Source organism: Diadema antillarum, unplaced genomic scaffold, assembly GCF_040938485.1.
Source record: "Diadema antillarum isolate AM-2024a unplaced genomic scaffold, OU_Dant_1.0 seq00000966_RagTag, whole genome shotgun sequence".
Taxonomy (NCBI): Eukaryota; Metazoa; Echinodermata; class Echinoidea; order Diadematoida; family Diadematidae; genus Diadema; species Diadema antillarum.
This window is the reverse complement of record NW_027271812.1, coordinates 245,001-731,503: the sequence shown is the minus strand read 5'-3', so window position 1 is coordinate 731,503 and position 486,503 is coordinate 245,001. Positions and strand designations below refer to the sequence as shown.

The window sequence follows — 486,503 nt, the reverse complement described above, 5'->3', positions numbered from 1 at the left end:
TCAAGTTCATCCAACTTCAACTAATTCACAATTGGTCCTGATATGCTGGACAACAGAAAATTGTGATCTAAACATGATACATAAACAATGAATAAATATGAAAGTCAATTCCACAACATATGGCTGATTATCAAAACCAATGACTCTAAAGGTTCCAAAGGCTTAACAGGCTTTTCAGCCCCATTTTCTTCACTTTTGAAGCATTATGGCATCTGTCATATCGTAATTATTTGAATATAAAAAGTGTAAGTCAGAGTCTATCATTTGTTGAGATTTGGCCTTGGGTTTTGTGGCAAGATGACCTTGAGAGATGGAGTCCTTTACCTGAAAATATCCAAATCAAAGCTGCAATGATAATATAATTACACAGTATGCTCATTTGATAAATCCCAGTAATGAACCATGTTAATTGTGATTTTAAACTAGATCTTTGATTTTCTTGCATATATCCATAAATGTTCATAGCAAAACAATGCTTTTCTATGGGGGGCCACAATTACCCCGAAGGGCATGTCTGAAACAATGGCCCTTTGTTCCAAGAATAGATAAAAGATTTTATGATTTGCTTCATAATCACTTTGGACAAGGTTCGTCACTATGAAATAACATTATGAAAAAGAATTTGGAAACGAATAGAAGATGTGACACTTAATTTAATAAAGTGAAGAGTTCACTTTTTACTTAGTGATTTTGACATGCACTGACAAAACAGGTCATCCTATCAAGATGCTAATTGTTAAATGAATGGATGTTGGAGCATAATAGTGGTAAGAAGTGACCTTCCACATACCACAGCTATAAGCTATTTCAACAGATAGAAGATGGTTTAATTATACATTTTAATATGTTGAGGGGCCATAATTACCCCGGGGCCACAATTACCCCAGTCTCCCCTATATGAGTCTTTACATAAATCTCAGAATTGATATCCAGAGTCACTCATAATCTATGTACTTCGGGATTTCATCGACATACTTTCAAATCCATTTCTTGAAGTCTCTAGCTCGTACGGACGAAAAGTCTTTCAAAGACTTCCATGACTCAGCGAGAACCCTGGTCTACATAGAACACTCAAAAGGCCAGTTTGCATTGTGCACAGTAATTAGCTGAATGAGCTAAATTAGAAATAGTTCCCGTACGATGATGCAAGGATTATTGCCAAGTAACCAGCGTACAATTTACTTGAGTACCCGTATTTAACACACACTCACACACATTTTTTTTTTCAGGTCATTATGCAAAATGAGAATCTGAATATAAGAACGACCCAAGTCCATTGAAGACCATTTCGAGTAAACTTCAAAAAAAAAAAAATTCATATCGTTTTCATTTGCCCAATAATATTCTGTTTAACAAGGCAACATTGTATATATGTACAAATTAGAACATATAACATTATGACAATTAACATTTACTTTAATTGTGGAGAGGCCATTTTGTGTGAAGGACTTGGGTCGTTCTTTGAATCATATATATGGACTTAGGTCGTTCTTTGAATCATGGATTTGGGTCGTTCTTACATGATATTCTGCTATAGAGATAAGAGAAGGATGAGAGAGGGCGCTATAATATGTATGAAAAATGACCCAAGTCCTTCATTCTTACATATAATTATTCATATAAGATTTAACTCATTCATTTCAGGCATTTCCGGGGGTAATTAGTATTTATCATTTAAAGATGAGTCCATGCATGCATAAGCTACAAAATCCCGTTAACATTGGCCAAAAATTGGACCTGGGTCGTTCTTATATTCAGGTCTTCATGGTGCGCTGTACCATCTATGGACTATTTTTACATCATATTCAAATGATACTTTTTAGACATTTTTTTTTTTTTTTTTTTGCATATTATAAAAATCGAAAACTCTTAACAACTAAAGAGTTCATAGTCCTGCTCAGAGTTCGTTGGTCCTGGCATACTGCCTTCGGCAAAGGTTTCAACTTCGTCGTCGCGGATAGGAGCGGCGGAAAGGAGTACAACTGGCTACTGTATTTAGGTAATGGTCTGCTTATTTGCCCCAACCGTAACAGCAGACACATAGGCCTAGCGCGCATAGAAATCATTGCAAAAAAGTAATTTTTTATCAATTATATGTAGAATAATCATATTATAAAGATAAAGGCGTAAATATTCATATTTGAATGACGCGCCTCAAATACAAGAACAACAACAACAAATCAGACTAAGCACATGGTCTGGAAATCAGACTATGCACGCACATGCACTTGTGCAGCCGCAGTACAATGGGTCAGGTGCTTTTGTTATGTTTTGTAAACTAACTTTGACCCAACCGACCCGTGTAAAATCTCTGCTGTGTGTGTGTACCAATGGGTTTTCGTGTGTACATCAACCACCAGCTGTGGCGTGCAGTCACGTGTACGGCCGGATTTAGGGACCGCGCATCATTTGAATCACCGATAATACGTAATCTACTGTACGTTGCATGCAATTTTACGATTCGAACCACAGGTAGTAGGTACAGGTTCAAAAGCCTAGTGGCGTGAGGATCGACGTGTGTCGGCCGTCCGCTCTCCGCTCAGCGTTCGGGTTAGCAGCCAGCTGTTTGCATGGAGACATTTGTCTTTTGTTTTTTCACTATTTCTTTCTCGTCGTTATCATTGATTCACTCAAGGACACTGACTGTTCTCCTTTTAAAGACACTTTGAAGCCAGGTAATGCATAGTGAAAGGTGGAAGGATGGCGCAAGAAGGTAAAAGCGGAGATATGAACAGCACATCTAGATCGGAAGTTGAGGTAAGTGTGGTAATGGTGGAGGGTGTGATTTCGAGTGTGACGGTGAAAGAGCCATCTAAGGCTTTGCCTGCGCCTGTGGCCGCGGCGCAAACTGAGCCTGTGGTCCGTACAGAGCAAGGTCCTATGACGAGGTACTACCACATGTACAAAACGTGGGCGGGGTGTTCTATGGCTACGTGTGATAAGCTGGAATACGAATGGATGTTCTGCAGCGTGCAGTGACGGCAATCCTAGACAAGACACCGATCGTATGGACCAAGTTGAGTGATGTATATCTTACAAATGGTGTTGTTTTGGAGTTGCGCACGTGGGTGAAACGGTGGTATTATTATCATGCGACCATGACGTCTGATCTCATTCTAGCACTGTTTGATGTGGGGATTGATGAGACAGATATGCCAGGGCTTCGGAGGAAGGTTGAGAGACTGGTTGAAGAGGATCGACGGTTGAAAAAAAATAAGAGAGCAAGTGGTGTGGAGATGTTGAGGGTGTTCTTGGAAACCCCTTTTCAGTGGAAAGGTAGAAGAAGTGAAAGGGAAGTGAGAGGTGAAGAAAGAGAAGAGGGAGAGGGGGAGCAGGAAGGAAGGGAAACTGAAGAGTTGGAAGGGATGGAAATAGAAGAGGAAGAAGGAGAGAATGAAGGACAGGAGGAGGAGAGAAGGGACACCAGAGATGAAGGAAGAACAGAAATGAGAGGAAAGAGAAAAGGGGGACAAGAGAGGGGCAATCACAAGATGGGAGAAGAGAGGAAGATAGAAAAAGAAGAACTAGAAGGGAGGGAGGAGGAGGAGGGGCAAGCATATCGGAGCCAGAGGGTGTGCGGTTTGAAAATCAGTTGCCAGACGACTTAGAGGGCGCTCTTCTGGCAATTCAAAGGTTGAGACGGGAACTTGATGATGTTAGATCAAAGTATAAGTCAGAAGTTGGCAGGTGCCAAAATTTGCAAACACAGCAAGAGAGTGTCGAGAGGAAGTTGCAGTTCCAAATGAATTTATCTGCCAAATTGATCGCTGATTGTAAGAAATCTGACAGGGACGTGCGTAAATATCGTCAGAGGAGCACGATAAGACAAAAGGAAGTCGATGTACTCAAGCAAAACCTTAAGGAACTTAAGAAAAAACTAAGAAAATGTGAGCAAACATTGCTGGCAAGTACCACCACGAGAAAAACATCGGACGATACCAGTGACAGTGATGCCGAGAGTGTGTGCGAGTACAAGGAGGCATTAGAAAAGTGTAAAGGGGATTTGCAAGATGCTAGGATGACATTAGATAGTACGAAGAAAAAGCTAGAGGATGAAATCAAAACAAAGTTAGTGGAAGCAAAGAAATGTGAGCAAAAGTTAGAGGAGGCAAAGAAATTTGAGCAAGCAAGAGCAAAGCTTGAGTCGAAGATCAGTACACTGCGGAAAAAAATAAAAAATTATCAAAGGCGTGAGAGATACACGATACAAAACAAGGACAAATGAAAGAAAAGATGGCTCAAGAGAGTAAGAAACATTCTGCAAAAGTTGTCTCTTTGCGGACAGAAGTCAAGAATTGAGAGAGGAATTAAAAGAGGCACAAAGTCTCATTGAACCTGATCCTGAAAAGGTAGATGTTTCATTCAAACAGCAGAGTATATATAACAGTAATGTGAGGGGTGTCTACCAAGATTTGTTGACTAATCATGGAGTGAGTTCGAGAAACTGCGAGGGAGTCGTTAGGACTGTGTTAGGGGGTCTGACAGACATAAACATGAAGAAAGTTCAACTCCCAAAGAAGACTACTGCAGCCAGCATGTTCTATGAAGGACGAAAAATGACCCAAATACAAGTAGCAAGGGCTTTACAAGAGGAAGGCAATACAACACTATCAAGCGATGGCACAACTAAATTTGGGCACCATTATGCAGCATTTGATATTTACAAGGAGTCAGATGGGGGCAGCTCAAGTATGATGATTGGGATGAGAGAGAGTGTAAGTGGGACTGCCCAAACAACGCTGGACACACTCCTCGGACTCTTGCATGAAATAACTGACATGCCAGGATCAACTCAAACCGTAAACAAGATAATTGCAATATCAAGAACACAATGAGTGATCGTCATGTGGCAGAAAAAAAGTTCAACAACTCCTCAAAGACTACAGACAAGACCTTCTACCTGAAATAGTAGATGGATGGGGGGAAATGAACGATGCTGAAAAGGAACAGTTCACGTCTATGAACAATTTCTTCTGTGGGTTGCATTATTTAGTTGGATTGGCAGATTATGCAAGCAAGACCATTAAGGCGTGGGAGGAAATGATCTTTGGTAATGACAGAGTTGGAGCCGAGTCACTGGGTGGGATGCATGTTGAGAGAGGTGAGTGTGGGACTGTTCGGTTGGTGCGGACGTTTGCAAGTCAGTGCAGGATCGAGGATGTGCGAGGTCCGGAAAGCCTGTGGAATTCAGGACTTTCCTGAAGTCAAAGGTATCGAACATGTTCCTCTTGCACCATTCAAGGGGAACAGGTTTAATATCCTGTTCCTCAATGGTGGTGGCGTCTTCTTCCTTCGATCGGAATTGAAGGAGTTCTGTGAAGAGCAGGTGGAAGATCATCTCAAAGCTGTCGGTGCTGACCTGCGCGTGAGCCAATACCTGGCGGCTGCGCGAGCGCTTGGTCTCATTGACAAGCTTGTGACAGCTCCTCTTTGGCGTGTCATCAACGAGTCGAGCCACATTGCCGAAATGAATCAACAATATGCCAACCTGCACACATGCTTCGTTAGGTGGGCTGATGATGCCAGTCAGTTTATGCGCGGTGATGATGTGCTCTTCGAAGGGAAACACAACCCAGATGATCCAGTCTTTAAGTCTTTGGTGACCCCAAATGCAGAACTCGATCAAATGACGAAGCAGGTCCTTGAACTTGTCTTCCTTACTTTCTGCCAGGTCACCGAAAACATGTTGCAAGATCATCTGGGTTCTGGTGAGCACGCCAAGATGGGAGAAGAGCAAGTAAGGGCGACTCAGAGTGTGCCGAGAACAAATGTTGGTGTCGAGCGCGATTTCAGCATGTTGGACAGGTTGATTCATTTGAAGCCTTCTGCAAGTATGTGGTGTACGAGAGCATCATTATGGGTGTGAAAAATAAGACAAGCGAGTGGAGGAAAGGGCTCTCTGTGACTGACAGGGAAGAGTTGATGGAGTATGCACGAAGAAGTGTGACGGCGCAGAAAGAGGAGTACGCGAAGCGAGCGAAGCATCTATGGAAAGAAAGAATCGAGAAGCGAAGAAGTATGCAGAAGGCCAAAGAACATGTGGTGACAAAATGCGTGAAAAGTGAGAAGGTGTACGCTGATGCCATGGCGAAGTGTGGAGGGATCTGGTTGTCGGAGCACGAGGTACATGAGAAGATGCGTGGAGCGTGTGAGGAGGAGTGTGTGGAAATGCTTCAAGCTCAACTGGAAGCTAGGAGACATTTGTTCCAAGAGAAGAATGTGAATGGCAGGTTAAACTTGAGTGAAAAAGGCCGAAAGAAGGGTGTGAAAGAACTGAAAGAGAGTGTACTTCAGATCATACAGGAGGCTAACAAGAGGGGGAAGAGAGTTGAGGATGAACAGGAGGATGACTATGCGTATGCTTGTGCCTCGGATGATAAGATTGGAGAGTACAAGAGTATGGTGGAGGAGAAGAGAAAAAAGACGCCTCAGAAGACAACTCAGAGTCGAAGGAAGAAGACAACTCAGAGTCCAGGAAAGAAGAAGCAACCGAAGGGTAATGTCACAAACGAGATCAAGTATGAGAACTTGGTTGGGAAAATTGTTGACCATTTAACTACTTTAGATAATGGAGATGAGGGATTGTACAGAGCAACAGTAATCAGCAGGTGTACACAAATCAGTTTAATATACCAGATTTGTTGTGTGTTCCTAAGAGGCATATCAAGGGTGCTTCCACAGGTAAAGTTTGAATAACATATGATTAATGGTTTCTTAAATACAAAGTGTCATAAAATCATTCGGAGAGGATATTCCTTTTTCGGAGCCGACATTTTCTTTACATAGCTATTCTAACATACATATTGCAATTTCCAATTCCGCTAAACACAGATATTCTAAATATGCTAAACTTTAGAAGAAATAAGCTACTCTAAATTTTAGACGAAGAGGTTATTAAACAATGTGGTATATTACAAACCAAATGGCAATATACCAAATGGAAATTAGACGAAAAGGGCATAGCACATCTGGTAAGTAGACGGACTGGTAATGAGGTTAAGTGGCAAGTGGATGTTAATGGTTATCTATTAAAATAGTTATTGATCGTGAGCTTCACAAATCAGTTATACCACATTTGTTGTGCCTCGCTAATAGGTACATCAAGGGTGCTTCCATAGGGAAAGTTTGAATATAATGCAATAAATGGTTAGTGAAATCTATGAAGTGTCAAAAAAAAATCATTTTGAGGGTATCTTTCTTTTTCGGAGAGGACATTTTCTTGACGTAGCTATTCTAACAACAATTTTATACAACTCCCCATTCCGCTAAATATATATTTTGTAGGTAGGTTTCCTGGGTTGCCACGTGTTCAAGCATTTGCATTATAGTGGCAGTCCTCCTTCCGCATAATTTCTCAGGTAATTATTTGAAAATTTGGTATATATATATATATATATATATATATATATATATATATATATGTATATATTGTTAATGAAATTAATGTACACATTTATAATCCTGCTTTGAATCGTGTACAGTGTAATCTGTATACTGATATTTTATGTGATATTATACTTCATTAAATTAAGAATCTTAATCTATGTATGAAATTGTGTTGGAAGAAAAATAAATCAAACAAGCAAACAAACAAGCAAAGAATGTTTTCCCTAAAAAAAAAATTATGAAGATTAAGATTATTGTGTTACAAAGAAACACTCTCTTTAGTATGTTTCATCCACACTCAGAGCATGTTAATGAAATTCATGCAAGAAACTCAATCAGCTCCCCTAAAAAGGCAAAGTGACAGCAAAGAATTAGCAACCGGTAGCAATCCTCAGGGTGCATGAATCAGTTTTTATTGTACTTTACAAATGCACATGGTGAAGGTGGTTTTACATGTAAAGTTTTAATTCCATATGATAAAAGGTGAACAAGATAATAAGTGTAAAAATATCATTCGGAGAGGACATTTTGACACAGGGAAAAGAAATCCAAATTTGTCAAATATGTTCCTTCTTTTGATCTATGAGAAGAGGGATTGTTGATTTAACGACAAGAATATGTTTAAAACACCTTTTTTTGTCAGAATATTGCAATAAATAAATGAATTGCATGCAGGAAACCACACAGATCACCCCACGAATGGGTTAGGAAGGACAGTCAGTCCTCAAAATTTTAACAAGTTTATTATGTTGAACATTTCAAACAGATATTTTCAAAGGGATACATGTTTAACATGTACATGTATGTAGTTTAGCATGTATTGAATGTGCCAGTGGTAAGTGCTTATAAGAAAACTCAATGTTGCACTCTCACATAATAATTATTATTTTGGAGCATACAGACTGAATGTAAAGACACATCGTTACCTGGAAGCATACACATTGAATGTTAACAAACGTCATTGCTTGGGTACAACTATGTTGTAGAAAAAAAAACTAAACTTCTGCAGACATTATCAGTTCTTTATCAGTTCATTATCAGTGTCACATAAGAAGAAAACTGAGTCTTGAACTCTTATTATTTTGGAGCATACAGCGTGCATTGTATATTGTATGTGTACCAAGTATATCTTGCGATTTTCAGTGTATATACTCAAAATATCTTAAGTGCATATAGATATTTGCTGTGTATAATTCTTTTGTAATACATTACCATAGGTTTTGGTTTTGCTTCCTTAATGTGCCTGCACTCTAAAAAACTCCGGGTCAGAACTGACCCGGAAGTGGGTCCGTTGGGGTCACACACCGTTCCGGGTCAAAAATGACTTGGAATTTGGTCATGAATACCAGGAATGGGGTTACCCTGACCCAATTCATGACTCTGGATGGGGTCATATCTGACCCCATTCCTTGTCATTTCTGACCCGGAACGGTGTGTGACCCCAACGGACCCAGTTCCGGGTCAGTTCTGACCCGGATGTTTTTAGAGTGTGTGCATTGATTTCAGATACCGTGTTTCTCTATTTTTTTCATATTCCTTTCACAATGATAGGGTAATGTGTCAAAAAATAGTCCTAATTATTATTAAAATCACTGAAATGTACTATCATTATGGCTGTCAATGAAGGACCGTGAGTATTCAGTATGTGACAAACATGAAGAAAGAATGTGAACATATCAAAAGGAAACAAAGAGTAACAAGTGTTCTTAGTTATCTTAATATTTGGAGGAATCAAAACAAAGATTAAGCATCTTCCTACAGAACCATTTGTATCATAAAAACTGAGTAAGTATGGTTGTAGAGTGTGTTTGTTTGTACAAAAGACATAATTTGGTAAGAAAATTTATTAATTAAAATTCAAATTCATGTGTTTATCAAAATACAAACTGTCATTCGGAGAGGACATATTTTCTGAATGTATTATGGAAATTAAATGTAGGCAAGCAAATGAATGAGTCTTGACATAACGTAAATGATTGACAACTACTAACGCTGCTAATAACATATCCAGGATTTAAAATATGCGCATTTCTTTGAAGGACTCAATAGATATGTCGTGTGTTTTTCGTTTGTTTTGTTTTGTTTTGTTTTGTTTTGTTTTTGAAAGGACGCTTTTTAACGGAATTGCAACCATCAAAATTAAAATGTGCACTATACCTGAAAATTAAGCAAATGTGGGTTACACAAATACTTTGTATGTATAGGGTATGAGTGAGGCTTCGCAGAGGGTAAAATTATCATTGTTCATGTTCTAAGGTCTTTGAAAAAATCATTTGTCTGTTTTCGGAGAGGACTTTTTTGACGGAAAATGCATATTACTTATGTGTCAGAACTAAATCCTAAATATCACGAGCCACACAGTTTTCAAATGTCCACATTTCATGCGCTCATCCTGGTATCATAATTATTGTGTTGTTGCCATCGGTTTCATAGATGTATGTACTCAAAATTTGAAAAAAAAAAACCAAAAAACAAAACAAAACAAATGAGACTGAAAATTTGCCCCAAATGGCTCATTTTCACATGTTTGACATATTTTGAAAGTTCAGTAAACTTTGCCATTTTTTTTTCTCGCTGTTTAAGGTTGAGGTAAATAGGCCTGAAATCTGAAGTTCGTGCCCGGATTGTAAGACAACCCATTTTGTATGATTAAAGAACATGCACAAATAAGTTAAACACGTGTGAGAGATGAGTTGTTGGGTATGTTTCTGAGTTTCTTTCAGCATATGAATGTCATTTTCTGACATCCCTGGGGCAACTGCCGTGTTCATTCTCCTTTGAAAACAAGGTGGCGACCTAGTGGTTGCTCGAGTCTCCACTGGTTGCAGAGACGTCTCCGCGACATCTCCTGGAGACTAGTTTTATCTCCGAATCCAGGAATTCCGTGAAGGGGGGGGGGGGGAGAAAAGCAAGGGAGCGTATGGATCGAGCCCGAGCCTAGTTGGGGGGGGGGAGGGCACTTTATATTATTTAGTTTCTGGTGCCACTCCCAGGTATCGTCAGCTGACAAGCAAAAAAAAAAAAAAAAGACAAACAACCAAACAAAAATAAAGGCCATTTTCTGGCGCCTATTCAATTGGCTGACAAAGGGGTGGTCCCCCGGGTGCAAGGCACGAGACCGACACCCACGAGTCATACAGCCCACGAGTCATTCAGCTCACAAGTCATACAGCCCACTAGTTTTACAGCCTATGAGTTCGACACTGAGTAAATATGAGCCCACGAGTTCGACATCAAGTAAAATAAGCCCACGAGTTACACAGCCCATGAGTTCGACACTACACAAACAAGGCTCACTAGACCGACACTAAGCAAACAAAGCCCACGAGACCGACACTACGCTTAAAAGGCTCACGAGACCGACACTAGGCAAAAGAGTCTCACGAGACCGACACTAGGCAAAGAAGGCCCACGAGACCGACAGGATGAACAGCGCCACCTATAGACCAAGTAATTGTATAGGGTGTCCAGATAATGGCATTTATAAGGAAGATATGAGAGATGGAAAAGGAGAGTTGCTAGGGGATTACCAAGTCAATTGCCCTCCCTCGCCCCCTGAACTCTTCAAGATTTTTAATTGTGCTTGCGCTTTTGAGTGTTTGTGAAAAAATAAAAAAATTAAAGAAAAAGTGCATGAGATGTTTCAACATTAATTTCGAAAATGCCCAAACACCCTGGTTTCTCTTTCCACAAAACATATACCGGTATACATCTGCGTAGAAAAAAAATGGTAGACATTCAGAGCAACCAACTAGATTAATACCCAGGTGTGAAATTAAGTTTACAAGAAGATATTTCACAAAATGATCAATGTTGCAGGGCACACTTGCTTTACATGATATGGAAGGGGGGCAATCATCTGCAAAGGTGCTGATTTAGTGCAAATTTACAGAAAATGAAATAATCGTCTTAAGGTAGCTTTAAGGATTTGGAGAAAAGAAGATGCATCCATGAAAACAGCTATTCTATTTCATGAAAAATGCACCGTTTTGAGGAGAATAATTGTACAAATACAAGCCACGAATCGAGGTGAATCGTTGCAATATGAAACGTTTTCATCCTTTCAAATGTCATGAATCATAAAAGTACAAATTGAACTTTAAGCAGGCGGGTATAAGCAGGAGGATATGTATCATCCGATATCTAATAAGGAATACTTTACTAGTGAAGTGAGGAGGAAAAAAAGGGGGGAAACTTACATCCTGTCCACCGTCTATCTAGAAATTGGGAAAGCCTATTAAAAATAGTACGATGACATCTAAAATCAAACCATACATCGTTCTTGTTCTCTATTATTTTTTCTTATTTTTTTGGGGGGGGTGTTCCCATGAAAAGGACAATTTGATTTAAAAGAGAGATAAATTGGTAACAATGTAGCTGACAGAACTGTCCTCCAAAAGCCACACGTATAGAAATACATAGTTACTTGATGTCGTTGATATGTATAGATGGTGCTGTTCACTAAGTTACTATCTCTCGCTCGATAGCGTGACGAAATTGCACCCTTCAGTATATAATTTTCTCCTTTATGGAACACCCTGTAAAGGTATTTGACTTGTAGATGGCGCTGTTCATTCTGTCGGTCTCTTTCTTTGCCTAATGTCGGTCTCGTGTGCCTCTTTTGCGTACTGTCGGTCTCGTGAGCCTTTATTGTGTAGTGTCGGTCTCGTGGGCTTTCTTTGCTTAGTGTCGGTCTCGTGAGCCTTTTGTGCGTAGTGTCGAACTCATGGGCTGTATGACTCGTGAGCCGTATAACTCATGGGCTGTGTGACTCATGGACCTATTTTTTATGTCGGTCTCGTGGACCGTATGACTCGTGTTTGTCGGTCTCGTGGGATGACCCCGGTCCCTCTCCCACGGTAGGGAAATTTATATAAATATATATTCATGTTGGTCACTGTGCTATTTCATGCATACTTTTATTTAAGGAAAAAAAAGAATAAGTGGCGCGACCCCCCCCCCCCCTTATTTTTTCTTTTATCAAAATAGAAAATAACTAGAATCGGAATTTGTCAACACTGACAAATGAGGTGATCCGATATATTCGGAAATAAATGTTTTGAGTCCTGATATCAATACAGAAGACCCGATCTGTTTAATCTGTTATTAGGGGCGATTAGTCATGTGATGCTGAGATTCTCATCCAGAAAAGGAACCTGTCAAACCTGTCATACCTACAGATTTAAAATGGAAAGGGCATATTACGCTAACAAAGAGACAAAATGAAAATTTGGTATCTTTGAACCTCATTTTTACATACAAGATGGCGTCTGAGGAAAAAGCCGTTATCTTATGAAATGATCCTCTTGACAAGGTATATTTCTGTGCAAAATATGGGGGCAATATACCATGTATTTACCAAGATACAGGACGAAATTGGTTTGATCCTTGACCCTACTTTAGAAAGCCAAGATGGCGTCTGATTAGAAACTTGTTATTTCACGAAACGATCTATATGCCACGGGCTAAATGATTGCAAAATATGAGAGTGATAGGGCATGTGATTACCAAGATACAGGACAAAGTGGTTTTGACCCTTAACCCTATGTACTTCGCACAGCCTAGATGGCATCAGAGTCAAAAGTCGTCGTTTTATGAAATGACCCAGGCAACATGGTCCATGTATTATAAACAAAATCTGGCCCCGATTGAGCATTTAGTAAGCAAGTTACAAAATAAAGAATATTTTACCTTTGAACCTCATTTGCACGGTCAAAATTGCGATGACCAAAGCGTCGTTATTTTACAAAATGATCCATCTGTCAAGGCCCATGTGTGTGCAAAATATGGCGGTGATACCATAAACACTCATGGGGATACAGAATGAAGAATGTTTGGCCTTTGACCCCACTTTACACAGTCAAAAGTTGTTATTTTGTGAAATGATTCTTTCAACATGGTCCTTACGTGTGCAAAAGGACGTGTATTCATCAAGATACAGGATTAAACACTCTTTGACCTTTGACCCTACTTAACCTACCCAAGATGGTGTCGGAGGACGTGTAGTTGCTATTTTATGAAATGATAGTCGTGACATGAACTAAACATGTGCAAAATATGGGGTTGGTAAGACTTGTTGTTCTTGATCTATTGCACAGAAAGTGGAAAAAGAGAGAAAAATTAAGAAAAAGTTAAGGTATTGTATGGAAACCTGAAGAAGAAGAATACAAGAATCAGAAAAAGATAAGGTTAGAAGGGAATATAAGACTTACTAAAGAAATAGAAAAAATATGAGGGTTTTAAAAAAGCAAAAGTGAGTGAGGAGTGAGGAGTGAGGAGTGAGCCTCGAACACAGGACCTTTAGGTTAAAAGTCCGATGCGCTATCCACTGAGCTATTTCACTCCCATAGGTTCTGTGTATTAAGCAAAATGACGCTACATCGAAGCCAAGTGGCAATTTCAACCAAGTTTTTTGACGTGATCCCGATATCCAATGAAAAAACGAAGGGCACACTCACGATTGCCCAAAGTCTCAGCTACAACAAGTTAAAATCTGGGAGAAATTCATTGAAGGGTAAGTGAGCTCGCGCTCGAAAAAGACAGTCACGTCATCCAGTTAAAGTTTTGAGCTCTACTTAGCTGAAAGAGCATTCAACAAGCTAGATCATACTGAAATCTGGGTGAAAATCGGCCAAGGATAAGTGAGATACGCTCGAGTGAACTTGACATTTGATGACGTCATTTTGAAAATTTACTTTTTTATTTCATTGAGGAATTTCATACTTTTTAATCATTTTGCCAGCATCGGCCGCCCATGAAATGTTATGTACAACTCATCAGCTTTCAAAATATGTAAAGAAAATGGGGGTTCACCGTCCATCCTGACGAGTTAAATCGTATTCAAAATTAGCGGTTTTGGGGTATTTTATGGACTGTATATCACCATTGACGCACGCGCGAAAATTCAACTTTGATGGGCCCGTATGACGTCAGGTTGAGTTTGATTGACTTGAAACTTGGTAGAATAATTCATTGACATTTTAGACACCCGAGCCATGTGAAAAAACGTAGAATGTCTATTGCATACTAGCAGCGCGTGCGTATATGCGCGCGCGCGTACGCCTCCGTCGATTCTTTATCAAATGCTCTAAATGACCTGAAACGTGTGCAAAACAATTTTGAGATCAATTGGAGCATGTTAAAATTTCAACGCGCGCGTACGCGTACCTTTAAGCGTAGAGATGAATTTTTGAGAACATGACTAGAAAGATCTTGACCTGAAATATATGTGATGTAAATTAGATTGAAAAAAAAATCATTCCATCAATGAGATATGAATGAGGAGATTTCAGATAATGACGTCATAGTGACGTCATGATTTACTAATCACAATGCTACATTAGATATGTCGTCCTTATGGCATGATTATATATGGTGTAAGTTTGAAATTGATATTCGGAGTTTTTTAGTTAACCTCTGCAAAACATTTGGTGAGAGAGAAATGCAGAATCAGTACAGATACAGAAGGGCTTTTTACACTTGCAAATTTTTGCTTTAGTCCCGTACCAACAGTGGGGCTAAGGGGGGTGGCCTTGGCCCCACCGTTGGTACCGGACTTTCCTTAGCCCACTTTCTGTTTACAATCGTTTTTGCGAAAGTGGGCTAGCCCCACCGATAATCCCGTACTGTCTGGCCCTGCAAAAAATCAGGGTTAGCACCGCAATTGCGGTGCTAACCCCGCAATTGCTCTGCCAAGCAAGCGAGTGTAAACAGAACGAAAAAATAATCCGGGGATAAGCGACGGAGACGACGTCCGACCCCCACTGACCAATCAGAAACGAGGTAACCAAGTGCTACCGGTGCGTGCGTGTAATTGTACAGTGCACAGCGTAATCATGAATATTCATGTGGTTTGGAAAGTACGGGACTAAGAAATACGAGTGTAAAAAGGTCACTTTTCTCTTTAGCCCAGGACAAGAGCTTAGTACGGATTTATTGGTAAGTGTAAAAGCTGAAAAAAAAAATTGGTACGGGATTAACGATAGTCCTAGGTCAGAGAAAGTACGGTTGTTTGTTGGTTGGTTGGTTTTTGGAGACTTTTTCCCAGTCTTTAGCTGGTCTCACCGACGGGGTCATCCCACGAGATCGACACCCACGAGTCATACGGCCCATGAGTTTGACATTGAAATAGAGGTTTATGAGACAGCCCATGAGCCCGACACTATGATAAGTCAAGTAAGGTTCATGAGTTCGGCAGCAGACGAATAAGGCCCACGAGTTCGACACTAAGCTAAACGCCCGAGGAGTCCGACAGTATATAGGCAACAAGGCCCACGAGTTCGACGCTAGGCAGTAAATCCCCCCGTTTTGGTCTCGTGGGCATTTTTTGTTTTTATTTATTTATGTATGTATTTATTCATTTATTCATTTTTTATCATCTATTTGTTTATCTATTATTTATTATTTATTTGTTATTTATTTATTTATACATTTATGTATTTATTTATTTATTTATTACTGAGAATCGAAATCTTTGGCCTTTTTTGCCTAATGTCGGACTCATAGCTCCTACTTGCCTGTTTGCCGAGCTCATGGGCTGTATGACTGGATCGTTGGCGTTATGAATCGTGGGTGTCGAACTCGTGAGGTGCATCCTCGCCTGCTAGCAAGGCTACTGGTATTGGTGCTTTCCCTGTCGAGCTTTGAAAGTCATTATTGCACACCATATAGATCCTTTGACCCATATTATAAACTCTTGGCTAACAGAGGGACATGTCCCTTATGTGTGGGGAGAAAAAGCTTAAATTACCCCAATACATTGATACCAGGTCAGTCTTGATCAAGGGCAAGCCACTCTACTGTGATTGTCCTTGGTCAAATGGATTACTGCTAGCCATGGATGACGGCAAATACACCAGCGTAATTTTCGTTGACCTAGAAAAGTGTCCGACAAAGTCGATCATAAACGTCAATCATATTAACATTCTACCTATGAAGTGTTTTTTGTATAAAGACAGTGAATGGCTTACCTTGAAGAAAATGATATCTTATTAAATATTTTACTGAAAGTAATATTGATAGCGCGCATACAAATCCCAATAATGATCTGGATTGTATTTATAAATTGATGTGTGCGAATAAACTAACTACCAATTGTGAAATTATATTATCTTCACTCTTTGGATCAAGGCATATTTTGAATAGATGTAAGCGATTAGATTTTCTTATGAACGGTATACCAATACAACAAGTGGATTATGTTAAATACCTTGTGTTATTGTTGATAACAAAATGGAATGGGATGCTCATTTATGGAGAATTTATGTAAAAAAGCATGGAAATTAGTGAAGTATCTGGAGGCAGACTCCAACATATCATCAATAAATCTAATTTGGAGATGATGGTTTATTAGTTCATTATCTGGCCACTTTTTGATTATGGCGATAACAGATTTTATTCAAGTCATAAAAGATATATCCAATAATTGCAAATTCTTCAAAATCGCGCTCTGCGGATTATCATGAAAACAAATCCTTACGAGCATGTGTCTAACTTACAAATTCATTCTGTTTTATTGGCCTTTTCTTGAGCATTTGAGCATTTTTGCATTCAAATCACCTCGTAATATGTTGTCTTCGTCCATAAATGATATATTCCAGCCTTGGCGTTACTCACATTCTCTTCGTAACGCAGATAACATTGTTCTTCCGAAGCCTCGCACTGATTATTGTGAAAGAAAAACACATTATAGGGAATCGATGCATACAATGCCTTATAAACTGAAATTGATCTCAAATCCAAATATTGTATATCTTTAACATAAAGGGATTAGAAAATTGTAAATCTGATTTTATGTGATTTTTGTATATGTAACATGTAGATGTATATCCCATTCAGTTTCGTAAGGAATATCCCTTACGTTATTTCTATGTGTTGTGTGTGTGTATTTCTATCATCGAAGCTTATTGTATATAATTCTCATCTGAAATATTTCTCTGAATTTTTGTCTTTTCTTATGTAACTGTGTATTAAGTCTATTGGTTTTTAAGAATTCAGTGTGGAATTGGTTAAGTTACTGTAGTTTTTGTTTATATTTCTTATGTAAGGGAACCCTCTGTAAAATAGCGGTGTTACAATAATAGCGCTGAGTAGGGACATCCTGCCGTTGAAGGTCTATTTTATGTAATATATCTTTGTTTTCATCTTTTTGATGACGGAAATTAAAAACAATGCAATACAATACATTTTTTTTTAATATCATAATAATATTTAAATTCTTAATGCTACGTTTGGGCCGACATGCTTCCAGTCCATTTTTTTTTTCAGCCCAGATCACCATGCAGTATTTCCTTTTCTTATTTCATTTCCCGTGCCATTCTTGTGTGTAACATGGGCCGCGGAACCAAGGAGGTTCGAGAGATGGAGTTACAACTGACTATAATTGTTCAATCAGCTGTCAGTTTTCTATGGATGGACAAAAGAATTCTACAGGTGCATTTGTGCCTTTGATGTTCGATGCTTGAAGCCGCCATCTTTCTGATCAATCTGAAGATTCATTTTTAACGCTAACATGAGATCGGGTATATGCTGCTCGTTTTTTATCAAATGCAATGAAATTTCACGAAATGATAAAGCATATAAAACAAAAGTCAATTCCGTTCGAAAATATGTGCAAAAGTGTAAATCTGAGCTGTATTTTGTGAAAGTGTTTGAAATTTTACCCTCATGGAAAGCCGGTTTTATCACTTTTCTCCTTATTTCCGCAAAATGAAACTGATATGGTATCATCTTCAAGTATAGTTCTTTATAAATTAATATGTCAGATTAGCGTACAGACACGTACAGTCGAGTAATTTTGATATCTCTTTCAGCAATATTTGAGCAATTTCTATTCGCGCACCCCCGTGCCTTCTACCATTGTCTACCGCCCATCGTTTGTAAGTAGGGATAGCGAAAAGTAATTACCATCACAAAGACATCTTCCTTGGAAAGTGGCTGGTGATTATGCAATGAGACACGATGCAATTGTCTTCGCATCTGAGCGGCAGATCCAGTTTGACACATACTTCAAATATTTTTGAGTGGCGGCTTCGAGCATGGGATCAAAGCGAATATGACTGTTGTGACTTCATTTCTCAAACCTCCTTGGCGGAACCGTCCCCTCCCCTCCCTGGGCTGAAAAAAAGGGGGAAAGGGAATCGGGAAAGAAATCTTGCAAGACCCATGAATCTAAAGATACTGAAGATTCCGCCCTTAGATTCTTCCCGTTCAAGGGGGTTCAGGGGTTGACCTTGAAAGGAACCCCTCGCAGACCCCCCCCCCCCCCCCACACACACACACACACCGAAAATAGAAAACGTTCCGCGGCCGCTCTGTATAAACGTATTTTATTTTGCTTTGTATTGCTATACTTGTATTGTCTGGTTGTTGTTGTTTTTTTGTCAAATATATAAATAGGGATACAATAAACTGATAAAGTTTAAAAATTTGACAAAGTTGATTATCTTGTATAGGAATAAAAAGTGTAGCACTGTCACTTCAGTGGTTCAGAGGAACAGTGTTTAACCCACTGAGTGGCCTAATCCTCTCTATTACGCCATTTACTAATCATTCATTCATCCTATTCCTATATGCAGATCAATTGATGGTCTAACTCACATTTTCCAATCATGTCGTAATGATTTCTTTAGGAGATACATTCTGACTACTTGTAAATAAATACGCAATGATGTGTCTAATGCAGTATTCATGCATTTATAATATTCCATTTGATTACACTCCTATATTGTGTAAATTTCTAATATTGTTTCTTTCTAGGCTCATGAAGGACCCCAAGAAAGAAAAGTGGTATTTTAACAGAGCAGTTGAATGGAAGACTCTCTGTTTCTTTCATTCTGATACATTTAACTTGTAAAGTTTATTGTCTTTTTATTCTTATCTCATTCGGAAATACAAGTTACCAACAAAAGTGGATGTAAGTGAAGAGTTGTATTTTTTTTTTAATCTTTTCGATTATGTAAATCAATGAATACAGGCCTGAAGACCGGTAACATAATTTAAAGAGATATCTAGATGTTTACATAGATTGATTAGCATAATCATTAAATGAAATATAAATAAGTAAGCAAAATCATGAATAAAGGAGTATAAAGCTAAATGGTAAATGCGCATATTATTGGAAAACACCCCCTCACAAAAAATGAAAATAAAGGAATTAAAAGGTGTAACCGTGCAGCCACACTCATTAATGATTAAATTAAAGAGTGTGGCCACATATCTCATGGAGATTCTCTACACGAAGTAACAATGAAATGCAAAAGTGTAGAGGTCGAACAAAGGGTTGGAAAACAGTAGTTTGACTAGTAGCTACAGAATATAGTAGACAAAATTTGCTGCATGGTACGGAGAGTTTGAAAAAATATTTAGCAAATCTGGATTTAAAACCTGAAAGAAGCGCGCAGTACAATTCAACCGAAAAATAAAAATAAAAATGTCTGCACAGCAAAATGGCTTCAAAATATCAATATTGACTGCAGTAATCAAAGACCGAGAGGCAAGTGCAATTTAACCGGCCATGGGGCGATACGGTAATACTATTGCTAGTATTTCACCGTATGTAAAATATACATGTATGTCGATATTTGTATGATAAGAGACAACAAAAAGATATTTAAAGCTTTAAAAACCCTATACAGCACAGTGATATAATAGAGTAGAAACCTATACAACACTGATCCTACTGGTATCAAATTTACTTACAGATTGAGGAGAAATCGTCGTCACGGATGCTCCAAGTATACCACGGGCTAACGAATCCTTTCCCTGGTAAGAATGAGGAAATTTAGCCTCTCCTCCATCGACGTATTTTTAATCATGATAAAAATTGCACTTGCGTAATCCTGAACGCTTAGCATTGAGCGCATTATTAGTGATGCATATTATCCTTTTGTTTTTGATCTTACCTGACAATACTGCATTAATTCTATTAAGATGACCACGGCAAGCGCGAGCTGTGTCTTTAATAGCTTTGTACTCTCCGTCGATTTTCGGGAAAGCCGACCCTCGTAGGTCATTAGCCTTCATCTCATCTGACCACTGCTGGAAGTTTGAGATGATTTCCACCTCATTACCACGGGCCAGCATATCCCTTCCTCGCTTGTAAGATTTAGAAAATTTAGCCAGTTCCTTCTGCAGTTTACCGGTAAATTCGCGCTGTAGGATCGCAAGTGATCTGAACGACTCGTCGAATCTGCTCTTGCTGTCTGTAATAAATGGTTCCAGGAGAGAGCGTCCTGTAGGGTATTTCCGTTGCAGATCATGGATGAACTGCCGCTTAGTTTTATCACTGTCGTCGAGAATCTGCTGCATTGCCCTGGACAAGACAACTGTCTCCGCAGGCATAACTTCAGTCACGTGCTCTTTGTGATTCTCCATCGAGCACTCACTGCAGATGAGTTCCTGGCATTTTTCGCAAAAATACTTCATACGGTTGGGTCGATGCTTCTGGCAAACTGGTCCTGTCTCCTTTGTATCTCTGTGATCAGTTGAGACATCTTTACTTTTCAATGTTTCAACCATCCTATTAACCAAGATATTCGGCTTGAGCATACCTATCCTTTCGATATGCGTGTCTTGGCGACATTCTGGGCAAATGATCTGGCACTTACCATCAGCAAACTTTTCTATGCACTCTTTACAAAATGTGTGTCCACATGCCAGATCCTTGGCTTCTGTAAAAGTTTCCATGCACACGGGACATTCAAGTTGCTGAGCTATCGCTTCCTGGTAAGCCGCCATATTGTAAATGAGATTTTTCCGATACGATGACACACCTGGCTTCAGACCGATAGATCGTTACAACAAGAATTTGTGGAGATTGCTGCCAAGACGTCTTTCATTAACTCAAGAAATCGTTGAATCAAACGCTTTCTCGGCTACCACCGAATAGCTCTAGTAATTTCGTAGTTATGCTCTCTCCCCTACTCAAAGAACATACAAAATGGTTGGTGCTTTATTGCATGCACACAAACAAGAATGTAGACCACATTTGCTAAAAGGGTGGAATGTGTCGTCAATGATGTTGGGAATCCCCGTCGATTCAATCCTGTAAGGAATTGTCTATAGCGCCGAGATATGGGAAAGGTCAAAGTCCATTGCAGAAGGGTATACACATTGACTCCGTGCCATGGGGGGGGGGGGTATGAACGCCCCCCCCCCCCCCCTGAAATGGAGGAGGGGGGATGGCCTGTACAATGTCCCCCCCCCAAAAAAAAAAATTGAAAAAAAAACAATGTAGGAAGCAGAAATGTGATTTTATCAATTTTGACATATTGCACGACGTTCGTACGCACACCTTCAGAGAGGTAAAAGAGCTGAACAGTATTCTATCTTGCAGGGTAATGTATACATAATTCTTTCAAGCGCTCGCTCACTTTGCTCGCTCGCGCAGAAAGTATAGGTTTTCCCGCCCAATTTCATCAGATTTGCATTCGAATTAATAACAAGGCGTTCAAATTCAAGGAACTTTTGTCATTGCTCTACTCTCACGGTTCATTTTAATTCTTTGAGTATTCAATTTCGTTTCATGTCATTCCTTTTAGATTTTATTTCGTTCAATTTAGAGAGATATTCTTTCAATTTAACGGCACAAAGTTGGCATTCAATTTCGCGCCATCTGGATAGACGTTCAAATTCGCACCAAATACCAGTTTCAATTTCATTTATGGGCACCCAACTTCGACCTTTGAACTTTCAAGTTCATTTATCATAACCAAGTCCTGTCATTCTATGCAATTCTTACGGATTATACGTTGATGAATGGCAAATTCATCAACGTTCAGTGTTATCATTTCAATTTCGACATCTCCTTTTTATATTTTTTTTTATTCGGCTATTTTCACTTTATATCCCCATCAAAATGGATATCACTTATTTTGCAGAACGGTTAAACTCCGACTTTGCTTACATAATGAGAGATCACATGAAATAATCCATATGAGATTGTCAAGCGTGATTACAGTCGCATTACAGATTTTGTTTTCAGTCACGTTTGAGGTTTGAAATGTGTGAGAGATACACTGCATTGGGATATTTTTTTTCATTTCACATAATTATTCATAATTTCGATGTTCAGTCTCTCAGTCTCTTCAGTCGTCGATCTGTTAACGTGCCAGGTACCTTGGCATGTACGTCTGAGAGTGGTTGTACTTGTGTTATTGAAACAGATGGAGAATTTACAAAGAACATGAGCAGCAACGAAAAACACTGGCCAGATGCTGAAAATGTTTGCCTATTCGTTAATTTGAATTCCTTAATGTTCATCGCAGCTGTGCTGAGGCGAATTTGAATGCGCTTCACGTGCATTTTTAATTTGAACGCGCTGTTTACATGTTTACGTGACAAAATCAGGAATTCGAATGCTGATGAAATTAAACTGAATAAACTACTTAGCTTTTTTGAATGTTGATCTCGGTGATCATTCAAATTCGCTCGAAAAGGAATGCTCGCATCATTAAATCGAATGCAAATCTGATGAAATTAGGCGGGAAAACGTATAATATCGACATAAGGTATGGTCCAGACGTTCACAACGTCAATAGTATAGGCCTACATGTAAACATGCTGTGACGCGAGCAAGTCGGGACCATCTGCAAATTATGTACGAATACAAACAAACAAACAATTAAAAAAAATTATACCGTAATAATTGAGCCCCCCCCCCCTCCCCATTTCCCTGTTTCCTGAATCATTCCTGAAACGATGATGACTGATGACTCAGTCAGGATACATCTATGGGCATACACAGGGATGATCAGGGGCGTCTATTCTATCTCGCGGGGGGGGGGGGGGGGGCAAATTCCCGTGATGGACAAATCTCGAACTTTCTTTATGGAAAATTGTCGTTGAATTGCAGTCATAAACATGCAAAAGCTCCACTACTGGGTCCCTTTGTCACTTTGTACAATTTTGAGATTGACGTACATGTAGACCAGGAGCTGGCTGCTGGTCAATTTACCCCACCAAGCCCAAAAGGTTTGACCCCTCAGAGTTGCTGGGGCCACCCTCCTCATTAAAAAAATGCGCGTCAGCCTGATCCCTGAGGGCGGGTTCGGCCCCCAGGGACCCCCGAAAAGGCCCTCCGGCGAGTGTAATTTACCCCATGGAGCCCATGGACCAAACTTGGCCTAAATGAATGTCCTATGGGTGTACATAATAAAAATATAAAAACTGACAATATATCTGGTCGGGAAAGAAGGGGTTGCCAGACCGCTTGTTTGCAGGTACAAAACCTCGTTTTTGGTCAAGGAGTCTGCGCCAAGACTACACTGTCCCGTAGGCCCTGTACTGTAGCGTCTACCAACAGTCTGAGGGACTGTGCCAGTTAGTGCATGTAGTAGTCTTGGCGCAGACTCCTTAATGCTCAACAAAGATGTGTGCCTGCAAAGTACTAGTTGAACCCTGGGACCCAGGGTAGTTTGCTTCCAGAAATTCACCACACACACGCACACACACTCACAAACGCACACACCCATTCGTTCACACATCGTTTCTCCATACAGCCATGATACCTTGCACATATCAAATGTCGGACCTATAAAAATGGTTTTTTATGAATACTATCAGTGAACCTTCAAGCTGGAGCAGTGAAGAGATTTTGAAATTTGAGTTCAATTGTATTGTTTTACTGGCCACACAACCTGCTTACCCTTTATCAAGTATCCACCCTATATGACAAAAAATATACATATGACAATACATATATATTTCGGAAAATGCTGAAATAGACCCTTTTTTGTAAGTAGACGTCAGTCATGAATACCTCAAATCATGCATCATACTGGCTGATAGACTAAAATATAATTATGTTTGGTGTTTGTATGAAACAAATTCATTCCAAATACTGGTCAGTTCAGGAATCATAGATTGTGACTGAAACATGTGCAATGCTTATTAGGCCTACGTCCATTATACTTAATTTATCTAAGTTTTAGTCTACCATAGAGTATGATGCATGACTTGATGTGCAATTGCCACGGTTTTGAATGGCAACTAAATCATAAACCTTAACTACATTGTTCTGTATATGGAATGTGATATCTTTTTTTGGGGGGTGGGAGGGGGAGGTAGACAAAGTATCTCATAAATGAGAAGTTGACAAAAATTCGGATATAAAAGAGAACACAAGAACACAACATGTAAATGCTCTCAACGTGCATGCTATTGTTCGCAAAGAAAAAGAAATTAAGCTAGCATAACATTCAGCTGCTAATTTCATGTGTCAGTGTTGTGTGTATATGTCCAGGGTTAATGGCAATCATACTATGATGTGTTGTTTGCAGTATATGTGACACCATAGGTTGAGTTTTGTTTGTGTGGGGCTGGGGAACTGAAGATGAGGTATCTCCAGAAATAAGGAGTTGACAAAAGTGCTGAAGGAATAAAGGGACCACAAGACCAAGTTAATGCTCTCAGCCTATATGCTATATAAAAAGAGAGCTATTTCAGTATTAAAGCTGATGTTTTCATGTCTTAACTTGGTGTGTAGGCCTACTGGTCACAGTAAATGGCAGTGTTTGCAGTATATATATGTGCACCATTTGTGTGGGTATGGGAACTATCACAAATAAAAAAATATCTCCAGAAATAAGAAGTTGACCCAAAGAAAAAAAAAAGTGCTGAAGAAATAGGGAGAACACAATATCAAAGTAAATGCTTTTAGCCTGTTTATTTTCATTACAGAAAGCTAGCATTCTATATTGTGAAGCTTGTTATTTGATGTTTCAAGGAAGTTCAGCAATATACATGTATATAATTTATATGGAACACATGTATGTTCATTACTCTTATTAATATGCAGATATTTGTCCAAAACTATGAGGTCACATGCACTACTGAGTATGAAATTGGATCGATATCATTTCCAAAACCATTAAGCTCCATTTCTTACTGTAATGTTGCAGTTTATTCTGTTTTGGAATTTATTAGAGTCAAATAAAGGAAATGTTGCCATGGATGCTGTAATCCTTGCCTATTTCATGCATCGTAGGGGGGTTTATATCAGCCAAAAACACAAGTTTTTAGTTTGAGGTTTTCAAAAGAATCTTATATTATATGAGGATTGAGACTTGTTATTTGTATTTAAAAGAGGATAATCAAGCAGGAGAAAAGAAAGTAATCCAAGCTAAGTCCGACTTCCTGTTGTTGACATAAACTTTATCAAAGGAATGTTTAATGCACTGTTGATGAAAAATTAATGTTTACTTAAATCTGTTAACTGGCCTTTAGTGCTGTTGTGGTTAGTCTGAAACTGAAGTCTACTCACAACAAAGGTTTTATTTCAGCATTTCCTGAAAGCTCTATTTGTGTCTCATAAGATGAATACATCATACAGAATAAGTAGGCTGTGTGGCCAGTAAAACATAATACAACTTCACACTAATTTCAAATTTCTTCAGTGTTCCTTAAAGGTGTATTTATAGTATCCATGTAAAACATTCAAAAGGTATGAACATCTAATAGGCCTGACATTTATTATGTGCAAGGTATAATGTCCGTATCAATAGTATTGAGAAAGCTAAGAAACATGTTTAGTGTTATAGTATATACATAAAGTCATGTGTGAACATATGTGTGTGTGTGTGTGTGTGTGTGTGGGTGTGTGTGGTGAATTTCTGGATGCAAACTACCCTGGGTCCCAGGGTTCAACTAGTAGTTTGCAGGCACAAACCCTTATTGAGCGTTAAGGAGTCTGCACCAAGACTACTACATGCGCTAACTGGCACTGTCCCTCAGATTATTGGGAGACGCTACAGTACAGGGCCTATGGGACAGTGTAGTCTTGGCGCAGACTCCTTGACCAAAAACGAGGTTTTGTACCTGCAAACAAGCGGTCTGACAACCCCTTTCCCGACCAGATATTTTGTCAGTTTTTATATTTTGATTATGTACACCCATAGGACATTTATTTAGGCCAAGTTTGGTCCATGGGCTCCATGGGGTAAATTACACCCGCCGGAGGGCCTTTTCGGGGGGGGGGGGGGGTCCCTGGGGGCCGAACCCGCCCTCAGGGACCAGGCTGACGTGCATTTTTTTAATGAGGAGGGTGGCCCCATTAAAACTCTGAGGGGTCAAACCTTCTGGGCTTGGTGGGGTACATTGACCAGCAGCCAGCTCCTGGTCTAATGTATTTCCTAATATTTTATCAAAGAGCGTGCAGCAGAATTTTCACTTACAAAGTTCCCTCATATGCAGAGGCGTCGAAGGGGGGGGGGGAGGGAGGTTCCCCATATAAGTATTGGGGACTAACATATCATTTTGCTCGTCCTCGTAACTCTCGAGGTGTGGAAATTTCTTACTTTTTTGACTGAAAACTGTCTAAATATTTCACCAAAAGATGGCTAAATTTCAATTCTGAAAATACAAAAACTCCCTCGCGTGAGAGGGTGATAGGCCTATACACCCTTCCATACCCCTCCCCGTTCAGTCCTTTCTACTTCATACACTTTTAGACAGATTTCCAAATGTTTCATCTAAAGTGTACACCAGGCCTGTTACTTCAAAAAAAAAATGCAAAAGTTCCGTGGGTGGGAGGAGATATCTAGCTACCTTCAATTAACGGAGGGTTCCCCCCCCCCCAAAAAAAAAAAAAAAAAAAATAGTACACTTCTGGGATTGAAATTTTCCCAGATTACATTATAAATGTGTTTGGAGACATTTTCATCTGAAATCTAAAAATCCAAAAGCATCCTTGTATGCAGGGGCGCTGATCCTTGAGGACGGGGCGCGGAAGGGGGGGGGGGGATATATGATTCCCGAAAATGAGGACAATTTTTTGCGGTTTTTTTTTTTAATAGAAAACTGTTCAAATATCTTATCCAAATTATGCATCAGATTGAAAATGAAATTCTAAAAATGTAAAAAAAAAAAAAATCTCGCGTGGGAGGTGGATACCTCCTCCCCCTTCGTTCCTTTTCCTTTTTTTTTTAGATTGACAGATTTCCAAATGTTTCATCTTAAGTGTGCACCAGGTCTGTCACTTCAGTTACACAAAAAAAAAGAACACAAAAGATCCACCGCGGGTGGGAGGGGCAAGATCATAAGTTTTTCAATATTTCACTTAAAGTGTGCACCAGATAGTTGAATTTCAATTAAAAGATGCAAAATCTCTCGTGCTTAGGAGGGGGATACCCCCTCCCAAACCCTCCCCCTCTTTGCTCCTTTCCCTAGCCTTCGTACACTTTTCAGATTTACGAATAATTCTATTTTTTAAATGCACAAGACTTATCACTTAACTCAAATGTTCCCTCATGTACAAGGGGAATATCCCCTTTTAATTAACACTTTCCTCGCTCACTGAGTTTCCCCCAGATCAGTTGGTTTTTTTTAATAATTTCCCAAATATTCCATCAAATATGCGTATACGGGATATCTAAATTTCAACTTTAAAGAGTCAAAAGCTCCCTCGTACAGGAAGGGTGGTGATAGCCTTCTCCCTGCTCCCCACCCCCCCCCCCCTTACGCATACAAGTAGACTGTGGCTACACTTAGAACATAGACGGTTTTCCAAATATGCCACAAAATGTGTGTACCAAAACGTTTAAATGCAATAATAAAATACATAATCTCCCTCGTGTAGGAGGGGGAATAAGGCTTATCCCCTTCAACCTTCTCTGATTGACAAATTTCCAGGTATCCCAACAAAAGTGTGCAACAGACTCTTGAGTTTCAGTTCTAAAAGCTGAAAAAAAGCTCCATCGAATATGGGAGAGGTATTTTGCCACCCTCCTATTGCTTGGTCCCCTCTATAGACTTAGTACACTTTCGGGAATGACAATTCCCGAATTTTCCACAAAAAGTGTGCTTCAGACCGCTTTATTTCAATTCTAATAACGCAAAAGCTCCGTCGAGCGGGAGGGGAATCACCCTCCCCCCAAGCTCTACCTCACTAGACTTTGTACATACACAGAGATGATGCACATTCGGAATAAGAGCTAATTTTCGGTGATTTTAGCACTTTCCTGAAAAAAAAAAGCCATATTTATTCCATTATTACTTTTTTGGCACCAAAAGTTTGCAACAGATCCCTGAATTTCAGGTCTGAAAATGCAAAATCACCTTCGTGTGGGAAGACAAATGCCCCTTATCTACACCCTCATGTGCCTGTTTTTTTTTTCTGATTTGGTTGCTTAACAGACAGCGTTCATGGTATTCATTGTAAGAATATTAATACAATATGTTTATTAAAATGGTACAATTTTTTAATGATTTATACAAGAAGTTGATTTCAATCATTAAATTTTATAGGCAAATCGTTTAATAATCTCAATCAAAATATACTGCTACCTTTAACAAGTATGACTCTGTCAGGTAGAAAAAAAAACACGCTAAAATATGCATCAAATTGCACCATTTACGACATCAAAATGCAAAAAGGTTTCACTGAGGTAGGGGGACACCCCCCTCCCACACCCTCCCCTCCCCCTCGCTCGCTCCGCTCGCCCGGGTTCGGTCGCGTTCATGATATTCAGTGTAAGAATTAATACAAGAAGTTTATTCAAATGATACCATTTAACGGCGAAATTATAATCGACATAAAATATATTGCTACCTTAAACAAGTGGGACTGTTTCAAGTCGACAAAACAAAAACGTGCATCAAATTGCACCATGGACAACATTAAAATCCAAAAAGTTCTCACCGTGGGAGGGGAACAAAACAAAAACGTGCATCAAATTGCACCATGGACAACGTTAAAATCCAAACAGTTCTCACCGTGGGAGGGAAACACCACCCCACCCCACAAAAAGCATCAAATTGCGTAATTTACAACATCAAAATGCAAAGAATTTCTCACCGTTGGAGGGGACACCCCCCCCCCACACCCTCCCCCATTCAGGGCGATGCTACGTTTCTGAAAGAGTGGGGGGGGGTCAAAATTGCCTGTCAGTCAAGAAGAAAGAAAATCGAAAGACAAGAGAAACAACAACAAAAGAGTCTTAATACTTTTAAGGTCTGATTTTCGTCGGCTGACAAGCAAAAAAACCAAAACAAAACCAAAAATTCTTCACATTTTTGCTGCACTTCCCTCCCACTTTTACTTTTTTTTAAGGGGGTTTGAGGAGAGGTGGCAGTATCAAATTTGATTTGCCATATTCTAAGTTAGTGATTTCTTCCACATCTTTTGTGTGAGTAGAACACTGCAATTGTCATAATCCCCCCCCCCCCCTCCCCTCCCAAGGCTGCGCCGGTCCAGTTATGAGCTTATAATCGTGGTGATGGTGACTATCGCCGTCATCCCCTCACTCCTCGGTACGGATTTACGCCGTTGCTCCGTGCAGAATGATTATTGAAATGACGGATTGCAGAGAGGAAGATCCACACTCGTCTGTTCCGTATCATTTCCTGGCAGTTATGTGAGTGGGTGTGAGTGTGGGAGTGGGTCATGGTATGTGGACAATGACAATGACAATGTTCTACTCAAACAAAAGATGTGGAAGAAATCAACAACTTAGAATATGGCAAATCAAATTTGATACTGCCACCTCTCCTCAAACCCCCTTAAAAAAAGTAAAATTGGAATAAACATACAAGAATACAAAAATATTTGAACATTTACGTTCTATCTAACATGTTTGTTTAATAGGCAAGTTATTTCTAAATTCTGCTGGTAATTTGTAGTTCACAGTCTATTTAACCCAAAAAAAGTTTTCCGACTATATATGAATCCATAACAGCAACGATTTCCAACAATACCGAGACACATATGAAGTGTCTTCAGATCAAGCATATGTAAATACTAGATGTTACAAAAAATCCCACATTTGATCCTTGATATATCTAGTTCAAAATTATATATCAGATAACACTGTCATTGATGTGAGCGATAGCTGAATAGTGTACCGTTATAGTTGGAGGTGATTTGAATGTGAAAACCTGAATCACTTACATTAAATCCATGAATAAGTTAATGTTAAGTTCCTGATTTTGGTCAAATTTGAATCCTCTGTATATGATTGACGAAAACCAAAACCCAGAGATAAATGTGGATTGAGTGAAAGCAGCAACACTAGTAAAGCACATCAGTGAAAGTTTTAGAAAAATCGGACAATATATGCAAGAGTTATGAATTTTAAAAATTGTGGTGCTGGAACCACTGGATAAGGAGACTACTGAGCTTATGCCATCTTTGTGGACAACGATTTTAAGAAAATATGAGGAAATTTAAGATGTTTCCACTTTACTAGCGTAATGAAAGAGTACTTCACTAACCGCTTTCTGAAAGCAGGGGGAATAGTTACTATCCTCAACATAGTTATGTCAGTATCAAGTTGGTGAAATTTGTCATTTCATGAAAAATGGATTTTTGAAGAATTCTCTTTAAATTTTCTTTATATTGTTGTGCACACATGTCGTCATGAACTCTAGTAGTCTTCGTATCTAGTCATTGAAACACCAAAACTTTAAGAATTTAAAGACTTTTGCATCGATTGTCCGATTTTCCTCAACTTTCACTGATGTGTAATGTTGCTGCTTTCACTCAATTCACATTGCTCTTTGGGTTTAAAGATAATGTAAAGTTTTGGTACCTCAAAAGTTGCCCTGAATTTCCTTGTCTTAGTTTGTGTTTCAGGTTAAAGTACCTTTCATATAACTAACACTGTGAGACTTACTCGCCCCAAAGTGCTCTCATGTCTTAGTAATCGTGCAATTAACTGCGACCAGCAGCCCCATACGAATAGCGTAATGGGGCTTCGCATTGTAGCATTCAGGATCATGACAGATTTAGTATCGCGGGTAAATATCAACTTAAAATCCAAAAATTTCTTCAATTTGAAGACTTATCAATTAAGTTGAAGTATTGAAAACAGGCTTCGGGCAACGTTTGGTTCTGCCAATAGTCCCTTTCTGTTCGAATTGATGACTGAATGTGACTCGGTCGAGAGGACCATGGGAGAGCTGCACTGAATACTACGGCCAGCGCATGCCCACACATCACATTCGCACAAATTTCAAATCCATGAACGGATAAGATGTTTGTGTGTGCATGCGCTGGCCGTAGTATTCAGTGTATGTAGCTCTCCCAAGGTCCTCTCGACCGAGTCACATTCAGTCATCAATTCGAACAGAAAGGGACTATTGGCAGAACCAAACGTTGCCCGAAGCCTGTTTTCAATACTTCAACTTAATTGATAAGTCTTCAAATTGAAGAAATTTTTGGATTTTAAGTTGATATTTACCCGCGATACTAAATCTGTCATGATCCTGAATGTTACAATGCGAAGCCCCATTACGCTATGCGTATGGGGCTGCTGGTCGCAGTTAGCTACTTTATGCGTATGGGGCTGCACGCTGCTGGTCGCAGTTATCATGCAATAATGGTTTCGTACAATACATGTACAACCTCGCCGCCGTACGGCGGCGGCTGTGGTACGAAACCATTATCGCACGATTACTAAGACATGAGAGCACTTTGAGGCGAGTTAAGTCTCACAGTGTTAGTTATATGAAAGGTACTTTAACCTGAAACACAAACTAAGACAAGGAAATTCAGGGAAACTTTTGAGGTACCAAAACTTTATATTATCTTTAAGAACCACTGATGTGTATGAGAGTGTGTGCTTACAATGACCCTGTACATGAGACATGAATTCCATGAATACCAATTTTTCATGTTGACTAGGCTTCTGATGCTTTCTTACTCCAAGGAACATGAATGCTTTATTAATAATTCATGATGGATTACTCTTGGCACTGACAGTCGGAATTCATGGTAAAGGGTAAAATGCATGCACATAAAAAAAGTGGGCATATATTATGATGTGCTTGCATACACAACATTAAAGAATGAATAAAGACTAGCTGTATAATGGAATTTCCCATGAATATGTTATAGAGAATTCAAACCCTGACCATTGTTCAGAACCTCGACTCGGCATAACTTGCATGTTTCTGTAATATTAGCTGTGTTCAGACGAGGGCAGTTTTGGTCGGAGTAACTGCGGAGGAAGAGTCGGAGGAAGGGTCGGAGGAAGCTTGGTTGGAGTAATTTCGGAGGAAAGGTCGGAGAAGTCCCGCCTGAATAAGGTCGTGGTAACTTCCTCCGGTCGGAGGAACTTACCACGACCTCTTCCTCCGACCAAGATACTCCTGAGTTTTCTCAGGAGTATCTCGCTACCACAACGAGCCGGTCGGAGTAAATTGTCCGTGCGGACAAGCCATCGGAGATCTATGAACTTGCATACATTATGGCCTAGGTAAAACTTCCGGAGTCAAATCGCAATGTTGACATTTTACTAGTACACGCGCGCGTGTAGGGCAATTCTAACCTAATCGATCGAGACGAAGAAGCTAGCACTCAGATATTTCCATAAACAATAATGGAGAAGACAAATGACGCTGGTAAAAAAAAAAATAATAAATGAATAAAAAATTGTATGATCCACGTGCGTTTCACTACCACTTCCGGAAGTTACACCGACCCTCCACGGCGATCCCCGCGAAGGCCGTGGCAAATTCGTCGGAGTTCCTTTCCAAGTATTTTACTTGTTTGACTTTTAGTTTGACTCACATACAAACAACGCACACACATACACATGCACGCCCCTCCCACACACACACACACACACACACACTTCTTTCTGAATTTTTGAATTTGAATTTCATTCGATGTCAGCATCATATTCACAATGAAACGAATATAAACAAAGCTAAACAGCTACATTCCAACTTGTGCTGGTATTTTTGCTGTCTTTGTTTCAAACATAGAAGTTTGACAAATTCTTGATCAACACGTTGGAATAAGTTACCATTTGGACTGAAACCAAAAAAAAAACCAACGTTACAAAGCTTTAAAAATGCACTCGACCGAAACTGTTAAGAAATGCCAATGGCGGTCGCTACAGAGCAGCGCCCTCAATAGTTGTATAGCTGCTGCTCATATTTTGTATATTTGGCAGTGTCTGACAATATTGCTTTGATTAAAATGTTTACCGGTATGATGTTGGTAGTTTTTGTTTGTAGCTCATAGATTCTATTTTTTTTTTTATTCCTTGTTTCATCTGCATATACGTGCTCCAGGGAACAGGATTACGGGCCAGGGACAAATTTCACATTCCTCTCTCCTCCTCCTCTCTCTCTGTCTGTCTGTATGTCTCTCTCTCTCTCTCTCTCTCTCTCTCTCTCTCTTTCTCTATCTCCTTCCTTGCTGTGGGTTATGGAGCAAAGGGTTTTGGGTATATATTGTAAGTATAAATGTTGAAATAGTATTATATATATGTTTGAAGGGATTTGATGTATTTATTTAACCTTATAATAGGGAATATTAGAGGGTTTATTTAGTTATGTTATGTTTGATATTACTGGTTGTTATGCTAACTGAGACTTATGTTAGTTATTTGGGTGTGTGTGTGTGAGTGTGTGTGTGTTATTTTGAATTTTCTGATATAAGTTTTGTTTGTAGTATTATGTTATTAGTATGATTTTTGTAAATTTAAAATTGGGGGCTGAGAAGGGTTGAAGTACAGTTAAACTCGCCTAAGTCGACGTCGCATATGTCGAATAATCGCGCAAGTCGATGATTTTAAAAAGTCCCGATTTTTCCCCATTGACTTACGTGTATTAATTAACTCACAAGTCGAATTTTTTAAGTCGAATACTCGCCTAAGTCGATGAAATTCCAAGAACACTTTCACGGAAAAACCATTGAATTCACTGTGCCTAAGTCGAATGAAATTTTATTGTGTAATAAATCACTGTCAAAATCACGAGACGCCACTTTTTGTTTACATACAGTATATACCAAAAGAAACTTTGCGTTAATAAATATTAACGTTTCATTAACGCAAGCGGTTTTACCTGAATCGTTAGTAACGCAAACTATTCACGATCGGGAAAATTAACGTTAGTAGTAACGATGAGTAACGATCCCTAGCGCAAATTAACGATGTTTCGTTAACATTAACGATAGGTAAAGCAAGAACTCAGGCGAAATTTTGGTTTAAACGAGACCTGGTGAAAGGACGACGTAGCCCTGCCGAGTGTAGCGATCTATGCCTTATATTTAGCGGAGTCTTTTCGCGAATCGAATCACGATTTCGCGAATGGTTAATTTGCGATCGGGGTCACCAAAAACGCACGCCGGGCCACCAAAAAAGCGGGATGTTTGCCTTCAGTTTTGGAAATGAACAGCGGTAACAATCGGCTCCATAAGATGCTAGAATAAATGTCAGATGTTTGCTCTTAATTTTGGAAATGAATAACGGTAATATTCGACTCCACATTATACTAAAATAAATGTCAGATATTTGATTTTGCGTTCGGAAATGAATAAGGATAAAATACGGCTCCGGAAGATGCTGAATTAAATGTCGAATGTTTGCTTTGACGTTCGGATATGAATAATAACGATATTCAACTCCATACGATGATAAAATAAATGCCGAATGTTTACTTTTACGTTCGAAAGTAAATAACAATAACATTCATCTCCGGAAGATGCTATAGTAAATGTCGAATTATCCCTTTGACGTTCGGAAATGAATAACAATAATAATCAACTTCGTACGATGATAAAATAAATGCCGGATGTTACTTTTACGTTCGAAAGTAAATAGCAATGACATTCGGCTCCAGAAGATGCTAAAATAAATGTCAGATGATTGTTTTTACGTTCGGAAGTGAATACATGTAGCAGTAATATTCTTCTCCATACGATGCGAAATAACTGTCTGATGTTTGCTTTTAAATTTCGAAATGAATAACAGTAACATTTAGCTGCGTTTGATGGTAAAGTTAATGTTTGATATTTGCTTTGACGTTCGGAAAGGAATAACAATAGTATTCAATTCCGTCCGATGCTGAAACAAATGTCGGATGTTTACAAAATGTCTGCAAATGCTCCCACTTTCTCATTTCAAATGTAAATTTTGACCACCTAAACAGGCATCATATTTTATAATAATCTCTAAACCTATTTGCTAAATCTTAGAACTCAGTATAAAGGTATAAGATGATTAAATTTTCTATTTATTTATTTTAGACGTGGGTACCGTCCTGTATCACTTCAGTAATACTTAATATTTATTTTTCTATGTTCAGTAGGACCGATTTAATTTTGCTTGTTTTTTTTTTTCGGGCCACAAAAAATAAAAATCAATCATTTTGGTTAGTGTGGAGCCCTGGCCTGCATCAGTGTGGATAAAGTGTCTTGCTGAAGGGCAAATATCGGGCACACCGCTCCAGCTCTCGGCTCCAGAGTAGACAACATACATACATGGACATTATACATGCACGCGTGGTGTAACTGTAAGTCGATTTTTTTTTCGACTTACGCACAAGTCGAAAATCGCCTAAGTCGATGTGTTTTGCTCAGTCCGGAGAAGATCGACTTATGCGAGTTTAACTGTAGTTTGATTTATATAGGGTTATAAAGAATTGATATATTGTATATGTATTGTGTAATAGATTTGTAGGGTGTTGTTTGTTTTCATTGTGCTTATCATAGACGTAATTATGTAATTGTGATGTAAACTATGTGAACTGTTACGATCATTTTGTTGCAATGTAATGCCAGTGGAAGCCAAATTTCTATGTCTGACATAGACCAATAAAGAATGAATGAATGAACTGTTAATTAATAGAACTTTCCTCGTTTGTTTGCTTTTTTCATGTACTTATCTCTCCCTATCACCTCTCTCTTTTCTCTTTCGGTCCCTGTCTGTCTGTCTCTCTCTCTCTCTCTCTCTCTCCCTCTCTCTCTCTCTCTCTCTCTCTCTCCTGAACTCCCCTTAGTTTTCGTCTCTTTCATTTTAAACTATGGCGATGTACTTGCATATAGTAATCATATATGACTATCTTTGATTGACCATGTTTGCTTCGGTCTAGACGTGTGCCGCAGTTCCATCAATATGTTCGTCTGTTTTTTTTCTTTTGTTTGTTTTTTTCTTTATGTATGAGTTTTGTTTCTCATTTCTAATATAGTTTTGTTGTATTTCATCCTCACGGACCTTCGAAAGAGCAGTCTCCAGACTGAAGTACGTTCCGTGCGTTAATAAATGAATGAAATGAAATTCAAAATCACCTTTCTTTTTTGAGAGAAGTATTTTATGAAAACGTGATATGAGATTCTACATCAATGTCATAGTACAGAAACCCACCTTGATCAACTTGACCAAAATCACCGATATCTAATTATTTGCACAAAATACACACATAAATAGACAGTAATTCAACACACAAACACGCACACACACACACGTACGCCTGACACATATTGATGTTGTATACGTACAATCAGAGCCCCAACCTGTCGTAACTGTCAGTGTGGACCGCCAATAAATGTCATTCTGTGACGTGTGGTATCACAACACTGCTTCCTCTAAAGATTGATATATCATTGGTGCCATGTCAATGAGGATCACTGACGAGCAGTTTCACTTTGAACAATGCCAATAGCATACACTTCGTACTATTTCGCTTTTATAGAAGCGTTCTTTGAAGTGTAAGGTATGATACTCTACAAATTTCACAATCCATATCGGAAACCATAGTTACATTAAGACGGTGATCCTTAATTTCAGAGTTAGCTAACTGTGTCGAGCATAGCTTATCCTTGAAGTTAGCTAACCCTGAAAAGACAGATCACTGTCTGGTCACCTGACTTATACGGCTTATGATGGTATGAAAAGATATAATATGAATTGATAAGTGGATTTTTGTATTATCCATTATCTTACATTAAGGGTTAAAAATTAAACATTATTGAATTAAACTGGATTGAAAATAGACCCATCTAATGGCCTCCAACCATCAGGAATAAAAACGAAAGAGGACAGGGCTCAGTTCAGCATAAATTACAATCTCAGCATTATATTGCCCCCAGGGCATTCACTATACAGACATATTTTGGCTTCGTAGAAAGAAAGCCCAAACAAACCATTTCTTCAGTATTTTCATTTAAACACAAAGATCAAATTAATTTCGCAGTAATAGTACATTTCCTATATTTAAAGCCTTTTCAAGGCCAATTAATGTTTTCTCGTGCAATCTGCGTAAACCACAATATGTCCATAAGCTACATCATATCGTTCTCCAGTTGCAGTAACACATCATTACATTAAATCAATACCAACACTGAAATGAAGGAAATGATGTGAATTGGAGTGCATCATGTGACTTTCATCAGTTCTGATAGAAATTATTGGAATTTGAAGAGACAAGTGGACAGGAGAAAAGCAGGATTTGTAGTTTACAGCCTCGTCGTAAGCATTCACTATTTACTGAACTATCAAATTAGGCAAAAATTACCTTAAAACAAAGGAAAGGCCATAAGAAACACATACACCAGCCACACATATCCACACACACACACATACACACACACACACACACACACACACACACACACACACGCACACACAAACGAACAAATGTTGATAATAATGTCATTATGATTGCCTCCGAAATCACAAAGCAATGCTCATTTTTCATGTCCAGCTATCTTGGTTTGTTAGGTAGAAAAACTATTCATAAAAAGAAATACATTTGTAATAACCATTTCATCATTTTTTTTGTATGTGTGTGCGTGTGTGTGTGCGTGTGTGTGTGTGCAAAACAATGGTACGCCTAATTTACACCCATCTCATTTGGCTAAGTATTGAAAATGTTCAACAATGATGTTCAAAGAAAAGTATATATCTCGTTACCTTGTTTTCCTCACTTTGCATTTCTACTTGATATTCTCCAAAGAACATTAGTAAAAGCACTGTGTTGTATTCCCCAAAAATTGTACAATTTTTTTTTCTAAAAACCAACACTTCCTTTCTTAATGAGAAACATTACACTTTATTTAAAAGAGCTGATTTGAACGCTAAACAAATACTTTTCCCGCATTCAGACGCTTGTAAATCCACATTTATGAATACTTGCCCAAATACATGTTTCGCGGTTGTTGTATGAGGAGGAAATTATGATCACGTAATTGGCACAATCGGAAATTCACACGAAAAACAAATCGTATACAATTCATCATTTTTTTTCTGCTCGAAACAAAAATATACGCAGCAGAACGGCAAGATTCGCTTTCGCTGTAACAGGGAATGACGCGATAGACGATACTCTTATAAGAGTATAAGGTTTTCAATCGCGCAAGTGCAGCATGACCCATGTTTCCTTTGACATTCAGCTTTGAATAAAGTTTCATTCATGTCATCTTCATCGTCATGTACATTTACTTTCAAACATCTATTTGTATTTACATTATTATAACAATACAGATTGCTATTTTCATAACAGGTTTTATGTTGGAAATCATTGCTGGCACTGCTCCTATTTGCAATATCACTACCCTTGATGCTGCTACTTGCAAATCCTATATAGCCCTCACCTCATTCACAAACTAATTCATTGTAATATAAATATCTCGCATAACTGAAGGAGAATGTCCATATTATCCGAAACGGACATGATTGGTATAGTATTAAGTGATGTTCATATTATTATGGTGGCTTAAGTTACATATATCGATTAGGATGACAGTTGGCAATGATATGTTTACATACCACGTTCCCGGCGGCCACGACAGCCAATACCTTTCCCCCAGGACAAGGCTCTTGGTCCTTGGCGGATACCGTCACAGACCTTGAGAAATCTTAGCAATACCTAACGTAACTTGAATGCGAAGAAAAATAATTGAGAAAACCGCACGGCCCACTCCTAACCCATTCTGGGAAGATGAGTCAAATTTGCAGAAAATTTAATATACAAACCTATAGGCAGGTAATGAATATGACAAGGTTAAACTGTACAGGGCAAATGGGTGTTTCGTCAGCAGTGGCCGCTGGGATTACCGTGTAAACGCAGCTTTACATGAGAAGCGATTGTTCACTGATCGCTACCTGAAAGGATTCTGTTATAGGGCCTAAGAACTAAAAATATGTGCAATTTCGTAAACACCACACTTTAATCTTTAATTTTGTCCTAGGCATAATAAGGATGACAACACTGATTTGAACTACAAAGATAAAGAATAAAAGCTCTTTCTCGGAATTTTGATCGACAGCTTCCATTGTTCCGACAGCACAAATGTTCAAGGCAATCGTCGCATGATTAATGACAACATTGCAGTTTCATACGTATTGCATATTCCACAAAATAAATTGGAACTGACACTTGCGACAAGTTGTTGTAGGAGAGATCAACTTGTTTGAGATGCGAGATGTTTCCTCTCCAGCCGTCTTTTATGTAGCGAATGCTGTTGGACTGCAGGAAAAGATGTTTCACCGAACCGAAAGCTGTCGACTTATTCAGTGACGAAATATCATTGTATGACAGGTCGGGAGGTTGTAGACTATGCAGGTCCGCAGCCCAGTCGTTCTCAAGATATTTCAATTCATTTTCCCACAGGTACAAACTAGAGAGAGAAGTAAGCCCCTCGAACATCGCTTTCGTCAGGCAAATGATGTTATTCTCACTGATCGCTACCTGAATGGATTCTGTCATAGGGCCTAAGAACTAAAAATTTGTGCAATTTCGTAAACACCACAATTTAATCTTTAATTTAGTCCTAGGCATAATAAGGATGATAAAACTGATTTGAATGAGAAAAAAAAAAAGAATGAAAACTCATTGTCGGAATTTCGATCGACAGCTTCCACCGTTCCGACAGCACATGTTCAAGGAAATCGTCGCATGATTAATGGCAAAATTGCAGTTTCATACGTATTCCATATTCCACAAAATAAATTGGAACTCGGATGGCTTCTGAATGTATGCATCAAATACATTCTACACAAAACTCTTGATGTTTATTTCTTCTGAATCCACGAAAGCATTGGCACATGAGTCTAGGCTGGCGTTTGACAAACGAAAGGAGAGGGATGCCGTCTCTTCGCTTTGCCCAGAGATGAGGGATAGCGCGTCCATGTCTTCAGCCTGGTTTGTAGAGTCAGAGAGACCAGGACTCATCGCACTCCCTGAAGGAAACTCGGGCATAGGTTGAATACAAATTTTATCCCTCCTACTGAAGTAAACACTCTGCATGTTTTGCGTATGAGGGTAGTACCCGGATGTGTTTCCACTTCTGGTACGCTTGAGATTTACATAATGCGACTTTGCAGTCGTCACACTTGGAGGGTACCTATTGTAGTTCACCGATGCTTTGGGGTTTAATACTGAGCGGTTGTTCAAGAAATCTATGGGAGAGGGTTTCTGCTGCAGAGGGGCGTCCAGACACGATGGATTGCTTGCCCAACGGACAAGGTTTGTGTATCTGACAGATTCTCCTGTCATCATAGGTCTAAACAATTTTCTTTCTCCACGGAGACGACCCGCTTTGGCTTTGCTCATCCAATGTCTTCCAGTGATATTTACGTAGTCTGCGTTGTCTATCATCGCGTGATGGCTTGCGTTCACAGTCTCCATGGATGACGTCATTTTGACGTTATCGAAGTCGGGAATAACTTCGTAAATCCCATCTTTCTCGTCGCCTTGTGAGAGACTTCTTGTCACATGAGAGTGCATCAGCTCGAGGTGTGGTTTGAAGGAGCCGAACCTTGACAGGGGTCGTCTCTCCTGCACGCTCACAAGGGACTCATCAACAAGCAAGCCAGACAAGTCCTCTACTGCTTCATGGCATGGGGATCGTCGTGTAACGATGCATGGAACACGCTGCTGGATTTGCACTGAGTCCTATGTGGGAGGAGTTGGACGCCTTCCACTGCAGTCCATTTGTGCTGACTGGGAAATACAAGGGTTGCTCTCGGAGGCACTTTGGTCAGTGGGGTTGGCTTTGGTGTGGAGGGAAATGGGCGTCAAGGTCATCGACAGCACATCGTTTGTTTGTCGCTTCTTTTCTCGAGCGTTGATTTCAGTGATCAATCTACGAAGGGATCTTCCGCAGTGAAAGATGAAAGCAAGAAGTATAATCACGCAAGTTAAAAGGAGGGCCAAGAGTATCCACTGAGTCAAATCACTTTCCTGAATTTTGCGGACTTCTGCTTCCTCCCTGTCATTTCCGCGCAAGATCACAAAGTGGTCCATACTCAAGAGACTCTGTCGTGAGAGATTTCCCATGGCGTCAAATTGTAGTTCGTCAACCCAGATGCGAACTGATCGATTGGATGCGATTGGCAAAACAAATGACATGTCTTCAATTCCGTTGAACGCCACTTTCAGATCTTCAAGAGAATTCAAACCAGTAAAAGCACCAACCGCCATCTTTGTAATAGCATTCCACTGCAGATCAAGTTCCTTCAGTGCTTTCAGACTACTGAAAATATTTGCTGACACTCGCGATAAGTTGTTGTAGGAGAGATCGACTCGTTCGAGATGCGAGATGTTTCCTCCCCAACCGTCTTCTATGTAGCGAATGCTGTTGGACTGCAGGAAAAGATGTTTCACCGAACCGAAAGCTGTCGACTTATTCAGTGACGAAATATCATTGTATGACAGGTCAAGATGCTGTAGACTATGCAGGTCCGCAGCCCAGTCGTACTCAAGATATTTCAATTCATTTTCCCACAGGTACAAACTAGAGAGAGAAGTAAGATCCTCGAACATCGCTTTCGTCAGGAAAATAATGTTATTGGAAGATAGGTCGATTGTCTGGATGAGGGAGTTGTTCCCCGCCCAGTGCCTGGCGAAGCTGTTGGAACCTATCTTATTGTTGTTAAGAAAGACTCTCCTCAAACTTGCCATGCCACGGAGAGCGTCTTGCTGGATGTACCTGATCATATTGTGGTCGAGGAACAAGTTGTTCAGAGCAGGGAGACCGAGCAAAAAGCCAGTTTCCATTACTTCTATCCCATTGCTTGAAAGCATCAAATTTTTCAAATTGGTGTACGACGTCTCCTCGACTTGACTACAGTGCTTGAGATGGGCGGTCAGAGGCACTGGGTTAAGCCTGATGGAGAAGCCGCGCAGATCGCTGGTCCTGAGTTGCAGCTTGGAACAGTCAAAGCTGAGGCCAGAGTTCCAAGAGCGCTTGTTGCCGTCTTGAAGGCAACACTCTGTCAAACCTTCTCCCGCAGTTAAGCTCGCAGTCATTATGGAGAAGAGGAGAGTAATTGCTACGAAGATCATATCGTTGTTAACACAGCTGACAGCTACCGCTAGAATTTTCAGAATTTTTGCGCTCGCTATACCCAAGAGAGGGCATCAATGTTTCATGGAAGACAACTGCTGTAATGATGTTGACTCGCAATGGTAGTCCGGTTTAAAGAGTCGGGGGAAGGCAAGACGTAATCAGTGTGTATATTACATCATCAAAATGCTTAGATACGTCTACGTGCATTTTCTTCTTTCACACGAGCTGAGTGGATCGGAAGCAGAGATTTGGTATTGTCTCCACGAGTCTCTGTACTGTCTTTGTAAAAAGCAAAAAAAAAAAACAGCTCCTTTTCATTTGAGCAATGAAAACACAACTACAGGTCATCGTCAAGCTGAAGTGGAGTGGTGAATGTAAAAGGCTTTTTTTTCCCTCTCTCTCTCCCTCTCTCTCTCTCTCTCTCACGCTTTTGCTTGTCGCGTAAGGCCTACTCTTTAACAATCAAACTGAAAGCGAATGTAAGTAGTATACAACGAATGAACCCTTGTCGTATTGTCTACATCAAAGCCATATGTTTTTGCCTTGTTTGAGTGTATCGAGACTTCCTTGTTTCGAAGGATGCTCGAGTGAGAGCAAAACGACACGCTTTCCAGGTCTTTGAAAATGAGATGACAACTCTCATATAAATATGAAAGAGATGCCTATACATGGCACAGTGATGTCTCTCGTTTTATTTTGTTTATTATTCTATTAAGTATTGACATCATTTTGATCAAAGGTTAAGTGTCTGGACCTCTATCTGATAAGGTTATTATTAGATGGTTACTTAGATTATTTGTAGATGATCCTACCAAAAACAAAACAAAATGTTGTGATGCATTTTTTTTCAAATTTATTTAAGAGATATTCGTTTAATTCATGCATGAACCAAATGGCATCACCACCTCATATAATTTGCACGATGATTTGACTACTACCACTGTTTCATGAAAAACGATTAGGCTTTAAATCTCCGTTACCTCCGTATGTGTTTTTTTTTTCTACTCTATTCATTAAATGCCATAGTGAAGACAGAATAACGTTCTTTCAAACGAAATGGCAGCTCCACAAGAACTGGACAGGCGCTCATTTAATTCATCAAACTCTACGCGAGATATAAAGCTAATGTACCTCTTCGGAGAGCACGGGTCAGAGTGATTGATAACTTTTGACAGTGATCAAATCAAAGCATCGCATATCAATTTGTTATGTAGATCATAATAATGGAGCAGTAGGATGAAATAAATTACTTTGTGAGAGTCCGACAGACCGGTTGTTACTGTTTGATTGTTTCATGTTCTGTCTGAGAATATGGAGTATATATTGCAAGCCATGGATGTGTTTTATCCTTTAGACGAGTAACGAAACATTCCTTTCACCTGTTATCTTAGAAAGGAATTCGTCTAGTTGTTGCCAGGTATGGCAAGCTTTGTAGGTGCCCAGGGCAACTTTCGTCAGCGAAACAGTATGTAGGATTTGAATACATCACGGAAACGGTCTAATGCAAATTCGTTCATTTGCTTCCAAAAGGCAAAGTGTTATTCATATTTGGGAAAATTATTTTCCAATCCATCTTTCTTGTTCTGAAAGACAGATTCGCAGACGTTCTTTTATCAATATTTTCGTGGATTAAAAGCAATGATTCATGAGCAGTTTTCGTTGTGGGTTATTTCGACATTTAATTCTATACCGGGGAGGTACACTTCTTTGAGTCGTAATGAATGCTACAGCGGCTACATTATATGACTAGAGTTCACACATAGCGCTCACACAGAAATCAAAACAGTTACACGCTAAAGCACCACTATTTCATACTCGTCTCTCTATCACAGACGTCCTTCGTTCAAGGTTTATTACGTCTAATCAAGAATTTGCGTCGTGATAGAAACAGAGTCATATCTCTTCCGAAACCATTTGAAGGTTTCGTAAAGAATAAATCACTTAACAGCTGCTTAAAGAATAAATTTATTTTAGAGCCCGATCGCGTGACAATCCAAGAAGCGAAAGTTTAGCACAAAAGGGGGAGCAGGGGAGAAAAAAAGAACAGTAGGAAAGAAACATGCAGGGACACACAGGAGGAGCAGTGAATTAAACGAGATTAAAACGTGAAAAATTGGATGAATATTGACCCAAAAAAATGCTACTTGCTTCTTAGAAAATCGAGGGTAGATAGTTAATTCTTTGTGAGTCATGATATAAATCCTCTGTGTGCCACACATTATTCTGACACAGCAATGTAGTCATGCTTTGGAAAACATTGTTTGTTTGTTTTTTCAAATCAATGTAACTTCTATACATACAGATTGTTGTTATCCTGGGCATATAACAAGCAAGGTTGTAGTGAAAATGCCAAAGCCATACCAACTGTATGACGAATGAAATAATATTTCTGTTTTTTCCATTTTGCGTGTACAAATAGTGAAGGAAGATCCAAACGTATCGGTGGTTTGAGCAGAAGTGTGGAGAGTGACATAGCTGGGAAATTTCCCTTTCCAGACAAAACGTGGTATAACAACAAAATTGCAGAGACATACATAGTTTACTCAAACCGCTTGTGTAATGCTGTGTGTATAGAAGGAATCTGATTGTAACGACTTCCATCCACAGTTTCAGGCTAATAATGCAACCAATCGATTAGAATCAAAATTAGCAAAGCACTGACAGTTTAATTGAAGTCGAACCAAAAACGAGAGATTGTAAAATATCGGTTCCATGACATTTGCTCCTGCGAGAAATTGCTCCAATGAAATGTCTGCACGCTAAGCCACACGCAAATTCTACCCACAAACATAACCCTAACCCTAGTCCTCGCATCAAACTGAACCTAAAACCATATCACAACTGTAACCCTAACTCTACATGTCGCAGGAGCAAATATCGTGTCAACAAAATATCAAATTTACGAGACATTGATGTCGGTAATAAAACGTACTTGAATCTTACAAGGTGATGGTGTGGTGGTATCACGATTCACCAATTACTTACACACAAATCTTTGCTTACACATTTTTGATAGGTGAATTTAAACAGGAAAATTAATTCTCTCTTCTAAATCAAATAATTACAGCTTGGCATTGATTTAGCAATAATAATTTTTCTTAGACTTCAGAGACTGTGTTTGCTATTAAATGATTCAATCTTTCACTCTGTATGTGAGAACCTGTGAAAGAATTTTGAGGCAATAACCTGTGCTTATTTGATTTGGGGGGGGGGGGTGTTTGTGACTGATATTGGTTACTTGTTAGAACATTAGAAATTTGAAGGGGGATCAAACCCCAAAATACATGTTGATTGAGTGAATGCAACAATGCTAATAGAATACATCAGTGAAAGTTTGATGAAAATCTGTTGAAAAGTTATGAATGTAGTGTACTTGAGATTGCTTTCAATTGATTGTGTGTCATGTAAATGTAATTATAGTCTTTATATGCTGAACTTTTTAATTCATGTGTTACTAAGAACATTGCCATGGATGGATATTGCAAATACAACACTGTACAATTTGCGTCGAAACTTAATAAATAATTTTCTTTATATTTTCTTCATATCGTAGTACATCATGTGATGTCATAATCGGTAGTCTAGTCTTTTGATCCAGTGGTCTCGTCACCAAATTTCACAAAATTCATATCTTTTAAACTTGTCAGATTTTCCTCAAACTGTCACTGATGTGCGCTACTAATAAAGCTGCATTCACTCAATCTACATACAGATGGATATAACAAATCTTTTCTTTCTTTCTCTCCCTCATGCGCTTGACTTTATTCTCTCTATAAGTCAACCTGAAGAGAAAAATAACTTTCCCCATATTAGAGCAACACCTCCTTTATCGTTGGATGTATCACATTGATATCTTTAATGACTACCACTGTATGTCCACTCCTACTGTCTTGAGAGATGCCACATTATTCAAATACGACGAAGGTCAGCTCAATTAACTCTTTCGTAACTCTCAGGAAGTCATTTGTATGCAACGGCGACGACAATCTTGATGCAATGGTCCCGAATGGGTTAATCAGTCTCAACTCCGAGAAGCGTAACTATACACACTGATTGTTCGCGTGCTAGAGTTCCCAATGCTGTCGTGAGTCTGCAGCATTGCATGTACGGAGCTCGACCGCAGCTCCGGCCCGCGAGCCCGCCACGTGCATGCACACCTTCCGACGGGCATTCACCACCTGTCCGTTCGGCTGCAAGAGAATGAATCGATATCATCGTGTAATCGATATCTACAATCTTTTACATCGCTGAACGTCACTACAAAAGGTGTACACACACACACTAGCACAATATATTACAGGCACGCACTTTGAACTACTGATTTTTTTTTTTTAATGAATGGATCCACATAGAGCTTGGTGATACTGTCACACATACGCAAATACTGCAGCAGCATAACTTTATCATGTGCATTCACCCCTGATGGCAAAAGACTGTCAGATGTATGCTCATTAATCATTTTCGTAATACCTCAGAAACCTACTGTTTAATCACTCCTAAATTAATAACTTCAATACATACAAGAGATCTTCTGATTGAGAAATGTTCTAGTTTTGATAGCCCGATAATGATCATTAACTACCAATGTACTGTGGCAGTAGCTATTACTGGCCCTGTGATCCTTACAAAAGGATCACTTATAAAATTATTGTCAACTCAGTCGTAAATCTTGCATAAAAGACTGAATATCACTTCAGCTTCAAGAACGCAATTTGTAAAGTCAAAAGTTATCAGGCGGTGCTTCCATTTATGAAAAAAAAAACATACAACATAATTTCATCAGCTGACTCTATTGAGAATAATACTTGATCTTTGATGAGGCGTATTCCCTCTTGCAGCCCCTTGAATGTATACTAGGTTGAACTGTTTTATAATAATACAATACAATCATGATAACCGCCGCCGCATATAAGCTGCAGCAAAATTTGTGCATGAGAATTCCTTGGGCAGTGTACTTGAATATTTTCTGCACTTTAATGCAATGTCACTACGAGTTTAATATAGAAAGGATTGAAGTTTCTTCTTCCTTGCCTGCCCTCCCCTGTAAATCGCTCTTCAATGTCAGATTCTCAAGATGAAACCAACCTACAACGAGTGTCATATCCTTATATAATATGACATTGCATTTACACATATCTATTCATATAAATGTGTCAATTTCCTACTCTCCTCAGAGTAGCTGTGTTGTCATTGTCCTTGTTCTTTATACCCTACGATATTCATCTCTCAGAAAAGGCAGTTGGAAATATTTCATATTTTTCACTGTGTTCATAAGACTGCATAAAGGACAAGTCCACCTTCATAGACATGTGGATTGAGTGAATGCAACAATATTGGTAGAACACATTAGTGAGCGTTTAATAAACTCAGACAATCCCTTCAAAAGTTATGAATTTTTAAGTTTCTGATCAGTCACTGCTGGAGGAGAAGACTACTACAGCTGGTGATGTCACATGTGTACAACGATATAAAGAAAATACAAAGAAAATCAACATAGTTTCACTTTTCTTTCATGATAAAGGTACACTTGACCTGCCTCTTTTCGAAGGCATAAAAAATGGGGAATATATTATTAGCCTTAACATACGTCAGTGACAAGTCGAGGAAGTGTGCATTGTGAAATTCTCTTTATGTTTTCCTTATATCGTTCTACGCATGTGACATTACATACTGTAGTAGTCTTCTCATCCAGCATTGATTACACAGATGCTTTACAAACTTTTGAACGGATTGTCAGATTTTTCTCAAACTTTCACTGATGTGCTCTACTAATATTGCTGCATTCACTCAAGCCACGTATATATGAATGTGGACTTGTCCTTTAACTTACAGTAATTTCCCATTTTTGGGAGGAAGGCGGATTTCCAGCAGCACTGCAGTCATTTAGTAGAACCTGGAGTCCGGTCTTATCGGTGTCTAAACACAGCTCATCATTTCGAATTTCGCCAAGGTCTGTGTACTCAAAGAACTGAAAAAAAAAATAGAGTGCACATACAGTCAAACCTGTCTATAGCGCCCACACAAGGGAGACAAAAAGAGGCTATTAACCACAGATGGCCGCTATAGACAAAATCGTTAACATGGCTTTTCTGGGGGGGGGGGGGGGTTAGTGGCAGTATATGGCAGGTGATCGCTAAGGCAGATTTGACTGCATGTTTATAATCATGTAACACGAAATATTAGAGGTAGGATCAAGCAAATTCAGTACTTGTTTGAGTGATTTAGCGTTTGTAAGCTGGTAGAAAGGGAACAAAAGAAAGAGAAACGAGGGATAACTGAGCCTCGCAGTTAGATACGTGTACGCAGGAAGCTAAGAGAGAGAAAGGTAAAAAAACCGAAAAGCAACAGAGGGCACTATTCAACGGAAGTAATATTTTACAAACTCTTATACGGTAGGTTATGAATCTTAATAAAATTGCTACAAGGAAGTAAATATGTAAACGCTAAAAAGAACTGCACAGACTATATATTGAGTGAATTCTTGATGAATTAGGATAGAGGTCCAATCAATGAAACTTTCCATTTAACAAGCTTTAACTTTGCAACTGATTGTTAAATTGCCCTACATCGACGTAAATAAGCACTGAATTGATCAGTGCTTTAGTGGTAGCCATGATAAAAATCATGGGCGTACGTATTCATTGCAACTGACCGACAAATTGCCCTAAATCGACGTAAATAAAAATAAAAACATCTCGACGGAAGAATTTCATGAATTAGAATAATTACGCAGTACCCGCTGCATACTGTAAGGATTAGAACCAACACTTGCTGTCGGGCGGAAGTTCGGTGGTGTAGTGGAGATTACGCCTGTCCGGAGATCACGAGGTCGTAGGTAGGTTCGAATCCTGCTCGAGTAAATGTACGCCCATTATTTTTTATCATGGCTACTACTAAAACACTGATCAATTCAGTGCTTATTTACGTCGATTTAGGGCAATTTGTCAATCAGTTGCAATGAAAACATCTCGGCTGAAGAATTTCATGAAGTTTTAACTTGTTTCGACTAGATAGTAAGCAGTTCTCCACTTGTGTCGGGAAGTATCAGTGTAGCAGGAGCGATGAAAAACTAAATTCGCTTCGGATGCCTCTCTTGCTTGTTTTCTGTTCGATGATATGACTCGCTATACTGTACAACATTCGCCATGTCCAGGTATTAAAATTGTCATATTCACTTGCCATTGAAGTAAAACTGGAGAGAAGTAATGCAGAATTAACAAGCTTTCTACAGATTTTATGCGCAGAACGATGTGTCAAAAAACAGGTATTTAAATCAGGTACAGTTTTGCTTTTGTTTTTTTCTTACTAGCTGTATCATCATTTGTATTCAGTCATACATTTTCTACCATCCTTTCCACTTGTAAGAGTCTCCAGACCATAAATAAAAACTAAAAAAGGAGGGAAAAGACACGTCGGGAGTATAACGATACTCATGTTTTTTGACAGGCTGACTTTGGTTTACCGTTTCGCACAGCCTCATCCAGCTTAAACTAGTCTACCATGGTCTATAAGCCATCGATGTGTACAGTGCACTCCCGTTATAACGAACTCGCTTATAACGAAGTTCCGGTCACAACGAAGTAAAAATTCAGGCTGCGACATTATCCACTCTGTGTATTGTTATTGTTTATTTGCTCGGTTCTAACGAAATTTCGATATAACGAAAGAAAGCTGCCGGTATCGAGGACTTCATTATAACGGGAGTCAACTGTATTTATGATTTCGACTACCTCTTCGTCTCCCTTGGTCTTCTTATCATATTCCCTAATGAGGACAGCGCTAAATTGTAATGATCTTGGCAGAAATACCAACCTGGTTACCCCCAAGTCCATGGCAGCCCCATACAATCAATTGTTTTCCAGCCTGTCCGTTCTGGTCATTAGAGTCCAGGCACAACTTCGCCCCGATATTGCGGAACTGCAAAAAGCGAAGGATAATAATTATAAAACACTCATGTATGAATTACAACTCAACAAAATCATCTGTCATTCAAACATTTTTTTTCGAGTTATCTGTAAATAATGCAGGCAATCATTAATGTGGATATACTCTTAACTTGTAGAAAGGAATCTTTGTTAATTGAAAAATTAAAATGGCGGCTAATGGGGTATGTATCCTAATAAAATTTTAAAGAAATATATATGTATATGTATATACATATATATATATATATATATATATATATATGCTCTTTGTGAAGAGCCACAAACAAGAAATAGCAGTGTGGACATTTAAAAGGGTGGTATAGTTTTGGGTTGGGATGCGGGAATCAAATTTTTGCGAGATAAATAGAAACTACTTGGGACATATTGACACGCATACAATTCTAAGAGGAATTCAAAGTTTATTTGATGAAAATCAGTTTTGCAATGGCTGAGATCTCCAAACACAAAGTAAAACAAAGTTGCCCTAATAAAAGGTCGGTCCCGCCTGTTATCTCAGCCATGTCAAAACCAATTTTCATCAAATAAACTTTTGATTCTTCTTAGAATTGTACACTGCAAAAAGTCCGGTGTTTAATAGTGAACACCGAGCTGGTGTTGATTTTTCGGTGCTCATTTATGGTGTTAAATTAACACCTCCGGGTGTCATTTCCAAATTTTAAACTGTTTTTGAAGAGTTTCTTAGTAACTGCACTTCTTGTTGATTTTTAATTTAAACAAGACGATCAAGAATTTTACATTAAAATACTAGATTTTTGAAAAAATGTGAAAATAAATTTACACCAAAGTAACACCAGCTGGTGTGGTCTCTTATTGAAGCTGGACGGGTGTTAAACCATTGATATTTACACCAACAAATATGAAATCAACACCATGTGGTGTCATTTTTGAACTAACACCAGTACAATGTCTAAATAACACCAGATACAGTGTCAAATTAACACCACGAAGTGTCAGGTGAACACTTTTCAACACCATGGCAGTGCATTTTTAACACCTGCAGGTGTGGTCCTCTATTGAAGTGCTAGATTTAACACCCGTGGTGTTAAATCTAACATCGATGTTTTTACAGTGTATGTTCTTCCATTTTTATTGAGAGGTTTCTCATTATCTCACAAAAAAAGATAGACATTGAAAGCCCCATCTCCCACAAAACTATACCATCCCTTTAGTTATGGGTTTCTCCCCCTTGGTTTCCTTGTCCCATGATGACTGAAACGTAGGTCTCACCTGTACCGTCTGCCGAACTACAGCCTCTTTATCTGGAATGTACAACTCTGGGTATACGTTATCCAGGTACCAGCTGAAATTCTTGCAACCTAGCGACTCCCTGAGCTTTCTCCTCCCGGACACGTCCCCGTAGTTTGCCCTCCGCAGGTGCGGCAGACGATTGTAAAAATTTTCTTTGTATTCGTCGGTCCATACCTATAGCAGTGAACAGAACAATGGGAGTTGGAGGATTTCGTTACAACTGAATCTGTTTGTTTTTTGTTTTTTATTTTTTAGAATGACATGTTTAAGGGACATGTGATCTGTGCATACGATGTCCTATACATCTTCCGTTAGCCTCTTGTGAAAACTGACAGGACCACAGATGGAGACCTATTTGAAGATGTTGTGTCTACTTTGAACCTCATTCTCAATGGGGCATTCAATAACGTCCGATAAGCAATATAATAGAGGGCTTTGCGTTAAGCTGCTCTATCTCTGATGGGAATACGTCATACAGTGCGCTCCTGTTATAACGAACACAGTTATAACGAAATTCTGGTTACAACGAAGTAAAAATTAGGGCCGCAACATTATCTGTACTATGTTTTTTTTTTTCTTTCTTTTTTTTTATTGTGTATTTGTTCGGTTATAACGAAACTTCGATATAACGAAAGAAAACTGCCGGCCCCGAGAACATCGTTATATCGTTACATCGTTACATCGTTGTTGTTGTCGTCGTCATCATCGTTGTTGTTGTCGTTGTTGTTGTTGTTGTTGTTGTTGTTGTTGTTGTTGTTGCTGTTGTGCAGGAAGAGAGTCAGAAAGAAACCGTCTTTGCATATCCTAATCATGATTCACAACTTTTGCAGCAAGGTGTCAGAAGTTGTTCGAGCTTGGCATCTAAAAGTGACTGCATGTTGAGTAGCAGGAAGTAGAAAATAATAATCATCATATCACAATAAGCTCAAATGACTTTTTCCGTTAAAGGGTATTTTCATTTCAGGAAAAAAAAACCAAGGTATACTACATTCGTCGACATACATAAAGAGACAATGATGTTACAAATTGTCAGGCCATCGGAAGCAGTGCAAATGTTTGCACCACAGCGGTGACCTTTTCTAAGAGTTGTTCACATGGGGGCGCCCTTTACCTCCACGACACGCATCGCATTGTGTTCGGCCACCTCGATCGGATGCTTGCCGAGAAAATTGTAGGGAGATGTCTGGCGATACACGTGGCCCACACGAGAACACGGGATGATCTCGATTGATCCGCCGCACATCCAGACCTGAAATGAGAATTGCAACGTCCTTCGAAAAAAGTAAGTCAAGTTTGCCCTATGAGACTAGGAACATAAACTTTCTCTTGCTCAATCAAAACGAAGAAATTCGTACCATTTTATCAGACATGACGATTGCAGATGTGATAACAATATTCATGATTCTAAATTGATGAAATGCCAATCAGTTGCAAAAAATTTCATCTTCTCATTCGTTCTTAAAATGAAGATAGTGACAACAAAAACAATGATAATGACGCTAATTTATAATGATAATGACAGCAGTATGCCGATAAAGAAGATGAAAAATAAAGATAATGATACAATAAGGTGAATTATTATGATCATTGATATTGCTTCTATCAGTATATGCACATCAAACAGACATACAATATCCCTTACATCCCTTATATCCCCTTATTTGACCCAAGTGTATAGTCCATAATGAGTACAAAATGAAACACGTGATGAGTATGAACTTATATCTCCTTCGAGAATATGTACGCTGGGTGTAAGGTTCCGAATCCGAGATTTCCCTTTTTACAAATATAGAGCCTCACCCCGATACACCACAGGGCTCACAAGTTGCCCTCACCTTCACAGATTCTTCTAGGTTTTCGCCACCCCACACTTCCATACCCTGGTCGTAGCCGCCAAGCTTAAAGAAGAAGTCCCGGTACATGGACAGTAGCCCGCCCGGCATAGCAGGAGTCCTATAATGGTCGAGACGGTCGCACAAGAGGGAGAGAGGCCTGTTATATGTATGCTGGAAAGTCATGCATAACATCTGACTCCTTTAAACCTTGTTAATAACGAGCTATCAGGATTCACCTGTTGCTAGCATACAAATGCCACACCTAAAATCCCCCAGTTTGCGAGTATTACTAGCTGTTAAATTGCATTATCGGGCAAGCCTCATGCAAGCTTCCTAGGTGCCAGGATGTGCACAAAATGGCGTCAGAATTTTTGACTTAGTCTCTTTGGAAGATTCGGGACTCAAAAAGTTTCCATGCAATCGTCAGTACTCAACTACCTTACCACATGCTTACAGGAAAAGAACAGAACGCCATTGCTCAATACCAGCTACATCGTTCACCCAAAGCATTGACACCACGTTGTTGCTACTTATGCTACGCGAGATGTGGGCGATAATATTAAGCACAATAATTATGTCATGCATGGGAAACAATGACATTTGCCTTCGTTCTAGAGTTTTTGTCTCATAATAAAAGACAAATTGATGATGTGGAATTTTTATTTCATTCTTTAATTTTTTTTTTAGTCCTATTCTATCACGTCAAACGGATCTACATAATCATTAGTTCTATTCATTTGAGGAATTCACACTCGAATTGAGAAGGCCTAGACAGTGTTCCACGATATTTTCTGATCTATCTGCTGTCTTCGCAGTGCATTTCATTGTATTTTGTTAAAAAAACACAAAAACTCATATGAATAATCATACAAGTTGTTCTTTTCATCTCTCTCTGTCTGTCTCTCTCAATATAATTATGTCCTTCTCTGCTCTATCCATGTCTCTGATTTCCATAAAGAGAATGGAAATAAAATCCTTACTTGATTGGTTCAACTCTTGATCTCCTGTTCCTGTAATCAGGCACGGGCTTCCAGCGGTATTCGAATCTCCAGTTGAAACCACCCCGCTGAAGCGGTTCGGCGACCACACGGTAGTTGAAGGTGTCCTTGTCGATCTCATCAACGACGGGCATGACCACGGCTGTCTTTTCCTCTGAGAGACGTGCCAGCAGCGGCTCAAGCCAACCCATCATAACCTACAAGTCACAGAAAAGTTAGTTTTATTTAACTTTCTTTTCTCATGTGTCCATTAAGTAACACTTAAGTCCTTTGGTATTCGTAGGACTAAGCAATAACTTGTACGTAGGCCTACTGGACTCTTACGGGCACAGACTTTAGAGTGCTCGAACATGCGCACAATATTATGTAGGCTCTACAGAGAGCACACTCGATGCTCAAAGCGGGACGTCCCTTGCGGGCAGGATCCAGGACCCTCTTCAGTGCCCTTCGGGATTAAATATGCTCTTTAAGATGCTATTTTAGAATTTTAACCTACAAAAAAAAAGGTATTACAAAACTTAAAGTTGGGCCTAGGAAAGCTTAATTTTAATCTGGAAAAAGTCATCTTATGCGGGAACACCAAGCTATATAAGGCGGGAGATTGTAAGCAAGTAATGATCTCAAAGCAAGAGATCTCCCGCCAAAAGTGAGAGAGCTGGCGTCTTTGTGTTCGTTGCTTTGTTTAGTTCTTTGACCATGTGGTCATAGCAAAACGAGTCTCACCTCACCTCTACGTGGGAGTCGAGGAACGTGAACGTCGGTGCGCTGGCTTCTTCGACGCCCAACATCCGGGCCTTGATGAGACCGTACCTCTGCCGGGACCGTATTATTCTGATTCTCGCAGTATGGATGTTGGCAATATAATCTTCGAGCGGTTCTAGGAGATGCTCTAAGTTGATATGATATAAAAGAAGCGAAATAAGATCCACTGCTGTCTGAAATCAAAAACATTCAGTGCACTCCCGTTTTAGCGAACACAGTTATAACGAAATTCCAGTAATACACCGAAATAAAAATCCAGGCCGCAACATTATCTGCTCTATATTCTTATTGTTTATTTCTTCAGTTATAACGAATTCGATACAGTGCACTCCCATTATAACAAACACGGTTGTAACGAAATGCCGGTTACACCGAAATAAAAATCAGGTCGCAACCTTATTCGCTCTATAATTTTTGTTGTTTATTTGTTCGGTTATAACGAAATTTCGATATAACGAAAGAAAACTGCCAGTCCCGAGGACTTCGTTATAACGAGAGTCCACTGTATTTTAAAGAGAGTGTATGGACAAAGTGGACGACGGACTGGTAAATACAATTCTAAACGATTTACTCAGTCGATTTTATCTTCTTTTTCCGAAACTCGGAATTGTCAGTCTAAACATGCGAAATCACTTGTTTGATGCATCATCATCATCATTATCATCTTCATCATCATCATCATAATGGTAATGATAGTAATAATGATGATTATGATTAATATTTCCAATGCCCACTTTTTGACAATATGTCACTCAAGGCGCTAAATGATTGATGCATTATAATTACTCCACAGCATAAGTCAAATAAATAAATTAAATTAATTGAGAAATCTAACAAAAACACAATGCGAATGATAACTATAAGATTTTCCATACTCCTTAATAAGCAGATGATACTTATGGCTTAAAAGGAAAGTTTTGATATTATTAATGTTCCTAATGCTACCAGGCAGCCTGTTCCACATGGTTGGTGCTACATAGTAGCATAATATAAGCAAAAAGGAAGGAAAATGTTGATAGCAAACCAAAATTTTAAGTGAAAGAACCTCTTGGTTATCAAAAAGAAAAAAAAAATCACAGCAATATACGCATACTGTGTTCATTTGCTATTAGTTTATACCTGCTGTATTCACAAGTTTGTACTGGGTGGACGCCTGTGGCGTAACCAGGTAGAAAACACACTGAAATGTAATTGTTGTGTTCCTCTACTAAGTTGAGAGAGACAGCAATGGGGGAACCCAAAATGGTTATACGAATAATGTCAAATGGATGTATGAGAACTGGAATCCTCGGGATGTTGACGTTCGTCCCAGTTCAACACATGTTTTTGACGGAGAAACCGTGGCAGGAATGTCCGCTAATCATAACCCATTGTACTCCAATAAGACAGTTGAGGGCGTATTACTATTCAACACCACAGTGGGACAAACAGTTTCTGATTCGTATTCCAGACGGGTAAAATATGAGTTTTCCATACATACGCTGCAGCAGTAGCCACGCATACTCTCTTAAAGCAGGAAGAGTGACTCGTAGAATAGAAGGCGTATTTACGAACTGGAAATGACGTTGTAAGTCCATCGTGAAAAGTCATTGCCCGTGTGTCAAGATGTTTTCTTCCGAAGATTGTTTTGCTAACATTGTCTCGTTATTGGCCATGTGGCTGCTTATCAACACTTTAATCCAATAGTCGACTCAGATTACAGAACTGCACTGCAGCAAATAAGCACACTATAAATGAAAATGAGGAGTACTGTAGAAAATGTTTAGATAAAACGTGCACTAATAACAATAAGGAAAAATACTTGTGTCTCGAAATGATTGACACGTTACAAGTGTAGAGGACCCTCTCGTACAAATCCAGCAACTGACCCGTATATAACGAAGTTGAAAACGAAAATTTACAGTGAGTCAAACCAGAGGTATCAAGATGGTCAGACATGGTATTAAGTGCCGTTTGCTGAGTGTAAGTCTAGGATAATTATATACAGAGAATATGAAGGCAGCTTTTATAATGATAAACTATTGATTTACCCATCGTGCTGGCGTCGTCAACGAGAATAATTTCCTTGATCAGACGTAGAGGGCTCCTGTCTAGGATGCTATTTAGTGTTCGAAGGAGCGTCGACCACGCCTCGTTGTGAAAACAAATGATTATGCTAGTCGTTGGCAAGTCAAAAGGATACGTCAGATTTTTGCAACTGGAAATAAATAAATCAGTGAGGAACATGTCAAGTTTGTCTATTATGCATATATTTTGTTCTTGTATATATTCAAACGAGATATGGTCAAAACTTGAGCTTTGGTTGTCCCGTAATGCTATTCATATTAAGCTTACAAATCAAAATAAATTATTTGGTTTTTATGGACGTAATAACAGTGCCCTCAATTGCATTATGATTATAGTAAGGAAAGAATTTTTTACAGCCAAATGCAAAAATTGTTTGCCAGTTTTTGAACAAATCATGTCAGCGATAAAAAGTTATTATGATATGGAAAAGTATATATGTAAAACAAATCTGAAAGAAAAGAAATTTATGAAAAAGTGGTTACATTTTACTAAATGTTTCTGATTGTGTTTTCTTATGAAATGATTTTGCAATTTATAATTGATTTTTGTAACTGTTTGTTGTTCTTATTGTATTTAGAATGGCCAAGAATATCATGTGTTAAATCTGCATGTACATACATATCTCTTTTTGTATATATTTGTGTGTATGATATTATTCAATAAAGGAACCCTGTGGAAGGGGAAAAAATGAAAAAAAAAGTTTGTCTAACCGTCGAAGGGCATATTCTCAACATCGACTTGTAAACGTAGCAAACTTTGTGCGTTCTATTTTTACTGTTTTTTAATTGTGCTCTTTTTACTGTTTTTTAAGTGTGCTCTTGAAAAAGACAGATCTTATTTGCTATTGTGTCTCGCAAAGGCAAAACTAGGTCTATTAATCATACAGTGTTGTCAAAGAGATCTGTATCCCATTATGAGACAAACGTTATCACTTAGTGGAAATTTTGTAGATTGTGTAATCATGAAAATCAACAAAGTTGGCGCCTTTTGAAACTCATATTTTCGTAAATGGCATATTGTAACGTAGCTATCAAAGCATGATTTCAGAAATCCACTGTTCTCCTTTATCACATTCCACAGCGATGACGAACTATCAAAAGAATACGAAAGAGCAAGAGATATTCCATTGATTTTGCATTTGTTTAGTGCCAGTTGATTTTATCCCATCAGCTTCTGCGCGGTTAAGAAAACAGAGAGAAACTTCCAGATTATGAGTAAATCACTACTGGCTGTATGTAGGGAGGAAAAAGTCGGACAAATAGAATGGGAAAATTTAAAATATGATTTATAATTACTCATCGTATCTGCCATCCTTTAGTGTTCTGTGAAGAGAGATTTTACTGCTGACCAGTTCGTTGAATGAGTGTTTCTTGAATCGCGCTTCTTCCATGCTTTTTTCCGCAGCCGTCAGTCGCAGTTTGATGCCGCGCCCGAGGTCACCGAGTTTCCTCACATCCGCTTCCGGTAGGTTATCGTAGACTGGGATCCGAGTGCTGTTAGCCCGGAGATGCAGCCTCGTTCCTTTGTTTCGTTCTGTTCTCTCGCCCCTCTTATTGGCGGCTGTACTAGATGAAGTAACAGTGAAGGTCGTCTTGTCATCGATGTGATCCAAAAACACCGATAAGACATGTTCATTAATTCTAATAAAGATCTTTCTTCACTTCAGTTCAATTCAGTTCAAATCAAATGATTTTATTTCCATATAAAGTAATACAACGCAATATACATAAGGCTTACATGGGTACATAATATTGTAAGGAAATTTGAATCACATAAGCTTCAACAATACATAAATACAATTTTATAATAATTATTATTATTCTTCTGGAGACTACTTCTTTAAAGGGACCATGCAATAGAAATTAATGCATGTTGACTTGTTTTGAATCATAAAACCCTGATCATCACTTATGTGGCCAAAATAATATCTGAATATGTGCCATATATCTAAAGGACAAGTTCACCTTCATAGACATGTGGGTTGAGCGAATGCAGCAATATTAGTAGAACACATCAGTGAGAGTTTGAGCAAAATCGGACAATCCGTTAAAAAGTTATGAATTTTTGAAGTTTCTGCTCAGTCACGGCTGGATGAAAAGACTACTATAGCTTGTGACGTCACATGAGTACAACGATATAAAGAAAGAATAAAGAATATTCAACATATTTCAATTTTTCTCGCATAACAAAAGAACACTCGACTTCTCTCTTTCAGAAGGCGGGGGGGGGGAATAATATTACCCTTAACATACGTCAGTAGCAAGTCGAAGAAATGTACACTTTATTCAAAAAGTAAAGTTTTGTGAAATTCTTTTTTTTTCCTTATATAGTTGTACGCATGTGACATCATACACTGTAGTAATCTTCTCTTCCAGCAGTGACTGCGCAGATACTTCAAAAATATTCGTAACTTTTGAACGGATTGTCCAATTTTCCTCAAACTTTCACTGATGTGTTCTTCTAATATTGCTGCATTCTCTCAATCCTTATGTATATGAAGGTGGACTTGTCCTTTAACAATGATATTACAAATTATTTTTCTTCAGATATACTTGGAAATGCCCACAAAATCCTTCCAAACTGAAATTCTCCTGGTGACAACATCTGTCAATCATTGTTAAAATACTAATATGATAAACAAAAGACATTGGAATACACCTTTGCCTTTAACGAAACACATCGCAGGGAAACATGGAAGTTATGCTACGTCTAGGGAAGGTGTATTCCAACCTCTTTTGTTTGAGATATTATCAAAATTTTAGTTATGAAGGGCAGATGGTGTCATTGGCAGATATCTTAGTCCGGAAAGCTTTCGTGGGTGTATCGAAGTAATGTGAAGAAGAGTAAAAGAAAGAATTTTCATAAATAGGTAGATGCTCATTTTGGCTCATAAGACTTAGTGATGATGAAAGCATCATGAATCAACACTAGTCAGCATGCGCATGATTATAGTTGTTCCTCTCAGTAGTTACTCTACGATTCTTCCTTTGCCAGACTGTTTGCTTTTTCCCAGCCTAAAACGAACTCAAGACATTCAACAGATTTGTTGTCATGACAGTGTAGGCAGTCAGGTCATAGATGTAAACATCCGGGTTACATGGAGCCTACTTTGACGTTAGATTCGTTAGAGAGTATGAAGAATGCGTATGATAGGGAGCAAAATTGCCTTATCTCTCGGGGAAAATATCTGACGTACCTGCCATCTGGTTCTCAATACTCTTTTGCATGACCTCTGCAACGCCTTCAGCCGGCGGTCGCGTCACGCGACGAACAGCTTCAGCCCCGGCGTCTCGGGAGTTCGACCCTCCATCATCATGTGGGATTCGGAGTCTTGGATTATCACGTGTTGAATATCCATTCCTCGCATCATTTCTGCGTAATGGGGGATGGGACGTTTAAATTATGAAGTAAGCTAATTCTGATTATGAAAACGGGTGCTCACAGTGGTAAATACAACGTTTCAAAGCTAGTTGTATACTTGTGAAATTATATGGTTACTGGGATGGAACTTTCTTTGTAGTAACAGAACGACCTATAGTTATGACGTCACAGAATCATCGCATGATTCAAGAAGTAAGTAATTTCTCCGATACGCGGAGTCCGAGAAGGAAAAGAACGTTTGTTCACGTGACTGATGTAAGTTTGTTTTTTTTTTTTCTGTTCAATGCCAGTATACAAACTACGTATTTGGAATTCTTTTTCATTATGCTGTCTAAAGAAGTCAGTGCTCTCAATAAAGCGATGAGATTATGCTCTTCCTCCCTGACACACACGCGCACACACACACGAACGTACATTATGTACACAGCTTGGAGAAGCTGTTTATCGACAATAAATGTTAACCGTCATCGTCATCAGCTATAGTTGCCTCGCCCACGTATATTAGCGATCTTTACGCGAACGCTAAGACGACATAGTCTACAGGGTTGGACAATGGAAAAGCTGTTTCGGGCATGAGCAGAACACTTTTTTGTCGAATTAGAGTCGTCGTAGCGTTCGCGTCGCAGATCTAAAGCTCGCAATAACTATAGTATCACGAATGGGAGCGGTCAGCAGATCTCTACTGATGATTTAAGATAAACAGGAAGGTCCTGAGATAAATAAGCACACAACACTGAAAAAGAGCGTATCTCACTTGTGCGGTGCTCTGTTCTCCGAAGCTGTGCTGTCAATGTTACGAATGCCGGAAGTGATGACATCATGACGCAGATGAACGACAATGAATAAGATATTTGTTACCAAGCAAGTGGTTGCCACGCACACCAAAAACGGCACCCCATGGAAACGTCTGCACATCATGTTCATCTTCTGACTGAATCGACAGAAGCGCTCTCTGAAACAGGAAAAGAAAAGAAAAAACTTAAACTATTCAGAAGATCACCATAGATTAAAGGACATGTTCACCTTAATATGCATGTGGACTGAGTGGATGCAGCATGTTAGTACAATGTAGTACATATCACTAAAAAAAAATGAGAAATACCAGACAGTCCATTCAAAAGCTATGAATTTTTAAAGTTTCTACGCAGTCACTGCTGGATGAGAAGACTACAGTTTGTGATATCGCATGTGTAAAGAGAATTCCACAAAATTTCCATTTTCTGAAAAAAGTAAACATTCCCTCAACTTGCTATACTTATGAATGTTAGGGTAATTATCATCCATCTGCCTTGTCAGAGAGGCAAGTAAAGTGCTTTTTTGATATGCATTAAAAGTGAAAATCTGTTGAATTTTTTTCTTGTTCTACGCATGTGACATCCCAAGCTGTATAGTATTCTTTTCATCCAGCGATGGCAGTAATGAAACTAAAAAAAAAAAGAAGAAAAATCAATATTTATATCAGGGAACTTGTCCTTTAATGACTCGCTCCCATCGTTAAAGGAACAGAGTAAATTCTGAGCACGTATTATGCTGTTCGCCGTGCAATACCCTGTACACTACCAATGCATCATGACATCCTGTGGGTGTAATGCTCTTACAATGCACACGAGGATTATCACTGTAATTGAAAATATTCCAATTTGAGGATTTTTCGGAAGAATCATCTGTTTTGAATGTATTCCTTTTTCACTTTACGGGATGGGTGTCCCTGGTGAGGTGAAGGACGTTTTACGGTTGTATACAATCATTGCAAATCAAAAGAAAGAGGTGTTTTTAGGATATGATGTTTTAGGTTTAATCATTAAGGTATAGAGATTTCTCTGAGGCAGGCCAAAGAATTTTCCTCTTATTCGTGATGCAAAGGAGCATAAATATCACACAAGATTCTTATGACAAATGACATTTCATCAAATTACATCAATAAATGAGTACTGACCATACATACAAAAACGACTACTCTGACACAGAGAATATTGTAAAAAAAGAATAAGAGAGAATTACAACATACCATATCTTGTAATCAGTACCCAAGGCCAAATTCATTTGTCAACTTAGCGAATGCATCAATACTAGTAGAGATAGGATACATCAGTGCAATTTGAGGAAAACCTGACAATTTGTTCAAAAATTATATGAATATTTGAATTCTCGCTGGAAGAGAAGTCCACATCAGTTCGTGAAGCCACTTCACGACAATGACTTAAAAAAATCCTCAATTTGACATGTTTTCCTTCAAATATATATATATCAGGTATATATATATATATATATATATATATATATATATGAGCATATCTACATGTATTTGAGTATAATTTTTCTTTTAAGGCCCGAATTTGATGATTTTCCACTATTATAGGGTGTGTACCTGTACGAAAGAAATAATAATGCACGTGGGTAAAAGAAAATATGGTGGGTTGATGATGCTATCGTTGACTAAGGTGACGAATATGAATATGAATATAAATATCAATATGAATAAACCTTTTTTTATATATTCATATTCACCACTATCACCTTCCTTGCCGATAGCATCTTCATCAATCCACCATTTTTTTCTTCTACCATCATATATTATTCATTCCGAAAGGATAGGTGTACATGATGATATGATAATGGTGACGACGATGATGGTGATGATAATGATGAAGATGACGATAATGATGATGATGATGATGATGATGATGATGATGACGAAAATGATGATGATGGTGATGCTGACGACGATGATGATGATGATAACGTTGGTGGTGATGATGATGACGATAATGATGACGATAATGATAGCAATGTTCGTGATTGTGATTTTAATGCAGAGTAAAGAAATGATTTTGTCGAATGCTATAGAGCGCAGATGATCATGACATCTGCACTTCACTTCAAAAATCTATCACAGTCGTGTAATTAATTGCCAGCAAACAGATCATTATACAGTATGTGCCAAAAAAAAATACAATCGGATTTTCGCATCAATAGCTTCCAATATGATTAAACTGTGTAAATGCTATTTCAGGGTCTAAAATATAACATCTTGCCTACATTTTACAGAAAACCCCGTTCAATTTGGTTAAGTGGTCACAGAGAAATGTGGATTGTTGTAAAACATGTCATGGGTCTGATTCTTCCACGTTTAGCACCAGGATGCTCTTGGAACTGCAAATATCAATTTGTGAACACAATGAACAGAACCTGGCGGGGAGGGATTCCTTACTTGCTCTACAAAATCCTCATTTCTCTTTGACCACTGAAGCAAATCGGATGGGGTTTCCTGTAAGATGTGGGTAATAAGTTATAGTTTCATATCCTGAAATTATGTTTGGATTGACTCACAATTTTTAAAGTTATCGTTGCGGAGGGTCCCGTTGTATTTTTTTTTTTTTTGGGTGGGGGGGGGGGGGACATACGGTAGTCTTACCGAAAATTAACTTTTAGGTTTAAATGGAGTCAAGTTTACAGACGATTAGACATGAAAATAAAGATGGTCGCTTTCAAAATTATTCTTCACAAACATCTACGGATTTCAAATTCCAAAACGTTTATGGACTTAAAAATTCGAAGGGAGGCTGTTGATATGAAACCTTCTATTTCCGAACAAATATCATATTTGTTATAAACTAGTCCATTCACGTACTTCGAAGTTTTTATGATAACAGCCGTTTGAGGGTAACTTGCACTGAGATAAATTTTAATATAGAAAAGCGGCTGAAAAAGTGGCTATAGCAAAACAACCTGTAGCATATGCTTACTTTTTCTTCAGCTCTATACTAACGATACAGAAGGGCTCTGAGGAAATGATTAATAAAAATGCGTTATCATGATCCTATCCCTCTTCAAAATGGGGTGTGTGAGTGTGTGTGTGTGCGTATGTGTGTGTTGTGTGTGTGTGTGTGCGTGTATGCATGTGTTCATTGGGAGAGAGAGAAAGGGGGAGAGAGGAAAGAGAGAGAGGGAGAGAGAGGAATTAGAGATGTAGAATAGAAAAATGATGGGAGAAAAAAAAAAGAGCCAGTGTAACTTCGCTGTTGCCGCGACAGGCCTATGCAGGCACACAGGTGAGCTGTGAAACAATGGCGTGAAGATTGTGTGAACTTTGTACGCCAGCACAGGCTTAGTACACACAAACTTTGAGTGTGTATGCGTGCTTGCGTAAATGTGGTGTGTGTCCCAGCGAATCAAATCAAGCCCTTGAGGTACAGTAAGAAAACGAAGGGTGAAAAAAAGCACAGCAAAGGCTGAATAATGTGTCAATTACAACTTCTTATGTCTCGAACTGGTGTTCATAATTCTACAGTCTGGGAGGATTGTTTGCTAATTTATTTGTTTGTTTGTATGCATTTATTCTGCTTCTCAAATCAAATTGAAATAGAATTACATTATTGTAAATAATCAAACAAAGCAAAACTAAATGACAAAAGAACAAAACAATCTCACACTACAGCGTTACCATTATGGTATATTTATGTTTCCATAAATCATGAAAGGCAGAATAGGCCTACATCTGATTCAACAAGGAAGCAGGGTGTAAGCATGTCTTGACTGGGCTAACGGCCTGACTGATTGTATACGATTATGTACGGCCCGAGCTCGAGCATGAGAGCAAATAGATTAAGAAACAAATATATGAATATATCAACAGTGGATTGGGAAGTACAGGTGGTTTGTAAATAGATATTAATTTATGCGTTGGTGGAAGGCAGGAAGAAAATGTAATAAAGGTTCCGAAAAATGAAGGATTACATCCATTGATCTGCATTGTAATTTTACGAAAAGTTTGAAAAGTTCGGTTGGGTTATGAAACTATGCTCTATTTCGATACTGCAGCAGTTTTGTTTATACTGACCTACACTTATTTTGCTGTAAATGACTGCTTTTATACCAGAAAGGAGATACATGTGCTATCGTTTAAAAAACCACAAAGGGCGACAATATGTCGTTTAGATGAAACTTCTATGGTACAGACAAATGTTACCAATGCGAACGTTGTAAAAGAGATACTGGTAATAATTATGCCTAATCATGATTAGTGTGTAATTCATAAATTTCCCCAAAACTATCGTGGCTTTAAAGCGGAACAGAGACGGATGTGGGCAAAACTTACGCACTTACGCACTTACGCTCCTTTCTGTTTACATCTATCTTATCTAGCGTAGACCGCTTCCGAATTTGCCACTCTGTCTGAACTCCGTTTCCATGACAACTCGTGCAGACAGACATTAACTGTTGGCAGCGCTATCGCGGGTCACTGTACTTTTCTTTCCGCGGTGATCGTACGATCCCAACAACCTCATGCGATTAACAAAAATAAAAAAAAACAATAGTTTGTCGAAAAGTTCACACTTTAAAAAGGCCGTAGCATCATCAAGCGCAGACTCCCACAGTTCGGAATACCGTCAAGGAAATGGATTTTCCGATTGGGATATTGTTCGGGTGTGTTTTTCCTTTCATTTCTGTAATTTACCACTATTATGTTTACTTAACATGGAACCTTTTATCAACGAAGCAAATTCGAGGAGGTTCACAGTGTTTGCTTATTTGGAAAAAGTGTCCCCGTTACAGGAACGTATGCTTCGTAATATTTTTCCCACAAAACAACACAAATGACTGTAGAAGGTGTAGTCATTTCCATCAGTAATGAATATGCGATATTGAAGACATATGAAAAAACAATGATGTTAATGATAATAGAAATGACACAACTAGTTGAAGTGGTAGTAGTATCAATAGTGAAAGTAGTAGTAGTAGCAGGAGTAGTAGTAGTAGTAGTAGTAGTAGTAGTAGTAGTAGTAGTAGCACTAGTAGCAGTAGTAGTGTTGGTAGTATTACTACTACTAGTATTTTCACTGGTAATTTCTCTCTGCCTCTCTTTCTTGCGCCATGAGCATCTATTCATGATGGATACCGGCACATTACAAGTGTTCATATTATTATTGTTATCATTACTAATGAAATAATAATAATAATAATAATAATAATAATAATAATAATAATAATAATAATAATAATATTAATATTAATAATAATAATAATAATAATATTAAGAAGAAGACGAAAGAATTGATAATCATTTTGATTGTATATGAATAAGCAGAAGCAGCCGAAAAAGGTGCCAAAACCGACTCAACAGAAAGAGACAGCAATGAGCAGTGTGTAGAATTAACGACGAAAATATAGCACACACCAAACGTGGTTAAACACCGTATTCAATCTATTCTCTCTCTTTTTTTCTGACGAACAGATTCTCAACGATGCACGGGTTTCCTAATGTCTATGCACCATGCGTAGTTCTTAAAAGCCAGTGATGGATATCCCAACTGTTCGGAGTAATCAAATTATCAGATTAAACGAGACAATGTTGGCATATAATGCGGGACGCGGGGAAAGACGAATAATGACTTTTGGGATGCAGTAGGGGATTTACAATTCACTCACTTGCAGCCTATTCATTATTCACCTAATGCCTGCATTAAGACAACATTATGCATGCATTGCGTCTCCTCACCCCCCCCCCCTCAATTTCCATCGCTCGCGAAACAGGACCAGTGGAGATTCAATTTGATTAAACCGGGAGGATTTAACTGCAGAAAAGTATCATCTTATCCTCATCATCAAGTTGGCACCTCTCAATTGCACTGAATAATTCTACAGAATTAACAAAAAGTTATCGAAATAATAAAAGCTGCACAAAAGCTGACAGAATTGTATTTTTCTGAAATGTGTTGCCAATTTGAGAATCAGACATAAATCAAGCAACTATTTTATGTGGCTCTTGAACAGGGGGGCTCAAATGGAGGAATCTTTTTACTCTACCATTTGAAACACTAGTGGTGCGTGACAACTAAAAACCAGACGATATCAAAATGTAAAATCATGAAGTACATAAATTGAACCAACAACAGACAGGTAAAATGCGCATTGAAAATCAAGAGTTTAGAATCCAATGACACGTAGTAAAAATCAAAAGATTCTTTTCAAATATATGTTGTAAGCCTTTAATAATAGTTAATTTTCTGTCATAATGATACCTCGACAGAAGACATGATGGAGTGGAGGTGCACATCTTCTATTATACAGATAAGCAAAAGGAGGCAACGTTCAAGCAATTGCATTTCTTCATGACCGTAGAACGCTTACAAGGCAAACAACATCCAAAAGCAAACAAAAACCCTCTGATTTTGTCCCGTATCTATACATTTTAAGACAGTTTCTAGCAAAACGTCCAATCCTTCCTCCTATCTTTTTCTTTCTCCTCGTCTTCGAACTCTTCTTCTTCCTTTTATTCTACGTCATCGTCTTCACTTCGTCATCTCCTTACTCTTTCTCTACTTATTCCTGCTCCACCTGCTTTTGCTCTTCTTATTCTTTTCCTCCTCCTCCTCCTCCTGATCCCCTCCCCCTCCTCCCCCTCCTCCCCTCCTCCTACTCCTCCTCCTCTTCCCCTCCCCCTCCCCCACCTCCTCCTCCTCATCCTCCCCTTCCCCTTCCTCCTCCCCCTTCTCCTCATCCTCATCCTCCTCCTCTCCCAGAAATTGCGACATTTGCAATTCTCCTTCAAATTTTCTGTCAGGACAAATTAGTTGTATGGCACAAAGGTGTGGTTTAGAATAATGATATATATAATGACTTGGTGCGTTTAACCCTTAAGATCCGAGATACTGTAATTTCCAATAGGGGTTGCATAGGGGTGGCTTATCCGGTTCACGTAAGCGATTATGGGTCAACAGAATACCGCAGTAATGCGGTTATGTATCTGTCTTTCTGCGAGGCAAAAAATGATATTTTTAGACGTATGAAAGAGGCGGGGATGGGCGCCAATTAGTTGCGGTTAAACAGTGCGTCCCGAGGTGATGGCAATTTCCCATCATTCCCTGCTGAGTGTAAACATTGTGGACTTCCTGCTTACATGGTTGGCCTTTGACCTTACTAAAAATACTATAGATGTCTGGATGCACAACATGAACTTTTTACAGTACGAATGTACGATAAAAAATGACAGGTATATGGTGAAATGATAGGGTGTAGATGATGGCCAGAAGAAATTGCCATCATCGAAATCCTACGTTTTCCTTGTCTAGATGGAAATATATTGAGCATTCACATCCTAAGTGGAACAGATGGAGATATATTTTTACCGATTCCCAACAACCCACCCCCCATCCCACACGTCACAGAGCTACCTTCTAACAGAGTGCAGTATTACATAAACTGTAGTCTGCCTTTAACAGTATCCTTCAAATCCGTAGTGTGTACCACACTATATTGTGGGTTTTTTTCACTCTCAACAAACCTTCCTTTTTAGGGAGAAGGATGCGTTTTCGGGAAAAGTGACGCCGCCCATTTCCAAATTACCGGAATATGTACAGTGAAAACATAATTCGAGATTCTGTGCGTTCTTTCAGATAACGCTCCAACAACCTTGACTAACCAATTTGCACTGTGCAGTAAAACTTCCTAAAGAATATAAAGCGGAATTATAGTTCAATTACAGGGTGACATCGAAAGTAGGTGACTCAAGGAGAATGCTGATGCTCATTTTTTTTTTCAGCTTTCAGTCGCATTTCGCCGGTCTCTTTCTTTCTGGTATTAATGGTTATATCTGCATCCAGATAGATACGTTTATTCTGTGCTCTCTACACATTGTCTCTGCTCGCAAGGACAATCATCAATTGGAATAAATACGATTGTGCTCTTTTGGACCACTTTATATAAAATTATACTGAAACACTGAGTTAGCACGTGACAAACCATGTACCAAGTACTGGGTTAAGACATAATTATGATGCAATATCCCTTGTGAAAAGATAATTACTGCATCCGTTTCATTTTTAATAGGTATAGTTCTTACGGTCACAATATATATTACTGTACAAATATTTGTAGGTAGCATGACTAATCATGTTATGCTTTCGTGGTATTCCTCAATTCATACAGGAGAACCCCAAAATCGACATGCTAGTGTTCATCTGATATTATAATTGTTCTTAATAACAAAAGAATAAGCATAAAATTATCATATTTTCAACGTGGTCTTGGAAGCAAAACCATAGGTTTATTACAAGAAAGAAATAATGTAAGTGGAGGAATACCACGGTATGTCTATAGAATGATAGCGCATAGCATGATATCGTGATAGGAGGTGTTACGCACTATACTTGCATAACTACATACATGAATGAAAGTATATACATGAGTGAAAAAACAAGGAGAGACATGTCGCAACAGTAATAGGGGAAGAAATAAGTCGAAATTGGTTTCACAAATTTACTATTTCTAATAATCACAGCATTCAAAGAATCCGTATTCAAAAAGACAGAGGCAAAGTAAATGCAAGGTCCTCTTCAATTTTAACGTATTATGATGAAGAAAAGTGCACTCTTGTACTTACAGAAAATGGAGATATCACGCAACAGTGGCAGAAGAGCTGAGACCACAAAGGGAAACTACCGCCTGGTTAAACACGCGCGGAGTGTGCGGAGTATGTAGCTGATCGAATCTACGGTGGATGTACAAATTACACTTTTTTTTTCCTTTTTAAATTTCGTCCGTTGTGCAGACGATCAACGCTCATGACGCTTCGATTTGTCTCCCTCTCTCTCTCTCCCTCTCTTTCTTTCCCTCTCTTTCTCCTTTCCCACCCTTTCTCTCCCCTCCTCCCCCTCCCTCTCTCTCTCTCTCTCTCTTTCTGTTTATGTCACGCACTTTCTCTGCTCACAAAATCATTGATTATCTGCTTCGGGATGTGAGATCATCATCCAAATGCAACGCCAAAGTTTTTGTTTTTATTCATTCAAATCATACAGACAAGCAGCTGACGCACTCCTTCTGAATCTTGCCCCACCCCACCTCCCTTTTCCCATTTTTTCCAGTGGCTATATAAATTGACAATGCCGTACTTTAACACAGCTGGTACCATTTTAAGTACCAGATGTTGTCTGTGAGTTCCACACAGTGAATTATAAGAGCCATGATAATACAATAAGCATGTACATGTATATCATGCGCTGGCAAAATGAAACTGATATTGTAACTTTGCACACGAAAATCTTTGCCTTCATACCCGCTTTTCTTTCATCTAGGCCATTGAGATGCAGTGTCACAAAATGACTACTTTCACATAGTGAGCCTGTTCTTTTCGTCGTCTTTATAGCCAGCATCGATAAGATCCTTGCACACGGCTATCGGGCTTGTCGTGTACTATCCCTTTGAGGAACTACAATATCTGGGAGGGGAAGGGGTACGCTATCAAAGTAGTGCTATTCTATATCCTGGCTTACCAGACAGTCAATAGGCTTAGTTATGTGAGGCATCTGAAGGGAAGCTTGTAGAAATGTCCTCAAGAAGATACATTTTGCTTTAATGAGTACAGTGAGGTAAAGATTTATAGTGATAATTTAAACCACCCTTGTGGTGTATTCGTACCATTGTATTCACATTACGCTTCCAAGTTGTTCATCACAGACGATAGATGTTAAAGGGATGGCATAGTATCGGTTGAGGTGAGGACTAAGCTTTTAACTTTTTGAAAGATCCTTAGAAACCACTTTATAAAATGTTAAAAAGCATACAATTCTAGAGGAATTCAAAGTTTATTTGATAAAAATCCGTTTTGAAATGGCTAGGGTTAGAGTTAGGGTTAGTAAAACAAGTTAGCTAAACAAAGTAAAACATTGAAATCAAAGCGATCCTGATAAAAGGTGGGACTCACCTTTTATAATGGGATTGCATCGTTTTCGATATCTCAGCTACTTTAAAACCAATTTTCATCAAAATAATCTCTGAATTCCTCTTAGAATTATACGCTCTTTCATATTTCATATCAGGTTTCTAATCATTTCTAAAAATAAAAGCATCATCAAAAAAGCGTTGGAAACCTTTATCCCCGTTTCAACCGAAATTGTATCATCCCATTAAAACGGACATCTGTGAGTTGCGCCGGGAACAATGTTGGCAGTAACGATTTGCAACACTAAAGCAAACCAGAACAGTGCAACAAAGAGAAAAAAACTTACATCCACGGCAGTCCCTGTGGTTGCAGAAATGGCAAAATTAAAATGAGGAAACGAAAGGGAGCACGTGACATCGACAGGTAGTATCACCTCTATGCTTGGGCAAACATTAGGATAAGAGGATGGGTATGAAATTAGAAGAATCATCCCCTCCACCCTTTAAAAAAAAATGATAAGATGCTAGATGCTTTTGAATTTCTAGCAACATCGTTCTAAAAATTCATGTCGCAGTCCATAATTCAATATCCATTTTATATCCCTAGCTGCTGAGCTCAGCTCGCATCAAAAGAGAGGGAGAGAGAGACTCGTTTACTATCAATCAATTCGTATTTACCTTTTCCCGTGTGGGTCTAATGCGTCTATTTGCATGTAACGCATAACACACCTGTTACCAGCACACGGTGTCGGAATAACGTGCTCTCGTAATTACATTCGCGAGAGCAGCTTTGTGTGCAATGAGTTGGGTAATTGCAAGGTGAAGCTACCAGAGATGATAGTTATAATTGCACTGCACACTGAGTAAGGTGTGAAAGTGTGGTGAATAGGTTAAAGGGTTATTAAAGGTCTAGAGTACCTTTGGGATGTCCAAGATATCACATTTGACGCATATGAGCAGGTCTGTTGTACCACAAAACATCCTACCATATAAAATTTTCTTTCGCTATAAAGATTAAATACAAGGAGATGTAAGTGTTTTTTTCTGAATAAACCTTAAGTAGACGGCTTAGTGTGGAAGCATTTTTATTATAACATTTGTTCACATCTTGTATACTCAACAATACTTACCATCGATTTTATTGATTCAAATTTTTACAGTGGTTGTTTTTATACCTAACTCACATTTGAGAGCTATTTCAAAGCACTAATGCGGGGTTTTTGTTTCATCTGAAAAGGTAAATTATCCCTAAATGTATGTATGTATATGTATGTATGTATGGATAGAGAGATAAATAGTAGATTTATGGTAAAAAATGTTATATAATGTAATATTAATGGGTTAGTCATATACCGTTTAGTGATTGGCTAGACACAGTCACGTGATGGAGGTACATTCGTTATGTTCGCCCATGGGCGACCATTCTTGTAATGTTCATCCATGGGAAAACATTTTCACGTAACAAATGACCGAAGGCCTAGGACCACGCGCGCACAGTGAATTTGGTTCTGCAATACGCGAACGAGCGCTCGAGTGTGTTGTGCTGGTGGTTGACGTTGACGTATTTGACGTATTTGACTAACCCATATAATATAACAGATGATGACTTTTGTTGTCGGGAACATACCGAATGTTCCACCCGAAGGGTTTGAAATGCTATTGAGGGAGGTTAGTATAAGTCCCGAGACGAAGTCGAGGGTCTTATAGCCTCCCGAAATAGCATTTCAAACCCTGAGGGTGGAACGTTTGGTACATGTCAGTCATCATCTATATAATGATGTATATGTGTATATATATATATGTAAATATATATATATGTATGTATATATATATATACATACATATATATATATATATATATATATATATATATATATACATACATATGTATATATATAGTGAAGTTGGTTTGGCCACATACATGTTAGGTGCTGCATTGTATACAAGTACTAGTAGTCGTGACGAAGGAAGAGATAGCGGACGTTGCTCTATTTAACTTATTGCCTTTATATTATATATGTATATATTGATAAGAATTCAATGAATGCGGATCAGCGAAGTCAGAGTAAAATCAGACTATCGTTCGAAAGTAATATGTTTAATACTTGGTTAATCTATGTGCCGTTATTGTTGGATAAAAGACAATTCGTGATGTCACAGGTTGATTGAGTGATAACACTAGATCTTTAGGAAAAAAAGATTTTGTTAAATTCTCTGTTTATCTTATTTGTTACAAAATGATAAGTTTACAAATTTACAAATTTTGCATAGATTGTCCGATTTTTCTTATAACTTTGTGACAGATGTTTTCCTAATATTGCTGCACTTCACTGAATCCACATGCATTTGGGCTAAATTCTCCTTTAAATGAACTCGTCTTGCCGTAAACACACACACACGCACACACACACTACACACACACACACTACACACACACACACACACACACGCACACACACACTACACACACACACACTACACACACACACACACACACACACACACACATACACAAACGCACACTCAAATGCGTCTTGCTACGAGATATTTAAGAATACCAGAACTTTCAGTTTAGAAAATCTGCATTCAAGTTTTTCAATATTTTCCTCATATGTTAAAGTACATCTACATCAAAAAGTCATGCAGTGAAATGGAAGGAAATACACAGGAGCCGAATGTACACTGCACATTACTCTTTATCTGATTATCTATACGAATAACGAAAAGGAATGTGAAATGGAAGCAAATATGTATGAGGTTAGTACGACGTGGATAGTTGCTTCTCTGGGTTTAACATTTTTTGTACCAGGGACTTTAGACAGCGTGTCCACATGGCTATGGGCATGGATAGGGTTTTCTGTGCCAATCAACACTCACAGCACGCAAGGGTTAACATGCAAGAAAAAATAAAGACAAAGACAATGGATGAGGCAGGCAACATGAAAAGGGATTTCCTTTTTGGTCCAATTATTAACTTTCTTTTATTGTGAGGTGTGCTTTTCAGTAATGTGCCAATACTTGGGTATTTGGTACTATGCATGTAAAACATGGATACAGGCACGTTCACTCGCACAAACAAAAATGTGAGCAGATTCCTTTATTTCAAATTGTTTTACATGTTCCGGTACGCTTTGTGTTTCTTAATGGAGTCGGTGTACATAGCAGCCGCTTTAGCAGTAAGAGAGACCATATTGTATATCCTTCCCTTTACACAGACAGAGACACATACAATCAAATTAACCCGCTTAGAAGAGATCCGGATATCCCCATAGACGCCGTACATGAACCTCCAGGCTCCCGTAGGAGTGTTGGTGGCAATGAATCGCTTTGCTCTTTGCAATACGCCCTCACACATTGACCAAAGGAGCATGCACGCACTACAGGGGCATTCAAGACGATTTTCAGAATTTCACATCATGTAGTATATAAAAAGACAGCCCATGGATAGATTTGTGGATTTTTTTGTGGTCCTTGAGCAGAAAAACAAATACAAACCGCTGAAAAATCTTAAACGAATTACGTTCTTTTGTTCTGCTTCCCTGAGCCCCCACTCATGCATTATTTTGGTGAGGGTGCCATGTCATCATCCTTGTTCATTGCAATTTGTTATAAATTTTGAAAACACTCTTATTCCTCGTCCCAATCGCTAAAAGTTCTGAAACTCTGTACTCAGTATAACTAATTTATAGTTCTTCAAATGTAAAAGTCTGAAAATCATCCAGAGGTCTTCTTTAAGTGATTAGGCCCTATGCAGTTTTGTCTTCCTTCACACGCAGACACACTCCCAAACACGGCAACTACGAGCATTGGACAGACACAAGAAACATCCCTGTTTGTCAGATGCTTGAGAAAAACTAGGACACTTTCTTTCGAATAACACAAAGATCATGTGTGGGTAATCACATGATCGTAACTTTATTCTGTTGATATATTTGATTTTATGATAAATTCATAACAGGAAAACAGAATTGGACTCAAAACATCTCATCTACACTGCCACAGAAATGTTCGTCATCACAAGGATATCAAATTCTGAAACTGCCACAGAAATAACAGGTAATGAAAGAAAGTGTTCATTCCGGCAATGAGTTTGTTGTTCTTTATACATAAAATACGACATTATACACAACACGACGAATATTGACACAAATATTTAAAGACTGTTCCCCTACTCGGAGGCTTCATTTCAAAATTGTTGAAAGTATACTACCGCTATCTTGCACTTTGTTAATGAAACTGCACAAAGTTGATGTATTTGAAAAAAAATGGCATACAGAGAATAAATCAAATCAAATCAAATCAAATCAAAATCTAACAAATTCTACACTCCAGAAATAGCCACTGTTGTAACCCTACATCGACAATCGTCATGTAAAAAGGTTTTATAATCGGAATGGAATTCACTCACTCTTTAGAAGGAAAGGCTATTGATTTGTTTTGAGAAAGTCAAGTAAAGTAACTTCCTTTTTAAGTTCCTTTATCATGATCAAGTCATGAGAGCGCAGAGGCGAAATTCAAATGTTTTAAATGCAAACATTGTTTCTAGATAGATAATAAATAATTGACGCGCATGATCTAACATGATCTTATCAAATTTCCCTGTAACTCAGCGTCCATCGTCTCACTGAGACGGTGAATGAAAGTGAAATAGAATATAGCAAATAAAGCAAGTGTTAAAACTGCGTCAGAAATTGACATGTTAGTAAGAATAACACGTTAACATTTGGTTTTTGGTTTTTTTTTTTTGGTTTTTTTTTTGGTTTTTTTTTTGGGGGGGGGAGGGTCATAACTGAGCACTCTCATGATTTACCCTCTGTCGTGTAAGTTTCTAGCTGCATTAAAACGGTCCTTGTTTCGCAGTATTCTCAAATGGCTTTAACTCTGTGAAATCTTCTGCGTGCCCCCCCCCCCCCCTCCCCACTCTGGAGTACACGCTGTTACTGATGTGGTCATCCATTCATGATCACCATTTGGTCGATGTACGGTTCGTTTTTCATTATACCCTTTATACTGCTTGGTAATTATTCACATCTACGTAGATCTCCGTAGATCTTTTCGCATGTTGGGCACATACCACTTTGAATGATTTCCAAGATCATTTCCCTTTTCTGGCCTCTATCGAATGGTGTTAGATTTTCGAGATCAAAGATAATGAGGTTTCAGAAAAGCAGACTTAAAATTATGTAAGGTGGATACAGAAACGTGATTTTTCCCCCTTTTTAAATTGTTGTCTCTTTGACAGACACGGAATTAAGCAAATTGAGCAAATTAAGTTAGGGTCTTGTGCCGTAAGGATCATGTATTGGTACAACATTTTGAGGCTCGTAATTTGGTCTATTATCTTGAGGCAAATACTGTCCTGATCTTGCAGGTTCATATGGCCTTGGTCTAACTTCTGAAGGCTCGTATGGTTGTGGCCGTACTTGTTGTTCGTACAGCTGTGGCCTTGTTTCTTCAGGTATGTATGGTTGCGGCCTCGTCTGTTCGGGTTCATATGGTCTGGGTCTCTCGTATTCCGGATTATATGGTATTGGTCTATTTTCAACAGACCCATATGGCTGCGGTCTAGCCTCTTCAGGCTCATACGGTCTTGGTTTAACATGTGTAGGCTCGTATGGCGGTGGTCGTACCTGTTCGGGTTCGTATGGCTGTGGCCTGGTCTCTTCAGGCTCATAGGGTCGAGGTCTTGTCTCTCCAGGTTCATATGGTCGAGGTCTTGTCTCTTCGGGTTCATATGGCTGCGGCCTTGTCTCGTCAGGCCTGTAAGCTTGAGGCCTTATCTCTTCAGGTTCGTATGGATTTGGTCTTGTTTCTTCAGGACTGTATGGCTGTGGCCTTGTTTCTTCAGGCTCGTACGGTTGAGGTCTTGTTTCTTCGGGTTCGTATGGTCGAGGTCTTGTCTCTTCGGGTTCATATGGCTGTGGCCTGGTATCTTCAGGTCGGTATGGCTGCGGTCTTGTCTCTTCAGGAGAGTATGGTTGAGGCCTTGTCTCCTCAGTTTCGTATGGACGAGGTCTTGTTTCTTCAGGGCGGTATGGCTCTGGTCTTGTCTCTTCAGGCTCGTATTGCTGTGGTCTTGTTTCTTCAGGTCGGTATGGCTGCGGTCTTGTCTCCTCAGGCCGGTACGGCTGAGGCCTCGTCTCTTCAGGTTCATATGGACGAGGTCGTGTTTCTTCAGGGCGGTATGGCTCTGGCCTTGTCTCTTCAGGTTCGTACGGCTGCGGTTTTGTCTCTTCGGGTTTATATGGCTGTGGTCGTGTTTCTTCAGGTCGGTATGGCTGCGGTCTTGTTTCCTCAGGCCTATACGGTTGAGGCCTCGTCTCTTCAGGTTCATATGGAAGAGGTCGTGTTTCTTCAGGGTGGTATGGCTCTGGCCTTGTCTCTTCAGGCTCGTACGTTTGAGGTCTTGTCTCTTCAGGCTCGTATGGTTGTGGTCTTGTTTGTTCGGGCTCGTACGGTCGAGGTCTTGTCTCTGCGGGTTCATATGGCTGTGGCCTTGTTTCTTCAGGTCGGTACGGCTGCGGTCTCGTTCCATCAGGCCTGTACGGCTGAGGCCTTGTCTCTTCAGGGCGGTATGGCTCTGGAATTGTCTCTTCAGGTTCGTATGGTGATGGTCTTGTCTCCTCTGGTTCGTATGGCTGTGGTCTTGTCTCTTCAGGCTCGTATGGTTGCGGCCTTGTCTCTTCGGGTTCGTATGGTTGTGGTCTTGTCTCTTCGGGTTCGTATGGCTCTGGTCTTATCTCCTCTGATTCATATGATTGCGGCCTTGTCTCCTCTGGTTCATATGGCTGTGGTCTCGTCTCTTCGGGTTCGTATGGCTGTGGTCTTGTCTCTTCGGGTTCGTATGGCTCTGGTCTTATCTCCTCTGGTTCATATGGCTGTGGTCTTGTCTCTTCGGGTTCGTATGGTTGTGGCCTTGTCTCCTCTGGTTCATATGGCTGTGGTCTTGTTTCTTCGGGTTCGTATGGTTGTGGTCTTGTCTCTTCGGTTTCGTATGGCTCTGGTCTTATCTCCTCTGGTTCATATGGCTGTGGTCTTGTCTCTTCGGGTTCGTATGGCTGTGGTCTTGTTTTTTCGGGTTCGTATGGTTGTGGTCTTGTCTCTTCTGATTCGTATGGCTGTGGTTTTGTCCTCTCGGGTTCATATGGACGAGTTGTTGTCTCTGCCTGTTCGTATGGTTGTGGTCTTGTCTCCTCTGGTCCATATGGCTGCTGTGCAGTCTCTTCGCCCTCGTAGGGATACGCTCCAGTCTCTTCGGGTTTGTATGGTTGTGGTCTTGCCTCCTCGGATTCGTATGGTTGTGGTCTTGTCTCTTCGGGTTCGTAAGGTTGTGGTACTGTCTCTTCAGGTATGTAAGTTTCAGGTTTCGTTTCTTCTGGTTCGTATGGCTGCGGTCTTGACTCTTCGGGTTCATACAGTGGAGGTTCTGTTTTTTCAGGTTCGTATGGATTAGATGGTGATACATAAGGTCTATTCTCCTCGGGGATTTGAGGTCGGTAAGGGGTGGTTTCTTGAGGCCTGTACGACTCTGCTAGGTCTTGTTTGACATCCATTAGATCCTCTTTTAGGTCCTCAACGTCAGTTTCTAGATTGGTTGCTCTTCCTTCTAAGCTGACGATGTTTCCCACCAAAAGAGCAACTAAAACCAAATAATACAATCATGTAACAATGGGTTACTGTCAAGAAATGAAATGTCGTATTTTGTTTCAAAGTCCACCAAATGCAAATGCTGGGTGTTTCTTATCGTGTCTCTGCTATGTAGTTCTTTCTTCTTCATACAAATTACGTCTATAATATGATTGATAGAAGACATTGTATGGGAAAACGCTGAAGTTCTGCTCAGTTTACATGGAAATGTGCATCCCAGTGGCTTTTGTTCGTCATATAAGTTATTTAGCAGTAACTGGCAGATGAGACGATGTCATTGACAGAATCTTAGGTGGCTAGCTTTTTCTTTGTGAGCCTGTCGAAATGATTTGAAGAAAGATGAAAAAAACTCTTAATATAAGATATATGACACGTATACAGATATATTCTTTAGGCCACATACGTGATGATCAGGGTATCATAAATCAACACAAGCAAACATGCATTTACTTTGCACAGGACACAGGTCCTTTAAGCGCCTTTTCTGCAGTCATGGACAGACAGCGAATGCCACCGTCATGTTGTCGGCTATAAATAGGCAATGAGTTCAGCAAAAGAGAAACGGCTTCATGTCACCGAGTGTATCACAAGTAAATCACTATTGGAAACCATTCATTCAACCCTATAATGTTGCATGATTGGGGTGCTACATGAGTGAATGATATTGTACAGTCCGACCTCTCCTATCCGGACATGTTGGGACCGGCGCTCACTCGGATAAGGGATTTGGCCTCACATTGATGTGAGATCAATGTTAAATACACGCAGCTGCCAAAGAACGATCGCCTGTATCGTGCCCTGGCGTAATGAAAAGTTTTCTGTTCATATTGTGGCGGTGATTTGGGAGTAGTGAATGTCTGACTGCATGTTATTTACATGAAAATTTTGATGTGAATGTATGTTAATTATGTTGGGAATAATACGTAATTCAAGTGAGTTTGTGTAGGAATTTTGTTTTAGTTTGACATCCCCCTTTTCCGCGTAATTATTAGCTGAAAAAAAAAAACACACAACAAGACCCAAACACGCAGAGATGGCATACGGATGATAGAGAGATCCGGATAGGGGAGGCCAGATAGGAGCGGTCAGACTGTATTTATGAATTTGGAAATGGATTGACCGGTTTACCTTTTGCTTGGATCGCATTAAAAGTCTCAGGGAACTTCACAAAGACAAAGACTAACCTTCATCGGCAATGATGTCCACTTCTGTCCTGAGATTCGCCAAGTTCTTTTCGACGTCCTCGAGGCCTGATACAAGGAAATTTGCGCGTTTTGATAAACAGTGAATTAACTTTCATAATGCACCACTTTGCAAATAAAAGGGCCCTGTTGCATAAAGAGACGCAATCAAGCATAAATCATAAAATCAAACATATGTCAGGTATCAGCCAATCAGAATTGAGTATTCAGACACTTATTTATGATTTTCTAACTTATATGTCATCTCAACGTTAATTCAACAGGGCGCTGGTATAAAATCTACGCATTCCTCAATTACAAATATTGTTCTTGACAACCTCACGATTGCGTCCAATTCATTTGTATTGATGTTTGAAAAGTAGGATAATGTGTTTAAAATGACTAACAATATACGCCCTTAGGGAAAATAACGTACGTACATTTCAATACCATGGCAATACAGACCACTTTACAGATTTTGTGCAACAACCTTTATGTTTCTTGTCTTCTAAAGATGTTGTACGTGATTACGTTTATCACAATTTGCGAAGGCTAGTCTCATGTCTATTAAGCCAGCTCCTCCGCCCCCTCAAAAAGGCAGAGAGATTTATGTTTTAAAATGTATTTGATGTATGATACAATTCATTAACTGTGCACATTATCTCAGTCATATTTAACGGACACCCTTTCTTCCCTAGCTGGAAAACAGCGAAGGTAGAAGACTTTTACCGAGTCTAATGGAACAAGATGTTTTCGACAGTATGATGGATAACCCTCGTACTACTACTTCTCATGTTCTTCTTGTATCACATGAAGTTGATTTTCACTAGTCTGGTGTTGAGGAGGTCAACTAGCGGCTGAGAAGAAAAGACAAACTAACCTGTAAATGGGAGCTGGACGAACCCTAGCGGCAGCCTGCAGTCAAGGCCACACCCCCGAGGAAGTGGACAACATTTCATTTCACCTGGACAGTCGCCATCGTGGAAACAGGCATCGATGCAGAGATCGATGTCGTTGTCGTTGCGCTCATAAGTACCCGGATGCGAAGGACAGATCCCGGGCTTTACTTGACCTGTTTTCCACGACAAAAACGGAAAGAGAATGGCCATGCTATTTCTTCTCACATGCTATTTCTACCTAGATAGAATGCTACAAGCCGTATTCTACTTATCTTCGAACTAATGTTTATCCTTATACGCCATAGATGGAGAGTCACTAAAGAAGACCTCCAGATTGTCTTTTTTTTTTTGTCCTTTGTATTTAAACATCTCTAAATTGGTTATGCTTGGTAAAGAATTTCAGAATCTATTGGGAATTTTGAAATCATTATTCTTTATCATCCCAATTAGAAAGAAGAATGTTTCAAAAATTCACAGTAAAGGGGGATGATAACATAGCAGCTTCACGTATAAGAATTCATGATTTGGTGTTCAATAAAGCAGCACGGAAGAAGAAAGGTATGCTTAAATTTCATCCGAGTTGATTCGGTAGGCAAGTGGTATTGTGAGGAATCATACTGCTTATTATAATATCAAATTGGCATGCGTAAGCATCTCAGTGTCACCATTATTGTTCAGTATATTATGTTTTGTGTTTTCCAGAGTATCACTTTATCTGCTCAAGTCCCATAATAAATTCCACAAGTATATACATGACACTATCGATTTATGTACTACCTGACGTGAACTGTCTGGACAACCCCTTTCAGGGAGGGTATGCATATTTTTTCAGGTACATTCGGGAATTCTTAGAAGTTCTGCTTATCTTATTTGATATGGCGCACGAAAAGTTTTGTTTTGTTTTGTTTTGTTTTGTTTTGTTTTTTGGAGCGTGACATTCTCTGTGTTCTGGTATAAATCTTCTATATTCATCGTTGAGCCATTACAAGACGGTGATTGGAATCGATTTCAGTGGTGATGGCAGGAGTCCTTTCCGACTCACTTTCGACAGGCGACACGCAGTCGTCTTCGTCCTCCCCGCTGCCGCAGTCGATAACGTCGTTGCATCGATGGTAGACGGACAGGCATTCTCCACTCAGGCAGGCAAAGCCATCTTCAGAGTTGCATAGATCTGAGTGTACAAACAGAACAGAGTTATTAGCAGGTCAATCGAGAGCAATAACCTGCCATTCTGTGGACCCTTTATAACTAGCCACGGATCGCCGTTGATGGGGTACGACTTTCCCAACAAACTGGCGGTATCGCATCTTCTTGGAATATCAATCATCTGTTTTAATACTCATTGCACCACATTTATTTCCTGTCTACAGGTTTATGTGTGAGATCCGTGCATATTTGAATCATTTCTACAGAAAGTTTTAAACGATTCATTCTGTGGGACTAAAAGTACTTGTTCTCTAGCATACGTCGTGACGTCAGCATTAGCATTGCTTTGATAACTAACGCTGGAATAAGGAAAAGCTGAAGATCAAACATGTCTTCTTGATTGTTTTAACCGCCTAAGTTTTGATTTAAAAACACCTACTTTTATCTTTCCACAACATGCACCTACATTGAAGTAACACATAATTCAAGACTTTATTAATTGCCCCACAGATACCTTTCCACAAACTATGTCAGCCGTGAAGTAACACAAAATCGAACTAAAAGTCAATTTCCGCAATATGTAGCCCCAGTGTAAATCTTTTTTGCTCTCAAATCTACAGCGTTCAAAACTTTTCGGAAAGAATGCGCGTTACAAATTGAAGACAAGCTTATCATTGGATCGTAATTTTAATTTGCCTGCATAATTATCAAATGAAATGTTCAAGAAACAATTTCGCAAATTTGCAAAGCCAACGCCTAGCCTTGCTTTGGGGAAAATTCGGTAATCGCATGCAGGCAATATAGGAATAATAGGAAATGTGCTGTGTGTCGTTTAATATCAAAATAAAATTCAAGGTCTACGACTAGAATATTGTCACAACGGCAGAATCTCAATAACTTACTGAATCCGCACTGGTCAACCGACTCATCTGACCCGTCAGGACAGTCCAGATATCGGTTACACACAAGACTGGTACTGAGGCAGCCTCCGTCGTCACACTGGCAACACAAGTATGATAAATCCCAAAATACGTATCAATATAATTCCCGTGACAACTTAAACGGCGGTTACCAGGTGGTGGGATAGAGACCTCAAAGAATGAATTCGGCGTAAAAGTTTAATTTGCCCACACGGTGCGCAAGAGCTCATTTTTACTATAATAATGGAAGGTTAAAAAAATAGAAGTCAAAACATATTCCTATGTACCCAATATATCCTCTTCAGCATTAACACTGTTTCCTCTGAGGACTATCAACCCTAGATTTCTATGGACCAATTTACGTGTGTGGGTCAAGAGGGACAAAGCAGATAAAATTAGTGCAAAATGAATACGCGCTGGACAGAATTCAGACCTACAATTTCCTCTTTGCCAAGCATGTTTACGTTTAAGGTCCGAGTTCCCGTTGTAGTAGAGCAGATAAGCCCTCAAAATCACGTGAATTGTGCAAAATTTGACTAAAGCATGAAACTTTCACCAGTGTTAGTACATACCATAAGATTTATTTTAAGATCGGGAGGTAAGTCTGATTTGACCTCTGATGACCTCCAGAGGTCATTATACTTTAGATATCAGAAAATCGATGTTTTTAGACATTTGCGAATGATATATGTGGTTATGTTGCACTAAACATGCATTTATACCACAGAGAAATCATTTCCAGATTCAACAGAGCACTGACAGGTTTTTACCTTTGACCTCTGATGACCTCCAGAGGTCAATGAACTTTAAATATCAAAATATCGATGTTTTTAGACATTTGTGAATGATATATGTGGTTATGATTTACTAAACATGCATCTATACTTCAGGGAAACCATTTTCTGATTCCACAGAGCATTGACAGGTTTAACCTTTGACCTCTGATGACCTTTGGAGGTCAATGACCTCAAAATATTATATTGATCTGTGATGTCATTGGTTAATGGTAACCATTGTTAAGATGTACAAAACAAGCATATCTGTCTTACAATGAAATTGTCTTCATATTCTAAAGAGCAGACAGGTTTCTACCTTTGACCTCTGATGACCTTGAGAGGTCAATGACCTCAGAATATCAGAATATTGAAGTATGACATCATTGGTGAAAGGTCAAACATGGTAAAGATGTACAAAACAAGCATATCTGTGTACAATGACATCGTCTTCATATTCCAAGGCACACAGACGAGTTTCTGCCTTTGACCTCTGATGATCTCGAGAGGTCAATGACCCCAAAGTATCAGAATAGTTTGGCATCATCAATGGTAAACATGATGATGTTCTAGAGAGCACTCGCAGGCCCTGTTTATTAACGAGCCATTACCGTTCACCTATGAAAATCACACAAGGTCAAATACCTCGAATGAAATGTGAGGATGTTAATATTGATATTGCGATAGTTAATAGTTAATAATTGTTTATGATGTAGGGCTTACAAACCATGCATTTCTGTTACCAAAAAAGTGGCTACTCATTCCCAGAACTTTTCAGGTAATTATCTAAGTTGGGTATGTGCACAGAGCAAGGGGTGTCGATCTGTTTTCACGTGGGGGGGGGAACTTGGAAAATATGTAAAAGCATAAGTTCATGGTGCAAAGGAATGAAGCGGAGGGGAGGGGGAGGATGTGGATTTTTGCAGGTTTAGACCTGAAATCAGTGATTCAGTGTAGCTCTTGTTTAATGTGTGCGTCATCACTTATACGGAAGTTGAATGGGTGTGGGCGCATCTCACCTACCCTCCTCCCAAAGACAAAGTTTTTTTTTTTTTTAAGAATCTGATGCATACGTTTTGGGGAATATTTGGAAAATTATGGATCACCAAGGTGTACCAAGGTGTACCAAGGTGTACCAAGCGCAGCGTTGGCGAGGGTAGGGTATTCCACTCCCATTCGAGAGAGCTCTTGTATTTTGAGAAATGAGATTCAACGACCTGGCACACAGGCACTTTTGAAGGAATACCTCGAAATTTGTATCAAAAAGGTGTAGTAAGTCAGCCATCTATGGAGGGAGACCAATCGACAGAAGGATGTGGGTGGAGGTATCCCCCTCCCACATTATGGAGCTTTTGCATTCTTTTGTTTGCAATTCAATGATCTCGTGCCACTCTTGGTTAACTACCATTTTGAAAAAAAAAAAGTCCATACCCAAATGTGTAGCCATAATCAATGCATGGAGGAGAGGTTGATACAGCGAGAGGAGGGTATGAAAGGGGCTGTCCCCCAATCCTTCCCACGCGAGGGAGCCTTTGCAGTAAGAATAGAAATGTAAAAAAAAAAATCTAGTATACACATTTATGATGGAATATTTGGGAAATTATCAGTAAAAGGAGTGTACCAAATCTAAGGGTAGAAACCGAGGAGGGATTGTTAATTGAAAGATACACTACCCCCTCCAACAAGAGGGATTTTCTTAAATATGTCGGAACTGAAATTAAAGATCTAGTACATACTTTGTGATGATATAGAACAAAAATGGGACAAAAGCACTGAGCGTATATGGAAGGGGACATAACGAAAGATAGTGTGGGGGAGGGGGTATGCAAAGGAGATTCTGCCTTTTAATCTGGTGCATACTATAGCTGAAATGTTCAGTGACAATTCATTTTCTGTCAAAAAAGTGAATAAAAACAATCTCCATCTCAGGAAATACTTGGAGGCAAAGTTTTATGTCCCCACCATTCCCCCTCCCATATTTTCTCGGGAGGCGGGGCAAATGCCTCTTGCCCTCCAAAATGAACAATCGTGCATATAAAGGAAAGCCTTTTCATCTTTGGAATTCAAATAAAAATATCTCTTAAAAACATTTTTCATAGAATAAGGGAAATTATCATTCCCCAAAGTATGTTATATCTGTGGAAGGAACCAAGCAGGGGGAAGGAGTCTATCGAAAGGAGATATCCCCTCTCACAGAAGGGAGATTTTGCATTTCAGAATTAAATTTTAACAATCCGATGCACACTTAAAGTGAAAAACTTGGGCAGTTTTCTGTCTAAAAAGCAACAAACAAAAAACAACAACAAAACATAGTCCACATCTCAGAATTTAATGGGGTGGGGGTCAACTATCTCTGCCACCACCCCACCCCTCCTCCAAACTGATGCCCCGGCATGTGCATGTGTTTTAATCCACTTGTTGAAAAGAAGAGAGAGTTTTAAGAAACAATATTGTTCAGTGGTCGCTATCCAAGTCAAGTAAATTGTTTATCAATAAGGTGATTTCCTTCACCTGTATACCTTAAGATGATGTAGGCCTGGTATTTGCCTTGCACGTTTATCTATTTCTTTTTTAGTATTCTCGTTTATATTTTGATTTGAAAGTTGTTTACTTTGCCACGATTTTATTTGTACATAGAAAAAATAATCCAAGACTGATACAATATTTAATGATTGACATGATGCACATATTGTGTATTTCCATAGCAATAAAAGTGAGCAATTCAAAAGGCGTGTACTCATTTCACATGAACATTAGCGATGATCCTCTGACCTCTGGAGGATATTGAAAGATATGCATCAAAATGTAAGAATATTGATGTCTGGTCTCATTGGTTTGTAATGGCCAGCTGCTTATGAAATAATGATTATATTAAAAAAATGCATTTTGTGTGTGTGTGTGTGTGTGTGTGTCCAAAGTTGTATGCAGAGTATTCCACACACAGTTCAATTTTGACTTCCATCTAGGACAATGAGCAGTTACTTTTTTCTCAACTACACTGTAATATCAAAATCTATTGAAAAAACACGGTGGCGGCTGGGTCTAACACATTATCATTCCTTTTCGTTGGAGATCCATGCGGGATGGTCAAAACAAACATAAAAAACAGATATCTCAGACCTAATTGTTATAACAAAGCATCATATCCTCATATACCCAACCCAACCCTCTATGCCAAGACAATGTAAACCACCCCATGGACTTACTTGGAGCTTTAGAATATCCTTTGTCAACAGAGAGAGACATCCAAACCTTTGCAGTGCCGACTAAGATCTGCCATGGAACTGATTGGTATTGGCTCTGCATCATTGACAGCAGATCTCGTTTCCTATTCTCCTTCTTCTTCTTCTTCTTCTTCATCTTCATTATACTGTGTAATCTTGTAATATTCTGCCATGGAGCCTTTTCTTAATTGGTTAAAGAAGGTATCCAAAGAGCTATATGAAGCAAAAAACAACAAACAAATGCAAAAACAAAAAGAGAGACATATGTATCTTTAATAACAGAGCTGAATATTGAGTATCTCTCTCCTGAAGTGTTTCAAAGAGATACAAGAGACAGTGGCCGAGAGTAGCCGTCACCTTTTTTGGGAGTAGGCCTACTTTGTGTTCTTGCAAATGATGCCTGACATTTTTGGTCATTTGCCCTTTTTGAAGAATGCAGCAATAGAGCCACAACTTCCTGCGGAGTGGATATTGTGGGGTTCTTGATGCAGAACATCATCGCTGAATTTGCCTGTGCTGTACTTTCTTACAGGGATTGCCATTGTAGTTTCGTTTTGTTTTGTTTTGCTTTGTTTTGTTTTTCAAGTGTGGCTGTAACACTGCTTGTTTTGCATATGATGGTCATTGCAGCTAAAGAGTGCATATCTTCTCTGGATCATTCCAAACTTCATGATGTTTCACCTGGGTGAATGGATCCCAGATGATGCATACATATTCCAGGACAGTCCTGAGCGGCATGGAGTAGCAAAACACCTGAACTTTATGATACTCGTATCTTCGTCTGGAGAGAGTCTTTGGTTGAAGTATAACCTTTTTAAAGCTGCTGTGGCGATTTGATTCCAGCTGAGCCTCCTATTGGAACTCCAAAATATTTTGCACAATCCGCTTTCTCCATGGTTTGCCATGAATGCTTATCTATTCCCTGGGTAGGTCTCGGATGGCAATAGCTAGTTGCAATACACAGGATTGCTTCATGTGGAATGCATGTTGGGCCTCACAGTATGTCGAAGTTTTCAAGATGGTCCATGATGTCGCAGCTGTGGACTGTATACTCCAGGACCATGAGTCATTCATCGCAGTCATACTGTAACAACCCACCAGCTTTACACTGGCCAATACAGGCCCACCAGCTGGAAACTATGCAAATATTGCTCATGAGCTTGACACTTAGGCAAACCAGTCCCAAAATGAGTCCGACAAATGGGGGAAAAGATCTATGAGACTTACACTGAATAGATTAAACACTCTGTATATCAGTCTCGTGGGCCTTGTTTTCCTCGAGTGTCGAGATAATGGCCATATTTGCCTATATTTGCTAGTCTACATAACTAACCCAAACATAACAGTTATATTTGAGGTCACTGCCATCACTCAAGAAACTTAAGCTTTATTTCTGAAGTAATTGACCTCTCACATTTCAGAGACCTGTTACTATAAACCAATGCTCTGCAGAATATGCATACAAACTTTGATCAAAACGTCAATTCGTGATTTGTACATGATTAAGCATTTACGATTACACCAATGAAGCCAAACATCAATACAGGTAAGCCTACACATGTGACCTTAGTGACCTCTCATTGTCCTGAGAGGTCAAAGTTGGATATAATGCACAGGCTAATGACCAATGTTCCATGGAATGACAAGATTCTTCTATTATAGCATAAATGATTGTACATCGGGTATTACAAAGTTGACCATTGACTATACATAGAATATCAATATTCTGATATTTTGAGGTCATTGACCTGTCACCTTCCTCAGAGGTCAAAGGTAGAGACACGTGAGTAATTTCTCTTGCTCTGTGGAATAGGAAAACAATTCAATTGTAACACAAATGAATATAACATCTAAATCATGTTTGTCATCAACCAATTGCACCAAATATCAATGTTCTGACATTTTGAGGTCATTGGCCTCATCATAGGTCATCTGAGGTCATCAGAGGTCAAAGGTAGAAATCTGACTCGAAAGGCTCAGTTGAACATTGAGGCAATTCCTCTTACAAAAATTAGTTTTTAGTACATAATTATCGTGTTTCAGTTATGAGTGACACATTAAAATATCAATTTTCTGACATTTTGAGGTCATTGACCTCTGGAGGTCATCAGAGGTCAAAGATAGAAACCTGACAGGGCTCTGTGGAATATAAAGACAATTTCACTGTGACAAAAATTAAGTTTTAGTACATCATTACTGTGTTTTATCATTAACCAATGATGCAAAATATCAATTTTCTGACATTTTGAGGTCATTGACCTCTGGAGGTCATCAGAGGTCAAAGGTAGAAACCTGTCAGGGCTCTGTGGAACATAAAGACAATTTCACTGTGACAAAAATTAAGTTTTAGTACATCATTACTGTGTTTATCATTAACCAATGACACAAAATATTAATTTTCTTAGATTTTTAGGTCATTGACCTCTAGAGGTCATCAGAGGTCAATTCAGACTTACCTCCCGATCTTAAAATTAATCTTATAGCATGTACTAACAATGGTGAAAGTTTCATGCTTTAGTCAAATTTTGCACAATTCTTCGGCTTATCTGCTCTACTATTGCTAGAAATGTAAAGATAACTCGAAAAATCAACTGCAAGCCCCCCCCCCCCCCCCCACACACACACTGCCATAACGCATGGAATTTTGCGTTTACACGCAACTGAAAGGCCTTGTGTTCGTTTTTTGGCCGCAAATACTCAACACAACTTTGATAAATCAAATGTTAAATTGTCTTTGATTTAGAATAGCCAATGCCGACATTATAGCAACAAGTCATAGTTAACATCATTATGCTGATAGTACGCGTATAATCCGAAACAGAAAAAAAAATCCCTTGGAGTTTTAATAGAGACTTTTTTTTTAAATAGAATTTACTACTTTTGGCTATAAACCATCATAGCACACAATTGATCAAGGTTGGTAGGTTTTGGGTTCGAATCTTGTAATCTTCGTTGATATGAAAATTTAAGATGGCTTACGTCTCGTTAGGCCACACAGATATTGAAAGACGAATACAAATTTCATCTAAAAGACTTAAATCTGCGACCTCACCTGAAACTGGCCGTAATTGCACACGTTCACTGTGACGCAGCTGCCCGGAAGCTCGTCGGCGTTGCTGTACGGACAGTCGGCCTGTTGAGAATCGATCCGAAATATATATAGCTATCCACGTTGGTTGAGATGAAATCCTGTAAAATGTAGATGTCTTACCATAGTCGCCACTGGCAAGACTTCTCGAAGTTTTGCTAGTTCCCACTAAAACTATGTATAGGGAAATTTCCAAAGTCCCTACAAACACTCGAGAAATTTGTGTAGTCTGAACGCAGTCGAAACTCAAGTTCTTGTTTGCCTTGCCTTCAGTAGTGGTGTTTGCACGCGTGCTTCTTTTGATGCCCATTTGCACACCTGATCCAAACTTGCAGTTTGGTCGCCAGTGTGAACGGACAAATAAACTTCCCAAGAAGCTTTCGAAGTTCAACATCGAGAAGTTTTGCCAGTGTGACTGCAGCTATATTGTAGTCTTTATTTTTGCACCACTTTTCCTCGAATAGAACAATCTTGTTCTTCGTCTTTCCCTTTTATCATTTCAATAGACAAAAACGGATCCTGAAATGCTTCAATAAAGACTAGCAAAAAAGGCGTCAAGGAGAATTGATCTTCTAAGCAAACTTTGTTAGTTGGTTTTTGTTATCTGAAAGGCAATGAAAAGCGGTTTGTTCATAATCGTGATTCTCTACTGTGAGTTCAGAGCTGCAATTCTTATATTCCCAATAATTGATGTGTTCCCATTGTACTATTAAATATCTATTTGCAAAACGACTGTGGCAACTTGCCTTTCCATCACACAACAGCGTGGACGATAAGCAGGTACCATCAGGACACTCAAATGACTGCGGTGGATCGCACACAATGCTCAGAGGCTCGGTAGGGTAGTTTGGCGTCTCCTCCACTGGAAAGACTGCGGTTGGCACTGGATACGGCGGTTCGGACTCGATAGGTTGTGGCGTTGTGGGTGGAGCAGGAACTTCGGTGGGATAAGTGGTCGGGTAAACCGGGTAAGACGGGTACGTTGGAGGTCGGATGGGAGCAGGAGTGGTCGGCTCTACCACTGGACACTCGGCCAGCGTCTCGTCTTCGGCCCCACTACAATCTGCATAGCCGTCGCACTTGTCCCAGGCAGGAATGCACTCGCCGTCCTCGCATTCAAACTGCCAGGGTAAGCACTTGATTTGTGGGCAGCTGATCTCGTCTTCACCTGGCGGAATGGATGAGAAACAGAGATGTCGACAGCTGTTCCATGAGTTTCTTAACTTGTAAATAAAATAAGACCTGTTTAAGTCTGGTTCAGAGAGCTGTCCAGCAAAAATACTGACTGAGCACTACTTGATTTCCCATTTTTAAATAGTACTCTACGAGGTTTAGTGTGTATGATGTTATGATACTCTTTTCAGTTATTTATATACGGTATTCTATTCTCAATCCAGACCCCTCTGAAAACAGCAATATCGTTGCTGGCAGGATTATCCAGCCTTTTATCATTCTACGCAAAAGGTATATTATTCCTTTTAGTGGATTTCTTGGCAGAAAATTAGATACAATATAATACTATAAACTCCTCGTTATAATAAAGTTGACTTTGTGACTGAATATGTTTTAAACGAGTTGTTTAAAATTTATCCACATGCTTAAAATTACTTCATGAATCCAACACTTTCTGTCTGTTCATGTGTTTTGAGTCTGTCTCACTCCTAAGTTACCCTCCTCTTTCCCTCTTTTGTCTTTTTTTTTCTCTTTAAGCTTTGATGTAGGTACGTACGTAGCCACGTTTTTTTTTAATCACTCGTATACTTCTTTTGTATTTGTTTTATTTTAGCTCTGTCTGTCATTTTATCTGTATAATTATAATAGAGGATGCCATTGTAAAGCAGCTGTGAAAGTGAATGGGCCATTTCAACAAACGTGAATGAATTGATAATCCTCCTCCTCACCCCCACCAGACGCCGATGAGCGTTATTTGATGTGTGTGGTTGTGTATGTGTATGTGGGGGGAGGGGAGGTTGGTAGTGTTTGAGGTTGATTGCATGAAGGGTCAATCCCCCCCCCCCCTGGCCTCGATTTCACTTTAATGGTAATATTTCACAACAAACGAGGCTCTACGAGGGCAGAGTTACCTAGCACTGGACAGTCAATTTCGCCGTCGCAGACGACACCACAGACTCCTCCATAGCGGCATACAACCGAATTCGTGACGTCACACTGTGGTGAGGGCGTGCCGGGACATTTCGATTCGTCTGACTTGTCCATGCAGTCCACCTGCAAATTGTACCAAATGAGCTGATTTTGACCACGCTAAAACTACTCGTGGCAGCAAGCATTGGTGTTACAACATGATTTACCTTACAAGTACACTTTAGTGTACCTTTGATTGCTTACATTTAAACATTTTGTTGTTTAGAAAAGTTTTTCTTACAACTTTTTTGCCTGGTACGGAAGAGTCACGTGACATGATATGGATTGATGAGGAGATACTTGTGAAATATAATAAAATACTACACAGAGTGGAGGTCCTGACAATTGCCTGATTACAGTGAAATTCAGAAAGATGTTTTGATTTTTTACTCTACCTTGTCGTAACAGACGAAATCAAGATTTTGAAATAATCATAACACTATGTAAGTGATACGAATAGCCCATCACTGGTTCACAACCACGTATATGATTATTTGAATACAAGTTTAGATGGGTGTACATTTTCAGTAAATTAAATCCAAATTTGAGCTGCGTCGGAACATTGAAGATTGATTCTAAGACTTATAATTGAAAAGCAGGAAAATGACACCGATATAGTAAAGCGTGCAGATGAAAATGCCGGTTTTCAATTTAATGTGTTCAATACAACTGACATGTATTCCTTCATAACTAGTAACGAAATAATTAAGTAATCTGTTCCTATATAATTTTGATTATTCTATTACGTGGAATCCAATTAATATGCAGCACTCGCTGCTAGGAGTGTAAAGGGTCTTGCAAGCGGATTGGCTGTCGTGAACGGACCGACGTGATACAAATATGCATAAAATTCTAATAATTATGCAAATGAACCGGCCTCTTACCAAGTTGTTGCATTCATACGCCTCTGGAATACACTTCCCGTCATCGCACTCGAATTCGTCGTCGCCGCAGCCGCATCCTTCCTCGTCGTCACCGAGGACGCAGTTAGGGTAGTCGTTGCAGCGAAGTTCGCCGGCGATGCAGATGCCCGATTCGAGGCACTGGTAAGACCCAGGCGGGCACAAGATGTTAGCCGGACATCCCTCCTCGTCCTCGCCGTCAGGACAGTCCGCCACCTGTCCGTCGCAGCGCCAGAAGTCCGGGATGCAATTCCCGTCGTCGCACCTGAATTCATCATCGTCACAGCAGTTCTGCCCTTCATCCTCGCCTATAGACAAGACATTGATGTCGACCGTGTCAATATGAAACATTGTTAATCTGCTCCAGTTCAGTTACGCAACAATCTAGTGTTAAAATGGATTTTTAAAGATTAATAATATCGGAAATGAATCATTTTTGCATTCAATTTCCCTCACCTAGGTCATTTCATTAATCGTGGTGAGGCAAGGCAGATGTGTAATTTGTTGGTAAACACAAGGGAGGCTGTAAACCGACACAAAGTTTAGTTTGCTAAGTTCTGTCGACAAATTCAAATTGTACGTGAAATGTTTGCCACTGGTCAATAGGGCCTTCTGAAGCATTACTGGAAGCAATAATAGCGGTCAACGTTATATACCATCATGCAGAATTGTCTCGGACATGCAAACCCTGGTACCTTTTCAGCGATGTCGTGCAAATAAGGTGAGTTTTACAGCATCAGTGTGTTTGTCTTCATGTCATTATTTTTGTATTTGGCTATAAACATTAATATTGTAAGCGCCTTTTTGAGTGTATGTTGCGCGTTATAAATGCCTATGTTGTTGCTGTTATTATTATCAATGTTATTATTATTATTATCATTATTATAGTTATCATTATTATCATTATTATCACTATCATTATTGTTGTTATTGTTATTGCTATTATCATTATTACTATTATTATTATTATTATTATTATCATCATCATCATCACCATCATCATTATGCGCTTTCCTTCTGTATCAAAAGATGTTTCACATCAGAAAAATACATTAACTGGTAGATAAGAGTTTTCACAGAACAGGAGGTCAAGCCGAAATCAAATCGCACTGGCAGACTGGGTTCGTGTGTTAAATGGATGATACAAACCCCCTGGGCAGTCTGCAATCCCGTCGCACACGCGATATGGAGGCACGCACGAGAGATCGTCGCACTGAAAGTACCCCACATCACAGCCGGTGATCGGTTCCTGGCAACCTTTACTCTCGTCTTCCTCATGCGGACAGTCGGCCTGTGAAATGTATGGAAGAAGAGTGAAGAAAATACTTCCACGATATTTGTCATCCCAACCCAACACCCATTGGAAAGTAGGGCGGAGGTAGATAGAATGGTGTAGTTTTATTCTACAATAAGCTACAAATTATTTATTTGCGCAAATCAAAAGGTATTGGTAAAAATCGAGTTCCACCAATTGTTTTGCTGTTTGCTGTTATCCAGCTTACTGTCAATGAAAAAAAGAGAGCAAAAGTTAAGTTCGAATGTGGCGCTTCTTCTGAACGCTTGTCGACACAACTCTTATGCCCTCGTTACTATCTCTGATCGTCAAAAAAAACATAATCTTGCAAGAAGAGCCATCACTACTATCCTGCAGTTTCTGTCGCTTTGTGTCGAGAAACTGTTGTACACCCGATGTTCATACCAGATATATAACACATTTCAGTCGCCACAGACGTTGTAGATGTAGCCTGCCAATGATCATGTAGGTCAAATATAAATGAACATGAAACTACCTGCGTTATACGCTATTGTTTTCATGATTCTGTAATAACGTTAATTTCATTAACATACAGCTTTTCTGCCATTGTCGTTAGTAGCGAAATATCGTGGTATGCCAGTGGAATTTGAATGTCGTGGACTCAAAAGGAGAGAAAGCAAAACATAGGCTTACCTGCCCGTCGCAGACCCACGGTCGAATGATACAAGCCCCCGTGTCGCACCGAAACTCGTCGGCGGCGCACACATTGTTCGCGCAGCCGCTCTCGTCGGCGCCCGACGCGCAGTCTTCGATCATGTCGCACTTCCAGTACGCCGGTATGCAGCGGCCGCCGGGACACATGAAGCGACCAGTCTCGCACTGGTTCGCCAGGCAGTCTTCTTCGTCCTGGTTGGGAAGGTCCGGGTAGTAATGCCAACGTGTCGCATGTTGAATTCAGTACATTGTCAACCATTTTGATGGACGAGTAAGATGATTAGGAGAAAACAAAGGAAAAAAAAAAGAGATGGTGGAAGCGATATAAGAAGGAGTCGCAATTGTAAAAATTGCAAAAAGTGGTAACATCATCCGTACAGAACTGTTGCTAGCAGTATTAGTAGCAGCTGTGTTATAGTGGAAATGGTGGTGGTGATAGTGGTGATAGCCCTTATAGAAGTAGAAATAGAAGTAGTAGTAGTAGTAGTAGTGATAGCAGCAGCAGCAGCAGCAGCAGTAAAATAACGGAAGCAGCACTGACATGACATTATTAGTCATTGTTAGTATCGCAATGTATAGTTCATTGTATTGTTTAAATGATGTAGTTTTTAGATTATTGTCACTTATTTTGGTGGTGTATGTAAAAGTGATTTTATTAGTTAACAACAGTATAATGAATATTATTGTTATCAATATCATAATGTCATATCACTCTTATGTGGTAGTAGTAGCAGTAGTAGTAGTAGCAGTAGTAGTAGTAGTAGCAGTAGCAGTAGTAGTAGTAGTAGTAGAATAAGAATGTCACATGTGAATACACGTGTGCAGGAAAAAAAGAGCCTAGCACGTAACGAATTTGAATTTGAAATGAGGATAACACTAAATAAACTTCGACTTGCTCACCCTTCCGTCCCTGCAATCGTACGTTCCGTCGCACACGAACTCCGTGAGCAGGCACGACCCTTCGGGGCACAGGAAGCCCTCGCACGCCACGGCCGCGCACGCTTCCGGCGTCTCGTCGTACGCGTCGAGCGCGCAGTGGCTGACGCCGTCGCAGACCAGGTTGAGCGGGATACAAGCCTGGCTGGTGTGGCAGCGGAACCCGTGGGCGTCGTGTCCGGGAGGGATGCAATCTGTGTAGGTGGTCAGAAGATGCGGTAGAGTAAAGGCCTCGGCACACCGAGCACGGCAACGGCAGCGGTCCATTATTTTTGGTATGGTGCGCCAAAGGAACCATGTCTGGTTCTGTTACATTATCACTTCCCCGCTAATAATATTTTGTTACAAAATATATCTTCAACTGGTGATTTTATTACTCTTGATTTCTACATAAAAATAAAATTTTGGGTGATTTTGTACCGAATTATTGACTTTTTTAAATATAACTAGACATGGTTCATTTTAGCGCACCATAACCAATAACAAAAACCCGGACCGTTGCCGTTCCTGTGCTTGGTGTAGCTAGGCATTAAAGACAGACAAACAAAAATAAACAGACATGTGCAGGAACAGATAGACAGGTAGTGTTATCCATACATTAATTGCATGTCACACATGATCATTGACGGATCCAGAGGGGGCGCAACCGGCGCAAGACCCCCCTTTATTTTCCGTTAAAAACAAAAGAAATAAACAGAGAAAATGAAATGAAACCCGGAAGTGGCGCCAGAAATTTAAGTTGCGCCTCTCCCCCTCCCCCTCCCCTTTCCAGAATTCCTGGATCTGCCCCTGCATGATTGAAAATCGAAATTGCGAAGGCTTTATCACAATGACTTCACGGATAGAAATATGGAAAGAAAAAATCATATCAGTCGTTCTTTACATCACATTACATCATCATGTCACGTGATGTAGGTGAATGGCGTTTGTCCATTGCAATTGAAACTTGTCAGTTTAATTCGATGACATACTATTAGTTCTTTAAATGCAACTTCGTTGTACACTGTACCTACTCTTATAGTCCTGCTGATTTAGTTGAGCTACGTCTTGTATACCCCACTTGAAGTAGCAATAGGAATATGTTTGTCTTTTTCAATCGAGGAACAAAAATAAGGCATAGATCCAAGGCGAGTAAACGACAGTCTTTTGTCAGCTCAGATGTGTTCTTCAAAATCACTTTTAAATCAGTAAATTCTTCTCATGCCCATGCGTCGACATTGATATTGTAATTTACTGTAATTTTGCACTTCTCTTCATTTTTTTGGTCAATCCCCGTGCATCTGGACGCCGTGTAGGCTGGCACGTATTAGTATTTTTCCAAGTAGCAAACTCTAATGAATTTACACGGAATTCACACGATTTTTCTAACGCTGCCTCTTGTTGAATTTACTAAACAAACGAATACTTACTGCCAAAGGCGTCTCTTTTCCCCAGGTCTAAGTTGTCTTCGTCGGAGTTGGGTCGAGTATTTAGAACCTGATACCAAAAATATCGAGAAAATATTGAGAAATAACAAATAAAGACCATCGCTCGCGGTAGCTGGCTGATATCAAGGTTTTGAAAGAAAGTTGGTCATGCATGAAGACATGATACGCTATAACCTTTAGAGCTTGACAAAATTAGGTCTAAAATTATTTGGTGATTTGTTGTTTTTTCCACTGTTTTCACTGACAAACAGACACACCCTTAGCAAATCCAAATTGACGTTAACAGACGCAGGAAGCATGTAAATTTATAGGTCTAAATCTATTATCTAGTCATGTTAGCACGAGTTCTGATTGAATATGTGTGCTGAAGACATTATAAAGGGGTCAATAGATCTAATTCCCAATAATTATAGTTTACTATGTGTGCCCTGATAAAGCCATATTTTGTTCTTGGATCATGCATCGCAAATGCAATTTTCGTCAAGATTACGCAGAATATATGCTGTAGAACCTTTATTAGAAATAAATTTCAATGACACAATAGACAACGCAAGCTAATTCGTTTTTCCTGTAAATTTACATCGCGGAGAAATGTGCCATTCATCAGCGAAAGAAAGTATCATATAAAATGGCTACAGGGTAACATAAAAGGCATAAAAACGCAAACAAAGGGCATTGGAACATCTAGTGACTATCAACATACCGCAGTTTTCTTAGGTGACCCGTACCACCTCACAGTCCTTTCAACCGGTTTCCCTTGCGATAAAGAACCAAGTATCAGTAGCACTAATATCCTCAATAGGCGACTCATTGTTTTCTCAGTCTTAAAAAATACACAGTTTTGAAGTTGGTCAATTAATACTTGCTGAATTCTGATCACACAACACTTGATAAGGTGTCCTACTGGGCCTCGAAAAGTCGCTAAAATCTCCAAAGACCCAATGCACTGTTGCTGTGTTCTGAAAAGATGACATGTAATTACAGATATAACGTTGTGTACGAAGGTGCGCATCCACATGGAAAATAGCCCCGACCATTTTTGGCGATGCCTTCTCATTAGTGTCTTAGAAATATGGATGATAGATTAACATTAGCGGTCGTCACATTCCATCTTTCGAAAGGGGAGAAAAGGTCAATTACCAAACAACTAGACTGCTAAAATTTTAGTTGTCAATGGACACTAAAAAGAAAGTAGCATAAATAGATTGATTACACATACTGCTATAGTTTTCAGTTTGAAGGAATATGAGATTACCTATTTCGTAGGCGGCAAAATTCATTTCATCTCAATCTGTAGCCACTTTCAAATACAAAAACTAACACGCACCCCTATTCAAAATGATCATGTCCTGTTTGTGAACTGCTGAGGAAACACCTGTTCGATACATATTCTATTGTCATGGGCGCATACTCGGAGTCTCTGTGTGCGCATAATAATACGATACCTCACGTTTGCATGAACGGGCAAGCCGTATTGAAAGTGTTGCGAACATTATGCAAATCGGTGCTAGAAAGAAATTTTCTACCAGGATAGACCACACCCGATCTTCCCAGTTCTTTTTCACGCTTGCCAAGAAGTTACTATCTGCCGGAGGAAAAAAATGCCTAAGATATAGCTCGTGGTTGCTGGAGCTTGTTTTTGAAAATGAAAACATCAAGCGGAATTCTAATTTTGTGGTTTTCCGTGGTAATCTCTGTGGTTCAGGAGGGTGCCACGAGTAGAAATGGCCTCCCGAGAACTCGGCGGTTCTTGAAGCCAGGTGTACCGGTAAGCTTACTGTTCCAGAATCAGTTAATATAAGTTTACTGCTGGTGGCTGACATAGTTCGTCAGACAGGTATCCCGCGTGAAGCTGGACTTCTGTTTGTGTGTGTGTTCTTTTTTATATTCAATATGTTGATGTCACCTTGTGAAAGTCTTGAAACTCTATGTTCTGAAATTTGATGTTCTTTTCTATTCCCATACCATGGTTATGGAGAGTGGATGGAATCATGACATGCATGATGTATTTTTTTTTTTTTTTTGCAGATAAACGGTAAGGAAATTTGCATGTTGTCGGATTAACATCGTGAGAACAATGAGAATTTGTCTTAAAATCATCAACCCTATCACTTGCCTAACATATTTCCTTAAGCCACAATCAAACTACAAATTTATATGATCAGTACATTAAGATTTGCTCCAACTTTTTGCACGCAAAACGATTAGGTAGTACAAAAAGGTAAGATTAACATTCTATACAAGAGTTGAGAGAATAGCTGGTGCCACACATTACAAGTAAAAGTGTTTTCTTGACTTTCATTTACGCAGGTATTCTGTTAGCATTTCTGTATTTGTAAGTTAACGGAGTACTTAAACCAAATGATCGACTAGCTCTATCTAATTTGGTTGGACATAATCACGATTATCCTTCTACATTTGCAGCTAACCAATGACAGATCCATAAAATTGCGTGTTCTACGTCACCTTGGGAACGGTAAGTATTATGATTAAGACATTGACATAATTTCCATGAGGATTTTGACAAAACCGCTCATTTGGCATGATTCATAACGTTCATTTAAAACATGATTAAGAATCGTCGGGTCTCTAGAGTGCAAACATCTTAAATTTGTATGTCATCCTCAGCAAGGCTTGCTTACATTAGCGAAATAATCGATGAATGCTGTTAGTTTTGTTAGTTACAAACGTTTTAAGATCATTTACCGATTCGCTTTGCTATTTCTTTTTAACTCATAATGATGTTTTTCTTTTGGGTTTGTGTGTTTGTTTGTTTTTTCAGCGCTATACTTCGTCCGATTCGCCAATGTTTTATAACTCTGCTTTCAAATCATTTTGCTTGCAGCGTTGCCACCAAACTCTACGGAATATAACCTAAAGAGGCGATCTGCAAGAGTAAGTGTCGTCAGGGAGAGAGAGAGAAAGAAAAGAAACGACTGAGACCACAGAATTATATTGTGAGAACAATACCAATGAATACTCTAGGTCATTTTTCACCATCGGTATCAGATGTTATAAGTATTCCCATTGACAAAAACTGTAACACACCAGAATAAAAGTTGTGCAAAGAGGAAACTTAGGCAATGAAAAAGAAACACTCTGCACAGTAACTAATATCCATTAAGTACTAAATCAAAGTATTGTGATGGGTAGTATACGTACCTTTCCCATATATTTTCAAAGTAAATGCTTCCTTTGGAATAGTTGCAGCATCGCTGACTAGATTTGGTGGTTTGTTTCATCTAGCTGCTCCTGGGTAATAAATACTCAGTTTTCGCTGTGTGGCTGTGTGTGTGTGTGTGTGTCTGTCTGTCTGTCTGTCTGTCCGTTTGTGTCTATCAAAACATATCCTATAACGTAGGCCTGAAACAGAAGGTCATATACAATGTACTTTTTGATAAAGCTCTTTGTGATATTATTGTCAACTGGTAATGATTAGAGTCATTCCTTTTCACCCCATTTTCTTACTAGACTTGTGTTTCTCTTCTCATTTTCTTTTTCGCGCCGTATTTTTCATCACCATCTTGTAGCCGGGAAATTTACAACCACGCCCATGTCCTCCGAATTCGTTCCGATGCAGCAATGGTCAGTGCATTCCCGCCAACCAGGTCTGCGATGGACGGTTGTACGACTGCCAAGGTGGAGAGGTATATAAGCATCCGTTGATCTTGTGTTTCCAAACGTTGCTATCTATTAAATCAAGGCGAGGATGTGACATCCTTTTGAGATATAATTCCATTCCACGGCAGAAGTTTCGTCTTAAACTGACAAAAAGAAAGTCAAAGAATTCTGAAGTTTCACGTTTTCACCGAACAGCGATAACGGTTGCAAATACACAATGAGTTAGCAGTGGCGACGATATCGTCACCTCACTCGTACTGGATCATGGATACTGAATACTGTCTCACATACAATAGGCATTCCAGATGACACCATGCCGAGTGTTTATGTTTATGGTTGAGTTCAATGATTATATCAAATTGTTAAAGCAGTTCATACAGTATTAAAAGTTATTATCAGCTGTATTTCAATCAACTCATATCAACCTACTTTGAAAAGACGTATACTCTGTCAACTGTTGAGAAGGGCTGAGAAGATTTCCTTCCCAACGTAGTTTGAAAAGCAATTTCAAACACTTCAACTCACCAAAACAAATGTGAGACCAGGGCTAAAGGACTTTTAAATCACTCTTTCAAATTCGCCAACACCTCGTACGTCTAGTCCAAAGCATCTCTAGTTATCTCCATTGATAGATAGATAAAACAGACATAAATAGACTTCATAAATGACAGGGTATTTCACTTGTAGTGATAGGAATTAAGCTAGTTGGATTTCCTCGATAAAGAGGGACATGGAATTGAAACAGATCAGAGCAATTAGTCATTGGCATCGTAATGTTTAATTTGTGGGATCTTAATAAGAGTGCAGCTATGACGTTTCTTTGAAAAGGACGAACAGAGTTGCCCCCAGACGGCTTGCCCAGCTGACATGCTGCAATGCCAAGGCGGCAAGTGCATCCCGCCCTACTGGCTGTGCGACCTCGTGGAAGACTGCCCCGATGGTCGAGACGAGGTGGCCTGCGCGCAGAGGCGATGTGGCGACGACGAGTTCCGGTGCCGAACTGGTGAGTCGATGTTGAGGCGGAGAGGCGTGTCCGCCTTCAAACGCCCTGCAACTCCTTGATAATCTACGTGGATACAGTTCTCGGTAACCTTGGTAATGTTCCAGGAAGGTGGGAGAGCCATCAATGGCTTCCTCTTTCCTTGGTCCTCTTGCCATGCTTGCACAAAAGTTGAGACCAAACATAACTCAGAATATCAAACATAAGTCTCTGGATATTCCATGTTAATTGGTTGACTTATGTTTGATATTCTTACTTATGGTTGACCTCAACTTTTATGCAATAGGGCCTTGGACTCATTTTCTTTCCTTTTTTTTTCAATTGCTTCTTTCCTTCTTATCATTCTGAGCTGTACACATCTCCATTCATGCAATCCTCCTCGCTGAGGGCGTTATTGGCTGTTTCTCAGGTATAGTATAAACTTGATAACGTAGAATGCTCAAAACGCCATCAAGCCAGTTAACCTGAAAATTTTATAGGTTGTTGTCTTCACATGCGTTTTGTTTAAAAGTTTCTTATCATCTAACCTTTTCATTCGTTCTCTATTCATATTGATGTTCATAGTCTCTTAATTCTCCCTCTAGGATCATGTCTGCCCGGTGAGTGGGTGTGTGATGGGCAGGTTGACTGTCATGATGGGGATGATGAGCAAGCCTGTCTGGAGAGTGGCTGCCCTGACGGAGGGTTCAGATGCAACAACGGCGCCTGCGTTCTCGAGGTGAAAAAATTAGCGAAGTTTGGACAGAGCAAAACGTTCTTTCCTGACAGCATCTTTCAATTGCTTAAAGGCCAAGATCTATAGGCCTATATATATGTTTTGAAAATTCGTTTGGCGTAGCTACAACATCCCTATCGAGATGTATATTTCATGCCTATACAGTATAGCGATGTGATTTTTCTAACTTCATTGTGAGAAAATTTGATAAACCTGTTGTGAATGATGCCTTTTTTGACAGGGAAAGATACAGAGATGCGTATTTTAACCTTTGCCGCGCGCCTGGGACAGGACGCTTTGGAGGCCCATGTTTAGCCTTCTAATCGCTCTTCGAAACAAAAAAGTGGGAAGTGGCGGGGGTATGAATCAATCCTTTGAGCACTGAGTGCAAATTTGCACGGAAAACCCCAAGGCATTGAACACACTATCCACAGTCGCCGACACAGAAAGGTTTAATCCTAATGTCTGCAGACTCTGGTGAAAGATCTTTCCAGACTATATTGTAGAGTAACATATTCTATATCATTTTCTATTCATATCTCTACAAAAAGAAAGATAAGAGTTCCTAACTCGAGCCTTGTCTGACACCACAACAACAAAATTAGTACAGGCTAAATAAGTTTTTTTTTTTCATGTATCGACATAATATATTATATACGAAAATGGAAACACCACACTTGAACAGCTTGATACAATGTCCTGTTCAAGAAAAACAGAAATTAATATAAATTCATTCTTAAATCGTTTCACTTTGCAGGCACACGTTTGTGACGGCATACATGATTGTTACTACGGCGAGGATGAAGAAAATTGCGCCCTCAACGAGCCCTGCCAGGGTCGCTTTCGATGTGACAACAACGAGTGTGTCACGTTATCCCAGGTCTGTGACGGCCGCTATGACTGCAACTACGGCGAAGACGAACATGGGTGCTATGAATGCCGTGAGCTTTGTTATAATCTGCAATATCACCATTGACATGATACGGCAATAATAGCAGCAGTAGTTATAATAGTTGTGCATAGCATTGGTAGCAGAAGTAGTTATAATAGTTGTGTAATAATTATATGGCATTAGTAGCAGCAGTAGCTATAATTGAAGAGCTTGCTTCCGAAAGGCGCTAAATCCACTGAGAAATGACGGATTTAACGCCTTTTGGAAGCAAGCTCTTCAATTATTGTGTACTAATCATATGGCATTAGTAGCAGCAGTAGTTACGATAGTTGTGTAATAATTATGGTGTATCTATTTCAATGGCTGTCATTGAAATAATTAGCCGGTAAAGATTTCAGATATTACCCTCACTCATTAGAGCATAATGGTCTTGTGAACGACTATCCACGCTACCGCTTCCCCATGAAATCAATGATGGGTAGCTTTTTGATGGCTCTCCATTGTGAGAGTGTGAATTCGGCGTCGGTGGCGAGATGAAGTCTTTTTGTGTGACTAAAATCCAGCGACATAGCCAACATAAATTATTCCTTTTCCCCATGCTCTGTAGCAAAATCTGTAGAGAAGCTAGATATTATGATCCTCGCACTGTGCTAGGTTGTCTAGAAATTACTTTTACGTTTTTGAATGTTTGCCACACCTGTTATAACCAAGACCTTCAAGCATTACACAATATCCAACAAATTAATGTAGAGATATAATACATTTGACAATTGTTTGATATAACATGCACATATTTTCATTGGAAGATGAACTACAGATATCCATTCTACATGGACTAATTAAATGGGAGTTAAAAGTCGGACAACGCACTTAATCTGGCGCACACACAACATGACTCGCAAGCAGTTTTGATATTCCAGACTTTCCATGTGGAAGACCACTATCTGTCGTTTGCAATGTCTTTGTTTACTGTAACCCTATTTACGAATTTTACAAAATTAGAATTCTTTGTGCATGGCTAGTGTTTGAAAACGATGATTACACTTTGTCTTTCCAGGAACCGATGAATTTCAGTGTCGAGAAGGAGTGTGCATTCCTATATTGGCTGTGTGCGATGGAGAAATCGACTGCAGTGAAGGTTTGATTTAGAATTGTTCTTTTTTTTCCTCAGGAAAAATACATCCCACTAAAGAAAAGTACTCTTAAGTTGTCAGCATAAGCTGAATATCCATTTGACTACACCGAATCAAGTTGGTCAGGGAATCAGACTGTACTTCATTTCATTTGAATCCGAGAGTTTAGTCTCAACTGCGGGGACAATGTTTTAAATGTGTGAGACACCGTTACGTAAGAACTGGTGTCAACAGCATCTAGGTTTTAATAGCTATGCACTACCGACTCTCTCTCTCTCTCTCTCACACACACACACACACACACACAAACAAATATATATATATACATATACATGTATATATAGAGAAAAAGAGACATGCGCTATAACATAACTATTATGTATTATATATATATATATATATGTATAACATATAACTATTATGTATTATATATATATAAATATGTATATGTATATATGTTAAGTAATAACATTTGTGATTCGCTTAAATATCTTTAGTATTTTCACTCATCTGGTGGAATTTTCTTGTTCACCTTGTTTCAGGGGAGGACGAGAATAATTGTCTGACTCGCCCAAGATGTCCGGGTCAATTTGAATGCTCAAACGGTCGATGCCTCGGGCACCGATACATCTGTAACGGGCGAGAGGAATGCCCCCTGGGGGAAGACGAGATAAACTGTCCAGGATCGCCCACCTGCAGGAACGATGACTTTCAGTGCATCGACGGCTCATGCGTTCATCATTCAAATGTCTGCGATGGTGAGCGCCAATGTGTGTCAGGCGAGGATGAGCGAGACTGTCCGTGCAGGGGCGACCAATTCGACTGCGGCGCGGGGGAATGTGTGTCTGCGCTGCGTGTCTGCGACGGGCGTACGGACTGTCCACGTGGCAACGACGAAGAAAACTGTCCAGTTGTTGGAACAGATGATGATGGCTGCTCCGGTCAGTTCCGCTGTAAAGATGGTGCGTGCGTGTCGACGGACAGTGTCTGTGATAGATTCTTTGACTGCGTGGGCGGGGAGGATGAGGACGACTGTGTGATGACAAAGTGTGGAGACGAGTTTCAGTGTAAAGATGGCGCCTGTATCGCAGCCGAGATGATGTGTGATGGGCGTGAAGATTGTCTAGGAGGAGAAGATGAGGAGTCTTGCAGGGACCTTCCGCCTTGTGACACAAACGTTAACCTAAAGATGTGCAGCACTGGACAGTGTGTGACCAGCAGCGCCTTCTGCGACGGGTGGGTTGATTGCTACGGGGCCGTTGACGAGGCTGAATGTCCGGACATCCCGACGTGTGATGGGTTCTTCATGTGTAGCCTCGACTACTGTATTGAATCGGAGAGGATATGCGACGGAGTAACAGACTGCGCCGACGAGAGAGATGAAACCACAGTTCTTTGCGCTGTTGGTGCAACCTGCCTCGACGGATTTGAGTGCAACGACGGTCAGTGCATTGACGTGGCGCAAGTCTGCAATGGGAGAAACGACTGTTCTCAGAGGGAGGACGAAGAGAACTGTCCGGAGATTGAGGAATGTCAGGAATTTACCTGCAATGACGGTTCGTGTATTGATGTTTCACGGGTTTGTAATCGACGCACAGACTGTCCAGGTGGTGAGGACGAGAACAATTGTCCTGCGGAATGTGAAGATTTTGAATGTAATGATGGTTCGTGCATTCCCCTGTCAATGGTGTGTGATCGGCGACGAAATTGCCGCGATGGCGAGGACGAGGCAAATTGTCCGGAAGAATGCCTCGGGTATGAATGCTCCGACGGCAGTTGCATCGATACTGCAGACGTATGCAATGACAGGTTTGACTGCCTGGGAAGAGAAGACGAAGACAACTGCCCTACAAGCTGTTCGGATTTCTTGTGCAGTGATGGGGTCACGTGTATCGACTCTTTGCGACAGTGCGACGGACGCGCTGACTGCCCGGGAGGAGACGATGAGCGCGGCTGCGCGGGTGTCAGCTGCTTCAACGGTTTCCGTTGCAGGGATGGAACGTGCATCCAGTCTGAACAACTCTGTGATGGTTACTCCGATTGTGAGGATAGATCCGACGAAGACGCTGCTACGTGTGTATATGATGGAGGTTACGATCACGGATATAACCAGGGATACACACAAGGGTATGATGAGGGACATGATGGTTACGAATCAGAGTCTAGCTATCGCGAGAGCTACCATCAAGAGCCAGTTTATCAGGTACCAGACTGCTACAATGAGTTCCAGTGTGAGGATGGACGATGCATCTCCACAGAAAATGTGTGTGATGGCTACTTCGATTGCCTTGGTAGGGAGGACGAGGAAAATTGTGATTTTGATATCCAAAATGACTGTCCTGGAGAATTTGCCTGTGACGACGGCACATGCATTCCTTCAGTAGCAGTTTGCGATGGCATTGTCAACTGCTATGACGGAGAAGATGAGAGCGGAAATTGCGACTTCACGAGCCCATGCCACGATAGTTTCCAATGTGACAATGGTCATTGCATCCCCAACGAAGCTGTCTGTGATGGCCATAGAGATTGCTATGATGCGGAAGATGAAGACGCAGCGAGGTGTGCCAACAACATTTGTGGGTTCCGATGTAGTACTGGGAACTGCATACCTCGGGGATATCTCTGCGACGGTAAGCAAGACTGCTATCACGGCGAAGACGAAGCTCGGATCGAGTGTCCAGTGACCAGCCCCTGTGATGGCTTCCTGTGCGGCGATGGCACATGTATCCCGGACAACCGGGTGTGCGACAACTACAAAGATTGTCCGGATAGGGAAGATGAGAGCGCGTGTAACATACAACAGTGTCCAGGACAATTCAACTGCCAAACTGGCTTCTGCATAGACACCCGGTATGTTTGCAATGGACGAGAGGATTGCTCAAATGGTCTGGACGAACTGGGGTGTAATTTACAAGGATGCGATGCCTCTGAATTCGAATGCTATAATGGACTATGTATCTCTCTGGCCCTCGTTTGCGACGGACTGCCCGACTGTTCAAGCGGTGAAGAAGAATCTGATTGTCCGGAGACAACGTGTGTCGGACAGTTTCGGTGCGACCGAGGGAACTGCATCTCGGCTTCGTACGTATGCAACGGGAGGCAGGACTGTGAAAATAACGAAGACGAGTTACATTGTCCGACTCGTGAGCCTTGCGAATTTGAATGCAACAGCGGCTTTTGCCTGATGCGGGCTCAGGTGTGTGATGGGATTGGAAACTGTGCCGAAGGTGAAGACGAAGCAAATTGTCCTATCACCGACGAATGTTCAGGAGAATTCGCTTGTGATGACGGAACTTGCATTGGGAGATCCTCTCTGTGCGATGGTTATAGGGACTGTCTTCGGGGAGAGGATGAACGACGAGGTAGTTGTGGTATTACCGGAGGGTGCTCAGGGGAGTTTCAGTGCAGCGATGGATCTTGCATTTCCGTGTCGAGAGTCTGCGATGGCTACAGAGACTGCCCTGGACGAGAAGATGAGGACAGGTGTGAAATCCCCCAGCAGGATCAGGCACGGCCAGATATTTGCACTGACGGGTTCCTCTGCAGCACAGGTGCTTGCATCCCCATCACGTCCGTGTGCAATGGCATCCGGGATTGTTATGGAGGTGAGGATGAAAAGCCCGGAGTCTGTGCAATTACGTCGCCCTGTTCAGGCGGTCAGTTCCGCTGCGATGACAACTCGTGTATTGATGAAGACCGAGTCTGCGATGGCTTCAAGGACTGCTCTAGGCGAGAGGACGAAACCAACTGTGACTTGCGCGGCCCTTGTCCCGGTCAGTTTCACTGTGGCGAAGGCAACTGTATCGATCTACGACTCAGGTGTGATGGGCGTGGTAATTGTGCCAACAAGAAGGACGAAAGCGGCTGTGGTGCAGGAAACGGCTGTACCTCTGCGGAGTTTGAATGCTACAATGGCATTTGCATCAGTGCTAGCCTAGTGTGCGACGAAATACCAGACTGCGCTTCAGGGGAGGATGAGGAAGGGTGCCAGCAAGGCTGCGGGGACCAGTTCGAATGCAATCGAGGAAACTGCATTCCTCACACTTATGTATGCAATGGTAGATCCGACTGCCCGGAAGGGGAAGATGAAAAAGGCTGCGTAGAATGCGGCTTTCAGTGTGACGACGGTGTGTGCATCGTCATCGAGCAGGTGTGCGATGGCAATCCTGATTGTTCGCGAGCTGAAGACGAAGACAGCTGTCCTTTTGTTGGCGGGGAGCAGTGTCCCGGGAAATTTACCTGTCAGAACGGGTACTGCATACCGGAAACAGCCATCTGCGACGGGGTTCCGGATTGCTACGACAGCGAAGATGAGGAAGACTGCCCGGAAGAAAACATTGGGTGCCCTAACGGATTTCGATGCGGCAATGGATATTGTGTCCCCCAGGCAGCCGTCTGCGATTCCCACGAGGATTGTCGCGGGGGTGAAGACGAGCTGGGATGCCCTCTAGTTGGATGTGGGAGCGAGGAGTTCGAGTGTTCAGATGGTACCTGCTTCCCTCAGTCTTACGTCTGTGATGGTTTCTATGAAGACTGCTCCGGAGGAGAAGATGAGCAGAACTGTGGACTGGAGAACCTTTGTGGCAGAGATCAGTTCCAGGTATGAAGGAATAGTCAACCAGTGATTTTTTTTTTTTTTTTATTCAGTGCATTGTTTAAGATCCTAACGTGTGTAATTCCTTTTCTATGAAATGCTTGTGTGACCCTTGAAATTCACATGGACAACGAATTTTCATGACAAAAAAAAGATGAGTTTAGTATAAAACATACACCAAAATACTTTTGACATGTAGCCAGAGAAATCCATTTCCCATTCCCTGATGCAGCTGATCGGGTCAAAATGTTAGCGCAAGTACTACAAGAATTTTCTTTTGGCATTTGCCGACTGATACTTGTGAATAGCCGATTTCCAAGAAAAACAAGTTCTTCGATTGAATAGTGGCAATGTCAAGTTTGGTTTTGCCTAGTAAATGTTTGTACGTATTATATTCATATTCATAATGACGTAACATTGAAGGAGAAAGAATGTCACATCTTCGTTTAATCGAGTCGGAAAAGGACTTTGCTCCATATTTGCGGTCCGCTACACCAAACAGACAAACTGGCAGAGAAACTGGCAGAAAAACAGTGTGACGAATATTTCTTGTTTTTACTTCCATCCCCCCTCACACACACACACACACACACACACGCTCAGTGTGAAAATGGAGTTTGCATTTCGTCAAACTGGCGGTGTGACGGGTTCTACCGAGACTGTATAAAGGGCGAGGATGAAGAAGGTTGCGGGTCAACGAACTTAGTGGACTGTGGCAAGGCGGAATTCAGGTGTAATGATGGGTCATGCATCCAAAGGGTATGTCCTATAAAACATCCTTGCGACATTAGGATTTGTAAGATCCTCTTTAGATCATCGATTTGAATGGACAGTAACATGATATTCCAGCCATGATTTCCACGAGGAACGCAAGGAAAAATGAAACGGCACGATAGGGATGTAGACAATCAATTGATATTAAAGAGGATTATGACAGTATAATGACATAGCTTGGAATATCCTCTTATTATCATCAATTCGAAAACGCCAGTGACATCATACGTAAACAACTTGCCAATTGCACTAAAAGATTTACATCTAAACTCTCTGACTTGCTGATTTTCCCTTTGAATATCAGGTGTGAATTGTCATTAACTTTTATTGAAGAGAACAGAATGGGGCAAATCATTTCTGTTGGTGACCGTTTCTTTTGATATGATGACAATCTCTCACTTTTTCTGTCCTGAATTCATACTTTTATCACTCCTATTTTTGAGGTAAGAGCAAATCAGAAACTATGGGAGGAAATTATTTCCATTCATTTTAGATTATCAATACAAGCCGTAAATGTTCAGGAATATGACATCTTACTTGTGGTGTCCTGGTGAAAAAAAAAAGAACTTTCCCCATACATTTGATGCAGAATGAAAATCTTTTGATATAGTATAACCATAAAGATAATATTGTATATCATTTCTAATCAGTTTTCTATGTTAAACCAAAATTCTACAGGTACAGTACTGTACTTCAATGATTGTTTTCTAATGTTTAAGACAGACATACATTACTTCGTTGCTGTCTTCTTTAATTGATAGATATTTTTATGTATTTATACTGTTTAACACTCATATAACCCTGCAAGACTCCAACAAGAATAAGCCGAATTATCTCATATATTTTTGATATCCATCTTGTTGTGAAGGACTATGTGTGTGACGGACAATACGAGGACTGCAGTGGAGGGGATGATGAATTAGCCTGCCCCAGTTCCTGCGGTGCCTTCGAGTTCGAGGTAGATATTCGTAAGAATTAGTTTCAGATATCAGTAATAACAAAGATGGGTTAGAATGATGGTACCAAAATCGCAGTGCATCTTTTTCAATAAAAAAAAATCCTTCGCCACAATTAAGGTCATAATGTATATTCTTCTAAGCAAAGAAACATACTATTATAGCCCTTTATGTTCTTTCAGTATAAGTGAATGCAGGCATTACACTTATTACCGGCGGCGTGATGCTATACGATTCTCATCTCATAGTCAAGACTTATCTCTCACAAGCAAACTGTACTAAATCTATTGTTTGGATGGTAGCTGGATAGAGTTTTTGTTTACTTGATTATCAACCGCCGAGAACTGTCGAAGAGGATTAAAGGAAGATGTTATGCAGTGAAAAAAACGTCACTACTTCTTTGAGGTCTTTGATTGAAGTTGCATAAACTTTAGGGAACAGTAGTCATTATTATATTTAACGCTGTAAACTATCCAAAATGAACATTATCATATTATCATCATTTTTATTCCTATAGAAATAATCATCTTCATCTAAAAGATATAAAATGTCATTATCATTATCATTGTTATGACATGTTTTCTTCATGAAGTTGCACTTTTTAATGAGCCCATTCGTGGATTCCCGTTGAAACGTTGATCAGTTGCCTGGTTTTCTGCCAGTTACTACAGTAGTAACAAGAGGTGATATGAAAATTTATCTTGACAGTGTGAGGACAAGACCTGTGTAGCTGCCCACCGCATGTGCGACGGTCGGCAAGACTGCCCGTACGGGGGTGACGAGATTGCGCTGAACTGCAACGATTTCCTTAATCTCGGTAGGTCCAACTCTTCACGTGGAATTCAAGAGTTGGGTATTAAACAAGTGAGGCGTAGATCTAACTTTTCGGCACTGCTTCTCAGGATTGACGTATGGAGTGCACTTAGCGCAAACGACTTTAAAAGGATGATAATAAGTTTTGGTTGAGATGGGGCTTCAGGTTGCCAACATTTGATGGGTTTTTTTTTTGTGAGATAATGATAAAATATCTTATGAACTACAACTGCTGTATATAAAAGCTCTCAGGTTTCTACAGTAAACACTTGATATAAATATATGTCTATCTGTTTTTCATCTTCAAACAAAACCAATACCATCTCTCATACCCGGGTACCACGAACTCTCCGTTTCCTTTTCATGAAGTTGATACGGACATTGGTGATGTTCGGTTTTGTTTTTTCAGTTGTTTGGCCATAGCACTAAATGTTTAACCATCAGTCTAATGGAAACGACAAGATATCGTGAATTCAAATTTTGCTCTTTTAGAGGAGTGCGATCCCCATTACGAATTCCGTTGCTATGCCGGGCAGTGCATCCCGAGGGAGGCGGTTTGTGACGGACGAAATGACTGCATAGGAGGAGAGGACGAGAGCCTTTGTCCCTCGCCGCAGGGTAAGTTCGGGGTTCAAATCCGCGTGTCTTTACGAAATCATTGCCTTCTCACAAATTGTATAGGTATAGAAGCATTTCCGGGTGCGAAATTCAGCATCTTTGTCTGTTTGTTGGTTCGTCTTTCGGCGTATTGCAGTTTAAAAATATGGCAAATCCCATGAAGCATTGCGGAACTAAAGCTGACGAGACAAACATATTTTGAGCATTAAAATGAAAAATGAAATATCAATGTCCTACAACAAGACAATGATATTTCACTTCAGAATATAGCAGTAGCTGAGCTTCTTCCATCTTTGGTTTAAAAAAACCCCACATCTTTTCCCAATGCCATTGATAGAGCGTAATGATATCCTTCTTGAATGATCATTTCTTTTTAAATCTAAGTTGTAACGTTGATTTCATTACTACACGGTATAATCTTTCAAATATCCACTCCTAAGGTGCCAGCACGTCTGTAATATATATATATATATATATATATATATATATATATATATATATATATATATATTATGTATGTATATGTATATATAATTATCTCAAAGAAATGAACTTAGGCAATCTTATTCAAAAAAAAAATGTCAAAAGACAGAGTCATCAAATGTATTTTTTTTTTCTTTTGCTAGGATCAACATGTCACGAGTGTTGTGTGATTAAAAAAAAACGCATTGTGAATCTATCTCTATAATTCCTCTTTTTCCCTAGACACCAGCGACGGACTCTCATACATGCTGTCTCAGCTAAATGAAGACTTGGAGGATCTGGTCGACATGTTGGGGAAAGGTGGGTTTGTTCAAACGGTCTGCTTGTTATAAGCCATTTTAAAGATGCATTCACTGTCGAACTTTAAAATTGCGTTCAGGAATGCCGCCATGTTAAGCCAAGTGCAATGCTGTTTTCTCTTTGTTTTTTGTCTACCCTATTTGCTGTGTGGGTATTAGTATGTGTGTATGTGCGTGTGTGTGTGTTTGTGTTTGTATATATGCATGTAGAAATGTATATATGTAACCATACAGCGTAATCGCCACGTAGTTAGTAACCGTCATGATGGACCAACAGGGTACATATACATAACAGCATAGACATCCGAGCAGACGAAATGGCAAGAGTTACAGCTTTGCAAAAACACTTTGATTAAACATATCTTAGTGTCATAGATATTCTAAGGGGTGCAAAAACATATATCATTTACCAGTGACAAGTAAATTCCCTTTACCGCTTTCAATAATGATTATAGATGGTCAGGGAGCGGTATACAGTGCGAGTGGACTAGCGAACACTTTGTACGACATCGAGGAGGCGTTAAATCGTGCAGGTATGTATATGGTACAACAGCAATTATCTTTCTAAGATTTATCAAAAAGAAAGAAATAGAGAAATTTGTTCATCTCAGACTTTTACCTCAGGGAGGATTTTGTGATCAAATCAAACGTAAGAGTAACTGTGATAGAATTTATTTTAGTTGCGGTCATAAATTTTTAAGTTACATCGACCAAGGCATTTTTCCGCCGATTCATCAAACCCGTCACAGAACATTCACAAAGCAATTACAACATTCTCAGCTCATCAAATCAAGTAATCACTTCAAATTTCAAACAACAAGAAAGAATATTTATCTCTAATTTACAAAGATAAGAGTCGTTTAAGTGGTCGAAGTAAGAAACTTGCGTTAAATCTTCATGTGCCTCGTTTGCACGGTTAGTTAGTTTCCTTTGTAACATTCGAACAAAATACAACCCCCAAAACGGAGTGTTTGTTGATAAAATCTGAACAGTAGAGGGCGTTGAGTTGAAAATGACAAGTACAGATGCGCATTCTACGTACGTCACAAGATTCATAATACATCCCTACACTGAGAAATATACATTGTATATCTCTGCATTGCCATATCTTGGCCAGTACTACGGTTCTCCTTAGCCATTTGCATTTCAAATTCAGTTTGGTTCAAGGTCGTGGAAAAGAACTAACCTTAGAGTTTATATTGTTCTCGTAAACCTGAAAACCACATCGCACTTTGGAATATCGATCGACAGTATTCTTTCCCAATTTGCTCCTTTTATCCCAAAGCAAAGGCGCAAGAACTTTTGACCTTCTTGCCAAATTTATTAAAGAATTGCTTTGATAAGGATGTACGTCGCAAAGAAGCCAATATCGTACAACTTATCTCTTGCCAATAGATGAAATCAAGATTTAAAACGGGGGGGGGGGGGGGGGTGGGTAGTCTAACCATCACCGTCTCATCTGCAATGCCACTCCTTTTCCATTAAATTGTATCCTTTTTTTTCATACATTTCTGCAGAAGAATACGTAACTCCCGACAGGCGAAGTGAAAACATTATTTCGCCCGCTTTGGTTCCGGTTGGCTCAGAAGATAATGATTTGGTGAAGAAAGGCGAGGCGGACGTCCCTGCCAAAAGCATCGAAACCAGCGTGAAGTTTCCCGCCCGGACGGGAGGGAATGAAAAGTCTGCTACATGGCGGTCGCACGACGCCGCCGAGGCTTCAGGCGCTCGAGAAGTCATGGAAACCGATACGTTCCCTTCCCTTACGAGGGTCGTCAGCCCGTCGAAAGACGCCCGACGCGAGTTAGATCGGCTGGCGAACTTGGCAGGAGCGCTGTCACGAAAGTTAGCCCGACGTGAGAACGAGGGCATCAACGGTATCCCGAAATCCAAAGATGTGGAAGATAGGGATGATGTCACAATGGACCAGTCCATGCTCCCGTCCTATGGATTACTGCAGCGAATAATAGTGTTGGAACATTCCATGATGAATAGGGAGAGAAGATCGCTGAGAGAGCGATAGTATCGTTGTCCGACTGGTGATAGCCAGCTTTGCTCCTGGTATTATTTTCCCTTGTTTGTCATTGTTTATGACAAGTTTGTCGAAACCAAGGTTAGTAATCAACAACAAAATAATGCCGAAGTTGAATTCAGCAAACAGGGTAAACGTAATGAGTCATATAATCATTAGCATCACTATTACATCCAATACTCAAGCAACCACAAGTCTGCCATAAGGATTCGTTCACATAGAAGTATTCGGTATTCGCTATTCGCTATTCGCTATTCGCTATTCGCTATTCGCTGTTCGGGCACCGAGTACGCCGTCACCCTCACCGTCAACTAACCATCCCATGCAGTGAGGATTTCTTCCTCCTACATCCCAGCAAATCTTATTAACAATTTCTAAACTGCATCAGAATGTCAGTCTACATGCTTATTTTTGCTAAAGGGCAAATCCAGACCAAAATTGTCAATATTTCATAAACGAGAGACGGTATACGCTGCAAGAAATCGAACAAGCTCGATTCCCACTTTGCTATACTATTCGCAGCTATTCGGTACTTTCGAATAGTGCCCTCTCATGTGAACCGGTGTGAGGAAATCCTATCGTTCGATTCAAGCTATTCGCGTGCCCTCGAAAACGAGCCCCGAATACCCGAATAGTATACTTCTATGTGAACGCAGCCTAAAGCAGCTTATTTTGGGGCAAAGCACGTCTCCTCTGAAAATGATATTTTTTTCAGAGTACTCACCTCTCTCTTACTTTGTAAAGTAAGGAATCGCGTCATCACCACGTTGAACTTGCATTCTAACATTGTCTTCTATTCTTAAAAACATAAGTCATTTGTATGTCCTAGGTAATGTTATACATATTGTTTTATTACTGATTTTAGTGCCTTTTATGATTTGTTTTATGAATCTTCTGTCATTTACTTGTGAAAAGTAAAATGCAGGACTTCATTTAAGTAGTGAGTCAATTGCCTTTACCTGTGCTGGTTTAGGAAATTGCGATGTTAATACTTTGGTCAAATGCATGTGCTTTTGGCCATTTGCATAATAAGTGTTGTTTGTGGAAGAAGTTTACAAATTCATTTCAGTTAATAAATTGACCGTGAACTAATAATGGCAGTACTATTTGGCTGTTTGTTCCATGAATGTTTATGAATTCTGAGGGGCAAAAACTGCACACTGTATCATGAAATTAGGACGTTGATTAATGTTACTTGACGTTTGAAAAATAATTATGTCCTTGTTGTGTAGAGCGAATGTGATTAAAAGAATTTCGGTCTAAACTTTTGGACAACAGAAATGCGAATATTTTTTTCAGAGTTTACACCAGCTAACATGTCGTCTTTCGAGCACAAAAGACACTAATCTCAGTAACATCACGAACAAGAGCTGATGAATGTGACATCACTTCCGCTGTCCTCTCATCGTTGTTACTTAAAGGGGAAGGCTAGTAACTGATCAGTGGGAATCAGTGGAAATGCTGGGAGATGATTGTTCCAATCCTTATGGGATTCATTCAAGAGTACATTGTATATCTATTGTTGTGTGAAAATTATTTGCTTCAGAATGGTCTCATATTCAAGTAATGTGCAGTTTAATGCCCCGTCACTGACCAGGGACGCTTACCTGGAAACATTAAACTGCACATTACTTGAATATGAGACTATTCTGAAGCAAATGATTTTCACACAACAATAGATATATAATGTACTCTTGAATGAATCCCATAAGGATTGGAACAATCATCTCCCAGCATTTCCACTGATTCCCACTGATCAATTACTAGCCTTCCCCTTTAAACATAAATGCAAGAATTGAAAAAAAAAAATGTTTCTGTTTCAACATTTTCGCGGTCTGATTTCTGTCCTGGAGAATAAGAGCTCAATGCCATCACAACCACGAGGGAACGCGTCTATATGAAAAGTCAAGAGCACTCTTAGACAATTGCGTTCAATGGCCTAAACATTGGAATAGTTATGGATACATAATTTTTCTCAGTTCTGTTCCCCGTTTTATCAAAAGATATAATCGATTGTAAATTCCCTCACTACACAGGCTGTCATATACTTATGATAGAAATCAACTATATAATCAATTACAACTCTACATAAGAACAGAGCCCTGATTTCTAGCATTCGAGTATTTTCATAGAATCACTCACAACATCAAAAGAAGTGTTGCTGCATATTGCTTATATGATTGTATCTTCCAAATGTACTTAGCTTGGAAGAAGCTTCTCCCTTTAATAAACGACGCCTCTGCAAATTGTATCCTACAAAGAAGACGCACGGTTAATGTGGGCTTGTTGTTCTCTGTGTATCACTAAACTTACATATGAGTACCATGTGACAGAGAGTACGTGAGAGCAGAGAGTGGATGATACGGAAATACAAAGATACTGGAAGTTTGAGAATGAGAAGAAAAAAGAGGGAAAGAGGTAAGGGAGAGCAGGTAAGAGGAGAGAGTGGGGAGGCAGAAATACGAATATATTGAGAGATAGAAAGGAGGAAAAAAGAAAGCAAGCCTTGCTCTCTTGTATGGAGAGAGACATTTTGACAGGGGGGGGGGAGGGAGAGGGGGAAGAGATACGAGGTTAGGAGAAAGAAAGAAAGAATAAAGGTTGTGTCGCGATCATGGCGTCTGCACGGATGTCCTTAGTCACTCGCTAGCTGCTGCGCCTTTATGCAACTTCGCATTATAGTTATTACTCATGTTTGATCCGATCCGCGGGAAATTCATAGTAGCATGTTGCGGAAGTTCAACAAGTTGCAGGCAATTTTGGGAGCAGTCTGGGGAGACCGGACGAGTCTGATTCATCAGCCCTCAACAATCAGGTTCTTGCAAATTTGTCCTCGAAAATGCTCCCCCTTTTTACTTTCTCATTTCTTTCACATCTTTCTTTCGTAAGTAACCCCCTTCTTAATATCTGCTTCTCTTATCCCCCTCTCCTTCGTCTTCATCTTCGTTATCGTAAACGCAGTCGTAGACGTAGTAGTCGTTAATATGTTCTTCTTCTGCTCATTCCTTTTACTTCTTTTCATTTCCTACCCTTCTTTTTGTCATTGTTGTTATTCCCCTATTCCATCTCTGGAATCATCAACATCAAGGTCATTTCTGTAATATGAATAGACCGTTTTTATAATGTGTTAAAATTTTCATGCCATTGACCCGCTCTTCTTAAATGAAATAAAAATGGTGGAATCCAGTTTGCATATATTACTTGTTGCTATGTCGCACAAGCCTTTCAGGTTTCAGGTTGTCAAGCACAACCTTTGTTTAAAAGGTACGCCTAAAATTTTAATAATAATATGTTACGATAGCAGCATATTGCTATACTCTTTTCTCACCTTCTGTTGATTTTCATGAAGAAAATTAGAGCTAGATGCCTTACCACATGACGTGAAAATTAGTCGGAGCAGGACCAAGTATATATCTGCATATGTGAATTGACTACCGACTGTAGCCTAATTCACAACGTTGAGTCGATATCCAACGAAAATTTCCCTCCGTTTCTCAACTTCACTTTCTGATTGGTAAGAAAACATTAGTTTTGTATGATCAAGACCGGCATTTGCGAAATTTAACCTATATGGCTCAAGAAGTATTCGATTTAAAAAGTCGTTCATTTCTCGTCAGTGAATTCTGATTCCGATAATTGGAAAATAATCAACCTGGCTGGGACCAAGTAAACTTTGGGCAACTTTATTGTTGTCATCGATGTGTCCTGTAGAGGAAGTGTAGAATACGAGTACATCATTGTAATGGAACGGAATGTAGAACAAATAATTTGTAACTCTCCGAACGAATATTCGATTACTTGGTGATCAAAGAATTTGACACGAACTAGTATTCGAACAGGGAGACAAAACTGTAGTGTACAAGTTGGTGGTCATAAACTGCGCATGAATGGGCAAAAAAGGTTAGATTTTTGTTTGATATTTGCTTCTTTGTTTTTGTGGCTGATTATTAATATGTTTTGTTCGATTTTGTGTGTGTGTGTGTTGTATTTTAGCAGAGTCATGTAAAGTCTGGATACAATAGTCTTGCAAGCAATTACAGCAATGATGATTCTAAACACCTTCTGCTATACAGAATCGTGGAGCATCAAGCGCAGCAATATTTGTTTTAATTATGTATATATATAAATATATATATTATACTAGTGTGTGTGTGTACGTTTTGGTGATTGAGAAAGCAATTACGACAAAAACAACGAATTAATCAGTTTAAACATAACATGTGTAATTTGCTACTTGTGTCATTTCCGAAACGGAAAGATGAGATTCTTGTGCGAATATTTCGACACAAAAATGCAAAAAAAAGAAAAATAATAATAACATCCAGGTCAGCAGAAAACTGAATCATTTCCACAGAGAAGGTACTGGATCGGCATACGTGATTACATGCTACTAAAACCTTCCATCGATGTGAACGATGTTAATTCCCCTTCATGAGAGAACGTATTATAATGCTAAGATATGATAAGTCATATCAGCAATAAAAAGAACAACACTTATAGAAAGCACGAACAGCAGTAAATCCATGAAGTAAAATACAGTGTAAAGGGTTCCAAGATCAATATTAATTACCAAACGAAATTTTAGTCAATCAAATCTGTTGGTCACACAGTGTTTCTCAATGATTCTACAAGCCACATTGTATGTTGGGGAAACTGCGATCCACGCGCACAGTTGAAAAAAAAACGGTGTTTTTCATTACATTTCTAAGAAAGCACAGCGGTAGCAGACATTATTTGGCTTTGTGAAGTAGAGAGTCGTGGAATGAAGACAATTAATATTATAATGATTCAAGTAATCAAGTACGGATTGCCACCGGTATAATCAGTCTCATCGCAATACGGATATATGTTATTTCTCATGCTTGTGCCCAACGCTTTCTTACTGTGACACCAGGGGGACATTTCATGAAGCATTTTGTCCGACAAAGTTGTCTGACAAATTTGCTCTCAGCCAATCAGATGCAAGGATTTCAGCAGCTTGTAACAGTTTGTCAGAAAAATATCCGACCAACCTGCTTCATGAAATGCCCCCCTGGAATGACGAAATACAAACAACAAAGTAGCAATCCCATCTCCTTAATATATAATGCCGTACTACAATGAAGATAGCAACTCAAGACTCATAAGGCAAACTGGGCAAACAAAATAAACCATAATTCCACTCTTCGTATTGATATACTTAATATAGCCTATCTTTATCTTTATATATTCATATTTTGTATGTTATCAATCTGTACGACAGTGCAGAGAATGGCATGTTTCAAATGAACACATAGAAATCAAGAAATTTGCGTCAATGTGCCCTGTGCTGATGTATCGTAAATTGATTATCATAGTTTATGTTTATATAGCCTACAACTGTACTGCTCCATATGATTCTACTTTGCAAATATCGACCTACGAGTTGACTATTTGCGTTGGACCCCATTTCAAGCATCCAATTTTATCCGCAATTGATCAACATTATAGGGTCGGTTCGACAACCGGCATAGAGTCTTAATTAATGAAAAGTTCGCATCTAAACGAACAGCACAGACAGTTCTATACATGTTTTTTTTTGCCATTCTTAAAAAGACCGCAACATTGTACATAAGTTTATTCAGTCAAGTTCTTGCGGCCCCTTACCATTTCACATAGGACCTAAACGAACGTAAAGTAGTTGTTGTTGTTGCGTTTATGTTGCTGAAGAAGATCTTGAAGCAATGATAGCAGTGCAGCAGTAATAGCAGCAGTTGTGGTAGTAAAAGTACGTCTACTATACATAGCAGCAATAGTAATGCATGGTAACATAGTAGTAATAGTAGTAGTAGTGGTGGTAGTAGTAGTAGTAGTAGCAGTAGTAGAAGAAGAAGTAGTAGTAGTAGTAGTAGTAGCAGTAAAAGTAGTGTAGACATATAGTACTATCCGTAGAAGTGGTCAACATACTTGTAACAGCATTGACAGTATAGATAGATGGAGGAGTAAAAGAAGTTGTAGTTGCCGTATAGTGTACGTATGTGTCGCAATGTGAATGTTCGTGCCCAACCGTTCATGATATCTAATCACATAACATCCTTTATTCTGAAGCATATCAAAAAGAACAACAACATTAGTAATGTCAATTTCACAAATTCACGCGATTTAAAATACATAAAATATTTTGCATATCGGTGATTTTAAATAAATACAATTCGAAAGTAATGATCTAACTTGGAATCACCCACGGCGGCTGAACCGGTCTTTAAAACTAGCACGAATCTCGTAGTACTGTCACATTTTCCTATTCGTTCATCTCAACGCAACGATGACATCATGATATTCTCACTCGCAGCAATAGTCTGTGGGTATATCGCATGTGATACTCTGCATTATATTTCATTCCTGTGGCGCCTATAGATAGCGGTGGTGTCCTTGATGACGTCATTTTGTACAGACGAGACATTACACGGTAAAGCTGGATGACCGAGTCCCATGATTGGTAACGCACCAGCTACTTGCAGGTATTAATACATTTATTATAGATATGAACCGTTTCCCATTGAAGCTGATGGGGTGCACTTTGAAACACTTGAACATTCCAATTTTATTTTTCAACTTTTGCGTGGCACAATAGGCGGTTCACTAAACCCGTGTAAATCACTTACGGTGGATCTAAAAGGGACTAAAAAAGAATTAAACAAAAACATTAACTATGCATTAGCCACTTCATAAAACGAATCTGCGTTTTCTGCTTCCCTGGTCCCAGACGGGTTATCTGGTGTCATGTATAAACCTTCCTGCTCAGCGTTGTTTTTCAAGTAAGGCATGTATCCACCCGCCGCATCGACCTGCGCTTTGTTCACCCCGGGCGGCAAGGGGGCCACACCGTCCGGCATGTCGTATATCGTTGAAGGGCCGGCCGCGTTCTCGCCGGACTCGAAGGCTGGGTTTTGATGCGATTGCGACGATGACGACGGACCTGCGCCGTTGGCGGTTTGGAGATTGAGCGTCGTGTAAGGGGGAGGCGGTTCCCTCTGGAATGCGTCCAGGTCCATGTACAGGGGATCCCCGCTGGGATGTCCGTCGGGAAGCGGCGGCGGGTCAGCGCATTTTTCGGGGAGAGGTCGGGAGCGGTAGTCGTTCGATCGCTGCCCCTGTCCACCGCCTGCTAACCGTCTGCACAAATTGAGACAAAGAAAAGAAACTTAACTGTAAAACGTCGTGTCACTAAGTAATTGTCCTTCAATTTCTAAACATCTGTTTATGACTGTTGTGTAGTAATCAGGAATTCTAATCTGATCAAATGTTCCAAAGTAGGCGTACTTTTTTCAAACTCTCTCTCTCTCTCTACACACAAATTTAAAAAGATCTCGATAATCTAATTTTTATCTATTTGCGAAAGTGACAATTATTCGACGATTCCAAATGTAAGCGCCACACATCAGCTTGAGTTCTTCGCATATCACGCAACAGGTCTCGTTTTCTCAATAAGCAAATCAGCTGTGGCTGATTTGATTCGTCATACGTAACCATGGTAACGGCTTAAAGGGGATGGCTAGTACCTGATCAGTGGGAATCAGTGGGAATTACGGGGGATGATTGTTCCAATCCTTGTGGGATTCATTTAAGAGTACATTATATCTATTCAGAATGGTCTCATATTCAAGTAATGTTCAGTTTAATGTTTCCAGGTTAGCATATCTGTACAGTGACGGGGAAATCGTTAACGGCCCGTTAACGATTGCCCCGTCACTGTACAGGCATGCCAAAATTCCCACCGATTCCCACTGATCAGTTACTAGCCATCCCCATAGTTAACAACGGGAGAGATTTTAAGTCCCCTCCAGAAAAACTTGGCTATGAGGATAGAGTGCCTTGCATACAGGCACGACAGCTGCAACCAGGGGATTGAACCAGGGACCTCGCGCTTGAAAATCCGTTGTCTCCGACATACACTGAACCACAATAGCTCTTTCCATGCCGACGCGGGCATTTGTTGTTGACACTATTATGCTACAGTATATTGCTCATTTCAAAAAATAAAAATAAGAACGATAATCACTTGCCTGTTTTCTTTCAGCTCTCGAGCTCGTTTTGCACAGAGAACACCCACGACGATAGCGATAATGACAACGACCACGCAAGCCCCCGCCCCGAAGGCAGCGGGGATGGCGTAGTTGCCAGACTGCCCGCCATCCACTGCTGTGACAGCCGGTGGTAGAGTCGTAACTGTAATGGAGATTAGAACAACACTGATGCGTTAACTGACTCGCTCAAGATGTCATACACAATCACAGCTAAGTAGGCTTCAGACATGTCAGAGATGCCAGTGGTATTTTCTTCCACTCTGTCAATTCGATTGCGATTCAACATTATTTCATGGACGACTTTTTTTTCAGCATCTCTCAAGATATGTGATGGTCTACCAAGACTGCCATTTCCAGGTCAGCGCTCTCAGAGGGATCCAGTATTTTGTATTCCTTTGACTGAAAGCTTAGTACCTTCATGACCTTGGTTGTTCAGTATCAATTCTGTCTCCACTACCCAAATCTGGTATTAGGGACACTAGCAACGAAGCATCGTCTTTAACGTAAGAGGTCCAAATGAACAAACCGAATTACATAACAAAGTCACCCACACTTTTGCTTTTCAAAGAGCCTTGTCTCTTTTAAAACTTGTATTTTGTTTGCTATATATGTTATATCTTACATACCTTAGACTTGTGCGTAATCTTTGCAGTGGTTTTCCTGCCTTATAAAAATTGAAAGTTTGCAATTTAAGGAAACCAAAATATGATTAAAACAGCTACAGCATCACTGTAAAAATAATATTCACCATAATAACGTGTGCGTTTCTTTACCTATTTGGAAGACCTGCGAGGTCGCAATTCCCTGCATGCCGAGCATGACGGAATCGCCCATGGCTTCGGCCAGCGCGTCGTCGGCGAAGCGGTCAATGCGGTAGACGGCGCTCTTGGCCCAGTCCGACCAGTAGACGTAGTCGCCGTGGACCGCGATCCCGTACGGCTGGGAGGGCGACGGGAGCGTCGAGAGGAGGGTCCGCTCATTGGTCCGGAGGTCGTACATCTCTATCTTGCTGTCGTCGGGGAAGTTCGAGTCGCACCAGTACAGGATACGAGCTGGAAGACGAGACGGAAGATGCAAGTCACTTTTAATTCGAATCAACTCTCTTTGATTTAAACGGTGGACATGGTGGAGAGTAAACATGGGAAACTGATGCTGCCCAACATGAAAATGATCCATTCTTGAGTCATTTCCACTCCTGATAGAGATTCGACATCCTTGCCCCCCCCCCCCCCCACCTCACCCCCATCCCGCCCGCTCTCTTACCAACAAACCTCCCATTGTCACGAGCAATGACATGAAATCATGTCACAAGCCGTGCCCATGTACCTCGTCATCTCTATACCGATAAAGAAATAGTGCGAGAGAATTCTTCTCCCGCTGTTCTCAATGTAGACATCTGTGCCCAAAGGGAGAGGCGTGACGCACTCACAAAACTACGAACTACCGTGACGTAAGATCCTACCAGTTCGCAAGTTTCGCAAGACATGTTTAGTCTCATGTTTATGAGTTTCAAGGGTGACTGTGGCGTTGAATTGACTAAATCCTTGCGGCGGATATAACTCTCCCTCCAGAGCGATATTAAGAAAATTGATTTTGATTTTTTTTCCCCCGCTGATATCATCGGGACATGTCTTCGTGATTATCTCTTTCAATATAGTATTGAGAGTACTCGTGACCTCGAAATGTTACACCAAGGAGTAGAGTCTAGTCCTAAACGAATATTTGCAGTATATGTGATTGGAACTCACCTTCGGGGTCGATTGTAATCCCGTTCGGGAACACGAGGTTTTCCGTCACCAAAATTTCCCGTCTGGTTCCCGAACTTGAAGCCTTTTCTATCTTCGGTGAATTACCCCAGTCAGTCCAATAAATGTCTCTGCGATAAACAAACGCACATGCATTCTTCTGAGCGATAAATCACCATAATTGTATTAACGTGTATGTATGTGTGTGTGTGTCTGTCTGTCTGTCTGTCTGTCTGTCTGTTTTCGCACTATGTGTGCAAAAGCAAATGCACTCTTAACAGAATGATGAAAATGTGTTTAAAAACCAGTACGTAGTTACTCATGCTTTTACAATATATCATTCTTACCGACATAACATCACTGCTGTTGATTCATGTATCTATTCACGAGTGCAAACAAACGAGCGTCCAGACACGCAGATGCTATTCCTACCCTCCTCTCTCTCTCTATCTCTCTCTCTCTCTTCAAACGTATGTTTAAATATGTATAATTATGTATAGATAGACAGATAGACAGACAGATGCATATACATTCATACATACAGACATACATACATACATGGGTCTTAAAACGCCAGTCTGAGTTAGGTTTGATGATGAACTTGCAATCTAATGAACATTAATTTGACTTGACTTTTCTGTCATGTAATACATGTAATATGCATAGTGCATCCCGTCGATATCTATATTAAAGGCAATATCATAATATGACCCGTCCTGCTAAGGACCACGCACGCTACAAAAAGTATGTAATTGCACAGGTATGAAAATTTGTGATCATCTGTAACAAATCACTAGAAATTCGGTCAACGAGACTGAAGTCTTGAATTGCTTGCCGCGTCTCAAGTCTTTGCTTGGATACACCTTTATACGGGAAATTTGCGAGCACATGCAGAGAACGCGAACATTCATTGCAACGACATCAATATCGAAATGAAAATGAAATGAAATGAAATTTATTTATCAAACAAACATTGTCAACAAAGTCACAACAATGAATAGTTGAAATATAGTTTCGCAAAAAAAAAAAAAAAAAAAAAAAACTGGCATCAGCGTGCAGGCTAGTCGAGACCAGTCCTTTCAATGATATAGATTATGATATAGCGTATTTACAATATTCACCGAAGATTATTGTATGTACATATTTACATATTTTCATGTGGGATCATTTATACTAATATTAATTGTGACTTCTGCATGCATGCTCGGATTGTGTTCAAAAGGAAATGGAATATTCGTGAAGTGATTGTGCTACAACGAATATGCAACTAATTCAAGTCACAGAATAGTTGAGAAGTATATTTACCAATTTGAAGAATAGTAGGCCCAACCTTTCCATTTTCTTCACGGCATAATGCACTTTTGAAGCATTTTTTAAATCTTGTTAGATTTTGTTTGGTCTCGTTAATTCCACTCTGATAAGCTTTAATAGAGAGGCGTCTCCTGTCGCATTTTAGTTCAAATCGCAAGCTAATAAAACGTACAAACTGTATGTGTCCTTTAAAGCTTCTCTGTCTCTATAATGCGTGCAAAAAAAAATGGCAACTAATTTCAGATCTATCATAGATCCTTGATTTTGTTGAAGCTGATTACAGTCACTGGGTATCACTCTCAGAAGGTTTCTGTGGAGCGTTCATCCCGCGTGTGAGATGTGTTGCAGGATGACGGGTCGAGTCGCATTAGACTGTCTAAAGATGGTTGCCTTCATGGAGAGAGCATTATGTTATACAGTATAGGCTAGGGAATCTCTTCACAAGTAAACAGACATAGCACTATCCGCTCCCAGTTGAACTCACGCCTCGGAGTGTCAAAGGCGATGTGTCATCGCCGAAAAAAAAAATGGTGATTTTTTTTTTTTTAATCATCATGAAAGGGTCTCGTTGTATGTAATGGCATACCAAAACACGATAAATATCTTATTTTGTTACATGTTACCACTTATTTCTGTGTAGTTATGGTCCTGACCATCTTCCTGAGAGTTTTCGGGACGTGGCTTCGCGCACTCTGTTAACCCTATCACACCAAAAGGCAAGACTGTCATAGCAGACAGCAATGCAGCATTTTCGGTCAGTGTTTTTGGCGGAATTATGAGGAAAGATGGCTCCCGAATGTGCAAAAATGATGTGGCTCGCGTTATATTCTGTAGCAGCTGAAAGCGACGAGTGTTTCTTTTTCTTCTGACGAGCCTATTTGAACGGTTTTTGTTGTTGCTCTTACCAGTATTGTGCTTTTATTCGTGTGACTTTGTGCTTTACGGCTCAATGTCCTACACGAAACGGATTATCAGTGTCTAATACCTTGATATGTGGACGAAATACCTCACACATGCAGTTACAGTGATCTGTTAAGCTATCGTGACAAATAGAAATAATAGAGACACGAAGAATGAATGCATTGAAGAATCAAATGCATGTATATAAACGTAGTGACCTTCCTTCATGAATCAATAAACATATTTCTTGTTGTAGAGTGTGCTGAAGAATTTTCGGGCAGAGTCAAAGAAATGAGCACTTTTCGCAGATTTCGTTTTCGTTTCGTTAAGGGTTTCCTTGTGGTTTTATTGAAGATGATCATCATTGTATCGAAATTACGACGGTTTGTCGGGATTTCAATATGTTACTTCATGAACAGAATGAAGAACACTTTGACGTAAGCTTCGATGCCCTGACGTCGTTGGAATATTTGAAGTAAGTCTATGCCATAATCTGACAACCTAACGTATGACGTTAATGACCTAACGTTCCACGGCGGATTGAATATAAGGGATCTAGAAGTCTGCATACAAGAGTGCAAGAATCACCGCAATCTTGACAGTTGTAATAACAATAGGTGTATGTGTGTAAGTGAGTTTTGCTTTTGTTATAATAGACCGGTTTACTAACATACTCAAACTTTATGCATGCCTTGCAGACAATGGTCCTTTTTAACAATTTAAAAGTTTGCCTGAGGTTTGATTGCAACTAACGTGTGCAAACTTTATTCCAATTTTTGAAAAGTGTTTTGTAAAGGTTGATACAAAAGATCGTTACTACGTCAGGAGGGAAGAAACGTCTATACATTGGAATGAATAATTATGTTAGTAAACATTTGGTAAACCGTTTTTCAACGGCCTCTTCTATGTGTACAACGGTAGGACACTCCCTCAGCGTATACAAACTTGTATCACATTTACATTTCATTGTGTAAACATATGGGTTGATCTATCATCCAGTGTGGGCCCACGCAAGCGCCATGAATTCCGGGCCAATTGTGCACAATCAATGATAGTGGAGCTTATTCATGCATGGCACATTTTCGCCGTGTTGTGAATGACACGGTGTATGGGCCTATTGTTCCCGGTTCTGTTATATGCAAATCGATAGCGTGACTATAATAATGCCACGTTTTGGCAGATATCTGCAGTGAGATCAAAACAGAACAGTCTTTTCGATAGCTCTAAATACAAAACCCAGCCTATATTTGTACCTATTATTTACATCAAAAGTTATCTATAGACATTTCATAATTATTCAACTTCATCATCAAAAAGACAAAGCACATACAGTGTACAAAGAATTAGGATTTGCTATTTTCAATAAGAGTGGTCTTTAATGTTTATAGTTTATAGCATATTGAGTATAAAACGTACACGTGGCAAGTACACTCGCTAATTTCCTAATTCGTGCCCATTTAAATAAACATTCTGGTCGCTCAGTTTTAGATATTTTGTCGTAATACACTGTGCTTTGAAAGACGCTTGTCTAGGAAAACATTTTGAACAATTCTTCTGGGTTTAGAGAAGAGGCTAAAACTTTTGATCAAGATTTATCATAATCAAGAAAACAATCACAAAATTGTAAACATCCAGGAAATGATATGACATTGATGGACTCCATATTATTTTTGCAATAATGGAGACTCTTCAGTTGTCAGTCACAGACAGAGTCGATACCATAGTGAAATACGATCCATCAGATAACACAACCACATAATGATCGGAAAAAGAATGTTCAACGAACAATGATTGCCACACTTCCAATTTTCCCTTTACTTGAGACGAAAAAGTTAAGCTTTGACATTCATCAATATGAATAGATAAAGACTTATTTTCATGAATCATGGTGAGGTGACCTCATGTAACATTTCTCGTCGAGTCAGTCGAAAACGATATCTAGAGGTGATTTTAGATGAAGAGTCCACAGGAAATTATAGTCCGTGCAATCACTTGTCAACGTACCAAACTGAAATGTATTCCATACCATTCACAAACCATAACTTCATATCTAAGTCCAAATACTACTTAAAGGACAAGTTCACCTTCATAAACATAAGGATTGAGAAAATGCAACAATATTAGTAGAACACATCAGTGAAAGTTTGAGGAAAATTGGACAATCGATGCAAAAGTTATGAATTTTTTAAATTTTTGTGTTGGAACCGCTGGATGAGGAGACTACTACAGCTTGTGAGTCATATGCGTACAACAGTATAAAGAAAATATAAAAGAAAATTCAACATATTTTCACTTTTTTCGCATAATAAAAGAGCAATTGACTTGCCTCTTTCTAAGGGCAGGGGGAATAATATTACCCATAACATGTATCGGTAACGAGTCAGGGGAATGTGTACTTTTTTCAAAAGATCGAATTTTGTGAAATTCTCTTTATATTTTCCTTATATTGTTGTACGCATGTGACATCTAAGTTATTCATACACTGCAGTAGTCTTCTCATCCAGCGGGTACCGCACAAAAACTTCAAAAAATCATAACTTTTGAACGGATTGTCTGATTTTCCTCAAACTTTCAATGATGTGTTCTACTAATATTGCTACATTCTCTCAATCCTTATGTTTATGAAGGTGAACTTGTCCTTTAATAAAACTCTGAAATTTTCGCCACTTGGGGTGATAAATACATGACAAGAGATAAAAACAGTGAAGGCTTAATTCTATCCACAATCAGCTGTCACTTATCCAAAATGATCCCATGTATCACGTTTCCAGGCAAAGAGTTAACCGTCATGTTAATAAGATGATAAAGACATAATGGTGATTAATATCAGGACGTATTCTAAACTTTCAATATATCTGGACATATTCTAAAAAGCTTCCATGTACGAGTCAATGCTATTTAAGTTTTATTTTTTCTCTCATTAGGTGGAACACCCTCGTCAACCAAAGGCTGCTTTTCAGATTGGTCCACATGTTGGTATGCCACATCGCGACATATAATAGGTATTATGATATAGTCATCGACTACGTGAACGATTTCACTTCTCCATTCCGACTGTTCTGTACATTACTGACGTAAAAACGCCCTAGCGTACCACAGAGCGTCTTGTGGAGAGTGGCGGAAACATGGATGTGGTTTGCCGGTGGACACGGCCCGACAATCTGGGCGGGGTTCGCCTCTTGATCCTGTCACTGTCCAGCGGGGAAACATCGGCCGCCTTGCACGGATCGAGCCTGCCGACTCCCGCCTCGTAGTTTGACGATGTCCAGTCCAGCGGGGTGAACGAGTACCTCTCGAGTTGCCCCGCGTCTGAGTCGATGACCGACAGTTTTCGCATTTCGGTGCGAATGTCTTTCAGCTGGTCGACGAGCGTGCCCTTCGCTGCCAGGATGTCGGCTGAGTTGCCGGTCGCCAGGAATTCATCTGCGTAGCCGTCGATTTTAGCTGCTCGGGCGCGTAATCGCCGAACAGTGGTCAGTGCTGTGGTCACTTTACGACAACTTGTCTTCTCCATATCAAGAATGCGCGTATTCAGACCTGCGCGCTTCGCCTCAATCTTTGCGTAGACGGAGGCGATCTCGTTCTGTGCGGACTCGTTGACCTTTGACATCAGTTCTCGGGCTCTATCCCGGACTTGTTTGAGGCGTTGTTCATACAGTCCGGACAGTTGATCGAAGTTTCTAGGCTCGATCTTGCCTCGTAGCTGTTGGACCTCCTTGCTGAATTCTTCCGTCATGTCATTGATGCTCACGCAGTCGTGATCATCGAGTTCGTGGTGATACAGATCGGCGCATTGTGGACACACCGGTTGACGACATGTCCTGCAATACATAGAAAGCGAGTCGCCATGCTTATTGCATTGTCTCTCGCCTAACCCTTCATCACACCCGAGTACCTCTTGTTCTTTCAGGATCTCATTATTCTGAAACTCCAGGACACCAATAATACGATGACACCGGGTGAGCTTCAGAAGATTATGCGCGCCGACGCATTTATCGCAGATCAGTAGCTGGCAGTCCACGCAGTACGACTTGGCTAGACACACTGCGCCCAGTTCCTTGCAAGACTCACACTGGCAGCCGCCATCGTGAATTTTCGCCTCTATCTTTTCCCGAGCCCGTGCCTCCCTCGCCCTTCGCGTGGCGGTCAAGTTTGGAAGCAGCGAATCGATGCCCTTGGACACGCTGGTCACCTCTCGGCACAGCGGGCAGGATACCTTGAGGTTTCGCGTGCAGTGCTCGAGGCATCGTGTGCAGAAGGAGTGAAAGCATCGCAGGAACTTGGCGTCCGTCAGTTTGTCCATGCATACGGCACACGTAACATCCTCCTTCTCAGCGTTTTCTCTGTCAGTAGCTTCCGCCATTTCTATCGCTTATTTCAGTCCAGTCACCAGGATCTAGATAGACTCGTTGCAAATATGTGATAGCACTTTTCCAAGTTGGTGTATCGCTTCAGTCAACAATGAAGTGCGTAAAACGAACTGACAATCATTTTGGGCAGTTATTGTATATATCCTGTGCGCTTTCTACCGATCCAAAGGCTTGCCTTCACAACTTTTTAAAGACGTCTTACAACTCTGGATGTTGCGATTAGGATGTTCAACCAGTCAGGATATCTATTTCCTTGATTAGCTTACAGAAACATTCTGTCTAGATCCTCCAACGTCAAGCCCATGTAGTGTTTTTCATCGTAACACTGACACGTTTAGCCCTATTCTCTATCTGTCACGCACAACACGTGACACGTCGAAATAAATTACAAGAATTTTTCAGTACGCAGTCTTCCGCAAACTCGGTTGCTGTTAACCAACCTCACACGCCCCAGCAGAAGAACAATACAAAAATCAATAATCATCGTAATTTTCTGCCTATAATATGTCAGACAAAAAGCGCTGAAGTTTGCAGACACGAGGTCGCCCACCACATATGCAATGGATACCACGACCAAGGTCATTTTGTTTACTATTTTATGATTGCCTTTGTTCCACTCACACTTCACAATTTCTATTAATGACAATAAAATGTTTCTAATTATAAGCAAACGTCACAAATGTTCGCAGTGCGGCATTTTGTTTTGGGTTGGGTTTTTTTCACACAAATCTACATTTTACAGAGTTTAGAGCCAATTTGCAGTGCAATGATTTAACCTCGGAAGAATAGCATTTAATTTTCCAGGATTTCCAGTATTCCGGATTCACTACCTAAGCCCTCATTAGTAAGCACAATCCATTTTTTTTTTACAATCATCAATTATCCTGTGGATGTCAACGTTTATGGAAGTATCGCTGCTCGATTACAGCTCATAAAATCTTTGAAAGTTTCCGTGGCGGTAGAACGTTTAGTAGTGGAAGGCTTCTCGGTGCGCCTAATAAAACATTCTTTAATTGGGTATGTATGTGGCTCTTTTGAATACCCAAGAAAGAAATGTGGTGCACCTTGGAGCCTTCTGCTACTTTAAATCGCGAACAACTCCTTGAAGAGAGGCAAAATAAACAATGAATTATGGGGACGGAATCCACGTTCAACGGCATACCATGCAGGCCAATGAGAGGGTGGATATGCTTGGTTTCGCTTCACCGAGCTCGCGTTATACATCAGTGTTTGACACGTGTATCGCTATCTTTTCAGAAATAATTCTTTGGAAGCAGTTAATCGCCCTACATATTATAACTGTCCTTCACAGAATAGGCAGTCTATCATTTTCCTCCCATATTGCTCGATTCGGTTTAAATGGTTCTATTTGAACTTAGGACAACGGTGGCTTGCAGAGGTAGGCTGGGCATACAGGGTAAACGTGTTTGTTCGTAGTTAGATTTACAATGTACATATTCTATGGGTTTGACTGTTTCAATTCTTGCATCCATATTTTATGTTCGTTCTAGTTGTTGAGGTTTTTTTCAGATTGTATAAGTTTCTTTCATCGTACATTTCTCAAATTTTTCTCATTGCTGAATTAGACCTGATTTGTCTTTGTTGCAACATATGAAATTAATCTACATAATTTTTTATCATTTTATTAAGTTTTAAAAAAATAGAAAGTAACTGTAAGCTTCCCGAAGGGCTTTGATCGGTGATCAATAACACCTCTTGCGACAAGTCTGCGCCAAATTGTGGGCTGACTTTTCTTACAACACTTTAAAATAGTAGTAGTGCTTTTTCGTGATCATTCTTGTATATTATGTACATGTATACCTATGTGCACAATTTCAGATCAACCACTGAGCCTCCTATTTTCCAAACTTTTTAAAAGTAAATACAATCAACGCACACCCCCACAAGTGGCATGATCATTCAGGCCGACCCAGTTTCATTGAGCTGAGTAGCCTACAAGCTAGGCGCGCTTTATGATAACTGTCTTATTAAAATTGATTTGATGTCTGTGATGTGCGCCTATTCCAATCACGTTTCTACTTGCCAAATAAGATTGATTTACATGCCTCTGCAATCAAATGGCAATAATCACACCAAGCAACGGCAACCACACGACAAAATTAGATGAGTCTATAGATGCTAATGATACATGATTTCTGTATTATTTTGTTGAGCTTACCCGGTTTGAATGTCGACCACAATACCCCTAGGTTCGTTCAGGCTGCTCTGAATGATCACTTGCCTCCCACTGCCATCCAAATTGGCAACTTCGATGACGTCACGATCTTCGTCTGTCCAATAGATGCGTCGCCTTTCTGGGTCAATTGCCATGCCAACGTGAACTAAAGGAAACAAAAAAACAACAACATTGCGGTACATGGAATTGTAATTGTAATTGTAACTACTACTACCACTAATAATACTGCTACTTCTACGATACTACTACTGCTGCTGCTGCTGCTGCTGCTTCTACTACTTCTACTACTACTACCTACCTACCTACCTACCTACCTACCTACTCATGCTACTACTGTTACTACTACTACTACTACCAATAGAGAAACGATTGAACCGTCGCGTCGGAATAACAAGCCCTATGAACCTAGACATTTTCGGTGAAACGAACCTTCAGAATAATGACCCATCGGAATGACGACCTAATGGAATAACGAAGCAGCAATAAGAGCAACACCTAATTTCTGCTCTGGACACTTAGTTTACCATTACAACCAACCCTTTCCCAATGTACGTTTCAATCTCGTTACTTCAGTCATGTGGTGGATTCATCAGATTCCAGAGTCATATCTGGGCCCAATTCTAGTGAATTATCAGGTACTTGCAGGTAAATCGAGTTCTTTTTTTTCCCCCTGAAAACTAAAGATGATTAAACTTCGCCTGAAGAGTGACTGTATTCCTTCCTTAGCTTATAATCATTCTTCCCTTTTGTCCCAACCCCTACCTCTCTCCCTCTCTCTGTCTGTGTCTATCTATCTATCTATCTATCCATCCATCTATCTATCTATTTATCTATCCATTCGTCCATCCATCTATCTATCTATCTATCTATCTATCTATCTAGGCCTATCTATCTATCTATCTATCTAGGCCTATCTATCTATCTATCTATCTATATATCTATCTATCTACCTGTGTGTCTATTTATTTATTTATTTATCTATCTATCTATCTATCTATCTATCTATCTATCTATATTTCTATCTCTCTCTCTCTCTCTCTCTATCTGGTTTTACCATTGTTGTCAAAGACGATGGTCTGTATGAAGCTTCCATCCAGAGCGGCTTTGCTGATGCTTCCTGTTGTCAGATCAGTCCAATACACGTGCTTATCAACGGGGTCATAGGTCACGGCTATCGGATATTGCAGATTGTCCAGTGGGAGCGCCCTCACACGTTCGTTGTCGGCACTGTCGCCCCCGAGGCCGGTGTCACCGTCTCCCGTGTCGGTAACGATGGGTACCTGGAAAATCTTCCGTTGGGCGCTGTCGACCACGAGGACAAAGTCGTCCTCGTAAGGAGCTGAGAGCATGACATAAGATGGTAGCACATGGTGCATTGTGAAAGAAACTTTACTTTTTTGAGAAATATCGGGAATAGCTATACTTGATTAGTGCCCTCGGATGGCGCCTCATACCATTATTTGCAATTTCAGAAAGATCTTTATCACCTATGCATAGTGATGGTATAATGCATCAACTTTGTGATCAAACTTTCCGGTAATTTCTTTACTTAGTGGAACATGCGTGCGTTTATATGGTGTTCTACGTTTCAAAATGGAATGACATCTATTCTATTTAAAAGCAACAACAACAAACAGAAACGTTTTCCTTGTTGCGTACTGGAAAATAGACAGTGTTTCGTGATTACTATATCTTTTTGACAAGGCTTCTCAGCTGAACGTTTATAAAGAAACGACAAAAGCACAGCTACTTCAACCTTTTCTGTTCGGCTCCGTATCCTTATAAAAGAAGAAGAAGAAGATTGCAATCACCCAGATTGACCAGTAACGAAAGAGTAAATGCAGAAGCTAAGAATAATTCTTAGTTGTCATTGACGGAACCTGGTATCCAAGAGAAAGGATTGGCGAAGCTATAGCTTACTCGACTCGCAACTCGTGTCGCTGGCCGTGTAGCCGGACGAGCAGCCACACGTCCGCTCGCTGTACGCTGTGGGGAAACACAACTGGGCGCACCCGCCATTATTCGTGGAGCACGGACCTGCATCACGGCAAACGAAAGTTTGATGACATCGTCAAATTTGAAATTGTAGCTTTTGAAGTTACGGAGGTGGAAAACAACATGTGGGGAAATAACAACTGTAAAACGTATCGTGACAATCGAAATGATGCTCTAAAGAGACATTGCAGTTAACAAGGAATCTGTTTGCCAGCTAGGTCCTAGATTGCATATCATCTTGATTTAGTCCAGTGGTTAAAAACTATGGATTCAAATTCTTGAGACCCTTATGAGTCCGTACAAACATGACGAGCCCGTAACGGTTAGCAACGGTGGTAGTGCCCCGGGCCCCATTTCAGGAAGGATGTTGGGATAGCAACTCTTTCTGGAATGCCAACTTCCAATAGCAACACAGCCAATCAGGAAGCTGGATTCTTGTTGTTACCATGACAATGACATTCCAGTAAGAGTTATTGTCATATCAGCCTTGAAGATGAAATGGGTCCCTGATGTTCACGGTCAAGACCTTAAAAGGACACTTAAGTTGTCTGCCTCATATGAATGCTGTCTAAAGAACTTGAAGTTGCTTCCATATTGATCACATAAAATACTAAATCCACACTTAAACTCAGAGCTCCTTTTTGAAGTGGTATCCTAACAGCACAAAACTGGTACTTGACCATCCACACATCCTATATCAACCACATCAAGAAATAATGTATGTTGTTGTTGGTTTGGTTTTTGTTGTTGTTGTTGTTTGTTGTTATTGTTGTTTTGTGTGTGTATGTGTATATGTATGTGTGTGTGTGTGTGTATGTGTGTTTTGCTTTGTTCTTTTTTTGAATCTACGTATATTGACGTGTTCTAGCAAACTACCGGACGTCAAAACTGCATCAATTTGAGCTAGATGAAGCAGCAACATAACTGGTGGAATCAAATCTCAGTCTGACGACAGGCCACGAGGAAGCTTGTGCAATTAAACTTACTCCCCATGCAAGTTGGCCCCAGATGCTTTACGCACACCTCAATGTAACCTGCCGATGAAATGCTTCCTAGAGGAGGTGCGGGAGGGGGGGGGGGGGGGGTGGGGGAGAAGAAACGAAGCTCCCAAGCAAGAATCTCTACTTACTGCTGATAGTTGGTTGAGTGTCAGCATCGTCCGACGTGATGCCGAGTGCGTAACGGTCGTGTTCGATGGCCCTGTACTCCACCGTCTGGTTATATTCGCCGACGTCACGGATTGTGGTGATGTATCCCTTAGTCGAGCTCGACGTCCAGCTCGTCACGAAGAGATACTCCTGAGGACCAAGCATCGATTGAATTCGTGATATCTTTATTAAGGAACTATTTTCTTTCTTTCCTTCTTTTACTGCACCGAATCATGCACTGCATTAACCACCTATAACAGTTCAAAAGTCCCTTCTGTGTCTGAATTGATTTTAACATGCATTCAAAGTTACACGTATCAATGCAAACGCATGTTACTTTGTGGTATCAAATACAATTCGATGTCATATCCTTTTTTAATGGTTTACATTGTAACACAATTATTGGGAAGTCTACGCAATTATAAATGTTTAACTGGGATTATTGAACTAGTTGTGTTTCTAATTTACGTATTACAAAAATGATTGTGTTCTGGGTAAGGCACAATATCTCCACGCAATTACGTTGAGTCTTCTAGGAAAATCATAATGTTGATAATTTATACAGTAATTCTAACCATCCCAGTCGGAGGGGCGTGGGGGAACTTGAATTTACTACCATGGCCTTTTGCGACATTCCAACTTTACCTCTACGAGCACCATGTCGAAGAAGTCGCCGCCGAACTCGTAGTGGACCAGCTGGCGGTCACTCCCGTCAAAATTGACGGAGGCGATGTTGTCACTTCCACGGTCTGCGAAGAATAGTCTGGAGATTATGAAAAGTGGTGAATTTCCAGTAAATATCCGTCTAATATACGGTTTTAACATCTGATGTTTTCTAATCATTGTAATGGCGTAATGCGTGTTTCTTGGAACAATAAGTTGTTCTTTATAACTCTCATACAGTGCGCTCCAGATATAACGACCACGTTTATAACGAAATTCCCGTTACAACAAAGTAAAAGTTCAGGTCCTAAAGTAATCATCAACATACTGTTGTGTTATAACGAAATTTCGATACAACGAAAGAAAACCGCCGGTCCCGACGACTTCGTTCTAACGGGAGTACACTGTACTTTTTTCTCTCTTCCTGTCCAGCCACACCTACATTTTCTCTCCTTCTGCGCATTTTTCTCCTTTCCCTTCTATCTCCTTCTTTACTCTTTTTCCTTCTCATTTTCCACCTCTCTTTCCCTTCCGTTTTATTTCCTCCTCTTTGATGTCCTCCTTTTCGTCGTTTTGCCCACCCCAACCTCAACATGTCCTCTCTCTGTATTTCCCTATTCATTCTTATTTTAGTTCTCTTCTTGTAATCTTCCTCGTGCTCGTGTATGTTGTATGCTTTCCTTTGCCAAATTAATGACGTCTTATTCCTTATTGACTGTTTTCAACTGTGCTGATCGCGTAGTACCTCCCTGCCCGTACATCCCTGTCGTACTCAGCCGGCGTAATCCGTTTCCAACAGTTTACATAATCCAAAAACTAGTTGTATATACTCACACACACACACACACACACACACACACACACACACACACACACACACACACACAAATGTATCCCTACTTCGTTCGCATCCAAGAGCTGACGCTTTATACACGTATAAGCCTTTATTCTTATCCAGTGCATCTTGTGTACGGTTTCAGTTTAAGCGTTCACCTCGTAGTTGGAAACCAATATAAAGGTACGAAGATGAATAAAATTAGATAAAATGAAGTGTTACAATGAAACAATCATACATACCTGTTCCTGCGGAAGTCGACCGCCAGACCATTCGGGAATTGAATATTGACGTCAACAATGGCAGTCCTGGAAGATCCGTCCAGCCCAGCTCGTTCGATGCTCGGCAGCCCACCGTAATCGGCCCAGAACATAAGCCTGGTGACCATCCAAGCACCCACGGCCAGTGGAGGAAAACCGCATCGGTAAGAAGGCAAAAAAAAAAAGTAAACGAGGAGACCATGAAATCAAGAGTTAGAAAACATCAAAAAAAAGCAATGCAAAGTATAATCTAAACAAAAAAGGAGACTTTTGATGGGTACACACCACGAGTTCGACACCCACGAGTCATACAGCTTACCAGTCATACAACTCACGAGTCATACAGCTCACGAGTCACACAGCCCACGAGTCATACAACCACGAGACATACAGCCCATGCATGAGCTCGACACTACGCAAATAAGGTACATGAGTCCGACACTAGGCAAACGAGGCCCACGACACCCACGAGTAAGACACTCATTTCATAGGCCTACATCACCGGGCATTCAATTGCTAACTGTCTTGGAGGAGTCTGCGCCTTTGAATGTTTCTATAACAGATATATGGCGCCATACAAATGTTGTGGATCATCATCATCATCATAATCATCACTGGGCTCAATGTACGCAGTGTTGGTCTTTGGGCCCCCTTTTTTTTTTTTGCCTAGTGTCGAACTCGTGGGTCTTATTTGTCTAGTGTAGGACTCGTAGACTTATTTGCCTGGTGTCGAGCTCATGGGCTGTATGACTCGTGAAATATTAAACTCGTGGACCTTTTTTTCAATGTCGAACTCACAGGCCGTTTGACTCATGGGCATCGGAATCGTGGGTTGACTCCATTTTGATTGACGGGAAGAGAAATACGAAAACTATAATATAAATAGAAATACGAAAAAAGAAGGATTAATGATGTCTGTAGGGTAATATCTGCCACAGGTAGCAAAAAGTATACATCTGTCATTGATTTAAGAGTATTCCTCGCCTTTTCATCAATGTTAGAATGCACTGTTTGTTACGTTTTCCCTTATAACTTTGCAAATTTCATCTACGTGTTTTTTGGTAAGGCAGTTTGGGTGTTCAATTCATTCTCATGATATGAAATTAAGGCTGTTTATTTAGTGTCTTCTACGTTAGGGCAGTATCGTTTCCAAACATTGGCCAACAACATTGAAATCGTGTTTTGTATAGTAGTGCACATCTCTGTCAAAATATGACAAATTTTGTTGATTGATAGCGTGATCTATCCGTTTTACACCAGCAGGCCAAATTTTTCTTCTTAAATAACTTTGCTTGTAATTTCGAATGACGCAAAAGCATTTAATCTAAATCTATGTGAGTGAAAATCATTTTATATCTATCCAATATGTCGCATTTATTAACACTTGCCAAGAGATTTGATATTCAAAGATTCATATTTGAGATATCTTATTAGTTTTTGGCCATCCATTTCATCACTTATTAATCAATCTTGTCGTTTCAACAATTGTTTTTTTGCTTTCACGCAAGCAGTTATTCTTTCATTGTATTCATCCATCCATGCCTTCAATCACCAAGCCATGTCCATCCATTCATTCTTGCATCAATCAGTCTATCCAGTCGCCCATTCATCCATTCACACTATCATTCTATTCATCCATTCTGGACTCACCCTTCTTCTGGATGGAGCGCGATACTGCGTGGTTTTCCGACCTCTTCTTGTACGAGTACGGCCCGATTCGATCCGTCGTAGCGAGAGACTGCGATCTGTCGGAACGACTGGTCGGCCGTGTACAGGTTTTTGGCCACCCAGTCAACGGCCATGTCTGGATGAGAGAGCAGAAAACGTCGAGATTTTTTTTTTCAATCTGGGGAGCTCGTCATTACACCTTCCAGTCTTTTCACAGACAAATGTTTCCAAAAGGAAATTGCTTTTTTTTTCTCTTGTAAATAAATAGCTATACACAGTAGTATATTGGAAAAAAAAAAGAAAATTGTGGTGGAAAATTACTTTGGGTTTTTAGATTATATTTTGTGAACCATCACAGACTATGTCATAATTTGTCATTACTTATCTCTCAACATCATTCGATTTGCCCCTCCTAGACCTAACTATTGTTAAATAGATTCCTGTGTTTGTATCTATGCATTCAAAGATTGTTTTATATGAATGCATGTTATATGCATTTATGTGTTATTGTCTAGCAAACAGGTTATGTAGGCCTATGTTCATGCACTCTTCATTGCATTTTTATTCAACTGTTTGTCATTATCCTATCAATAAGGGGCCTTAGATTTTCGCGACACGGACGTTCAGGGGAAAAAAACTGCGATTGCGCAGAATCGCTCATCAAAATCGATCTCGCGTCGTCTGAGTTTTAACTACGCTTTCTAGGTTATTTTTTGTGTCCGCTCACAATTCACGACGCAGAAAGCTACCTGATGCACTGATCCGGTGGCGCCAATTTACTTTGTATAAGTTGCGTCCTCGCGTAATCTAAAGCTTCTTTGCAACCTGACGCAGGGAGAAAGGAAAACGGCCAATGCAATCGTCGTCTAAACGTCCGCGTCACGAATCTAACTCACCCTATATGTTTGTCTGCATTTCCAACAACCTACCTTCCACGCTGCCAAATCCGTACAGTATCCTGTCACCGAGACCGGCGGGGCGCGTCACGGGGTTGTAGGATCGAATCTCTAGGGTGCCGATGTCGGAGTAGAACATGAGATCGTCTCCCTGGTCGACCGCCACCGCGACGGCATAACTTACATCGGTGAGGAAACACCCTATGCGACGTGATAGTCGAAACAAACGTTTTAACATGGTGTGCGCTTTAAATTATAAACACTTAAAGGGTCACTTCAGACTATCATCATATTGACTAGAATATAAACCAGTAGGTAAACAGAAAAATGAATGTTCCATTTAAAAATACTCAATAATGGCAGGAAAATAGAATTCCTTGGCTTGAAGCGTTTCCACTGAACTATTAGGGCCATCGGTCACATAACGTGTACATATTAGATGAATCATTTACGTCATCGTTTCAAATCTCTCATCACAGCCGTATTTGAATAAGATTACCATGGCGATGATTTAGACGATAATGACTGAACAGTTCGAACTTCGAGTCTAAGGATAATCTTAATCATTAACAAATCTAGAATATCTGCAAAATTGTTTTTATTCAATGTGTAAAAGAACAACTAATGTGGCATGGTTGTGTACAAAATTATTACGAATTCACACAAGGTACGTCACGATTAAATGACTTTCATTTTTGTTTGTTTGTTTCGTAGGTTGTTTGCTGTTGTTTTTGGGAGGTTCCCATTATTGACAGAACATCTTGTGAGCATACTCACTTACATTAACATTTGATATTGCAGTAACTTCTCAAACTTCACTTTTTCTGTCTTTTGGATTTGGGCTTTATCATACACAAAACAAGAGGTACTTTCTATTGAATTCTTAATCACGTATATATTTAGATTGTGTCAATACGTGGGTTAATTACAAACATGTAGGTATCATAATCATATTGACATTGGTATCCTAAGCGTGACATGCATGAATAAACTACTCGTTGTAGATGAAAAGAATTAATAAGGAAAGGGGGAGCATATACGTCACAGTATAACACGATCTTCAGTATTCGTGGTTGACTTTCACAGCTTACCTGACAATACGAGTCCAACATCAAGGGTCCTATTGACGTCATAAGCACATATCCGGTCGACCCTTGACTCGTAAACTAGACCATCTGTTGGCATGAATCAGCGACAGTCAATCCTGAAACGGGACTTTTTCGCAGGTTTGGATGAATCACATACACTGATACAACATTCGTTTCGAGCCCTACGAAAAACACACATTTCTTTTCTTTTTAGGCACCCCAGCCCTGTATTAAACCAATTCAAGAATACGACCGTATATAGCAAGATAAGACTAAGGGCAATTACTGGGGATGATGATGTTGATTTATGCTGATGATGATTATAAGGATAATGATGATGATGACGACGACGACGACGATGATGATGATGATGATAATGATAATGATGAAGAGAAGGAGGATGAGGAGTAAGAGGAGAAGAAGGAGGAAGACAGTGGAAAAGGAGAAGGTGGGGATATGGCAACAAATTGACTTGCCGTGATTTCTCGAATAGTACCTACTTTTAGGGCCTACAGAGGGAAAATGAAACACTCGAATGGATTACTTACTCATTGTTACAGGCTTCTCTCATTAAGAATATATCAAATTCGAATGTTGGATCCGTAAATGTGTAAAATTGGGAACACGTATCTACGATGAACTCATATTTCCCAGACGAGTTCACGTTTAAACCTAAAACTATACCTGAAACACGGTAAGGCAAAAATCGTAGCATGAAATTCATCATCCATTCACGCATTCATTCGTTCATTCATTCATGCATTCATTCATCCCTTCTTTCCTTCCTTCCTCCCTTCCTTCATTCTTTCCTTCCTTCCTTCCTTCATTCATTCATTCATTCATTCATTCATTCACTAATTCGCTGGTTCGTTTCAAAATATTTTTGCTCTTGAATCAACCCCAAATAAGCGTTTCTTTAGGACACAAGGACACAAAAGGGGGCACAACACAATCTTGAATAACTAAACAACAATGCTACAGCAATGCTACAACACACACACACACACACACACACACACATACACACACCTTACAGAAAAAAGAGAATTCATGAATTTGAGTTCCTTTAACTTAAAGTACATTTGACGTTGATAGCATGTCTCGCGGGTATTGTCCTTTATTCTACAACGTCACGCAAGTCTGGGACTTCTGACACTGTCTTGTTGAAAATTATCCTGGAAATAAGAAGGTGTAATTGTTCACAAAGAAATGACACGAAATAGAAACTACATCAACAACAACAAAATGGCTATAAACTCCGATTACTTACATGATGGTAGCAACGGAGTGCGCGGATATTATTTTGGGGTGTTTTGTAAGAACTCTGTCGAGGGGCATGGTATGTTGGTTAACATATGGACTATTTGTTAAAAGCAGAAAGTACTAACTAAGAAGACATTGCGTGCATCAGAATATGACGATTGCCTTTGTGCAGCGTGAATGATATTTGTCATGACGCACTACAAGGCAATGAACTTCTGAGAGGAAACAAGACTATCATTGCGCTACAGTGGACTCACCCGACTTCGTGGCGATGAGCAGAACGTTGATGGTGAGAAGAAAGAAGAGTGTCGTCATCTTACCGCGTCCGCCCTTTTTCCATATCATGATCGATGTGTCGGAATACGATTGCGACATTTTGTCAGATATCGTCCGGCGGATCCTCAAAGAATTCGTGTAAATTCGCCGAATTATATCTTTAACCCGTTATTTCCGATATGCGGTATGGTTTCAAAAGTATTTGCTATGTGGCACACTCGCTACCCGTGGGAGATGGGTAAAAATGAACCTTCCTTTCTGCTTCCCAGCAATGTCAGTCAATTGACTGTTTCTAACTTGAAGTAAGAAATGGAGTTTTCACAAGCTGAGACAATTCCAAGTGATATATCTAAAGTTGCTTTAATACTTGTTTTGTTATTCCCCAGCCTATGGGGTTTATCCACCTTGATATTCCTGACCCTGTCGCACAATCGATCTTAGATATTGATGGTCTACACACCAATCGCTTCCTCCTTCATAACTTGGTAATGGCACGTAATGACTTTTAGTTGCAGCCTGACATAGATATTACCGCTATCAAGCGTTAATGATTGCATTTCAATAACACCTTTGTAGTCTGCGCACCTGTCGCTAAAACGGCTTTTAGCAATCATGAGACGTGCTAGTCGTGATGGAGCTCCTGTGCGATTTCGAGCGGTGGCGATGTCAGCTGATTAAAGATGGTTCATTTGGGAATGGAAAATCTTGCTCAATCGGTCGTTTTGATGATTTATATTTGACCCAGCCAAAGACCTCGGTGTATTGCCGAGTGGCTCGCACGATGGCATTATCACTTTGGAGTGTTAATGATGGTTTAACGGAGAAGAGTTATTCGGCTTTCAGCATGTCACGTATAGCTTCATTAGTTGATTATCCACGAAATGTCACGTCTTAATTTGACTTCCTGCAGCCAGCAGGCGACATCGTTAAGGCTCATCGTCGACACCAGCAGGTATGCAACCTACTTCCCGGCTTGGCATTCAAGTTTGGATGCTAATAGACAGATCTGATCTGCTGGGAATACGAGTGCTATCCTTATTTTCCCGCGAAGCTCAAGTTTTCCGAAGAAAGAATACCAGTGCTCCGGCTCGATCGGTTTCTGTCGCGTTTAGAAGACGTTCTCACATCTAGTGGAGTTCGAAAAAGCGAATGGTACTGATTTGCCGATTCTTCCTCCCCGATGACACACAGCAACAAGTCTAAGATGATTTTATTTCCTCCTTCTTAACGCTGGCTTCGTGGCATTCTTTCCCTGCAGGCTAACCTCTCACCAAAGGCCCGCTAGTTTTACAAACAACTGGTTAACAACGTCCTTGTGATTACGTACTTTCGTACCTATTTTGTCTGCTTTCTTGATTGTCTGAGTTGACGAGTCTCGATGCCCAAACCCGGAAATAAGATCGTCTTTTCAAAGGAGAGCGTACACAAAACACAGTGAGACGTCTGCCATCATTACGTAACAAAGGCTACGTCACATTAAGCAAGTGCAAAATTACTTTGTGGCTTCTTTGCCTACTGAATCACTGTACCAGGCCTGAATGAACAAACCACAACGGGCCCGTATAGCAAAGCAAAGAAGACAACTTCATCCTTCATACCCCACATCCGTGACTTTTCTTTGACAGGACAAAATCAGGTCAGACTCGTTTGACGCTCATCCACGACGTAAGACTGGCTTTCATAGAAATTGGTAAGTACGACCCTCGCTTTTTAAAGTCAGTAGAGAGGGATTAGTGATGATGCGTGTTCAGACGTAATTCTTGGGTTACAATGACAAAAGGCCGAGTCGCTTACAGTGAACGCTCCGGCGGGCAGGAGAAGGAAGAACTCGATGGGGGTAGGGCGAGAATTCTCAAACTTGTCTTGAGCGTGTCATTCGCCCACATGATTCGTCCGAACAATGGAATTTCGGAATGCTGTCGCAGTGCCGTCCTAAATCGAATGTTGCTGCAATATGTAAGAGATATATACCATCCAGTTTCGCCCATCAGAATAAGATGTTAGAATCGCATTTTATTGTTGTTTCCAATTTGTTTCAGGTTTGTCATTGACGAAAAAGAAATGTTTGTATAATTGTAAGCCTTTCATTTAGCCTTAACAAAAACATTTTAACTTCAAGTTGTTCTGATATCTAAAAAAAAAAATGTATGAAGGAAAATATCGTCACATTACGGTAGCAAAGTGGGCAAGATTCACTCTATAAGAGGCACGAAAAGACATGCAAAGACCACTTCAGGACCTTCAAGACCAGTTAAAGTGTCAGTGACGATTACATTACTGAGTGGTATTTTCATTCGATTATGTCGATGCTACCGGTGAAGATGTCAGTCGAATGTTTGCTTGTTTGTTTGTTTGTTGTTTTACATTATACCTGTTTGTATTTTTGATACAGATGATTTCAATTTAGATATGCTTTCTTGCCTCATTGTAGATGGGTAGAACGTCATAGTCAAGATAGTCATGTTTGTTGAGGTATAATGTGGATACGGAGTGTTCACCACAGTTATCTCAAAGACATCGAAATGAATTACGACGGACCTTTTGACGGTTTACTGCAGATGGTTGAATTAACTGCAGTATTAAATTTTGAATATATTCGCCACTTCTAGCACCCCTGTCAATACCATCACCTCACGTATTTTAATGAGAATGAATACCCAAATGTACACGTGGGTTGAGTGCATGAAACAATAAAATGCCGGTAGAACATGTCGGTGAATTTGAGGAAAATCGGACAATCCGTTCAAAGTTATGAGGCTTTAAAGTTCTAGTTCCGCCTTTGCTGGATTCGTAATATTTTTTGGCATAATGGACAAGCATTGATTTTGATTTACCTCTTTCAGTAATCAGGGGGAATTGTATTATCTTTCCTTAAGTTAACATGTCACTATCGAGATGGAGAAATGTTCACTCTTCATCAAAAAGAACAAATTTGTGAAATTCTGTTTGTATTTCCTTTATATCGCTGTCCATGTGTGACGTCCCGAACTGTCGTGCCCTCCGTCATCCAGCGATGGCGACACCGAAACCTTAAAAATGCATTGCTTTTGAACTGAATGTCCACTTTTCCTCAAACTTCCCTGATGTGACCTGCTGGTAATATCTCATTTACTCAATCTATGTGTATTACTATTCAGCTTCCATTCCCTCAAATGTCTATGCATGCACACGGGCTTAATACAGTCATAACAAACTTGAAATAGTATCGAAATGGGCGAAATTTGACGGAGTCAAATCTCAAACTAACTCCATTAATTTTGTTATCGTCTAGTTCTGGTTTAATTTTGGTTTACTTTCAAAACAGATCGAACAATAAAAACTTGTTTAAGGGGGGGGGGCTACAGCAGAATGTGCCAATAACTATGATAATCGGTTTCTTTAAAAAAAATAACTGTTTTCAAAATGTAATAGTCTTCTTGTAGATGAGGACGCACAATTGATGCCAGTGGATTTACGGCAGACAAATATCAAAATTGTAATGGATATGTCTACAGCAATGGTTTCCAGTTTTCAACATAGTTCATTTGCATATTTCTTTAAAAAAAACGCAAAACAAATAAACAATACTTTGCGGTGACACGAAATTCACAACATGCACAAAACGCATCACACAAAAATATACAGTGAAATTTCAAAAGAAAAAAAAATAGAGAGATAGGAGAGGAGTGGTGATTGCTTTCCCATGTTCCCTAGACGTTCATTCGAATATTAGATATTGTTTTCAGAAATCGTTATGACAACGAGTTTGATTCCATACAGTTTGAAAATAATAAGCAGAGCAAACGTGTAAGAGAACAAACAGGGGAACAATATTAAAAGTACAGATCGTAGTATTAATAGCAGACAATAATGTACCTTGGTGCAACGAGGCGAGACGAGATCACTCTATCAAATTCGAGGTGAAGTGAATAGCGCCATCATTTGATAAATATTTGCTCAGCTAAGCAGCCTGCGCGACTTTGCTCTTCAATCCTGTGCATTTCGATGGCAATTCCTAATTTAATTTACTTACTGATGTGTTGTACTAATATTGCTGCATTTGCTCAATCTGTTATGTACATTAAAGGCTTCATTTTCCTATAACTGTCAACTGTCCCAAATACTAATGCCTAAAGTCGACGTTACTTCGACATGGTAGTAACGAGAGAGTTAATTTGTTCACGCTTTGGAAAATATCCCTCATGTTTAGATACCCCACTAACAGTAAGTTGTACAGTAACATGAATTGTATTTGATTAAAGCTGTCATGGACATGCCAAAGCGTTTTGAGCAGCGCAGCAATTGAACAGCACCCAGCGAAGTACAAAGTAGTATTGTGCCATCTGAAGGTGTGTTTTTGTAGGCCTATACTTGAAAGGAAAAAAAAAAATCTTGATTATGTTGATTTATGGATAGAGAGGTTAATTAATTAAAAAGAATGGGGATGGATAAATAGATAACAACAAAGTTGCTTTTTAGTTGGATTATGTGACAGATAGATAGACAGATAGATAGATAGATAGATAGATAGATAGATAGATAGAGATAAATAGATATATAGATGGGTAGATAGATAGATAGATAGATAGATAGATAGATAGATATAGATAGATAGATAGATAGATAGATAGATAAAATTGATAAATAAATGTATAAATAAATAGGTAGGTATAGATAAATTGGTAGGTGTATGATTGACTAGATTGGTTTATCGATAGCTGGATGGCTAGAAGAGTTTTTTAAGACGTATTAATTTTTGTTTTATAGATATAAGTAGAACTGAGAGAGTATGAGAGAGACACACACACATGTAGTACACAGAGAGAAAGAGACAGAGGGAGATTGGATAGAACAAGACGAACAAGAATTTGAAAAAATAATCAATGCAGGACGCGAGATTGGAAGCAGAAGGGCAAAAAAGAAAAGGCAATCGAGCAACATGATATCAAACCGTTATTTATCATGCTAAAAGAAGTGCATTCTGAATTATCGCCTTAATTTTTCCTACCTCACCCCCACGCATGTAAACAAAAAAGAGCTGAAATATCTACTTACCCGTGAGTTCGATAAAAAGTGTACTCCGTGTCGCATAATCATTTAATTACAAATTGCTGGAGCGGGCTTAATGATTGCTATAAATAAACCCTAATGTGAAACTAAGTGAGCATGTACAATAAGAAATTATAACGTTAGGGGTGCTGAGTTAAATATGCACAATTTTCTCACGTTCGTTTGACTTCATTAGATTACGCTAATCCATGTTGGATAATTAATTGGAACAGCAAAATAGATTAACGCATACTAATAAGGAAATGGTAAATTAAGCTTGTGGATATAATATCGGCGTACAATATGAAGTTCATCTGAATTTCACGTACACCCTCTACAAAATCCACTTATCAAGCCTAAAGTTGTATGCTAACACATTTATTTCAGGCTGACGTTTTTAACTTAGAAACATGATTTTACTGTGTATTATTTTCGTGATGACAGAGTTAAGTTTTAGATTTGACCTTTTCTTTGAGATGCCCAATGATTTGAATCAAAACCAGCATACAAAAATGCTGATTCCCCCCCCCCCCCCACTGCAAGTAGATTTATTAGAGAAATGCATTACTTTGTTTATATTAGAAAAAGCCAAAAACTTCATGACTAGCAACAGTTAAGAGAGCGTAGATTTCAATAGAGCATCTCAGATTAAGCGTTTTTATTATGACGTCACCCATGGGTGAAAAGTAAAAAAAAAAAGGCATGGAAAAATAACAATTACTGAAGAGTTTGGTTGCAAAACGTATAAAGCGTATATAGTTTAAAATATTTTAAACTAAGTTCATCATAGGGCAAAGTAAAACCTTTAAAGTGAGACCTCACTTGTTACGTAACAAGGGGATAATCTTGAACTTCCGATTTAGAATTGCCCTTATTTTCTTATTACTTTACTTTTTACAGCAGCTTTAACCACAAATATCTAAAATAAAAAAGAATGGAGTCAATTGCAGTCATATCATATCTTTCCGTCCTGAAAATATAATCATTTAAGACATCCTCTTCCAGAAATTTAATTGTACTTATATCCCTCTAGCTTGAACATTGTTGAACTTGCGGAACGAAATGTGCTATTGTGATCCTTTCGGATATGTGGTCTTTTTTGACAACGTTTGAGGTTCTGATTTAGTTGCAGTACCATGCATGACATTATTGCACCAACTAAAGGAGCGTGGTATTGTTAAGGTAAATTTTCACCTCTATACTGCGCCGGTTGCATAAACTAGTGTTCATAATCTGTTAGATTCTGACACCGTAAAACTGTTATGCATTCACTGATGAACTGTTTCGCTTCTTTGTGTACGCTAGACTGGTGAAGGCCTATGCCGTCAGAGTCAATTCTTGAACTCCAATTGTACGTTTGCTGACTGGATACATTATGATTATGATAAGACGGAATAAGAGGCAGTGTTGGGTTGAAATACTTCGTAAGTTGTTGCCCAGAGACGGTGATGATGTTGTTTTACTTTTAGTAAGTATTTTAGAAAGTATCTTAGAAAGTTGCCACTGTTATCGTTATGATCACAGGTACAACGTCTTTGACATGAAACCCCGCCCGATTACTAGGTAGACTACATGCATTCATAGTAATTATAGTAGACATGAAGGACGTGTGACGTTACAATAGCGCCCCCTGTGGAAATGTTACGAAGATTTCTCTTCACATCTGCACTGAAAAGTGAACAGCTTGACGACTGCATTATTGCAGTGGCAACAATAATGATAGGAATGACAGTATTAACCATGAAAGCAATAGGAATGATAAGGTAGAGTTCTTGATTTGATTCTATCGTATTGATAACTATAATGTGGTTGGAGAACGTGGAAGTTACATCACATTAATTGGAATGATTGAAGATGAGAACAGTATTACCGGACCACATCACTACTCTCAGAGTGCGCTGCATTCTTTACATCAAGTGTCTGATTCAAGGTTTGTTACTTAACGGCTGGTAAAGATTACACGGTACTGTTATTTATGCAAATGAAAAAAAAAAGAGGTGCTTCACAGATCTTTACAAAGAGAAGTGATTAGAGACTCAGTTAGATTAAGAGATCCTCACGTGTCTCATGAACATTTCTAGATTTATGTCGTGGTACATAGATGTGTCATGTCAACTTATTCCGGATGTGTAGTATTTGGGAAAGTAAAGTAAGTTGCACTGTATGTTACTACAGAAGATGTTCTGAAAACCTGGAGAGGGCCCTGTCCATTGGTGAGCGAAGATCAGAGCATGCAGTGTGCCAAGATGATACATAGAAGGGCGCAACAAGACGGTTGCGTGTTACAAGCCCGACACCCACGAGGTATATTGCCCACGAGTAATAGAGTCCACGAGCTAGTCACTATAAAGTGAACAGACACTGCTTACATGAATCTACGTGATGTAATGTAGGTCTCGTGGGTCTTATGTGCCCATACCAGTGTCGAGTTGGTGAGCCTCATTGCAAAGTGTCGAGCTGGTGGGCCTGATTTGCCTAGTATCGAGCTCATGGGCTGTATGACTCGTGGGTGTCGAGATCTACAGGATGATCCCAATAGTACCACACTGGTAGATAATGGTGACATCACATGATACAGGAGTAGACTGTGGTGGCAACTGATACCACAGGGGGATGATGGCAGGGGTACCTGATACCACAGGGGTAGATGGTGGGGTTACCTGATATAACAGGGTTAGTTGGTGAAGGCCCCTGATGCAGGGGTTATTGGTGGGGGCACCTTGATACCACAGGGGTAGATGGTGGGGGCACCTGATACCACAGGGGAAGATGATTGATACAGCTGATACCACAGGGATAGATGGTGGAGGTGACTGACAATACAGGGGGTAAATGGTGGGTTACCTGATACTACAGGTGTAGATGGTGGGGAGGGCACCTGATACCACAGGGGTAAATAGTGGGGTCACCTGATACCAGGGTAGATGGTGTGTGTGTGTGGGTGGGGCACCTGATACCACAGGGGTAACATGGTGGAGTCACCTAGTACCACAGGGGAAGATGATTGATACAGCTGATACCACCGGGGTGAAATGGTGGGGGCACCTAATGCCGCAGGGGGGGGGGGAGATGGTGGAGGCACCTGATACCACGGGGATAGATGGTGGAGGTGACTGACAATACAGGGGGTAAATGGTGGGTTACCTGATACTCCAGGTGTAGATGGTGGGGAGGGCACCTGATACCACAGGGGTAAATGGTGGGGTCACCTGATACCAGGGTAGATTGTGTGTGTGTGTGGGTGGGGCACTTGATACCACAGGGGTAACATGGTGGAGACACCTAGTACCACAGGCATAGATGGTGGAAACATTATGGGGACACTTGACGGTTAAAAGCAGGATATAGTTTGATATGTTGCTATGGAGGTGTTGGAGGAAGAAGATTATGTGGCGTTGTTCTTTGACTGTAAAATGATATCTTTATGCCATTCATGTTAAAAGGGTGTGTACAGTTCTGGTCGAGGTGAAGATTTAGCTTTTAACGTTTTGTGAGATATTCAGAAACCACTCTATGAGATGTCAAAGAGCATGCAGTTCTAAGGGGTATCAAAAGTTTATTCGATGAAAATCGGTTTTGAAATGGCTGAGATATCCAAAAATAAGGTGAAACAAAGAGATACTAATAAAGTTGGGGCATGTCGCCTTTTATTATTAGCTCTTTCTTGGATATCTCAGCCATTTGAAAACCAATTTTCATCAAACAAACGTTGAATCCTTCTTAAAATTATATGCTCTTTCATATTTATTAAGAGACTTTTCATTATCTCACTTAGGAATGTTCAAAACATGAATCCCTACCTCAACCAGTACTGTACAGTCCCTTTAAAGCTGACTTGTAATAGTGAAATCCGACCTACAGAATGATGTCAGTTTTATCAAATTTGCGCGTAAAATAGAACAAGTTTTAAAGCTAATCATGATTATAGTTTCACGTTTCCATAAACAGTTACATTATGATGCATGATTATGAGCGTAGTTGATGCCATCGACGTCAAAGGTCGTTTTTATTTGATTTCTTACGTCACGCGAGTTGACGAAATTTCTTCTATTCTGTTCATGAGATATCACATTGTATCATAATGAAAGTCAACTGGATCGTGTTAGATACAGAATTGCACTTTCGGTCGGATTTTGATGAAATTTCTGCCAGTACTTCTCCTTAATCATTTCATAGAAGTCAATCGGCATGGTGTTGAATTGCGCTCTTGAAGATCAGCCTTCCTGCTGCAAGATTCTAAACACGCCCGGCGGATGCTGATATAATGTCCTGAGTAGAATTCACCCACTCACAAAATGGGTTTACAATACATGTACTTGCATATAGTCAAGTCGAGACAGCACATCAGCTCCACAAGCATGCACTTCGCGCTCACGTGCCTCTGAGTCCTTTGTACGCGGAGGTGTGAGGCGTGCAATGTGTGATCGATGGGGTGTGTAGTCCCATACTGTCATTGCTGACACCTTGATGACTAGCCCTTCTCACTTAGGCATTAAAACTCACCATGCACGCATCTCACGACTCTTTTAAGAGCTGCAACGGGGTGGAGAGATGTGAGGCGTACAGGACTGGTAGGAGGAGAGAGGTGATGCGGAGCGAAAATAGAAGGATTCAGAGGAGGGGGGGGGGGCTAGAGACAGCGAGATAAAGGAAGAGAGAGACGGGTGAGTGAGAGTATTGAGGGGGCAGTCAGCAGATGTAGCCGAGGTGTCGAGATATGATATATTCTATACATTATTACGATATGTTTAAAGGGTTGGTATGATATTGGTTGAAATGGGGGAGTCAGATTTTTCCTTTTTGTGAGATAATGAGAAAGTCGTCTGAAACCAGTTATGAGATATTATAGAGCATACAATTTAAGATGTCTTCATAGTTTATTTTGATGAAAATTGGTTTTGAAGTATCCAAAAACAAAGTAAATCACAGTGGTCCTCATACAGAGTGAGTCCCACTTTTTATGAGGACTTCTGTTTTCTGCATATCTCAGCCGTTTCAAGTCGATTTTCAGCGAATAAACTTTAAATTCTTCTTAGCATTATATGCTCTCTATTTCATAGAAAGTGGTTTCTAATCATTTCACCAAAAAAAGTTTAAAAGCTCAAAAGTTCGAAATCTGAAGCCCCATCTCAACCAAAAATGTACCATCCCTCTAATCATTAAGATTTAACACACTCTCCCGATTATTTCCAAAATGTCTTTCGAAATACGTATAATATCAGGGAGTTGAGATCCTGCCATTTTAAATGGCCTTTGCCCTGACTGTTATACGAAAACAAGCATGGGAATATCAATGAAATACGAGCGAAAATGCACACTAAGGGAGAAACAAAAATAACATGAGACCGTGATATAGATCTATTTTGTAGTCCACATTGTATAGGCCTATTTGAGTTCCAGCAAACTTCCAATACTACCTTTATGTCCCCATTATAGGGTCCATTATGTCTGGTGCTCACAAGCGTTAAGGTGAACAACATATCCTGTGTATGTCTATATAATGTATTTTCTTATAAAATACAAGCACTGAATCATAATACATATACAATACAATACACAGATACAATAAAGTATATTTACAATAATACATAATCAAATACACACACACACACACACACATATATATATATATATATATATATATATATATATATATATATCGGCCTAACTCCAATAGTTCAGACTGTAATAAAGAGTGAAATCAACCGCAACGAAATGATTAATGTTTTATGATATAATCGGACTGAAAACAAAAAATGAAACAGTTGGTATGTATTATTAAAAGTAGGCCTATATATGTCACTGTTCCTGTTTATGACAGTCATGAAATATAGATTAGATGAGGTGATTACTGATGGACACATATGAAAAGAAAGAAAGCAAAACGACAACAAACACAAAAACGAAAACAAACGAAACATGGCATGCTAAATTTCAAATCTCATGATTTTCTTCTTTTTGTCAGATTCCAATTAAACAATAAATCATTGTCTCGTTTGTTTACTTTTGCTAAAACCTTCACAAATGGTCCATGTAATGGCCAGCGTGCGAGGAGTTAGACCTCGGAATCGTATAGTTTTGGTGGAGACCTAACTTCAGGTTTCTACATTTTTGATGAGATAATGAGAGATCTCTTATGATAATTTAATGGGAAAGAGCATGTAATTCCAAGAGGATTTCAACGTTTATTTGATGAAAATTGGTTTTGAAATGGCTGAGATATCCCAAACAGAGTGATCCTAATAAAAGGTGGGAGCACCTAGTATATTTTTTTTTTGATGTCTCAGCTATTCCAAAAGCGATTTTCATCAAATACACTTTGAATTCCTCTAAGAATGGTATGCTCTGTACTATTTCATGACTCTTTTTTTTTTTGGTATCTCCCAAAATCTCCATCTCTACCAAAACTATACCATCCCTTACCAGATCATCGTCCTAACAAGAAGAAAATGAAAAGAAAAGAATAGAAGTAAAAAAGAAAAGAAAACAAAAACGAAAACGAAAGAAAGAAACGAGGAAGAAAAAGAAAAACAAGAATGAGACAAGGAAAAATAAGAATTAACTGAGGCCTGACAATGGTAAATGTGTGTAGTGAGTGGCGTCAATTTACAATGTGACAAGTATTACAGTTTGTTATTGAAGCTTCGGCGAGCTCCAGTCGGTTAGCTCCTGAAGCTGTTGCTATGTATATTGAATTACATGTAGCTGGGTTTACTACTGGTAAAGAGCTAACCTTTTAGTCTCTTGTAGTTTACGTTTTGAAGCCACCATCGATAAGCTGCATTCGCCCAACACGAATGTGACTTTCAAAAACAAACACGCGGGTTTTCGTTTTTGCCAACGACTGACTATCGTCTAGTCAAATGGCGGTTATTTTATTGCGCAAGTCTGCCTAATATTCTTTAATAAATCTTTCGCTACAGAGGCTTTCTATTATGTCTGCTGCGGTGATTTACACCGTCTGAAATATTATACAGATATTTCTCAAGTGTTTTCTTTTGATAAAGAACACTTCAAGAAAAGTTATCTTGTCGCCAACTGACCGTCGGCTTCGTTCCCGACTTCTGGGATTTCTCAGCCACTTTGTGGTTTCACACATCAGTTTAGGTCCACACTTTTTCCCCTTTCATTTGTCCATCTCAAGATCTGTACATCTCTCCATATTATATTATTTATTACGTGTATGTCAGTGAGAGAGAGAGGGGGGGGGAGAAAAGCCAGCATCCTCAGAATTTTGTTACATAGTAAATATAATACATCTTGGCTTTACAATTTATTGTATGTTTATATTGTATTTCTACAATCATAATATGTAAAATATGTAGGCCTACATTGCTTTTTTTTATACATGAGTATGTTTTGTACTCTCATATTCTTTGTTGAAATGAAAAGGAAATGAATAAATGAATAAATATATATATATATACATATATATGAAGTGTTTGTTCGCAAAAACCGATAAGTCCATATTTGCAAAATGGAGATATGTGCGATCAAAGGTCAAGAAAAACAAATAAAATAATAAGAAAATTTTTCCTTCTTTTGGCCATAACTTTAAAAATGTACCTTTATATGTAGTGACCAATATATCGTTTAAAAGGTATTATTTTGTACTTTATGACGAAAACCGTACTTCAAAATCTTAAAAAATGGACTTATCGGTTTTTGCGAACATATATATATTTCTATATATATATATTGCCTATAAACGCACCACATAGGATCCAAATAATACGACGTATCTGTTATCTCCTGGAACTAATAGATACTTCTTCCGCGTCTATCTATACCTCCTTAAGTTGTTTTTTTTTTATTATTGCAGAATATGAAATACGCTATATGATATAATCATATCCGCAAATCCTATGATAGGCTATAAACGAATTACACTGTAAAAACATCGGTGATAGATTTAACACCATGGGTGTTAAATCTAACACCGATCAAACTTCAATAGAGGACCACACCCACAGGTGTAGAAAATGCACTGTGATGGTGTTGAAAAGTGTTCACCTGACACTTCGTGGTGTTAATTTGACACTGTACCTGGTGTTATTTTGACACTGTACTGGTGTTAATTCAAAAATGACACCACATGGTGTTGATTTGATATTTGTTGGTGTTAATATCAATGGTTTAATACCCGTCCAGCTTCAATAAGAGACCACACCAGCTGGTGTTACTGTGGTGTAAATTTATTTTCAGATTTTTTCAAAAATCTAGTATTTTAATGTAAAATTCTTGATCGTCTTGTTTGAATTAAAAGTCAACAAGAAGTGCAGTTACTAAGAAACTCTTCAAAAAACAGTTTTATATTTGGAAATGACACCCGGAGGTGTTAATTTAACACCATAAATAAGCACCGAAAATTTAACACCAGCTCGGTGTTCACTATTTAACACCGGACTTTTTGCAGTGTAGTCAACTTACCAAAGCAAAGGAGTTTGATATTTGGACGGCAATCCTATATAGCACATCAGATGACACTTGTCATTTTCAGATGCATTCAGAGTTATATCTTTATACCCCACAAGTATTACGCCAATGCTCCACGTTTTTGACAGGTTGTCAGAAACCACCAAGTAGTGCACACCCCTCCCCTACCTCGTTACCTGGAAAATACCCTTTACATCAATTAATTTTTAAAGAAGTAAAATTGTTTAAATTTCATGTTTCATTCAACTTGGATTTTTTTGTCTCGTATTTGTTTTTGTGTTGTTCAAGACGTTTACGTATATTTACGAAGAAGTATCGTGTAAAAAACACAAATAGAATTTTTATGGATGATGATAGTTTCCTCAAATGTTAGAAACATTGTGATTATATATATGGAACCTTTTATTTGTCACCATTAAACTCAATCAAGTGTTACAGCAGACCCTGCTACCTATTGAAATGGTGATGATAAAACCTATCTAAGTTATCACTATACTCTTATTAAAAAAGTTTAACGCATCTAATAGCATATGACACATGGAGAGGAAAGTCTGTACAGAGCTGTTGATGAAATATATTATGTTGTGCAAGCCAACCTACTTTTGAATAGTTGAAATTGATGTAATTGTGCCAGGTTATGACTTGGTTTGTTGGAATTTAGTTTGGTGTTGTTTGGTACAATTTCTGCTGATTCGGTTAGGTTCTATTTGTTTTGTTTTGTTTTGTTTCAAATTCTCGTCCCAGTCCGATCGACGGGCATGATGATGAAATAAAAAGCAGGAGAAGAAGAAAGTCAATGAACTCTCATGCCGCTATTTTACAAAATCAAATCTGTGATGTTTTGTTTGTGTGTCACTGTGATTTTTGCTGTTGGTTGTTTTATTTTTATTGCTGACTGTTGGAAGCCCCGCCGGCATGTTGTTCTATGCTGCCCGCAAGTCTAGCATAGTGTCTCCCATGTATACTGTATGTGAAAACATAATCATACCCACGTATCCTCTGTGAAATTGAAACTGATTTTGATAGGTATAGGCCTGAAGATTTTTGGTGATGAAATTCAACCAGAATGATACAATAGTGGGACCTGATAGAATTTGGTGAGATCATAGCCTTCTCCTATCCATAATACAAAACTTTATGGAGTGTAATTATGCGGTCAGAATGAAATATTGTTTGCAGTGTGTTCTGCCATTATTGTTATAGATAATTGCTTCTTTCAGCAGATTTATAACAGCGTGTTTGTCACAACGAACCTGTTTACATGGCGAACATATTTTTGTTTAGGTTTGGTCTCAGTTGCGTTACATGATATCTTAAGGCAGTACACTTTACACAAACACTATGCTCATCACCCACGCCCCATCTATTTCTTTGTTGCATGTTCATAATACATACAGTGGCGGATCCAGAGGGGGCGCAATCCCCCCCCCCCCCCTTTACAGAAGTCCTGGATCCGCCCCTGCATATACACAGTGTAGGTCTACCTGCAAGCAAAACTTGCCCGCCTCCCCACCGCTTCCATTATAAGCAGTCATTATTTTGTACCATTAGCATATTTTCCTCACCATCCTCTTAATTTCATTTAATTTCGTTTATTTCAATTCAATTTTTAATTTCATTTCATTTCAATGCATTTCATCTTCATTTTCCAAAAACAAAAAGTCATTTATCTTTCTCTGCCTCTGAAAATGTATATTGTGGAAATCGTCTGCTCCATTCGAACGCAGCATACCGTCCTTACTCCTGAAGTGCGCCCTACCTGACTCTACGTTTTTGTGGGGTTTCTGTTTTGTTTTGCTTTTTTTTTCTTTTACAGTTGGAAACTTGAACTAATTTGCTGTCTACTGTCAAAACAACAACGAAAAAAAGTTGTATGTGTATTATGAAATTAAAACTAAAACGGCATGGTGCTGGAGAAATTATTGCCTCTGGCGCAAAGCATGGATATGCCACAGGCTGCAGCTATCGCGTACACACGTCTACTCTTTCAATTACATCACGTTCCACAAACTTATTGAAAGCCTAAATCGATTTTCAAATCATCAACGCTTCTTATTACAGAATGCCCCTAGAAGAGTTAATAATATGAATGTCGTTAAGTATTCGTTAAACCAAAATTGAATCTGCTTATAGACGAGCGACTTGTTCTTCAAGTTCGTTGAACCGTTTTCGTGTGACGTAGATGGGTATTATATTATATTATATATAATCTTCGTAAAGTTTACTTTATTTCTTGGGGGAGGGGTTATTTATGAGAGTTGGCCTTGGCAATCTTATTGCACATCAGACACTGATTGAGTATACTAATGGCACTGAAACTACTCTCTAAAAAAGAAAGAGTGAATTTTCACTCGATTTTCACTCCCCTTGGTAGTGACGTCAAGGATCACTAGAAGTGGAGTGAATTTCGAGTGAACAGAAATTTCACTCCAAAAGAGAGTGAAAAAAGACGGAAATTTTTTTGGTGGGATGCTCACTCCTTTCTCACTCTAAATTCACTCCTGTCGTATTTCACTCTTTTGTCAGTCGTTTTTCACTCCGGAGTGAAAAAAGACGGAAATATTTCTGGTTGGATATTCACTCCTTTTTCACTCCAGGAGTGAAAAAAGACGGAAATATTTCTGCTTGGATTTTCACTCCTTTCTCACTCTCAATTCACTCCTATTGTATTTCCCTCTTCTTTTGTTACTCCGGAGGTTTTTCACTCCTTTTTCATTCTTTTTTCAATCCCAAACGGAATTACACTCTACATGAGCACACATCTCTATCACAGCACTCAGTGCACTAGTTATTCAACCCTGGAAGAAAAAGTGACAATATGGTGATGGATTTGGGAATAATGTAGGTGGTCTGGAGCCATTTCTGGATAATGAATACCAATCAAACTAATACAAACAAAAACAAAAAGTAACGTTCATAATATAGATATTTGTTAATATTAATGTATGTATTTTGAAGCAAACCATCCACCACTGGTAGCCCAGTGCATTGCCAACTTTGTGTTCCAGTTTTGAAAGTCATTCCTACCCGAGCTGGATCAATACATGAAACTGAATAAATATAAGCTAGTAATCCAAATGGCTGTAGTTTCATTCTTTCTTATTAATTTATTCTTTCTTTAAGTAGCATTGAGGGGGATATAAGAAGATAATGTACTAAATGCTACGCATGTTATGCTTTTTTATGAGCTGATTCTCTATATTTCATAAATGTGTGATGTCCACTGGATCACCTGAAAAAAAGAAAGGAATATACCTCTTGAAATATCTACACTTCAACTACAGAGCAGTACACCATTACAAACAGTCTTCATGTGCTGAGTATCTGGTTTTCCATGAATTATGTGGCCAATAATAATTTTACATATTTTTATCATTTAAGAACAACTGTCACCATAATCATCACAAAGTCCCTGTAAATATGCTATCCTAGCTGTCATTCCCAAAGCTCTACAAATGAAGAGTTTGTTTGCAAAAACTGATAAGTCCATATGTGCCAAATGGAGATATTTGTGATTTCAGGTCAAGAAAAATGTAGAGAATAATAAGAAAATGTTTGCTTCTTTTGATCATAACTTCAAAAATGTACCTTTATATGTAGTGACCAATATATCATTTAAAATGTATTATTTTGTACTTTATGACAGAGACTGTACTTCAAAATCTCAAAAAATGGACTTATCAGTTTTTGTGAACAAACTCTTGAAATATCAACATCACACATTTCCCTGAAAATATGCCAAATTCATAAAGTTTGTGCAAAAGTGACAAATTTTACAAGTACCCTTCCTGAACATGTTTAATGTTCGACTACAAGTGAATATTGCATGTTCAATGATAAGCTACAAAAGACTTGCAAAGTATAGTCACCATTATCTATATTATAATACAAAAACAATTACACATGTAGTAGGAATTGTGATTGCTTTGAAAAATTGACAAAAATACAGAAATTTTCAATACTGCATGGTTAATCAAGTTTGGATCCTCTGTCATGTAACACAGTGATGCTCTACAAGTACATTGTACAAACACCTAAACATACTCGATCAGAGAAGCATGGTCTTGACTTTAAGTCTTTAGGTGGGGTATTTATGTAGATGATAGAGCCAGAGGGGGGCCTCCCTGGAACCCCCCCCCCCCCCCCCCCAGACCTCGGCCATCAACTGTGCGATCATTACAAAATCCACACACAAATTGCCTGTGACACAATTTATAAAACGGTAATATTGATTTTCAAAAAAAAAAGTCACTTGGCTAAATTATGCTAATTTGAGCATGAATCAGACCATTTGCTGTAAAGTTCCAAAAAGGCACATTTTTTTTTGGTGTAAATATTCTTTTTAGTGTCCATAGCAAATGTAAGAGAAAAAAAAATGTGCCATCAAAAAATTCTGAAGTATCTATTTTTTCTATTTACTCATGTATTTCTCTGTTTTTTACTTTTTGATTTTCACTGCCTTTTCAATGAAATTTGTCAGCGACACGTCCAGCATGAAAATATTTGTTATTGATTACAATCAATAACCCCCCAAAATAATCATGCCTTCATGAAATTTGGCATGGAATGTCAAAGGGGGAGGAGGGCTTGTAGCCCCCCCCCCCCCCCCCTCAACCGGGCCTACTATTTATGGAAAAAGAATTGCAATCAATACAGTTGACACAACATGCATCATATCATTGATCTTCTTCACTTACATAAGGCATCATTGTACAATATTGAACACTTGTAATCCTTCTGAGTTTTGCCAGATGTAGCAACAACTAATGCATGCAAACTGAATTTCTTATAGAGTGATTTCATGTGACGTCATGTTGGCCACCATAATGGTGGCTTCCATAGCAAAGGCGATCAATATTCACTCATGCATGCCTCTCTAACAAAGGTGTTCTTTTGCCTTAGGTTTCCCTGAAGTAAACATTGCTGCAGCTTTTGTATGCAGGCTTGATTTCTAGTCAGTTTAGGCAATTGACTTCATTATGGTGGGCAATTGTGACATCACTGCAAACACTCTATAGAGTAATTCCGTGAAGTTGGGGCACAAAGTGTTACATTTTAGCATAACTCAATACTAATTATGCTATACATATATTGTTTATAGGCTTTACATTTGTATTGAGACTATACATTTTCCTGGAAATTTTGTGCCATTCAGACTCAATTTTGATGAAGTTATTAAAACGATATGTAACGGTGTCCTGTAGCATCGTGACGCGTCCATGTAGCATCGTGATAGTTAAAATCTGATCCTAAAAGACAAATTAATGCAATTAGCTTGACCAAAATTTGATATATGCATAATTACTAGATTAGTCAGACAGCTAAATATCTTAACCCTCCTTTCCACCGTTTTACTTTTACAAGAAAATTACACAATGTGTCACTATGCTAAGCGGTGGCCACCAAATGTTGCAAAAAAGGACACCGCATAGCATCATGATACATTTTGTGATTTTCTTTTAAAATTCAAACTGTGTACAGCAAATTTGAGATATTTAGCTATCTCATTCATATCTTGTAAATGCATATTGCATCAAATTTTGGTCAAGCTAATTGCCATGATTTGTCTCTTAGGACCAAATTTAAAAATATCACGATGCTACAGGACACTGTTTCATATTGTTTAATAACTTCATCAAAATCGAGTCTGAATGGCACAAAATTTCCAGGAAAATGTGTGGCCTCAATGCAAATGCAAAGCCTACAAACAAAAAATGTATAGCATAATTAATATTGAGTTATGCTGAAATGTATTTTTTAAATATCATGATGCTACATGGACACTGCCCCAACTTCATGGAATTACCCACATCAAAATATGATTGTCAGTTGCAGGTTATCTTAATAATTTGTTACGAGGTCAAGGGAAGAATTATCCATAAGTTTGACTTGGCACATTAGTGAACTAATCTATTTGGCTCCATCTACTCTAACGCCATATATTTATCAATGATGGGCTGCAGATGTTTTGTGGAAAAAGAAGTTGAACCAGTTGAGCTTCTACCCTCAAGTTTTTCAAAGTACAGTACATCAATTACATAGAGGTGAAAATGTACAAAATAACTCTGGGTCCCGTAACCCTAGGGATCAATGATTCCCATCAATTTTGTTTATTTTTTCCCCCTACTCCAAAGAAGATGGATGCAATAAATTTGAGCACATGCATATTGTGCTGCATCAATGTTAATCAAAGGGGTGACAAATGTATGTTGTAACTTAATCACAACATGGAGACATGATCTTCATCCCAAGAGCATGGATGACCATTGGAAGATTCTACTATTTAGCCGCTATTTGTAGCATCCCCCCCCCCCCGAAAAAAAAATAATTAATAAGATCGAAAAAATTACATGCAAGTGTCTGTCAACAGTTAACTTCTCTCTTGAATATGAGACCATAAACAGATTTTAATCAAGCAAGTCAGAATTGCCTGGAGAGAAGGGGGTGCTTAATCATGAGCGCAGCCAGGTTCGTATCATGCGGAATGCCAAGCCAAACATTCTTTGATATGCTTGGAACACCTCACAGATGAATGTATTGATTAACATGTGGCCATGAAGAGGAGATTTTTTCTTGACAATATAAGTCAAAACTATTTTCAGTTACTAGTACAACAATCAACAATTTAAAGCATTAAGAAACTCTTTTCATCGGCGAGTCCTGTTCTACTTTTTATGTTGAAGTGCTGCAGTACATCCTGGTAACAGCTTCATGCTAAACTACCGCTGAGCCTGATGAGGCTGACTCTTCAACAAGAATGTAAGTTCCAACGTCAGAGGAGCATATTATACTGTATCTCAAAAGAGGAAAAAGAGCAAGGGTATTTAGACCTATACACCGATGGTAGCTGTCTCTTCTCATTGGGCTTCTAATCTTACGTTGGAATGGTGCTCGGTCAGGGGCTTGGTGGGAGCTGCAACTACTCTCTCTCTCTCTCTCTCTCTGCCTGAGGTGATGAGTGGTGTCATAGCTCCTCAAGGTCTTCAAACGATACTCAATGAATCCATGATCCTTGCCATACAGGTATACTCCTGAAATATAAGAATGCATTGTAAGTCAAAGTTTTTTCTTGAGTCTCAACAAATTTGACTTTGGCACAGAGTTGACTATAACTGATGAAGATCTGGTAGCAGTAGAAATACATGTAGTGGCACTCTTATGGAAGAAAACGAGAACAGGTTTATCATAAATGAACGGCACAACTGGCATGTTGGAGGTTATCAAGTTACATTACGTTACGTTAAAGTTATCGTTCATTGAACCTAAGTCATGGAATCAGGCCAATCTGCACACAAACTTTCTAGACATCTATGAGAAGGTACATCAAAGATTATAAAAAGTCCCCACATTGCCTGTATATTTGCACAATGATTTAATTAAGAAATAGATGCAATTTCCCTGTAAGGGCCATTTTTTTTTTTTTTTTTTTTGGGGGGGGGGGGTCATGCCCATGACCTGAAAAACTTTGGGTCCTTGCCCCCTAACTAAACAAGGATGATCAACTCCTAGTTTGGCTGCTTAATTCTGTCCACTAGCTCTGGAGAAAAGTTGAAAATATTGAAGTTTTTGCAAGCTAGATGAATAAGATACCATGTATGTCACTTAAGCTTTCTGCTAAAAAGGGCTAAAAAAAGTTGCAGATCACATAAACTTATGAGTATAAACTTACATGTCCTTTTGCACCTTGTGTGGCGTCTCACAAAGTGGGGTACTGCATTGCAACTGCCTTGGCTACAACGTCTTTTGCTCACTACTTGGGTATATGAATTTAAAAAGAAAGCAAGAAGAATGTTAATCATATTATACAACGCAAATATATAACATCAAAAATTTGGCCCTCATCTTAATCTTTTAAGGGACTGAACTATTTTTATGTTTTTTTCTTGGCATTAATTTCTATTGCTATTCAGTACCACTGTTTCAAGTACATTTATTGCTACTTGAGCCAGATATCAGTTAATACATATGAAAATTTCATGCAGATAGGTTAAGTGTGAATGTGCACAGTTAGTAGAAAAATTTATACAAGATGTGATTATCCATTGAACTTCATGGCACATCAACTCCAACTTTTTTATTCATCATTGTGATGATCATATCATAAGTATTAGGACTATTACCAAATCAATATACATGTGGCCTGATGGGGCTACCAAGAAAATAAGTCAGCGTGGAGTCTTGTACGTTAACTCTGTTTACATGTTTCATACAAGTATATCAGTCTTTATTTTTAAATCTATAACCATCACTTCATTAACAATGTTATACTTACCGGTCCCTTCTACTTTCTTTCTTTCTTTCTTTCTTTCTTTTTTTTTTTTTCTTTTTTTTGGGGGGGCATATTTTAGTCTGTTGTTCTCTATACTTGAGAAGACAATTAAAAAAAAATGAACAGGCAAATTACATTGTTATATATTGGATGGAAATGTAGTACAAGACATGACAATGGGAAACTGGTATTCCAGACCAATTTTCAATAATTATAATAATAATATCTTAAATAATTGAACTTACGCTGTACAGTTTTCTGCTTCCATTTTCAACAATAAATATGCTACAATAATCTGGATGTACAGATGTCTCCTCGGAACAGTCAGAACTCCTTCCCTCAGCTTTTGAAGTATCTCCTCCCCCTTGAAGTGATGTGTGTGTGTTGAATTCCTGGGCAAATAAGTAAAATTTAATGGTTTTATGAATCATACAAATGGCATGAGGATAGTAGGTCCCTCTAGTTTACATTATAAACTTGAAGTGCAAAATCATTCAACATACATATTTGACATAAGCAACAGCTCTACTTACACAACTCAAGACTGACCATAACATGGTTTTCACTTCTGTCGATATGGCAAGTACTCAGTACACATTTTTTCTTAAATACAAGTACTAACCTGTCAAGAAATCCATTTTCAGAGGGAAGGACAGCTCCAAAACTGCTCCATGAAGTATCTTGAAAATCATTTCTTCAAACAAAATAAAACCAACCAAGCATTCAGTCTCTTAATGTAGCCTCTTATGTAATTACTGAGACTCTAGAATGTAAGATAAATGTCAATCAATTTCAAGCTAGTCTCCCTTCATTAATCATCGTGAAAAACAACAGAATAGCTTACAGCAGATAGTGCAATGGAAGTCCATATCTCAGAGGCTCCTTCGCTGATGTTGGCCCGGTGTTTCCAGCATTCGTCAACCCTGAATTCAATGGCTAGTGGTTGACCACATCTGGTACTTTGCAATCTGGTGATCTGCACCCTCTTCGTGTGACAGAGACTGTATAGCTATCAATATCCGTCTTTGTGCTCCAAATGATGACCCCTACACCGAGTTCCTTTAAATCACCACCACTCCCAAAGAGCTGTCATGTATCTAAAGCTGGAGGAAAGTATGAAAACACAAGGTTCAGAAATGGATTTAGAACTCCATCATTTCCACAAGACAATATGCAGTTGTTTTGTCCACACAAATACTAAGTGAGCACCAATACAAAAGCTAGTAGGCCTAATTACTTTTTTAGCTACATCAGCATATTTAACGTTAGAAAGACCCAAAGATGATCTCTGCCAAATATCAATACCTAATAAGGTCACCTGTAACTTTCATAAAAAACAATGTTGAAACATAGTACCCGTCATCGTCTGCTACAAGGGGGATCGATCTCCATGACGTGTGATGAGCACGCTGATCTTCAGCTAGAAGTGCAGAGACTCCAACTCTCCCGTTTTCGACGGGAGATCTCCCGCCGAAAACCCATTTTTGCACAATCTCCCGTTCTCCCGTTTGAGATTTGATTTCTCCCGCCCTAGCTCTGTGTCTCCCGGTGGAAAGGATTTCTTACTTATTTCTATCGTATGTTGAAAAAATAAGCCTAAGATAGCACCAGTGAACATCTAGAATCCTAGGAACTTCGCACTTCGCACACATCAACTTGGAGTCTCCCGTTTGCTATGGGTTTCGGGCGGGAGAATCTCCCGATCAGAAGGTGCTTGGGGTTGGAGTCTCTGGAAGTGTGATGTCACAGTGGACCAACACTTAACACGAACAGTACACGCATCGTACTTCTTACCTAGTACATTGTAGTACAGTAGTAGATGATCACCACACATGACGTGGGAGTGTACGTGGTACTAGTATATTCTCCCAGCTGTTTGGATACTCGAATGTAGTGGCAAATAAAAGTCCTATTTACTACATACAGTGTATATAATGAACAATAATCATAAATCACCAAATTTCACCATTTTTCATTACCGTACTGATCGAGATCACCATCTCATCTGGCAACACAGTGTCAGTGATTCGGCTGTCAACTCAACAATAGCAATGTAGAGTACGTGTCTAGCGCTAGGCGCTTGCTTTAGCACAGCTTAGTATTAACAGTTATAGTATTTATAAGTTCTATCTTTATAATTACACTCGACTACATTAATCTCTGTGTGATGAGTATGCTTGTACAATGTCAATTCAATGACTAACGACCAACGTTTCACTCATCACTCATTTTTTTTTTTTGAAATCAGAACTCAAATTAACTGGTCTATTTTGTTTGAAAATTAGTTTCTAAAAAAGTTAAAGACTTTACATTGTCCGCGAATAGTTCAAGCCCTAGATCCCAACGTGTACAATTAAAGACTCAACGTATTATTACATCCCAACACCCACCACTTGAGTTTCGGCCTCGGATTCTACAACTAGCTGTTCGTAAGGTGTTCTTCGACCAGCCCCATAGCTAACTGTGTAACAAAAAGCCCCGTGCCCGGGGTTATTCGTAAGGTAACTTACATGTTCGTTTACGGAGAGGTATATCGTTAGACTAGCCCGTAATACTGGAAAAACTCAACAAGTTATAATTAGATCGATCTTTTATGGTTTGCTTACCTTCAAAAATGTGAGTGATATCTCCGCCCCACTCAATTTGAAGACAGAAATTTTCTCACGTCCATCACGACGTCCAGCTAGGCTCTGATTCTCACGAATACCACACGCACGTAAATCTGTGATCCTATGCATAATACACGCACAGCTAGCACACACACAGCATGCACGCAATTGCACACAGTCCACGCACAGGCGACGCGTCGCTCTTCAGGTAAACCATGCCCGCGCCCAAGCCAGGGGAAATTGCGGCTGGTGATTGGCTTAGAGTAAACACATGACAAGGGAATTCTCAATTCCTATTGGCCTAGCCAAATGCGTTTAATTATGTATTCACTCGGAATTCACTCGGCTTAATTTTCACTCGGAATTCACTCGGCGAATAGGTTTCACACAAATTTCACTCGTTACAAGAGTGAAATTCACTCGACAACGAGTGAAAGTCACTCTTAATCGAGTGAAATTTTATTCACTCCTTGCGAGGAGTGAATTATTCACTCGAAATTTTTTAGAGAGTAGGTGCATTTATTTTCAACAAGATCAAGGCTTTAAATATAGTTAAAAAAACCAACTCTTTTGCTATAAAAGTTAACGAAATTCAATTTATGCCTCGTAGATGGACTTATTTCCATTAGCGCTGCTCATGATTAAAAAAAATACACAATCTAACTTGATCATCGAGGTATTGTCCATCATATCCATTTTGCTGCACATATTGCTGCACATATTATTTGCTGCACAGAAAAAAACAACAACTATAATTAAAGGCACCTAAATCTCCAACATTGGATGGTTTTTAGCTGTAGGGCCTACTTGGTAGGCCCCTACACGGTGGTAGCTTCCCTTTCAAAGTACTTCTGATGGAGTTCTGTAGCTGGAGGTGCGTCGCCAAGAGTGGTCTATACTTTTTCTTTTTATTTAGGCTACTATACTATAGATAGATCCGTAAGAAGAGCGATTTTGAACATCTCAGTCGATGCCTTTTGTACTGTTGAAGGCGTGAGTTTATTCCACTCACCAGGTGAGCCGTTAAAAATTATTCTTGTGTGTTTCTGTAGCCTACTGGAGTCAAAAGGAGCCTTTAGTTCGGAGCTTTCGATCCTAGCAGAATCTACGTCAGAGGCAAAATGACAAACAGGCAGGGACAATAACCACATAAAATAAGGACTGTAGGCCTTAATATGTGATTGCTGTCCCTGCCTGTTTGTCATTTTGTCTCTGACGAAGATTCTGCTAAGATCATCGAAAGCTCAGGCCCCTTGACTCCATTTCACTCCATTGACCGTCGCCACTATTAGATAAGCAGTAACTGTTTTTAGCAACTTTTTTTTTTTTTTGCTACACTCTCTAGAAACTGCTGCGCCGCGAGATTGACCTCTTCCTTGAGCCAAAACTAACTTCAGTGGGTTTTGGCTCAAGGAATCTTTCATGTTTAATACCTAAAAAATTAGCTTCAGTGGGTTTTGGCTCAAGGAATCTTTCATGTTTAATACCTAAAAAATTAGCTTCAGTGGGTTTTGGCTCAAGGAATCTTTCATGTTTAATACCGGTACCTAAAAAATTAGCTTCAGTGGGTTTTGGCTCAAGGAATCTTTCATGTTTAATACCTAAAAAATTAGCTTCAGTGGGTTTTGGCTCAAGGAATCTTTCATGTCTAATACCTAAAAAATTAGCTTCAGTGGGTTTTGGCTCAAGGAATCTTTCATGTTTAATACCTTAAAAAAAGATTTCACAATAAAAAACAAAGCAATGTAATGAGGGCCATCCAAGGTTTTGATTGTCTTTAAATATAAAGATGGTGGATATCATTTCTAAAACACACGAACACACACACACACACACACACACACATACATACAACCACAGAAAAGTTTGTTCAAAAGACTCCTGCAATTTTTGAAGAAGCTGTAATATAGGTGCCTAATAACGAATCACTTGAGTTCGAAAACTTATGGGAAGATAAAATAAACATTATGATTGTATTTGGTACCTTTCACGCTATACATTCCAACAGTTCTTCCATTTTCCAAAAAAAAAAAAAAATCTCTGAAAGGTAAACTGTGTATAGATCATAACTAAAGTATAATTGAAGAGTTTGTTCACAAAAACCGATATGTCCATATTTGCCAAATGGAGAATATGATATTTGCGATTAAAGGTCAAGAAAAATAAAGAGAATAATAAGAAAATTTTTGCTTCATTTGACCATAACTTCAAAAATGTACCTTTATATGTGGTGACTAACATATCATTTAAAAGGTATCATATAATACTTTATGACAGACACCGTACTTCAAAATCTTCAATGGACTTATCGGTTTCTGCAAACAAACTCTTCAATTATTATCATTGTAGTAAGCCCTGAGATAGACTCCTTACGAGCGTACCCATACTTTGTTGCACTACTACACTCGCCCGCACAAAACTCCCAATGCACCGAAGGATTTAAGAATCCAAGGTAGCATTTCATTTTGCTGACCCACATATCGCTTCTGTTGGTATAGTACGACCAACGTATAAGGAATGACAACAAATCCGTAGCGATTTTTCTTCTCTCTCCGTCTCTCCCCGGTCTTTTCCTGTGGTGAGTATACAGTTGTCATGGATGGGCAAACTGTGTACGTACGTCACGTCACCGAAGCGCTCAGGGAATCGTAGAAGTTGGAAGTCTGTACCTCAACAACGTGTTTTCTCGTATAGGCCGCAGATGATCGACTCCGACTCGCTGTGTACGTTACTAGATGGTCTATGTCAAATATAACGACAAAATAGAGCGAGGTATAATACAAGCGCCTAGAAGCGAGCCGAGAGGATGAGGCGAGGGAGGATGGATGGATTTTATTTTTGGAAGTCACACATCACTGCACGCGTTTTTGTTGTCACTGCTACACGGAGGAAAAATCATTATCTGGGCGTTAGGGCGTTTAAATGGCAATCAAATCAATGAATGGAGACGCATCCCTCGGTATGAATGATGATATCTGAACGTAAGTAAACCGTAGACGGCATTCATCTGTCTATCAGGCGATTTTGATCATATAAAATTATACGTAGTAGCGCAACTTGTATTCTTCTGTTGACGTTGATATTTTTTTAGATACAAAGTCGGGACACCTGCAGCTGTGATCCTTGAATTGATAATGATACAGTCGGCGACGGATTTTGGGTTTATAGCCGCCTTTCTATTGCAAGACTTCAACACTCAAATAGAGCATATAATTATAGGAGAGGTCTAAGTTAGACAGTTGTAAATCATATGTTGTATATCTAACGGTTAGTGCTAATAATATCAATACACACTACCATTTAACCAGACAATCCTCACAATAGTCACATTTGTCTTGAGGGGTCTAGCGTTAAGCGTCTTGTTACAATTGCCATGTTAACGTTAGATGATATGGGAATGGATACAACTTGTCAAAAATTTGAGACTGTTGTTATACTGTTATACTATAGACTATAGCAAGCAAATCTATACTTACTACTTTGCCCAGCAGACTACAAAATAACACGAGAAACACCTGTCTGAAAGTGCTAAAAGATTCTAGATAGTAACAACTTACAATGTAGTTGAGATGTGTGCGTCTACCAATGAAAAGCAGTGTTAAAATTGCCATGGGATGCATCTCTTTTATCACTGCAGCCTGCTTATAGTTATAATGGTTCATCTGTTTGTGTGTGTGTGTGTATGTGTGCGTGTGTGTGTACAGCCATTGATTCTCATGTGCACTGTGTTGAGGCAATCAAGATGCTCATGATACTCATTTACCTTGCCTTAAAAAAGTGTCTATATGTACACCCTATTCAACAGCAATAATACAGTGTACAGGGCTGCCAACACTGGAAACTACAATTTGAAGTTGAGAGTGAGACTCCCATAGGCCAATGCTATATAATTTAGGAGTCAAAATGAGTGAGATCAATAGAAATGCATGCAAATGAAATAAAGTTTTAGAGTGAGAAAGGACCAAAATGAGTGAGTCTCACTCTCAATGCGTGAAAGTTGGCAGCCCTGATGATACCACCACTTATAGCTACTCATCTATTTTGCTGAATTACATAGTAGATGTACAATAGGATTTGAATTGACATTCATGGGTCTATACAGCCATATTATTTCTGTCATACGCTGTTATTTTCGTGTACAGATATTTTCGCGATTGATGAGGTCCTAGACATTTTCGCGAGATGTTGTTTTCGCGAATCGACGCTGGTGCTTACGTTAATGCTCTATTAACAAAGCGCATGGAGACAATTTCATGTATTGTTAAATTCGCGATCCAACTGTGATTTGCGAAATTCGCGAAAATTAAACCCTCGCGAAAATAACAGAGCAAGTATATACTCTGTGGCATCTTGATCAAAATCATAGAAATAGCTGAATTTATGTAGGGCCTACACTGTACTCTAAGGCCCGAATTGAGGAAGGTGGTACAAATGAAACCATGGTTTAAACCATGGACAAAAACCATGGAGCGCCAAGTGTCGCATGGAATATTTCGTTACGAAATTAGTCATTTTGTCGATGAAATGATTATTTTGTAACGGAATAACAACATTTTGTAACTAAATGAACATTTCGTCCACGAAATGATAATTTCATTAACAAAACAGTCATTTTGTTGACGAAATGACCAATTTTGTAACGACATATTTCGTGCGACACTTGGCGCTCCATGGTTTTTGTCCATGGTTTGTACACCATGGTTTCATTTGTACCACCTTTGTGAATTCGGGCCTAAGGGTCAAGTCCCTCTCTCTCTATCCAGGTCTCAACACTCTTTTCTCTCTCTCTCTCTCTCTCTCTCTCTCTCTCTCTCTTCCTCTGGTGGCTGTTTTGGACCACCAGAGGGACCACCAATGTGGTTCGAAATACATTGTACAGTAAGTGGAAACGCAACAATCCAGTCTGAACCATAAGTGACAGATTGAGCCACCAAGGGATGGTCCTTTTGGAAATCTGGTGGCCGGACATCAATTTTTAGTGGTCCCGGGCCACTGGGCCACTGCTAATGTCAAACTCTGCTTGTTAGCTGTAGTGGCAAGTCAATATATTCCAGTGCCCATCTAGTAGATCTAGCGAGTACACATCTAAAATTCTCCAATTGAAAGTCACTTTATTTTGTGACTATGCTAGATCTCAAAACTCTGCTGTAATTTTATGCCCTCTAGCTCCCAACTTGCTGATTATCTGAAGCCAGAATGTAGAGAGACTGAATGCGGTATTGAAACAGGTTTATATCCATGCATTTTTACCAGAATTGCATAGATCAATTTAATCATCCACCCTGTATTGAAAATTCTCTCAATTCTCACCCAGTATACAATATTATACACGTAGATATAAGGTTGTATCATTGACAGTCTTGTGTCATGGGACGTACAAAAGAGCCCTTGTTTATGATATCTGAGGAATCAAAACCAACAAGAAAAAGGTTTGTATATAAACTAATGCAAATAATCAAGGAAGTGATGATACTACAGTATCAAATGGTTTTCTTTTGCATCGGGAAGTACACATGTACAGGTGTTGTATCATTGATCTCTAAAATCTGGTTGCTTTGGTAATTTTTCTAACTTGTACTACTTTTTTATGTTAAAGTGTATTTTTTTCAATTATTATTTTTTGTGCACTTAATGTGTGTGTGTGTGTGTGTGTGTGTACATGCGTACAGTAGCTGTGATTAATATTTAAGGGTCTTGATTACAATCGGCTTTCTGCTGAGTATACAGGTTATTATTAAAATATAATCATTTATGAAACAGACCAACTAAAAACTCAAACTTAGATATCATTTGAAATTATGGAAAAACAAAACAGAACAAAACCAGAACAAAGAGTGTCCCTTGACTGACTTGTAAACAGGATACGTGATTATGGAATGTACAATTGTGTGGCTTTATGTGTATGAAAAATTCTGTTTCACCTCAAATTTCAGGTAATTTTCATACCGTGAAAAAAAAAAATTGATTCTTAGTTCTAAATAAAACTTTTTTTAAAAAGTCTACAGCTACAGTTGTACATGTATTGTTATAAATACAAAATGTGCAGTATGGTATCTGCAATCTGTGTAGATTTGATGTGAGATGATGTGCACATGTATACAATCTGTACTCCATGTGTATCGTAGTGGACTACTGTCATTCATATTTGAAATTATGGCATTCATACTGTATACGTAATTAATTAAAATTACACATGTGGCCAATTTTAATGAACATCACTTGTTTATGATCTTGTTGTCTTCTGTATGTACAATGTACATCTGAATAGTAGAATATTGTCCATATATTTGTTCAAATTTCTTAATTTGGCACTACTTAATATTAAAGTGAGACCAGAAATTTGTGACCATAACTTCCACTCTTCCAAAGTAATGCAACTTTTGCATTGTTCAAAGCAAGCCTGCCAATGTGAGTGGTTTGACTGCATTTGAGTCTTTTTGTAAACCATCATGGGTTTTTTTTTTCTTCTGTCACATTTTATGTGTTTGCACAAAGAAAAAGTCTCTTTGCCAATAGTCAGGGGCCTGTTCTGTCAAACTTGAAGACATTCTATCAACACATGCACATTATAATATTATTGGTGATCGGCACACTTGTTTGACTTTGGAATTGTCAAACTCCACCCTCATTTTGAAGTTTTAACTTAGATTTGAACACCAGGCACTGATTATGTGCCTTGTGAGAAGTGTTTGAAAATTGCTGCTTCATACAGAAGAGGGATTAATGACTTATGTGACCAGAGCAAATATTTGCCCCCTGAGGGACCTGAAACTGAAAGACATTTAAGTTATTGCTCAATATAATATCAATCGAATTGAATGCTGCTGTGTAATAATACAAAGTGTACGTTGCGGCTTGCTTCAGTGTTTTCTGTTGGACCGGATTACATATCAACCAACCTCTCTCAGCGGTGTGTTGACAGAGCAAACTGACTACCTACAATGTATTATTACAAAGATACATTTTGCACACATAGAACAGTGGCAATGTGTATGATCACCCATAGGAGTGTTCACAGGATGCAAACTGGACCTGTGCAAGCTATGCTTTATAGAAGGTACAAGTGTTTGTACATTGTACATGTAGCAGTGGCGGATCCAGAGGGGTGCGCACCAGGCACACGCCCCCTCCTTATTTGTGATAAAAACAAAAGAAATATGAAACCCGGAAGTAGCACCGGAAATATTGTTTGCGCCGGAATTCCTGGATCCGCCCCTGTGTAGATTGTAGCAGTCGGAGTGAAATGTCAAACTTTTTCCACATTTCAGCACATTGTAGTCTACAATTTCAATATTGAGTTTAATTTTTTGAAAGTACTTGCTTGTGCTGAACATTTACACATTTGTAGTATTCTTTGAGAAAAACTTTTTCTTTTGTTATAGATACAAATTCCATATTTGTACATTGTATGTAAATTGTAATGTAATTATATACTCTCGGAAACAAAGAGCATTATGTACGTACATCTGTACCCATAGAAATACAAAATATTTGTACATGGGTCTACTGTAATGGAAATTTGTCAGCATCAAAGAATGTATTAAATGAAGGTCAAAGTGCCATTTTGTTGCCTAATGCTCAATCCACATTTATAATATGATTTCTTTTTTCAACTTGTATGCTTGCAGTTTTAAAAAGAAAGCATTGTGCATACAGTGTAGTATCATTGGGCAGCTATTTCCTGACATTTTAGAGCGCGTAGGTGTTGAGGTTTTGACTAACTTCAGTTTTGTAGTTCTCGGTTTCATCGGAGAGGGAACTCGATCTTTTGGCTTCATGTGGAGCCTGATTGTTTGATGATGAAAGTCTATGCAGAGTCTTTCATACTACTGTAGTTCTGTCATTGTTGTCTGTCACAAAGCAAGGTAGTAGCCCTGTAAAGACTTTGCATTAAAGATTGCCTTTTTATGACATTGCTGTGCTGGCTGTTCCTTTTCATACTGATCCATGGATGGAAACTCCTTCTGCTCAACCATAGATGTAAAATTAGGATTACAGCTACTGTACAATTTGTAAGCAACCATTGTACAGATTGTATGCAGGACTGGAGGCTATGTTCTTTTCTTGTCCACAGTTTTAGCAAATTCATTCAAGGGGGAATTCTATTACACAGTTGAAAGTTAATCTGAAAAGAAGTAATACAATTTTCTTTAATAGCACAACAAACATTTGATCAAATCTGATGAAAAATAAGGAAGTTATGACATTTTTAAGTTTTGCCATTTTTTTTTACAGTTCTTGAACAGTCAATATGAATTGTATCCAAATTGAGAAGTGAATGTCATCCTCTCACAACTTGCCATACATGTCACAGTGTAGTATACAGTAGATCTAGTTTGAACTTGAAATATTACAATTTGTGACCCGCTACAACAAAAAGGTCCTAAAGTCGCGCACGGTCGAAGCCGTGAAAATCGAGTTTGAAGTCAGAGCATTAAAATTGGTCAAAACTTACGATTTTTTGATTTCGATATATTATTGGAGTCTAACATGTTTTCTATCATCTGTCAAAATTTTGAAGCAAAATGATCAAAGGAAAGATTAAAAAATAGCGATTTCAGAGCCATGTTTTTTGGCGTTTCAACGAAGCAGAAACTGGTCAGAAAATTTGGATTGAGCGCCACAGATAGGTTCCGCCCCTAACAACGACCAGAGTGATCTCATTGGTCAGTTTGCTGCTTGCTGCTAACCGAAGCGTGAAGCTCGCACACTGCCCAGTTGACTGGTGCGTGCGGGCGGGGTGCGCTATGCTCAGCCGCTTCTCACATTCTGGTCACTGATTGGTAGAGTTGGTGAGGAGACCGCCGACGCTGATGTGCTTGAATGAACTCTTCGGGGGTTGCTAGGGCTTACCTTCTATTGTCCAGAGGTGAAAACTGACTTGCGTGTCCCTTGAGCGCGATTGCCTCGAAAGGAAGACTTTTAGGGCGCTTTTCTCGAAACAGTGATTTTCCAGACGTCTCGACATGCTCTCTTTTAAACATCGATATCTCCGCAGCCGGTTATTTTTATAAAATGTGTTATATATCAATTTAAAGCAGAAAGATTAGGGGATTGTATCATGCAATTTTCAAATAATTGACCTCGCCCGACTTTAGGATCATTTTGTTGTAGCGGGTCACATTTGTATTCATTCATTCAGTCGTAAATCCTGATATTGATAGAATTGATAATTATTCTGAAGATTTGCAACACAAAATAACATTATATTTTATACATCGATAACAAAAACATTGAATTTTTGTCTTTTTTTTTGTACACAGTGAAAAATTGTGAGGTGATAATGTCAGCTCACTCATTCAACCGTACAAGAACTATTCTGCAGAAATTATCAAAACTTCACAATTTCATAACTATCCCTAGTAAAGTTTTGATTATTAGTTGATTAGATTTTTAGTGTTACACTGTATACTTAAAATGAGATTTTAGTCTTTCTTATCAGTCTAACTTTGTATTTAACTGGACTGGAATTACTCTTTAATATCTCAGTGCATCTTTTGAGCACAAGAAATGTAATGCAGCAAAAGCTTGAATTAGACCTCATTAGCAGTGCTACAATATTATGTATTTACATACTCTACATAATGGAAAATTCAAAGTGTTCTGTTTTTGTTTTTGTTGTTTGTTATTTGTACTTTTTACAATGTAGTCTATAAAAATCATTTTCTCCAAGTTGACTACAGCAATAAAACCCTTCAAAGGTTTACAGAGTCATGGGAAATAGTCTATCCAAATCTCCTCTCCATCGAGGCATCATAGATGTCACAACCCAGTATACAATTTGGGAATACAAATTTATTTGGTATACAAGCTGGCCAAGTTTTATTCTAAGAGGTCGAGTGAACTATGTAAATCTCAACGTCTAGGACTGGGGCAAAGTCAAAATACTCTAAGGCAGTATTATATCAGAGTGTTTATATTTTCAGGAAGTTTTGTGAGTCTACTGACATTAATAGTGAGATCTACTGTAATTACAGTGTAGCAACTAGCAAAATTTGCCTCCCATTTATAGATTTATGCGCAAATACTCTGTATGTGCTATTGGGTACACATTATAAACTGTATGTCTCTCCAAGGTTTAAAATCAGTACCCCCCCCCCCCCCCCTCCCCCCCGATTCTGAAAGGGATAATTTATTCCTTGATCCATCACTGGTTCTTGACATCATTGCAAATTCAGCCATTCATGATATTGTCCTATACATCGGTCTGAAGATGAATTTGTGTGTAACGCTAAACTGCAGTACCTGTAAGCCAGCCACGCCATGTGATGATAGAATAGGCATTCCCCATACATGTATGTATGTATGGGACAAGGCACTGATGGCGGGTCGTGTTGCCAAGTAGGATTGGTGTATTTAAGCCCCATCTTGTGAAATACGTACGTACACTGTAGTGAACCCACAAAGTGTACATGGAGTATTTAGACAGTACTAAACACTTCCATAAAATAGCATACACACTATAAAAGAAAACAATAGTCCCATTCTTAAAAGACTTGGGTAATGTGGATCTGGAGTGAGCTGGAATATACCACAATCATAAATGATTAGTCATGCAGATTATGAATCTAAAAAAAAAGAAGGAAAAGAAATATGAATTTACTGCACCAACTCAAGGTGCATGGCTTAGTTTTGTCCTAATTTAGAGAGCAGATCCTTTGGTTAATTCCCGCATACACTTGTATATCAGGACCTACTGTTGGTGGACTACATTTCCAAGGTAACTTCACAAATAAAGCAGGGCACAGCTAAGGTACCTGTGATGTGAATTTGTCACCTCAGAATGAAAAAAGCAGACAACTTCCTCTCGTGGTCAAGTCATTTGTTCCCATTACCCACTTAATTGGGGGGTGTGATTAGCACTCTCCCTTTGTACGGACTCACACGTACATCGAGTCGTCATTACTGAGGTGTTTGCCGCAACCTTGCTACACATTCTGTAATGACAGGAGATAGAAAGAGATACATGTAGAGAGATAGAGAGAAATAGAAACTCACAGAGGAATAGAGATGGTAAGGGAGAGAAGCAATTACAGTGAACTACAATGTACTGTACACTGTAGTATTGTTATTATCATTTATTCAGCCAAATGAAAATAACAATAACAGGTTCAAAATGCATAACATATGGGCCTTCTGTAGGGCAAGTCCAAGATAAGGTCCCCTCAGAAGGCAAAATTTCATCTTTGCTCAATATTGACATGTTTGGTATCATTTTGAAGCTTATGAGTTAAAGTTTTGATTTCCGTGAAGGAAAAAATGATATTATGTAAATTTATGCAAATTTCAAGGGCTTCATTTGCATAAATGTGAAACACAGCGTTACGTATGGGACATTTATAAAATTTCATATTAATTCAAAGGAAAGCAAATGATATTTGATTAATATGTGGACATAAGAAGTTCATCACATAGTTTAACTTGGTATGAAAATTTAGGGATTATGCAAATGATTATGCAAATGAGCTCGTGTCTTATCATGAGATGTCCCATACGTAACAAAATGAGGTCATTTTTTTAGGTTTTTTCTGAAATTGCTAAGGTTATTTTAATGCCCTTTTGGAAAGTTCTAATTTATTGTTTAGAGAAATTAAATACCTTAGAAAAAAGAAAAAAAAGTAAAAGAAATATTTTTTATTAGGCATTGAAATAATGTTATGTATGGGACAAATGCATTACGTATGGGACATCCTCATACATATTGCATGTGAATGCATGTAGCTAGCTGGGAAGGTCTCTCAATACACAAATGGTCAATCATCCTGAAGAAAGCATCCCAACATTGTAGCTACTTTTTGAGTTATAGACACTTGAAACAATACCTGAACTTGACTGAACAATTTTCAGAAAGGGGGAGGGGAAAATGGCAAAATACACAATGAAAATTCAGCATTAAAGGGGTGGTATAGTTTTTTGTAGAAATGGGGATTCAGTTTTCAACATTTAAAGAGATGATTGGAAACCAATTATATGAATTACTTAAGAGCATAAAATCCTAAGACTAGAGGAATTCAAAGTTTATGTGATGGAGATCCAATTTGAAATGGTTGTGATATATATATAGAAGAAAAAAAAGTACAATGATTTTTTTTTTTTATTGCAAGTGATACACAAATTGTCCTTATTCAGTTTTCAGTAGTTGCCACAACAAAAATTCATGGGTATACATACTGAGTTCAAATCAATGACCTGACTGCTAGACAGACATCATATATCTACTCGATCACTGGGGTTCCACGCAGCAGGTATTGCTTATTTATTAAACTTAATATTTCTTGTGTCAAGTTATTGTTTTGTTTTTTATTGAAACTAAATGGCAAACTGCCCTTCATCAATGCAAGTAAACACTTTAAACTATAATTTTTTAGTAGTAACTATCCTGATAAAAATAGGGCATACATACTCAGGTTGGTCATAAAAAATATAGAATATGATTGAATGTGATTATGATGGTAAATATCTGGGGAATATTGTTCCCTTGTCAATCTGGATCAGTATTTCAGTAATTTCAACTGATTCCACCTCAATAATTATGCAAAAATTTGTTTAAATGGGTATTTTGCAAAATTATTTTGCAAAATACCCATAAACATGGTTCTCCACACACTAAACGAATGGGGGACAAAGGGCATACATACCCAGGTTGGTCATAAAAACATAAAAATATGATTGAATATGAATATGATGGTGAATATTTGGGGAATATTGTTTCCTTGACAATCTGGATCAGTATTTGAGTAGTTTCAACTGATTTTACTTCAATAATTATGCAAAATACCCATTAACATGGTTCTTCACACACTAAATGAATGGGGGACAAACTGTCCCATACGTAACTGTCCCATACGTAACACGTCATGTCTGTCTTTAATTAGAACCTGTTATTAGAGCTTTTTGCCTAATGACATGAAACTTACCTGTGATAGTCTTGAGTGTTGTGACTTTCATCACAGCGAGTTACAAGTTGTAGAATGATATACTTTCAGAGAGTTTTGAGGTTGAAAAAAATGTTCAAAAAAACAGAATTTTTCTGGTCCCATACGTAACGGCACATATTTTCTCTTCTAGAATATAATTGTCACGGTCATTTTTCTCAATTTTTTACATGATTATACTTCTTCTAGATATCAATCCCCATGATGAAGTTCAATATGATCAAAGGCCATTAATACTATTTTTCAGGTCATAAAAGTCTCTGAATGTCCCATACGTAACGTACGCGTTATCTTGGACTTGCCCTGTACCATCTTGTACATTCACATGGTACAGTTGACATACTGTATAACTTCCAAACTACCGAAGGGCAGCAACACAGAGGATAGGGCTCACAAAAGTAATTATTTTACTGTCTTACCTGTAGGCATGTGAGTCCTCATGTAATGTGTTCCTTTACGCAAACACAATATAATAGTTTGATCAAAACAGACCAATAATAAGGATATCACATTAAGTGATATTGTACACTTGTATATTCACTTATTTATGTATATTGTACATATATGTATTTATTTATTTATTTATCTATTTATTTATTTATTTATTTATTTATTTATTCATTTATTCATTCATTCATTCATTTATTTATTCATTTATGTATGTATTTATTCATTTGTTTATTTCATTAATGGTTTAAAAAAACAGAACTACCATGACGGTCGAGAGGCCGATTCGAGGTAGTTTACACAGTGACACAAAACATATCAATATTCATACAATTTGCTTATAAAATACTAGTAACTTACATTACAAAACATATATTCACGAATAAAAAATAGAAGCACTAGGAGAGAGAGATGTAGATATTGAGTTCATAGTGACTGAAGTATTTGATGGCTGATGATGAGTAGAAATAGAGATGTCTACACTTTGTAATTTGAGAGAGGAAAACTAGACACCCTGACTAATGTGCTCACTGTAGTGCGGTACATTGCAATTTAGCAATCTCTGGAGATGAATGAACATGAAGAGATAAATGGTGAATCAAAATAATTAAATTAGACTCAATACGTGGAAATCTTAAAGGACAAGTTCACCTTCATAAACATAAGGAATGAGAGAATGTAGCAATATTAGAAGAACACATCATTGAAAGTTTGAGGAAAATCGGACAATCCGTTCAAAAGTTATGAATTTTTGAAGTTTTTGTGCAGTAACCGCTGGATGAGAAGACTACTGCAGTGTATGAATAACTTAGATGTCACATGCGTACAACAATATAAAGAAAATATAAAGAGAATTTCACAAAATTTCATCTTTTGAAAAAAGTACACATTCCCCTGACTCGTTACCGACATATGTTATGGGTAATATTATTCCCCGTGCCTTTAGAAAGAGGCAAGTCAAGTGCTCTTTTTATTATGCGAAAAAAAGTGAAAATATGTTGAATTTTCTTTACATTTTGTTTATACTGTTGTACGCATATGACTCACAAGCTGTAGTAGTCTCCTCATCCAGCGGTTCCAACACAAAAATTTTAAAAATTCATAACTTTTGCATCGATTGTCCAATTTTCCTCAAACTTTCACTGATGTGTTCTACTAATATTGTTGCATTCTCTCGATCCTTATGTTTACGAAGGTGATCTTGTCCTTTAATGAGACAGGGGGGGGGAGAGTGAAAGAAAAAAGATTTAATGAGAAAAATATCCCTCTGTACATGTACATATATAACAAAGTAGTCACACCAATTAAATCATAAATGAGATTTACTTTGCAATTTCCATTCTTGGTGCAGTCGAAAATATCAATTTTCTGCCCATTTTATAACCGGCTCCTTCCATGTTGGGTGTGCATATGAATACAGAAATGTATCAAGGGTGCCTGATTTGTCGACACATTCCTTGCGATATTGCAGTTGCACATCAAAGCCGTCTATTCAGTCTCCTTGCAAGCAATCTGCACTAATGTCGCTCTCCGCGATGTATCAGTTTGTCTACTCCTCTGTTGCCGGGGCAACGGGAGTACGTGTTGCTCTCTGCGGTGTACGCTGGAATTTCATGCCTGGAATTTGCAGAGGGCATGCGGAGATCTATACAATGCAACTTGGAGAAAGATTTGCGAGGATTGCTGCTCGGGCAGATGGTTCACCATAATGCCGTGTAATTTTGACAGTTGCTTGCACGTAACGACCGGCGCTAGAACACCACTCTGTCGTGGGGGAGAGGACGGAAGATCATGCCTTCTTCCGTGTCTCTGAGAGCATGTTAAATATTGACCCAGCAGGCTATTCAACCAATATTAGGTGTAGAGAGACAGCAAGTGAAGCCGTTTTATGGCAGCAAAAGAGCCCTAGAGTGGTTACATACTATTTTATTCTGCTTGTTCTGTCATCTTCTTCCTGTAAAGCCTCAGTGCTTTGTGTACAGTGTCTTTCAAGGTTTCTCCATTTTCTGTAGAATTGTATGCTAGCTGACCTCAGATACAAGGTAATATTCAAAGCTGACCTTAGATGCAGCACAAAAACACACGTATACAAAACACAGAGAATTACCTGAACTTATAATTTTTTATCCTCAGGACAGCTGCAGAAGCTCTCCAGTGGGCCATGCCTTAGCAACAACATTAGTTGTAGATTTTCAATACCATCTAGAAGTTTTCTACATTATTAAAACCTCTACTCAGTGAATGGAGCAATAAAAGTCCACATTATGTTAATTTTGATTGAAAAAAGGAAATCCACCCTACAAATATTAAAGTAAACTCCAAAAGAACAAAAAAGAAAAAAAAAGTCCTGACAGAATGTTCCAAAAATGACAAAATTCATATTAAAGAATTGACAGAAGATATGGCATTTTAAAAGGTCACATCTTTTCATAACTAACTGTAACATTTCTTGATTAGTCCTGATGAAAATTCAATTGAGCGAGTTGATGATGTCATGTCCTCACTATTTTTCATGTACATGTTATAAATGAAATTCAGACAAATTGTTATTTTTAAATTAGCTATTACAGGTACAATCTGTAAAACCATCTTCCCATACACCAAAATACATGTATGTATCAGATCAATACATTGTAGCACTTTTTAGTATTTTATTTTGGGTGGTTTTAAGGCAAGTTTTGTAAATACACAGCTAAAATATGAGATTTTTGTCAATTCTGTTAAACATAAATAAGAAATTGTGAGAGCATTTAACATCATCAACTTGCTGATTTGACTACTCATAACAACTGGTCAAGAAGTGTTTCCCAAAAAATTTAGAAATTTCAGAATGTAATGTTCTTCATTATTTCTTATCCGACTTTTAATCACCAATAGCACTGTTCTGCAGGGATTTTTTTCTTTTTCTTGTCAGGGTTTACATATTTTTAAGACTGTTCTAAAGTGCAGTGCAACAAATGTCTGCAGAGATGACAAGGTAAGAGAACGGCTAGCTTAGGATGTAGAAGGTGGGAGTTCCCCCCACCCCCCTTGCCCCAATGGTAAGGAGCTTTAAATAGCTTTTAATATGTTGAGCCCATTGAGGATGGACTAATTTTTCTACAACACACATTTCCATAGAGACCTGCCCGACTCATCCTCAATGGGTTAGACTAGCTGTAAATTGTGGGATCTGATGCTTTAGCCTACTGTAATGTTGTCTGTAAATTGTGTGATCTGATGCTTATAGCATAATGTTTAAAGGACAAGTTCACCTTCATAGACATGTCCATTGAGTGAATGCAGCAATATCAGAAAAACACATTGTGTTTGAGGAAAATCAGACAATCCGTTTTATAAAAGTTATGAATTTTTGAAGTTTCTGCGTAGTCACTGCTGGATGAGAAGACTACTACAGCTTGTGATGTCACATGTGTACAACGATATCAAGAAAGTATAAGGAAAATTCAAGATATTTTCACTTTTCTTGCATAATAAAAGAAAACTTGACGTCCCTCTTTTAGAAGGCATGGGGGAATACCCTCAACATATAATGTCAGTGACGAGTCGAGGAAATGTGCACTTTTTTCAAAAAGTACAATTTTGTGAAATTCTCTTTGTATTGTCCTTATATCGTTGTACGCATGTGACATCACACACTCTAGTAGTCTTCTCATCCAGCGCTGACTGCAGATATTTAAAAATTCATAACTTTTGAACGGATTGTCCGATTTTCCCCAAACTTTCTCTGATGTGTTCTACAAATATTGCTGCATTCACTGAGTCCACGTACTATGTATGTATATGAAGGTGGACTCGTCCTTTAAGACTAGCTGTAAATTGAGTGATCTGATGCACACTGAAATAATACTTTGACTTGTTCTGATGGGAAAAATATATTGTTCCACTGTGTTATGTTTTGATGACTAGAAATCCATGGTTTGTTTGTGTGTGTGTGTGTGTGTGTGTGTGTGTGTGTTGGTTTGTTTATTTGTGTCTTAGGGTATATGTGTCATGTGTGGAACAAGTAGAGTCCTCATCAAGTGGCAGAAAAAACTTCGATGTGATGCTATGAATTATCTTTTCATAATCATGATTTGAGTTTATTATTGCTCATGTTTCATAAGGTAGATAAATTCTCTTCCATTTTATCCCTGCATCTTTCATTTATATATTTGCTTCCATTTTGAATCTATTTAGTTTGTTGTGGAAGCAGAAATGACCAAAAGCATGCTTATTGCTGAATCTGTAGCTGATTCTGAAATTACCAACACAGCACTTTTCAGAAGATTACAATTTTTTTTAATATTTGAAATCTGCATTTTTTTTTGTTTGGGGAGAGGAGGTACTGTACATGTAATTTATTTCTGATTATACAAACACAGGTATAAATCAAGACAGTTTCTGTAATCTCTCTTTCATACACATAATGTATCCAGTGAATACAGAGTGACATTCTGAGACCTGTACCATTTTGACTAATATCGCAAGATGAGATGATAATTCCTGCAGTTAAATTTCTCAAGTGCTAGAACTTTAAAAGATTAAGAAGGCATTGCATATTTCATTGTTTTTCCCTCCCTAGTGTATTCCCCTGTCATCCAGTTTTTGCACATTACGATGTCCCCCCCCCCCCCCCCTTAATATAATAATGCTGCATGCATTGTTGCAGGGCACGTGTTGTCATGTTATTATGTATGGGCGGATGGGGAGAGAGCCTGTGGGATGCCCATAGACGTACAAAGATGTTACATTCTTGATACTTGAGAGGACGCACAGCCTGCAGGCGGGGCACAATACAGTTGCTCATTCAGCCAGTGGTGTGAAGGTGGGGGGGGGGGGGGGGGATTACCGGGAGATGCCTTCCACATTATTGTAAATTTTCTGTCTGGTGACATGTTGTAAATGAGGACACAGAAAGAGAAAAATTTGGAAGCAATCAGCATTTCAACACTAGCAGCACTTAAAAAGATTGTGAGAAAAAGAGAATAAGAGAGAGAGAGAGATGAGTGAGAATGAGAGTGGGTGTGCTGCTTGGACATTGATGACTTATTTAGGGAAGAGCCGGTTGCTATGGGATACGTGATAACCCCTGCGCTGCTGGGTGGGAGGATGCTCCAAAAATAGGAACCTGATTTGGTTATTCGGGGTCCTGAATATTTTTTTTTTTTTTTTCCCTCAGTGGAGGAGAGTGCCCGGACATATGGGTCGTCTCGGAGCAAGAGAACATTGTCGCTAATTTTAGCCGCGATCAGCGGCGGGAGACCCGACATCCGCGTGTCTCCATAGAGCCGTGGGCATTTACTGTCAGCTATTCCCACATTCGATTTGTCATCCGAAGGGGTTAATTTACATCACACTCATCACCGGTTCTCACACCTGTGAATAGCATCGTGGACCTTTCTGGCATCTCATCTCTCTACCATAACACGCCCATCTCAAATGACCTCGGGCGAGAAATTTTTATTGGGAAGTGTGAGTCCGGTGATAATCGACTAAAATACAGATGTATAGTGTGATTGGTGAGGGTGAAATCTTCAGCGAAATCCACCCCATCTTGAGGCCAAACGTGCTTCCTCCCAAATTGAAAGGGGCTAATGTTACATTCTTTCCATGTAGGATCACAACACATTGTCCACCTGTTTAGACTTGTGCATAATTTGAGTTAGAAAACATAAAAACCCACATCAGAATACAACAACAACAACAACAGCAAATCAGCCTTGCAAATTTCAGTACTGAAATGAAACAAGTCCATATACCAATCAGGAACGAGCTCCATTTAAAGTTTGAACATTTCTTTTTTTATGGGGGGGGGGGGGATATACATCGTTGTAAGCTGACCATTGGGAGTTACAGTGAGGTGTATCACCCTTGGCTGTATGGTGGATATTGTTTTTTTTTCTGTTGTGTTTCTACTGACCCTCAACGCTGGCCATGAAAACAGGATGCTTGTTGCCACATGATTTGCAATTCAGCAGCGGCTAGGAGATGGAATCACTTATGTATGCCCCTTGGCCTCTAACAGCGAGGACTTGTAGCGGGGGGTAGAATTTCACATCAGATGAAACTAAACCCGATAGCTAACAGATATATATTTGTATGTAGTTACATTCAATATTATAGTTTGTGGTCTTTATAAACTAGAAATGTCATCTGGAAAGGTTTCATGACATCTTGATCATTCCAGAAACCTAGGGGGGAAAAAACTATAAAAACAGAATATTACTTTTGTATTGAAGTTCATTCTTATTGATAACTCTTTGCTCATTGCTTCCATGTCTGCTGACAGTTGAATTGTATGGTGTTGCTACGATGAATGCAGTTTACGCTGAAAAGCTTGTGGAGAAGCTATTTTTCACCTTGAAAGCTCCACATTTTACATTAGGCGTGATGTGACCTTGAGCAATATGAAAGAACAGCTTGTGTAATGGAGTATACCATACTACGAAGAGATGATGAGCAATCAAATTGCTTTATAGTGACAGTCGCTGTGCTTTCATGCATTTAAAGTAAATCGACAAAGTCAGAGTGGAGCTGAAAAATTCAACACTTGGGTATAAATGCAGGTCTCTGATTTAGTAATGCCGGCATTTTTTTTTTTCAACAAAAGTGCACATTGACTGTACAATTGACCATGAAGATCTTCACTCTTTTTGTATCATTTCAATTCTGCATCAAAATGATGTATCAGCACAAATGAAAGTGAGATTTTTGATGGCTTGGCTTCGAAACAATTGAGTGTTTAAAAATTTACAAATGAAAAGTGAGATTTTCTACGGCATGGCTTCAGAACAATCGAGTGATTGATAAAAATTTAATTTTGTCTGGCTGGAATTGTAGAATGGGTGGGGAAAAATCACTGCCCATAATCTATGAGACTGCGCATTTTTCATCTAGATGATTTTAAAAACATTGCTACACCCCATTTCTAATCTTATGATGTCTGATCGTCTGTGCTGTAATATATGAACAAGCGGTAGAGTGAAACTGTTCTATTTTTTTTTAAGATGTATTTGAGGATATAAAACCTACTTATTATGCACTATTTGGAACCTCTGGTGAAATCGTGAATTCTTTGGTGACAGAATAGTCTGTTCCTGTCACCCCAGTACCCATGATTTATTTCCAACTAGAGGCCCCTAGTGCATGATATGATATTTTGTTTTATCCTTTAAAGGCATAATTTACCATTTGCAGATGAAACAAAAACCCAGCATTAGTGCTTTAATATAGTTCTTAAATGTGAGTCAGGGATAGAAACAGCCACTGTAAAAAGTTGAATCCGTATAATCGATGTTAAGTGTTCATGAATACACAAAGTGTAAACAATAGTGATGATAAGAATGTTTCCAGACTAAACTGTCCACAGTTACAGTTTATTTAGAAAAACACTGATATCTCCTTATATTTTAGGCTTTATCACGAAAATTTTATATGGTAGGATGTTTTGTGACACAACAGACCTACACATAGGACCTACAACTGTACGCATCAAAAGTGATATCTAATGTACATTTTTTAAATCACTGCTCCCAAAGGTATTAAAACAGGACCTTTAACTGACCTAGATACATGTAAAGATTTAGGAAATCCCTATGATATTTACCTCATTGAAACATGTGGAATGCAGTCGTGCAAAAAAAGGGCAAAAATACACTGTACTAAAGGGTTAGAATCAGCGCCTAGATTATGGACGTGTTTAAAAATATCACCCCCACATTAAGGAATCATTAAATGTACAACCTACATTGTACATACGTACATTGTAACTGCATGCCAAGTACAGCATACAGCCATGACTGCACCATTCAATCAGTGGTTTTATAGCTGTTTTATCCTTGAAAAGAGGAGAGTTAACATTCAATACACTAAATGCGAGTTTATTATCAATGAAATTCAATGCCAGATTTAAACCACAGGTGAGAATGGAGGATAATTACATTGTAGCTGAGGGCTACTGTACAATTTGAACAATAGTATGCCATACAGAGTTGTACATGTTGATCTTCATTTTGTCGGATGAGAATGATAATGGCGTTTAAGGGGGTATCTCACCGGGCTTGAAACTAGTTTGCGACTAGTTCGCGACTCTAAATTTTGCTAGTTGCAGAGACGTCTCCGCGACGTCTCCGAGACATCTCCTGAAAATTCCAGAGTCTCCGATTAGTCGCCAGTTAGTCGCAAGAAATTTGAACATGTTCGATTTTTTGCGAAGTCTCCGCGGCGTCTCCGAGACGTCTCCATCAGTCGCGGAGACTAATCATATCCGCGAGGTCTCTGCGATATCTCAGAGACGTCGCCGAGACCTGCTGGAGACCAGAAAAACTGGTGAGAGGTCGCGGAGATGTCTCCGCGACTCTATTTGACGCTGTTTGACCAACTTAAAAACCACGTGACCTACAGCCTGTATCTGCGTGCTGACATCCTGCCTAGATCAAGTCAGGTGATCCTGCAATGGCTCCCTCATATTTGAAATTTTTTGGCACCTGCCATTACTCGTCTCAGAGACGTCTACTTGGTGAGACCGCAAGACATTTTTATGTTGGAGACGTCTCCGCGATTGCTGCGACTGATAAGTTGGAGACGTCGCGGAGACATCTCCATTGGTGAGATACTAGCTTAAGTTGCCACTATAAAAGCCTTTGTCAATTCTCAGTCGATGATTTGTACTTTTGCATTTCATGATACCCTTGTACAATGTATCCTCTGTTGTTTTCTTCTTCTTTTTTTCTGTAAATGTGGTATATTCTGAAATTTCTGTCTTTTATCATTACTGCTTGAGACTTTTTTTTTCCTGATAAATCTCTGCTGAATTATGCAGATAGGGCTGTCGGAGATATGTGTACATGGTGATTGGCATGTTGATACATTGTATTATATGAATGTCCATCAAGCAGTTGAAAAAAAAAAAGTGTCCATTGACCTTAGGTGCTAGAATTTTAGTATGTTACAGAAAATGTAAGGTATGTCTCTACCTGGTACAACTGTATGTAAGTGTAGAGTATAAATAATAGAGAAAGTCAGTGTTTGCATTGCCAGAGTGAAAATGATGAAATGCTGCAATGATCAAAACATAATTTTTTTCCTCCCTGTGCAGTGAAACCCAATGGAATCTGTATTGACAAGGGAGGCGTACACGTAGAGTGTGCAGTGTAAACATGACTAAAGAAATGATGATGTGCAATAAAGGTGTACAATTGGTGTAGAACAAGGGTCCTTTATTGCCAGCAGGTTGGATGATCATCACATTGTGTGCGAAATTGCTTCCGAATGTGAACAGGCCGTGCATGATGTCAAGCCTGCCTAGAGTGTCAGGTGTGGCATAATCTTGCCGTCTTGTATTCCTGGTACAGATAGCTCGCAGCCCAGTGGCTGGTGCGGAGAAAGGGGGAAGCGGAAGCTTATCGGCTTCTCAGCGTGATGCCGCGGCTCTCGTGCCCTCGGTTTCCATCTCTAACGAGAAACAATCAAACGGTATATCCCCTTCAGTGCCAAGACGAACATGCTCTGTGTTGAAAATCTCTGCAAATCTAGTTAAGTGAGATAACACCCCTATACATGTACACAGTTTTCAGCTTCCAATTAAAAAAGAGAAAGAAAGAAAGAAAGAAAGAAAGGCAGAATGACTGCTTGTGATGGTGCAACACAGTAAAAGGCAAGGCTGTATTGTGTACGGGGCATGTGTTTTACGTGTGGTGTGTTTGAGTGTGTATGCATGCCTGTAAAGCATATGTGTGCGGTAGCATATCAGGGTCCGCATATTTTTTGGTGCCATGTTTATAGCAGACGGTGTACAGTGACAGAGAATGGCCATTACAAAAGACCATTCTTAAGGTTACACCTCTCTAGAGAGATAAGAAATAACATTTTGACTCTCATTTTAAGTAACATGTTAGCACAGTTGCTATTGTATGTGTAGCTTCTAATGTATCGTAGTTACTTGTGATGTGGGATTGGTAGAAATGTTTCCAGATAAGGGCCCTGATAATAGAAACTATGCATAATTTAGCACTTGTCCTCGGAAATCATAAATTTATTTGTGGACTGCGCCCACTCTTGAAAACTTAATCATTTAGTAGGCAAATGCTCGTTGATAATATGCAAATGTGTGCCTGCCTCTCAGTGTAAAGTTTAAAGTGCCTGAGTTATAAAAGTTGTAGAGGAGGGATTATGTGGGATTATAGTGTCCAGCATCCTGCAGTAAAATACGTGTAGTTCTAGACATGTAATTAGATTTTGAAATGCAGGAAAGATCTAAGGAACCGTAAGCATGTAGGTGCACTTTAATATGGTTTCTGCAAAATCAATTTAAAGAATGTTTGCTTGATGGGTTGGACATGTTCATGTAAAGAAGAGTGACATACCCTCCTCATATGCCTGTAGTATATCTTCTGAAAAAAGAATCAAAATGATCCTAATCCTCGTTTAGAAGATGATATTTTGATATTCATTGTGAGCCTTAAGAATCAATTGTATTCTAAAAGAAAAATTTGATTCACCCAGCAATAGCATTTTCAACTTGGTACATTATGTAAAAAAACCAACAACAACAAAGAAAGGGAGCCAAAAAACACACAAAAAAACAAGACAAACCCAACCATCTCTTTGATCAAAAATTTTCACTGCCTTTCTTTTTTCATTTCCCTTTCCATCCTTTAAGACTGGGAAATGTGAACACTACATAAATTCCTCGTCATAATATGGCCATCTCCGATATGTGTGCTGTGTTTGTTGAGGTCCCTTTTTGATAAATGCTTTCGGGAGGCAACGGAGCATTTTGTGAGCTCTATCTCAATTTTCCTCCTCCGCTGACCTGCACGCTGAGAAATCCTATTGACTCTGTTAGACGAGGTAAACATTGGCCGAGTCGATAGGATAGAAAGCCCGGATGAAAGCGACCCGTAAAAGAGAAGAAGAAGGGGAAAAAAGAAACAAAAACATGGATATGAGAACTCACAGATGCCACTATTCGCAGCATAGCAACGAATGTTGTCAGTTGTCTCCATTCTGTCTTTACCTCTTCCTCTCTCTGCCCGTCGGAAGCAATCAACCCTTCAAAACTCAGCCCCTCGTGAAAATAGACAATAGATTTTGACATTGCCGGGGAAAGAGGGATAAGCAAATTCATCGATGAGTGTCGTGGAAAAGTGTCGCTGTGTAGGATGAAAGGAGAATCTTATCGCTGGTGTCAACTTAATTGTGTTACAAGGCAGTGTGTTTGCAAGGTTTCTGGGAACGGCATTTCTCTCACAATTATAGACTTTCATCTTGGAAAATGGTCGCCGCTGAATGGATCTGCTGGAGAAGTGGAGCGAGTAGAAAGCTTCTCTCTTTTAATTTTTCCCCGTCAATTCCATCACGGAGGAGAGAGCCTCCTCAACTGTTGAAGAAAGGAAGTCGCGTTTGCCCGTGCCCTTGTTCGAAAATGCTTCAATGCCGTGCCGTGTCTCTCATTTATATGCTTGCCCTCGCAGAAAAAATCTGTGCTAACAAATGTGATTTAGAGGAACTGTTCAGTGCTGGCTTTGTGCAGAGTTAACAGTTTGTATACCGCATGTGGTCTGATGGACTGGACTGCCAGGGATGTTAATATCACTGCAGGAAATCTATGCGAGGTGCACAGTGTAAATTCACCTGTCAAATGCTTGTGTGTTGGAAGGATATACAGCCCACACATGTAATCTACATCTGTGCAGGTAATCTGGATAATATGGATGAATTTTGTTGGTGTAGACTCTTTTAATTCTGAATATTGTATGAAGAGGGAGTCTATTAGAAGTAAATGATTTCTTTGGGGATGTTTTTCTCATTAATGCTGTGGAGATGTACATGAAGCCCTGGTTCAGGCATTTTTACATTCTTCATATATTCCAAGCATTCCAGTATTACATATATGTACAGTACTGTAAAACATGATGTATTCGCGGCATGAATTTTTCGCGAATTGGAGCCGACGGCCTTTTTTGCGGCATGAAATTTTCGCGAATTGCCACTGGCATTCAATGCATATAGTGTAGACAAGAACTTTCGCGTGCATTTTAATTTCGCGAATCTTGGCGCTCGCGAAATTAAAATGCATGCGAAAATTCTTCATTTTACAGTATATGTTCCAATTCATATATATAAAATCACAGGAATGGAAAGTAAACTGACTATCAGATGGGCATTGTTTCAAGAGAATCAATTTTGAGATCTTGATGCAATCAAACATTCAGAAGTCTAGACATTTAAAAGCAAGAATTGATTTAAAACCATTATTAATAATCTCATGCTTTCTTTAACTAGTATAATAATAAAAGTGTCGAGTGTTAAAGCATTTTAAACCCAGAAATTTAGACAAAAGATACATGTGGTTGAAATAGCAAGTTTTTTTTATTTTTCAACCAAATTATCTTGTATCTGTATGTACATGTATTTATTTTGTTTTTATGGTTTTTTTAGGGGGAGGTTGGGGCTTTAATTCAGCAACTGTATCACCCATGGGGGTTTCCGTAGGAAAAGTGGTACTTCCATTGAAATTGTGCCTACTACTTATTTTGTGATATTAGACTAGTGTTACTACGAATATCACATTTGCTAGTAAATGCCCTACCTTTGTAGAAAGAGGAAGTAATCTCCATTATCTAAGGAAAGTTTCCCAATCTTTCATTTAAAGGGATAGTACAGTTTTGGTTGAGATGAGAATTAGGCTTTTAAATTTTTGCAAGATACCAAGAAAACACTTATGATATAGTACAGAGCCTACCGTTTTAAGAGGAATTCAAAGTTTATTTGATGAAAATTGGGTTTGGAATAACTGAAACATCCAAAAACAAAGTAAAACAAAGCAATCGTTACAAAGTGTGGGTCCCACACTTTACTAGAATCGTTCTTTTTTGGATATCTTGGCCATTTCAAAACCAATTTTTATCAAATAAACATTGAATTCCTCATAAAATTGCATGCTCTTTCATATTTCATATGAGATTTCTCATTATCTCACCTAAAAATGTTAGAAACCTGAAATTAGGTCTCAACCAGAACTGTACGATCCCTTTAAGGTAAGCAGTGCTGACTGATTAATTGGTTCCTTATTTGAAAGCAAGCTTTGTATGAATGCACTCTCCGGTTTTCTCCCTCCCTCTCTCTCTCTCTCTCTTTCTCTGTATGAAAAGCAGTGTTGCCGAATTTGAAGATCGTGCAGTGACATTATTATAACTGATTTTTAAGTTGGCAGCATAATTATTTCAGCAGGTGAAAGCCTTTTATCTGACTCAAGTGGCTAATTGAAAAGGAAAATGTTTCTGAATTTGTAGAATTTAATGTATTATGGTTTCAACCAGTCTCATCAAATCTTTTTGCAACATACTATGTGACTTGAAATAATTGCTGCCGTAATGAGAATCCCCAAGGACTTCAGACACTTTACATTTCAAAGTATCCAGATTCCATCCCCTAGATTCCATCCCAGTGCCCTTTGGTCTTTATCTAGATCTACTGTGCGATTGGGAAAAAAAAAGTGATGCATTGTCAATGAAATTGGATTCCAGGAAAATTAATGTTACAAATAGAAGTCTTGCACTACAGGGGGAAAAAAGGGGGGAGGCATTTGTAAGAGCTCTGCTGGAAAAAAAAAAATGGGGAAGAATTGTTTGTAATGGCAATCTGATTCTGGCATTATGAAAACTGATTAAATTGTTGCAAACATCGAGTGTTGAGGGACAGTTACTGCTAATATATTTTTGATCTCTGACTGAGGATATTAAAGCACCCCCAAGAGTTCTGTGTACATTCGAACGAGTCGTCAGAACAGTGCCTTTCTTTTATCTACAGAAGATATGAAAGTAGGGATGGAATATGTTCTTGGTTGGAAAGAGTGGAATCTTTCAAAATTCATAAGATTATTTTCTATCATTTCTCCTGTTTTATTATCACTAGAAGATTTATGTCAGTGTGTGTGTGTGTGTGTGTGTGTGTACTATATGCATTTGTTTGTATGTGTTTGTTTATATACTGTACATCAACATTGTAACTGATACTTTGTAGAGCTGTATTATGGATTACAAGAGATCCATCCATTTTCTCATCAATACTTACAGTAGCAATCTTATGCTATGTTTACACCATGGCAATCATGTATCAGGCCACCTTGAACAAAACAGGATGGATATGAGACAATGTGGGGGGGGGGGGGGATGGGATGTTCACTGGAGTGGGGATACCCTAACACATAATAATACCATAACAAAGCTTGAATGTGGAAGGAAAAAGATGGGAATGCTCACTGGCTCACAGCACATGACGTTTCTGGCAAATGGGACTGTCATTGGTGAGCCTTTAGCTCTTTATGTGCCATGTTTGCATGCCCGACACGGTCAACGGCGTGCCAAGTTCCCATATTATTTTGCTCAAACGCACAATGATGCCCAAACCGATCAATAAATCGCCAAATGCCTAAAGCACAATGAAAGCTCCCCCCCGAGATTCCATTCCTCAAACATGTAGCTTGCATTGCCTGATGTTTAAATAGGTAGCGGTATTCCATCAGGGTTTTTCGAGCAAATTTTAATATTCTGTCACGCTCGTGTCTGCAAAAGTCAGGTTTCCCAGATCTGGGAAAGAACATGGCATAGCTACTGCTGTACTGGTCATTTGCGAGAGAACCACTCATAGCTTTTTCATAAAATTAACATTGCAGCAAAGTGTGGAATTTTCTCTCCATCTTTGCTCAATGCATGTCTAGCATGAATGTTTCTATGAGAAGTTAAATGACTTTGAAAAACAGAATGTTTCCCAAAAGTTTTCTTGAGTTGCAGTCTCAGAATAATCATATGGCACATGAAATGTTTACACCATGCCACACCAAGAGTTGATGGGAATAAAAGTCCTGTTTACCTTTGGGAGCAGTGATTTTAAAAATGTTCAAGATATCACATTTGATGCATATGTTTAGGTCTGTTCTATCACAAAACATCCTACCATATAAAAATTTTGCAATAAATCCGAAAATATAAGGAGATATCAGTATTTTTCTCAATAAACCATAACTGTAGACAGTTTAATCTGGAAGCATTCTCATTATTATAACTATTGTTCACATTTTGTGTATTTAACAATACTTAACATTGATTATACAGATTCAAATTTTTACAGCACCGTTGGTTGTTTCCATCCCTAACGCACATTTTAGAACTATCTTAAAGCACCAATTCTGGGGTTTTGTTTCATTTGCAAATGGTAAATTGTGCCGTTAACATTCTGGATGCAAACGATATCTCCATTGATCACCAGCTTTATCAGGAAGATTCATGACATAACTATCACCAACAACCACAACCATGTAACCCTCCTCATTTTGCCCTCTGTAGGCCATTCTTATAAAGTTTTCTGGTAATGCCTTTGTTAAATTGACTTGAAAGGTACATAGATCTTCCTCCCCCTAGGATTCAGTTTCGGTCCCATTGTCCTTCAGTGGGTGTGTGTGTGTGTGTGTGTGTGTGTGTGTGTGTGTGTGTCTGTCTGTCTGTCTGTCTGTCTGTCTGTCTGTCTGTCTGTCTGTCTGTCTGTCTGTCTGTCTGTCTGTCTCCCCCTCCCACCATTCCCACAGTCAGCATTGTTTTCTGATGCAATGTAATCTGGGTCAATCAGTGTGATCCTATTATTGGATGATTAGTGCTGTTAAAAGTATCTTTCTGTCTCATCTTAAATCTATGGGACTTCAAAACTAAAAAATTTCCTTCAATTTGTGTGCCGAAGTTGTATACTGTATATTATATGCATTCACTGTACTCTCTAGGAGAACCATCATTCTTTGAGTAAATAAATCCGTCTCTGAAGTCTTTTTTTTTAAAGTATCAAAGGATAGTAGACATTTTATCCTCCAATATTTTATCACAATATTTGCATCTTCAGAGTTTTTCGAGTGTCAAAAAAAACAATGTTCAACAACAAACAAACATACAAACAAATCAATTTGAAACAAATCCCTATTCCAACTAAGAGTGAAACAGTATTCCATTGGTACTAGCTGTACAAAGTGTATGCCTGAGACAATCTATGGCTTCACAATGTATGGATTCTCATATTGTTTCACATGTCTCTCCCTGCCACAGAGTTTCCCCCAATAAGCAAATAAAAAAAAAAAAAAAGAGAAAGGGAGAGAAGCAAACAAAAACAAAAAAAGAAAGAAAGGAGGACAAGGGTAATACGCTCAGTATGATTCAAAGTGAGGTAACATGCTTGGTATCAGTCTACTAGAAAAGCAGAAAAGGATCTAATCATCCCAGTGCACTGCAGGGATATGTCATTTTAATACAGTGTTGTATGTAGGACAATAAAGGTGCCGTGTCATTTTAATACAGTGTTGTATGTAGAACAATAAAGGTGCCGTTCAGGTACAATTTCAGGAACGTTGCTCTGAGACATTCAGGCTGGTTGCATTTTTGCATTGTGATGTTATTTTTGAAGGTCTAGAAATAGTTTTGCTGTCTTCGGAGATTGTTTAGTATTTTGCCATATTAAGAAAGGGAAGGAACTGCTTGTACATGATTAACTCAGCAAATACTGCTATTTTGTTTAGTGTCAGTATCCTGGAGTTATAAAATGCAGAATGTTGTACTTTAACCAAGAGTACGTAAGAATGATATCAAATTGCCCACTAGTGGCGCTATATGAGATATTCTGGATGCAGTTTATTGTGAACCCACATTTCTCATATTTTGCATTTTGAATACCAGAAATGTATGTAAACTATTACTAATGCAAAATGAAACATTAAAATTCTGGAATTCTATGTGAGCTGTGCTTATATGTTTAACCACCTCTACAACAATAGCAGTTGTTCATCTGTTCATATGGAATATGAAAGAATATATACACATGTATAAATATAACTGGTGTTTGTTTGTTTTTTCCCTCTCGGTTGTCCAGATTATCAAGTTTAACAAAAGTTATGCCCTTAACCTCTTCATGTTTCACTTGTCAGGCTTCTAGTGATCACGGAAAACATATGAGGGAATTAGCTATAAGGGTTTGCATTGAATTATAGTTTTGCAAACACAAACAGACGAATTTGTGTACATGAAGAAGCCCCTCCCCCCAAATTTGGCATGCAAACACCTTTGGCATGTAGAACATCTAAATGGAAGCATACATGTGAACATTTGAATCATGTTGTATATTGAACTCTTAGGATTGTTTCAGAAGATCAATTAATGTTTTTATTTCATATACTGACATTGCCAAAGTTTGACTGCAATTTGAGCCAAGATCTCAGTCACATTCCCTTGATGCCATCAAAGACACTCTTCTGAGGAAATTTGCATGGCATGTTGGCACAAAACTTTTGCCACGTGTTTGATACAATGGAAGCGGTCAAAGAGAGGGAATCCATTTTTTGTTGCACCTTGAAGACAGCCAGAGAAATCAGTTCACAAAGTAGCCAGAGCCTTCCATCCATTGACGTCAGCATTCCCCGTTCTCCTTGATGGCAGCAATTAAGACCCGCCTGGGCCGATGTGAAAACACTCGAGGTCCGCAAGTGGCCAGAAAATCTCTAGGGCCGGTTCGTGCCACCGGTCTCGAGAAAGAAGGTGAGATTTTCTCCTGTCCGCGGCGGCAGCGGCCAAATTTCAATTTGCCGTCCAGAGTGGAGGAGCTGCGGCCGGGATTGTGGCTTTATCTGGCAGTGCGGGAAGAGCGTTCCCGCACGTATCTGCTGCGATTCAAGGGGCATCCAATCCACTTTTGTGGGGTTTCCATGACAGCAGCAGGAGGTGCGATAGCTTACCATCTTACCCCTCCCCTCCCTCTTTCCATTGAAACAATGAAGTGTTCTGTTTCTTGCTTCTCAAATGTGACCCTGCACCACAAAACACACAAAAAGTCGCCAGACATGATATTTTAGTTAAGGGCATTATTCTGAAAGAGCAGACTTTAAGCTTTAAAATGATATATTACTCAAATCAAATGGACTCTCCTATTCTATCTAAATATTGGAAAGAAAGCACACACTCAGGAAAGTGTAAACTGAGAAAAGAGCCTCTGAAGTACAGTGTCTATTCAAGTGCTTAATCTTTACCAAGCTGTGCTGGTTGTCCGATGAATGAGACAAAAAACCGGATGTAAACCACCGGAGTAACAACAATGAAGGGATTATCAGATTAAAATGAAATCAAGCGTGCTAAATTAACACATTCAGTCCTTAATTAATGCAAACTTTCAAAGCAGTAGCATCATCCTTTCAAAAGTTATTGGAGTTGAAAGTGAAAAGTGTGTACAAGGTTTGTAAGAAATGAAAAAGGGACTCTAAAGACACACTTAATCACACTATTCTGCCAAAAAATGTTTGAGATAAACTGCTAAAAAACACACTTTCCTGCCCATTTATGATCCCAAATTTTAGCATAATGTAGAAGAAGACTTGCTCTTTCAGAAAATCGGCTTGGTTAACCCATTTCACCCATTTTCAGTCCTCACACAAAATCAGTGTGTGCGACTTTTTGTTCGTTTTGTGATGCACGGTCACATAGCCAGTAACAAGCTGTACTATTTTTTGATAGAAATAAAGCAGTAAATTCAGGGTTTCAGTCGGTGTATGACACCACAACTAAATCATGGTCTTTCCAACCCAACAAAGCACCTGCTTATTATCAGCATATCATAATTGTGAGAAACTTATGAACATCCAATTCATTTTATTTCAATTCACATTTATTTCATTTTTCTGTGGTAACTAATTAATCCAGCTTACAGAAATTGCTGTGTGAAGAAGTATAAAGAGAATTCAACACATTTTCATTTTTTTTTTTTTTCTAATGAAAAAGCACTTGATTTTCCTCTTTCAGAAAGCAGGGGGAGTGATATTATCCTCAACATGTGTCAGTGGAAGGAAGTAATTGGTACCCCGGGGTGCCGAATAGAAAGTTGTAATTTTGTGACAGACAGACATGCAGATTGGTCAATTTTTTGCTCCCCAATTTGAGAAGCAATCTGTAAGGATGCGAATCAGATCTCAAAAGGTCCTTGTGCTGTTGCACTCAGCGGAGCTCACTTCGTTTGCCCCCATTTGTTCACCACCGTACAGCAAGAGGACCTTGGCAAAAAGGCTACCTTGCAGTGCAGCATCATAACATCAGCGCTCATCACACAATACACTGTGATCTCAGTGCCACTCACAGACAGCAGCACTGTACTGTGCATTACCAATCCACGAGTATCGTAAAATACGGTTCCATGATATTTGCTCCTGCAACAATCGCTCCCATGAAATACCTGCCCGCTAAGCCAAACACCTTAACCTACCCACAAACATAACCCTAACCCTAATCCTAATCCTCACATCAAACTAGACCTAAAACCCTATCACAACCCTAACTATAACCTTAAGTCTGTGGAGAAAATAAGACCAGAGCAATTGTTGCGGGAGCAAATGTCGTATTACCGTAAAATACATAAACGTGGTATGAGTTCTTGTTTTGAAATGATCTCATTCTGAATTACAGAGTGAAATCATAATCATATGTTTAAAAATATTACCTTTTAGAAAGTATTATTATTTGTTGCATTATTGCAATTTTGGTAAAGAAACACTCCATATCATGGCTGAATTGGCAATGGGATCATTGTTGACAATTGCTATCATTTGGCCGCCGAGATGGCAGTGTGTAACTTTACATCATACGGACATTGTCTTTTCAGAAGAGGAATTTTCTGAGGGAAGAGAGATAATCCATTATACATGTATGTGATCTCCTCTGTTCTGTACAATTCAATTATATTGCATATTTTTAAAACCATTTGACCGAACAGACAGAGTATCTCTTCATATTTTATTGATCTTTTGTGGATCCAGCGGCAGTAACCCTGAAATCAGCCAAAAGGAGGAAGCTGAAACCATGCCAATTCATAACAATTTTTTTTTTTGCTTTTAATTTGCTATTCATCATACGTCAGGCTATTCTTCATACATTGCAAAGCGAGTGGCGGAGAGAACAAAAACACGCCCTTGACTTGTTTCCACTCCTGTGTTATCCCCATCGTATTGTACGTCACACGTGGCCTCTTCGATCATAAATGACTTGCTTCAGGTTTTTTCGTCGTTTCTGTGGAGATTTGGAGAGCCGTGCATTGTTTGTATCCTTGTTCTATTGATTGTAACAGTGAGAGAATGCTTGCACAGTCATTCCACCCATTTATAAACAGCAAATACACGCACACTTTCTATGCACACCATTCAATTTGCGCTTGTGGATCTACATGTAGCTTGGGTGAGGTACAGTTTATCGTTTTTTTTTCCCACTTGAGAGAAAGAATCAAAACATTTTTAAAAATGAAATTTGCAAATCTGGGAGGAAATTTGGTCAGACAGCATGTCAGTTTAAGAACATGGCAGGCTTTATTATTAGTATTATTATCTTTATCATTATTATTAGTGCGATCATTATTATTATTATTATTATTATCATTATTATTATTATTATTATTATTATTATTATTATTATTATTATTATTATTATTATTATTATTATTATCATCATTATTATCATCATCATCATCATCATCATCATCATCATCATCATCATTGCTATGGTAGTCATAATTATTACCATTGTTTTTTATTCAGCATTATTATTTACTAGTTTATTGACAGTAAATCTGCATCAGATTATCTCAGTGAGCTTTGACCCTCTCTTTCACAACTGACTGACTTTGGTATGCTATGACCAGCTCATCCCCCGCATCACAAACTCTGCCTGCGCCCCCCCCCCCCCACCCTTCTTTCATACACCTAGCTAAGAATTTTGTTACAGTCCGATCAGAGCAGATACATGTATGCTGGGATCTCTTACATAGGGCCCTGTTCAAATGGCAGCCTATTTTTGGACACTGTGCCCAAACGAAAAGATGGGTTCGCCGAGAGTTCGATTTCCCAGTAACAAGAAAGGGAGAAGATGATGGATACAGTACATTGTAACTGGAGGTGCCCGCCAAGACGATGCACCTGTGGATCGCCTCCGTGTAATTTCAGCTCCTCACCCAAGGCTGTTGGACATTTGAATGGATTAACCCTTCTGTGTCATGGGCAACAGTTTCTCACATAGACAATATACCGCATGACAGGATAGGCTTAAAGGGAAGAAATCCCTAAACATGTACATGTATGTATCCATGTGGCTACAATGAATGAAGAAAGATTAGTGAAGCACTATAGCAAGTGAAAGTTAGAGGGTGTGATGGCATAAGGAATTAAAAGTTTAAATACAAATTGATAAGCTTTGAATACTGGTAGATTGTCTGATTTTCCTCAAACTTCCATTGAGTGTTACATTAACAATGGCGGATCATAAGAGGGGCTCACGCCCCCTCTTTATTTTTTGTTATATTCCACTATACTGAGAATCTTGCTATAGGATTGGTCAAGAGCTGATCATGTGATAAAGCATAGTTTTGCCCATCACATCACCTGAGAAGAAAAGTTGGTTACACTCTGTGGTGATAGTCATTTTTGTTTCGGTGATCCCTTAGTCCACACATTCCTAACGCGTGAATATTACTAGTATTGAATACGCGCAAAATAAAAGTGCATTGCACTGTGGTCACTGACGCACTTTTAGTGTCAGTGAGACGATGCCGTGTTGTAATCACCAGCCTTCATCTAAAGTTAAACTTGCATGTTACACTACGTGCGTGCACGTACTGGTAGTCTAGTTGCCTTGCTCATGTTTCAGAATGTTCAGTGTTTTTAGCAACATGATTGGTAAGTTAACGTAGCCTAAGCCCTAAAGGCTTGGCCTAAGGATACCTAGATCTATACCTACCTAGGATAGGTCTAGGCTCTCACTAGACCTAACGTAGCGCCCCCCCCCCCCCCCCCCCCCCCCCCCGTGTAATATAAAGCAAATGTGACCCTGCACCTCAAAACAAACAAAAAGTCGCCAAACATGAATTTTTAGTTAAAGGACAAGTTCACCTTCATAAACATAAGGATTGAGAGAATATAGCAATATTGGTAGAACACACCATTGAAATTTTAAGGAAAATCAGACAATCCGTTCAAAAGTTATGAATTTTTGATGGACTCACCCGCTGGATGAGAAGACCACTGCAGTGTATGAATAACTTAGATGTCACATGCGTACAACAATATAAGGAAAATATAAAGAGAATTTCACAAAATTCCATCTTTTGAAAAAAGTACACATTCCCCTGACTCGTTACCGACAAATGTTATGGGTAATATTATTCCCCCTGCCTTTAGAAAGAGGCAAGTCAAGTGCTCTTTTATTATGCGAAAAAAAGTGAAAATATGTTGAATTTTCTTTTACATTTTCTTTATACTGTTGTACGCATATGACTCACAAGCTGTAGTAGTCTCCTCATCCAGCGGTTCCAACACAAAAATTTAAAAAATTCATAACTTTTGCATTGATTGTCCAATTTTCCTCAAACTTTCACTGATGTGTTCTACTAATATTGTTGCATTTTCTCAATTCCTTATGTTTATGAAGGTGAACTTGTCCTTTAAGACCATATTCTGAAAGAGCAGACTTTAAACTTTAAAATGATGTATAACTCAAATTGAGTGGACTCTCCTAACCTATCCAAATATTGGAAAGGAAGCACAAACTCAGGAAAAGTGTGAACTGAGAAAAGAGGCTCTGAAGTACAGTGTCTATTCAAGCGCTTAATCTTTACCAAACCGTGCTGGCTGTGCGATGAATGGGACAAAAAACAGGAAGTAAACCACCAAAGTAACAACAATGAAGGGATTATCAGATTAAACTGAAATTAAGCATGCTTCATTAACACATTATGTCCATAATTAATGCCAACTTTGAAAGCAGTAGCACTATCCTTTCAAAAGTTATTAAGAGTTGAAATTGAAGAGTGTGGACAAGGTTTTTCAGAAATGAAAAAGGGATTCTAAAGACACACCTAATCACACTATTCTACCAAAAGTGTTCGAGATAAACTGTTAAAAAACACACTTTCCTGCCCTTTTTATGATACCAAATTTTAGCATGATATAAAAGAAGACCCGCTCTTTTAGAAAATATGAAAAAGTCAAGTTCGGCTATGTTGACCCATTTCACTTATTATCAATCCTCACGCAAAATCAGTGTGTGCGGCTTTATGTTCGTTTTGAGGTGCACGGTCACAAATAACCAACTTTTGGTTTCAGGCAATGAGACAAACTATTACTTCCTCAGCGATTTGAATACATACACTATCTTTCCTTTGCTGCGCTTCGGAAAGATAGCTACATCCAGATCGCCTCAGAAGTGATAGTTTGTCCCATCACCTTCACCATTGTTGATTATTTGCTTATTATTAAAGAAAACAAATGAAAAGAAAAAAATGGGGGGCGTGTGCCCCTCTTTAATTTTGTAAAGGCGCCTCCCCTTTATGGAATTCCTAGAATTGCCCCTGCATTAATCATTCTGCATTCCCTAAATGCACAGTTTTTGTTGGAAACATAATGGTAGTTGTGGTTGGGTCATTTTTTAATCAGAATACCTATGGACAGGCAGCAGCAGAAGCTACCGTCCTCACACTTGTTTTCTTGTTTGAACTGACCAAGGGTATTAAAGGACAAGTTCACCTTCATAAACATAAGGATTGAGAGAATGCAACAATATTAGTAGAACACATCATTGAAAGTTTGAGGAAAATCAGACAATCCGTTCAAAAGTTATGATTTTTTGAAGTTTTTGTGCGGTACCCGCTGGATGAGAAGACTACTGCAGTGTATGAATAACTTAGATGTCACATGCGTACAACAATATAAGGAAAATATAAAGAGAATTTCACAAAATTCGATCTTTTGAAAAAAGTACACATTCCCCTGACTCGTTACCGATACATGTTATGGGTAATATTATTCCCCCTGCCCTTAGAAAGAGGCAAGTCAATTGCTCTTTTATTATGCGAAAAAAGTGAAAATATGTTGAATTTTCTTTTATATTTTCTTTATACTGTTGTGCGCATATGACTCACAAGCTGTAGTAGTCTCCTCATCCAGCGGTTCCAACACAAAAATTTAAAAAATTCATAACTTTTGCATCGATTGTCCAATTTTCCTCAAACTTTCACTGATGTGTTCTACTAATATTGTTGCATTTTCTCAATCCTTATGTTTATGAAGGTGAACTTGTCCTTTAATGTTCATGAATTAGTGTGGCAAAAATTATGTATCAGTTCATCCAAGCAGGGTGCAGTGTGTGCTTTTGCAGTGAAAACCTGGGTTTTTGTTGTATTTCACACATTTGGTTCAAGTAGAAGTTGCTGGGTGATCAGTACCCGCACATTCTGTGAAGAAAAATCACAAGAGACAAAACAGAAAAACTCATTTCTGTAGTGCATTTTTACCATTTTTTCCCCTTTTTGTTGCCACTGTCAGTACAGTGTACATGCCTTTGATTTTTTTTTTTGTTGAGTCTCCATGAAAGACAAGTTTATATGAACAGTGAATATTCTTATTGTATTATTATAAGAAAAATCTTTTGCTTCCATACTATAACTGTAAAACTGTATTTGGAGTGCCTCCTTTTTGACTGCAGTTCACGGTTGTGAAATTATTCAGTGCAGTAGTGGGTCAATGAGTTGCAAGTAATCTTAAGAGGAAATCCCAGCAAAAATCCTCAAATGCGCCTGGAAGTGACTTGAAAGTGAAGACAAAGGGCATGGAGTGAGATATTGGCAACTATTTGCAACCTTGGGCTTTCTTTGTCGATTCTCTTGGCTTTTGTATTGGATTTAAAGCAGTAAACTAAGACTGGGTTAATGCTCCTAGACAGGCCGGATATATACATGATGGAGGTGTTGAACTTCAAAAGGTATTACCACAGATAATATCCCAATATTGATGTGTATTTGATATTTTCTTGTTTTCCCTCGGTCAATTCTGGGGGTGTAGTGCTGTATATTTCAATTATGATTTTGTTGTTTTTGCTATACATCGTTAGTGTTTCACAAGGTAAAGAAAAAGGTTCTTTTAAACCTTTCACTGTTTATTGAATTGTATGTAATCATTTTGGTTGCTGAATTTTCATAAGATTCCTTGTGTCTGAATTGGTTCATAATTGAGTCTTAAAAATGACAGCATATTTCAGATGATTACAGTTCCTGTTATTCCTCAAATTTGCAAATTTCTATGTCTTTATTTCTGATTTTGTGCACATTTACATATTTATTCTGTTGCAAGTGCTTTGTTGCGATAGACTAAAAAAACCTCTCTCTATTTTAGCCCTGCGTTGTTCATGTCATACAATATTTTAAGTTACAGAATTTTCAAAAGCCTCGTCATTGCAAAATTCATAAGTAATTCATAAGTAATTCTTAAATTGACAACAGATTTTAGGAGATTAGTTTCCTGTATCTCCCTCAAAACAGCAAATATTTGTAAATTTCTCTCTGATTTTGTGCACAGGAGTGAAAAAAAAAAGGATCTGAATTAATCAGCAATGTGACAAATATTGTAGGTATATTTTATAGTAGATGAAATATTGAAGACAAAAAAAGAAAAAAGAAAAAGACGCTTGCATGCTTTGGTCCTGGTATTCAGAGAGAGGCTGCATTTATAAGCCATGTAAAAGAAGTCATACTTCATCACGATGTGGATGTTTATACTATTGTGGCTTGACAACAATTTTTCTTTTGCTTGTATCATGATGTGTGGTCAAGAGAGCAAACACCTACTGTTGCTATTGAGATGCAGGCTGACATTGTAGCTTGTTCTTTTTGTTTGTTTTTTATCTGCCTCATGGTATCAATTTAATTAATTTTACCAAAATTCACATTACACTTCACTTGGTAACGGAAATGAACAGATACAAAGAGTCACCAAAAAAAAAAAAAAAATGCAGATACACCAAATTATCTGTTTTTGCTTGGACATCCTGTTTGTGCACCTTGTCAAATAGTGTTTAGAGGTTGTGGTTGCAAGAGCATGTAATATATTGGCTGCAGCAGAGAGGAAAGAAAACCTCATGGAGAGATGCATTGAAAGATAGAAACCAACAACAATGTTCAAGGCATTTATACACTCAATACGTGGCAAGTGATGCACTATTACCATGTTTGCTGCTCAATACAGAAGTACTATTGCTCACCCGCAGTGTTTTTTTTATCTCTCTCTCTCGCTCTGTTAAATTCTGAAAAGATGAATCAGCTTTCTCTGAAAGTTTAACACGTTTAGGACGGACTGATTTTGCTACAACACGCATTTCCCATAGACACCTGCCCCAGTATACTCGGAACTCGTCCTCGATGGGTTAATAGCACTAATGATGCCACTAGGCACAAAAGTAGAGGACGGTTTCAGTATCATCTCATAGATTCTAGTTTGTTTGCTGTTTCTGTTTTTTATTCATTTATTTTCATGGCAGGATGATTTAAGTATTATCAAACACATGTATCAAAAATTTTTGTTACTCACAGAAGGAAATTGTCATTTCCATAAGTATCTAAAAGCCTGAAAAAAAAAAATGTATTGTTGCTGCCCTATTTGTTGTAATGGTGTTCTGACTTGTTTTTGATGACATGATGTTTCACTAAAGGTGATGCTAACAGAACATTGCACTACATCTAGACTTTAAAAGGAGAGTGCAATAATGTTGACAACTAATCTACATTGTAGGTAATGATTAATTTCTCATTATCCTGGATAACTTCAGTGATTCTTTTTTAGAAGATATTAGGAATTGCAAAATTGCCCCCCTCCTTTTTTTTTCAAACAAAGCCTGCTATGGATATAGCCACTGCTAGCTTCCAGTCGGGTTTTGAGAGATCATGAAATATTCTGAAATGAAAAAAACAAACAAACAAACAAACAAACAAACCAAATTCATGTTTCCAACCTTATGATACACTCATCACTGTTGTTCCTATATCATATTCTTGACAGCTAATGATGTGAGTATAGACATCAGTTGAGTTCATGTCTTTTGCTCATTTTCCTTCTTCCGTCTGTTCTCCTGCATGTGCCTGTGCATGGCATCTGTTTTTGTGCATCTTAAGACGGCCTTCAGCGGATTTGTGCAACACGGCCTCCGCAGCGTATTGCCTGTTAATGATTGATATAAAACGAAAATGTGCTGATGAATAGAGGGTGGAGCCAGAGAGAGAGGCCAAGAGAGAGAGAGTCAGAGAATGTGATTATTTGTCACCCTTCTACCAAAGCACTCTTCTTAACCCATAGAAGACATAGTATGATACCCATATTCACAGACTGGGAATATACAAGTGTTTAGAATTTGTTAATGCATCAAATCCTGAGAACAGTTTGTTGTAGAAAGTATCAGCTTTTCCTTATTAAATTGCCAACTCTGAACCTTTCTCTGTATCATGCATTGGAGACTGGTTACAGGGAGCTGTTGCGACTCATCTTAATCTGTGTGAAGTTAGGAAGCAATGAGCAGAACATTGCCAATTTAACTCCGTTGAGGACGGTTTGATGTTGCTACAACACGCATTTCCCATAGACACCTACCAGAGAATACTCGGGGAGTATACTCGGGACTCTTCCTCAACAGGTTAAGAGATAGAAACAGAATTTTTTATTTTCTACAACATTTTGCCAATTTAAGAATTAGATTCATAATGTATACATTCAGGAATTGAGATGCTTATGAAATTTCTATTACATGTACATGAACAAACAATTACAAATTGTACATACATTTGTATATAAAGGCTCACATGAAAGAGAGATTTTACCAGCCATACAAAGTGCATGTAGAGCAATTTATACAACAAAACAAAAGAGTCTCCCACCGAACGACAGAAACGTTTAATTTCTTGGACTTAAGGGGTCACAACAGTTTGTTTTACATGTGTATCAACTTGATTGATTTGAAAGGTGTGTAAAACACACTGTTCTGAGTTTGGTCTTGAGCAGCATATTCAAGCTACGTATCTGAACGATATCACTCCGTTGTACAGGTTTTCACTGTGCAGAGACAATCCTAGCTACTGTGTGACAACATGTGACTGTTTGCATGATGCTGAATTAACCATCATTATTGAGTTAGATGTTTTAAATCATTAAAGGACAAGTTCACCTTCATAAACATAAGGATTGAGAGAATGCAACAATATTAGTAGAACACATCAGTGAAAGTTTGAGGAAAATTGGACAATCGATGCAAAAGTTATGACTTTTTAAAATTTTTGTGTTGGAACCGCTGGATGAGGAGACTACTACAGCTTGTGAGTCATATGCGTACAACAGTATAAAGAAAATGTAAAGAAAATTCAACATATTTTCACTTTTTTTGTATAATAAAAGAGCGCTTGACTTGCCTCTTTCTAAAGGCAGGGGGAATAATATTACCCATAACATTTGTCGGTAACGAGTCGGGGGAATGTGTACTTTTTTCAAAAGATGAAATTTTGTGAAATTCTCTTTATATTTTCCTTATATTGTTGTACGCATGTGACATCTAAGTTATTTACACACTGCAGTAGTCTTCTCATCCAGCGGTTACTGCACAAAAACTTCAAAAATTCATAACTTTTGAACGGATTGTCTGATTTTCCTCAAACTTTCAATGATGTGTTCTACTAATATTGCTACATTCTCTCAATCCTTATGTTTATGAAGGTGAACTTGTCCTTTAAAAACCTTTTGCAGGGTACAAAGATGCAAGGCTGCTATGTACGTCACTCATGCTCTGCCCCCCCCCCCCCCCACACACACACACACATGTACACAAACATCAAGCATTTTTATATTAGAATAGATTAGTAACTGTACAGTGTATGTTTCAAGAATGATTGTTATAAGTCTTGCAATATGCGTATGGTAGGAAACAAGGGCTAGCATATCTTGCAAGAAGTCAGTCTGTACAGTGGCATGCATGGGCATTTGAAAGCAGTCTCACATACACTCACAAACACACACACCCACACTCACACATACATGCGCACACTCAGAGAAGACAGGGGTACTTGTATTACTGCCTACAACGTTTGCACATATATATATGAGATATATACAAACTAGTTTAGTTTATGCACTGAACGCGACAATTTTCTCTCACTGTCTGTATGATTTCCATACACACTAATCATTGGTATGCCCTTTAATTTCCAATCAGTGTGTTCATAATTCAAGGCTTAGTGAGATTGATCTGGGTTTACATGGAATCCTTTTGCCGTTATACAGGTATGACATGTTATGAATGAGGTGATTTAAAATCTTTATCTGTGTTAACTATGTGTCGTTAAAAAAGTAATCAGAGTGTCAAATCACATTGTTATCGAATGGCGGTGTAATTACCTGTCTAATATTTATTCATTAATACCCTTAATTGGACAGTTCGCTATTAAAGTAAACTCAATTTAAAGCATCAGTACACTATGTACAAGATGTACAGTGAGGAGCCATTAGTAGCTCAGTGGCTAGGACCAAGGACTCGAAGGCTGCGTTTATCAACACTTTGTAGAGAGAGAGAATATTATAATGTTTCAAAACGTGTTTCAAATGGAGTTTATGAACATGGTTTGAAACGTGGTTCGCAGGGTGTTGTGTTTATCTAAACATCATAATAACGGCAATGTGAATGTTGTCACTGCAGAGCTGCTTTGTGCCATTCAACCTGGGAAGTAAAGGTCAACTATTACAAAGGCGTGTGCTTTTTTTTTTCAACCGACGTCTTGTCCATTATACTGGAAGTTGACCTTGGCAGCTTGGAGAAACCCGTTTCAAAATGGCATTGCATTTTTAATACTGCATCTACTTGCAGAAAGGCGATTGCGGTCTCAAATGCATTTCAAATCTTTTTTTCTAAACGCGTTTGAAAACACAGTTGCGTTATTTAATGCCCAAAAATGCCTCAAACTTGTCTAGAATTGTGATTCTGCCTCAGAAAATGTTTCAAGATATAAATACACATAAAATCTCTTGGTCCTTGGTTCAAAGACATTTTACTTTAGTGCCTGATCTGTTGGAGTGGACTAGAATTCACAGGTCCTTGGTATGACTTTAATATCATCATTTTATTGCCTTCTCACAATCCACATAGAACAATTGAATTGAAATGGATTACTGATAAAAATATATGCAGCAGAACCTAGCATCTAGGCCGAAATACCGTATTGAAAACTCCAGAATATGAAATACATGTATGAAATCCTTGATAAATTATAAACTTGAGCCATACACTTGCATGTGTAACCTGGAATTAGATAGCCATCAAAAATATTGAGAAAAGATATATAGTGGAACATAAATCTGGTCCCTAAAAGTTCGTTATGAATGATTGAAAATAAATGCAGAGAGCATTGTACATTCTTATTAACATGCAGACAAATGGGCGAACCAAATACATGTACAATGTATCTCATTTGATCCTAGTGCTTGCTATCTTGCGTTACATTAATGTATTACATACCCCAACTGAATCAAAGTTATCATGGGAAGTAATTACCTCCGCCAAGGGAGGAGGTTATGTTTTCATTGGCGTTGGTTTGTTGGTTTGTTTATTAGTTTGTTGGTTAGTTTGTTTGTTTGTTTGTTTGTTTATCTGTGTGAAAAATAACTCAAAAAATTTTGCACGGATGTGGACGAAACTTGCAGGAAAGGTTAAGAATGACATAAGGAACAAATGGTTAAATTTGGATAGTAATCCGGAAACTTTTATGAATTTTATGAAGGATTTTTGATATTTTGGCAGGTAGGGTCAATGAACTTGGGAGTTCAAGCTGCTTATTTTTTGAGGTTTTCATACACGTGCTCAAGTGTGTGCTCTAGTTTCTGCTAGGGCAAGGCGCTCCGCGCAGCTGAGGGTTTATGACGTAACAAAGGCTTCCATATTGGGAAAGCGACGAATCGTCAGCATGCATACATATGGGTGGAAATCACTGATCTCTCTAGATGGAAGAGCAAGATCATTGGTGGAAAGTGGCTGCTTGGCGGAGGTCTGCGCTCTCAGAGTGCTTTTCTAGTTGTGTACAAAAATGATCCAATGTGCGATAAAGGTACAATCTGTTAACCCTTTGAAGACTAGTTCCTAGTAAGTATACTGGGGCAATTGTCTATGGGAAATGTGTATTAGGCCTATAGCAAAGCAGCCCGTCCTAAATGGGTCAAAGCACAGATGCGGAATGCAGCAAACATATTTCTCATCGGAATGGTCTGAGTGACCTTTGGACTGTACTTGTAGAGGGTCACTTTGATTACTCCTTGTTCGTTTCCTCCGTAGATTCTGCCCCAGTTGCTAGTATCGGTCAATTTGAGAAGATTGTAGACTACTGATGGGATTTCATTTTTAAGTAATCCTATCCACTTTACATTCATACATACATCATAGCCCCAGGCTTTCACCCTTGATTTGATTTTGCTTTGAAATGTTGACTCTGCATTATCAAGTTTTCATTTTTGATTATAGGAGGGAATATGAATTATTTTAGACAAAAAACTGTTCAGTACCAGAAGTCCTGTATATTTATATACAGTTTGTAGTATGCATTTCTAGTGAGTTGTTTTTGTTTTTGCAAATTTGTCTGTAGCCCACATCTTGCATGTACACAGTCATGATTTCATTTTGTACACTGCAATTATCATGGAGAAGACAAAGGTGTTAGGGGCATGTGTGAGGGAAAAAGAAGTACACTTCATGATACATATTAATTGTACCCAGCCATTGTAACACCTTTGTTAACAATATGGCCTACGTGACTGACTGAAGCATAGCAACATCACTTGATATACGACACCATGATAGCGGAGATTCCTTTGAAATGATACAGGCCATGAGTACAATGCTCATCGGATGACTAGAATGAGGTCACGATGGTGATGGTTACCGTGGTAACCACACCGAGATAGCATCTGTCGCACCGGCATAGCTTGCATCGCATAGGGCCAGTGTCCGGCGGTGCAAAGATCGGAGTCACCTGTGTGCATCAGAAATCAGAGCAGTCAGACTGAACCACTGTCACCTACAGAGGGCGCACTATCCTTGCCACGTTGGGCGAGCATAAACTCTTCACTGTAAACAAGTCGGGACACTCAACTGCAGTGCATTATGTGTCATGTAGCCATGAAACATAGCATAGCAAAGCTGTAGTTTTAGATGATGTAGAAATTATTTATAGGTCAGTGATTTTGTAAGAGCTGCTTTTTAAATGCTTTCCAAGTCTTCCTACTTTTACATGATTTGTCCTCAACTTTGCATCCTGCTCTCACACAATACTAACTCAGGGATCTGTTTTTCATGCTTCCAAGAGCTTACAAAAATTGAAATGATCTAAATTCCTCTGATCTTTGTGTCATTCTCTTTATGGATATTATGCAATTTGATGGAGGCTGGAAGAATTTTGTCCTCCCCTCTAGAGAAACATTGATTTTTTTTTGTGAAAATTTTCTTTCCTGTGTGGCATTTGTCTTCATGGTATGTTTACTATGCAAATAGCTGTTGTTGGTCTCATGAAGTCTATTTCTACTTGAAACTTAAAGAGTGATACGATGTATACTTACAAAGATCTTGAATAAATCTGAATTTTGCATACATATGTAATCAGCCAGATGTGATATTATTTGATAATACAAAACCTAAAAAGAATGTAGCTATCCAATTGGTCAATTGCCCATCACGTGACATTTAGTTGAAAGTTCCATCCCACACTGTGGCTGTCAGCTGTGCAATTTTGTTTGAGCAAAAATGGATAGCGCATGGCTGACGTCACCAATTTCCATTGACTTCCGTGTTAGACTCACAATTGACTCGAAATTTTTGTTCCATTGCACGGCTCTGATGTCACAATAAACAAACATTTGCCAAGCACACTTAACAATTACAAGCGTGCTTGTACGTACATACACAGTGACTGTGAGGCTACTCATTCGTCTTCCAGGGAAAATGGTTGCTATTTCTGTGCCAAATTCAAGAATCTGTGTGGGTCACATCTGTTGACTTTCGAGGTATAGTATGAACAAATAATGTATGGTCTTTACTTGTGCAATAGAACAAGATTGCGCATTCAGTAAAAGATGAGGCGCACTATTCAACTCGGCATTGCCTCGTTGAATAGAGGGCCTCTATCTTTCACTTCATGCGAAGTCTTGTACCATCGCACTCGTGACCATTCACTATTTGTATATGATCCAAATCCACTGTTTCACAGGTCCACACTAACTCCGGAGTTAAATGCTAGCCACCACAATAGACATGTAGCTTGGGAATATTTTCACTCCTGATGTGACAGGTGGTAATTTATCCTGATTGTTCACAATTCTGTGCAGTATTTTTCTTTTCTTCTTCTTTCTTCTTTTCCTCCCAAAGTATAAGTTTATCGTGAGAGTTAAATTCAGTTACAGTCTTGATAGGACACATACCGGTACTTTAGATAGTCATTACTGGTGCTATCATTATATTGTGATGTGAATGATAATTGTGATAAAGCAGGAGTTTTAACTTTGTAAAGTTTGCAATATAGTTTCAATAGATTTTAGATGTTTAGAAGTGGAATTTTAACAAACTTGTTTTGTATGATCTTGATTTCATAACATCAGTAGAAAAGCAACATTAAAATCGTCAGTAGTGACAAAATTGTTTGGATGAGGGATGACTTCCTTCTGACTGGATGCAAACCATTTGTTTTTCATCTTACGATTAAGGATGATTGCATAATCGTTAACATTGATACGGAGGTTTAGCATTTACATGTATTTGTGGCTCTGTCCATTTTAGAAATGATTCTTCATCATACACAACATCCAGGAGTAACTGAATCTGTTAGATTTATGTGGATTGGCTTATTCTCTAACATTTTACATGTATGCCATCTTTTTTAATCGCTGTGATAGCATTTTCCTTATCTCAATTTTTCTTTTTCTTTCAATTTTGTCTGTTATATTGAATTTGTTATAATCATCTATAGATTCAAAACTCGTTAAATATATCCTTTATGCTGAATATTCAGTATTGCACAGTGTGACGATGAACTGTTACAAGTGTGGTCATTATTACCAAAAGTGAAAGATTTAATTTTTCTGTAAAGCACACCAAGCTCCTGCTAGTAATTCTGACATTCAAATGCATTCAAAATGAATGCTCGTTGCATTAAATATCCTCCACACAAAAAGTCTAATGTAACGAGAACTTTCATTGAAAGCTGTAGTTTGAATGTCGAAACTGAACAAGATCTGCACTTGTCTCAGCTTTGTGACACATATTGCATAGCTCCAAGTTTCTTTGCAATCAGAAATCATGTATTTATAGACATGGAAGGCTTGTATTGTAGAAGAGGGTATTATAAAATTAACAACAGATGTTAAATCACACACAAAAAAATGTGTCCAGTCAAGGTACATTGTAGGTTAACAGTGTGTAGTCACCTCTGACAATGACTTTTTGTTGTATCAACAAGACAGTGCACAATGAACTCAGTACTCTTAGTTGGTTAGCTAATCTTCTCTGGTTGCTATAAACCATGCAGCTTTGCCGGCGCATGTGTTTACACATGTACCCAAAGCCTCGGATACAGCTATTTTAGGGCTGCCTTGTGGGTTGCCTGGCAACGAGAATCTTGACAACAGCCGAGTGGACTGAAGTCACAATGCCCCAGAGTGGACCGTAGCAACGTGGTGCACAATGTACGTGGACATGCACATTGTGCCTTCTTTGTGCGGTGTGTTTGTGTTCGACCAATGACCCATGGCCGTTGATATGCGGTATAAAAGGTAGTAGGATGATATCAGTGCCATAAATTTTAGACTGAGGCCAGTGGTTGCTATAGGAAACGTCTTGTGGAGGAGATTCTATTCCCAGTCCTTCCCAGTGGTCAAGCCCTACAGCAGTAGATCAGGGCTGCCAACTCTCACGCATTGAGCGTGAGACTCACGCATTTTGGTCCTTTCTCACTCTAAAACTTTATTTCATTTGCATGCATTTCTATTGATCTCACTCATTTTGACTCCTAAATTATAGCATTGGCCTGTGGGAGTCTCACTCTCAACTAGTTTCCAGTGTTGGCAGCCCTGAGTAGATCTTCTTAGATTTGAACTTTGTAGAGTCACTGGTCAATATCAATTGAAAGTGTGAATGTTTCATTATGACATTGTACAATATTGATATCTTATCGTTATCCATGTAAGGCATTTTAGCAATGCATTTAAAATATTATAAGGTGTTTTTCCACTTGACTTGCATTCACAATATCAGAGCATATTAAATGTGACACATACGTAGGCTAACTGTATTTATTCACCATTGTAGGCTAACATTTATAGTAAAGTGGCTGTGCAATGATACCATAATTTCTTTCATCTGTAGCCTGAAGGCTTGCTGTGTGCATAAATGCTTGGTACATGTAAGTGCCTGAACTCTTGACTACAAGTCCAAGTCACTACTTTTTAGTGCAGTGTATTCAGTACTTGTAATTCTATTCTGCATATACTTTCTACAGCTACACCTCCTGCAGATAGTGATTATAGATAATGATAATTACATTACCATGTAGATGGCTTTATTCCGATGGAATACCATGGAAAATTGCACTTATTAGAGCCAATATTCCATGGTGTCACATTCATTGCCATCCAATAAAATATTGATAACAATACAAAGTTACATTGTGTATCAATAGTAGTGTAAAAAAAAAGAATCAAGTTGTTTGTATCTGTGCTACAGAGGTATAGATAAAACATTAACTTTTATACCACTTTGTCATTCAAAAATGAAGGGGAAAATCTTGAGAGTTCCCAGCATTCAGTCACTGTATTGCACACAGTAGCATATGATGATCTTGCTGATAATAGCCAATTAGCTGTGATTTGTAATGCTGTTGCTATGGTAACCATGCAATGATTGCAAATCTCTGAATGATGCAGAACCTTTTTAAAATGGAACTCACTTATAGTACAGTGTAAGACAGAAAAAAGTCCAGCTTGTAAAGCTATGACTAGCCTTTGATCAAGGCACACTTTAGATATAAACTGAAAAATATATCAGCCCATTTGATTTTCAACCTCAGGATGTACACATGGTAGAGCACAGTTTCGTGTCATGATTTAAACAGTAAATCTTTATGTTTCTGCCACGTTGAAATCTGTGAGAGAAATGACACGTAACTTGTGTAATATCACAACATGAGTGTACATGTACTTGATGTACAGATGTGCAAAATGTGCTGTACAAGTGTGATGATGATGATGGTGATGATGATGGTGATAATGCTACTGCTGCTGCTGCTGCTGATGATGATGATGATGGTGATGATGCTGATGCTGATGCTGCTGCTGCTGATGATGATGATCATCATCATCATCATCATTGTCATCATGTGCTGGATTTTATCCAGTTTATATTTTGGGGGCATTTTGATTACACTGCATTTTGTCTTTGTTGTTTCCATGCATTCTGTTTGCACCTTGTGGCAGCAGTAGTATCATTTGTTTATAAAACAACATTATTATAGCAAAAATTGCATGTATGCACACAGCAGAAAACATGCAAGAACAAAAATAAAAGCACCATGTGCAAGTCTAATTACAGCTTTGAATGCAGGTTGCTGGTGCAGATCATGACTGAACATACCCTAACCAGTCAGTGAGAATAGGGCATCATCCTCTCTTTATTATCTATTTTCTTGAAGATCCATCTTTACAAGAAAAAAAGCAACAGAATCGACAGAGCATGAGGGACAACATTTTATTTCTATTCATAAACACACAAGCGCACAGCATTTTAAACTCTTACTGCACCCAAAGCAAGATCATAACATGTGATAAATAGAGCTAAAATAAAAAAGATGTCATACGAAGTTGGCTCTCTTTTCGCAAACACCAGCCACAAAATGCCATTACCCCGGGGAATTAAGGCTATTTTCGGAAGAAAAAATGAGTATTCTGATGATTAATCTGGACTTGTAACCTTTCCACAATGAAGCGTTCCAAGTTTTGTGGTCAGATGGACAAAAAAAAATTATGCTAACTACAGTGAGCACTATGTGTGTGTGTGTGGGGGGGGGGGGGGAAATACAGAGATTGATGTACCTTTAAGCTACAGATATTTCACTGGTGACTTTCTGTCATACTTTATTTTCAAATAGAGTCCTTAGAATGTGTTTCAGTGTGAGTATTCCCATTAGGGTACAGGTTTTTGTATTATCACAGACCTTTAATGGCAGCACCCCCCCCCCCCCCAAAAAAAAAAAAAAAAAAAAAAAAAAAAAACTACAGCAAATATTTTGGAGTAAATCCCTTCCATCACATTTTCTTTTAAAAAGTTATGAATTATAGCAGCATGCAGTTTATATTATTCATAATGTACGATGATGATGATGATGATGAAACAGCATTTATGTAGCACCATTTATCTGTAGAAATATTCAGAGGAGCCCACTCTGTACGTTTTATGTTATATATATTGCATGGCTTTGGATATACTGAAAGCCATGCAAACCAATTCAAAAGTAATTCTCCCTATCGCATATAGCCGATATCAAGTAATATCGCCTCGCGATACCGATATCTGATCGCTCGCTCTTGGGATGTACACTTCCGGTTTTGCGGTTAACCCACGTCATGTCCTTCATCTATAGATATTTTCCATAATTTCGTTGTTTTGCATCATCGGCCCAGCATTCATGGACCACTTTGCAAAAGAATCCCATTCATCAAAATGTAAAGTTACATATTAGAAAATAACTCTATTATTCGACAGATTATAAGACAGAATTTAATACGAACTGTGAATACTGGTACTTCGGCCTTCAATGTGCATAAAGGCGTACAGTGTACATTTACACATCGCGCATTCATAACCGAAGTTTATATCCCAAGAATTAAAGGTAAAAAAATTAGAGCGCCACACGTGTTCTAATTCAGAGAGCTACATTTGTATATGCAATAGGGAGAATTGTTCAAGCCTCACTGAAGAGTACACGTGCACCTCTCTTCTTTCTCATTATCATTATTATCTTTTTTTTTTTTTTTTTTTTTTTTTGCAAGTAGAGCACTTCACGGTTCCCAGCCCAGCAAGGAAATCAGGGAATTTTTTTAAAACTTTTTTCCTGTCTGTGAAAAGTCAGAGAATTTGATAAAAATAACTCAAATCAGGGAAAAGTCAGGGAATTTTGATTGACCCAAAAATCGAAAGTAGTCAGTAAGACTCTGGATTATATTTCGTTGCATACCAAAACAACATCCACTGGATGAAAATTGGGTGTGAAACTGGAAATGAGTTGAAATAGTTATCATGGAAATTTGATACTTTATCAGGGAAAAATCAGGGAATTTTGTTTTCTTGAAATGCTGGGAACCCTGTACTTACTCATCACGTGCACGCGCATGAAGCAATTCTATTCTAACTTCTCTACCCACTATCTATCAAGTGTGATGTGTGTACGAGATCTTGTATTGCTACTAGCAGGAAAGTAAGCTGTTCTTTCCAATTCAGCAGATCTGTCCTTCCAAAGTATAGGAGTTTGTTTGGTGTGCTCGATATGGTCTCTATGTTCCATCAGTTTCAGAGGCAGAGGGGCATTGTTCATACAAATAAAAAAAAAGGTTTTGATAATCACTATCCTTCTGCTTCTCAGCTGATAATATGCATCCTTCATGCAGCACACCATAGAATCTATGTACACTATAGAACTTTTAATGTGACAATTGTCATTTGTTGTGTATGGTGAAGATACAATACAAGTCATCGATTACATTTTGAATTAAATAATTCAAAGCAGAGCAAAGGACTAGACGCCCAAAAAAGATCCAAAGGCTCTGGATAGTTCCTATCAATGGTTGAGTGTCTTTCACATAATGTGGTTTTTGTTGCAGCAATGAAGCGAACTGCCCCACCCCCTATTGATGTATCCTTTTATAGATCAAGTTCCTGACACTTCCTCGAATTTCATGGAAGCTATTTATTACTCCTTTCTCTTGAGGCACAGAATGGAAAAAGAAACAAAGAGGACAGAGATATGAATTGTACACACATCAATTTAAAGAATTGTGATCCCTTTGAATAGATACAAAAACATGTATATTTTGCTCACAGGGAGAGGTGGTTTTCATGATGAAAACATTTCACAGAATGTGATATTTTGATAATGAAAACAGTTGTGATGTTATCATTTTGAGAAGGGTTCATATGAATTATTTATAGCACTCTTAGTAAGAATTATTTCCCATTTTGAAGTGTTTTTTTTTAGTTTGCCATTCTTGAAATTCATAGAATGAAGGCGGAAAACACACACACACAGATCAATTCAGCACACATTCATTTTCACATCAAGTGGCTCATGAATAATGAAAGATGAATGAATGATTGTGTGGACATTATCTCCCAGAATATGATATGTGGCGCCCATTAGGGGGATAGGAATAGAATGTATTACCCTGTGTCATAAAGGGCTTTTCAAGTACTTATTTGTGTACGTTGTAGAAGACCGACGGTTTCTCCGGATGGAAGGGAGAAGACTTATGCAACAACAGGACAAAGAAGGAAGCGAAGTGTGTAGGAAAAGAAAAGATGCTAACATAAACATTGTAGCTCTCAGCTGAGGGAGTTGTGCAAGAATGCTAAAAGTAAATGGTAAGGGGGATTGTGTATGTGTGTGTGTGTGTGTTTGTGTGTGTGTTTGTGTGTTTTTGTGTGTGCTTGAGTAGTGAGTGAAATGTAAGAAGAGCTCACTTAAAAAGGTATTCACTGCCCCCTGGGGATCTGCCTGTTTCATTACAGATTAATCAACCAATCAGGGAGTGCACTGCACCTCTGCTCTTGTGGCGTCTTCGGCCAGCATGGCTAGCGAGGATCCCCCGCCCCGCAGCCAATCAGCGCACGGCTCGGCAATGAGCCTGCGCCGATCTGCGTGGGAGAAGAAGGAGGCAGAGAAGGAGGAGGATGAGCGGGCTCTCTTCGCATCTCACAGCCAGAGAGGTTCTCGGCAGGAGGAGGAGGAAGAGGAGGCTCATCTAGGGCCCGCAGCCAACGAGAACCACGTCGTCGACACCGGCAGCAACATGCCTGTGGAGAACAACCACCACCGCGCCGCTGGCGCCGCCTACCACCACCCGCCCAACCGGCCCAGCAGCAGCACCTCCACGCGGAGCGCCCAGTCGCGCAAGTCGGCATGGGACGAGCCCCGCGAGCGGCGGGTGACGCCTACTGCCCCGCAGAAAAAGACCACGGAGGTCGGCCAGCACGGAGATGTGCGAGTGCGCTCAGTGGAACTCCAAGAAGTGAACGGCCGGCCGCGGGACGGCGAACCGGACGTCATTCTCGACATCACATGCATGGAGTCAATTAAGGGATTTACCAAAGTCTTCAAGTCGAAAAAGTTCAAGTCGCCTCAGTTGGAGGATCTCTACCAGCGCTACTTCTTCAGTCTGAACAAGAGCAGTCTCTCGAACCTCCTCATGCTCGTCATAGTGACAGTCATAGTCGTCCTCGGGTTCTACTACGGGGCCGGACTTACCACCTGGTTCAAGGGTGTCTTTCTAGGGCTTTTTGAAATTGTGTTTATCGTGCTGGGAGTCTTGTGCAATCGTAGTGCTTTCACGCCAAAACAGCTACGCTTTGTGTGCTATATACTATTGGTGCTTCTCGGGATCATCGTCGTCATCGACGTCGTGGACACTGAGCCGAGATCGGCGACCGCAGGCATTTGGACCACAGTGTTTTTTATTTACCTGATCTACACGTTACTGCCAGTGCGCATGCGACTTTCAGTTTTGTTCGGAGTGGTCTATGCTGTTCTCCACACGGCATGTGCCATTGGACGCAACCCAACAGACAGTTTTCTATGGAAACAGGTGAGTAATTCAACCAATATTTACCCAGTTAATGTTCTGTGAAGTGAATGTCATCATTGTTTGCACTGTTGTTGTTGTGTTTTTGAAGTTTGGAAAGTTCTTCTGTTCCTGCTGATATTAAAAGAGATGTGGCATTTTGTTTTTATACTTATTGATCCTGACAAAAAATACCAACATTTTCTCATGTTGGCTTGAAGTTCATATTAGGGTAACAAACTTTCAATATAAAGTAATATTGAACCAATAAAAAGGGCAATTTGCGGTCACAAGTTTCGAGCATAATATGCCCACACTCATCTTGTTTAATAGTAAGTTGTTTGCTAACAAATGTGCAGAGTATCACTGCGTAGACAATGTGAAATAAGAGTGAAGGACTCGAAGGTAAGTTTTACTGTAAAAGCAGAAATGTTTTGCAACTATAAAACTTTTACTAATTTTGCAAGGAGCCAAGGTTTGCAAAAGTAAAATGCACGGGAAAAGTTTTTTCCCACACATTTCACTGAATGCCAGTGACAATTTGCAAAAGAGCCATGCCTAAAAAAAAAAAAGAAAAAAAAAAGGCCGTACGCTCTATTTGTCAAAAATTTCTTGCTGCAAATATCTATATGGTTTTACAGTATGTGTATCGCTGTAACCTCCCCCCCCCCAGCTTCTCCCAGCTTGACGTGTTTGAAAACAAAAAAAAAACCAAACAACAAAATGTAACACTGTTCAATATCTTTCCTTCTAAAACTTGTTACATGTGTGGGAGATATGCCAACAAAATTTTGTCGTGGTCAAATTCAACAGTCTGTTTCAAGTAAACTCTTACAATTTGTATCTCCGTCCTGTGTGAAAGTGACTTCTGATTTTGAATTCTATTAATTTCCCAGTATTACAGGGGCAAAAAAATTGCATTCAGACCATTTTGCCTGACTTTCTTGGAGATAAACCCTAGATCATTGAGCGAAGCTCATCATAGCTGTGTGAAAAAAAGATGAACGTTAACAGATTTATGTTGTAGAACTTAAGTATAAACACGATGGGAGGTGTTTCCCCTGTAGCAGTGCTCCAGTTTATTATCAAGGTCTTCCATTCTGTAAGTCAAGATGAAGATTGAATCGGCACAGATTCATTGAGGTTTTTGTCCCCAGCCTCTCTTTCTTATCCCCTTTTTCAGTCACCTCTTTGATTTGTTGTTGTTGTTTTTCTCGGAATTGTCATCCCTTTGTGCCAGTAAGGAGTGGGGAGACTTTGTTGGTGACATCTTATTTATGGCTCAAAGTCGATGTCCAGCACTCGCAGTGCCACGTGTGATCCACGTATTCAAATATCTAGTGTGTCAAGTGGCTCTGTGATTCAGGTCATATGAGTGTGATAGATGATCTATGAGCAGGGTGTGCCAGTGTGGACAACACTGAAGAATATGACTGCTGATACTGTACAGTGTGTCTCTTGGGGGTGGGGTGGGGAGGGGTTATGAATTGCGACCTAGAAATTTTGCCCTTGTGTCCAAGCTCTCCTGTCTGTAATGTAATTTATGAGATGAAGTAGAGAGGAAGATATATCTGCCTCATTTGTTTGTTTGTTTTTTAAGGTTACTTAAAGTGTTTGTTTCATTTGAGTAAATGGTGCAAGGCGGAAAATTTCATTGTTTGCTTGGCTTGCTGCTCATTCGAAGATTTTCAACTTGTGCCTAAATTAACCCTTTCCGTGCCGGGGACTTTGGACAGTGTGTACAATGCTATGGGGTTTTCTGTGCTAATTGCCACTCTATTAAAGCACAAAGGGTTGAAGCAAGAAGGACATACACAAATAGTATGTAAAAGGAAACACCGTTCTATCAACTGGAGGATGTTTCTGGCATATAATAATACACCTATATGTGTGAGACCTTTGACATGATTTGCACGTACACGGCAAAGGTCCCAGAAAAGTAACTGGCTTCCAGATTAAACTGAATCAGTGAAGAAGATTGCTGACAGCAAAATCCACCTTTGCCGAAACTTTAACTCTGTGGAAAGTTGACACTCTCTTTCCCTCTGCAAACTAAATTTGTCTTTGAAGTATTTACACAAGAAAGAAAAAAAAAATCATACTAGAAGAAAAAAAGGTAATCTAAGACAGGCTTACACTGCAATATCTCATACACAGTTTGATACGCACATTAATGCCTTTTTTTCCCCTCATAGTACTTCATGCCGTCATATGAAATGATTTTGTGGATCGATTTAGGTCGCCTGTTGAGGAGGGTCATTCTGCACTGTCTTAAAAGAAAAATCACTGTATTACCATCTGGCTTCTTCTATAATAGTGCCATGTTTAAAGTACATAGCACTTTAATAGATAGGAGAACTCATGTTCATCAAATTTATGTCCACACTGTTAGCAGTTAAAGCAATGGGAGTTTTTTGCGATTTTCCTTATCAGTATCATCATCATCATCATCATCATCACAAAAAAAGCAAATTCATCTCGTACATGAAGTTGCACAATGAAGTTTAAAAGGCCTGATTTTGACACAGCATTGGTATGCCAAGCAAAGCTTTCAAAAGACATTGTACCTTTAATTCCTTCTTCTCCTTCTCCTTTTTTTCTGCCACACTCACATGATCCACCCATGTAATTGAATGCCAAGTTTCATAATGGATCAAAAACCTTGATCAAAGGGCACTCACACTCAACAACTAGCATTGAACAGATCTGCAGTTGTATCATATGAATGACATAAGCCATTCTGCTGTATCTTTAACAATAGAGTAAATGTTTAGAGTAAACTTTATTTTTTTCCCCAGAGCCAGCAATAAATGCTACATTCTTACACCATTTTGTGATATGAGTATTTTGTAAAACGTGTTATTAAGAGCAGATGTGGAAGGAAACTTTCTTTCTACCCAGAGCCTTAGATGATGAATGGGACATTGTTTTTGATGCCATGCTATGATATTATGTGATACTTAGTGATATCGCTGGCTAATGCCAGAAGCTGCTGCAAATGAATACTTGAAGGAGGCAGTAAAGGACCATACAAAAAAAAAAACCAGAACTATTAATCATCCTAAACTTCTCCATTCAGGCATCACATTCTGAGATTTGATGCGCGGTATTTGCGGAGTTCCCCTGCAGGGGAGAGATGTGAGGTTCTCTGATGAGAAAAACTGTCAGAACGCACCTTGGTGAATTTCAATCTGCGTCACTTGATACATTTATCAGGCGTTCGTCTTTAAGTCAAGTGTTTGCTCAGGTGAAGATGTGGGTGAATGGAAGACGCATGCATGCATTGCGTGAAAAAGATAGAACCTTGTGGATCCATGTCTTTCATTGTATTATTTGCAGAAGGTAGTAAGTTCTGATTTCAATTTTGTAAAATCTCTTCATGATTTTTACCAACATTATGCCAAATGATTGAAGTGTGTGTGAAGTCAGTGGTATGATTTAAATTGAAGCTTTTTCAGTAATTTTGATTATTCTTTCTCTTCAACTGTATGAACTTCTTTGATTATGGTGCATTTTGTCCAAAATACTTTAAAGATTATCTTGATCATTATACTTGAATGTTCTGTAGTGTAGATTTGGTGTTTGTTGTTGGTTTTTTTTTTTTTGTCAGATACATGTAAGAAAGATGACTTTTTTGTACACAGGGGAAAAAGACAGCCTCCAGCATGCCTCAAATATTAAAGTGTGCATTACACATGAATGTACATTGCACATTTAGTATGTTTGCTTTGACATTTGAATAGCTTAGCAGATGTTTCTGAGACAAGGGGATGCATTGCTTGCGGATCTGCGTGGCTCTTCCAAAGGGGTTGGTGGTTTGTTGCCGCCTGAATTATTAGATGTCATCATCTTGCATACCCAGGTGGAACTGTCAAAGAGAACAGAGAGATTCCGTACTCTTAACTGATTAAGTAAAAGAAAGAAAGTCGGGAAGAGACAAACCAAAAGTTTGAAATTTAACAAAAAACAAAAACAAAAACAAAAACATTTATGCGCATGTATGATGTGTGTCTATCATAGCTAGCTAGCTAGATAGATAGATAGATATATAGAGAGAGAAAAATGGGGAGATTGAGAGAAGATGTATTGTTAGTTGAGAACTAGAAGGACATTTTTGCATTATAAGATTTGAGCATAAATTAAAATGAAGCAATGTATTTTCATGAAATAAACAGCTAAATACTTCTAAAATCAAAAGTTGGTAGATTTACAGGCATTGACATTCCAAATATTGGGCAAAATCGTGCCTGTGTGGTTTTGATTTTGAACACTTTACTGAAAATGAAAATACAGTAGTTTGAAATTGACACCAAAATGTAGAGGAGATCAAACTCTATGTGATTCCCAAAGACTTTAATACCCCCGATTGTTATAACACTCTTCTGTTTCTCAGCCGAGGATTACATGCATATAATACGGTTCCATGACATTTGCTCCTGCAACAATTTGCTCCCATGAAATATCTGTACGCTATTTAAAGCCAAGCATAAATTCTTGATCCACAAACATAAAACCCTAATCTTAATCCTCACATCAAACTAAACCCTTTTATATGACAACCCTAACCCTAAGTCCTCGGAGAAGAAATTGGACCGGAGCAATTGTCGCAGGAGCAAATGTCATGTCACCGTTCGTACTTGCAATTCATGCCCTATAATGCACGTAATTGTTTGCATTACATGAATAGATCAATATAGATAGAGAGAGAGAAAGAGAGAGAGAGAAAGAATAGGTGAGATGAATAGGTCTCATTTAACGAACAATAGTTGATAGTTGTACTCAATAGCAAGGGTCTATTATGCTTTGTCCGGTTTATTGCCTGTGCTTGTGTGGTAATTAAACACACACACACACACACACACACACACACACACACACACACACACACACACACACACACACACACACACACACACACACACACATGAGACCTCTTGGACAGTGCAGCCTACAACATTGTAGGTGTTGGGAATAGATACACATTACTGTGAATAGTGAGAGAGAGAGAATTGTCAAAACACTCTCTCGACCATTAGGACATCACAGCTTCAGTGTTTACAGAGGTTATTCTCGGGGTCGTAACAAGCCTTTCTGCTTGGCGTGTTTGCCGTTTCACTTGGGGATGCTTTGAGAACAAATACCCAAGCTTTAGCTGGATGGGTCGGCAAATAACGGAGCTCGTTTGGTTATGTAAATCGTTTTCCAGTGTTTGTCCACAGTCAATGGCATGGACAGGATATATTTGGCATTGGTCTCCTTTATACTCTCGAAGCAGAAATGACAAGAGCTAATATTTTGATGAAGTCCCAGTGATACTGGGAAAACAATATTGAATTAATTTGGTATCCCCATTCACCCCCCCCCCCCCAGCTATTATAGAGAGCAAGGTTTTTATTAGTGCGATCCTTGTGGAAACAATTTTGCATTGATATGACAGAGTAAATTAGTAATATGCCAGTAGAAAAATCAGCACATTGGAGTATGTCGCCATCTACTCTGCCTGCAATAATTCTGTTTTGATTCAATGCAGATAAATTTTAGAATACGAAAAGAAGTGAAAAGAAAAATGAACAGAAACAATTCACACATTTGAGAGACAGAAGCAGTTTTCACTTTGATCTGTTATTTATGATTTTTTTTTTTCCATTTTACAATTCTCCTGCATAATACATTTAGGTTATTCATTACTGCAGAATTTCAAATATGTTTTTCTGTTTCTTTTGCTTTGTTATGAAATGGTGTATGTTCATGTACATGTCACTGAAAAAAAAAAAACTGTTGATGTGCTTTTACCATCATTGAAAAGATCTGGATCAAAGAAGAGATGAATTGTAAGAGAAAAAAATATCAAACATTGGAGACCCTGTTTGATTTTAAGCAACAATAATATTGGAGCATATAAAGGAAGTCAGTGGGCATTCTGAAGTTGTATGTTTGTTTTCCATACAGCAGAATACGAATGACACGCAAAATGCTTGATGTTCAAATCTTGCTATCTACCAAAGATGTTAACTCACCGAGAAATTTGCTCAGATGGTGAAAACAAAGGATTGGTTGTAATCACAATATAATTTCAGAGAACATAAATTGTGTTTTATGATCTATTTTTCCATTTGTCTTTTTTTCAGGGGGGGGGGGGGCGAGGGAGAGCCAGTGCCAATAAATGTTTTTTCTCATGACACACCTGCCCTTTGAAAACAAAGTTTACCTCACTTATCAAGGAAATAGAACTGTAAATTATTTATTGTCTCTTCATTATTCAAGGGGTGGGGGGTGGTATGGGAAGGGGTGGTCAGATGCTACATCATATGATTACCAACATTGCTGGCATCTACAAAATTTGATAGTCTGTTTAGATTGTGTTTCCCCTCCATCAAAATATAACAACAACAAAACCAAGACAACAATCAATATGGTGTGTAATGCTCTGGGGGAAACAAAAGAGAGAGGAAAAAAAAAGACCCTCTGTCATCAATATTATGGATTTGTAACCAAGTCTCCAAGAGCCCCCGCCGCAGATGACATAAAATACAGATCATTATGAGATATGCAGACTTCGTCGACTATCGCGTTCCCATCCCGTGGTGCGTAAATGTAAATCCAGAGAGACGGCTTCTTCCTTCGCTGTCTATGGTTTCGCTTTCCTATTTGAATAGATATGCGAGTGAGATGGTCAGTTTAATGTGGCTTCTTTGGCAAACCGGTGATGATTCAATGCCATTGAGGAATTTCTGTCCCGGCAACGTGCTCTTGTTCGTGATGAAGCAGTGTTGTCGCGGAAGGTCAGACCAGCTGTGGAAAACAGAACAAATCAACAGACCCCAGAAACCACGTTTCTGTGGTATGGTTCCTCATCTTTTTGATATTTACTACCTATTATTGTTGATGATTGATCTATTTTATAAAGTTGTGAAATGGTATAAGAACTGTTCTTTCATTTGCGGCATATCTTGGTCATAAAACTAATCATTTCTGCTGGAGGATTATTGAAAACTTCAAATTTGCCGAACCGATCCTGAAATTAGCAACGCATTATAGAAATACTAAAATTATACTTCCTCCCCAAATTGGCAATTTTTTATTTTTCCCCTCTGTGTTTTGAATTATAGATTAATTAATCTAATCAGTCCCATCAAGTCTTTCTCTGATATAGAGTATGCAGTAAAATGCACAGGGTGCCAATTTAATGATTTAACAAGATAATGATTTCTGCAGCAGAATTACTCTGGAACAGCCTTGCCGTGTATGAACCAATTTCTTGTTTTTATAAATAATGATAAAAAATAAAAAAACTCTCCCATGTCCTTACCCATGCACACTTAAGGTGTTTGTTTATGGTTTCTGTGCATTTTACAATGTCAATATTTAATCATAGACAATGGCAGCATTATGTTTGAAACTTTCAGTACAGGACTTTCCCCCCTTTTTCTCATACATCTGAAAATCATGTTATTCAGACAGCTATTAAAGTACAACAATTATTTCTGATATTGAACCACTGCATACATGTATTTAACAGGGCCACAGACTGCTATGTTACAATTAAACAAGTTTATGCTTCAATGTAACAGATCATAGGTACATGTAGTTGTGCAATAGTATGCACCACTAGAAGTTTATGAAGTAACTTCAGGATAGAGATCATGTGTGTCTGGCCAAGTATGAAAAGGAATACAAAGACTGCCGTCTTTATTAACCCATTGAAGACTACTTTCGAGTATTCTTTGGCAGCTGCCTATGGAAAATGTGTGTTATAGCAATATCAGCTCGTCCTCAATGGGTTAATGCACATTCTATTTTTGCCCACTGCATCCATTTTTTTTTTGTTTCATGATATTCTATATTTGAGTTTCATTCGATATCAAATCCATAGTAACAATGAAATTGATATTACTAACAACAAAAAAAGCAGCTGTATTCTTCTTTCTTGTGCTGCTGAATCATTTTTCCAACATACATTGTACAGTACAATATATTTGGGTTTTTTTCCCAAATCATACCATGTTTATATAAGAAAAATGACATGAAATTCTGCATAATTCTCAGAAAAAGCTATTTTGATCAATTTAATCGAGCCAATCCAAATGTGCCTCATTACACACACACCCAAAAAGAAATTTTGCTACTAAATCACTTTTTACATAACTTCCTTCTTTTTTTCTTTTTTTTTTTGCAGAGCACACGCCATATACGTAAATATATCAGATTAAGCATAACTCTAAAAAGGGAAAAGAATATCTTGATCAACTTGATCAGATTACTCAATATCCACTTCATTACATAAATTCTCTTACCCTCTCTTGAGAATACAGCATTTCCCAAAACATGTCATAAACTGAAAAAAAGCATGCTTAAATTAACCGAACAAAACTCATCATTTTTATTTAACCTATCGACCTCCCTCCCCCCCCCCCCCCGTACAAAACAAAACAACCATATGTGTATATCCATGCCTTTACAGCAGTAAAAATACACGCACACACACATACACACACACACACACACACACACACACACACACACACTAAACTGCTGGTGCTTTAATATGCTAATTCAAAATCAGTCTATTACCATCAGGACAGCTGCCTCACGCGTGACCTTTAACCCTCCAGCAGCGTTTACCCATTCCTTCCAGGCCGGTTCATTCCTTTTCTGTTTTTCAAACCAAACCACCCCACAGGCACAACAACCAAAATCAAACAGTCAATAAAACTGGCCCTCAAATGCCGAAGAAAACACAGGCATATGACATATATGTACACTCAGTGGAAATGTCTACGTGTACACATGCAAATTATTGCATCATAACGATACCTCACTTTTGACAGGACAATCAGTGCAGGTTTCTTTCTCCAGTAGTACGCCAAATATTCTTCTTCTTTTTTTTCTAATCAGTGGAGTAAGTATACACATCATGCACACCTGTGGGAGCATATCATATCAGAAAATTCTACGTCCCTGCCCAAAGAGACCGTAGGCGAGATTTTTTTTTTATTATTCTTTGTCTTTAACAGAATAAAAAAAGACAACAAAAATCTCAGCCAGACGGTCTGCGAATGTCACTTTCACGAATGGGATAACCTGACCAAACATCGCGGAGGCGTCTCTTTTTAAACGCTCCCAAGAGAGCAAGGCAGCGGATCTGGTGAAGTTGTTTGATGGCTGGGAGAAACACAGTGGCCTCGTCTGGTGTAACTAATTACCAGTTGTCCTCCATTTCCCTTCGCCCCGCCCCCACCCCCACCCCCATCACCCACACTCTGTCCCGTGTACCCTGCGGCATGGCCAGGCAACGCTCCAGGGATTAGGACGAAGTAATGAGGAAACCCATTCTTCAGGAGAGGCCAAAGCATTGATTAGTACCCACAATTTTCTGCCTTGATAAAAATCATATTGGAAAAAAAAAGATAAAGAGCTAGGTTGTACAACCATGATTAAGGAATCAGATTTTAATTAAGCTGGAGTATACAAAACCTTTTGCTGAATACAGCCCTCATGCTATTAATCATAACTATTGTGAGTTTCACGCAGCATTTTGTGTTCGTTTTTGTTTTTCTCATAGCCATGAAGATTCAAACATGCCTATTAAATACTATAGAAAGAGCTGTACACATGTAGGAGACACAACCATTATTTTCCATTTGCACACAACTTTTTGAGTGTACACGTACCTGTAGTCCTTTAGTGGATATAACAAATCCTGAAAGCCCCGTCAAAGATTATGGTGTTAAGAAACCATAAATTTGGTAAAATAAAGTACAGTTGTACATTTCCGTGGGCTATATTCGAAAATCATGCTGTAAATCTTGGATGATAGTATTTACAGCAGCTTTGGTATTGGATACAAAGTTTTATTTTATACCAGTTTAAACAATCATTTTGCTTCAGTGATATCATACATGCGGAGGTTGGTCGATAATACACATCATATTTCATCTTTACCACATTATATTTTGTGTTATATCAGGGGCCCATTTCATAAAACTTGTCATCAGTGACAAGTTGTCATAGATGTGACAAGCTACTGAAATCCTTGCATCTGATTGGCCGAGTGAAAATTTGTCATAGAAATGTGGCAGTTGTCACTGATAACAAGTTTTATGAAACGGGCCCCAGATGAGATTGTGGTTAGCTAATAAGTACTGTCGTCTGAACAGATATTGCTAATGGCTATTTTTATCTCTGGTCTTATACAATAATGACGCAGTTACATCATCACCGCTGGTCAAAAATCTGTAAAGCCAATTTTCACTATACTGTACATTAAATGCACGACAATGAGAAATAGCAATACATTTTCTGTATGCAGTAGTTGCTCATGTTCATACCTTGTGATTATTAGTATCATTATAGCAGAAAGGTATTTGTGTATGTCGTACATAAATGTTACATTGTATTGCTTTTATGAGTGTTTTTTACTCTAGCAGTTGCATTATTCCCTCGTATGCATGTAATATGTGATGGTGCATCACACAACCAACAAAAAGTTGCACCACCTAATTTTACACGAGGACTAAAAGTATAATAGGTGGAATCCATGGGTCAACATAGTCAATCTTTTGTTTTTTATTTTGTTGGAAAGAATAAGTCTTGTACATTTTGTATAATCTCAAATATGAGATGATAAATTTTCTTCTTAATTCAGTTTTTCGGGAACACTTCATGTGTGATATTAAAGGCATGTTTTAGCAGTCCCTTTTCATTTTTTTTAAACCTTAAAGAGTTACACATTCCTCACTTTGGAAATTGGTATCAGTCATGAATAGGATGTGCTAAATGTGAGTGCAAAATTTCAGCTTAATGTGATAATCTCTTCATTTTGGTTGCTATGAAATTATCCCTTTTTTGCCCATTTATTGCACACAGCACTGCTGGGCAAGATTAAGCACTCGAATAGACCCTAAACTTTAAAAAAAAACTCCTTTCTTATTGAACACCTTTTCCAGAGGGTGTACCTTCTGTCCATTATCAGATCTAGAGGTGAGAAAAGTCCATTTGTGTTGAGTATGTATAATGCCATTCTAAAGCCTAGAGTCTGCTCTTTTTGAATCTGCTGTTATCCAGTCAAAAACCATGTCTGGTCCGACGACTTTTTTGGTGGCTCTGTGATGCAGGGTCACATACACTATATACATGTGAAGACAGTAGGGATGCTTTCCAGTACCTATTAAATATGCAAATTTCAGGCAACATTCTGGTTCCGTTTGCCTGCCTGTCAGTATGCCGACGATCGCATATTTTGTTGTTTCTTTTTTTTTTTCAAATAAAGAAGTAAGACCAAAGGAAGAGAGAGAAAGAGATAGACAGAGTCCTTGGGGACTCATCAATCTCCAGTGCAATCAGCATTTAAAGGAAGATGAGAAAGAGTCACATGACCTGTCTTGATCCCCGCAATAATGCCCGTGACCTCGTTGAGCTGAACTCGGCGCGACTGTTTACCGAAGCTCGCATTGGAACCTAAGAATAGCTGTAGAACCTCCAGGCGTTTTGGAAGAACATTCTGGCTGTGTACTATTAGATTTCATTACAATTAAAAGGCAAAACAAAACACAACACAACCCTGTAGCACCTAAAACAAGGTATCTTGTGGTATCCTGAAGTAGGCAATAGAAATCACAAGTTTGCATTGGTTGTACAGACAATTCACGTGGGAATCTATGACAGTCAGCTTCTGTAGAAGGGTGATACAGCCCCGAATGTTATACAATGTAAATGTAGAGAATCAAATGTGTTTGTACATATCCATGCCCCCTCAACTAAAAACAGGTGCACACCCACTCATGTATTGTAAGGACACATACTGTATTTATTGGTGATTTTCAAGGGCAGGAAACCAAGTGGTGTAGTTTGGAATTAAAAAGATAATGGAATGAACAAGAAAATGCTTTGAACATAGGCCAGAAATTAGCAGATATTCTGAGTGATAATCTTTGAGACAATGGTGTTCCACAGATGTAGCATGTACTTGCCATGTAGGCCTACATGGTCCATATGACGTACATTGCCATTTGGAGCTAAAGTTTAGTCTACACTGTACCTGTGTTCAAGCAAAGCTTATCAATGTCAGCCGGATATCACCTGAAACAATTTGAATTGATTCTCAGAATTCATTGTGATTCGGGTCTTGAGCTACATGTAGACATTTGTCACAATGATAACATCAATTGGTAAAATTGATTACGATAATCAATGATATTTATATAGTGCTGAAAGGCATTCTTTTATCAGAGCGCATTGAAACAGGACAGAAAAGTTTATGTAGAATATAGAATGAAATTTGTCAATATATTTATAGCAGGGTGGTCCATGAGGGGTTTAAGCATGTCGCTGCAACATGCTAAAATTCTTGTGCAACATCCTCAAAAGCCAGCAACATGCTATGCAACATCCTCAAGAATCTGGAACAGGCTCAAAGTAAAAGTATTTAAAAATGTGCAAAACATGTGCGTAACATAAGAAACATCAAACTACCTGGTACTTAGATATTTGTGTGCAAAATATGAGAGAGAACATTGAATGTAAGCAGCACAAAGAGAGATAAGCAGCAAAATAATTGCGTACTACATACTCATTGTGTGCGCTCCGCGCATATTCAATTTCTGCAATATTCTCAGATTCTGAGCTTGCAACATGCTCAAATCTCAAGTTGTGGACCACCCTGTATAGCAGAAGCAAAGAAAAAGAAAATATCAATAAATAAGTATTGATATTTAATTTTCATACAAATATGTAAGTGCGATGCTACAAGATATCACACGTGGTCCAAGATGAGTGCACCTCATCTTCCACCAGGTGCGAAATCTTGTTCCATTGCACAAATAAAGACCATACACTGTTTGTTTTATGCAACACCTCGGACGCATGAACAAATGTGGTCTACACCAAATCATGAATGTTGTTCAGAAATCGCAACCATTTTTTTTTTCAAGAAAGGCAAATGGGTGTACATTAATGTATTGTCACACAGTACAGTTGGTTGTACGCAAAAGTGATCAGTTGGAGTTATTGACAATAGAATGAGGGACTGAGTGTGTGTTGTGAGTGACTTAGTGTGCGCGGCAAAGGCACGTAATTTGTAATGTCGGAGGCATACAATGGTGCAAAAACAATGAGTTGGCCATGAGCCAACATGGGAGTCCATGTATTTGTGATGTCAACCGTACAGTATGCAATTTTGCCTGACAAAAATTGTACAGCTCAAGAGCAACAGCATGCAGTCATACTTTTAATTGCATGTCATGTGATGAGCAATCAACCAATCCAATAGCTTGAATCTTCTGTATAATTTTTCGTAGCTTCATACATACTAGTACAAGTAGTATTGTAATTACCCAATATCAAAGACTTTGGTCTACAGTATAGTGTAGAATCGTGCAGCTCAGATGAACATTGTTAAAAGTGTCTCAGATATGTAGGCTTTTCATCAGCTCTTGACTTTGTAGTTTCTTGACTGATTTTTCAGCAACATTAATTCTTTCTGTTTTCCAGTATTTCTCAAGAGCAATTTATGATAGAATTCTTGTGAGGTTTAGTGCAATTCTTATGCGTGTGTATAGTGTTCAAATCACCTTAAGTTGCTCAATTTTAGCACTTGTAAGTGGTATCAATGAAACTACCAATAATTGTGCATATGCACTGTTTATTTATATTCAAGAGTAAGACATACAATAATCGGGCAGGCAGACAAGTTTGCAGGCTTAATAATGTAACCCAAACACAACCAAAATGTGATTAACAGGGGTATTTACGGGCACCCTTTTCCTGAGTATTGTCTGGGGATAGCAATATAATTGATATTGTACCGTGGTGGGTTCAACAGTGTCGCGTGGAGCGTTGTCGGGTCAGAGCGCCGAGGGCAGCGCAATTTTGTCTCCCATGTCGATATTTGCTTACCGCTGCGTAATGACAAGACTATTGTTTGTAGCAATTTGTGCGGGGTGCCATAGATCGCCGGTAGAGATTTGATTACCGAGGGAGACGCAGCAACCCTAATTAAGACCCTCTCTGCCTTCTTATCACCCTCACAATACTTTATGTCTTCCAAGGTACATGTACATGATACCCAAATACCTACAGTGTAGTACGGTACGTGAATTTAGTCAATGGAGCATTTACTAGTCGAACACATCCGTGAAGTTTGGGGAAAGTCAGTCTATCTGTTCGAAAGTTCTGAATTCTTTACAGATTCAGTGCTGCCATTACTTGACAAAAAGACTACAATCTGTGCAGCAGTTCATGATATCTCTGCAGGACAGCGATGCAAAGGAAATATGAAGAGAATTTTAAAGCAGACATTAATACATAATGTTTGTGCCAGGAAGATTGAGATAGATCTGTTTTGTTATTAAAGATATACTTTGTTATAAAATGGGTTCAAGAATGTAGCCAATAGGAAGCGCTGAAATGAGTCACGTGTGCTTCCTTTATTCTAGTCCCATTGCACTGCGTGTTAAATCCTATTGCCGATTGTCTGTGCGCGCGGCGGCTCCTTTGAATTGCATGCAATCCTGTAAACAACTTCTAGTTCGGGCTGCCGGCCGGCTGGCCTTTCTTCCCTTGTGCATAACATGTGTGGCGTACGGGCTGTATACTCTACTATACGTACACTTTGTACAGTACAGTAGACCAAGCGTTGTGGGACCGGACGCGTACATGGAGTCACTTTGAAGGGCAAATCCAACGATTTAGCAGGTTAATTCTCACGCCGTTTTCAGAGTATGTTGTCTAGTAGGCCTATATGAGGAGTCTATATCAAGTCTTTAATGTAAAGGGTGCATATTCTATGTAAAATAAGTAAGTTTTCATGCGGGAACTTAACTCTTAATGTGCCAGGCCCAAAACCTCTAACGTGCCAGAGGTTTTTACCTAACGCCAGAACGTTTCGAAACTGCACTGACTATGAGATTTAAAACCGCCATATCTCTGAAACTATTGACTGTTTTGAATTGAGTTCTACACAACACTTATCAAGAAATGTTTGTTCTTTCGTGTCATGTAGTCAGTTTGCCATAATATCTATGTGAACCTGAAATATTGCAGAAATAATTGATACATCAGAAAAATTATTAGAAATTTTTGTGTAGTATGGAAAAAAAGAGTCAGTCGTGTTTTTTCTTCAATAGAACGCTCCCTTGACTCTGTGAGAAAGTTTTAGAGCAACATCTCCTCTTTCAAATGATAACAAAATTGCGCTCTAGATTTGTATGATTCCAAAGATACTAGCAGTTTGTTTTGTCTTAGCAATTTCTCTTTCTGCCTCAGTAATTCATTCCCAAATCTGAGTCCTTTAGTCCCAGATCCTGTATTTGAAACTGAAGTGATTGTCCCGGGCCCTGGAAGAGTGTCTTTTGTCCTTCTTTTGTCTAAGAGGACCACGGGCGGGGGTACTCTATTGAAATCGGCAGGTCTTTGTCCGCGCGCAATTCCTATGCTAGCGTGGGGACGATAGTGACGTTCACCAAAACAAAAGGATGAAAGACTTGACCGACGAACGAAAGCTGACCCTCTTTGAGGGACAAAATCAAAAGAGCTTCCCGCAGGACAGCATCCAAGCGGAACAATGCGAGTGGAACCGCATAGACAATACACGAAGATTCAATAGCATACACACGGGTGGTTTACCAATGAGACTTTTGATCCATACACATCTCGCAGAGGGTGCGCTCGCTGCGGATTTTCCCGACGCGAAAAAAATACATCTAGCTGAAAAATCATGTAATTACTCAAAATTTTCTAATGTAAGCATGCTCACATTTTCAGTGGAAACGATGGCTATGCTAATCAGCTACCACTACATATCATTGGCAGTTTCTTGGTGTAACACATTACGGTACCAGAAGAACTTAAATGATCAATGCTTTTCTCGCTCTTCTTAGTCGCCGATCGGCGACCATGGCACGTCAGGACTAAGGTCGCCGTTCGGTGACCATGGCACGTTAAGAGTTAAGTGTCCGGAAACCCAACCGCCCATTGTACTTATACTGTATGTGCGGGATTTCCGAGTGCGACGTGCGTAAATGTTTGGGACGAACATTTTCGGACGTCTTGACCCACAAAGGTACGTGAAAAACGCTGAAAAATGCTGTTAGTTTTTGAATTTTCGACCCATTTTATAAAACAAATGATGCACAGGATTATTTTGTGGCGTTAGTGGAGGCGTAGCTCACTCTCGGGTATTTACAATGTAGTGCAACATGCACTCGGCTTCGCCTCGTGCATGTTTCACAATTGTAAATACCCTCGAGTGCACTATACGCCTACACTAACGCACTCTATCCTGTGCATCATTTGTATAATAACAGACCATTCTTCATACATAATATGCACACACACATGAAAAAAAAAAATAGTACACATTTCCATACATTGTATATCCATCTGAAGGCATTGATTTGTCTGTAGTCTTAAATGTCTACTTGAGAGCTCCCACATTATTTCAACCCTTTATGTGTTTTATGTGAAAGTACAAGGTTACAGGCATAAGCATTTTAATTATCTAGTGTTCTATTTAGAAAACTTTTTTTCAGTTTATATTTAAATGTAATAAACTGTGAAGCTTCTTTTAAAATGTCGACAATTATCCAATACTCACAGTATCTTTGGGTATTGGAGAAGCGAGTACCAAGTGAAAAGAATGAACATTTACCGGTACTTGTTTCACTGCAAAATGGTTTTCTTTCATTTCTTTGAAAGTGTGTACAGTTGCTGGAAGATCAGAGCACTTCATTTCCAACCTGTGCCCTTTAGAATGTTTTGATTCCCCATAGGGTTACTACATGGCATTATCAAATTCCTTCAAGCATTGAGTTAAAACACTTTCTGTGAGCTCACAGGAGTGAAGCAGATTATTGTGCAATACATTTTTACACAATGGGTGTTATTTATTGTGCCAAAAAATTTTAAAAAGAAACAAAAACAAGGTCAAGCTTGTTTATCAGGTAACTCTTATAGTCCATGGGCCAAGACCCGAAAAATGGGTTGTTGGTACCATCTGAGGTGGCACAACCTTTTTGGTGTCAGTTTGTTTGTCGGGCATAGATATGCTTATCAAGCTATGATAGCATTTCCAAATGAGTAGCTTAGTACATATATGCACAAGGGAAGACAGGCTGGCCGGCCGGCAGCCCGATGTGCGAACTAGAAGTTGTTTACAGGATTGACAGCGCGTATGCATGCAATTCATCAAAGGAGCCGCCGCGCGCACAGACGATCGGCAATCTACCATAGGATTACAGGCAGTGCAATTGTACTGAAGTAAAGGAAGGAGGTGTGTCTCATTTTAAGCAGCGCTTCCTATTGGCTACATTCTTGAACCCATTTTATAATATATGCAACAGCATGCCATGAAAAGGTTGATGTCAATTTTTGTTTACTTGTGTGTTGTTGTTGTTGTTGAAATCAAGATGCCTTTCAATGCTATTCAAAGTATTTTTGCCATCTGTGCCACAAGAATCTCATGTAAGTCTTTTGTGTAATGATGTGTTTGCAAAATATGTACTACACCTGTTGCTCAATGACATTGGTCATTTCACATCTACTGTAGATTCAGTGCCACTACACTTGTACATTCTGCATGCATACTTTGTCTGTTCACACAATTTGCGTGTGTGATTTTGAATGGTAAACATATCAGAAACTTTTTTTTTTAAAGTGGACCTACTCTCTCGCACTAATTGCAGTTGTCATGGTAACAGCATAAACTTCCTACATGTGTCTACAGACCTGTTATCAGTGAAGTTGAGACTGGTTGAGGAGCCATTAAAGTCTTTCCAGTCCATGATGTGATATGCCTTTAATAGCTATGATCATTTGTGTGTGTGTGTGTGTATGTGTGTTTAGGGGGCAGTCTCTTTTTTTTTTTGCAAGCTTTCTTCTCCTTGACAGTTTACCACTATTGCTTTCATGTTTTGTTTTGTTTTGTTTTGTTTTTTATTTCTCTTTCTAAATCTTTGAAGTGCAGTATGTATTTTCCGGTACGATTACTGGAAATAGATAGTAATTACTGTTTCCACATCCAAACTATAAAGTTTGAATTGTGTGATATTTTGCCATGAATAACATACTATGTGTAAAAGATGCCTCAAAAGGCTGGGTAAATTACCTCCTACTGTTCAGGGGGGGGGGGGGGCAGTAAACAAGGGGCCAGTCAAAGAATGTGATATACTACCAAAAATGTATAACAGAATTAAGCTAAAAAACAAACAATTAAACAAACAAAGAATTTAAGAGGTTATGGGATGGGGTCAAGGTTGATAGTAGAATAAATTCTAGGAAGTTCGTGTTGCCTTTTTGCTTGTACTGTAATTCAATCAATTTGTCAGCTGCTGCTAACACTGGCGTTTCACGCTGCATACCACATGCTTGGAGGTCATATCCCTTGTATATTTCAAGGATGTCACCCAAAGGTATGCTTTGAACAGTCTCAGGGGACCCCAAGGGCCATCTATTGAAGTGGTCAGTGACAGCAGAAGGGCCTTTTGTGACTTAAAGTGTACTATTTATAACAATTTTATCAAAGTCAGAGAGTGAAAAAAAAAGGCAGGCAGCACTATGAGATTCTCTGTATGCACATACACGTACAATGTACATGTAGATATACAGATCTTGAATGACAACTGTGAATACAGTACCTGAAATTGTTATAATTGTCATTACAATGGAGTGAGTTATGAACATACTGTGTCCAGATCATTTTATTTATTATTTATAAGAGCAATTATTTTTTTTTTCTTATACTAATATACTATCAGAGCATTTGAAATTCGGGCTGTGAAGTGTTGAGTTTTCATTTCAAATGACTTTTTTTTTTTAGTTTCTTGTCATAATCTGTCATGAATTGTAACTGACAGCTCATAATCAGGAATTTTTCTGTTGGATTTCATAGTTGTTGGTGTTACTGTATGACCTTCATTCTTTGTCACATGAGAATTATGCCCTTTATTACATCCACGCAGTAATTTGGTATTGTTGTATTCTTAGTTTGTTTGTTTGTTTGTTTTTTAATGCTACCATAAAACTTTCTTGATGTAGGTTTTGAGACAAATATACATGTAGAAGAAGATATTTCCAATATTATTAAGAGAGTATACACATGAAACAGTGGAAATTGGCATTCGTGATTTCAGGGCTCTCGTGCAAATGGCAGTCTTGGTTCATTAGAAAAAAAAAACACCCACAACAGCAAGAACAACAACAACAAACTTCTGACTGGCAAGTAATAATACATAATTTATGAGAATGGCATGCGAGGATGGAATGTCAAAAACTCATTGTCTCATCTCTTGCTGTATGGAGAATTCTTTGCCCGGAACAAGCAGTGAAATGCCAGCTACGTGATATGCCGACAATATGAGAGAGAGTATTACATGTATGTACGTCATCTACGATATGTCTCCAGAAATCAGTCTTGCTTTGTATGCGTATGAATTCGTCTCCGTTGGCCGTGAGCTACGCAAAGGAAGGGGCCACTCATTCACAGACATTGTGCTGCTTTAGATGGGAGAAGTTTGCTTTAATATCGATTGTTGTGTAGTGCATGATTATTCAGTACATGGCTCACTGATATTATGCTTGCATTATGTTATAACACATTGCCAAGCAAAATCAGTCATACAGGGACATTATGAATGTATGTGTATTGAATATATTTGTGCAGGTAGGAGTTGTAACTACAGTTAGGCAGTGGCGTCAGTGCTCACACCTGATTTGTAGTCTGGAGATTGTTGCCATGGTTAATGCATATGGTGTATTATAAGGAATTAAAAATGATTGCTTATACACGTATCTTGAATACCCGTTGAGGACAAGTCCCAAATATATTAGTGCAAGTGTCTATGGGAAATGCATGCTGTAGCAAAATCAGCCTGTCCTCAATGGCTTAATGAAACTTGTTCCCAGGTCTTTCTTGTTCCCACTTACCAAAAAAAAAAAAAAAAAAAGGATGGATAGAGAATCGAATGGAATTATGAGAAGTGTCATGGTCAGAAAAAGAGAAAACTACTAAAAGTGATTAAATGTATTAATGGTTTATCAATATGAAAAATGTACATTGTACATGTCGTTTTGTAGAATGCCAAAATCTGTAGACATTGCGGTACAAATTGTATGCAATGAGTGCGAACCTTGTTGGTAATTGAACAGTATTTACTGTATTATACCTTGCACATTCATAAATATCTGCATTATTACAATGATTCTCTGCTATGGGGACATCTGAAAGAGAAAGTGTAAATATTTCCATTTTCTTTTGAATAATTTTTTGAACCTTTTCTTTACTAACCATGTTCTCCAGTTTATGAGAAATACACTGTATGCAGTAAATCTGTATGGTATTCTGTGTACAAATACTAAATTAAAGAAGAAATGACTATAATCATAATTGCAATTTTACTGCTATTAAGATTAAACCCAATTTACTTGGAATTAAACTCTTAACAGTAGGAATAGATGATTAACATAATATCAAGGTTACTGAGTTGTAAAAATCTTTATTGGTTGTATTTTAATTTGGCATGAATGTAACTCCATCTAGAGAATACTTGAACTTTTTTTGTCTCTGTGTCTTATGAAGTCATATTGCAAACATATTGATGAGGAGGTTAATTGAGACTTATTGTATCAATATATTCAAAGCATATAAATACGTATTTTGACATTCTAAGAACATAGATTATCATCTATCTCAGTTTATTTTCTCTTTTATTGATATCTCATTCTCTCTTCTTAATATCTTTATACCTTTGCCTAACCAGCACTCCTGGTATTGACACACTTAATGCACCTGTATTCTAAAAAGCTCCGTGTTTTATACATAATTTCTCTTCTTTTATCAAGGGCAGTCAGGGTACCTATGTCTCATTCATTCTCTTTCTCTGTTCCATTTATATGTATTCATTCAATTAATAGTTTCCCCTCCACAGCTGTATCTGTCTCTCTACAAACAGATCTCTCCCTGTCTTTTTCATACACAGATGTCTGAAAGCAAATATCTTCTCAGTAAGACCCCTTTCATACTGAGTCTCTCTTCCGTGTGTGCTTGTGTCTGTGTGTGTGTATTAATCATAATTAAGTAAGAAAGTATTTCCCTGGGTGCTGTCAATCAAACCTAATGCGGTTTACATCAATCAGCATGCTCGCTCCACCATAAATTGCTCGCATTCAATTACTTGCGGGAAATGAGTACTTGCTTTTCCGGCAATGCAATTTATTAATTTTGCACATTTTTTTTTTTCAACCGAGAGCGAGTCTCTGATGCTCATTTTTTTTTTTCTCCAGGTATGAGTTATGAAAGGATATCATGTATGTAATCCTGGGCGTAGGTACATTTGTATTCTGTTGCAAGTACTGATATATGTGATGAAGATTTGTACTAGGATGATGAAGAGGAGTAAATCTCTAGCGAGCAATTTGCCCTGGAGGTCATGCTTGAATGCTTGACCACTGGTGTGTGTGATGTCCATTTAACAAACCATTTCTCCTGCCATGGCAAATAACAGCTGCAGACACGAGCGTACTGTATGTACGTATGCAGCGTAAAAGAGAGAGTTATTGTACAGTTAATTCTGTTTTACAGATTCAATGTGAAACCTTGGTTAAAAGTACACCTGGAAATTATTGCTATTGTGAAAATTTAGCCATAAATAGTAAAAGTTGAAAATCTTATCTCCTTGTGAATCACTCCATTCACCATAAATATGTGATCTTTGCATCACAAAACCAACTAAAAGTCGTACAACTGAATTTTGCATGGACTCAAAATAGCTTAAATTGGTCAGCCTAGACAATCTTTCTTGAAGAGCAATTCTTCTACATAATTATTAAGTTTGAAATCATTATACAGATGGAATTTTTTTCAGAATAGTGTGATAGGTTAGGTCTTAGAAGCCCCTTTTCATTTCTTATTACACATTCTTCACTTTCAACTCTAATCAACCTTTGAAAGTTAAATGCTACTGCTTTTAAAGTTAGCATTCATCATGACAAGAATATGTTAGGAACTAAATAAAATGTGCAAATTTTCAGCTTAATCTGATAATTCCTTCATTGCTATTGCTATGGAGTTAAAATGACGTCTTGTTTTTTGTCTCATTCATTGCATAGAGGGAAACTTGGTGAGGTTAAGCACTTGAGACCCTAAACTTCAAAGCCTCTTTTCTGAATTTATAATCTTTTTTTTTCAGAGTATGTACATTCTTTAACCATTAGGTTAGGAAAGTCCATATTTCCATTGAGTTATACCTCATTTTAAAACTTAGGGCTCTTCCAGAATCTGCCATTAGCTAAAAAAAAAAAAAAAAAAAAACATGTCTGGTGACTTTTTATGGTGTTAGGGGTTTTTTTTTCTTCAAAATGAAGAATAGTTTTTTGTTTTTTTTCTCAAAACTATGGAGTAGAATAGCTTATTTTTGTGTTTGAATTATATGAGTACCTGAACTCTTCCTTTATTCTGAACTTGATCTTATCCTTCCCTGGTTATGCATTCTGTATAAAAATGTGGTAAGGCTTTCTGTAGCATCAGTGTGCGTTTGTACTTCATCGCATGTCAGCAGAAATAAAGTGACATTTGAAGATATTTCAGATGAAACTTGAAAAACTTAGGGGCATTTATGCCATTTTTAGCTCATTGACATGCACAGTGATTGATAGAAGCATTGCTTGTGGCAACTTTCCCACCATGCGGAAAGTCAGCTGTTTCGCTTGATTTATATAGTATATACTGTTCCAAAGAAAAATTATTGATGGTAACATTTCAAAACCCATTAGAAGTTTTAAATTGAATATTGACATTTAGATATTTTAGAAATCAGTTTTTGCTGTCGTTGATTTAGCCAGCATAACTTTCTCTAACACATCTCTTTTGATTTTGAATATTTAAAGAAGCCTTTTCAAAAACACCTCCCAACCCACAAGCAGGGAATAATCCCTTTAAGTGGAAATCCCCATAAAGACAGGCCATGCATTTCAACATCTTCATCTTTCTTCAGGAGCAACAGAATGAATACAATGTACATTGTTACAACAAAACTATATACGGAAAATGGAGGGATTTTGGATTCATGTGGTCATGTTAGAATGCAGATCCCTGGAATATTCCAGAATACTAAACATTTCCACATTAATATCACTCCATGTTTATGAGAAGAAGAAGAAAAAAATCTAAATTGTCTTATCGTAGCAATATCACTGCTTGATTTACTGCCGTGCGCTGCCACTGCAGATTCGGTTTTTCTTCAATGACAGTTAATGGCCGCAAGGAGACAGATCTACAGTAATGACCTCGTAACAGACTGAGATTTTCTTGTCTGTTTGTGACATTCGCTCATGGAAGAGATCCTCCACAGTTTCCCTCTCTTTCACCAACCGGGGTCCCATCATGCAAAGCCCAGTGTCGTTCCCGGGTAGCATCCGTTTACGCATCATTATCTCCACGGCCGTGCTTTGCCTGTCCTTGTCCATGGTCATTGAGCCGGTAAACTGATGTTGGAGAGATGGGGTTGACCCAAAATATCATCTCACCGCTCCGCTTGTTTGAGGAGAAAATCCGATTAGGAGGAGCAGTGAGAGAGAGAGGAAAAAAAAAAACGAAGAAGAAGAAGAAAAAAAAAGAGCAGTTTTGGTGTAAAGGAGAGGAAGAAAATTCTTCCGAGGCACGCGATTGTTAGATCATATTTTGTTCGCAGCGTGCTGATCCAGCGATAAAATTTGACAGACATTCTGCGAAATTATGTGGAGTTGTTGAAAATATGGTTGGATAGATTCTCGTCTCCAAGTGACGCTTATCTTGTGTTATCACCACGCTGCAAACGTGAGCCAAAAAACGGCAGTAAAAGGTGCAATGTCCTGACCAGCCCACCATCTGCGGAGATGTTCTTTCTGTAGTATTTTGAATTGACTATGCCATATGATACAGATACAGTATACTAAAGACATTAATCACAGGTTTGTGTAATGGTGTGTCTTTCCAGAAACTCAAGATACCTTCAGAGATCTGAAGATAAAGATACAAAAAGATACTGTGACACTAACGCTGATTGACAGGGAATGTTGGATGACGGTGTCTTCTCAATGACAGAAAACATAAGAAAATAGAATTAAACAACAAAATAACTGCAAACTTTTGCGTACCAGTGCACAGGTTTATGAATGGTATTCAAAAAGCAAGCTGGCATTGATATATATGAAAACTGTAGAAGAGCTGTGAGGAATTTAAAAAAGACAGTACAAAAGTAGCAGATAAGAAAATCTAAGTCTGAGCTGAATTCTGAACATTCTGTGCAAACTTTGAAACTTTCAAACTCTGAACACTCTGTGCAAGTGTTCCTATTCCACGTTCCAAGTTGACTGTTACAAACAGAATAAAATGAGACAAACAGAATGGTTCAAGTTCCTTGGTAATGATGCAAAATCTTTTTTTAAAAAGCTTAATAAGAATTTTTAAAGCTTACATGTTTGTTTGTATGGGGTTTGTTTTATAGAAAATACTAATAACATCAATTGCAACAATTCATATGAATTATGAGATGTGATGCTGTCACCACCTCACAGCTTTGTCATTGGTTTGTACTCAAATATATCGTCAAAATATGGATATGAATATTTTTCATTTCAGGTCGTTGATCTATCAATGACACAGTCATTCCCCCTGAAAGCCGTTTTTGCAGGATTATCAAATACAAGATTATGATGATTAAACATTGATGCAAAAGATGCATATCATTCCTGTTGATTCCATGTCCAAAAAGGGAGAAAATTGATGGAAGATTTGTTTAGAGTTCAGCAGGAGGCTTGTGGGGTGATAGCATCATCACATATCAGTCAATTTGAGTACATGGTCTCACCTCTCATATCTCTGATTAAAAGACATGACAAACTTCAAAATTCCACGAAACTTTCTCACTCTCTGTTCGATTTTGATGAAAATTCTGTCATTTTGATAGTCTGCTTTTCCAAGTCAGAATCTCTTTTTCATAGCCAAGTTGAATATGGTGTTGAATCACACTTCAACCCTCATTACCTCTCAGTTGTGCTACTTGCCCTCATGGGTAAGTTGAAGTGACATGTTTTGGTGGAGTTTTTTTTTTATAGATTGTTGCCAAACGCACATAATACACCTGTAAAACCTTATAAAATGCAAACCTTTGGGGGAACTAATGTGTGCACAACAGCAGCTGTGCACACATGTGCCAAATTTCTGTGATACAAATATGTACACTCTTCATGTGTAAAGCATAGCCACTGTGGTTTCCTGAGAAACAAACACTGGAGAATGGTTCATTGATGCACCGTGGTATTTGGTATTCAGTTGTTCTTCTCCTCTCCAACCATAGACAAGGGAGGCCAAATGCATCAACATACCCACAAATATATTATTCAAGCAGCCATGCTTTGGCTGTAAGTGCATTACAATGAAGGTATTCCAGTCATGCGCCATTTTACAATTCCGCATCCTCGATTCCCGTTGGAATGAGAAAACAGAGCCAAGGTTTGCCCTGCACTTTCCGTGGAGTTTTCCCCACGTGATTTAAGATTTAAGTCTTGGGCGAGGGTTCGTGCCTGTGGCTACTTTCGTCATCGACCAATTGCTGTGATTTGTTTACCAATATCAGCACATTCAGGCGGCATACTTTATTTTCTGATCAGTACATGCCGTGACAGTCCGTAGATGTGCTGCCTTTATGCATTCAGTACAGGGTCCTCAAACAACTGTCGAATGAGGTTCACATAATCACATCTTTGTCTCATTGCAATTTCTTTTCAAGTGTTGGAGGGCGTTCATGCACCTTTTACCTTTTACATTCGTAGCGCTGAAAATGTTGATAGGATTAAGTCATTGTTGAAAACTCATCTGTTTACACAACTTTAATTCTGCTTTTGTTGTTGTTGCTGTCATTATCATAATATGTACATAATGTTGTATTTTATTTTTATGTTATATATATATTTTTTTCCCCGGATTGATGCGCTTAGAAACATCAGTATTAAGCGCTATATAAATGTATTCATTATCATTATCATTAACCTTTAGACACTGAGCATGTTTCTTAGGGGAATTTCACGGAAAGCCCATAAAATAGTCCCCAGAGTTTTGTATCTCTGGGCATGGATGTGAGATTATATGTACATCATTATTATCAAATGCAGTATCCATGTCAGATTTTAAGAACTGTGTACAGGTGTTGGCAATGAATCATCTCATATGTAACAGTGTAATATTACCTCCAAGTTTATGGATGATCTAACTTTTGATATTTATAAGTGAAAAATTGAGCAAAGAAGATGGAACTCCATCGGGATTTGAACCTAAGACCTCCGGATTGCTAGCCCGATTGTGTGATTTCCCATAGTGTTAATGCATTGTAAACAAGCAGTTCTTGTGAGCTGTGAGCAATGAATGAAGACAGAATAAAAGATGCACAGGTACAGTGTACGTGTATGCTACACATGTATACTGTACCTGTATATGTATGCATCTTTCATAAAAAAATGTCATATTTAGCCTGTTGGTGTTACTGTATCCTTCAGTGCTTTCATGCAGCCTTAAGCTGGAGGAAGAATGATTTTAAATGTGTGCCTTTCTCCTAAAAATGATGTTTTGATTCATAGAAAATTGTGGTCCAATGCATTGATTTTGATGTGTGTTGGATTTGATAATAGTAGCCTTTGTGTCTTGCTTTATCTTATTGAAACACATGATTTTTCGCACAGATACTTTGTTTCTATGCTCTTCACGTTTTTAATAATAGTCCCACATACCGAATTTGCAGACATGTTCTCTTTTTTCTCTTCCCATTGCAGGTAGTAGGCAATATTTTCATCTTCATTGGGGCCAATCTTGCAGGCATCTTCACCCACTATCCGACGGAGGTTGCCCAGCGGCAGGCCTTCCTCGAGACGAGAAGATGCATCGAGGCGCGTCTCATAACGCAGCGGGAAAACCAACAGCAGGTACGTAGCTTTTCTAAATCATCATATTTTCACACTTTGTCACTCTTTACATTGTATGTGCCGCATTTGCGTGCCCGACTCGGTCAACAGTGTGCCAAGTTTGCATATTGTGCTCAAACACACAGACCCATCCAAACCGATTGATAATTGCCAAATACCACAGTACAACGAAGGCTTCACTCACGATTCCATTCCTCATGCATGTAGTAGCTTGCTTTGCATGGAGTATGAATAGCTGTGTTCCATAGGGATTTTTCAAGTTACCGGTACTAAAGTAATCCTAATTTTCTATGGCGGTTGTGTCTGCAAAAGTCATTCCTCCAAGACCTGCCCAATTACTTAGCTACTGGCCATTTGCAAGAAAAATAATTGTAGTTTTGCCATGGAATCTATCACTGCAAAGCTTGGAATTTTTCTCTCAAAGTTTGCTTATTGCATAAGTGGTATAACAATTTCTGTAAAAGCTTCAGAATACATGGCTTGAAAAACAGAATGTTTTTCAAAAACACTCATGCATTGTGGTCTGAGAATAATGTGGCACACAGGGGGCTTACACTGTGGCACACATGGAGTTAGTAGCTTAATACATGCTATGCTTACTCATATATATTTCATACCAGTGACTTTTATATTTTGCTAAGTACTGTGTGGCAGGAAGAGAGAGAAGAAAAAAAGAGTCAGTGTTGAGAACATGGCACAAGCCCTCCCCACATGCCCCAGGCCTATTAAAGCGAGTCAAAAGTGGGCCAAAATTTGGAGCACCCACACACAAACACCTGTCCAATTTATGTGCAAGCCAAAAATACCTGTGGATATCCTCCTGCCTGCAAATAATGCCATGCAGTAACATTACGGGAAGCGAAGTGGTCTTTTCTGCGGTGTTTAGTCACAGGTCACCCAGCCTCATCTGTGGCGGTCACTCAGGGGATGTAGTAAAAGTGACCACTGTGGACAGGTGGTCACTGTGGAATGGTGTAAAGGGACTGTACAGTACTGGTTGAGGTGGGATTCATGTTTTGAACATTCCTAAGTGAGATAATGAGAAACCTCTTTTGAAATATGAAAGAGTATGTAATTTTAAGAAAGATTCAAAGTTTATTTGATGAATATTGGTTTTCAAATGGCTTAAATATCAAAAAAAGTGATAATAATAAAAGGCGACAGGCTACGCCTTTTATTAGGATCTCTTTGTTTCAACTTGTTTTTGGATATCTCAACCATTTCAAAACCGATTTTCATCAAATAAAATTTTGATACCCCTTAGAATTGCATGACATCTCATAGAGTGGTTTCTGAATATCTTGCAAAACGTTAAAAGCTAAATCCTTACCTCAACCAGAACTGTACACACCCTTTAAAGTAGTATTTTATGACAAAACACCATTTGTTCATTTCCACACACTGGTAGTATAGCAACTGGAGCAAACGCAGCCATTTTTTTTTTTCAGAGTCCCTGTGCTATCAAAAGCTGTGTATTTGTCATATTTGTCAAGAGAGCTTTGACCCGTTGAGGACGAGTCCCAAGTATACTCGGGCAAGTGTCTATGGGAAATGTGTGTTGTAGCAAAATCAGCCTGTCCTATCAACGGGTTAATGGAGATGTTCGTGACAGGAACTACAGAACAGGAAAAGCAAAGTTGTCCTTTTCTAAATGTGTTTGTGGAGACTGTTTTTGTGAAAGTTGGTACTCCTATTCAAAGAGCGACAAAGACGATATTTATCATCAAAACCTACCAAGTGACACTCGAGGTTGTCACACTGTGAAAAGTGATTGCGGATGTCTTACCTAACTTGAATATCCCCATTTCTTTTTTTTTTGTCAGAACAACAAATTTTAATGAGCAAGCTTCCCCCATAGATCAATACCCAGCAAAGAGAGGCTAAATTCAAGAGGATGCTACAAATCTCCGCCTCCTCACTAAGCTACACCACTGATGACCAAAGACCAGTTATATTTCTGAACGCATACATCCTTAGAACTTATCTAATGACACTATTAAAGTCCATGCATTGTCAAAAGTAAATGGGGGTGTGTTTTCTAATTCACAACAGTCCTGCCTCGGTCAGAGCAACACTTTTAATGAGCCAGCTTCCCCCGTATATCAATAGCTGGCAAAGAGTAGAGGCCAAGATGTTTACATATCTACACCTCCACATTAAGCTGCAGCGATGATAATCAAAGGCCTATTTATAGATGCAATATCTATTATTAAAACTCACCTTAAAGATACCAGGTCATCACATTTGTCAAAAGTGAGTGCGGATCTGTTACCTAACTCGAACAGCCCCATTTTTGTCAGAACAACAAGTTTAATGAGCTACCTTCCGTAGTAGGGATATCAATAGCTAGCAAAGATAGGCTAAAGGCCCCCTCACACCTGAGCGAATTGCCTGAAATATGACTTGCGATGGCTGGCGAAAGGCATTTTTGGAAAAATCGTTTTCAATGGTAATTGATAGTAAGTCATATTTACCCTTCGTGTTTGGGTTCGTACACCTTCTGAACTAACAGTTGCGATTATTCAAATTCGCACGGGATTTTTGAACATGTTTAAAATTTCCCGACGAATTGAAAAATCGTCTGTCATTTGCATCTCTTATTTAGTCTGCGGTAATCGTTCGTTTATCGTTCGTGTGCTATTGTCACGCATAGTCCCTCATCGCGCTTTTGCCAAGGTGGACCGATCTTGAAAGAACCCTAAACGAAGCAACACGATGACTGAATATGACTTGCCCATAGAAATGAAGATACTATGACAAACGTATTTTCGCTTGCCATCTTCTATGCGAAGGGAAACTAAGACTGACTTTTACTAAATTTGAAAGGCGATGCATACACGAAGGCAAGTCTAAGAGATACTATGACAAACTATGGATTGCGAAGTGATACGAATACGAGCGAATGACCTGACGAAAAAATTGGCAAATGCTGAGCTGCTCTCTGTGACCAGCCACTCACCACGCTACTCATATATAAACATTCCACCTGAAAGTTTCAAAGTTTCTCCAGAAAAATGGAAGATGCAGCCCGCCTCAGAGTCCAGTATTTACTGGCAATGGCTCAGAATGATATTATACATCAGCAGCTGAACCTACACCAGTTCATCAGAGGCCGATTCAGATGGAGACGAGGCTTCAGACGACGTCGTATCTGGAGAAGGACGTGGCTGAACCCTGCCATAAGAAGGGCTTTTGGAATCTACGACCAGCTGTTGGGTGAGCTCCGAAGAGAAGACTCTTCGATTTAAAAGAAATTTCTCTGCATGCCCCCTGAACTCTATGATGAAATCCTGGAGAGGGTCAGAGGAAGAATCAGGAGGCAGTACACTTGGTACAGGGAGCCGATGGAAGAAGGCCTCAAGTTGGCAGCTACTCTCCGTCATCTTGTGTCTGGCACCAAGTACTCCGACATGCAGTATGGGTGGAGGGTGCCTGAAAACACCCTATCTGTAGTGGCCAGGGAAGTGTGTCAGGCCATATGTGACGAGTATGCAGATGAAGTCATGACAGCCCCTTCAACCCCTGATGGATGGAAACAACTTGCTGGTGGATTCTACAAGCGGTGGAATTTTCCCCACTGTGTGGCAGCTATTGATGGCAAGCATGAGTGGCCATCAGAAAGCCTCCTCTGTCCGGCTCGCTATGCTGCAGCTACAAGGGCTTTTTAGTATAATCCTGTTGGCTATAGTGGACAGTGACTACAAATTTATCTGGTGCGATGTTGGTGGTAGGTATGATACAATAGGGGAAAGGGTGTAGGTCGAGTCAATTTAGGGGTACGTCAGATTTATTACCACCTCACCTCCATTGTTACTGTTTCAATATTTATTTTCTTTTTTTTTGGCTAAAATGATAGCAATTGGGGGCAATTCATCTCAGTTTTTGCTTGATACCCTTTTTCTTCTTCAAAAACGTGCTTTAAGAATGATTAATAATATTGGATATTTATTTCACACAAATGATATTTTGTGTAGAAGCAAAAATCTGAAATTGATTGATTTGTTTCATTATAATGTTGGTATTTTTATGTATAAATTTTCAATTGATGAGCTTCCTGACATTTTTGCACATATGTTCATAAGAAATAATTCTCTTCATATCTACCCAACTCGTCATCGTGATGACTATCACCTTCCACGTACTCGCACAATTTTTGCGAAAAAAACATAAATGTTTACAGTGCCAAAAATACTGGAATCTTCCGGCTGATTTTACTGTTTATCTTTGTCGTCCTTTAAATGTAAATGTTGCGTGGATGATTTCCTCTGGCCCCACTGAAATCTGGACGGACCTGGGGGGCATTTCATGAAGCATTTTGTCCGACAAGTTGTCGGACGAAATTTGGCTCTCAGCCAATTAGATGCAAGGATTTCGATAGCTTGTAACAGTTTGCTAGAAAAATATCCGACCAAAATGCTTCATGAAATGCCCCCCTGGTCGCTTTTATACTCCCCGAGGAGCGCACACACACGAACGAGAACGCCTGATCTATTCTTTCGTCTTCGTTTCCAAGCGCACGCCATATCAAACCATTGCTCATTGTTCATTCGTCTTATCGGGTCATATCAACCCTTCGCTCGCCTTCGGCCGCAATTTACTCAAAGAAGTGAACCGAAAAATCGTTATCCTTCGCATGTAATATTTATCCTTCGCTCACCGTTCGTTAATCATATTTGACTTTAGTTTATAATCGGATGATTTGAAGGCAATTTTATTTGAAATCGTTGAATTCGCGCGCATTTCGTGCGTTTTTCCCATTCGTCCCCCTTCGTCCCCCTACATTCGCTCAGGTGTGAGGGGGCTTTAAAGTTAAGAGGATCTTACAAAGTTACATCACCACACTATCTACACCACTGGTAAACCAAAGGCCTACAAATGTACTATGTATTGCTTAAATTAGTTGACGGCAATTGAAACACACAGTGGTCACTTTCCATGGTAGCAGGTGGACAGTGGTCAATGAGCTAGAAGTTGTTCACAGTTGGCACTCTGATAATTGCAATAACTTTACCTTATAACATTTACAGTTCAAGTATTTATAAAAGCATGCAGATCCCATTTCAAACTTTTTTCCCAATTTTTCCTTTTTTTTTTTCTTTTTCCCCTCGACAGGGAATTAATCAGTTTCTCTGCTTTACATCATCAACGAATCTATATTTTAGACTTGTCAGAGACATTCTCACGTTCATTTTTGCCTTTTTAGACATCCAGTGTGGAAGGATATAATGAAAATACAGTGCGTATCAAAAAAAAGGTAATCCAACTTTGGAGGGATACTATTTCATAATTATCAGCTATCGGGAGCACAATTTTGGTTGTGAGGAAAGAAGAACTCTTCCTCTTTCCATTAGTACCTATTAATATGTTGACAAATGTCATGCATGACTGAGCACATAAACTTTAAAGACAACAGTGACAAATTGCACTTTTTCCAAGTTTGCATGTTATTGTGAAGGAGCAATGCATGTCTCACTGCATGGACGAGATCTGTTTATGGTAAGTGGCCAAATAGGCCAGCCTGTACCAATGCAGGTTTGCGTTTAGGGTTTCTCCTATTAACATTGTATGGTTCATAACCTTTGCCATAGCCTCCTGTTCGATAACTTGGTCACTCCCACAGAGGCTTCCATTTTCTCTGTTTATATTCAACATATCTTGCAGCGACAAAACCATATCTTGAATATGAAGAATGGAAAAATGGATAATGGTTTAGCTTTTATGGGAAGGACCAAGTTATTGACAACATGGCCATGTTGAGGGTTATGAACCATTCAAGGTATTAAGAAGAAACCCTAAACACGAACCTGCAGTCATGCAGGCTGGCCTGATGATTTGACCACTATCATTGACAGATCTCATACATGCAATGAGTCATGCATTGTTCCTTCACAATAACAATAACATGCAAACTTGGAAAAAGTGCAGTTTGTCATTGTTTTCTTTAAAATTCATGTGCTCAGTCAGGCATGATGGTTGTCAACATAATTAGGTATCGATGGATAGAAGAAGAGTTCCCCTTTCCTCGCAACCATTAACATTGTGCTCCCCATAGCTGACAATTATAAAATAGTAGCCCTCCATAGTTGGATTACCTTCTTTTTGATATGCACTGTACTAATGTATATAGAATGAGTAATGTTGTTCTCTGTCACAAACTCTTCCCAAACAAACAGCCTTTTAGATGGGTGGATTGGTGCCACAGATGTACTCAGGTGACAGTGCTGGACCTAAACGTTGCTTTGGCGATGCAGACTCATAATTAATGGTACCATCCATTCCGCCAACTCCTGCAAACTAAACAAGTTGTTTTTCCTGCAACAAGGAAGTAATTTGGGATAAAAGGGACAAAAAAAGAACATTCTGTCTCCTCCTGATAGCCATGGGAAAACATCGACGGTGGAGACTCTGGCATGCGATAATGGCCTCCTAATAGCGAGCTGAGTCCCATCCGAGCTTTTGCTGCAAACACTTGTTGCTGCCGACTAAAGCTCTCGCGTATTACTCATTCCTATGGACAGAATAGAGTCCCGTTCTGCCTTGAGTTGTGTTATCGCAAGAGGAAGGAGCCCCGTAATGTAGGCGGCTCTGTCAAGAAGTAAGTGGCGATGTTGGCAGAGAGGGCTAAATTTAGTGCTGTAATGCTGTGAAATTGGTCCCTCCCCGACACTGGGGATTAGGAATGATAGACTGATGATCAATAAGAGAGGTAAAGCTGGTTTACCCCCAGTCTTCTCCCTGCTGCGCCAGCTTCGAGCACCTCGTGCATCCCTCTCCCTTTGGGGCAAATCTTCTTGAAGTTTGACTTGAGTATATTGGGGCTTTTCGGCCAGAAATTGATAGATTTTTCTGTTGTGAAAGCACCCTCTTTTTTTTTTCCCCAGATCTGCCAATTCCAGAAACTTGGAGGTACGCTGCCAATTGATTTTGTTATTTTGCTGCCGTCTTTTTGCCACTCTTCATAGCTCCACTGAGTAATGTGTCATGTGTCCCAGGGTGGTTGTGTGTGTCAAAAACTTGAATAGTTGGAATGCCTGAAATGGGAAAAGTTTTGGTGTTTATAAAGTGGGGAAGAAGCTTTTTGTGCGGTTAGTCTTGTATTGCTCAACCTATGTCATACTCAAGTTTGAAATCAGATCGTGCATGGAAAAAAAAAAATGATACTTGTAAGATCAGAAACATTTATGGCATGAAACTTTTGCGAATTGGTGACTGGAATTGAATGCATTGTGTTAGTCTAAGACAAAAACTTCACAAAATTTTCTTGCATGCAAAAATTTATGGTCTTACAGGAGATGCAAACCCACTGAAGGCCATTGATGCCTGGAGTTTCAAATGTTGAACTTATTCTTTTGGTTCTTGTTCATGATATAACTCTTTGGGGACAAGCGTGGAAGAAGTAAATTGTAATAAAAAACAAGAACCAAGCCTTGTTTATAATAAGTAAAGTAAACAGAACAGCCACAGTTCTTCATCCCTGCCTCTTTTATTTTATTTTTTTTGTGGGGTGGGGGTAGAGAAGGGGGAGATTTAAGTGCCCCCCTCCCCCAATTCAAAAAAAGATAAGTTTAGAATAGAAAATCTTTTTTTAACAACTAGTATATATCACATTAAAGAGAAGCATCTTTTGAACTTGAGCTAATTATTGTATGCATAGCTCAAAGGAGTTGTGTTCGATAATCATGCTAATTAAAAAAACAGCTACAATTGTATCAAATTGCTTGATGGGGAAGGAAAACATCAGGTCTGAATATGCTGAGACTAGGAAGTAGGCCGCCTGTCCGATTAGTTTGCTGCGCAGAATTACGCTGTGTAAACACGCGGCTAAATGAGTTATGGATCGCGGCATTGGAAGAGGAAACGTTTCCCAAAGACCTTCGGGGAGGTTTCGGGCTGCCCACCACGCAAAGCCACTTTCTGTCTTGCCCAGCATTTATTTTTTTTTAGCATCTCGTTGTGGGGGCATGCATCCCAAAACGCACCGTGCTCCTCCGTAGATTTTGTTGGGTAAATGCCAGCTGGAATGTGAATGCACACACCAAACAGCCTGGTTTAGTATCCATGGAGGATTTGTAACCACATACCGGTTGGTAATGAAATAACGGTCCAGGCGCTCCCGCCATGTGGCAATCTCTTCGCCTCCACCAAGCAATCAATAATCTCCTCCTGATGATGCAGACGGGAGGAACCTCGTCCTAGCTGTACCGTCTCATGGCTTGCGTTCCCAGGTCACCTTTACAAAAACATCTTCATTTTTGTTACTACTGCAACCAAAATCTTACGAGTCACAGCTTTTCAACAGGGCAGTTTTATCTGATGACAAGATTTTTTTTTTTTATAAGGATGTACTCGTTTTATGATTTTCAAATTGAATGAACATCTAGAATGAATCTACACAACCTATTTGTACCAAAAAATTCATCAGCCAGCATTCCTGAAAATTTGCATTTTGTGTGTGAAAGTTTGCAGGTACACATTCCTGCATTGCTGGATTTCCATCATTTACATTGAATGAATTGGGACTACTAATTTCTTCGTATGATATCATTTAAAACTGGGAATCTACTCATGGAGAAATTTACTTTAACCTTTTTTTTATGCTGACTTTTTTGTGTCCGTATGTCTGTGTTTGTGTCTGTCTGTTTACAGATACTTTCAGCCTTTATTTCGAAATAAATTATTAACGACGGGGTGATGTAAACGACAAAGTACACAGTTGATAAACAAACAAGTATTAATGCAGTGTACATAGACATACTTCATACAAAACCTTGTTTGATTTTATAAGATGAACAAAATAAATTTGATTAATACAAAGGCAAGACTATTATAAGCAATTGCATGAAGCGTTTATAGTCCCTTCAAAAAATACAACAGTTGAATATGGATAATTTTTAAGATCAATGTCAAACATATTGATAATTTGCCACTTTGTATAATTTCAATTAGATTGTTTAATTCCATTTGTATGTCTGTGTAGCTGTATGATTTCAGTTATATTGCATAATTCCATGTTTATGTCTGGATGTGTGGCTGTACAAGTGTGACTGTGTCCAAATATGTATTTGTGTCTGTGTCTGTATGTATTACCTAGGTACATATACTTGTGGCTGTACCACAGGGTGCTTGTTTCTCAAACTTAATCTCCTCTACATTATTGCGTCAATTTTAAATCATTTTAATTTTCAGTATAAAAAATTTTAAAAATCGAAACCGCAAGGGTGCTTATTTATCCTGTATTTGGAGCAAATGCTTATAAATCTACCCACTTTTGATTGTTGAATGAACTTTTTATGTCAGGAAAATTTATCATTTGGTTTTCATTTACTCTCAAATCTTAGAACATGATAGCGCCTTTCACATTCTCAGCTAGCGATTACATCAAATAATGAGCAGTGAGCTGTGGCCACATTCCCTGAATGATAAAGAAATGAATACAACTGGCAAGCATAAAGCAATAATTCTTGCCAATACCTTCAAAGCTTTAAATGAGAATCAATGACATACACCGTAGTTACTATGGCTAGCATTCTTACAGTTACGTTAGAAATTAAGTTTAATGTCCTGGCATGTACATTTTGTCAACTTTGGCAGATTCTTGTACATAATATACACCCCCTGCATCGCTTTGAAACCTCCAGTTACTTATGAGAATAAAAGGACACATGTTTGTAAAATGAGTGTGGGAAATCCTCTCCAACAAATTTGTGCAAAATATTGGCGCCTACATCATAACATCCATTGTCATAATCCAAAAAGATTAGAAATATGATATTAAAATCCTCATCAGAACATAAGGCTTTTTGGAGCTAGTGAGAATACTTTGTGTGTTTGGGGTTTTTTTTTCTCTCCACAGTATAAGTTGAATTGAGGCCTTATATCTATTTGAAAAAAGTGTTCAATGTGTTGCAAACAAATGTCATCTGCACACTTTTGTAGTCGATGAAGTACTTGACAGAGTAGCAACAGGTGATGAACTGTGCAAGCTGTTGCAAGCATGAGGGAGCTTCCTCGTAAAGGAATCTTGGCTATCAAGTCCCCCCCCCCCCCCCCCCCGAATGCAGCTTTTTGATGGTATCACGCTGGAAACTTCTCAGATCGCCCATTAGGTGTCCAACCTCATTTCACGCCCGTTGAGTCGTAGGGGAAGGCTATGAGTGTCGCACCGTATTACGGCATCATTAAACCGCCGAGCTCTCGTTCGCAATCTCCCCCGCTTATCTTCTGACAGTTTCCTTCTTTCTTTCTTTCTTTTTTTTTGTCTTGCTCTATTAAGATAGTGACAAGTGAACCTTCTTTTTTGACAAGTGAACCTTCTTTTTTTTCTTTTATCCTCCTCCACCCCCACCCAACAACGGGCTTCTGTGCAGTTTATGATGTGATATTATGTGCACCGACCAGGCATGAAATAAAACAGTAAATACAGCTTGCCTCACTGGCTTTGACAAAACCATTTAACCCGTTGAAGACTAGTCCCGACTATACTCGGACAGGTGTCCATGGGAAATCTGTGTAATAGCACAATCAGCCTGTCCTCAGCAGGTTAAAGAGAGACACCACCCCTTCTTCAGCTTGTTATTAAAAGAAGATATAGTGTTGGTTGAGATGGTGATTCAGATTTTAATTTTTTTCTAACATAATTAGAAACTACCTATATGAAATATTAAAGAGCATACAATTCTCAGAGGAATTCAACATTTTTTTAATTAAAATCGGTTATGATATGGCTGACATATCCAAAAACAAAGGAAAACAAAGTAGTCCTAGTAAAAGGTGGGTCCCCATTTTATTAGGACCTTTTTGTTTTAAAATATCTCAGCCATTTCTCAACCAGTTTTCATCAAATTCTGAGTTCCTCTCAGAATTGTATGCTCTTTCATATTTCCTAAGAAGTTTCTCATTATCTCACAAAAGTTGGAAACCTGAAGCCCCATTTCAATCAAAACTATACCATCCCTTTAAACTTTTGGGTCCTGGAAACCGCTTTTTTTTTTTTTTTTTGGCTGTTAATTGTCTATTTTTTCGTCCATTCATTATTTTAAGTGCTTTCTAGGAAAATCTAAACAATTCATTATTTGAGCCCTCTGTTGTTTATTAGTAATTGAATTGCTGTGGTTGCAGAATGTTTTAAAATTTTGGATGCAATGGGTTAAAGTAAAACTTCAAATTCAAGTTGACTCCAAATTCAGGGGCACCTTATTATTACAAGGTCGTAAAATTATGTTTCTCTCTGTATCAGGATGCAAAGCAAAAAAAAAAGCTTAAAAGAATTGATTTTGACTATATTCGGTTGCAACAAATAATTGGAGCAAATTTCAGTAAAGGACCATTGTGTATGGCAAGATGCATTTGTTTACCTTGAAAACCACTGCCTGTTTGATTTTGAACACCAGTGCCATCACTGAGAATAACTTCAGTGATCTGGTCACAGAAATGTAAAATGAGGAATGTTGGCATGCATTTTAATTTTGTGAATTTCGCTACAGCCAAGATTCGCGAAATTAAAATATACATGAAGGCTCTTGTCTACACCATATGCATTGATTGCCAGAGGCCCTTCATGAAAATTTCAAGCCATGAACAGTGGCACCCCCGTTAGTTTTGCAAAGGCGCCTCCCCTTTACAGAATTCCTGGATCCACAAGGCTGTCAGCTCCAATTCGCGAAAATTTCGTGCTTCTAAAATATCATGTTTTACAGTATTCACATACCCCATGAGACCTAAAGTGTAATCTCTACACAGCTCCAATCCAATAAATGCACCAGCGCAGTGACACCTCAGCGGGCTAGGTGTTGATTGTTACTGAGTGAGCTTGTGAGTGGGTCTGATAGCTCTCCATAAACTCGGCTTTTAATTAGTCCTTGCAAACAAGATGCGAGATTAATTGCAAGGCACAGTTACAGGCAGCTTTTGCCTTGTCGCTGTACTCGGATATCGCATCCATGAACTAGAGCGTACTTTTGATGTAGACATGCTTGAATATCTATGAAATACACTAGTGTATGTCCATTTCTGAAGTGTAAAGATTTGATATTGATCATTCTTTGTCACTGTAGAATGAGTTCTTTGACTCAATCAGGGAATTTTGCTGTTAAGCTCTCAATTTTATTGTACTGTGACTTTAATGTTCCCTTTGGATGGTGCTGCAGACAGTATGTTTGAGCATAATATGTGCATGTAAATATGTGTCATATAATATAATATTATATGGCGATAGTGCATGAGGCTGAATGCACTATAACAATATAAGCACCGACAAATTCTGAATTTGCCCTCAGGCAGTTATATTCAATTCGGCCTGCGGCCTCATTGAATATAACTGACCTTCGGGGCAAATTCAGAATTTCTGTGCTTGATACTTGTTATAGTGCAATAAGATGTCATGCACTATGTGTTATATAAAACAGCATACATACACAGGAGAACCATACGAAAGCCTAGATCACATTCACAATTCTACACGTACATGATGTGTCTAGACAATACCACTTACCAGATTCTTTGAACCTGTGGAGATAAAATCCTGAAAACCCAAATTGAACTATCGAGTCTAGGGTCTATTTAGATCTAACATTAGATCTAACAGTGCAAGTAACAGTACAATAGGTTAGGACCAACGTTACGGTCGTTAGATCTACGAGTGACAGAGCTAGTTAACACTAACGTTAAGTGACTAACGTTAGACTGAATAGGTCTAGATCTACAATTGTATAATGGATGTAACACGTTAGAGTGACGCCCTACTTACTGCACTGGGTCCGGGACTAGATGATGTATTGTAGGATTAGGGATCTACTGGATTTAAAAACAAGGTTCGTGCCAGGCATTGTAGGCGTTGACTTTCACTTTGTGTAGCAAGTCACCATCATTGTAGTCACCATTGCTGAAAATGTGGATGCCGACTTGCCGAGAGTGTGTTGTAGAAGTTCATAGCGTAGCGTGGTCAAAGAGCGCTTAGCGTATACCGTACATACGCTGCCCATCTACGGGGCACTTCCGCGTAGATGTACGGAGAAAGCAGCACAAATCTTGGGTTGACTTGCTTAATATCCGTCGGATTGATTCCTTTCTCAGAACAGTAGGCGTCTAAAATTTGTAGGGCGTATTTGATGACATCCTTTGTTTTCTTTGTGTCCGTATCTAGAGATCAGTCTCTGTAAAAGTAGCGAACCTGCTGTTGTTTTCAGCTTCCATGTTTAAATCTACCGCTGAAAGTCCAGTCCCACACAGATAAGTTGCTGGCATATCAATAGCCAGCGAGAATCGAGAATAACGATAATATCGAGCAAAGCATATCGCGGTTGTGGCGCAATCGCGTCGATAAGATGCGGGATTCAAGTACTCGATGATTAAAGTGAGGGAGCAAAAACCGATAGTCACATCGATAGTGGGTTATCGTTTGCAATCGTTATATTTTGCGTGCACTATAACTTTTGTCATGCACTGCCGGCCTGTATCATAAGTATGTATGCTATTTTATATAAAAATATATAAAATAGCATACATACTTATGATACAGGCCGGCAGTGCATGACAAAAGTTATAGTACACGTAAAATATAACGATTGCAGACGATAACCCACTATCAATTTGATATCGGTTTTTGCTCCCTCATTTTAATCATCGAGTACTGAATCCCGCACCTCATCGACGCGATTGCGCCACAACCGCGATATGCTTTGCTCGATATTATCGTTATTCTCGATTCTCGCTGGCTATGCCAGCAACTTATCTGTGTGGGACTAGACTATCAGCGGTAGATTTAAACATGGAAGCTGAAATGAACAGGTTCGCTACTTTTACAGAGACTGATCTATATAAACAGTATCTTAGACAATAAGGACACAAAGGATGCCATCAAATACGCCCTACGAATTTTGGACTCCTACTGTTCTGAAAAGGAATCAATCCGACGGATATTGAGCAAGTCAACCCAAGATTTGTGCCGCTTTCTCCGTACATTCTACGCGGAAGTGCGCCGTGGAAATGGGTAGCGTGTGTACGGTATACGCTAAGCGCTCTTTGATCACGCTACGCTATGAACTTTTACTACGACATTTACAACACACTCTCGGAATCCACTTGTGCAGCAATGGTGACTTCAATGATGCGTCTAACGTGTTACTGTTAGATCCATGGTAGACCTATTGTAGGGTCAAGTGTTAACTAACGTTAGCTCTGTCGCTCGTAAGTGACATAGATCTAGTACAGAATAGTAGTATAACGTTAGGCCAGGGCCCCTAGACCTAATCTATCGTAGGGCCTAGAAATCGTTAGATATAACCACGTAGACCCTAACACGTCAGGATTTTGTCTACACAGGTTCAAAGAAACTGGCATTATTGCTTGTCTAGACACGTGTAGAGTCTTAAATGATCTAGGTTTTCGTATTTTTTCAATTTATCTTGCCTGGGTATGTATGCTATTTTATATAACACATAGTGCATGACATCTTATTGCACTATAACAAGTACCAAGCACCTCCAAATTCTGAATTTGCCCTCAGGCAATTATATTCAATTCGGCCTGCGGCCTCATTGAATATAACTGGCCTTCGGGGCAAATTCAGAATTTGTCGGTGCTTATATTGTTATAGTGCATTCAGCCTCATGCACTATATATATAATATACAGTGTATTTGCACACATATTCTGTTGTGTTTTCTTAGAATCATAATGACATGAAATGACAGGAATTTAAGTGCATGAATTTATGCATTGGATAGTATGTCCATTGACATCTCAGGCACTTTAACCCAAAAAATATATGTATAACACACTCAGGTACAGTTCGCTATACCTGTTGACATCAGCCTGTTGTTTGCATTTCCCTGGTGACGTGTTGAGCTTTTTTCACTCAAAGTGCCCTCGTGTGATTTCCTCTGTTATTCAACCCAAAGAGTAAGGATGCCACTGAAAGGCTTACGGTTATAGCAGCTTCACTGAAAAGGAGTGCAACTGAACACTTTGCGACAGAGTAACTAGAGAATTACGGAGGTTTTGTAACACTAAGTGGTGAAAGAGTGCGGACAGGGGGGTGGGGGGAGGAAGAGCAAGAAATGGGTGCAGACCAAGAACCCTCACATGGCTATGATATGAAGAGCTGTATTGCAAAATGAGCTAACTCTATTCCCGTTCAATTGAGATATTTGCAATTAAAGCCTGCTAAAGAACAAAGAAAATTAGTAAGAAAATCACAAGATATTTTTAACCATAACTGCAAGAATATTCCTTGTTATGTTACAAGTATGGTATCTCTGGAGAAATTTCATTTACCCATGTCTGATGATGGATTTACTTTTGAATTGAATATTCAAAAATAGTACGTAGTCCATTTTTGCAATGAGAATCTTCACATAATGAACGAACAACAAGACTTGGAAAAGGCACCACTTCATAGGTCAACAGGAAAGTGTGTGCAAAGTCTGAAACCATGCTGTGTCCATATTTATTAAAGTTTTGTGGACCCTGGCACAGAGAGGGTATAAAGCCCTTGACACCCTCCCTATCCCAAGTGCCCCCCCCCCCCCTGCTCTACCCCACCCTGCAGGCTGTTTGAAGTAGAAAATTGGTGTGTGATTTGAGCAATCCCAAGGGAAACCTAGATAGGCAAGAAGAAGTGGCCTCGCAAGTCTGTGCACCAGTTGCAAATGGAGGAGATTGCCCCGGGAGCTCCGATGGAGTGACAGAGCGAGAAGGGGTAGGGAGGAAGAAACCAGAGAAGGAGGGGAAAAGGAAGAACAGAAATAGAGAAAAGATGAGTGGGGAAAAGAAATATGTGAGGAGAAGCAAGTTGTATTGAGTAGTCTCAACTTACAAAACTTACACTTTATATCCCCTGCTTTGTGTCCCAGAAGAGCATAGAGTTCTTTGTCATTAGACCGTGCAGGATAACAGCTCGTCGCTAATTACACACGTTTGTAAGTGAATTGGATTCCAATGAGGCCAACTAAAAGCTGATTTGTTCCAATAAGGTGCAGTAATTTCTTCAAGCAGTTCGGGATTCTATGACTACTAAGTCGTTCCTGCCATTACAAAAGCAGCTACAGGTAGTTTAACATCTAATGAAGATGTGACAATGAATCTGAAGCAACTTCTCCATCAGACAGCGGGGGCAAACCGTGCTAAAGAGCAATTTTCTCTGTCAACAGATCGCAGTCGTAACCCCAATCACATCAACTGCCATTCAGCAACATTCGTCGATCAGTATAGATAATGACTCTGTTACAGGTGTGTAGATTGACTTGATGAAATCATAGACTCATTTCCGGGTTTGTTTCCTCTCACCAGCAGTAATGGCAGATAATTGACATTGATATGCACGATTAGCTTTACAGGCAGGAGGTGATTAAATACCTTTTTTTTTAGAGAGAGAGAGAGAGAGAGAGAGATACTGCTGGAGAAAAAAAAATTATATTTTTGTTGAAAGAAACATTAAGAATGTAAACAGCATAGTGTTTCAAATTAAGTGAAACTGAAAACAGCTGTGATTGATGGAGCATGATTTTAGTTTAGGGAAGGCAGGAGAGAAGAAAAGTTAATCTGTGTATACTTTAAAAACAGAATATCAAGATTTTTTTTTTTCATTTCCAAGAAAAATAGTGGCTGGAAATCAGTGGTATAAAGCATTTTAAAAAAAGAAATGTAAAGAAATGTACATTCTCAGCATTGTGATTTTCTAATCGAAAACACAAGGACGACGTTGTAAATGTTCAAAGCAGTGTTATCAGAAGTAGACCATGTTTCAGCTGACCTTCATGTGATGTTATTTTCTGTTTCATGGAATGTCAAGGTCAACTTGCCAAATGTTCCTTTGCTTTACTCTGATTTTATCTTGCAATCGATAATATCAATGTAATCACTGTGTTTTTCATTCGATAAATTTTGTTCTACAGTTATTTGATGTGGAAATTGTACTTACAAATACAGTTAAAGATTCAACTGTATTTAAGGAAAGTGTCCCACCAATTTATACTGCTTGATCTAAGGAAAGAAATTTCAAATACCTGCTAATTAAAAGAAGAAAACCATACTCAGAAATGCCTTGCAAACAGAATTCTCAAAAGTTTAATTTTCATACAATGTAGTTTCCATTGAACTTTTTTTTTTCGTTTTTAGAATGAAGGGATTTTGCCCCAAATAGCGTACATGTGATATGTAGTGATTTAAAAAGAAAAAGTGGCACAGTTCATTCACATACGAACCTGAATCCAGATGTGAAGCGTGGGCAGTCTGCTGTGATAATATGGAACTAAAATCTCTACCTTGTGTTCTTATCCACATTGGCCTAAATCCCGAGCAGGTCGTAGTTTACTTTGCGCTCTAAATTTAGAAAGCCCTGGCAGGGCATCAATTGTAGTAAAAGGATTCCCACTCAGTATCCTATTCGTGGCATCAGCGTAATTGAAACTGAATTCAAATAAACGGTGGGCGCTTCCCTCCACCGGAGATGCGAGTGGAGATGTAATGGAGGAATGAAAGGGGCTAGATCTGCAAATTCTGTCCATTCAAAACTGTCACTGACTATTGGGGAATGAGAAATAGTGGATAGATACAGTACATTATATTACATTATTGGGTTTTTTTTTCCTAGAAATTCTACCTCAGAAAATCTACCTCAGAAAATCTTCCCCAATTTGAGTATTGGTTTCCTTCTCGTCCGTTGCCGCATGGGCGTCTTAGCGACAAACTCTAGCGGAGAGTGGAAGGGGGAAGGGGGATGTATTCCTTGCAAATCACATTGGGTTTAGGAATCTAATTTGAAGGAATGGATCGGGAGTGCATTCGAAGGGGGGGGAGGGAGAGGGGGTGGGAAAATGGACAGCTGGTCCATGATACAGGCAGAATCAATCCTCGAATGAGATAGAGGGAGAAAGAGATAGAACTGCAAGAAAGACAAATATAGGCTAAACAATTATTGTGTGCTGTCACTCTTGTTTCAATACTGTTGCGTCTCCTTTTCTCCGAGTGCTAGTTCCCCATTTTCTGAACGTCTTCCCCCCCCCCCTTCTCTTTTAAAGGAGCAGTTGTGCAGGAGGGAATAGATGCCTTCATCTGTTTGATTGGCAGTGGTGTGGATATGTATTGTATAGGAGTGTCAGAGGAAAAGAAACGACATGGAATTTGTATGTTCTGTCCTAGTTCAGCGTGTTGCATCAAGAATTGGCGCATGCAAGTTTACAGATTGTTCATCTGGTTTGTGCGCCTCCATAGAGTTCTAAAATTTGAGTCAACTAAAATAAGCTGGGGGACTGGGCAGTTGTAACTGTTGCCCTCCTTTCTCTGTAATTCTCTGTCACAAGTCATTCAGTGTTCAAACATCACTTTCTCTAGTCATCTTTCAAAATCAATCTCAAAACCAACTTACTGTCACAGGCATTTTCCTGCTCTTTTTTTTTTTTCAATCACTGTTCACTTTTTACACGCACAAAATGGCATCACAGTTGACACACACTGTTTCTATATGAAGTATGATTTTTTTTTAATTACCTGTAAAGGTAGGTTATGGTTTCACTCGTGTCATTATCTGTAATTGTTCTATTCAAGTAGACTTACATCAGTGTTTTTCCTTACTCTGACCATCTGCCATTTGTTAACCTTGGCAATGTCACTGGCAAATGTGCTTTGTAGAATCTCGCTGGTATTCTATTAGGTAGTGATCTAGAGGTGTTAAACCCAGTTTGGGTTTTTTATTTGTTTGTTTTTTTATGATGATGATCATCTGATATGAAATTGAGACTTGTCCAAGAATGAATTCCTTATTACTAGGGCCTCCCTTTTTTTCTCTGTAATGTCAGTCCCTTTCAACTTGTTTGCGTAAGACGCTGTAGTGATCGCAATATGACTGCGTTTCTGGTACACTTACAGGTGTGAATTCCTGTTGAGAAATGTCATTGGCATGGTACTGAGTGGTGTGCTTTTCTTGAGTAATGAATGCAGTGAGAAACAGCGGGCATGCAAATTTCTTAAAAGCATCATACCCTCTTCAGATGCACTCTCTACCGGAGTTCTGCCCTGGAGACCACTTATGGCACCAGCATCCAGTCGGGGCGATGCTATGCTCCCCTATTCCCATCATCCCATGCTCCTCATTCACCCCCACCCCCCACCCCTTTACCCCACCTTCCCCATTCTCTGTCTACCGGCCTCTTTTTACCCAGACCCCCTCCCTCAACAGAGCCTGTAGAGCAATGCGAAGGCGATGTGAGGTACTTGGTAGAGTATGGTCAGCAATGCATAATAATAGCTGCCATGTCAGATTAACCTCGGGACTGGGAAACAAGTCTAGCATGTGTCATGATTGACATGCCAATACCAAAGCAGTGACAACTACAATGCACCTCTTTTTCAGTACCACATGCTTGTTTTTTGTGCAACCCAGCACAGTAGTCATTGTCTGTGCGTAGCCATCATGGAAGGATGTTTATAAGGCAAGAATAAGTGTGGCCAACATCGCATATTCTGCTCATACGCACAAACCAATCCAAACTGATCGATAAATCACCAGATACCACAGAACAATGAAAGCGTTTCTCACGATTCTGTTCCTTTCATGTAATAGCTAGCATTCTGTGTGCTGATTGACTAGCAAGCAGTGTTCACTACTGGATTAGCATGTAAATTCTAAGCCTCTGTCACTGTTTTGTGTGCAAAATTCATGCCTGTACAACAATGTAGCTACTGGTCATTTGAAGGAAAAACAGTCATATATTTGTCATACAATTTTACATCAAAGCAAACCTTGGCATTTTCTCTACAACTTTGCTCGCTATATATCAGGTTTAACAGAAATCTATAGAATGTCCATAGATTTGAAAAACGAAATGTTTTTCCAAGGCATGACTACGTTGGTGTCTCAGAATAATGTGGCACACAGGGGGTTTCCACCATGGCACATTAGAGTTAACTATCTTCTTTGTCTTCTCTTCTCCATGTTTTATGTACCTGCTCAAATCAGGTCAATCATGCAACCAAAGTGCATCTCATTTCAGTCATCTGCTCCATTTCTTTGCTCTATTTACAATTTTATTTCATTTTCACCTTTTGATAGGACACTACAATTTTTTTTTTTTTAAGGAGGAGAGGGGCTATGGAAAGTGACTGCATAAAACTCTTATCTTTTCTATGTTTGAGGAGAATTTCATAAAATTCAGTGCTCAGTTTGTTTTTATTCCTCATTTGATAATGATCATATCTTTCTTGTAAATTAAGTAAATTTGGCAACAGGGCCCTTATTCATGACACCTCTTGAACTAGATGTATCAGTTTACTGTTCGTCCCTGCTCGGGCGAGCAATTCAAACTTGGAAACAAATATATCTTCATATTGCCTTTTTGTGGGATAGAACAAGGGTTTACCAAAACCTTGTGATATGGTAATGATGCGTCGGGAGTGCGGGCTTGTTTACCGTGATTTCAGCACCGTGTTATGACGCGTATCAAATTGCACGCAAATGGCGAGGGGCCTTCTTCGGTTTCCTGTCATGGCAGAAAAAAACAACTCTACTGTCTTGCCGTCTGCTATACGCAGCGTTTGCTTTCAAACCCCCCACCACAATCAAATTCAGATGTGAGTCAAATTCCACGGGCAAAATGTGATATCATATTGATATACGTACAGTGTTATTTTGCCCCATAGTTAACTAACCAAAGGCTTGCATATTGTATCATGCCTACCGACCTATATGGATATGCTGTGTATAAATAGAGACAAATCTATATTTACATTTATATCCATGACTCCAAATTTGGCCAATATGAATTTTTGACACTGTTAGTGACACACCCTACGACACCATATAACTTTTCCTGTCATTGACTGAGATTGGTGCACAAAGAGAAGTTAAAAGTGAAATTACACATTCAAGTAGCCATTGAAATGGGGAGGTAACGGAGGGGGAGCTTGCCAGGAGGCAGCCATAATTTCAATATGAATACTCTAAAAAGAAATCTTATTTCAGTGTTTCTGGGTGAAAAGATGAAAATCAAAGAAGCAGAAAATGTGAAGACAAAGAAAAGGGGATCTTGACGGACATCATTTTGTTGTGTGTGTGTCAGATGGCAGTTTAAAGTGTGGTTAGCATAGAAGTCTAGTCTTGTTTGAAATGTAGTAAGTGGATGGTTATAAAAGTTTTGGAGACGTATCAGATTGCAGATGATTAAAGGAAGAATGCAATTATATGAACTATTACAGGGTGTGAAAGAGACACAATAAATTGCAACGAAGTAGATCGAATGAATAGTACATTGTACAAAGAATTAGAAAAAAAAAAGTTTGATAAAGGGCACAATTTTGTATTAAAGAAAAGATGAGAGTTCTGAAGGACAGAGCGTTATGGAGAAGTGAGTTCAGACTTGTGCGAGAGTTGGCAGAGCATTTCATTGCTTTTCAATTGCATTTGGCCGACGGCAAAGGATGCATCCCCATCACAATGCGTTGCCGGGGAGAGCTAAATGCGTTGCACTCCGGGCGAAGCCGTGAAGGACCAAGACTGGGGCTTAGAGAGAAATGCCACCACTTGACTCTGGCCCGCCCGTCGACGACGAGTGTTTTGTTTCAGACGGCCCACGCTTTCTGTCACCAAGAGCCTGGCGACATGTCACGGGATGATGCCGGCAGAAAGCTGGCTAATATCGGATTCCCCAGTGACACGCGACAAAGTCGCTGGAGATGACTCCGTCAGGGTGATATACCCGTCGACATAGCGATCCATGGACATCACGTAGTCTGTCCCTTTGCCTGAGCAAAAAAACAACAACAAAACAAAAAAAACATGGATGTCTACAGGATGGGGCAGTCACCTTCTAAAGTGCGCGACTAGCCTAAAGACTTTTTGCTAGATTCTTTGATGCTGTTTGAGGAATGAAAAGATGGCTTTCACCTCCTCATCAAGTGGACTTGGCTGACAGGATGCTGCATCCACTTCTCGAGATGGAGTACATAGATAGGGAGGGAGGAAGAAACGAGAAATGAATATTGAAAAGTACCGTATCCCCTAGCAACCCATCATTGACAGTTAGATTCTCTCTCTTTCTCTTTGGTGTGGAGTCGCTGATACGGTGTGTATTACTTGGAGCCCGCACGTGGAAGCATGTGCCTAGGGCAATCTGTCGACAAGATCGTCTTCCCCGTCTTATTTTCGCTGTGCGTGGTCCACCTGGCAGTCAGGCAGTGGTACGGGTCGCGAGGTCGCACATGTCTCTCCTTCTCGAGTGTTTACGAGAACATTACACAGTCAAGTGTGATGCAGCAGAATTGTGCTCTTAATGATTGCCCAGAGTATTGCAGTGCAGTGTGAGCTGAAGGAGAGTCTACAGCAGGCCTTCTTTCTCATTCATTGAATCTCTTACTTTTCTACCAGTATACATTTTCTCACAGACCCAGCGTCAAATCAACATATAAACAACTAACAAGGATTTTGATTTTGATATTGCATACCTCGTGATGTTCATTATCTCTGTCACACAAATGCCAACATTACTTTAATCATTACTGTTCAAAGATATCATTCTTTCATTATGATGTCATCATCATTTCCAAGGTCCCATGCATCATCACATCATCATCATCATCATCATTATCATCATCGTCATCATCGTCATCACCGTTGTCATCTTCATCATCATCATCGTCGTCATCATCATCATCATTATCATCATCATCACCGATTTCATATCTTCATTACCAGTATCATCACCAGGGTTATCTTGCCATCACTATACCACCATACGCTACCACCATCATCACCCATAACATCATATCAGTGACTGTAATCATCATCTTGTCATTCTGCATCATCAACACTATGTGCCTAGATAATGTCCCTTTTTAAAAGGCTAAACAAGAGCCTTGATCTAGTAGTTACCTCCTCTGTGTTACCACCACCAATGGGAAAGAAAATAAAGTTGACCAACCACTTGTAGACCCAAAATTTGGATGTATACTCACGTTAAAGTCCAACATAAACCAGGGCTTCTTATGTTAACTTTGCAGAAAAAGCAACCATGATCACTCATCACTTCAGTCAAAACGATGAATCCCACCTTGTTTATCTCTCTGTATACAAAATCGGAGACCAAAAATAAATGAATAAATGAATAAATAAATACATAAATAAATAAATACATAGATAAATACATAAATACATGAATACATAAATAAATACATAAATAAATAAATAAATAAATGAATAAATAAATAAATAAATAAATAAATAAATAAATAAATAAATAAATAAATAAATAAATAGATAACAAATGAATGAATGAATGAATGAATGAATGAATGAATGAATGAATGAATAATCAATTGTACTGATACCAGAAGAGTATACAGATAGAGAGAAACAATGATTCGATGTCCTTGTGTGTCAGACTGGCTGTCTTTGAAGCCAAGTATCGTCCCAGTTAGACAAACTTGTGGACGTGTGGTACACATGCCCGGACATAAAACCAATATTGGGCCCAGAGATTAAAAACTAATCACATCACAATCGGAAGCCCGGCTTCCAGTGAGCCGGCCAATGAGATAAAATGTCATGGACGCACCCAGCAACATGCATGGATGTTGAAAGAGAAATGAGGAGGAGAAGGAGAAGGGGAGGGAGAAGGAGGGTTCAGGTAGAAAGACAGAGAGAGTGTGAAGACAATAAAAGAGATTGAGAAAAGGAGAGAGTGTGGGAAGTGTGATGAAACAAGGAATGTGTATGAGAGAGAAAGGGATAGATGTTGTTGTTGTTGTTGTTGTTGTTGTTGTTGTTGTTGTTGTTGTTGTTGTTGTTGTTGTTGTTGTTGTTGTTGTTGAGTGGTTGTGTATAGGTGGTAAAATAGTGAAATTGTAATGGGTAGGGATGGGAAGGAGAGGATAGGTAATTATGTAGGGTTGAAGTGGTGGGGTTTTTTGGGGGGGATTGGTAGTTGTAGTAAAGTAGTATGTGGTTATTAAGGGTAGTTGGGATGGGTTTTATTTTAGATACAATATACTTCCATTTCCTTTTTCCTTGGTAATTGTTGTACTATTGCCCTTGCTATTTGTTATATTGAAACATGAAAATGCATAATCATTTCAGTTATTTTTAAAAGAGTAATTGTCATGTTGTACAGCTAATACCAAAGTGAATCAATGTTTCTTGTATCATTTGATGGGAAGTGAATAAATATTGTTTGAAAAAAGTGGGGCAGAAATGTAAAGACAGTATTAACCTGCTGAAGACGGACTGATTTTGCCAAAACACGCATTTCCCATAGACACCTGCCCGAGTATACTCGGGACTTGTCCTCAATGGGTTAAGATACAAAGAGAGAGGGGGGGGGGCAGCAAGATGAAGATAGAAAGATAGAGAGATTGAGAGAAAGGAAGACATTGTGAAGAAAGTAGGAAGAGGGAAGAGAACAAAAGAGTGAAAAAGAAGAGAGATGGAGGGAGTAAAGAAGGAAAAGAGAAGGGAAGGAGAGATTGTGGCCAAAAATAAAAAGGAGAGAGAACAAGAATGAAGAAAGGAAGAGAAGGGAGAGGGGAGAGCAAGAAGGTGTAAAGAACAGGAAGAGAGGAGGAAGAAGGTAGAAGGGAGAGAAAGGGAGAGAGGGGGAGAGAGTAAAGAAGGTAGAAAACGTGAGGTTGTCATGTTTTTTTTTTACAGAATGCTAAGAACTTGTTCATCACATACTGCATACCACACTACAGATTTAGCAAGTCTAATTTTTCACAAATCAGGACTTCCCGACTATTTAGCAAGAGGTTCAATTCACGATTGTGGAGTACAAGCAATGAATGGAAAAATGTGTGCTTGCACATGTCCCATTCGTGTTGGGATCAGCACTAATATTTTCGCGTGTTGTTCAATGCATGAATGGCGCCCGACTCACAAGATTCACAGAAATAAAACCCTCAGAAAATATAATATGGCTTGTTATCATTTTAGAATGAGATTGCTGACAGAAAACTGATAATATTTTTGCTCACAGGGAACACATATATACATGTTGGGACTTTCACTCAGTTTGTTTTGCAAGATATTTAGAAATAAGCATTTGAACTGCAATTAAATACCAGTGCTAGAAGGTAATCATTTATGTTTGTGTGTGTGTGTGTTTGTGTAAATTATCCTAGACTTCACATGTATTGAATTTATCAGTATATATATTGTTCTCAATGTGTTTTTTCTTTCTTCCTTAATATTTCAGTAACTATACATTATCCATTTGTGCTGTCCTTCTATTGGATACACTGAAGGGTTACCATGGAGTTTGGTTTTTAAAACTGCCGAATAGAGAAATTTTCCTCAGTCTGTAGGCCTGCGGCGCTTTATTGCACTTGGGTGTAATGCCAATAACTTATACAATGTGAAGAGGCACGAATGACGCCTGATCCCCGTGTTGATGGAGTCAAGCTTTGCCCAATCATGGAAATTACATTCGCCCATCAACAATGATATCCACCCACTCAATCAGTGCCCTGGTCTCTTGAGAGAGAGAAAACAGTCTGCACCATAATATTTTTCTTCTCCAATCATCCATTCTTTTGATAATGCCACATGAGAGGATATGACTTGAATGAGAGAGAAAAGAAAATATGAACACCACCGTCATCAAACTTGTTAGCTTTCCTTCGAGATAAAGTGTCATACATTCCTCTCGAGATGAAATTACATCAGTTTTTCTTTTCAAGTTTTCAGCAATCAGAAATTCTGAACCTCGCCATACGTTCAGAAAGAGGAAACAAACGTTAATAAGTGAGCTTTTATGTTCTTTGCGATTGTTTGAGGGAATAATGTGTTATATATCTGAAGATATATTGACTGGAAAAAAAAGGAGGCATGATTTATAAATGTGTTAGCTCTGAGACCAGGGGCCCGTTTCATTTAGGTCTTTGCAATTACTGTCCACTGGAAGAGGTTCAATTCTTTGATTGCTTTTGAAATGCCCAAAGCATACTGTTTTCCATGACATATGGACTGCCACAAGGTCATAACTTTTTCAGTATCTGCCTGATGCTGCGAAGGTTCTACAGCTTTCTCTCAAACCACCCTTTTGTATAATCTTCATTTCGGCATAAATCCAGACACTAAAATGTTTGCATTGCTTTACGTAGGGAGGGCTCCACACTAACTTTTTTTTTTTGGTGGCCCGATGGGGCCACCGAAATCATCAATTTCAAATTTTTGGTGGCCCGAAAAAAAACAATACAAAACATTAACTCACTGCATGTATTTATGCATTTCCTGCGCAAAAAGTTGTGAATTTATTGACATACTTTTAAAACAATTTGGTGGCCCGCCTACGGGCCACCAAATTTGCCCTTTTTTAAAATTTGGTGGCCCAACTTTCATTTTTGGTGGCCCCGGGCCACCATTAGTGTCGAACCCTGATGTAGGAGTGTGTTCATTAGCCTCATTTTCTTTTAGACTTGTGATGTGAGATCAGTGCTAGCTTGGCATACACCAATCTGAATGTAAATGCAGTTCTTCTGCTCTGAATGCTGTCTGATGAAGGGAGCGAAGGGACCGTCTTGAAGACAGCTTTATCAGAGGGCTGTAGAGGCGCTTCCATCAAGGACGGGTAGACCTTGTCTTGTCCAGATGTTTATAGAAGGTTCCATGTACTTCCCAGTAGGCGATGCAATACCTGGTGGACCTAATTGAATCCGTCTAGATATGCCATCTTCCATCAAGTCTGTCCCCCTTTTCTTCCCCGCCTTCCTGCTCCGTTCCTTCTTTGCTCCTCCCCCTCCCCCCATTCTGCTGATTGCAAATTAATGATTCCCGTCCACTTCTAATTTTTCTAACTCCGCGGCCAATTCCAGCCGAAAGTGCCATATCTGTACCCGGTCTCGTTCTTTTGGTTTTGCTTTGGTTGTTTTTGCTTTGTCTGAAAGTGCATTTAGATTGCAGTTTATGAGGGAATTGCAGTTGTGGATTAGAGTGGCGAAGCAATTTTGTGCTTCACTCGTGTAATTGAATTCTGTTGGGGAAATGAGATGGTATGTTACAAAGTTCTACCTTGGTTGTAATTGTAATTGTTTCCTTGTGTCCTGTCTCCTCGTACATGCATCTCTTGCGCGGCGACTACTCTCTTAAAGGTACGGTCATACTCTGGTCAGCGAATCATGTTGTTAGAGATGAGTGTCCATCTCTTTTCAAAGTATAGAATGATGTTCTCTGCAAAAAAAAAAAAAATGTAATCAAGTGGTGTATTCACATTGGATTTACTATGGCAGTAGATACTGTGGTAATTTGTTGTAATACCATTCTCATTAGCAAAATACGGCAGTAATAGATACCGTGGCAGTTTAGTTGGTACCTTTCTCATTCGCGAAACACATTGCACCACGATACTTCTGGCCAGAACGTATACCTTTCCGACATAAGCACTGCTCTTTCGCGTATCTCATTTGTTGAGAAGACAAGGAAGTGTGTCGGGTCAGATGAGAAATACACCGCTGTACAGTGAGTAGTATTTTGTGACAGGATTCATGCGCAAATATCGTAGGCGTATTTCACACGAACTTTGAATTACCACTATGAATAGTGTAGTTTGCGTCTTCATAAAGATAAGATATCGTAAGCACCGCATTCACAGCATGTCATTTGCAGCAGTTTCTGTTAAGCAAAGAAAGGTATGGCTGCACACATTTATTAAACAATCTGGCCGTCTCATAAACGTGAGATTCGCTGACTTCCAGACCATGATATGAGCAGTTCTCCCGCATTACCCCTACTGATTTTGTCACTACATAATTTTTATTGATTAGGGCACTTTCTTTTCTTAACGTACTCATACCCCCACTCACGTATTTAATCATAGAATGCCATGTAGGTTTTGCTTGTTCATTCAATCGACATGCATGCTCAAGGATACCAAGTATATATATATATCTATATATAGGTACTCCTCGTGGTAACCATGACAACTTGATCTTGTTTCATACACGCCCCCATGACACTCTACACTTGGCAAACATTGGGCTGTTAATCAGACACAAGTTTTATAACAACCTGAACGTCACTGACGGGTAAGCATTAAGTTGCGGAATGGGCAAGCGTGACTGGCCACCATTATGATATAAAAAGAGCAGAGAATCCGAAATGAATTAAAATTTGATTAAACGGAAGGCTGGGAAGGAGTAAAGAAAGAAAGACCAGCATGGAGAGGAGAATGATGTGAACGTATCAGGTTTATGAAAATGAAATGAAATAAAAATTCAGACATGATCACTTTTCAGTAGTGGTTGTTCCATAGGTTTTTCACCCATTTTCTTCTCTCTCGATTGAGGTTTAGGTTTCTTGCGAACAAAACTACGTTAAGGTTTTTTTCCCCCTTAAGCAATTTGAAAGTTGTCATCGAAAGCCTAGAGTTGTTATTGTGTTACAGTGGTGTGGTTTTTCAGACATTTGGAATGTTTCAATAGATCTTAAGAGTCACTCTCCCCCATGCCCCCCACCCCCCCCCCCCCCCATCCATCTCCTTGGGGGAACACTTGGAGAGGATTTACACCCTATACATAAATGCAGGGCTTATTACCCCTAGGCAGGAACTAGTTGAAGAAAATAATTTCCAAACCGTATTATTGTCACTTTCAGGGAGACTGAGAAAGGGTAAGGATGCTGTATATCACTACTGTATAAAATATTTGAATACCACAAATATGAATTCAGTAATTTTTTTTTTTACAAACCAATCAAAGGGGTATTATGAGGCAGTGACAACAATCATCTTTTCCAATCTGTGAACAGATTTTACTCTTTCATGAAAATGTGTAAATTCTAAACATTTCATAAATACCTATTTTCTTTGTTGCCTGGTGTAATGAAACCAGTGACATTCTTTCCATTTTGCTTTTATACTCTTTTATTAAAAGTTTACTTGAACATGAAGTAGCATTTTACTTGAACAAATTTATAATTCGTGCAGAAATTTGACATACTGTATTCAAATCAAATGGAGCATCTAGAATAAAGTAAGTACATTTTTGATGGTTTTTAACATTGGAGACCTCACTGGTTGCACAACGATACACAAATCATTGCCATGGTACATTGTAATTGAAATGATGTCCAGGAAGAATCGACTGTAACTGGATCTCAAAGTTCAACCACCAAGTAACCCTGCTGTACATACATCTGCGTTTAGAACTCACATACATGTACATCTTTGTGAAAGACTTTCAGAAGCACCTTCAAGCTAACATAGGAGAAGAGGGGATACAACACAAGAGTACGAGTTCAGAGACACTTGTTCCTAAAATTGGACCTGTAGTTCTGAGTCTGTAAATTTTCAGTATGTTTGCCTGTCTACACTGATCCATATTTAGATACGTCTGCCTCCCACTAAGCCCATTAATCACAGCACAGATATCATTCCTTTACAGACGGAATTTTAACTTTCAATGCCTGATGTCATCAGAGAGGGGATTTGATTGACATGGTATCACACAAATGCATTCCAGTATGTGGAACAATCCATATCCTGCCCCACAAAGACATGGCAGTGCACCGGTCTGCCTTTCAATGACATCTCACCACTCGCTCTTTACCTCTTTTCAGGAGCGTCTCCTATTGTCGGTGTTGCCGAGGCACGTTGCCATGGAGATGAAAGCAGACATTGCCAACAAGAGGGAGGACATTCAGTTTCACAAGATCTACATCCAGCGGCACCAGAACGTGAGGTAAAGTGACACCATGGTTTAACTTTACTCTATTTTTGTGTCCCACTTGTCGTCCTTGCAGTGGAGTTGTTCTGTATTTTCAATGTATTCTGTCGAAGCTGTTATATTCATTCATTTGACAAAAACTGTTTGAAAGGCATATGGCCAAAGATTGTGTTGAATTGATAAGATTATGCAATTTACGTTATTCATTGTATGAGCAAACAAAAGTTTGAAGTCAAATATTGGGAACTTGATGGAAATAGTGCGACCATGGTAGAAGGCATTGGAGCTTCTTCTTTTTTCTCTTGTAAATACGAGGTAACATTGTCTGTAACCTAATGCCATCTTCATTCAAAGTTTAATGGAAATGTGGAGTGAGCGTGCAACTGTTTAAAGTGACCTTTGAAAGGTAATTCTAGAGCGAGTGGTATGAAAGATTCGCCCTTCTGTGTTAGCAGTGGGGTCTTGTTTCCCGCCTCGCTGCTAGCTGCAGTACCAAATCATTTTTGTACCAAAAGCGCAGAGCTGGAATTTCATCTTTCAATTCATCCCAGATGTGGGCTCCTTCATGAGATACACTTTAAATGTAGAGCCTTGGCCTGTGATAAAACACAGTGTAGTCCCATGTGCTAATTACTCTGTCAGGTTTAAAGTGTCATTGCCTGTCTTCAGCATTCAGAATCAGAACTTATACCTACATTCTTCTTGACGACACTGCTAAACAATAGATGGGCTTACCAAAAAAAAAAAAAAAAAAAAAAACTTCTGCACTTCAGTTTTCCATTAGAAATACTAAAAAAAAAAACACTTAAACTCCTATCTTGAACCCACATGCAGTCTTTAAACATTCCTTACTATTTTGAATATGAATGAAGTAATAATGAGAATGACATTGCATTTTCTGCAAAGTGTAAAGTTTGTCAGAAAGTCATAATAATGACATGAAGAGAGAGCACAAAATATATCAAAGAGATGGTATAGTTTTGGTAGAGATGGGGATTCAGGTTTGAATTTTTGGTGAGATGATTAGAAACCACTTATATTTAATAAAAGAGTATGCAATTCTAAGAGGAATTAAAAGTTCATTTGATGAAAATTGGTTTTGAAATGGCTGAGATATCCAAACACAAAGTAAAACAAAGTGGTCCGAAGAAATGGTGGGACCCAACTTTTATTAGGAACTCCTTGTTTTTGGATATATCTTGTCCCTATCAAAACCAATTTTCATCAAATAACTTTTAATTCCTGTTAGAATTGTATATGCTCTTTTATGTTTCATGTGCAAAGTGGTTTCTATTAATTATCTCACAAAAAGTTACAAATCGAAATCCTTATCTCAACCAAAACTATATCTGCCCTTTAACGCTGTTGTGGTTGATGAGTGTATTATAGCTAATGAGGGATATTTTGTGAGTTGAACTGCAGTTGGCGAAGCAACAAATGAAGTACACACTCTTAGGCAGCTGCCGCTGCTCTCAGAACTGTTTCTTAGAGCAAGAAAGACATAAATATGAACCTCATTATCTCAGACAGCAATGTCACACACCGATGCCTTTCACGTGACCGAAATGGGCAAAGCTTCTGGGGAGAAGTGCATTTCCAATATCAATTGATACTCACAGCATTTGGACTGGTAAGCAAAATGCACACTCAGAGAGAGAAGGGGGGGGGGGGGAGAGGTTATGGGGCAGAGTTGTCTTCATTGTAGAGTGACCGGTCATTTTAGAGGAATTAACTGTGCGACACCCATGGAGTGTCAAAACCCGGGTCTCTGGCTGTCGGCCGGCAGCTGGCATTGCCAGGAAATCTATGAGCGATGTTGATCCCCTGCTCCTTCAGACCCCATTATCAACCTGGCGCTTATTGACATTGCTATGAGAGTGGACGACTTGTCATGGGCTCCCAAACGAACTTGCAGACTCGCCGGGCTTCATGAAGTACTCCAGCAGTAGCTGTCAGAACTTGTGGACAAACCTGACCGAAAAGCTTTTTGAATTTCACCACTAACCACTTTGATACGATTGCGATGCAGACTTTGTATGCTGTGCTCCAGTGTCCTCTCAGATAAATGTTTGTTATGTGGTTATTGTATGATGTGGTGCAATGTTACCAATCATACTTGGCTAGTACTTCCAATCCTCATCAAATTATGTGGCTCGATATCATAAAATCCACAAAATGTCTTGAAGGTTGATTGTATTCAGTATGGATGAAAACACATGCATTAATTTCCCCATCAACTTAGCTCATTTTTATCAAATAAAAAATCAAGTAGTAGTACTGTATAAGTGGATATTTTCGCTCAAGTAATTTTTTGCACTTGGCAGGATAAGACAACTTTTCTGTGTTGTTTATCTGCGGAATCAAGACATTATTAATAAGTGGAACAATTGACAAGGAAAAATAGTTGCATGCTTTTATTTTCGTGCTAGTTTCTGGTCTCGCATAATATATGAAAATTTCCACACCGTGAAAAAAAATTCCACATTTACAGTACCACTTTTCCAAGTTACCAAGTGTTGCATTTTTTTTTAACACTTATTAGAGCTTTTACTTTTCCTGGTATTGAAATATCCAGACATGCAAACTTCATCCAGCAGCTTTGTACCTCTTTACCATCTTTCTCGTTTGTTTGGGGAGTTTTCAGGTGCGCAATTGCTTGAGCTACAGTGTACTTTTTCTGTCCTGCATGTTAATTACCAGTATATTTTCAGTAATTCTCTTGATGAATGAAATAGATGAAATATAATCTTGATGAAATTTCATGATTGAGTGCTTGTATGTACCTTTTTAATTTTTTTTTCAAAACCAAAATTTGTTGTTTTTCAGTTTTTGTTTGCTTTTAGAATATGTATTTTCATCTACATCCATGTATTTTTTTTCTCTTTTTGTCTCCCAACATTGGTAACCCTGCGTGTCACATTGTCCAATATTTGTGTATCAAATTCTCAATAAATTCAGACTCAATTATGACTGCAGTGACTACTTTACATCCTACTTGATTGCAATACTGGCAGGGGAAGATAAAATGCATTTTCCACCTTGATTGAATATATGCATTGAATCCTGACTACCCCCCCCCCCCCCCCGAAAAAAATGAATAAAATATAATAGATGAATAAATGAAGACTTGTCAAGGCTATTGTCACACACAATCTGTGTAAATGTGATGGTTAATAGCGGAAGTCTCTTTGTCTTCTTGCCTTGGTCGTGCATTGAGGTCTTGACAAAGAAATATATATGTATGTATATATATATATATATATATATATATATATATATATATATATATATATGAATGAATGAAGGTTGGATGAGGTCCTCAAGTGACCAGGCAAAGCATCTGCCTGGGAGGAAATGATCTGTCCTCTCTTTGTTTTATGAACTCCATAGTGACACAAATCAAAATCTTGGCAGTCATAACATTATCATGATAATGATAATGATGATAATGATGATGATGATGATGATGATGATGATGATGATGATAATGATAATGATAAAAATAAGTGAGATGATTTAAAGGAATGGTGCAGTGTCAGTGGAGATGAGAATTTGGCTTTTAACTTTTTGCGAGATACCAAGAAAAAACTTATGAAATAGTACAGAGCATTCCATTTTAAGAGGAATTCAAGTTTATTCTATGAAAATCGGGTTTGGAATGACTGAAACATCCAAAAACAAAGTAAAACAAAGCCATCGTAATAAAAGGTGGGTCCCACACTTTATTAGGATCGCTCTGTTTTGGATATCTCAGCCATTTCAAAACCAATTTTCGTCAAATAAATGTTGAATTCTGATGGAATTACATGTTCTTTCATATTTCATAAGAGGTTTCTCATTATCTCACCAAAAAATGTTAGAAACCTGAAATTAGGTCTCAACCAAAACTATACGATCCCTTTAAAGTATTTAAGCCAAATCCACTCTGTAGAGTGCTGTACGTACAGAAAAGAGAAGGTTATAAGGAGTATATTATAGAAAGTACAAATTAAAACAAAAACATAGAAAATTGAAAAGAGGCATTAAACAGGTGGGTTTTTAAACCACTTTTGAAGCAGTCTGATGAAGGGCAGTATTTCAAAATTGAAGGTAAATCATTCCATAAGGTGGGACCGCCATGAGCAAAGGCTTGTGTGCCCCAGGATGTTGCAAATTTTCCCCCTTAATAACATGTAAATGTACTCGAGGTGACATCTACGATAGAGGGGAGACTTAAAGGCATAATTTACCATTTGCAGATGAAACAAAAACACAGCATTAGTGCTTTTAAACAGTTCCAAAATCTGAATTTGGGATAATAACAACCACTGTAATAATTTGAATCCGTGTAATCAATTCATGTATTGTTAAATACACAAAATGTGAACAATAGTTATAATAAAAATGTTGCAACGCTAAACCGTCTATAGTTATGGTTTTATGAGAAAAATACTGATATCTTGTTATATTTCAGGCTTTATTGCAAAAATTTTACATGGTAGGATGTTTTGTGATACAACAGACCTAAACATATGCATCAAATGTGATATCTTGAACATTTTTTTGAATCACCGTCACCAAAGGTAAACAGGACCTTTAAATGCATGGACTGTTACACTGGAATCTTAAAAATAATCACAAATTCAAATGGTACTCGTATATCATCCACTTTTATCTGACTATAAAGAGTTTTTGAGGCTGTTTGTTCTAATGATTAGGTTCTTGTTCACTCTACAAATAATTGTCATGTCTGAAAATGCTCAAAATATGCAGAGTTATAGATATGTCTTGATAAATAGATAGATAGGTAGATATATATTGTAAAGTGGAAATTTTTGTGCATTTTGCACGACTTTATAAAAACTAGCACAAAAAAGAAAACAACCATAAATATTTTTGCTTGCCATATGTTCCAGTAATGAATGTCCTGATTCCGCAGAATTAAAAACATGTAGAATTCATCTTACCCAGCTGTGTGCGAAAAATTACTAGCACAAAAATATCCACTTTTACAGTAGATAACTTTGAAGATTGATGAATAGATAGATAGATAGATAGATAGATAGATAGATAGATAGATAGATAGATAGATGGATGGATGAATATATAAAACATTTAAACATATTTTGCAAGCCTCATTCACTCTCAAGAGCTGTGATATCACACACAAGTGTTTATATCTTAAGAAACATATCTTGAAAGTCTCCTCCATTTCAAAGAGCACTGCTATCAATAGTAAAATAAGAAATTTTCGAGAATGCTTATTGTCTTCCAAAGCTAAAATTATCTCCTCCTCTCGAGAATTTTCCTGGTAGTAGGAGGTTGTTTTGTTTCTAATTCAGTAGAAGATGATTATTGGGATTCTAAGAATCTTTTCAACTTCATTATCCGTGATGACTGTGGAGAAGAGGTAGTTACTCCATTTACAGTTTTGTTGTGTTTCAATTTCAATAACAATGTAAGATACAATTCATGATTTTTTTTCGCTTTCCATCATTCTGGAATGTGTAATGCATTCATTGTCTCAAGAGGAGACAGAAATAGACCGATACAAGGTCTTCTTAACTGTAATTCTAACATTTGTTGGGTTTTTCCCCGAATGAAGTATATTTTTTCGATGACACGCAGTGCATCGTCTGAACGCAGAACATGTTACAGTATGTACTTATACATGGTCTTTCTTTGAGGTACTACAGAGCAAAGCTTGATTCTGTCAATAATCAAGCAGCATTCAAAGGCAGAAGCTGACTGGTGTATCGCTTTTTGTCAAACAACAACAACAACAACAACAACAACAACAAAAATGTATGATTTTTGCCAAAATGATGAAGGGGGGTGACAAAGGCACGGTGAATTGTCTTCAGATATTGTTTCCCTTTTTTGAAGAGATCAAATCCCTTGATTGAAAATCTTCATTTCTTTTTTTTTCACTGAGTAAATGTGGGGTTTTAACATTAAAGCAAGCTGACAGAAAATAAGAATAGTAACAGGATGCATCATAGTGCTTGCCACATTCCATTTGATGAAGAAATATTAGTGAGGAAATCGATTGATAATCTGTTGACTGAGACATTTGTGTCCTTGTCTTCTGATTTTGCATTTTCTAAGTCTTCCATTCATTCATTCATTCATTCATCCATTCATTCATTCATTCATTCATTCATTCATTCATCCATTCATCCATTCATCCATTCATCCATTCATCCATTTATCCTTTCGTCCATTCATCCATTCATTCATTCATTCATTCAATCATTCAGTAAATCTTTAATTCATGTATTTATTCATTCATTCTTTTATTGTTTATAGATTAATCATGAAACTGATATTCAGTCACCCTGTTTTTCTGTGAATCCATCCTCTTCCCCTCTCTACTCTTTCTTTTTCTTTTCCTCTCTCCATAGTAAGTCTCCACTTCCTTTTTTTTCAAATCCTTTCTCATTCTATTCATCCTCTTGTCTTTCCCACTTCCCCTTTAATCCAACTGTCCTCATCTGTCATATCTGACGGCCAAGAAGAAAACAAGGCAAGCCTCCATCATGTGTAAGTCGCACCATGGCGTTGGATAACGCCACAGCTATTCAACCACTTGAGGAATCCATCCTTTGATGAACTGTCCGGAGCACAAAACTTTTAATACCAGCTTCCGAAAGGGCGGATGCATTTCTTCCTGAGATCTTTGTCAGCCATCTGGCAGAATATGAAAATGTGATAAATCATAATTCTTGTCTGGTGTGATAAAGGGTGCTACTTGGAAGAGGTGGAGGAGGAAGAGGAGAAGGAGGAGAAAGAAGAAGAGGAGGAGGAGGAGAAAGAGGAGGAAGAGGAGGAGGAGGGTGTGGAGGAAGAGAAAGAGGAAGAGGAGGAGGAGGGTGTGGAGGAAGAGTTTCCTCATACTTTCACTGATGTGTTCTACTAATATTGCTGCATTCTCTCAATCCTTATGTATATGAAGGTGGACTTGTCCTTTAAACCCTTTTATACTAGATTCTAAAATTCAATGGACATTGCATAAGATAGACCCCCAAGGTTATCACATTTGATGCGCTTATCTAAGTTGTTGTGCATGTATCTGAGCTATACTGAAATGCTTCCTAGATTTCATCATCTGCATGTACCTCACAAGCTCAAATCAGGTTCAAACCTCATCACCCCGTGCTGCATCCGCTAACAAACAGTCCCCCCCCCCCCTCCCACCCTCATTTTGGTATTGTCGTGAAATCAAATTGGGCTTGAGCTTAGGAATATGGTTACCCTAAGGAGATAATACTAGCATCCGTCATGGATCCCTACACAAGTGGCTCCTAGCTCCACAGCAAGTATGGTAGGTGTATCTCTCTCCCTCTCTTTCACTCTCATTCTCTGTGTGTCTCTTTCTTTCTGTCTGTCTGTCTGTCTGTTTGTCTGTCTGTCTGTCTGTCTGTCTGTCTGTCTGTCTGTCTGTCTGTCTCTCCTTCTCTCTCTCAATCCGGCCCTGGGAAGAAAACTGATGGGCAGTCGGTCAAAGCACCCACTCGAGAAGTAGCGTGGTGATATTGTTTCTGCTGTACTAGTCATCTCGCTTTACCTTGCTTGCCTCATCTCGTTGCCATGGCAACCATAGCGTGTCTTCCAGTAGTGATTCCCATCCCCCTTGCAATAAAGCAATCAATTCTGGCATGAAGGTCTCAATGCTGAAATCTAGACTTGTTTCCAAAGATAGCCAATGAACCATGGCCATCATACCATAGCAGCCCTTCAAGACCCATTCATACACACTGGAAAAGCATGATTCAAATCTCGATTAAACTCACGCAAATCATTGAGCTTTTCTCTTTTGCAAAATCATTGCAATCTAATTCCGAAATGATCCCAAACTCAATAATGTGAATATTGAAACACACATTTTTCTTTTTTTCAGTGTGGATTTTTTTAAAGCAAATTTGGTGCTCCCCTGAACTGTAGCAAAAAATCTGACACTCAAATGTGTCTGGAGTCAAGTTAGACCTAAATGATTAATTAAAGTATTCTTATCCTCAAAACTGTAAACAGATAAAGTCCTGTTGAATTTACCAAGCAGAAAAAAAAAGTAAGTAGCACAAATGTTTGCACTTTTACAAAGGATTCTTTAGCTAGTAGACATGCTCAGTATGTTGAGTTGACCTCCTGTTTTCAAGCATGCGCCATGATGTCAGTCAAACGTCCGTTTCTGAAATTTCAACCCAGACATTTCCGCTGGCCTATAACATGCCCCTGTCTCGCCCCTTTGCTGGAGTACCACATAGCCTGTGGGGCTCTGCAGATGCATAAAAATAAAGAGAAGAGTTAACAGCAAACTTTCTATTTGCGGACCAGTGACCCTAAAGGAATGGCCAGCCAGTGCGGTATCTATTGCCATCTTGTTCTCAATTTTTCACCTCCTTCATCCCACATTTTCTTCCTTTTTTTTATTCTCCTGGAGGCTAAACAGTATTTTGTGATGTCCCTTTTTTTAACCGAGTGCAAAGCTTGTCCCGTATCATTTCATCTCTGTTTTCTTCCTATTCTCACTTCTCTCTCCTGTGACTGTTATTTTATTTTCATAATCCTAATCATAACTGGGCCCTGTTTTATGAAGAGTTAAAATTTAATATAAAGTTGATTTCTATCATAAGTCTATGGCATGCTGTGTGTTGAGGAAATTTTAAATCGATTTTATCTTTTGATTAAACAGGGCCCTGTACTTTCTTCTTTTATTCTTTCTCGCTTGCTCAAGCTGTGGGAAAAGGTCAATCTTTGATATCTACATATTCGATGTCTCATCTCCAGAGTCGTGTGTCAAATGCTTGTACATAGCAGCACACAACCCAGTGTCCTGCGCAGTAATAGTATTTTGGCCATCAAGTTGAAACAAGACAACATTTTCCGCTGAAGTCTGACTTGTTTGAACCTACAGCAAGAACAACTAGATTGTGCTGTAGGAAACTACTGTACTCTTTTAAAGTGAAAACTAAGTTTCGGTAAGTGCTTGAGAACCCGTCTAGCACCATTTCATTTTTTCTTGCAATATATCGAAAGAGTCCACTAAGAAACTTACCTGGGTGACGCGGTTTGCTGGAATAATGAGTCGGTTTAGAGTATTTTGAGAAAAATAATAATAGTAGGAAAACCGACTTTTATTCCAGAAGGCTCCAGACTAACTCAGTCTCGGGAAAAATTCAACCCTACTTCAGACAATTCACCTGCAGTTCGTGATCGCCACATTCTACTGGCCACTGCATAATACCAAATGAGGCCTAACTGAATGGACAGGAAAGTGCGTGCTAACGTAATCCTGTACACACAAAACAAAAATGACAGCGCGCGGTCCTCAGTTGCTGAGACGCGCGGTCTTTGGACTTTTTGTTGTTGTTTATCAAGCGCCTTTGATTGTTTTAGAGGTGCTTGATAGGCGCACACTAATTTTGCATGCACGCAAAAGAGGTTTTTGATGCGCGTGTTGTCAACAACTCGGACCATTACTGCGAGTAGCCAGAACACGAAGCGCTAGTTTATACAGGCCGCTCCCATAGGACAACACTGTACAATCAGAGGGACGACCATTACAACTCATCCCGCCGTCAAAGCGAAGCCGAGTTATCCCCGAGTCCGAGTTTATCCTGACCCCGTTCGGGTAAGTACTGAGACTGAACCTTTTTGGTTAATCTTTCGCATTTTCGTCGTTACCCGTCGAATATCTTGTTATAACATCGTTATCCTGTACATTTCCTAAGCATATGTTCACATTTGGGAGCGAAATTTGACAACTTTTGCAGGCATACCAGAGCTTTGTTTGGGCTTTAAGTAAATAGAATAGTATTCAACAAACATAACCGAACAATCACATTATCTCATCAGATTTAACTCAAAGATGGTGGTTGTGGCTGATAACATTTTATATGCAAACATAAAATGTGAGCTTCCACAGAATGTTCAAACTATGTTTAACCTGTTGAGGACAGGCTGCTTTTGCTTCAAGACACATTCCCCATAGACACCTGCCTGAGTATACTCAGGACTAGTCTTCATTCAATGGGTTGATTAATAATAAACCTGTCAATTTATGGTTTAGTGTACCTTCATTCCCATTGTGGCAGTCATCTTTCAACGTGGAACAGTTTTCCCTACTTTAGCATTCAAAGAAAATTTTCAGATTATAGCCATGTTCAGACGTATTTCTAGTTGGAGTAAAAATTTATGGCACGGTAATTAAAATTCAAATTAATGCATATTCCACGACCCTTGTGTCCACACGAAGGTCGTGGGAAGAAACTCCGACCAATTTATGTGCGAGGGTCGGTGTCACTTCCGGAAGTGGTAGCGCCGCGCACGTAGACCATGGGATTGTTTTTTACAAGTGGCATTTGTCTTCTCCATTCTTGTTCATGGAAATTTCTGCATGAGCGCTAGCTTCTTTGTCGCGATCGACTAGGTTAGAATAAACTGCACTACACGCGCATGTGTACTCGCAAAATGTCAACATTGCGATTTGACCCAGGAAGTTTTACCTAGGTCATAAGGTATGTAAGTTCATAGATACTCCGAGGGCTTGTCCGCACGGGCAATTTACTCCGACCGGCTAGTCGTGGTAGCGAGATACTCCTGAGAAAACTCAGGAGTATCTCGTTCGGAGGAAGAGGTCGTGGTAAGTTCCTCCAATCGGAGGAAGTTACCAGGACTTTGTTCAGACGGGCACTACTCCGACCTATCCTCCGAAGTTACTCCGACCCTTCCTCCGAAGTTACTTCGACCAAAACTGCCTCCGTCTGAACACAGCTATTGCTGCTGTCCTTTAATAGCCACACTTCTGAATAATTCACGAGCTCAAATTGGGCCAATGCTCATCAGACACCCTTCAAATGCCTTGCGGGGGGTGAAATATTAGGAAAAGTGTACAAAATAATAAAGACTGTGTATGAAATTTGACTAGACATGATTATACAAGGTGCCCTGCTTTCATGCTGTTTGCTGTGGGAATGAATCATATACCTCCACGCGACGATGAAAGTGAATCGTGTCTTGAGGAAATTTGATGACGGTGACTGCGTTACTTCTCAGAGGTTTGCTGTCTCTTTTTAGGTGATAACAAACATCTGTTGAACCCAAAGTGGTGTAGAATGGAGTAACCTGGATCTGTGCACCTGTTCTGAGTGAATGATTAAAATGAAATTGAGATGTTTTGTGATATTCAATGTGATATTAAAGAAAAGTTTACTTCTTTTCGCAAGGGATATAATCATGCTTGACTAAGAAACAAGCCTGCAGCAAGGTCTGAGTTTATCTTATGGCCTGAATGTGAACGAAACAAGATATTCTAAGTAAAGGTGTGTTTTAAAGGTGTGTTGTTTTTTTTTAAAGTGTCGTGTATTTTGTGCTTTTCCAAGTGATCTTGACAGACAACTGACCCATTTCCATCAATATCAAATGACCCTAGCAGAGTTTAATGTGTATGAAAATAAAACCTGCCTAGAGAAGTACATGTATGCATTGTACAATGGCACGTTGATGCATTAATAATTCTTTCATCCACCACTTAGTCATCAGTTTGCACATTAGTGAGGAATCTCACAATCTCATGCGCAGAAATTTCATAAAATCACAATTTTTTTCTGTACTTTCATTGTGCCTGCATTCCTCCTTTTACCCTGGAATCTAATTTCTGCTTGTCTTCAAGTCCACTTGGCAACTTGTAACAATGTATTAAAAGCCTGGGCATTTTAATGCAGCCTCCAAACATACACTGCTTTATCAGAAGTTTTCAACAATCAGAGATAAGTTCACATGAGATTTATTGGTCATTCTTACCATCAACAACAGAAAATGTGTGTCACCTACAAAAAATGCAGATATCAGTTGACTACAATTGGAATATGTCATGTTACACATGTTTTGTTTTGTTTATTTTTTTGCTTGTATTTTTTTTTATAGTAATCCAGCAAGTGGGAATTAATGTGTTCAGGCTGTAAAGCATTCTGCTCAGTGAGTAGGTACTGTACGTCATCAAATCCTCATTGTGATGTTATGCGTGTATTGAACACACTCAACTCTCGGAATTAACGAATGGATATATAAGTCTTTGGGGGTTGCCGGAAAAAAAATTCAATAAATGTTAGATAAAAAAATAAAAAATTGCCCAGGTAAGAAAGATAAAACTAAAGGAGAGATAGAGAGAGAAAAAAAAATCAGTGTTGACAGAATGGCAAATTCAATCGAGCAGCCCTTGTTTGGTGATGGAGGCGTCGAGAGAAAAGCAAAATATATGCGACAGAGTGAGTTTCCATGAAGGGCCTCGGCGCTATATTCTCACCTGATGACAGTAATAATTAAAACCTCCCCTGCCTGCCACGATGAGAGGCAATCATTGCTGTAATGGGGAGTTAATGGCACGGCTGCCCTGAACCTTGTGTGGAGTGAATGGGAAAATCAATTAGGACTAATTTCATTTTCATTCCGGCGTGTGTGTCGTGTTTACTGACGTATCCACCTAAACAGGTGTGAGTGAAAAAAAAAAGAATGGAAATAAAACAAAAACTTAAAGTGTTCAGGTGGAAATAAAACGACAAATTTTCAGTCTTAAAGGGATCATTCTCAAACATTTAGAGACTGCTTTGTAGCAACCGAATTTCAAGCCCGTAAGGCAATGTGCACTGTTTTTAGGTTCCCTACCATTTCTCATCTAGGTTTGATAGTGAGTTACACCAAACTTTTATAACAGTGCTCCTTTAAGTGTATGCATGCACCCTAATTGAGATTATAATGGAGTGTGGTATAAATGTGTACCTCGTGGTTAAAGGGACTGTACAGTACTGGTTGAGGTGGGAAGTCATGTTTTGAACATTCTTAAGTGAGATAAGGAGAAACTTCTTATGAAATATGAAAGAGCATGTAATTTTAAGAAGGATTCAACGTTTATTTGATGAAAATTGGTTTTCAAATGGCTGAGATATCAAAAAAAGTGATAACAATAAAAGGCAACAGGCCACACTTTTTTTAGGATCTCTTTGTTTCACCTTGTTTTTGGATATCTCAGCCATTTCAAAACCGATTTTCATCAAATAAACTTTTGATACCCCTTAGAATTGCTTGCTCTTTGACATCTCATAGAGTGGTTTCTGAATATCTCGCAAAACGCTAAAAGCTAAATCCTCACCTCAACCAGAACTGTACACATTCTTTAAAGTACAAAGAAAACGTTCTGAGAGAAAGAGAAATAAAGGCTCATACTGCCATACTTCATATCAAATCGATGTGAAGCGGATCACATAAATTAGTCCCAATGTGGAGTGGCATTTGGCTATCAATATTTGTGGCTGGCTGCTGCTTGCTTAATTCAAGTAATAGTTTTCCACTGATACGAAATTATCAGTCAAGGATAAATTGAATGGCTGAAATCAACAGGTCCGTAATACCTTCCATTTTGTCACTGTAACCCCTCACTGTTTTATATTAGCTGGGAGGCAAGTCTGGTGGTGCTTTCTCTGTGCAGAAGTCTGGAAATTACTCGTCAATAAATACCATTTACCTATAATAATCCTCTTAATCTCTTTTGTGTCACAATGGCCTTTCTGGTGAAGGTGAAGAAACAAAGCTTAGTCTTGAAGCCAGGCTAGGAATCAGTTAGTCTTGTCTCACTTCTCTTGAAAATCCACCTGTGAATTCAGTTTCATGCTGTCCTAGATATTCATGCCATGCTAAATAGGCCAATTTACAAATATCCAAATTTATGGATTTCTTTTCTTCCTTCAGCGACCTAGTAAAAAGCAATTATTCCATCCACCTCTGCATACTTCATGTATTCCGATACTTGGAATACACTCAGGATATATTGGTTGTTGCTAAGTTTAGCAAGCCTCGGGTAAGCCTTGGGCAATAAGCCTTCTCGTTGTCAGGGAAAGTGTTTGTTGTGAAGGTGCGCATGCAATACAAATCTGTAGGAAAACTGGTCTGCCGAATCTGTTCTAATATGACAATTTGCAAGCTTTCCGCATGCTGGGCTATCATTACCAGGGGGGCATTTCATCAACGAGTTCGTCGGAGTTTTCACCGACAAATTTGCTATCAGACGCAAGGATTTCATTAGCTTTTAACAGTTGTCAGTGTAAATCCTTGCGACTGATTGGCTGATAGCAAATTTGTCGGTGAAAACCTCCGACGAACTCGTTGATGAAACGCCCCCCTGGGGGGTGTTTCATGAAACTTTTTGTTGGTGATTTACACCGACAACTGTTAAAAGCTACTGAAATCCTTGCGTCTGATTGGCTGATAGCAAATTTGTCGGTGAAAACCTCCGACGAACTCGTTGATAAAACGCCCCCCTGATGTGCTTTAGATAGGATAGGCCAGAAAACGAGATGCAAGCGGTGACTGGCACCCCTTTCAGTACTGTAAAAGCTGCTATTTTCGCGTACAGATATTTTTTGCAAATGAGGAGGTCACAGACAGTTTCGCGAGATGCTGTTTTCGCGAATTGATGCTTTGCTAACGTAAATGCATTATTGCTCTAGCGCATGGCGACATTTCGCGTGTTGTTAAATTCGCGATCCAACTGTGATTCGCGAAAATTAAACCTTCACAAAAATAACAGCTTATACAGTAACTCTCTGGTTAGGGCCAGGCAGGAGCTAAGGAGAGAAAATTTAGAGTTTATGAATGGCTTCAGCCAAAATTGGGAGATGCATTTACATGTGAAATTTTTAAAAATAGATTGCATTTGCACGGTCTAAGCAGTGTTTGATAAAATACCGATGATATTTTTGCCATTTCATGTCATATATTGAGTAAAGATGATGCCCTGTCTGATATTCTGGAAGGAGATAATGCGACAAAGCGCTGGCCTCCATCTTTTCTCACAAAGGACACGGCCCACAGCCAGACGGCGCTGTGTGCGAGACGCTATTCATGCTTCTCTTTTCCAACGATTTGACGGCAACTGCATGGGGAGGCAACAGCTTATGTTCTATATCTCAGCTCCATTATTGATTTCTCCTCCCCAAGTCGCCCATCTCCTCCCTCCCCTGTCATCCTTTTCCCCAACTGGCTCTTACAGGGATGCGTTGCCATCTGCCGCTGCGCATTAAAATCATCCCTACGTCTGGAGATGATTCCGCCCGGCAAGCCTGGCACAAGAGCCCTCCGTCTCAGATCTGATCCCCGGCACTTGTGGCTGAGAACGATGCCCATCATTTATCAGTCTGAATGCAGTGAGGGATCCAAACTCTTTCGCCCCCCTCCCCCCCCCCCCCCTTAGTGACACATATTTAAGATCATCTGCCTTCCCCCCTTGCGGTAACCCCAATTTCCACAGCGCATTGTCTGCGGTGAGAAAATTAGCATTGAGAGGAACATGAGCCCCTTTTCTTTCATCAGACTGTCCTCCGGTTTTTGACAGGAAGAAGAGAAACCGCCACTTTAGTTGGCCCCCTGCACTCTCTATCTCTCAGCTTAAAGGGGTCTTTCAGAATTTCAAATTTATTCAAATATGATTGCTCCCTTTTGCAGTTAGCAATAGGCATTGGCTCAGAAGAAAAAAATGTTACAAATTTAGGAATCAGATATAGATTTAGCTGTGAAGAGGTTTTGAAAATTCTGCACCCAAAACAAACAAATATGGATTATCAACAGATGGCTGAAATGACAGATTTTAATTTATTGTACCCTTTATAAAGCATAAACAATGCAAAGCAAAACTTAGCAATAAAAAGCTAGAGCATCAAACCATAGGGAGGTGGTGTCCAGAAATTAATTCTCTGTGATGAGTTTAGTGACAAAAAACAATACCTTAACCCATTGAAGACGAGTCCCGAGTATACTCGGGCAAGCGTCTATGGGAAATGTGTTTTGTAGCAAAATCAAACTGTCCTCAACAGGTTAAAGGAGGCAAGAGGTTTATGTTAGAATAAGTCCAAGTTTAAACTACTAAATAGTTTTATCTACCAACAGTCCTGAGCAGACTGATATGACTTAACAGTATTAACCCGTTGAGGACGAGTCCCAAGTATACTCGGGCAAGCGTCTATGGGAAATGCGTGTTGTAGCAAAATCAAACCGTCCTCAACGGGTTAATGATTCAAAACTGAGTATTAAGATGTTTTTGTCAGCTGCAGTGAGTCATGTGGTAATCTCTCGCCCAATAGTGCATCTTTATTCTCTAACGTGTGTGACTCCAGTTGAAACTCTCGACTAGGAGATCTGGTAAAATCAGAAAACCTAATATGGTTATTATTTTTTTACAGCTCCCAGAGAAATCAATAGCTGCCCTTTGTTGTGCTATTTTTGGCTGCCGCTGTGCAAAATGTTCAATATTCATTCATTCAGCTAGTGCAATGCCCTGCACGAAGCACTTGAGAGCTCTTTCTGCTGTGTTGCCACATCGTAAGGTTTTGTGCATTTTTTTGTATTCATACTATATATTATCCATATGTTTTTTCATGTTGTCCATCCAAATGAATCTTGACCTGCCTTTGGAATGGTATCCATTTGCATTATCCTGGAGAATGAAATGTTTAATGTAATCTTCCGCTCTTATTAAAAACATATAATTTCTCTTGGTAAGACATAACTTCAGCACTATGGGATCAGTATCTTCCAGTTGTACCTCAGTTTGAACGTTTGAATTAGATTTTTCTATCACACTACACTATCCTGGGAATGGGTATATATGTCCAGATCTAAAAAAAAAAAAAAACTTGTCAGTTCAGTTTCATCAGCTTTCATCACGTTCTATGTCTCACATCCATATAAAGCTACTCACCGGATGAGACTCCCAACTTGTCGTAATTTAGTGTCCTAGCTTACGGGCCAGTCTTTCCGATTTATATCAACACAAATTTCCTTGTCTCCAACCCATCACTGTAAACAATTTCCACTCTATCATTGGATGTAGCAAACACTGAATTTATTTGGCATCTCTGTGTTATTGACCGGTTGGATTTAGACCACATCATCTCCACTGCATCAGGTGCAAAAAAACACAAGTCAGTATTTACTGGGTTATAGCACTGTGTCCGTAGAGATGGTTACAATACCTTTTGTCTCAGGGCTGATACTCACGTGGCACCCAGAAAATATGTGAATGATATAGATTAAATGTTAAGAGGCTTAGACAATAAGCCAGTGCACTGTTAGTATAATGACCTCAGTGACCTCTGAACCACAGACTTCAAGACATGAGTTTTGATCAGAAGAGTGGTTCAAAACAGCCCATCTAAATGTGGGATTTTACATGGAAGTGCCACATATAGATTGCTTGTATTGATGAAAAGAATAAATGTTCATGTGCATGTATATGTGTACAATGTATTTGCCTCTCTTTCATGGAATGAATATTTCTAACATAGTTTTCATGAAGACTTACATAGATTTTCAAAGACCTCACTTACATGTACATATCAATTTCAAGAGGTCAGCAATGACATATACAACGTATCTGCACGTGCCCAGAGTGTACTTTATTACATCATATGCATGGAGTTAGCGAGGTCTAATTTTCATGAGTCTCAACTTCTTAACATTTTCTTGAATGGCTAAATTCGCAATTGCGGAATACAGTACTGAACGCAGATATGTATGCATGCATGTCACAGTCATGTCAGGATCATAGTTAATGTATTTTTCGCATGATTTTAGATTTGAAAATAGCACTCTACCCGTGAAATTCACGAAAATAAAAACCTTGCAAAATATTTGGTGTACACAGTACTTGAACTGACTTGCTAGGGTATCTCACTGGCTTGGAGACCAGGTGGTGACGTAGTTGTGACTCGTGGCTTGCTGGTCGGAGAGTGGTTGCGGAGATGTCTATAGGTGTTGGGGGAGTCGGGAGAGAATCGGACATGTTCAATTTTTTTTGGGGGGGAGACTTTTTTCCAGTCTCCAGCTGGTCGTGTCCGCGCTACATATCCTAATAGTCGTGGAGACTAATCGCGTCTGGGATGTCTCCAAGACATCTCCGCAACCTTGCAGAGGCCCATTGCCGACCTACTGGAGATGTTGCAGAGATGAATCTGCAACTGTGAAGATGTCGTGGAGACATCGCCGTGACATCTCTGCAACTTCCTGAGTGAATAAGTTGCCACCTTGTTTGCAAAAGTCCTGGAAGTTTCGCTTTAATTGCCTTCTTGGTGGGAGCACAAACCATTTCTTGGAACTTTTGAGTCGTACGAGTCACAGGGACTGATATGAGTCGCGACAGTCGCGGCAATGTCTCCTCCAGTAAGACAGGTCCTTTTAAAAGCTCGTGTGACCTTCTAGTTAGCACCTACGCATTAATGCAAATTAGTTCAGGCACAGGTTGTAATGAAATATTGAACAAAATCTACAAAGCATGTGAACAAATTGCATCTTACTCAGATCACCAGAAAGTAATATAAAGGGGAAAAAAAGGGCCAGAATACGTTGTGGCGCCACTTTAAATGCCATGCCTGCATTAATCAGTACTAAATCAGTACATCCATTCGGCAGATGAATGTGCTTAAATAATGGTTGAGAGCAATGTCCGAGAGTAGATGAATGTGTTAGATTGAGAACAAGGAGAAGAGAGATACATACGTCGGTAAGACATATTGGGGAGAGAACAGATTTGTAGACAGACAGCTTGCCTGGACAGACAATAAGGGCATTGATCTCCAAACAGCTAGAGTGAGGGGGAGGCGATGTGAATTGAGGCCTAAGAGATGCAATCATTTGCCATTTCAATATGGGCGTGATGAGAGTTTGCGGTTTTTGCATGCAGCCGTGTGCCAGGTACAATGAAGAGTGATTCCGAGGGAGTTTGACTTTTCGCCATGTAGACAAGCAGCTAGGAATATTTGTTGTTGTTGTTTTAAGGAAAGAAGAGAAGAAGAATATCTGTTTCATATTTATATAGGAAGACGAGGAATGCAGAAATGTGTCGGTTCACCAATAGATTTCATCCTCTTTCACCAATAGTAAGAGCTAAGCAGTAAAGACAGGCAAAAATGAGGGGGAGAAAGATAGATAGATAGATAGATAGATAGATAGATAGATAGATAGATAGATAGATAGATAGATAGATAGATAGATAGATAGATAGATAGTAGATAGATAGATAGATAGATAGATAGATAGATAGATAGTAGATAGATAGATAGATAGATAGATAGATAGATAGATAGATAGACAGACATGCAGATGGACAGGCACATGATAGACGGATAGAAAGATAGGTTGATAGAGACAGATAGGTAGATATCAAATAAATGGGTAGGAAGATAGATTTATACCAAAATGATTTTGTAAAATTGTAGTCCTTGGGTTGATTTGTCTTGTTTTTGTTTTGTTCTGTTTTGTTCTGTTTATTTGGTTTTTACTTTGTTTCACTATGTTTTATAATCTACAGATGTTGGACACCATATTTGCTCTACAAAATGCTTCACTGTGAGCATTTGTGGATTGCATTTAGTATTTTATCATGGACGATATATCATCAATGTAGTACGGAGACTGAATTCCACTGCACTGAATGTGTGGTATTGAAAGAAAGAAGAAATATGAATTATAATGCATTACAATGGGGTGTGTTTATAGGGAAGCCAGAATGCTGTAAATGCTATTGCAGAGGGAGAGTGTTGTTGGATGTGTACTGTACAGCAAGTCAGGCCTAAGAATGCTAAGGCCTTGGTATGATAAGATCTATTAATGCCCCCATTTCAGGCTGAGGCAAAAGTTGAGAAGAGTCTATCCAGGTCAGTCTGACTCCAGACATCAAGGTTAGGCTGTGAAGTCCGCAGAGGATGTAAAGTGGCTACAACTTGCAATGTTTCGCTCAGATGTTAATCTTGTTAACGTACTTTGTTTTTCTGCTTCACTAAATGCATGTATGTGGGAAGTCCGTGAAGTAACTGAAATGTTTACTCTCAATACAATTGTATGTGAGCAGCCAAGTGAAGTGTTTAAAGACATTTTATCACAGTATTATTCAGTACTATCCATTTTTACAGTTTCCTTGAAGATATGTGTTTAGTAGGATATAAGCTTTATACTGTAAAATATAATATTTTTGCATGAAATTTCATTCCCAGCATGATCGCGAGTTGCCTCTAAAATTCAATGCATAATATTATGATGTAGACAAGATCTTTAGCGTGCATCTTAATTTCGCAAAACTCGGCTTTCACAAAATTCACGAAATTAAAATGCACGCGAATATTCTTCGTTTTTACAGTGCTCGATATTACCAAATGCATTTTTCTTATAGACTCTCTGCATTTTTTTTTTATATTCAGTCAAACTCTGCAGTATTCCTCTGTAGACTTTCTGCATTTTTTTCAATATTCATATTGAAGTCTTTATTTGCCTGTAGATCTTCATTTTTTTTACATGTTCTGTGCTCATGAATATGACAATTAATTCATCAGAAGATACACTGTACTACACTCTGTGATTTCACATCTGTTGCGTGTGTGTACATATGAATTTCATTGAATCCATTACTTGCCAGGTCTGTACATCAGAACTCTATCAATAACTGGCATTAAGGGACTTTAACATTGAAGACATACAGGGCTCAGATTGATTAAAACTTTTCACATGTCATGTCATCATTTCATGTTTTGTTTGGAAATGCAAAGATTCTTTTGAAATGAAAGAAAAATATTATTCAGAGGGATGAAGGTTCAGATGCGAGTTTCTTCACTTTGTCTCCCTCTACAAATTAAATTTGTTAAGATGGCAACTGCTGATCTGTAAATTAACAAACATGTCGGAAAAAGGAACCAGTGGGACTCGAACTTGTCATCTACTGCTTGACAAATTTAATTTGTAGCAAGAGACAAAGTGAAGAAACTCGCGTCTGATTCCTTTGAAATGTTCATGAATATGAGTTGCAAATAAACTGTCATTGTCCCTGTACATTATAATGTAAAATGTGCTTAAACAATCTTGCCGAGACAACATCAGAAACAAACTTGAGATAGGAGCCATTCCCAGGCTACAAACATCACAAGGAAAGTTTAGGGTGGTGATGAGATGAACGTGTCCTCGCTGCAGAAGCGATGCAACTGTTGGAATACAAAATAAGTCCCCATGCTACTGGATATCTTAATTCGGTGGCTGACTTGAACCTCCGTGCTTCTTCACCACGTTAGCTGTAAACCAAGTATCGCAACCACTTGACCCCCACCGACACTTCACATTCTCTCTCTCCCCTGCATCTGTCCACAGCATCTTGTTTGCCGACATCGAGGGCTTCACCAAACTCTCCTCGACCTGCACGGCCCAGGAGCTGGTCAAATTACTCAACGAGCTCTTCGCCCGCTTCGACAGATTAGCCCAGGTACGTGCCCACCATTCCTCATCACGTTAACCCCTTCCCTAGCAGCTGCTCTGTGCGCTGGCGCCCTGTGCCAGCACTGATAGGCGCAGACATCGCGAGGATTGAACATCAATGAAATTACGTACTGCTCTCCTCAAAATCACCCTTGCAATGGCTGTTGTGATAGCTTGCATTGGCACACAAGAGCTAATTCTGCGAACATGCATCAGAGGTACATTTTTGACAGAGTTAACGCTGTGTTGTAGACATATTGTCGGGGCTATCATATTTCATTATAGAGAAGCTCAGTTGCAGAATGAGGTATAATTTTCATCCATTTTCAAGAAGCAAAGATAATGACTACCCTCCCTGGAGACTGAATGCATTGCACTTGTGGGGCAGTGGCGATATTTGGTTGTACATTGTTAATCTCGCAAACATCCGCCTACTAGATTAGCTCATGAAAATTGAAGTCACTGTGAAATGTGCCTCATACATAGTCATGGCTAAGTTCCTGGGAAATTTAGGGTTGAATCTTAGTATCTTGCTTACAGAGGAGCTATTTTGTTTTTACTCAAATATTTGTGCCCTTCACCTATGCCTTCAGAAATGTGTGAATGCCACAAAAAGGCAGATTCCACCAAAATGGCCTATAATTGTACATGCCTGTTTTTGTTTTTGTTTTTTTAATGAGGTACATGATGCACTGATGCACTTACAACAATTTTATCAGAATATCTGCCTGTCTCTGGCTTCATCTAATCTCTCGTCAGTATTATGAGCGGAATGCATCAAAAAGGCACAATGAAGTTGGGGGTTGCACAACATAAGGTGCAATACATTGTGACAATAATGAATTTGAAAGAAACCACTGCAAATAGTAAGCTGAGGGCCACATTCGATGGGAAAGCAGTTAAGTATTTGGAATTGTGATGTCCATGATAAAAAAAAAATGATAGACTCACAAAGTTAAGGCATTTATGTTGCTAAGAACAAAGTGCAGCATCATAAATGCAATTACAGATTCAAGTAAAGATGTCATCTTCAGAGAGACTATGAAATATCATGTAGAAATTTAAGAAAAAAATAGGGATTTAAAGGAATTGACCATAGACATAATGATATCCTCTGATGTTGTGTCAAAATTTAAAGCATTATACGGGATTCTCATAGCCATAGAAAATCTTGGAAATTCATGAATATTTGAAAGCCTTTTTTCAGGCCATGGGGAAGTCATAGAAAAAAAAAGGAAGGAATTTTATTAAAATCTTAACCATTCGTGATTCCCAATTCGTTCTATACTTTCACTGCTTGTAATTCCAATCTTATAGTGCTCATTTGTTAATGCCACCATCTTAAGCTTATGTGACATTGTTTACAAATTGTCTCATACCTTCTTTTTTTTTTTACCTACTGTTGTGAAGTGGTGGAGTATTGGTCAAAGATCTCATTATAAAATGGGTCAGGACCCTGAGTTAACACACATGAATACTGTTGGTGCATGCTGTTGATAACTAATAGAATTGAGTAAAAGCACAGAGTTCTTTGTCATAATATTCTCATTCCCTCCTTATTTGCTAATTGGAGCTTCAAATGGGACTCAGTTGGCGGTTTGAATTACCCGGTGGCAGTGCCCGAAATGACAAGAAAACAGAGAAAACTATCAGACTGTGCAAATAAAAGTGCTAATGTATTTCAGTGCAGTTCGATTGTTTTTGATATTGTTTGTGGGCTGCCCTGACAGGGGAATAAGTGGGTGCCAAAAGCCATCAGAAAGCCAGGGATTAGGGCGAGGTGGGATTGAGGCGCAAGTTATGGCAGTTCTCCATGGGAGGTGATGGGGGTGATTAGTGTTGCTTGGGGGAAATACCGACATGGCGGACATCTCGACACTCTTTCGAGTTCTGCGGGGAATCAGATACATTTCTTTCCGCTCCGTCGTCTCTTCCCCGGCATGGGGGGATGTGGCAGAAAGCCGCGAGGCGTGAAATCTCGCGGTCAAAGCCCCCCGGGCTTGGGGCATCAGAGCGGGATGAGGATGTGTCACTGTTTTGAAAAGTCTGCCGGCGTTTCAATTCCATCGCCGATTCTGTCGCCTGCCGTGTCATCATTGAAAAATCTAGCTCTCTCTCTTTTTTTTTTTTTGTCTTTGACAGTCTAGAAGAAGGGATAGTTCATGAAATTTTGCTTTCCTTCCCCAACCCGCCCCCCCCCCCACCCCATCCCGTAAGAGGGGAGTATGACTTTTTTTACGCACCCCTGTGCAAAGAAGATACTATCAAGTCATGGTGCATGCATTTTTATCAGGAAGGTTCTGTTCAGGATCTGTTTATTATTTTTCTTCATTTGTAGTCATAAATTATGTCTTTCGGGGACTCTATCCAAATAGATGCGTTGTTCTTGACCAGAAAAGAGTGATTTTAGAAATTGAAATGCAATTATTATGCAATTACAAGTAGCTTCAGTGAAGTCCATGAGAATACTACCAATGATGCATGTTGTAGATATAGCAAGATTTGCTGCCTAAATTGCCAATTTACCTTGCTAAGGGCTTGTGTGTTTCTTGTGAAAGTCCTTGAGAAAATTGCTGAAATAAGTAGATGATTGATAATAATGCAAAACTCTTTTATGTACAAGATATCAGTCAGGAAGGCTCCCTTTCTCTCTGGGGATGAGTTTTGGCCATTGCCATGGAAACCAGTCTCCAGCCGTTAGCCTGCTTAGATTTCATTACGAGTTGTGTTGAGAACTGGAACGAGCAAGTTTGTGAGTCATTTTCGGTTTCTGTGAAATTCTGACAAGAGCCGAGATGTTGTGCCTCCTAGGTGAGAAATCGTCCCCGTTCCTCGCGCTCACCCGATTCATTTTGTCCTCTCCATTAAGTGGGGAATTGGGTTTTGCATGCAAATAGCCCTGCTGGGATACACTTGAGTCTCTCCTTATGGGTGTTATAATGGGGCTCTCTCTCTTTCTGAGAGCAGAAATGTGTTTCTCAGGTGACATGCTCCTCTTTGTCAGCCCTTTAAAGTTTCATTTTCAACCACTTTTTCTTTATTTTCTTTTTTACATAACAGCATGTTTGCAGTCTCTGAAACATAATATATATCATGAGCCTGTAGGACCATGGATCTCACATCTTTTATACTAGAAATGCTGTTAGACAATACTGCATCATATGCTAGGTAGGTGTACTTGAATGCTGAAACAGCACTGTGCACTCATAGACTTCGCAGAGCAACTGAATGGATTATGTTAACCTGTTGAGTACAGGCTGATTTGGCTATAACATGCATTGCCCATAGACACCTGCCTGAGTATACTGGGGACTGGTCTTCAGTGGGTTAAAGGTTACTCAAGGCCAATACACAAAAATTCCTTAGTTGCTGCTTGTGTCACTTCTGGCCAACAATTAGTGATTAGTGCTGGCCAATCCAAGCCAGTATCATTTTATTTGATTGTATGTGTACTGTCTTTGTTTTGGTACTGAAACTGAATGATTTCATTAAGTTTTTTTGCATAAATCAGAACGTCATTGTATCCAACCCATGCGAATAATGCATACATACTGGGTGGGAATTTGTGATGGTGTCATTAGTATTATTTGATACCCTAGATTAAAAGATTTTGCACATCTGTCAGCCCTATTTGGCTGGATAACCTCAAATACCACAGCACCTGACTGGAGGCATCCTCCCTCAGACACCAAATTATGACAGTTGATCTTGTGAAGATATGAACGCCCCCACCCCAAAATGCAGGGAATAATAAGGATGGTAATGCACCCCCCCCCCCTCCTCACCTTGGGACCAAAAGCCCCTTACCCCCACCCCAAAACACAGGGAGGGATAAGGATGGTAATGCATCCCCCCACCTTGGAACCCAAAGCCCCTCCCAAGATGAACTGCCATCCAATCATGTGATGAGCATTAGCCATGAGCCACAGAGTCTTCTAAGGGTAAAGATTTGCATAAAGAAAATCCTGCCTGTACTCTTTGTGAATCTTGCCCTATACACTCCCTACTCACCCCCCCCCCCCCCAACCCCTGAAGAAAAAAAGTCATATCTTGATTGCAGGCCACTTGGCATTTGATGCTATGCTATTATCAAAACTGGACCTGAATGCTATGTTAGCATCAAATGGGGGCATCCATGTTATGAAGAACTCATGCTCATCAGATAATATATGCCACTACCGGCAATCAGCGACAAACGTGATTCACTTCTGATGCCTCAATTTATTCTTTTTTCTTTCTTGTTTTTTTTTCCCTAAAGGTGATGGTGTTACTTGTTGAAAACAAATTTACAGATAAAGCCTTATGCTTCATATTTGATTTGATGATAAAAAATAAGATAGAAAATGATATTTGCGGCTCCGAAGATGACAGTCTCCTTCAAATTTCATCAGGTATACCACTTCACTAAGAGTTACTTGATTTTTAGCCTTGAATTCTTTGTTGATCTTTTATCAGATTTTTGCCTCATATAGCTACGAATAGAATCATATGAGCTCATTTTCGATTCAACCCTCGCATTTGCGCTCGTGACCAATCAGCATAGAGTTCTGTCATTGGGAACCAAATCATGAGGAATGTTTGCAAGGCATGGATGTCGTAAGCCTCCCCACAAATCACATTTAGTTGTAAAGTGGAATCAACATTTCCCCCCCAATGTGGTGGCACATCACACAAGAGATGAATCAGGGCAAGCGTATGTAAATGGGTCTGTTTTTGAAATCATATTTTTTCCTCCCAACCATCCCCTCTGATGAGGGGTTGCTAGGATACCAAAGATGGAGATGAATGAATCCATTCAGCTGTCAAGATGCGGGGAAGATGGAGCGAGTGTGGCTGGAAAGGTCGCGTCAGTTGTGCGAAGGACGGCGCGCCCCCACTGATCGGCATAGCGATGGTGGTGGGTCCACATTTGTCATGATTACCCATGGAAACTGGCAAAGCTGCCGGCAAAATGGATTTTCTTGTCAAAAGAGAATGTCTATGATACCACTTTTCTATGGTGGAAGAGAAAGGGAGGAAAAGGTGTTTGAGTATTGAAAAAAGCCCATCCTTTGGGCTTTGTAAGAGTGATAGTTGGCACTAAAATTGGCTGGAGGGACCATTTCTTTAGTATCCGAACCAATCTCAGGGTGATAGCAGGATTCAATCAGGCTGATGGTATGAATCAAGACAATCAAAATTGTTTATATTGTAGTTTCCCTCTGTACAGAGATTGTACAATTACGAGATCGTGTTGCTCAATACCAAAACATGAACTTCTTCCTGTCTAAATCGTATCTGACATATTATTTTAGTGCAACAAATGTCATATATTCTCATAAACTGTATACACCGAATATTTCGTGAGGTTTTATTTCCGCAAATTTCGCATGTCAGGTGCTCTTCGCGAATTTAAAGACACGTGAAAATATTGACTCTGATCCTGATACAAATGTGACATACACATATGTTCATTTCTCCATTCAGTACTATACTCCACAATCGTAAATTTAACCACTTGCGCGTAAATTTAACCACTTGCGAAATCATCGGGAGCCCCGATTCACAAAAATTTAGACTCACTAAACATATTGCGTATACAGTAGCAGACAGCTGGGCTGTAGATTAAAAATTTTGATAAATTGGTAGTTGTTATTCTTTTTGTGACAAATCACATGCTTCAGGCACTTAAGGGCGTTATGGACTACATGGATTAGCAAAACTATTCAGTGTGATTGAAATATCCAGTTTGTTTAATTGCGTATTATATCTTCCTCTCCCTCCCCCCCCCCCCCCCCCTTGTCATGAAGATGAATTTGAGATATTATGGGGCAATGCTGATAGAAGCAGCTGTTTTTTATTTTATTCTCAGAAACTGAGGGAAATGACAAAAATGATGGATTATTATTCCCTCATGCATGCTTGCAAAGTTTTCGGTGTTCAACAGTCTTGATCACAATCTTCGGTCATACCAAACTTCATTCAGCCACATGGCTTACTCTCCTACTCAGAAATGGGCGTGAGGGAAGTGTAGCATACTGATAGGAATTATATACTATTTTTGTCTCATCAGCATGTTGGTTGTTTTTTTTTTTTGTCTGTAGTGCTTTTATTATCTCCCTCTGAAACCTCATGTTCATAAATATGGTATTCTAGTGTCATTTTTCATTCAGTGTGGTGCTGAATACCGCCGCACACAACCGAAAGTGTGGCATTCATCTTCCACTTATTCGTTCCACGCTGAACGACAATTCGTTACCTTCCAGAGTGCCTATGAAGCGTGTCCGTGTCTTGCCACTCATCTTTGGCAAGCACATCTTTGTGTTTTGAGGGGGCGATTGAAGCTGGCCAAAGTTTGAAATTGAGGTTCGATTTCCCCCGCAATAGTCAGTGTTTTGTGGTGTCCGGGTCTCTCTCTTTTTTTTTCTCTTGTGGAAAGCACCAATAGAGGAGGTGGGACGGGCACAACCTGTGCATGTCAGATGAGTGAAATTGCATTAAATATCTTCTCTTTTTTTTGTTGCCACTTTTATTAGTAAAATATTCCAAATTAAACCACAAGGGCACTATCTTACCCTATATTTTTAACAACGTGTATAAATCAACCCACTTTGGATGAAAGTAAACTTTTTGTTTCATGAAAATTGATTGTTTCATTTCTATTTACGCTCAAATGGTACAACATGATAGCGTCCTGGTTCTCAGCTGAAGATATCCATACCTTTATATATATGAGCAACATCAAGCTCAAAAGAATAATAAGTTTTTAATCAAAGTGATGAAGTACAAGCATCAAGGATATATTCTATATAAATAGATACAGCATCAAGACAAAGAGGTTTTATGGTTTCCTGGATATTATAGGTTGAATTGTTGCAGTCACCCATCCGTTTGGAATTCGGATACAGGGAGGGGGCGTATGTCTGCTGCCAGAGAGTAAATTTTATTGTGTTCTAAACAATGATTGATTATATTACAAAAGTGCACAAGGCGTGTCTGTTAAGTGAAATTCATCTTCGCTAAACACATCTTTTGTCTGACGAGGGGGCGGCGAAAGATGTCTGAAGTTGGCAATCAAGTCTCTATTTATTTGTGACGTAGGCGTTCCATCATACTTTGCGATGGCACGACCTAGTTCTTCCAACACACCATATCTTACAGTGGAAGGGAGACCAAACAACAGCACATTTTCTCACTCTTTCAAATACAAACATGCACAAGTTGCAATGTAGGGCACATTTTCCACTCATCAAATACTTCAAAATGAATATGTTTCTCATGGGAGGTTGATGTAATTCGACAGATCTGTACACTCGAGGTGCAGTCTTGTAGATCCACCAAGTTCAAGTCTTGATTCCACATAATGACATGGAAGGCCACTCTCTGGTGTCCTACATTACTATCTTTTCTGATGTAGCTTTTCCTGAGTCTTACAAGACTGGTAGTCTCTTGTGTTTGAATGGATGTGTGTCCATTTTTTTAAGGTGAATTTTGATCTTCTGCCCAGCCATCTTCAACCCCCCCCCCTCATTTCCCTTCCCACAGAAAGAAAGAAAACTATGTGAGGAGGCTCAAGATGGTGACATACTTCTTTTATTTGATATGATGGCGACTGTAGGTTGCTAAAAGGAAGGTTGAGTTTGTATTCTGCCCTCCTGCTTAGCCCACCTACAATTCCTTCACACTTGCTCTCACACTTGGTTTGAAAAACAACAGCAGTTTCATTCATAACCAGGGGCGGATCCAGGATTTCTGTAAAGGGGGGGGGGGGGGGGCGCAACTAATATTTCTGGTGCCACTTCCGGGTTTCATTTCATTTTTGTCCCCGCCGAACGAGTTCGAGCAGGGGACTATGAAACGGGCTCCGTACGTGTGTGTGTCCGCGTGTCCGTCCGTCCATCCGTCCGTGTGTCCGTGCCAACGAGAGTATGCTTGTGTGGCTAGGAGAACGATAGTGCACAATAGATGGCCTTTATTCCGTCAGGCTTGTGTGGCTAAAATTTTTGCTTGTGTGTCTATTTTAACAAAAGGGAGAACAAAGGGGTAGACACACAAGTACATGTATATCACAGTAAGGTCGTCCGTCCGTGTGTCCGTGTGTGCGTCCGTGTGTGATCAAAATCTTCAATTTGCTACTTCTCTGTCATTTATGAGCCAATTTTGATTCTGTTTGCTTTATATGATAGCACTACATGGGAGCTTTGAAACTTCTACACAGAATTTCAGTCGTGACCTTTGACCTTGACCTTTGACCTATATTGTACATTTTGCTACAAAATGCTACTTCTTCGCCATTTCTAACCCGATTTCGATTCCGTTTGCTTTATATGATGGCACAAGGTGAGGGCTTCAAAACTTCTACACAGAATTTTGACCTTTGACTTCTTTGACCTTTGACCATGATTTTTTACCTTTATTGTACATTTTGCTACAAAATGCTACTCCTTCGCCATTTCTAACCCGATTTCGATTCCGTTTGCTTTATGTGATGGCACTAGGTGAGGGCTTCAAAACTTCTACTCAGAATTTTGACCTTTGACTTCTTTGACCTTTGACCTTGATTTTTGACCTATATTGTACATTGACAACAAAATGCTACTCCTTCACCATTTCTAACCCGATTTCGATTCTGTTTGCTTTATGTGATGGCACTAGGTAAGGGCTTCAAAAGTTCTACACAGAATTTTGACCTTTGACTTCTTTGACCTTTGACCATGATTTTTGACCTGTATTGTACATTTTGCTACAAAATGCTACTCCTTCGCCATTTCTAACCCGATTTCGATTCCGTTTGCTTTATGTGATGGCACTAGGTGAGGGCTTCAAACTTCTACACAGAATTTTGACCTTTGACTTCTTTGACCTTTGACCTTGATTTTTGACCTATATTGGACAATGGCTACAAAATGCTACTCCTTCGCCATTTCTAACCCGATTTCGATTCTGTTTGCTTTATGTGATGGCGGCAGGTGAGGGCTTCAAAACTTTCTACACAGAATTTTGACCTTTGACTTCTTTGACCTTTGACCTTGATTTGTGACCTGTATTGTACATTCTGCTACAAAATGCTACTTCCGGCGGGGACATATATTACGCACCGCGTAATTTCTACTTTTCCTTGTTTCTTTTTATTTCTTTTGTTTTTAACGATAAATAAAGGGGGACGTGCGCCTCTTGCGCCCCCCTCTGGATCCGCCACTGATAATGGTATGACAAAATTTCCACTAGAGAGCTTGTGGGATAGGGTAAGGATCAAAGGGTTACATGCTCCCCATTATTAACCCATTGAGGACGGTTTAATTTTGCTACAACACGCATTCCCATAGATGCTTGCCCGAGTATACTCGGGACTCGTCCTCAACGGGTTAAGTTCAATACACTCACAGAATTCTGTGCTGACCGGTCAGAGAAAGGGCAATATAAACGGATGTGCTGCTTTGGTCATCTTGTGCTTGGCCCTCCTCTGCACTGGTCAGCGGTCAGGCTAAAAGGACAGTCATTGAAATGTATCTGTTGACTGCTGACCAGTGCAGAGGTCAGTCAAGCACAGGTTGACCAATGCTGTCAGTGCTTCTCCTAACCTGTCTAAGGGCTAACCACAGAGGGCGGTGTCCGCCAACTTTCTTTTCTTTTGTCGTGGAACACCATCTAGTTCAGATATTATTCGGCCATGAGAGAATGTCGTGATTCCATCCCCCAACAGAAGGGGAATCTAGCACAGAGAGACGTGCAACTTTAGTGATGCTAAGTCAGATGCCCCCATTTCAGTAGAAATCTGTCCTAAATCTGAGACTTTGCCCATGCACATTGTGGTACAAGCATGCACATGTAGGCTGCAGTATGTATAAAATTGCTGACTTTTTAGAGTCAAAAGGGTACTAATGCAAGACAGTGGTCCCAGATACAAAAATCTACTGTTACAATTGCACAGATGATGGTGTTTGTGCCCAAAAGCCCATTTATTTGTATTTCAGGGATGTTGGGTTTTGTTTTGTTTTGTTTTGTTTTTGTGTTTTTAAACAAGATGTTAAAGAACTCCCTACAGTGTTGTATACAAACTGCATGTCTGTGGCTTACCTCAGTGAAAACTTGTACATTAACCGGTTGAGGACGGGCTGATTTTGCTACAACACGCATTTCCCATAGACACTTGCCCGAGTATACTCTGGACTCGTCCTCAACGGGTTTCAGTCCTTATGCAGCCCAAACTCAGAGGTCAACACACTTCTTCTTCTGATCATAACTTCAGTTGAAAGAAGGTACAAAGTTATGAAGAATATGAATCACAACAATACTGGAGAACAATAGCTGCAGAAGCTTGCCTGTAAATACATGATCTACATGTACTTTGATTGACAGCTAACTATCACATTGTAGCTTTCCATCGTCAATCCTCGTAATGAAGATAGTGGCGGTCATTACACCACCGAACAGCACCCATGGGAACCCCAAGTCCATGTATTGATACCTTTAAGACACACAGTTCCCTGCATGCTCATCATTTGTTGCCTCAGAACAAATCCCATTAATTATCTCTGCTCACATGTTGACCTTACAAGGCATGTCATGTTTTTGTCAGTGTGTATGTGTGTATACATATGTGTGTGTGTGTGTCTGTGTCTGTGTCTGTGTCTGTGTGTCTGTGTGTGTCTGTGTCTGTGTGTGTGTGTGTGTCTGTGTGTGTGTGTGTCTGTGTGTCTGTGTGTGTCTGTGTCTGTGTCTGCCTGTCTGTGTATCTGTGTGATGCATGTATCTTAATGCCTATTCCTGCACTTCATAATGATGCAGTGGAGTTGATATTACGTAACCTTTGGTTATTCAAACTGCGTTCTCATCAGAAATTCAGTGTTATTTAACTCTTTTTCTGGTTAATGTGTAATGGGTTTCCGGTTGTTTTTCCTGCATTCTAAACACCATGTGCTGCAGTACCAGTACTCTATAGAAAGGTTTGCATCATGTGTGGATTCCTTGTTATCACTCTAAACATGATACTAATGATGTGCTGGGGGAGACAAACTGGATTAATGATGTCCTGTTTTTTTGCTCATTAATGTCTCTGTATAATGATTTCTTTCGCTATCTTGGGCTTTTTTGTTGTTGTTGGGAAAAACTTGTAACTAAACTAAACCTGTCAGGCTGAAAGGACAGTCATTGAAATGTATCTGTTGACTGCTGACCAGTGCAGAGGGCAGCCAAGCACAGGTTGACCAATGCTGTCAGTGCTTCTCCTAACCTAACCTGTCTACTGTTTACTCGACACGATGCACCTGCTTGCAGTTTTTGGACCATATAGTTAAAGGGATAGTACAGTATTGGTGGAGATGAGAATTGGGCTTTTAACTTTTTGCGAGATACCAAGAAAACACTTATTAGGCCAAGTAAAAAAAGAAACCAGTTTCTCGTCCTCGCGCGCATCGATTTTGGCCGCCGCATCGATTTTTTTACTATTTACTATTTTCAAAATGGCGCTGAAAATACCAAGAAATTCATAATTCTCGTCCCAGCCCGCTCCCCGCCCGCATCGATTTTCAGTTGCCGCATCGACTTTTTTGACATTTACTATTTTTTCGGCCGCCGAAAAAAAAAGATCGACAATTCACCTACCAATCGTGACGTCTCATTTCTAATTTTTACGCCTTGCGTCCTCTACTTAGCTGTAGACTGTAGTACAGCTGTAGCTTCTGTGTGTAGTGCGTATGTAATAACGCATGCATTTCACACTGCGAGCTCGGCCGATCGGCAAGAAGGAATGACCCACAAAGCAGTCGAACTGCACTGTAGTTGGATGGGCGGCGCGGCGGGCCGGCCTACTGGGCTGTGATGTACAGCGCACTCGGTACGTCGTGAACGTGATAGCGGCAACATTTTTGCGAACAATCGCTGTTATTCCACGCATATTTCGCGCGTTGTTCGTATTTTTCCCCGTTTCTGATATTTTAAGCTGATGAATTGTACTGTACAAATGCTTGTGAGGATTGTACGGTATCGAGTTTGTATACATTTTCATGTCATTGTGACTATGTGCATGTGTGTGCAGTGTCGGAAGGTACGGTGCCAGCAGGGAGGTCCACACCTCCCTGGTGCCAGTGCAGTGGCCGTGCCGCACCGTATATCGGCAAAGTGTGCGTGTTTTGTAGCTGTCCAGGGTCCCCATCCCCTGGTCTGTCACGGCGATACATTCTATTTTGCAGAGAAAATGAATGCGCTTTTCCAGCAAATGTAGAATTATTAAATGGGTGTATCTACAAAATAAATAACTTTTCCACGGATTCTGGTTTGTCTCGTATTTCTGCGGGATACTTTTCTTCACGATGTAAATTCACGGACACAGCCGTGAGTGGTATCATCTGTAGTGTGTACTGTTATACAATCATTCGTCATCCAAATAATGAGTGATTATCAAATGTCTTTTTAGAACATGAAGAAACATCTTTAAACGTTTAATGCTAGAATGCCATATCAGTATCATTTTGACATCCATCTGCAATTGTACAAGCCAGTTTCCAGTTGAATGTGCTACAATTGTACTGTGAAGAACTGCAGATATACATACCAGCTGTGTGGACACAAAAAGTCACAAACACCAATAAATAAAGCTAGTGTTTTTAATATCATGGAATTTATTTCAGTCGTACATTTGTTGAAAGACATGTTTTATACCTGTTTCAATTAATAGCACAATACATCAGAATTGCAAGTACACTGGTATCAGAAAAGCCATTACAACACTAAATACCAGTATTAAGATGGTCATTTTCCCTTGACATCTGTAGTGGAAAGAAAAAGCAAATGTATTTCTGCATGCACGAAGTTTCATTTCAAGTATGGCACATATATCTATTTGTTTGAAAATGCACAGAGTGCAGGCAAGACGTACACTTGGGACCTGGTCTCATAACACAGCTACCAGAGTGATGTTTCATTTCATAAATTGAATATAGGAAATTGTAAAGCCCTCTCTCGTTACCTTTCTCAGAATTACCGGACGAGAAACACATATTACTTTCATTTTGACGATCCTTGAAAAAATAGTAAGATATCAAATAGTAAGGACCTCCCTCATCGCCTTGCTCAAAAAACCCGGACGAGAAACTACTTTCTTTTTTTACTTGGCCTTATATAGCACAGAGCATACCATTTTAAGAGGAATTCAAAGTTTATTTGATGAAAATCGGGTTTGGAATGACAGAAACATCCAAAAACAAAGTAAAGCAAAGCGATCGTAATAAAGTGTGGGTCCCACACTTTATTAGAATCACTCTTTTTTGATATCTCAGCCATTTCAAAACCAATTTTCATCAAATAAACATTGAATTCCTCATAGAATTACATGCTCTTTCATATTTCATAAGAGGTTTCTCATTATTTCACCAAAAAAAAAAATGTTAGAGACCTGAAATTAGGTCCCAACCAACACTGTACTATCCCTTTAAAAGACATGACTCTTGCATAAATGTCAAACTGGAAGTTTAGATAACAAATGATTCTGTGTATGAGTGTTTCACTATCTAAATTCCTTCTGTCTGCAAACGACAAAATACCTTCACTTGTCAACAAGTTTAAAAACTGCATCGTATCTGCCTGTATTTTGCTTATATGGGATAGTAAGATATTTTGTGAGTGGTTTGATTTATGATGGAGGACTGGAAGACCAGAACAAGAACAAGAAATCCAGTCCAAATATAAGTTAGTCTTATAAAAAAGAGAAAAATCTTTCAAGTTAAATGGTAAAAATTTGACTGAAATTGGATGAAAAATAAGGAAGTTATGACATTTTGAAGTTTTGCTAAATTCTGCAAAACAGTTCTTGTACAGTGGATATGAATATGCAAATGAGTGAGCTAACCATGTCATACCCTCACAATTTTCCATTGATCATGTACAAAAACATGATGAAAATTCATTGTTTCTGTCGTTGACATCTGAAACATGACGTTATTCCTGGTTGAATAACTTCAACATAGTGAACAGTTAGATATGTACGAGGATTTGAGCCTCGGGCACAATTGCGTTTTACTGAAAAACTGGAAATTTCAAAATTTTATGTACAAACTATATGGTAAGTTGTGAGGGAATGACATGCTCACTTTGCCATTTGCATATTCATATTGACTGTTCAAGCACTGTTTCCCAAAAAAAATAGCGAAACTTCAAAATGTTATCTTCCTTATTTTTCATCCAATTTCAATCAAAATTATACTGTTGAACTTGTAATATTTCACTCTTTCTTATCAGACCAACTTATATTTAGACTGGATTTCCCCTTTAAATTCCCTTCAGAGGAGCACAGTTATTAACTTCCCACCTGTGAGATATTCATGCATTTGCAAATGTGTTGTACACTGTAGAGGGGGGAGGGGGGGGCAATATTTGGCAAACCTCATTTACTGTGTAAGATTCAAGAATAGAAATCAACTGGTGAAATAGCGGGCACAGTACATGTATCTTCAGATCTTATAAGCGATGCATTTTTTGCACCATACATTTTAGCGTGTATGCTTGTGTGTGCATGTGAGAATTGAAAGGGTACTGGGTATTAGGGTGCATGTATAACGTCACGAGTGTAACAGTTTTCACATAAAGACAAAAGAAACTTCAGAACTGATATGGGCTTCTGCACGGGATTAGTGTCGCGTGTTGTCCATTCCTACTCCAACACTTTTCGTCCCAATGCCCGTCAGGATTTCTGTTTCGAGGGAAAGGGAAATGAAAATTGACAAGTGACCAATTTGGTGCAGATCGGAGGGTGCGTCCACTGTTTAGCCACCTGGTTGAGTGGTCAGAAAATAGACTTGTTTACGGCCAGACTGTGGCAAGCAGTTGTCTGCAGATGCAGGTCACTTCAAGAGAAGGTTATCGCTTTGATTTGCCCATTTCACACTCTGATCTGGAGTAGCATCTACTCATTGTGCTCAAGAATCCTAGTTAAAGTTAATCCTTGATTCTAGACAGGGGCAGTTACAGTCAGATGTTCATCTAGAGTTGTTATTTGAGTCGGTTTACATTTTGAAAATGGCAAAGATCTGGACTTAGTATTAAAGGTGGTCATTATGTAGCAATTGCAAGCGGTAATCCTGACCAGTCGTTCTATATTTTCAAATCTTGGTGACGGTTTCACAGAATGATGTACCAGAGTTACCCTTATTGCTTTGAAGTATAAACTGACATTTTTGTAGCTCTGTTCAGTAAAAACAGCTCTCTTCAACCTCTTCTCTCTCTTAAGCATTGAAATTTTGTCGCAATCGAAATCGCTTTTTTTTTTAAGTCAATCTCCGAATATTGCAAAGGATCAACTCAAACACTGTAGTGAGGTAAAGGGAGAAATAATAGGATTTATGTGACCTTCTGAGATCAAAATTAGAGCAATCCCATACTTGCATTACTTTTTACATAAACATTACAGTGTTATCCTCCCAAAAAGCATTGTCCCATTTACTCCATTCTGAGTAGTAACTGCAGGGCTTTCCTCCAAATGCCTTATATCTTGTATAGCACTGAAACCCCTACTTACTGGCAAATTAATGTTTTATGGAATACCTTTTAGATAGTTTCCCCCTCAACAAGAATGCTTCTACTAAAATTATCCTTTGGTTTTACATCCCAATCAGAGTTCGTGGCTCTTGTGGGGAAAAAAATGAATCTTATTCAATTGGCGTTTTCACATCAGCCCGATAAAAATCCAAGCTGGAGATATTTTTCGCAGAAAATAGTCAGCAAAATAGCGCGCTATTTCGAAACATCGGGCTGATGTGAAAACGCCTACATTGTAATGTAGCACAACTTTGGAAAGATTGATTGTAGACATTAATGTTTGTCACTTTTCATAAAAATCCTAGAAATCTGTAGAACTAGAATAAACAGGAATTGTGTGAATGTTAGGAAGGAAAATCATCATAATTTTTTGTTGCATTCTGTCTTAAAGGACACTTCATGTCCAGCATGCAGGAGCATGTGATGTATTATTGGATTGTTACCATTACTTTGTGTAATACTTCCTTCCAATGTAAAGACCCTTCAGCTCTCCAAAGACTGGCCACAATACGCACTCAAATGGGAGAATTATCTCGGCAGTGAATTGAGGAGACGTCTTGCGTTATTATTGTCGTATGACCTTCAGGATGCTCGAAAACAAGCACGCAGAAATTAGTCTGCGTGGAAGAAGCTCACGGTTTGGAATGAATGGCGAGGAAATCTAGCTACGACTTTTATTGGGATCTTAACGGGGCACGAGAGAGACAGAGATATCGGGGGAGAGAGAGAGAGCTGTGATTCAGCGACACCAGCAGCAACTTGTTTTGCCCGCTCCTCGATATCGTTACTCAAGCGCAGATCTCCGGGCCGTGAGCCGGGAGCGTCTGACATGTTTTGATAGCCTCAGTCCCTGGAGACAAATTGTGCATGATGCTAAAAAGTGGTTTATAGCGGCGCTCGGCATTATGCGGAAGAGAGCTGCAAATGTTCTACATAAGTGCCGCTCTTAAAGTGGATTCGGCGCTCCATTTGCGATGGGCTCTCCTGCATTGATAATGAAAGAATGAGTGGTTTCTAGCCTCAGGAATCAAGAAACATTATCAGCATTTACAATTAAAAGAGCACTGTTTTACACAAATGTACCTCTCCAAAAGCAGATGAATGTCCAAATAAAACCACACTCCTTTTGAAAGAATAATTAATCTATCAAAAAATGAATCAGAGATTAGAAATGCTACTATGCTGTAGCACAGGCTCAGCTACATTTTTAATTAGTCATTTTTGTTAATTGTACATCCAGTCAGTACATTTACATGTCTGTCCATTATAACTATGTTGTGTGTTGTGTGTGTGGGTGTGTGTGTGTGTGTCAAATGTTTCTCACTGACTGCATCCCAGATCATTTGTTAAATGTTTTTTATTGACTACGTCCCAGGGGGGCATTTCATGGAGCATTTTGTCTGACAACTTGTCGGACAAATTTGCTTTCAGGCAATCAGATGCAAGGATTTCAGTAGCTTTTAAAAGTTTGTCAGATGAAATATCTGACAAAAGGCTTCATGAAATGCCCCCAGATCATGCTGAGCAGTTGTAGCTGTTTTTTTTTTCCTCTTTCTTACGATATATTCATTAGGCACCTATGTAACATAGTAATATGTCAGCGGAGAGCCAGAAGGGCATTACTGCAAGCACAAAGTTGATGGAGTCGAATCCTTCTTCATCTCAGCCATGAAACATTCTTTGTTCACGAGGATGCTGTTTAAATTGCTCTTTATGTGCAACAGTTATCATAGAGAAAGAAGGGGCTTCTTATAAGGGGGCTTCTTAAAAGGGGGCATGAAGGCCCCTCCCTGTTCACCCCTGCCTTTTGAAGCACATGTTCCTCACCACCCCTGTCTCATGCATAACAAAGCATTTGAAAAAGTGGATGTAATTAGTTGGTGTTTATAATTTTTCCTTGAGCTTTATCTGGTTCAGAGTCAAGGAAACAGGGCAGTTAAAGAAAGGGGGTTAATTAGGTGCACTAATGTAGTGTGTCCTCATTTTGTGTACAGATGAGATACTGTGAAGGGGGGGGGGGGAATTGCTAAATCTCACTATGGTCTCTTCATCAGGACAAAAAGAGGAGTGAATAAAACTCAGTAAGGTACTTGTACCTTGTTTCCTTCATGTCCCAAATAAGGTTTCTTAATGAGTTACAACAGTCACCTTCTGGTCTGAGCAAGGTGTCTGGGTGAGTTTACAGTAGTGGGCCTCATCAACCTACATGAGGTATTGTAGCAAGATTCAACACATTGCCTCTGTGTTAAAGTAGTGCTGTGGATGCTTATTTTCACGAAGCAGAGTATACCGGTATAACTGCTTTCATGTAAGGATTTCTGCTGTAAATTTCTGTTTGTGCAGTAGAATGATGATGATGTTTATATGCTTCTATTTGCATGAAAAGAGAGTGGACCTCTCTTTATATACATATATGGTTTACAATTATGTACTTGTAGATAGAACGTTGATCTTGAAAGGGCTGAAAATGGCACATATTAAGCAATAATTTAGTGGGTACTGAGTGATTCTGTATCTTTTTTTAAAGACTGCCATGAAAGATGTTATGAAAAGTCCTGTTGGTCAGCAGTGTATACTATTACCAAGGAAGATTTCAGAAATAATAAGGAAAATGTTTGCAAAAGTGAATACTGATGAGTTGATTGTGACATGTGAGTGTTAGTGTTCTTGTAAGTGAATTTAAAACTTTGTTGGGTCCTCCTGATGAAACTGATGATATTATGTACAAATTGGTAGTCCATAAGGTAATCACAGTGTTACAAGTCACTTGTGTTTATACACATGACAGCCTGGTAGTATAAGAATATAGATATTGATCAGTATAAGATATGAACATACTCGCCTTCCTATATGTACTTACTGTGATCTCTTTCCTTGGGGGAGGGGGGCGTGGATGGGAGGGGATTTTTCAGATTGGTTGTAGCTGTTCAATGTATTGGGGTGTTTTTATTTTGGGGGGTTATTTTTTAAACCAGCTCTATTATCATGCCCAAACATGCAGGGTAAAAAAGATTTATCTTGCCTCATGTCCCAAGTGGCGTATCTAACTCCGTACAGAAATATATCTCTGTGACTGAAGAAATTCGAGATCAACATCATGGAAGTCTTTATCCTCTGCCAGTGAACAAGATGCTCTGCTGTTTAATAGAGATAGAGAGAGAGACAACAGTGAAGAAGAATCCATAAAATAGCAAACAGATCCGTCGTGAAAGCAAATACCAACGTTGGACGTGAATGCCTCGTGTGGAATTTGGTGAAATATGGGATGCCATCGTCTATACTTGAAGAAGCTAGGAGTCAGAGAAGAATGTCTCCGTCTCATGTTGCTCATTTTCGGAGAACAGAACCCAATCAATCTGGTGAACTTGAGAGAAGGAAACAAGAAAAGTCCCTGTGGTAGAAGTGCTTTTCCCCTGTTTTTTTTTGTTTTTGTTTTTCTTGCCAAGGTTGTGTTGTTCTTCTTGTTGTTGTTCTCTCAATCACTAAAAAAAAAAAAACTGGAAGCAGATATCGGGGATGATGTTTCTTTTTTGACTAACAGCCTCGTCTGGCGTGCGGGGAGTTTGGGAGTCTCGATTTCGCATTTTGCGTTCATCATGTGCGCGCCGTCTCGAGTAGGCAATGTTTTGCCTTCGAGCAGCGCTGGATTAGTTTTAAAGACTCTCTTTGTGACATTCTTTAGACTCAATTTCAGAAATTGTCAAACCTTTGCTTTCTGAGTGCCATCAAGATGTTCGAGTGCATCAAAAACAAAAAGAAAAAGTCTGGGACATACATTGGACATCAGTCTTGAGAATAATATGGTCATCATCAAGAGTATAATATGAAGAGTTCGACTGCAAAAAGTGCTAAACACCATTTTCAACATTTTTCGACCATGGTCATTATCAAATTGGGAAAAACCAAATATTGTCAATGATACAGCAGTTGTTACCTAACATGAAGTATTTTCTTAAATATATTATTAAAATTATCACATATATTGTCATTATTTTCTCTGTTTCGCAGCAGCTTTAATCTCAAATATCATTAACTTATAAGACGGGACATTTAAACTCGCTTGAAAGGAAGTGTTGAAGGTACTGTTTACCAGTTTAGGAACAGTGATTTCAAAAATGTCGAGATATCTTATTTAATGCATATATGTGTTGATCAGTTGTATCGCAAAACATCTTACCATATAAAAATTTTTGCAATAAAGCCTAAAATATAAGGAGATATCACTATTTTTCTCAATAAAACCATAACTGTAGATGGTTTAGTCAAGAAACATTTTTGATATAACTATTGTTCACATTTTATTGTCCCCGCCGAACGAGTTCGAGCAGGGGACTATGAAACGGGCTCCGTACGTGTGTGTGTCCGTGTGTCCGTCCGTGTGTCCGTCCGTCCGTCCGTCCGTCCGTCCGTCCGTGTGTCCGTGTGTGCGTCCGTGTGTGATCAAAATCTTCAATTTGCTACTTCTCTGTCATTTATGAGCCAATTTTGATTCTGTTTGCTTTATATGATAGCACTACATGGGAGCTTTGAAACTTCTACACAGAATTTCAGTCGTGACCTTTGACCTTGACCTTTGACCTATATTGTACATTTTGCTACAAAATGCTACTCCTTCGCCATTTCTAACCCGATTTCGATTCCGTTTGCTTTATGTGATGGCACTAGGTGAGGGCTTCAAAACTTCTACACAGAATTTTGACCTTTGACTTCTTTGACCTTTGACCTTGATTTTTTGACCTATATTGTACATTTTGCTACAAAATGCTACTCCTTCGCCATTTCTAACCCGATTTCGATTCCGTTTGCTTTATGTGATGGCACTATGTGAGGGCTTCAAAACTTCTACACAGAATTTTGACCTTTGACTTCTTTGACCTTTGACCTTGATTTTTGACCCATATTGTACATTTTGCTACGAAATGCTACTTCTTCGCCATTTTTAACCCGATTTCGATTCCGTTTGCTTTATATGATGGCACTAGTTGAGGGCTTCAAAACTTCTACACAGAATTTTGACCTTTGACCTCTTTGACCTTTAACCTTGATTTTCGACTTATATTGTGCATTTTGCTACAGAATGCTACTCCTTCGCCATTTCTAACCCGATTTCGATTCCGTTTGCTTTATGTGATAGCACTAGGTGAGGGCTTCAAAACTTCTGCACAGAATTTTGACCTTTGTCTTCTTTGACCTTTGACCTTGATTTTTGACCTATATTGTACATTGGCTACAAAATGCTACTCCTTCGCCATTTCTAACCCAATTTCGATTCCATTTGCTTTATGTGATGACACTAGGTGAGGGCTTCAAAACTTCTACACAGAATTTTGACCTTTGACTTCTTTGACCTTTGACCTTGATTTTTTACCTATATTGCACATTTTGTTACAAAATGCTACTTCCGGCGGGGACATATGTTACGCACCGCGTAATTTCTACTTTTCCTTGTATTTCTAACAATCACATACTTAACATTGATTATATTGATTCACATTTTTACATTGGTTGTTTCTATCCCTAACTCAAATTTTAGAGCTATTTTGAATCACTAAAACTGGGTTTTTTTTTGTTTCATCTGCAAATGGTAAATAATGCTTTTAAGATGACAAAATATGAAAAGAGAATCATACTGAATGCCCTCACTCTCACAACTTTGCAATTCAGCCAGAAGTGGATCATTGCATTTTGTTAATCGTCACAACATACTGCGCATGACAAATTCACAGTTTCATCTTTAAATAACCCAGATATCATTGGTGCACATGGGGGAATTAACAAGGAGAAAAAAAGAGCAAATCTGAGATATTATCACACAGTCACGTATACCGCCATCAACAACTTGTCATATTAGTCATGCACAGAATGATGGATATGTTTCATAACATTTCACATATCATTCCAACTGAATGCTAAGCTTTTCAGGGTGTTGGAGTGTGCGAGCAGTGTGGTAGTTTAAATGCCACCTCTCAGATACAATGTATGTCTAATTCTGTCTTGGAATTCAGCCGTTAACAATTCGATATACATGGTCCCATGCCCTTGCCATTACAGTTTTAAAGAAACAAATATGTTAAGAATACTTGATATGACATTCACACTATCTGTCTAATTCTGTCTTGAAATATGTGCATTTACAATTTGTTTGGGAGACCCCCGGTGTAGCCTTGTCGTAACAATGTAACACAAACCAATATTTTCAAGAGACTTGATATAACATTCAGACTTAATGCTAAGTACAGTCCTTCTAATTTTGCTGGTTCGTGCAAGCAGTGCGGCAGTTGAACACCTTGCCATGAATTTATGGTAATTCTCCATAGATTTCAAAGCATGGCACACTAGATTCTAGTTGACAGTCGGTTAAAGGGCTGGAGGGTGATGGGAATCGCAGACTTCATGGCGGCTACACCTGACACTACCCAGGTTTCCCGTCAAGTTTCCCCCAAACACGCAGTGAAATTGATGGATGTTTAATCGTGAAAAGCATCCAGGAAAGTCCCACGGGACTCATAAAATGGTTGTGGCTTCGAGTAAATTCTCATTCCATTCTCAAATTGACTTGAATGAAAGGAATAATTTTTTTTTTTGTTAAAGATGAAATCAGACTACCACGATGAAAGTTGTGATGCTCTCTCACTGTTCTCGTATTCTTCAACAAAACAGTGATATTAATCAAAAGCACATCTGTGAATAATGTAGTGATCACATTAACTTACTGTTCTGTCCATCAGTTTGTGACTCATGAAAATTAACCTGCTGTCAATGATCAGCAGCAATAGATAGATACCCTTGCAAAAATATAATCATTTCAGAATATCATTACAATTTCGGATTAAATCTATGCAAATTTATGTCTTCCCTCTTGAATTCATTAAGTATTTCAGATTTAATGAATACATTTATTTTAGTGAGTGAGTGACTTACAATTGGATGAATCATCACCAAGTTGTCTAATTTACATGTATGTATTTGTGAAGGAAAATAGTATGCCATATGATTTAACTGCCTGTTACTTTGAATATATAGCCTTTTCTTATTACTCTCCATTTGAAAATAGATTATATAGATTCACTTTGATACAGCAGTTGGGATGGTAAAGATTGAATGACATTTTTGTGAAACCTTTAAAAGGAGTAAATGTGTATTTCAGCAATGGTGCCTCTTTTGTTGCAGCTAAAACTTGCAGCCATCTTTAGCATGAACACTGGGAAATTTGGTGTGCATCTAGAGGGCTTAAAAGGCATAATTTACCATTTGCAGATGAAACAAAAACCCAGCATTAGTGCTTTAAAGGAGTTCTAAAAGGTGAGTTAGGGGTAGAAACAACCACTGTAAAAATTTGAATCCTTGTAATCGATGTTAAGTATTGTTAAATACACAAAATGTGAACAATAGTTGTATAAAGAAGAATGCTTCCAGACTAAACCGTCCTCAGTTACGGTCTATTGAGAAATATGCTGATTATCTCCTCATATTTTAGGCTTTATTGTGAAAATTATGTTTTGTGATACAACAGACCTACACATATGCATCAAATGTGATATCTTGAGCATTTTTTCAATCACTGCTCCCAAAGGTAAACTGGACCTTTTAATGTAGATTGTTCCTACTCTGTAGTTGAAGAATTTGTACAAGCACACGACAGAAGCTGCTTGCCTGTAGTGCTGTTCAATCACACAGAATAAAAGTGACATTCCAACAGTGCAAGAAGCAATGCCACCTCGAAGCAAGTGGAAACTACCAAAGAACAGCACAATACAAAGCAAAAGCAATGCAACACTTTTGCTACTTACGTACGCATGCTTTTATATCACAAACCTCTCTTCCTCAATACTCTGTCCCTTCCCCCATTTCATAGTTCACTTTATGCATAGAATAACTGTAATGTGAATTCATACACACCTTTTTCCGACAAAGGGATGCCCCCGGTGTCAAAGACCCGAGAGCTTGATAAAGTCGAAGTAGATCAGCGGGAAGACAAACATGGTCCTTTTTATAGGCATCACCTGTGTGATTGGTGAGCCTGATGGTTTATTTGTTATTCTCGAGGAAAAATACTCATGATGCACATCAGGCTCCGTCATAGAGATTTGCTGGCCTGCAACAGAGAAGTAAACAAATTTTGAAAGCATTTTGGCGCTGCTTAAGCTTTACCCAAAAGTATATACCTGTGTCCTAAATATATGTTTATAAGGAGATAGAGAAGAATGTGTATGTATGTTTGTACATCTTCATGTGTGTGAAAAAAAGTAAATTCAAGCCAACAGAGTGGTAGAGGTATTGTGAAAATCAACTTCAAGATATGAGATTTTAGAGTTTCACATGTTTTCCCCAAAAAGTGATGCAAATCTATGCAAATTACCAAAGGTGATGATGTCATCAATTCAACTTTCCCTTTTGCTTGAGCTGAAACATTTCTTTAAAAGCAAGTTTTTGGTCAACAGGTTAACAGCTGAAGCCCGTCCCCCCCCCCCCCCCCCAAAAAAAAAAAATGATAATGATAATCATCACAAGGTTATTGCAACACAACAAACTGTGATATGAAAGATACAAGATAGTCTTTTGGATTTCATGTCAAACAAACAAAAAAGATTAATTGATGCCTTGTACTGTGTAAAATGGATATTTTCGCACGACTTATTTTTCGCGCTTGGCCGGGTAAGAAGAGTTTTGCAGGTTTTTTAATTCAGCGGAATCAAGATATCAACTACTGGAACATATGGCAAGCAAAAATATTCATGTGCTTTTATCTTCGCGCTAGTTTTTGGTTGCGTGAAACGTGCAAAAATTTCAACACCGCGAAAATGTCCACGTTTACAGTAAGTCTGTCAGTAGGTGACTTGTGAAACGATGATGACATCGCCTTTGTTAAATTTCTAGAGGTCGTTATCATTAATATTTGTGCTTTCTGAAAATGTGTGAAACCTTGACATTGAAATACTGGCTTATATTTCTTATCTAATTTAGAGGAAAACCTTAACCATTCTGTTGAGAGGATTTTGCTCTGGTCATGAAAGCTTTCTTTAACATTGTATGGGATTGTACATGAAGCACATTGTAGCATTCATGTATTTCCATGCAGACATTATATTTTGCAGCATGCAACAAGTTGCCATGTGCGTAGTCTATAAATATAATATATGTCAATTGGGCCTGGGGGGGGTTGCATTGCAGGATACTAGTGTGATGTAAACATGGACATTAGCTAAAGTGGCATTATTTATGTGAAAGACACTATGTGGGATGCCTTGCTGATAACAGTTTTGGGGCATTACACTAGCAATCCTCAAGTTGTTCATGTAGCTCTTTTTTTAAGTGCCTTGAGCAAGTAATCTTTTTGGAAAATGGTACTATTTAAATCTTGGGTATTTACAATCATTGCTGTTGTTGTTGTTGTTGTTGTTGTTGTTGTTGTTGTTGTTGTTGTTGTTGTTGTTGTTGTTGTTGTTGTTGTTGTTGTTGTTAAGTGTGTTCTATTTTGATTATGTCCTCACTAGTGGACTGTTCCTAGGTAACTGACCTCAACCCAAAGTTTTTTTGTCTGGAGCAAATATCTTGGGCATCCTGCTTCTTTTCCCTTTTTTTCCTTGCTGTATATAGAGTGTCATATTTGATTGAACACATGTGGTGATCGTACATACGCGTTGTTGCGCCGGCAGTGATCGGATATGAAGAGACAATTAAGAGTAAAGTGCCGACGGATATGATTGATTTTCGTCCCGGGCGAGGGGTCTTCGCAGCGATGAGGAAGTATACATTGCACACGGCGTGGTACTTATGAGATGTGAGAAAAACCAGACATATGTGCGTGGGAGGATGGGTTTGTGTATACAGCGAGGCTTAATGAATATAGATTTCTCAAACAAGCTCTGGTATGAAATTATTTGATTTGATTAGGAAGTGCATTTATTTATTTATGTTAGGTTTCTGTGGGGTTTTTTTTTCTCTCTTTCTTTCAGTCTGGGATATTTTGATTAGAATAAGGAGCTGCCTATGTGGACTGTGATTAGCTTTCTGTTTGTACACAGTTTGTTTTGCATTCTCTGTGTATGTGTGTTTATGCATGTGAATATACAATGTATCTGTATATACATGATGTGTTAGCATAAATACATGCACATCCGTAAATCATATAGACAAGCATGATCAGGAATACATTAAACTAGATTTCTATATGCACAGCAAATGCACAGTTAGCGCAGAATTCATTGTAACAATTTTTCTTTCAAATTGTATATAACACTGTACTGCACAGACCAATAGTGGATCTCTCCTATTCCACACTGTGCTGTACCATATCAGGGCAATTACACCCCGAGGACAATAACACAGATACTAAAGCAGATACTATTACACTATCTTGTCATCATTGAATCGGGACATCTTATATCTTATTTAGGAGAAAGATATGATTGAACTGGTTTAATCCAACGAATCTGCATGCCAACGAAGCCAGGACATTTGTGAACAAAACTGCAAATGTGGGAGAAAGAGAAATTCGTCTCCTATTACAGGGATAGTATAGTTTTGGTCGAGACCTAACTTCAGGTTTCTAGCATTTTGGGGGGATATAATGAAAAAACTCTTGTGCAATATGAAAGAGCATGTAATTCCAAGAGGGATTCGATGTTTATTTAATGAAAATTGTTTTTTTTTTAATGGCTGAGATATCGAAAACAGAGTAATCCTAATAAAACACCTTCTATTAGGATCGCTTTGTTTTACGTTGTTTTTGGATGTCTCAGCCATTCCAATACCAATTTTCATCTAATAAACTTTGAATCTCTCATAGAATGGTATGCTCTGTATCATTTCATAAGTGGTTTTTTTTTTGTATCTCACAAAAAAAAAATTAAAAGCCCAGTCCTCATCTCCACCAATACTATACCATCCCTTTGTTGAAAGATGTGTTGCCAATAGTTGGAAAATGGGTTGTGAATTTAGTTATGAAGAAGCTTGTTAAAATTCTGCAACCAATATAAACCGGGCACAACAAGGACTCAAGTGAAAGTTTGGGTTTTTTTTCTTTGCCATGTGATGCAATAAGGATGAAAAGCATGCAAATATATTTTGCCTTGAGAGTGTCTGGTTAAAACCATTCACAGATTGTTCTCCAAAATAGAACTATTCACTTGGGGACATAGCCCGCAGTGAATAGTACTATTGGAGGCACGGAAGCCCATAGTTTTGATCGGAAATGTGAAATGAGGCAGGGTATCCGTGTTTCATATTTTGGTAACAAAATTCTAAACAAAAAAAAAGATCGGAATCTGGCCACCGGCCACAGAGCCAGTGATGGGAAATTGAAAAATGTGTTAACATTGACACTGCAAGAGTTGCCAACGGCAGGTGTGTATATGAGCTCTCGTATGGCCGCTAGATAGTCATATTTTGGGGGGAGTTGATTGTTCATGACAAGTATAGCCTGTGACATCAATTCACAAATAGTGTACTTATTGAAAAAAGACTATCATTAAATGTGACATCATTTTCCAAATAGAATACCACTGAGTGTCAAACACGCCATAAAATGATAATTTCAGTAATTGAAAATACACTGTGCATCATTAATCATGTGAAGCTCTTTTATCAAATCACTGAAGGATAATCTTGTTGATCCAAAGTATAGCAGAAACTATGCCAAAAAGGTTTGACCATGCATAGCCACTGGAACGGGGTTTCTACAAGTGTAGGGTTAAAACTGAGTTTGATATCAGCTGTGTTTCATCATTATTGAAGTAGAGCAGTGCATGTTTTTAAAACTTCTTTAACTTTGCCCCTATCCATTCCCACGAAACTGTCACACTAGTCAATGCAGTGCTTGTGATGGCGGTCTCCTACGGTCTTAATACTGATGTCAATCGCAGCAAGAAAATTGTCTGGAAGTGTTTTCCTGTGTATATCTTATTAACATGTCATGACATGATTCTAGATCATCATGATATTGAATTATTGATATTTCCTCTAAGCCATTCTAGGTATTGTTATTGTTAATGTTAATAGAAATATGCTTGTATTGTATAATCATATTTGTAGTATCAACCATGCGATACAGTAGTAATTCAGCAACAAGTGTGGTTACCGTGGTAACCATGATACTACTTAGTTTACATGTGACAACCCTTCATGAAAAGCAATTCATACAAGTGTTTGACTGAATATGCATTTCTTTTTTTTTTCAAATAGACATTCAAATGCGGCTTGCATAGCTCAAATTCATTCCATGCAGTTTTCTAAATCAAGCGAGAATATCTCTATACAAGCACTGATAGAAATGCAGTATTCTGCCACACACCCCGCTCTCCCTGTCCGAGGGCTTACGTTGTCGTTTCTTTGCCGTGGTTCAAACAGGAGTTTTGAGCCGTCTCATAGCGGGGAGTTGTGTGATGGGGCACCAGAGGTAAACACTCTAGATTCCGCCAGCTGAAACGAAGGAGAAGCCGATTGTGGTCTTGAAATTGAGATGTAGCCATTTAGCACTATTGATTTGTGGTCTATGCCTCTGTCCTGGAAAAGAAGGGAAAAAAAGATTTTCCCTCGATAGTGATAGTCTTGATACAGAGAGTTTCTTCTTATTTTTTTTCTCACTGACATGGAGATGGAGATTATTGAAGATGATGTACTGTATGTACTGATATGCCATATTTCGTTAGGATTTCATTTTCACAAAGAATTTTGCTATTCGCAAATGTAACAATACACAAAATTTTTAACTCTGATCTGGATATGAATGCAACATGCATGCATTTTCACAAAGAATTTTGCTATTCGCAAATGTAACAAAACACACAATTTTTAACTCTGATCTGGATATGAATGCAACATGTATGCATATAGTACATTTCTGCGCAGACTTCTTCATTCATTACTGAACTCCATGCCACGATTACATATCTAACCGCTTCTGAAGTGGTCAGGAAGTCTCAATTTGCGAAAAAATTGTACTTGCCAAATATGTGGCATTTATCATAAACGGTATTACAAAGTTGCCCTTTTTTTTTCCTTGTGGCTGTTTTCACAAATCATTAGTGGTAGTATCTTGATTTTGCTGGACTCGATATGCATTGCTTTTGTCATCAGCCTCTTGCAAAAAGAGAACAGCACTACACAAAGTCCTGACCTTTCTGGGTTTCATTTTAAAATTGTATGTTATTCAACCAGGCTGACAGCTCATGATATTAAAGCCAGAGTGTGGTTATAATAATAATAATAATGAAAATAACAATAAATAAATAAAATTGCTGAAAAAGAGTTGTATTGTCTCAAGGAAAAGAAGGCATCATTCAACCAACACATTAATGCAAAAGTTTTGAGATGACATGCAAACTTTAATATCAAGAACAAACCTTTGACTACTTGTATCATCTCATTGGGGTATCTTTACTTAAAGGACAAGTTCACCTTCATAAACATAAGGATTGAGAGAATGTAGCAATATTAGTAGAACACATCATTGAAAGTTTGAGGAAAATCAGACAATCCGTTCAAAAGTTATGAATTTTTGAAGTTTTTGTGCAGTACCCGCTGGATGAGAAGACTACTGCAGTGTATGAATAACTTAGATGTCACATGCGTACAACAATATAAGGAAAATATAAAGAGAATTTCACAAAATTCCATCTTTTGAAAAAAGTACACATTCCCCTGACTCGTTACCGATAAATGTTATGGGTAATATTATTCCCCCTGCCTTTAGAAAGAGGCAAGTCAATTGCCCTTTTATTATGCGAAAAAAGTGAAAATATGTTGAATTTTCTTTTATATTTTCTTTATACTGTTGTACGCGTATGACTCACAAGCTGTAGTAGTCTCCTCATCCAGCGGTTCCAACACAAAAATTTAAAAAATTCATAACTTTTGCATCGATTGTCCAATTTTCCTCAAACTTTCACTGATGTATTCTACTAATATTGTTGCGTTTTCTCAATCCTTATGTTTATGAAGGTGAACTTGTCCTTTAAACCATGGAGCGCCAAGTGTCGCATGGAATATTTCGTTACGAAATTGGTCATTGCGTCGACAAAATGTACATTTCGTTAATGAAATTATCATTTCGTGGACGAAATGTTCATTTAGTTACAAAATGTTGTCATTTCGTTACAAAATAATCATTTCATCGACGAAATGACTGATTTCGTAACGAAATATTCCATGTGACACTTGGCGTTCCATGGTTTTTGTCCATGGTTTAAACCATGGTTTCATTTGTACCGCCTTCGTGAATTCGGGCCATAGTGCTTATTAGTATCGACAGCCCCATTTGTTTGCACACACTGTCAAAATCCTTGGCTCTTTAGGAGTTAAAGGAGACATGCTGCCCATATTTGTGTTGGTTTTCTTTAAGAGATGTGGCATACAGCAGACCTGTTTTTATCAATTTAAAGTGAAAACTAAGTTTCGGTAAGTGCTTGAGAACCCGTCTAGCACCATTTCATTTTCTCTTCCAATATATCAAAAGAGTCCACTAAGAAACTTACCTGGCTGACGCGGTTTGCCGGAATGATGAGTCGGTTTGGAGTGTTTTGAGAAAAATAATAATAGTAGGAAAACCGACTTTTATTCCAGAAGGCTCCAGACTTACTTTGTCTCGGGGGAAAAATTCGACCCTACTTCAGACAATTCACACGCAGTTCGTGATCGCCACATTCTACTGGCCACTGCATAATACCAAATGAGGCCTAACTGAATGGACAGGAAAGTGCGTGCTAACGTAATCCTGTACAAACAAAACAAAAATGACAGCGCGCGGTCCTCAGTTGCTGAGACGCGCGGTCTTTGGAGTTTTTGTTGTTGTTTATCAAGCGCCTTTGATTGTTTTAGAGGTGCTTGATAGGCGCACACTAATTTTGCATGCGCGCAAAGAGGTTTTTGAAGCGCGCGTTGTAACAACTCGGACCATTACTGCGAGTAGCCAGAACACAAAGCGCTAGTTTATACAGGCCGCTCCCATAGGACAACACTGTACAATCAGAGGGACAACCATTACAACTCATCCCGCCGTCAAAGCGAAGCCGAGTTATCCCCGAGTCCGAGTTTAGCCTGACCCCGTTTGGGTAAGTACCGAGACTGAACCTTTTTGGTTAATATTTCGCATTTTCGTCGATACCCATCGAATATCTTGTCATAACATTGTTATCCTGCACATTTCCTAAGCATACATTCACATTTGGGAGCGAAATTTGACAACTTTTGCAGGCGTACCAGAACTTTGTTTGGTCTTTAATTTCCATATTCCATTAAGAAGAATTTTTGGAAGTCTATTCATTTATCAAACCAGTTGTGATTGTTGTCTGTCTGTTGAAATGAAATTAGTCAATGTTGATTATAGGAATTTATAATTATTTCATCTGCCCCTGTTTTGCTGTTTAGTTCAATACATAAGTGCCTGAACAATCCTTTATTTCACCCTCAAATTTGACACAGATGAAGATATTTGTATGGAAATCTGAATTCTTCTTTCATTTCTGATCCAATTCCCAAAGTCTCAATCCTAATCATAAACTTTAATGCCCTGGTCATACTGTAGAGTGAAATGGGAAGTAGACTCAATGGAAAGAGACCAGTGTTAGAGCAATAACAGCTTTAATGCTGTTCCACATGATCTTCTATTGCCTTTCTACCCTCTGACACATAAAAATAGCTCCCTTCCCCCCCCCCCCCCCCCCGAAGAAAAAGGGGGACAAAAGTAATAAAGAATAAAAATGCAGACCGATAAACCGTAATGCCTCTGAATAGAGTAATATCTCAAACTATGTCATAGAAAGAACTAAAGTTGAACTCAAAGTAAAGCGCAGACACAAGATGGTCTGGTGTGGCTGTCAGTGGTGAGTTCCATCCATGCATCATCCGCAATAAAATCTGGGAATTGCCGGCAGATCAGTCCCGCGGCCCAATTGAGGGTAAATATTGACCCAGATTGGGACTACCTCTGATGCCCTCCTAAGACCGATAATATACAAATGGAGATATAACCGAGAGGGAAAATACACTACCTGGTGCCCCTTTCATACTGGGCCATTTTCAACTGAAATGAACTTGACTGCACCTTTTGCGTTTCATTGGTTTAGGCAAGTTTTGGTAAAACACCAACAAAACAATGACAGTTTCAGCCAGGTTTGAGCCAGAGTTATTGTCCTCTCCCCTGGGGTATAACTGCCGATTGTTCAATGGTGATTCAAGGGACGATTTTGTGAGGCCTGAGTTGCTCTTTCCATTGAACCATCAGTGAAAACACTTGTGAATTCACACATGCTGCCTTTCCAGTAGCAATGCACATCCTGCCATATTACCTACAATATAACTGCTGATTGTTCAACAATGGTTCAAGGGATGATTATGCAAGGCCTGAGGGAGTCTTCCATTGAACTCTCATTGAAAATGGTGATTGATTCGCACATGCTGCCTTTCCAGTGGCAACACACACATGCTACCATACTACCCAAATAAACTGCTGTTTGTTCAACGATGATTGAAGGGAAGATTATGCAAGATCTGAGAGGCTCTACCATTGACCCCTCATTGAAAATGCTGATGGATTCGCACACGCTGCCTTTCAAGTGACATTACACAAGCTGCTGCTATACTACCCAAGCTGTTGAGCTGACACCTACACATAACTAACAGACCATGGGGTGTACATTTGTGGTTTTCATTTGATTTCATCACTTTTTTTTGGGGGGGGGGGAGAGAAAGATAGGTGGAGAAATTCATGTATGCAATAGCATGATTAATATGATTGTTAGAAAGTTCCAAAGTGAATAGACAGGAGTTCAACAGATACCCAGTGGTTTAAAGTAGAGTGTGAAAGGGGTACGTGAAAGGAAAACTTTGTGTGGGAGCCTGGAGAAAGGGGCGGAGTCGAGGAGAGGGGTGGGGACAGATGAGACAGCCTCGCAGGAGCAATTTGTCAGCGCACACTGCTCATTTCAGCTGCTCATATTACCTGGGATGTGCACACGTTAGAGCAGAAAACCTGGACTCATTTTGTAGCAGTGGCTATTTAAAGCTCCTCTATTCATATCTTTCATGATGTACTGCAATTCAAATGCCAGCTTCCCACAGTGGTGGCTGTTTTTGAAATAGCTGAAGGCCTTATTTAGAATATGAGTCTCAGGCTTTTTTCCATACCTGCTGTCTTTGAAACCAAACATCACCAGGCTGTATTCTTTATTTCATTATTACAGGTCTAAGAGCAAAAATCATTGCTGCAGGCCAGGAGTTTGATAATCAAATTATTGTAAAAATGATGCTCATTGTACTAGGGGGAAAAAGTGATTTCTTTTGACGTGCTTGCCCATACAGCTATTTCCAGTTCGACATTTCCCCAGTTTTCTCTGCATTCATATTGTTTGTATATTCTGTTTCTTTCTTTTTATTCAAGTTCAAAAAGTTGTTGATTTATGCTCAGTTGTATAATGACACCCTCGGAACAGGTAATTTCAGTCTTTAAAAAAAAAAGGTTCTGCAACATCGCCCAAACTGGATTTTCGTTGATATTAAGGTTCAAACTGCAGATGAAAGGTATGAGATAACATCAGGATAGATTTTTATTTTCATACCATTTAATTAGTATGTATTAGAGTCAATATATTCCAGTCAATAAGCCAATTAATTCAAAGTAATGCTGTAAATGCACAAATTTTTGCAGTACATCAATTTTCGCACATTTCGAGCTACTTTTGGCTAGCATGAATTCTAAAACCTGCAATAATATCTGCACATTTTGAATTTGTTGACAATCGTGCAGTGCAAATTCAAGAACCCGTAAATATGTTTTTGAGCCGCTCAGGGCGAAAATATAGACAGACACAGTAGTTTGTGAATGACATAAGGGTATATGTTCACAGGCCTTAATGTAATCTCAGTTTGCAAACCTCCACTAGATTCACTCCTGCCCTTCCTTTCTTTCTATCTCCTTCCCCCCCCCCCCAGAAGAATCTTTTGTCAGTATTTTGTTTTTAAAATGTGCAGCAAATATTCGCAAGTCTAAATCAGGATCAAGTTGTCTCCCAGTTTGAAAATGAGGCACAAAATATATTCATTGATTTTTTTTTTCTTCATTCTCATCTCCCATGAGATGGCTTTTCTAGTTAGTGAAATGAGATGAAATTGTTTTTTCAATCTTTTATGATAGTGCACCAAAACTTTATAAATTCATTCTATGTCTGTCAATCAGTGCTACATTTCATGGAACTTGCTATTGGTGCATAAACAGCAAGGAAAAAAGAAAAGAAAATAGACTCTTTTTCAGTGATTTGCAAATGACATCAAAAAACCTTGTCATATCCACATTAAAAGTGACAGATTATTATAGGAAGTAATTGTAATTTCATGGACAAGTATGAGGTATTTAAAAAGTCTGATGTATGATAAAAACATATTTTGCAAATACCCAGTGTCCTTGTCAATGGAAAAAGTTTCTAAAACTTGCAGAGATATTGGAGGGTGACCCAGTAAATAAACTTGATAAACCCCTTTCAGTCTCACTCACTGTCCGTAACTGGTCCAGAAACATAAATAAGTAATATCTGGAGAGTGCTACATAAAAAGCAGACACATGTGTTAACTTTAAGATATGGGGATGGACGGATAGAGAAGTATGAAATATCAATCCCGTAATAATGGCGTCCGTGGAGGGACAGCGCGAGGAGAGTGTTGTCAAGTCAAATCCGCTCCGGGGAAGGCCCTCGTATTGATGCGACAACATCCGTGGGAACCTCGGCAAAGAGGGAGACATAATTACATCTGACATTTCTTGTATAAGACGGGCATTTGATTCTGTCCCTGGTGTGCGGGGCGCGCAGAGATGGGTATATTGTTTTCGTGTATGGATTTCTGGCAGTTTTGAATTTGTAATATGATTGTGGAGCCACTGTTCGTACCGCGCCTCAACAGATAATGATATTGTCACTTCAAAACAAGAAGGGTTGCAAACTCATTTCTTCCAGCCCTGGCGAGTAAATTAATACCACTCTGTATTGTATCATTCTTCCACCTTGAATATATATATATATTTTTTTTTTTTTGTTCACTTTCCTCTTACAAGTTTCGATTAGGAAACAAATTGATGTGATACTTTTTGTCACTTTATATATGAAGAGTTTGTTCGCAAAAACCGATAAGTCCATTTTTGAAGATTTTGAAGTACGGTCTTTGTCATAAAGTACAAAATAATACCTTTTGAATGATATATTGGTCATTACATATAAAGGTACATTTTTGAAGTTATGGTCAAAAGAAGCAAGAAATTCTTATTATTCTCTTTATTTTTCTTGACCTTTAATCGTAAATATCTCCATATGGCAAATATGGACTTATCGGTTTTTGCAAACAAACTCTTCATATGTTGGTCTATTTCAAGAAGAGGGAAAGTGTTGATGGTATTGAGACCTGTAGCAAGACAATAAGTACATGAAAGTGAAGAAAAAAATCTGCATCAAAATTTACCACACGTGTGGGAAAACAACAAGTTAAACCCTGCCCTGAGAATGCTGTGTGTGACTATCATGAAGACTAGTAGGGAAATATTGTATAAATGTCATGAATATGAGAACTGCATTGTTCCACTGTTTCTCTGCTTCAGAAAGCAATGATATCACCCAATTTTATTTTTTTTTTGCCCTAAAGGTAAAAGGATATTGTCTCCTCTGGCATTAGTGGCCTTTTGCCCCCGTCATCTGTCAATAGTGTCTCAGAAGTGTGACCCAAGCCGTTAAATCAAGTTGTATTGACAATACTCAGCAGGATTTTTATGGTGTGACACATGTAGCCCCCTGGGTTTGTATTTACCATTATAAAGCAAGTCAGATTAAAAGAAAAAAAAAACAGTGTCAGTCAGTGCATGCCATTGAAATTGGAGGATAAAGTATTACAATGTACATTTAGAGGACAAGTTCACCTTCATAGACATGTGGATTGAGTGAATGCAGCAATATTAATAGAACACATCAGCAAGAGTTTGAGGAAAATTGGACAATACGTTTAAAAGTTATGAATTTTTGAAGTTTCTGCTTAGTCACTGCTGGATGAGAAGACTACTACAGCTTGTGATGTCACATGTGTACAACGATATCAAGAAAGTATAAGGAAAATTCAAGATATTTCACTTTTCTCGCATAATAAAAGAACACTTGACTTCCCTCTTTCAGAAGGCAAGGGGAATAATATTACCCTTAACATACGTCAGTGATGAGTCGAGGAAATGTGCACTTTTTTCAAAAAGTAACATTTTGTGAAATTCTCTTTATATTTTCCTTATAACGTTGTACTCATGTGACATTATACACTCTAGTAGTCTTCTCATCCAGCAGTGACTGTGCAGATACTTGAAAATTTCATAACTTTTGAACGGATTGTCCAATTTCCCCCAAACTTTCACTGATGTATTCTACAAATATTGCTGCATTCACTCAATCCACATTTATATGAAGGTGGACTTGTCCTTTAAGAATCAGATTGCTTGTTCTTGCTCTTTTCAAAGCTCAGCCATCGTATTTCATTTAATGATTTCCTCAATTGTCTCAGTTCTGAATAGATTTAATCAAAAAGAATGTGTACAATGTATGTACTTGGTCAGACGGCATGTTTCTGAAACACAGAATGCACAAAATTTCAGAAAAAAAATGATGTGCTGGTAATTTCTGTCACCATAATCAATTGCTATAGATACTGATAGAAAGCTTGTACACACTTGTTTACGTTGGCTCTTTGCGTTAAGAAATCTAGAAACACAGACAAGTCGAGGGGGGGGGGGGTTAAATATATGAGTTTATCAGAGGATGAAATAAAACACTGTGGAGTGAGGGTGCAGCATCCCAGTGTTCAGCTTTGTATTTCATTTTGCAGCAAGCAGGTTCAAAAAGCAGGAGCCGTCTTTCAGTTTGGAAATCTTCTAAGCGTACATACATTTATCTCTGAAAATTGTTGGACTGTAACAGAAGAACCATCTCACATTCTTCACAAATTCATGTTCGGGTACGTGTCATCTGTCAAATGCCATCTAACCTTGTGGTTCCTATACAAATTCAGTGGAGATTTCATAATCTTAAAGGGGAGTCGGTCCAAAGTTATTGTACTTGTTGTGGAAAAGATAATGACTCATATATTTCCTCTTTGGAGGTGAGAGAAACTAAAGGCGCATAGTCTTGGTAGTGTAGAGGGCGCTGTTGATGATACTGCCGATCACCGTTAGCATTGATACGAAGATTGCTGAAGTTGAGCTGTCGTCAAGAGTAAAGCGCGTAGGTGTTGCTAGGTAACGTTGCCTTCGTTGTCTTCTCTGCGCATCACGCAGTCTGTAGTAATGCCAGGGTGCGTGCATATGTGCTTCTTATTATGACATCACAAAAGAAGTTTGCTAAAGCTGTCATACCCCTCAGCCGAATCATGAGCCGAACTGTGATCGGACCACTGACTGCAGTGGATCGGACTTCTTTGGACTCGGGGAAATGGGCCAAAGCGTAAGCGCTTAAGAGGAGTCGATAGCGTTGGTCTCTATAGGAAACTTGCGCCGTGCGCTCGCGTACACATTCGACTAAACCACCAGGACCATGTGCCTTTAGATAATTGCCGTTGATCAAGAGTATTACACTGTATATCCCCTTCCTGATGACTTCACAATTGACCTTTGAAAAAAAAAAAAGCAAACCTGTCTGACTGCTGTAAAAGTGGAAATTTCTACAGTGTGGAAATTTTCGCATATTTTGTGCTAGCTTCTGGGTGCATGCCATAATGTTACAGTAATTAATGTCCTGATTCCTCAGATTTAAAAACACACAAAATTCATCTTAGCAGGCCAAGCATGAAAAATTATTTGCGTGAAAGTGTCCACTTTTACAGTACCTTCTCCATATTCTGTATAATATCCAACACAGTATTACCAGTACAGTATTCATTTTGAGATTGCCAAAGAGCTATAACAGCTATATTCATAAAAAAATATTAATTTTTTTTTTTTTAACTAATAAGCTTGTTGTGGGGTTTTTTTTTTTCAGGAATTTGATTTAGTATACTTCATATGTATGATCATACATGTACTGTTTTAGAATGGAAGTTTGACATTTGCTTCCAGAATATGTTTTTCAGCGTGTTTTGAAAAGTTTTTCCATTCTGCCGAAAGTGGCAGCCCTGCCATGGTGTGTACAAATACAGCCATAAACAGTTGTTGTTGTTATTTTAATGCATATGTCTGATGGTGTTTACTCCATTGGAAGTGTAGTCAATCTGATACAGCAGATGGTGTCAGACCACACATGCTGTATAGGAACAGAATTCTCTCGATCAGAATGCCCCACTGCAAGCACGTACCCTGTTCACACCAAAGCTGTGGCTCAGTTCAGTTCTGTTCAGTTCAATTCATTTTTCATTTCCTTACACAGAACATACAATATAGATATAATATAAGAAAATTACAAAATGATCTTGAATACACACTGATTGACTGTAAGTTAAAATTGGGGTAACTAACAAATTGAAAGCATCTATGATATACTTAGTTTCAAACCAAACTTGTTATATTATCTATGTTCTGAGAGAAAATTGAGGGATCCACCAAAAAAAAAAAAAAACAGTTGTGCGTGTATACTGTGGCCAATTCATACAGAGCCCAAGCTAGTATGAGCTGCACAATTTTTCTGTGTGCTCCCGGACAGAGGCTCGGCCCCAAAATTTATGTTCATTACATAATTATGGGCTCTTTCATTAGTTTTCGTGCAGTACATGATCGCACGCGCAAATCTTGTTTGGAAATCCTGCCAGCATTTGTTGAGTAAGTACGTGTCGGCTAGGTAGTTACAAAAATGTACCTATCACCGATGCACCTGAATTCCGAGGGAAAGTGAGGAGCATCTACACTATCCTCTGTACTGTGTTCTTTTACTATTTCAGGCGGGATGTTTTTAAAGCTTTCCCAGTTATCTACCATTTTTAAATAGATTTTACTGTTATTTTCATCGCAGTGAATATCCCTTTCACTTAAAAAAGATAAGTTCATTCCCTTGCAAGCATATTTGTGTCAGTATAGGCTTAAAGTTCAAACTTTTCATTTGTCACACACCACAAGAGCGAGATTGAGAAAGTTAAATTCAGCTGCAGCCCGATTTCCACGTGTAAATACCCAAAAATCGTAGGGTCGAGCCTAGCCATTGAACCTGGGCCAAGCCTGTAGTGTAAATGGGGTCAAAGATTACGTGTGGAGAATGAATGCGATTCTTGAGGCGGAATAGTTATAAATGCCAGGGCCGGAAGAGTAGTAGGGCATTCCACTAGTCTGTGCATGGATGTTGTGAATTCATCCTCGTTCAGTTCTTGTTTTCAGTGCAGACAAGACAGAATTAATTTGTGTTGAAGATGTCATAAAGAAAGGGACCTTTGGGTATACCATCTCGGCTCCGTGGCAACGCATCAGTTATATCCTGACCCGGTAACACAGTAACGCGCGTCTTCCGCGTCCCCGGCTGGAGTACCACTACCCCTGGCAAATTTATCTCCGTCAAAGTTCCTCCCCCCTTCCATTAGGGGAGAAGTAGTATGGTTGAGTGCATCCCGCCGAAATGCTGAATATTTGTGAATGTACAGTCTGCTTGATGTAGGGAGGAGGGATGGGATGAGGTTGGATGGTTGGGGGGGGGGGGATCAAAGAGAAATGCATGTGAGAGGGAACGGCGCCTGCGAAATGTTGTGAAAGCGCAGCTTGTGTGTTTGCATAGGGTTGGGGAGCTCTGAAGGTTAGATGCACAGCCTAAGGTGGTTTTTGTTTTGGGGTTCTTTTTTTAACTCCTCTCTCTCTCTCTCTAAGTTGCTTTTTATCTTCTTCTTTTTTTCCCCCTTCGTGTGGTTTGTGCTGGGGCCTTACTTATTATGTGGCCAGTTTTGACTGCAGGGATGAAATTTGCTCGCTAATTTCTACATGCATGTTTCACAAGCTCCTCTTCCCTTTTATTTGGGGGGGAGGGTCCTATGTGTGACAATTATCTATGTAATCACAAGAAAAGGCCTTCAGTGAGTGGGGTTTTTTTTAAATAGATACAATGTAATTCATAGAAGCAAAGTCTGATAAACTGTAAAAGTGGAAATTTTTGCATATTTCACATGACCAGAAACTAGCATGAAAAAAATGAAAGCATGCGAATATTTGTGCTTGCTGTGTGTACCACAATGCAATGTCTTGATTCCACAGAATTAGAAGCAAGTGAAATTCATCTCACTTGGCAGAGCGTGAAAAATTACTCGTGCAAAAATAATCGCTGTTACAGTACACCATACTTCTACCTACACTGTATCTCTCAGAATCATGACATTACCCTATCATAATTGCTATCCCGTTGTTCTGGATTAATAGAAACTCTCTTGAAAAGTCATTAGAGAAGAGGCACTTTATCCAAACAGCCCATCAGTGAGCAAAATCAAGCAAAGAATACTAACAGCTCAACCACCTGAATGTTGTTACTATAAGTGTGTATGGCATTTTTAATGAGTATGTCTATCAGGCCATTATGATCATGTGACTTGGCGTTTGTTGTATGGATATCGAACACCTTTATGTGTCTCCTCGCCCGTATTTTGATATGTCGTATGAACATACATCATAAATCCTTGTATATCAAAACAATGTTTTGAAATACTACATACAGCGTATGGATTTATACAACATACATGTATTTCCTGTCTGAATACCCTCATTTAATTGCATTTTGCATTTCTGGAATAGCAGAGATACTGTTTGAGGCCTTTCACATGAAGGATGTAGTACCAGTTGACACTTACTGGAATTTACAAAAGTTAATCACACATCAACAAATCATATACTTTCCAACATGAATCAAAAGATTATCATCTCTTTGGCAGTCACATCATAGGTTATAACATTGACTCATTTCATCTCATGTAAAATCAGGGAGCGCGACTTTTTGTCGATTTTGTGATGCACAGTCACAAATGCTCTGTCCCCTGATATTCCCAGTATAGCGTAATGTCTCTCCAATTGTGCTCTGTGCAATTGTGACTTGAATACTGATCATACTGAAGAACCACCTATTTTCTGTGTTATGACATCACCCAGACCTGCCATCACTTTTAAACTTCTTCACCTCCTTCCTTTTTTGCATTCTTCTTTTCCGTTGTCTTTTCTTCCTTTATTTCTTCTTTATTCTCAAAGTCTTGTGCTGCACTTCTTCTCTTCTGTATTTATATCTATATTTTCTTCTTCTGCTCCTCCTACTTTGATTCTTCTTCTAGTTTCCATTTCCCTTCTTTTTCTTTCTTCTCTTTTTTCATCACCTTCCTATCCTCATTCATGCAATTCTTCTTTGTTGATACTGCTCATATACAGTATGATTCTTCTTTGATCTCTTTCTCGCTGAAAGTCAATGGCTGGTTTTCAGAACACAGTGCATTTGTTTTTAACAAGACCACTATACTATTTCATGTTTCTTTGTTTGTTTGTTATTTTGTTTGTCCATGCAGGAGAACCACTGTCTAAGGATCAAGATTCTAGGGGACTGCTACTATTGCGTGTCCGGCCTGCCAGACCCTCGGCCAGACCACGGCCACTGCTGTGTGGAGATGGGCCTCGACATGATCGAAGCTATCTCGTAAGTGCCATCACTCCACTCACTTTGCAGTTCTTCTTCATTGTCTAGAGAAAAATCTAGCCCCCCCCCCCCCCCCCCAAAAAAAAAAAAAAAAAAAATATATATATATATATATATATATATAATAAATTCAATAGCAGTGCAATGATGAACAGTAGATCGGAAGAGATATCATCAAAATATTGACAACTTTGAAAAAGTTTACAAAAGTAACCACAAAAAAAGTTTTGGGAGTGGGTAAAGATAACTATATGTATGCTCTTGGGAATCATGACATAAACACCATAGTTCGTGACCTCAATGATTTTCCATGTAACTTCACATTTGTGTACTCGATAAATTACCAGAATGTTATTTTCATTGAATCTGTTTCCATCTTGGCATTTTGTCAAAGTCATTTCTGTACACCATTCATCATTACTTCTGAATAGCATGTAGCATCCAGCATGTTCGTGACACCTGTGTTTTCTTCTTCTTCTTCTTCTTCTCCTTCTTCTTCTTCTCCTCTTTCTTCGTGTGAATGTGCACATGACACAGGCTGGAAAAAAAAATTATGTTGTTCACCTGGCATATACTGTATATGCCATGATGTCATTCATCACATTTGTTTTGTGGTCATTTACCTGTTTTCTTCAAGACATTGTCTTAAACTTTCCATGCAACTTTATGTTTCACACCAATGTTTCTATGATTATTGTGTTTACCTACATGTACCTGTATCAAGTCCCCAGAATCACATTTCTGAGGTTTAGCAATGTACTAAGTGTATCTTGTCATTATGATTTTTAGTAGTCGTTATCAATGTTTCATAATGAGGTAGAAAGAAGAATTTCCTTTCATTTGAGCCCCTTGGGTGTTCATGAAAGTTTCTTATCTTTTTTTTAATGGTCGCAGGATTTTCAACTTTTCAAGCCTCATAGATATTAGATTTTATGACTGATTGTTAAATTGGCAACACGTTATTGAAGATAATAGTTCTAGTATCTCCTTAAAATTGTTTTTTTTTTCTTTCTGATTTTGTGCACACACTTCATAAATCTATTCAATTTCATCTTCCATCATGCAAGCTTTCATAAAATAATGTAAGACATGTTATGAATTGCAAAGGTGCCAATATATTGATGACAAGCTAATAATTTCCGCTGCGAAATCTCCCCAGGGAGCTTCCGCTTGACGTGTTAATGCTGAGCTGTAATAGGGTTTAAATCCACTCGGTGTGGCCTAGCTGCCAATTCCCTGCACCGACATCCCGTCGTGGAAAACACTTTTTCTGCATCTACATGTATGTGAAGGCAATCTTTGCAGTTTTGTGCTATCAGGCTTAGTGCTGTCCCACGTCGTCGTTTCTTGTAGGGGAATCCTTAGGGGTGCACCCCAGATGTTTTATACCAAGATGATTGATTTCAGCTCTTTACTTCACTTGACACACAGGAAAATTGCAGTGAATTCAACTAATGTCACAACTGATAGAGACTACCCTTATTTCATATCAGTATGAGTCTCACAATTGCTGACGGGCCTAGAGCTGTGCGTGTCAGGGGTTATCAGCAGATGTGACCCAAACTCCCAAGCAAAAAATAAAAAATAAAATGAAATGAAATAAAAATGATGGCGAAGAGGTAAATGATAGATATCTTGGTTTTTCTTCAATTAATTCTCTAATACTTGAGCTCATACATCATGGGAACCTTTCCTTTGCTATCATACTCAGCAGTCTATTTTCCTTCTTTGTATATTTCGTAAAATGAGCAAAAAACCCCAACAACATCATAACGTCAGATGAGAACGAGAAGGCTGTTATCGCAATGGGGGGGGGGGTATTGAATTGATGGTATCACATTGTACGGATCAATGTCCTGTATATTATGGTGTCAATTTTAAGTTATTTTCATTTTCAGTAAAATTAAAACCACAAGGATGCTATTCTATGCACTTTGGATTAAATAAACTTTTTTATTTAATTTATTCTACGCTCAAATCTTAGATTACGATAGTGCCCTTCTGCTTCTCAGCCAACAATAAGTTCTTGCTCGGGTACTGTACGCCAAGTGAATGATGCCAGCTCTTTTCTTCAAGAGAATTTCTTGGATACGATGTCACAATCCAGATACCTTGGATTGCTTTATTATCTGTGTATCCCCTATCAAATTTGCCAGGGCAATTGGTATGACACATAATTGCTATTTTCCATGCAGTTCTTGATGGGATGTGGCATTTTTACTGACTTGTGTATACTCCAATGTAAATCAACCCCCAAGAAGCTATAAAGCTGGTTTGTTAATATTGGCATCTGAATTTATCAGTTCCCAGCCATGTGCAATCACAAAATTCAGTTGGATGTCGACTTAAAAAACAACCCAGTTTCAAGAAAATGTTTAGAATTAGATTAAGGTGTCCTAATAAACCCTTTCTTTTTGTTTCCCACACTCATCATATATCTTTTCAGATTCCAAAGTACTGGGTTATGTCCCCTCTCGCAACTTTTTATCTGTTTTGTGTTTATATGCTGTGTGAGCCATCCACTGTTTCTACTGTATATCTCTTTATTGCAGTTGTTTTTTTTTCTTATGTGAAATACCCATTTGCCCACGAAAGTTGTTAAGATTTTTTTTGCGATGTTTGTTTATTGTTGCTGATTTTTCTGGATAGTACCGTACCTTTCTGAGCAGCAGCAAACTCTTTGATTAGCCGAGATTGGAACTTCAGTTTGATTTGTTTGATATGATTTGAATTTATTTCCTCTTTGTGTTCACAAAAGCAAAGGGACATAAACATAACTGAATTACAATGATTATCAATATACAATTACATTTTGTCTTTTTATGACATAAAAAGATAATGGAAATGTATACTTTAAAAACAATGCTTTTGCCACAAAAGGTTAAACAAAACAGTGTTAAGAACAAAAGTGGCTGGCTAAATCTGAACTTTAATTTGATTTGTTTTTTTTAACAAATACTTTTACCACGAAAGGTAATACAAACCAGTCAATTAAGAACCAAAATGGGAGGGGGAGGCTAAATTAAAAGCACAGCTTGAATTGACCTAGGCCCCCGAAAATTCAACACGTGACAATGCATATACCAAAATGGTTTGAATTAAAATACTGTATACGCCAATATTTTCGCGTTCAGATATTTTCGCGAATCACGGTATCAGTGGAATTTTCGCGTGTTGTTAAATTCGCGATTGATAGTAGGGTCTACTGCCAAGCCCGAGAAACACGTTCAAACACTTGCCAACGTACTCGTAACGTTTATCTACATCAGTACATCCGACCACCTATCTGTTATCGTATGCTATTATATCCCTATAATTGCCCTAACATCGAACAAAAACTTTTACACTGAAAGCCTACCTTACACCGCCCGTGTCCCCCAGGCCGCGCGCACGTACGCACGTAACCCGCCACCCGCCATGACTCTTCCTCTTTCCCGTTCGCCCTCCAACACGTTCGGACGTATATCTGAGATCGCTAGTGAAAATCCGACCACATCGGCGGAATCCTCCAACAATCAGGCAAAATCCTTCCTTATTTTTACTCCTTGATTGTTGTTTCACATTAGCAGATCATTTTGTCATTATTTCTTACCGAGAAAGGGTAAACACTTGCCAACGTACTCGTAACGTTTTTCCATTTGCATTGTGACTCCCAAACATGAAAATAGGAAAGACACAGTAGAAGATTTATAAAATGAAACAATTACGGCATTCACAAGTACTCAGTACCTACCAAATGTTGCAACAAATAGACAACAAAGTTTCAGAGCTGCGCAAGCGCTAGCGAAAGTTTTACATGCATCCTATATACACGGCCCTGTCGCTGTACACAAGTGTCGCACTAGCTACACTGCTGCGCATGGCGTCTGCACGGCCCTGCGCACACGGCGTCTGGTCGGGCTACATGCATCCCTAGGCCTCACCCGTGTACCCAACCACGTCGAGCCGGTGTTCGTTCGCGTAGGGTAACATAGCACGGAGATTTTAATGCACATTTAGCATAGTACTGCACTTCCACAATCGGTTGCACCGTAGCATACGTACTACTATAGTATGTGTACGTACTGGCCGATGTAACAGCCGCGTTCTGGTCGGGCCAGCGTTGGATGCATTTTGTCATCAATTTGCACATAAGGTATGACGGGGTAATATTTTCGCGTGTCTTTAATTTCGCGATCAGCCCGAAGCTCGCGAAATTCGCGAAAATAAAACCCTCGCAAAAATAACGGCGTATACAGTAACTGAAGCTGAAGCTTTGTTGCGCAAAAGCTTAACTTTAATTTGATTGTTTGTTGTTGTTTTAACAAATACTTTTACCGCAAGAGGTAGTACAAACCAGTGCCAATTAAGAACCAAAGTGGGAGGGGGAGGCTAGATTAAAAGCACAGCTTGAATTACCTTGGCCCCTGAAAATTCAACACGTAACAATGCATATACCAAAATGGTTTGAATTAAAATAACTGAAGCTGAAGCTTTGTTGTGCGGAACCTTCTTATGCTTCTTATGCTGAAGCTTTCCTATGCAGGAATACCTGAATTACAGTGTACCTTGTAGCTATTTGCTTTTGCACAAGATATATATACAAAACAAAACAGAAAACATTTGTACAAGATATACAAAAAAAAAGAAGAATTAGCTGAGCATTGTCAGACAAACCCAGTAGAGGAGATCTAAACCACAGAAAATGACAGTTATAATAGCAAGCAGGGTACACACACCACCAACCACTTTTTATTGCACCAGCTAATAACTTATTGCCATCAGTAGGGTTATAGGATTGTTGTTGTTGTTGTTTTTTATCATTATTGTTGTTGTTGCTGCTGTCATTGAGGTTGAGATTGTTACTGAGGTTGTTGTTGTTGTTGTTGTTGTTGTTGTTGTTGTTGTTGTTGTTGTTGTTGTTGTTGTTGTTGTTGTTGTTGTTGTTGTTGTTCAGGCTTTCTTTAGATCACATCTTCTTCCCCCCCCCCCCCCCCCCTTTTGACCACACCAAAGGGTACATTTTCACCCCTGCAACCGACAACTTGCAAAAAATGCACGCCCTGTTGCCTCTTAAGCACAGCGTCTCGGGTTCGAAAGTGGGTCAAGCTGTATGTTTACAAATGAGTTGATATTTGTGCATCGGTTTTGAAGCTACACGTGTATATGAATTTTGGGAAACAGTTGAAGTGATTTAAAGGGCAGAAATTGTCCCTTGCACTTTCCTCAACATCCAACATAACCAGTAGTTCATCTGCAATTTTATATCTCTTAACAGTGGTGAAATTGCACTTTGTTTTAATAGATAAAAAATTGATATTGATGAAGCCATACACACAGAACATTGAAAGTTGTCATGAAATTGTAAATACAGAAAAAGAAATCAAGGAATTATTGAATTTTATGTTTTTCACAAATTTGAGACTTTAGTAGACCAGGTGACTTTAGTAGACCAGGTGATGAACATTCAGTTTGATTGAACACAGGAATATTACTCTTTTTGTTCTTGATTTAGCAACCATATTTTATCCCCCCCCCCCCCTCACAAAGTCACCATTTACTGAATTGTTTTAAATTCCATATAATTTAGGATGAAGGATAGGACTTCTTCATCTTGAATTTGAATTGATACAGGAAATAAAGGGAACATTTGTTTGTGAGGAAATGGGGATCTCGTTCTAGAGGTCATAACATTACCACCTTGATGTACAATTGTAGGACCTACTTGCTGTGGACCAATATTGCTGTTTTGGGAAAACATTTAAATGTCAAAATTTTGGTGCCACTTGCATTTTTTTTTTCTTCAAGGTTGTAGTTAAACTTTAGTAAACCTGCAATTATTCTGCATTTTTTCATTTTACACCATTTATCAATGTCAACTTTAGCATGGAGTGCAGTGTACAATGTAGTTCTTCACTCAAAAGTATATGTACAGGAATGCCTGAATTCAGGCCCTTGTATCAAAGTTCCTACCCTTTTGTGCACCAAGTAGCTTCATGGAGATGTATTTCAGGCCCTTTCTCTCATTATACCCCCGCCAAACGAAGTTTGAAGGGGGTATATAGGAATCAGCGGACGGTCGGGCGGTCGGGCGGTCGGGTGGTCGGGCGGTCGGGCGGTCGGGCGTTCGGGCGGTCGGTCCGTTGCAAATCTTGCGTCGCGAACTACTTCCTCAGTTTTCAACCGATTCCCATAAAACTTGGCACAGATGTGTGCCTTGGGTTGTAGATGTGCAAGACGTATTTTTTGACAGTACCCAAAAGTACGTTGCCATGGTAACGGCATATTATGGGCAAAAATGGGTACAAATCTTGCGTCGCGAACTCCTCCCACAGTTTTTGATCAATTTTTATGAAATTAGGTACAGATGTTCATCTGAATATGTTAATGTGCAAGACACATATTTCCGCAGTGGCAAAAAGTGCGTTGCCATGGTAACGGCATGTTATTGGTAAAATATAGGGCAAAATGCTTCATGGCAAAACTGCTTCACCAGTGTTCTTCCAATTCTCATGGAATTCATATTGAATGTTTGTCTTAGGATATAGGTCAGCATGACACATTTCTTGACAGTGACAAAAAGTATGTTGCCATGGTAACAGCTCACATATTATGAGCCAAAATGATGGAAATTTTGTGTTGCAAACTACTTCCTCAGTTTTTGCCCAATTTCCATGAAACTTGGTACAGATGTGTGCCTTTGGTTGTAGATGTGTAAGACGCATTTTTTGACAGTACCCGAAAGTACGTTGCCATGGTAACGGCATATTAATGGCAGAAGATCAAGGAAAGATCTTGCGGATTTAACTACTTCCTCAGTTTTTTGACCAAAGCTTATGAAATGTGGCACACACCTTGATCTTGGTGGGAAGATGTGGAAGACATATTTTTCGGACGTGTCGGAAGCTGCGTTGCCATGGTAACGGCATATAAATGGCAGAAGATCAAGGAAAGATCTTGCGGATTGAACTTCTTCCTCTGTATTCGACTGAAGCTCATGAAATGTGGCACATTTGGGAAGATGTGCAAGACATACTTTTTGGACGTGTCGGAAGCTGCGTTGCCATGGTAACGGCATATTAATGGCGGAAGATCAAGGAAAGATCTTGTGGATTGAACTACTTCCTCAGTTTTTGACAAAAGCTTATGAAATGTGGCACACACAATAGTCTTGGTGGGAAGATGTGCAAGACATATTTTTCGGACGTGTCGGAAGCTGCGTTGCCATGGTAATGGCATTTAAATGGCAGGAGATCAAGGAAAGATCATTCCTTGGGTAAGACTGTCGTCACGGGGCGGGGGTATTAATCACCTTAAGTGATATTTCTAGTTCTAACTGCATCCATGTAATCATGTATTAGATGGTACAGTCGACTTCCATTATGATAAAGGTCACAGGACCAGCAGTTTTCTTTCATTATACTAACCCGTTGAAGACGGTTTGATTTTGCTACAACACGCATTTCCCATAGACGCTTGCCCGAGTATACTCGGGACTCGTCCTCAATGGGTTAAAACTTTGTTATAACCCAACAAATAACATATATATAATCGATGCAAAGATATATAGCTGATGATTGGGGGTGAATTTTTACCTTGTTACGGAGTACCTTTTAACCATGTTCGTTAAAACGGGAGTGCACTGTACTGATGCAGTGCATGAATTTTCCTCAAAATTTTGGAGAGCTCTAAAATAGCGATTTCGCTCTTTGGGTTTAGCCACTGAGGAGGAAAGCCTGAAGAAATGTGTGCAAAGTGGATATTTGGATTTTCAGAATCAAGTACTGTAAAACGAGGAATGTTCGCGTGCATTCTTATTACGGGAATTTTACGAGAGCCAAAATTTGTGAAATTAAAATGCAAGTAAAAGTTCTAGTGCACACTGTACACATTGAATGTTAGAGGCAACTCACGAAAATTTCATGCCGCGAAAAAGGCCATCGGCTCCAATTCGCGAAAATTTCATGCCGCGAAAATATCACGTTTTACAGTATAGCATGAGTTAAAGAAGGGCAGTGTACATGTGTAGTTTGGACAATGTTCATGTCTAATATAATATGGTCACAAGTGTAATGTATGCCAGAGTGTGTTCTACCCTGATTGGTCCCTCAAGAGCCACATAGTAAGCTCCTCCATGTTGGAACCTTCCCATGATGCTTTGCAACTCAACGCCACACGACTATCTTGAGGAGCTCTTGTTCCCAAATTCTGCTTATAGGACAGGAATGTGATAGTCTCAAAAAGTGGCCATTATGGTGCTTTTGCATGGGGGGGGGGGGGGGGGGGGGAGGGTGGGAGGGGGAGTAGGGAAGGGGGAGTTGGGGAGGAGAAGGGGGAGGGGTTGACATAGGGCAGGAAAGTTGGATGCTAGCTGCAGGGTGCTAAAATCGGGACGTACACACTGTTGACACAACTGTTGCTCCTTCCGGAGAAACCTTGACAGTTGAGACACGAAAGACATTACTGGTACAAAGCTTTCCATGTACCTGGTGGCACGGGGAAAAGCTAAGCCTTAAATGGCATTTTTAGATCGTTTGCTTTCTCTTGCGAAAATTGGATTAGTGTTTCAGCTGCATGTGAGGAGGGCAAGGTAAACTGTACAAAGTAGCATTTGCCCCAACATGGTAGAAGATCTCAAACTTAAGCGCAACTATTGCAGCATAGACCTAAACAGCTTTATTATAATGTGTACAATGTACATGTATGTTAAATGTTCACTTGTATTAACCCGACTTTTATAAACCTCCACCAAAAAGAAGGGGGGGGGGTTAATTTTGTTGTGTTTGTCATAGAGAAAGATGAAGATTATGAGTGAGTTTTATCAATTTCATTTGACCACAAAGAAATCAAGTTAACACTTATGTGCAGACATCAAGACATTAATGATTTTAAATCTGCTGAGAGTCCTTCAGAAAGCAGAAAAATGTGAGGTTTTGGAAATTTATAGTAGTATTTGTGTTTTCAACAAAGAAAGAGAGAATCGTTCAAAATTGCTGTACATAATTATCTCATTACGCTAGTTTGGAGTTACACTCTGCATATTAGCAGATACAGTCAAACCTGTCTATAGCGGCCACCTAAGGGATACGGAAAAAGTGGCCGTTATAGACAGGTGGCCGCTATAGGCAGGTAATCCAACTTTGTGTGCATTGCCTACATGTACATGTATCATCGTTGTATATACATGTACATTTATGTGTGTACATATGCACACGTGTGTATCATGCATAGAACAATGCCGGTGTTTATGAAATTGTTGCACAGTACACTAGATGCAGCATGTGCACAGTCATGAATTAGTGCATTATTGTGACTGAATAAGTGATGAATGCAACGGTGGCGATCACTGAATGTTGCCCAGAAATGACTGGCACGGCTAAAAAGCAGAAAAACACCCTGAATTATCAGCTCGGCTACGGCTCCATCGGGTTTTTGGCCGCTATAGACAGGTTAAAATCTACCGCGGGAAACAAAATTTGTGGCCGCTGACCGCGTTAGACAGGTGGCCGCTATACACAGGGTCTTTAACATGGCTTTTCTCTCGGGGGGATTTTTCAGTGGCCGCTATAGACAGGTGGCCGCTATAGAGAGGTGGCCGCTATGGCAGGTTTGACTGTATTTAAGTCCGCATCTGAGAAAACAACATAATGAAAGAGTTGTGAGGAGTAATGTCACATACAGCACGTGAACTGTTTCGCTACACTGCAGTGAAAAAAACAAAACAAAACAAAACAAAACAATATCAGCCTGTTGAAGACCAGCCCTGAGTATAATCGGGCAGGTGTCTATAGAAATGCATGTTGTAGCAAAATCAGCCTGTCCTCAATGGTTAACGAAACATTCAAGGGAGCTTGTTAATATCAGAATAAGTTAATAGTAGTAGTACATGTAGTAGTAGTAGTAGTAGTAGTAGTAGTAGTAGTAGTAGTAGTAGCAGTAGTTATGATGATAATGATAATGATAATGATAATGATTAAATGATTATAATAATAATGCCTTATTTACCCCGGTTAGCCTCTTCAGCGTTGCCACTGCTCTACCAGAGGGCCCTGCCATTATTATTACCCAAGCGTTGCGAGGTACCCATTTATACGCCTGGGATGAAGTTGGATTATGAAAGTGGGTGATATACAGTACCATCACGCAGATTCAAATTCAGCACCACCTTCGAAATAGGGTAAAAACATATTTTTAAAAACCACTGGGTTGACAGTAAAACAAGGTTAGGCCCAAAATCTGACTGTGGCAACACCACTGTGTGTACAAACAATGGTAGTGAGATGTTTGACCCATTTCTTTCTAGAATCTTCAGTTCCCATAAACTTAATGCATGACTTTTTCAACAGAATGAAAGGAAAACTTGGTTTCCATATGACTCCAGAAACTGCCAAATTTCCCTCTAGAATGGAGACATATGCAAAAGAAATGTGTGAAATGATGCCGTGATAACACATTTCTGTTGGGTAGTAACAAAAATGCTAAATATTACCAAACACTATCCTGAAAGTATTGCACTTTCTGAGAATTCGCGATCATGGTTGCTACGTGATGTTCACAAAATTAATCCATTACATAATATTCAATGACAATATATCAGGCCATAGCAGTATCCATTGCGCAAGAGTGAGTTGCATAGCTGCAGCTTGTTGGCTGCATGTGATTCAATTCTAATACTAGGGCACATTTTGATCATCACTTACCAGTAACATTCAACCTACCCACTACTGAACAGAGAGGGCGCTTCAGGAATAAAAGTCGGGTACACCGACTTTTTTTATTTCACACTTTTAATTTCAGAGTACTGCAATATAACTCATTATCCTGGCAAATCCTGTCAGCTAGAGAAGTTTCTTGGTAGACTATTTTGTTATGTAGCAAGCAAATATTCCAAATGATGGAAGATGAGTTTTGAGCCCATCTTACAACCATGTTTTAACTTTAATATACGCAAGGGGTTAATGGAGGAATATGAGTACAGGTGTCCCTCATACTGCATTAGACTCCCTATGTAAGATGACCTGCAGTGCATTAAGCCTCTTATGTAGGGAAAAACAACATCTCTCATAGAATGTCTGCCTCCTAACCACTCTCGTAATGCCATGTTTTGGCTCTCTTTGGGGTAGGATTTCGTTTGAAATTTTGCAAAAAGCGGAAAAACTAGCTGAAGAGCATGACTCTTAAAGTCAGAGGTTCACCCGTAATCTGATTGTCTTACGCTCGTCCCCTTTTAAGTGGGCAGTAAACTGACGGGATTACTCCGTCTCATAATGGTACAGGCGTGATCTGAATAAAAAACATACCGACGTCCTTGCTTTCCCACGGAGGTGCGCTCACTTTGGTGGTGAAAAATTGACGGACAATGCTCCGACTGGCTCTTGAAATTTGAGACCGGAATATTCATAGTGACCTCATTCTTTTTTTGGGGGGAGGGAAAGATGAAAATCCCAGATCGGACTTTTGCCATTGTGAGATATAGCTGCGGCCGTGTAAGCTGAGGCGCACGGTCATTAAAGTGTCATGTGTGGATGATCGAGGGCATTTGGTCATATGGCTGTGGGTGTCCCAGCGGAGTCAGCCCACTTATAGTTCATTATGTAAAGCATGGACAGATTTCATCCATTATCACCAAATTACATATCCTCAGGTTTTGTTCTGTTGAATACCGCACTTTGAATGGTGGTATATATGGCATTCTTAAATAATGCAGTACTGGTTGTTTGACTCATTTCTCTTCTTGCAAGGAAAACTGAGACTTCCATTCTTGTTTTGTGAACTCTAGTTATCAGTGAGCAGCATGTAGTACTGTATAAACTGTTAATTTTACGAACAGATATTTTCGCAAATGGGGAGGTAACAGACATTTTCACAAGATGTTGTTTTTGCAGTTTGACACTGAGGCCTGTCATACACGTAGGTGCACTAGTAGCCTAGCCTGTGGCGACATTTTCATGTGTTGTTAAATTCACAGTCCAGCAGTGATCCATTAAATTTGCAAGAAAATAAAAATAAATGAATACAAAAATAATAGGTTACACAGTAGCCAGGTTTTTCCAAATGTTAATCGCATGGATAGGTCTATGCAATATGTTGGAAGAAAACACACTGAACAGTGTGTATTATCCCAATGTAATTAGTCACCATATGATGCTAATAGAAGATTGGATGTTGAGTTGTTGGGATTTTGTTTCTTTGTTTGTTTGTTTGTTTGTTTGTTTGTTTGTTTGTTTGCTACCTTGTTTTTTGTTTGTTTTACTGAAGGATAACAGTGTCAATATCCTTAAAGAAAGAAACAAGCTGAAGTTCCATACTGAAACTATTTCCTGCTCAAATCTTAAGTCCTAGAATGTAAACTTGGAGCTAATAGGTTTTATGAAAGATATTGCCCTACAGCCTGTCGCATATAATTTCTTACCTGAGAAAATGCAGGTTGATTTTCAACCTCTGTTAACTTCAGTGACAGCATCATACTAACACAAGTTTTCAGTTCTTACCAGGGTTTTTCTCAGGTTAAACATTTTATGCAACAGGCCCCTGGTGTATGGAATTGACCCACATTGCAGAAGTGTATAATCCCGTGCATGCTTTATTGCATGCATCTAAACTTTAAAGCCGATTTTCTCTGAACTATTCGATCTATAGGAAACCTTTTTTTTTCCTTTTTTCCCCTTTTTTCCCCCACATTTTGACAAATCATATGAAAAGCCTACAGACCTGAGAATTAAGAATATCCAGATTTGAAGAATTAATGTTGAACAACTTGCTTATAAGTTTGTATGATATCTGACGGCTCTTTGGGAATTAGTCTTAAGGCCCTTAGCGGTTACTTACGAGTGAAAATTGTCAGGTAATCTTGCAATACATATATTCACATCTACTGTAGACGTGGAGTAAGAAGTCTCATAGAAAAACTGGATCATCAACTCACTTGACATATTATTTGGTATAGCAGACTATGCACTTGCTCATCTCTTCATATTCCCATGTCTCCATGTTAACTCTCTATGTGCCACACGAGCACGCCTGACTCATTCGACGGCGTGCCAACCTCGCATATTCTGCTAAAATGCGCAGACCCGCCCTAAATGATCGATAAATCGCCAAATGCCACAGTACAATGAAAGCCGTTTCTTGCAATTTTGTTCCTCTCACATAGAGCTTGTATTTTATGCGGTGATTGACTAGCAAGCAGTGTTCCCTACTGAATTTGTGTGTATATTCTAAGTTTCTGTCACTATTTTATGTGCAAAAGTCATGCCTGTTTACATTAATGTAGTTCTTGGTCATTTGAAAGAAAAGCAAAAACAGATTGTCTTACAATTTACATCAAAGCAAAACTTGGCATTTTCTCTACAATTCTGCTCACTACAGGCCCAGCTGAACAGAAATCCAAAAAAAGTTACATAATGGATTATTTTGTAAATAGAATGTTTTCCCAAAGCATGGTGTCTCAGAATAATGTGGCACACAGGGGGTTTATACCATGGCACATAAAGAGTTAATAGCAGCAAGGGAAAGCGGAGCCCAGGGGGGTGTTTCATCAACGTTTGTCAGCGCTGACAACTGTCAGCGCTGACAATTTCAGCAAAATCCTTGGTTTTGATTGGCTAAGATGCTCTGGTCACTGACTGTTACTATGGTGATTCAAGTTGTCAGCGCTGACAAACATTGATGAAACACCCCCCAGGATTTGCAACTATTGGGGGTGTTTGCTTGCTTGGTTATGACTGAAATGTGAAAATAGTGATGTAGATTAACACGGTATGGTAAAACACCACAATTAATCTTTTTGGAGAACCCCCTTCATGGCAGAACTTTGGCACTAGCCATTGAGCTAGAATAGACAAATGTCATCAGACCCTGATTTAGGAAACAATACACACGTGCTGTATGAGGCTAGAAAGCATTGAAAAGCAGCCACAAAATAGATTTTATTCCCCCAGTGCCGACTTCCTGATCATAAGCTGACATCTTTTTTTGGGGGGAATCGATACCGGCACAGACTAGCTGTCTGAGAGATGTTGTCTGGCCAGTTTGTTGGCCTGGTTTCAACCTTCCGCCCTGTTCGCAGGTTTTGTTTTTGTGGATTGAGGCTTAAACGTAGCCGTAATCTGAGCAGCAAGAACTGCACAGGTATTTACTCTCCATCAATAACTTGCCACAGACTTCCTCTCCTCGGACAGTTGATGAATTAATTAACCTTTAACACATCCAGTCCCACTGCGAATTTTGCCACAGAAACCCTCACTTTGTCTTTAGATGCGCAACTCTGTAAAAACTTTTACTCTGCAAGTGTATGTCTGATGTTGGAGAAAGATTAGATGAATATGGTTGAGTTCATATGACTTCTGTGCAGATCAGATATTTTCATTAATGTCCCCACCTATCAAGGGATGTGAATCTTATGTAATGTGTTGCCCATTTAAGGATCAGATTCTGAATGTCAAAATACTGTATATTTGACAGAGGCAATTGAATAACACCTGTAGATTCAGCCGTAGTTTGTTACCAATTCCCATAGGAGGAAATCTATGTAAATTTCCATAAATATATAATAAATATTAAGAATAGTGACTTGTATAGCGCACAGGTCCACCTTGTGGTGCTCATATGTGCAAAACAGCCTATTCATGCATATGAAATTGTGGTTTTGTGATATTATTATTTGTGGCACATTTTACATAATGTAGAGTCTCCAGTGATGAACTATTTCATTTTAAGAAGAGTTCATTTCATAAGGCACGAGCCTTTAAACCCAATTTTCCCTTGTAACATATTACTTTTTGACAAGAAAGATAATTTTGTAAACTTTTTACAGCATCAATACCCTTCTTCCTCCCATCTGGAAAATAATTGTGAAATTGTAGAGTTCAGTCGAAGAAGACAATTCCAGGTCAACGACTGAAAGAGCTAAGGTCTAGAAGGTGTTCTGTCGAAGGATGAAGATTTTCCTTGCTCACTCTTTGATCCACCAAAAGTATGTTACTTGAGAATATTTTTTAGGCTAACACTGAGTCCAAAAAAAATATAAAGCAAAGAAAAGAGGAGTGCTCTGAGTATTTTAGTACAGTAGGAACCACCCTAAGAGCTTGAGAGTAAGTTTGATGTAATTCACCATCCATTGCTCAGACAGCATTTCAGCAAACGAGACTGTATCGAATGATGGAGCGCTCGTTAGATGCGAATCAGGCCAACCGGACATCCACTCGCCCGCTGAATAGGTGCGGCTTGGCTCACGTGGGGGCGTAATGACCCGCCGATTCAATCAAATCAGGATCTATCAGCGGCCCGATTGTGATACCCCAACGGATTTTCTCCCGTCTTTAACCGCTTCAGAAGGGGAGTCGTCGGGGGTCACGGATAGCGTCCAACAGAGTACCGACATTGTGTGTGTGGAGGGGAGCGATGTAAAAGCGATCACGTTTGTGGCTAAGTGGATTGCTGTCAGGTGATAGAAGGGGTTGATGGCGTAAGTCTAGCTTGAAGAGGGGATGATGTTCAATTCCCTCCATTGATTCCACACTCAGGTAGAATTCTAGGGCTCTCTGGGCAGCCAAAGCCTCACCAGGTATGCTCAGTGCATGCTTGTAGGAGTCATTAACCTATGCAGGAATTCTGCCAAGGAAATATTTATGACCAGATTGTCAAGTGAAAAACCCCTGCAGTCCTGAATCCAGGAGGATTAGAGACAGGATACACCTGTTGAATAGATAAATGGAAATTCTCACTGCATCTTGGGTGGAATGTCAAGAATTCTTTGGCACTGAATGAATCAGTGTATTTACACATATTCAGGTGTGTTTTTCTGCATACAGTACATTTGTGGCCATCATTCTTCCTAACAAATAAGAAAGCTTTTCCTTGGGCCAGGCACACCAAATGAAGTAGCAGCAACACTATAAAAATTCACTCCCTTTAATGGCTGGGCATACTGTGAAAGAAGGAATGTGCGTGGCATTTTAATTTCGCTTATTTTGCAAGAGCCAGAATTCGCGAAATTAAAATGCATGTGAAAATTCTTGTCTACATTATACGCATTGAATGTTACAGGCAACTCCCAAAAATTTCATGCCGCGAAGAAGGCCGTCGGCTCTAATTCGTGATAATTTTATGTTGCAAAAATATTGTGTTTTACAGTATCACAATGGCTGCACACGTCAAAGTATCTTGGTACATGTATAAGACTTTTAACCCATTGAGGACGGACTGATTTTGCTACAACACGCATTTCCCATAGACACCTGCCCGAGTGTACTCGGGACTCGTCCTCAACGGATTAATATCGCTGTTCCACACCACTCATATTAAAGAGTACACACTGCATTGAATTTACTCCTCTCATCAGCAAGGCACACAAACTCCTGATTATTCAACTTCAGTGATCAAAAGAAGACTCAAGTCTGAAAGGCTTGCCAGTCCAGACATGCTACCTGTCAGCAAGACGAAAGCTGCCTCCATTGCCCTTGCTAGTGAAGTGATACCAGTTATAAAGCTTGCCTTATGTGAGGAAAATCATCCCAAATTTGTACCTTAATTTTCTGTGGATCCCCACCTGTAGATGAATGAGAAAGCTTTCTTTATCTTTCAATATCTTTTTCCATACATGACGTCATGAACTGCAGAAGGCTTCCTATCCAAAGATGGCTGCATCGAAACTGTAAAAATGCATAACTTTTGAACATACTTTCAGTTTTCGTCAAACTTTCACTGATGTGCTCTACTAATACTGCTGCATTCACTCTGTGCATTTACATGTATATTTATTTTCCTGTAACACTTCACACAGAAACTTCATGTGTGTATGATGTACACAGTATCTTGGACATGATGTTAACGAGATCATATAGTTTTGGTTGAGACCTTACTTCTCTTTTCTAACATTTTGAGGTGAAATAATGAAAAACTTTTTATGAAATATGAAAGAGCATATAATTCCAAGAGGAATTTCATGTTTATTTGATGAAAATTGGTCTTGAAATGGCTGAGATATCCAAAACAGAGCAATCGTAATAAAAGGTGGGGCCTACATGTACCTTTTATTACATTCGCTTTCTTTCACTTTGTTTTAGGATGTCCAAGGAATTCCAAATAAACTTTTAATTCCTTTTAGAATGGCATGCTCTGTACTATTTTATAAGTGGTTTCTTGGTATCTCGCAAAAAGTTACAAGCCCAATCCTCAACTCCACCAATACTATACTATCCCTTTAAACAAAATGTATGCAGTCATTGATTCCAGGAACAGTGTGGTATCCCAATTAGATACTCAAAGCGATGTACATGTGGTAGATGGATATCGGTAAGCCACATATCGATTAGACAGGAAGTACAGTATACTCCCATTCATAGATTCTGAAGAGAACTTGCACTTTTCATAATATTGCCATGATTTCACAAATACATGAGTATGGCTATGGACACAGAGGGGTCAGTAATAGAACCAGAGCAGTTGTTGTTTTTCTTTTGTTTCTAATTCATATTTGTGAAATCATGAATATTACATTAAAGTGTTGGAATGGTTATTAACCTTCCATGTATGTTTGTACTAAAATGTAATTTTCAGGCTCTTTTAAACATGTCCGCATAAACCACTCATGTCTGTGATATTCTCGGTGCATTTCGTGCAGACGAGGGAGTGAACATCGCCCCCTGAATTCGTGAAGGAATATTCAGAGAGAAGTCTCGCCAGAGCATTCGATAACATCTCGAGACGTCCGGTTAAAATGGGTGACAAGAGGCAATCATACACTCTCTCACCTCTACACGAGGTGCTTCTCTCGGCAAGCAGGGTGACATGAGTGGGGGACATTGAGGTCACCCTGACGACAAGAATGTGGCCACCAGTAATGTTTCCTCTCGCCTCAGAACTTGCCATTAAGTTACACCTCCCCCCCCCCCCCCCCCCATCTCTCCATCTATTGGGGTATAATTTCTCAATCTCACAGTTTATTTCACCAGGGTAAAAGCACTTCTACTGCACAATAATGTGTGTTATCAAATAGACAGCACACCGCTGTCAGATGGTGTGGACTCTCGCCTCCTAGCAAGAAACTCGGTCTCAAGTTCCATCAGTTCTTCGGTCTCTCTCGGTCTGTAGGAGACAATTTGATATCCTGCATGTCGTATCTCCTTCTTCACTCATCCCTTCTGCCTTGAGCTACTTTCTCACTCCTATTCAAGTTTCAGTAAAAGTTAGACATACAATCGTACACTTTTGGAATTGTTTCAGTTTTGCATAGTTGTTAAGTATGGTTGAGTCCTTGGACATTAAGTATTCATATCTCTTACCATTTTCCACAAAAATTAAAGCTAGAATTTACATTTCTGTAATCCATTCATGTTTTTTAAAAATTGACCTGATAGTTGACAACAGAGAGCAGCCTCAAGTGGACAAACTTGCAATGAGCAAAGTTTTGAGGAGCATTTTAACTCTTGCATTGTTATCCGCAGTTACTTGCGAGAATTGACACATCTTGAAATATCCCATGTTCACAGTGCTAGGAAAGCAGATATTAAACATATGATTTGTTTGTCTTGTTTTCTTCCCAAATCTGTACTCCACCTTTAAGCCCAGTAGCCAGTCACACGCACGTATACTTTGTTGGCAACCATTATATACATTTGTGCTTTTCCAATATGCAACAAGACGGGGCGTCGCATGTCTTGGTGAAAGCATTCTATTTTAAGCATTTCTGCAGCTCCGTTTCACCATCAACTTGGTTTCAGACTCCAGACACGTCATAGTTCACTTTGTGCAGTGAAACCAATCGTGTTCTAATGCCTTTTTTTTTCTATGAGAACTGCACTTTGTGAGAAGGGTTGTGAGAATATCACATCCTGTTCAAAGCAAATATATAGAATAATACTGTTCATTTTCTTGTCTGAGAAGGAATCACAGTGGGTTCTTTCTTCAGATGTCTTTGACCGTACATGGTGAATGTGCTGCAGTGTTTGGAAGTGAATCTAATTGAGTGCAGTCTCTCTCTGCACTTGATGTTCTGCCTGAAAGGGTAGATTATAATCAGCTTTAACCCCTCGAGGACGGACTGATTTTGCTATGATATGCATTTCCCATAGACACTTGCCCGAGTGTACTCTGGACTCGTCCTCAACGGGTTAAAGAGGAGAAAATTTTGACAGCATTCTGGAAGCTGATACATGCTTTGCATCAGTCTGTGATATTCCAGAGTGTTGCTGATAACACAACCAACCTTAAAACTTGTTTATTGTATGAAACATGAAATCTCTTCAGAAAGGCAACAAAAAAACATACTCGTGTGTTTTGATTACTGTATACATCATATGCTTCTCAGGAATCGGGACAGGCAAGACAATTTCCCAACTGGTTATTTTTGCGATTGAGAACCACAGCAAAAGAATTAGACACAATTATATTCGTTTATAGGAACCAAACTTGATTATTTCTCACCTTGAAGAAAATTTGTATTGTATTTGTCCTGAAGGAGGCACTGTTTTGGTGTGTTATTAACTTCATGATCACCAGCTGACTGGCAAATTTTGCAAAAATTGAGTCACTGTGCAAAATATGGCACACACAGGAACTCAAAGTTGCATATTTTCCTTCCTTGTTCTCACTGTTTTCCTCATCATACATCAGACGGTGTGTGAATTCATGCCCTCCTTCCATTATTCATTCTTCTTGCATTGATTCTGCCTATCTATGATTGTTAATTGATAGTCAAATGATGATTGGAAAAGAAGTGCCTCTCATCTTGCCACCTTCTCATTGTGTATGTATCTGTGGCTCAGAATGCTTTTCCATGCCTCTGCTCCAGAATGATGTCAGAGCCATTGTGCCTCCGGCTCGTCCATCTGTCTGTCCGTCGCTCCAGATTCCATCAAATCTTCAAATTCTCAATTCTAATTATTTTCCCATAGCACGTAAAAGGTAGATCTTGATTAATTGATAAGACTACTGATTTATTAAATCTCCTCTCCTCTGATTAATCTTCCCATGATGCACCAGGCTGGTCAGAGAGGTCACCAACGTGGACGTCAACATGCGGGTGGGCATCCACACCGGCAAGGTGCACTGCGGTGTCCTTGGGATGCGCAAGTGGCAGTTCGACGTCTGGTCCAACGACGTGACGCTGGCCAACATTATGGAGGCTGGAGGCATGCCTGGGTAAGTGCAGATTATATTGCCCTGAGGGGGATGAGTGAAATATGGAATGTATATTCAGGGGGAGGGGGAGAAAAGTGTACAGTATGTCTCCCAAAAAATTGATAACTTTCACAATGATTAAACAATCTGAATGCTATTTCAGGGAATGAGACTATAACCTCTTACCTACATTTTGCAGAAAACCCCAATCAATTTGGTTAAGTGGTCACAGAAAAATGTGGATCATTGTAAAGCATGTCATGGGTCCATTTCTTCCAAGTTCAGCACCCGGATGCTCTTGGAACTGTGAACACAATGGACAAAACTTGGAGGCAAGGGATTCCTGACATGCTCTTCAAAGATCCTCATTTATCTTTGACCACTGAAGCAAATCGAATGGGCTTTTCTGTAAGATGTGGGTAATAAGTTACAGTTTCATTCCCCGAAATTGTATGGGAATTGATTTACTATTTTTAAAGTTATCATTGCGGAGGGTCCAGTTGTATTTTTTATCTTTTTATTTTTTATTTTTTATTTATTTTTTTTTTTTTTTTGGGGGGGGGGGGGGGACATGCAGTATATTGCCCTGAGGAAAGCAAGGAAAATGTGTGTATTGCCCTATCAAAGGGGGGTAGGGAAATGTGTATATTGCCTGAGCCGTTATATATTAGACACAATGTGCACAGGGAACAACAGGGAAGAGAAATTGAGTTATGCTGTGAGGCATTGGTTGTGACCTTTGCTTTTGTTTTTCATGTTTAAGTAAAATCTTGAGGTGATCAGTTTTGAGTATAGATGAGCATGATACTTAGCCTGGCATATTTGTTGGGAACAAATGCCACAGGAATGCAGTGAAGGGACCATGCTTCACATGGCTTTATACTGAGGCAAATTTCTGATGGTGTTTTTCTTTTCTTTTCTTTTTTTTTTGTTGAGGGGGTGGGGGACAGTTGTCGAATCTGGTTTTTGTAGCTTCCATGTTGCAGCTGTGAATTAATGGAATAATGTTTTTATGGAAAGGAGAGGATTTTGCCCCAGCGACCAAATGATAGCTGAAAGTAAATAAAGGCATTTGCGGAAGAAACAGAAAACAAATTGTCTTATCCTAGCTTCGGGGCAAAAGCCTACCCATGTTACTTATGAGGGCAAGCGCACACTTCGATTTTCAAATCCCCAGGTGATATGAATCAATGATTTTCATGCGCAGGCAAAGCTTTATTGTATTTCACTCACACGATTTTGAAACAAAATAGCCGACGAAAGCATCTCACTCGCGGCTGACACCATTTCCTGCGACCTACTTTTGCGAGCTTTCACTCCCAAGAAATGGATTTTATATCGGCACGCAATGTCTTCTTAAACTAGGACGCGGAATGTTTCAATTTTCATCACGCATGTGCTTCTTCTTTTGGGAAGTATGAATGCTGATCCTTCTCATCTGATGTGCCGAAAACGACTGAAGCAAGAGATGATGCATGATGGGATGAGAGGCAGTATTTGTTTTATGATTCCCAGTTGATCAGATGTGCAATAATTGACAAGCCTAGGTGGTATTATCCAGGACACATGAGATGAATTGACAGGATTGTACCAGTGAGTGAATGACTAACTATAAAGATAGTGTTATCCAGTTAACACAAGATAATCTGTGAGGTTTGTATTTGTTTCATGGCACACAGGTGAGACAAAGACCAATACTTTTCAAATTATGTAGCCAGTATTATTAATGTGAAATGAGATGAATGTGAAGGTGGTATTTGTTTTATAATACTCAGGTTGGCAGAAACACAGTGGTAGACAAATTTGTGTGGTACAGGAGATAAATTGGAAGGTATTTATGTTTCGAAACATAGGTGAGCACACTTGAATGTAGATAAACTTGCAGGCATATTATACAGGTGACACGGGATCAGCTGAGAGGTTGTATTTGTTTTATAATATCCACAAATTAGCAGCGGTTAATTGGCTGACACACTGAGGATGAAGTGTATTCACATTTTGCACGAAACAAATCGAAAAGTATTTTTATTGTGATACGCAATGACTAACAGCATAATAATTGACAAGCATATGTGGTATTATTCAGGTGACATGAGATAGTGAATTTTCAGCTGGCAGATAGCCGAGGTTGTAGTTGAATATATCAATCCCGCTACATATCCAATATACAGCATTAGCATGCAGTGATATCTGACAGCGATGGTCCCAAGAGAGTTAATGTTCAAATGAGTTCACTCTCATTCTGTGTTCTCACCTTTTTTTTTCTTCCTTTTTTGACAGTATGTCCTCATCTCTGACACATTCATAGCAGGGTAGTGTCAAGTGACAATGACTTTTTTTCTCTTTCTCTTCTTGGTCGATCTTGACAGTAGACGTTTTCACATCAGCCCGATGTTTCAAAATAGCGCACTATTTTCTGACTTGGGAAATTCACCCGATCACGAAATAGTGCACTATTTGATAATGTGAACACAAATTAGCGCGCTAATTGTATCGCTCTGGTCGAGAAAATTTCTTGAGTCCAACTCGGGAAATTTCTGAAATAGCAGCGCGCTATTTGATAATGTGAAAACGACTCGAGAATTTAGCGCGATGCATCCCATCATGCCTAGCGTGTGTGACCCGATCGATCGAGGCAAACTGCCCACAAATCATGAGGAATTTTTGAAATTGCACACATTACTGATGCTGTTTGCACATGCTCAGCTGTCGAATTAGCTCGAAAAGATTTCGGGCTAATTCTCATCGGGCTGATGTGAATAAGAAATTAAATAGCACGCTAATTCGCAATCGCGAAAAATATCTCGAGCTTGGATTTTTATTGGGCTGATGTGAAAATGCCTACCGATTCTCCAGATCATGAAACCACAGACCCATGAGTGCAATGTGAGCACATGCATTAGGAGATAATAATTTCCCTAAACCCATTGAAGACTAGTCCCAGGAAAGTATACTCGGGCAGATGTCTGTGGGAAATGCATCCTTTTGCAAAATCAGCTCATATCAAACCTTGGAAGGGGGAAATTGTTTCAAGTTGTGCAATGTTCAGTTTGTGTTGGGGAACATAAAAAGTTTTCACTTCTTTCTTTCTCTATTTACCGATATGTCTGTCTCTATATCCAACCATTTATTTATTAAAAAGTTGTCCACTTGACATCATCCATCTGTCTAATTATCTATTTTCATCAATCTAGGTCCCTACATATTGGTCAGTTTGTCTGCTTTCTATATGGTCATTACAGAATGTACCCTTCCATTTATCCATATTGTTACGACCAAAATCACTCCGAGAATGATCGCACAAAAGAAACAATCAACTGATGTTCAGGCGGTTTATTAACAGTGATATTGTGGGTACAGACTCGTAATCGGCGTCATATCAGTACAACAATGATCAATAGAAACAATTACAAATCGGTAATGGAATCACTTACATGCATCCAAACTATCACAAAGTCGCTACAGTTCCCTGATAGTGTCCAGATACGATGTTCGATGCACAAATGAATGATCCGCGATGCACCGATGAATGATTCCTGCGACGTAAATCCAGAGGCACAGGTTACAATAGTCCGCGTTATAGATCCGGGGTAAAATCCACGAAATATGTCCACGGGGAAACGTGCAGAGTCCAAACGTTGTGACGACCACGTCCAGTTGATGCGTTGAATGATGATTCACTTAATAATGTTCAGCTAAGAATCCAGCCCATCACAGCTTTGCCGTAGCAATGTCCACTGACAGAAAAATATGGAGTCTATCTCCAATGTGGGCAAATTAATTATCTGCAGGCAAAATGTCTCCCAGGCCTTATCTCCACAAACATAACAGGTCAGCAGGTAACACAGGACTGACTATAACAAGTCACTTCAGAGCCAGAAGTGACGTAACTCTCAGAGCAGAGGTGTTGGGTACTCTGCCTACTGCAGAATTTCTCTGGCTTATATACTATCCATTCACCCCCTTCTAGCACATTCTATAACTCTCTCCAACCTACTAGCCAGTCTAAGTTCCAGGAAACCTGGATGACTCACTGCCTAACTATGTACAAAACATCATTACCAAGAATAACTACCAATCACATTGGGCTACAGGGACAGTGCCTCACTCAGCCAAATATGTTAGCACTTCCCAGAACATTCTGGAATGGGTGAAATCAATCTAAATTGAGTGAGCTATAATGTATTTCCTGCTACATGCATGTACTGTATAGCTACATTGCATACCACCTAGAAAATTCTCCACTGATCTGGTCAGCCTGTATGTACTATATCTATACCACATAGAATGTTCTCCATAAATCTGGTCAACCTGTGTACATACACATTAAAACAACCATGCATACAGTACATCATACATGTACATAACTACTAGTGTGTACATTTGTGACACCATCCCCCATGGGAAAAAGAAAGCCTTGCCGTAGCAAGGGTTTCTTTTACCTTCACAATTTCTCATTATTATTTACAATGAATGTGAGGTAAAGTCCAAGTCAAGCTACAATAATCACATACTATCACATGCCTTTTGGATAGCTGTATTAATTCCAATTTCCATGTTCTCTTTTCATGGATACTATTTACAATGATATTGCTTGGATTCTCGGAGCTTATACAATCATATCAAACTGTTTTGCACACATTAATGAATATGCTAAACACATACACTGGAAATGATATACGGTGAAAACTTTTCACCTTTGATACTCTCTTCATGTTACACTCTTGACAGAGCGTCGGCAATTACATTGTTCTTGCCTGCCACATGTTTGATTTTGAGTGCATATGGCTGCGTCATCATGCTCCATCTGAACAACCTGTTGTTCTTCATTTTGAACCGGTCTAAAAAGACCAAGGGGTTGTGGTCAGTATAGACCGTGATCTCCCCTTTGCTATTTGTCAAGTACACTTCGTATTGCTGGAGGGCAAGGATGAGACTGAGAGCCTCCTTCTCAATTGTGGAGTACTTCTTCTGGTATGCGTTCAATTTTTTGGAGAAGTAGCTAACTGGTCGTTCAGTGCCTTCTTCATCTTCTTGGAGCAAAACCGCTCCCACTCCTACATCGCTAGCATCTATTGCCACCTTGAATGGCTTTGCGAAGTCAGGAGCTGCCAAAACAGGCTCATTAGCAAGGACTGCCTTTAGTTTCTCGAAGGCTCTTTGACACTCATCAGTCCAGGTGTACTTTGCCTTGCCCTTTAGCAGGTTTGTTAGGGGGGTGACTACAGTGCTGAAATTCGGTACAAATTTCCTGTAGAAACCAGCCATGCCCAGAAATCTGAGCAACTCCTTCTTGGATTGGGGGATGGGAAAGCCTAGTATAGCCTCTACCTTTGCTTCTCTTGGCAATACTTGTCCCTGACCGACTACATGCCCGAGATACACCACTTTGGCCTTTGCAAATTCACTCTTTGCCAGATTAATCACCAATCCGGCCTCCCTGAGTCGATCAAAAAGTTGCCGCAAGTGTGTAATGTGCTCCTCCCACGTGTCACTATACACAAGGATGTCATCAATGTATACTACACAGTGGTCAAGTCCGGCAATGATTTGGTTTGTCAGCCGTTGGAAGGTGGCTGGAGCATTTTTCATGCCGAATGGCATTACTTTGCATTGGAACAAGCCATCTGGTGTAGCAAAGGCAGAATTTTCTTTGGCTTTGTCGGTCAAGGGCACCTGCCAGTATCCCTTTAGAAGGTCTATTTTACTGACATATGCAGAATTTCCGACCCTGTCAATGCAGTCTTCTAGTCTGGGAATGGGGAAAGAATCTGTTTTCGTCACGGCGTTTACCTTGCGGTAATCAATACAGAATCTTTGAGACCCATCCGGTTTGGGCACCATGACGATTGGGGAGCTCCAACTGCTTTTACTAGGTTCTATTATGTCATTGTCTAGCATGTATTGAACCTCTTCCCTTACTTTTTGCAATTTGCTTGGGTTTAGTCTGTAAGGGTTTTGCTTGATAGGGTCAGCATCTCCTACATCAACATCATGTACAGCCAGAGGGGTGCAGCCTGGTTTGTCTTTACACAGTTCTTTGTACTCATGTAACAGACTAGTCACATCTTTCCTCTGATTTTCAGGTAGGTAGTTCAGTGCCTCATCTACTTTCCCTAACATCTCTGAGTTAGACAACCTGGCACTAGAGGGCTCACTTCCATTCTCATCTTGAGCTTCTCCCTCTTCATCTACTTCTTCTTCTACCACCTGAGCTACGCCTACCGGCTGACTAGCCTTTCTCTCATAATACTCTTTCAGCATGTTTACATGACACACCCTCTGATCTTTTCGTCTATCTGGCGTACTGATCACATAGTTCACATCATTGAGTTTCTTTTTGACACTGTACGGGCCACTGAACTTGGCTTTCAGTGGTTCACCTTGTATGGGCAGCAGTACAAGAACTTTGTCACCTGGGTTGAAAGTTCGGGCTTTGGCATTTTTGTCTGCCTTTCTCTTCATAGAGTCTTGTGACACTTTCAAGTGTTCCCTAGCTACCTCACAAGCCTTTGAAAGCCTTTCACGGAACTTTGACACATAGTCAAGTAGGTGGACCTCATCATCCTCAGTCATGAATTTCTCTTTGATGAGCTTCAGTGGGCCCCTAACTTCATGACCGTACACCAACTCAAATGGGCTGAAACCCGTCGACTCATTTGGGGAGTCCCTCGTTGCGAACAGCAGGAAAGGGATGCCCTTATCCCAATCCTCGGGATACTCCTCACAGAACGCCCTAATCATTGTCTTTAGGGTCTGGTGGTAGCGCTCCAACGCACCTTGGGACTGGGGATGATAAGCTGACGACTTCAGCTGCTTCACACCCAAACGATACATCACCTCTTGAAATATGCCTGACATGAAATTTGACCCTTGGTCAGACTGCACTTCCTTGGGCAACCCATACCTAGTGAAAAACTGCACTAGAGCATCTACCACAGTCTTAGCAGTAATGTTTCGCAATGGGATAGCCTCTGGAAACCGTGTAGACATATCCATGATTGTCAAGAGGTACTTGTGACCCGACCTAGTCCTAGGCAAAGGTCCAACACAGTCAACTAGAACCCGACTGAATGGTTCTTCAAACGCAGGTATCGGAATCAATGGTGCCGGCTTCACTGAATGCTGTGGTTTACCAGCCACCTGACATGTGTGACAAGTCTTGCAAAACTCAGCCACATCCACATTCAACCCTGGCCAATAAAAATGCCTCATGATCCGATCCTTTGTCTTTCTGACGCCTAAATGGCCGCCAACAGGTAACTCGTGAGCAATCCTCAAGATCTCACCGCGGTAACTAGGAGGGACAACAACTTGACGGACCACCGTCCAATCCTCATCAGCTGGCCTATGGGGAGGTCTCCACTTCCTCATCAAAATGCCATCTTTGACATAATAGCACTCAGGGACCTTTTCAGCCTCAGCCTCAGAACACGCCGTCTGAGACAAGCCTTTCAACTCAGAGTCTGCCTGCTGTGCTTCAACCAAGGAAGACTTGCTAAACAGCCCATCGCTGTTAGCCTCGGAGCCTAATACAGCAACCCCATCATTCAAATCCTTGAAAAAGGTTTCTGCCAACCAAACAGCGGAATTCTCCTCCACATCAACAGAATCCGCATCATCTTGAATAGCTCTACGAGCCTGAGACCTAGTCACAACACAATCTGGGAAAATCCCAGGAAACTCCTCCTGCAACTGCTCAGTTTCAGCAACCACCACTGGTTTATCCGAAACAACTGGAGACGCAACCACCTTGTCCCCAGCCAAGTCATTCCCCAACAGGAAGTCAATGCCTGCCATAGGCAACTCAGGAACAACTCCAACAGTAACAGGACCAGAAACTAGGTCACACTTCAAATCCACTCTATACAGTGGCACTGACATATAACTGCCATCAACAGTCTGAATCAAGACTTTTGCATTCACTGCACTATCTGGTGGAAAAGTCATACCACCATCCACCATCAACGACTGAGAGGCCCCCGTATCCCGCAGGATGACTACTGGCTTACCTGCCTCACCAGAAGTACATGGGGTCACCTCACCATCAAACAAAAAGCTACGATAGCTCTCATCCACCTGCTTCATCCTATCTTTGAATTTGGGAGATTGACTTTCAATGGCCTGTGTTTCTCTGAACGGGACACTGTTTTCGGGTAGGACACTTTTTGACATAACAAATCCCAAGTCCTTCTTTGTTTTGTTTTGCAACTTCCAACACTGTGACTTTACATGCCCTGTCTTGTTACAGTGAAAACATTTGATGACATTTGCACTTGTACTGGACCCTTTGTCAGATTGAGGCTTTGGTACCGACAACATTCCTGAACCAGCATTCCGTTGGTTGCTCGACTGATTTTTGTCTCTCTTATTTCCAGAGAAATTCCTGAAAGGTGGTCTGTTGTCATTTCTGTGGGTCAGCTCATACTCATCAGCCATCAAGGCTGCTTTATGCAAACTTGTCACTTTGTGATCATCCAAATGTGACCTCACACTGAAAGCAACACTCTTTTTGAATTCTTCCAAGAGAACAACCTCACGTAGGTTATCAAAATCCTGATCCACCTTCAGGGATCTGTACCACCTATCAAACGTCATTTCTTTTTCACGAGCAAACTCAACATGTGTCTGGCCTGGTCTGCGGTACGAATTTCTGAACTTGTGTCTATATGCCTCTGGCACCAACTCATAAGCATTCAACACTGCTTTCTTGACTGTAGCATAGTCACGTGATTGCTCTTCAGAGAGAGATGAGTACACATCGGCTGCTTTGCCGACAAACACACTTTGAAGGAGCAAGGGCCAAAATTCCTGTGGCCAGTTCAAACTGTTAGCCACCTTCTCAAATGACACAAAATATGCATCAACTCTGTTTTCTTCAAACTTGGGCACCAATCGAATGTTCTTTGCCAAATCAAAATCAGAAGGAGCCCTTTCACGATTTCCAACAGCGTGTGCATGAGTCAATTCCATCTCACGCAATTTCATTTGCTGCTCCATTTCGAATTTCTTCATTTCCATTTCTCTTTGTTTTTCCCTTTCCAGCATTTCCATTTCCCTAGCCTTTTGCTCTCTTTCCGATCTCATCTTCTCTTTCTCTATTTCCAATCTAGCTAGCTCAAGCCGTGTTTGATCTGAAATGTGAGCTTGATCGGAAGTGTCAATTTCTTCTTTGAGCTCCATGTGACCAGCTACTAAGTCAAGAATCTCTGCCTTTCTAGCACCTTGTGGAACATCAACATTTAAATGCTGTGCAACAGCAGTCAAATCACATTTGCGTAACCTTTGCAAATCTTTGAGGGACAAATCTGTCCTCTGAACAAATGCCTGAACATCCATTGTACTGATTGACATTGTCACACTGTAATACACACAATATACAATTGAACAATCAATTCAACTGGTATTATGTCTGTACCAATATTCTAAGTTCCGGAACGTTCCAAATTCTAAATTTTGGCTTAAATTCACTTCCCGGACACAAGCCCCCAATTTTGTTACGACCAAAATCACTCCGAGAATGATCGCACAAAAGAAACAATCAACTGATGTTCAGGCGGTTTATTAACAGTGATATTGTGGGTACAGACTCGTAATCGGCGTCATATCAGTACAACAATGATCAATAGAAACACTTACAAATCGGTAATGGAATCACTTACATGCATCCAAACTATCACAAAGTCGCTACAGTTCCCTGATAGTGTCCAGATACGATGTTCGATGCACAAATGAATGATCCGCGATGCACCGATGAATGATTCCTGCGACGTAAATCCAGAGGCACAGGTTACAATAGTCCGCGTTATAGATCCGGGGTAAAATCCACGAAATATGTCCACGGGGAAACGTGCAGAGTCCAAACGTTGTGACGACCACGTCCAGTTGATGCGTTGAATGATGATTCACTTAATAATGTTCAGCTAAGAATCCAGCCCATCACAGCTTTGCCGTAGCAATGTCCACTGACAGAAAAATATGGAGTCTATCTCCAATGTAGGCAAATTAATTATCTGCAGGCAAAATGTCTCCCAGGCCTTATCTCCACAAACATAACAGGTCAGCAGGTAACACAGGACTGACTATAACAAGTCACTTCAGAGCCAGAAGTGACGTAACTCTCAGAGCAGAGGTGTTGGGTACTCTGCCTACTGCAGAATTTCTCTGGCTTATATACTATCCATTCACCCCCTTCTAGCACATTCTATAACTCTCTCCAACCTACTAGCCAGTCTAAGTTCCAGGAAACCTGGATGACTCACTGCCTAACTATGTACAAAACATCATTACCAAGAATAACTACCAATCACATTGGGCTACAGGGACAGTGCCTCACTCAGCCAAATATGTTAGCACTTCCCAGAACATTCTGGAATGGGTGAAATCAATCTAAATTGAGTGAGCTATAATGTATTTCCTGCTACATGCATGTACTGTATAGCTACATTGCATACCACCTAGAAAATTCTCCACTGATCTGGTCAGCCTGTATGTACTATATCTATACCACATAGAATGTTCTCCATAAATCTGGTCAACCTGTGTACATACACATTAAAACAACCATGCATACAGTACATCATACATGTACATAACTACTAGTGTGTACATTTGTGACAATATATCTACCTCTTAGTCCATCAATATAACTCCTTATATAATACCTTATCTCTCTTTCCCCCATTCTTCAACACAGACTTCTCCATGCTAATTAAAAACGATATGATGAATGCAGTCTGCTGCATTCAGTGCCGACTCAAATCCCAACCCTGAGTTGTGTGTGTTGTCTTTGCAAACAGATGTATGTTTTCATTCTCTGCTGTGGACACCTGGCAAACTTGTATATAAACAGTAGTTGGGGTAAATCCAATCAGAGTTAGTCTATAAGTCTGGGTCCTTGAAAGGGAATTGTCGCTGCTGAAGTCTGTACATCAGTTGCATTACATAGTGGACAATGACCTGTTGCATATTTCTTTATTAGAGTGAATCAGTTTAGTCTGCATTTGCACATGGTATGTCTTGGAATTGTGCAAAGCCACCTTTTGGATTATTGCCTGGCGTGTGAAAGGCGCCCTCAATGTTCCCATCAATCCCAGCAATACAAGAGGGGGTAGAATGCTATTATTAGATTCTGAGATTACAGTGATGTTCTTCATTAGTCAACAGAGGGGGCATGTAGGCCTGCAGTAGTAGAATCTCATATTTTGAAATAGCATTGCCCTTGATGGCATCCCAATATTTCCATCAATCTCCGAGTCACTAGAAAGTATGAAATTGCTATCTGAAATCATGTGATTATTGAAATGCTGTGTTTCATAAACTAACAGCTAGATGTTGTGTGCAGTGATTGACAATCATTATTTCTACAGGTTGGCTCGGAAACGGAGAGGTAAAGGGACCTTATACATGTACCTAGGAGTTTAGTGCCTAGTCAGAGATATGACCTCCAAAGGTCACACTCTGTCCCATGCCATGGCACAAAATCTGATTTCTTCCCCGGTTTGAAATTAAAATTCTTGATGTAACAGCTACGACACAGTTTTGAGGATGTTTGCTTTGAATCGACAGAAGGGGCAGTGATGTATAGTTTTTATCTAATGTGGAATTGCAGTTGTGCAAGATGTTTGACAGCGACAGAAAGATGCTAAGGTTGAACTAGATAGACATTTATATACACATCGTGGTCCTGGGATGAAGTACTGTCTTTTACACCTGAATGTAACATTTTCCAAATCATATCATTGCAATATTGCAAGTGATTGAAAAGTGAGAATCACTGTAATGGAAGGAGATATCCCTCTTCTCAAGAAGGAAGTATTGATTGAGTCAAAGGGGGCCTGAGCTTCAGATCCTGGCAAAGGCCCCTTTAATATTTTGATTCAATTTTATGCCACTGGCTCACTATTATTAGGTGTGCAGTTTCTGCAGCTTTTTCTTTTTTTTTCTGCAAGAAGAAAGTATGTCTAATTCCACCCTTGAATAAATATGTAAAAACATTGTTGTGTTCCCGGAGGTAGTAGTTAAATGCATGTTGCGATGTATAATGTGCATCGCTCATGTGAAATTTGCGGAAATACAACCGCTGCGTGTATGACATTAACATTAGAATAGTAAACTGATCGCCACATTTTTCGTTGGTTCCGTGATTGAACAATACATGTATGGCTTTGTGGGACTGTGTGTAGATGGTTAAAGCTACAACAGCAAAACTGTAACATCTGAATGTGTGATTACATGACGTTTTTATGATTGAACTGTCTTCAGCAAATTTCTGTGGGATTTTCTTGTATGACCAAGTGTTCTGTCGATATTTTGTTTATTGCACAAGTTTTCCATCCTCTGTCAAAGAGGGAAATATGTGTGTGCATGCCATCTACGTAAAAATCTGAGCTGTCAGAACAAAGGCAGAGTCTTTCCCAGGGAGAAGACTGGTTCTGAGAATGGTTAGAGGCAAATGACGAATGGTAGCCCCCTTTAATTGTTTGCCTGTCCTCATGAAAAATTTCAATTTCGCATTTTCTTCTCTTCCAATGATGTGGCGGGGTGATATGAAGTGGATTTTACGTCCGAATCAGATTCTCTTCGCATCATACTTCTGACGCAAAAGCTGCACTGATCTTTCCATGAATCCAATTCAGTCACGGCCGTGGCTCGTTTTTCAGGCAATCTATGCCTGCAATGGATTGTTCATTGTTTACCCACCTCGAGTCAGTGTGCCCAGGTAGTGTTGCTTCAGCCTTGTGTGAAACAAGATTTGCACACTTCCCCTTTTAGATATAACAGATCTCTACAATGATACAATTTGCATATTATTTTAGATGCCGAAAAGAGCTGTAACAATTTGGTTTACAATGCAGTTGCACAAATCTTCAAGCAGGCAACGTCCTTGCAGACACAACTCTCACTCTTCTAGCAATTTCATCTTGGCTCCTTTTTTTTTTCTTTGGGTGCGTTCAAGCGCTCTCCTAAAGCGAACTGTACCGTACCTGCGCCAGAGGAGCGCTCGAATGCTCCTAAAGTGTATCGTACTGTACTGTACCGAGCCAAAAGTGGGCCACTTCCTGATGTGCTTCAAAAGCGTACCAAAAGCATACCAAAAGCATACCAAAAGCTCGCTGCAAAACATGTGCATATCATGCATATACGTCACAATGCAGAAACATCATTCTCTTTGTTCGGAACAGCTGTAAGTAGTTCAAGCGCCAGGTATGTGGATGACATTCTTCCTAAAAAATGACCTTTTCTAAGAATAACTCGTGAGCTACACTTTCTCGACAGAGCACTCAAATGCTTAAAGGGTGTGTACAGTTCTGGTCGAGGTGAGGATTTAGCTTTTAATGTTTTGCGAGATATTCAGAAACCACTCTACGAGATGTCAAAGAGCTTGCGATTCTGAGGGGTATCAAAAGTTTATTTGATGAAAATCGGTTTGAAATGGCTGAGATATCCAAAAACAAGGTGAAACAAAGAGATCCTAATAAAAGGCGTGGCCTGTAGCCTTTTATTATTATCATTTTTTTTTTTGATATCTCAGCCATTTGAAAACCAATTTTTATCAAATAAATATTGAATCCTTCTTAAAATTACATGCTCTTTCATATTTCATAAGAGGTTTCTCATTATCTCACTTAGGAATGTTCAAAACATTAATCCTCACCTCAACCAGTACTGGACAGTCCCTTTAAAGTCTGGCACAGTTCGGTACGGTACGCTTTGGTTCAGTTTGCTTTGGTTCACTTAAGAGCACTCAAACGCACCCTTTCTCTTCCTCTAAAATGCCATACTACTTTATTACAACAATGTATAATATGATTCTAGCCTGAAAGGAACTTTTGGTAAAGTTGCAAACGTGCTGGACTCTCCTCAAAGGAGGTTATAGGGATATAGTAAGAGCATATCTGAATCACAGTATCCCCATGGCTGGATTCTGGAGGCAAGGTGAATGTTTGCATGTATCTGAAAATTAATAACAGCATATCTATTTTTAGATGTTTTCTTTGTCTCCCCGCGCCTCATCCTTTGCTGCATCGTGACCTCAGAATTGTTAGCCGGACATCTGAGATATCACTCAAATATGAGACAGAGAGGCTCATGTTACATGAGAAAGCCCCTTTATAGCAACTGCCCATGGACATTATCATCATGTTGTCCAAGGTGAACTACGTGTGAAGGGGCATTCAAACATCCATCATTAAAAGCCTATAAACACTTACATGAACATTAAAATCCCATCTATTGCCCTTCTGTCACCCACACAGCAGAGAGATTATATTTCATTACATTGTTGTTACAGCCTTTCGGTTGACAGAGGACGAGTGAGGGATTCTAATATTGAGTCATGTCTAGGTAATTGCCTTTATATATCATAGTAAAAGCTAATGTTTCTGTTTGTATTTTTGTCCATTGTGAACACAGTTGATCTTCTTTGAGATTTCCACGGAAACCTTTTTTCTGTCCTACAATGAAGCAACTTTTTCTTATTCTATTCATGATGGCCTTATCAAAAAAAAATTGCCATCTGGAACTTTTTCCTTGATCTGCTTGCTGAGATGAAAAGGAAATGTAACTTTTTCTAAATCCCAATGTATATATTTAAACAAAATGCCCAATGCCCTCCCCAGCCTTCCTTCCTCTTCCTCCTCCCACCCCTTCAGCTCCTCAACATGATGGGTTATGAAATGAGATGGTTCATCTTTGATGAATTGGCTGTTAAAGTAGGTACCTGGCAAGGTTATTGCCCTGGAAAAACTATGGTGTGGCCTCCATTAATATTCCACCCCCTTGTGGGTTCATAACCGCTGGAAATAAATGCGACCCGTCATCATGAAATCTTATTAGAGTTGCAGAACTCTGGTTTTGCAATATTGTTTACTTCCCGATTTTGCAGACTGTTGACTGTTGGCTTTCAAATGATGAATGATTTTGCCGCACTTTATTCAGAACAGGCTACCATAAAAACGGCAAGAGAGCTTTGCTTCTAAGAAAATATGCGATGATGAAGCCAGGTTTGAAGCGTGGATGTGGTCAAATTTGCAGGGGATTTTGCTTTTCGATGGAATATGTGATTTGAAAACACCTTAGCAGCATGCCCTCAAAAGATCTTCGTATTTCAAAACATTCTTGAACTTTGAAATTTGGACAGAAGGTAGCTTCTAAAGATAGCATATGCTGTTTCATTAAATATCAAATTTTATGTTTGTGTCTTGCTGTTTGTGTGTGTGTGTTTGTGTCTTTTTTTTTCCAGTTTTCTCAGCCTAGATTTCTATGACTTTTATGAGTTATTGGTCACAAATATATGATAGACAGCACCTGTTAAGAAATAACTGACCCAAAATACAGATGGCTTTCCATACCATTGCTGTATAAGAAGGCTTTGTGTCTGTTTGCCATACCCCCAAGATGCTTGACTCATACCATGACAGCATGTGAATTTTGCATACTTTGCTCAAAACCAATCGATAATATACAGAGTGTGCAGGTTCTTTGCATTGCACATGTAGGGTTCTCTAAAGCTCTCAAGGGTTCTGCCAAGGAGGTTTAAGAGATGGAGTTCCAACTGGCTGTAATTATTCAAACAGTTGTCACTTTTCTATCTGATGTACAAAAGAATTCCACAGGTGCATCTGTGCCTTTGGTGACGGGGTTTGATGCCGCCGTCTTGCTGAGCAATCTGAAGATTCATTTTGAACGTTAACTTAATGTTGGCTATATTTTGCTTGTTTATCTATTAAATGAAACAAAATCTCACTTAATGATAAAGCTCATTAAACAAAGGTCAATCACTTCAAGAAATATGTGCAAAAGTGTAAAGCAGAGCTGTATCATGTGAAAGTGTACCCTCCCGGAAAGCCGGTTTTATCACTTTAACCACCTAATTCCTCCAAATAAAACTGATATGTAATAATCTTCGAGTATAATTCTATATTGATAGATATATCAGATTAGTGGCCGGGCACGGCCAGTCGAGTAATTTTCATTTTCATTTCATCATTTTTTGCGCAATTTCAATTCGCACATCCCCGTGTCTTTACCATTATATACCACCTATCTTTTATAAGTAGGGATGGCGAAAAGTAATTACCATCACAAAGACATAATAGGTTGTTAGAAAGTGGCTGATGATTATGCAATGAGACATGAGTCAATTGTCTTCCTATCTGCTCGGCGCACGTGCATGCTCGTGAGCGAGGGAGCAAAGCGACTGAGCGGGGAGAGGGTGTGGGAGGGGGTGTCCGCCCTCCCACGGTAGGGAGCTTTTTCAATTTTTAGCTCTTCAATGGTGCGATCTGGTGCATACTTTAATAAGTGACTATTTTTTACTTATTTTGAAAGAGAAAAGGGAAATATACCTTCAAATATATATATAGTTTCAAATGCAGCTATCACTTTAATCCTTTGACCTATGGTCCCGATGCGTGAGAAAAATGGGTGCCATGCGTGAGATCGTAAGATGGACCCTAAATGCGTGTGTCTCATGCAGAATGCATGAGACTTGGTAGCTCTGCACACAAATTGAATCATTGCCCACATTGCCCCCAAAAACTTTTTTAAAACTGTATTTTCCCTTTAAATATCCTGATAATTTGTTGATGAACACTTTTGTTGTGGAGATGATAAAACTTTATTAAATCTTCCTTTCATTAGTATTGTAAGATGTGCAATTATTTTCTTCCTAATAGTATTATGTGAAACACACCTTACAGGTGTGATTTGCTTAATTATTGCTTTGCACATTGTTTTAAGCAGTCTTAAGCAGTCTTCCTGAGATCAAGAACAGATGATTTGGAAATGAAAAATGTCAAAGTGGAGGTCCATTTCCAATTCCTCTGAAAACATTGCAAATTTGTCCAACAGAACAGGGATGATGTCGCTGTTGAAATAACCCATTGAGGACAGGCTGATTTTGCTTCAACACGCATTTCCCTTCTGGACACTTGCCCGAGTATACTTAGTACGCGTCCGCCATGGGTTAAGAGATATCCTCCTTTGCTACATGCACACATCATTCTAGGCTTTGTTAAGTACTTATAGCGTATAATATATCCTATCTATTGCCACATTGTCATCTACTAGAAGGTGATTCAATATACCATTTTGCCATTTCACAAATCAAATTTGATTCAGCATTTGCTCCAATGTGCATTGTAGCTTGCACTGTTATTTTGTGCTTAGAAATTCAAACTAATGCCATTTTTCCATCATGTTTTGCCATGGACTACAGCTCTCCTTCGTTATCGATTCAATATCATGTTCTACTCTCATATATATTCCAATCATGAATTTCATCCAACATTAGCCATCCCCGAGTTTTTGTCTTTTTTTTTCATTCTGTTGGTATTTTATGCACATCTACTGTGATTTTTTCATTTTTGACTCGCCCCACTTTCCCTGCATGGGCACCTTCCCCACAGACTTTACATTTGCCAAAAATAGATTTCTGTTTTGCTAGAAGTGGGTATTATTCAAAATCAAATCATGATTGTGAGTCTGTGCTTTAAACACCACGTCTCGACGCCATCATCTTTTGTGAGAGTGACATTTGTTGAGTACCACGCCAGCAAGAAACAACATTGTCATACCATAATGCCAGTTTGTGTAACAGTGTAAGACTTACACAGACATATATGGCCCACCTCTTTCTTACCTGTGACCGCCTTTCTCTTACCACCGCCCTACATCTATCTCTTGGTCTTTTGTGTCTGTCTTTTTCTCTCTCCTTCTTTCATCTCTCTCTCTCTCTCTCTCTCTCTCTCTCTCTCTCTCTCTCTTATCTCTCCCTTCTCTCATCTTTCTCTTTCTCTCCCCCCCCCCCCCCCCCATGCTATGTTTCACTTTATCTGTATCTCTCCTTTGGTCTCTACTGTGTCCTGTTGACCAGTACACATGTTTGAACACACAACCTGTCTGTCTCTCTTCATGTGTATATTTTGCCCTTTAACTTGCTCTTCATATCATACACAGAGACATGATACACAAACACAGACTCACATATAAAAACACATGAACAATAACACTGTCATTAACACTAACACTAACACAGATGCAAACACAAATCCAACACAAACACACACACACATGTTTATAGACTTCAAAACATGGACCACTCTACCAAGAAAAACGTAACAGTACTCGTTTCGTTTTTTACCTATGTAATATCATATCACAGCACACATGAATAAAGCCTTGTTTAATCTTGTGCATCAGGCAGTGCTATTATTCACATTTTCTGTAATAAAGTAACAAGTCAATAGAATTGTGTGACCAATGGGGGAAAAAAAACTACAATTTTGATGATGTTCATGATGATAATGAGAAAAATTATGATGATGATGATTACAGGTCTAAAGATCTTGAAAAGTTTTCTGAGCACTGTTACAAATAATGATGGGGGCATTTCCTCAGCAAAAGGGTACATTTCTGGTATGTCACTTAATTTTCTGTTTCCAATGTGCATTATCCCCAATACAATACCAACTTTTAGAACACTTCAGTGAGAGATAACTTTGACCCAAAATTGCTTCAAAGAAGCGATCTTTTTAGAGTTTTTGGCAAAATGAAAAATGTTGGCTTAACATATTCAACACTGGACAGAGATTTTTGTACTAATGTACGAAGGTCAAATAATGAATACTTATTGAAACTTTGTTGTTTTCCACTGAATGGCCTAATATTGATTGGAAAAGATTAACAGCTCTAAAATTCTATTGGACATTGTGTTTTATAGCATTTCTAGACTTAGTATGTAAGGTATGCAACATGGACAGACAAAACTGTTGCATATACCAATAGCCACATAATATTGATTTCCTTTTTCCTTCTGTCACTATAATTTGCCCACATCAAAACAGAAACTACTCCGTGTTAAACATTCATTTCCATTTAGATTGTGCTGGATATGATTTCATAATGGACTAGCGTCTAACCTGCATATTGCCTTTCCTCTATAACATTTCAATTTACTTCAAACAAAATATGTACCAGTAATGAAAGTACATGGGTGCATTGATGGAAAGATATTGACCGGCAGAGGATAGCTTTTCATGCTAGATAATGTTCGGACCACAGGGTCTGAAGAGCTGATTTTGGAAATACCACAGGAGTGGAGTGATGTGTGATCTACATAACGTGACATTTAAAACTACAGGAGTAGCTCATCTGAAAACATTGTATGATGGTGGTTTTCCGCTGGAATTGCCTTTTGTTTTGTTGGAAATAAAGTGATTTCATGTCAGTATCATGGGAATTTTGCCTTCAGCTTGAGGCTAAAATGACAGGATTGTGATTTGTCATGAATAAATGAGTGACATGTGAGGATGCAAGAAAAATATGTTTGCCATTTCAAACTTGAAACTATAATCTCTTCAATTTCAGTTTCAACTTGTGTTTCATTTTCAACATAGACATCGTCGCTGGGGCAACAAGACCTTGTAAATGAAATTATGGTGAAAATGTCTTTGTTTGATAAATGGCCAGATGATAAGTTACTGTAAAATGAGGAATGTTCACATGCATTTTAATTTCATGAGTTTCGCGAGCACCAAAATTTGCAAAATTAAAATGCACACAAAATTCGTTGTCTACACTCTATGCATTGAATGCCAGTGGCGGTTCGCAAAAATTTCATGCCATGAAAAAGGCCGTCAGCTCCAATTCGCGAAAATTTCATGCCGTGAATATATCATGTTTTACAGTAAGTGGTGTCCTGTCCAAATCCTAACTGTCTTACCCAAAAAATGAAGCCACCAAAAGGAAAGGCAATCCCATTTGGTACAGTGCTTTGACTGCCATGTTTCTTTGCTCTCCTGAACATTTTACATTTTGTAGATACGAGGTCTTGTTGCCCCAGGGACGACATAGACATCACCTTTTTGGTAACAGAAATGAGATACATAAAACTATGTGAGATGAAAAGAGTGTTCAATAATTGTAGAACCTTCATGATAATTATGCATTGTCATAAAACTGATTTGTGACCAGAGGCAAGTAAACGTACAATATGCAAAATCAAAAAATGGAGGGACCCACTAAAAAGACAAAGCTTTTAGGATGTGGGCCCCTCTGAAGAAAAACATCAATCGAAAGCACGGAAAAAAATCTGGAAGCCCACTAGAAAGACAGAGCAACAAACAGAAACATATACACACAAGTAAACATGAAACAGGACTGAGATAGGAGTAACACTACAAGGGAGAATTGACTGTGAGACAAGACAAGACGAGACAAAACCAACATAAGAGTAAGGAGAACAGAACAGACAAGAATGTTCAGCAGAGATGGCCATCTCGTCAGAAGCAGGGGCGGATCCAGGAATTACATAAAGGGGAGGCGCCTTTACAAAATTAAAGGGGGCCGCGTACGTGTCCCCCCCCCCCCATTTTTTCTTTTTTATTTCTTATGTTTGAAAAAAAAAATAAAGAGGGGATGTGTGCCCCTTGCGCCCCCCTCTGGATCCGCCACTAAGAAGTGTGTCCCCCCCCCCCCCAAAAAAAAAAAAAAAAAAGTATACATTTTTCAGGTATACTGTAAATTCAGTTTAAAAAGGTGATTTTAAAAAAAAAAAAAAAAACATATACACTGTATGCCAAAGCATTAGGTGGCTGTGTCCCGACTGGGCAACATAAGAGAATGTTCTCCACCACCAGGCAATATTATTCACATGGCTGGCAGCTCTGGAGTCAAGTCTTGCGAATATTGCACACTAAAATGCACGGTGTAAACTTTGCTTGTCAATGGCAAACATTAGAGCTATTTAAAGAGGAGCTTGCCCTTTGCTTCCAGCTACTAAGTGTAGTACAGTTGAACCTCTCGTATCCGGACAAGTCGGGACCAGGGCTCATCCGGATAAGGGATTTGGCCGGATACGGGAGACTCAATGCTTTATACATGTACATATACATACACATGTACTGATGTAGCCCATTGTAGTACCACATGTAGTAATGTGTATACTGCAACCTTTTCATTGTTACATTTGGGGATGTTTGGGGATGTTAAAATGTCTGAGGGAAAGCAATATGGAAGGAAATTTGATGTAATGTATGTTAATCATGTTGGAAGTACATGTAATATGTAATTCATGTGTGTTTGTGTAGGAGTTCTCAAGGAGTTGGGAATCCCCCTTTCCTCCCGTAATTATGAAAAAAAAAAAAAAATCACGGCGAGATTGCGTCCGTATAATAGAGAGATCCGGATAAAGGGAGGCCGGATAATAGAGGTTCAACTGTATATTAAATCAATATGCGTGAGATGTGTGAGTATAGTTATATCAAAATATGGGCTAATTAGGAAAATAGAATATTACGGAGTTGTATACTGCAACAAGCAGAATAGCAAGGAACTTCATGTGTTATCCTGTTTGAATGCATGTTTGTATTACGTACATACATGTACTGTTGATGCATACACTTGCATTTCTCTTCTTGAATAAAAAACCACTTGAATAAAACACCTAATTGTAATGTGTAGTGGCTGCTGCCGGGATACATTCTTACATCCTTCCAAATGCATTTTGATGCTTCTTAGACTTAGCAGTACCTTTGAATTTTGATGAAAAGGTGAAATAAGAAAGGATCAGATTAATGTGGATTAGGGACTGTATAGATCTGTAAATCAGACAGATGTCATTCATGTTTCTGTGTAGGGGTTTTTGTTTTACATTCTTTTGCCAGACACTGCTCTCCATGAAATAAAAAATGGCTCAAAACGTAAGATGATCGAATTGTGCTGCCACAACAAAAATTTAAAGTATTCCTCTTGTTTTTGTGATATTTTACAAAGAGTTTGGAGTCCCCCTGCGTTGAGATGCCCTTGTCAGGAATCATCCAGACTGAAATGAATTCAAATGGCTTCCATGCATGATTCATAAAGAAGGATTTCAGGCACTCCCTCGTATAGTCTATGGAAAGCATGGAAGGAGTAATTGAATCCTCGCGACCTCGATGTTTTATGAATTAGAATTTGATCACGTCAGTTCTTTTACTCGCGGAGGAACCCACCAGTCGGTCCATGAATGTGTAATTTCCAGGTTTTGCTGGCCGCGTGCAGGTATCTTCTATTTCCTTTTTCGTCCCAGAACTTGGTGAAGAGCAGCGCAGAAAATGTTCCTTTGTGCTCTCCCCAAGGGAATGTGAAATTTTGGGAGTTGTGCTTTTCTCGGGCAGGGAATCTGTGGAATTTGAGAAGGAAAATGCAAAAATTTTTCATTTTGCAAACAGACGTCAGTTTAATTATGGAATCAGCATATGTTCCACATTCCATATTTCATACTGCCAAAGATTGTTCATGTATTATGTTTAAGTTCGACTCCTTGGCAATGGAAAGACTAGACAAATGAGCATTTTTTTTAAATTATTTTAAAATCATATATATGAATGATGATTTAAATGAAAGAATTGAGAGGAAAATTATCCTTTTGCTGGCAACTTTAATTTTCATGCTAATGTATTTCATGTGATTCATAGTATAAAGAAAAGATACCCGGGGCAATACATTCATGCATATAGTCATGCTTGTGACTCACATGCACACTCATGCACAATCAATGAGAACATTCAAATAAATGTCTCTTGGATGTTGACCGTTTTTGTTTCTGTCACAGTCATAGAATGCTAAAAACTACTTTTCCAGCATGCCTGTTCATTGATTTCCTCAAGAAAAAACTGCCCAGAGAAATGGGGCTTGCGTTGGATGGTCAGTTTCTTGAAAACCGGCCTCCCTGTACCCTGCCGCCTCTGTCCATCAGCCGCCAAGTTGCCGGGGAGAGGGGAAAAGGAAAATCGCAGGAGGTCAAAGCCACCTGGCGTCCCAGCTGCAGTGCGTGCGTGTCAGGTTCTGGGACAGCTCAGGGATTATTGACAGAGAATTGTCCGTCAAACCAAGCAAGTCACCCGTCGCCATCCTGCCCAGCAAAAATCCCAAGTTGCGGTCTCCGCATAAACAGTATGCTTATAGCGCTGTCAAGCTTTCCTGCTTTGACAGGTTTCGTCGAGCCTTTGGTGTTGCCCGCTGGGTAATTGAATTTGTGATGTCCAGTTTGGTCATCAAAACTTTGCACTATTCTGACATGTGCCATGATGAAACTGCTGAGTAGTTCTTAGCCCCTTTTATATTTGTTTACAGTGTTGTTTTCAGAATGCAGCTCCTTATTGGAATATCATTTGCACTATTATGGCCAACCTATCCTTTCCTAATTATTTTCAAGATGATGGAGATGTTTGACATTACACTCTTTAGATGTCAATCATCAGTCTTAGTACAACTATGTAACTCTTCATCATCAGAATTTTGGAGTGGGCAATTAAGATAATCACTCTATTATTGGCAACTAGATTTATCTATTATTATGACTCTGCAAGATGCATTAAAGTCTCAAGAGAATGAAATGATGCATTAAGGTTTTCAGCTTTGCCCCAATAATCTCTTCTCACCAAGAGCTGTAGGTACTGTTAACAGCAAAATAAGATCTGTTACAAAAGAGTGTTTTCACATGACTTGTAACTAGCAGGCAAAAAAAAAAAAAAAAAAAAAGAAAAGAAAAATTTGTAGTGAGTGGTCATGAAAGGCATAATTTACCATTTGCAGGTGAAACAAAAACCCAGCATTAGTGCTTTAAAATAGTTCTTAAATGTGAGTTGGGGATAGAAACAACCACTGTACACAATTGAATCGGTAAAATCGATGTTGAGTATTGTTAGATATACAAAATGTGAACAATAGTTACAATAAAAATGCTTCCTGACTAAACCGTCCACAGTTACGGTTTAATGAGAAAAATACAGATATCTCCATAGATTTTAAGCTTTATCGCGAAAATTTTGTATGATAGGATGTTTTGTTGTACAACAGACCTACACAGTATGCATTTGTCTTTAAAAAAAAATTGAATCACTGTTCCCAAAGGTAATCAGGATCTTTAAAGTACAAACATAGCCAGCTTTAGGAAGACTTTTTGGTTTTAATGTTTTAGAATGGCTTGATAGAAAGTTATAAGTGCCTTTAAAAGATAAAGTGCTCTAATTCCAATAGTGCCTTTATAGTCCTTTTAAACGATTACTGTGCCTTTAAACATAAATAAAGGGGTTCTATTCTGTGATAATAGACCATTTCGGTTATGTACTGTATTCGAATTCTATGCGTGTTTTGTTCACAATAGTTGCCCTGGACAACCACATAGATTGCCTGTGGCTTGTACTCCCTAGCAACAGATAAGTGAATTCCTGCCTTAGAAACTTAACCTGTTAGCCCGTTGAGGACGAGTCCTGAGTATACTCGGGCAAGCGTCTATGGGAAATGCATGTTGTAGCAAAATCAAACTGTCCTCAACGGGTTCAAGGACAAGTCCGGAGTATACTCGGGCAAGTGTCTATGGGACATGCATGTTGTAGCAAAATCAACCTGTCCTCAACGGGTAAATTGGAAGTAACAGTTGAATGAAATGCTTAGTTACTAGGCTCTAAGAAAAGAAACATCCGTTAATAGTTATGCATTACAGATTGAAATAGTATATTGGTAGTGATGCACTATATGCGTAGCACTGAAATGATGTATTAGTATACAAAAGTGTTTTTGTGCCATAAGGTCAACATCCTATCTCTGCTCACTTCACAAAGGGGCAGCCCCCCCCCCCCCCCCCCCCAGAGTTGCCAATTTGCAAGTTGATCGGTCAGGAAGCATGCGTGCTCGTTCATGCCACGGCCGGCGAATCAAGGTATCGGCATGAATTTTTCACGTGGGGGGGAAGGCGGCGCCTGCCGGTGAAACCGGAGCCCTCTGCCGAGGCTTGTGTTTCCCCTCCGCCATGGCAGATGGTCCGAAATCGGGTACGGCTGAAAGCTGCCGAACCCTCCCCTCATTTACCCTCCCCTTCCCCTCCTCTTTTCTGTCTTAATTTCTTTTTCCCCTCCTGTTTCTTCTTTCTCTCTCTCCCTTCTCATTCCCTAGATCTCAACTTGCGACGAGACAAATCCGCAAATCTTCCCGCCTTTGAAGTTTTTCCTCCTGTCTTTCAGAGGGTCTTCTGATTGTTTGGGCTGGCAATGCAAAACTGTCACTTGACAGTGACTATAGGACAGCAAAAGACTTGATATTCTCTCCACTTTTGAGGATGAATATGACATACATTGTACTGGCATGTCAGGAACTCACTGTGTGTGATACAATCATAATGACTCTTTTAATAGCAGCACTCTGGTTTTTTTAATGTACTCGACAGTCTTGCTTTTTCCTCCGGACGCCATTACTGATATTCTAATTTCTCCTGTTAATCTGACTCATGTTCACCTTAATTAGGACTTATCACCATAGAAGCTTTGAGAATACATGTAGATCCAACCATTTTCATGGATTCATGCATGAATGGCAATGTTTCACAACATCTGCAGATGGCCTGGGGAAATTGACTCATTTTCGTCATTGTTTGAAAGGTTTTTAACCACTTCTGATTTTTTATTGAGGTGATACCATTTATCTCTCTGTCATTTTTCATTTTGTGAGTTTGGGGTAAGAGTGAAAGTACATGTGTATGAATATTACTTTTGGTAACTGTTGCTTATAACCAGTTATGTTTAGAACCAACAGGACCCCCTCACCCAATCAACAAAATGCTGCAAGCTGTACAAATGTCACTTGGGCCATGTTGCATGAAAAGATGCAATCAAACATAAGTAAAAAAAATCAAACTTAATATGTAATTTTTATAAACTTCTTTTTGAAAAAATGCCTGAATCATTTTTACATTCCGAGCTGATGGTTAGTATAAAATCTACTCCTTCTCTTCCTCTTCTGTGGTGTAGACGGGTCCACATCACCAAGGCAACGCTCAAGTTTCTCAATGGGGACTACGAGGTGGAGGCGGGGAATGGCCAAGAAAGGAACACATACCTCAGAGATCACAACATTGACACTTTTCTCATCATTCCCAAGAACAACCGAAAGGTGAGGGGTCAATTAGAATGAATGATATCTTGTGTTCTTCTTCTTCCTTTTCTTAATCTTTATTTTATTTGTGTGTGTGTGTGTGTGATTTGTCCTGTTAAAGTAATGGAGGCACTGTGGAATATAGTGGATATGAAGGCTCTTGACTTTCAGATGGGGATCTCCGGTTCAAATCCCGTCTAGTTCCTGTGCCCCTGAGCAAGATGTTCTCACTCAAGATGTCCCTCTTGACCCAGGGGTATGAATGGGAACGTGGCATCACTATGATAATTATAATGGCAGGGCCCTGAGATATCGAGCAATGGCATTTACTAGAGTTGCTAATCTGGATGAAGAAGACCATGTTGTTGGTGTTGTTGCAATCACTCCACTCTTCAGTAAACCTTTGAGCGTAGCGGCAAGTTTATACAGTGCACATATTCTAAAATGCAATCACATTACCACCAATATCAAACCCATTGAAGGCTAGTCTTGGGTATACTCGTGCAAGTGTCCATGGGAGGCACATGTTTATTGTTATTGCAAACTCAGTCCGTCCTCAATAGGTTAATGTTAAAGTGAAAACATGGTTTTGGTAAGGGTTTGAGAACCTGTCTAGCACCATTTCATATTTGCTTGCAATATATCGAAAGATTCTACCAAGAAACTTACCTGGCTGACGCGATTTGCCGGGATGAGGAGTTATTTTGGAGTATTTCAAGATTAAAAATAAGAGTCGGTATACCGACTTTTATTCCAGAAGGATCCAGACTAACTCGGTCTCAGGGAAAACTCTGCCCTATTTCAGACAATTTACCCGCAGTTCTTGATCGCCATACTGAAAAGACAATCAAATACGCTTGATAAACAACAACAACTTCAAAGACAGCGCGTCTCAGGTGATGTGCGTAATATGCTTGAGGACTGCGCGCTGTCCATTTGTTTTGTACAGGATTAGCGCACACTTTCCTGTCTTTTCAGTTAAGCGTCTTTGGTATCAACTCGGACCATAACTGTGACTAGCAAGAACTCCAAGCGCTGTAATGTACAGGCCGCTCCCATAGTACAACACTGTACGATCCAGAAGGACAACTCGTCCCGCGTCAAAGCGAGGCCGAGTTGTCCCCGAGTCCGAGTTTAGCCTGACCTCGATCGGGTAAGTTCTGAGACTGCGACTCCGGCGAACCTTTTTGGTTATTATTACGCATTTTCGTCGTTACCCATTGAATATCTTGTTATTACAGCGTTATTCCCCACATTTGTTAGGCATACGTGCACATTTGGGAGTGAAATTTGACAACTTTTGCAGGCGTACCAGTACTATGTTTTGGCTTTAAGCATCCTGCCCTGCACCCTTACCATTACCCTTTGGGGTAAGAGAGGAGTATTGTAGGTAAAGTATCTTGCTCAAGGATACAAATGCTGCCGCTGGATTCAAACCTTGGTCCCTCTCATAGACAGCACAGTGTGCCATCCGCTGGACCACAACAGCTCGAAAACATTATTTTGGTCGCTCTTGAAACTGTCTCCGCAGACCATCAAAGCTGTAGTATTGGTATCGATTTCCCTTCTAATCTTTTAGAGTTACAGAAAACAGTATAAAAAATGAATGAAGCAAAGCTAATAATACAGTAGTTCTTGTGGTTACTGCTCAAAAGAAAATCAAGACTTGTTTTGGATGATTCATTTAGTTCTGCATACTCATACCTTTCAGGACATGTGACAGTTGTGTGAAGGTCCTAAAACCTTGCAGGAAATTGCTGTTACTGAAAACCACAACCACAAATATGAATAAATGGGACTATATCCTTCAAGACAGCAAGGTCCATGCTCTTGTGAATACATTTTTGTGAGTGAAGGATTCAGAAAATGATGTGATCCATGTTGTTGTTTCTTTTATCTGCATAAAAAGATATAATCAATTATTGATGTTTGCTTTCATGTAACTGAGGGAAAGGCAAACTTTTAACTACACTTATGTCTGTGTTTTTCTTGAAATTTATGTGAACTATCAAAACTCAGGCAGAAGTTATATACCTCATTACATGTGCATCCTTTTCACAATTGCAATGTACAATGTACTTCAAACTCATTGCTTAAATATATGTTGGTGTTTTTGTGCCTTCACACAGTACAAAGCATCAGCATGAACCTCTTTTTCAAGTCTGTAAATACTTTAATGTGTTGTTTATTTGACAACACACATTTTCTGTTTACACGTGTCTTTGTAGCTAAATTTATTTTCAAATGTTGTCTCTTATTACACCATTTCACCAACTCTTAAATCAGCTGTCATGTGTTTGTTTTCCCTTTCTCCTCTGTAAAACCTACGTGTATCAAGTCACAGAAACCACATTGCTGTGGTTTGGCACCGTTTCTTTTTGCCCAAATTTGTCCTGTTCATTAAAAGCATTTCTAAAGGTGGGGTAAAAAACTTCTCTTTCATGTTAACTGTGTCTTGGTCAAAGAATGAATTTGTTCCTTCGAGTTGTAAAAAGTCTATTAAAATCATCTAAATCACTAAATTCATAACTGATTCTTAAATTGGCAATATATTTTAGAAAAAAAAAATGATCTGGTTTTGACAGATTTGATGAATCTTACCATTTCCATCTACATGTACACTTGTATGTAGTTCTTCCAATATACACTGTAGGATACGCAGTAAAATTAAGAGTTGCCAATTGAATGAGCACGGATGATAGTTGGTTTGTTATTGCCCCAAATATTACCCGAAGACTTGATTGCTGAATACCAAAGTATATAATGCAGGTTTGTTTGTTTGTTTTTATTTATCAAATGTGTGCTTCATGTTTGAAGTGCTCTCTGCACATGTTGGAACATGTGTTGCCGAATGTTCAAAGATCCTAAGTTTGTCCTGTACTGTATATTGACTTGTAGCGTTACTCCTCAGAAATAAGTTTTCTCTCTTTGTTCTGATCGTTCGAAATCAGAGTACGATGAGGTCGCCCATTACGTCCAACGGAGAACACAGAGGGCGCTCTTCGTCGGTGGTACAGCTCCAGGGCTGGGGGGCGGAGAAGCCCTTCTCCTCCATCATGACGGGGAAGGAGTCGAAGGAAATGAGGACGCTGGGACACTATGAGAAGACGGGAAAATCGGCCCGCGTCACCAACATCGAAAATAAGTGAGTCACTTGTTTTGGAAGCGTATAAAGCGAAATTTTACCCAGCGAGAAGTGACCTTCCCCTCCTCCGATGGAGTTAATTAGGGTGATTGCTGCGCCCCCATCAACCATTGAGCAGCAAACAAAAGGAGGAGGTGATGTAGGTTAATTGGGTCAGACTACCAGGGGCTGACCAATTTCCCTACCCACACTTCTGGCGCAGATTTTTTGTTTGTCAAATGGTCCCTTGTAGGTGGAGTATTTGCCTTTTCACAGCCACTGAAGTCACAGGTACTGAGAACGGCAATGCTGGATGCAAAGTTAGTTAATTTATTATGAATTGCAAAGTCTTAATTTTTTTGTTGTGATGAAGAGTCGTCATGTAAAAAAAGAATTTAGAAAACTTAAGGTTTGTGGACAAAAATGAATGGATGTTAGAACCAAAATGTTGACAACTTGATAGCTAAAATCCAGTGCCAGTGGTAGCAAGAAATAAATTAAATTGTTTTGTTTCACATACAAACAGACACAGTCATACAGAGAAGAGTTGATACTTTTCAGCTTCCACACTCATCAGTAGGATTGAATATTTTATTTTCTTCCATTATTGTTAACCTCATGATAAAAAGTACATGACCGGGTGCTACATAAGTTTTTTTTACCAGTTGCCCAGTCGAGCAAGAAGATTTTCAAATTGTTGCAGAACACTTTCCTGAACGTGAATTTTTACGTGCTTGAAGAGAAAGTCCGAACATGTAAGAAAATGATACAGAAAATCACTTGCAAGTCAAGGGCTTGATAAAATACAATCATTTGAATAAACAGTACACGTTGATTCACAGGCTTATACACAATGGAGTAAAAAACTTGGTTTGATCAAGTGTTGGTATTGCATTGCACAGGGGCTTCTCACATACTGTACATGTACATTGTAAGTGTTGGAAAGTTGCTTAAATGAAATTAAAGTGCATTGCATCATTAATCAGTCATTATCTTTTGGCTTCTGTATGGTTGACTTCATGGCTTTGATGGGGGGGGGGGGAAGTGAAAAAAATAGTGTCTTCAAAACTTTTTGCTTGCCCAATTTGGCCGAGCATTTTCTCCCATTGTTCCAAAACACTCGCCCGACTTTCGCTTGCCCCAGACAATTGATGAAGCACTTAATATTTACATTGTAGCACCTTGCATGAAATGTATGAGAATTTGCCCTACCAGCAGTTTGGTTCGAATATAAACTCTCATCTGCATAATGACTACAGTAGCTTTGTTAAAGTGACATCAGCGTACACATGTAGGATTTTGATGTTCCTTGACCAATATAGGGACCGATAGCTATCACACCCAATTACAGTAACAGCCTAGAGAGGTTGTCTAGTGATTGGAAAATGATGAGAAGTCCAGATGTAGTATGTGAGAGCAGCAGAGATGGAAGGCGAGAGAGAGAGATAGGTGTTTATCACGTTAACCTTTTATGTGCCTAGGCGCTTAGCTCAACTTGTCAAGCTTTTTCGGTAGAATTCAGCGATCCATTCTAACTTTACCTGGTTGTAAGTATTCAAAGTTAATGCTTAACAACCCCGAGCTACCAGGCAGTTTTTGAGATAGATGAATTACTGTAAAAGTGGAAATTTTCTTTGCGTTTCGCTTGTCATGTAACTAGCGAAAAGAAAATGCAGATATTTTTGCTTGCTGTATGTAACACTAAATTCACATTTTGATTTCACAGAATCAAAAGCATCCTGGTTGATTGCAAAAAATTATTCACACCAAAATTTCTACTTTTGCAGTGAAGAGAAAAATGATGAGGGGATACCAATAAAAGTGTGGTTGTCTCAACTTGTTTTTTGATGTCTTTTTTCCAGATTGGGTCTGGATAAGAACCAGGAGAAGCAGGACCCAGAGGAGGAGGTCAATGAGTTCCTGGGTCGGGCCATCGATGCCCGCAGCATCGACAGACTGAGGTCGGAGCACGTCAGACGTCTCACCCTCACCTTCCTCAAGAAGGACTTGGAGGAAAAGGTGAGCCCTGATTGAGTGAGAAAGGGTGTGTTAGAGCACTCTCATGAAGCGCGCTGTACCGTGATGTAACCACACCAGAAGAGCACACTAACGCTCCCAAAGTGTATCGTAACCTACCATACCATACCCCACCATACAACATTGTAGGTTCATTATGCTAGAAAAGTGAAAACATGTTGAATTTTCTTTATACATGTATTTTCTCTATATCATCCGTGTATGACATCACAAAATGTTGTAGTCTTCTGCATTCCCTCAATCCGCAGATTATGTACTTAGGTTTCATTTTTCTTTACAGGATGGTGAATGGCAAGTGCAGGGGAAAAATACCAGAAATTGAACTGGTCTGTATGAAAAATGAAAAAAGAAAACCTCCCTCATTGGGCTCACTGAACTGGAAAGAAAGTGCATCATGTTCTCTTTTCGGCATTAGCCGCCGTAATTGCTAATACCTACTTGACCTTTCCAGCAAACGAGCGATATGAATTCCGTGTCTCGTATATCAGAGACGCTAATCAGACGCGAGCTTGAATTCAGCGCGATGTTCACTCGGCAATTACACCTAAACATCGATCAATCAGCCAAAACGAGTCGCAGATCAATCCAATATAGGAAGAGAGAGAGGCGCAGTGGTGTCCACAATGATATCTGGCCAAAGGAGGCACTAATGAAATCGGGGGGAAACATTCCCCCGGCTTACGATGCCACGCACGTGGATCCATCGTTATAGAATCAGACTTGTAAGTCGTAGAGGAAATGAGTTGAAAGTGGTCCGTATGTATGATCAATCATGAACGTTATTATTTGTCATCTTCCTCATTTACAGTCTGGGCTAGCCTGAGTGGGATAATTCAAAATGAAAGAATGTGGTGTGTGTTTAAGCACAAATATTGTAGAGGCAGTAACATAGGACTGGTTACATGTGGCAGGAAAACATTGAAAGTCTTTCACTTTTACATTTGTTGATTCATAGCAGTAAAGGATGTCAAATATTATAGCTAAAATTCCATTGGTACTCTTTGAAAGTCAACGAAAGCTATTGAACTTGTCTCCATAAAAAGTTTCTTTTCTTTCTTTTTTTTTTGTAATGAAGATATAAAAAATGTTATATAAATGTATATGCATTCTACACTTTTTTGTTTGGGATCAAATAGATGTGCAAAGGAGAAATTGACTGATTTTATGCTAAAAAGATAATATTAGATATTTTTTTTAAGCTTCTGGGACAGTTGAACTCCAAATATTAAAGATTGTATTAGAGGATGATCATAATAGTGTACATGTACACTTGGAGTATAATACACAGATGATTAATTTTTATGTTTTCAAATTACCACATTAAATTATGCCTCTAACATTTTCTCCTCATGTCTTCCAGTCCCATGACTTACAGCTAATAATATGTGGCAGGTGTTGGTCTGTTGTCAACTTTATGCTGCAAGCTGACCTGTCATGCCAATCCTACCGAGTATGTCAGTGTAGTAAACAGTAATAGCATGAATGATGCTACATGTACAAATGTAGGTGAGATATTCACAACCTGAGTGGATGCCATCAAATGCCATCTTTGTGTCATTCTTGCAGTACTCCAAAGTTCGCGACCCCATGTTCAGCTCCTACATGGTGTGTGCGTTCCTGCTCCTCATCGCTATATGCCTTGCACAGGTCGTTGCCTTCCCTCCGTGAGTATTCTCCCCAATCTCTCTCTCACATCATCCTCCTCCTCCCTGATGATGTGTAGTAATCACCATAGATATGCCCGTAACCATGGGCAACAAGATGCAGACAGATGCAACCTCTGATCTGTACACCTTTAACAATAAGCATCATAAAGTCTTATACAACTGTAAAAGTGGACAATTTTTGAGTGGTTATTCTTGTCATGCTCAGTTGAGTAAGATGGAATTTGCATATTCATAAATTTTTGTGTCTGTTGGCACATAACCAGAAGATATGGAAGTTATTGCCTGAAGTATTTTTGTAGTTAACCCTCTAGCAATACTGGCAAGCACAAATGTTGCCAGATTACAATGTAGATGTTCTGCCTCAATGCTAAGACCGGTAATTTCCATCCTTTTCGAGGGGAATGTCAAAAAAGATATATTCATTGAAGTTGTATATTGTTTGTATAGATATAATGGTACAAATTATATATATTTTAGATCATTTGAAACATAATCTTGATAAAAGCCTACTAAATGGATGTTCACAGGTTTTGTTGTTTGTCTATTGTTTGGATTTGTAAGTGGGTCTTATCATGTAGAGAACATCATATGTGGCTACCATGAGTTCCACTGTTAAACAATTTGTGTAAAATTAATTTTTTTTAGGAGATAGGGGTCTTAAAGTTTTCCTATTTCTCTGCAAAACTGTATTTTTATTCTTTTTCTCTTACCTTTTTTTCAGGACGTATGTCATGCTGGGTGTGTTTGTTGGTATAGTCTTCTTCTCTGCAGCCACGCTCTACATCGTCCTCGCAGAAAAATGTTCGGTAAGATCACACGTCCAGAGATGTTAAATATCCAGCAGGCTCTTTTTTTAAGTTGACCTGGTGACAACAGCTTCGGTCAAACTATGCGAAACTGACATTCGACGCGTAATTTGCTTCCCAATAACTTTCAGAAGTTTGAGCACAAGATAACACTACCGAAACTGTGCATACTGTAGTTTCAGTAATGCAAAACTACCAGTAGTTCCGGTCTTTAAAAAAAAAAAAGAAAAGTCCCCTAACTCCTACATATAGAAAATACAAATGCATAAACAGCTTGCAAATGAATGTGCAATGTGCGTAAACAACAGGAGTGGATCAATTATCATGTCACAAACTTCTCAAAGTTTCGGCCACATGCGGTCACACCGCACAAAGCTAATAGTTTCATGAGAAGTGAGCAACTTCATATTAAGTGCATGCAGGAAATTTTGCTGGTAACTTCTTGAGAAGCTTGTGGTCACATTGCCCAAATTACGCAAAGCAAAATACTGGGTAGTGAAACTACCATAGTACAGGTACATGTAGTTTTGCACAGTGTGACCATGCCTTATGTTGTCTTTTTTGTTTGAAAGGAAGAAGTTTACTTTGTAAATGGGTCTTTCCATTGAATATTTTACACTCAATATGTACAGTAAAGGCCTTCTCTCTGTGCTTCATAATATGAGATGAACTGAAAAAAAAAGATAATATGGCAATTGCTGAAAGTCTCTGATTATGATAATGAGATGTGTAGAGGTTTTTTAAGTAACCAGGACTTTAAAAATATTCAAATATTCAACACTCAAGTGTTTGTGTTTGTGTGAACGTTTATTCATTGCCTTAGATCAGACCTGAACTACACATGTACATTGTATCACAACACAGTTCTTATTTGTTAAAAAGATTCAGCAAGGCGTACGTTTAGTTTGATATTGCCAGTGTTGACATGAATTTCAATCAAATTAAATCAAATTAGCATGAATTGAATGAATTATAAATAGTAAGAACTGAAATGATACAAAATACAACATGAACTGAAATAAAATTGAATTAAATCACATCAACTAAGAGTAAATTCAATTAGATATAATTTATGTGAAAATAAATTGAAAGTAGCTTTAAATGATATGAAATAAAGTGTTTTGAAATATAAACTCGAACTGAAGTGAAATGAATGGAAAAGAAATCAAAATGAATACCATGGTACAGAATTAACTATTAGTGACAGACAATAGATTTGTATGAAACACAAAATGAAATAAAATGAAATGAAGAGAAATGAATGGAAATGGAAGTGAAAATGAAAAGAAAATTAATGGTGAGCGTCGTTATGTATTGTTTTCAGTGTAATCCGTCTGGGTGCCAGAAGGTCTCAAGACACATCCTAGAGAGTCGTAGTTTGAGCTCAGTCCTGGCCGTCTGGACTCTCTTCCTTATGTTTGCAGCTTCCTTCACCATCATGGTAAGTCTCTTGCAAAATACACCTTGTTCTCTTTGCTCTATCTTGTTCAGAGATAACAGCTCTTACATGTTTTTTTTTTCATGTTTAATTCTATTTTTAATTCCCTGCTGTCAAAATATAAGATAGAATTACACACGAGGTGAAAAGTTTATGTTTTTATTTTTGCACTCTTTTCATGTCATGCAAAATGCATGAATATTTCCACACCAAAAATGTCAATTTTTACAGCGACTGTTTTCTTGTTATTGAAAATAATGTACTAGGTTTCATGGAAAATACTGTATATTCCCAAATGGCGCTACTACACATGTACTCTGTATATTGCAGGAAAGGTTCTAGAAATACTGTTTTTTCTGCAAAAAAAAAAAAAAAAAAAAGCCCTTTCAGCCCTTAGAATACTGCAGTGCAGTTTACAATGTAGGCATCCTTATTTCTATCCTCAACCCCCCCCCCCCAAAAAAAAGAAGAGTAACAGATAAAGATAAACGAAACAAGCACAATCAGACGAACAAACTCCCAGAAAAGCACTGATGAAATTTGAAACTTAGTCACTTCTGAGGAACAAACTTCCATTATTGTGAAGAAAGTTGTTATCACACAAGTCAATGTGTACTTACACAGAATCTTTTTAAATAAGCATAAATGGAGTGTCAACTGTAAAGGTTTCCATTCATTTTAGTTAAATCAAAGACAGCTTTGTCCGCTAAAAACTTTCAGGTGGAAATCCTATAATCTGAAAGCAGTGTATGAAACTTCTATTTCTGTAATACCCACCCTAGTGTATTTACTATTTATTACAATATTTTGAGCTTGAAGCATTCATTTCTCCTGAAATATCTTCTCATGTGAGCCCTCACTTCTCATGAATCATCATGTTAAACTCTTGAGTCAGAGATAAAAACCTGTCTTTTGGTTCAAAAGTAAGCAAAGTGTATTTCTTGTACACTTCCTCTGGAAATGAAGAGTAACTTATTGTGTATGATACATGTACATGTACTTTTAGAAAAATCACTTTATGCTGATGAGCTCTCCATGTGCGTGCATTTTGTCCAGTTTGCCTACGACACAACATCAGTCAACGAGTGCGTGGCTGACCAGCAAGGCCTGCCCAGTGCCGACGATGTCAACATCACAGACATCATCGACTCCGGTATAACGCTGGGGGATGAGAACAGTGCGGACTGCTGGCCCAACAATCCAACGTGTCACTTCCCAATGGTGAGACCAAGATCAGGGACCTGTTGCATAAAAATTTCTACATCCCTCACAAATTATTTCTTGTCCTCTGATTGGTCGAGGGCATTGAAAGTGACAAAACATATTTCCACCGTGAAAATCCTAGTCCAACTATTTCCCTAGGGAAATAGTAAAAAAAAAATATATATATATATATCACGCTACCATGGCGATATTTGCTATTAAAGCGCGTGCGCACCACCCTTGTCACAAGCACAATAGTGCATGAGACATCACATCACAGTACAGTTTTGCACCAAATGCACTGCGTCTACACTTCACGAGATAAAGGGCATCGCGCAGTTGATGCATACACTTTCACATTGTAATTTTGTGGGTGAAAAAAAATGAAGATAATTTTAGATCAGTCAACCACCCACTTTACTGTGGGTATTACTCTATCTAATTCATTGGGAGGGATATAAAACAAATATGCTAGTCTATTGTTCAAGGTTCTGGTTAAACCATGTGCCTTCGGTGACTTCTGCAGCACTTAGCTATTTTCTCTTGAGTTGTGCCCCTCAAAAAATAGTACTATTGAAGTCACCTCATGCACATAGTTTCAACCAGAACCTCTCTGGCCTGGTATATTTGTATATCACCTGAGAAAATCTCTGATTGATTTTTAAAAGGATTTTTGCTGTGCGAAGTCATTGGCTGAATTATGCCAACCTGACTGAGTTTTGTTGTCAGTTTTTCCTCAGTTTTAGCGTTTTATACAACAGGCCCGGCAGCATCAGAAGTTAGAAGCAAACCTGAAAATTTTAAGGGCACACACTGTAGAATCTTCTATGAAGGACTTGTAAGAAATATTGTAGCTAAATACAATGTAAATCTTGATCGCGAACCCTTCCAACGTGATGCGAAGTAACAGAGCCATCACCAGTTTTTTTCAAGGGGGGTGCATTTACATTTCTGGTTCCACTTCCGGGTTTCATCAGCTAACAAGCAAAAAAAAAAGGGGGAGCCTTTAGCGTAACTTTCTGATTCCACTTTCGGGTTTCTTCAGCTGTCAAGCAAAATTTCTGGGGGGGATGTGAAATAAATTGTGCATGCATACTTGATAAGTAAAACTTTTTTTAGGGTCTGAATGGGGGTGCGTTCACACCAACGCACCCCCCCCCCCCCCCCCCCCCCCCCCTTGACGCCCATGGTTAACCCTGTTTGATAAACAAAGTTAGAGGTTTCTTACCTTGGAGAGCGTAGTTTGTTGCATTTGTGTAACGGGACACAAACACAGGCATTTAGAAACAGCATCGATACAGGTAAAACCCACTGCAAAATATATGTAGCATGCACAGTTTATAAATACCTCGTAAACTAGTATTAGCAAAATGTTATGCAATCCACATGGTAGATGTGATTTTCACCTAAAATTTCTGTATTGCTCTCCACACATGTAGTACTTTACATACAGCATACTCATTGTCATGCTAAGCTGTGCCGTGTTCCAGCAGCTTGGAAGTCTGACCAAGCTGGTGTTCCTGGTCCTGACAGGGGTCACCTATCTAGCTCTCATTGAGACCATCCAGGTCAACCTACTGGACAACTATGACACCCTCCAGCAGGCCTATGTCCAGTAAGTGACCCCCACCTCTCCATCAGTTGGGCGGTTTTGTGAGTTCTCTAGTTTGTTTGTATGGTTGTTTGTGTGTTCTGTAGTTTGTTTGTATGGTTGTTTGTGTGTGTGGTTGTTTTTGTGTATGTGTTTGTAATGTGTGTGCAGCGGTGTCATTCATTTTGAATGATGATAAGCATTACCACCTTTGTTATTATCATGTTTGAATAAATGCATATTGTATGTGACAGAATTAAAGTATTCCATGATTCCTTTTTTGTAATTGTGGAATCATTTTGAAAAGTATGTAATTTCATTTGCCATCGAAAGAAAAATAAATACATATTTTTAAAAGCCATCAATTTGGATCAAAACCTGCAATGTATGTGATAACTCTCATCACCAGTGTTTCATAAAGAAGTTAGACGTGTTTGTAAGGACTATAAAAAGGCTGAACGAGCTGGCCATGTGTGATGCTTCACTGACACCCTCCCTTCTCCCCCCACCCCCCCCCCCCCCCCCCCCCCTCTAGAATGCTGGAGAAGCAGTACATTCCCCTCAAGGTCATCACCCCGGTCATCATGATCGTCTACGTGGCAGCACTCTGGATCCATGGCAGGCAGGTGGAGTCCACGGCCAGGCTGGACTTCCTCTGGAAGCTACAGGTGGGTACATGTACATGGCGCGGGATCCTCAGCTCCTTGGGCCAAAAGTTTTCTGCATTCCTTTAACTCTTGAGGGCTCTTCTCTCACTGCTGTCTGGGATTTGACTATAGCCCATGCAAAAAAAAAAAAAAAATCTGTCAAAGCATGGCTGTTTTCTTTAGCAACCTTGTTACTATGGGAGAGATGCCAATGTTACTTTCTAAAGTATTTTGTACTGGTTTTTTTTTCCAAAAAATGCTGCAGGCTTTTCTACCAAAAAAATTGCATTTTGGACCCTCAGAATACTGCAGTACTGTTTACAATGTTGGCATTCCTGCTGTAGATGTGTCATTCATGAAATTAGCACATAGGTACGGAAATTGTGATTTATATGCTGTTATGCTCTATTTCCTTAGGCTCAAAATATAGTATACAATTTGAGTTCTAGTTTGTTGCATTGACTCAAGATGACATTCTCTACAAATATTTGCAAAAATCTCCATATGTCAGAGAAAAGTCTTGAATTAGAGGGAAGAAAAGAATCCAGATCTGTATCCAAATGGTCAAAATGGCATACATACATACTAGATGTACACTGTATATTGTGGTTTGGAGCCCTATTAAAGTTCATGTGTCTCTTTTGCAATACTTAAAATCAGATTCATTTCGTACATTTCATAAGCTGGTATCTCGTACAGGTAATAAAACTTAATTTTGTTTTCATGGAGGGAGAATGAATACTACATTGTATAAATTTCCAGTGAATTATCATTCTGACTCCGAAAAATTCCCACTTGTTATTTTAGCTAAAAAAAGGAAGCGTATTCTTGAGTGACAAGGGGTATAGTTTGTCAGTTCTATTTTAAAAATTCTGGAGTATATTACCATAAGATTTCATACACGATGTAGGAAGACATAATTCTTTAATCATGCAAAGTTTCATGACATTTGCAAAAGTGATATAGGTAAATGACCTTTGAAAGTATACCTGAGTAATGAAGATATCTCCATTATTGTTATCTCCATGGCAACCAGGCTACAGAGGAGAAAGATGAGATGGCCAATCTCCAGGCCTACAACAAGCGTCTCCTCAACAACATCCTGCCCTCGTTTGTGGCTGAGCACTTCCTCAAGAACTCGGCCCGCGACATGGACCTGTACCACAGGGACAACGACTTTGTGGCAGTCATGTTTGCCTCGATCTCGAACTTCTCTGAGTTCTATGTGGAGCTCGAGGCCAACAACGAGGGGGTGGAGTGCTTGAGACTGCTGAACGAAATTATCCACGACTTTGATGAGGTAAAAGAATAATTCATTTCCTTTCAAGGTAGCAAATGCTTTATCCAGTGGTACATATCTTTTTCTTCATGATACAGAGAAGCATTCGAAAGACTCGTCAATAAGCTAGAAGAGGCTTTGCTATATCACAAGGTTACAATTTTCTAGACCTCTACGAGACACATGTTCAGTTTAACATCTACCCTGAAAAGTTCCTATGTGATTGATGGGACCACTCATCCTATTGGGTCGGAGGGAAATGGCTGTGTTGAAATCTTGTTTTGTATTCAACATCACAGTTTGAAGCTGCTAGACGTATATATACGAAAATCCCTGCCACAAATTGTGTACAACTTTATCACTGATCTCATAATATGATAAGTACACACGCAGCCGAATCTCAACTGGGGTCAACCGTTGGCAATGAGCACATGCTTGGATGGGATGCACATTCTGGTATTTACTGACCGGTACTCTTTGTTAGTTTTTAATGTACCCAGGTGACAGCCTTTTTCTGTTTGTTTGTTTTTTTATTGTAAGTGCAGTAATGTGCATGTCAGGTAGTGTCAAAGGTCATGTGATGGGAGAATGCCAAATTTTCTCTCTCCCTTTTCAACCCCAGATCATCGGCCGCGAGGAATTCAAGCAGATCGAGAAGATCAAGACGATCGGCTACACCTACATGGCCGCCTCGGGCCTGACGGAGGAGACGTTCGACAAGGAAGGCAACAGCCACGTCAGCGCGCTGGCCGACTTCGCCTTCACGCTTATGAAACAGCTCAAATACGTCAACGAGCACTCCTTTAACAACTTCAAGATGAGGATAGGTGAGTTGGGAGAAATATATGTGACCCGCCACGACAAAAGGATCTGAAAGTCACTGACGGCTGAGCCAAGTAAATCGAGTTATAAGTCATATCATAAATATTGAGTCAAAACCGTCAAATTTCTGTTTTTGGCATAAATTTGTCATCTGATATTTTGTCTATCATCTGCTGAAATTTCGAAACTAAATGATCAAAGGAAAGGTAAGAAATTAACATTTTTCTGGGCCATGATTTTCCGACTTTCAACGGAACAGAAACATGTCCGAAGATTTGGATTTAGTGCCGCAGATAGACTCCGCCCCTACCAATGAGGGAGTGATCTTATTGGTCCGTGCGTGGCATCCCGGTTACTGATTGGTCGTGCGTAGACGGCTGGCGCTAAGCTTGAATGATCATATCAGTGGTTGCTAGGAACATATCTTCTATAGCAACTGATATGTCAAGAGGTGAAAACTGTCTTACCTCCCCTTGATCATGATTGCATCAGAAGGAAAACTTTGAAGGCAGTTTTCTCAAAACGCTGATTTCCTAGACCACTCGACATGCTCTCATAAAATCATCAATATCTCCGCAACTGAGTACTGTTATGAGTCGTGTTATATATGAAATTAAAGCGGAAGAGTAAGGGAATAATGTCCTGTCATTTTCAGAAAATCGACCTCCCATGACTTTCGGATCCTTATGTTGTAGCGTGTCACTTGTATATAGTCTGACCTCTCCTATCCTGACATGCCGGGACCAGCGCTCATCCGGATAAAGGCTTTGGCCATATATGACAGACTCCATGTTTAATATACACAGCTGCCTACCCAATGGTAACATCCTCATCAGCTGGTATGCGTTCAGAATTCTCTGGTATTTTGCTCAATGAACGATCACCTGTACCATGCCCTGATTTAATGAAAAGTTTTCTGTCCATGTTCCTGCAGTAATTTTTGGGAGCTATAGGGGTATAGTGAATGTCTGAATGCATGTTATTAAGATGAAAAGATGATGTCAATGTACGTTATGTTGGGAATAATATGTAATTTATGTGAGTACATCTCTCCATTTTGATTTTATCCCCCCCCCCCCCCCAATCAGGTCTCAATGTTGGCCCAGTAGTGTCAGGAGTGATCGGGGCCCGCAAGCCACAGTACGACATCTGGGGCAACACGGTCAATGTGGCCAGCCGCATGGACTCCACGGGCATTCCGGAGAAAATTCAGGTCACCCAGGACATGCGCAACATCCTGACCCCCATGGGCTACCGGCTGACCGAGAGGGGCATCGTCAAGGTCAAGGGGAAGGGCGAGATGCTGACCTATTTTCTGATTGGTCTGCCTGGCGACCCTTAACCCGCCCCAGTGACCCTTAGCCACCAGAGTGAACTCTGGCACTCCGGGGTCAGCCGAGATCAATGTTTCCATTTTCCGTGGAAGGAAAACATTTCTATTTGCAATAGATGATGTGCAGTGTAAAAGGGAATGCGAAGCAATGAACCACTGCAGGAGACACAAGCAGTAATGGGTTTGAAAATCTCTTCTGTGACCCATGACCTTTGACCCTTTGAACTATATAAAAGTCCAGTCAAGTCAAAGTAGAAAGTGCAATGTATGTATGCGTAAACTTGTGTGTCAAAAGTTCTGGAGATACAAAATGGCTTTTGCTGGAGTTGTTGGTAATTTGCAATTCAGGGACCAAAATTGTTCAATTTTGTTAGGAATCTCTTGAAATGGCAGTAGCATGTGAAATGGCATTCGCTGTTCTCTGCAAGGTATCATTTTCACCGGTACATTGTACAATTGTGTATATCATGTTTACATGCTGTCTATAGATACCGGTATATATCATTCAGCACCTTCACACTGTCCACAATGAATCCAAAAGGAGAAAAATAATTGTTCAGTAACCTGGAACTCTAGCTGAGAATGACCATGGTCATGATTATTTTGTGCTCTTCAGCGATGACTGCCACACACTTCAGTTTAGGGGATGGACATCTTATGAATGATCGTGCCAAAGTGATATTTGTCACGCTGTCTTGCCCAGTGAAAATAATTTTGCTGCATTGTAATCAAATCTCAAGCTCCTTCTCTCTCTCATCTCATCTCGCTCCAACCCTTCTTGCAACTCCAGTCTGTGCCAAAGGCATGTCTGTCTCTCTGTCTGTTTATCATGGAATCTATCAATCTTTCTATCTTAAGTATTTATCTGCTTTCTTCATAGTCAAATTTTTGTCTGTTACCAATTCATTGCTGAATGTATATCCATTGATCTACGTACATGTTTTCCTCAATCTCAGATATGTACATTGTATCTGTCCTTCTGTCCATCCATATGGCATGTCTGTTTAGGGTTTTGTTTTTCCTTTGTCTCTCTATCTACTTTTTCTGCAGGTCTGTCACATCTTCTTCTTTTTTTTCCTTTTTCTTCTTTTTTTTTTTGTTTATATAGCAACATACATTATTGTATCTATTGTGTCACTCTAGCCTTACTGTTAGATTTAGGCACATTGCTGCAGCTGAGTGGGCTTTGCTATGCTATCAATCTACAACAAGGTCATGATTGGATGGATTTACTGAATGATGATGAAGAAACTCGGCAAGTTAAAAACTGCGTGCCCGGGCATGTAAAGGATTGATTAAATCTATCTGTTTCTGTGTGCTGTCTCTACAGGGTTCTTTGATTGCAAATTGACTGCAAAAGTTTAGCCTTGTTGTTCTGAATATGCTACAAGTATAAAGCATGTAAGCATACCTACCCCAGTAAGCTGCTTACATGTGTGCTTTCAGATTATAATGTATTCTGCGCTTGTAGATCAATGATATACAATGTACATGTTTGTCCTTTCCTACCTTGTACTTTATTCTATTTTGTAGGATTGAAAAAATTGATATAGTGCATAGTGCAAGCTTCATCATCCATCCATTGGATACATGTATTTTCGAAACAATTTACTTGCCAGCTTTGCTTCAGTGCTTTTTGTGTTATAATATAAACCGACAGTTCGATGTATTACCTTTTTAGCTTAGTGTTGGACCCAGAGAGCTCTACAAAACTCAAATATTACCCGCATCAGTGGAGCCACACCCGCACCATAAGCAAAATGAATGCCACTCCCAATAGAATAATCAACTACACAACCTGCTGTCATGCATACAGGCCAAAATACAACGACAATTAAATGGACTTTCAATCAAGCAGTCATGCATACGCCAAATTGTGGAGTAGATTGGGTGAATAGAGAGTCTTGCTTGAGGGCACCAGTGATGTGAAGGGGGTTTGAACCAGTGACCTTGTGTTTGGAAGTGCAATGTGTTCTCCAGCATACCACATGGCCCTTTCTACTTGATAGTTATCCAAGGTGTGATAGGTTAATACCAAAGTCATGGTCAGTGTGCATGCATGTGGCAAACAATATTTTACCTGGCTTTTAACATTTTCCTACCAAAATGAATTGTCCAATCATGAAAAATTGTTAGTGATTTCAGTATTTGCATGGCACTATTTATTTTGTACTACTTATTAAACTCATAAACAAATTTTTGATTTAAATTATGAGTGTATGAATGAACTGTCAGTTTGAAATTCCTCTGCATTAGTCTCGAAGAGACTGAGTATATATTGTGATACATGAGATTTAAAGGTGAATTGGTAAGGTTCTGGAACACACATTAAAGCAAATTACAACATGCCCATGATAACTTTTTTTTAACCTTTTTTGTAGTACAGATGGAAGAAAAATTGAATTAATTCATTCACATTGAATCACAATAATTCCATGTATTTTGTGCTGTCAGACAGCTTATGGTTGTAGCTGTGGTGGGAAAAAAAATTAAAAAAAATAAAACAAGCCTTGACTGTGTAGACTACTTTCACCTTGGCTACATTATCTCATCTCGTCCAATTTGAGAGAAACTATTTTTGGAAGATATCGAGGCGCATAATGAAATATTGATGAGATCGCAAAATTAACCAGTTCATGACCTTGGAGTAACCGTTTTCCGCATTTGTGTTGTGCTTTCCCACAACTGCAAGCATTAATTTGCTCAGATCACTTTGCAGTGGATGTTGGCTGCTATTAAACTGGTGGCAATTTTTAGATCATAAGGGCAAGCAATTTGAGGAGAGGGAGTTAGGACACAAAGCATGATTATGTTGGAAGCTCCTGTGGCATTACGTCAACATAATCAGTAAATTCTCTTTGGATTATATGCTATACGAGTATGTCAATGCAATTATTGTGCTAAAAGTACTACTGTGTGTGCTAAGCCAGACTGTCAATATCAGAGTCCACAGGAAAAAGCAAGTACTGTCAGAGTGTAATTTACATATGCCAGCATGAAGGTACATGTGTATCGTGCTATTTTACTACAAGTACATTTCCATGTAAGGTTACTTTCTGTAACTTTTCGTGTGATAGAAATATTTGTTTGTTTGTGTGTGTGTGCTTTTTGTTTTTTGGTGGGTTTTTTTTTTGTGCCATATTTGCCTGGAAAAGGTGTAGGTTTGGATTGATTTTGGCCAAATCCCTGAAAATTTGGTAAGTTTTTCAGATGTTAGAGACATTTTGCCATGCTTTAAGGGTCACTTCACTTCAAAAGTAATCTTTGTGTATCGTTTAAGAACTTCATTGTCCATTTGTATGAGCAGACTGTACTGCTTTCTGTGTGTTGCCATCAGGATTGGAAGATTTGAAGTTAAGTTCTACAAAAACAGAAATAAACAGGGTGCCATCATACGGCTTATTGTGTGCTAAATTATGCCAAATATGAAATGCAATATTTCCCCTCGTAATAAATTGCCAAGGTAGAGAATTATCGTATTGGTAAGTCTTCTAATGATAATAAAAATGGTGTTTTCTTGCCATACCAAGGCCAAAAGTAACAATGTACGTTACCAGCGGGTCAGCTTAAGTTTGCCCATATTTTAAAGCCCTCCTTTTCACATTGAGACCCATTACATCGATTGTGGTGCCATGTAATAGAGTGTGTATTTTTGTTTGCCATTTGTGAATATCGACTCTAATAGTTTTGTGTTGCTCCTCAGCTCAGTTCAGAGTTAAAGGGTGTTTATTCATCATACATGGAAACTTAATGAAGCATCTCAAAATTTTAATGAGTCGGTCCATATTTGGTTAGTATGTTTGAATGCAGTCGTTGAGGACAAAAACAAGCCAGTATAATGCTTGTGTATTGTACATTTAAACTACCAGGCCAGTTTAGAAGAGTGAAATGGGGGATCGGTTGGGTGTAGGTGGTAACATACCAGTACTCCTCTTTAGATTGGACAAAGAAGTCTATAATTTTCCCTAAGAGAACTCTACTTTTTATGTATATTTCTCTCTCTCTTTCTCTTTAATCTTTTTCCTATATATCTATCTATATATTTCTCTCTTTTTCTCTCTCCATCTATCTAAATTTATATGTTTTATATTATTGCAAAAATTTTCACTTCCTTGTATCTTGCTTTCTTAACCCCCCCCCCCCCCCCCAAAAAAAAAAAAAAAAGAACAAGAAAGAATAAGCAAACGAAAACAGTGTTCTGGCTTGATTATCATACCAGGAATGACAACTTTGAAGTGAGAAAGTTTTGCATTAATTAGCTGCCATAGTAGAGAAACAAGCTGTCCCGTGCTGAAATTGTTGCCATGGAAATGGGATTATGTAATCTTACAGCATGAGTGTACCAAAGCGATGTGAATGTAGAAGTCATGAGAGGGAAGTATTTTTGCAGCCAGATTTATTTTCATACCATCATGTGAAGTAGTGATTATAAAAGTGTGCTATGTATATTTTCTACTAGTAAAGTGCAGCATGCACTATGTATATGTCAAAGAATTAGCCCCCAAAAAAAGGAAATTGTTTGCATTTGATGTATATGATGTGCCATACAATGAGGAAGTACTCCTGTTTGTAATTACACTGTAATGCTTTAAGTTTGGACAACATATTTGCAGATTGCTCAGTCATACCCTTAAATCACCTTGAATCCATTGCTTGGGAAGTGGGTTTAGGGTTATACCCCAAAGGGTGCAACAGTGACCCCCAAAGGCTACCAGCGGTGACAAGAGAAGTGACAAAATCAGCAATTTTCCTGCTCAAGACAGTGATGTACATTGTAGGTCTCTCCTAACTATACATGTACATTTTGCTGGTTAGTCCCACTGTATTGCTTTCTGACGTGGGGGAAAATCAGTGCCCCATTCCCTTTTTGCACCTTCTTGATTACTCGTAGATTTATACCAGAATACACTAGTACACAAGCACAGTCAGAGAGCACATCCTTATTATTTATAATTTGAAAAGAAGGTCATGCCAAACTCGTTGTCTGCATTACATTTCTTCTTGATGGAATGAAAGTGGATTCTTGGATCCACAAATTATATGAAGAGATGACGGTAGTTTGTGGGGTCAATGACCCTTCCCTCAAGTAATTGGTTACATGGAGAGCCACACCTGCAATCTTTTTGAGTATGGAAGGCCATATGGGTACAAAATGTGCAGTTTAACAGCTTTTATGAGTGGAGTTTCATGGGGTTTGACTGCAATAGCCTTTACCTCAGGGAAGAACGAAAATAATTTTTTTTTTCTAATTTTGTTTCACAAGTTTCATGATGCTTTTTGACAAAAGTTTGTGTGGGTTTACTGTCTTTGCTGACCCAGTCTTTAAGCATTCACACTGTGAGGCAGAGTCGGCACATAATGGCACAGACACATCACTGAACTTTGAACTGGTTGGTGAAAAAAAAAGAACAGAAACAGAGATTTGAAGAAGATTTGTGTGTGTGTGTGTGCTTTTAACTTTTCTCTCACAAATTTATGGTCGTGTCAAAGATGAGGTATCCTTTAACATCTCTTTGAGGGAAATATTCTCTTTTCTCATTTTCAGGCCAAAACAAAACAAAACAAAGTCATGAAAAGGATGGTGATATATGAATATTTTCAGTTATGTTTGGCTGCAAATGTCACGAGTCACGATATGGAGTCTTGAGTTTCCCCAATGTTTTACCATTGTCCAGAAGAAGAGATACTGGTGTAAACGCCCTTCACCAAATTTGTGTGTGTAAAGAGTTTATGTGATGGCGGCTGATTTCACACTGAAGTGTTTTGATCAATGATGGCATTTACTGCAAGATAGTGATATGTACTAGCAGTTAAGCACTTTGGAAGAGTCTATTGCCATGTATATAGATTAATCGAGGCATGGGTACTTCGGTTCGTAAATCATTCTGTGCATTCAGTTTTATGAGAGGACATGTTGTCCTCACATCTGTAAATACAGGACTGCTTTAATAGTACTATAGATGTATTGATGTACATATTGAAGGTGTACAAAGAGCATTTCAAATATGGATGTGTTATGTGTCGATGTCACATGCTGGTATGATCTCGCTAGCAAAAGAACTTTGTAGTATTCCTAGAGCATGTTAGATATCTTCAGGACTGAAGATGTATGTACATGAAAAGAGTGTAAATATTCCTTTGTTTCTTTCCTTTCTAAATGTACAGGAATTCTCTTATGTGCATATATGTCGATACATTGTATGTAATCATTTTATATCAGATCAGAAGATGATTTTTATCTTGTAGAGACTAGAGTTTAATTAGGGAGTACGATGTACATGTAGACTGCTTGATTCCAGCATGAATTTGATTGTGTCTAATTGATGTAATTGAGTAAAAAAATCTTCCAGCCACATTGATTCAATCACGTAAACCTTGAACGAGTGCAGTGAAAACTCAATGACAACAAATAGGATATTACCTATTAAAAAATCATGTTTCTGTGAAGATAGCGACAGCAATTGTGATGGGAAATTCATTATGGGTTCATTTGTGTTGAGCTTCTCACTAAAATTTCTACTTAAAGCCCAAGCACCTTTTTATCATGTGGACAGCCTTTTGAATATTGCCTTGTGTCTTGTTGAAGATGTCACTTTGCCCATGTATGCTACGATCGATAGTACTTAAATGTGAAGTCCAGGAATCAATCGTGAGAATTTTTATATTCACTATTTTAGTAATTTTTAAGTGAACATAGATCTTCACAAAACTAGTTTGAGTAGGCTTTAGTTATACACTTGTACTTAGCAATTCATCTCTATGAAAACAAAGACGAATCTGTTGTATAATTTGACTATAATCCGTTATAATGTTGATGTACTTAAGATTGGTAAAGTACTTTGATGTCTGAGAAATGTAGGAATTTTATCCTGTTCTTTTTATCATAAAATCATTCCTTTCCCTCATAGATTGACTAGCTGTTTGGGAAATTCATTACGCATTGCCAATTTAGGGAATCATATGCATCATCATTCCCAGCACTCTCATGATTTTCCCTTGACATGTAGCTGGTGAAATTATTATCGGTTTAATCTTTCTATTTTGTTTTACGTTTTGTGTGTTTGTGTATTTTTCTCTCAGTTATCTATCAACTTCATTTTGGTAGATTAATTACGCACAGGAACTGGTTAATTTATTGAAAAGTTTTCCTTGAGCCTTGAAGAAATATTCTAATTTCATATTCCACTAAAGTTGACTTCCTTTTCATTTTAAATCTGTACTTTACCCAATGTGTCCATGGACAACAACTGAAGTGTTATGAAGTGAAAAGCAAATGTCATTGTGGTATTATTATTTTTTTAATCATTTTATTGCAGTCAAATTATTAGCATTTACATGAAACATAAAAAGACAAAACTGATTTTATGTGCGTTCATCCATGGATTGTGAAAAATGCCTTTAAACATAACATAATTTTCATTTGCAGAACTTAGCAAGATATGAAGAGACGGCATCATTTGTTAAACTCACTGGAAAAACACTTAACCTGGTGATACTGGTATGCATTTGATAATAAAGCTGTAGATTCTTTTCTCTTGGTGAAGTTTCACTCAGTGACTGATAAATGGGGCGTCTTACCATCTGCCCTTCCTCTATGGAAGAGAGAAAATCGGTAATTATTGTGAATGTCATTCTCGGTTTCAGGTTTCATGAAGATTTGAAATTATAACTTCATGGGACTGTCATGTGCAACACAGGCTTTAATACCCACAAGCAGTCATGTTCAACAAGGAATTCATCAGAAATGAGCTAACGTATGATCCAACACAAATGGATTTACATACATGTGTGTATACCCTATCGTTGAGTTTGGTTCTACTACTGTTCATTGAAAAAAAAAAAAGTCATAAGGGAGTAATCTCTCCTCAAAACGTTTCTCAAAATATCTTCCCTCTGGACAGAATGTTGCATGGTTTACAGCATAACTGAAAAAAAAAAGCTTTGAATTCTCATCAAGTTTGGGCATTCATTGTTCTAAAATAAAGGTCCAAAGTTACGTGGTTGTATTTCGACATTCCATTGTCAATGCAGGAATTATATGATGTACTCTCATCAAGCGTAATGTAAGGGTGAGTTACATGTATGACAAGGAAATTGTTTTTTTAATGAGATTCGAATGAAGGTCACATTCCCACATTCCACTTTTACCTGTAGAAGTATTTGATTTGATATGATTTGATTTCCATCAAAACTTGGAACATTTCATGTAGTACAAGTGGCCAGCTGCCTAGTGCCACAGGTCATGGTTAGGTCTGGTGACAGGTCAAATTCAAATGCTCCTGCATTTACTCTATTTATTTATTTAACTACTTTTGTCTGTTAATCTTGTCAGACTGGTACATAGTGATGGGGTGCTGACTCATGGGGTCTGATCGTTACATCATTACTTCATAGAACAACATTATTATCACACTTTTTTCCTTCTTGTAACTGTTAAATAACAAAATAGGTCAAGAAGTCGTCAGTAAGTACTTGTACTCAGTAACATTTGAAGTAGACAGAAATAGGGGCTGGACTTCTACAGCTTGTAGGTGTATGTTACTCAAACGGACCTTTGATGTTAGTGAGCATAATACCCTATTCAATCTATTTTTTTCTCATCAATCTCTAGTCGGAAGCAAAGATTGTTGCTTCCGGCCACCAACCGTATTGTATTGGATGGCAGTCTGATGAATCCCACTTGCTTGGTTGACTATCAGGCGAGTGTGAGACAGTCGCGCTTGATCCTCATGAGACGATGTTGCCTCATGGGATCACCGCCCGACATGTCTGACACTGACCTGATAGGCGACCAACACAAGTTGGACCCATCAGACTGCGATTTGATACACGTACATGTAAGTGGGTGCCCAAAAGCAATAAACTTACATGTACATGTAGCTGCTGACGAGTGACCGATAATAGGAAATCTCTGTGGAATGGGGGTGTTAGATTTGCATGATTGGCGTGCTCTGCCATGTGAAACTGGCACTGAAAACTTCCATGCATACTTTGTATATCAAGTTAGGGATCAGGCTGTGGCCCCAATCCTGCGACGGCAATTGCTGTCATTTTGAGTTAGTATGAGAACAGGAAACCTCCAGACTGCAATTGTGCGATTAGGCTCGTGCTGTCGCATTACAGCATCTTTTCGTTTTCCACACAAGATGGGAACATGTATATGGACACGCCACTGTCTGTGAATCTTAATTCGTAAAGATCATGTCAGTCAAGAAAGTCGAGAGCTCCCATTGATTCAGAAAACACAATGCTAGGGACATACAGTGTAGCACACACCCTTTTTAACTCGCAACACTGGAGCTGTAGAATACAATGTAGTGCAATAGTATATCTGTGTGTGTGTGTCATACTGTACTATAAAAGTTTTTAAAAAGGTTCTATATATTACATAGTAATATGTATATATTATTCGGGGGTGGGGGTGGGGAGGATGAGTTGTATAGCAGTTTCAGTGGCATGAAGACATTGTGTACTACAATTGCTTTAATCTCTTCTGTGTTGAGAGATGAAACAAAACATCGGAGATAAAAAATAAATTTAGCAATTGTACAGTAAGCACCAGTTGGTTCATATGTGTACTTTGATTTTTCTTGCATCTGATTTTTCACTCATACATATGATGTGCTCAGTATCCACCACTTTAAAGGGGAATGAAACCAAATATACAAAATGTATAATTATGAATTGAGGGCATGTGGTATTTCTTGTACAATGCAGCAGTGATGTTTGAGGAAAATCTGGCAATCTGTTCAAAAGTTATGATTAGCCATGGCTGGATGAAAAGACTTCGACAGTTTGGGATGCCACGCGTGGGACAATAATTATTCAGAATATACAATTATATATAGAGAATTCTACAAAATTTGATTTTCCATAATATGAAAAGTGCACATTCCCTTCTCTAGATACTGACATGTGTTAAAAGTTATATAATTCCCCATGTTTTCTAAAAGAGTCTTTAAGTCACATGCTTTTTCATCATGCTAGAGAAGTGAAAATACTGTATGTGGAATTCTCTTTATACATTGTACATGTATTTTTGTTATATCATTGTCCATGGGTAACATCACCAAATGTTTCGGTCTTCTTATGGCAACATTGAAACTTTAAAAATTCATAGCATTTTAACAGATTGTCTGATTTCCATATAACACTGGTGTGTTCTACGAATATTGCTGCTCTCACCAAATCCACATTATACATTCATATTTCATTCCCTTTAGTACTGTGTGAGCAATGGTGGAAGTCAGCATGCTTGTATGTTTCAGTGTGTGTGTGTGTCTTTGACTGACTATAAAGAGTAAATTGTACATGATTAGCACTAGTCTAGATTCTGGGCTTTTTGTATGATATATTTTTAATATTCAAGCTGCAAAACTATGCTGTACACATCAAGTTGAGTGATGGTGCAATCCCCAAGAACCTGTTGGCCTTGAGGGATTAAAAAAAAACAAAGGAGTCCAGACCAATTGTTTTCAGCTGACTACTGTATATAAAATATATAGCATTTATAGTACTTGCCCTCATGATTTTGAGGGAACGCACGAATTAGAAATGTATGACATTTGACCTCTTAGATCTGTCGTCAGCAGAGAACAATTGATCTGGACCCCATTTCATGAAAACTTGATATGAAAGCAACTCTTGCTGGAATGGCAATTGTCATGGTAACGACAAGAATCCAGCTTGCTGATTGGCTGTTGCTATGAGAAGTTACCATTCCAGCAAGAGTTGATATCATATCAACTTTTATGAAATGGGGCCCTGGACTCTTTTTCTTTTTTTTTTCCTCTAGGCCGACAGGTTCTCGAGATTGTGCCATCACTCGACTTTCATAAACAAGAGTAGTGAAGTTCAGCAGCTGCTTTGGCAACTAAAACTGTCAAAGAGTCCAAAATCTAGACTAGATTTACTATGTACAAACAAAGAAGCACACTTTTTGCACAAAATACAAGGTTCATTGCATGATTTTGGCTTTATTTCAGGGGAAAGAAGAAGAAAAGATGCATAGGCAGGTATGGCATGAAGACACTTGTGCTTGTATGGAATCTACACTGTATCAAGAATATAGAACACCCTTCTACTTTCAAAAGCCCCATATTTCAGTAATAACACTGAAAAATACTACATCTATGTTTTAGATTCTCCTTCTTTTTTTTTCTTTTTCTTTTTTGGGTCCTTTTCTACTCACATCTTACAGATGGAATTCCAACAACCTATGTGACATAAAACACAAAAACAAAAGTACACTGAACATGTATTTTCAAGGCAGAAAATCAGCTACAGAGAGGCTTTTCTGGATCAGTGAACTAACACAACATATTCCTACACACACACACTCATGCACACACAGTATTTCAAAATGCTTTAACCATACATGTATGAATCAGAGCATACAGTGTACCTGTACATGTATTATGGAAGGAATAAGAAAGGATGAACTTCTGTGAATACACATTCAGCAAGTTTCAGGTACATGATATACATATACAATGTAGTTTAAAAAGATACATATTTTTCCCCCCTCTCTCTCTTTCTTAAACACACCCTAAAAAGGCCGGGGGGGTTGAATCAACCCCCCCCCTCGACATTTTTCGCAACTACTCCGCCGCGCGAAATTTTTTGACCGCGCCGTTCGCTGACTTTTTACATTCAAGTCTCGCGCATCTTTTGACACCATTTTCGCGAAAATCGCGCATACCGTTACGACGCTGCATAACGTTTTATACATGCCTGTCAGACCGAAAATGGCTCAAAAACGTGATTTTGTGTATAAAGTCTATGCAAATGGAGTTTTCTCTTCTTATTCGTAAAGATATGATTATTTTCACTTTCATAGGCTGAAACTAATTAATTTTAGCATAATTATGCTTGAAAAAGGTTCTGTCATAAATTTTGCGGAAAAAAAATGATAAAACAAAAGGTCGAAAAAACAATGAAATACATAAGAAATTCATAAAACAATAAAACACATAAGAAATTGATTTTGATACCAAATTTTCTTTTTAAGTACATTGTTAGGAATGCTACAAAGAATGTTTTCACCAAAAATTAGGATTCTAGGAGCTTTAATTTCTGATTTAGAGCAAAATGTATGATTTTATGCATACACGTGTACAGGTAGCATAATTAGTTATTATGACGAAAATTTCCATTTCTTTTTGTATAGCTTGGTAGATTACACCACAGGTAATGCACATGCTAAATTTCATGGCGATTGCGCGATCGACGGCCGAGATCTCGGGGGGGGGGGTTTGAATCAACCCCTCCCCGGCCACAGAACACCCAAAAAAGCCCGGCCTGGTTAGGGTTAAACACAACCAGTAACTGGGTTGATTTTTGAGAAGGAGAAGGAAATTTGTCTCTGGGAACTACGAAAGTGCATGTAGTACAGTATAATAACCTTTTTTTTACCACTGAATAGGAAATTCTTTATCATTTTGGCCTGGTTAACTGGTCAATCTTTATAGTAGAAACCACTAAGACTTTAGAAAGTAAATCTACCTGCATCTGATAAAACAAAAGGTCATTTCCATTAGTTTGCAGGAAAAAAAAGAATTGAGCCACATGCGGGCAACAAATATAAGAAATTTCCACACACACAAAAAAAAAAGATAATATGCCTGCTTGGCAGGACAGAAAAAATAAACTTAAGAAATTTTTCATTATCCTTTCACAAAGGTCACTAAAATAATTAATTCTTGATATAGGAAAGTACCATGTAACTTTGTATTGCCCTATATTTCAACGTTTCTTTGCATTGCATTGTTTTTCATAAAGCCTGATAAAACAGAATCTCACTACAACTAAAGGGTTGTAATTCTCTGAGAATGTCATTAAAAGATTCCACGCCCTGCTTTCAGTTAGCTGATTACATCAAACTGAAGTACACAGTACAAATGTATATCTGCAAGATCCGAACTGTTACATATCATGTTCCAAGCAATACCTTAGGCAATACTATACACATTATTTAATGGTAACATTTTCTCTTCCATACTCTTAAAGCCTCTTTACAGTAACTTAGAATTTGTATAGATTTTTTTTTTTTTTTTTTTTTGGGGGGGGGGGGTGGTGGTAACATAACCTGCTTCTAGACTGTAACATCAGAAAGAATTTTCAGTCCTACTGTACATGTACATTCATTAATCACACCCTGTATTAAACAAATTCAAGGTCATGGTTAATTAGTTTGGTTCTCTTCAAAACAATGAACACCTGTTTTTTGGTTTTGTCTTTTAATCAAAGTAAATTCTTCCGGTCCCTTTTCATTTGCCCTTCAAATCTCTGGATGGCTGGCACCTAAGAAGAAGATATCCCTGAACACCATACAATCTCGCAAATCCTATCATGGTGCACATGACATTAAAAAAAAAAAAAAAAAATAGAATCTTTTGGGTTGATATTTCAATTTCTCCCGTCAAAGAACTGAAAAGGAATCCTGAAAGACTTAAAGGGTGTTCAGCAAATGGCAGAAGTCACTCTCGTAGTATCAAAAATACTAGCACTTTTAGTAGCAGATATGTTAGTCCCCATTCCCATGTGAAAAATAAGAGTGAACCCCTTACCAAGATCCATCAAGCTAAACGGTTATCTTTCACAGTAGAAAACTGAAACTGAGAGGGATTCTGCAAAGTGGTGGCACCTTCTGCCATACATGCTGAATCTATTGCCAGAACATTAGCGTGTTCAAACAACATGCAAACATGATCCAAAGTAAGGGTACACCTCAGGGCTACCACATCACAGCTTTCAAGTGGTCTCCAGGTGTACCATACTTGAGCTACAATTGTACGTTGTAGTCCCAATGCAGACACAGCTGCATATGTATTCCTTCAAACACTGTTTAGGTACCAATCCATGGCAATCCCATGGCAAAACGCTCTTATTTCTCAGGTGTGAATCGGGACTGATGAACTGCCAGGTATATAAACTACACAAAAGGCTAATATTCTGGCTATGAAGAAGGCACAGAAGAACGGTAAAAAGATGGATGGAAACATCAGAATGGAAGAATAGGCCTACAAGTACAAACCCAACAAGCAAGCTATGCTCAGCATCTACTGTACATTTTAAGAGCACACATACAATGAAGGCATATAGAATAATTTTAAAGATCTTGCCATCAAAAATGCCAAGAATAACACCACCTAAAAGGTAAAACTGACAAAAAAAAAGTACCAATGAAACAGAATGACACAATAAAGAGCACAACATTCATTTGCAATTATTGCAAAATTCAACCTACATGTACACACACCTCTACTCATTCATAATCAGGTGCTTTAGTAGTCTTTCTGTAGCAGCCAACAAATTTCCTTTGACAAATTAAGCAAGTTTTTCTTTTCGTTCAAGAACACTATCACTAAACACAGCACACAGCTGGAGCAACAGCATCCTACATTTGTAGATACACATCCTAGTCTGGAAACTCATGGCTGAGGCAGTTTAAGAATGGTTTCGTTCATACTGTTTTAAAATAACTTCCTTTGAGTCAACAAATTAAGTTGTGATGCACTGCCGTCCTACTTCCAGTGTGTCACAAAAAGTATTGACTTGTATCTTTTCAGGTCACTTTTTTTTTCTGATTATTTAAAAAAAAAAACTGAAGTCCTATAACACAATTAAACCTAGCAACTAACAACTGGTTGCTAACAAACATCACACCAAGACTTATAAAAACAAAATGATAAGACTACGCAGCTACAGGTGTATGTATGAAGGTACATGTAAAATGCCATTTGCCTAATGATCTATTGTATCAAACACGCACACAAGAATTTCACACACAGTATAATATATCATTGGCAGAATTCAGTTGACTAATTAATGATGAGCATGCGGGGGGAAATGATAATATTGCATGGAATATCAAAAAAAAACATATCTTCTTTTCGAGGCATGCTGGCATGATTAATCAGAAAAACACATCATCACCTGGAATGTCAAATGATTACATACAAAATTGTACCTTGGATGTAAATGCAGCATGTCATCACAGCTGAGAAATGATTTTCATCAATTTTTGTCACTGACGCAACGAACTGCAAGTCTTCCACTGATTCGCACATACAAAATTGACAAGACCTTGAACCTTTCTTAAAGGGCAAGGTCATGGGAATTGCAAACAATGCCCAAAAGATCACGCTGGAAATCAGAAACAAAATACAACAAAAAAGCAATGACATCAGAAATCCAGAATTGCTTCAGGCTGCAATTTCACAAAATGCATCCTTTTACCAAAATACAGATACAACCGTATACATGCACAGTTCTCGCATAAAGTACAGTAAAAGCGGCAATTTTTGCGGTATTGAAATTTTCACGCATTTCGCGCAACCCACAACTAGTGCAAAAATAAAAGCACGCGAATATTTTTGTTTGCCATATGTTCCAGCTGCAGTTGATGACTTGATTCCGTGGAATTAAAAACACGCGAAACTCTTCTTACCCCGCCGAGCGCGAAAAATTAGTCGCGCAAAAATATCCACTTTTACAGTAATGCATAAAGAAACATAAGTGTAGGCCCTAAACATCTTTATATTGCTGAATTTATTTTTCATTTGCTTCATACGCTGGATTGGCTTCATCTGTGACTTTTCAAATTATTGCATTAATGACCTCACATGTTCTGTAAACTAGAATATTTAGCAACTCAGGTCCTTCAAGGTATTTTCTGTAGAGAATGCAGTGTTGAAACCCTAGAAGTGTCAGCAGCAAAACTTTCTGGTCAAACTAATACTCTAATCCACAACATATACTGCTTACACAAATCCACAACATACACCTACACTGTACATTGTGGCATTCATTCTGCATGATACATGTACAAGTTGTACATCAAAGCAAACTATCAAAACTTGCTGAACAAATGGAAACACTACAACACTGTATACATCGCATACTCGTAAAAATTTGTGAGCAAAATATTCAGCAAATCAGGATTACCAAGGTACTTTTACGCCAATTACAGAACGGGTTAAATTCTCCATAGAGAACCAATGCCCTGGAATGAGAAATACATGCAAGTATTGTATCAAATGCCTTTTCAGGAGGCAAAGTTTTCTTAATAGCTACAAACTGTAGTTTCAACTTTGGATAAGATATACATTACATTTACAGGGGGCAATATTTCAGCTATCCTACGAACAAGACATAATGTAACCTTTGTGGAATGAACACTAATATTTTTGTTAAGAGATCCGATCTAAAATCAAGTTCCAACGAAAAAATAAATAAATAAATAAATAACCGCTGCTCAACAAATACAAAACGTTCGTACTGTATAGGCCATAATACATTTGTATATTTTGCAGGAGGTTTACTTTTGTGAATTTTGCGAGCTGGGTGCTACTCACGAATTTAACAATGTGCAAAAATATTTACTCTTATCCTGATCTTGATGCAACATGCACTCATACATTTCTCTGTTCATTTGACCGTACTCCCCGATCATGAATTTAACCACTCGCAAAATTGTTGGAAAGTCCTGATTCGCGAAAAATTAGACTCACTAGATATATGGTGTGCACAGTATGTGATGTCTACTTAGCAAGATAGACGAAAAAGTTACGCGAATTATGCTCAAGCTTCAATAGGTGCATGTACTTCCAGTACACTGCAATAGCTGATCTGATCATACACGTTATGACTTTATTTTCTTTTACTTTCTTTTCAGCCTTTTGCCTCCTTCATTCAAACCAAGCAAGAAATCATTGCCCCACAAACCTTGTCAATATTGAAAATTTGACCCAAGAAGCTACCATGTCATGCCACAACCAAGAAAAAATTACCATGACACTTTTTGCAGTACAAAATCATATCAAAAATGAAAATTCCCACACTGCACCGTCATAATCCAACACCAGTCACAGTCTAGTGCTCTCATTAAACACTGCAGAAAGGCAATATCAGCACAACATGTCAGGGCAGATTTTAAAAATAGAAGGAATATTTATGATCACTCTCTAGGAACACTGCACACTTTCTTTGCAGCCTTTGCTTTATACTAACTACTTACAGCATACTGTAAAAGTGGTTTCTTTCGCGTACAGATACTTTCGCGGTTTCCATCGGTGCCGACTTTTTCGTGTGTGTTTAAATTCGCGGTCGGCAAAATCTGTGAAATCACAGTCGGCAAAAACTGTTTTATTTTGCACATGAAAACCCAAACTATAATCCAATTGTTCTTTTATTTATCAAATAGAAATTAGAATTAAAGGTAGGCTTACCTGAAATCCCGTCTCTCGAGTACTTTATAACATGCTTGTACCTACATTGCGCGGTATCACTGTGTGTGTGTTGACCACCAATACACTTAATGCGCGGAAGCTTTGTGTGTGCATGTGCGCCAAGCGTTGTAACAAGCGGCGAGTTCAAAACATTTTCGCGTGATGTTAAATTCACGGTTCAATCTCAAAGCGCGAAAAGGGCGAAAATAAAACCACCGCAAAAGAAACCACTTTTACAGTACATGCATTTCTTTCTCTTTCTACTTCACAAGCAAAGTGTACCAAAGTTCAGCTGGGTTATACCACTTGACAGCTTGAAAAAGAAAAATGGACACATAATCATAACTTTTTTTTAAGGTTTCAAGCTGATGTTTGTCTTTTCCATTTATCTTTCCAGGCCCGAGCCAAGCGTACAAGAATGTGCAGAAAGTTGGAATGAAGGAATACATTGTCAAAGCGCACATTTTCAATTCTTCACACAAAACTGCCTTTAGCGAAGGACATCTCTGCACGCAAACAGAAGCACAGGAATGTAAAGCAATGCTATAACATCTCAAGCAAATGTTGCGCTAATGCAATAAAAGCATAGTCATTCTATTTTCCACATCATCACGTATGATTATCGAGTGCTGCATTGCTTGGATGCAAAAGGACGCAACTACCGCATCCAAGACCTATCAAGGACGGTAAATTGTAGAGACCACATAAATAACACACCACTGTGTGACGACAGATTTGTACTTTGTACTACATATTTCAGATATAGGTATATAAAAAAAACATCTCTCAGAAAAAGACACAACAGGCTGTATTCCTCTACTGCATCACTTTCCTAGAAATCACCACGGCAACACATCATCATCCAAGAGAGATCATCCACATCAAGATCCTCACATGGCTATAGAGACAGAGTAGGGGACACGCTGCACACTGCATCACTGCACTTCATCACTCCTTGCGGTCGGCCACGATTTCTAGAACCTCTTTGGCGCCCTCTTGAGCCACATGCAGGAAATCCTTTATGTCTTCTGTGGCCTGGAGAAACATGCGAGATAAAAAGAACAAAAGCTGACAAACAATAAAATAAAGGAAAATCATCTACAAATGTATATTATATGTACATGAAATGCAAAGAGGTCAATTGTAAAAAAGCAAATTTCAAAATATCACAAAATATAATACACAGTGCAACCATTGATGAAACTTCAAGGGCAGGTACAGAAAACATTATACACAGCGGCATGTGCACAACCAAACAAAGCCTTTGTGAATGTAAAGCCCCAGTCACATGTAAACTCGGATCCTCAAGGATCTACTCAATTCTGGGGAGTTCTGAAATAGTTTCGCCCTGAATGGAGCATCAATGAGCATTGATGACTGTGTGCACAGTATCAACACAGCAGCTACACGGATTACGCCTGAACAGCACGGCATCTACATGGCGCTTTAAATACACAGACCATGCCAGACCCACCCGGTAATTACACGGTCCATGCCGGAAGAGCGTGGCGTCTACACGGATCAACACGGCAGCTACACAGCAGCCACACGGACCATCCCGGATTGCTCGGCCAACAAGGCAGTCTTTGTATGACGCTGGATATTTTTGACCTCCAAAAGTTGCCATGTTGGCCTCCCGGATGTCCAAGGATATGTCCAAGGCGTCAATACAGATCTCTCCCTGTATGTCTATGTGACTGGTGCTTTAGATGACATTTGACAGTGCCAAACTGCTTCTCCCCATGTATTTTTCAAACACAAATAGATGTGTCTAATTTTGTTTTAATTTCATTATGACAAAGGAAGGCATTGTGTGCATCATATAATCACTGTACTGTAGTGTAGTGTAGTATAGGTAATATGCATAGAAACATATGGTACAATGAAGTGTAGAGTAGTGTATCAGTCTGAGTACAGTGTAGAGCATGACACTGATTGGTGATGGTCTGTAGGGTCACACCATACAGTTAACAGGGAAAAAAACAAGAACACAGTGTTGAATTTACACTGAACACCTGTGCTCACCTTATCCTTGTAGGCCTGATCAGTGACACTGGGAAGGTTGATCATCACATTGTAATATGCTCCCCAGACTGCTAGCTCCATAGCCTTGGCCCCAACCTGTAGGATCAAAGCAAAGAGAGAACAGGTTTCAGAAAACACTAATTTTTTTTTCTTGGGGGGGGGGGGGGGGGGTTGCAAAGCCATTTGAGGTAGTAAACCTCATTCACATCAAATTGATTTTCCAACAGCAACAGGTGCATTGTGGTTTAAACTTATTTAATGCAATGCAAAAACAATAAATTTTGGTCTATATTGTGAAGTCTACCTGTACCATAATCAAATTGGTGAATTGATGTCACACTTTCATTTCCCAGAAACGAATCTGAATGAAACTTGTGCTTACAAGTCGTTTTGGCAATAGACACTGCAATACCAAAGTTAATCCTCATGTGAAATTTTGTGGACATGAAGATGGCTTACTCTTGACACAACTTTCTTTGAAACTGAAGACATGAACAAAAACTAGTTGCCAAGGTAACAAAACATGGAATCACACAGCAGAACAAATGTTGTGTTGATAAAATCCTAAGAATAATATCATTCAGCAACCAAAGAATGAGAACTGTACCGGGGAAACTCATTAGAATGATGACCCACTAAAAAACCATGACAATACATTACAACATGCACCTTGTCATATTAGGTTTCTCACTATACCAGGGTGCAAAAACAAAGAAATATAAAGATTTGAGACCAGCAAAATCAACTTGTTATAAGAGGGTTTTATTGTATCAGACGTCTGCATAACAAGGTTCCACTTTGAAATCAAGAGATTATTAACCTGTTGAGGACGAGTCCCGAGTACAATCTGTATATTCGGGCAGAGGTCTATGGGAAATGCATGTCGTAGCAGAATCAGCCCGTCCTCAACGGGGGGAAAGCAGAGGGGTGAAGATGCACTATGAAAGATTTTAATCAGTCGTCTCCCTCTGTACAAAGTCATTTGTAAGATCGCAACTGTGAGGCAGCTATGATCTTGACAAAGATCACACATAATTTATGTACATTATGTCTCTCAAGCGAGAGTGGAAAGACGAAAAATGAGTTCAAGGGTCACCTGAAGGTCAGATTTGCACTGAACGTTGCCATAGCGAGCCATCTCCTTCATGGTGTCCCAGCATGCATTGACCGACATGGCGACGTTCATGGGGACAGCGATGGCACCCCTCATGGCTGACTTCATGCTCTCATCACGACTGTCAGGGACACATCAAAAAGTATCTCTTAAGTATTTCTTACGTTGTCAACATCTAAACTTACAATTATTAATTTGCATCCACACACATCTGTCAATAGAAACACTCTGGTAAATAGGTAACAAACTGTAGTGACTTTCATCCGGTACATTTACACAAATGAAAATGTTCACACACCGAATCATTGATGTCATCAGATGGCCGTAAAACTTTAAGTGCTTGTCAATATTTGTACAATTAAATATATGCTGAAATTCTGCACGGTCAATCAGAATATCGACTGCTTTATCATTCAAATGCAAATTCTCCTACCACGTTGATTCTGCTTGAAATGCTAATACAATTGTACATGTACCCTTAAATCCACCTTGTGCTAGAATACTGGTCTAGGATTTGGACCACGACCCCAAAGCACTCAACACTTTTTAAAAACATAAACATCAAGGACCATCAATCAAAGACACTAATTTTGTCATATGAGATACACCAATCGTAATCAATCAATTGAAAACCTCCTAAACAGGACAACATTTGTGGGAAATTGTGCTGCATTGAAACTCTGTAATGATACATCACTTGATGCAATGAATGTAATGTAATACAAGCGATAAATCACTGGCGCCTGTATGCACCTAGATGCAACCACCTTGAGTGCATGCATGATAACGCAGCTAGTCTATACCTACTGTATATGCATAGCTGTGGCTAATGCTTTACTATTATCAATACAGCGAACCTGATGATTTGGAGGCAATAAGCACTGAATGAACAAGTATCATTATTTAAACTGACAAACAGACCAAAGTCACAGACAGCATTTTTTAGCTCAATAAATTCCATAAACCCAATATCTTTTTTGTTTTGTTTTCTCTTCACAGAAATCAAAGCCATGCTTCAGATATTTCATTGGTATGTGTCCTTGCAGCAAAAAAAAAAAGATACACAAAAGTCTTTATTAGTCCCCTTTAAGCCATTCATTCTCTACCCTCCTCCTCCCCCCCCCCCCCCCCCCGAAAAAACTGGTCATCGCACCTACATTGTACCAACAACATAACAGATAAGATAAACACGTGGAACATGGAATACATACATTGCTGTCTCCTCCTCATTAGATTTAGGCATCTTCATTGCACTCTGTGAATGGTAAAGAGATATTTGCAAAGGATGCATGGATTCAGCGACTACATAGAAATGTTAGAAAACAGGAGAGTACTTTTGCTGGCATTGAACCAAGTATGAGAGAGAGAAAAAAATAAAAGTATTAGGAAGAATACATCTGTTTCCCATATATGCTGCACTCCACAGTCTAGCCACATGCACCATAATTTGCAGTTACCACACAAAAAAAAAATCAAAATGACAGCACTAATGAAGTTTAGGCAGTAGTACATCTAGGAGATGGAACAAGTTAATTAATGGATGCTACCACCTCTGAATGCACACCACAACAAATAATAATGAATTGCATTTACCACAGCAAGCATATTCAATGCACCATATGCATAATAAAATGAAGTGTCTATATTTCTGCAAATTTTGTAGGTCCACCTTTATTCTCCAATAAATAACTCACAAAAATATGATGCATTCCGTAACACAAATGCAATGTATATCATCTCCAACTGACTTGAAGGTGGGAAATTTGTTACTGTTCTCTTGAAAAGTAGTTACTATTGTACATATTGTCCTTCTTTCTCAAGCCACCATTATGGTTCTTGGTTGCAAAAGTCAACCACGCACAAAATTGTTTTAGAAGTTACAATTCACAATATATATATATATATATATATATCTAAGGAAAGACTGCTTCTTATTACTATATGTGCCATATATCTAGCGAGTCTGATTTTTCAGAAATCGGGACCTCCCTACAATTTAACAGTGATCGAGTGTTTAAATTTGCAATTGTGGAGTATGACAATGGACAGAGAAATGTGTGTGTGCATGTCGCATTCATGTCAAGATCAGAGCTGATAGCTTCACATGTTTTGATATATGTGAATAATACCAGAATTGCAAAATTTGCTAAGATAAAATAAGATACTATAGACAGTATACATGTATCAATCAAGGTCTTATTAATCATATGGAAGCCTAGAACAGTACATGACTTGCACCATGTAACATCTATTTCTGCTCACCATGTAGGCAGCAAAGGCAGCCGTGTCAGCGTCAATCAGGGGGATGAGGTCGTGCATGGCCTGGCGGAGGGGCGGGATGAGCTTCCTCATCGTCCCGTCGATCGCCTCAAACTTCTTGTTACCGTACGACATCCAGCCGACCATGGTACCGAGGGCAGCTCCCTGGAAAGATGCATCATTGTACAGCCGTACATTTTAACCAAAGATTCTCATAAATACCACCTCTGACCAAGATACATGTAAACGTGTGTAAGTTGTTTGATGCTAATGTAAGAACAGCAGACACAGATGTACGTACAGACAGTAAATGGGCTAGAGCACACTTTATTGAGAATTAAATGACCTTCATTAAGAACGATGAATGGCTCACTGATATTGCTCCCAACTTCTCTGCCATAAACCAGTGTTAGTTATACTAACATTTTAAGATTTTATGCACATTGCCACTGCAATGACTGTTGCATTCAAATCTCATGTCTATTTTCATTACAATAACTATTCCCAACAATAACTACAATTTGTAGAAGGCTAGCACCAGACTAGCCCGACATGGCAGCAAATGCTGCATGCAAACCAGATGCCAAGTATTTACATGTGTGTAATTGCATTTCGTAGCCACGGGAGAATGGAAAGTTCGTAAGGTCCGCAAGAGAGAACATCTACAAATTTTAATTCATCTAGGCTTGCTGTTTTTGCTGTTACTCTCCATAAGTAAAATTGTGTTTGATCTATATCATTATGAACAATCAAGAGAAAAAGCAGGAATTAGCCTGGGATTTGAACCCTCATCACCTGGTGCTAGCCAGGCAGCAGCCTTACCACTGAGCTAAAGTCAGTCCATGGCAGTGACATGATGATGTAAATACCCTCATCCTCAACCTTGTATAAATGCCTCACCTCTCTTTCATTCTCTCTTGGTTTTAGCCTCCACAAATGCATGTCACATGAAAAAAAAAAAAAAAAAAGTATTAGTTTCTTGCAGAGAGAGTATACCCCGTATAGAGCTTTTTTTTTTTTTGTTTCTGTTACTCTCCATAAATAAGATTGTGTGCCAGATCTGTATATTATGGCCACCAAGTGAAAAAGACATTTTAATTTGCTGAAATGCTGGCCAATTCTCTAGATCATAAACCCTCCACTCCCCCTCCTCCACAATCCCCCTCCCCCCCCCCCCCCCCCCCCATCCGACCAATTCTTAATCTGAGGAGGAAGAAGAAGTAGCGCATCAATGGGAGGAATCCGGGTTGACCTGTGATCATATAGCAACAACTTTATTGGTATTCACCCAGCAGTGGTACAAGTCACAGGTATAGAGTCCCAAACACCAGATGGTGCTGTTGTACTATAACTACCAGTATAACTACACAACACCTAAACTGGCGTAGAAAGATTCCTTCCTTACCATGGCTCCAATAGCTGCAGACACTGAGCCTCCACCTGGAGCCGAGGACCTTGCTCCCACATTGATGATGAAAGACTTGAGGCTCATGGAGGCCAGTGGGCCATCAGCATCCGCATCAATCATGTACCTGGGGAGGGACACAACACTGGTTTAGTACACAGTGTACACATGTGTACAATGGAGCGTTCCGATGTATAAGTTCCTTTTTCATAACAATGTACAAGTATCAAAAAGTGGAGCCTTATATATATTAGGACAGTGAATACTTAGTTAATTGTCAACTTATTTCCCAGAACAGCACGGACTAGCTGGTATACACTAAGTTTATACGTACTGGCGTTCTGTACATTGTGTTCACAGGTACACACTCTACCATTCGGGTATACACTTTTGACTGAAATACATGGTACCACACTGGTCCACATAAGATTGACTGGTATACACTGGATAGACTGGGATACACTGGTTGCTGGTATAAAATGTATTGATTGACTATGCAATGGAGTGACTGGTACAGTACATAATATAATTATACTAGGTAGACTAGCATACACTAGATTGACTAATACTTTACACTGGAATACACTGATTATACTGGACTGACTGGCATACGCTGGAATGCTTGGAATACATTATTGGACCAGCTAGCATGTTATGTAGATTGTTTGGCATAAAATAAAGAATGCCAGGCAGATGAGTCAGCCATCTTGCACTCTTGTAGACCGGTCGGTAATGGCACAGTGTGTGGTTCACCAAATCATACACACTATGAGCATTTAGTGTGGCAGATGAAAAGACAAAGACAAGTTACACTCAAAATGTAGACAGCCAGACCCTCAGAGAAGATAGAGATACACAAGATAGAGAAAGAGAGGGGGGAACATATGCCAAGACACACAAAACTCTCTGATTAGACAGAATCTATCTGTATACATCATATGTTTCCCCACAACAAAATTAATGGAATCATTGAACCCCTGTGATGACAACAAACTTCTCCTACAAGGACAATTAATGCTTGATTGATAGTATTGCATCAGGATGGCTCTACTATGACAGCACTTGAATATCTTCCCCACAAAGTGCTGGTAACAATCTTTTTTTTTTTTTTTTTTTTTTTTTATGTAGTATACACAAATCACATACTTGATTTGTCGTAAGTTCAGATGGCAAGTCAAGCAGGTAAATTTGGCACTTATAATCACTCACTGTCAGTCAGCTTATCACAGGCTCACACTAGGCAATGAAATGTATCCCGTAAATTTCATTTTAAGAAAAGCACAGACTGCTAAGATTTTGACACAAACATTCCCATGAATAATATAACAACAGCAGCGATGACAACTCTGGATGTGCAATGCACAATTTTGCTCAAGATATTAACTGACATTCTCTTATCAGAGTGCTGTCAGACTTGTGCAGAAGAAAGGAAAGAAGAAGAATATCAGGAAAAAAAAAAGAAAAGAAAAACTCACTCAATGATTTTCTCCCGTGGGTTGAATGGCTCCAAGGAGCTCAGGCCGAGACGGTTGATAGCCTGTGAAGGAGAAGGGTCAATTAATCTATCACTGCATTCTGAGTGTAAACACTGAAAGTCACTTTGCGAGACAGAAATCTTTTCATACTATATACGGGCCATAAATAATTGAGACTTGATAGACAATTTTGTGATGGGTGATTTCACGCTTGAAAACCACTGTGACGGAATAAGATATGAACATCATCCCTCTTCACAAAGAAACTTGCGTGTTCATAAACTTCCTGAGCTATACCTATGACAAGGAGGGTAATTGGAATTCTATTAGCATTAATGAAGTAATGAGGTACACTTTGTATGGGTCGAAAAGAACCTGGGATATGCTAAAATTTTGAAAATCAATACATGTGCTATGTACTAATAGAATACGGTATACGCCATGATTAGATTTAGTGAAACCTAAATTTTCGCAAATCGTAACTTCCTGACGATTTTGCAAGTACAAGTGTAGTTAAATTTGCGACTGCGGAGAACAGTACTGAGCAGAGAAATGTATACATGCGCATCGCATTCATATCAGGATCAGAGTCAATATTTTTGGGTGTCTTCAAATTTGTGAATAGCAACTGACTCACAAATATAAAAACCTAACAAAATATTTGGTGCATACAGTACACTGCAAAGCCCGCCGCACACTACACGATTTTGCCCCGATTCACTGGTCTTAAGACCTTAAGACTAGAAGTGTGACGTCACAGTCTTGCCATTTTCTAGTCGTACGACTGGGTCTTAGCGCCAGTCGTAGAGATTTGACATGTTGAATTTCTACGACCAGTCGTGAGCTTTCAGTCATTCACAATACAGTAAAATGCAAGCGCACGCAGTGCGCACTGCGCACGCTTTACAGTCGGGTCGTATAGTGTGCGGTGTCCGGTCGTACGACTGATCTTAAGACCCAGCTTGGCTCAAGACTTTAAGACCAGTCTGATCGTGTAGTGTGCGGTGGCCTTAAATATGTAAGACAGTAACTTGCCCATGACAGAACAGGGGAAAAAATATGCTTATCCAAAGGTTCTCACCAGTCTGACTTTCTGGGATTCCTCCATGATGAAGAGGTTATCTCTCTCGATGTAGTATTCAGCTGCCTCTAGGATGGCTTTGAGGGGAACCAGACCCACCAGCTGGGCCCCACAGAGGGCGACATTCAGTTCCTGTCGGGGGGAAACACGAATAGGCAGCATATTTTCATAAAGACAATGGCCTAGACACATGAGAGTTATTATTAAGCAAAATCAAAATATGAACACTGCTACTAAACTTTAGTGGGAAAAGCAAGTCAGATTTTGTTATTTTTGTTTGATTTTCATTACAATATGAAAATTCCTAGAGCAAAGGCAAATTAATTGGTATAGTTCAGTACCTGGTAGTCACATCGGATGCCATCGCGATGCTCATGCACATGCTGATGAGGAAAGCAAAGCTGTGTTTTTTGTTGTAAAATGCCTAACTTTTTATCATATAGAAAGAGGCATTCCATAACATTGACATTGATATACATGTATTAGTACATATTCTGCACAAACCACTGCTCTCTATAGGAAGTACACTGCATGTGAATATCACTTTGGCCCATTCTCACTGTACAAACAATTGAAGCCGCCATGCCACCATCTTACCAGGCACGTTCTATGGGGACTTGCATTCATTTTCCAGCAGAGACTGTAACCACGACCACGTTATGTCATGGGCTCCATACACAACAGTATGGGCGATGTGCCTGGTAAGATGGCGTCATGGCAGCTTCAAAGCAACTGGCCAATGAGATATCTAGATACCTCCTACAGAGAACAGTGGCACAAACCAATATCTCAGCCAATCATAGATTTCTAGATGGCTACTGTACATACCTTGGAGTCCTTGAGGCATTCCTCAAAGGCGACGTGCATAGGAGTCTCATCAATGTCTGTCAGATTCATGGACACCTGGGCCAGGTTGTACTCATCAAGCCACCACCCTATGGCCTGCACGGACTTCAGCCTGCCCGCCTGCTCAGGGGACAATGCAGAGAGAGACAGACAGACAGACAGAGAGTTTAGCTTCTAGTACACATGTTAACACTGTCATGAGTAAGTTATGTATCGCCACTGCAATAGAGTACCGAAGCTTGCGAATGACGTCACAGCCTTTTGTTATACGTACATTTGTAGCTGTGTGCTGGTTCCACACAAATATGGGTTGGTACCTGGTACAAGCATGATTAGCAACCACTGTGTTCACAGATATTCAGATTACATGAGGTTGTTTACAACCTGTTTCCATGGCAATGAAGGGCTATGATGTCACAGTTGGATACTCTAAACATTCTTAGAAGCCTTGACTCAATTACCTGGTATAAGGTAATGTAGTCTCTCTAAATTTACATCAAACGTCACATAAAGTTACATTTAGCAAGAGAAAAATATGAGCTTATAATTACAGTACATCTTTGTGATATTAACATCAAGTTTATGAAAGGGGAACTGACCTGGAGGGGGGTAAAGTGTTAAATCAAAAGTACCATGTAATAGATAAGCATACAAATAGGCAGAATGCCTTGACATGAGACTAGCATTGCACTGCTTCTGCCCCTACTCTGCTCCCACACATGTTTATACAAATGTCAAACAGACACAATGCACTACAATAGCACCATCGTTCCATGATCCCATTTTTCTATCACCTAATATTTTTTTCAAAATGGCTGTGACGCCTTGAGACAAGACTAGTATCTCACCTTCTCTGGCCCCCTACCCTGCTCCCGAACGTTGAGCGCGATGCGGTGCGCCTGCTCCTTGGTGCCAAGGACGTTGATGTTCATGGCAATCAGGAATTTCCTGGCCCCCGTTGCCGTGGCGCCCCACGTCGGCACGAACTTGGCGGGGCCAAAGTCTGGCTTCCAATCCAGGCTTACCACCTGTCCAATAAAAAATATTTTAAAAAAACAAATAAACATGTCCCTCATTTAAAAACATGTCCTTCAATAAAAGCATTTCTCAACCCTGCAAGGTAAAAAAAAAAAAAAAAATGTATTTGCTTATATTTGTTATGAATGTAGTGTAATGTTGATATTGTTATATAACAACATAGACAAAATGTGTTTGTGTGTTATTTATAACATTCAAGCATGTAGCAAATTTTAATTGACTATCTGTTAGAATGTTATTTTCCTGTTTATGAACAAGCTGCATGTATTATCAAAATGTGTATGTATGTATCTATGTATATTGTTATATTTATGTATCTGTATCGTCAAACCATATGAAAACTGAATTTCCTTATTGGACAATAGATCAAATCAATCAATGTCAATGTTAACACTCTACCATAAACACATGAACTCATACCCAAAAAGGTCTTACTGGAAAATCACAGTGCCTTGGTTGTCACATTTGTATGATCTCATGACTGTCGTACGGGAGGGGAGAAGGATTGTACACCACCAGAGCACACTGATTACACATCCAAACATTGTGAGTCACTGCGCTGTTTGAGTCTACATTGATCTACAATATCATCTAGAGCAGCTGATTATTTTTCTCAGGCGCTAATAGAATTAAATTGTTGAACATCGCTTAGAATTTGGCTTTCGCTTTTCTCCGGGGAAGGGTACAGATGAAGACCTATGACCCCTTGATTCAGCCTGACCCACTGCTTACAGGAAACAGATGTGCCATATGTTTTGAATCTACAGTAAACCATCACATCCTGGAGGGAGGTATATTGGGGGAGCACGTTTTACAAGCACTCAACAAGATAATGTACACAATATGATGAACATTACTACATTATGACTCATCTACTATACAATAGCCGGGTTCACACGTACATCAATTAGCGGGATACAAATCTCGAGATTTGCATCGCGATCGTCATCCCGAGTTTTTTGCACGTGTGGACAGAAAAAACCCGAAAATTAGCGGGATAAGCATCGCGATGCTAATCCCAAGAAATCTTGCGCTGGTTCGTCAATTAGCGGGATAATTGGCCCCGCGCTGGTACGTGTGAACGGTCGGGATTAGAATCTCGAGTTTTTATATCCCATCATGCAATGCGCACATCACAACAGCGAGGCCTCTGCGAAGAGGTCCTTCACACCTCTTTGGAGCACAACAACAACAGCGCGCGAATCACACCACTGACGCGTAAAAGACAATGGACAAAGGAAGTGCGCGCAGGCAGTGATAGAGAAGGGCGCTGCGTGACCCAGTTTGCAGGCTTTGCTGTTATGCCTATCGGCAATTAGCGGGATAATTCGGTACGTGTGGACGCTCGCCAAATTAGCGGGATACCGATCGCGATCGCTATCCCGCTAATTTGGTACGTGTGGACGCTCGCAAAAAAACTCGGGATGTGCATCGCGATCGTCATCCCGCTAATTTGTACGTGTGAACCCGGCTATTGGGACAATGCCAAGGTATAACGTGAATGAGAGCGATGTATGGGGGGATGTTTGCCTTTTAACCCTTTCTGTGCCAGGGACTTTGGACTGTGTGTACAATGCTGTGGGGTCTTCTGTGTCAATCAGCACTCAGTGCACTGAAAGGGTTAGGAGGACAGTGAAGTGTAAACAGACCTTTGCTTCCATGCCCTCGTACTCTCCGGCCCTGATAGAGGGCAGCTTCTGTCTCTTCTCCTCCCTCGCTGAGTAGCCATAGAGATAGACTGGTGGTAAACACAAGATGTACACACAACGATGCTATAAACGCTCTGTCTCTTTAGAAGTCACACTTGCATTCTACCATGAATTCTACTTGGATATTCAAGCTGAGCACTAACTACAAGACTAATCAAGGCTGAATTAGTCAGCATGTTATGTGTTAATGTTGTGAAAATCAATAACTAACAGTTATCAAGTTGGAAGTTCAGGGAAATTCATACATGATTTTCAAAACAAAGAGAAAACTAACTCCAGTAACAACATTCACCATATTTAACCTGTTGAGGACGAGTCCCGAGTATACTCGGGCAGGTGTTTATGGGAAATGCGTGTTGCAGTAATATCAATCCATCCTAAATGGGTTAAATGGCAATGTCATAAACATAGAGCATGGCTCGACACTAACTTTTTTGTTTGGTGGCCCGATGGGCCCACCAATATCCTAAATTTCAAATTTTTGGTGGCCCGAGAGAAAAATTTGGTGTCCTGAAAAAAACCAATAAAAAACATTAAAGTCCTTTTTTTTTTTAATGAGTCAAATATTTAAGATTTATGATAGTAAGAATTAGAGGTTGGACATATCTACACATAAATAAACTTCAACAAACTTGCAACACTCACTATCAGGCATTCATTCAGTCCTTTTCATCCATCCTTTGAACAAATTTAACTGCTAATTTCCGGCGCAAAAAGTTACAAATTTATTGACATACTTTTCAAAAAAGGGCAAATTTGGTGGCCCGAGGCGGGCCACCAAATTTGCCCTTTTTTGAAATTTGGTGGCCCAACTTTCATTTTTGGTAGCCCCGGGCCACCGGGCCACCGTTAGTGTCGAGCCCTGCATAGAGGATGATACAATGGGCACGTCATGGTATTACAAGGTAAATGCCAAGCAATGTCTTGCCTGCATATCACAATTTGTGAATACAGTCTTTTTCAATGTACCCCGTAAGTACATCATTGACCTTTTGACCTATGACCTTGTCAAACTTCACCAATATTCGCACTGGACCTGCAGTGACGCCACGTCTCGCTTCTGCTATGCCAGCAAGGCAGAAAACTCTTAGCTTTTCTTTGTGCATGATTCACCAAATCTTTCACTAATCTGTGGCTTATATGTCACTTCTACGCAAATTCATGGTGAATTCATTCTTTGTGAGACAAATCAAGCCCTCCTGCTACTTCAATGAGAATCTCCGACATAACACTAGTCATCACCATTGGCCACGTCACTATGCCCTCTGGGCTCTTTGTACGCTAATACAGAGGTGGATCCAGGAACTCCGTAAAGGGGGGGGTCTTTACAAAATTAAAGGGGGTGCACACGCCCCCTCCATTTTTTTCTTTTTATTTCTTTTGTTTTAACAAAAAAAATAAAGGGGGGCGTGCATCCGGTGAGCTCCCCCCTGGATCCGCCACTGTAAAAATAGTTTTTGTCAACAGGAGCTTTTGGGGAGCTTCAGAAACATACCAGGCACCTGTAGCTCCTCCCCTAGCCGACGTCCAAACTCCTCGGCACACTGGTTGCAGTCCTCCATGGTCACCCCACTAATGGGGATAAACGGACACACATCTAGCGCCCCCATACGAGGATGCTCACCTGGGGAATATGAAAGTACCAGTCATACAAACAAATAGTAAACATTTCTTCCATCAAAGCCATACTGCATTGATTTCATTTCTCTTTTGAGGCAACACCTACAGCCTCAAGCTTTCAAATGAGACCTCCTAAAAACACATACAAAACAAATTCACCTATGTTCACAGTGGCGTCACTTCTCTGTGAAGGGTAAAAAGTTACCGGAACTAGAAAGTGGACTAGAAATATTTCATGTCAATTGCCTCATAGGGCAAAACTTTGTGCTTTTCTTATATTTGTTTATTTTTTTCTTTAGCCCCAAAGGCTATGAACGAATACCTGTCAAATTTAAATGCACAATATCAATTCTCGCTATCGCCAATGACGTAAAAAGTACCCGGATGTTGATTTAAGCGTCATTTACGGTGCATTATGGGATAGTCCGGTAGCAAAGTCACTTCCGTTCGTACGCGCGTGATACGTGACTAATGCTATTTACACACACAACCGACTGTATTCTACGTGTACTTCCGGTTTTCTCGACTTGAATTACAGCTTTAATATGATTTGAAATTTCTCCATTCTTAAGAAATTGCTGTTAATACGACTATTGGTTGTTGCTGCGAAGCTGCCATGTGTTGTTCGCACGACAATAAATGAAAAAAATCTGCAGAAATAGGACCCTTAATGGTATGCGAGACGTGACGTGGCCGCGTGGGTGAAGTTTGCGGGTGACTCCACAGCGCAGTACGTGCACGCGCGACTTACTAGTACAGTGTAGTGGTAGTATTATAGTAGCACTAGGTAGTAGGCCTTGTGCCTACGTACATTGTACGTACTTACTTGGAAGAAATTGCTTCGGAGACAGGATAAGTTCGAGATCACTGTTCGTTCCCGATTGTGTTCGCGACATTTCGACAGAGAACAAAAAAAAAAAAGCATACACTGCATATCCAGGTGGGTGAATATTTTCCAGCATATTTTCAGCGTATGCAGAGATGACTGATCTGTGATGTGCACATCGATCGCATGATCAAGCAGTACGCCGTACCGGTATGTGTTATGTAATTAGCTTATGCGCTGCGTGTTGACCGAAATATCGGTCTGTATCTGTCCGTCGGGGAATGTTCCGCGGAGACTGCGTCTGGCTTCACCGATCCCCTCCGTCTACGGAGGACAGCGTTAATGGCAAAATATAAAAGAGTCCTCCGGACAGACGGATCTTTCTGTCTATGGTGCATGCTAATGCAAGGCCGGCCGCCGGCGGGGACTACAGTGTACGAGTATGACAGGCCTGGCCACTCGCTGGCTCGGGCGGTATATACACAGCGGCCTACATACTGTAGGTACCGTGGTCGGCGCTGCGCTATAGGTAAGGTACACGTACGCGCACGCTAGCGTTGTGCAAATTATGCCCCGCGCCGGAAGTGCCCTTGCTACCAAGTGCACTAAATCTTGACGAAAAAGCCACATCCGGGTACTTTTTACGTCATTGGCGATAGCGAGAATTATGTGCAGCATACTAACATGGTAAACTCATTATTAACACAAATGCAGGTTCTAATATATATGTAAAAACTTGAATCATACTCTACAATACTGTACAAGTGGACATTTTTGCAGTGTGAAAACTTTTGCACATTTCTTGCGACCAGAAACCAGTGCCAAAAAAAAAAATAAAATCAAGCAAATATTTTTGCATGACATATTTTCCACTAATGAATGTCTTGATTCTGCAGAATTCAAAAAAAATTCAAATTCATCTTACCCGGCTGAAAGCAAAAAAATTACTCGCATGAAAATATCTATTTTTTCAGTACAAGTATGATGTTCAAATCACTGTTCTGGAAATATCACATTTCTAGAAGTATCCACCACAAAGCCCAATTACGTCTAGAATCCATCTACCTGACAGAATATCGAAATAACAATTTTTTACAAAGAATGTTGATTTATTACACATGAACATGGTGGAATCAATAGAAAGACTTATTTGGACTGAGTTAACTCAACACCCATACCAACTTGCAAGGTATCACAAAGCTATGCCATACCCTTGTGGATCCTCATGTCGATCAAGCTGCGAGCGACGCGCGCCATGTTGAGGGCGCCCTCTATGACAGCCATCGGTGAGCCCACGAAAGTGTAAACCGTCCGGTTGGTGGACGGGCCAGGGTCCACGTCCAGCAGCTGGCAGCCCGGAGTCTGGGCCACTGCACTGGCAATGGCATCAATGATCTGTCATCAAAGAAAGTTATACACAAACATTCACCAGAGAAAAGTTTTTTATTAATATTCCGTAAGGATTTTCATGGTTTGAAAAGACAATCTCTTTCTGAATATTGACCAAGGATCCATGGCCAGAGGAAGGTTCTGTACAGTGACCATAAAGAAACATTTCACTGGCCCTCACTGCAATTTCAACAGCCTGGAACACAGTACTGCAGTCAACTGTTTCAACTGTTTCTGGGGATTAAAGGGGGTATTTAATAGTCATTCTTGCAAGTTGTGCCACGCATATATTGCATGGCCCCCTAGAATAACAGTGTGTAAACCACTGATGGGGCTACCCTGGGTAAAGGAAACTGAATAAATAAAAAAAAATGCATCCATATTTGGTTCCCTACTCTCTTTGTCCCTTGAGAACAGACAGTTTTATCTACATATCTGATTTCCAATTTTCGTTCTAAATTTGAGCCAATTGGAATTCCTGCTGGTGCAAAATCATCAATACCTTAACCGTAACTGTCACAGGCTACAATATTGATCTCATGGGTAATGTTCATACCTATGAATGAACATGCATAGAGTATCTTTAGTGAGGTTTCCAATCACATAATGTAGGCCTATAAATAGCACTCTCCTCTCCATTGTGCAGCGAGAGAATCGTTCAAGACAAACGGAAGACACCCTAGGGGAGGGACTTCCTGTCTTAGACTTCAGGGAACACAAGACATTAATTACATGGCTTTTAGTCAGCAGCCAGTTAAAGAGAAACTCCATTCCATGGTGAGGCTGATATTGCTATGAAAGTCAACTAAAAAAAAATCATCTAAATTTTCACTAGATACAAGTACATGTAGTTAAACATCAAAATAAAAGATGTAACAAATGACAGATTATGATACATTTTTACCAAATAAAGATATTTCTAACACTTTAATTCACAAAGCAATGGAAGACTTGAAAAAGCAATGACATTGTCATTTCAGTTGATTTGCACATATTCAATCATGATCAGAATCACTTGGGAGAAATTTTGGAGAGTGTGTAAAATACTATAATGGGTCTTTCTGTGCAAATAAGCACTCATAGTAAACAAAGGGTTAAAGGGATACAGCTTTGGTTGAGATGGGGAATTCAAATGATAACTTTTTGCAAGATAATTAGAAACCACTTATGAAATGTTAAAGGGCAAACAATTTCAGGAGGAATTCAAAGTTTATTTGATGAAAATCAGTTTTGATATGGCTGAGATAGCCAAAAACAAAGTAAAACAAAGCTGTCCTAATAAAAGGTGGGTCCAACCATTTATTTCAATTTCTTTATTTTTAGATATCTCAGCCATTTCCAAACCAATTTTCATGAACTAAACTTTGAACTGCTCTTAGAAATGTATGCTCTTCTGTATTTCATAAAAGGTTTCTCATCATCTCACAAAAATCGTGACAAACCTGAAGCCCCATCTCAACTGAAACTATACCATGCCTTTAAGAAATTAAATGAGAAACTTTCAAATTCCATGACTCCCTAATTTTTTGTCTGACTTAATTCAAATTTCCTGTCAATTGTTAAAGTCTACTCTGCTTATCGATCATTTTCAACTTGAGTGTGGATTTTCCCTTTAAATTGTCTGCAGTTTGTCATCTACAGACTACACTTACCTCCTTGCTCTGACCTTCAGAGAAATTTGGCACACATTCAACTATCTGCGACATCTTTCTTTCAAGAGACACAATCTCCAGACCGGCTTCTCAATCTTGTTTGGGAGTGCCGTTTGTCTGTGAAGGTTGTTTAAAAGGTAGAATTTACACCATGGCAATATTGTATTGTACATCCCTGACATTGAGCACACAGTCATCTATCCAGTATCGGCACAGGGTGTAATCATTATCACTACCGTACATGAATGGTGACACAAGTATACATTTATGTTTTCATTCATTCTTTCATTCATTCATTCATTCATTCATTCATTCATTCATTCATTCACTCACTCATTCACTCATTCACTCATTCATTCATTCATTCATTCATTCATTCATTCATTCATTCACTCATTCATTCATTCATTTCCATTTCCAAAAGAAGCATATATTGAATACATAAATCACATCACAATACTCAAAAGATAAGTTAACAGAAAATCAGAAGTTAACATGTACATTATACATGTACATTAGGCAACATTCTGTCCAGTATTATTCAAGGGTCGCTTGAATTCAGTTCTCTGGTATAATTCAAGGGTCGCTGATCAAAAATTGGCCTCATCATTAAATACATAATAAATGCCACCTTCTCAGCGAGTCGTGACATTTAATTGTACTTCATCCTTCTCCCTCATTCCTCCACTCATTTTTCTGCAGGATCTGCTTTGATGCATGCAACGCAAATTGCACCCCTTTGCACCTCAAACTGGGTAGCTAGAATGAAAGGGTCTGAATTGGTACTTGAAAAGTGTGTTTTTGATTGAGCTAGCTAGCTCTGACGCCGACTGCACAAAACCTTGCACTGTTTGTTTTTAATGGTCTTATTCATCAGTGCAGTGCCACCTGTCTCACTATCAATACATACTGTGAAAAGCAAACCTTGATTGGATTGTAACAGATCCTCAAACTGCCACTCACTGACGTAAATGAACACCAAGAAGTGTTTTTTCAGCAATAGCCATTATAAAAATTATGGGCGAACATACTCATGTACTCTCAAATGCTGATCAATCTGTGTTCAATGACGTCCATGAAGGGCAATTTGTCAATCAGTCGCATCTGAAAACCACCTGATGCTAGGATCATTAATTTGATCAAACTTTGATAGCTTTAACATTGTTGGGCGCTTTTACTATCATCAGCTACTGATTCAGAATACATCCTATATAGCACAGGAAGGCGATGCAATCAACTTGAGTACCTCTCACAGCATAATAATTTTGAGTGGGCAGAGGATTTATTATTCACCATAGAGAACATCCTTGTCTTCTCCTAATTCACTATATATTGTATGTCAAGGTCAACCCTCTGATACCTACAGCTATAGGCCTACAAAAGTGAGCCTCTTGCAGTCACGTACAAATTGTATCTCTACTCACTCTCTCATTCACAGAAGTAACACAAGTTTAACATGATTCGTTACAATCAAAGCACCATGGATGACACAACCACAACAAAAGGCCTTTTCACATCACCCCAATGAATGTCAAATCAAATCTAATTAATTTCCTATTCACATCAGACAGAAGAGAATAAGCTAGATTTCTTCTTTTTTTTTAAACTGTATATTCTTTTTTAATAGCTATTTCGGTACAGCACACCTTCAAAAAATAGCTTGTGCAGTCAATCTCGCAATTCACATGCTACAGAGAAGTGCATGTCACACAACTCACACCATGCAAAATGGAATGTATCATGCTAATTTCTTGAAGCAAATTCAAATTATTTCACCATATCATACCACTATTACCTAGTGGGAAGCAAATTATGTTCATGAACAGGTTCTATTCTATACACAGCACTATGTTGAGGTTTACTCAATTATAAGCACATTTACAAGTTTTCAAGGCCTTGTGGCCTCATGGCCTGTACACTATTTGAGAGTAACTCAATCAAGCTCTTTAACAAAGCTACAGCTAATCACAAGACCTTGCAATATGAACTTTAACATCGCTCTATACTTGCAGGGAATTCAGTAAATACTATATTTTGAATGCATTTCAGACTTGTTAAGAATTTCAATGCATTTTACAGACTCTTATTACCTCAGTCACTGGATACATTATTTTCCACATGCACTGACAGTGTTCACTCTCCACTCCCTGGGAAACATTCCAGCCAGTCACAGCCATTTTACAGGCGCACACATGCTGATCATCCGACTATAAACGTTCTTGTTCTACCCAGGTACCCAGTTATACAGTGTACTCTGTGGTGGACAGCAACAATGTGGACAAAGTGTCTTGCTGAAGGGCAAATGCATCTGGCTTTGTTGGGCTCAAACCCAATTTTATAACCCAATTTACACTAATGTGATTAGAGACAAGTGCTCTTATCCACTCAGCCAAGACACCTCCACAATACAGACAATGCTAGCTGGTACTCTACTACCATGTTAGAGTGTGTCAGTGACGGTAATAGCACAGTTTTAGATATCATATATTTTGACATGGGGCAAAGAAATTTGAGCCCACATCCTAAGTATTTGAAGGTGTGGTGCTGTAAATATGCTGTGAATGCTGTGAATAAACACTGTAGACTGCATGTACTGTAGCTTGGGCAAGTATCTCGTGCAAGTGCTGACTGCAGCACAAGTGTTAACAGTTCTGTGATGCGATGCATAATTAGGTAAACATTAGATCTATACTGTATCATGTCATATATTTCACATAGGGTCTACTATAAAATTTTGCGAATTGAGACTTGTATACCCTGTAAGACAGTTTAGTTGAATTCATCACATCACAAATCATTTTGACAGAATGAGAAAGAAATATCACTTTTCGAGTGAAAAGTTAACAATATTCTAGATAACAAACGTAAACAATGGAAAACTGACCAGAAATGAATACCGGGTATAATTTATTACTGGAAAATTGAGCAAAGAAAATGAGATTCCATCAGGATTTGATTAGGGTTTCTGGGATGAACACTTGATGTAACTAGGGCTTTCTATAGCTCAGTCGGTAGAGCAACGGGCTAGCAATCCAGAGGTCTCAGGTTCGAATCCTGATGGAATCCCATTTTCTTTGCTCAATTTTCCGATAACAAATTATTTTCATTTCTGGTCAGTTTTCCTCTGTTTACACTTCGGTGATCCCTCGCATTTATTCCCAAGTTGAATTTTCCTTCGGGTTTATGCCAGGTTTACGTGCGTGCGAGTGTGTCACACACAAAGCGCACTGCTATAGCTTTTGACCATCTAAGTATTGAGAATTTAGGGTTTCTGGGACAAACAATGAACTAGGGCTTTCTATACATGACGTAGCTCAGTCAGTAGAGCACCAGACTAGCAATCCGGAGGTCTCGGGTTCGAATCCCCATGGAATCCCATTTTCTTTGCTCAATTTTCCAATATGATATTCTGACGCGAAGATGATTTACATCGCATTGCGTTACAGAAGCAATATTTTTGTGAGCTGTTACTTCTGCGAAGATTGGTTGACTCATCTAACACTAACAACAGGAAATGGAAGCAAAACATGAACACACACTCAAAAAAACAAAAAATGTGATGGTGTACAAAATTTAGGGCAAGAGTTTCATATGCTGTTGTCCTCCTTCCCCCCCCCCCACCCTGCCCCACTTCATAGAAGCCTAAAATGATTTAGCCCCTAAAACCCAGGATAGCCAAATTTAGGAACCATAGCTTTAGGGGTAGGTAGGGTTAGTGTTAAGGTTAGACCCTGGAGTTAGGAGTCGTTGTCTAAGAAAGCCCTTATCTAGTTGACTGTCTGTGTTAACAAGTGGCAGTTCAAGTGCCAGAAATGGGCCTAACACTACAGTCTAGATCAACAACGATTGGCGACCAAAAAGCAAAAATGGCAAACCACCTCTTGCTCTCAAATCAAATGTGTTGTTATTTGCTCAGCAGCATTAAAAGTTACAACTATAAGTCTCAATCAGTCCGGGAAACCCGCTCATGAGGACCGCTCCCGCGTACGAGGACTGCCCCGCCTCATGAGGACCGCCCCCCCCCCCCCCCCCCCCCCCGCGTCATGAGGACCGCCCCCATGCCTCATGAGGCCCGGGGGGAACGCCTCATGAGGCCCCCCTATTCACTTCTATTCATCTCACATCTGACGTATAAATTGTCGCAACTTTGCACGGTGATTTTTTGTTACACACACATGTCCACTATCCATGATGAAAAGAAGAAAAAATCCTATCTGTTTTTTTTTTCAAAAATCGAGTTTTAATCAACCGATGCAGAGCGCCCATTAAAACACGTGTTTTAATGGGCGCTCTGCATCGGTTGATTAAAACTCGATTTTTGAAAAAAAAAAACAGATAGGATTTTTTCTTCTTTTCATCATGGATAGTGGACATGTGTGTGTAACAAAAAATCACCGTGCAAAGTTGCGACAATTTATATGTCAGATGTGACATGAATAGAAGTGAATAGGGGGGCCTCATGAGGCGTTCCCCCCGGGCCTCATGAGGCATGGGGGCGGTCCTCATGACGCGGGGGGGGGGGGGCGGTCCTCATGAGGCGGGGCAGTCCTCGTACGCGGGAGCGGTCCTCATGAGCGGGTTTCCCGGACTGCAATACAACATCATCTCGAGATGAAGAGGTTAATCAGGTATCGTTAGCAGATCTAAAATAGCACACACTGACACAGAACGCACAAGCCACAACTAAATTCATCCCTATTGGATACATCTTGACTTGTAGACAGAAAGATCCGTCTGTCCTGATCCGGAGAACTCTTTTATATTTTGCCATTAACGCTGTCTTCCCTACGGAGGGGATCCGTGAAGCCAGACGCAGTCTCCGCGGAACATTCCCCGACGGACAGATACAGACCGATCATTTGGTCAACTTGACTTGTTGCTAAAAAGCAAGGAAAAATTAGTGTCAAATTCGGTTTCACTTACAGCTTTTAGTACAGCTCGTCTGCTTTTGTGTGCCCGACGTTCCGCTTGCAACCTAAATTTATTCTTACCACCAAGGTACACTGTAGATGAAATAAGAAGAATGTTTTACAGTAGAACGTGTACACTGTCCCAACGTTTTACTGCCCGCGAGTGTATGGTGCGTGCGCAACGTAAATGTGCATTGATATCATCTCGCGCGCTTGGCCTTCCCACTCAAGGATGGCCTCGTTGCTCGTACCATGGAGGTGGATTCCACCTCCCTGCTCGTACGACGTACGCGTATACAAACAAAATTGATTGCTTCCTACGTACAACGTTACAGGTGGATTTGTGGCGTACTTTTGGGGAGGGCTAGTAGGGGGAGTGACGGGGGCGTGGTTGTAGTGCAGCGAATCCCTGGCCTTGTCCAGCACCCTTTCGCCAGCCTTTGTTCTTGTTTCTGCTTTCTCATACGTTTCTTTCGGGCTCTAAGCGTACGCATTTACCCGTTAGTGCTCAGTAATGTTTCCGGACGATATGACTACTGCTAGTAAGACCTTGGATTTGCCGGCATATGGCGATCAATTTCAATTATCTCGGCTGCTACACGTCGTCAGGGTAACAGCGAACACAATAATTCTCAGTTACTGATAATAATCAATGGTCCTAACTTTCTCCGTTTCTCTTTCTCCCCTGCCTACCCACCCCTCTCTCTCTCTCTCTTCCCTTCCCTTGCTTCCCCCCCCCCACCGTAATATGGGTAGATCTGTCAGAATCAATCACTTTTTGGTCACTGTCTAAGCTAAATATCCCCTTTCTTATAGGATGTAATAACTGAAGAGGAGATTTTATACAATCATACACGCGGATATAGTGATGTTGTCATCATCAGTGTCAGAGCATTATTGGTGACCACTTTTCTCATCTGTTTGATTGTTATAATAATCAATGCACTTAAATTTGTATATGAAACGTGCATATGACATGGATATTTGTTTTGTGTGTGTGTGTGTGTTGTCCATTCATGAAAGTGATCATTTGCCTATCATTTTGGGTCCATTGGTTTTACTTTGAAGCTATGGAACGTTCGACGGAGTCATCTGCTCCTGATCATTAAAGGGAACACAAACCCAAAGAGCAATGTGGATTGAGTGAAAGCAGCAACATTAGTGGAACACATCAGTGAAAGTTTGAGAAAAATCGGACAATCGATGCAAAAGTTATGAATTTTTAAACTTTTGGTGTTGGAACCGCTGGATGAGGAGACTACTAGAGGTTATGACGTGTGAGTGGACAACAATACAAAGAAATATAAAGGAAAAATTCACTTTTCTAGCATTATGAAATACCACTTGACAAACCGATTTCAGAAAGCAGGGGGGATAATTGCTATACCTTTAACATATGTCAGTATCAAGTTGATGGAATTTGTAATTTTCATGAAAAATGAATTTTTGTGGAATTTTCTTTATATTTCTTTACATTGTTGCCATTAATACTAACAACCTTTAGTAGACTCGTCATCCAGCGGTTCCAACACCAAAAGTTTAAAAATTCATAACTTTTGCGTTGATTGTCCGATTTTCTTCAAACGTTCACTGATGTGTTCTACTAATGTTACTGCTTTCACTCAATCCACATTGCTCTTTAGGTTTGTGTTCCCTTTAAAGGTATATCGTACTGTTCTTTGTCAGGCAGACTGAATCATTGATCCAGTGCCTATATAAGTTACCTTGAACGTCTGCACTGGATTTTCTATGGCAGTTCTTAGGACATATTTCCGCTTTTTATGTATAACAGTGTACCAATCATATATAATCTATGATATATTATAATATATTATATTATAATTTGTTGTATTACGTGTGGGGGATGCACCCTAATATACAAGCACTGCTTTTTAGCATTCCTCCCCATTCTCAGCATTTCTTACACCTGAGATATTCTGTAAACTTATCTTTTATTATGTATTGTGAAGTAATCTATGTATTGAATTTTAGTGCAGTATTGATATGTTTCTGTTGGAAATGGAAAAATGAATGGATGTGCATGAATAAATGAATTAATGCATTAATCAATCAATCAATCAATCAATCAACCAATCAATCAATCAAAATGAATAATCCTGTGCATTCTTCTGTATCACATCTCAGAAGCTGTCAGCTTAATCTCATCAGCTTTCTTCAATTTCCAAATCTTAAATCCATTTGTAACAACCTGCCAGATCAGGCTCCGATGATATTGGTTCTAATTTAGTGTTGGGCTCACAGATGTGTCCTTCAATGTTTTTTTTTTGGAATGTTTACTTGAGTTCATGCGAACTAAGTCTTCTTCGTATACATCTCCTTGTGTACATTTGCAGCAAAATTTAGTGTTATTCGATTCAGCACCAATGCATAGAAAACTGGTAGATTTCTTTTCAGTCTTGTCTTGCTTGAATTCCGTTTCACAATTTTTCACGTCATCATATAAAGGTCACTTTAGTGCTGTGAAGGGCTGCATGTCTTCTTGATGTGGATGTCTTCTTGACTGAATTTGGATGGTGATGCGGTGTCAAACATTTTTGACGTGAGCGTCTTATCCAAAACCATATTCAACCACTCACGGGACTCTGAGTCGGGAACGCAAAACTTTTCGCACTGAGTTGGCTACTTGACCCCCATTTAAAAAGGAATTCACACATCAATCATGAGTGAAATAATGATTGACAAATAAATAGGTGTAGATGGATTATACTCTACAAAATGTTGTAATACACATCAGTAAGGGAAACAGCCTTGCACTAAAGGTACCTTTGCAGTCTAACAAGCCCGAGGCGACATTATTCGAGGGTGTTTTGGACTGTTTCGAAGCTACCGAGAGTGATGGGTATAACTGCAAAAACAAAACGATGTGGATTATTTCCTTTATAACAAGGTGAAGCTGACCCTTTTTGTTTGATAGATTACCCTCTTCGCGACTATAAAAATATGATGAAAGCTCCCCCGGTCACCAGCCTGACGTGACTGACAGAACATTATAATATAGATCTATAACTAATGACCTCTCATATATAAGCAATTTTACAAGTTTGGCAAAATAAAGGCGTAGTCACGCGTACGCTCTTGTGCTTATAGCCAATCATTGGATTGAGATCGTCTGGGCCCGTTTCATAAAGCTGTTCGTAAAATTGTATACGCATGACCTCACGAACGACTGAAATATAAAGTATACCAATTGATCATGTGTGCCCATTCCCCCCCCCCCCCCCTCATTACGTTTTAACAAAGTACGACATTATGTCAATATTTTTATCTACATTGGGGCAAAAATGTACTTTCAACTAAAAACGTGTGTTACATTGTAAGAAAAAACATTATCATCTGCAATGGGAGGTGGGGGAATCATCGTTTTCTGTCGAGATTCGAAGTTGTGTGGGGAGGGGTTGATCTATTCAATTCAACTCAATTCAATTCATTTATTTTCATTCTTCTTTTTCCAAGAAAACATAACACATAATAAATCTGGAATTACATCATAAACATAAACATTCGACTTTGCAAAGGATGAATGATACAGATAAACAAAAGAATGCATACTGGCAAAAACAAAAATACAAAGTTATGCTTCAGTTGAGAAAAAAAAAAAGAATTGAGAGTTCAAAAAGCAAGCTTGTATGTTATGAACCACTTCGGAAAACACGGAGGATTCTTTCAAAGGGAATGATCAGTACAAGCATGTGTGACCTGCTACGTCTTGCATGGCTCACCCTGATGATGTTTAGATGAGGAAGGGGGCATAGATACGAAGGACTTGGAGAAGAAAACACCGGCATCTTTTTTTTTTTTCATCAATGATATAATATGACAAGTTAATACGAGAAAACAAGTGAATAGAAAGTCTCTACGTTTATTATTCATATAACAATAAAACTGACCTCTAAAGGATTATTAAGAGAGAGAGAGGAAAAAAAAGGTTAACTCACACACCAGGCTTATTATTATTATTACTTTTTTTAATGGAATACAAGCGAAGATACAATATCCATTATGACAACCATCATCATAGTTAGTGAAACTCGCTTGATTGCCAGTCCCTGACAGGACTGGTTGACGGACGAAAGATGGCGCACTTCTACATTGACAGACAGAGCTGCCCCTTTTTGTCATAATAAAGGGCTCTCTGTTGGCAGAGTATACAGTGTTGACGCAGTTACAGGTATAGCTTGATCGATCTTTACGAACTACCGGTATACTCAGTACTCTGCGCGATGTAAAAGACAGAAAGAAAGGAAGAAAAATTAGTGGCAACAATCAGCACAGGACAAGGAACATTTATTGGACGACAGATTTAGGGAGGAGGAAACTGGGGGCTTGAGCCCCCGCCTTCATGCCATGCACATCAATGCAAACCATACACCTAAGGGTGCCTTTGGAAGGCAATTTTGTATTACAATATCTTCCAACTCTTCTTTCCAAAACGAATATTTATCACTACTAACTTTTGTACATTTTGTACAGTTGCTTATTTAAAAACAAAATCCTATTCACTATTTTATACTGAAAATATCTCAACCCATTGTCCAGAGTGAAACGAAATAAAATGTGAGACTAGTAAGTCAATCTGGAATGAAACTTTTTAAAAAATTATAAATGAAGGTTCTAGAGAACAGATAAAGTTTAGTCTGGATAATATTATTTTTGCTTTTAAAGAAAAGAGAAATAACGCTCTAAATTGTGTTGTGATTCTGATTAAGCAACAACTGTTTGTACAAAAGTTAAAAAACAAAGTCCCTAGGTTTAACTCTATGAAGAAAAAAATTATTTAATATTATGCAGATGAGAGATAATATTTATTTTGTATCTGGTACTCTCAGTATATAAGTTCAGTTTAAAGTGGCAGTCACTCCAACATTTGTTTGTGTAAATGTTTACGAGAGAAATGTTAAGAAAACAAAAGAGATTATGATTGAATATTTTGAGTTGTATAATGAAATATAGTCCATGGAGGGCTAAAAAGTTTGGGGAAAAAAGTTTTGCAAAACTAAATTATGCTCACTAACCCTGTAGGATAAAATAGAATAATGAAGAAAAAAAGATAAATAGATTAAAAATAAACATATGAATGAAAACAAATGAAACAATCGGAAGATATAAAGGGGGGGCGAAACAAAACAAGAAAACCCATGACTTTCAAAAGGTTCCATGGGAGGGGGAGGGAGGCGTGGGACGGGGAAAGCATTGATCCTTGAAATGAATAACCACGAGCACTCCAATATTGTTCAAGTCACATTTTAGACACTGCATTTGATACCAAGGAAATAACTTACATTGCAGATTCCTGGTGATATACATTTTTCATCAGTTTATCTTCGTTTTTGTTCATCTTAACTAATATCATTATCATTCAAGATTTAAGATTTGGCTGTAATTCATGTAAGTTATCACACTCTCATTGTGCAGATATATATGTATTGTTATATTGATCATTGTCTGTACCCACAATATCACTGTTAATAAACCACCTGAACATTAGTTGATTGTTTCTTTTGTGCGATCATTCTCAGTGTGATTTTGGTCGTATAAACAAATATTATTATTAGGCCTATTGTTATCTTGGTCAAACTAATCATGACGCACCTAAGCCATTTGATACATAATCAATCATGTCTCAAGAGTATAGAGGAGGATATGCAAGGAAACTTTAATGGCTCACTGTTAGCATGCATACCACTGTATAATATTATTACAATCATTATTTTCCAAGAGAGTTTGTTGAAACTAAAGATTTCTGCATCCCTCCTCAACCCCACCCTTGAAAAAACGAATCATTATTTATGCCTTTACTCTAGCCTAAATTAGAATTAATGATGTTTTGATGTGTTGAAGATTGGTTTGCAGTGACAGGGATAATATTGTGTTAAATTGTTAGTTACGATGAAAATGAACATAGACATTTAATGTAAAAGTTGAAAGACATGCTCGTAGGTATAGGGTGGGCGTGAAATTTATTATTAACATTACGTCTTAAAGAAGACTATCACACACTAGTTTGTGAGAATGTGTGTGTATGTCAAAGAGCTGTGTGTGCATGGTGGGATCGGGAAGGTTGTACCGTATGAGTGTGTGCTGATGATTCCGGTCGATGTCACCGTGCCGTGCGTACTGTACACACATGATCTCGGCACTGGTGTGTCGGTCTGCAAAAGCGGCGATAAAAAGAGACAAGTGCTATCTAGTGACGGTGGTATGGTGCAATCCGGACGGTGACAGTATCACGTCATTGTCCATAATTATCCGGGTTGCTGGTCGATTTAGAGTGAAGCGTAGACTTAAAAATTTTCTCAGTCATCCTAAAATCATTTCCGACAACTTGACGCGTTTTTCTGCTACAGCAGGTGGTAAACGTGCGTACAGAATTGGCCAAAAGAGGTAAGATCAAGAGCACACTCTCACTGACACTGCACTGCACTGCGTGCATGCTACGTATATGATAATAAGAGCCTACTCGTTTGTTCCTGATCAGGTCAGTCAGTCAGTGCAGTTCTACCACATTGCCTTTAGCTAGTTAGGAGTGCAGTGCAATATAACAACAAAAAGTAACGATGAATTCAGTGATCTATCCTAGCTAGACATGCCAACAATACCCCACTAGCCCGTTCTAGCGTTCATAATGAAAGTAATTACTGTCTAGTGGGAGTCTCTGACTTCTGTTGTTGTGCTTGTGTAGTTGTGGTGTACAAATTCCTAACCTTCCTCCAGGCACTACGAATATGTTTGACAATCTAACGTTAGGTGCTGTTATGTAAGTGTTACACATGGCTTTGGCCTTAGCATTTGTCGGATGAGCAAAGTGATGAGGTTAAATTCATGGGCTGTCTAATTTACACTGTACTGTATAGCATGGTGTCAGTGATTGTAGTCGGTGTACAGGTACAGACTACAGTATCCAGCAGACATGCAGCAAATTACCTTCTTGTTGACTTCTATCTCAAAGGTGGTAGATGATCTTCTTGTGCCAGGCCTGTGTTGTGTCCAGTGGCAGTGGCAGTGGCAGCAGATGATTTAGTCTGAACTTTAGTCCGTCAACAGACTTGGTTTTGTTTTGAAGTACCAGATAAAATAGATCCTATTTAATTATCAGATGTGCTAACATCCAGTTTTGAAATGCAGTGGATAACTGTAAGTTGATATAACATCAGTGCTCACATCCAGTTTTGAAATGAAGTGGATAATTGTAAGTTGATATAACATCATCATCATCAGTTTTATAGAGAAGTATTCATTGCTGTTCTCCTTTCAGACTGCTCGGAAAATCATGGCTTCATCTTTAGAGTTTGTTGAGGGAGACAGAGGAGGAAGGATGTCACAACAGGATCAAACCTACGGTAGACAGAACAGCAGAGGGAGATATCCACAAGGCAGCTATGGTGGCTATGGTAGAGGAGGAGGCTACCAGGGGAATTATCAAAGAGATTACCGGGACAGGGGACAAAATTATTATGATGGTGGAAGAGGTTATGGCAGAGATGCTGCACCGTTTGATAGCTATGGACAGGAGCAAGGCTATCGCCATGGCAATTGGCAGACAGATCACTGGAGGACCGATCAGAGAGATTGGGATAGAGCCGGAGGTGAAACAGAGAGGTGGAGATGGCAGGACAGCAGGCAAGACCAGAGAGGGGGGAGGGGAGGGAGGGGGAGGGGCAAGAGGGGTAGAGGTGGGAGGGGCCAGTCGAGGAATCCTCAAATGCAAACAAGAGAAAATCGGGAATACCAGGATTACAGTCAGACAGAAGGAGGTTCAGATTCGCACTCCAGATATCCTCAAAGACCTGCAGACTCCGAGATTGGACAGGACTCATATGGCGGCGCAGACAACACGGGGTATAATGAACGCCATGAGCAGCAGGGCAGGAGGGGTGGTAAGCCGAGAGGGCGGGGGAGGGGAAGAGGAGGGCAGAGAGCAACCCACCCTCAAACTGGTACATCCCAGTACAATCTTCAGTATGGGGAGTCGAATAATCGTGGAAGTGCTGATGGATCAGCCAACTCCAGGCAGTACAAGCACCCAGAGGAGCTTTTCTTTACGCGGCAAACTTCATCAGACAGGGAGTCTGTTGGCAGTGCAGAGTCAAACGCCACTTCTCAAGGCATGGACAAAAGGCGAGGTAACAAGGATCGACCCAGAGGGAAATCCGACCTCAACAGCGGGAACAGATTCAACGACGCGGAGGGTAGGAGCAGGTCGGGATCCAACGCCAGTCAGAAGGGAGAGCGTCAGGACAGAAGGAAAAGCGGGGGCGGTGCGGGGAGGCAATCCGCCCAGGGCCGACAAGTTGCCAAGAAGTACAGCAGCGAGACTCAGACCGGCGCCCTCATTGAGCACCTGACGTCAGGGACCTACGAGTGCCCCGTGTGCTGCGATAGGGTCAGGTGTGAGGCCAGAGTGTGGAGCTGTAAAACCTGCTACGTGGTCTTCCATCTTGGCTGCATCAAGAAGTGGGCTAAGTCACCTGCAGCAACAGCTGAAGGTAATTTTTAATATCTCCTCTTTCTTGTCCAAGAATTGGACAATAATCTCTGCTCTTGTCCATGTATCTCTGCTCTTTCTTGTCCAAGATGACAGTAGATTTATTGTTGAAATATCATCAGCAGTTTTCATGACCATCACTATGTCAGTGGCATATAATCTAAAAGATAGTTGGGAGACAAAAAGGATACATTTCAGTGCTGTTTCAGAACAGAGGGGCATTGATGTCAGATATTAATGGAGCTTCACTTTTTAATTTTTCTGCTTGTACACCGGTTTCTGGAAAGAACAGACTAGTCACAAGTCACATGGCTGATAGCTCAGTTTTCATTAACTTTTTTACTGTGCTGCAGAGGGTAAAAGTATAAATCACCATTCAACTTCCCAATCATGCATTTGAGCTTTTTCAAAACACAGAGCACTAGCATCGTAGTGTCCTCTCAGCTCAAGTGACCTGTGCCTGTAATAGGTATGTCAAAAACCTGTGTGGTATGGTCTGTTTTGTTTTGTATTCAAAGATGAAGAAATGTGCAGCATAAAATCCATTCCACAGTGCTATAGTTTCACTTCAAATGAGACATTTAGCATTTCATTTCATATACCTTCAGGTACTGATGGCTGGCAATGCCCGGCCTGTCGTGGGGTGGAAATCAAGATCCCGCACGTCTACTTCTGCTTCTGCGGCAAGCAGCGAGAGCCCCCCTGGGAACCTGGGGAGACACCCCACAGCTGTGGGGAGGTGTGTCGTCGCAAGCGCCCCACCTCCTGCCCCCATCCCTGCAACATTCTGTGCCACCCCGGCCCTTGCCCGCCCTGTCCCTCCAATGTCCAACAGAAGTGCTTGTGTGGTGAGTTGTGTTTGGTGATCAAACATTAATTTTTGTTTTCCCTTTTTGTTAGTAAGGATGTAGGCAGGTAGGCAAAGCATTCATTTTGACAATGTGTACCGGCATAATTTTTTTTTTTTCTTGGGGGGGGGGGGGGGGGAGGGAGGGGGGAAGAGTTCTGTCTTTCTATGAAGAGTTCATCCAGTCTGTGAAACCCCTGGATATCAAGAAGATAAACAACCTGTCTGTATTGTCTAGGACAGGTAGAGCCACAGAACTCTGCCTGCTTTTGCTTAGAGTCTGTGTGTCAGCCATAACAGCAAAGAAACTAAAGTCAAGACTTAAAACTTGTTTGCCAGTTTGTATGAGTAAATCCATCATAAGAATGAAGAAAATGGTATAAATTTGTAGATATATCAAGGCTGCACACTGGCACTGGTTCGCCGGTCCAGACCAGTAAAAAATCACTGTTGGACCAGTAACTTTCTCAGAAATGGACCAGTAAAAAAATGGAAAAACTGGGTACCTACTGGTTCGACCTATCCATTGGACCAGTAGAAAAAAAAAATGGGTTAGTGTGCAGCCCAGAATATGTTTTGAGTGGGCTATTTTCATAACATACAGTGTATGTTGAAGTCGATACACGCAAAGACATAGTTTTGTAACCAAGATGGCAATTTGGGGTTTCCCCTTTCAATGCTATTTTCTGCTACTTCACTGTTGTTTGGAGTCAACATGTTGGAACTTCCTTCTGTACTTGTTCAAATGTCACACATCTCTTTCCTGACCAAGGGCCTTGATTCACCAGTGGTATTCATTACAGTCTGTTTGTTGTTGTTATTGTTGGGTTTTTATTGTGGGGGGGGGGGGAGAATTATTTTTTAAGATGCACATGGTATGTGCAAAGGTTAAAAGTAATTCCTCCTGATTCTTGATCCCGCCACACAGGCAAGACACAGCAGACAGTGCGATGTGGCAGCCAGAAAGAGATACGTTGCCAGCAGCCGTGTGAGAAACTCCTCAACTGTGGCAGCCACTCTTGCCAGGAGATCTGCCACTCGGGACCCTGCCAGCCCTGTGAGGAGGTGGTGGTGCAAGGTACATATCTGTGATTTTTTAAAGTGCAGATCAACTCCACGACCATGACATCATCACTCTCATCTGATTTGCATAATGTGTTTTGCAACCAATATTGTGATTCAATGAATACACTGGTAATGTTTGAATTCAGTAACTTTCGTATTTTATGTCAGATTTTGATAGAGCGTTTATATACAGCTCTGTGTATCTGATTGTACTTTATTGGCTTCAACTAGAACTTTAAGCGCAGGTGCAACATGTGCAAGGATACATTGTGCTTCCACACATATACATGTATGTATTACACTCAGCTTCACACAGTCCTGTTGTCATTTTCCTTTTGCTGGTAAGACTATTCTACCACTTACGGTTTATAAATCGATTATTATACAGGTTGTATCTAACGTTTGTCAAATTATGCATGGCTATCATTTTATTCTAGCTTGATATTCTTTCTGTGAGAAATGCGTTGTACACCATAGCTTTTGACAACCCCTGATGAATTTTTGCCTCAATGTAACTACTTTGTCGATGATTAGAAGTGTAGGTGAATATGAAAAAAGAATGGATGTTCTGGATACGCAAAGATTTTTAAGAGTACGCTGCACATCTAAATGACATCCGCATCGAAAATTAAGAGGGACATTTGATTCATTTATGGTCAGTTGTTCAAGGCTTACATGTAGCCAAGGATGCCCCCCCAAAGTAAGTCACTGTCAGCCCCTCCTCCCTGAGTCCTAAACTAGTGGTGCATTGATTCTCCTGCGTTTCCATGGTAACCCATTCTCCTCCAGCCTGCTACTGTGGAAGAGCCAAGCGAGAGGTTGCGTGCACAGAGGAGACTGCGAGGGAGAATCCGGCTGGGAGCTACTCCTGCATGACGGTCTGCGGCAGGTGAGTCCCATTTCTCAAATTGGACCTCGGAGGCAGGAGGGGTCACTTGCACTCTTTCACACACACCCCCCCCCCCACCCCCGTACAAAACAAGATGGAATAAAAGCAAACAAACAAACAAAAACTTACAACAAATCAAACCCAGTGAGTCATCAAAAAGTATGTGTAAGAAAAAGTATTGAATGAATTAGCAACAAGTGGACTGATGATTAAATGAATTCATCAATGAATAAGTTAATAAGTGATTTTTTTTTTTTCCAGTGAATGTACCTATGGACGAGGACGAAAACAAACATCTTAAATTGGCTAAGGAGTGTTTTGTCTATGACTTTACAGGAATGAATATGAAGTGATTAAATCAATTTGTTGCTACAACCTGATGTGATGTTTGATATTGTGCCCATGGGAGTGGAATTAATCCTCCAGTTCTCCTTGTGTTCCTCCTACTTCTTTCTTCCTGCTTTTTAATGTTCGTGTGCATTCCAATGGCACACATCAGCAAAAGGAAATAAGCCAAGAAATTTACAATTAGACTGTACAATTGCCATAGTGAATATGAACTTTTTTTTTGTAACCATCATCACTTATCTATTGCATTCATTACAACGTTTTTGTATTGACATATAATTTGAAACTTGATTTGTAAACAATCCTCTAGAGCAGAGCACTATGAGTTATGTTACCACAAAGTTCATCATGTTCATGATATTTTATATGACGGTTGCCCTTAATGCATTGAGTCTTTGACCAACCTTTAACCTTTTAATGCATGGATTTGTTTGACAGGACACTGGACTGTGGTCACCACAGCTGCGAGGATTTCTGCCACCAGGGCCCCTGCGAGCCGTGCGGTCTGGACCCCGCCCGCATCACCCACTGCCCCTGTGGTCAGACCCCCCTCTCACTCCTTGAGGGCGGGGCTGAGAGGACCGCGTGTACAGACCCCGTCCCCACCTGTGACAAGAAATGCGGCAAGATGTTTCCTTGCGGAGGAAGAGGTCTGTATCAGAACATCTTTAGTGATCATGATAACCCTTTCCTTCAATTTTTCTTTCTTTATTTCACTCTCTCTCTCCCTGTGCAGTAAAGGTTTATGTGATACAAAGTAGGCCCTACTTCGTCTTCGTAGAAGTAGTCTGCTTCCCTTCAGACTTGAGAATTTTTGCAGAACTTACACAGTTTGTGCCATTGGACAGGGCATGATGTGCTAATATTATGTATAAGTATCATGAATGCAGAGGAGAATATACCTGAAGGAGAAAATCATATTCCATCAGCACAGTGGAGCAACAGGGAGATATGTGAAGAGTTTGTTTGCAAAAACCTGAAAGTCCATATTTGCCAAATGGAGATATTTGCAATTAAAGGTCAAGAAAAATAAAGAGAATAATAAGAAAAGTTTTGCTTCTTTTGACCATAACTTCAAAAATGTACCTTTATATGTAGTGACAAATATATCATTTAAAAGGTATTATTTTGTACTTTATGACAGAGACCGTACTTCGAAATCTTAAAAAATGGACTTATTGGTTTTTGCGAACAAACTCTTCATATCATGTCCTTTGAATGTCCGCTGATTTGAAGTCACAGGTATCATCTGAAAGGACTTTCTGTTTTGAGAAAAATCAGGCTTTTCTGCCATGAACAATGAATCATGTTTCAGCTGTACTTCACTGATGTGTCTTACAGTGCTCAATATTTGGTTTCTAGATGTGCGATAAATCACTGCTACTACCATCTATTATTCTTTTGAGCGATTCTGTTTCCATACACTTCTTACACATAGATACACACAAGTGTGAACAGACGTGCCACACCGGTCCGTGTCCACCCTGTGAGCAGACGTCCATGATCAAGTGCCGGTGCGGTCATCGCATCGTCGATGTGGCCTGCAGCGAATTGCAGGCAGCAGTGAAGGCGGAGGGCGGTATGGCGCCCCCATTGTGCGACAGGAAGTGCACCAAGAAGAAACAGTGTGGACGGCACAAGTGTGGCCAGCTGTGTTGTGTGGTGAGCAGTGCAAGCCTTATATTCTCCCAGAAATTATATTAGCTTCTGGGAATCTACACCCTATACCACTGTATAAGCAAATGCATCTGTGTAGATTCCTCATATTTCATGTATATTACTGTATATCTTGTATTTGTTGTCTAAATATGACTATTTGTGCATTTGATTCTTGATATGTTTATAGTTGGAAAAAATATGATACATGGAACAATAAAAACAAACAATTCAAAGCAAACAAATCATCAGTGTAGTCAAGATTGACAGTTTGTCCTTTTCATGTGGGTAAATTTTCAGTTCTATTTGTTTTTTAGAGTAAAGTTATTAATGTTATTTGTCAAATGAAAGCAGTAGGCCTAATGTTATATTGATGTTGTGCTACAAAACAAACAAGCACCAAGGGACAATCAGATTTTAATCCCCTTACCAGTATGAGGCAATGTGGGTGAGATGCCTCATCTATAGACGTCACCACTTCCGCCAGTAGACTTGAACCACAAGCCTCTGAAGTTTAGAGTTGTGTTCGTATCCTACTGAGCCACAAGAGCACCTCAACTGTCGTACCATTCTGCAAACAAGGTACATGTATCTAACTTTGTGAATACTTCTCCTTGGCTCATTTGACAGGAGGAGGAGCACCTGTGCCTTCAGCAGTGTGGGAGGAAGCTAAAGTGTGGTATACACACCTGTGAGGAGCCATGTCACATTGGAAACTGCCCTCCGTGTCTGCATGCAAGTAAGTCACCCCTCTCATAAACTTAATGGACATGGTAGCGTAGGGGCACCAGGGAGTGGGAAGGCTGGCCCAGCTCGGATATCTTTGAGAATCCCTATAAAGAATTGTTTACAGCTTTATCACTGATCTGTATAAGTACACACACAGCTGAAGAATTTAGTTAACTGAGGAGCATATGCTTTAATGCATGTATTTGCTGTGCCAAAGCGAACCGAGCCAAAAGTGGACCACTTCCCAATGTGCTCCAAAAGCGTACCAAAATGGTACCAGAAGTTGGCATGTGAAGAATGCACGTAACACACACACATACGTCATCATGCAAAGATATCATTCTCTTTGCTCGGGGAAATCTGTAAGTAGCTTAAAGGGGCATAGTCCCGGTAGTGTAGAGGGCACTGTTGATGATACTGCCGATCACCGTTAGCATTGATACAAAGATTACCGAAGTTGAGCTGTCATCAAGAGTAAAGTGCGTAGCTGTTGCTAAATATCGTTGCCTTCGTTGTCTTCTCTGCGCATCGTGCTGTCTGTAGTAATGCCAGGGTGCGTGCTTATGTGCTTGTTATTATGACATCACAAAAGAAGTTTGCTAAAGCTGTCATCCCCCTCAGCCGAATCATGAGCCGAACTGTGATCCGACCACTGACTACAGTGAATCGGACTTCTTCGGACTTGGAGAAGTGGGCCAAAGTGTAAGCGCTAAAGAGGAGTCGATAGCGTAGGTCTCTATAGGAAACTTGCGCCGTGTGCCCGCGTACGCATTTGACTAAAACACCGGGACCATGCACCTTTAAACGTGCCAGGTGAATGACTTTGTTGGTACATAATGTGTGACCCCCACTTATGAGATACACTTTCTTCACAGAGTGCTTGAACGCTTCAAATCTGGCACAGCACAATATTGTACACCATAGTTTTGTTCTGTTTGGTTCGCTTTTGAGCACTCGAACGCACCCGAAGACCATTTTCTCACAGACCTGATGTATGATTGATGTATGCCACTCCTACTTTCATTAACCTCCAGGTTTTGATGAGCTGACCTGCCACTGTGGCACAGAGGTTATGTTTCCCCCGATCCCCTGCGGGACCCCGCCCCCGGAGTGCCGCCAGCTGTGCAACCGGCGGCACGACTGTCAGCATCCTGTCAGGCACCATTGCCATAGCGACGAGAAGTGTCCGCCTTGCGTCGAACTGACCAGCAAGACCTGCATTGGAGGTCACGAGGTAACAGCTCTTAGAATTTCTCATCTTTTCACTATCAGTTTTTATGACAGTAATTCTGAAAAGAGAACTAATCATGATAGTAATAATGATGATATCAATGACGATATCAGGACTGATAGTGGTGAATGTAATAACTGCATTTATTCTTAGGAGGCAGTACATACCTATGTGCGAGTATGGAGCATTGTGGTGTGATTAAGAATCCTGTTTGTCATTAGTGAGGGTGCATAGGATTGTAACTGAGTCCATTACTGAAACTGCCAAAAATGTTTGTGCAAATCTACATTTTTATACTAGTGGCTACTGAGTACTTGTAAAGTGCACAGGTCCATCTTTTGGAATTTTGTGTGTTTTCAATTTTGCGGAATCAAAATATAAGATTATGCTGCATATATCAATTTTTAAAAAAAGAATAAAAAACTTGCTTGCTTTATTTTTATGCTAGTTTCTTGTTTAAAAAAAATTTGAAATTGTCCACTTTTACAGTATATGTGTAATCTGGAATGACCTTAGATGCAGTGTCATGCAGCCATTTTAAGTATACACTGTACCCTCTCCCTTAAAGGGGATGGCTAGTAACTGATCAGTGGGAATCAGTGGGAATGCTGGGGGATGATTGTTCCAATTCTTGTGGGATTCATTTAAGAGTACATTATATATCTATTGTTGTGTGAAAATTATTTCCTTCAGAATAGTCTCATATTCAAGTAATGTGCAGTTTAATGTTTCCAGGCCCGTTAACGATTGCCCCGTCACTGTACAGGCATGCTAACCTGGAAACACTGATCAGTTACTAGCCAACCCCTTTAAAAAGGAAAAAATAAAATCTAGTATTACTATGAAAGTTACAAGGAGGAAATGACATTCACATCACCTACAGTTGTAGTCCATTGTCCAACCATTTTGTCCATTGTGACCCTTTTGGCACTCAGGTCCGCTACAACATTCCATGCCATGTCCAGGGGATATCCTGTGGACGTCCATGTGGCAAACAGCTTCCATGTGGCTACCACTCGTGCCTCAAGACATGTCATGCAGTAAGTCCTGTGACCACAGATGCCAAATTTCTGCAAACTTAGATTTTGGTCCCAGTGACTGTTATCATAAATTTGTGATTTCTTGCCTTGTGTTTGTGTTGATGCTTCCGTGTGTTGTCAGTGTTTGTGCTTGTGCTAGTGTGTTTGTTTGTGTGAGTCTGTTTGTGTGTGTGTGCTTGCGTGTTTGTTTGCATTTACAAATTTGTATGCTTTTGTGTGTTTATGACTGTGATTCTCTGTGTGTTTGTGTTTGTGATTGTGTGTGTGTATTTTGTGTTTGTGTTTGTGTCTGAATTTTTGGCCCTGGTCATGATTGTACATGTAGTTTTGTACGTGTTTGTGTTTTGAAAACTACATGTATACGTATCTTGTCAATGCCTGTGCTGCTTAATGAAACTAAGACATCGCCAAAAATAGGATAAACAATGTGCAGATGAGATTGCTCAGTTACAACAAGCATCTTCAATTTATTTCCAGGGGGAGTGTAACCCTGAGTGCAAACAGCCCTGTAAAGTGCCTCGACCAGACTGCGGACACCCCTGTGGTGTCACATGCCATGTGGGATGGCCCTGCCCTCAAATCACCTGTAAGGCAAAGGTGAGTAGATTTAATCATGACGGGGGAGATCCAGAGAACTGAGACCCTCTAAGATTGTCCATATGTGACCGTGCATCACAAAACAAACAAAAAGTTGCATGCGTTGATTTTGTGTGAGGACTTACACAAATAAGTGAAATGGGTCAACCTCAATAGTTTTTAGTTTTTCATATTTTCTGAAAGACCAAATCTTGTTCTTTATTGTGCTAAAGTTTGGGATCATAAAACAGTCAGGAAATTGTGTTTTTAGCAGTTTTTCTTGAGCACTTCTTTGAAGAGCACTGTGAGAAGGTGTGTCTTGAAGAGTTCTCTTTTCATTTCTTCAAAACCCTTTGCACATTCTTAACTTTCAACCCTAATAAAACTTTAGGAAGGATGATGCTACTGCTTTGAAAGTTGGCAGTAATCATGGACAAAGGATGTTTATAAAGCATGCCCAATTTCAGCTTAATCTGATAATTTCTTAATTGTCTATTCTCCGATGGTTTGCGTCCTGTTTTTTGTCACATTCATCGCACAGCTAGCACGGATTGCTAAAGATTAAGCGCTTGAATAGACCCTGTACTTCTTTTCTCAGTTCACACTATTCCACAGTGTGTGCATTTTTCCCAATATTTAGATAGGTTAGGAATGTCCATTTGAGCTGAGTTATACATCATTTTAAAGCTTAGAGTCTGCTCTTTCAGAATCTGCCCTTAACTAAAAATCCGTGTGTGGCGACTTCTTGTTTTTGTGATGCAGGGTCACATATGTTAAAGTGAGTACTTAAAGTTCGATGTACATGTAGGGATGATTGCATAATGTAGTGGCTATCATTAGCTGGGTTCATTACATAGACACTTATGCATTTCAGCATTGTTGATAATGTAGAGAGCAGAGAGAAGTGCCATGAATCTCTCTCACCCCCTCTGGACTCTCCACTTCACAGGTGAAAATGACTTGTCCGTGTGGTAGACGCAGCCAGATGATGGAGTGTCAGGCCAGTGGGAATGATACCATCACCAAGGCCATGCAGAAGTGAGTCTCCCAGTGAACAAGAAACTCCTTTCATTTTGATATGCCGATGATGATGATGATGATGATGATATGATGGTGGTGATGATGATGATGATGGTGATGGTAATGGTGTTGATGGTGATGGTGATGGAGATGGTGATGGTGATGGTGATGGTGATGGTGATGGTGATGGTGATGGTGATGGTGATGGTGATGGTGATGGTGATGGTGATGGTGATGGTGATGGTGATGGTGATGGTGATGGTGATGGTGATGGTGATGGTGATGGTGATGGTGATGATGATGATGATGATGATGATGGTGGTGATGATGATGATGTTGGTGATGATGATGGTGATGCTGTTGATGATGGTGATGATGCTGCTGCTGCTGCTGATGATGATGATATGATGGTGGTGATGATGATGATGATGATGGTGATGGTAATGGTAATGGTGTTGATGGTGATGTTGATGGTGATGGTGATGGTGATGATGATGATGGTGGTGATGATGATGTTGGTGATGGTGATGGTGATGGTGATGATGGTGATGCTGTTGATGATGGTGATGATGGTGATGATGCTGCTGCTGCTGCTGCTGCTGATGATGATGATGGTGATGCTGTTGATGATGATAATGATGGTGATGCTGTTGATGAAGAAGGTGCTGTTGATCAAGATGAAGTTGATGGTAGTGGTGTTGGTAGTAATGATGATGGTAGTAAAGGCGATGGTGATCAGATAGAGGCAAAGTAGAAACAACAACAGCATTCATGAGCCTCAAGAGTTTAATGATGATAACAACAACAATAACAAAGGACTTCTTGTATTTATGAAGAGCTTACTGATAAATAACCAGCCATTTTTATCTTTTTAGAAGTCATCAGAAAAATGCTGCAAAACTTTTATAACTATTTCAGTTCACTATCATGTAGACATGCAGTACCTTTTGTGCCTTTGTGATATGTGTTTATGTCAGATGTCCACACAGTCAATGTTCAAATGAGATTGTGCAATTATCCACCTAGTCCAAGTTTACTCTGTGATTAAACTGTGTTACCCATAAATTATAGTATTGTTTTTGACAGTGTGTAGACCTCCTGCACGCTCTGATGAAATAAATGACAAAGAGTGCTCAGTCATCACTTTCTTTGATATATGATTTTCTAAACCTTGTTCCCGTCCCCCAGGTTGACCGTGTCCAAGCTTGCTGGTAAGATCCAGACCCTTCAGCAAAATGAAGATCTGGACATTCGTGACATGACAGGTGCCAAGGGGTCTGTTAGGGCTAGCAGGTAAGCCCCTCTGTGAGTCTTGCCCTACCTACTATTTTTGACCTGACTTTTGTTGTGATTGATTCTGATATTTCTTGTAAACTCTTGGGGTGCATTTTCCTGTGTGTTATTAGTTGAGTTTTTACATTTACACCATGTATCTGTGCCAAATGCATTGGTTATTTGACGATTCACAAATGTCCTTCACGATTAAATTTTGCATGTTATACAATTTCTTTGTAATCATGGTCAACATAAGAATGACTTGATGTATATGTTCATAAAATTTGGATGGCCTGTGTTTGGCTGTGCAGAGAAGAATACCTCAGTTTGTTGATCATGATTTCAATGATCTCTCTGACAAGATTATGGGCCAGACTTTCACATTAATGCAACCTCCCTCCCCTCCCCCCCCCCCCCCCCCAAAAAAAAAAAGAAAAAGAAAAAGAAAAAAATAATAATAATAAAATCAGTAGGCATTTGCCAAAAGAAAAGTACTCATCTGTTTTGAATAAAGCTCACAATAATGTTAGTGATGAGAGTTGTTTTGTTTTGTTTTTTATTCTGAGCCAAATGGGAAAGTCAAAGGAATGTGCAGTACATGTAAGGGGAAGATATGTGAAAGGGAGTTGTGGCTGGGTAAGGCAAACATGCGCACATTCTGTTACGTTATTCCACCTTGATATGTGAAGTTACTATTGCCCTTGATCACTCTGTGTGGTATTGTTTACTGTTAACAGGCTTCAGTGTGATGAGGAGTGCAGTATCCAAGAGAGGAACAGGTTTGTGTCTCTAAATTTTACTTGAAATATTCATGTCAGGGGCTGCAAAACGTTGCTCTCCCATAACATATGATTTCTATGTAAACAAAGGCATTGAATGACCTAGCTCCATGCTGAGTTTTCAGTCAAACTAAAGGGAACCTGCAGGACAAATACTTTCAGAGAAGAATCAAACTTTATTGCCTGAACTTATAATCTACGTGTTCTGGTTTCTTAGTGACAGTGTCCGATGAATTAATTTGTTGTTAGAATGTAACTCATTTCACATGATATAAAAGAAGTATATATGTTTGATGAGCACATACAGAACAGCTTTTATCACCAAGGGGAAACTCATCCTATTCAGCTGTCTTCCCCCCCCCCCCCCCCCCCCAAAGTCTGATGCTATTGCAGAAGGTGTGTTACATGCTGGTCAGAAAGTCTTCACAGGTTCCTGTGTTGTTGGATACTAGTTTAACTTGTTGAGGAAGGACTGATTTTGCTACAACACGCAACCTCCATAGACACTTGCCCGAGTATACTTGTGACTCGTCCTCAATGGATTAAAGGGATGGTATGGTATTGGTTTAGATGAGGATTCAGCTTTTATTTTTTTGTGACATGCTCAGAAACCAATTTATAAATGTTAAATTTGATGAAAATCAGGTTTGAAATGGCTGAGATATCCAAAAACTAAGTAAATCCGTGTTTTATCTGTGTTTCCTTGACATAGACGCCTTGCTGAGGCCCTTCAGATTAAGAATCCAGACCTCTCCTCCACCATCAAGACTACCAACTACAGTGACTTCCTCAAGGAGCAGGCCAGGTCAGTTTGGGGAGACAGACCTCATACTTAATATGATACTGTGAAAGAAACTTCTGCAATATTGTGTGTGTGTGTGTGTGTGTGTGTGTTGTTGTTGTTTTGTTTTTTTCCTGGAGAAAGAGAGAGAGAGAGGGGGGGGGGGGGGGGACACTGTTCCCGTTTCAATGAAGCTCATGTGTTTATGAGTTTGTGAGTGAGAATATTTCTGTACATATTTGAATACATTTTTAAAAATCTGCACTGTGAGATATTCCATTTAAATAGTAGGCCAAACCTTTAAAATTTGTCTTTGATGGCAGTATTTTTCTTTCACCTATACTCTCGGCATTTTCGACTGTTTGCCAAGCAAACAGTATAAATTTGGTCAATTTCTCGAGATGCAAATGAAAGCATCAGAAAGGCCATGCAGTACCACAGAATAGGTAAGAAAACTAATCTTTGTAGACCAACATATATTTATAGCATTCAATTTGTGACTTTCATTCATGTATGGTTCCATAACAGTTTTTAATAGTACTGAAAAATTGACATGACAGGCTTTTGGTACTACTACTGAAGGTATCTTGAAGATATGTTTTTGTCAGTGTTTGTTTGTTTGTGTATTTGTTTGTTCCAAAATAACTCAAAAAGTTGTGAATGGATTTGAATGGAAACTTGCAGGAAAAGTTGATAATGACACAAGGAATAGATTATTAAATTTTGGTAATGATCCGGGAATACATGTATGAATTTATGAAGGATTTCTTATCTTTTGGCAAATAGGGTCAATGAACTTGGGGCGTTCAAGCTGCGCGTACTTGAGGTTTGCATACGCGCACTGATGCGAGTGCTCTGCTCAAGGCGCGGCGCGCAGCGGGAAGCCAATGAGGTAAATGCTCGGCTTCGTTATCATTGGGAAATTGGACGATTTTCAGCATGCATGTACGGGTGGAAATGACCTGCTTGGCGGAGGTCTGCGCGCTCTGAGTCCTTTCTTCTCGATCTATTTGTTTTATTTTGATGTATTTTTTGTTGAGAATTTACATGAAAAGATATAGAAATGAAATGAAATAAAGAGTATTATTCAAGGACTTTGTTATGAATGTATTACTGCACATTGTGACAAATAGCAGTATAATTACTAAAATGTTTCTGTTGGACAATAATGAATAAGGTAAGAAATGTGAGTTTTTGTCCATGTCTATTTTCTGAAATTTAAACTGATTTTCTCTGTTTATTCCTTTATTCACAATAAGCTACAGAAAGGGTATCCCCCCCCCCCCCGTCCCCATTTCGTCTGATGCTGCTACTTTAGATTTCATGTCTATACTTTATTATATTCATTGTTGTTGTTGTTGTTTTTTCGCTGCAGGAAGCACCAAGGCTTTGTAGCTGCAATTGAGAAGGAATTATCTGCTCTTGTAGTGTCTGCAAAGAATGTAAGTAAAAAGGGATGACATCATTTATTCTTACAATCAGTGTTTGGGATTGAATTTACTGTTAAATTTGACATTTTTCTGTGAGTAGGTTCTCGCACTCAGCCTGGTAAGATGAATTTCTCATGTTTGTAATGCCATAGAATCAAAATGCGAATTACTAAATTGCATAGAACAAGGAAACAAAATTTTTCCTTTATAATCGTGCTCATTTCATATTTGGGATATGCTTCAATATTTCCACCCTGCAAAATTACTACCTGAAAATGAAAAATTTCCCATGATTTTGCAAATGAAAAAAAAAAAGAGATATCTCTTTGATGAATATAAACAACTATTTTATTGTAGTGCAACATGCACTCGGCTTCGCCTCGTGCATGTTTCACAATTGTAAATACCCTCGAGTGCGCTACATCTCCACTAACGCACTCTATCCTGTGCATCATTTGTACAAGTGTATAATATGATATACAGTGTATGATATGATATATGATGTGATGTAATGTGATGTGATGCGATGTGATATATTATATCATATTATATGAGTATTTACCGTCTGCTCATTCATGGAGACAGACATTCAATTTTCACTGGTGACATATTAACAACAAAAAATATAGTACTCAAATACAATCATTCAAACTTGTATGCAATTACACACATATACATAATATATTGTTACATACATGTACGATTACAAGGATCATCATTACTCTTATCAAATTTCAAAAACAGACTATTTAAACCTGCACTTAGAACCCAATTAAAATTACCCTGTTAGTACTACTTACCACATAACTAACCACAATTAAAACACATTTTATAAACATAAATGTGTGTTTATCTCTGAAATCCAACATTCCAATTTCCATGATGACTAGCAGCATGTATAGATTTCCTGTCTTTTTTAATGAATCACAAAAACTATTTCACACTCACCTCCCTCTCTCTGTTTCTTGTACAGTCCAAGCAGTCCAGCCGCAGTCACGCCTTCCCGTCGATGATTCGCAACCATCGCCGCATCATCCACGAACTAGCCGAGTTCTACGGCTGCGAGTCGGAGAGCTACGATGAAGAGCCAAAGAGGAACGTCGTCACCACGGCGAAAAAGTGAGTCTGCTGTCCCAGGTTGATCATCTGTATGTCGTTTTCTCCAGTACAAGCATCATTTTATTCATGTGATCCTTTCCCAATAATATGGATGAGTTCAATAATTAGTTGAATAATAAAAAAACAACAACTGGAAAACAAACTCACTGTTGCAACATTTCGCCAATTATCAATTGGCTTCTTTGGTTTTTGATTCTCATTTTTATTTTTTTTTATTCAACTAATTATTGATCTTGTACTTCGACTCGATGAATGAGCAGAATTTACATCAATATGGATGAGAGTAGTAGCACTTTGTAATACCTTTTTAAGTAAATATATGCTTGTCAGAGTATGCACTAGTCAGAGTGCAGTATATATTGTACAAGTTTTTATACTTTAAGATATATTTCTACGGGGCTTAATTACAGTGTTGTACTTTAATTATATATGCCATCCCACAAAACGGGGTTTGAGATATTCATTCTGTGATGGTTAATGAGTATGAGCATGTAAGAATGTGTGAGATGTGTCTCTTGAGAGAAAAATCTTTGAAAAGTGAAGTACAGCTGTACTGTAACTACTGTATCCACCATATATCTCAGGAGATTTTTATTATTGAAAATTTTACAAGCCAGGGCCCTGTTTCATAAAGCGGTTTGTAAAGTTACGAACAACTTACGAGCGACTGGTGATCAATTTTGATGTGCTATACTTATCAGAATTTCCATAATTCAGCACAAGAACTGATCACCAGTCGCTTGTAAGTCGTTCTTAACTTTACAAACAGCTTTATGAAACACCCCCCGGGTGCTATTCGTGATTACAAGAACATGCAAAGATATTGTCTCTGATCCCAACAAGAATGCAAAGTGCGCACATACAGTACAGAGTACGTACTGTGTATTGGTACGCAGAACACAGTACATGAACAAGCTGCGAAGTAATGCATTTGTACTGTATTTCACGTTCGTGAATTTTGCAGCCAACTCGCAGAATTGTGGGGAAGTCCCGATTCGCAAAAAGTTAGGCTTGCTAAATATATGGCATACGCAGTGATTTTTTGTGTTTGTTTCCTGACACTGATGCCTCCTCCTCTATCCACCAGGGGTAGGTGTTTTATGCCAGCCATGACACTGACTGCCGTCATCCAGAGAGAATTGAACCCCAGGGCCCCTCTCCCGATCCCCCATCACAGCCAAGAGGACGAAATCAGGTAAGATCCAGCTGCTTTGATACTTATTAACCCATTGTGTGCCATGGTGCAAACTCCCTGTATGCCACATTATTACCTCCGCCAAGCAAGGAGTAGTTTTAAGTGCTAATTGGTGTTTGTTTGTCTGTTTGCAAAATATTAAACTCGAAAAGTTGTGAACGGATTTGAATGAAACTTACAGGAAACGTTGATAATGACACAAGGAATAGATGATAAAATTTTTATGGATTTTTAAAGGATTTTTCTATCTTTTAGCATATAGGGTCAAATAACTTGGAAGTTCTAGCTGCGTGTTCTGGAGGTTTACATGCACATACTGTATGCGCACTGAAATACATGTTCTGCCAATGACATAAACAAAAGGCTTCTATATTGGGAACTTGCATGCATGTTTTGTGAAAATGAGGTGCTGGCTTGGTGGAGTAGTTCTGAGACAGCAATGCCATGAGTGCTTTTGGTGAATATTCTGATTTTCAAAGCCATGTGAGCTTTCACAGAAGTGGGTGTGCTAGAATTGCAGTGCAGCAAAGTTGCAGAGAACATTGCAAGCTTTGCTCTGATGTAAATTTTATGACAACGCTGTGGCTATGACACTTTCAATGTACTGAAGCATAGTGCAATTTTTCAATCAGTTCGTGCACAGTCGTGCATTGGAACAAGATTGAATAAGCAAAGTTATTAGAAGTCATTGAGGTTGCATATGTTTTCATTAAAATAATTGTATGCACAACACATGAAATTTTAGGAGAAGGGGAGTCAAACGCTGTGTGACTCATTCAACCTTAGAATACCATTACTTATAGAATCTTAAGTGATGGTTTCACTGTACCATTTTTTTGACATTACTCTCCTCACAAGTCAAACATCTTGTGGAGTTTCTCATCCAACACTTGCATGCTCATGCACTTAAATTTACATGAAATTTCTTATGGCATGTAAATATATGAATATATACGTACATGTGTATATGTGTGTGTGTATATATATATATATATATATATATATATATATATATATATATATATATACATATTTTTTTTTTTTTTTTTAACTGTAACATCCAAATATTGACTGGAGTAAGTACAATTGTAGATCTGTATACTGTAAAACATGATATATTCGCGGCACAAAATATTCGCGAATTGGAGCCGACGGCCTTTTTCATGGCATGAAATTTTCGCGAATTGCCACAGGCGTTCAATGCGTATAGTGCAAACAAGAAATTTTGCGTGCATTTTAATTTCGCGAATCTTGGCGCTCGCGAAATTCGTGAAATTAAAATGCATGCGAACTTTCCTTGTTTTACAGTACCATGACAACTTTAAATCAAGATATTTGTGAATTAGCTTTGTTGGGAAAACCTTTCACTTTTTGCTCTTTCCTTTCATCACAAGTTTGTTTCTTCATCAAGATGGCAAAATTTATAGAAGCTAATAGATCACCTCTCCATTTAATGATTAATATCATTTTCCACTCAAATGATATGTCAATAATCCCTTTAGTCCACAATTGTGACCGTGCACCACAAAACGAACAAAAAGTCGCACACACTGGTTCTGTGTGAGGACTGAAAATAGATGAAATGGGTCAACTTAGCCAATCTTGACTTTTTCATATTTTCTGAAAGAGCAAGTCTTCTTCTACATTATGTTAAAATTTGGGATCATAAAACAGGCAGGAAAGTGTGTTTTATAGCAGTTTATCTCGAACTGTTTTTGGTAGAATAGTGTGATTAGGTTTGTCTATAGAGTCCCCTTTTCACTTCTTAAAAATCTTGGTGAACACACTCTTCACTTTCAACTCAAATAACTTATGAAAGGATGATGCTACTGCTTTGAAAGTTGAGATTAATAATGGACAGAATGTGTTGATATGGCATGCTCAGTTTCAGTTTAATCTGATAATCCCTTCATTATTGTTACTCTGGTGGTTTACATCCTGTTTTTTGTCCCATTCATCGCACAGCCAGCATGGCTTGGTAAAAATTTAGCGCTTCAATAGACATGGTACTTCTGAGCCTCTTTTCTCAGTTCACACTTTTCCCCGAGTGTGTGCTTTCTTTCCAATATTAGGATAGGTTAGGAGAGTCCATTTGATTTGAGTTATACATCATTTGAAAGCGTTAAGTCTGGTCTTTCATAATATGCTCTTAACTAAAATTTCATGTCTGGCGACTTTGTGTTCATTTTGTGATGCAGGGTCACAATTATTCTTACCTCCAAGCCTTTTGCATTTTTTTTTTTCCTGCCCAGATCTGCTGCCAAAGCCATCAAGCATTCCACGGACGTAGTCGGCTCCTCCTCTTCCAAGGACAAAGTCATTGACTACTTCGACATGACGAGCTAGTCAGGGCAGAGTCGCAACCTAGTCTTTCTGTCTTGCATCATTTTGACGTATACCCAGATTTTGTTTCTCTCAAGAGCAGTTATAAAAATGAAGCCATCGTGGAATGCCATGCGTTATGCGAGAAATATTTCACGCCCATCACATTTCAGATGAGGTATTTAAATGTGTTCGGTGTATGGATGTTGAGGCATGCAGTGTACGTCAGAGCAGGATAACAAGTACAAACTTGTTTATGAACAAACTCTTGTGTTACATAGTGTTCAGGTACTCTCTGTGTAGTGTCTGTCAAATGGTTCAGGTTTGAGTTGGCAGCACATATGCCTTTACAGAGCAAACCAAGGCAGGTGGCTCGACATAGAAAACAGTTGCTCTGCAAATTGATAAACGGGGTACACACACCACAGTATTCAGTTCATGGCCATCACGAACATAACCTCACAGATATATCATAGATATATATATATAGACATATGTACCAAGGCAACTGCTATGTCCTGGAAGCATATTTGGAAAGATGAGAGCAGATTTTAGAAATATTATAAATATTTTTTCAGTGAGTTTGAGCAATGTGACCTGTGCTACTTTGATAAATGGAAATGCCATTGCATGAAATTATCACTTATCTTGATGACTGCTGGAGTGCTACTGCCTAAAACTTTTTTTTACCTCAAACTTTCATAGAATGGACAATGTACTTCCATCTCAACTCAATGTAGTGAACAAGTTACCCTGTGCCAAGAATTTACGACGGCAGATTATTTCTGTTGCTGTACATGCGACCAGTAAGCAACAAATATGTTTAATACGTACATGTACTTAAAACAGTACTTGTCCCTGCTTGTGATGTGCAATTTGAACTCAAATGAGAAGCAAGTGTCATAGATGGGGGGAAATGCATGAAACTTTTGAGGACATTTACTGTTGTTTTTTGTTTGTTTTTTAGAGGCAGGACCCAGCATGCATGAGTTTGTTCAACTTTGACCTCTTGTCAACACACAGTTTCAGACACTGTTGTTGTAAAATTGTTTTTCATCATTTGCAGAGCTTCATATATAATCATGTGTGGTATTTTATGACATGATGTCGCTGTAAGGGTTACGGCTCATAAAATGGTGGAGTTTTTCAGTAAAGCTGTACTGCCAGTACAAAAATTATTGCCTGTGAGTTTCACAAATTTGTCTGAAATATTGGAAGATACAGTGTATGCGTCTAAATAACATATACCCAATTTATTTTACTGTAATCTTACTCTTTTCTTACAGTGGGTGTTGGGTGGGGTTTTCAGGAGAAGTGAAATAAATCTGCAGGAGGGTCTAAATAACATATACCCAATTTATTTTACTGTAATCTTACTCTTTTCTTACAGTGGGCGTTGGGTGGGGTTTTCAGGAGAAGTGAAATAAATCTGCAGGATAAATCTTGTTCAGTCATCAGAAGTGTTCATAGATTTGTTTTTTACATAAATGTAGGCATCGTTCAAGCTGATTTATATTCACATCGACCTGCAATATTATTTACATGTCTTGAATGCTTGCGTAAAAGATCACTATGGGCATGTGAAGTTAGCATGAAATACCGGTATGTACGAAGTTGCATATTCTTAAGTGAAAGGTAAGTAAGGAAAGATATTTGTTTATTTTTAAGTCATCAGAAATCCAGTGGATAAGACTTGATTACATTTGCTTGTATGATATGATATCCAATACGATACATGATATGTGTACCTCCATAGACATTTGTTGTTTGTTTGTTTGTTTGTTTGTTTTAATGTAGACATGACACCTAAGCTCCCAGAAATGACATAAGCATGCAAAGAAAGTGAAGGCACAATGATGTTATGCTGTGATTCACTTACATTGAGTTTGGCAGCAAACACAAGAAACATGTAATGAAAACAAAACAAAACAGAACAAGAACTTTTCTGAGACAAGGCCTTTTATTGTACACAAAGTTTTGCTGACAGTCATAATTTTGTACATACAGTGTCTTTAATAGTACAAAAGGACGGATAAGATCATAACACTACAATCTACACTGAGAAATAATTATTGGGTTTCATACATTAGGAATCTGTATAGAATTGTAGCTGCAATATTTACAAATATACATGTGGCTTATGTACAATCATATGTACACTTGTTACAGGATGTGTTTTCCTATTTGAAAGAGGTGTGCAGTACCAGATACCGGGTGAAGGGGTAAGAATGTGCATCCCATAGCCAAAGAAATTGAAGAGTAATCAATAGAAAGTAATTATTTAGCTACATTAAGTTACTTGTTTGGGGGTTTTTAGTTCTGTTTATACACTTTGGTTTAAATTTGCTAGGGGAAAGGACTTGTCTGTCATAATTAACTCATTTCAGTGATTAACAGTTAGCTTAATTACTCAATTGCTTGTTTGACAATCAACTCTATATTAAAAGAAAGTCAAGTTATGAATGTAATGCACCTTGGTTATCCTTGTACCGTAATTCTTTGAAGCTTGGTGCGAGTGTTTGTTCCCGGCAGAAATATTTTGGGGGAAATCAGAAAATCAGTTGTTTTTTTCTTCATGAATATCAGTCTTGGGTAAATGCAGCACAAATGAAGTTCTTTGCATGTCACATTAAAAAGTTGGAATGCTGGAAAGTAAGAGGCACAGAAAGGAGTGTGATGCTGCAAAATGCAAATAAACCCCTGAAATGAGTGGTTCAAGTCCAGTAACATACTCTTAGCCAGTAGTGATGAACTGGTGTATGTATGTATGTGTTAAAGAACAAAAATACAGCATTTTGGTGTTCATAGTTAGCTTACAAATTCTATGCATAATCATTGATCACTGGCCAAAATGACAAGATCGTAAAAGCATATCTTCCAGCAATTACTTTGTGTAGATGCTTCACTGTTGCAAAGTGTTTAACTGCACAGAGCTGGCAGTAATATCTAAAATCAGTGCCTTGCCCGATTGCATTCATTGATCGATGGATTGATGTGTTATTGTCTTTTTTTGTGATGCAAGAGTTTGAGCTGGACATAGATTTATTTTGTCACGACAAATATGTCTTTATGATTTTCAAATAAACTGGAGCCTTCCGACAAGAATGGTGCCATAAATAGAATAATTTTTTTCTTCCATGTGTTGTCATTTCTGTACATTTCTGTACACACAGCAAATGCAAGACATACATTGTTCAGAGAGTAGTGTGACAGAATCAGTTTCTTTCCACAGCATGGCCCACTTTGTTTCAACATGGAAATACTCCCTCTGCACAAAGACAGCAGACAGTTCATACCAGCAACAACAATATGTACACATCGTACATACAGCTGTACAGACAGATATCAGATAATGACATTATACAATGTGTAGTATATGGTAGTCGCATGTTTGATAAGGGTTATACAATTTGTATGATTAGCATACATGTGTTGATCGTTTCAGAAATAGTACATCACTGTCATGTTCCATCATGTGCAGTTTAAGTACTGTGTGATTCGAACAAGCTACATATTTTTTTAAGCTACATATTTTTTTAAGCTACATATTACTCAATCCACACAATGGGCCTTTTCAGCTGAACTGTTGCCTAGATCGTGTTCTGTGAGCAATGCTATCACAGTGACTGCATTATGATGCATGACTGGTTAATACAAATAACACCTTCATCTCCATGTCGGCAGCTGGTGAAGCGCATTGAAGTTCTTTGAATTTCTTGAGAATTTCATCACTACGGTTGAAAAACAAGCTTGAAGTTTCTCACATCACAACAAACACATGCAAAATTTTAGATTTTCCATCTAAAGTTCAGAGATCTAAACTATCAGAGGTGTATTTCTGTTTTGAGGGTGATATGAGAACTTACTGAGCCAGGATGGTAATTGAAGTTCTCCTTGATTAATTCTAGGATGAAGAGAAAATATTGAATGGGACTGGAACACAAAACAATGATGGACATCTGCTTGCTAGGGGTGATAGCCATATCTCTGTAAGTAACAATGCTGATGAGATTTTGAGCCAATGAAAGTCCAACATCACATTTTCTGAAAATATGATTGAAATGAATATCGTGCATCACCATTATAAAGAATGGTGTTCGTTGAGTCACTATGAGTAATACTGGTAAATGTCCTCTGTCAAGGTGGTAGTAGGTGACAGGCTTGGATCCTGTAAAACTTCTAATTTCAGAGGGTTCGGCTGTATTGAGTGTCCCTAGGTTGGAAGCTATCACGAGACGATGATGGACGTCTGGTTGCTGAGGGTGACGCCCTTTTCCCCCTCCGTGTGGCTCTTGATGAGGGTGGATCCGTCCAGGATGTCTCGTGGGGTGCTGTCCACCATGATGCTGCGCCCCTGGAAAGTCTGCGGGGGAAGAGACAATGAACAGATGGTGTCAAGTGGAGTCAATAGATTTCAGAATTATGTTACACAAGGAGACACCACAAGTGACTGTGCATCACAAAACCAACAAAAATTGGCACACCCTGATTTTATTTACGGGAGGACTCAAAATAGGTGAAACGGGTCACCTTAGACATTCTTGAGTTTTTCATATTTTCTGAAAGAGTGATTTGTCTGCTATATTATTTACAGATTTGGGATCATAAAATGAATGGGAAATTGTGTTTTTAGCATTTATTCTAGAACACACTTTTGTAGAACAGTGTGATTAGGTATGTGTTCGAGTCCCCTTTTCATTTCTTAAAAATCCTTTACTGTAAAACGAGGAATTTTCGCGTGCATTTTAATTTCGTGAATTTCGCGAGCGCCGAAATTCACGAAATTAAAATGCACGCGAAAGTTTTTGTCTACACTACATGCATTGAACGCCAGTGGCAATTCGCGAAAATTTCATGCCACGAAAAAGGCTGTCGGCTCCAATTCGCGAAAATTTCATGCCGCGAATATATCATGTTTTACAGTATACAGTTACCCTCGACGATAACATGGTAACCCCCTCCCCTTTCTAAAACTACATGTATGTGTGACAGAAACATTTGGCAGTGCAAAATTGAAATCAGTGATTCCAGATATATTGATACCACTGGTACTTTTCACTCCTTTCAGTACAGTTAACACAAATAGGCCCTTCTGTATTGAATTTACATAGAGCAGAACGTTCAACATCCAAAGTATAATTGCATTAAAATACATTGTAAACGTCAGTTAATTTGAAATAGGTGTCAATATAAGAGCAGAACTTACTGTGGTTTGCAGGGAGGGAAGATCAACGTCGTGGAATGAGTGCCTGAAATGCAAACAAAAGTACACAGAATGCAACTAATCAATTGTAAAGTAGTTAAAGCAACTAAGACAACACGGATATAAAAATGTTTGCCATAATACAAATCAAGTATCCTGTGGAGTGGACATTTTCACACACTTTGCACAATGTTACATCATTGCAAAAAATTATGAGTCACAGCCATGCGGATACATTTTGTGAACTAGATGCCAACATGAGTTTACATTCATCAGTAGAAGCATGACAACAGCTTGGAAATCTAAATCACAAAATTTGGCTTCCTTACACCAACTGAGCAGAAAAAAACAAACAACATTACACAAAATTCTTGATTCTACAATACGACGGCGGGGTAGTAGTAAATGTAGTAATTTTTATCCACTGACAATTTTGACTTGCTTAAAACTGCAGAGCACGGTGAGCTTTATGCTTTGATGACTTCAGAATGAATCTTTGTACAAATAATGCAAGGCATTATCCATCTGGATTAATCTTCCCTAGGATTTCAACAAGGAACATTCTGTGCCTGACAGGAAGTCCCCTGTAAGTGATGCAACTGGCTCTCTCCAGCACTGTGAATCAATCATATCGCGATTGGCAAGAAAGCGAGAATGCGCAATGGACAGTGGGTCAAATGTAAGGGAGTGGAAAAGCTTACTCTGTGTCCATCTGCTTTGCTCTGGACTGGTCAATGGTGATGTCCTGTCTACCTTTGGACGTCTGCAGCAATGAAACAAGAAAAAATTTAATACCTTAATACAAAAAGCTTTTATTGATGTGCAAAGTGAAAATATTTCTGTAGAATAGATCAAATGTTGATAAGACTTACCACTGGATATCAACATTTTGGAAAACATGTCTTGAAATTGACTAATTTATGTGCTCGCAGTCTTTGATGAACTTTTATTAGTCAGATATTTGAATTATATAAATAAATCATAACCATATTACTACTATGATCATGTAAAAAAAAAAGTTTAGTATCATGTCAAAGCTCAAATAAGAGAACATTAAAGTTTAATAAAAGAAGAAGAAAGGAAGTGACCACAATAAAGCAACGGAAAGAATGAATAATTAGTCTGGAGCAAGATTTAACTTTGTACCAGGAGTTGAGATAAAATGTTCATGTACATCTTGTAATATTTGTCACTTTTATTGATAAACATGCACACTTGTCATGAACAAGCAGAAAATTGTAAGTTTTGTTTTCTATTTCTTTTCTTTTTACAACTTTTGAAGGAGAGGTATCGGGTCTCAAAATTATTCAAACATTCCTTTAGGGGGTCAAAGGTAAAAAAAAAAAGAAGAGAAATTGCTAGAGTCTCACCTTGAGAATGGCATAGTTGGAAGTCCTTGCCACAAAGTCATTCCACTTCTTGATGGACTTCTCTCGCTGCCGATGATTTTCCTTGATCTGTTGGGAGTGAAACAAACACAGAATAACTCTATTTGCCATCCACATTCTATCATTACAGAGCATAGTCTGTGGTAATGACTAAAAAGGAAATATTATTAGATGCCATTGCACCACAACTGTGACACTAACCCACTTCTTCTGGCACTGAACATAAAGCATGAAAGCTTTAAATGTGTTTGTCTGGAAGCTATGGAGAGGAAGATAAAAAAAATATGGCAAATCTGTATGAATAATCAATGTCTTGCATCTATGCTAACACATGCACACAGATTAATGACAGGAGACAAAAGTACAAGTAAAGTCAAACTCAGGATTTAACTTAAACTCACACTGAGCTTTGAAATATCATCATTTTGTGCAAATAAATCTGAATTTTTATGACAATAATATCAATGAGCAGCTCTCATTGCATAATTGGTGAAAAAAGGGTAGGGGGGAGGGAGATTTCTGGTTGCCACAATATTCTTGACTGATCAACCCTTGCACTATTTATCATTAAGATCTCTGAACGGCTCCATAGGTCCTTCCTAGGGCTGTCTACCACGCATCTACTCTAGCTACCTCCCCTTCCCTTACCCCTTACCCCTTACCCCTACCCTACCCCGGTGAGTACCCATCCAGGCATCCCCCTTCCCTACCCTGCCCTGGTGGGTTCCCATAGAGGCCTTCCCCTTCCACTACCCTGCCCTGGTGGGTACCCACTGAGGTATTCCCCTCCCCCTACCGCGACCTTATGGGTTCCTATTGAGCCATTCCCCCTCCCCCTGCCCTGTCCCGATGGGTACCCATCAAGGCATTCCCCCCCTCCACCGCCCCCTTGTCTCGCCCTACTCCCCAAGGCCCACCTCTGAGTACAGCTCCTGTTCCTCCAGGAGAGCCTGCTGCCTTTGGGCATCCAGGAGGTCATTCTGCTCCTCTGTGATGGACTCTGCCAGCTCCTGGCTGGAGCGGCCGAGCAGTTCCAACAACTCCTGCAGGAGGGGAGCAAAATAAAAACAGTACAATTTGAAAGATCGCATGGTAACCCTGAACAAACTCTTGGGTCAGGCACTGTTAAAGTAGAAATTTTTGCGTGAGTAATTTTTCCTGCTCAGCCAGGTAAGGGGAATTTCATGTGGTTTTAATTCCACAAAATCAAAATATGAACTTGTATAAAATACAGCAAGCAAAAATATTTGCGTACTTTTATTTTTGCGCACGGCGCACTGAATGCGTGAAAATATCCACAGCGCAAAAATTTCAATGATACAATATTCCACTGGTAAGATAACAACAGCTTAGGCTATTTTCTAACTTTGTAATATCATCTCAGAAGTTATGGTAACAACTGCTTATCTGTGCAGAAAAAAAGTAACTGAACTCAGCTGCCCAAGAAATAGATTGACAAGAAATCTGTTTCACGTGAACTACACTCAATAGACCCTACTGTGGCAGTGTGACATATTTATAGATGCTCTCAGAGTACATTTACGATATATTTGAGACAAACAGTGATGATGTCTATGGGAGCCACCTTAATTTCAGGACTGCCACAGATATTCAAACAGATCGAAGCACTACACATTGACTTGGTATAAACAATTACTCATTTCATGCAGAACAAAGAAAATTTAACAAGTACATGTACTTCATAACCTTGACTGAACTGACTGCAGAATAACTGAAAACTTTTCTCTTTTAGACGTATTAGTGCAGAACACACACGAAATGGCATTCTTACAAACTTACACACACAGAAACAGTGGCTTGTTTTCGTAAAGGTGTTATTAATCAAAACCATGGTTCAAATTTAGTCAATGGCCTAAACTAAGTAACTAAATTTAGACCACCTTTGTGATTATGGGCTATTGACTTCAATGAAAACTCAATCAAAAGGCCCCAAGTCCAGTGAAACATGTGATCTACCACTGCATCATTATTTCTACACTGACAAAGAGAAGAGATAGAGAGATCGAGAGGGCGGGGGGTACCTTGTCTGGTGTGACAGGCCTGACGTTCTCCTGGTCCAGCTCTGATGCGATCTCGTTCCAGATCTCTCCCTCCTTGAAGTCCATGAATCTCTTGATGAGGATGAGGGTGACGTGTTCCTCGGTCGACAGGCCCTTGGGGTTATCGAATCCTGTGCATTGTACAAATCACACAAACGCATGAGTGCCTTTTCTCCCTTGCAACATGAAGATGACCAATGCATGATGTTCGATCAAAGAGTGCCTTAACCTTGATAAACTTTGTACAGCGCTTGGTGTTAATACCCTTGTGGGTTTGTTTTTGTCGTGACATATCCATTATTACAGGTCTAGCATACACTTATTTCACTCTTAAAGAAATGTGAATTAAATGACTGGGATGGTGTGTGAATGGCTAAAATCTCACTACATGAAATGTACAGGGGGCTCGAATCTGTGGATTTCATTCGAATGAGGCGTGCATGTGCCTGAAATCTCACAATATGAAAAAGAAAAGAGGCTTGACTTCATACAAATGCTGCACCTATTTTCAATTCTTCAGTAACCACATAAAACTGTTAATGTGTGCTCCATACTGCTCTTATAGGAATAATTTCAAGATCAATCAGTCCTCGGAATTTGTGAAGTGTTTCAATTAGCAATTTGGGCACAATCGCTTGCACCCACTTTGCCACATTCTAGAATACATCTTGAATATCGATGTATCCTTCCCAACTAGATTAGATCTGAATCTGTCCCAACTTTGCATTCATTGTTTGGCTCAATATACCAGGTACGTACAATGTAGTTCCCATTTAAGTGAAACAGTGCATCGGACTTACCCATCTTGCAGAAGAGGGAGTAGATCTTGGCCCGCATGTTCTCCGAGATGTCCGTGATGGCGTGGCTGGGCTGGGTGGCTGGCAGAGGCTGGATCCCAGCCTCCAGCTGGAAGATCCCCATCAGGGGGATGCTGGCATCTGGGGGGGGGGGGGGGGGGGGGGGGCAGATTGGTTGAAAGTATAATGTCAAGGTGTATATCTGCATATCTCCCGCTCATAATAAGCAATCCCTTCACACCTACAGTCAGTGAGAGCTTGTGAAATTGAGAGGCTGATTATGACTAGAAAGACACCACGGAGGCATTTCTTGGAGCGTATTGGTCAGATATTTTTCTGACAAACTGTTATAAGCTACTGAAATCCTTGCATCTGATGGGCTGAATGCAAATTTGTCCAACAAATTTGTCAGACAAAACACTTCATGAAATGCCCCCAGATTATACACATGCTTTTTAACCCTTTATGTTGAGCACAACGGCTTAATTTGCCAAGTGTTTTCAAAAGCATTTACTAATCCTTCTAAACCTGACCAGGTTGTAAGGTTTAGCAAGCTCACTCAGGTGTAGCACTGTGCCTTAGTGCAACAGGAAAGCCTTTATAGTGACACATAATAGAAATTGGAAGGATTAGGGGGATTAGGTAATCTCCCTTCACTGACAATAAGTTTCCAGACATCCAAGGCAATGAATGAAACACTCTAGATGAATGAAGAAAGAACTCTAGTTTGTACACTGACCAGCAAACAAAGCTGATTAGGTTTGAACAAAAAATCTGAGTCCTTGGGATATAAGGTGAGAGTGACACTTGCTTTGATATCAATGATGGCGTGGGAAGTTCCTTGTTGCCATTTATAGGTTGAATCAGAGCTATTATAGCTGCCTGGCAAGTAAGGATTGCACAACCAGCACCCTTAGCATGAATACCGGGTACATGAAGAGTTGTTAATACTACACCTCTTGAAATAAGCTACAAATATTAATCATGTAACAACTGACAAAAAACAAAACAAAACAAAACAAAACAAAAAACAGCCCTGTGGCTTTTTGTCCTTTTTAGTGTCTTCAATGGATATTTCACAACTAAACATTTTTTCTGCTCAATGAAGAAATTATGTTTTGTTTTTCTAGCATTAAAGTCTACCTCTCTTCCACACAAAGATATGTACAAATAAGCTGTGGTTGAAGATAGATTTGAGAATCTGAATGGAAAACTGATCAAAATGATGGCTGAGAGCTCATGAACACACTGCATCCTACCACTCACCTGCTAGGACCCCATTGTCATTCCGTCTGACTCCTATGTTAGCTTCCTCCTGCCTCCAGACGTCTACCAGCAGGCTGGCCACGCCCCGCTCCTCGCGCCCCTTCCAGGCCAGCAGGTGGCCCACCGTCTTCGGGTTCTCACATAGGTCTGTCAGGCAGCCCAGAATCAGGTTGTGTGTGTTCCGGTGCGAGGACTATAATAAAACACAAAATGAAGAAATATATGGTGGTTTGGTTTGGTTTGCTTGAAAATGACTAATAAGTGATCCTAACTGAATTACATAACTGAAACACCAATGGGACATCATAATCATAATGCACTTCATCTTTCTCTATTCACAGTTGGAACCAACAAGTTTCTTATGTCTAGATTACCATTAAGAGAGAATGATTCAACTTGAACATGTAATTCTTACCATTCCTGTCCCAGCAACAACAGGAAACAATCCCAGAGAGAAATTTGTTGAATGTGAATTGGAGAAATGACACTTTTTTTTTTTGCAGCATGTAAATTGTGCAAATTGCTAACCACAATGGTGTACAGCATGGTACTGGCACTAATAACATTGTGTACAGAGAAAAAAACTTTTGAGTACATTTTACTTTCACGAATCCTGGCTAATTGCCAAATTTGTGAAAGTTTAATGCACACAAAAAATTTCTCATTTTACAGTCCTCCACATTCACCCGAGACTAGGGCCCTGTTTATAAAAACATGTTATCAATAACAAGTTACGATAGTTGTCACAGGCTACTTAAATCCTTGCGTCTGATTGGATGGGAAAAAATTTGTTATAGAAATGTGGCAGTTGTTACTGATTACAAGTTTTATGACCCGAGACCAAAATTTCCAGTAAGCAAAAGGAGGGTAAGAGAAATCCACCTGATCGCCTTACCTCAAGTAGGTTGAGAAGGAGGAAGACTCCCTGTCCCTCAAGGAACTGGTCCTCGTTGATGTAGGCTCCCACCACACAGCACCAGATGTTGTCCACTGCGGCCAGCATGAGGCGGTGGTGGCCAAGGCCCCGGTTCAGCTTCTTTGCATCGGTCTTGAGGTAGCGCCGCACCACCTCCACCCCTTTCTCTCCGTACAGCTCCTGGGAGAAAAGGAAAAGAAATCAGAATACATTCAGGTGCCATGACTTGATGGCTCACAAGCAACCTTAGATGAGTCTTTTAAAAAAAGCTGCTAATTCCTGTAGACTGGTTTGGATATTTGCTGCTTTTTTCTTCTAAAGTAAGCCTGATTATCACTCAGATAGGCACAGCTTCAAGTGAACTTACGCACTTACTTTCAGAGCGAACTTTCTATATTATATATCTTAATACATCAATCTCATGACAATCATTGCTCATAAACATCTATATTGTTCTGTACTAAAAGTGATTTTAAATTCTATCAACACAAGTGATGAATTTGATACTCACTCATGGCATACAACTCATGTTATTCTCTTTCAATCTCAATACATTTCTATGAACTCTGTTGATATGGGTGACTGTATCAGATGAATCTTGCATGAAGTTTGAATATGATTAGGGGAGAGTCTATGTGATTTGGCTGCACCCTTGCAATACAATGTACAATGAAAATAAGTAATGCTACGGATGCTGTGAGTTTCCTTCCAGCAATACCAGCTTGAGTAGAGGCAGACATTTTCACCCTAGAGTTGTGTATATACTGTTTCCTACCTTTCTGTGCATGTTGCCCTCACAGAGAACAGAGAGGATGAACAGCATGTCGCACTGCATCTCAACATCGATGGCGTCGTCCTCGATGCTGGACCTCGTCGCACTCAGCAGGATGTCTGCCAATATTCAAAGAGTTCAAACATACTTGACAACATTTCTATATCATTAATAATAGAGAAACTCTTCTTCACACTGTATGCTGATTTTGAGGTATCATTATAAAACAACATGAGCTATACACAAAAGAAGATCGAGGGCTTTCTATAGCTCAGTCGGTAGAGCACTGGGCTAGCAATCCGGAGGTCTCGGGTTCGAATCCCGATGGAATCCCATTTTCTTTGCTCAATTTTCCTCTAATAGATATTATTCATTTCTGGTCAGTTTTTCTGTTTGTGTTTGTTACATACTAAAAAAGCTGCATCACTTCGGTGATCCCTTGCATTTATCCCCAAGTTGAATTATCCTTCGGGTTTATGCCAGGTTCAAGTGTGTACATGTGTATCACACACAAACACACTGCTATGGCTTCTTTGCTCAATTTTCCACTCATAATTGACATTGTATACATTGAAACCCTCTCACTTTTATGCATACAACCTGAATGAGTTTGACTATCTCAAGACATAGAAGAAACATTAGTGAGGTATGAGCTATTTTCTTCCACAGGACACAAACATGTCAAAATTTGAAGCCTCTGACTAGAGCTCACTTGTGTCCGCCACAAAACTCTTCAAAAGTAAATCAACTAATTTTTCTTCAACTTTTTTGCTTGCCTTACCTAGCAACTGGTTGATGGCTCCCTGGTCAACCAGGTCCTGGTTGACCTCAGCATCGTTAAGTGATACCACACTCCTCATGAGGTGGAGGCAGTACCGCATCTGGGCTCGCTTGTTGCCGCGGCCACCCTTCCCATGAAAGGCATTGCCATGTCCAGCAAAATCATCTGATACAACAAGAGAGAATAAGAAGAATTCACAATGAATTTGAATTTTTAATTTGAATTTTTATTTGAAATATGATTTGTTTTACAAGGTCACTACAGAAGCAATGGATGCTTGTAAAAGTAGCCACAGGACCGTCAGCTTTTGTATGTCCCCTCAAGAAGACTGGGCAGTAACGAACGAACGAATCAATCAATCAATGACTCTATGAGAAGCTATGAGAAATCTGGTGGCACAGCTTACCTTTGCCCACACACCACTCCAGGAGCAGCAGCAGTCTGGTGTTGCCCTGGCACGTCATGTAGTCCTGGATGCAGAGTGGGGCCAGGGAGCACAGCGCCCCCATGGCATGCAGCTGGATCTCCTCAAACTGGGCGGGGCTCCACTCCTGGGGCTGGCTGGAGTTCTCGTTGCTGCGGATGAAGGAGAGGAGGGCCAGGATCACGTGACCCTCGCTCAGCAGCTGGTGGGCGGAGCCAGACAGAATAGGAGAAAAAAAAATAGAGTGATACTGGTCTTGTGACAGACATACCTTCACATAAAATTGACCGACACTGTCCTCGAATCCAGACTAGACCCTGCATCATGGGGAAAGCACGCCAGGAGAGATCTTATCTTTTTTACAACTGATCGTCCATACTACTATCTCAACCGTCCCCCAGCTGCGAGGTACATTGTAAATCAGGGCCTGGGGCAAGCCCTGCACTTGACGCCACACTTCGTGCATGCACACATTTGCTTTATACAGCTGGGCGCTATCACTTTATGACCCAAGGTCACTCTCCCCTCCAAACTTTGTCCTCGCACCCGACTTACTTTGTGGGGACGCGCAAACATGTCCGAGTTTCCACTCTATGGTTTTGGCAGGGAAAGTCCAGTAGCAGGGGACTTTCCCCCACAGCTTGAATGTGGAATGTAATGACACTTACAGCCGTGTGTCATGACCACAATGGATAATTCTTCCCATTCTCTAACGATTGATGACTGCCGACAGGTGGGCGGGGCCAGATGAAATGAGGAAAACGGTTAAGTCGATTACCCGACCCACAAACCTTCATATGATTACCAGTAACAGTCACTGAGATGACAAAAGCAGGCTGATTACAATAACAGAAAGGCCAAATTTTGTTACTCTCTGGTGGCCTCTGCTGTGCAGCTGGTGGGTGTGTGGCCACACAAAACGAGGAAAAAAAGGCAATATCAGTTTACCAACTGACAAACTTCCTCTAACATACCTTAGCTATGATGGTACATACAGTTGCTTTCCATAAATGGAATCCATTCGTTATGTAAGAGCATTATTTTGTAAATATCAATATTGCCAATACGATGGTTACAGGTGACTATGAATTCATCTGACCTGTTTGTTTACCATGAACACAGTACAAATCTGCTAAGCTTTAGGGTACTACAGCATACTGTAAGTGCAAAAAATATCTACAGGTTGAAAGGAAAGACCCAATATTCAATATTAACTTCTTGGGACAGCATGATGCCTACACGGAAAAACAGCTAATAGCTGTTTGGTGAAAAACATCTTTTCGTGCCACATACAGTGTAGTGATCTAGGAGTCTTATGTTTAACTTGTCTATTCATTACATGTTTCTGTGCATGTTCACCATCCTTACATCTTTCCCAACATATCCAGGTGAAGTATCATGATTCATTCAAATCAGTGAATTCTTTCTATCATGGCTACAACAAAAACACTGAATAATCATTGCATATTTACACTGATGTAGGACAATTTGTCAATCAGTTGCAATGTCATGATTCAGTTGTACTTACTGGGATGACAGATGGCTCCTGACTCAGGACAACCACTACGTTGATGAGAAGCTTCTTCAGTTCAAAGTCTTCCGGACTCTATAGCAAACAAAACAATTAAAGCTTGTCAATCAAATAAGATGTAACAGTGCCTGGAGCTAATTAGCCTTCAATTCAGGCCCCTACGCTACAAATGATTTGTGCTACATGAAGGCATAATGACAAGGTTTCTTTTATCTTGAAAACTCTTTTTCCATGCTTTCAAATAACATCTGTTGTCAGTCTAACACTGACTAGGCAAAAGAAAAAAATATCACATCTATAAAAGTCGCATCAGAGCTCAATGAACAAACAAGTCATCATAGCTTAGGAACATACATTCGAGTAATAATTTGGTTTGTCATAGTCTGTTTGTTGTTCTCTCTGGGTGTTTTTCAGTGACGATAAGATGAATGTTGCAAAGATTAAAAAGCTGGAATGATAATTATGAAAAAAAAAGAAAATGCTTCTTATACTTTGGTCTATCAATTTA

The 486,503-nt window shown here is 39.2% G+C and overlaps 8 protein-coding genes and 1 pseudogene across 8 annotated transcripts in view; 4 read left to right on the top strand and 5 right to left on the bottom strand.

The window, feature by feature from the left end:
• Positions 1–2,954: 2,954 nt before the first annotated feature.
• On the top strand, positions 2,955–6,696 carry LOC139741965 (uncharacterized; annotated as a pseudogene).
• Positions 6,697–46,470: 39,774 nt separating this feature from the next.
• LOC139741964 (polypeptide N-acetylgalactosaminyltransferase 4-like) lies at positions 46,471–62,391 on the bottom strand. The gene is made up of 13 exons (XM_071652531.1): positions 62,339–62,391; positions 61,398–61,595; positions 60,459–60,634; positions 58,558–58,822; positions 57,226–57,392; positions 55,162–55,322; positions 54,416–54,630; positions 53,436–53,553; positions 52,712–52,849; positions 51,580–51,774; positions 50,219–50,323; positions 48,237–48,374; positions 46,471–46,596 (listed from the first exon to the last, which is right to left on the bottom strand). Exons 1-13 carry the CDS (start codon positions 62,389–62,391, stop codon positions 46,471–46,473), a joined length of 2,055 nt encoding a protein of 684 aa, XP_071508632.1.
• A 37,131-nt stretch (positions 62,392–99,522) lies between these two features.
• Positions 99,523–115,477, top strand: LOC139741963 (uncharacterized). The gene is made up of 16 exons (XM_071652530.1): positions 99,523–99,535; positions 100,402–100,451; positions 101,087–101,203; positions 102,006–102,180; positions 102,762–102,895; positions 103,650–103,833; positions 104,842–104,922; positions 105,460–105,652; positions 105,752–109,517; positions 110,115–110,270; positions 111,154–111,243; positions 111,950–112,058; positions 112,547–112,672; positions 113,378–113,455; positions 113,910–113,987; positions 114,972–115,477. The coding sequence occupies exons 1-16, from the start codon at positions 99,523–99,525 to the stop codon at positions 115,475–115,477; spliced, it is 5,856 nt and encodes a 1,951-aa protein (XP_071508631.1).
• A 6,677-nt stretch (positions 115,478–122,154) lies between these two features.
• On the bottom strand, positions 122,155–144,185 carry LOC139741962 (low-density lipoprotein receptor-related protein 6-like). The gene is made up of 14 exons (XM_071652529.1): positions 144,128–144,185; positions 142,611–142,694; positions 141,553–141,720; positions 140,606–140,759; positions 138,938–139,072; positions 137,843–137,960; positions 137,179–137,347; positions 135,975–136,091; positions 135,109–135,393; positions 134,037–134,199; positions 125,280–125,407; positions 124,305–124,583; positions 123,511–123,673; positions 122,155–122,620 (listed from the first exon to the last, which is right to left on the bottom strand). Exons 1-14 carry the CDS (start codon positions 144,183–144,185, stop codon positions 122,155–122,157), a joined length of 2,487 nt encoding a protein of 828 aa, XP_071508630.1.
• LOC139741959 (E3 ubiquitin-protein ligase TRIM56-like) lies at positions 130,573–131,850 on the bottom strand. Its single transcript, XM_071652526.1, has one exon. The coding sequence runs from the start codon at positions 131,848–131,850 to the stop codon at positions 130,573–130,575; it is 1,278 nt and encodes a 425-aa protein (XP_071508627.1).
• Positions 144,186–171,249: 27,064 nt separating the features above from the next.
• LOC139741961 (adenylate cyclase type 5-like) lies at positions 171,250–403,481 on the top strand. The gene is made up of 19 exons (XM_071652528.1): positions 171,250–171,469; positions 221,521–222,593; positions 249,363–249,512; positions 279,048–279,169; positions 300,311–300,422; positions 341,384–341,511; positions 361,474–361,632; positions 387,402–387,543; positions 390,477–390,670; positions 392,512–392,668; positions 394,253–394,350; positions 395,075–395,159; positions 396,484–396,600; positions 397,654–397,818; positions 399,240–399,415; positions 399,927–400,059; positions 401,075–401,338; positions 401,940–402,144; positions 403,228–403,481. Exons 2-19 carry the CDS (start codon positions 221,580–221,582, stop codon positions 403,479–403,481), a joined length of 3,675 nt encoding a protein of 1,224 aa, XP_071508629.1. The 5' UTR covers positions 171,250–171,469; positions 221,521–221,579.
• Positions 403,482–421,081: 17,600 nt separating this feature from the next.
• On the bottom strand, positions 421,082–439,259 carry LOC139741969 (formimidoyltransferase-cyclodeaminase-like). The gene is made up of 14 exons (XM_071652534.1): positions 439,143–439,259; positions 437,313–437,496; positions 435,151–435,279; positions 433,596–433,684; positions 431,757–431,936; positions 430,891–431,028; positions 430,063–430,194; positions 428,982–429,043; positions 427,507–427,633; positions 426,105–426,266; positions 425,054–425,097; positions 423,825–423,963; positions 422,729–422,824; positions 421,082–421,738 (listed from the first exon to the last, which is right to left on the bottom strand). Exons 1-14 carry the CDS (start codon positions 439,194–439,196, stop codon positions 421,652–421,654), a joined length of 1,623 nt encoding a protein of 540 aa, XP_071508635.1. The 5' UTR covers positions 439,197–439,259; the 3' UTR covers positions 421,082–421,651.
• A 12,513-nt stretch (positions 439,260–451,772) lies between these two features.
• Positions 451,773–471,394, top strand: LOC139741960 (transcriptional repressor NF-X1-like). The gene is made up of 18 exons (XM_071652527.1): positions 451,773–452,556; positions 453,164–453,403; positions 454,331–454,480; positions 455,257–455,356; positions 456,143–456,354; positions 457,143–457,366; positions 457,991–458,099; positions 459,124–459,323; positions 460,256–460,360; positions 460,838–460,957; positions 461,886–461,974; positions 463,145–463,249; positions 463,969–464,010; positions 464,723–464,815; positions 466,167–466,233; positions 467,195–467,340; positions 468,428–468,535; positions 470,788–471,394. Exons 1-18 carry the CDS (start codon positions 451,773–451,775, stop codon positions 470,879–470,881), a joined length of 2,988 nt encoding a protein of 995 aa, XP_071508628.1. The 3' UTR covers positions 470,882–471,394.
• A 3,691-nt stretch (positions 471,395–475,085) lies between these two features.
• Positions 475,086–486,503, bottom strand: part of LOC139741968 (cilia- and flagella-associated protein 69-like) — a 23,511-nt gene continuing 12,093 nt past the window's right edge. The window contains exons 11-23 of the mRNA XM_071652533.1: positions 485,993–486,070; positions 484,447–484,666; positions 484,041–484,205; positions 483,263–483,378; positions 482,467–482,667; positions 481,572–481,764; positions 480,309–480,446; positions 479,491–479,639; positions 478,366–478,491; positions 477,431–477,517; positions 476,762–476,823; positions 476,064–476,106; positions 475,086–475,220 (exon numbers count right to left, since the gene is read on the bottom strand). Coding sequence (XP_071508634.1) covers positions 475,086–475,220; positions 476,064–476,106; positions 476,762–476,823; positions 477,431–477,517; positions 478,366–478,491; positions 479,491–479,639; positions 480,309–480,446; positions 481,572–481,764; positions 482,467–482,667; positions 483,263–483,378; positions 484,041–484,205; positions 484,447–484,666; positions 485,993–486,070 — 1,713 coding nt within the window. The remainder of the gene's footprint in view (positions 475,221–476,063; positions 476,107–476,761; positions 476,824–477,430; positions 477,518–478,365; positions 478,492–479,490; positions 479,640–480,308; positions 480,447–481,571; positions 481,765–482,466; positions 482,668–483,262; positions 483,379–484,040; positions 484,206–484,446; positions 484,667–485,992; positions 486,071–486,503) is intronic.

Bases quoted from the DNA above. Each gene is read 5' to 3' on its own strand.
- LOC139741964 (XM_071652531.1), bottom strand. From the start codon at position 62,391: ATGATTGTATACAACCGTAAAACGTCCTTCACCTCACCAGGGACACCC. The intron at 50,324-51,579 runs GTGAGACCTACG...CGCTTTTTGCAG, and splicing joins TAGTTCGGCAGACGGTACAG to TTCCGCAATATCGGGGCGAA. The intron at 48,375-50,218 runs GTTGGTATTTCT...TTTTTTTTTCAG, and splicing joins ATGGACTTGGGGGTAACCAG to TTCTTTGAGTACACAGACCT.
- LOC139741963 (XM_071652530.1), top strand. The intron at 101,204-102,005 runs GTATATAAGCAT...TTCTTTGAAAAG, and splicing joins ACGACTGCCAAGGTGGAGAG to GACGAACAGAGTTGCCCCCA. The intron at 103,834-104,841 runs GTGAGCTTTGTT...TTGTCTTTCCAG, and splicing joins ACATGGGTGCTATGAATGCC to GAACCGATGAATTTCAGTGT.
- LOC139741959 (XM_071652526.1), bottom strand. From the start codon at position 131,850: ATGGCGGAAGCTACTGACAGAGAAAACGCTGAGAAGGAGGATGTTACG.
- LOC139741962 (XM_071652529.1), bottom strand. From the start codon at position 144,185: ATGACGACACTCTTCTTTCTTCTCACCATCAACGTTCTGCTCATCGCC. The intron at 142,695-144,127 runs GTGAGTCCACTG...TCATGCCAACAG, and splicing joins GCTCATCGCCACGAAGTCGG to ATGGTCTAGTTTACGAGTCA. The intron at 137,348-137,842 runs GTAAAGTTGGAA...CTTGGTCCTCAG, and splicing joins TCGACATGGTGCTCGTAGAG to GAGTATCTCTTCGTGACGAG.
- LOC139741961 (XM_071652528.1), top strand. From the start codon at position 221,580: ATGGCTAGCGAGGATCCCCCGCCCCGCAGCCAATCAGCGCACGGCTCG. The intron at 249,513-279,047 runs GTACGTAGCTTT...ACCTCTTTTCAG, and splicing joins AGCGGGAAAACCAACAGCAG to GAGCGTCTCCTATTGTCGGT. The intron at 361,633-387,401 runs GTAAGTGCAGAT...TCTGTGGTGTAG, and splicing joins GAGGCTGGAGGCATGCCTGG to ACGGGTCCACATCACCAAGG.
- LOC139741969 (XM_071652534.1), bottom strand. From the start codon at position 439,196: ATGTCGCAGATAGTTGAATGTGTGCCAAATTTCTCTGAAGGTCAGAGC. The intron at 437,497-439,142 runs GTAAGTGTAGTC...CTTTGATGACAG, and splicing joins CTGAAGGTCAGAGCAAGGAG to ATCATTGATGCCATTGCCAG. The intron at 431,937-433,595 runs GTCTGTTTACAC...TTTATTGGACAG, and splicing joins ACGAGGGCATGGAAGCAAAG to GTGGTAAGCCTGGATTGGAA.
- LOC139741960 (XM_071652527.1), top strand. From the start codon at position 451,773: ATGCAAACAAGAGAAAATCGGGAATACCAGGATTACAGTCAGACAGAA. The intron at 454,481-455,256 runs GTACATATCTGT...ATTCTCCTCCAG, and splicing joins TGAGGAGGTGGTGGTGCAAG to CCTGCTACTGTGGAAGAGCC. The intron at 464,011-464,722 runs GTTTGTGTCTCT...TCCTTGACATAG, and splicing joins AGTATCCAAGAGAGGAACAG to ACGCCTTGCTGAGGCCCTTC.